Below are 576,716 nucleotides of genomic sequence, written 5' to 3'. Positions count from 1 at the left end.
TTGTTGCAATACCGTCAGATTAATGATAACGGTGGGACCCACCCTTGGCTGCTACCCTCAGACCCATTGCTTCCAGGGTGTGCCAGACTTTGACTTCCATCTGTCCTACAAAAAAAAGGGAGGCACGAAATGGATGATGTCAGAGAACAGCCTAACCCCAAAAGTAAATGGGCCTGCTCTCTTTGCACTTTGTGTTGAGCAAATAGAACACAACACCCCAGTTGTTTAGAGCAGAGGTGGTCAAACTACAGCCCATGAGCCACATCCAGCCTGTGGGACTGTCCTGCCCGGCCCTTGAACTCCTGGCCGGGAGGCTAGTCCCCGTCCCGCCCTCTCTGTCCCCCCTCCCTCACAGCCCCAGCTCGCCATGCCGCCAGCGCGGGAGGGGGCTGCATGGCGGGGGCAGGAGAGAGCAGGGAGGGAGGTTCACCTGCAGCCCCAGCGGAGCAGGCAGGCAGTGCTGGTGGCGGGAGCGCGGCGAATGCGGGCAGAGGGCTCAGGAGGAGCCGGCTGAAGAGAAGCGGCGCTTTGAAGGGGAAACGGCCGCTTCTCCCCAGCTGCCCCTGCTCCTCTTGAGTCCTCCGCCCATGTTCGCAGGGCCACATTCCGAAAGGGGCTTGGGGGAGGGGAATGGATAGGGATTGGGGTCCGGGGGGCCCGTCAGGGGGCGGGAGTGTGGATAGGGGTCGGGGCAGTCAGGGAGCAGAGGGAGTGGGATAATGGGTGGGGGCCTGTCAGGGGACGGGGGTGTGGATTGGGGTCAGGGCAGTTAGGGCAGGGGGTCCCAGGAGGGGGCGGTCAGGGGACAAGGAGTGGGGGGGGAGAGTTTGATGGGTCAGGGGTTCTGAGGGGGGGCAATCAAGGGGCGGGAAGTGGGACGGGGTGGATAGGGTTAGGGTTTGGGGCAGCACAGCCTTCCCTACCTGGCCCTCCATACAGTTTTGGAACCCCGATGTGGCCCTCAGGCCAAAAAGTTTGCCCACCCCGTGTTAGAGGCTGGAGCCTGGGATGTGAGAGGCTATTGGGAGAGATTGTCTTCAGGCCTGTCGCCTGCCATGTTGTGTTGTAACAACTGCTGCGGCCTGCCATGACCGAAACTCACTGTAGGGGGGCACCTGGTATTTGGAGTAAGGCAGCCGGCATTGTTTCCTCTAAAATTACTGAGCTTTGAATGACATCTTCTTAGCTACTTCCTAGACCTGCTGTAAGTTTGTGCCCAGTTCTTACGAAGAGGATGGTCTTGGAGATTATGCCTTTAGCAAGTGCTGTGCTTGTTGAATACAGAAAACCAACTACTCCCCTGGTTTGAAAGTACAGCTCTGAATTTAACCAAGCATCTAGTTATCTTCATATAAAACAGTGGCTAAATGATGAGGGTATAATTACGTCAGAGTAATTTTAATTTGTCGCCCTTCAGAGCACACCACAAGGCACTGCTAAACAAACAAATATTGTTAGGATGATGCATAGGGGAAATGGGGAACTTGATTTATTTTTGTCTGAATGAGTGGGAGTTTTGTTTCTTTATCTAATCACATGCCAGGTACCTACAGTAAATAACATGAAAAATTCAATAAGAATGGAGCCTTAGCAGTGGTTTATAAACAATCTGAAAAACTGCCCGTTTCTTCAAGTGAACAAAACTCCCAAATGACTGGCACTCTAGTTCCCTCTTGTGGATTTGAGTGTCTATACTTCAACATGTTTTGCAGCAAGTCTCCTGCTATAAAAGCGAAGCTTCAATAGCAGAGTACCACAGTGGTCTTCACGGAAAATACTGCTCCATTGTGAGTTTCGTAAAAAATGGTGTCTGAGTGACAGCAGAGATTCTGATGCTTGTACTTCATTAACATCTCTGTTGTCCCAGGCCAGGGGAGGACGTGCAAATATTGGTAACTTTCCTTTCAAGTGACAGTAAAGATTGCCATTTGCAATTTAAAATGCCATCTCGGCCTATAATGTTTACATTTTTGATCAATAGTTTGCCCAAAGAAGAAATTTCACCTGTGAGCTTAGTCGTGGCCCCAGACTTATGCTAAATGTTTGTCAGCTTGTTATAAACTGGATCATTGCAAGTGTGAACAAGTTTTGTGCATCTCCCCCATTACTGATGGGTTTGTAAACATGATCTGATGTGAACCCATTAGATTAAAGTTAAAACATGACACACAGGGGAAACATGAATAAGTGCAAGCTCTCTGCTTGAAAGAGAAATCTGGGTAGCTTAGGAAGGGAATGGAAATACCCATTCAGTTCCCCAACAAGCAGCAGCTAAGATGATTCAACTAGATTTTACCTTTTTGCTTTGAATGTTTTCCTGTTCTGCCTGTTCCACTCCATCTCTCCCATGAGCTTGCACTGGACTTCTGCCTCCTCCCCCCCCCCCCCCGGCCTTGCATCTAATTAGAGAGGCTGAGAGATTTGGGGATGCAGGACTAAAAAAAATTAAAGTAAACACTTTTGAACCCACTATAGTAACGTTCTCAATTATCCATAACATTTAGTAAATAGCAATGACCAGACCCAATTTTGTGTTTGCTGTCTGTATATGCCTTAGAAGTCTTTTTGGGGGGGGGGGGAGGACCAACCTACATTGCACGCTTCCTTCATACATTCTAACTCGGCTAACACAAAGTGTTCGACAGCACAAGCAACAGACTTTAGCAGTTAAGGATAAAGTCCCACAGTTTACTTGAACATGCAGTAGATGGCACTAAAACCCTCTAATAAAGTGGAGGTGCATGACACCAAATGGCACAGGACCATGATTTTCCATGATGAACAAATATGGTTATCAGAGTAGCAGCCGATTTAGTCTGTATTTGCAAAAAGAAAAGGAGTACTTGTGGCACCTTAGAGACTAACAAATTTATTTGAGCATAAGCTTTCGTGAGCTAGAGCTCACTTCATCAGATGCATTTGGTGGAAAATTTTGCATCTGATGAAGTGAGCTGTAGCTCACGAAAGCTTATGCTCAAATAAATTTGTTAGTCTCTAAGGTGCCACAAGTACTCCTTTTTCTTTTTGCAAATATGGTTATCTGATTCTTCAGTGTGGTGTAGCTGGGAAAAGTTTAAATATGGTGTGCTGAGATGGGGACAAAAAAAGGTAATTCCTCAGAGCTGTTCTAATAAATTCTAAGGAATAAACCAGCAAGAATAATACTCTTCTATTACAGTGCATGCAAATGAGTGATTGTGATCAGCTTAAATTTATAGGATGTTTTGCTCTTCCACAACATCATTCATGGAAGGATTGCTTTACAAACGTTATTGTGCACTTCACATGCTCTACCTTTTCAACTTGTTCTAAAACAAAGTAAAAATGATTCATGCTGCTAGAGCCTGGGCTCCAGTAGAGTTAGCTGTTTAAGCAAAAAATCAGTTCTCCAGTACAGAGCAAGCCCCAGGGTCCTTAATTGTGCCAGTACTCTTCAAAACTCCATCCCACCCCAGACATATTTCACTGGGAGGGACCCGGGTCCTTTTCCTGAAAGGGAGCAGTTCCTTAGACTAGGGTGTAATTGTCTTAGTGGAGATTACTCCTTGGAGGGTTGAGAAGGGGGAGAGAACAAGCATGGAAATGTGAAGAGCAGTTCAATGTAGTACCCACCCGTCGGTGACTTGAAATGCTGGATTGTTTTGCCAGAGTTCTGGCACACACACACCGATTACATCCGGGATATACTGATAGCAGGGGAGAGAGCACGAGTGCTTGCCACAGGAAGAAGAGATCAGAAAACCAGAATATCTGATATAATTCCATAATGATACTTCTGTGCCCACACTGGGTAAGACATCTCTATCCACCGCAAGTTACACAATTCTCACTGTGCTCCACACCATGGCAACCCCAATATACACAGGGACAGAGATCAGCATCTCCTAATTTAAAAAAAAAAAATCATAGCCCCTGCCATTTCACTAAAGGATACTTTTGTACAGCATTAATTGTAACCATCCAGTAAAAACACCTAGGTGTCATTATGACCAAGTCAAAGAAAATATTTGCATAATGTGAAGTGGCACATTATCTTTCTACAATAGAAGAAGAGGAGAAGGAAAGAAGTTAGAGGGTCACACATTTGGAAACTAGTAAGCGTTTAATACAATGTATCATCAGTCTGTGGAACTCACTGCTACTAGAAATCAAAACATTTATATGATTATATCAACTGCTATCCTAGACAGAATTAAAAAATGTATCAAGTGTATCAACCTTAATGCTTCAGTATATGCCAACTACTAACAGTTAAGGTGAAGAGAAAGTCCCCCCTGTTCCTCCCATAAATATGTTAGCGCACAGTTATCTATTATGGGGTATTATATACCAGGCAATGTCAGACAAGACTTTGGCTGGGGTGTCAGTTCTTATGTTCCTTTAACAGTTAGCAGACTATACAGCTGTAGTTGAACAATCCCAATTCCATACAATAGAGAGAGTGGTGTGTGCATACTAGCTATTGCATTACAGCATATAGAACTCCACATTATTTAGTAATTAAGTGTATGCAACATTTTATTGAAAAAATATGATCCTTCTGTACAGTAAGTATAATTTAATGGGCTTGGTAAAAGACAAGCCTACAAAAAAGCAGCTCCTGTACTTGTGCAAGTGCAATCCATCGCTGTGTGCAATGCAGCACCTCTATTTCCATGTACTGGATTCTCAGTATACTCAGAATCATACAATGATGGGCCGGAGGAATTTAAAATGGGGAAGAACTGCACAGGAATTATCTTCAATCCGCTGATGGTTTGAAATTGATTTAAAAAACCTCTCTGTGAAACTCCTAGACTATTTGCATCTGTGTTTCCAATGTTTCTAACAAATAAATATAAAAATAAATAGGGACCTGCCTCCTCCACAGAACCATAAGTCTCAGAAGCTACACACTGTTTGTAGCAATCTACATACATAATCAACTATATCAACATAATTTATTTAAATCTATAAATGTATTAAAGTATAAATTCTTATCCAATACTCAAACTGTAGTTCTGGAAACAAAACTGTAACTTTGTCAGTCAGTTCTTAAGTGTTTTGTTTAGAAAATGCATTATAGTTGAACTTCAAAAGAAACTAGCTGCTATATAATGTAGTCCTATCTCCATAAACAAATATAAAGGCTTTTAAAATCTTGTTACAGTAACTGACTTTTGAGTCCTAACTTTATACGCAGTTTCTAAAAACACTGCACGTTATCACTGTTTTCTAAAAATAGGTTTAGTGTTAAAACTATATTCACAAATGCCAGAGTATCAAAGCAGAAGCCGAGTAATATTGTAGATTCATGATTCATTTGTGTTGCCAGTTGGATGGTGTAATATTGCAATACAAAAGATATGTATGTAGCAATTGGAGTGTCACCTGACAGAAAATCAATGGAACCAGTACTAAGATCTACGGTATACTGTAAAGGTTGGTGAGAAAAGTCTAATAGTCATTCAGGAGACTGGATGGATGATGGAAAGTCTGTGTTTGTTTGGGGGAAGGAGGAGAGAGAGAATCTATTTTCTTCTCCATTTACAACTGGAATGTCCTTTGTCATCAAGAAGGTAAACGTGCGATGGTGCAGAAAGCTGTATTAAATCAAGAGTAAATGGTGATGACTTCACGACCACCTCCTCTAACAAGTAATACTCTCTCCAAGCCCTCTGTCAAAACCTCCAGGAATTCCATATCTGTATCAGTAAAGTCAAGGACAAAAGATATTTTATAACTTAAATGCAGACACTGAGTCACTAGCATCCTTTTTACTGAACAGTAATACAATAGCAATAAGCCTAATATATTGAGTGCAACTAAAAATCTTGAGCAATTTCTATAAACAATCCTCCTAGATTTCTTAGAAGATAAATTTATTAGTATGTCAACTGCAACCTTGGGACATTGAGTTCTTTTAAATAGTATGTGCAAACTTTTTAAAGAACTAGTAGAGTTAAACTATTGAAGAACTGGCAGAGTTTAAGTTTTTTAAATTGATATAAAATTTCATATTCATGGCTGAATATACTTTGTAAATGTTTATGCTTTGAAACCAAATGAAAGGCCAAATTACATTTGAGCAGTAAATTAATTTACTGCAACTTGACTAAATCTGACAGATCTGTGTTGTCTTTGTGGACCAATATAGCGTCAAGCACAAGATGTATGGGACGCCTCAGCCTTATTTTGAGTCATGTTTCATCCACATTCTAAATGTTTTTCAAACACTGCTCCCTTCAGACTGCGAACTGGGTCTATAACAGGGCAGGAGTGGACAGTTGTCCACCATGAGATTTTAATCTAAACCAAACTGTAGGGGGAGCTAGGGAAAGCAGAGGGACAGCTGATTCATGGACAGTATACTACCGAGAAATTTCTCCCAAGCTGCATCTATTCCTTAAGCTGTGAGCAACAGGAAGCTATTTTAGTGTCTCACAAAAACTCAACATTTTCCCTGCTTTAGAAACATACCTGAAGCCACAAAATGTCATATATTACCCAAGCCACTTCCTGGGGAGGATGTCCATACGGACTCCTAGGAACACGCTCTCAACCTCTCTGAAAATGTGAACCGCCCTGGAAGTGCATCTTAGGCCTTGTCTACACTGCCACGTTACAGCGCTGCAACTGTCTCACTCAGGGGTGTGAAAAAACACCCCCCTGAGCACTGCAAGTTTCAGTGCTGTAAAGTGGTAGTGTAGATAGTGCACCAGTGCTGGGAGCCGCGCTCCCACTGCTGGTAGCTACTCCCCTCGTGGGTGTGGGGTTTTTAATAGAGCTCTCTCCCAATGCTGGTGCCTCGACTACACAGACACGTTAAAGCGCTGCCACACAACGCTTTAACGTTGCTAGTGAAGACATACTTTTACTCATCCCTACAGATTCACAGTTGTAAATGTCAGACTGGCTAGATTTCAGTTGTTATGAAATTACAAATATAGGGCCAAATAGATGATAGATTTGAAATTACCATGTCTGAAGTAGATCATTTGCTAGTTTAATTATACTCAGTGCCTCTTTAGAATCTAATCAAGAAGCGTTAACCCTTTTCCCCCACTCTCCTTGTCGATTTTTGTGTAAAGGAATTCATTCTTATTAACTGCTTCAACGTACAAAAAGAAAAAGGTAGCTACTATTCCTTGAAAGAGCAAAACATCATTTCCATGTTAAGTTATGTCAGATTGTTTAGCCTTATTCTGCAGGAGGCAAAACTCCTGCTACTGAATTTCCTTACTGTTGACAAAGCTTTTGAAGGCAGGCCCATCAGAGAAAATGAAACTAATAAAGGAGTGTAGACAAGACAGGTCAGGCCTTATGACAGGTGATGTTAGCAAAGCATCCTGGGTAAAAAACAGGAAAGTGGCAAGAGCAGACGTGACTTTTCCTTAAAAGTATTTACTGTATCTCAACAACCACGATTTACTATTTTCATACACAAATGGAACACTAAGTTACACTTATTTCGGTTTAAATAAATATCTTTGATAGGCAAAGTATAAGAACCTGGTTAGATAGAGAGATGCAGATTCTGAGTATCACCTTGGCTTTCCTTCAAAGGATACAGTTTTCATCACCATCTATGTTCTTTGGAGGGCCAGGCATGTTGAGAAGAACAAGTCTGGCATCATGAGATCTATTTACAATTACTTCATTTAACTTCACTGCTGTGTGCATTCTTCTGACATTTGATTGGTTCCTGTTGAAGAATCACATGTTTACTATTAGAAAAAAACTTGTAAAACTGAACTGGAAAAAAAATCACAAGAAAAATACCTTATAATGATCATATCTACGAAATGCTATTTAAAATGTCAACTAATCAAACATGCACATTTTTTCCAGATTTTATTTTAAAGGTACAGTTATTTGTACCTCTACATGATTAGAGTTAATACTATTCCACTAGTTTTTGTGATCTGTGTTCTGAAGGCATCATTTAACTTATTTCCCATTCCACTGCTATTCTTGGTCTCTCCTAAGCAGCTACTGCCAGTCTGCATGAGATAAGAAAATCACCAATACAAATATAAACTGTATTGCACTGAAGGACTCATCTACTTACTCATTGATGGCAATGGTAAGAGTCTCATTGACTTCAAGGGGCTTGGGATCAGGCCCAAACTGAGTAAGACATGGGCTGGAGTGGATGGTTATTGACTATTAAAAGTGGAAAATACCAAGGTCATCCACTGTGACCTCAGATTAGAGTTGAGCTGGAATTCTTGAAGTGTGTCACAGTCAACGACTTGTAACAACCTAAGGAGCATTCCACCAAACCAGCAGGGCTTTCAAGCAGGGCATTATGCTCCTACACCAAGGGATAAATCACTAGCCCTATGCATCCGCCCAAGGGGAATAAGGCACCGCCCCCTTCCTCTCTTGCATGGGCCACCCATGTCTCGAGTTTCAGGGCACAAAGGAAAGCAGGCTCTACAGAGCCATTACTGCTCCCTTGCACAGGTGTCTCTACTCCTGCCGATGGGCCAGTCAGCAAAGCCAGCATGGCAGGTGTGGTACATTGTGCTGAGTGTATGCCTGGCAGAGTTTACTTCTGGTTCTTAGGCAGCATAACTACATGCGGCCTCTTTCTCAGGGCACATTGCAAAACAATAGTCCAGGTCACACTGACCAAAAATCCCCCACTCAATACACTAAAATACAGAAAAAATCCTCAACTCTGAGAATTCCATGTCTCACAGATAACTCAGAATAGAGTGACAGCAACACCAGCCCACATTTCTAAGAAGTCTAAGAAGTAGCTTTGCAACTTGGATAATGATTTCTTTATTACTATTGATGCTTTTCAGTCAAAACCAGGTATTTTAGGGAAAGGGGTTAGATAAGAACCCATTTTACATGTTACAAATTATGGTAACAGGCCTTATTGAACTCATTTCTTTTCTGGAGGCTTTTTTGTTTTTGAAGTCAGTTTAATTTTAGCTTTTGTCTTGTGGTGATTTATGGGGTTGCATGTTCATTGACATTTCGTAAAGGAATAAACTTCCCAAAACATTCAGGAAGTGGCAGATACACTGAGGTGACTCATTTGCACCACCTTACCAAGAGACAGTGCTGCTGCACAGAACTATTTAGGGGCAAGATTTACAACAGGGTTCAACTTGCCCCGTTTGGAATACTTTCCTTGTGATGTCATGCTATGGGCGCATGTTTTATTGAAAAAGTGAGCACAGCCTCTGCCTCTTCCATGTCAGAAACAGAAAGGTCACCAACAAGAGAGGCAGGACATCATTGTACTACAACGATGGGAGATGAGAAAGGAATTGTTATTTTTGTAATCAACTTTTGGAAGCGATCCAAAGAGACAAAAATAAAATTTCAAGGTGACCCTTAAAACTGGCATGTATCCAGAGAGCTGAGAAAATGCCATTAACTGTGGTGTAGGCATGTAAGGAATGGTTCACCTAGCCTCCAGGAGACACTATGAACAGTGTGATTCCTCTGTTATATGATCAGCCAATGAGAGTTTGGTCTGAGGATGTACAGCTTCTGATTGTGTTGACACCCTGCCCTCTAACTGACGTGTAGACATTTGGGTTGGGGTTGGAGCCCTAGTTCTGGGACCCTGCAAGGGTGGAGGGCTTGGCCTCCAGCCCAAGCCCGAATATCTATACAGCAATTTTTAGCCCCACAGCCCAAACCCTGCAAGCCCAAGTCAGCTGACCCAGTCCAGCCACAGCCATGCCGCAGAGCTTTTACTCCTGTGTTGATGTACCCTTAGCTGGGCACTAACAATCTGTGAGAGGTTGGGAGGGGAAAGGCAGGAAAGAGGAATCTCCCCACTCCCACAAGTTACTGAGCCAGCCCAGAACCTGCTGCTGCAGCCTATGACCTTAGTGTCGTCTCTGCAGTTGGGGTATAAAGGACTGGAGGATCCAATAAGCTGCAGTTCTTCCAGACCAGCACAACCTGCTACAATCCCCAGTTGGGCCCCATTGTGCAGGAAGCCCTGGTGGACCTGATGTTCCTTTGGGGACAGGATTGGGGGCACGTGCAGACAGAACTGGACCTGAAAAGAATCTCATTTCAAGCTACTATACAAGCTATTGCAAACAATGGAGAGTAAAAACATTCAAACGATGGTAAAAGCACTTTGACCGTGTCTTTTGCGTATCATATTTAAGCTTATGAGAAAACTGCAAAGAGCTAGAGAAGTTCAAGTCAGCACTGTCCTGAATTTCTGTTCTGTATGACAGGCTGAACTTTGGATTTCCCACCATCTGATATTATGCCCCAACAATAACACACACCCTTTGATCACCCACACGGTGGTATGCCATTCTTGAAAACACAATTAAATGCTCAAACCTGAAGTTGTTTTTCCCTGAGTCAGTCCTGGTTAGACAGAGTAACTCTTGCAGACTTTGCTTTATGCTATTTCTAAGATACCTATCGCCTTAAGAATTAAGGACCCAATCTTGCACCCTTTAAAGACGATGGCAAGTTTCCCCTCAACTTCAAGCATGCAGGATCAGGCCCATTGTACAGCATCACATGTAGACTAATAATGTCCTTCTTGATCTTCTCACTCCCATCCACAGAAAAGCATTTTTAAACAATTAGCAAAAAAACTTACAGGTTTTCCCACTCTCTGAAAGCATGAAAGGGAGGTAAGAGTACATTAGTTTAAATTTAAACACAAACACAGAATTTCTATGGCTTTTTAAGAGTAAAATATACTAGAATTACCTATATCAATGAATAGGAATTTCAATCACTCAGGAATTCTCACTGAGTTACTTAGCAGTAAGTGATATGACCATCTGCCAATAAACTATTTCTGGATGGTCTCAGATACACATATATTACAGAAGGGATTACAGACAATTCTTCCGTCTTATATGAAGCCACAACTTAAGGGCCAATTCTAAAACTTTGGGGATACTTTTTAGTATTCATAGCCACATCCCACCTTTAATCTTAGGGTGACTAACTCTGCTGACTTTCCATTATTAAAGCCTCAAACTTTTAAATGCAAGAGAGACCTGAGCAGTACTAAATCATTTTTTTTTAAAAGGAAGTCAAGTTGTTTTGTCATAAGGGATGGCATACAGTGGACAGCAGCACAACCAGACTTTAACCCAAAGATATCAGCCCCAATGAGACTCACGGTTTAATACTGATCAGTTCTCTGAAGTTTTCCACTGCAGTGTTCCGGTTCCGTTTTTCAGAGTCACATTTCTCTTTTGTCCATGTCATCTGAATTTTATCAGGTACTGTCTCCCCCTCATCTTCTTCATCTGAGTACAGGCTTTCCAGCCGTATTATAGAATGTCTGTCCTTTACCAGCTGGGCCTGAAAAGTGTTTAAATGGCAAGTTGAGTTCTACTTTCACAGGTTAATTTATCTTTTCTGGATCCCTTTCACTAATTAAATAGCTCTCATTTCATTGTACTCTTCACCTGTGTTCAGAAGAGGAGCCAGAGCAATTCACTAACACAAAGAGCAAACAGAGTTATGGTGAATAAGAGTCAACCAGAATTTGGACCAACGGGGGTGTCTCTATATAGAGAAAGAGAGAACTTCACATCGTAAGATAGTATGGAACGTGGCAGTCCAGACTGACCCCAAGCTGATGAAAACTGTTCTGCTCAGATGGAACAGGATGATACAAATTGAACAGCTTTGGTGGCCAAGTGAACTAGTTGACTTGTTCTACCAGAATCCAAGACACAACATAAACCCACACTAGCAAAACAGGATGTGTCATGAACTGGGACAAACCCAGGATATCGCATGTACCGGAAATTCTTGAGACTTTCAAGAAACCTCCTGAGACTTACATTCTGAACTAACTGGACACCACATAATCATACAGGGAAATGCACAAAAGGCTTTTTACAGCTTACGTGACCGCCATGCATTCTTTCCTAGGACAAAGCATTTCTAGCATGGATCCATGAGTGCAGGCAAGATGTTAACCAATAGGAATAAACCTAGTTTTCAGACATAGCAACTGAAAAGGCTACACTGAATGTTCATTTTCTTCAAGATGTGGGAGGTGTCTGTATTAATTCATGGAAGTTTTACTATGCTATATGAAGGATATGAAACGGTGCTAGGAACAGCGCTTGGATTCATCCACCTTAGCTTTTTCTGTAGTGAATGACATACCTCCCTTTCCCTTTCTGTTTTGGTCAGTCTCATTTGCCTCAGCATCTGAGATCTCTGCTCCATCATTAGGGTCCGCTCATAGGTATAAGCTGAAATATCACTGTTTTGCTGCAAAAATAAGAAAAATATTCCTCTTTGTAATCAAATAACTTACTAGCATTCAAACCTTAAGGAGAAATAGGATCAATCCCTTACCATTTCTACAACTTCCACCTCTGCCTCTATTCGTAGGTGATAAAGGAAAGTAGCCAGGTCCTTCTTCATCTGAATGCTGTTGTCATCCATCTGGGCTACTGTGAAAATTCTCATTTTACACTTTCTCCAGACCTATGGGGAAAAATACAAGTTCTCAAAACATGTGAACCAGCAACTTCTTTTCTACACGAAACAGAACTGTAATAAATATAGCATCCTTGTTTTTCAACAGAGTTACTGTACTGGGCTCTGTGGATTTTTTTTAAACACATCCATACTATTGACTTTCCCATCAGAGCAATCAAGCATAGTTTAGGAGCACTGCTGATGCATTGTGTTGACAAACTGAGATGATTATCAAGCATGACTTTAACAAACATGGTTAATGAGCCATTTATGCAAGGCAGGCCCTAAATTTGTAACCAGCCTCTCTTTTGGCTTAAAGATAACAAAGAAAAGCCATATGAGGCCCGCCCAATGGTCCTATGAACTATAACGTAAGAAAAATCCCAGTTAGGTTTCTCACTAGTGAGTCTACACGTTTTTCACTGCTATGTTTCCCTTGACAAAACCCATGACCTGTTTTTTTGTTTGTTTTTTTTGAGCGGGGAGGGGATACCTCAATAAAACATTGTTCATTCATCCTGGTCTGCTCGCTGGTGAGACTGCCACAAAATCTTGTCATATTTCATTCTTCTGGGGTGTTTTAAACTTTTCTTTTAAACTTTAAAAGAAACTAAACTTAACACTGGTATATTATATGCCAAGGATTGTGAGATTACTTTTTTTCTTGTATTCTTGTTATGACAAAACCAATCATAGCCACTACATTGGCTGATAAGTTTCCTGGCCTCATCAAGTGACCCCACTGGCCAAAGCTGAAGTGGCTCCAGCAAGCCTAATATTTTCCCATCCAGCCTAAAGCCATGATGTACAGGCCAGCAAGTTACCTGCAGAGGACAAACTGGGAAAAAAAGTCACCAAAAAACTCAAGAGCATGTATTTTAAAATCACAACAGTTTGGACACAGTGGGCATAAATACTGTCTTATTTTTAAAAGATACTGTACTATTTAAAGACCTTTTCAATCTTCTTATTTTAACCATCTCTCCTCATGACAGAGAGGTTAGTGGACTCCTTTCACTTAAGGAGACCTAGGTTCCTCGTCTTTGTCTTTAAGAAATAACCACCACACTTTGAGTGCTCAAAATTTCTCAAAATAATCAAATTTGATGAAGAAGTCTATAGTTTTCATAATTTGGAGTCATTTCTCAACCAGCTGTACTACCAACACTGTTGTGGTCCCTATGTTCACGATCATATTGACTTTGTTAAATTCAGTTTAATTTCTGGTACTACAACCACTTAATACAAATGAATTCTTTCTTTGCTTAAATAGTACACCATCTTCCGAATTAACACTTACTTCATAACTTGACAGTGTTCTTCTTTTGCATGCATATAATCCAATTATATTGCAATGAAATACATCAAGTGTTGCTCACAAAAGCTTATGCTCAAATAAAATTGTTAGTCTCTAAGGTGCCACAAGTTCTCCTTTTATTTTTCCGAATACAGACTAACACGGCTGCTACTCTGAAACCTGTCTAAAATTAAGACACTCGTTAGGTCCTATAGCCCTTGTGAACATGGTATCCATAAGCAGTCTTCTGAGTCCTTTATGGTACACGTCTTATTAAATTTACATAGCTATCAACAGAAGACTGAGCAAGTCTCAAACACAGCTCCAGGAACTCTGCCTTTTCAATGCAGTACCTTTCATTTTTTTTTAAAGGTAAAGATTTGTGAGTTTGTATGACCACTCCTACTATGATCACGTAGGAAATATACATTCTGCTAATATAAGAATGTATTGTACATGAGCAGAATGTACATGTGGGTCAAAAACCATTTTTTATAAATATATAATACAAGAAAAAACTTATTGGGAGAACAGTATGAGGATCTTCACTTATTCTTGGCTCACTGTTCCGCACCATACACTGATGCATACAAAGAAGTCGGCAGACAAATTTGTTCTCTAGTCTTTTCATCCTTACTTTATGCTGTTTCAGTAGAAAAGGAAGCAACATCAACATGCCTCCATCATGCACAATCCACCAGACATCAATGTTGCCTTCGTTGTAACGCTCGTGGTTGCTGGGATAGAAAGACACGTTTTTGGGCACCAACAGAGCCAGATGGGCAGCAGTTGTACAACGCACAGTGTCTGCGGGGAAGGGGAAGAAAGCAAACAGTCAGTTTTCTATGGTACTGTAAGAGAAAATGATAGTGGAAAAGGCTATTCAGTGAGCAAATGCCACTTACCTATAAAATTGCTGCTCACATTAAATATATGTATTTACTCCTTTTGTGTAACTGTGCAACTGTAAAGGCTTTTTAATTGAAAAAATTATAGTGTTTATTAAAAACCATTTGAAATGGCCTATAGACACACATACCTGTCAATGAGTGCTATTATTTTACATTTTACGTTTTTTGTTAATATTCATGCAAATAGTGGGAAAGCGATGCTGAACTTGCAGAATAAATCTGTTCAATTAAAAGTACAGTGTGTGTAGAGTAGTACACAGAACTTGGTTCTGGGTGTCTAACCACATGACATATCACAACTAACCTATAAATGTTTTCCAGGCTCTTGCATCTTCACTTTGTCTCCAGCCATATGGCCATCCCAAAACCACAGTGTTGTGTTTCATGCCACCTAGTCCACAGGACTGTATCAAGTGGGCAATTCCTTCTCGAACCTTGGTGGCTACAACTACTTGACAAAATCCTTTCACTTTCTCAATTTCAATCATGTTCTTAATAGTCTGGAAGATAGACAAGGGAAAAAAGTTCTCCATTAAAATGAACTCAGGTCCTCTATATCAACTGATTATACTTCTTATGCATGTTCATACTGTAATCTACATGTACTCATCGGGGCAAAAGTTTACTGCCCTATTTTGAGTAATGAAGGTCAGGAGAATCATATGTAGTATAAGGCTTCATATGCTATAAGCCTTTATAAAAAGGCTGCAAGATATAAAGAGAACAATAATTTCATCCTTAGCAAGATGTTATTCCAGAGATATATGAATTAGCTTTCCATTTTTAAAGTACTGTCTCCCACCTCTTCAAGAGCTGCTGGGGGAGCAGGGGTGCTGGGAATGTCATAGTATGCTGTGACTACGCAGATGTAAATGATTAAGCATTAGGAAGGGTGCAAAGGACTTTATAAGTCTTCTACCGCTACTTTGAATAAGCAAAATATAGCAAATGTTCAGAATAGCTACTGTGATGTTCAGAAAATTACAGAACACATCATCCCTTACATGAATGAATCAACATCACGAAACATTAGTTCTCTCAGTTTGGTGACAATGTGTCCTGTTAAATGAGTTAGAGATGTATATACATAAGATCTAGAATGTAATGCAGCAGCCATGACTGCACTTAGGCATGTCTTTAAGCACTTTGGGCAACAGGCATATAGTATGCTTGTGTTTAAGAGCTTTGTTTTACTGGGGCCTGCTTTATTTTCCACAAAGTTTAATAAAAATTCATTACAATTGTGTAAAATCATTATTATATGTCAATTTAAAGCACGCACCTGTTCAGCAGCTTGGGCCTCTCCATAACTCTCCAGGAAATTCCCTTGAATCACTGTCCCTATGATAGTCAAACCTTTGCCAGCTTTCAGCTGAGAAGCAAATGTTAACAGCCTCGGATACTTCACGTGCAAATCTTCATCTAATTTCAGAAGCACCAGCAATTGAGGCCTAAAGGAAAAGAAAAAGCATTCTGGGTTATTCTTATAAAACTTTTTAAAAAATGTTTGCCTCACTAATTATCTTAATTATGCTTTAACATTAATGCTGATACCCACAACAGTGAAGTACTGTCTCTGTACCATATGCCCAGAAGTGCACTACTTGATATTTTATTTCTTTAGACAAAGCAGATTTGGAATACTGTCTAGAGAGTCTTCTTCCATGTGGTTTTGAAGAAAGGATTTTACTAATCTGAGAGGTCTGATTAGCATTTTACTTACAGAAACTGATTTTCAAGAATCTGCCCAACACAAAATATATTGCATGCTACATTTATGCAATAACGCTACCTTCTAAGTCTATATGAGTATTATGTACCAAACACGTGAGAATTAAGATTACATTCCAAATAGACAAATGAATTTCACCTTCTTCTGACATGTGAGATACATGCAACTTCAGTCTGACATCATCAACATTTGGATTTTCTTTCCCAACATTCAGCTATGAGTAACGGAATACCATGATGTATAGGATTTTGTTTGTATTATTTAAGGTAGACTTCTACTCCTCTCAATAGATGGAGGAGTGCTCAATATCCCTATACAGTAGTGCTAGTTAGCAACATAACAGAAGCTAGACTGAGCTATGCACTTCAGAGGTGAAATTCATGGAGAAGTAAAAGCTTACCTTTCACTTAATGAGGATTTCTCAGCCCCCTAAGCCTTATTATTTTCCAGCTGCTGAACGTAGAACTCAGCTCTTTCAGAGCAAAATGCATGTTGCCCATGTAATCTGGCTTCATGCAGCTGAAGTGCAGAGGCTAGAGGGAGAAATCCTTGGCCACTATTCCAGTTTTAAAGATGGAGCCTCATCAGCAACCTCTGTGCCACTACTGCAGGATATTAGGCCACTGCATCACACATCTTGTGTGTCATTCCCCAACTCCACTTTCTGAACTAGCCTACACAGGGCTTGAATCGAGACTCCATCCACATCCAGACAAGAGAGGCTGCTGCTCTGTTTCTGCAGGGCACCCCCAGTGTAGTTAATGTAGCATGGAATATCTTACATGGGCTGCATACATTTCACACTAAGTGTGCAGGACTTACTCACGTGCTTTGACTCCCTTTAAAAGACTGAGTTCTTAAACTTCTTTTGTCTTTTAAGATAGCAAAGCTCCTGTCCAGTGTCAAGCTAGATTACTTACATGTAAATTGTGGGCATTGTTTTGAACCCTGCACATGCAACCTGAAGCAAAATCTGCATTTTGCACATCCAAAATGCCTACCTCCAGTTCTTGGTGTGGGGAGGACCTTCTTCCAGTCTTAGCAAGGCATATCTGGCAGCACTGAGTGACAGACCCCGAATACCATCGCCCCATTCCTTCTCTGCACTGCAAAGAAATCACATATTTTAGTGAATACATGATTTGAGATCTGCTGATGAAAAGCAATATATATGAGCTAGGTAGTATTATTTCAGCAGTGTTTATCTTCCTTGCTCTTGTATGGAAGTCACAATTACTTTACAACAAATTTATGGATGTGCTTCACAACCTAATGTACTCACAGGGATGAACTGCAAGATGTATTTCAAGCAAATACATCAGGCAGAGAATCATAGAACTGGAAGGGACCTCAAGAGGTCATCTAGTCCAGTCCCCTGCACTTAAGGCAGGACTAAGTATTATCTAGACCATCCTTGACAGGTGTTTGTCCAACCTGCTCTTAAAAATCCTCAATGATGGAGATTCATTCCACAGCCTCCCTAGGCAATTTATTCCAGTGGTTAACCACTCTGACAGTTAGGAAGTTTTTCCTAATGGCCAATCTAAACTGCCCTTGCTGCAATTTAAGCCCATTGCTTCTTGTCCTATCCTCAGAGGTTAAGAAGAACAATTTTTCTCCCTCCTCCTTGTAACAACTTTTTATGTACTTGAAAACTGTTATCATGTCCCCTCTCAGTCTTCTTTTCTCCAGACTAAACAAACCCAATTTTTTCCATCTTCCCTCATAGGTCATGTTTTCTAGACCTTGAATCATTTTTGTTGCTCTTCTCTGGACTTTCTCCAATTTGTCCACATCTTTCCTGAAATGTAGCGCCCAGAACTGGACACAATACTCCAGTTGAGGCCTAATCAGCACGGAGTAGAGTGGTAGAATTACTTCTCGTGTCTTGCTTATAATACTGCTAATACATCCCAGAATGATGTTTGCCTTTTTTGCAACAGCATTACACTGTTGACTCATATTTAGCTTGTGATCCACTATGTCCACCAGATCCCTTTCCACAGTACTCCTTCCTAGGCAGTTGTTTCCCATTTTGTATGTGTGCAACTGATTGCTCCTTCCTAAATGGAGTACTTTGCAAATTATAAATCACTCCTGTCTGTGGTTGAGATTTCCTTGGAACATGATCATGCATGAACCACACCATGTGCTTCACCATCCGATTTGTGAAGATGAAGTTATGCAGCCAAACTACCAATCTAAGAGACTGAGAATAGTAATCTAATGCATCCCAAGCAAGGCTGAGTTTGGGTGCTGGTTATCTCCCCCAAGACTCTCTAAAAACCCTTACCTCCTGGCCAATTTATGAGCCAAGTGTAATGGCTCTAGAGAGGGCTGCATTCAGGCCTCCTTGGCTAGAAGTAGTCAAAGGTCAAAGAGGGTAAAGTGGAGCAGGGAACTAGATGCCCAAAATAGGCCTCCAGTTCCCACTATCACACAGATTTCAAGAAACATCTTGCAGATGCTTACCCAAGACGCTTACATCCTGATCTAATAAATTCTTTTCAGAATCATCACTGCAAAGCAGTTGCAAAAATACTTCCATGTGAAAACTAATACCATAGAGGCAAAGCAATACCCATTCATGTGCTGAACCAATAAATGGTAAGTAAGTCCAAGTCTCCCCTTACCCTGCTCCTTCTGAAAATACTTACCCTTGATATTCAATGTACTTGTAAATCATGCCTGCAATGAGCATAGCCACAAGAGCATAATACCAGGATGAAATGAACATCAACGCAAGACAAATACTCATGCCTAAAAATGATAAAGCCCTGGGAGGGGAAAAAATAGGTATTAGCAAGTACCTGGGAAAAAGAGCTAAAATCTTGAAGTATCTGCTACAAACCCATTGATTATTTGAATTGCTTTCCTTCTGTATCCTCTCTCCTGAAGAGATGGCAATAAAAAGCAACCAATAATTCCCATCACCACTGTTGTAATATACTATATTGTGGGGATAACACTATTACTACATTAATCACCACAATTCTGGTCCACACTAAACAGAGGAGTTTCTTCCTGCATCCCTGACTACTACCAGATGGATGGAAGAAATCCAGCAGCCTTAACCGAGTCCCTCCTGACAGCCCCAGGGCACTGCAGAATCTTTCCATCTTCTCAGCCACCCAAAGGTGGCCCAAGACACAATTTCAGAAACAAGGTGCCTGAGTAAGGCCCTTCATGACTAGCTGTAAAAGCCACCTACAGAAACACTCCACGCCTGTGATCAGCAGCAGAAACACACACTAACATCCCCTTTATTAGGAAGCTTTTCCCCACATATGAAGGGTTAACAACAGTCTTCCAAATCCCCTCAGTAGACCACAGAATACGGACTGGAGTAGACCAAAGAATACACTGAGTCATTTGCTTACCAATGATAGTATTTAAATCGGGGCCGCCAATTTGGAGTTCTTAAAAGTGTTTGTACTGCACATGCCAGATTGACAAAGAGGTAACACATCAAGAAAAACCTGTAGAGAAGGAACAATTTAGCACGTTAGTTTTTGACACAAACTGTAAAAATGGAAAGGTCTGAATGTCACTCACATAACACCAAAACCAATATCTGTTTTGCCACAAGAGGCTATACCTCCAATTTGTTACTAAAGACAGGCCTAAACTGTTAATACAAATTAGGTGTAAAGGTTAGAGACTCTTTATGAATGAATCTAACCACATTCCTTCTGTCCAATTGCTGAGCACCAAACATGATACCGTTTTCTAAAGGGAGGCCCAATCCAGCTTTGTCAGAAAAAATGTTCACTCATATATTTTTCAGAGGCATGGCAATTTACATGTTAATTAAGATGGACGTCAGGTCATTTGTAGTCCTTAAATAAATGGAACTTCTGTTCCAGTACCTATTGTATTTATCTAAAATTGAGGTTCTAAAAGGTAATCACATTAACAGAATTCACAGTGATTCTGTTCCTTACATGGAGAGAATTGGAGCCACCATGTCAAGGGAAGCTATAAGAATTCCGAGTTCAGCAATTAATGCTGTTAGCAGAAGCGCCCATGTTGGTTCACCATTTGCTTTCCCATGACCAAAAACCTAAACAAAAAAAGAAAAGGAACATTATTTATTTGTACTATCACATTTGACTCATAGCTTAACTTGACACTGCTTACAAATATGTTCAGTAACGTTCTAGAACAGAATCCATTTCCCACTTCAAAGATAGCATACGGGGGGGATTTTCATATCTTTCATTGAAGGACAAGGATAGGAGTCCAGCTAGCCTCTAATCCGAATCTCTACTCCATTGAGTTTGAGGTCAGACTCCTTAATGAAACAAAAAATACTCATCCAACTCCTCCCTTCAATGCACACCTGCCTTTTTTTAATTTTAAACACAGACCCTCACTTTGAAAAGGGGCAGCGTGCGAAAAATCTAATTTTAGAGTGGGGAATCCTTGTCCGATCTCCCTTTCTTCCCGTTTCTAGGAAGAGCCTTCCCCTGCTTTTGACAAGATGAAGCAAGAAGCTAGTCGGAGAAGAGGCAGTAGTGGTCTCCAACCAGTAGACAGCAACTAAGAAGTGAAGATATGGCTCCTGCTCCAACGCATGAAACCTGACTGGGGCCCTACTCTAGGAGAAACACTGCAGAAGGGTGAGAGATGACCACTGACTCTCAAGGTCTAAATATCCCATAGCGAGAGGGGCTGGAGGAATCTCAGCAGTCCCATTCCTCCTAGCACCAGATCAACGTGTAGGCAGGGTTAGTAGTGGGGCTGGTAGGCTTGCGAACAGGGACTGGGAGCTTGAAGCTTAGTGGCCTGATTTCTGTATAACCAGCCTGCAACTTGGCGATCAGGTTTCTGATATCTGCCAACTACAGCTCACGAAAGCTTATGCTCTAATAAATTTGTTAGTCTCTAAGGTGCCATGGGTACTCCTTTTCTTTTTGCGAATACAGACTAACACGGCTGCTACTCTGAAACTACATCTATATATTCCAATTTCCTTTTGCCAGTCTCAAGGAAAATAATCTTACCCCACTGGCTAGGCCATGGGGTTCGTGTATGCTGCGTACAGCACAATGAAATGTTCTTTAATATTTACAAACCCATAGGAAAGGAATAATGTTGTCCTTGGCTATAGCTTGCAGTAGCCGTGGGGCTCCAGTGAGGCTCTGTAAGCCTGCTCCGCAGGTAGAGAAGAATGAGCCTATCACAATGACCCATGGTGAGGGCCAAGAAAGTGTGCCCACCACTAAGTTCTTGTTCACCGCATCACCATACCTGTAGGATAAAGAAAGTTTAGCCAGTCTTTTATTTCACTTTGACAGAGTCTGTCTTATCCAAACGTAAGCCAACAAGAAGTAGGTTAGATTTTATTTAAATAAAAATTTCCAGCAACTTCTTGAATAGAAAACTGCAATATAGGAAAAAATCTGAATCAGTAGCCCAAGCGACCCCCAACATACAGCAAGCTAACCACTACTGGAAAGAAGGTTGCACCCCATTTTTCAAGGACAACCATCCAAAAAATCGCTTCTGTCTTAAGTTATTGATAACATTCTATTGCCTTGTTAACCAAGCACTCGTTTCTGTTCATCTGGTGAGAAGCCGTCCTTATTACATTGAAACCGAGCTCTCCTGTTTATTTAAACAACCAGTTACACCTACGTTTTTCTGCCCTAAGTCTTTCAGCAGGCAATAACCACCATTAAGTACGGAAACTGGTTGTACAATCCCCAATATCAGACTCATAGAAAAAGCTTCAGTGATGTTAGACCTTTCCAACCAGATTGTAGCTTCATGCCAAACTTTATGAACAAGCAGTTCCCTGCTTGTCCCCTGACAGATGATCCTCCTGGGAGCTTTCAGAAATCTGTGTGCAGATTCCAGCATTAGGATAACTATCATTACTTGATTTACAGGGTTAAGAACCTGAGGGTAAGAAACATGATAGTCAAACATGGCAACATTTTCCAAATTATAAATGGCTGCTTGGATTTGACCATGTTCATGTCCCCTTTTTATTCTTGATTCACAAGCGGGATTTTGGTCATAAGCATTTAAGAGAAACAGCAATCCTTCATATAAATACCCGTAAGCGAGCAAGACCACATATGAGCAGACACGATCATGCACTATCTTAATGAGCAGTCATTCTGGATTAAAAAGCTTCAGCCATTCAATCAAAGCATAAAAAACATTATCCTCCAACTTGTGCCCACACTCCCCATGAGTAACAGAGAGCAAACTATTAATTTTAACACTATCTGCTAAGATCACATTGGCCCAAGACTGTCTATCCTATTAGAAAGGACAGGAGTACTTGTGGCACCTTAGAGACTAACAAATTTATTTGAGCATAAGCTTTCGGGGGCTACAGCCCACTTTATCGGATGCATAGAATAGAACATATAGTAAGAAGTTTGTGTGTGTGTGTGTGTGTGTGTGTATATAGATAGATAGATAGATAGATAGAGATACACACACACACACACACACACACACAGAACATGAAAAAGGGGAGTAAGAGGTTAATTAATTAAGATGAGCTATTATCAGCAGGAGAAAAAAAACTTTTGTAGTGATAATCAAGATGGCCCATTTAGACAGTTGGCAAGAAGGTGTGAGGATACTTAACGTGGGGAAATAGATTCAATATGTGTAATGATTCCCAGCCTCTATTCAAATCCAAGTTAATGGTATCTAGTTTGCATATTAATTCAAGCTCAGCAGTTTCTCGTTGGAGTCTGTTTCTGAAGCTTTTCTGTTGCAAAATTGCCACCTTTAAATCTGTTACTGAGTGGCCAGAGAAGTTGAAGTGTTCTCCTACTGGTTTTTGAATGTTATGATTCCTGATGTCAGATTTGTGTCCATTTATTCTTTTGCATAAAAATTGTCCAGTTTGGCCAATGTACATGGCAGAGGGGCATTGCTGGCACATGATGGCATATATCACATTGGTAGATGTGCAGGTGAACGAGCCCCTGATGGCGTGGCTAATGTGATTAGGTCCTATCATGGTGTCACTTGAATAAATACGTGGAGAGAGTTGGCATCGGGCTTTGTTGCAAGGATAGGTTCCTGGGTTAGTGTTTTTGTTGTGTGGTATGTGGTTGCTGGAAAGTATTTGCTTCAGGTTGGGGGGCTGTCTGTAAGCAAGGACTGGTCTGTGAGAGTGAGGGATCATTTTTCAGGATAGGTTGTAGATATTTGATGATGCTCTGGAGAGGTTTTAGTTGGGAGCTGAAGGTGGCTAGTGGCGTTCTGTTATTTTCTTTGTTGGGCCTGTCCTGTAGTAGGTGACTTCTGGGTACTCTTCTGGCTCTGTCAATCTGTTTCTTCACTTCAACAGGTGGGTATTGTAGTTTTAAGAATGCTTGATAGAGATCTTGTAGGTGTTTGTCTCTGTCTGAGGGGTTGAAGCAAATGCGGTTGTATCTTAGAGCTTGGCTGTAGACAATGAATCGTGTGGTGTGTCCTGGATGGAAGCTGGAGGCATGTAGGTAAGTATAGCGGTCAGTAGGTTTCCAGGAGAGGGTAGTGTTTATGGGACTGTTGCTTATTAGCACAGGAATGTCCAGGAAATGGATCACTTGTGTGGACTGGTCCAGGCTGAGGTTGATGGTGGGACGGAAATTGTTGAAATCATGGTGGAATTCCTCAAGGGCTTCTTTTCCATCGGTCCAGATGATGAAGATGTCATCAGTGTAGCGCAAGTAGAGTAGGGGCATTAGGGGACAAGAACTAAGGAAGCGTTGTTCTAAGTCAGCCATAAAAATGTTGGCATACTGTGGGGCCATGCGGGTACCCATAGCAGTGCCGCTGACTTGAAGATATATATTGTCCCCAAATGTGAAATAGTTGTGGGTGAGGACAAAGTCACAAAGGTCAGCCACCATGTTCTCTGTATGTGTATGTGTGTGTCTCTCTCTCTCCCTTCTTACTATATGTTCCATTCTATGAATCCGATGAAGTGGGCTGTAGCCCCCGAAAGCTTATGCTCAAATAAATTTGTTAGTCTCTAAGGTGCCACAACTACTCCTGTTCTTTTTGCAGATACAGACTAACATGCTACTCTGAAACCTACACTATTAGACAAATTCTCACAAATAGTCAATACATTTGCAGAAATCAAAAATTAGTTTCTCAGGAGGAAAAAGGGCTGAATTCATCAGATAATTTATTTGCAAGGAAAAATTTCACCAGGTCTAGTAAGGAGGCAGAGAGGGAGAACAAGGGAGCAAAGGGGAAGTTCAGTGTTCAGATAACATCAGTGGGTTTTTGAATTTCTAGAAAGTCAACTGTAATGGCAAGAAATCGATCTTTGAACCTAGTATCCCTTGGAACTCAAAAGGCAACACATGATGCAAGGCAAAATGGATAAAAAGTTCTTCTGAAGATCCGACACCGCTAGAGATTGGAGGGAGCAGTCACACAAAGCAGAAGGAAGTGCAGAACCCATTCGTCCAAAGTATCCTTTACATTTTGAATGCAGATATGCCTAAGAGGCAGCTCTAGTCAGGTGTGAAGATGAAGGCAAAGACTAAAAGATTCATTGGCCAAAGCCAGGGCACAACCTCCCCTACCATGTGATAGGTAAAATATTTTCATCTTACTTACTTATCTCTAAGAACAACACCCTCTATGCAGGCTCCAAACAGTAATACACTGCTGAAATCTTGAGTACAGAGTACATTAAGGAAGGTAATTTTATTTAGACATGATAAATCAATGCAATTATATTGAACATCATTAAAGTTCAATGTTTGCCGCTGTGCAAATGATTGATAAGTGGTATCCTCTATATAATCAGATATCATGATCACTTGAGATATGCGGGGCAGTGAGTTGTTAATATCACCCAATGTACATATGTATCTTTAATAGTTGAGACAAATATGATTAAATTGTTGTTCCAAAATTCAAATTTAAGAAAGACTGGATTAAAGAGACATGGTTAATGTTTTTAATAAAATTAGTTTTACACTTCAAAACTCCCCGGTGGGAGCTGAAAGCCCTAAAGGAGACTGCTTTGAACAGGACATTAACACACCAAGGGGAGCATAAGCCAGCAACCATGCCCCAAACAGAAGAGCTCCAATCTGGGAGGAAGTGACCCAGCGAAAGTGTAACTTGGAGATGATAAATTACTGATCTAGACACTTTGACAAACCCCAAGGGTCCTGGATGGAGACCATGGTGGAGTGGGCCTGGGTCACCCTACCGTGCCTCCATGCTCCCTTGTAAAAGCAGAACTAAGGAGGGATTGAGGCCCGCTGCATATAATTTGGCCGGGACACCCTCTGAATGACTATGCTGTGAGAAACTGTCAGGCCGCTGCCTGACCACTAGGCCAGCTGGTCACCAGACTGTCCCGTTACATCAACATACAAACAACTTCTGGAACAAAAAGGTCCACTCCAGAAGTGCCACACGGGAGCTCTCTGGAAGACAGCAGGAGTATGACATGGAGTACAATGTCCCTTTGACAATCCCCTGATCTGGAGCTTGGCAGACGTGCCAGAAGACACTTGCAAGCTACAGTTCATGTGCCATCCTGATTAATATGTAGTTTTCAGAAGAGCTTATCAGCAGAATATCAGCAGCTAATTTTAGAATGGTCTGGTCTACACTGATTCCTTTTATTCCAACTTTCCGTCCCCACCCCAATTCCATTTCTTATTTAAACAACCTAGCTACTACATCTTGCCATCTTTGGCTACTTTGATGATCCTTATGTGCCCTTTTACACAGACATTCGCTTACAAATTATTAGACAGCACACATTGCTCTCCCTTTACTCAAAATTAAAAACCTAATTGTTTAAAAAGGTACTGTGATCTAGAAATTCCTGCATTTAAGGCTTTTCCCCATCTTACCAGCTGGCAATAGTAATGGATCTCTGTATTCTGCCAGCCCAAGATATCACTGACTGTTAGTCAGCTTTATTAAAGGAGCAAATAACAGCAGCTAGAAAGCAAAGAGAGGAAGTTACATGCTTTCAAATGAACCAGTGTTTATGTTCTTTCACTGACATATGACAATCATAGGGGTATTTATAATCAACTGAAAACAATGCAATGAATCAGGAACACAAATAATAATAAAAGTTCAACTGAGTCACAATGTGCTAGAATTCTATTCTACTTTTAAAGGATACAGACGAGTGATGTGGTGACAATCGCCAGAATTGTTCCAACAGGAATAGATTTTTGTGCATCTTTGAGGTCTCCTGATCTGTTTGAACCAGCCATGATACCTAAACATAGATTTCAGTTTAAGAAAATGTTTTTGGAAACACCACAAGAGATCAAAGAAAGTTAATTAAAAATCGCACAAAACCCTTTCCCAGTATTCACCAGTCACTGAAGGGAAGAAGATGCCAACTAGTACTGTGAAGGAAGTGGCTATATCCGCAAACACATAAAGGTGAAGGTTGCTTTTCAGCCCTGGTACATCAACTGATGGATGATCAGCTTTTTCCAGTATCTCTCCTTTCTCCATATAATTGCTCCACAGATTATCTGGGGGGCGGGAGGAGGGCAGAAAAGGGGAGTTACCACCACAAAGAGAGAGCAGTAAATACAGGTTAACCCAAACCTAACTTACTGAACTCTTAATTATCTACTCAAAGCAATAAACAGGCTGGAGTGAAAACTTAGTGGGTTACTACAGTTACAAATCTAGACACATAAAAAGTCCGAAACAGAAAACGGTTCCATCATATTTTCATGCAAACTTTTCACAAGAGCAATGAACATGTTTGGATTATCACCACACAAACCAACTGCCTAAAAAGGTTTATGCAACATTTTTTTTTATTTTATTTATTATAAAGTTAACGAACTGATGTTATATCATTCTAACATACCACTTATATAGACTTGCTCTAACCAAAGCAACATAAGTTTAGCATTGTCACATAAATTAGGCATATTAAATGAAAGAGTGTACATATACATAGTAACTGAAGAAACCTAGGTAACCCTGGCCAGATATCTGGATGGAAGTTATTTTATTCTTTAGAAAGTGGAAGTATTATGACACTGCATGGATTTGCATTTAGCTAATGCTTCGACAATGCATGGAATAAGCAGTGAGTATGTCTGCTAATTTTCCTTGTTAAATAGGAACTTTATGAACATATACACATCACCTGCACACAGCAAATATTTCCTTTAATTCTTGTTTAGAGTGAGCATTTTGTAGTATTATATACTGTAGCTTTGCAGTAGGTTTGTAGAGAGCAAGGACACAGATAAATCACGCTCATGTACACACTTCTGTGCTTCTTCCAGCTAGAATCTACTATGTTATAAATCTGAATACGTAACATCCTACCACTACTCTCCAACCCAAACATTTGAGCCTGGTTTTGAAGAGTTATATAGTATGCCCAGCTTAATTCGCCCTACAATATTGATATAGTTGAGTTTCTATTGCAAATATCAGTCTCATTCAGTCAATTTAGTAGAACTGAAACTAAGCCTCTTATCCAGAAAAATGATTAACACCATCTACTCTTTACAGTATTCTAACAGTTTTCTTCAAAAGGGTTTTCTTAACTGTGATTAAATTTATTTGGTGCTTTTTCTCTACAAGCATAGAACAGCTCAGTCCACCTCACTACTATACATGCCTCTTAACAAGAGGATTTCCTTTGATCCAACAGTGTTTTGTATCATACCTTCTAAAATGCCACTTGCAGCTCCAGGAATACCTGCTATCTCAGTAACATTGTTGAGCAGAAAATATTCGTCACAATTATCAGTTGTTAAGTTAGAACTATGGCAGAAGAGTTCCCAGAGCTTGGTGGCCACAGTCATATTGCCCACAATTGTTGTTTTAGCACAAACATCAAAATGATCTCTCGTCAGGGTCCTGTTGCCCAGCATGCAAATCCTGGAAGGGGAATGAGAGAGTCATTTAGAACCATATACTAAGCAAAGATGTTTACTCACATCAGATGTTACTTGGAAATTGTAGCTTTTCCCTTTTCATACACTGCGATTTTAAAGTGGTTCTCCTTCCCAACAACATGTTCCAGATTTGAGACTCTCCTGTGCAGCAGAACCAGGAGTGTATATGTTGATGTTGTTTTGTTTTAATATTCAAAATGAAAATGTATTTATTTCTCTCTCCATTTCCCCTCAGTGTCCCACTTCCAGGCTGCAGCTCAGGATATTTGCCTACAAGTAGGGCTGGCAGTTCTGAAGATCAGTAGCATCTGAAGGGTATGTGCCACCTAATGCCCCTCCCCCCCTGAGGGGGATGCAGAACAGATGGAGGGAAAGGATTATAGGGCACTAGCCTTGGATTTGTGAGACCAGGGGTCAATTTCCTCCTCTGCCACAGACTCCCTTTGTGTCCTTGGGCAAGTCTCTTAGTCTCTCTCTCTCCCTCAGTTCTCTATAAAATGGGGACAATAGCACTTCCCTATGTCACTGGGGTGCTCGAAGGATAAATACATGAAAGATTGTGAAGTGCCCAGATACTAAACTAATGGGGCCATATGAGGTGCAGTCTGACCAAGCCTAGATCACCAGTGTGAATATCGGGTCACTGCTACGTTTCTCCAGCTGGTTTGTCAGGAGTGGAGAGAAGAGAAATTCAGGAAGTTTCATTGTGGCTTTAATCCATGATAAAAAAAAGATATTAGCCAACATTTTTGCTCTACTTTTATGCATGAGTGACTGAAAGAGCGTACTTAGAGTAGTTACCAATGGTTCACTGACCAACTGGCAGGGGGGAAAAATGCGGAATGTAATAGGGTCCCACAGGGGTTCGTCCTGGATCAAGTACTATTCAATATATTCATTAATTACTAGAACAACAGAGTGGAAAGTATGCTTATAAAATTTGCAGATGACACCAAGCTAGAAAGGGTTGCAAGCACTTTGGAGGACAGGACTAGAATTCAGAATGACCTTAACAAATTGGAGAATTGGTCTGAAATCAACAAGTTGAAATTCAATAAAGAGAAGTGTGAAGTACTATACCTAGCAAAGAAAAATCAAATATACAAGTACAAAAGGGGGAATAACTGGCTAGGCAATAATACTGCTGAAAAGGACCTGTGGATCACAAATTGAATATGACCAACAATCCAATACAGTTTCTAAAAAGGCTAATATAATTCTGGGGTGTATTAACAGGAGTGTCATATGGAAGACACGGAGGTAACTGTCCCACTCTACTTAGCACTGGTGAAATTTCAGCTGGGGTACTGTGTCCAGTTTTGGGTGCCAGACTTTAGGAAAGATGTGAACAAATTGGAGAGAGTCCAGAGAAGAGCAACAAAAATGATAAAAGGTTTAGAAAGCATGATCTATTAGACAAGGATTTTTAAAATGGCCATGTTTAATCTCGGAAAAAGAAGGCTTGGGGGGACACCTGATAACAGTCTTCAAACATGATATGGACTGTTATAAAGAGGACTTTCATTAATTATTCTCCATGTCCATTGACAGTAGGACAAAAAGTAATCCTTTCCAACAAGGAAGATTTAGGTTAGATGTTAGGAGAAACTTTCTAACTATAAAGATAGTTTAGTTCTGGAAGAGGCTTCCAAAGAAGATTGTGGTATCCCCTAACTGAAGGTATTTAATAATAGATTGGACAAATATCTGTCAGGGGATGGTCCTGCCTCTTGACTCAAGATCCTTTCCAGCCCCACATAAGTGCCAGCGTGAGTAGACAAGCAGAGGGAAGCATTAATTAAATAAGAGAAAGCTGCAGGAAGAGAGAAACACTGTATTTTAATTTATTCCTGATCATTTGTATGCGAGTTTGCTTTTTGTTTTTTATCCACTTCCTTTGAAGTCAATGGTAAAACTCCCACTCTTCACTGCAATGGTGCAGACTGAGCTCTACATGGAAAGTGGGGGACAGTAGAGGGTTGTGGCTACTCATTTAGCATTACACTACTTTTGTCAAGTGAAAATTTTTTCTGATTAAGCTACCCTAACTGCACTGCATAATCCCCTGCTACCATTGCCTGTACTGTACATTCCCTGGTACAGCATAAGCCTGCATTGAACTTAAAACAAAAAGGACTAAGTCAACTGTACTCTGGCTCAGAACTAAAGCAACTTTGCTACACAAAATGCACTGATGCCATGTGAGGAAAGTTTATGTTGTATCTTGAGTATCTGCTTCTCTCTTTCTGTATGGGGGGGAACAGGTTAAAAAGTGTCAACATCCATCCACCTTCCTCTACCTGTGCAGAAGACACTATCCTAGTGGAACTGGCTAAAGATGGTAAAAGTTAACAATGTGTTTATTTTAGGCTAAGGAGCTTTGTTTCATGGGTTTATCGAACTATGCTCACTGCAACATAAAATTTATCATTCCTAAAATAAATAATTTTTATAGCACATAAGTGCTGCCATATTTGCTGAGTAACTTTAATATAACTTCCATTGAATCAGGGCTTCCAAACGGCAACCAAAGATATTTCTGACTTGCAGGTTGACAGCCAGCAAGATTACTTACGGAAATGCAGGGGGATCGAAGATGGACTTGATAGCTCCAGCATAAATGGACAATATGGATATTATTACACAAGCCAAGAAGAGAGAAGCAAATTTGTTAACATATTTCACTCCTACAAAAACTACCACAGCCATAAAGGTGAGGAATATGGTTCCATAAACTCTCATGTTGTTCAGCGTAGCACTCGATGTATCATGGGCACCAGTGGAATGAAAAATTGCTGCTTGTGGTGCAATGTATGTCTGAAATAGAAAACAAAAAGTTAGCTAAAGGCTGCAGTAAGACAACAAGAGTTTCAAATATACTTTCACTTATTGCATGTTTCAATTTTAAATAAGCGTTACATACCCAGAAAATTTATTTCCATGTAAATCAATTCTCTATTTACAAAATACATTGAGCTAGGATTCTTCACTTTGTAGAATAGTCAATCGATATGGGCAGTTTTGTAGTTTTACGTCCATAATACAATTAACTAACCTTAGCTATGTCACTGACTCACTGGGTGGCTTGGAATGAGTCACACTTCAACCTACATTTTCAAAAGTGAATAGTGATTTTGGGGAGTCTCTGTTTTTTGATACCCAAAATGAGACACCTTCAAGGGCCCTGGCTTCCAGAGGGTGGACACTGCACTTTCTGAAAGTCAGGCCCCTAGAAAAGAATAAAAGTGGCACCCAATAATCACTTTTGAAAATGTAAGCCATCATCCTCTATGCCCCTTCAAAATGAGAGTAACTCTATCCCTATGAGGCAGGAATTCTGCAGTAGTATTTACATGTGAATTGCCACATAAGCATTACTACTCACCAATAAAATCTCAATGGCACCAAGTATGTACATAGCTCCTGCAAACGTTGTTCCCAAGTAAAAGCACAGTCCCACAGCTCCACCAAACTCTGGACCTAAGGACCTTGAGATCATGAAATAGGAGCCACCAGCTACAAGACAGGAAATGGAGGTGGTATTTTCCAGAATATTTTTATATCACAAATTTCACATTTTAAAAAATCCAGAACATTCATACAAAGTAATAAATTGCATATCTAGCTTTTTTCAGTTCTTTACCAGAAATAACTTTGTTTACACAATAGCAAACTAAACAAAGATAGCTCTCATTTGCCTAGGCAGCATTCAGCAGAAATACAGGATATTAAATCAAGCCTTGTATTTTGGCTCAATCCAGGTTTCCTCATCAGAAATGTATTTAATAGTTTCTGTCAACTAATGCTTCAAGAGATTAAAGTTTTAAATCTTTTACATTTGGGGACAACTGCACAGGTGGGTGCTAGTAATTTGTAGTGACTGAAATCCTGAGCGTGCTTATGGTATTTAATCTTATTCTATTTTGCAATTTCCCATTCTATTCAAATTTGTTAGACTCAAAAACAAATCATATTTTCACCCTCTTCAGATAAGAGAAACAGACATATGCACAGACAAACTGGGTAAATGAAAGGCTACAACACAGATGAACTAAGTTACATGTAGTGCAAATCTGTTTAGTGTCCAATGAAAGGTTAGCTAGTATCACCATTCTGAAGAGTGTGCTACATTTTAAATTCCTGGATTTCACATTTTGTATACACTAAACTACTTTTCTTCCTCATTAAATAATAATAGTCCCTCAATCTGCTGTGAAGTTCAACTTGATGGGATCTGAAGCAAAAAAACCTTAGAAAAATAGCTGAGACCATAGCAATAATGGATATGTCAGTACAAAACATGTTTCAGAGTTGTAGCCATGTTAGTCTGTATCAGCAAAAACAACGAGGAGTACTTGTGGCACCTTAGAGACTAACAAATTTATTTGGGCATAAACTTTCGTGGGCTAAGACCAACTTCATCAGATGCATGGAGTGGAAAATACAGTAGGAAGATATATATACATAGTACATGAAAAGGTGGGAGTTGCCCTACCAGTTCTAACAAGACAATTCAATTAAAGTGGGTTATTATCAGCAAGAGGAAAAATCACTTTTGTTGTGATAATCAGGCCCATTTCAAACAGTTGACAAGAAGGTGTGAGTAACAGTAGGGGGGAAATTAGCATGGGGAAATTAGTTTTTAGTTCTTGTAGTGACCCATCCATTCCCAGTCTTTATTCAGGCCTAATTTGAAGGTGTCCAGTTTGCAAATTAATTCCAGTTTTGCAGTTTCTCGTTATTTTTGAAGATTTTTTGTTGAAGAATTGCCACTTTTATGTCTGTTATTGAGCGTCCAGGGAAGTTGAAGTGCTCTGAAGTACACAAGTACTCCTCGTGGTTAGTACAGGACATGTTTCTCAAATAGGTGAGAAGCTGTGTTGCCAACTCATGATTTTAGCAACTCGCTGTGTTACTTAAAAACCTGAATCTGAGAGGCATGTGATATGGGGAGAATCTCAGCTTTTGTTTAAAATAGTTACTAGCCCTTATGGTAGCAGATCAAAGTTTGAAAATGTGACCCACCCATACCTTAAAGAAAGAAAAAAAACAGGTACTTTGGCTTAAAAATCATGAGATTTTTTTTTTTTTTTAATGTGATGGGTTTGGGGAAGAGCCTGGCTCATGATATTTTAACACTTGGGGTTGGCAATTCTGGAGAAGGTACAATATAGTTCTTCACTTGACATGTCAGGATATTAGTTTGCCTTCTCATCTAATTTCAATGGAAAGCAACAAAAAAAATCTACATTTATTAAACCACAATCTTCTAGTTATCATACAGATTTTCACATGTTTACAGTTGTATTTACAGAGAGGAAATGTGAGTCAAAATGGATTACAGATACGCTATTCTGACTGACTTGAGGAATTTGCTAATTACAATTACCTGGAACAACACCATTTGTTGCTATTGCACTCATTGATATGGCTGTCAGCATAGTCTGTGGAGAACAAGATAATGGATATATTTACATAAGTAACAGTCTCAAAAATACAATTCTTTCCCTCTACAGTAAAATAAGCAAAACAGAAAAAGTTGTCATTCTTAAGTATGAATTTACAGCATTCTGTTCTACCCCCCAGTGACAGAATGTACCCATGTATTCACACCATTTACACTACTTACTCCAGAGGGCATTATGTGCTAAAAAATTAAATATTCTGCGCACATTTTAAAATTCTGCAAGTTTTATTTCTTAATTAATAAATTCAGAGACTCCAGCATGGCATGGGCAGCACAAGCCATTGGTTCTATGTTCATTTGAAAACTCAATGTGTTGATCAGTATTGTTCTGACAAAATATGTGTGGCAACACTGAAGTTATAAGATTCTATTGTATGGTGTTATTACCAGATGGACCGAACTGAGGTTGGCAAACAGGTGCATCTTAAACAAAGGAATGTATGCTCTGATTAATTTGCATTTAAGCAGTAAACAGAGTCATCAAGCAGGAAAGGAAACAAAGGAAGCTTAATAAGTGACGGAAAAGCAGCAAGGAACTCCTTTCCCACAGACTTTTTGTCTCCTAGTACACAGCTGGAAATATTTTTCAAGAGGGGGACTGAAACTATAAAAAGAAGGGACAAACACCCCAAAGCACAAACGTGTGCGTGCGCGTGCACACACACACACACACACACACCCTGAAGCAACAAAGAAAGCATTCACTGGATTCTGGGAGAAGCGGTCCTGACCTAGGGGATTTGGTCAATAAGACAGCTGAAAGCATATGGTGAGAAACTTTGCTTGACTCTAATATAATTTGTTAAGTTAGGCACTAGTAGCATTTTAACTTTATTTTCTTATAACCATTTCTGACTTTTATGCCTCATTACTTGTACTTTAAATTTCTCTCTTTGTGGCTCTTCTGTTGTTTTATCTAATCTGGTGTGTTTAAATTTAAGTGTCGGGGAAGTGCCATTTGGGGTGGCAAGTTGTGTGCATATTATTTCTATTAAAGAAATAACACACACTATATAATTTGTATTGTCCAGAAGAGCGCTGGGAAGTACAGGACACACATTTCTGGGGGGGAAATCTAAGACTGGGGGTGTGTTGGGGTCACCCTGAAGTATAACCCAGGCTGGTGAGAGCTGGAGTGTAACCCAAATGTGGCTGTCCAGCTGCAGTTACACACAGACACACAGGGTGTGACTTGCATGCTGGACAGCTGTTTGTGAGTGGCCCAGGTGGGAACTGTTTCAACCAAAGCATTGTAAGGCACCCAAGGTTGCAGGCTAGGGTTGCAGAACACAGCTGCTCATTAGTCTGTATTGTACCCTGGTATGTCACACCCTCCAAAGGTCATTTTCTCAATGCAGAAAACTCAATGATTTCACAACTCTTCAGCCTTTCATGTGGGAGATGAGTGTGGCTTGCACGTACAGCGTAACAGATGTGCCAAAGAGCTGAACTACAGCCAAGGAGAAGAGGTCTGTAAGACTTCACACGTTTACTTGCAATTTATACTGTCACACATTTACTGTCACATTTACCTGGACAGTATTGCGGGATCTGAATTTCCAAACCTCTCCTACAAGAGCATGGCTGCGTAACTGCTTAGATTGCACATGCAATTTGAACAATTTATATTAGCGCCGCAAGGTAGATTCTCCCATAGATCATAGCAGGGCTTCCTTCACCACTCTTCACTACCCAACGAACTTAGGCCTGGCCTACACAAGAACAGGTTTGCTGGCATAGCTATCCCAGCAAACCTCCTAGTTTAGTCGCAGCTTATACCAGCAAAAAAGTGCTTTTGCTGATAGAGGTTACACCGTTTCCCTGAGTGATATAAGGCTGCATATGAAGTGCTTTACCATCATAGGAGTGCCAGTATGCTATACTGGCAAAGAGTTCCTACTGTGGACACAGGTATACCAGAAAAGCTGCACTTTGTAAGTCCTCCACCCCCACAAGCAAAATAAACATATCTGATACAGCTGGAGATTCTGCCAGCCACAGACCTCTTCGCATCCTGACCAACAGAGCTATACCAGCAGAAGTCTAGTGTAGACATAGCCTAAACTACACTGGCAAAAACACTTGTTCGCCATTATAACTAAATCTACATTAGGACTTTTACCATTATAGTAATGTTTACTATCCCCGCCCCACACCCACCCAAAAAAAAAATCACACCCCCAATTGACATTGCTTTGCTGCAAAATGTTTCTGGTGTAGTCCTGGTCTTAATCCTACACACATGTATAGTAAACGCCCTTAGAAGGGCATAGTAAAAGCTTTGCAAGAGGTGCACACGTGGTATGAGAAGTGTCTTAATTTGATCATGTACTCACACAACAGCAGCAGATTAAGACTATCAGGAAGGACTGTAGAACTCCTGCTGTTCCTACCATCCATGTCAAGCGAAGGAAGAGAATAACCCCAAAGATATTCTGCATACATGGAAGGTACACTCCCATCAGGGTGCCCATGCTGGGTGACTGAAAATAAACACATACATCAACTTTCATTCACTGAGTAACTCAAAATAAGGGTTTAGAACACAGAGGAGGAAAATAGATTTCAGCTATTTAAATGACATTATGTTGTGGCAGATTATAATAAAAAGATGCACAAATGTTACAATGCTGTGCTTCCAAAAAACCTCAAGAGAATGGTTTATACCAAAACCATTGGTTGACTGGCAACAAAATTTGGACCAGGATGCTAACTCTTCATTTCAGCCCCACCTCTCCAGCAGTTACCAACTGAACATATTTATATTATTAGTATTGAGGTAGTACCTACAAGCACCTAGCAAGGCGCTGGACTGTGTTGTGTTAGATGCTGTCCAAAACACAGAACAAGAACCCAGCCCCTGTCCAAAAAACTTACGATCTAAGTAAAGAACAGGTTTATCCCAACAAGTTCAGTGTGTTTCCAGTTACAACTACCAAAAGATTTGGAAACAGCTTTGAGAAATGTGCCATACATTTTCCATATCTTTACATATACTGTTAGTACAGTAAAAGCTGTGTTATCCAGCACTTTACCAACCAGAAAGCTTTATAAACCGCCATTTCTGATCTTCATTGAAGTCCAGTTTATAGTCCGGTTGGCTCGGGGCCGGCAGGCTCCCTACCTGGCTCCATGTGACTCCCCAAAAGTGGCAACGTGTCCCTACTGCTCCTAGGCGGAGGAATGGCCACGAGGGATTCGGAGTGCAGGAGCGGGTGCGGGGCACGGGCTCTGGGAGGGAGTTTGGGTGTAGAAGAGGGCTTGGGGCAGGGAACTGGGGCACCAGGGGGTTTCAAGGTGCCAGATCCGGGCGCTGCTCACCTCAGGCGGTTCCCAGCAAGCAGCGACATGTCCCTGCTGCTCCTAGGCAGAGGCACAGCTAGGCAGCTCTGCATGCTGCCCCCGCCCCTTCCCGAACACTGAACTACCAACTTCCTTGTTTTCAATAGGATTTTGCATCACATTGCTAACATGAGGTAGCACCACACTTCTAGCGAAGACCAGGCCTTAGAGTGTGGGCTGAGCAATTCTCAAGGAGACACTTGGGAGGCAGAAGGGGGAGAGACCAAGTCTAAAGAGTCTTAGACTGGATTTTGTGATGTTCATTTTGAGCTCCTTCTGTAACTCAAGCCAACCCAAGTAATTTTTTAACCATTGCAATTTGTGTAGACTGTTTGGAGCAGAGGGGGAGGGGGAGTGGGGAGGGGTAGCTACTTGTTCTGTTCTATTAGGCTGCCAGAATGTGGCTGATTAATGATGCAGTCAATAACTGTTACTTTGCTGCACCCAGGTCCATCAGACAAAAAAGCTATCATTTGTGTAGCAAATAGTTATTGTACTACAACACTAACGGAATCAATATGGCCCACTATGAAAATATGTTTTGGCTTTTCCTTGGCATGTATGAAGAAGCAAGAGATCATTGTCCCATGATTCTAATGGAAGCTGTGCTTGTGCACAGGCATCCTAATTAGAAGTGCCCTAATTCAAACTTCAAAAAAGCTGAACACTCATTGGAAGAGCTGTTCAAATTATTTGTTACAAGTCTCTCGGAAAAAAAATTATGAGAATATTCTTAGACACTTCCTTCCTTCACTGTTTTATCTTAAATTGTGTAGATATTAAATCTAGAAGGGTGCTATGTAAGGTTGTCTCTATTCATTGGACTGAATGTGCAAAGACCCAAAGACTGCCAGATATCATACTGATGTCTCTAATTTGAAATTAACTGTCCTTGCATGCTCTGAAGCACAATCTGGTACATTGCACTCAAATTTTAGTATCCCCGCTCAGTCTGACAATCTGGATAAAAAAATGTATGTCTATTCAGATACTTTATTTTAAAGGTCTTACACTCACTAACAAGAGAAATGCCTTAGAAAGCATCTAATTAGAATGTCTAGAAAGGTTGTCACGCTGTATGTAAATTACACAAAACATTTAGTCTTTGACATGAAATCATGAGATCTAACTTTCCGTGAATTTGTACTGTACTAATTCCCTAGCATACTACTTTTGTTTACTTGCCCCAAGGCCTGCATCATTTCCTCTGCTAATTCTGGCTTTTGTTTTAAATACTCACTCTTTTTTCCCTCCAGAAAACAGGATGGTATGAGGTGCTTGATATTGTTCAAGGTTTTTAAAAATTCAACCAAATCTGTGTGCATACAATTTCAATTTGAATGTGTTTGAAATGTAGTGTATAACTCAAGGATTGATTTGCAAACTAGACTGCCTGGCTGTGGCAGCAGGAGCTAAGTTTACAATTGCAAGGTTTTAACAGAGCATATTGAAGCTTTCAGTCCTACAGTCAAACCATCCCAACAGTGTTGTCAACTCCCAGCATTTGAGGTGTTTTTCTTGTAGCCCAGCAAATAACGACCGAAAAATTATCATTTTAGAAAATCTCATCTTCTGGAGTGCCTGGATCACAATTTTTCAATGCTTGGGGTTGCAATACTATAAACAAAATAACTTGTAGCAGCTGCCATTAAATTTGCAAAGCTCAAAGCTGCACGCAGTCTACTCTCCTTTGGCTAGAAAATGAAACTTCACAGTGACAGAATAGTGAGTAAAATTGCCTTTGGTTTACTTGACTATCTCTGCCTCCCCATTCATTCAGAGCACTAACACAATCAAATTGAGGCTCAGTACTGCACTTCTTCCTGGTCCCAACCCCTTCACCCCCTCATTGTTTGTGTGCTTTACAGCAGCTTGGGCCACCCCTTTCCCCCTGATAGGCAATTTGCTGCTTCCACCTCCTCTTCCCTGATTGGCATCTCAACTCTCTTGCTCTGGTCCCTCTTCCCCCTCCCTCTGCAGCCTCTGCTACGCTAAGTTACAATCTCAGTTGTAAAGGGAAAAACGTGCATTTATTGTATACTTTGAGAATTGCAAAGCAGTACAGCTTAAGAGATGCCCAAATCACAGCATTACTAAGTGCACCTCAGACATAAGTCGTAACTGGGTTGTTGGTTTCTTTACCCAAATAAAAATACCGCAAACAAAGAAATGAAGCAGCAGAACAGCTTGCACCAGCAAAACATTTCTATCAGTCATTTGCAGTGACTGAACCCTTTTCTACATCCTCTTATATCAGCAGATGCCACTACTGTATATGGTTATATGAAACTAGACAATAGAAGGCAATCAGAAATAGCAAGGGCAATATTATACCAAAAACAGTCTTGTCAATACCAAAAGGGAAAATTAAAATACTACACTAAAAGATTGCACTGAGCTAATAAGATATTTCAAGCAGATATACTGACAATTGGCAAATGGTAAAAAAAACCCTCATATCTTCTATGAAAATTATCTTTTTTCAGCCAGGCAGCCCATGCTTCCACATGTGTGGTATCAACTTTGATCAGCTTCAAACACATAACTGACGCAAGTTATTGATTTGAGTTAAAGGACACCACTCCCCTTGTGCTAGCCTGATTGGTTTTCAAAACAACTGGCTGCAGGGCCCAAAGAAATTGACAACTGCCATTACCAGCCACCCAATATAAGTAACTGATGACGCCACAGAGCAGCCCCAAAAGCCATAACAGACATTTGCATAAAGCTGAACTGCCCAGTTACAATGTAAAAGTTGAAGTATTTAATCTGATCTCCAATATGGGAAGTAGGAGTTTTATTATTCATGAATCATAGGTCTGGAAGGGATCTCGAGGGGTCTTCTAGTCCAGTCCCCTGCACTCACGGCAGGACTAAGTATTATCCATACCATCCCTGACAGATATTTGTCTAACCTGATGTTTGAAGCACCATAACCGTGTCAGTACTTTACTACAGACAGTATTCATACTAACCTAAAAAGCAAAACAAAACCCCTGCTGCCCTCTTTAACAGAGAGCGGGTAATTGGTAATGTATCTTAACACAGGGTATGTCTACACTGGAAACTTCAAAGCACTGCCGTGAGGAGATTAGCTCCGAGCACTGGGAGGCCAGCTCCCAGAGCTCGGAGCCTGTCTACACTAGCGCTTTAAAGCGCTCAGACTTGCTGCGCTCAGGAAGGTGATTTTTCACACCCCCAAGCCAGCAAGTTAGAGCGCTACAAAATGTAAGTGTAGAAAAGCCCAAAAAGTGAGGAGCTACAAAACAACATAACACTGAATACTAAAAACTTATGGCAATACTGAAGCAAGGTGAAACAGTGACAGTGAGCCATACTCTATTTAAGTTTGTCTGTTCTTGACACTCACAACTGAGCAGGTTTTCTATAGGGGATTTTCTTTTCTTTTTTCTGGGCAGAAATTCCATATAATGTATTTTCCACACTGCAAGTGTTTGTGAAAAATTTTCAAGTCTCCTTCATTCTTGTAATTTTAGTAAGACCAGTAGGATGCAAAATTGTCTTCAAAACCAAAAGCACCACATGATCTAGCAGCTTAAGCATACAATTATCTTTCCATGTCTGCCATTCACAGATCTTTAATACTTTGCATTTGCATACAAGTGGGTTTTTTGATTTTAAGTGGCTGTGATTTTGGAAAGGAGAATCTGCCTGTGCTAATATGTCTCTGGTGAAACCAGTTGATACCGACACGCATAGCAGGAAGCAGAATTCACTGAGAGATTTGTCCTCTGGCGGCAGTTTGTGGAGATATAATTTTAATTTATAGAAAAGACTGCATTATTCATGCAGCTTGGCATGGCACATCCAATGATCAATTTAGGCATATTAGATGAGGAGGTGGAAAAGCCAGACCATTAAAAATTCACACCTGCAACATGCATCTAAGACACATATTGAGATTTTAAGGAATTGGGAAACAGAGATTCACAAAGTCCAAACCAAAAGAAAGCTTATATTCCTGTTTCAGCTTTTCCTTCTGGAATGTCAATTCAAATGACTGAAGAGACAGGATGGGTGAGATATCTTTTATTGGACAAATAAGTTCTCTCTCTAATATCCTGGGACATAGCTACAACAACATTGCATAATTCAAATGACTGATATGTCAGCACATGCAACTTACTTTCAGCCATACTAGGCAAGTACATTTGCTGGATGTATCTGGTGTATCATCCAGCAACAAATCAGTTAACAATGCTAATATTTAATAGTAGAGTGTCAAAGTTTAACTCCCCATCAAGATAAGTGGGGATTTCATACCTTGGTGCTACTGTTTCCTTGTGTCAGTATTTACACTTCAAAAGGAGAACTAGAAACTTTTTAAAATGAAAACTGGAAGCCTGTAGGAAAATCCCATTTCCCCAGTTTCTGGAGGCTCTCTCAATGCAGGGGACCTCCATTGTCTCTGCCCATGATTTTGCATTCCTTTTTGGTGACTTGAATTAGAATTTCAGGTCTGTATTCAACTCCCTAGTTTTAAATTCCAAATGACATCTGACATCCTCACAGCTTTAATGTTATTTGAATTCCTCCCTCCCATGCCAACAACAATTAATTTAGATTACACACACAGTGTAATCAGCCTTTACTGTAGTGTCCTTCACAAAAGACAGACACTCTAGGCAGAAATTAACTAACTGGAGTTACACAGTTACACAGCATACACAGTGTATTGAAACACTAGTTTTCAAAAGCTTTGAGTTACCCAGAGACTACAATACAAAAATTTAACACTGTGAAAACAGATGTGCCAGAGGCTAATGCAGGAACAGTGGGTTTTTGTGTGTGTGTTTTTGTTTATTTTTTTAAAAAGTTCAGTGCTACCCATACAATGAGAACAAAATGTGCTTTAACCATGTCAAGTTCTACCCTGGCAGGACCACAAACCACAACAGTATAGCTTAAAACGGGACAATTGAGACTTAGGGCTTGGCTACACTTACATTTTATAGCGCTCTAACTTGCTGGCTCAGGGATGCGAAAAATCACCCCAAGCGCAGCACGTCAGAGCACTTTAAAGCACTAGTGTAGACAGGCTCCGAGCACCGGGAGCTAATCCCCTCGTGGAGGTGGATTACCTGGAGCGCTGGGAGAGCTTCCCTCCCGGCGCTCGCACACGAACACACTCGCAATTTGAAGCGTTGCCGCGGGAGCGCTTTGAAGTTTCCAGCATAGCCATGCCCTTATTGTTTTCACCTAGATGGAGTTTCACTATATACAAGTTCACTTTAAGGGCTTGTCTACACTTACTGCACTGCAGCTGTGCCGCTGGAGCACTTAGCAAAGTCACTACCTGTGTGGACGGAAGACCTTCTCCCATCAGCAAAACACCTCGCTGAGAGGCGGTAGCTATATCAACGGGAGAAGCCCTTCCCTCACGTAGCGCTGTCTACACCAGCGGTTAGGTTAATATAACTGCATCCTTCAGGGGATTTTCCACACCCCAAGTGACGTAGTTATACTGACATAAATTGGTAGTGCAGACCAAGCCTAAGTGGGTTACACTATATATGTAGTATCTAAATACAGAATATTTGACACCACCATGAATTACTCTGCTAGGGACTGATACCACCTTCTCGGCTTCTATCATTGCCTAATCTCTTCCCCATTGAGGCTGGAACCAGCTACCAAATTCTCTGAAGTCTTTTCCAAAGGGAAAATAAATGGCTGGCTTCCAGATGGCCAGTGTAGAATACCAGTGTGAGGTGTCATTTAATCATAAACCGTCTTTAAATAACACTAACAATGGCCAAAAAAGGTGTCATTTCAAAAAGTTAAGGATTTACCCTACCCTATTTCCCTACATTCTTTATTAGAGTAATTTCTCCCAATTTTTTAGGAAGAACAGACTGAAAAATCAATTGAGATTAGGCAATCCCATAAATTAACAGGAAAAGTTGCAATGGGGGAGGTTTAGATTGGATATTAGGAAAAACTTTTTCACTAAGAGGGTGGTGAAACACTGGAATGCGTTACCTAGGGAGGTGGTAGAATCTCCTTCCTTAGAGGTTTTTAAGGTCAGGCTTGACAAAGCCCTGGCTAGGATGATTTAACTGGGACTTGGTCCTGCTTTGAGCAGGGGGTTGGACTAGATGACCTTCTGGGGTCCCTTCCAACCCTGATATTCTATGATTCTATGATTCTATGAAAAGACAACAGCTCATGCTTGATTTTAGTATTATGCCCAGAAAAACAAACTGATATATATTCCCTTTTAGGCATAACCTTAACTTATATATATATATTAGTTAAGGTTATGCCTAAAAGGGAATCCAAATATGTTAACGTATTAAAATGCACAGACACCTAAATAACCTAATTCTGTCCTTTAGCGATACCATAATAACCACAATATTGAGACATTTTAATACTTGTGGTCCCAGATTAGAGTAAACTAATTTTTTTAACACCTGTTGGGTTTGCTGACTCTGTTGAAATCAGAAGGGACTACATGTGGAGTGAGGGTGCTGGGTTAATGGGTTAATGTGCATTCCCTTTGCAAGTGAATTGGCAATCTTCAATGTTACTGCCTCTGTCTTGTTTCAGTGGGTCAAGATTTCTGTACATATGGCAACACAGATGACAATAAATCTGCACTGTTCAAGTTTCACAGCAGTTTACTTGAAAACCTTTTGCTGAACCTTTGCTTGAAAACCAGCAAGCAAAGCAGCAAGACCTTTAAATAGGAAGTTTAGCCTTAATGTGTTGATTTTTAGTACCCTGTTGAAGCATATGGCTTGATTTTCAGAGGCACTGGACAACTGCAGCCCCTACAAAAAAATAAAGGGAGCTGCTGGTGCCATTAAATCAGATCAGGCCATTAAAACTCACCTGCTAGAGTGTTATTAGAAATGGGGCTCAAACAGGAAGCCTAAACACACACACTTCTGCCTCTAAAAATGGATTTGAAATCAATGTAACAACTCACAGACTATGTTTCTATTTAAGGTGAATAAGGGTGGCAGAAACAGGTTGTAAGAGTTAAATGCATGATTTTTGTGACATTGTGACCTACTTAATCAAACTTCCTGAGAATAATACATACTAAGACTATCCAAGTGCACTGGAATGACTAGATTACTTAAGCATTACTTCACCTTTGATTTTCTGAGGAAAACTTCAGTCTATAAACAAGAAATTACAAGCAATTCACTGCATTCATTTGGTGCCCAGTCCTGCTCCCAATAAAGCAATGTCATGACATGGCTTCCATGGTGGGGGTGGGGGAAGAGGATTAGATCCTTATTCAGAAATGGTGACGAAGCAGAAGGAATTTCAGAACTCTCCAACTGCACACACAAGCAATCTCAGTTACAAGCTGGCCATTGAGAGAAGTTCTACTTACTTTTGATATTTTCCTCTTTGAACCTTCAGCACTTTCTGCCTCCTCATGTTCTTTGGCTCCCTGAGTGAGATTCGTGTAGTTGACCAACTTACCAAGCAGAGAAGAAACCTTTGGTCGTATATCCAGTTCCTCCTGTGGAGGAAAACAACTTATGTAAGCCAAAGCAGTCAGAAAGAACCAGGTGGATCATATACCTTCTTGGCAAAGCTGGAGCTGCTGATAAACTCACTGAAAGAGGCTGCAGTAGAATAAATGATATATTAATTTTGTCTGATTTGGCTAGGGGACGTTTGGGTTTTGAAAGCTGTCTTAGAAAAAAAGAGCTCTGAACTCCATGACTGCAGGAAAGTGAATGATTTGCAGTTGGCTAATATGCGTATCTTGGGTTAACATTAAAAAAACATTTTCAGGGACAATTCTTCAAATAAACCAGAGATCTGGTGCCCAGAGTCCCAGCCATTGAAGTGTTATGGGCACATTCTGGTAGATTTAATATCAATATCCTAATCCAGGGACTCCGAGAGGTTTGAAGTTAGATAAACCTCCCAACATCTTTATGTTTTGTTTGAATGTATGAAGGTCTCACAATCCCTTCTCCCTAAATTCCCCACGTCCAGCAGGATCCCTCTTATCCTGTGCTTGTCTTTGAGGGTGGGGAAAGCCTGTGTGTCGGTACTTTGCACCAATGCGCTCGAGGAGCGGCAAGCAGGCACATTCAGTATTGCAGCTTCATCCTGTCTTCTGGAGGAGTATGGCAGGAGTGATCCACTTGTCTCAGTTTTATACCAGCTGGGATCTTTTGCAAAGTGTTTAGAGAGTGTTCTGATTACTCTCACTCTTACAGCTTCTCTTCTCTGCCTTCGCTCCGTATTCTTTCCTGCATTATCTCCTTAAGATCCTTAAAATAGTTCTATTGTTCTGAACTTTCTGTTCTGCGCCTCCCCTTGTGCCTGCCCCACATGCAGAGCACACCTGTCAGGATTAAATTTTCTCAAGCGCCTACCCTACGACTGCAATAACTAAAAATCAGGGAAGTCATCCGTAAAGCCAACATTCTCACCAACACCAATCTCAGCAATCATAATTTACCAGACACATAGACCCACAGGCCCTGCAAATATACAAAGTCCCTTCGTTCTAACACAGACACCCACAACACTCCTGATTCCGCTCAAAAGCAAAACTCCAGCCTCAGACAGATTACGATATCATTCCTGGCAGACATGCATTTGAGAGAAGCAATCATCTGTTATCTGACCATGAACTAGCATGAAGTCTCAGTGAAGGTTCTGCTCAGAGTGAGAGTGGCAGGAATTGGAGACGGGCATTGTGACTGGTTCTATCTTACTGGCACTAGACTTCCTCAGCACAAGCCTCTACATGATGGGTTGTCACTATGGAAACAGCGTGTGCTAAAATGGAGCTTTTGTGACCTGATGGAGCAGCTGCTCAGCAGCAGCTAATCTAAATGGCCTGTTGGGAAAGCGAATGCTCAAGAAAGCTTGGAACATGCTTTCTCATGAACTGGAGCATCTGGATGGAGGGCTGAGAATTCTCCCTTCAAGAAAAAGTTGAGGATTCTTGCTTCTTTGGATTCTATGGGAGTGGCACAAACAACATGCAGTGACAGGAGAAAACTGGAAGCCAATGGGAAGATTAATGGATTCTTACAATTATATTAGGGCCCTGAAATTACTACCATCTTCTTTAAACAAAATACACACACACACTCAAAGATGACTACCTAAAGTTAGCCACCTGTGTAGCCACACTTATAATTGGAGTTGATAGGAACTGGAGGTGCTCAGGACCACTGAAAATTAGGACTCCTAAATAACCAACTTTCGGCACTTAATTCTGGCCTTCATTTATAGAGCTTTCCATTACAAAAATATGGCCTTCCCCATGTAAATCAATGCCCTGCTAACCCAGCCATGCAAAACAAAAACAAAAAAACCCAAGCAACCCATCTGCAGACAAAAGAGTGGTACTGGTATGAAGTTACTCCTCCTCCGTTCTGTGTGAACCTCAGAACATACTCTCAGCATGTCAAACTTGCTAACGGGTGAAGAGGCACACTCCTCAACCAGACACATGATCTAAGCGATGGTCGGTCAGGCAAGGGTTTCACGGTATGCCTAGGTTTTATCCCAGACTTATTTATCATTGTTGCCCATTCCTAATCCGGTAGCTCAGTAGCTGGTTGCTATCATACGCTGCCAAGAAAAGGAGTTGGGCATGGGAGAAGCCACCATCCAGCTAGCTGGCAAAAGTGAATAATGGCAGATGCTAGTAGACTGGGTCAGTGTGGTGCTGTTGTATTGAACCTGATCTTCTGGGCTCTTTAGAGCCTCCTGGGCATCAGAGCCCAAAGATGCTATTTTTTCCCACCCTTCCCTAATCAGTAGCTCCTGTCATTCCTTGTTCCCAATCTCTGGAACCCACGTTCCCAATCTTCAGCCTTCTGGCACTAGGTCCTGACAGCAGAGAGGCTGAAGTAGCGACAGTTACACGTGAGTGCATGATACCTGGGATGCCAGCTGTTCCCTCTGCTCTCTACTCCACATATCACCGGCCGAACAACCGCCCGCAGACACTGCCTAGGACAGTGGCATTTATAAGTAAGTTAATGGGCCTGACCTACCAACACTTTAAAAAGATTTTTAAAAGGCACGAATGGCATGTAGGTGTCTGACTGCTTGACTTTAGATGGGAATTAGGCATCTACCTGCCAGTTGTAGCTTTGAAAGTCTCCATCCCCTCCCTCCACAGAAGAGAGAGAAAGACCTCATCTCCTATTCTCCATAACTCAAGATCAAGGATGCTCATGCCCAGTGGTCTGGAAAGCAAAATTAAAGTTTACCTCAAACAAGGCCAAGTTTCGATCATAATAATCGCTTCCCTTGCCAGCTTCAGAACTGTTGAGAAAAGGACTGTTTTCTTTATGGTTGCCATGACCTGCAGAGAGAATAAAGAAGTAGTTTTTGGTAAGTTTGGAATGGAGGTAAAATCTGAGGAGCATCTCAACTCCCCAAGGAAGATTGCTCTATACTACAGCTGTTCTATTCAATTTTTAAAATCCCAATTTTTGTTCAGCATATAATTTTTAAATGGCATAACCGTGTTAGTTGTTTGATTTACCATGACACAGAGAAATTGAAACTGTCATTGATATTGCTTTCAGTGTTGAAAGTAAATCTTTTTTTTAAGAAGACAAGGAGTAACACAAAACTGCCTCAAGGGGAAGTTTACAGGTAGGACCACTGCCAAGATGAGTCTTGGGCCTAATAACCTTGACAGTTTCCTTTTTAGGTTTTTTTAGTAGAGTATTATGATTAATCAGAAAAGACAGTTCCTGAGATCACTCACAGTTAGAGATTATTGCTGATTTGTAACACAATTTTCTGTTTAAGCAATAAGTAAACAAATCAGATAAATCTAATCAGGCTGATTCAAAAAATATTTAGTAAGAATTGTTGCAGGCTAGTTAAGATAATACCACGTCAACCAAAGAGTATTTTCCTTCTATTTTATTGCAAACTCTAAGTTCTGTAAGTAAATATGCACTTTCTCAGTTGCACTAAACCAGTGGTGGGCAACCTGTGGCCCATCAGGGTAATCTACTAGCGGGCCGCGGGACAGTTTGTTTACATTGACCGCCAACAGGCACAGCCACCTGCAGCTCCCAGTGGCTGCAGTTTGCTGTTCCTGGCCAATGGGAGCTGCGGGAAGTGGCTCAGGCCGCAGGAACATGCTGGCCGCCACTTCCCACAGCTCTCATTGGCTGGGAACAGCGAACTGCAGCCACTGGGAGCTGTGGGCAGCCATGCTTGCAGACGGTCAATGTAAACAAATTGTCTCGTGACCCACTAGTGGATTACCCTGATGGGCCACAGGTTGCCCACCACTGCTCTAAACCCTTCCCCAGCATGTTGTTTTTGTTCATATAAAATTACAGACTTTGGGGGATAAAGACTATTCTTAAGAGTCTAAACTAGCATCTAGCACATTTGGATAATGTACAAACAAATAATTCATAGCTTTTATATACAGTATAATGTGAAATAAAATTTAGCACAGCACAGAGGACCTAAAGAAAGTTTTAAAATAGTTTCAGTATAAAAACTTCTTAAGTGCACTGCAGCATAAAATGATGTGATATTCTGCACAACTGAGCAATGGTTCAGGTTTTCAGAAATTCTCATCATCTGCAACTACCACTGGAGTTGTAGATGACCAGCATTTCTTAAATTCACATCTTTTCTTTAGCACTCTGAATTGCATTCCCTGTGTTTCCCAGGTCCAATACACAAAGCATAGGTGTTTACAGGTTCATGTCCCGAAAAGAAAACAAATATAACCTAAAAGATATTCTAGTCACTAATTTCAAAAAACTAAACTACCAAAGAAAGTGAAAGAATATCAAAGACCATCTTAACAGGAACATATCCCTACAAGTTAAAAGAGGAATTTTATGTTGAATTTGTAAGAAAAGGTGAAAGATTGAGAAGTTGAAAACATTTCTTCAAATTTAGATCTTACAACTAATTCAACTATGGTTAAACCAATTTAAATCAACTGGGTTAGCCTCTGTTGAATTAGCACTACATAAGTGAAGGTGTCTGTTTTGATATTATGAAACCTGGACGTATCTCACAAAATTACAAAAATAAACCCAATTGGATAAGTAGTTGGCAAACTAAATAGAAAGCTCTTTTCTGTGTGCAGCATCACATGCTTTCAAGTGTATTTAAACATTCAATGTGTTGGATAATTGTTATAGTGAAAAGAATCTGTTCAGATCTTGTTATTTCAGCACCATTCTCATCAGGGGAAGAGTTTGGAAAAAAGCACAGCTGGTTTGCTGGAAAGTAAAGACACACTGTGTGTCCACTTGTTTTGGTTAGTAAAAGCAAAACAACTAGCAAAAAGATATTCAAATATAGGCAAAGCAGTTTGTTTTATCCACCAAAAACAACAGATTGGGTGGCCCTTTTCTGCTGCAAATAAGTCTAGACTTCAACAGGTGCCATCACATCAACAGACACGTATCATCATCAGGAAGACTTGAACCTTCAGATCCATTATACAGATCTCTGCTACTTGAGCTAATGGAGTTATTGGTAGCAGTAGTATGTTGCCATTCTCTATGCGGACCAGCACTAAAAGTTGATAAACTTTGCCAGCTGGTTTCACAGATTTGCTGGCAGGAATCTTGAGTTCCATTCCAGGATCTGGAGGGGAGAGTGCTCTAGTAGACACAAATTCTTCCGCCCATTCCACACCTCCATGACCACCTTCTGCCTTGAGCCCTCCAACCTGTGCCTGTCCCACTCCCATCTCTTCCGTACAGTGGCTTCTTATCACAGTCCCTTTACCCAGCTATTTCTAATTTCACCACCATCACTCCCAACTCCTCATACTATCCATCTCTCCCCACAACTCTGGCCTTCAGTTGAAACATAAACATGTTCCCATTGGCTCCCAGTCCTAATCTCCCGTCATCCTTAGCTCCTTATCCCACTCTTTACCCAGCCAGTTTCAGTTCTCCCCTTCTATCCCAACTTCTAGTCAGAGCTGTCTTCCCTCCCACCTCACTGGTTCTCAGTCCATCTCCACTCCCCATCCAATTTTCCTTCTCCTAACCCACCATCCTCCAGCCACAGTTTCCATTCCAATATACTCCCACACACCTTAGATCTAACTTGTCTCCTTTGCATTCAGGTTGAGAGCACAGGAGAGAGCCTCTCTGCTGTCAGTTCAGGTTCCCAGACCCAGCAGAGCCTGCAACAGCTCAATTGCAGGGAAAGTCCTGTGTAGCTCAAGGTATGCCCAATGCAGACAGAATCTTCAGGGAACGTGGCTGCTGAAAATCTAAGAAGTGCAGGGGTAAAATCTGAGCATGTGTAAAAAAAAAGATTTTCTAAAGTTTTAAAAAAAAATTGGGCAGATTTTCAAGGAGCTAACATAAAGCACATTCATGGCACAAAAGTCACACACACACACCCCAAGTTCAAATCCCTGCTCTAAAGCTTTGGGGGCACTAGAGGCTTTTCAAAGAAAATGTCATCTGAATTTTTTTAATATGGGCACAACATTTTGTCACTAGCCTCAATTCTCACAAACAGTTCAACTGATTTGTCTGAAACTTTCAGAAAAATCCCAACTAAGGCAGTCACTCAGCATAGAAAATTTCAGTCCAAATTGTTGAAATTTGGCAAAGATATAAACAACTGAACACAGGGATTTATGAGAAGTGTTGAGCAACTTTAAGATGCAGTACTACCAGAGCTGTCTACAATACACACATAGTACATAAGACTTTTGGAACTCTTCAAGTAAAGAGACCCTACATTAACAAGTCTATTACCATTATATCCCAAGTCCTGCAGAGATAATTTCTAGCATTTCTAAAAAGGTTGGTTTCAGAGTAGCAGCCGTGTTAGTCTGTGTCCACAAAAAGAAGAGGAGTACTTGTGGCACCTTAGAGACTAATAAACTTATTTGAGCATAAGCTTTCGTGAGCTACAGCTCACTTCATCAGATGCATTCGGTGGAAAATACAGTGGGGAGATTTATATACACAGAGAACATGAAACAATGAGTGTTACCATATACACTGTAACGAGAGTGATCAGGTAAGGTGAGTTTCTCCTGCTGGTAGTAACTTTTCTTTTTTCATAGAAAGGTTGTAGTTCATTTTGGGGTGGAGAATTCAGGCTACAAAACTAGATTCCCATCCCTCTATATTGAACTATTTACTTAGGGCCCCACACAACAGTGTTTTTACATGGTTACTTGGCTACGGAGCTTGATCTTTGAAGTGTTTTAAAAACAAAGCAAGTATTCTCTGTTTAGAACGGTTTGAATGGCAACATTTTAACTGGTAGGTATCCATGAAGGAGCAGCACCCTGCTTACTGCCACCCAAAATGCAAAAGATTCAGAATGTGATGACTATTGAGCCTGCATGAGTTTAAATAGGCTTTGGATAAAAACTGTAAAGGGCTAGGGTCTTTGAAACCCCCAGATTTCTGGAGGTAAAATAATTTAGTTCTGATGTAACCGAAGTATAGCCTGTTCTCCAGAGGCGTAAGTTCAAAGCTGAACTTTAACTATTAGTTGTCAGAAGTTCATTAAATTGGAACTTGTGTTTCAAGACCCCAGGGTTCTCGGAACCCGAGAACTTGGTGTAGTCAGTGGAGCTAGCCCATTTAACAGGGCCTCCTAATTTCTAAGATGTACACAATTAAAACCACAAGTAAATCACCACCTGAAGGGAGTGGGTGGAGTGTAATAATTTAAGTCAGAATGGTTGAATAAGTCATTTTAGAGTTCTCCTAAATGGAGATGGTAATGCCAGGTAGGTTTTCTGTAATTTGTTAGCATTACAAGTTCCCCAAAGCATCTTTTAAATGGGCTAGTTTAATTATAGTGATTTTGAAGCAAGCATAGAAGCTGTGCATGTTCCTTTTTATGGTTCTGCCAATGTACTGAAATCTTAACCAGCAACAGCTTCTGGACTCCTTTCACTAGGCTCTCTTGAGCAGACTACATTATTGCAAACCCCAACCATTCAAAACTCATAGATCATGCCTGAAAAAATGGTATGAGATTATTGTTTAAAATCTCTGGCTTCAAAATTAGTTTTATTTGCCTCTGGGTTTTGAGCTTCCAAGGATCTACATTTACAAGATTTCTACCACCACCTAGAGGACTAAAAATGTTCATTTTTTAAAAATGTGAAAGATTCTCACATAATCACACCTCTCCAGGAGCTGAGCTTTACGAGAAGACAAAATATCCCAAGATTCCATAAGAACACTCGGTTTGGCAACAGAGTGTCAAGTTGAAATGAGATGTTTCTTGACTTTTTAAATAGAGGAAAGTGTCTACTGGAAACTAAACTCAAAGAACCACCCACTCACTGCACTTGTATTTAAGCCAGTTTTCAGACAGTCTGCAGTGGTGAATGATAATTGTAATAAAAATACTGCCCCACCTAGTTCCTCAAAATTTTGGACCACACTGTAAGAGGTTATTATTCTCTCAGACAGTTATTATAGCTTTGTCTCATGCAGTACTTAAATTGTCTTGATTATTTATCTTCTAGGGTTGCTCTGGTAGATTGGAAGTTTTAAAAATGAGCTAGTAGGTCATTTTTTAAACTGTACCTTTACTGCTTGAAGCCTCAGGAAACCCTCTTATGCAACAAACAGTTAGACTTTGTGTTTCTCTTGTAGCTGCAACATGCTACTGTCAGAAATATCTGCTGAATGGGATATGGGTTCATTTTTAATATCTCTGGGAATATTTCTAATGCTTTCTGTAGAAATGCCTGTGCACTTTTTATCTATAAAAGTCATGTGATTGATCCTTTTAATTTTACGTAAATTAGATTAAGTATGAACTCAGCAAGTGACAAAGTCTTTTACCCTCTTCAGGCCTCTCATCACTTTTCCAACACTCTTACCCCAACGAGCGTTTCTCCAACCAAAAGCAGAAAAACCATTCCCCCACTTCTCCCTGGACCTCGCGCAGATGATTAGTGTATAAATAATGGGCTGAAAATTTATGTTTCATCACAGTATTAGCGTTTAGGGGTGGCTACACTTCCGACATCATCAGAAATATCTAGCACAATCAGCCAGAAATAGCATGTGATGCCCACCTTCCACAAAATTACAAGGGTAAAGCAAAACCACATCTGGATCACTTTCTTCTTCATGTATACAGTATTTGCTCCATCCGCTTGAAAGAGCATGCAGAAGTCACGAATTACTGATCGTGTAAATTATAAATGGGCCTCTGAACTGTATTCTTCCACTCGTCCAATGGTTAGCCACACTTTTGGTCCCACTTCAGCCCCCTCTCAAATACTGCACACTTCCCCAATAGTAACCAAAAGCTTAGAGGTTTACAGTCAAGATCACTGCAAGGACATCCTATTTTAACCTCCATCAATAGTTAGATTTGGCTGCTGCAGAGAGGCAGTTTGATGTATTTGTTATACTCTCACTGGGAGTAGTGAATTGCTCTGTTAGATACATAAGTGGACCAAAATCACTTTCAGCATAACAACTCTTCCTGAGCAATCTGCACATTTTAGATGTGTTTTAAACCACAACACCAAAATGATCTCATTTTATCTGGTTTTTGCTTGCTTCCAATGCCCTGAGTAAGACCATGTAAACTGACCCCATTTCCTTTATGAAACAAGAATCAAATACATTTATAGCATAATTTTCTAATGTACAATGCAAAGTAATTTTCACAGGATTTGCCATACCGGAATAGAGCATTAGTCCACTACCTTGCCTCTGTTAATGGGAAATATCTAATACATTAAACAAAAAAAAAACCCTCTGTACATGTGGGATAGGAAAGCAGTTAGGAGAAATTCCTTTCTCAGCCCCACATGTGATCAGCTGACATTCTGAAGCATGAAATATATCTTAGCATTAGGGCAGGCATCATCACATGGTACTTTTTTTTTTTGCTAAGGGTATGAGCAAGTGTTCAGTCTTAGGTAGATATATTAGGTGATAACAGTTTGTTATGGAAGGCTCTGTGCAGAGATTTGCCAATTTCAGCCTGTGTAAGTCCCTAAAAAGTCCTAAGATTTGGACATGACCAGCTGACCTAAGCACTCACCCAATTCCCATCGAAAGGAACCAACATTCTCTGGCTCTCTCTAAACTACAAAGTTTTGCCAGCATGGCTATGTCAGTTAGAAGGGGAGGGGGAAATCATACTATCACGCCTCCCAGGGTACCCAGAACTGAAAGGTACCTCAGTGCCACCTGTCCTAACATGAGGAAGCCTTGCTGTGCTTGCCAGGGGATCAGCTCCCCAACTCCACTGTCCACAGACAACACAAATACTCCCCTCTAGGCCTGAGCAGGCCCGCTCTTTTTCTACAGGTTAGCGATAGGCACACTCCTACCTGCGAGCATCTCCCTGGAGTGTCCAGCTCCTGGTCCACTGAACACTCACAGTATTCACAGATCCGCTGATCCCAAAGGAGCAGTATGTGCCAGCTTACCAGTTACACCTTAGATCACCACTTCGCTTAACACACAGTGCTTAGAGATTGTTCAATAATTTTTTACTCATCTTCGCTAAGAATAGGGATTCAAGTAATAGCAAGTAAAAATATTGGAAATAAATGGTTACATATAAAATAAAATCATAAGACGCATTCTAGAACCTAGACTTACTTAACTAGATGTTTCCCCATCTTACGGAATAACGCTCACCCAAAGTCCTTTCAGCATTTTACAGCCAGGCTTGTCTGTGATCTTCTGTTCATGAGACAAGTCTCCCTGTCAGTGGAAGATGCAGGATGTCTGTTGGTACCCTCAGATATATCAGCACAGTCCTTTGTCCAACTGGACACCTGTTGCTGATTGTCTTTGTTTTGTTTTTTTCCCCTGTGGCCTCCCTCTTTTGTCAATTTCACAACCTTTTGATAAGCAGCAGGCTCAATATGCAAATAGACCACCACTGTGAAGTTGACAATACACAATGACTAGACAGGGAAATAAGCATCTGTTACCCCCTGCCTGAAAGGAATCGGTCCAAGGCACCGGTGATCTGCCCTACTTAAGAACAGAGTTTGCAGTATATATACATAGCTTCTTAAATATTAGCCTTACATACACATCACAATTATGACAACCATTGGGCTACTCGCTCTCAGTACAGACCTCACTCTTTGGTGAATTACTATGCATATATCTGAGGCCAGGGGATCCCTTTAAAACTCTATACACTTCCTGTGCTCTCTGCCAGTTGGCATCAAGAGGTCCCTGGGTGTCACACACTCCTATACCAGAGTACCCTATCTGACACAGCTATACCCCCGATGTAGACACAACTATACTCACAACTGAGTGCTTCTGTCATCTTTGCTAATGTCATTTGTGGAGGTTGTGTAGCTATGCTGGAAGAACTATTCCTGTCAGCCTCTGCAGCATCTTCATTCAGGGCCTCTGCTGGCATAGACATACCAGCAAAAGCTCTGTAGTGTAGACAAGTCCAGACTAAGACAAGCTTAGCAAAGCTTCTAATGTCATAATTACAAGGAGTCCCTTCCAAACTCACCTGATAAGGCAACTTCCTACAGTCTACAATGTGAAAGGACTGCATATGTAGATTCCAGGCACAAGATGGGGAACTCATGTCTGCACTAGTGACTGACAGCTGTCAGCTAGGAACATGTGACATATTTGTTGAAGCCAGCAGCAATAGCTACCTCTAGTTTCAATAAGAAGGGACAATTTAGAAGCTAATTTCCACTAATTTTAGGCCTTGTTTTAGCCTTCTCCTTACTTGATTTTTTTCCAAGTTTGGTTTAAAAGTAAAAGGATAAAGGCATAGAACTGATTATCTCCATCTTCTCCGTCCCCCTCCAGTTACCAGAGGATCTTGGTATTTATGATTATTTTAGCCTCAGTCCTGTATCAGGCACTTTGCAGACATGAAGGAAGATACAGACACTCTCCCAAAAATCTTTATCCGCAGACCAGATTCTGCTCCCATACTCACAGGAAGTAGTATGTGCTCAACAAACAGCTTCACTGACTTCAGTGGAGCTACTTGATGAGTACAGTACTGCTTAATACTATTAAGATAGCAGAATCTGACCCTGAATCTTTGCCAGTATGTATGCCAAATGTCTTGGTCTTCATACTGTGGAATATTTTGACACTACAAAATTATTCAAGCCTATTGTTTAAAAATACCAGTGCACCTCAATGTTATGCTAACCTCATGCCTACGTAAAGAGATACAGTAATTCACAGATTCAAAGTGTGATGACCTACTCCATTTGAAGAATATACTTACAATAGTCACACATCGTGGTACTGTAAGGTATAACTGGAATTGGAACTGTCCTTTAACTGTTTGCTCTTGTTTACCAAACTTCTTCTGGTTCCATTACTACAGAGAATAGCATGAGGACTTCTACTGAATAAACATATTTCCCAAAGCCTTGGTAAAGTTCCATGGCAAACTATTCAATTAGCAATTGTTCTATTTTCTTCAGAGATTTCCAAATGTAAACTACACAATTGAAAAATCACATTTATTTTTATTTATTTATGAAGTTATTGGCTTTAAACTGCTTTAAAAGGCAAAAGAAATCATAATCCAATTATGTAAATAAGATTCCAAGGTGACTAAGCTATAAGAGAATAGAATTTAGAATCTATTAGAAAAATATGGTTGGTTCTCTCTAGACAACGGTGAATAGTTTTTGCATTAAACTGTTTTACATAATGCAAGTTTCTGACTATAACACATTAACACTATCTCCATAAACAGCTTACTTCACAAATCTGATGAGGAATATTGATTTATTTTTGCTTCAATTGCATTTTGATCAATAATTAAATTGTCAGAGGCATTTTTCTTTAAAAATGTAAAAGCTGTTACAATGGCTGTAAGATTAGATTTTTAACCTGTTTATATTTTTTCAGAATTGAAAAATATAAATTAAGTTACATCTTAAGGCAATCAAGCTTTTGGTGATTCATCTCTGTAGGCTCCACAGATCAAAGACTCCTGTTGAGGTCTAGCATACTGAAGCGAATAAAGGGTTTAATGCTTTATTTTTTTAAATCACTACATTAAATACATATCAAATTGTAAACAGCAGGAAATAAAAATGGGATTTTATTTTATAGAATACAACTTTATTTGCTATACATACTGAGATAAGTACTGACAGTGACATGACTGCATGGGGGAAAAGAAGCCATTCTGAGTTCAGCAACAGCTCACCATCCTGGACTTCAGAACCCATTTCCCTGAAGGAGAAGGCTGAGGGAGGAGCTGTTGAGGAATTGTTGACTGCTACTCCAGGTTTATCCTCTATTTTAAGACACGGTCACTGGGAAAAGCCAAATCTGTCCTGGATTATACCCCATGTACCAAGGGCAGCTGTACAGGGTATAGGATAGGGTAGACTTCGGCCTGGGATCTCTGATCTCTACCTGGGCTGCTTTTAAGCATGCAAAAGGAATCACATTGTACTTTAAACACAGAATTAAATTCCAGAGGTTACACTGATACATTTACTCTTGTACATCATTTTCACAGATGTGTCTCCATGAACCACAACAGCTTAAAGCCCAGTAGGAAAAACAAGCTATTAACATTTATAGATATTTTAAACAGACAGAATTGTTCACCACATCTTTTAGCCTACAATATAACGTTATCCATCTCAATGCTGGGTTACCACTATAACCAAGACTTTATACTTAAAGGATGTTACCTGGCAAAATAAAGGTTGACTAAGAACAACTCAATTTGCACATGACACTGCATATAAAACATGTAAGAATAATTTATGGCCAATAACAACAGCTTTTGCATCTGAAAAGGATTTAGTACAAGCAAACCAGAAATTTACAAATGAAATACTGTTTAAAAATGAGCCACCAATATGTTTTGAAATATATAAACTGCAATTTCCAGTTCAATATTCCTTAAGATTTTTTTTTATGATTTGTTTAGTATGCAGGTGTAACACCAGCCCTATGAAATCACAGAATCCACCTTTCCCAGTATTTTGCAAGACTGTGATAATACCTTCACAGCCATAGCAACGACAGTGAGAACTGCACAACTCAAGGGATTTAGTCATTGAAATGTTTGTGATTAGTGATTCAACAAGTCTCTCTATTTTACTCCTCATAAATAAGCCACACCAATGCCTTCAGAGCACTGCACCCCTTCATCGTATTAATATCACATTTTATACTTACCCCTGAGCAGTAATTCTTTGCCATTTTCTGTAATTTGGTTGATCATTCTTCTCTAGTCTTCAGATGACATTTAATCAGCACATGATTTAATAGGCAGCCCTGAAGAACAACTAAAACAAGTAATACTGTACTTCCAAAGGAACTGTTCACTATTTCCAGGGACACACTGACTGCTGGCTGCTGCACTGCACAGAATTGATTTGGTTCATAAAGCAATATGCTTTCTCACAGGAAGACTAAGCAGACATTGATATAGTCCTGAAACTATAATCCTTTCAACAGAGATGAACTATATAAATGTCACTAACATACTGAAAATGCTGTTGCTAAAGTCCCAAGCTACTTATAGTCAGAAGACACATTGCCTACCATCTTCCTGTGGCAAAAATGAACTCTGGAGTTCAACGTGACCTTACAAATATTGGAGAAGTCTCTTTTCCTGGGAAATCCTAGTGGAGAACCATTAAAGACAAGACAAAATTCAATCCTTAAGTGAGAGAAACAGTGCCTATGCATAATTCAAGCTTTAGTCAGTATGCATAAGGAAGAGGTAAGTTTTAAGTACCAGCTTTGTTTCATCACATAAATCCCTCCCCACACTTGAGTCACAGGTTTTCCTCTCCAGCCTCGCACCTTGTAATACGGATGGTCCTGAAGTCATTAGCACCATCAGTTATGCCCCAATGTATTACATTCCCCTATTTTTCAGGGATGGTTCAGCAGGGTAGTTTATAACATCCAGTGCCTAGAAGCTGAAGGTAGAAATATTTAACAGTGAGAGGAATGAAGGAAACAAAAATGATTAAAGGTCTAGAAAACATGACCTATGAGGAAAGATTGAAAAAAATTGGGTGTGTTTAGTCTGGAAAAGAGAAGGGGAGGGGACATGATAACAATTTTCAAGTATGTATGGAGGAGGAAGAAAAATTGTTTTTCTTAACTTCTGAGGATAGGACAAGAAGCAATGGGCTTAAATTGCAGCAAGGGAGGTTTAGGTTGGACTTTAGGAAAAATTTCCTAACTGTCAGTGTGGTTAAGCACTAGAATAAATTGCCTACTGGGGTTGTGGAATCTCCATCACTGGAGATTTTTAAGAGCAGGTTACACAAACATCTATCAGAAATGGTCTAAATCAGGGGAGGGCAAACTATGGCCCGTGGGCCAGATCCAGCCCGTCAGGGCTTTCAACCCGGCCCACGGGATTGCCAGCCCCGTGGCATAGTGGAGCTAAGGCAGGCTCCCTGCCTGCCCCGGCCCCGCGCCGCTCCCAGAAGCAGTCAGCACCACATCGCTGCGGCCCCTGAGGGAAGGGGAGGCAGAGAGCTCCATGCGCTGCCCTCGCGTGCAGGCACCCTCCCCCGCAGCTCCCAGTTGCCGGGAACGGGGAACCGCAGCCAATGGGAGCTTTGGGGGTGGTACCCACAGGCAAGGGCAGCGCGCAGCAGAGCCACCTCCCCCACCCCACCCCACCCCCAGGAGCCACTGCCAGACATGCTGGCCACTTCCGGGAGCGGCACGGGGCCAGGGCAGGCAGGGAACCTGCCTTAGCCCCGCTGTGTGCCACTGCCATCCTGGAGCCGCTCGAGGTAAGCAGTGCCGGGCCAAAGCCCAGATCCAGAACCCCTCCTGCACTCCACACTCCAATCCCCTGCCCTAAGCCCCTATCTCCCTGCCTTGAGCTCCCTGCCACACCCCTTCTGCACACCAACCCCCTGCCCTAAGCCTCCTCCTGCACCCCAACCCCTTGCCCTGAGCCCCTTCCTGCATACCATACCCCCTCCCACACCTCACACTCCAGCCCCAACCCCTGCCCAGCCCTACATTCATGGCCCTGCATACAATTTCTCCACCCATATGTGGCCCTCTGGCCAAAAAGTTTGCCCATCCCGGTCTACATTATTAGTCCTACCATGAGTGCAGGGGACTGGACTAGATGACCTCTCAAGGTCCCTTCCAGTTCAATGATTTCCAATCAGAAAAATGTATTTTCCATCATAGTAGACTCAGATATTGGAATTTTTTTAATAAAATTGTTTCAGTCTTTCCCCAAGCTGTCTGTATTTTCCCTTTTATATGACCAAAAAAAAAAAAAAAACCACCACCCATGAGTAACCTCAGATCCGCAATCCAGTTATATAAATTGGAAAATGGAGTAGCTGCTCACTACTATTCCTCCAAAGGGGAAAACATTGTTTTAGCTAATCCTTGTTACATTTTGTGCCAATTAACATCTAGAAGAGATTGTTCACTGTAGCCAGCCAAGCTAAAGGGAAATTGCAGGGAGCACTCCATAATTAGCAAAGATGTTCTGAGGGAAGAACACCATATTCCATATCCACTACAGAAAGCAGGTCCAGCTCACCAAGTTCAGATTATAAATTCTTTGGGGCAGGGATCATGTCTTCCTCTGTGCAGTCTTAAGCACTCAAATAACAGTTCACGTTTACGTAGTGGCTCTAATCCTAAACCATTCCACATAAACCACCAGGGAAACATCCCCACCACAGGATAAATTAATAATAATTTGTTTTAAATAAGATTCATCCAGCCAGGACCATCAAGGGAAGGTTTCTTTTTGTTTGGTTGTTTTTTTTTTAAATTAAGCTATCACATTGACTGCTAAATATATAAGCCCTACAGAGGACAAGTGGAATGGATACTGCTCCAACTGATGGTCACCCATGATTTATTACTATTAGCTTTCTCTCTCTGCATATGGTAAGTACCCGTTTAAACGCTATGGTTTCTACCACCAGGCTGGTCATTTTAGGTCCTTGCAGCTCTTCCATCTTCAGAGGACTGCCTGGTTCTCAAGAGAAAGCTGCAGCCCTTTGGCAATGGATGCTTGTGGCTAGGGTAGCATAACTTTATAATTGGGGTGGGGCTTTTTGTGATGGGAGCAGTATTCATCCCAAAGTTCTTTTCAAATTTAAACTTATATACAAGCTATACAGAGATGATTTCACACACCATTTTAAATGAAGGCCACAGCTGGAGTTAAACAGCAGCTATTTAGCACACAGCAACACTAAGTGACAATCTAGGCCAGAAAGTTAATAGACTAGAAGCCGAAGAAGGCATTTGAAAGACAGAATTACCAGACTTGAATTTGACGGGGCTAGTTGAGTGCCTTAAGAAAGACAAAAGGTAGACTGCATAAGCATCGTGTCTCTCTGAAAGATGGTACCAGCAGCAGCAGAGCACACTATCTTGAGGTCTGGTTTAATAATGATCCACTGATTACCTGGGCAACACCCTGAGTTTCCATGGAGATGGTCTTTGCATACACTGCCCAAGTTCAAGGCTGTTTAGCTTGGAAGCACAGACAGGCTCTCAGCACAAGGTGGGGCTGCTATAAAAGTGTGTGGCTCCTAGGTATAAAATTTATTTCTTACTGCAAGCAGCAATTTAAAGTATGCAATAGCAAGCCTCAACAAGTCTGCCTTTTCAGAAAGTGACCGTAGCTCAGCAAAATAAACTACTTCAAATGGCATGTAATAATGGCATTTTGTCTTTGAAATGGAGATGAAAGGCAAAATTACAATGGTCTGACTCCCCTAAAGATATATTTTTTGGACAAAAGAAAAGGAGTACTTGTGGCACCTTAGAAACTAACAATTTTTTTCGGACAATGTCTGATGCCCTAAGTAACTTCTCATACACAGGACCTGCTTAATAAAAAATGAATAAGAAAAAGCACTGGGCTGTAAGTAGGGACCTCAAAAAGACGGAGAGTGGCAGCTAGTTTGTAGGGGGAAAGTCGGACCTCTTTCATCTGTGATAAAAGAGAAGCTAAAGTCGTCAGTAGAACCAGTATGCTGTATTATTTAAACATATATCTGCTTCATCTATTTATCAGAGGTATTTACATGGCCCCCACTACTATTGAATCTCTCCCAGTCAACTTCAGTCCTAGTTTTCAAAGCAATTAATGGATTGAGCCCCAGTTATACTGAAGACCAAATTTTGATCTGTGAACCAACACAACAGCTGCACTCCTCTGGGACAATGCACATCACCAGGACAAAGTATGTGAGATCTGGGAACAAAGCATTCTTGATGGAGGGGACCCAACTATAGAACAAATTTCTAGAGGAGATCAAGCAAATCCAGAGTGTTTAGGAAACACTTTGCAAAACTATCATCTTCAAAAAATCCTTTCCGCCATAAGAATGGCTCTCAGCACCAACACCCTGTTTTACCCAATAAACCCCCACCAACAGAAAAAAAGGAATAAGACCCAAAATACAAACTCTAAACCTGCCCCCACCCCCAACCCCACCCGAGACTTAGCCCCCCCCATAAAATAGCAGAAGTGATGGATACTCTGTAAAATCCAGTTCACTATGATTACTGAATTTACATTGAAGCTGCTCTGATACTATGGTGATGGGCAGCAGTATGAAACCATAAGACTGAGACGTCTGGATGCTATCTTTTTCTAACGGATTTATCTTCAATACTTCTAAGTGTTAGAAAAACCTCTATTATCCCCATTTCAGAGATGAGGCACTGAAATCCAAGGGCCCTGTCTTCATTAGAAAAAAGTTATATTTTAAACACATGTTGATAAGCTGTGTTAACATCTGAGGCCACGTCAACAACATAAAGTTCTGTCAACGTGAGTTACGTCGGTGTTCAGCCGCTGACCTTTGTATATCACTTCGGCATGTATATACTTGGGTGCTTGCACTGACACTGCACTTACTCACCATGAGTGCTTGCATCAAGGTAAAATGCAGTGCATCAGGGAAAGGTATCCCAGTGTGAACCCACTGCCATCCGCTCAATGCCTTGTGGGACATTTTTGCAGTGCTTTGTGGGATACCAGTGGTTCGCCCAAGGATTTCTGAGAGCTATGATCAAGTTCCCACCACTCCACTTTCTCCATCCCATAATGCTTTCCGCATCCCGTAATTTCCACATCTTTTTAAAATTCCCAGAATTCCACACACTGCTTTTTGGTCTCCACCATCTCTTTTGGTGGTGGCATGGACCCTGCATAGTGCAGCACAACTGTGGTAGAGCAAGGTCTCTGGAGTCCAAAATTAGTGCCCTAATCACCAGACCATCCCTCTTGTCACATCCATCTGAGTACAGCAATCACTGGTAAAAATTCAGCATTTGTCAAATAGCTACAACACTATTTCTCCTCATTCCTATAATAGTACATAATAGTATATAAGTGTGACAATAATGACAAATGCTCACCACTGGTTCAGACATCATGCAGTAATGAGCCTTGAGGTGCGTATACAACTTAGCATGGTTATCAATCAAAGCAACTTTGGAACAATCTGGAGACAAGTGCAACTGTAGCAATAGCTTTTAAGTCAAGCAAAGACCTCAGAATCCTGCAAGTGGTACCAAAAAGAAAATCCTTTTCCATACATCCATGCAAAAACTAATAATTTAGCCTTTAACTCTTAAGGCTGCTACCACTTAATTTTCCACTCTGCCGGCCAAGCAAATGTATGCCTGTGGGCATACAGAGCAGAACAATGATTAAAAGATCATCCGAAACTCAGCATGACATTTTGTAGTGCCAAATATTTCCATGAAAATGGATTCCTCACACTGTTCTAGGCAGCTGCCCTTCAAGGAGGGCATATATTGACAAACAGGTGTGCAGGTAAAAGGTTGGTTGGCACTTCCAAGCCCCACACTGGTCATGATTACAAAAGTTAAATCCCTACCACACAGCAGGGGCCAGAATCCACTGAGTTAGGCAGCAGTTACTAAAAAAAAAAAAAAAAAAAACAACCCTACAAATATAGATCAATATCAATATACAAAAAATATAAAGAAACTTCCAGTATGGACATCAGGGTAGATAACTTGAAGTCCACAAGAGAACAGATTATCATTCTGCCGCTTACGGAATTATATTGATAAGCATTAAGTGTAACTGTCTCCTGTAACATCCTGAATGAACTTAATTCAATAAAGTTAAACCTTATTGAATCAGGGGGTCCATTGTATTAAAATTGTACATGTGTTATTGTGGAATTATATGTCCCTTCTCTAGGAGGAGGGGAATGCTAATATACTTCCTCTGTTATCAGTGCGCACACGCACACCCTCCAGAGAGGAAGACAGTTCAAACTGGATTCTCCAGTGACCAAGAGCCTAAAAGGATTTTTGGATAAATAGCCTGGTTTTAAACTGGCTCAGTGCCTTCTTCCTGACCTAGCAATGGACAGTATCCCAGGTCCACGGAGCACCCCAATCCTTAGAGTAGGGTTGGAAAGACTGGGTCTACTGAGGCCCCATAGACTGGGTACTAGTTCTGAGCTGAAGCTGTGATGAACTTTTGACTACAAAGGAAACCCTGTAGCTAGGATGCTGAAGGATTGCTCCTTCCAGAGCCAATGCTGAGAGGGTGTCTTGTAATCTGATTAGCATGCATGTAGCTTTGTAGTGCTTTTATCTTTAAGAATAAAAGAGGCTTGCACAGAAAGAACTGCGTGCTAACTTATAACTGGAGCAATTACACCTGTTAACCAACTCTGAAAAGAAAGTAAGCAGCCTGTCTCTGCAGGGAATAACACAGTAAAGGCAGGGAACTGTGCAGCCAGGAAATAGCCCACTCAGAAGGGAGTAAGAGGAAGTCTCCACCCAAGAAAGCCAACAGCTGGGGAGCTGAAAGCGAGTGGCCTTGCTGAACCAATGAGGGGAAATACAGGTGCAATTGCCCTGAACTGTGACAGTAGTATCCACAAACTCCACTAACATGTACCAAACCTGCTAAAGAATAAAGTCTGTAAGCAGACTGGGAGCAGAAATACTTACAGTAATACATATTCACTCTGTAAGATCTACAGAATCATCGTTTCATGCATAGGGGAGGAGAAATGCATTATATAACATTTTTTCCCCAAGGTACACCTACCATTAGCAACAACATTGCAGCAAAGAGCTCTAGGGCTATGTCTACACTACAGCTTTTATCGGCATAAATTATGTTGCTCAGGGGGGTGAATAAAAGCACTGTCCAAACTGGACTGATGATATGTGGATGGGAGAGCTTCTCCCACCAACATAGCTTCTGCCGCTCACGGGGGCTGGAGTGGAGAGAGCTCTCTTAGAGCGGCTATATTAGAGAGTTTACAGCAGTGCAGCTGCGCCGCTGTAAACTCTCTAGTGTATCCGTGCTCTAGATGCTGTAGACTTCTCTTTTGGTAATTGGCTTGAAAGGAGCCAAAACCACAGTCCATCTGAGCGACTACCGCAAAGTGCAAAGTTTGGTACTTGGATGTTAAAGAACAGCCCATCTCTAAGAAACTGAAGCTTTTGTTGTTCCTGCTGTTGCTCTTTTGTGATTTTGTTCCATAACAACTGGGATTAATTGTGAGGCAGAAAGATTAGCACATGTATAAAAGATTCTGAAGTATGCAAGATAAAAACTATACCAAAAAAAAAATCTTATGCCCAATTTAACATTATATTTTACACACATTTATAAAGTGTAGTCTGATAGATTCATGTAAATAGGCTAGTGATTGGAAGCAGTTTCACACACCTGGCAAGAGATTCCCTTCTTATGATATTCTGTATGATAACAAACCCCTCCCCATAGCACACTGGCCTTTGTAGTGTTGCTGCTATTTTGCTTACAAAAATCACTTGAGGACTCCTCTATACAGCCAATAAAGCATTTGTAGAATAAGCAAATATGGCTGTTTTTGACTACTATGAAGATTCCTTATTCTCTTCAACAGGATAATTGAATCTAGTCTTCAACATTTACCAGTAGTGCTTAAATTATAATGAAAAAATTTATTAACCAGAAAACATACAGAAATAAGATTATGATAGGCAATTTTACAAGTGATGTTGTAACAATCATGGGAACAACATCTTTAAAAAGTTTCTCCAATTTTTTTTTATACTGAGGACAAGTCCATACTCTTAAGGAGTTAGGGACGTAGAATTTACAAATTATAAATTAAGACATCAATTGAGAGGATTTTTTTTGCTTCCTACAGTTAATCTGATAGCTAAAGAAAAGCCTCATTCATCAAGACCTCTATACTGTAAATATTTGCAAAGGCAAGTTATTTCATAGAGAAAACTTAACATTGCGATCTAGAAGGTTAAAATACATTCTTGTCTGAAACTGAGCCATAGTGTTTTAATTGAACATTAGAAAACTCCTACACATAAAAAACAGGATGGAGAAAAGACATTCACAAATTAATTAAGTTACAAGACTTAGAATACTCACATACAGCATTCTGTTTTGCTGCCTGCTTCAAAAGCATCAGTTCTGGAAGAATTTACTTGACTGCATATACCATAAGCAGACCTAAAGAAGAGCTCTGTGTAGCTCAAAAGCTTGTCACTGTCACCCACAGAAGTTGGTCCAATAAAAGATATTACCTCACTCATCCTGTCTCTCTTAATATGCCATAAACACTCAAATAATGTCTACCACAGCTGGCAGAATTAATTGTACAGAGTTCTCTACATACATGGCAAAATATATGTTTCCTGAGGAATAACAAGAGGGGAAAACTATAATACAATAATAGCATTGATACCTTTCACTAGTCTGTCATAAAGAAGACAGAGAACAAACTAATTGTATCCATCACTATTCATGTTCAGCTCACTATTAAAGAGGAACAATTAAGAAATAAAGATGATGCCAGCCAAATCAAACAGAAATACAAAAAAAAAAACAAAAACATTGATCAAATAAGTCTGTTGCACTAACAGAAACAGTGGTATATGCTTTACTGCATTACAAAGAAATCTGCTTATTAAATTTGGAAAAGCTATCTTGAATGACTTTGTCAAGATAAATTTAAGTTGTTAGCTTGATCCTGGAGTTTTATATTTAAAAAGAACTTACCACAAAGTGTCTTTACCTCTCTGTGACACCGAGTGTCCCCCATTCCGTTACACACACTAAAAAAGAAAATAACGAGCAGTAGGGATTTTTTTTAAACTTGAGTGAATGGTGTTTATGCCTGGCTGCATTTGCTGGCCAATAGGGCTGCAAAGTGTCTTAATCTCCACTTAGCATGGGGCTTCACTGCGAAAGCCAAGTTTTAAAAGATCAATAAAACCGTAATCATGAAACGTAGTTGTTGGAGTGGGGAAAAGGAGAAAGGATGCTACTGTTTACTTTTAATGAAGCCAAACACTGGTAAGCAAGCTGGAGGAGAGAGGGAGAACAGAATAAAGTTTTATATGAAGCAGAGATTAAGTGGGAAAAGACAAGTTGGGGACACCAGTAGCTGAGTTAGGATCCCTGAACAAGTATTCTGTTCGATGTAAATTTCCCACTGCTTCAGCATTTAAAGAACCCCTCTGAGTCTGACTTCTCTTGTTTGAAACACTCATTAGTCAGCAAATCACTGAAAGTCGTCATTTGTGGATAAAAATCAACTAGAAAATCCATTTCTCTGCATATCCTTGCTAAGCTTTCTAATCACAGTTATAAACACTGAGCAGTGAAGTTTTTGTTTTAAACTGCACACATCCCAACAGACATATCAGAGGGTTGTTTTTAACTAATGTTGATGTATCATAACAATCTTTCCTAGACACTTCCAAATTACTTAAATTCCAGAGAACCCAGAAAAAGGCGCAGGTTCTTCTAAATTTAGCTAAGGATTCCGCTGGCAGCCAGCAAAGGGAGTCCTTCAGTGTACCACAGCTGCAGCTGCCTCAGCTACTGCGCCACAGAAATCAGAAGCCATATGTGAGAGGCGTATAAAACAGGCTAAACAGGGCATGTTTTTTTAAAGTAAGCAGCTATATATAGAGAGTAAGCATGACAAAGTGCAAACTACTGAAAAGCTTCAGAAACCTGACAAGTCTCCTGGGGCAAACCCTACATGGAGTTCCCATGAGAATCTCAGGGCAGCATCTTTGAATTCAGATTGTCTGAAGACCACAAGAAGAATGAATATGCCTTCTCCTCCACCATATTCAGTTGTGTTCAATTTTTGGGTAAGTCCTGAAGCCGTTCTCCACTCTTTGGATTTTCCACATGTCACAATCCTATCTTTATCAGCATAAGTCTGCAGACCTATGCACCTGAATGTTGCATCCTGAGTTTGGTACCATTGCTATAACAACTGCCACCTACCCATAAGCCAGACCATACACTTGACTTCATAAAGAGGGGAGAGATTTTTAGTTCAACCTCATACAATCTAGTCTCAGACTCTCAGTTTCCATTACAGGTTATTTTATATCCTGGATGGATGTTTACAAGGTGGTTCTACAGTATTTATCACTCTGGCACCTAAACACAGCATGGCTCTGCATCACATTCATATTGTATTTGTAGCTGGAGGAGATGAGTCAGATCAAAGCATCAGGCTGGAAATATCTCAACTTCCTTGATCCAAGGGTTTACATAATAAACATTTCGTAGAACTCACGCTATATTTGTCATCTGAGGCTTTTAAAGCACCTTACATGGCATAGTTATCCACACTTAACAAATGAAGACACCAAGAAAGTGGGTTGAAGTGATTTCCTTGGCAGACTTATTCAGCCCTTTATCTCTGAAAAGTAGGTAAATTTAGACAAAGGCCCAGTAGCATTTATCACTGGACAGTGGTAAAGGAATCACATAGGAGTCAGTTCCACCATTACTGGAAGTAACGCTGTGCTCCACATTCCTAAGTTATTTCACTCTGCTTCCCTGTAGAGCTGCTTCCTAGAATCTACCCCAACGCCTCCTGTTTGGCTTCATTCTACATTTTTCGAATAACATGGAAGAATGACAAGGGTAAGTGTGTAAAAATAGGTTTGTCTCTTCATTTAGCCAAAAAACACATTTGTGTAGGGGATTGGACTCTGTTGATCCATATGGCTGCTATCCTCAGCCCCTGAAATACCTGAATTTCAGTAATGCGCTTTTATATATGTATACAAGAAAGACTCTGTGGGTACACACTAGTTAAGATGTCTAATTTCATTTAAAGGCCAATTTTTCTCCTGTCTCCAGACTCTGCCAAAGTGTCAAGTCTTTGGAATTTTCTGGAATGAAAAAATTGCTACATACATTATAAGAATTTTCATACACATTTTACATGAGCTGCGTTCCAAGTTTTAAGAGCTGTTACTTCAATAATTTAACCTATATTTAAAAGTAAAAATTGTCATCAGATATTTAAAAAATACCTGTTTGGGGGAAAGATAAAAGTGAAAATATATGGTCTTGGTATAATCATTTCACTCTCCCGTTCCCCCAACCATTAAAAAAAAACAGCTTGCAACAAAGTTCTTTGTATTGTATCAGGCCATCATAACCTATTACTACAAAAAAGACCGCCACCCCACACATCAGTACAGCATGTAAGATTACTACTAGCCTGTCATCTCTGGAGGAGAGGGCTCCAGGCTGGTTACAGCACTGTTTCACTGAGTTCCATGGATTCAACAAAAGCTGTAATACAACTGGCAAATAAGCATGAAAGTGCATTGGCAAAACTAGAGGTGGTCACTGCCCAAACTAGGTCAGAGAAAACAAAGCTTATTAGTCTTGATTCCACACACATCACTGAAAGATAAACAGCTTCCTACTGAGCATGTATCTGAGGTTGTCAGACTTGTGTTGGCAGAAGTCAAGCACATCACAGAGGTGAACAGCTCAGCCTTCTGAGGATTGGGAAGAGTAATAATCTTTATGAAAGATCAGCTTTAAGATAGAAGTTTTATCATCTTTCAAACCATTTCTTTGCCCCTTTTTAAATGAGCCCCCTACCAAGTCACCAGCTTTATCTCAAATGTTGGAGGGATGCCAAGTGTGCATTCTTACTGTTGCTGACACTCAAAGCAGGGCTCACACATTTACATCCCTCCTCCAAATGAAGGAAGGTGTCATGGTTAGTCACAAACAGTGAGAGGGATTTATTTTATTTACAAGTGAGCAATTTAACCAACTGATAGGATTAAATAATCACGTTAAATATTTTTGTTAAAATGCATTACTTGTGTTGCACTTTGTTTATTTGCTTATAACTAGTGTTGCCAAGAAATTGTAATGTTGAAATGCTATACCACCATAAGATGGCAACACATCCCATACAAAACAAAACAAAACATTCAAAAGCAAAAAACCCCATGAAGCAAACAGACAGGGACTGAAGGAGGGAAGGTATCAAATTAAGTTCCCCCAGACTCACAAAGTCTCACAGCTGTATTATTGCATGAGACAGGTGTTCAAGGAACATTCTGAAAACCAAAACCAGTGTTTTTTGTCCGTTATTTCAATATTACTACAGTTGAGAGTCAGCATTACCCTGATAAAGTCATACCATAACTTGCATTTTAGGCCATCCACGTGATCAGTCAAACTGAGCTACTTGGAGCAGCATTTAAATATGGCTCTTACAAGGAAGCTGCCAAAGCAAGAGGTTCACAAAAATAACTGTACTTAGTTTTCACCACTCTAGCCCTGGTGGCAGGGATCATTCCACTGGGCCACATGGAGGAAATGGACAATGTGCCAGCACACTTATTGCCATACAACCCCTCCATGTACTCATGGATTGCCCATATAACAACACACACACTTTGGGGACCATCACCAACTAAAATTGTAAAGTGACGCATTCCAATTACACAAAAGTATAACATCCTATCTGGCGTCACGGCTCCCACCAACTGTTAGCATCCTACTCACAATCCATACTCACAACTGCCATGGAACACCCTGGAACATTCCCCGCAGGCCCAATTCTCCCCTCAGTTCCAATCAGCTCCCTTTCACAGGTTTCCTGCTGGAACTGCCAGCCTTTCATAGATTCATAGATACTAAGGTCAGAAGGGACCATTCTGATCATCTAGTCTGACCTCCTGCACAGCGCAGGCCACAGAATCTCACCCACCCACTCCTATGAAAAACCTCACCCATGTCTGAGCTATTGAAGTCCTTAAATCATGGTTCAAAGACTTCAAGGAGCAGAGAAGCCTCCCTCAAGTCAACCATGCCCCATGCTACAGAAGAAGGCGAAAAACCTCCAGGGCCTCTCCAATCTGCCCTGGAGGAAAATTCCTTCCCGACCCCAAATATGACGATCAGTTAAACCCTGAGCATATGGGCAAGATTCACCAGCCAGATACCCAGGAAAGAATTTTCTATAATAACTCAGATCCCATCCATCTAATATCCCATCTCAGGGGATTTGGCCTATTTACCCTGAATATTTAAAGATCAATTACTTACCAAAATCCCATTATCCCATCATACCATCTCCTCCATAAACTTATCGAGTAGAATCTTAAAACCAGCTAGATCTTTTGCCCCCACTGCTTCCCTTGGAAGGCTATTCCAAAACTTCACTCCTCTGATGGTTAAAAACCTTCGTCTGATTTCAAGTCTAAACTTCCTGGTGGCCAGTTTATACCCATTTGTTCTTGTGTCCACATTGGTGCTGAGCTTAAATAATTCCTCTCCCTCTCCTATATTTATCCCTCCGATATATTTATAGAGAGCAATCATATCTCCCCTCAACCTTCTTTTAGTTAGGCTAAACAAGCCAAGCTCCTTAAGTCTCCTTTCATAAGACAAGTTTTCCATTCTTCGGATCATCCTAGTAGCCCTTCTCTGTACCTGCTCCAGTTTGAATTCATCCTTTTTAATCATGGGAGACCAGAACTGCACACAGTATTCTAGGTGAGGTCTCACCAGTGCCTTGTATAACGGTACTAAAACCTCCTTATCCCTACTGGAAATGCCTCTCCTGATGCATCCTAAAACCGCATTAGCTTTTTTCACAGCCATATCACATTGGCAGCTCATAGTCATCCTATGATCAACCAATACTCCAAGGTCCTTCTCCTCTTCCGGTACTTCTAATTGACGCGTCCCCAACTTATAACTAAAATTCTTGTTATTAATCCCTAAATGCATAACCTTACACTTCTCACTATTAAATTTCATCCTATTACTATTAGTCCAGTTTACAAGGTCATCCAGATCCTCCTGTATAATATCCCAATCCTTTTCTGAATTGGCAATACCTCCCAGCTTTGTATCATCTGCAAACTTTATTAGCACACTCCCACTTTTTGTGCCAAGGTCAGTAATAAAAAGATTAAATAAGATTGGTCCCAAAACCGATCCCTGAGGAACTCCACTGGTAACCTCCCTCCAACCTGACAGTTCGCCTTTCAGTAGGACCCGTTGCAGTCTCCCCTTTAACCAATTCCTTATCCACCTTTTGATGTTCATATTGATCCCAATCTTCTCCAATTTAACTAATAATTCCCCATGTGGCACAGTATCAAATGCCTTACTGAAATCTAGGCAAATTAGATCCACTGCATTTCCTTTATCTAAAAAATCTGTTACTTTTTCAAAAAAGGAGATTAGGTTGGTTTGGCACAATCTACTTTTTGTAAAACCATGTTGTATTTTGTCCCACTTACCATTGACTTCAATGTCCTTAACTAATTTCTCCTTCAAAATTTTTTCCAGGACCTTGCATACTACAGATGTCAAAAATAACTGGCCTGTAGTTACCCGGATCACTTTTTTTTTCCTTTCTTAAAAATAGGAACTATATTAGCAATTCTCCAATCATTCGGTACTATTCCTGAGTTTACAGATTCATTAAAAATTCTTGCTAATGGGCTTGCAATTTCAGGTGCCAATTCCTTTAATATTCTTGGATGAAGATTATCTGGGCCCCCCGATTTAGTCCCATTAAGCTGTTTCAGTTTCGCTTCTTTCACGGGAGCTTCCCTCACTCAGCATGTGCCTTGTTACTTGGCACTCCCCATCCACTGGATGCTCCCCTACACCTCTACATTAAGCTGGAGGGAGGCACTTGGAAGCAGAGAAGAGACAAAGGGAGTTCTTGTCTCTTCTGCGCAACCACAAAAGAATGGAACCCAGCAGGAGCAAAAAGGGCCAGGTGACTTCTCCCCAGAGCTGGAGTTTCTCTTTGCTGGGCCCAGAAAACAGTAGTAGTAACAGTAGTTACTTGGCACTCCCCATCCACTGGATGCTCCCCTACACCTCTACATTAAGCTGGAGGGAGGCACTTGGAAGCAGAGAAGAGACAAAGGGAGTTGTTGTCTCTTCTGCGCAACCACAAAAGGATGGAACCCAGCAGGAGCAAAAAGGGCCAGGTGACTTCTCCCCAGAGCTGGAGTTTCTCTTTGCTGGGCCCAGAAAACAGTAGTGGTAAGTGGGTCTTTACTTCCCAGGCCCTAACTACAAGGTTAGGAGATGGGGAGTGAAGCATTTCCCCCTTCCTCAAGCCTCCAAGCTGTGGGTCCTGAGGAAATGTCAGCATGTCAGTAGAGGTAGCAAGGCCATTCATCATCTTTATGCCCAGGCCCTGCTGATGTGACCCAGCCCATATAAATACTATAAGGAGGATACAGAAATGGAAAATGTTACAGCTAAAAACAAAAGAAAAAAATATTGCTGAAGCACAACCCATATTAACACAGAACCTTCGCCAGACATTTGTCGGCTTCAGAGTATATGTAAGTCAGCTGTAGCCCTTTTGGCACATTTTTGTTTAATAGTCTAAAAAGCAACACACCTGGGGCCATGATGTGTCAGCCTGCCAGTATGCAGGACAGACAGCTGGGTTTCTTTTTCAAATGGGAAATGAAGTTGCCTTCAGCAGTGGCTAAGTGCAGCAAGATGGACACAGCCAAAAGCCTGGGCTCTCTTCCCTTCTCTACACAAATGGAACAGTAAATCCTAGTAGTCCTAGGGGTTACTCCTACTCACCCCCAACATGGGGCAGGAAGTGATCAATTGCTCCATCCTGTGGAGAAGGTACAAACAAGGCTCCATTCCCCCATAGCGGGCTGAGGTAAAGACTAACTCATGCTAAAACTACAAACTGCCTTGTCTTCACTTGGATTTTACCTCATGTTAGTTACCACACATTCATTAACATGAGGTAAGAACACACTTTTTTGCCCAGTGAAGACAAGGCCTAAAGGACTAATACATTTTATGGATTAATTCCTTAAATTTATTTTTGCAGGAGAAGGATAATCCCTAAAAAGCATATAGGGCCTTTAGGAGTGAAGGTTTTCAGGATTAAGAACTAGTCCAGCAGAAACCGACCCACCTGTCTAGCAAGCTGTTCAACAAGAGAAACTGAAATCTAAAACCCAGTAGAGAAGCAGACAACCTGAATAGACAAGAAGGACGAAGGCCTGGAGGCAAGAGAAAAATAAAGTTTTACAGATGGGAATCTGACACACAAAGTAACTTGCCCAAGAGTGAACAGTAAGCCTCTAGCTGAGCCTGGAACTGAACCACAATCTCTCAAATTCCAGACCAATACCTGAACCACAAGACTATCAAGGTGGTCTGTATCTACTCAGCCCATGTCCACCACACCTCCTACTCCAGCTCCCCCCACCTGTGGCTCCAGTCCCACAGCACTTAGCACCATCTGCAGCAGCTGAATGGCAGCTAAAGAAGCACCGGATCTCTAGTACACTAAGGTTGTGTCACCACCTCTTACCTAGGAGAATATCAAGACATCGGTTCTGTATGTCCTGAAGAAGTACGATAAGAGAGATCTAGAAAAGTTCACAGTAACTACCCACTTTATGAAAGACCTGGGCTTGGACAGTTTGGAACAAGTGGAGATCATCATGGCAGAAGATGAATTTGAGTTTGGAATTCCCAATCCAGAAGCAGAAAATCTAGCGTGTTCTCACAAGAGACTGTAGATTATGTGGCAGATAAGAAGGATGTGTATGAATAAAGACATTTATTTGAAGCTGAGAAACTCACTGATATCCCATTCCTCAGGATAGAAGAGAGTGCGTGAATGTAAGCACATGTTACCATACCATTGCTGCTTTCATTGGAATAGTTCTGTTGGACATTGTATTTGAAGTCTTCTAAATATGTGCTGGTCTTGGATTGAGAGTGGGATTGGGAGTGTTCTTTTAGTGGTCCAAGATTAGTATTTGGAAATTGCCCCTCAAAAGACCTTGGATGCCTGATAAATCCAGTTCTGAACAGCTTGAACTCCATCAGCATGTGCACTTTATAAATCATTTTAGAAAGTACTAAAAAAACCTAGAATCATGCTTGATCTTCCTATACCATGGCCAGTTTTTGAATGGAGATCCGCCTGCTATACTTGTGAAAGAATTTTTACTCCTGAAGGCATTTTACAATGGCATACTAATTAAGCATCTCAGAAGTGTGCACAGATATTATAACACACCCTGGTCTGGCACACTGGAATGCAAAGGTCACTTGCATCTGGAGCCTCACTGTTTTGATCACTTATAGAGCTAGATTATTATTTGTTTTTCCTGTCTAAAATTCCATTGTTGCTAGCAGGGTTGTTGTAGCCACTTTGGTCACGCACCTTGGGTTTTTTAAATTCCATTTCCTTTTAAAAGTCACAGTGAAACATCCAGAAAGGCTAAACAGTGACAAGGCTGAAGCAACCAGTTAACAGTAGCCTAATTAAAATTCTATTTCTCCACCATCAGCCCCCAGGGTAGGCCCCTCCCCCTTAAGAGATCGCCTTCTTTAAATAAATTAACTGTTAATGAGATGCAGTTATGCCTAACAAAAGCAGCTGTAAAAGTAGCCCAGAGACAATGCACAGAGTATTTGCTACACTATTTAAGCCCTGATTTTACATTAAAAAAAAGCTGTCAAACCAAAGGAATGAGAGTACATAACCACAATAGGAAAAGCTAACAGTAACATGAGATTAGATTATTTAGCTATAGTTTCTATCACAAGTTTATTTAGTTGAGAGCACTTAAATATTTACTCATGTTAGCTTTTAACACTCCCATCACAAATCATGAAAAATCCTTCCATGTGCAGGATTAGGCCATAAAATAAATTCTACAATCTCCCTCATTAAGAAACTTACTTTTTGTCTCGAAATTTATCATCAAGTGACTGAGAGCAAAAGTTGTTTTGAGCGGGAGGGAATGGGGCCAGAAGCAGGAGGACGGGTTAGTTTTTTTAATTGCAGGGCCATACAGTCTTTTTGCATCAGAGAAAAACCATTGTAACTAAAATTATTTCTTCTCTCTCACTGAACGTCAGTGCAACACAGACAGGCTAGCCATAACTACTATTTGGTGGTAAGCCACAGCATATTATTTAATTTTAAAAACCACTTCTACATAATAGCCCATTACACAATTACATCAGGTCATGTCTAAGAAAACAGAACAAAAATAACTTTTGATCACCAGTCATTTTAAAAACAAATACGTGACATCTGAATTCATCTTCACATTCTGTACTAACATTGCATTGACTCCACGCATCTGAAGAAGTGGGGTTTTTACCCATGAAAGCTTATGCCCAAACAAAGCTGCTAGTCTTTAAGGTGCCACCAGACTCCTCCTTGTTTTTTTTATTGCATCCTTAGGCTACATACAAAAGGCTAGAATGGTTAGTCACTGTTCCTAGGCAAGATTTTTCACCCAGTAAATCTTTACAATGGCGTATAACATCACAAGCCTCACTATTAGAGACAGATTTGCCAACAGTGGTAAGGAAAGATTTGAAAATCCAGATTCAAATATTCCATCCACATAGCTTTTTAGTTACCAACAATAAATAAGCATATAGAAGTCTGTGAACCATTTCCATTACTGTATGGCTCTTTTACTGTTGTCTTAGCTTCCTAAAAATATTTTGCATTACTATAGTGGCCAAAAGGCCCAACGCCTAATCAGGGTCCTATTATACTGGGCACAGCAGGAAGGCTGAAAGAGAGCGGATAATGATCCTGCCCACACTCAAGCAATGAGTAACTTTACTCACAGGAAGAACAGGAGGACTTGTGGCACCTTAGAGACTAACAAATTTATTAGAGCATAAGCTTTCCTGAGCTACAGCTCACTTCACGGGAGGCATGCAGTGGAAAATACAGTGGGGAGATTTTATATACCCAGAGAACATGAAACAATGGGTGTTACCCTACAGATTGCAACAGGAGCAGTCCCATTCACTTTTCTTTTAAAGTAAGGAAACGAGAGATGTTAAGGTTTCAGAGTAGTAGCCGTGTTAGTCTGTATTCGCAAAAAGCAAAGGAGGACTTGTGGCACCTTAGAGACTAACACATTTATTAGAGCATAAGCTTTCCTGAGCTACAGCTCACTTCATCGGAGGCATCCACCAAATGCATCCCATGAAGTGAGCTGTAGCTCACGAAAGCTTATGCTCCAATAAATGTGTTAGTCTCTAAGGTGCCACAAGTCCTCCTTTGCTTTTGAAGAGATTTTAAAGAGCTGCTAACAGGCCACCCGCTGGCTAGTGGAGGTGCGTCGTCCGGGCTTGGGGTTTTTAACTCTCTCTCTCTCTCTCTCTCTCTCAGCATCAGGAGCGGAGAACTGGAGCGCCCAGCGCCAGCTGATGGAACTAGACATGGGTCCAGGCGAGCAGCTGGGCTCTGCAGGCGCCCAGCCTCTCTCCTAAGGCGACACCACCCTCTGTCTGCCCGGGACAGGAATCGCCGGCCCCCGGGACGTGGTGCTCATCCCGACCACAGTCCCCTCCGTCCATAGCGGCACTGGCCGGGGGAGCCCGGGACCGCTTTCGAGACACAGCGCCAGGGAGAGGGGCGGCTCAGGGCTCTGAGCGTTGGCCTGCTAACCCCAGGCCGGGGAGTTCAATCCTTGAGGGGGGCCATTGAGGGATCCGGGGCAAAACGGGGGGGGGGGGGGGGGCTTGGTCCTGCTGTGAGCAGGGGGCCGGACTAGCCGGCCTCCTCGGGTCCCTGCCAACCCCGCTCGTCTACGAGACGCCCCTGCCGCGGCCCGTCAGCGGGAGGAGCGAGGCCGGCCGGGGCAGTTGCGGGAACTTTGCCCCACTCACCCTCGGAGCTGGCGGCGTCGTAGGGGTCGGCGGGGCCCCGCGCCCCGCCCGCCTCGCTGTAGTCCACCCAGCTCAGCCCTTCCAGGCTGTCGTAGTCCCCGCGCGCCTGGTCGGCCACCGGCACCACGGTGAAGTGCGGCATCTCGCCGGGGCCCCGCTCGCCGCTCCGGCGCCGCGGGTCGCTGCCAGCCGGGCGGGACGCGCTCCCCAGCCAGCGGCGCATTCCAGCCCCGTGCGGTCACTTCCTCTCGGCAGCCCGAGCCCGCCGCCCCGCCCCGCCCCGCCCCGCGGGGGCTCTATACTGTGAGGGGGGCTCCACGGTGTGAGGGGGGAGGAGGGGATTTGGGGGGCTCCTCGCTGTGAGGGGGGACTCCACTGTGTGAGGTGGGAGGAGGGGATTTGGGGGGCTCCTCGCTGTGAGGGGGGACTCCACTGTGTGAGGTGGGAGGAGGGGATTTGGGGGGACTCCACTGTGTGAGGTGGGAGGAGGGGATTTGGGGGGCTCCTTGCTGTGAGGGGGACTCCAGGGGACTCCACTATGTGAGGGGGAGGAGGGGATTTGGGGGGCTCCTTGCTGTGAGGGGGACTCCAGGGGACTCCACTATGTGAGGGGGAGGAGGGGATTTGGGGGGCTCCTCGCTGTGAGGGGGGACTCCACTGTGTGAGGGGGATTTGGGGGACTCCACTGTGTGAGGTGGGAGGAGGGGATTGGGGGGCTCCTCGCTGTGAGGGGGGACTCCACTGTGTGAGGTGGGAGGAGGGGATTTGGGGGGCTCCTCACTGTGAGGGGGGACTCCACTGTGTGAGGTGGGAGGAGGGGATTTGGGGGGCTCCTCACTGTGAGGGGGGACTCCACGGTGTGAGGTGGGAGGAGGGGATTTGGGGGGCTCCTCGCTGTGAGGGGGGACTCCACTGTGTGAGGTGGGAGGAGGGGATTTGGGGGGGGCTCCTCACTGTGAGGGGGGACTCCACTGTGTGAGGGGGAGGAGGGGATTGGGGGGACTCCACTGTGTGAGGTGGGAGGAGGGGATTTGGGGGGCTCCTTGCTGTGAGGGAGGACTCCACTGTGTGAGGTGGGAGGAGGGGATTTGGGGGGACTCCACTGTGTGAGGTGGGAGGAGGGGATTTGGGGGGCTCCTTGCTGTGAGGGGGACTCCATGGGACTCCACTATGTGAGGGGGAGGAGGGGATTTGGGGGGACTCCACTGTGTGAGGTGGGAGGAGGGGATTTGGGGGGGGTTCCTCGCTGTGAGGGGGGATTCCAGGGAACTCCAACTGTGAGGTGGGAGGAGGGGATTTGGGGGGGACTCCACTATGTGAGGGGGAGGAGGGGATTTGGAGGGTCCTCGCTGTGACCGGGTGGGGGAGGGGATTTGGGGGCTCCATACTGTGAGGGGTAGCAGGGATTTGGGGGGCTTCACTCTGCAAGGGGGAAGCAGGGATTTGAGGGGATTCCACTCTGCGAGGTGGGTGGAAGAGGAGAAGGAGTGGACTTTGGGACAGGACTCAGCCCAGTAATATAAGGAAGCAAAAGGGGAATTTGGAGGGGGGCCCTCCACTCAATAATAGGGGGTGGAGGATTTGGGGGGGGGACTCCATTCTGCAAGAGGGCCATCGGAGGAATTGCACTAAGCAGAGAGAGATTGAGAGCGGAATTTCATTCAGCAATAGGGAGAGGGGAAGGGACTTGAGGGACCCCACTCAGCCATGCCAGGTTGGGAGTGGGGACGCCATTGAGCAATGCTAAAGTGGGAGCGAGAGTGGAAAGAAAAAGATCTAAAGAGAGACAAGCAGGGTTTTGGCAGGAGAAGGGAAGGGGCAGTAAAAGGGGTCAGGGCAGAGATGGGGAGACAAAGAGAAGTCAAAGCCATAGGGCAGCAGGCAAAGTGACTCAACTATGGCAGGACTGATGAAGATAGGCCCACTACCCCAGCAAAGCCAGATAGACCACTTAAAGCAGGGGATCACTTAGAAGCAATATCTTCCCCTCTGCTCTGCCAGAGCCCCCTCTCTACCCCAATGACAGAGTCAAAGAGCACCTGTTCACCGCCTTGCTATATTGCATTACAGACTCTCTGTTTCCTGCAGAAAGAAAAGGAGTACTTGTGGCACCTTAGAGACTAACAAATTTATTAGAGCATAAGCTTTCGTGAGCTACAGCTCACACGAAAGCTTATGCTCTAATAAATTTGTTAGTCTCTAAGGTGCCACAAGTATACCTTTTCTTTTTGCGAATACAGACTAACACGGCTGCTACTCTGAAACCTGTTTCCTGCAGGAAAAACATCCAGGCGTATAGCCAGGGAAAGCCTCGGCCTGGCAGTGCAATGGGGAGAAGGGGCGCCCCTAACAGCAGGCCCAGGCACCTCAGAAACTTAACTTTTTTCCTTTTCCTGCAGCTAGACCTCAGACAGTCAAAGAGAGGGAAAGGAATTAGTCTCTGCTGAATAGAGGCTCCTGGGACAGACAGGACAAGAAGAACCCTTCTGTTGGGCTGATTTTTCACATCAGTAGAGTAATTGCCCTAGAACCTAAGGGGGCTGGTTTGGGGAAAGCAGGAGACAAGCAAGCTAAGCCGGTTTGCTTGCAAGTCTCACAGCTTCCCTGTCTAAATAGGGAACAGAACTCCTCTTGCTGTGGAGAACAGACTCTACTACTGTAGTGTCCCCCTGGAGCTTTGCTCTAGGGCCAGACCAATGATAAAACCATGCCTCCGGCCCAACCCTCCCCAAATGAAACCTATCAGCAGGAGGCAAAAGCTAAACAGACCCAGCTGAGCTCCAGGGAGGCAGAGAGTACTACAGCCAGTGGGAGTATCATTGGTTCTACTCCCCAGGACTTTAACTGGGGGGAGAAAGGGCATCCTTAATTTGCAAGCGTTATTGGCAATAGCTGGGGAGGATGTTGCTGGACAGCCATGGAGCTGCTCAGTATTCTTTCCTCCAAATTCTGTATCAGGAGCACTTTTAGTGCTGAACGGGTAAATAAGGCTGAATCTGAACAGTGCAGCAGTATTGCCTACATTCAAATGTTCAAAAATTATGAGTCGGGCCACAAAAAGAGATGATTAGCTTACAAATAATGAGGTTTTTTTAAAAAAAAAAATTGTGGATTCTTTGTTTTTGCCTTCTGGTCTTGAGTCTTTCAAAGTTTTGCAGCTGGGGATAAAAACTTCTTTAAAAAGGAAAGCTGAGATTCTCACATAATTGCATGACTCATGGCTTTAGAAAATACCAAATATTGCAAGACTGGTGATAAAATTGCAAGAGTTTGCAATCCTAAAATTGTGTCTATGGTTCTGTACAGTGGTGCTTCTGTACCCAAACTCTCCTTCTAATCTGAATTTCAATCAGATTATCAGCAGTGAGCTAATTAAAGGAACAATGTTGATTTAAAATCTGGTGTATTTTAAATTTTAAAAAGTTTTTTTTGTATTAGACCTGTCCCCATATTTTTCTGTCATTTGTGGTGGTTTCACATTCATGTTTTTATATTTCCTCTCCCATGTTGCAGTCTGAAAGACCCACACAAGCAAATAGAGAATTGAGAAACTCACTATATGGGGGAAACAGGGAAACTGACTGCCAAAAGTGCTGTCAGCAAACAAACAAACTTATTTTTTTTCCTAATCTTTCACTTAAGTATTAGAGAACTTTTATTTTTAAGTGATAGTGTCCCTTTAATGTTTTCTAGATTGAAAATTCGATGATTAGGCTTCTCTATTTACACCCTACTTAAGCATTCACACTTCTTTTGGGAAATTATCTTCAAAATTATAAGGGTTTGATCTTCTCTTATTGTTGTTTCAGAGTAGCAGCTGTAGCTCACGAAAGCTTATGCTCAAATAAATTTGTTAGTCTCTAAGGTGCCACAAGTACTCCTTTTCTTATTGTTGTTAAATTAATGGTTAAAATTCTTCAAAATTCATAAAGTCACCAGAAAAGAATAGGTTTCAGAGTAGCAGCCGTGTTAGTCTGTATTCGCAAAAAGAAAAGGAGTACTTGTGGCACCTTAGAGACTAACAAATTTATTTGAGCATAAGCTTTCGTGAGCTACAGCTCACTTCAAAGAATAGGGAAGAGATTATGTGGTTGACTTTTCACTATTGGCTCAATCCAACCTGATTTTAGATTTAGACCTAAAAAGACTTCCTCAGTCAGGAATCTGACTCTCTGTAAACTCATTAACCATGTAAATTTTCTGTAATAATGCACTTTTTAGTTCCTGCCATTAGACAGCAAAAGAGTGCTCAGGCTACACAGGAGTCCCTGGGAAACACTAGTCTTAGGGCAGGAAGAGCGGAAGAAGGTCTATTTTAGAGATTTCCTGATCTTACATCAGAGGCGTAGCCATGTTAGTCTGGATTTGTAAAAGCGTTGCCACCTTGATCTAAGAGGAACCCAACCTTTTGGTGTTTTTTTTAACCTCATCCTGCTTTCTGGAACAGAATTTTACATTATTAACAGAGCAATGTCCAGCTTGTCAAAAGATACTGCTGTGGAGCGACTGCTGCCAAGAGGGATGAAGGTTTCTCAGTTCACTTAATAAATGTATTGATGGACCACCTCTGGGGAAAACCAGAACAATTGCACCCCCTAGCAGTGATCAGACAGGCTTCTGAGAAAGGAAACAGTTTTCTATCATCTAAATTTTATTTATATCTTTTCACAGTATTAACAAACAACAGAAGTGTGTCTGTGTTTGGTTTGGGGCATTTCATTTGTTTGCTTTGAAGCACCTTCTCACTTCCCTAGTTCTGGCCAGATAAATGTATTTTCTCAATTTTAAAATATCTAGAATATTTAGAGTGGGATTTTCATTGACCCTATTGAAGTCAATGGGAGTTTTACCAGCAACTTCATGGGGAGCAGAGTTAGTCTGAGCACTTCTGAAAATCCATCCCTACTGTAGATTTTAGAAACTCGGGTATTACCACCTCAGATCAGGCCAGTGACAGTGTTCCATATAGCCAGTATCCTGTGTATGAAAGTGGCAGGTATCAACTGCTCCACACGAAAGTGTAAGCATCCCAAAGTTGTCAATTATGGGATACCTGGCCTAAAGGAAAATTTTCTTTCCTAGCCCTTCAATTTGAGGTTGAATCGTGTCTCCCTTATATATCACACATACTCACACAAAATTGAAGTAGTTATTAGAACTATAATCATGTTTCATTGGATGCTGGATTAGCCCCAGAAGTTTGAAAGGAGGTAGAAAGGGTAATCTCTAGGGCACAAAAGCAGAATATTACAGAAAAGTAGGAAGATAATCAGAAGTGACTGTTCTATTCAAGTTCACATTTTTCTATTGTGTGGCTTCCATTTAATATCATTAGGCTTGAGGTGTTCCAAACAACTGTGCTGTCCTAGAAAAAGCAATAGGGATTGTAGCAACTCGACTCCTGGTGACAAAGTGAGGGGTACTGCAGGACAAGCTTTAATATCTGTGGCATCCCATGTAGCCAGAAGGGAGAGTCAGACAAGGAGTTTCCTTCTCTCCCCTTTCTTCTGCAGAGGAATTGGGTCTGTGTAATGCTCCCCAGGAGTATCCCACCACCCAGCCCTCAGAGCATTCCCTGCATCGTACAGCCCCCTTATCCACAGAACACTCACAGTATCACCAGGCCTGCTGTTCCCAAAGGAACAGTACACATACCACCTTGTAAGCTTCAACTCAGGAGCACCACTTTGCTTGACACACAACATTTACATATATTTACTGCAAATACAAGAATGTGTTTATTATCAAAGATGAGAGATTCAAGTGGTAAGGGGTAAGAATATTGGAAGTTACATGTAAAAACAAAATCATAAAATGCTTTCCAGGTTAACCTCTTATCTAAAGTTTATCTCACCCAAAAGTTCCCTCCCATGTTTTCAACCACACCTGGTTAAGACCCCTTTTTCATGAAGCCAAGTTGCTGTCTGTTTACTTCCTCAGTGAAGGGGACCTGAGTATCTTCTCTGCCCTCCAAATATAGTCAAGCATATCTTTGATATAGGCCTCAGGATAAGGTTCTTTTCCCTGCTTTATTGCTCCTCCTGTTAGTACCTTTCTGAAGTTCTTGCAATCTTTTGCATTCAGTTCAAAGTGCTGATAAAAAGCCCATTGTACATGAGGCAATACTCAATTTACATGTAAACAGATACAAGGATAAACATCTCATTTGACAGAAAAACTGTTTTTCACCTTTGCTAGTGACCAAGCCTTGCCCTGCCCCACCCCCTCACCTGCACACTTTTAAGAACATATTTTATAAGTAACTTGTCACATAGTATCTGTCATTAATTTCATAATGATATTGATGACCAGTGTGACACCAGCTTTCATGTAAGATCTCACATGGCATTCTTTGGTAAATGTAGATATGAGACCCAAAGGATCCCTGTAACCTCTCTGCACTCTCTTGCCAGTTGCCATTAAGAGGTTCTTGGGTCACAGCCTGGCTAGAAATTATTTCCCTTCTTCAGATACCAAACAGAGGCATCAGGGTTGCCTTAGAAAATGCAGGGCTTTGAAGAACCAGACTGCATGGTTTCCATTCATAGAATTTCAGTGCAACTGCTTCATTCAGCTAGGGAAAACTTCTGCTTTCACACTTATGCTCACAACTCCCATTTTCTTGTTGAAGGGGAATTGCACGTGCATCTCTGAAGAGAGAATTTGCCTCTAGGAAACTATGCAAATTTGAGAGTGAGATATTGCTTTTGTCTAAAGTCAATGGCTTTGTTTACTGGTCAGAGGCTGGTTCATAAGTAAAGATAAGAGCTTTCTTGTCTATAACAACTTTGTTTTGCAGTATCTAGATTGAAAGGGAACTGGAATTTCAACCAGGCTATTAGGGATCTAATAACAGACTGAGCATAGAGGAAAGGAACTGGACTTACTGTTATACTGGCTAATGCAGTTTATTGTTCATCTTAATTTCTTTTCTTCACTGAAAATACTAATCCTTACTTATGAATGATACAAGTGGAAATTACATAGCTAGTGAAAAGGGTTGTCAGAGATGGGCAGGATCCATCTGTGGAACCAGATGCTCAATTTGTCTACAGTGGTGTCATTCCATTTACCTGAGAGAACATCATCCATCACCAAAGGGGTGAACAAGAAAACTGTAGGTTACCTGCCTGCTCATCTTAGGATCCATTACCAGCAGCGAGAAGCGGCCTTGATGTTATTTTAATCTATATGGGTCTGAGAACTGATGGGACAGAGAAAGCAGGAATGATAACAGAGGAAAGGACCTACAGACACCTTTGTTTTCCTGTTTTTTCAAAGGAGGAGAAAAAGTCTGCAGTTCTTAAACACACAATACCCATTGATTACAGTAGGAGTCACATGCAGGTCAGATTAGCAGAAGCAGATCTTAAACGACCTGATCTTGCAGATTTTACATGTTAGAAAATTCCAATGAAGTCAGTGAATAGCACACATCTCTGCAGGATAGGGACAAGAAAATTGGGACAAAATAATTTGCCTGAGATTTTGCTCATTCCCCTTATCCAAACTGAAATTTAAAGAACAAACATGATCAAAAGAGTGACTGTAAAGGTACACACTTCCTCCTTCACAGATCTGCTTCTTCTGTGAAGTCATGATTCGAAGGAGCAGGATTCTACATTGGCTCCTGTATCATCTACAAATTGAATAAGTAAGGGCATGGATCCAACTCTCATTTTACATCACCAGGTGTCTCATTAGGTTCGATGAGCAGTAGTTTGGGCCTGAACTTCCTATTACAGGGCCAATATTTTCCCTCAATTTCACCCACGCAAGGGGGATTCAATTCAAAACAATGGGTTACACAAACACCATAGAGCCTCTTGGAAAATTCAGTAAATTAATGTTGTAAGATGTTCATATACCCTTCTGATGAGCCCTGTCTAAATGCCTAGACAAAGAGGTATAATCAACGGCAAAGTTTATCCTGCACAATCTTTATTATGGGTAATAACATGCAAACAAAAAAAGCTAGCAGGACATTCAGAGCCCACCATGAGAGGATGGCACAGAGCCTGCTGGCAGTTATAAAACACATTTTTACTTACAAACTGATGGAATTGTATACAGTCACTGAAAGACAATCATTAATTTATAGATTTTCCACTGAATGCATCCGATGAAGTGAGCTGTAGCTCACAAAAGCTTATGCTCAAATACATTTGTTAGTCTCTAAGGTGTCACAAGTACTCCTTTTCTTTTTATTAATTTATAGGCATTTCTAAGGTGTTAATATCAGCATCCTTGCCAAGCTCCTGAGACAAACCAGATTTCAAGTGAATCTGTGTAGTATCTGGGGCTACTTTACTTGTTTAAATGTGTTGCAATAAACACACAACTAAGCTTCTGATGTTAATCTCAGTTGAACAACAGGCAGCACCTCAGGTCCTATTTTCCTTTCAATAAAAAATTATTACTGTAGGTTTGGGATTATGCATGCCCAGTATCTGAGATTAGATTTGGCCATAGCTTTTTACTTTTACATCCCCACAGAATTTAATGGGAAAAATCACAGGTGTAGATACATGTTTCAGTTTTTATAGAAGGGACAATTAAATGATGGTGTGTCAAAGATTATCATTAGAAGCAGGAGGTCGAGAAATTTTACTGAGAGCTCATATTATGAGGAATGAATTTTAAGATTCACAGAGTGCACATTTGTCAAACTGAGCTAGCTCTGACATTCTGTTTGGGCTGCTTTTTGATGAGAACAATATGAGATGTTGATTAATACAGAAAACTTTGTACATGATTCAAATGAGATTTGCATTGACTGATTTGAAATATACAAGGATACAAATATACAGAACTGCAGCACCTACGCAGCCTACAGCCACTGACAGTCAGCAGTACTGTATATATCCCAAAGGATCTGGTTAAAGCAAAATATATTTAGTTTCAGAGTAGCAGCCGTGTTAGTCTGTATTCGCAAAAAGAAAAGGAGTACTTGTGGCACCTTAGAGACTAACAAATTTATTAGAGCATAAGCTTTCGTGAGCTACAGCTCACTTCATCGGATGCATTTATTTAGTGTGGTTGAAGGCACATCTGCTGGAAATATTGGCCCAGGATAATGAAACATGCTACATTTATGCCAAGTACAAAGCTCTAAATTGCATAGGATACATATATTTCAAATGCCTTAGATGCACATATTGGGATTGTTATCCATTAAAATAAGCTGTAGATTTAAGACTTCCATCTAATCTCTTTGTCTTATGGAAAGGCACCTCCTTTGCCTCACTGGCCGCAGTGTTTCTCCCTCTCCTACTCCAGAGGTTTTTTAATTCTTCACTCTGGTTTATTTTTCAATATTTACAAGATAGGCCCAAGTAGTGCTCTTAAGTAAAAAAAAACACCTTCACACACTTGAGAAGGCATGCCTGGAACCCACTGAGATGCCTGGGCGCTGCAAATCCCACACATGCCACTAGGCGACAGGTGCCATCGCTGCTAAACTTTTGCAGACATCAAAACAGCAAATGGACAAACAGTATCACAGACAAATCCAGCAGCAGATCCCTACAACAGATGATATCCACATGCGCTTCATTGTCCCAGTGGTCTGGGCCATTCACCGCTAATGAGATCAATGCAGCCACTACAGCCATGAAAATGGGAAAAGCAGCAGAAAGAGATAGCATCTATCCTGAGTTCCTATATAAACTTGGTCCACTGGCATGGAAATGGATGATGTAGCTTTTCACCAACATGCTGGAGATTGGAGCAATCCCCGTGTGTGGAGAGAAGCCAAGGTCATTGCACTTCTAAAGCCTGGAAAACCTGCAGATCACCATTCCAGTTATAGGCCACTCTCCCTCTTGAGCACCACCAACATGATGATGGAACATATGATTCTGAACCAAATCAGGCCCACTGCAGATGCTAGTATACCCAAGGAGCAAGCTGGTTTTTGCCTCCACAGAAGTTGCAGTGACCAGGTCTTGGCCCTCACTACAGACATTGAGGCTGGATTCCAATGAAAACTCAAGATCAGAATTGCGTTCATCGATCTGTCAGGAGCATATGACACAGTCTGGAAGGATGATCTGGTACTGAAATTGGCCAGTCTGGAGTATATATCCCCCATGTTCAGATTCTCAGGCTGCTGAACACCATGCTTAGCAGCCAAAGGATGTGCATATAACTTAGAGGTCAAACCATCAACCCACTCCCTTTGAATAAGTGGGCTACCAACTTCTTCTGTACTTGCTCCGACACTCTTCAGTGTCTACACTAGTGATATGCCTGAAACAATGGCACAGAAGTTTGCATATGCTGATGATCTGCTGATGAACTCAGGCCTGAAGCTTTAAAGAACTTGAAGTGATCCTTACTTCTGACCTTAAGGTCATGGAGGTGTACTTCCAAAAGTAGCAACTAAGATTAAATCTGGGCAAAATTGATAGTCTCTACTTTCCACCTTTACAACAGAATCACACAAAACACTCTAACTGTAGAGATTTCTGGTGTAACTGCACATTATGACCCAAAGCCAACATATCCTGGTATCATTCTTGATCACCCACTGACTTTCATGACTCAGAAAGAAGCCTCGAAATCAGAGACTCGTACCAACATTCTTCAAGTTCATCAGAACAAGCTGGGGGATCAACTTCCTTGGTGCTGTAAACACCATTCCATTAGCCCTGGTGTACTCAGTTGCAAAGTACTGTGCATCTGTGTGGACAAGAAGCTGCCATGCCCATCTTGTGGATAGGCAGCTGAATCAGACCATGCAAATCACCACAGGAACTTTAAAATTAACGCCTCTGCTGTAGCATTCTGTATTAGCAAACATCAAACCTCCAGCTATCCCTCAAGATCTAGCCAAAGCATGAGAACTTAAATGCTGCAAAGACTTCCCATCTAAGAGGTTATGGATAATAAACCCCAACACCACCTGAAATTGTGAAAACCACTATGGATCACACGTGACCATCTTGTGTCTCTGGATCCAGCCAGTGAATAGCAGAGTGTCTGGACCTCATCTACCATTCCAAACAAGCACATTATTACTGACGCAAAAAGTCGCCTTCCCAGTTTTAACCTGCCATGCAGACTTTGAGCCACAATGAACTGTATCCAAACAAACCATGGAAGACACAGCTGCTTGATGCACAAATGGAAAAATCACAGACCACCACCCCCAGTTGACTGCAGTGAGAACATCCAGACCAAACACATCATGGTGCAGTGTCCCACATATGGATTCAAAAGTGAATTGGATGATAGCCACAATGTCACAGAGTAGGCATTAAAATAGCTTGTGGACAGATGCCATATGCAAGAGAGAGAGAGTGCAAAACAAAGAAACAAACTCATAGCACAAAAAGAAATATCTTTCCCTTCCCCCTTTCCAGAGTGTTGCCGTATTACGCTAGCTTCTAGTTGCCAGTCCTTTCCCAACAGCAGTTAACTGGGTTGTTTCTCTTATAGGGAGGACAGCAGCCTTCCAACCAGGAGAAGCCTTTTCTCCCTGCTGCCACCAGCTCTGCTACAGCTTGTTTCTCATCCCTCCTCCCTCTCTTACCAGAAGAGGGATTTTTAAAGGTCACAGGCAGCCCTTAATTGGACTCAGATGTCCCTAGTTGATCTGAAGTAACCTCTTTTTCAACTCCAGGGGGGAAAGTGCCTTCACCATTCTAGGGCTGATAGAACTGCCTTCCACCACTCTGTTCTACTCCCTTGGCACATTTGAGGAGCAGTGGGTGCTGTCCAGGGTTCTCTGCTCGGTGTCCCCTTCAGGTTCCCTTTGTTTGACCCTTTGACCGTCACACCTGCCCGTTATGTTTTTGGTTGTCTCCCGTAATTATTTGAGTACCTGGACCTTGTGGATCCTCCCTTAAGGCTGAGGGTGGGTCCTTTAGCAATGGGCGGGCTTGCACCCGCTCTCTTCCCAGAACCCAATAGGACCACTCCGTTCTACTCCCTTGGCACATTTGAGGAGCAATGGGCACTGTCCAGGGTTCTCTGCTTGGTGTCCCCTTCCAGTTCCCTATTTTTGACCCTCACACCTGTCCTTGTTATTTTTTCTGTTGTCCCCCATGCTTACTTACATCCCGGGCTCAATGGATCCTCCCCATGGGTTGGGGTGAGAGTTCTTTACTTCATTTCCATGGCTATGCCAAATACAGGATTCCAGATAGCATTGTAGTGTGTGTAATATATTTTTCCTGCCGCTTTTTGCAGCAATAATCTCCATATAGTGTATTATGGACAATATTAGGACAAATTTAAAAGTGCTAAACATGCGTGTGTTTTCGGCTACTCGTAGCTTAGTCATTCATTTGATATGATACCAACTTCTCTTCCAGGTAGGTGTGCAGACACCAGTACACTGCTGCAGAAAAAGTCATTGCTTATATTTTTTAAGTACCATATAAAGCTGTGTTTCATTACAGAGGCCTAAAATCATGGCAGCATTAGCCAGAGCCCTGTTACCCATTTCTCACATAGATGCTTTTTGTTCTGGGCAGAGGCTGGCAATCTGCAACTTGCAAAGCTGCCTGAGGCTTTTAAGATACACCGGTGACTTCCCACTTCTGTAGCAGCATTAAACCTTATCCTTTGAAGATGCTTGTGTAGCTTTCACACAGTAAATCAAATTGCTCTTCACTTGCTTGGGAATTTTCCACAGTATATTTAAGTAACTGATTTGGCTTTCTCTTGAAGGGCTAGGGAGCAGGATCATAGATAGAGCAGCTGGAGCCTTAACTTTTGTTTATTTTTCTCTATTAACTGAGATGGCTTTCGGCTTTCTTCTTTCTCTTCCCATCTTCTACTGTCCCAAATCCCTTTCATTTGGGATTTTAATGAGCCGGTTTCCGTTCAATAGTTCTGAGACACTCATGACAGTCCATAGCTTGCAGTACAGACCAATCTAAAATCAGATGGAAACAATTCACAGTCTTCTGCTCTGAATTAATAGTTGTGGTAGAGAAAGTACCACTTTTAAACTAGAAGATATGTAAACAAAATTCACCACTTCCTACACCATTTGCTGTCCCCAAAGCTGGGAGAACCTGGGAAAGGATACTAAAAAAGGTGGGGGGCGGGGGACACCTCCTACTCACTTCCCTCCAACCATTAGCCATCAATAGTAGACACATCTGCAGGAAATTCACATTACAATTCTGCAAAAGTTTGCATGTCAACTACAACTGTGGAAGTTCTGCTTTTGTTTTGTGAGATGCACTGCGAAGCATGTGAAGGCTTAGATGCTATCAACCACAAGAGGGCATTATAGTAGCATCATGTAGTAGGGAGATTTTTCAAGAAACAGTTTTATCCCAAATTAACTTTTGAAAAAATATTTTTCTTTGAGTGATGGTCCCTATTGTATTCCACTGAGGGTTACACATGCACATCACGTGCCCACAGTAGGAGCATTTGAAAGAAGTATCCATTGGTCCATGCATGCGTCCTGATTCACCTTTTGCTTCCGTCCAAGGTGATAAAGGGCAGGGTAGACTGACTGCATCTTCAGTTCCTTCTCACTGTCGCCTGGTCCAGATCAAACCTCCCAAGTGTCCTCATCTCTGACACACATCTTAAAAATGTACATAGTTTAGAAGTATTATTTTTCTCTTAGTTCTAATAGTTAATAGTTTTAGTGTTTGTTTTAGAGAGACTTTGAGGTTTTCACACATACCGCCGTACAGGTACCGGACTATGTGCAGGACTTCAGGCTGCAAACTCTGCATCTTCTGCCCACGATCCTTCTCGGTCAGCGACAACCACCAACACTGCCTCCACTGCCTGCAGGACGCTCACATCATGGCTAGATGCAGTATTTGCCAGTCCTTCTTCCGCTGCACTCAAGAAAGCCGGGCTCTTCACCTCTGAGCTCACCATGAGACCACACTTGGACCCAGGCCAGGGAACCCTGCTTGTACATTGGCCTGATTCAGCAAGGAGCATCTCCCACTACTATATCCGACTCCAGTGCTGGTGGAACCACCACCATGGCAGGGCCTACTCTGGAGGTAAGGAAGCACTCTGGGATAAAGAATTTCCAGTTACAGGTAAGTAACATCCTCTTAATGCAACTTGTCACATTCCACAGTTGTTTCTGAAGTTCAGATCCTGGACTCCTCCGGGAAGAAGCATTGGTGTGAAGTTTTGTTGGTTTTTAACTGAGTATCCATGGCACATGCCATTGTCTTATTTAATTTTTACAGAGGACACAGACCCTGAACTGAGGACATACCTAGACAAGGACCTTCAGACACACAGGGCCAGATTTATCATTCCACTTACACCTGTCCTATGTTGGTATATGTACACTGACCTCAGTGGAAGTTCTCCTGATTTTCACAGGTGTCAGAGGAGAATCAAACCCTTAAGGTGAAATTCACTTCATCCCCAGAGTCTGGGGAAACATGGTTTAGGAGATTAAAGTCCAGGCAGGTTGGGAAGGTGAAACACAGCACCCACAACCCAGGGCCTGGGCACAGAGGTGCCCCCATAGGGCTGCTACTCCAACCTCCGGACTGGAGTAGTGAGTGCAGCCCTTCCACTTGGCTAAGGAAGTGCTGGAGCCATTGGAGCTGTGTCTATGTTCACCTCTTGCACAAGTCGGAGTCATACCGGGGTTCAGGGTCAGCCTTGGAAACTGCAACTGAGCTCATGTACAGCTTTCCTTTTTGCACATCGCTGTATGCAACTCTCAGATCCTGCATTCTCCTCCCCTGGAGGCCCTACAGGAGGTCTCAGGAATTCAGATATACGCTTGTGAGTTTGTAGACCATAAACAGACACGGACCATGCAGAGGACCACATACTTCTTATCAGGAAGACTGGATGTGATACCCCCAAGAATTAGCCTGGATCAGGGGACTCATTTGGTAAGAATTTATTTAAAGAAATTCACGTGGTGCCTTTACAGAGGCCCTGGTCCAATGCCCTCCAGTTTGAAATATCAGATTCTTACGTGGCACTACAGAACTATACTATCTAGCCAAGCACAAGTATTTTTATTATGATCATTTGAAACTCAGATGGACAGATTCTCACAAAGAGCTCAGAGCCAGATTTTTCAAGTGCTCAGTACCCATAATTGGAGCCAGATTTGCAGAATTCTGAAAATCAGACTAAACACAGATGCTCCAAAGCCTGGGAAATATATTGTTATGAGTTGTAAAAAGAAAAGGAGTACTTGTGGCACCTTAGAGACTAACAAATTTATTAGAGCATAAGCTTTTGTGAGCTACAGATCACTTCATCGGATGCATTTGGTGGAAAAAACAGAGGGGAGATTGATATACACACACAGAGAACATGAAACAATGGGTTTATCATACACACTGTAAGGAGAGTGATCACTTAGGATAAGCCATCACCAGCAGCGGGGGTGGGGAAAGGAGGAAAACCTTTCATGGTGACAAGCAAAGTAGGTTATTTCCAGCAGTTAACAAGAATATCTGAGGAACAGTGGGGGGTGGGGTGGGGTGGGGGGGAGAAATAACATGGGGAAATAGTTTTACTTTGTGTAATGACTCATCCATTCCCAGTCTCTATTCAAGCCTAAGTTAATTGTATCCAGTTTGCAAATTAATTCCAATTCAGCAGTCTCTCGTTGGAGTCTGTTTTTGAAGCTTTTTTGTTGAAGTATAGCCACTCTTAGGTCTGTAATCGAGTGACCAGAGAGATTGAAGTGTTCTCCAACTGGTTTTTGAATGTTATAATTCTTGACGTCTGATTTGTGTCCATTCATTCTTTTAAGTAGAGACTGTCCAGTTTGACCAATGTACATGGTAGAGGGGCATTGCTGGCACATGATGACATATATCACATTGGTAGATGCGCAGGTGAACGAGCCTCTGATAGTGTGGCTGATGTGATTAGGCCCTATGATGGTGTCCCCGAATAGATATGTGGACAGAGTTGACAACGGGCTTTGTTGCAAAGATAGGTTCCTGGGTTGGTGGTTCTGTTGTGTGGTGTGTGGTTGCTGGTGAGTATTTGCTTCAGACTGGGGGGCTGTCTGTAAGCAAGGACTGGCCTGTCTCCCAAGATCTGTGAGAGTGATGGGTCGTCCTTCAGGATAGGTTGTAGATCCTTGATGATGCGTTGGAGAGGTTTTAGTTGGGGGCTGAAGGTGATGGCTAGTGGCGTTCTGTTATTTTCTTTGTTGGGCCTGTCCTGTAGTAGGTGACTTCTGGGTACTCTTCTGGCTCTGTCAATCTGTTTCTTCACTTCAGCAGGTGGGTATTGTAGTTGTAGGAATGTATGATAGAGATCTTGTAGGTGTTTGTCTCTGTCTGAGGGGTTGGAGCAAATGTGGTTATATCGTAGAGCTTGGCTGTAGACAATGGATCGTGTGGTATGATCTGGATAAAAGCTAGAGGCATGTAGGTAGAAATAGCGGTCAGTAGGTTTCCGATATAGGGTGGTGTTTATGTGACCATCGCTTATTAGCACCGTAGTGTCCAGGAAGTGGATCTCTTGTGTGGACTGGTCTAGGCTGAGGTTGATGGTGGGATGGAAATTGTTGAAATCCTGGTGGAATTCCTCAAGGGCTTCTTTTCCATGGGTCCAGATGATGAAGATGTCATCATTGTAGCGCAAGTAGAGTAGGGGCATTAGGAGACGAGAGCTGAGGAAGCGTTGTTCTAAGTCAGCCATAAAAATGTTGGCATACTCTGGGGCCATGCGGGTACCCATCGCAGTGCCGCTGATTTGAAGGTATACATTGTCCTCAAATGTGAAATAGTTATGGGTGAGGACAAAGTCACAAAGTTCAGCCACCAGGTTAGCCGTGACATTATCGGGGATACTGTTCCTGACGGCTTGTAGCCCATCTTTGTGTGGAATATTGGTATAGAGGGCTTCTACATCCATAGTGGCTAGGATGGTGTTTTTAGGAAGATCACCAATGGACTGTAGTTTCGTCAGGAAGTCAGGAAGTGGTGTCTCGAAGATAGCTGGGAGTGCTGGTAACGTAGGGCCTGAGGAGGGAGTCTATATAGCCAGACAATCCTGCTGTCAGGGTGCCAATGCCTGAGATGATGGGGCGTCCAGGATTTCCAGGTTTATGGATCTTGGGTAGCAGATAGAATACCCCAGGTCAGGGTTCTAGGGGTGTGTCTGTGCAGATTTGTTCTTGTGCTTTTTCAGGGAGTTTCTTGAGCAAATGATGTAGTTTCTTTTGGTAACTCTCAGTGGGATCAGAAGGTAATGGCTTGTAGAAAATGGTGTTGGACAGCTGCCTAGTAGCCTCTTGTTCATATTCCGACCTATTCATGATGACGACAGCACCTCCTTTGTCAGCCTTTTTGATTATGATGTCAGAGTTGTTTCTGAGGCTGTGGATGGCATTGTGTTTGCATGGCTGAGGTTATGGGGCAAGCGATGCTGCTTTTCCACAATTTCAGCTCGTGCACGTCGGCGGAAGCACTCTATGTAGAACTCCAGACTGCTGTTTCGACCTTCAGGAGGAGTCCACTCAGAATCAATAACCTGGAAATCCTGGACTCCCCATCATCTCAGGCATTGGCACCCTGACAGCAGGATTGTCTGGCTATGTAGACTCCCTCCTCAGGCCCTATGTTACCAGCACTCCCAGCTATCTTCGAGACACCACTGACTTCCTGAGGAAACTACAGTCCATTGGTGATCTTCCTAAAAACACCATCCTAGCCACTATGGATGTAGAAGCCCTCTACACCAACATTCCACACAAAGATGGGCTACAAGCCATCAGGAACAGTATCCCCGATAATGTCACGGCTAACCTGGTGGCTGAACTTTGTGACTTTGTCCTCACCCATAACTATTTCACATTTGAGGACAATGTATACCTTCAAGTCAGCGGCACTGCGATGGGTACCCGCATGGCCCCAGAGTATGCCAACATTTTTATGGCTGACTTAGAACAACGCTTCCTCAGCTCTCGTCTCCTAATGCCCCTACTCTACTTGCGCTACATTGATGACATCTTCATCATCTGGACCCATGGAAAAGAAGCTCTTGAGGAATTCCACCAGGATTTCAACAATTTCCATCCCACCATCAACCTCAGCCTAGACCAGTCCACACAAGAGATCCACTTCCTGGACACTACGGTGCTAATAAGCGATGGTCACATAAACACCACCCTATATCGGAAACCTACTGACCGCTATTCCTACCTACATGCCTCTAGCTTTCATCCAGATCATACTACACGATCCATTGTCTACAGCCAAGCTCTACGATATAACCGCATTTGCTCCAACCCCTCAGACAGAGACAAACACCTACAAGATCTCTATCATACATTCCTACAACTACAATACCCACCTGCTGAAGTGAAGAAACAGATTGACAGAGCCAGAAGAGTACCCAGAAGTCACCTACTACAGGACAGGCCCAACAAAGAAAACAACAGAACGCCACTAGCCATCACCTTCAGCCCCCAACTAAAACCTCTCCAACGCATCATCAAGGATCTACAACCTATCCTGAAGGACGACCCATCACTCTCACAGATCTTGGGAGACAGGCCAGTCCTTGCTTACAGACAGCCCCCCAGTCTGAAGCAAATACTCACCAGCAACCACACACCACACAACAGAACCACCAACCCAGGAACCTATCTTTGCAATAAAGCCCGTTGTCAACTCTGTCCACATATCTATTCAGGGGACACCATCATAGGGCCTAATCACATCAGCCACACTATCAGAGGCTCGTTCACCTGCGCATCTACCAATGTGATATATGCCATCATGTGCCAGCAATGCCCCTCTACCATGTACATTGGTCAAACTGGACAGTGTCTACGTAAAAGAATGAATGGACACAAATCAGACATCAAGAATTATAACATTCAAAAACCAGTTGGAGAACACTTCAATCTCTCTGGTCACTCGATTACAGACCTAAGAGTGGCTATCCTTCAACAAAAAAGCTTCAAAAACAGACTCCAACGAGAGACTGCTGAATTGGAATTAATTTGCAAACTGGATACAATTAACTTAGGTTTGAATAGAGACTGGGAATGGATGAGTCATTACACAAAGTAAAACTATTTCCCCATGTTATTTCTCCCCCCCACCCCACCCCACCCCCCACTGTTCCTCAGATAGTCTTGTTAACTGCTGGAATTAGCCTACCTTGCTTGTCACCATGAAAGGTTTTCCTCCTCCCCCCCCCGCTCCCCGCTGCTGGTGATGGCTTATCTTAAGTGATCACTCTCCTTACAGTGTGTATGATAAACCCATTGTTTCATGTTCTCTGTGTGTGTGTATATCAATCTCCCCTCTGTTTTTTCCACCAAATGCATCCAATGAAGTGATCTGTAGCTCATGAAAGCTTATGCTCAAATAAATTTGTTAGTCTCTAAGGTGCCACAAGTACTCCTTTTCTTTTTGCGAATACAGACTAACAGGGCTGCTACTCTGAAACCTGTTGTTATGAGTTGTGTTACACCCACCAATTTCAACTAGGTTTAACAATTGCCCTTCATTATTGATAAAACAATTAAGCTCCTTTATGGAATCAGATAGCTGAAACAATAGCAGCCTCCACCAAAACAAAGGCACATGGGGGCAGATGGGTTTTGCTGGGTTTTGTTTGGTGGAGGCGTTTGTCTCTATGAAAGAAGCACAAGAAGTATCAGAGAAGCTGAGAGAAACTGCAGAAAGCCAAGGACATCATCAGAACAAGCACTGGGAACACGGCTCTGAGAAAACCCTATAGGAAGCTTTTAGACTAAGTGCTGATCAGAGAGGGACTTGCAACTGTGAGCAAAGAAACTGTCTCCCACTATGTAAAAGGAAACAGGCCTTCATAAATAAACAAGTTTTTATCATCAAGGAAATATCTGACTGTAAAATCAGATTTCTTCTAAACTTTAACCACCCATAACACCCTAATTTTGGCAAACTATCCAAGTTAAAAGGGTGTAACAGTATTTAGCATTGTCTGCGGTCCAGTGTGAAGTGATATAAGTAAAGGATTATATGCCCAGTGTTGGACTTGCTGAGCTACTATTAATGTGTGAAAAATCACAATGGAGTCTAAAGAAACAACCTATCCTGAAGGATGATTCCTCACTCTCACAGACCTTGGGGGACAAGCCAGTTCTTGCTTGCAGACAGCCCTCCAACCTGAAGTAAATACTCACCAGCAACTACACACTACAAAACAAAAACACCAACCCTGGAACCAAATCCTGCAACAAACCCCGGTGCCAACTCTGTCCACATATCTATTTAAGGGACACCATCATAGGACCTAACCACATCAGCCACACCATCAGGGGCTTGTTCACCTGCACATCTACCAATGTGATATATGCCATCATGTGCCAGCAATGCCCCTCTGCCATGTACATTGGTCAAATTGGACAGTCTCTACGCAAAAGAATAAAGGGACACAAATCTGCCATCAGGAATCATAACATTCAAAAACTAAAAAGAAAAGGAGTACTTGTGGCACCTTAAAGACTAACAAATTTATTAGAGCATAAGCTTTCGTGAGCTACAGCTCACTTCATCGGATGCATCCGATGAAGTGAGCTGTAGCTCACGAAAGCTTATGCTCTAATAAATTTGTTAGTCTTTAAGGTGCCACAAGTACTCCTTTTCTTTTTGCGAATACAGACTAACACGGCTGCTACTCTGAAACCTGTGATTCAAAAACTAGTAGGAGAACACTTCAATCTCCCTGGTCACTCAATAACAGTGGCAATTCTTCAAAAAAACCTTCAAAAACAGACTCCAACATGAAACTGCAGAATTGGAATTAATTTGCAAACTGGACACCATCAGATTAGGCCTGAATAAAGACTGGAAGTGGTTGGGTCATTATAAAACCTAAACCTAATTTCCCCAATACTAATTTCCCCCTACTGTTACTCACACCTTCTTGTCAACTGTCTGAAATGGGCCACTCTCATTACCACTTAAAGAGTTATTTTTCCTCCCTTGGTATCCTGCTGTCAATTGGTGTCCAATTGTCTTGTTAGACTAACCTCACACTTGGTAAGGCAATTCACATCTTTTCATATATTTATACCTGCTCCTGTATTTTCCACTCCATGCATCTGATGAAGTGGGTTCTAGCCCATGAAAACTTATGCCCAAATAAATTTGTTAGTCTCTAACATGCCACAAGGACTCCTCGTTGTTTTTGCTGATACAGACTAACACGGCTACCACTCTGAAACCTGTATTTTCTTAGGTTTTATTTTATTTTTATCTAGAATCAACATAAGTTTTGAACATAAAGCAGGCTCCATAGCTCAGGGGATTCATTGGTCTCTAGTTCAAATCCAACAAAACTCATGGGCAAATAAGTCATTACTGTCTGACATATCTTCACTAATGGTTATATAGCTTTTCAAATTAGGATAATAGGAGACTTGATCATTATAAGAAAAGGAGTACTTGTGGCACCTTAGAGACTAACAAATTTATTAGAGCATAAGCTTTCGTGAGCTACAGCTCACTTCATCGGATGCATTTGCATCCAAATGCATCCGATGAAGTGAGCTGTAGCTCACGAAAGCTTATGCTCTAATAAATTTGTTAGTCTCTAAGGTGCCACAAGTACTCCTTTTCTTTTTGCGAATACAGACTAACACGGCTGCTACTCTGAAACCTGTCATTGATCATTATAAGTACACAGAAGGGAGAAGCAGAGGGCTGTACTGCAACAGACAAAGGAATAAAAAGATCCAGTGGTTCAAAGTGGAAGCTAGACAAAGTCAAATTGGAAATAAAGTGCAAATAAACGTTTTTTCTTTGGTTAAGAACAGAACAAGCCCACCCATGTATCTGAGAGTCACTCCTTTATACAGTTTGGGCCTCTGATCTTGTTCTTGAGTAACAGGTGATCAGCAGACAAAGGTCCCCTGCTAAGGACAAAGCTTCAAAAGGCTGAGTTCTTGCATAACTGGAGGGGGCACATTAGCATACACCTCCCCCTTGAGATTTCCTGCAGAAACCCACTTAACTTTAAATGGTTATTCTTGCCTGGCCCATTGTTTCAAATAGTTCTCTAAGCTCCTAACACTTTCCAAGATTTACATTAGTCACGTCTCCCCTCAGAGGCATTACACACAACCCCACAATAATACATAAACGTTTGCATTTTTAATACAATGAACTCCTGAAATACTTAAATGTAATAAGGTTTAACTTAATTCAGTAAGGTTTGTCAAGGATATTGCAGGAAATTGCCATTCCTGTCACATCCTGTACTCCCCCCACAATGAGTGGAAGTGACTAGGTGATACACTAGCTTAACCACAGTGACTTCATGTGATCAGTTCAGCTCTGTGTAGCTGTAGCTTTTAGGACTGGTTTGTAGCATCACCAGTTACTCAGATGAGGCAGCTGATCATGGCATTTGTTTCAGTGGGCCCTGCAGCCAGTTGCTTTGAAAACCAATAATACTTGCACAAAGGAAGTGGTGTCCTTCAGCATCACATCAATATTTTGCTTGTAGCTTATCAGTGTGGCTATCACACATATGACATCACGAGCTGGCTGGCTGAAACACATCTTTAAAAGGTTGGAGGCTCTCTTATTTGCATAACTGAATTAAAGTACTTGACAGTTGATCAGTAAATCAGCTGGATCTTTACACACTAGTTTATGTAGCAGTCGGGATTGAAATTCCCCAAGCATAGACCAATTTGCAGCTCAGTCCTTGTCACCAAGTATTTACATATCTCCATAAGGCATATTACTAAGCTATTACCCCATTTGATGGCCTTCTCTTGACTGTCTAGCACCACTTCCCTCACCCCACTCACTGTAGTGGAATGTGCTAATTCTAGATGCTGCGAAGCAGAGTCCACCCACAGCCAAATTCCAAATGCAAAGGTTTTTACCAATTGGTGCAGGCTATAGCCATCCATTGTCTGCATGCACTATTCTCCCATTTGGTAAGGAAGACTTAAAGAGCAATTATTTCCTGCTTGGGGTGCCTTAGGGGTCTACACAGCCAGCTGACTCAGACTTAGGCTAAGGTAGGGTTACCATACCTCTGGATTTTTCTGGACATGACCTCATTTTTGGTCCACCCATTTCTGTCCAGGAGGATTTTTAAAATATTAACAACGGTCCGGGATTTTTCTCCCGATGTTGGGGTCCAACAGCTGGAACTGCAGCCTCTCCATGCGGGTGGAGCCACAACCTCTCCGCAAAATACCCCCTCCAGCTTCCCCCTTTCCCTCCAGCTCCCCCTCTTGTTCCCCCCACCTCCAGCAGTGTCCTCTTTTGGGGAACCTGAAATATGGAAACCCTAGGCTAAGGGTCTGTTTATCTGAGGTGTAGATTTTTGGGCTCTGGCTCTGGGTCACTCCCACCTCACAGGGTCCAAGAGCCCAGGCTCCAGCCCAAATGCAAATGTCTACACCTCAATTAAAAAGCCCCTTAGCCTGAGCCCTGAGAGCAGGAGTCAGGCAGCATGGGACAGCTACCAGTGTCTAATTGCAGTGTAGACATAGCCTCAGTCCTGGTCTACACTAAGAGTTGAGGTCGAATTTAGCAGCATTAAATCGATTTAACCCTGCACCCGTCCACATGACGAAGCCCTTTTTTTCAACTTAAAGGGCTCTTAAAATCGATTTCCTTACTCCATCCCGACAAGGAGATTAGCGCTGAAATCTGCCTTGCTGGGTCGAATTTGGGGTACTGTCAACACAATTAGATGGTATTGGCCTCCGGGAGCTATCCCAGAGTGCTCCATTGTGACCGCTCTGGACAGCTCTCTCAACTCAGATGTACTGGCCAGGTAGACAGGAAAAGGCCCGCAAACTTTTGAATTTCAATTTCCTGTGTGGCAAGCTGCAGGTGACCATGCAGAGCTGATCAGCTGAGGTGACCATGATGGAGTCCCAGAATCGCAAAAGAGCTCCAGCATGGACCAGACGGGAGGTACGGGATCTGATCGCTGTATGGGGAGAGGAATCCGTGCTATCAGAACTACGTTCCAGTTTTTGAAATGCCAAAACATTTGTCAAAATCTCCCAGGGCATGAAGGAGAGAGGCCATAACAGGGAATCGAAACAGTGCCACGTGAAACTTAAGGAGTTGAGGCAAGCCTACCAGAAAACCAGAGAGGCGAACGGTCGCTCCGGGGGTCAGAGCCCAAAACATGCCGCTTCTATGATGAGCTGCATGCCATTTTAGGGGGTTCAGCCACCACTACCCCAGCTGTGTTGTTTGACTCCTTCAATGGAGATGGAGGCAACACAGAAGCAGGTTTTGGGGATGAGGAAGATGATGATGATGAGGTTGTAGATAGCTCAGAGCAAGCAAGAGGAGAAACTGGTTTTCCCGACAGCCAGGAACTGTTTCTCACCCTGGACCTGGAGCCAGTACCCCCCGAACCCACCCAAGGCTGCCTCCCGGACCTGCTAGGCAAAGAAGTGACCTCTCGTGAGTGTACCTTTTAAAATAGTATACATGGTTTAAAAGCAAGCATGTTTAATGATTAATTTGCCCTGGCATTAGCGGCTCTCCTGGATGTACTCCCAAAGCCTTTGCAAAAGGTTTCTGGGGATGGCAGCCTTATTCCATCCACCATGGTAGGACACTTTACTACTCCAGGCCAGTAACACATACCCGGGAATCATTATAGAACAAAGCATTGCAGTGTATGTTTGCTGGTGTTCAAACAACATCCGTTCTTCATCTCTCTGTGTTACCTTCAGGAGAGTGATATCATTCATAGTCACTGGTTGAAATAGGGTGCTTTTCTTAAGAGGACATTCGGAGGTGCCCATTTCTGTTGGGCTGTTTGCTTGTGGCTGAACAGAAATGTTCCCCGCTGTTAGCCACGGGGGGGGAGGGGCTAGCCACATGGTGCAGGGAGGCAAAATACAACCTTAGAATGAAAGCACATGTGCTATGTATGTAATGTTAACAGCAAGGTTTACTGTGAAAGAGTGTACCCATTGTTCTATAAAATGTGTCTTTTTAAATACCACTGTCCCTTTTTTTTTTCTCCACCAGCTCCATGTGTTTCAAGGATCACAGGATCTTCTCCTTCCCAGAGGCTAGCAAAGATTAGGAGGCAAAAAAAACGCACTTGCGATGAAATGTTCTCTGAGCTCATGCTGTCCTCTCACATTGACAGAGCACAGACGAATGCATGGAGGCAGACAATGTCAGAGTGCAGGAAAGCACAAAATGACCGGGAGGAGAGGTGGCGGGCTGAAGAGAGGGCTGAAGCTGAAAGGTGGTGGCAGCGTGATGAGAGGAGGGAGGATTCAATGCTGAGGCTGCTGGAGGATCAAACTAATATGCTCCAGCATATGGTTGAGCTGCAGGAAAGGCAGCAGGAGCACAGACCACCGCTACAGCCCCTGTGTAACCAACTGCCCTCTTCCCCAAGTTCCATAGGCTCCTCACCCAGATGCCCAAGAACACGGTGGGGGGGCCTCTGGCCACCCAGCCACTCCACCCCAGAGGATTGCCCAAGCAACAGAAGGCTGGCATTCAATAAGTTTTAAAGTTTTAAACTTTTAAAGTGCTGTGTGGCCTTGTTCTTCCCTCCTCCACCACCCCTCCTGGGCTACCTTGGTAGTTATCCCCCTATTTGTGTGATGAATTAATAAAGAATGCATGAATGTGAAGCAACAATGACTTTATTGCCTCTGCAAGCGGTGATCGAAGGGAGGAGGGGAGGGTGGTTAGCTTACAGGGAAGTAGAGTGAACCAAGGGGCGTGGGTATCATCAAGGAGAAACAAACAGAACTTTCACACTGTAGCCTGGCCAGTCATGAAACTGGTTTTCAGACCTTCTTTGATGCGTACCGCACCCTCCTGTGCTCTTCTAACCGCTCTTTTGTCTGGCTGTGCGTAACCAGCGGCCAGGCGATTTGCCTCAACCTCCCACCCCTGTCTCCCCCTTACTCTCACAGATATTGTGGAATGTACAGCAAGCAGTAATAATAGTGGAAATATTGGTTTCGCTGAGGTCTAACCAAGTCAGTAAACTGCGCTAGCACACTTTTAAATGTCCAAATGCACATTCTACCATCATTCTGGACTTGCTCAGCCTGTAATTGAACAGCTCCTGAACTACTGTCCAGGCTGCATGAGCCATGGCATTAAGGGGTAGGCTGGGTCCCCAAGGATAACTATAGGCATTTCAACATCCCCAATGGTTATTTTCTGGTCTGGGAATACAGTCCCTTCCTGCAGCTTTTGAAACAGACCAGAGTTCCTGAAGATGCGAGCGTCATGTACCTTTCCCGGCCATCCCACGTTGATGTTGGTGAAACGTCCCTTGTGATCCACCAGTGCTTGCAGCACCATTGAAAAGTACCCTTTGTGGTTTATGTACTCACCGGCTTGGTGCTCCGGTGCCAAGATAGGGATATGGGTTCCGTCTATAGCCCCACCACAGTTAGGGAATCCCATTGCAGCAAAGCCATCCACTATGACCTGCACATTTCCCAGGGTCACTACCCTTGATAGCATCAGATCTTTGATTGTTTTGGCTACTTGCATCACAGCAGCCCCCACAGTAGATTTGCCCACTCCAAATTTATTCCTGACTGACCGGTAGCTGTCTGGCGTTGCAAGCTTCCACAGGGCTATTGCCACTCGCTTCTCAACTGTGAGGGCTGTTCTCATCTTGGTATTCATGTGCTTCAGGGCAGGGGACAGCAAGTCACAAAGTTCCATGAAAGTGCCCTTACGCATACGAAAGTTTCGCAGCCACTGGGAATCGTCCCAGACTGCAACACTATGCGGTCCCACCAGTCTGTGCTTGTTTTCCCGGGCCCAGAATCAGCGTTCCATGACATGAGCCTGCCCCATTCCCACCAGGATGGCCAAATTGCCGGGGCCCATACTTTGAGAAAAGTCTGTGTCCATGTCTTCATCACTCTCGTCACCGCGCTGACGTTGCCTACTCGCCCGGTTTCACCTTACCAGGTTGTGGTGCTTCATATACTGCTGGATAATTCGTGTGGTGTTTAATATACTCCTAATTGCCAAAGTGATCTGAGTGGGCTCCATGCTTGCCGTGGTATGGCGTCTGCACAGAAAAAAGGCGCAAAACGATTCTCTGCCGTTGCCTTGACGGAGGGAGGGAGGGGCGACTGATGACATGGCTTACAGGGTTGTTTTACAGGGAATTAAAATCAACAAAGGGGGTGGCTTTGCGAGATACTGAATGGCCCCCTCAACGATAGAACTCAAAACCTCAAGGATAGAACTCAAAACTGGATTTAGCAGGCCGTTGATTTCACAGAGGGAGGGAGGGAGGAGAAAATAAAAACAAAACAAATCTGGTCTATTTCTTGTTTTGAGTTACTTCATCTATCTTTATACATCTTGCTGGCAGCAGACTGTGCAGTACAACCACTAGCCATCGTCATCTACTGGGTGTTCGGCAGAAGACGGTGCAGTATGACTACTGGCCATCGTCTTCTGCTAGCTGCAGATTAAAAGACAGTGCACTGCCAGTAGGACTCAATTGCCATGAGCCAAAACAAGGGAAATGACCTGACTGAGTCACTCCCATGTTTGCCCAGGTGCCCCTGACCTCATCGAGGTCGGTTAAAAGAGCACCCAGGACTACGTCGACGACGGCTACCAGTCAGACTGCACTTTCTGCTGCCAAAAGGCAATAAATTGCTGCTGTGTAGCAATGCAGTACCCCGTCTGCCAGCACCCAGGAGATACGGTGATGTTAGCTGAGCGGGCTCCATGCTTGCCGTGGTATGGCGTCTGCACAGGTAACTCAAGAAAAAAGGCACAAAACGATTGTCTGCCCTTGCTTTCATGGAAGGAGGGAGGGAAGGAGGGCCTGACGATATGTACCCAGAACCACCCACGACAATGTTTTAGCCCCATCAGGCACTGGGATTTCTACCTAAAATTCAAATGGGCGGCGGAGACTACGGGAACTGTGGGATAGCTACCCACAGTGCAACGTTCCGGAAGTCGACGGTTGCCTCAGTACTGTGGACACACTCTGCCGACTACCTGCACTTAGAGCATTTGTGTGGGGACACACACACTCAACTGTATAAAAATGCTTTCTACAAAACCGACTTCTATAAATTCGACCTAATATCGTAGCATAGACATACCCTCAGAGAGCAGTACTGAGTTTCTTCCTCTGAGCTGCTCTGGGAAATGGGAGCAGAGGGCATTTGGACCTCATCGGATCAGGCAAACTGTGATTTTTCTGCCTGAGGTCATATTAGCATCTGATGTTGCTCTGCTTTTAAATTATACAACCAATGAGATTTTTTTTCTACTGTGGTTGAAATTTGAATCTGTGCATGATTTGAGAGTATGCAGGGAAATGACCCAACTGCACTTTATCCAGAAGCTAGATACTATGGAGATAGGCAGCTGCAAGGTACGCCAGTGTGACTTTCTTCCCCAATGAATTTGCATTTTGTTCTTTAAGCATCATGACATTGTATTTTAGTTTCATGAAACCAGGTAACTTGATGTCTTCCTAGCTGGTACTTGTTATTTTCACCAGTATTTTCTTACCAGTCCTTTGAGACAGAATTACCTTATTTCACTCATCTATCTCTACAGCCTGCCTTGAGGTCTTGGTTTGTACACTCCACATAAGAAAAAATAAACCCATCCGCAAGGGCAGTAGCATATGGGTCAATTCTCACAGGAAGTTTCAAGACAGTATGCATTTTTTAAAACACAAGCCCATTTATTATGAACAAGTTTTCTAGGAAGCGTGAGGTTTGCTTTGGAAAAAATAACGTACAAACTCACCTTTTTACACATTGCTAATGTCAAGGCTACAAGTAAATAAAAAATAGAGGGGATGCAAAAAGAAAACTGCAAACTTGTATGTGCAAACTCCACCTACATTTCACAGAGCTCTTCTAAACACTCACTTCCATGAAGTGATAGCCAGCAATGGGTGCTCCGGTTCTGTATGTTGCTATGGGGAAACACATTTTAAGCAACTGATCAGAAAATGGAAACTTCATCTCCCGCCCCTCCTTTTTTTTTTTTTTTTTAATAGTGCTATGTTTCACACTTTAAACAGCAGTTTGCAAACTTTTTGAGCTGAGCCCCCTCCCTGGAGTTACAATTCTTGGTTGTGTCCCCCCAACCTAGACAAATTTAGACACATGCAAAAGTATGCTGATAGCCTACTCATAAACCGAACAGAGAACTTAACACAACCTTAATTAAAATTACCTACACCGGTAAGTTTCAGATACACAGATACTTACCCCAGTGGCACAGCCAAGGCTTCCTCAGCAGTGGGCCACTTCTACTTTGCAACCAAGCTGCACCATTAGGGCAAGACCAATACCTGCCCCTCCCCCCCTCGGGTTTTCAGGGTGGGGGAAGGCACGTGCGAGGGTCTCTAGAGGTAGAGCCAGTAGGGTTGCCAATTCTGGTTAAACGTATTCCTGTAGGTTTTGTCACATGACATACAATTTAATTGAATATTAATCTTTAATTCCTGGAGACTCCAGGACAATCCTGGGGCGTTGGCAACCCTAAGAGCCAGCAGAGCTGGGGGCAGAGGCTGCTGGAAGTAGGAATCGGTGCAGTTGCAGTGGATGTTGACACTGACCCACAGGCTGGGTAACCCACTGAGGTGAGGCAGGGGGTGAAGGCGGTGCCTCCTCTGTGGGGATTGTCCCAGGCCCTGCTGTATGCGGCTGGCACAAGCACAGCCCCTAAAACATTCCTCCCTGCCTCCTGGGGGGGGGCACGCCTCACGGTTTGAAAACCTCTGCACTATAGGAGTACTTGTGACACCTTAGAGACTAACAAATTTATTTGAGCATAAGCTTTCGTGAGCTACAGCTCACTTCATTGGATGCATTGAAAGCTTATGCTCAAATAAATTTGTTAGTCTCTAAGAAAAGGAGTACTTGTGGCACCTTAGAGACTAACAAATTTTTTTTTTTTGTTAATTTTGTAAATTTGTTAGTCTCTAAGGTGCCACAAGTACTCCTTTTCTTTTTGCGAATACAGACTAACACGGCTGCTACTCTGAAACTTAGTCTCTAAGGTGCCACAAGTACTCCTTTTCTTTTTGCGAATACAGACTAACACGGCTGCTACTCTGAAATCTGCACTATAGGTCGTCTCTCAGGGCAGAAGTGAAAAGAGAAAAAGTAGTGAGTTCAAAAGATTAAAATCAGAGCTGCCATGAAACTTACATACCAAAAACCAGAACCAAATTAAACCTGACTTCTGCTTTTGTTACAGACACAAAACTCAGACCAGGGTTGGCCAAAATGTTTAATACAGCTCACACCTATTTCAATAGGCCAGGGTTACATTTCAAATAACCCTAAACTAAGATTCAGAACAAGTAACTAATGAATGTGGAAACAGTGTTATTTATAGATAGTGACTTTCCATTCAGTTTAAAGGAATTTCTTTCTAAATAGTATTTATGGTACCACTCACTATGCATTCGGCAGTTTCCAAATGCTAAAAGGAGAGCCCTTGTGTGGGAGAGAGAGAGAGTGACAGAGAGAGATTAATGAATTTGCTCTATATTCTTAGCTAGTAGCAAGTTGGCTTTTAGCTCATATGGTAGCGGCTCATGCACTAAGCTCCACAGGTCCTAGGTTCAATCCTGCCTGCTGACAACCAGGGTCTGTTGGCATTAGACTTGCACTCAAAAGCTTACTCTAAGGGAAAAGTATGTGCTAACGTAAACCTTAAGCAACCAGAGGACCTCTGGGACAGCTCAAGTAAAAGCAGCAGAGATGGTAATTCGTTAAAGTCCAATAATTTTTGCTTTAGGCCTCCAGGAAAGAATTATTATCAGCAATACTATCAATCATCTGTCACTTGGAGCCACATGTTAGAGGCCTTGAGTATATTAACCCTAAAAAATAGAGACAGCAAAGGATATTAAGCTCATCTGATCTCTCTCAGATAAGCAGAATGGTTTCCTACAGCTTTATACTCTGGAGCAGCAGTTCTCAAACTTCATTGCACCGCGACCCCACTTCTGACAACAAAAATTACTACATGAACCTGGGCAGAAGTGGGGAGACAGAGACAAAGCCCAAGCCCAGCTGCCCTAAGCTAAAGCATTCAGGCTTCAGATTCAGCCCTGGGTCCCAAGCAGTCTAATGCTGACTCTGGTGACCCCATTAAAATGGGGCGGTGACCCACTTTGGGGTCCCAACCCACAGTTTGAGAACTGCCATTGTAGAGTTTTATCCAGTCTTATTTTAATGATATTAAATAGTACACAACCCCTAATCCTGATGATAATGGTTGCAAGGAAAGGTGAACTGCAGATCATCGTTGATATAAAACAATTTTTTAAGTTAAGATTAACAGAACAAGGTATTTAACCCCTAGAAAATATTCTTATAGCTGTCTTTTCAATATTCCGTCACTGACTTCCTTGAAATGGAGAGTGTCAATAAGTCCAGTTATACCAATTTGTGAAAAAAGTGCATTTTACATTCTATGCTTTCCCACACAATTCACTATCAGTGATACTGTGGTCATGGATTCACTGCAACAACTCCAGGCCAGCCCTGCTCAGCCCCATTTACTCAGGATGGTCAGAAACCTCTCCGACCAACAGCCACAGCAACAAACTGCAGTAACAGCTGTGGCCTTAAACTGGGGCTTAGGCCTACTTCCCTCTACTCTCACCTATCTAACCCCTGATCTTGCTGTGGTGGCTACCCTGGAGCTGTGCTCAGTGGGCGGGCGATGCTGAGTTCCCCAGTGCAGTCTGTCTACACCAGTGGTTCTCAACCTATTTATCATTGTGTTACCTGGTCCACAGGTTGGGAACCACAGCGCCCCCCCACCCCCAGATCCTTAGACCCAACACCTCCCACCCAGAGACCCCTCCACAGGAGTGGAGCCCTGGGCAGGGGGCCAGGTGACAGGAACCTCGGGCTCCACCATGCAGGGCTGGGCGGCAGCTCTGACCCTGGACCTGGCCAGGCAGGGCAAGTTGGCAGGGCAGCTGGGCTGCAGCCAGGACCCTGACCCCATCAGGCAGCCTCCAGACCACGCTGGGCCAGTCGACAGCCCCCGGACTCTGTGAAGCTGGCCAGCAGTTCCAGACCCCTGCCATGCAGGGCCGGACTACGACCCCACTGGGCAGCTGGGAACCCAGACCCCGCTGGGCAGCGCAGCAGCCTTTAGCACATAGCTGGACTGCAGCTGTATGCTAATTGGGACACTTGCGGCCTGCAGGTTGAGAACCGCTGCTCTACAACCTGCCCTTCCCCCTGCAGCAGAGTTGGGCCTAATCTACTATCTCAGAGCCTTCTGCAGCCCTGATCATTGCATGTGTTTGGCTAGATTACACCACCCAGATGGATATTTTTAATAAGATGTTCTATTTATCTTTTCATCACATATTTTGCCTCTAATGTTCAAATTATCAGTGGCACAGAGTAGTCAGCACCTAAATACAAAATAATGTGAATAAAGAAAGACAGTAAACAGCAAATATCTGGTAGAGTGGTGGAAACAGAATCATGTCTTGCTTAGGTGTCACTGGGCCAGGTTTTATTTCTGAGGCTGGGAATGCATTCTGAATACAGTGTTGCAGTGTGGACACACCTACATAACCGGAGGGACTATTACATGTGGAAGGGGGAGAAAAAAGGAGGGAATACCACTAAGTATTTTATACTTTCAAAGTTTTATATAAATGAACGGTCACAATAACAATTTTACCCTTTGAGAAAATGGAGGACCAATGAGGTGACTTGCCCACAGCCCCATAAAGTCAATTACAGAGCTGAAATCAGACCACAGGAGTTTGCTCTGTTCAATTCTTTTAATCATTTCAGTATTACGCTCTCCTAGAACATTTGCTCATGCAAGCTAGTTAATATCAGGAAGGCCAGAATTATTTTAACTCAGTGTTGTTGTTTCCAACTGTACATCTATGCCTGAGGCCAACATTTACTGACAAAACAGTTCTTAGACATATGACTCAAAATGTTCTAATTTACTCCACATGGCTAGGCTTAAAATCACAGTCTCTAGAGCAGGGTTCAGAATATAGTCAACACATTCTGATAAAGCTGAACACTGTAGGTGGTGTGACAAAGCTCTGTCCTTTTCTCCGTGGGTCCCACGCTTCCTGGCAGATTTTTGCTAGCCTCAGAGATTCACTGTGACCCTTCACGTAGCCCTTCTCTCTCTAGAGGCAAGGGTCACAGCCTACTGAGCCATTTTCATCATAAGCCAGCAAGGGAGGTGAGGAGAAGCAACCTTGCCTCGCACAATCTCTGTTGTCTCTCAGTCTCAGTGATTAACCGGGGGGGGGGGGAGCCCAGGCCCGCCCTCTACTCCAGGCTCCAGCCCAGGGACCCTAATAGTAGCAGCTATGGTAGCTGATTTTTTGGAAATAGGACGTGTACAATTCCCTGGGCCACTTCCCCCCAGCAGCCCCCACTTCCTCTATATCTACTTCACCGTTACCTCTGGGCATCCTTCCTTGCACCTGAAATGGTTTATACTGCTCAATTCCTCCAACAGTGCGGCTTCCTCCTACAGCTCCTGATACACGTGCCCAACTGACTAACAGAAAGACTTTTAACTAGTTTCAGCCAGCCCCTAATTGGCTTCAGGTCTCCCAATCAACCTAGCTATCTTCCCTGACTTCTGGAAAGATCTTAATTGGCCCCAGGTGTCTTAATTGACCTGGAGCAGCTGCCATTTACTTATCCTGGTAACAGGGATTTGTTTAGCCTGGGGCTAATACATCTATCTCCCACTACTTTTCTATAGCCATATGGCCTGCCCACTACAGCGGAGAAGAAGGCCAATCCCATCCAAAGTCTGGCACAAGTATAGTGCATGGCTCTTCCTGAAAGGAGGTAAACAACTAACTGAAGAAAAATCAATTGCTTTTATTAGCTATCACCATGTAAAAGACTAATACACATTTTTAACTGCAGTTTTAAACCCAAGGATTGAGAGGAGAACAGGGAATTGAGGGGAGAACAGCAACATGCAGAGCAAGCAAGGAATCCAAACAACATAGATTTTGAACATGGATAGTCCTTTCTAAAAGCCTGTCAGAGACCACTCACCACATGTGGTCCCTCCTCTGGCAAGGTCTCTACCCATCCTCTCTTTCACCTGAGGCCCCTCTCACCCACAGAACTACAGCTTTCTGTTTGTGGCTTGGCCCTCCACCCAGACCATTAAGGTCCTCCCCTTCCAGGGAAATCGCAGTAGTTCCGGAGCAGTTATCTGTCTGACATCTCCATGCCCTGTGCCATGTCCCAGTGGCTGGTAGGAGAACCCAGACCCACCCTCTACACTGGGCTCCAGGGACCCTCTAACAAGCAGCCAAGGTCTGTACGGTCCTTGCTGTTGATTCTCTGAGCTTCTTCCTATTTATCTGGCTTCACCCTTTCTGGGTTTGCAAGCCGCAGCTCCCTCAGTCAGGAGAAGATGAAGTCCCAGTGGAACTGAATTCAGAGTTTGGATCCAGGCATCAGAACACTTACTTGAGTGTGGGTAGGGGTTTTTGTAGGGAAACAACAATGGTTCAAGGGAAAACACTAGATTTGTTTATGGGTAAACTGATGACTCAAGGGTTTTCTTTAGGCTAGACTATAGGAACTGATCATTCCTGGCTATGGGTGTGTTCCTTCAAGGGAGCTCACAATGCAATTAGGCAGCTTCAGTATTTTGGATATCAGTCAAGGATTCATTACTTGAATTGGTCTGATAATTGCTGAGCTGGGTGTGTGCAGGCATAGGTTCATTAACATCTGGAGCAGAGATCCCCCATGATGCAGTGCTTCCCTGCTTTTCTGGTCCCAGAGTTCAGTGCGATTCTTGCCTTGGAATCTCTGTGCTCCAATCTGTATGCTAATGAAGATGCCTCCCTGTCCCATCTTTGATGCAGATGAGGCTAGGAGAGTTGCCTTAATCCTGTCACCCTTGTCAGGAGGAGTTTAGGTGCATCTCCCACTGCCTTTTCATTGCTTTCTGTAAGTCTTTCTTTTGATTGGTTTTGGTTCAAGCAGAGGCTGGGGAGGGGGGATGTCCTTTGTGAGTCAGACAGGCTGGTTACTGCGCCCTGATTCCCCAAGAACACAGAGCTGACTGGTATCACTGTTCCTGCCCAGCTGAACCCATTTCCAGTTAGTGGCCTGCTCCCAGTCTCCTTCAGGTGCAACCTGGACAGTTAAATGGCCCGCCTAGCCACTTTAACCCCTCCAGGCCTTGTGTGGGATGGGCACCCCATCACAAAGCCTGAACACAGAGGCCTTATTTCTGCTCTGATTCATACCCTTTGCAACCCCATCAAAGCCAGGTTTGTCAGGACATCGAAAAACCCACAGCTGGCCCATGCCAGCTGACTCAGGCTCAGGCTGTGGGGCTGTTTCATTGCTGTGTAGACTTCCGGGGTCAGGCTGGAGCCCGAGCACTGTGAACCTCCCACCTAGCAGGGTCCTATTGCCTGGGCTCCACCCTGAGCCCAGATGTGTACACAGCTGTGGAACAGCGCCACAACCCAAGCCCCATAAGCCCGAGTCAGGTGCAATTTCACAAGATGTTTTTTACCCAACCCTAATTATCATCTCCTCCAAGAATGCTTTTTACTTTCCAGCAGTCCTCCATAGTTACCGCATGGGGAAGTTCAAGATGGCATGTAGGAGCTTTATCACTAATAACTCAAGAGAAGTTCAATTACTAACATTTGAAAAGATACAAACAGGGACAGGGCAAATAAACAATGCTCCCAAAGGGAAAAAGTCAGCACAGGACTGTTGAAGTTCTTGGAATGGAGGGTAAACTTTTGATTTTTACATATTTAGATGAGCCCTACGTTTCTATAAACAATTCAGATATCCAGCCCTTGTTGTCCTGAAGATATCAGATATCCTAGATGTTGTGCAGACATGCAACAACAGATGTCATGATAATAAATAATATTGCCCTGGGCTACTAGAGGAATGGGACCCAAAACAGATTGCATGGTTATTTAGCGTTCCCTGGCTCAAAGCAATGAACTAGAGATAGGAAGCAAGATATTGCGGCATATACAAACCAATGACAGCTGAATTCTGTCCATGGTGAATAGCAATCAAACACTTGTGGCAGATCCAGCAGTGCCACATGCCTAGAATGTTTACCTCGCCCACAGACTTAAGTGAAGGCAGTTACTGCAGTGTGACTAAATAAAGGGCAGAATATAGTTTCTCAAATAACCTCCAGGTTGAAAAAATACTTTAACTTTTTGGCAAAAACATAATTTAAAAGAGGTCACATTCTCCTTCAAACAGCCATGGCATTTTTTCCTTCTCAGACTGATGTCACTATAGTCACCTACAAACCCAGCTGGCAGTTAGCTCTCCCTTAAAATGCAAAAAAAAAAAAAAAAAAATTCATTTGATTAGTACTTCTGGTCCCCAATCCTAATACCAGGCATGCATCCAAAGACAAGTGACCAGCCAAGAGCTCGAACTACATAGTTCAGGCCCTTTGTTTTCAGTTTTTACTGGAAAATTCCCAAGTTTTCCAAAAAGCTATTGTTCAGCTTTTACTGATTTTCACCCAGATTTTGGACTACTCGAATATATAAATATACTGATTATGTTAAGGAAATCCAATACATGACATTAGGTGATGTGTTTATGTTAATAATAAGTTTGCGTTTCCATTTAGGCTAGGCTGTCAGTTAAAGTAAGGCAAATGTAGTGGAAGATGCACACATGCATACACGTGCAAGTGTTTACATACAGTTCATGAAATAAATCACAGCATGAGATGCTTTTACTTTCACTATTTCTACTTCTCTCTGTTGCTTTTTCCTACTAACCCAGAAAACCATTAAGTTAATTTTCTGTACTCATTTTCATCCATGTTTTTAATTTTTTGTAATTAACACTGAAATTCCCAGGAAATTTTAAACAAAATAAAAACTGAAAACAAGGGGTCTTGCACATAGTACAGGATCTGACCTGAGGTGCTGGGCATTACCAACTTCCTTTGACATCAGTGGATCCAAGAGTGTTCAGCACCAAGCCATATTCCAAACACTGCTACCTAAGCATTTAAGACAAAATTAATCTTTGCCATATGTAGGTAGATTTACATAAATGATTCTCTAGGTTTAATACTATTCACATACCTTGGAGGTAGAGCTTTGTACTAAGCAGAAGATTTACCCATTTGCATTGCAGTTCACTCTACATGTAATGTCTGTTTGGGTATGTGTATTCAATAACCCTTTTGACCCATCAGGTTTCTGTGCATTGTTAATGCAGTATTATATATATTACAGTAATGAACATTAGATCCAAAGTCTGTACAACAGAAGGAGATCCATAGGAAATGGGAAGCCCATTAGTTGTCCGAAGAGGAGGGTTTCTTAGGTCTAGACGACAGGAATTTTGCACCTCTCTTTGTGGGATTTCGTTCTCATTCTCATTCATTGATTTACTGTCATTCCGCACCTGGAAGATTTCAAATAGTATTGCCCTGGAAGTCAGATTTGTAATACACTTATTAAGAGAGTCTTAATAGAACTTTGTTAATTCGGGTGAACCATTCTTAAACTGTACTGCAAAATACATTCAGGATGAGGAAAGCAACTTTGTTGTCTTAATCTAATCTTTTGCGCTCTCATGAGTTTCTTCAATATAAAAGATTTCCCAGAGCCTGCTATGGCACACATCCTGGCAAAGGGAGACACAGTTAGCTGTTCAGCAGGTAAATCTTTTGGTCTATGCCTGCTGTGGATACCTCCACTGGAAATCTCCAACTGAACTGAGTCAATTAGTATCTCCACCATAAAAAGAAAAGGAGTACTTGTGGCACCTTAGAGACTAACAAATTTATTAGAGCATAAGCTTTCGTGAGCTACAGCTCACTTCATCGGAGGCATTACCATAGTCAGCTAACAGTCTTAACACAAAGACTTAAACTTCTCGAACAATTTTTCACCCTTCTGAATTATTTTAAGTCAGTGAAAGATGGATTAGATGTCATGAAAACTTCAGTCACATCACAATGTCAGGCAGCTGGCTGCACATGTAAAATTCAGCATAAGACACTGACATTTTTAGAACTCAAGTGCTAGCTCCAACACTGGTACATTTGTAGCTAGCCAACTGAGCAGTATTTTAATTTAGAATTAAAGAACAGTGGCAGTTACCGGAGTCCTCTATAAAAAGAAACTGTCTCTGTATTGTCCCATCCACACTCTTCCCCTTGCCCCTTTTCTAATCTTTGCTTCCTAAGAGCCATTTTAAAGCTTTGCATTAACTGCCTCCCTTGTTTTTCACATACTTTCTGCACAGCAAAGAAGTGGGGCTTTGAGAACTTAAGTCTCTTTTCCCCCTTGCCAGCAACCAGAAATTCAGTGTTTGTCAAAATAATTTTTTCAACTGCTTTAATCTTACTTTTTCCACCTCCTTGAAAACACGGAGCAAGTTTTCCCTTAAAACCCCTCTCAGTTCTCTTTCGGTCCAGTTTCTTCTCAGAAGTTCCTCAATCAACGCAGAGTATTTTGAAACATCTTCCAGTCCTTCAGGGAATCTGTTAGCAACGACCACAGAATGACACACCATATAAGCCGTACTTCTGGATGAATAATGTAGAGAAGGATTTTAAATGATTGTGGCAAGGGTCCAGTTACACTGAGAAACAGGTCACCAGAGGGCTCAACCCTTCTCCCAATTAAGTCAAAATCAAAAGTCCAGCTAACTGGTTGAGTCCCAGAGCCATACCAGACAAGGTCTTTCTGCATGAAGCATTCCTTTAATGGGACTAAACTGCATTCTAGAGAAAGGTGACATTCTGTGCAGACAATAAAGCAGTATGGGCAGTATTAAAAAAACAACACCGCTCATTCATGAATACACCCCTCATTCCCCACACCCCATCTCTAATGGCCAGGAAAACATCTGTGCAACAGAAGGCTGTAGTGCACTCTACCTATGACATGCTATGCTATCAAAAAGAGAGTCTGTACGCATATGATACACTGAACAATTGTGGACCATTCTTTGTACTCTACTATACACATTAAGTCATTTATCAGAATAATCTAGGGGGACAAAGTCCTGGGAGAAGTCCCAGTTTTGAGCTCAATGGGAGTTTTGGACCTGCAAAGAAAGCTACATGAAACCCTCCATTTGAAGGGAACATAATAAGCAATTTGATGTCTATTGTGTAATTCCTGTCACAGCAAAGGCAGTTGGAAGGAAAAAGCAGCCAAACCTATACATAACTGATCTTCCAGGGTTTATTTTTGTGAGCCTTTGGCATTGTTTTGAGAGACTACGTGCAGGGCTCATTGTTTTAAATCTGCGTCAAGCAAGCTAGCAGTGTCATCCCTTTACTCCATGGCTCATTCAGCACTTTAGGAACCCCCAACACCAGTTCTATTGAATAGCCTAGTGAAAATGTGTACAAGACAATAAGCTCCAACTGTTAACTGTCGCCACATAAGAGATTCCTATTACTGAACGGCTAGTCCCTGTGGCCGCAGACTTTTTTTTTATGATCCACACCATTTGATATGACTTGTGCCCAAATGTCTCGGACACAAGCAAGAAAGATGCACAAGGTCATGAGCCAATAGAAGAGGAAAGGAAAAAAGCTTAAAGGCAAGCAGGTAAGTACCAAGCAGGCTAGTCTTATGCTATAGTACATTTGTTATGCGGGGCCATATATTACCCCAGAAGCAATAACAGGCATGAGTAGGGGGAGCCATAGTGCAGAGATCAGATTGCTTGTTTTGAAGGGAGGGTTCCCTGACAGAACAGAACGTTGCCCCCTAGCTAAGTCCTAGAAACCAATGGAAGCCATAGCCATGCCTCCACATTAGCCCAGGGCTACGTGGTCCTTCCCTAGCTGCTAAGAAGGAGAGAGGGAGGGAATAGTTATACAGTACAAATGGCTCACAGAAGAGCTAACAGTCTGAGGCAGGGTTAGATTTCTACCATTCATTGCTGGCACATGCAAATCCCTGACCTCAAAGAGAGCACCTCTGAGGTTAGGAGGACAGCAAGGGGATTGTTGTGCTGGCAAGCTCATTTCCACCCCCCACCAAATGAAACGTATCTTCACACTGATCTAGAAGGGAACGATCAAGCCCTTGCTTTATTAAAATATGTTTTAATAATAACTGCACAACAATTTGCTCCAAGAGCTGTGGTCTGCCTTTTTCAAAAGAACCGAAAGAAAATCCTCATGATCTGAAGAGCACTTTATTTTTAAAGTTATATATTGTTTTACTCACTGATCCACTCCGTCGTAGTCACCTCCAATTCCTATTGATTTTGAACCTGCAATTTTCTTTATGTGGTCAAAATGATCTAGAAGAAAAGACCAAAGAAAACAACGTCAAAGCACAGGGCAAGAAGAAAAACTATTTCAGACATATTGGTGTTTGGTTAACATGTCTCACAATGTTTAGACAAAGCACTAAGTTCACTTTAAATATGTGATGTCAAAAGATACATGTAGAACATGAGCTAAAATTCAATGATGTAGGTGACAGGCCCTTGATATTTGCTTAACTTGACATTTGTATTCAGTGCAGTACTAGTCCTCTTGAGAATAAAATAACTAGACTGATGAAAAGTAAGTTGAGGAATATGATTGGCTCATATGCAGGACATGAATTCTCTAGAAATACCTTGTATATAGCAATGAAAATTGCATTACCCCTTCTATCCCAACACCCCTGGGGTTTTTTATACTCTCAGACTAACTATTTACAGTCAGGGCTTTTCCTGGGGATTAACACCCAGTTAGGATTTAGTTAATGGTCCACTTTGGGCCATCAGTTCCTCAGCTACTTATTAATGGCCTGTGTCACTTATTATGCTCAATAAGTGTAAACTCTAAAAATGACCCGATTTAGGGATCTAAAGGGATGTGTGTTACAAGCCACTGAGTGGCTGTGATTTACACAATGTGGGGATGGGCGAATGTGTGTGTTACAGCAACAAAGATTTGTACTTGAAATGTGGCTCAGACTCAAGAGAAATTTAGAGACGGAATCATTATTCAGAACTGCAGTATATTAGACGCAAACCTGCCACAGTTGCAACATTCACAACCTCTCTTCCACAGGCCAGCACCTTTGTATAGAAAGTCACCATCACAATTCCATTGTTCTTTTTCTGCAAGATAGAGGGACGTATTGTGAGCAGCTATTCATGGGCCCTATGTCATGGTCACCCTCAAGGGATGTGAACGCAGCTCCATCTAGAGCCCATCAGTGCCATTCTACATGTGAAGGTCAGTTGAGAACACACACTGCTGCCTCCCTATCCCTTATGCAATCCTCATCTGGTGTAAATCAGCATAACTCCATTTACTTCAGGGACCATGTCAAACCAATGCAACCTCCTCTCATTGCAAGCATTTCTTTTCAACATGCCAACAATTGTTCCACCTTTGCAGTCACATACCGAATATCACCCAAAGTCATACCTGAAGAGCAAATGCTTAACTTATTGCTTATTGCTTGTGAACTGGACTTCAGAGATGGCAGGAAGAAAAGTACACATTGAATCCTGTATGCGCAGGATTGTCTCAGGCTGGCCAAAGGAGTGAAATCTTTTCAAATCACTCACCAAACTCTGGAGAATATCATCAGGAACATTTCTTGAGTGGTTACAAACAGAGAAGGCTGAAGAATGACTGAAAATGACTGGTGCTTTGGAGATCCGGAGAGCCATTCTTGCGGTGGAGTCTGATGCATGAGATAAATCTATCATCATCCCCAAGCGATTCATCTCCAACACCACTTCCTAACACAGATTTATAGACAGCAGTATTAGTATTGAATTCTGTTAAAGGAGATGGGTTAACCGATATATGTGACTAAATACTTACATTCTGCAGCTGTCATAAAAGTGGGTATAGGTCTCTCTACGTGTGTGTGTTTTTTGTGGCTAGCATAGGCTTCCTAATCGTTTCTCTAATGGGGACACTAGCACATCACAGAGTCTCCTTCTCAATGCTATCGGCAGTTATCACATTTTTAAAATCTCAGCCATATATATATATATATAAAATATAAGGTCTCGATAATTCACTGTATACTGTATAGTTCACTGTATACTTCACTAATAAGTATTGCTGCTAATACAAAATGTTGCAATTTCTTACTCCTTGAATTCTCAGTGTTCTGAAACCACTATGAGAAAATTGTACTAATTTACCAAATTATTTGCTGCATTTTGCCAGATTCTAAGTCACTCATGCCTTAAATAAGCACTTGCAACACTCATGGAAACCAACAGACCTGCCTGCACTTCTGACAGGAAAATTTAACCCAGTTTACTCATCCCACCAGTCTGAACACTTGAAAGATCAGGAGGGCTTCCCAGGATAAACTTTGAAACATAACTGGAAAAAAAGGAGCATGAGAACCTCAAAGTCATGAGTTTAAACTTATTTAATTTATTTTTGAAGTTAATGCCTTGGAAATAAATTTTCAGACCAAATTTGTGCTTCTCAAGTTTTGCAATTTTCTGCTTTATGTGCTATGGTTTGCAAGCACTGATGACATTCTTCTACTTTCAGATTTAAAAGTATCTTGTTGAATAGAGGTGGCTTTGATTAAGTCATGGACCCAGCCACCACAGAATTTCTTTTGGGGAAGGAAAGGGAGTTCAAAATCTGCATTAGAATTTCTCAGGCCCACCTCTAATGGCAACACAATCAGGCTCTAGAAGCCTATTTGTCCTGGGCATCCTTTAAAGGAATGGTGCTGGATTCTATGGAACAACTGCTATGAAGTGTTTTGAAACAGGAATGTAAAGAACATATTATAGCTGCTACTTAATGGATTATGTCAAATCCGGAGATTGTTATTCAGGCAAACTTCCACAGCTTCATTTGAAGTTGAGTAAAAACTGAGTTAAAGAACCACAGGATTTGAGATAGTTTATATTAAAATTCTAAAAGTTTCCATGACTTCCAGCGACCTACATGACTTCAGCCTGCGGTGGCTGGGAGCTGCAGGGTCACCTGCTGCCTCTGGTGGCCCTCAAAGCACCAAGCTACCGCAGGTGGTGGGGTACACCGCAGCTCCTCGTGGGCGGCGAGGGAACCCTGCAGCTCCTGGCCACCACCGTCAGTGGGGAACCCCCAAGTTCCTGTCCACTGCAGACCACTGGAGCCACAGTGGCTGACACAGGCGGCAGGGGCACCCTACAGCTCCTGGCCCCCATGGGCAGCGGGGGGACACCCAGAGCTGCAGGCAGCAGGGGTACCCCACAGCCCCAGTATAGCTGCCTCGCTTCAGACAGTGGGGGGACCCACAGATCCCCATTTTGTCCTGGATATTTTTAGTAAAAGTCACAGACAGGTCAAGGCTTCCGTGAATTTTTCCTTTTCCCCCATGACCTGTCTGTGACTTTTACAAAAAATATCGGTGACACAATCTTAGCCTTAATCTTGATTTATCAATTCCTGCAACCTATTACTGTACCTCAAGTCCTGAAAACTCCCGCCCTCTGCCCCTCAACAGATACCATTCTGGGAAAGTTATACAGAATTTGATAGGGACAAAACCCACAAGGTTGTGTAGACATTTACTGAATTGCTACAAACAGAAAAGACTGAGGAATGATGGAACACAGACAGTTTAGTAGAGGGAAATCCTTTCTGTAGGATGGGGAAAAGTCTATAAAATTATACACTAAGAATACAATTTTTATTACATACTATAAGACTATGTATCAGAGGGGTAGCCATGTTAGTCTGTAGTCACAAAAACAACAAGGAGTCCGGTGGCACCTTAAAGACTAATTGATTTATTTGGGCATAAGCTTTCGTGGGTAAAAAACCCACTTCTTCAGATGCATGGAGTGAAAATTACATAAATATTTATGCCTGTATCTGTAATTTTCACTTCATGCATCTGAAGAAGTGGGGGGTTTTACCCACGAAAGCTTATGCCCAAATAAATCTGTTAGTCTTTAAGGTGCCATCGGACCGCTCGTTGTTTTTATAGGACTATATAGTCACAGTCTCTTTACTTATTTTACTCTCTCTCTACTGTTGAGTTCTGAACCCCCATCCCAAGGCCATCTACAATTTATAGTAATTAAATCTCTTAAAACAATTTTTTTTAAAAGCAAAGGACCAGAATCTTTGAGGGTGTTAATGAGAGAAAAGTTTGCTTAGGTTGCCATTGAGGAGAGATTCTTACTTTGCCAAATGAACTCAGACCATTCAGATTAGGATAAAAATTATGTAGTTGCTTTGATGAAGATTCTGCCCTTCAAAAAGAAAACACGTAAGAAACCATTGCATTATTCTAGTGGGTTAAATCCAAACAATCAAATGTCACACAAACACAGTAAAAAACCCTCACCCTGAAGTCATATAGCTGAGTTTAAAGATGATAAACATAGCTCTCATTCATGCAATGTCATGCTTTTATCTCATTCCATAGACATCAGTCCTCCAGGTCAGAACTAGTTCACATGGGTGAGGCACTTTGCGGAAGTGCATGCTGTCTAATGCTGCAACACTTCTAGGGGTCACTAGCAGACTTCAGGGCTATCAATCTGGTATCTTTCACTAAAACTAAGTTCACTTTTAAACTTGCACCCGCGCCGTCTGATCAGGGCCAGGTTGGGTGAGGAAGAAAAGGAATTACAGCAATGCAATGAGTGCACCTTAGTACAGGTTACTTTTTAAATGTTAGAATAAAGAATGCTTTTGTTGACTTATTTCTTGTGGATGTTACAGCAGAGGTGGGTCTTTAGGACTAATCAGAGAGTGGTGGTCTTCAGGAGCAATTCCTGAAGACAGTGTAGAAAGATATGACAATGGCTCTGTAAGAAGGGGATACAGGATGTTGAGTCAATAGCCAAACAGAGGAAACTGGAGGGCAGTGTGTCAGAACTAGATCAGTAGGAAGGAGCAGAGTTATGCAGGGCCATTTTCTACTGTTAGCTGTTCTTCAGCGCTATATGGGTCTGTGTGACTCAGGAATTAGAAATATGATTTGCAGGTTTGGTATTTAGGTCACCAGTTTGAACCCAGCATAAATGTTACTGCTCAGAAGCTCTTTATCGAAAGAACTGGCATAGTGCAGTTCCCAGTGCCGGATGTCTACATCACAATTAGCTCCCTCAATAAAAACTACTAAGATTGAAAGTGTGTGGACGCCTCTCACCATGACAGGAGTATGGCAATGACATTTTCCTTGCTGGACAATTCCGTGGACAGAGGACTTAAGGCTGATCCTAGAAGAAGCTGCAGGATGAGGGGGGCTCTACACAGACTTAAGGGCTGATGTATAACTGTGGGTTAGAAAAGCACTGCTCATCATCACCAATGTGGCAGATGGAGGCATGACAGCAAAGTCTTCTAGGAGATGGATTAATCTGCTTCTTACAGGAAAAGTTTGGGATCCAAACCCTTCCTTCACTGGGTGTGCTTGGCCAGCAGGTGGGAGAGGTAAGAGGTGTGTGATATGGAGGTGTGTGAACCGAGCTCCAGCCCACCCATGTGCAGTACACAAGCCTTCACAGCAACATATGTGGTATGTGCTTGGGGCTGGCCAAAGAGGAGAGTCTCCAGTGCCATCAAGAGCTGAATTCACACACAGCACTCACCACGCCAATAAGGAATGTATGAAATTAGCTGAATCACCCAGAAAATCCTTTCTTACTCCCTTTCCTGCCTGTAACAAACTTTTTACCGGTCTCAGTAACGTTCCTTCCAGAAGAGAAACATATCAGTTACGTCCTGTTCTAGTTTTCTCACAAAGCAATGGAGATGATGACTTCCCTGTATTTATTTTGCCAACAAACTAAAATAGATCCCAGGATATCACTGAAATGCCAAGTGGCAGACAGATTCTCCTTCTTTAACCCACCACATAACAAGCGGACCTATCCAAAGGACACCAGTCACCATTCAACAAATCCACCATTAGTCACAGATAGCAGTCTCCACATTTTTCAAACCAATTTTGGCCCATCTTAAAACTGCCATCCCTTTGCACTGGAAAAGTAAGCATTACAGAAACTAGTGCACATTAGTTACCATGGAGTATTGCAGGTGTGCGTTAAAGACATGTACCGAACACCCAGGTCATAATACATCCTTAGCGTTGCGAGACTGCTGTCAATGGAATGGCCACCTTCTATTCCAATCAAGCATGCTATCTTTTTACTATCAGCAATACCTGGAGTTTAAAAGGAAAATAAACGCCACAGTAAATTGAAGACAAAGACTCAGAGCTATCTGCATTGAGCAGCAGACAATCATTTCATAACCATAAATGCCAATACTAACATTCTTAATATGCAATGTATGATATGCCAAGTACTTCATCTCACATATATTCCCTCCTGCAATCTCATTAAAGAAACATTTTCATTATAAAAAAGTATCACCTTGAGAAGTAGTAACAAGTTCAAGTTCTGGATAGATTTGACACATCCTCTTGACAACATCAATCTGCTCTAGGGTCAGACGCACAGCATCCTTGTTCTGAGCACTACATAGAACATACACTGACCAAAACTGAAAAAGAAACATTGATAGGCCAAACCATAAGTTCGTGGACTTCATTATCAGCAAAAAGATGAGACTCATAAATAAAACCACTTCCTCCTCGGCAATTTGTCAGGGAGCTTTCATCACTGGGATATTCCAAAGGATCACCTAATCTGACTGGGGCACACTCTCTGATACTAGGCTCTTGGCACCCCCAATCACTCACACAGTCTTCCAAGGACAGGAGATAAGACAACTTTTTAATTCAGTTGCTGTAAAAAAACCAACACTTTGGATAAGTGGAGCTGGATTCTGCAAAGACATTTTAAAGCCTGGCGAATGCAAATATATAAAAGTTTCTGTAGCCATGCAGTTTTCCCTTTTTTCTATTATGGGTTGAATCAAAATCCCAGATCTGAACCACCTCTTCTAAACTATGGCATAGCCAAAATCTGGATGTGTATCTGGATTTTGCTCAGATCCATCTATATTCTAAGAGATCCATGTCATAGCACCAACTGTACATACCTGAGCTCCGACATGGCCAGTCTTAAGTTTCTGAATGTTTGTGACTGTGGTGTTGAGAATTTTTAAGTTGATTTTACTTAGTCTGTTTTGGTACAATCTCCTCAGTTGTAACGGAAGGTCATTGTGCCTAACAAGTAAAATAAATAGCATTAATGATACAAAGAAGCTTGTCCTTTCCTAATGTTTATTTATCTATCTACTTTTAGTTCCCCTTGAATGTTAACTGCCAACATCCTTGCAACAGTTCTCTAGAGGGTGAAGAACTTGCAAACCTGGCCAAAAAAATATAATCAAGTGGCTGAGTGGTACACTTTAAGCACTATCTTACCAAAGCTATTGCTTCCAAATTATGATAAACCCCACCCACTTTTCTCTGACCACTTTAAGCACTTCCTCACAGTGAGGTTTGTTCAGAGCCTCACTTTCTGTAACAAATTTCATTCCTTGCAGATCTTTTTTTCTGTTGGTCTGAAGGTTTTTCCCCTTTCACTCCTTGATGCTGAAGTTTCTCTCATAAGCCCCTCTTTCCACCTTATTCTCCTAGCTCCATTCCCATCTCCACTCTTTCTGTTCAGATGTTGGATCTGCAAATAGCAGCCATGCTATTGGCACACAAGTTTGATTTTAGAATTTTATTTGAGTGACAGCACAATAGTTTCTGAGTGCTAGAGTGATCCCTTTCCTTTATGTTCCGGGATCACGTCAGACTCAACACAAACATTGTCCCTCCAAGCTGCCTGCTTTCATATCATGCTGTTGGCTTTATAAACATATACAAAAGGAAGTAAAGTTATAGCTGAAGAAGGGTATTATAAAACTATAGAAAGGAGATGGTAGACTTGCGTAACACAAAAGTAGATAAACACTGAAATTCCCCCGAAGACTAATGCAACTTGATCCAAGGCAGTTTAAAAATAGCCTTTGAATTCAAATTGAAAATGCCTTCAGAGTGATAAACTAATGCAATGAGACATAAAGGCTATGCCACAGGTGCTGCTTACATCTCTGATCTTCAGAACTTGCGAAGATCCACTGACAACAATGCAACAATGGATAGGCCTCTGCTTTTAGAGCCCAGGGTGAAATCAGAATTGGTTGCGCTGCTCAGGGAGGGCTGGATTAATGCATGGGCTTTAGGGGCTGCAGCCCAGGGCCTCGGGCTAAGGGGGGCCCTGAAGGCTGGATGCAGCCCACTTCTTCTTTTCATCTGGCCCGCAGCAAGTCTCTGTGCTGCCGGCCGGACACTGATCCTCGAGCCTCGGTGTCCCCGCCCCCAGGCTGGAGCCATGAGCGCCAGCTCACCGATGTGCCCCTGCAGCCCCTCGGTGAGGGGTATTCAGGGAATCTCTGCATGCTGCCCAGGCCCCCAGCGCCGGCTCTGCAGCTCCCATTGGCCAGGTACCGCCCTGCTGTGTCGCTGACCAGGAGCTGCCCAAGGTAAGTGCCTCCCAGCCAGAGCCTGCGCCCCAACCCCCTGTCCCATCCCTGGCCCCACTCCAGAGTCCACTCCACCAAGCTGGAGATGCACCCCCTCCCGCACCCCAATCCCCTGCCCCAGCCCTGAGCCCACTCCAAACCCCCAGGGGCCCCACAAAATCTAATAGCCCGAGGCCTACAGGAGAGTTAATCCGGCCCTGTGCTCAGGGTTTACAGGATTTAGCCCTTAGTCTCCCATTGTAACAGGCAGAGGATAAGGTGGGGCCTTAAAATACACCAGTATTTGTTTACAAGGACTGAAACTGAAAACCTACCATTGAAGTGTTCAGTTTGCTAGACCCCTATATTTCAGATTTTCAATAATTGGTGGTGAATGGTTGGTTCTCTTGTTGCATCTCATAAGTGATCTAGGAGGTTCACTATAAAGTACAGTTATATTTAATATGCTTTGCTAATCTTAAGTATGTGTGTGTAAGGAAACTGAGGTGTTGTTTTATGGTATATGGGAAGGGGTGAATTAAAGGTTTTTGGCTGGTTTTCAGGCATTTTGATGTAACTCTTCTCCAAACAAAAATATATACATTTTATTACAAAAAGAAAAGGAGTACTTATGGCACCTTAGAGACTAACAAATTTATTTGAGCATAAGCTTTCATGAGCTACAGCTCACTTCATCGGATGAATTCAGTGGAAAATACAGTGGGGAGATTTATATACACACACAGAGAACATGAAACAATGAGTTTTATCATACACACTGTAAGGAGAGTGATCACTTAAGATGAGCTATTACCAGCAGGAAGAGGTTGGGGAAGGAAGAAAACCTTTTGTGGTGATAATCAAGGTGGGCCATTTCCAGCAGTTGACAAGAACATCTGAGGAACAGTGGGGGGGGGGGGAACATGGGGAAATAGCTTTACTTTGTGTAATGACCCATCCACTCCCAGTCTCTATTCAAGCCTAAGTTAATTGTATCCAGTTTGCAAATTAATTCCAATTCAGCAGTCTCTCGTTGGAGTCTGTTTTTGAAGCTTTTTTGTTGAAGGATAGCCACTCTTAGGTCTGTGATCGAGTGACCAGAGAGATTGAAGTGTTCTCCAACTGGTTTTTGAATGTTATAATTCTTGACGTCAGATTTGTGTCCATTCATTCTTTTACATAGAAACTGTCCAGTTTGACCAATGTACATGGCAGAGGGGCATTGCTGGCACATGATGGCATATATCACATTGGTAGATGCGCAGATGAACGAGCCTCTGATAGTGTGGCTGATGTGATTAGGCCCTATAATGGTGTCCCCTGAATAGATATGTGGACAGAGTTGGCAACAGGCTTTGTTGCAAGGATAGGTTCCTGGGTTAGTGGTTCTGTTGTGTGGTTGCTGATGAATATTTGCTTCAGGTTGGGGGGCTGTCTGTAAGCAAGAACTGGCCCAAGATCTGTGAGAGTGATGGGTCGTCCTTCAGGATAGGTTGTAGATCCTTGATGATGCATTGGAGAGGTTATAGTTGGGAGCTGAAGGTGATGGCTAGTGGCATTCTGTTATTTTCTTTGTTGGGCCTGTCCTGTAGTAGGTGACTTCTGGGTACTCTTCTGGCTCTGTCAATCTGTTTCTTCACTTCAGCAGGTGGGTATTGTAGTTGTAAGAATGCTTGATAGAAATCTTGTAGGTGTTTGTCTCTGTCTGAGGGGTTGTAGCAAATGCGGTTGTATTATAGAGCTTGGCTGTAGACAATGGATCGTGTGGTGTGATCTGGGTGAAAGCTGGAGGCATGTCGGTAGGAATAGCGGTCAGTGGGTTTCCGGTATAGGGTGGTGTTTATGTGACCATCGCTTATTAGCACTGTAGTATCCAGGATGTGGATCTCTAGCCTGGACTGGTCCAGGCTGAGGTTGATGGTGGGATGGAAATTGTTGAAATCATGGTGGAATTCCTCAAGGGCTTCTTTTCCATGGGTCCAGATGATGAAGATGTCATCAATGTAGCACAAGTAGAGTAGGGGCATTAGGGGATGAGAGCTGAGGAACACTATCAGAGGCTCGTTCACCTGTGCATCTACCAACATGATATATGCCATTCCCCTCTGCCATGTTATTGGTCAAACTGGACAATTTCTACGTAAAAGAATAAATGGACACAAATCAGACATCAAGAATTACAACATTCAAAAACCAGTCGGAGAACACTTCAATCTCTCTGGTCACTCGATTACAGACCTGAGAGTGGCTATTCTTCAACAAAAAAACTTCAAAAACAGACTCCAGCGAGAGACTGCTGAATTGGAATTAATTTGCAAACTGGATACAATTAACTTAGGCTTGAATAGAGACTGGGAGTGGATGGGTCATTACACAAAGTAAAACTATTTCCCCATGTTATTTCCCCCCGCCTCCACCTCCCTCTGTTCCTCAGATGTTCTTGTCAACTGCTGGAAATGGCCCACCTTGATTATCACCACAAAAAGATTTTCTTCCTTCCTTCCCCCCCCCCCCGCTGGTAATAGCTCATCTTAAGTGATCACTCTCCTTACAGTGTGTATGATAAAACCCATTGTTTCATGTTCTCTGTGTGTGTGTATATAAATCTCCCCACTGTATTTTCCACTGAATGCATCCGATGAAGTGAGCTGTAGCTCACGAAAGCTTATGGCTCAAATAAATGTGTGTTAGTCTCTAAGGTGCCACAAGTACTCCTTTTCTTTTTGTGAATACAGACTAACACGGCTACTACTCTGAAACCTGTCATTTTATTACAAGTAACTTAGCATCTCCCCATAGCCCCTACAGAACCCTTTCTTAGGCCTGGTCTACACTGTGGGAGGATCGATCTAAGTTACACAACCTCAGCTATGTGAATAACCTAGCTGAGGTTGACGTACTTAGACCTACTTATCGCAGTGTCTTCACTGCGGTGAGTCGACTGCTGCCGTTCCCCTGTCAACTCTGCCTGTGCTTCTCGCAGCGGTGGAATACAGGAGTCGACGGGAGAGCGCTCGGGGGTCGATTTATCGCATCTAGAATAGACATGAAAAATTGACCCCCGCTGGATCAACCGCTGCCTGCCGATCCGGCGGGTAGTATAGACATACCCTTAGTCTACTAGCTACATAAATTGGTCTTGATCCATCTATCTTCCATGCCCGCATATAGGGTGTATTGAATACCTAAGGATACCTTATGTTTAGGTCACCATTTTAGAAATGTTAACGAAAGTTATCAACATGTATTGGAAAAAAAAAGACATTCTACATACCCATCAATTAAAGGGGCTTGCTTCATTAGCTCAACAGCCTTTTCTTTGTTGTTTTTTTCAGTTCTGAAAGCCAAAACTTCCGTGATGAGCAGCAAGAGCCACAGGAACAGCTTCATAGGATCTCTATTCATTTCCACAAAGACGTTAACTAGAAAAGAAGGCTCCCACCATAGAATGTTGGTTGTGAAGAAGCAGCAAATTTCCAGTCTGCAAAGGTTCTAGACTTAATGATTTTGGCAGAACTGCTTTGTCTCTGTCATTGGTAAGGCACAGGTGGTGAAGGAAGTTCTGAAGGCAAACAAAAGGAATGAAGAGAGTAAGAAAGGAGATTAGAGGTGGATGATGTTCATGGTAAGAGATTAAGACTTCTGACTGTTGTTTGAAAGTTGATCAGCGGATATTTGCAGTTATATCTTCCTTCCAAACAGTGTTGCTACCAGCTGAAATTAAAGGAAGTGTTTACCTATTTTGCAGCTGGAGGAAATGGGTGGGCCTGGATTTGCATCTACCAACTAGTAATTACATGTCCAAAGCATGTAACTAAAGTTATGTATCTAGTTGCCCAAGTGAAATTAACTGATTTGCATGTACAAATAGGCTGATTTCCTCTCCTTTGAAACTTTCAGTGAAATTGTTCACCAAAATTCCAAGTCTCATTTGAAAGCAAGCTCTTTATTGTATAAAAAATAAATGCACTGCAATGAGTGAAGCAATGAACCCACTGTATAAAGTGTATTTTTGAGTGAAGCAATCTGAATGCAATACTTTCATTATGACATAGTTGAGTAATCAGAGCACAATCTGAAACAGTCAGTTGTTTTAAATTTATTTCTATTAAGGAGAGTTGAACATGGAACCCTGCAAAGAAATAATGTGAGCATTCTTCCCTACCTTTTGTATAGAAGTCCAGATAATAGTAATACTTAAGCACTTCTACAGCATCTTTTAAGTGTGAATCAGGAAGCATCTTACAAACATTAACTATACCTGACAGTATGATATAAATATTAAACCTGTGAGCAGATGAAGATGCCATCATAAGGAGGAAATAATTTTTCCAGCATTGAAGTCAATGGCAGAGCTATGAATAAAACCCAAAAGATTCCTGACCACTGTTCCCTGATCCAACAATACCTCATGTAGGACGTCATATACTGGCAGTGATACAGTTCTGTAATTTTAACATCACAGTGCCGGTGTTGTCAATAACAGGCATTCAAAAAATCATGACTCAAGCCCCAAAAGAGTACGAATTTTTTTTAAAACTGCTTTTTATTTGCCTTCTGATTTGTGAACCTTTATTGTTTGTATTCTTAAGCTTTTCTCCACAACAATGAAAGCTAGAAACAGCTCTCTCATTAATAAAGTAAGATGTTTCCATGTAATCTCATGACTCCAGCAGCTGTGGCTTTAAAAAAAAAAGCAGGTTGGGAGGTATATGATAAAATCACAAGGGTTGGCAACAGAATTGGGCTTGATGTAAGAATTAATGGGTGGCTTGTAAGTTGCCTGTGTTGTGCCGGTGAACATAACATAAGAACTGCCTTACTGGGTCAGACCAATGGTCCATCTAGCCTAGAATCCTATCTCCAATAGTGACCAATGCCAGAGCTTCAGGGGGAGCATACAGAAACAGGCAATTTTGGAGAGATCCACCTTGTTTTCCCCTCCCAGCTTCTGCCAGTCAGAGGTTTACATATGGTTTACAAATAAATTTGTTAGTCACTAAGGTGCCACAAGTACTCCTTTTCTTTTTGCTAATAGTTCCTAACATTCTGTTAGCCTTTTTTACTGTTGCTGCACATTGACTGCTGCCGCTGCCGTTTTCAGAGGACTATCCACAATAATTCCAAGATCTCTCTCTAGAGTGGCAACAGCTAATTTAGAACCCATCATTACATATGTGTAGTTGGGATAATTTTTCCTAGGTACATTACTTTGCACTTATCCAACGTTGAATTTCATCTGCTCAAACTAGTTAGTGGTTTCTCCTGGTCTTAAAATTTCAGTTACTACAACTGAAAAATTAAAGAAATTTTTTTTACTTGGTGCATTTGATGGAATTTCCTTTCTCGTCTATATCACTCTCCCGTGCACAGTCTGTTTCCCCTTTATGTGGGCCTCCCAGAGCAACAGGAGAAAAGACACCTTTATTAAACAGATTAATAATTATAAAACCACAGAATCTTGAGATCCAGAGACAGCTGCAGTCCCAGATATGAGTTTAAATAATTTTTAATTAATTACGTAATGATGGTGTCCCTTTTAGAAAGTTACTGTTTTCATTGAGTGGAACTTTAGATTACAAAACCCAAATTGAACATAAATGAATAGATTTGCATCCGTTAAATTACAAAATATTCCAGTCACAACAGTTGGTTATTATAAGATTTTGAGACAATTCTAACCCAAACACTACACTATTTTGCTGATGTATCACATTGACTGGAGTCTGAAATAAAAAGGTTGACCAGCCTATTTGCACTGTCAAGCTCAAAGGAATGCAAGTAAGATGATTAAATAAGAATGTAGGGGTTATTTAAAAAAAAATAAGTTTGTTTTTAATAATGTAAGGTGTTAGCTCAGTTAGAACTTTTAAAAACTCTAATTTAACCCAACACTATCCCTTTAATATGTGCTCTCATCTGAAAGGAAAAGAATGCTAAAGATATTAAAATAAAAATCCTTTTGAAAGCACATTGTGGGAGTGACATTTTATTCTTCCCGCACTTATTCTTTTTTGCTAGATTTCTATAGAACATGGAGCAATATTGCAGTGGTTCAATACCCACTCTTCCAGACTAAGAGCTGACAGTCTGCTCCCGAACTTGCCTTCCAAAATCAAACTCATGCAGATAAAGATTATGCGTGGAACCTATTCTGAATATTACCTTTAGATTCACAGGGGTACCACTGGCCCTTTGGGCTTGGAAAGATGCCAGCTGCTGTTCTGGTAATTTGCTTTTTCTTTGGCAGATTCCGAATTTGTTTTTTCTTTGGAGGAACAAGCACAGTTCCTTTTCCATGCCAGAAGTGTGTGAAACTTTCAGTAAACACAAGCTTGCAGGCATTTGGAAAGCTGCCAAACATGTGGATGGAGCGATACTATAGTATCTGCAAATGAAAAACATGCTTATTGGAAAAATAATGCCTCATGAAGAACACTTTAATTGTCAACTCCCAGAGGATTAACCCTGACATGACCACCTGGTTCAGGCCAGCAGCTACAGGACCCTGTCTCATGACATTAGTTCCCAGACTAACCAAACCCAGCCTGGGCTGCTTCAAAAGCCAGAAAAAACAAGCCAGTCTGTATATATTACCACCTTTATATTGATTAAATCCCAAGCACTGCTCCTGCAGTGAGCACCAAATTCTACTCGCTTTAATCAGAGGAGTAGCCCCGCACCATTCCCTTCTCCTCATTCCAATCTCAAAGAACTCCCACTACTGTACCAGGTTCAGAGAAAATTGTCTAACCATTCTTCAACACTGGCTAGCCAGTCCCTCTGGATTTTCACAGGGTTTGTGCCACAAGTGACAGAAGAAGCAATCTTTCCCCAATCTGAGCTACAGCCACAGAAATCTTCCATGTTTCTCCCATGTTAACTGGCCATCCTACACTGTGACCCAGGAACCTCTTAGTACCAACTGGCAAGAGGCTCAGAGGGGGCACATAAGGGTTACAGAGATCTCCTGCATCTGGTGCATATATTGTAATTCACTGAAGAGGATCATGTGAAGTGTCAAATAAAAGCTGGCTCCACGTTGGTCACTAGTATCATCATGAAACACACATAGTCCTGGTCCACACTATGAGTTTAGGTCGGATTTAGCAGTGTTAGATTGGTTTAGCCCTGTACTCGTCCACACTACGAAACCATTTTTTCCAACTTTAAGAGCTCTTAAAACCTGTTTCTGCACTCCTCCCCGACGAGTGGATTAGCGCTGAAAATCGACCTCGCTGGATCGAATTTGGAGTAGTATGGATGCAATACGATGGTATTGGCCTCTGGGAGCGATCCCAGAGTGCTCCATTGTAACCACTCTGGACAGCACTCTCAACTCAGATGCACTGGCCAGATAGACAGGAAAAGCCCCACAAACTTTTGAATTTCATTTCCTCTTTGTCCAGCTTGGCGAGCTCTTCAGCACAGGTGACCATGGAGTCCCAGAATTGCAAAAGAGCTCCAGCATTGACCAAATGGGAGGTACTGGATATCATGGCTGTATGGGGAGATGAATCCATGCTATCAGAGCTCCGTTCCAAAAGACAAAATGCCAAAACATTTGAAAAAATCTCCAAGGGCATGAAGGACAGAGGCTATCACAGGGACCTGCAGCAGTGCCGGGTGAAACTTAGGGAGCTCAGGCAAGCCTACCAAAAAACCCAAGAGGCAAATGCCCGCTTGGGGTCAGAGCCCCAGACATGCCACTTCTATGATGAGCTGCATGCAATTCTAGGAGGTGCCCCTACCACTGCCCCACCATTGTACGTGGACTCCTGCAGGCGGGAGTCTCACGCAACAGGGATGAGGATTTGGGGGACGAGGAAGATGAGGAGGAGGGGGAGGTTGAAGATAGCGCACACCAGGCAAGCGGAGAAACCAATCTACCCGACAGCCAGGAACTATTTATCACCTTGGCGTCAGCATGATGACAGGAGGCAGAATGCAATGCTGAGGCTACTGGAGGATCAAACTGATATGCTTTGGTGTATGGTTGACGAGCAGGAGCACAGACCACCACTACAGCCCCTGTGTAACCAACCGCCCTCCTCCCCAAGTTCCATAGCCTCCTCAACCAGATGCCCAAGAACGCGGTGGGGAGGCCACCCAGACACTCCACCCTAGAAGATTGCCCAAGCAACAGAAGGCTGGCATTCAATAAGTGCTGTGCAGCCTTGTCCTTCTCTCCTCCACCATCCCACCCAGTGCTTCCCTCCTCCACCACCCCTCCCGGGCTACCTTGGCAGTTATCCCCCTATTTGTGTGATGAATAAATAAAGAATGCATGAATGTGAAGCAACAATGACTTTATTGCCTCTGCAAGCGGTGATCAAAGCTGGGAGGGGAGAGCGGTTGGCTTACAGAGAAGTAGAGTGAACCAAGGAGGCGGGTTTTCATCAAAAGAAACAAACAGAACTTTCACACTGTAGCTTGGCCAGTCATTAAACTGGTTTTCAAAGTTTCTCTGATGTGCAGCGCGCCCTGCTGTACTCTTCTAACCACCCTGGTGTCTGGCTGCGCGTAATCAGCAGCCAGGCGATTTGCCTCAACCTCCCACCCCACCATAAACATCTCCCCCTTACTCTCACAGATATTGTGGAGCACACAGCAAGCAGCAATAACAATGGAAATATAAATTTGTTAGTCTCTAAGGTGCCACAAGTACTCCTTTTCTTAATGGGAATATTGATTTCGCTGAGGTCTAACCGAGTCAGTAAACTGCGCCAGCACACTTTTAAATGTCCAAATGCACATTCTACCACCATTCTGCACTTGCTCAATCTATAGCTGAACAGCTCCTGACTACTGTCCAGGGTGCCTGTGTATGGCTTCATGAGGCATTAAGGGGTAGGCTGGGTCCCCAAGGATAACTATAGGCATTTCAACATCCCCAACATTTTCTGGTCTGGAAAGTAAGTCCCTTGCTGCAACTGTTCCCACAGACCACAGTTCCTAAAGATGCGAGCGTCATGTATCTTTCCTGGCCATCCCACGCTGATGTTGATGATACGTCCCTTGTGATCCACCAGTGCTTGCAGCACCATTGAAAAGTACCCCTTGCGGTTTATGTACTCACCGGCTTGGTGCTCCGGTCCCAAGATAGTGATATGGGTTCCGTCTATCGCCTCACCACAGTTTGGGAATCCCATTGCAGCAAAGCCATCCACTAAGACCTGAACCTTTCCCAGAATCACTACCCTTGATATCAGCAGCTCCATGATAGCGTTGGCTACTTGCATCACAGCAGCCCCCACAGTAGATTTGCCCACTCCAAATTTATTCCTGACTGACCGGTAGCTGTCTGGCGTTGCAAGCTTCCACAGGGCTATTGCCACTCGCTTCTCAACTGTGAGGGCTGTTCTCATCTTGGTATTCATGTGCTTCAGGGCAGGGGAAAGCAAGTCACAAAGTTCCATGAAAGTGCCCTTATGCATACGAAAGTTTCGCAGCCACTGGGAATCGTCCCAGACCTGCAACACTATGCGGTCCCACTAGTCTGTGCTCGTTTCCCCAGGCCCAGAATCAGTGTTCCACGACATGAGCCTGCCCCATTCCCACCAGGATGGCCAAATTGCCGGGCCCCAGCTTTGAGAGAAGTCTGTGTCCATGTCCTCATCACTCTCCTCACTGCGCTGCCGTTGCCTACTCGCCTGCTTTTGCAGGTTCTGGTTCTGCACATACCGCATGATAATGCATGTGGTGTTTAGAGCACTCACAACTGTCGCGGTGATCTGGTGGGCTCCATGCTTGCCATGGCATGGCACGAGCAGGAGAGCAGAGTGGTAGCGGAAGCGGCGAGTCGATGACGATGCTGACAGCAATATGGCGCCTGCATGGAAAAAAACGCAAAACGATTGTCCGCTGTTGCTTTCATGGAGGGAGGGAGGGAGGGCTAGGCTGGCAGTAGACAGAGCTGCTGGCTGGGAGAGCAGCCTGAGGCAGAATGGCCCCCTCAAAGACTGAACTCACAACCCTGGGTTTAGCAGGCCAATGCTCAAACCACTTAGCCATCCCTCTGCCAATATTCCAGGCAGGACTGAATCGCCATTAGACAAAACTTTAAGAAGAGAATGACCTGAGTCACACGCATTTATGTGCAAGCGCCCCTGACAGACTTTACCTAGGTCCACCAGGAGCACCCATGTCTGCCCAGGCACCCCGACCGACCTGACCAAGGCCGGCCAAGAGCACCCAGGAGATGATGAGGACAGCTACTAGTCATACTGCACTATCTGCTGCCACAAGGCAATGAGTTGCTGCTGTGTAGCAATGCAGACCCACATCTGCCAGCACCCAGGAGATGTACAGTGACAGTGAACTCAGCGGGCTCCATGCTTGCCATGGTATGGCGTCTGCATGGGTAACCCATGAGAAAAGCTGTGAAACAATTCTCTGCCGTTGCTTTCATGGAGGGAATGGGGGCCTGACGACATGTACCCAGAACCACCCGTGACAATGTTTTTTGCCAATCAGGCATTGGGATTTCAACCCAGAATTCCAATGGGCGGCGGAGGCTGCTGGAACTGTGGGATGCTCCAGAAGTCGACACTAGCCTTGGTAATGTGGATGCACTCCGCTGACTTAATGGTTTTAAGTGGGGATGCACACAATTGACTGTATAAAATCGCTTTCTAAAAATTCGACTTTTATAAATTTGACCTAATTTCGTAGTGTAGACATACCTTTATAGATGTTGTGTAAGGAGTTATGTATATACACCAAAAATTAAATTCTTAAGGTCTGTGTCTAGGGACTGGTCAACACCAAAGGTGAAAAACAGGGTTTCAGTCAGACAAAAAATGGCTATTTACATGCACATTTAGTATTGTATGGTTCACACTGGATCTCCTTTCACCAATCTGAACTGAATGTTAATGAAGGACTGTGAAAACTTCAAAGAGAGAAAAGTAATAGAAGGAGGTAAGCAGTGAAGTCAACAGGGAAACTGAGGCAGAGAAGTTGAGACCCCTGATTGTTCAGTGTATGCCAAGAACCCTCAACTCCAATTGATTTCAATAGCAACAGCAGTTATGAGAAGTCAGGCACTAGGTATCCAGTTGGACTCCCAAACAAAAGAGACACTCAAAATTAGCAGGCAATTTGAAGTATGGACATAATTAGCTTTCTCAGTGCCAGGGCTGAGATCAAAAGTCAATTTGTGGCTCAGACCACTAGATCATGCCTCTCTCCAGTTGAGATCTTGAGTGCCAGTGATAATTCAAAACTAGATTTTATCAAAAGAAAAATGGTGCTGATAAGAGGAGTGATTACAAATCCTAATACAAAGTGAACTGGTTTTGTGAGAGGTTTTCTTGTTCTTGGTTTAGGGAGTTCAGGAAGTGGTAGAAACTCAAAGTGCTTGTGTTTCAGCCTGCTGTGAATGCCCATGCAAGAGGGACTAAAAATGAAGCCAATGATCCATATAGTTCTATTTCTCAAGCTGAGTGAAGCACAGAAAGGAAACAAAGCAGTGAAAAAAAAAGCATTTATTTTACAGTTTTCAGTTCCAGAGTAACCAAACATAAACAAGGTTTCCTTTCTATCTTAAGTGTCCCTTTAAGGGCTCTTAAGGATCTCTGGCTTTCGGGTTTGTATTGTGTATTTAATCGCTGAACACTGCTCCATTACTTGCTGTTGGTTGTAACAGGCACACATCTATTACACTAGCTTTGCTAAGGCTTATATGGACTAGTCACCCCTTGTATCACATCACTTCCTTCCTGTGCCTCCCCCAGGGGCTAACTTCAGAGATGATGCGAGGCAGCTTAGCTTCCAGTACTTTATACCAACTCCATAAACCTGTTGTATCCATTTATGAATGTCACAGAGATAAGTGAGCCCTCATAAGCTGCTAATAACTGACACCTCTGAGTTAAGTGAAATGCCATAAAGTATTTTATAAGCATTATACTAAGCCTCACAACTGGATTTCCCCCCAACCCACCGGCCCATCCCTGAGTCAGGTTTCCAAATTTTAAGTGAACAAAAATGCTTAAGGAGCAAGGGGAACAAAAATGCTCCTTCTGTACCGTGAAATGCTGTTAGAGGGACACCAACTCCCTGGTATGTGGGAAACCTGCAGTGAGAAGTCAGCCAGAGAAGCCAGCTGGTAGGTGCAGAAGCAGCCAAAGAATAGGGTTGCCAACTGTATACTCACACAAACCCAAACACCCTTGCCTCGCCCACTACTGAACCCCTTCCCTGAGGCCCCGCCCTTCTCTGAGGCCCCACCCTCACTCACTCCCACCATCCCTCCTCCCTCTATTGCTTGCTCTCCCCCACCCTCACTCACTTTCACCAGGCTGGAGCAGGGGGTTGAGGTGCAGGACGGGGTTCAGGCTGTGGGCTCCGGGAAGGAGTTTGGGCGTGGGAGGGGGCTCAGGGCTAGGAGAGTGGGTTGGGGTGAGTGCAGGAGCAGGTGCAGACTCCGGCCAGGTGGCCCTTATGTCGAGCAGCTCCTGGGAAGCAGCTGGCCTGTCTGGCCCCTAGGCTCAGGGGTGGCCAGGTGGTGGCGTGCACTGCTCCTGCAGACTCAGCACTTGGGGTGGGGGAAGCACGCAGAGATCCCCTGTACATCCCTGTGCTTAGGAGCTGGACATACCGGTTGCTTCCAGGAGCCGCATGGAGTCAGGGCAGGTAGAGAGCCTGCCTTACCCCGCTGCGCCGCCAGACTTTTAGTGCCTAAAATCTCCCAGATTGGCTTCAGTAGCCTCTGGCAGATCGAAGCCAATTCCAGGAGATTCCTGGCCAATCCGGGAGGGTTGGCAACCCTAGCAAAGAAGACTACATTAAACTTGAATTAGTTACTTTTTGTTCACACCACCAGTGTCCACACAGCGCAGTTAGATTGCCACACCCCGTAGCACTGTGTAGATAAACCTTTATTTTAACTGCATTAATCCCTTGTGTGGACACTCTCATTCAGAATAAAAGTGGCCTTAACTAGATTTATCTTAATTCCAGGCCACTTTTATTTTGAACGAGAGTGTCCACTCTGAAACCAGTGTCCACACAGTAGTTTAATGCAGTTAAAGTAATCCACTTTTAATCTACACCTTTAGCTAATTTGGATTAATTTTCCTGAGTGCCCCTGTGTAGACAAACTCTGAGTTGGGAGTGCAGGGATGAGTGATAGCAGTCACAAAAGTTGATAGCTTAACCATGTTCTGTGCAAATCAGTCTGGTCTTTTTTATATTTATTACCTTTTAATTAAATATCTGTTTCTGACACTCCTGTGCAGCTCAAGTACAAAAACAGGTGTGTCTTCTTTAAAAATACTGAGTTTTATCAGCCTGTGACCAACTACACAGGCCTCTCTGGCACCAACGGGGAATCACGCTAGACTGAAATCACTCTGCCTTGCTTTCTGCACCAGCGCGAGCCACCCCCGGGTCTGTTTATGGCATTTCTTCCTGTTTGAGAGAGCACAGTGGCAGTTTCCCACCCAGTGAATGTTCCCGTGAGATGCAGAAGGATTTGTTTTCAAACTTTCCTCTGATCTCCAACAAAAGGTCAATTCTCCTGCGGTTTTTTAGGGCTGCCAACATTGTATTTCAATAACAAAGGGCTGTTTTCTTTGCCCCCCACCCAACCTCTCCTCCCAACATTATCATTAATAAACAGTATTCACCTACATTCGCCAGGGGTATTTTTTGATGCTTTTTGCAGCACGAAGCAATTCCCAATCTTGATGTACTGAGATGAAAAATAAGGGACTGTTGGCAACTTTATGTGGCACCCTCACCTGCCACTGAAGTCAGCAATTATCCAGTACACTCAGTACCTCCTTCAAATCAGGCCCCAGCTCCGTAGGCCCTTGGGAGGCCAGCTTCTCCCTCACCAGCTAGCCTGGGCTGAGGGGAAATATTTATGCCTTGGGCCTGATCCAGTCAGTCAGAACAAGAGATCATGTTAACCTCCATGAGACACCGGCTCTGTCTTGAAAAGTGCTTCCAATCTAAAAGCCAGAGCAGTGAGATTTAGAAGAAAATAATTTGACCTGTTTATATTGCTTGATTTAGACCATGGATATTTTTAAGCCATGAGAGAAAATATAAACAGAGATTCTGAACTGTGCTACATTTCGTCAACGGTCAGAATCTATGCATTAAGTCTGAAAGCCTGGGTATTCTCCATTCAACTTTATACCTCTGCAATAGCCCCTGCAATGACCTCCAGGCATGCCTTTTAGCCCAGTGGTCCCCAAACTTTTCAGAGTTGTGCCCCCCCTTACCCCGTCTGTGCCCCCCACTCCACCCGCAGCAGGGGCGGGGAGCAGGGTCACAGCTCCGGGGGTCCGGTGGGGAAGGGAGGGCGGATGGGGTTAAGGAGGCTGAGTTTGGGGCCACACCTGGGGGCAGGTCTGGGGCCATGAACGGAACCATGGCCAGGGCTGAGGCTGAAGCTGGGGCCAGGACCAGGGCGGCTGGGGCCGGAAGCGGGGCCGTAGCTGGGGGCGGGACTGGGACCAGGCGTGGAGCTGCAGCCAGAGGCCGTCGGGAGCAGAAGCTATGGCCGGCCCATGGTCAGGGGCCAAAACCAGGGGCCAGGTTGGGGCTGGAGTTGGGAGCTGAGCTGCAGCTGGGAGCTGGAGCTCTGGCCTTGGCAGAGCTGGTGGCAGAGCGGGGCTGGGTGGTGCTCCTGCCCTGCCTCCGGGGGGGCTGGCCCCTGCTCCGCCACACTCCCCCAAATGTTCCACTGTGCCCCCCTGGGGGGGCATGCCCCACAGTTTGGGGCCATCTGTTTTAGCCCTTTAAAGAGAGATTAATCATTTCTGATACCAAGTACATTTCAGTATAGAAAGTTTCAATAGTAGCCACAACATGGAGGCAATAACCACTCGCACGCATCCCGCGCTAAGCACCTGCAGCAATCTGCAGATTGTACAGATACAAGGCAGACGAAGACAGGCACAATGGGGCCTGGACCGTAAGCAGAGTCCCAGCTTCTGGAGTTGTGCAAACGTATTAGAATCCAAGTTTACATTTTAAAAAGGAAAATGCTTGAACAAATGAAGCAAAATGGAGGCACCCCAGCTTCTGGGGTCAGCATGGGGGGCCACCTAATGCCAGAGGGATGAAGGGTCTCTGCTGCCCCTTGCTGCTGCTCTTTAGGTAGAAATAGTATGAGTCTATGCACCAGGTCCTGGGAGATTCTGTGAACCCAATAATTAAGGCTCTGTGTCTGTCACGGAGGTAACAGAAGTTACAGATTGTGAGACTTTCCATGACCTCCATGACTTCTGCAGCACCAGTCTGGCTGACCCCAGGACCACCCAAGCATAGAGTTGCCTGGTTTCAGTTTTTCGACCAGAAAGCCCAGTCAAAAAGGGGCCATGGTGGCTCCAGTCAACACAGCTGACCAGGCCATCAAAAGGCTGGTCAGTGGCACAGCAGGGCTAAGGGAGGCTCCCTAGCTGACCTGGCTCCATGCAGCCCCCAGAAGCAACCGGCATGCCACCCCAAGCACCAGCTCCGCAGCTCTGATTGGCCAGGAACCACGGTCAATGGCAGCTGCGGGGGTGGTGCCTGCGGCTGGGCGCAGTGCGCAGAACCACCTGGCCGGGCTTCCACCTAGGGGCCACAAGCACATGCCGGCCACTTCCTGGACACCTGAGGTAAGCACCACCCATACTCTCCCTGCACCACAGCCCCCTGCCCCAGCCCTGAGGCCCCCTCCCACACCCAAACTCCTTCTGGAGCCCACAACCCCTCTTGCTCCTCAACCTCCTGCCCCAGTCCTGAGCCCCGTCCCTTATTCCAAACCCCTCGACCCCAGCCCAGAGCCCCCTCCTGCACCCCAAATCCCTCATCCCTGGCCCCACCCCAGAACCTACACCCCCACATATACACCCCAACCCCTTCAGCCCTACCCCCAGCCCTGAGCCTCCTCCCACACTCCAAACACCTCATCCCTGGCCCCAAACCAGAGCCCACATGCCCAGCCATGTTCCCGCCCTGCCCCGCAACCCTCTGCCCCAACCCAGTAAAAATGAGCGAGGGTGGGGGGAAAGCAAGTGACGGAGGGAGAGGGTATGGAACGAAGTGAGTGGGGGATGGGGCCTCAGGGAAAGGGGTTTGGTTTTCTGCCATCAGAAAGTTGGCAACCCTACCAAAGTGGCTGACCCTGGGCCAGCTGCACTGGCCACTGCTGGAGTGACCCTCAGGCCAGCCGCACGAGCCACTACTTAGGTGGCCCTTGGCAGCTGGCCCTGGGTCCCATCACCAAAGCAGCAGCATCCTGGGGTGCTCCTATTGTTGCCAACTTTCTAATTTCACAAAACCGAACACCCTTGCCCCTCCCCCTGCTCCTTTCCCAAGGCCCCTGCCCCTTCTCCAAAGCCCCACCCCTTCTCACTCCATCCCCCCTTCCTCTATCGCTCGCTCTCCCCCACCCTCATTCACTCGCTCATTTTCACCAGGCTGGGGCAGGGGTTGGGGTGCAGGCTCCGGCTGGGGTGCAGCTCCAGGGTGGGGCCAGAAATGAGGGGTTTCAGGGTGCGGGAGGTGGCTCTGGGCTGGGGCATGGTGTTGGGGTGCAGGCTTTGGGGTGGGGCTGGAGATGAGGGGTTTGAGTGCAGGAGGGGGCTCCAGGCTGGGGGGGGGGTAGAGCCAAGGGGTTCAGAGTGTGGGAGGGGGCTCCAGGCTGAGGCAGGGGGTTGGGATGTGGGAGGGGGCATGAGCTTCAGGTGTGGGTTCTGGGGTGGGGCCAAAAATGAGGGTTTCAGGGTGTGTGAGGGGACTCAGGGCTGGGGCTGGGGTAGGGTAGGGGGTGCGGGCTCCAGGAGGGAGTTTGGCTGCGGGAGGAGGCTCAAGGCTGGGATAGGGGTTTGGGGCACGGAAGGTGGTGCAGACTCTGGGCAGCGCTTATCTTAGGTGCCTCACGGAAGTGGCTGGCATGTCCCACCAGCTCTTAGGCCGAGGCATGGCCAGGCAGCTCTGCACGCTGCCTCCTCCCACAGTCACAGTTCCCGCAGTTCCCATTGGCCAGTTCCCAAGCAATGGACGGTGCAGACTTGGCACTCGGGGGGGGGGGCGGTCAAGGACAGAGCGCGGAGTCCCCTGGCCAGCCCTCTGCTTACAAGGCAAGGGACAAGTTGCAGTTTCTGGGGAGCCACACAGAGCCAGGTAGGGAGCCAAGCCTGCCAACCAGACTTTTTACAACCCTATCAGCAGTGCTCACCAGAGCTGCCAGGGTCCCTTTTTGACTGGGCGTTCCGGTCCAAAACTGGACACCTGGCAACCCTAGGCCCTCCCAGCTAAGTTTTAGTCAGGAGTATTTATCATAAAGGTCATGGAGAGTCATGGGCCATGAATTTTTGTTTATTGCCCATGACCTGTCCATTACTTTTGCTAAAAATACCCATGACTAAGTCATAAACTTACCAATAATTTCTCACAGGGAGTGCTCTGTATATTATAGGATCTGGCCATATGAGGCAAGGCTCGAAGGTCTTTATGGACCAAAGTTTGGCGTGACTCCTCTGGCTTCACTCCTTATCAATTTATTAGCATTAATGACAAAAACGTGCTTGGGTCATGAGAAGAATGAACAGACAAGTTGCCTTATTGAACTCCACAAACCAGATCAACTCTATAGGTGCAGAGATTCAGTTCCTGGGCACATAATCAGAGCCCCTGAATCAACTGCACTGGACTGGGAGCATTCACTGCGACCTTCACCCGAGGGAGGAGGCGACCAGGGCGGGACATTAGGTGGGTATAGCGGAATTCAGGCAGGCCTCCAAAAGAGCTCCACTGGCTTGAGGGTCGTCTGGGAGAGGTGTCAAGTGACTGCATCTCCCATTGGCCTGACCCTGCCTCTGCCCACGCGCAGGCCAGCCCCGACCTCCCTATCAGAGTGGGGATTGTGGGTGCTTTACCCCATTGAGCCCCTGACCCAGGTTCATCTAATGCCTCTGGGAATGTTGGCTTTTGCTGGAAGTACTCGCCAGTAAATCAACCTTGTAACCTTGTAACACTAGGCAGGCTCTGCTGTGGTTATAACTAACTAATGCACAGAAGACTGGCCAGAGTCTTAAACCACAACCACACAAATAATTTTGTTTTCTTTTTTTTTAAACTATCCCTTGTTAACCCCATGCTTGTAATGGGGAGAAATTTGCAACCCCTTGTGAAATTAAAGCTCTCACAGAATCTCCCCCTAAGCTGGTCCTTTGTTGCCAGCATTGCCATGGAATTCTTGCTGCTCTGTTCCATGTTGCCTCAGATTTAATTTTTCAGTTCCTCACATTCTAAAGTTGGCTCATTTATCTGCGATCAGGTCCACCCACACACACGCAGAAATGTCAGACTCAGAAGAGATTCCATCTGTCCCATGACAGCCACAAGAGAAACAAAGCCTTCATCTACGTTCCTATCAGAGGAGAAGACAGAGTGGAAATATTAACTCAGGTTAATTTCTCAGGTTTCCTCAGTTTTAGACAAATCTTTTTCACATGTGTTTCCGTCTGCATTTCATCTTCAGTGAGTAAATTTATCACCACAACAGCCCGATACCTACCCACAAAGCACTGAATCTACCCACATGTTATGGGACAAAGCTATCCTGGGTTTTACACTACTGACTTCAAGAGAGTTACATGATGGGAGAATTTGGCCCTACCTGTAGGGCCTGGGGAGGGCTGCTCCTTTGTTCACGGGTCTCCTCTTTTAGCACTTAGTCATTGTTGCTTTCCTGGAACACAAACCAAAATGCTTTGAACAACAAGTACATGAGTGTTCAGCAAAAACAAGTTTCAGAGTGGTAGCCATGTTAGTCTGTATCCGCAAAAACAACAATGAGTACTTGTGGCACCTTAGAGACTAACAAATTTATTTGGGCATAAGCTTTCATGGGCTAAAACAAAGGATTCATCCTTCAGGCTGAAAATACTCCCAATTCCTCATACTTTTGGGGAGTTGCAAACTTTGTTCCTTCTTTTAGCCAAATGCATTGCATACAGCATGGGTGCTTTGCATTCTTCCATTCCCCCTGCACAAGCGAGCCTCCCTGTGTGCTATCCTCCTATCGCCCTCTACTGCAGGGGCTCTATGTGTTCCCAATTTCCCCATGCTTCTCATGCCAGTGTCCACTATTCCCCTCTCCACCATATGCTAGCAGCTGTGTTGCTCCCCATTCACCCCTTCAACCATACCATTGTTCCCCATTTTCCCCACATGCCAGGCACTCTGTGTGCCCCATGTCCCTCTTCCCCCATGCCAGGGTCCCTTATTCTCCCCCTGGCCAGGAGTTCTGTGTGCCCGTTCATTCTACCTCTTCATCCTGCAAGCTCTGTGTGCCCCCCATTTCTCCCTCTGCCGCATGCCAGGGGCTTAGTGTGCCCCACATTTCCCCTAGGTAATGGGTACGGTGTGCCCCCAATTTCCCCTTCCCCCATGCTTTCCCGTCACATGCAAGAGGCTCTCTGGCCCGCTTCACTCCACTCACCCACCCACACCTCCACATTCTCATTTCTTTTGTATCTGTCTGGGAGTCCATAGGGAGGATGAGCAGAACTAAAATGGGGACTATGGTTATGCTGAATTGGATTAATATCTGCCATCAACTGGTGCTTTGGTCTACAGTCAATCACAATTGATAACTCTGCTAACCAGATGCCAGGGGCTCTGTGTGTCCCCCATTTCAATGATTTTTCTCATTGTCACCAAAAACCAACATGGTTCTGGTCAAGGATGCCTAGAACAGTTCCCTGAAATTTTGGAATTGATAGGATGGTGCATTCAAAGTTATCGCATTACAGACGGAGAAATGCCACTGAGTTAAGTGACAAGGTGGGTGAGGGGAGGTAATATCTTTTATTGAACCAACTTCTGTTGGTGAGAAAGACAAGCTTTCAAACCCAAGAGAGCTCTAGAGGATATCAGCTCACCAAATTTGTCTACGATCTCATTAATCTATTTAAAAGAAGTCAAGAGCTTGAAAAACTCAAAAACCAAAACACACGCAAGTTTCAAAACCCATTTAAGATTGCTAACTGACAATACACTTAGCTATCAAAACAAAAATACTTTAAAGGAAAGTAACACATCTTACTATCCACCTAGACATTGTTCCAGTACTTTATAAAGATGGATATAACAGCAATTTTAAATACTTGACCAAACAATTCTAATGTCATTTGCTATAAAATTTTCCCATCTAACACTACCTTTTGAAAGAAAATATTTAGATACTGAAATAAGGTGGACCAAAATACATGGAAGATCATTTTTAGGGTTAGTATTGTGACAAAATATGTAATTATTACATAATGAAAGAAACTCAGTTTTCTTACAAACAAGTCATAAAAACCATTTTTCCCCAGTCTGGACACAAGTCACATAATGAAATCAATGTCAATGAAAAACAAGTTGACATGCCTTCACATTCCCAATATTTTCAATGCACTTTGAAGCACAAGAAGCAAGTGATCAGTCTGCCCTACTGCAATTTATGCACCAGACATACTGTAATTCTGAGATGTTCAACTGTACGAACTTTTTGATTTTATGAACTGCTCAAGCCAGTTAGGTCACTGGGGTTGCACTGTACAATGTTGGCATGTTAGTCTTATGCTCATAGAATCATAGAAGATTAGGGTTGGAAGAGACCTCGGGAGGTCATCTAGTCCAATCCCCTGCTCAAAGCAGGACCAACCCCAACTAAATCATCCCAGCCAGGGCTTTGTCAAGTCGGGCCTTAAAAACCTCCAAGAATGGAGATTCCACCACCTCCCTAGGTAACCCATTCTACTGTTTCACCACCCTCCTAGTGAAATAGTATTTCCTTATATCCAACCTAGACCTCCCCCACTGCAAGGCTGCTATCAAATCCCCCTCACTCTTTTCTTAATTATGGTCTTAAGACATCATGTAAATGGTTAGTCAATGCACATCATCATTTAGCAATTTTAAATGGCTTTTGCAAATATTCTAGGAATACAGCAAACAGTACAGTTAAGCTAAAACAGGATGCAGTAAGCATCTTTATTTAAATGGCACTCACTGCATACAAATATAAAATCCAGTCAGCCATTTTCCCTGATGTTTGAACAAAGCTCACAAGTGAGCAAGATAGAGCTATGTAGCTTTTTCTTCTTTATGGTAAATGTATCTTTAGTGCCGGTTACCTTCTTTGGGCAATGAAAAAGAAAGCAAGATCCACATTCCACTGGGTTGGATACAATAGCAAGAGCCCAGCACTGGTTACTTTTGGTTTCACATCGACAGCAAAGAAATCTGCTTCTTGTATGACTCTCAACATACCCGGCTTCACCTTCCACCAGCTGATAAGGGAAGAGGAGCTCCACAGTCTCGCTCCCTGTTTGTAATCGCTGACAAGCAGACGGCAAGTGATGATTTTCCAGGCTGCTTAGTGTCTCTGTCAGCTCCTCCTTGTGGGCAAACTTTTAAAAGCTCTGCTCTTTGCATATTCCCTCCACCAAAACTGAGCTCAGTTTAGAAGCGGAGAGTGATAAGAGATTACTCAGCATTATTTGTTTTGGCTTAACTATATTGGTTGAGAAACAGGAGCTTGTCTTGGTTTAGCTAGATTTTGGGAAATAAGCTATACTGATATAAGCCCCTTTCTGGTCCTATAACTGTGTCCACAACAGGGGCTTGTGTTGCTCTAACTGTACCTGTGGCTCAGCCAGTGTAGTTAATGCTGTACAAAAACAGTGTAAACCAGGCCGTAGACCTGTTAATTTAAAGCAGTGCAAATCTCTATAGGGATGCTTATTTGGGGTCTAAGAGTGGCTTATCTTGTTCCTAAATCTGTTCCTAATCATTTTAAGCTCAAACAAAATAAATATCCATACTACCTTTTGTGTCAGTTTAACGGTATCCGTTTAAATTAACCAATTTAATTAAACCACTGCAAATGTGTGTAGTCAAAGCCTTAAGCAGTTTCCAAAAAATTACTGTACCTAATAGGCAAGGCAGTGTTGGTTCTAGGAAGACAGTTATTTCTGCAAGAGTTAGAAACTTAGGGTTTTGTTGTTGTATAAATGAAGTATACTCTGGAGTACAAGAAAGTAGTCTCCATAAAAAAGTACTTGCTCAAATGGCTACAACAGATCACTATTACAGATCAGTACTGATGGGGGGGTGGGGAGGAAATCCGCTCCAATAGGGACTGTCCAATTCTCCAGTCGGAACCTCAGGAGGAGCTGTAGGTGTTTGGCACCTCCTGGGAACAGGTATTTTGTATGAAATATACAGATTTCCATTCAAGGGCAATCTGCATTCAATGTAAGCATATGTTCTGTGGCTGACAGTGGTCAATCATCTCTAGGTGTTGCATAGGAGCAACTAATGTGAGTAGTAAACACTTGCCCAAAAGAAGTTTATTAATAGAATGATGTCAGCAACCTAAAAGGATCAAAGTTTAGAGATTAGGGTTTAAGAACTAGTAGGAAAATACTAATACAATGAACTAACTTACTGACAGCAACTCACCACTCTGCTGTTCAGACCCTGATCCCATTTAGAGACTTGTGTTTGTTAATGAAAATTTTCATTCAAATGAATAGAAGGTGTTATAGGACAATATGCACTTTAAAATCAATTGATTAATCTGTGGTGTCAACTTTAACAGTCTCATTCGTTTTCAGATTGAATTGGGCTATGTAGCCAAAGGGTGTCACCATATTACTTTGAGAGGAGCCAGGAGACATTTTTACTGGACCTGACAGTTACTCGATCTATAGTAGGGTAATTTACAAAAAAAATTAGGCTCTTTGGGTAACCCTTAGCTTCTCTTTGGGACAGGGCCTGTGCCTACCTGTGTGAAGCCTTTGGCACAATGTTGTAATCTGTCATGTTAATTTAGAGTTTGAAGCAACTTCTCAGGTAAAGCCCTTGTCACTGTATGTACTATGTTTTTAAGCCAAATGTACAGCACATGCTTGTAACTGTCAAAATCCTTAAACTAAATGGCCAGATTTTTAAAGGTATTTGGGCATGTAAAGATTGATATTAACTCCCAAGTAGGATTTTTTAAAAGCTCCTGAGGACTTACCTAACTCTCCAAAATGAAAGTTATCTTGGTGCTTCTGAAAAAATGTTACTAGGCACCTATTTGCATCTTTTTTCAATCTAAAATGCCTCAAAAATCTGGCCTTTAAATCTCATTGAAAGTCAATTTAAGGTTCAAAGGTTCTAATGACACAGGCTTTCTTTAACTGCAATAACTCTTCATTTTGGAGTTTATATTTAATAATGCCTGTAATTTAGTAAGATGTACTTCTTGTCTACAAGCTCCTCTGTCTGCCAGAGCTCTGCTCTTTTTTAAAATAAATTACAATTGAAAAGATATCTGCACAGCTGCGCCCACTCAAAGCAATCCCCACTGGTATTATCTGGAAATTACCAAGCAAGTTGAGAAGATGTAAACTGACTGATGCAATTGTATCACATAACTATAATCACTTGCTTTTAGGACACAGAAGTCTGATGTAACAGCAGACATTTAGACTTTGTTTACGCTACAAAAGCCTGTACCTGTAATTCAGCTATCTTCAGCACACAGCAGCTACATTGGTTTTAGTAAAAGTATTAGCGTAGCCAGCATTCAAGCATTAACCACTGTACCATAAAACCGGGTTTAATGACAGAGTTCAAGCATTTTTAACCACTAACTTCACTAGCACCTAGGACAAGTTCAATTGCACCATTATTAGAATATAGGTCCAAGTTTTTCTAATAGAGATGTACCCAATGACAGCAGTTTTAAACTTTGCATTTATTCAACTTCTGTAATAACCCTGTGCTTTGCCAGCTCAATGTATCCTCCACCCAGCTCACTAGTACTTCAACATTCTGTTATCAGGTCAGTCAGGCTTAGGCCCCTGTGGCTATGAAGGAACTTAAGGCTGAAGCACATGTGTATAGTGTTTTGAAGTCTGCGTTGTTGCTGCCTGGAGTGCATGTTCTGTGAAAGGATTTCTGTCTCCAGGGCTGTCAATCCAGTGCTGAAGCCAACTTTTAAATATGTGAATCATTGCATGCAAAGACTGGAGTGAGGAAAAACAGATTTACAAAAGTTGCACAGTTAATGCAAGAAATACAGTGATATAGGTAGTCTTCAAAAAGCGGTTGTTCATTGCTGTTTGGTGGAACATCAAAGCTACAAGCAATTCCTTTTACTGAGCTCCAAGTCATTTCTAATTCATGAAATGAAATTGACTTTGTTTAGACTCACTTGCCAAGTCTATAACCGCCAAGTTCCGGACACTATAGATAATTCAAGCATTAAAGTTTTTCCACGTCTCCCAGTGTTCTTAAAGAATTGCATTATTCCTTCAAAAAAAAAAAAAAAATAGAACTCCATTTTCCTGATGCTCTTACTAGATGTTGCAGTGAAACTTTTGATACTTTAAGGCTTCTACGTTTTTCATATAAATATCCCATTTCAATGATGCATTCTTTGAGCTCCCAAAAGGAGATGTTCAGCCATTTCCTGGACCTTGCACGACCTACATAATCCAGTCTGTATGCTCATTAGAAACAAGTTACTAAGTTACAAGTTACTTAAACTGCAATGGCCAGTTAAAATTCTAGATAGAGCCACTTCACTCTCTCTCTCAGGGCCTTGGAGTATATCAGCACTTCGGACTCTGACATATTTTATGGAATCTTCCCCCCACCCCCTCATTTCTTTTGCCCGTATTTATTCCTGCCATTCCTCTCTCACATTCTTAGATTTTTAAACTCCAGTTTATTTAAAGAAATTTCGAAATCAACTTGCTCATTTTTAACAGCATCTTTTGCCTGTTTGTCTGCCAACTCATTGCCCACTGCCTCTACATGAGCTGGGATCCATGCAATGAGCTTTTCAGTGGAGGTCTCCCATTTAAGTATTGGCCAAGCCTCGTGAAATCGAAACAGCTCATGAACCAAGTTAGTCAAATGCTTTGTCTACAGAGTTAGCCTTGATTCCCCAATCCGTATAGCTGCAACAATTAGCTTGACTCCAAGTTGACAGGAGTAAGCTCAGCTAGTATAACTTACAATTTTCTTTGTCTACCTGTGGTACAGTATACTCACACAGCTAAGATGGCAGCAGGCCACCAACAGCTGAAGATAAACAGGAAAAAAGGCTGACACTAAGTATTTCTTATCTCCTACACAATCAGAAGCATGCAGCTGTTTTTATTTTTCTTGTTCTGAACACAGTATCTTTGTGGAGCATCTTAAAGTGCCACAAAAACTTTGCCGTCAGCAGAAAAAAAAAGTGACAATCAAGTCAAACTAAATCACAAATTCACTTAACTTCTCAGTTTCTGCCATGGTATTCAATCATGGCATCTGTTGAAGGAACAGCATGGAGATCTGAAAAGATACAATGGGTTGATACAGATGGACCTACCTCTTTCTGAAATAGACTTTCTGCCAATATTTATCTGTTGAGGCTGATCACATCCAAGTGCTGAAGCAAACCTGACAAAGGTGCTGCTCCTCCATGATTTTTGTTTGCTTAATTATAAATGTGGCCTACAATGGACAATTATGACACTAAAAAGCAAAAACGTGACATTGCTATTTAAATATTTGAGATAGTTTCTAAAGTTTTTCTGCTTCTTACACTTAAGAATATGGAGTGTCCAGTCTGGTCTTCCCTGTTTTTTTTAGAGATCCTCCTGGATGTCTCAGAGCATGCATGTCATGAGCTCTCCCTCCTCAAAGGGTCAGGAGTATTGAATCTTTAACAAATACATTTTTTCTTTACAATGTTTTAATCACCGAAGTTATAAGGTTAAAAACAGAAAAGTTTTAAACTCAGTCTTTCCCTCAGCTTTCGCGAGGCCAGAGTTTTCTTGTGAAGGCAAAACCTGAATTTCCAATGTAAACATTAAGCAAGAAGAGCTTTTAAAAAACGTGAGCTGTTCTTTGTTCATTATAAATCAAAAACGTACATCACTAATTCCTCCACATAACATCCTTTTACAGGGGAATTCATTTGCTTAGTGCAATGTTCAAAGGGTAAGCAGACAGCGTGTCATCACAAACTGAATTACATTTGACACCAAGCTAAGCAATTGAATATTCCATGGAAGCAACCATAATCTAATTAATTAACTAATTTGTTAGTCTCTAAGGTGACTAAGTCACTAAGTACTCCTTTTCTTTAATCCTGAAAGAAACTTCAATAGCAATACTGACACAGTGAAATGTCAGAGGTATTAAGCCAGTTTCCATAATGCTTTAACTATGGCTCTGCTCTGAGGAACTGTTTCTGGAATCGAGTACTTTATGCAACAACATACAAAATAAAAACGAGAGTTGTGCAGTCAGTAAAAGTTGCCACAAGGTGGAAGTAGCTTCCCAGTTAGAAGCTTGATCGAGCAAGATGATTTTTTTTTTAACCTCTTAAGGAATTATGCAACCTACTTATCAGCCTATAAAAATACATGTCTGAATGGAGTATGAATTTTTATTTTTGTAAACCAAATTAAGCAATGCAAAATATTTGCAGTTCTGCATAATATGTGTATTTAAGTCAATAATATGTAAAATCAGGAATAATGGAATTAAAGATCAGATCTACTCTGAAATGTCATTAAGAGAGGCATAACAAAGTTCAGTATTTCAATGCAGGAAGAGGTTTTGTTTTAATTGCCAGCCCTGCAAATTCACCCTAGGATTAGAAAAATCAAAGGATTTTGTTGTGGTTGTTCTGGATACCGAATCATCACCAGCAAGAAAGATTTGGTTGGATACATGTCATCTGTGTCTATCTAGGTACTTTGATGGGCTTCATCAACATAGTGTCTGAGTGCCTCAGTTTGTGGATTCTGTCCTCCCAACACCGATGTGAGGTAGTGAAGTATTACCTCATTTTATAGACAGGAAATGGAGGCACCGGGTAGATTAAGTCAAGTGCTTAAGGCCACACTGAATCTGTGGCAGAGTCAAGAACTGGACCCAGATTTTCCAAGTCCCAGTCCAGTGCTTTAACCATGAGGCTGTTTTTTGCTTTTAGTTATACCTGTGCACACCTCTCCCCTGCTAGCCCTTCCCCCCTGCCCACCAGTGCCTTCAATGGGCTGGGGAAGTGTAGCCAAGCACGCAATTTGCTTATCAATTCACAAAAAGAAAAAGAGTACTTGTGGCACCTTAGAGACTAACAAATTTATTTGAGCATAAGCTTTCGTGAGCTACAGCTCACTTCATCGGATGCATTCAGTGGAAAATACAGTGGAGAGATTTATGTACATGCACAGAAAACATGAAACAATGGGTTTTATCATACACACTGTAAGGAGAGTGATTACTTAAGATGAGCTATTACCAGCAAGGGGGGGGGGGGGTAATAGCTCATCTTAAGTGATCACTCTCCTTACAGTGTATATGATAAAACCCATTGTTTCTTGTTCTCCGTGTGTGTACATAAATCTCTCCACTGTATTTATCCGATGAAGTGAGCTGTAGCTCACGAAAGCTTATGCTCAAATAAATTTGTTAGTCTCTAAGGTGCCACAAGTACTCTTTTTCTTTTTGTGAATACAGACTAACACGACTGCTACTCTGAAACTTATCAATTCTGTTTCTGAACTGAGACCAAATGGAACATAGCTCCCTCTCCTACAGGTGCGATGGTTCTGCAGTGTTAACAGGCATACATGGAATTGTGTCACTGCAGAAGATAGTCCTGAATACACATAGGTGATTAAAAGTGACATTTTTACACGGTCACTTTGCAGAGTAATCCTGTACTTTGGAACATTGTACCTCTTGTGAAGTTTCTGAAAACTGTTTGGCCACTTGCTAATAATTCAACAGATATTTAACAGTTTCTCTTTGCGAGGTGTCTTTGGCAAATAACACTCAGCTATTTGGAGACAGAACGGCGGATTGTAAGAATAGACATACAAATGGAAAGAAATGCACACCACACTTGCATGTGCGGTTACTGCAAGTCCAGAACATTTAAACATTCAAAAACCATACCTGGTGTGTACACCTATGCTTTTCAAAAGTCAAGTCCAGAGCAATAGTTCACTACGAAAGGGATTATCAGCTTCACATGAAAAAGTAGTTTTGTAATACTAGCCAAAAAATAGGCTGCTCAGTGGAATGGTGATGGGATTTAATGTATTTCACCCTTTGGTCACTGCTTCAAATCCAACCTGTGTCTATAATGTGTTCCATCAGCTATCATACCTGGTAGTTAATGAAAGAGAAGGTAGTCTCCATCTCAGTGGACAGGTATCATCCCCACCATCACAGCTGGTGCTCACTGTTAGTGCATGGAGGAAAATGAACTCCCTTGAGAGAAGGCATATCTCAGAATTCATGGGACATGCTCTACCTGTTCTATCTGAGAGGATTCCAATATAGCATCTTTCAACAACAACATTAAATTTACTTTTAAAAAGACAACGCGGCTTCTTTGCAAGTATCACTGGATGGCTGTGGCAGGCTTCTCCCTTCACTTTCAATCTTGGGATGTGATCAAGAGTAAGAAACCAAGTGGATAAGGGAAGAGAGCAACACACGCATTTTCCTTTTCAAAGTAAGAGTGGAACAGAATATCAAGCATACCATAAATCAATGGCTCTTTGTCTGCTCTCCTTGATAAGATGCCCTGCTGTTTCTTCAGAAAACAATTTGAAGTGGTGTATGATTTCATGCATGAGACCTCTCACATCTCATTCTGAAGACACTGGACAGGGCTAGTTTTCAGAGACTTATTTTAACTAGTGTGTTTCTGGCATGTGGGAGTTTTAACATATTGAAGTGTATTTAAGGTCACACTAGGGGGCAGATTTGAAGTGCTCAGCACCCGGTGGCTCACATGGTGACACACAAGCCCCGACTGGTAGACAAGCTCCAAACCCAACATGATGAGCCTCTTGAAAAATCTTACCACTGATTTTAGTACCTAAAAGGGTCCCAGGCTTCCCATTCCAGGGCCCTTCAGGTCTCCTTATCCACAAGGAAGGTAAACGCAGGTGGGCAGCACAAAATACTGCTCTGCCTCTAAATGTCAGTCCAGCCCCAAGTGGCTGCGATTATGGATGAAATGGCAGTTTAGCCTTTGTGTATACTCAGTCTTGATTCATCTGCTGAGATTACCAGCATGGGTGCCAGTGACAGCCATAGCTGAAGGAAGCCTTACATGTTTCCAGGAGGAAGACATTTAGGCTATATAGGGTCTATTAATGAGCTGTAGATCTGCAGCCCGCCCTCCCCTGACCCCCCGGTAAACTAATTCCAATCCATAGCCGGCAGGGCTTTAAAAAAAAATAAAGTTTAAGAATATTAGGAACAAAGAAGAAGAAGCAGAATGATCTACTTGTACCACCTGATGATGACAAAGTACTTGCAAGTCTATTAAATATCCTCTGTTTATCAGACTAAAATCCTGTTAGCTCAGAGACTACTTTACTATTTGTAGCCAAGTGTCTTACAATTTTTCTAGTTCTGTTTTGTAATTGGGCTTGCTGTAAAGGGCTGGTATTAGGCTAGAGCTAGGTTTCACCCCACTTTTTCCTCTACACATCTTCTTACCCTCTCCACGCTGAAGAATCCGAGAAAGAATTGAAAACTGTGGTTCAGTTCACACTGAAATCTATAAAACATTCAGACTTAAAAACACAAAAAGAATCCGAGTACATCAAAATGAGTGAGATTTAAGTTTCAATGCAACATTGCAAAATCAGTCATCCCAAAGAGGGAGGGAGAGTCTTTTAAAATCTATGTTCAATGAATCCAAAATGAGCAAGACTTGTAGATCATTGTCTCATAGAAACAGCCTCACCTAAGTGTTTTTCCTTTTAGTTTTCCAGATTAGAAATTGAACTTTTGCAAGAAACCTTAAGTGACCCTGTGCTGTACAACAAGCATCTCTCAAAACAAGTGTACATGTTGTTCAATGCTAAGTAGAGTCTGTGAGGACTAAATGTAACCTCCTACCATTACCCTGGCTTCCAAGTGGTCCAAGGATTTGCTCTTATAAAGCAGACTGGTTCTATGATAGCAGAGAAGCCAACAGACAGATTGTATCTACACTTGATTTGCAAGGGCACAGTTTTATACATTACCTGAGCATCTTTTGGGTGCTACTTCAAATATACAGCTAATGTTCTCAACTGAAGGGTTAACCTTTAAGTTAATACAGAATTGTTGGGGAGGATGCATGGGCAGTGGAAGCTTTTTTGCTGGCTTGTAATTTCCTTCAAACTATGTGAATATCACTTCTATACTCTCCTAGCTGACTATTATGGCTCCAATTCAGTTGGTACACTAGTAAGTGGAGAATAAGATTACCACCACTAAGAATGCAGAGACTATCAGTGAAACAGTCTTTCGAGTTGTTCAGTGTCATTGGCATTTTAGCTCACACACCCCATTTCTTTTTGGTTTCATGTGAAATTTGTTTGGCATTTTCACTTGAAGTCTATGGCCAAACTGATTTACCTGCGAGTTTGATTTGTTAGCATCTAATCTCTGATAATATGGTTAATGGCAGAAAGTTTATCATCTAAATAGTTGGTAGTGAAATATGCCAATGAGACCATAACAAGTTCTGCATTGAGCAGGATCAGATCAGTTTCTATAAACCCTCTGAAATACTGCATTCAAAGCTTAGGACAAGTCTACATGGATTTACCCTTACTGTGCAACAAGCCAGGTGTGAATCTACAGTGCACCAGCTTGCTGCACGCTAAGGACTTGCCTATCACTTATACCACAGGAAGCTTGGGTGTGAAGCTACCCTTCTCTAGTTTGCCATGCTCCAAGTGCCCATGTGCACCCTGCCGACACACATTAACAATTCACTAACGCACTTGGAGCCAGTCCTGTTTCAAAGAGGACTAGCTCAAAGCACATTAACAAACAGTTAGTGTACGTCAGCAGGGCACACAGGGACAGTAACAGCACAGCGGGCTAGCCAGGGGTAGATTTACACCCTAGTTTGCCACAGTCCAACTGTTCATGTAGACAAGCCCGAAGTCACCATAGGGACCATGGAACCATGAACTAAAAGTTCCCCTAGTGTGCTTTGAAGTACTTCTGTTTCAAACACAGCCAGTTAGCACGTGGCAGGCTGGCGAGCTATAGATTCACACCTAGCTTGCTGACCCTAAGGGTACATTTACACTACAAAAAAGGCCCACAGCAGTGATTCTCGGAGCGCAGGTCAACTGACTCAGGCTTGCACCACAGGGCTAAAAATAGTAGTCTAGACATTTCCACTCTGACTGGAACCTGGGCTCTGAGACCTGGCAGTGGGGGATAGGTCTCAGAGCCCAGGTTCCAGCCCAAGTGGGAATGTATACACTGATCTGATCCTGGTCAATGTCTACACTGCTATTTTTAGCCCCATAGCGAAAGTCTGAGTCAGCTGATTTGGGCTCAGACTCTCCGCTATGTGTTCTGAAGCTCCATCCTACTACAAAGGAACATTTCTCTCTCTTTGAAGTGCCATTCTACTCTGGAAAAAAAAAAATTTGAAAATGACGTGGTCTTCCCCAAGGAACCAGTTCCCTACTGGTATTTGGAATCTGATCGGCAAACTTTAGTAACAAAGAGTACATTTGTACTGGTCCTTGTGTTGGATCTGGGTGCACTAGGATTCAGGGAGCTGAATTTTATTCCTCCGTGTATATCAGATTAGGTTTATGAAGTTGCAACTGCCTGTGCAAACCAACTGAAAGGCAATGGCATTAAAAGGGTGTATTTTTCAGTGAGGTGCTGGATTTAGCAAGTTGTTCCACTAATAAATCAGGCAGATGAAATTAAAGAGGACTTTGAAATGGTTGAGAAACTGAGATAAATTAATTGCTCATGAGCAAAAGTATTAATAGATTCCAAGGCCAGAAGGGGACCATTGTGATCTAGTCTGACCTCCTGTATAACACAGGTCATAGAACTTCCCCCAAATAATTTCTAGAGCAGATCTTTTAGAAAAACCTCAAATCTTGATTTTAAAATTTCCAATTATGGAGAATCCACCACAGCCCCACATAAACTGTTCCAGTGGTTAACTACCCTACTGTTCAAAATTTGTGCCTTATTTCCAGTCTAAATTTGTCTAGCTTCAACTTCCGGCCATTCGATCAAGTTAGCTCTTTAATCGGCCATAATGAAGAGCTCGTTATTAAATATTTGTTCTCAATGTAGGTTCTTGTAGAGTGTGTTCAATTCACCCCTTAACCTTCCCTTTGTTAAGCTAAATAAATTGAACTCCTTCAAACAATCACAATCAGGTACAGACACATGTTTGACAATGAGGAAGTAATGAAAACCTCTAACCAAAGCTATGGATAAAGAGAAGGTAAGGGAATTCTGGAAAATGTGAACATAAGCAAATTAGCAAACATACATGACATGCATCTTAAGCTATTAAGCAAATTGGCAAACAAACTTACCAAATCACAGGCAATTGTTCTGAATGATGTAGTAGAAGAATAGATAAAGACAAACATGGTACCAGTTTTCAAGGAAGCAAGAGTGATATGTTTACCAGGTTTCAACGCTAGTGAAATAATGGAATAAAACATTAAGATCATCATCAAGCATCTGAAGGATAAAGGAACCACGAGCAATAAGCAGCAAGGATTTAAATCAATAATGGATCATCAAGAACACAATAGGGGAGCTCACAGAGAAGAAGAATGTTGAGTCACAATTAGTATGACTTTCACATACGTTGGATTTTCTTGGCATAATGCTGGAGAAGGTCTCAGTGGAACTGTTGGCTGTGGCAATGGCTTGTTAGCATCCTTGACTTTCTTGCTCTGAGCTCCTCTGCCAGTTACAGGACTGGAGATACGCCATGTCAGAGACAATTAATGCAACTCATTGAATTCTACCAAGCTCTGCTCTAGGTCAACTTACGTTGCTAGGGAAGACATGCCCTAAGTGAGCTCACTTCATGAGACACCCACAGACTTAGGCAAGCCAGTAATATGTCCCTAAATTTAAAAAACATCAACTTCTAACAGTTTGCAAAAAGAAAAGGAGTACTTGTGGCCCCTTAGAGGCTAACAAATTTGAGCATAAGCTTTCGTGAGCTACAGCTCACTTCATCGGATGCATCCGATGAAATGAGCTGTAGCTCACGAAAGCTTATGCTCAAATAAATTTGTTAGCCTCTAAGGGGCCACAAGTACTCCTTTTCTTTTTGCGAATACAGAGTAACATGGCGGCTACTCTGAAACATTTCTAACAGTTTGGGTGCTCTTCTAGTGCTTCTAATTTGTGTATATTAATATTAGTGTAAAATAACTTGTTCCGAGGTGTGTGAACTGGATAGAACGCCAGGGCTTCCTGTGATCTGTCTTTTTATGGTTTGGAAGTGTGCTGAGGAGATCAACGATGCACAGTTCTGGGGAGCACAATGTCCTGGAACAAGCTTCAGCAGTGGGGCCTAGTGCAACCTCTGTGGGTTGATTATGACAAAAGTTTTAAGAAAATGCATCACCTTAAAATAGCACTTGGGTCTGTGACACTATCACAGAAAATGCATTCAAATCCATTTCCATCAGATAACGTCTCAAATTGTGGATGGTCCAGTTATTATCACCTTGAAATAGATATCTGGTTTCTGCTGTTCATGCTAAGCAAGTTATTACAATACGCCATCTAAGTCTGGCTGCTCACAAGACTGGCAAATTGAATGTGCACAACCTTTGATATTATTATATTATTTTTCTGCATGGAAGTGTATTTAAGAACTGTAATTTTTACACATAAGGAAAAAACTTGAGACTGCATCCAGGAATTACTGTACTACAGGGGATGAAATAATCATACTAACCCTTCCCCAAATTTGTTGAATTTGAGAGACCAGTCTGGCTAAGACAGGATGATAAAAGACAAAGATGCTATATGAGAGGACACTGCAGTATTTCATTCTAATTCTTCTTTCTTGCTGGGTTAGAGACTTTTCAAATGAGGCTTCTAGCCTACTTTTAGGATCAAAATTTCCTCAGTATATATCCCATACTTAACCGGACTTGTGACATTTTCTGTAGTTTTCCTTCAGTAACTGGCAGCATAAAGACTGATTTCACAGAGATGGTCATGCAAGCTGCACTTTAAGATGCTGGTTGTCAAGACATGAAGCCAAAAATGACTGTTCTATTCAAGTAACAGTCCTTTATGTAAAAAGCAAAACAAAAAAAACACCATAAATCCAGAACACTGTTACAAATCTTTCACATTATGCCAACTAAAATTTCTGTTCTTAATGGCAAGTTGAAAAAGCTTGTTTAATATGTAGAAGTGTTTAATATGTGGAAAAAGCAGCTGTTTGGGGGAAGTAAACATATTCATTTCCACTAAGTGCTTAGTCTCAGCAAGCTATGAAGTGATGATAATAGACAGGACTGGCAAATAAGTTGTACACACAACAGGAATTCAGCACTGATTATGCAGGTGCAAAAAAGCTGGCAGAGTAATCAGAATACCTTTGATATAAATCATCCAGTGTGAGAAAAGGGCACAATTATTACAAGATGAGACTTAACTAAGTTATGAGTGCACAATTCTTAGTGGATAAAGGTGATAGCTATGAAATACCAGGCTTGATGTAAAAAAAGGATTGTACTTAATTTAAACAGAGGTAAAACATTTTGGGGTTTTCAGGTGTCTATCCCTTTAGTCCCTACTACTCAAAAGTGGACCATGTCTATCATTTTTGACTGGTTGTCACTGTGCCCTCGTGGGTCACAACTGAGAATACCAAATTCAGGACAAAAATGCTCACAAATAGGGCAGATACATCCCCAAACTAGGGGTTATTCTCCCATAAGATATACCAAACCAGCAACAAAAGTAAACTTCTGTTTCACCACACTGGCTAACAAGAAGTCAGAAAAGCAGGTTCCTTAGGTATTCCAGTTCTTGTATCACCACCAAAAACACTAGACTTAAAGATAAGTGTTTTTTTAAAACCAAATTTCATCAAATAAAAGGTTCTTCTGATCCCAAAGGACAAGAAGCACACTCAGATCAATATACAACTCAGATCCTACCCAATAATCATGCTGTTGCCAATCCTTTAGTGAAAGACCAAAAAAAACAAACAAAAAAAAAAACACAAACTTAATTACAGGTAGCAAGATTGTTTGCTGCTGCTATTCCTACCTACCTGCCTCCAGCTTTCATCCAGACCACACCACACAATCCATTGTCTACAGCCAAGCTCCACGATACAACCGCATTTTGCTCCAACCCCTCAGACAGAGACAAACATCTACAAGATCTCTATCAAGTGCTCTCACAACTACAATACCCACCTGCTGAAGTGAAGAAACAGATTGACAGAGCCAGAAGAGTACCCAGAAGTTACCTACTGCAGGACAGGCCCAACCTATCCCCGCTCCAGGAAGGGGATCTCTTGTGTGGCCTGGTCCAGGCTCAGGTTGATGGGGGGATGGAAATTGTTGAAATCATGGTGGAACTCCTCAATGGCTTCTTTTCCATGGGTCCAGATGATGAAGATGTCAATGTAGCGCAAGTAGAGTAGGGGCATTAGGGGACAAGAGCTGAGGAAGTATTGTTTTAAGTCAGCCATAAAAATGTGGGCATACATGCGGGTACCCATGGCAATGCCACTGATTTGAAGGACTACATTGTCCCCAAATGTGAAATAGTTATGGTGAGGACAAAGTCACAAAGTTCAGCCACCAGGTTTACTGTGACAGTATCGGGGATACTGTTTGACGGCTTGTAGTCCATCTTTGTGTAAAATGTTGGTGTAGAGGGCTTCTACATCCATAGTGGTCAGGATGGTGTTTTCAGGAAGATCACCAATGGATTGTAGTTTCTTCAGGAAGTCAGTGGTGTCTCAAGGTAGCTGGGAGTGCTGGTAGCATAGGACCTGAGGAGGGAGTCTACATAGCCAGACAATCCTGCTGTCAGGGTGCCAATGCCTCAGATGATGGGGCGTCCAGGATTTCCAGGTTTATGGATCTTGGGTAGCAGATAGAATACCCCTGGTCGGGGTTCTAGGGGTGTGTCCGTGCGGATTTGTTCTTGTGCTTTTTCAGGGAGTTTCTTGAGCAAATGGTGTAGTTTCTTTTGGTAGCCCTCAGTGGGATCAGAGGGTAATGGCTTGTAGAAAGTGGTGCTGGAGAGCTGTCTAGCAGCCTCTTGTTCATATTCCGACCTATTCATGATAACAGCACCTCCTTTGTCAGCCTTTTGATTATGATGTCAGAGTTGTTTCTGAGGCTGTGGATGGCATTGTGTTCTGCACGGCTGAGGTTATGGGGCAAGTGATGCTGCTTTTCCACAATTTCAGCCCGTGCACATCGGCGGAAGCACTCTATGTAGAAGTCCAGTCTGTTTTGACCTTCAGCAGGAGTTCACCCAGAATCCTTCTTTTTGTAGTGTTGGTAGGAAGGTCTCTGTGGGTTAGTATGTTGTTCAGAGGTGTGTTGGAAATATTCCTTGACGTGCATGGGCTGTAAAGTGCTGGAAATGGCCCACCTTGATCATCACTACAAAAAGGTTCCCCCTACCCCCTCCTCTCCTGCTGGTAATAGCTCACCTTTCCTGGTCACTCTTGTTACAGTCTGTATGGTAACACCCATTGTTTCATGTTCTCTGTGTATATAAAATCTCCCCACTGTATTTTCCACTACATGCATCCGATGAAGTGAGCTGTAGCTCACGAAAGCTTATGCTCTGATAAATTTGTTCGTCTCCAAGGTGCCACAAGTACTCCTTTTCTTTTTAGGATTAGAGTGTTTACTTATAACTGCTGCAATGGTGTTTCAAAACTCACTACCATATGCTGTTTCACAGCACATATGACTAACTCTGAAGCCTGATTCACATTGGACGCAGAGTAATAAAAACAGTAATGAAAAAAATACAAACCTGAATAACTTGCCTTATTGATTCTCCACCTATGCAGAGACATTCAGCACATTCACTATGCATGCAAAGTACTGCTTTAGGAAAACTGCTGCATTTAGTTAAGTGAAACCTAAGGAACATTATCCATAAGCCCTAAAACCAAGAACTAGATAATAAGATGAAGTATGGTGACAGAAAAACACTCAGCTCCTCAAGACCAGGCACAGAAGCCAATCAATACTTTATTTGCAACAACCCAGAGGCCTGTCAGCAACGCAAGTGAATCAAAATTGAAAATTCACACAAGTTCCAGTGAACACAATCTGTTTAGTTTTGCACAGGTCTAGCTGAGGGCCCAAAAATGATAGAACTGAACAACATTACAAATATATTTGTAAAGTTCAAGATTTCATTTAGCATGTTTTACTGTACTCAAAGTTATACACAAGCTCAACCCCTTGAATGATTTGTAATAGATAACGAGTGTCTTAATTATCTACAACTTGTACCTTGTTTTGAAGCTGTAAAGCACTGTAAATGCTAAAATTTAGGGCTTGACTACACTAGAAAGTTTTGCTGCTTCAACTATACTGATACAGGTAAAGCAGCAAAACCCTTCTAGCGTGGACATTGCTAGTTTAGACATAGCCTGAGTTTTTGCGCTCTCAGTTTCAACGGTGCTAGTGAACCAGTGAAAGAAAAGCGCTGGTTTGTGTACTCACTTACTTCCATAGGCGTCAAAGTTTACATTAGCAGCACTTTCATCCCCGATGAGAGCAGTGCTCTAGAGCAGCTATCCCACGATGCAGCTCTCTCCAGTTTGATGATGGGTCTTGTGGGAAGGTGGGGGGGGGGAAAATCACAGGGCATCCTGGGTCCCTGCACAGCCTCCTCTCCCCAAACACTGATCAGCTCCAGTAGCTCAGCATTGCTCCAAGCAGGGGATTGTTTGCTCCATGGAGCAGACATTGTCACCTGGCCAGATAAGTGAGCACTTGCCAAGAAAACAGGAAGGGGAGTTTCAAAGTTCCTGGGGCTTTACAGGGGGCAGGGTGTATGTCTGTTTACTTGGCATCAGAGCAGCAGACCTGCTGGCCAGAGTGGTCACCTAGGCACTGTGGGAGATCCTGCGGAGGCTAAAAGCTCTGTAAACAGGAAGAACGTGTCTTCACTTGCACATCACTGCAAAAGCATCACCGGTAAGAGCTGTATGCCTCTCATGGAGGTGGTTTTCTTTTTGAAGTGAAACTTCTGAGTTTCACTGCAAAAAGTTATTGGCAAGAATAGACGCTCCCATGATTTTTGTGCAAAAAAGGGATATTTTTCTGCTTTAAGTGGCAAGTGTAGACATGTCCACGGTTATACTGATATAAGAGGGCCTATAGCACTATAGCTCATTCCAGTACAGAAACCAAAACAAACGATTCTGGTACAATATAAACTACATCCACACATTCAGAGTATGAACAAGAGGCTACTAGGCAGCTCTCCAACACCACTTTCTACAAGCCATTACCCTCTGATCCCAGTGAGAGTTACCAAAAGAAACTACAGCATTTGCTCAAGAAACTCCCTGAAAAAGCACAAGAACAAATCCGCACAGACACACCCCTGGAGCCAGGACCTGGGGTATTCTATCTGCTACCCAAGATCCATAAACCTGGAAATCCTGGACGCCCCATCATCTCAGGCATTGGCACCCTGACAGCAGGATTGTCTGGCTATGTAGACTCCCTCCTCAGGCCCTTCGTTACCAGCACTCCCAGCTATCTTCGAGACACCACCGATTTCCTGAGGAAACTACAGTCCATTGGTGATCTTCCTAAAAACACCATCCTAGCCACTATGGATGTAGAAGCCCTCTACACCAATATTCCACACAAAGATGGACTACAAGCCGTCAGGAACAGTATCCCCGATACTGTCACGGCTAACCTGGTGGCAGAACTTTGTGACTTTGTCCTGACCCATAACTATTTCACATTTGGTGACAATGTATACCTTCAAATCAGCGGCACTGCGATGGGTACCCGCATGGCCCCACAGTATGCCAACATTTTTATGGCTGACTTAGAACAACGCTTCCTCAGCTCTCGTTCCCTAATGCCCCTACTCTACTTGCGCTACATTGATGACATCTTCATCATCTGGACCCATGGAAAAGAAGCTCTTGAGGAATTCCACCATGATTTCAACAATTTCCATCCCACCATCAACCTCAGCCTGGACCAGTCCACACAAGAGATCCACTTCCTGGACACTACGGTGCTAATAAGCGATGGTCACATAAACACCACCCTATATCGGAAACCTACTGACCGCTATTCCTACCTACATGCCTCTAGCTTTCATCCAGATCATACCACTCGATCCATTGTCTACAGCCAAGCGCTACGATATAACCGCATTTGCTCCAACCCCTCAGACAGAGACAAACACCTACAAGATCTCTATCATGCATTCCTACAACTACAGTACCCACCTGCTGAAGTGAAGAAACAGATTGACAGAGCCAGAAGAGTACCCAGAAGTCACCTACTACAGGACAGGCCCAACAAAGAAAACAACAGAACGCCACTCGCCATCACCTTCAGCCCCCAACTAAAACCCCTCCAACGCATCATCAAGGATCTACAACCTATCCTGAAGGATGAGCCATCGCTCTCTCAGATCTTGGGAGATAGACCAGTCCTTGCTTACAGACAGCCCCCCAATCTGAAGCAAATACTCACCAGCAACCACACACCACACAACAGAACCACTAACCCAGGAACCTATCCTTGCAACAAAGCCCGTTGCCAACTCTGTCCACATATCTATTCAGGGGATACCATCATAGGGCCTAATCACATCAGCCACACTATCAGAGGCTCCTTCACCTGCGCATCTACCAATGTGATATATGCCATCATGTGCCAGCAATGCCCCTCTGCCATGTACATTGGCCAAACTGGACAGTCTCTACGTAAAAGAATGAATGGACACAAATCAGACGTCAAGAATTATAACATTCAAAAACCAGTTGGAGAACACTTCAATCTCTCTGGTCACTCGATCACAGACCTAAGAGTGGCTATACTTCAACAAAAAAGCTTCAAAAACAGACTCCAACGAGAGACTGCTGAATTGGAATTAATTTGCAAACTGGATACAATTAACTTAGGCTTGAATAGAGACTGGGAATGGATGAGTCATTACACAAAGTAAAACTATTTCCCCATGGTATTTCTCCCTCCCACCCCACCCCCCACTGTTCCTCTGATATTCTTGTTAACTGCTGGAATTAGCCTACCTGCTTGTCACCATGAAAGGTTTTCCTCCTTCCCCCCCCTGCTGTTGGTGATGGCTTATCTTAAGTGATCACTCTCCTTACAGTGTGTATGATAAACCCATTGTTTCATGTTCTCTGTGTGTGTGTATATAAATCTCTACTCTGTTTTTTCCACCAAATGCATCCGATGAAGTGAGCTGTAGCTCACGAAAGCTTATGCTCTAATAAATTTGTTAGTCTCTAAGGTGCCACAAGTACTCCTTTTCTTTTTGAGAATACAGACTAACACGGCTGCTACTCTGAAACCTACATCCACACTGTGGCTTTTACTGGTATAACCATACTAACAAATAAATAAATAAATTATTAATATACATCTAACAGAGAGAGAGTTATACTGGTAAAACCTCTAAGTATAGACTAGCCTTTATTCCCCTTGATGGACTTGCAGTTCTTACTGCTGCAAAATTCTACATCACAGGACTATGTGCTATGTTGGATTAGGCATCTTGTGCCTACTGCTTGCCAGTGCTTTTATTTCACTAGGTCAGACTGAACTGGTCTGGTGTGAAGAGGCACACGAAGGCCCACATGAGCCCCTTGGGCAACACATTGTGATAACAAGCCAACAAACAAACAAACAATCTGTTAGCTTTCAGAGCCATAAGTTCCTTTTCCTCGTCTGGGTCCTTAAGGATGTTGAGTTGCCAAAAGACACAGGCCATGTAGCTGCCAAGAACCATCTCCACTTTGCTCTGCAACCCAGACAGGCCAGTAGGCATGTTGCTACTGCCCTTTCCACAGTGCTCTGAAACCCCTGAAAGGTGAAGAGCAGAGTATGTGGGGCAGTTAATGCACTTCAAGCATCTTTAACCTTCCACAGCTTCTTACACTCATTCTTCCATAGTTCTTGAGAGAGCGGCCTTTCGCTTTTCTCTATCCCACCCTGGCAATGCCCTGTTTCATCCAGCCATGGGTTGCTTTTTGTGGAGAAAGAAAGTACAACTGCTCAGACAGCATACTGCATTATCATTCCCCTCATCCTCCAGACCCCCAAATGACTGTCTAATGTTATGCATCCTTTCACACTACCCGGTGCCAGCAATGGTACCCCCAGCTTTCAGTTAAGAGAAAGAGCCAGACAAACAGGACGAAGTTTTAAAAGTCAGTAGACAAAAGACAGGATGATCTCCTTATGGTTATCCAGATTGTATTTAATGCCAAAAAGTCAGTCACTCTTCCAGCAATGGGAGACAGACAGAAAGCAATGGGCCTCTTCCTCCAGAAGAGGATTCTTATGCAATCTCTCAATTCCATGCCTCCTCTAGCACCTTGACAGAAGTGGATCTGAGATTTGTACCTACACCATTCAAGAATGAGCTGGCAACCAGGCCTCAAGTCTTTACAAATGTGCGGCCTCAGCTGCAAGGATCCTCAAGTGGTAAGAGGAATTTGTTTTTAATCTTGACCTTGATAAAGAGAAAATATTTCCAAAGAATAAAGGGTTTTGTTGTTGTTGTTTGGGTTTTTTTTGCAGCCCTCCCAATAATCTTCTCCAAACATCTGATTTTAAATGTATTTCTGTTACTTGCAAAGAAATCCTACATGCTTGCTATGCAATCAGTTAACAGTGAGCAAAGAGGGTTCCGTAGGTAGAATTCTTCCCCGAAGGAAGGAAAGAAAGAGGTCTAAGGAGTTTAAAAGTAAATTTATTCATGCTACTGCACACAGACCAGACTCTACAGTTCTTTGACTCTCCAGATTCCAGATCACACACAACTTGTGCTGCCTAATGTCACCACATAGGGCCACCCTAAATGCTGACCTGAACAAAACAGACATGAAAGGCACTACAATCCTATATGCCAACAGCTAGCCACACCAAAATCATAGACTCATAGATATTAAGGTCAGAAGGGACCATTATGATCATCTAGTCTGACCTCCTGCACAATACAGGCCACAGAATCTCACCCACCCACTCCTGCAATAAACCTCTCACCTATGTCTGAGCTATTGAAGTCCTCAAATAATGGTTTAAAGACTTCAAGGTGCAGAGAATCCTCCAGCAAGTGACCCGTGCCCCATGCTACAGAGGAAGGCGAAAACCCCCCAGGGCCTCTTCCAATCTGCCCTGGAGGAAAATTCCTTCCCGACCCCAAATATGGCGACCAGCTGAACCCTAAGCATGTGGGCAAGATTTACCAGCCAGATACCCAGGAAAGAATTCTCTGTAGTAACTCAGATCCCACCCCATCTAAATCATGTTCATGTTAGCATTACCTGTGTGCTAGAGTAAGTGCATATAAAAGCAGGTTCTCACAGACCAACTGGGGGAACTGCAGTAAAATAAAGTCATGACTAATAAAATAAGGAAAGTTCTTTTACCAAAAATGTAAACAATTTCCTCATGTGAAGGATATGGGAATTTAATAAGCAGAAAACCACTTGAAGTAATAAGAGCAAGAAATATCTGTTTGCACTGATCATGGTAACAGAGTGGATTTTATAAACTTTTGTGAGGCATTTGACTTAGTACCACATGTCATTCTGATTTAAAAAATTTGCACTATAAAATACCAATACAGCACAAGTTAAACAGATGAAGAGTTGGCTAACTGACCAATCTGACAATAGTCGGGGGTGGAGGGGATGTTTCCACACATTCGTACTAAGTCCAACACTTTTCAACATTTTCATCAATGATCTGGAAGTAAATATAAAATCACTGCTAATAAAATCTGTGGAAGACACAAAGATTGATGGTGTCATAAATGATGAGGACAGGGCAATCAAAGAGTGATCTGGTTCACTTAGTAAGCTGGACTTATTCAAAGCAAATGTGTTCCAATAAAGTCAAATGCAAAGTTATGCATTTAGGAACAAGGAATGCAAGCTATACCTACAGAATCCAGAACTGTATCCAGGAGCACAGTGATTCTGAAAATGATTTAGGGATCACAATGGAAAAGCAACTCAACAGGTGCTCTCAGTGCAATGTTGTGGAAAAAAGGATGTGCAATTCTTGAATGAGGAGAGAAGTGATAAATTGTCAGGAGGTGATTTTACCTCTGCATATTAACAGGTTTCAGAGTAGCAGCTGTGTTAGTCTGTATTTGCAAAAAGAAAAGGAGTACTTGTGGCACCTTAGAGACTAACAAATTTATTTGAGCATAAGCTTTTGTGAGCTACAGCTCACTTCATTGGATGCATTTGGTGGAAAATACAGTGGGGAGATTTACACACACACACACACACACACACCATGAAACAATGGGTTTTATCATACACACTGTAAGGAGAGTGATCACTTAAGATGAGCTATTACCAGCAGGAGGGGGGAGGGGGGGGAGGAAAATCTTTTGTGGTGATAATCAAGGTGAGCCATTTCCAGCAGTTAACAAGAACATCTGAGGAACAGTGGGGGGTGGGGTGGGGGGAGAAATAGCTTTACTTTATGTAATAAACCATCCACTCCCAGTCTCTATTCAAGCCTAAGTTAGTTGTATCCAGTTTGCAAATTAATTCCAATTCAGCAGTCTCTCATTGGAGTCGGTTTTTGAAGTTTTTTTGTTGAAGGATAGCCACTCTCAGGTCTGTAATCGTGTAACCGGAGAGATTGAAGTGTTCTCTGACTGGTTTTTGAATGTTATAATTCTTGGTGTTTGATTTGTGTCCGTTTATTCTTTTATGTAGAGCTTGGCTGTAGGCAATAGATCGTGTGGTGTGACACATCCGATACAGGGTCTCACATAAACACCACCCTATATCGGAAACCTACTGACCGCTATTCCTTCCTACATGCCTCTAGCTTTCATCCAGATCACACCACACGATCCATTGTCTATAGCCAAGCTCTACGATATAACCGCATTTGCTCCAACCCCTCAGAAGAGACAAACACCTGCAAGATCTCTATCATGCATTTTTACAACTACAATACTCACCTGCTGAAGTGAAGAAACAAATTGACAGAGCCAGAAGAGTACCTAGAAGTCACCTACTACAGGACAGGCCCAACAAAGAAAATAACAGAACGCCACTAGCCATCACCTTCAGCCCCCAACTAAAACCTCTCCAATTCATCATCAAGGATCTACAACCCATCCTGAAGGACGACCCATCACTCTCACAGATCTTGGGCCTCAGGCCAGTCCTTGCTTACAGACTGCTCCCCAATCTGAAGCAAATACTCACCAGCAACGACACACCACACAATAGAACCACTAACCCAGGAACCTATTCTTGCAACAAAGCCCGTTGCCAACTCTGTCCACATATCTATTCAGGGGACACCATCATAGGGCCTAATCACATCAGCCACACTATCAGCGGCTCGTTCACCTGCGCATCTACCAATGTGATATATGCCATCATGTGCCAGCAATGCCCCTCTGCCATGTACATTGGTCAAACTGGACAGTCTCTACGTAAAAGAATAAATGGACATAAATCAGACGTCAAGAATTATAACATTCAAAAAGTAGTCAGAGAACACTTCAATCTCTCCGGTCACAGGATTACAGACCTGAGAGTGGCTATCCTTCAACAAAAAAGCTTCAAAAACAGACTCCAACGAGAGACTGCTGAATTGGAATTAATTTGCAAACTGGATACAATTAACTTAGGCTTGAATAGAGACTGGGAGTGGATGGGTCATTACATAAAGTAAAGCTATTTCTCCATGTTATTTCTCCCCCCCCCACCCCACCCCCCACTGTTCCTAAGACGTTCTTGTTAACTGCTGGAAATGGCTCACCTTGATTATCACCACAAAAGGTTTTCCTCCTTCCCCCCCTCCTTCCTGTTGGTAATAGCTCATCTTAAGTGATCACTCTCCTTACAGTGTGTATAATAAAACCCATTGCTTCATGTTCTCTGTGTGTGTGTGTAAATCTCCCCACTGTATTTTCCACTGAATGCATCTGATGAAGTGAGCTGTAGCTCACGAAAGCTTAGGCTCAAATAAATTTGTTAGTCTCTAAGGTGCCACAAGTACTCCTTTTTCTTTTTTACCTCTGTATATGGCACTGATGAGAACCAATACTGGAATACTGAGTCTAAATCTGGTGTCTGCATTTTAAAAAGCATGTTGGAAAAACTGGAGAGGGGACAGAAAAGAGCCACAAAATTATTTGAGGACTGGAAAAAATGCCATACAGTGAAATACCTTAAGAGCTCAATCTGTTTAGTTTATCAACAAGATTGAGAGGTGACAGATTACAGTGTATATGAAGCTTCATGGGAAGAAAATACTGAATACTAAGTGGTTCTTTAATCTCATGGAGAAAGGCGTAACAAGAACCATGGCTAGAAGCTGAAGCCAGACAAATTCAAATTGGAAATAAGGCTCAAATGATTAAGTAGTGGAACAAATTTCCAAGGGAAGTGATGAATTCTCTGTCTCTTAATGCCCTTCTGAAAGATATACTTGAGTCAAACACAAGTTATCAGGCTCAGTACAGAGGAAACTAGGTGAAATGTAATGACCTTAGCCTCGGTGAGTCTATGGTGGACATATGAGGAGCCATGAGTTTCCATCTTCCTTCCTATTCTTACAGCCATTCCTCACCCTACCTTTACTCCAATGTAAAAAAATTAACAAAACCCCAAAACATGTAAATTTGGTACCAATACATTTGATGTTATATCCTCTTCCCCTTCCCAGAATCAGTTCTGAATCAGACTAAGCCTTCCAGGAATCAATTCTGAAGCACTTGGAGAAGAGGAAAGTGATCAGGAACAGTCAGCAAGGATTCACCAAGGGCAAGTCATGCCAGACTGATCTAATTGCTTTCCTGGATGAGATAACTGGCTCTGTGGATGAGGGGAAAGCAGTGGACCTGTTATTCCTTGACTTTAGCAAAGTCTTTTGATACGATCTCCCACAGTATTCTTGCCAGCATGTTAAAGAGGTATGGGCTGGATGAATGGACTATAAGGTGGATAGAAAACTGGCTAGATGGTCGGGCTCAACGGGTAGTGATCAATGGCTCCATGTCTAGTTGGCAGTCGGTATCAAGCAGAGTGCCCCAAGGGTCAGTCCTGGGGCCGGTTTTGTTCAATATCTTCATTAATGATCTGGAGGATGGCGTGGATTGCACCCTCCGCAAGTTTGCAGATGACACTAAACTGGGAGGAGAGGTAGATACGCTGGAGGGTAGGTATAGGATACAGAGGGACCTAGACAAATTGGAGGATTGGGCCAAAAGAAATCTGATGAGGTTCAACAAGGACAAGTGCAGAGTCCTGCACTTAGGATGGAAAAATCCCATGCACTGCTACAGACTAGGGACCGAATGGCTAGGCAGCAGTTCTGCAGAAAAAGACCTGGGGTTACAGTGGACGAGAAGCTGGATATGAGTCAGTGTGCCCTTGTTGCCAAGAAAGCTAACGGCATTTTGGGCTGTATAAGTAGGGACATTTCCAGCAGATGGAGGGATGTGATCATTCCCCTCTATTTGGCATTGGTGAGGCCTCATCTGGAGTACTGTGTCCAGTTTTGGGCCCCACACTACAAGAAGGATGTGGAAAAATTGGAAAGCATCCAGCGGAGGGCAACAAAAATGATTAGGGGACTGGAACATGACTTGAGAGGCTGAGTGAACTGGGATTGTTTAGTCTGCAGAAGAGAAGAATGAGGGGGGATTTGATAGCTGCTTTCAACTACCTAAAAGGGGGTTCCAAAGAGGATGGATCTAGACTGTTCTCAGTGGTAGCAAATAACAGAACAAGAAGTATTGGTCTCAAGTTGCAGTGGGGGAGGTTTAGGTTGGATATTAGGAAAAACTTTTTCACTAGGAGATAGTGAAGCACTGGAATGTGTTACCTTGGGAGGTGGTGGAATCTCCTTCCTTAGAGGTTTTCAAGGTCAGGCTTGACCAAGCCTTGGCTGGGATGATTTACTTGGGGAATCGGTTCTGCTTTGAGCAGGGGGTTGGATGAGATGACCTCCTGAGGTCCCTTCCAATCCTGATATTCTATGATTCCAGGGACAGGGATTGTTTCATCTTTATTTGTAAGGCTCCAAGCACAAAGGGGCTCCCAAACCGAGTTAAAGCCTTTGAACTACTGTATATCGTAATATAAATGTTTACTAATAATCTAATGCAGCATAGCACAGACTCATTGAGCCAGGAGTAGAAGCTCCCATAGGAGCTTATTCCCATATTTGTAGCAGGTTACAAGATGTAGCAGAGAACACTAGCAAACTAAAAACCTCACCTGAATCAAATGTAGCCCAGGACTTGAGTTACAGAAGCTGTGATGTTGTTTACACTATCAAGGCAAAAGAGAGTAAGCTGAACAGAGAGTCGTTTCACTTTTCTAGAGCTCAGTTCTGTGAGATGGTGAGTGCACTTAATTCCCATTGACTGTGACAGAAGTTAAGGGGGTTCCGACTCTTTAGGATCTAGCCTGGATAATTTTGTCAGGGGAAAAGTTATCTTGGCTGAGGATTCTTATGGGAAGATTTATTCATAGTTATCAAATAATTTGATAATTCAGAATGAGAAACTATTCCTAATTGGTCAGAGTAGGTTCAAGAACCAGGGCACAATATCAAACCTAAGTGTGATTAACTAGAAAATGCAGGCACTGCTATTTGTCACAGAGCAGTGACTATGCAGAAGTTAATACTATAAAGGAACATAAAACCCAATGATATCAGTTTAAAAAATTGAGCTAATGCATTTCATAGGATTTGGAGTGGAAAGAACATAGAAAGGATAAAACAAAAAGGGATATCCCTTATTTGGCCAGATCACTATCAAAAACTATGAAGTATTATTTATATTTGGTTGTGACCCACAAGATGGCATGATATAGCTAAAACATCAGGCAAATCCTCCATTTAGGAATATATTCTTACTGGATTATTTCACTATTTCAAAGCTGTTCATGAACTGTCATTCAATTTCCACATGATTCATTGGTTTCATGTTGGTACCATTTGATTAGCTATTCACACAAATTTTTCACACAGGTGTTTGGAAATGGCTGGTCTTTACACTGATTCCAATACCTTCATGCAAACAAGGGTATTTGTGCAGGAAGTCATTTGTTATTCTCCTATTTGGAAAGTTTCACTGACTGAATCAGGGAGCTGGAATGGTCTGACAAGTCACACCATGATTTATAGCCTGCAGCAAATAAGGTAAAAATTTGTCATAAACAAAAAATTATTCATCCAGTTCAGGATAAAATTCAGATAACACACAGTGAAAAGTCAGACAGCTCTGATAACTACTGTTCTAAATATTAGATGAAACAGACCTGTGCTCTTATAATGGGAATTATGTATAAAAGTGGGTTAATGTGCACTAAATAGGAGTTTTTGCACAACAGCATAGTTAAGATTATGTTACAGATTTCAGACTTTAAAAGATTTTAATTTATGATTATGTATGTTTGTGGGGTGGGGGTCTTTTTTGGGTCAACAAAATTCACCGCTATGCAGTGTCTACATTACTTCTGAGGTACCTCATCATCTGTGCATTACCTAGTAATGTATAGAAATAGGTTACTTTACTCGCCAGTAACATGAATAGGAAAATGAAAAGAAAATTGCAGTGGGTCCATTGTAAGCAAAGCTCCCTCTTAAATGTAGCAGAGATAATCACCATGGTAACTTTTCAGTGCAGAAGCCATTAAACCACAGTGTGACCACTTATATCTGTATCTTTTTGCCTTAAGTGGCATATTGTAGTATTATCTAGAAAAATTGAATAAAAGGATTAGTTACATGGTAAAAGCCCATCACTTATTTAGTGGAGTTAGTACAGAATTTTATGATGTTTCAAAGACAGACAGTTGCCAGGATATATCCTGTTGCAAGAAAGGGAAGTTTTAACAGAGGAATGGGATAGCGGACGCTCTTCAGTACCATATATTAGTGCTAGTACTATGGCCTAACTCAATATACGCACTTAGTTTCATGATTTCCAAATTAATCCAGGAATGGAAGCCCAGAACACAAGCAGGAAAGATGTTTTTGCTCAAACTGTAGCTATGTGAATAGGAAAAAATACACCTGACAAATTACCACAAAAGACTTAAAACCTTTTGCCGTGGTTGTCTCAACTAAAGCAGATGTTATGGACCCGCTGTGGTTTTCATCACTGCTGAAGCTATCTGAAAAAGTCCATTATTCTACTACTTCTATTTATCTGGGCATCAGATCGCCGACTCACCGCCACGGCACCTCCTGCTGGTCATCCAGGAATTAGCTCAATTCCAGCCTCAGAGTGCCTCCTGCTGGCCGGTGTCTCTCCTGGCTCAGGCCCTGTATCCCTCCCAGACTTTAGTGCCTCTTTCCCTTGGGGTTCTGCCCACTACAGTACCCCCACACTCTGGGTCTCCCCTCCCAGGGGAACCCCAAACCCTCTAAGCCTACCTCACCTCAGTGGCTACTGCCACTCATTATCTAGCCCCCTTTCTCTGGTGCAAACTGCAGTCTGTGAAGGCCACTCATCACTGGCAAGGGGGTTGGACCAGCTGCCTCTGGCTATCCCCAGGCTGCACCTCTGCAGCCCCAGTACCTGCTTAGGCCTTAAACAAGGTCTCAGCCTGGGGAGTTGCCAGACTGGAGCTCCCCAGCCCCTCTTGCCCTTCCCCAGCACTTTACTCCGATTCCAATACCTTCATGCAAACCAGGGTATTGGCTCTGCCCCCAGGTACCCTGTGCTCCCAGGCAGCTAGGTCCTTCTCACTCCATGACTGGAGTGAGACTGACATGCCTTCTGGCCCTGCAGCTCTTTTATAGGGCCCAGCCTGGCCCTGAGTGGCTACCTCCCTGCCTTTTCCTATTGGCTTTCAGCCCCAGCCCTCTGCCGGGGCTGGCTTTTAACCTTTTCATGGCTGGGGTGACTGCCCCACTACAGTCCTGCTCTGGAGTCAATACTGACTGAGTCTGAGCCTCCACTTCAAGCTCAAGTGCACCTGCACTGACCAAAGGGCAACATTCAGGCCAGGCCATGCCAGGAAGCTGGTGCAGACGTCAGAATCACAAGTGAAGGGAGAACCTCAGCACTTTAAGTGAAACTTTAATAGCATCACTACTTCTATTTATCTGGGCATCTATGTTGCTCACACCAGCACAATACCTGGGCATCTAACAAAAGGATTATCACATCACCAGTCTTAAGTTTGCCTCCAACTTCCACAACACAACATAGTTCCTGAAAAATCTAAGCAAACATTTGCTTCCATCTTGTGCTGAATCAAATTAATAATAATAATAATACGCAACTAGTTGGTATATATATTAACAAATATTTTAGATGCAAGGTATGTGTTTGTAGTCCGTCAGTTCAATGATAACATTTTCATGCTCTCTCTTTTTGTAGATTCTGGAGTGACTGACCTCCAAAACATGACATGCATGCTCATGAGCAAATTGGGCAGACAAAGTCATTGGTGAGCATCTTGTTCGTTATAGCAGTAGTATGACTGCTTTTCCCTTGCAGCTGACAATCGATTATTTGTGTCCTCTACAAAGGCTTGGAAAGCTCTGAGTTTTATGTGTAGCCATGCTGATCTATTTAACGCAGCCTTCTCAAGATCATCCGGTTTTATTGCACCAAAGTGTATGCTGTTCTTGATGTTGTCCTTGGAGCGATTTCTGGGGTGGCCTTGATTCTGGTGTCCTTGCACCAATTCTCCTTGTTTGACTCCATTTGAAATAGGAAAGGAGTCAGTGAGATCTCCATTAAAAAGTACCTGGCCTTGCATACCCTCATGAAATAAATGAATGATCTTTAGCAATTTTGGTGGGCAACCAAGTTTGCTGAGAATCATTCATAAATCCTTCTCTATCGACTGTATCAAATGCTTTTGTCAGATCAATGAAAACACTGAAAAGACTCATGTTTTGTTAAATACATTTTTCTTGTATTTGCCTGATACTGAAAAGCATGTCTACAGTGCTACAACCAGGGATCCGGGGTTTTCCTCTGTTCCCACCGTGCCTGGGAGGCAGATGCGACTGGGGCCACCGCCGTTTTTGCGTTTCCCCCCCACGTGCGCCATCCCGGCCACACACCCGTGTTGAGCTCCCTGAAGCTCCCATTGGCTGCGGGTCCCCGTTCCCAGCCAATGGGAGCTGCAGGAGATGGTGCCTGCAGGTGAGGGCAGCACATGGAGCCCTCTGCTCCCCACCCACTCCCAGAGGCTGCAAGGACGTGGTGCTGGCCGCTCCCAAGAGTGGCATGGGGTCAGGGCAGGCAGGGAGCCTGCCTTAGACCCATTGCACCACTGGGCTGGCAATCCCATGAGCCGGATTGAAAGCCCTGATAGCTCGGATCCAGACCACGGGCCAAGGTTTCCCTCCCCTGGGTTAGACAAACACCTGGCAGGGATGGTCTAGATAATACTTAGTCCTTCCATGAGTGCAAGGGACTGAACTAGATGACCTCTCAAGATCCCTTCCAGTCCTATGTGACCAGAATTTTGAAACAATTAGTGGCGAAATAGGCAAAGCAGGGAATAGATTTTACAATATGATTAACCTCCTTGAAAAATGAGAAATTTATGCAAACAAGATTTGCATTTTGCCTTGACTAATTGCTGATTTTCCCCTGAGAAAACAAACCAATTTTACATGTTTTAAATTAGAAGTTTTAAATCAGAAGATTTAGTCTTTAAAATTAACTGCTTGTAGCAGACTGGGTACTTTAAGTAACCAGCAGTCAATTGGTGGAATTAATTAATTATAGCAGAGGGTCACGGTCAACCACTTTAGCAGAATTTAGGGACTGACTCATTTCCATGATCAATTTGTGTTTATGCAAATAACAGTATACACATGACAAGCATAGTTAAATCATGGTTCTAGGTAAAGTTCATCTGGAATAAGAGTTGGAGGCCCCCAGGGTCAATCAGCAGGGTAGATCAGAATCTTCACACAGCTATTAGTGATTCTTCTTGTAGAACTACAGACAGGGAGGCACAGGCCTAAAAGATGGTTCTTCACAAGGCTTGAAAGTCTGGACAGCCTGTCAGATCTCTAAGACAGTTACAGGTCAGTTACGTCCCCTAACCCATGAAAATTCAGTGTGCAGAGAGGACAAGGGATTGACATGCTAAGGCCTCTTTATATGTGTAATTAGAGGATTCGCCAATGCAGGAAGACAGAAGAGCTAAGAGTAATAATTGTGCAAAGAAGTAGCTGAAAAATTAGAGTTCAGGTCAGATCTCATTGAAAAGATTAAGTTTTTTCCCCCTCACAAAGTTTTAGTTCTTAGGCACATATAAAAACTTGTATAAAATAATTACTCAGAACTTAAGTTTCTCCTACCTCATCCAAGTTTAACTTACTGGCTCATGACTTGTTATTGAAGCCCTAACACCTGACATTGCAACTGCTACACACTGTTATTAGTCCTACTCACATGAGAGCCCCCCCGAACTGAATGATACTACTAATAAATAAGGTTTACAGGATCTATGAGTTTAGGGCCAAAACTTACATTTGGCTCCCACTTTAGGTTCTGATTTCTGCAATCTCTTGACTACAATGGTACCTGCATGAGCTATTGAGAGTGCTCAGGAAGGGCCTACAAGATTGGGCACTTAAAACATGCACTCCACTGAAATGATAGGCTTGTTACAGAGCGCTGTAATTAGTCACTTCCAAATTTGGAAGTCTAATGAGATTTATTTATACAGCAATTGAGGGAAGACTATTTGCTTCAGTTAATGCATCAATAAATTCCAGGCATAATTTAATGTATTCAGGCAATGGCTGTCTTGCTAATTTGATGGCACTGCTAGTTCTCATTTCCCCACTGTCTGGTATTTAATTCTCAGTGACCTTACTTAGCACTGAAGCTAGCTCAGTGACTGGATGGTGACACATTACTGTCTTTTCTACAATTAAGCTGAATAGTGCATAAAAGGCTGTCGCTCAGTTCCAAACAACACTGGCTCTGTTCTTTCATCGAACAATCAACACAAAACAGTTGCAGACACTTGGAATTAGGCAAGAGCAGGGACATGATTTTACAAGTGGAATGAAAATATTTGACCAAAAATCATTATCTAATTGTGACCACTGTTGTTCAGTCAGCATGTTACATTTTTAGCAAAAAAAAAAAAATTAAGAAAATAGGAAGTATTTTTCAGTGAAGTCCAGTTGACACTTTGAAACCAGTTTTACACTTTATGAATTAACTAGTGTTTTTTAAAAAACCTGTATGTTACCAAGGGTTCAAGCAAACAGTCCATCTGGTTCTCCTCTATCACATAATCCCTTTTCAGAGTGGTTGCCATGTTAGTCTGTATCAGCAAAAATAACGAGGAGTCCTTGTGGCACCTGGACTCCTCGTTATTTTTACATAATCCCTTATAACTCACCGGGCCCACAGCTCCCAACAATGAGCCTTTATTATTATTATTACTACATCCTTCTCATACCAATGTTGACACAAAGGGCAGACACTACTCTTCCATAATTAGAGTTCTTATGATAATCACTTTTAGCACTTGCTGCTTCTAAACTAGTTCCTTGTTTCTCAAGTTCAGACTGATTTGATATTTGTATAGCCGTGCATAAAGTTAAGTTTGTGTTTTATTGACGTTGCTGTGAAAGGTTCTTGTCTACAAGACCCATAATTAGCCTTTACAATTTTAGCTTTACAAAGTAGCCTTTACAATTAACTTTACAAAGTAACATTTACAAATTTGCAAATGACCACAAATATCAATTTTGGTAGAACTGTGTATTTCATGCTGGTGAAAGTTGTCATATTGAGGCTCTATTTCTCCTTCAGGGCTTCCCAGAGCAATAGGAGCAGGTGAAGGGAGGCAAAACCTTATCCCTTGCATCCTACAGATGGGATAACCAGAGGAGGCTGAGGGAATGGTTACTGGGCAGGGGAAACATACTAGGGTTGCCAAAGGTCGGCATTAGCCCCATCAGCCCATGTCCTCTTAGGCCAGCTCTCTGGTACAATGAAGATCACAACACCCAGGATCAGAAGTAGTGCCAGCCCAATGAGGGCCCCAAACAAGAATATTATCAGGACCCCTCTGACCTTCACCCCCGCCCCCAATACACTAATTGCATTATTTCCACAAACCAAAAAATATGCTAACACACCTGTTAAAATATCCACATTAAACAAGACAAATGGTATTTTGGGTGTAATACTAAATCGGAGGCTCCTTGAGCAGCTTGGGTCCCTAAGCCATTGCTTAGTCTGCTTATGTCTGGCACCACCACTGCCCAGGATGAAAGATGTTAGCTGGGGCAAAGTGTTCTCAGTCAAGTGGATGGGCTACAGATCCAACTTGCAGAGGAGATGAGAAGAATCCAGAGCATCTTTAGGAACCTTGCAGAGCCATCCTCTCTGAGAAAGCCTTTCCACCATAAGTGACACTCACAATATGAACAGCCCTTTTATTCCCTCCTCCCAAAAATCCCCCCAAATCTTAAAAACCTACCTCAAGCAGAGTTCTGACTGCATAAGGAGAGAAGTGCTGGAGAGTCAGTGAAGGCACTGGGGAGCTAGTTCCTGATGCTGATTTTACATGGGAGAACCCAGATACTATGATGATGGGCAGCAGGATAAACCCTTAGACAGAGCAGAGATAAACAGATTAGCTCTGTCCTATCAACCCCATTCAGCTCCCCAAAAGCCCCAGCTCTCCCAGCACCCCAACCCTCCTGGGTTGGGCACTAAGTCTGACACCCCCTCTCCCCCGATACACACACACACACAGAGTTCCTCCATGTGGCTGAGTGAGAACCAGCATTGGGGTGGAGGGAAGGGGTAGAGAATAGGCACTGGTGGAAGCAGAGGTTGCAGACTCAACAGGTGACACAGCAGCCTGTGGTGGCTGCCAGGAGACCCTACAGCTGGCACCCTGCTGCTGGTACCAAGTCCAGCGGGATGAATGACGTCCAATCACAATGGGCTGTGGGGGTGCAAGGGACACTCTGCTGCCTCCCCTGTTGTCCAGCATGTTGCGTAACTTAGATCAATCCCCTCCTCCCTCCCCCTCCCCCCCATGTAGACCAGGCCTTAGTGTCATACTTCCAGAGCTTCTGTGGCTGGCTGTTGCTTCCTTCTCTCCGCTTCTCTGGTCTTGCTTTCAGAGTAGCAGCCGTGTCAGTCTGTATTTGCAAAAAGAAAAGGAGGACTTGTGGCACCTTAGAGACTGACACATTTATTTGAGCATAAGCTTTCGTGAGCTACAGCCCACTTCATCGGATGCATTCGGTGGAAAATACAGTGGGAAGATTTATATGCACACACAGAGAACATGAAACAATGGGTGTTACCATACTCATTTAGTTTGACCAATGTACATGGCAGAGGGGCATTGCTGGCACATGATGGCATATATCACATTGGTAGATGCGCAGATGAATGAGACTCTGCTAGTGTGGCTGATGTGATTAGGCCCTATGATGGTGTCCCCTGAATAGATATGTGGACAGAGTTGGCAACGGGCTTTGTTGCAAAGATAGGTTCCTGGGTTAGTGGTTCTGTTGTGTGGTGTGTGGTTGCTGGTGAGTATTTGCTTCAGGTTGGGGGGCTGTCTGTAAGCAAGGACTGGCCTGTCTCCCAAGATCTGTGAGAGTGGTGGGTCGGAGAATGATCACTTAAGATGAGCTATTACCAGCAAAGGCGGGGGGAGAAGAAAACTTTTTGTGGTGATAATCAAGGTGGGCCATTTCCAGCAGTTGACAAGAACGTCTGAGGAACAGTGGGGGGTGGGGACGGGGGGAAATAACATGGGAAAATAGTTTTACTTTGTGTAATGACCCATCCACTCCCAGTTTCTATTCAAGCCTAAGTTAATTGTATCCAGTTTGCAAATTAATTCCAATTCAGCAGTCTCTCGTTGGAGTCTGTTTTTGAAGTTTTTTTTGTTGAAGAATAGCCACTCTCAAGTCTGTAATCAAGTGACCAGAGAGATTGAAGTGTTCTCTGACTGGTTTTTGAATGTTTCTTTCTGCCTCACCTTCACCGCCACAAACCTTCACATAACAATACCCAGAGAAACCCCTCACCCTCCATGCGCACTGCATAGGACATTGTTTTGGGCAGTAACATTTGCCTGTGTACTGAGCAGAGGATGTTCTTGTTTCAGCTAGGTGGTTCCATGAAGGAGTTTAACTGTCTCTTAATCTACCCCAAATGAAGGGTGGCTGTTCTACCCATCAGTTTCAGTGAGAATTAACCCAAACTATAACACTACACAATAAACAGGCAAGTATTTTGCCCTTCATGTGTGGACGTAGTAAGACTTGCCATCTGCCAATATCTCCTACAGTGTGTAAGCAACTCAAAGGGTACACACTGCAGCTGGAAGCATACCTTCTAGCCCCCATGGACAGGCTCCAGCTAGCATGCTAAAAATAGTCATGTGGACATTACAGCTCAGAAACCAGCTCTGGCTCTCAAGACAACCCTGAGTTGGGTCTGAGTTTGGGTGGCTAGCCTGAGTCTGTGCCAGAATCGCAATATCCACACTGCTCTTTTTAGTGCGCTAACTCAAGCCAAGCTAGCAGAAGTCTGTCTACCCAGTGTGGGAGCCAGAGGCTTGTTCCTAGCTGCTGTGTAAACATATCCAAACAGCCAATGCAAAATACATTTATTTCAATTCTATAATCAGCTATACTATTAATGAAACTTCATGCCAGTGTCTGATTAACTTAACAGTTTGAGAAAAGATGGGCCAAGTTATATGACTTCAGTAAAAAAATAAAACTACTGTCACTCAGAAGCAATACTGCCTCAACTCTGCTGTCTTACCTTGCCCTTGTATGATAACCTCTTGCAATAATGGGGGGTGAGGGGGGAAAATCAATTCTACTGCCAATTGTCATTAATAAAAAGCTTGAAGGGTTGAAATCTCAGCAATTTTTCCTAATTTAAAACCTCTTTCTTAAAACTGGATTTTAAATTAAATAACCCCTTAGCAGGACTAGGGGGAATTTATCAAGGCCCTTTAATAGGGATTTATCTTTCCCAGAGAAAGCAAGTAGAGCATAACAGAGAGGACAATAGCTTGTCATTATATTACAAGTGTTTTTCCAAGAGTCTGGAGGCTTAAAGTGCTAATGTACAGCCATCAATTTAACCACAGCCATCAATTAAAAAGTGGTTTGTTAGGTACCTCATATTCCATGTAATTAGGAGATGTTACTCCTATTAACATTCACATACTAGGAAAATGATTCTTTACTCTTATTCACAGGCTGCATGAAAGCTACCAATATGATCTCAATTTTTACTACTTTTTAAACACAGGCATGCTGCTTTTCCCCTTCTTAATGTTGTATGCATTGTTGTGACTGGGGGTATAGGTGCTGGAACTAGGATGCTGGGGGTGCTGCACTCCTTGGCTTGAAGTGGTTTCCATCATATACAAGATTTACAGTTTGGTTCAATGGCTCTCAGCACCCCCACTGTACAAAGTGTTCCAGCACCTCTGCAGCAGGGGCTCCCTCAAGTCCCCTCCAGCACACCTTTTCTTGTTTTTAAAGCATCTTTCTCCAAAAGCTTTGTTCCTACTGCTAAAACAAACACGTCTTTTGTTTTAAGACAGCTGTCTGATCTCCGAGTACCACTGGTCCGGCTCCCAGAGGGGAGAATTACAGATTTCCAAACTCAGTTGGACCTGCAGGGTAAGAACTGTGGATGTCCTCGGACCAGTCTAGAAGTGGGAAATGGCAAAATTCCATTAAGATGGGCCTTATGCCTTTACATAACACCTGAGGAGATGCAGTCAACCCAAAAAGGGGTGCAGTTACCCCTATAACTGTGACAGATGGGATGAAATCAAACAAAAAAACCCTGAGGAATTATCAGAAAAATATCCTAACAAAATCATCTTTTATTCTGAAGAGAAGCAGAAAGCCTAGCTCTTGGGTGATTTAAAATTAGAATGGACAAAGCCATAAAATACAAAGGGAACAATCCAATAGAATAGACTGCAGGACAAGTAACTTGAGATCTTTTCCATGTCTGATTTACTCATCTTTAAAACATCCCTTGTATCAGGTATCTAGCTCCTAGGAAATGATTGCAAGGTTTAAATCTGCTGAACTGAAGACCCTTCATCCTAAAACAAACATCAATTGCTTTAGCACCCATTTAAAATTTCTTTTGTACAATAAATGCTAATATTAACATCAAGCACCTTTTATAATTAAGGAATTGTTTACTCTATTATAGTGCTGCTAATGAGCACATCCTTTACGGATTGCTCAGAAAAGCACTGTAGGACGGGGTCCTTCATGTTGAAACTCAAGATTTTTTACACACTTATAGAAATCAATACATGGGAAAAACTGTACCACTCAAATTAAACACAATCACTTTTTGAGGCGTTTCATTCACATAGCTGAACTGCCTCATAGCTGCTCAGGCATTTACCTCTCCTCATGTATACACTTGAGAATAAACTGCTTCTCAACTCCCTGTAACCTGTTATATTGCTATATTGCTATTCTGATTCTAATAGTATGCCCCAAAAGATAGCAGGACTATGCCATGGGCTGCCACTGTTAGTTGATCCTTCAGTGCAGTGGCGTTTTGCAGAACTCCATATCTGCTTCTCGGGCATAGATACTCCTTTGAGGGGAAACTCATACTAATCATGGACTCTTCCCATTGGTATTAAGGATAAGGAACAAGTTTCCCTGGTTCCGAATAACACCAATTAAATGTCATTGGGAACTTAATTCCTGATTGATCTAGCATTTCACTGTGGGGGCATCAGGTTTCCCAATATGAGCTCAGTAATTTATTAGAGACAAGCCAGCAAAGCAAGTTCTAAACTGCAACAGTTAACACTCCTAGAAACTAAGGGACCCCATCCTTCTCCCAGTGAAATCAAGTTGCCATTAACTCCAGCACGAGCCTGCCATGCTGGCACGTCTGTGTTGCATTGTGCAGGAGATCCTGTATGTACTATCCATGGGGTGCAGGCAGTGCTGGATCCTAATGGACAGAACAAAAATTTTAACCACAATTTCCACTGCCTATATGGAGAACCAGAATTTGGGCCATCAAACAAAAGGTGCTCCATGCTTCCAGACTTTTGAGACCCTGTTGTGAGGTCTGAATTTGTTTGCACTAGGAGCAGTTATACCTATGCTCTGTTTAGGTGTTAGAATTTTGTGAGCATCCAAGAACTGTCAGAAGCCAGCTGCTTATTCTGGGTTTTTGCTGCACTCCTGCCAGGATGCAGCAAGGTCCAAATAGTTTGTGCACTGGTATCAGGTAAATCCCTTCCCTTTTGATAGGGCAATTTAAGGGCTGGAGGGGGGGGGATAGCTGGCAGAATCCAGGTTTTACAGCTATAAAATCCTGCTCTTACCTCTTTCCCTGTCCTTGCAACAGGTGCTCCCCAGCTCTTCTTCTTGGGAGAGCCATACAGACTTTCCCTGTGCAGCTGCTGTTGGATCAGCCTCTTTAAATCAGAACTCATCTTTGCTGTCCTCCCCCTTCCTCACATGCATGCCTGCTGGGGTGGAGGAGTCCGGGGCTTCTCCTTTAAAGGAATCAGGGCCCGGACGTCTCCCCTGTTAACTTAGCTCCATTGCTGTGAGCGCAGCTGGGGACGGAAGGGGGGCGGCAGCTGGATAAGTGTGGGTGGAGAGGGGAGGAGTGGAGCAGAGGAGCTGGAGCAGCGCGGATTGCACTCAAAGCTTCCAGTGCATCTGCAGCCCCTCTGGCATGTGCTCCATTCTCTAGTCCCTCTGCTTCTAGCACATCACCACCAGCACCGCCGCCAGCTGCTGCTGAGCCCCCTGCACTGTCAACAGCACCCAGGAGCTGGGTCAGAGAGCCTGAACAGATCCCCAGAGAAGAAGCCCCCCAGGAGCCCAAACACTGCAACTGGAGGAACCTACATTCTCTTCACCCCCTGGAGAAAGAGTCCAGGCAGAGACACCCCAGAAGGAGGGAGCTCTTTCAAGCAGGGCCACTGAGCACCAAATAACTCAGACAGAGCGCCACTGTGGGCACTGGGTGTGGCCCCTAGCAGGCACCCCCAAGGATCCAGTCTCTCCCCTGTACCTGCCCTGGCTCCATGGAGGTGGAGGAGGCTGTACTGTCTCCTGGGGCTAACAGCACTGAGTGCAGCGTCGGGGCTAACTGGACAGGCACCTCAGTGTGTTGGCTGCAAGTGTCCGGGGGCGGCCCAGAGGTGGTGATTGTGCCTGTGCTCTTCGGGCTGATCTTCATGCTGGGCATGGTGGGGAACACACTGGTGTTAGTGGTGCTGGGGCGAATCCGATCCGGGGGACGCCCTTCACGCAGCGCCACCAACATCTTCATCCTCAACCTGAGCATTGCAGATTTCTCATTCCTGCTCTTCTGCGTCCCCTTCCAAGCCACCATTTACTCCCTGCCTGAGTGGGTCTTCGGCGCCTTCTTCTGCAAGTGGGTTCACTACCTGGCCATGGCAACCATGCTCGTCAGCATCTTCACCCTGGTGGCCATGTCTGTGGACAGATACATCGCTGTGGTGCACGCCAAGCGCTCGCCCTGCATCCGCAGCAAACGCAATGCCTCCCTGGGCGTGGGCATCATCTGGCTGCTGTCACTGCTCATTGCCATCCCTGTAGCCCAGCACCAGGCCCTCATAAGTGGCCACCAGCAGGCACCCAACAGCTCCTTCTGCTGGGAGCAGTGGGCTGATGATTCAGCTGCCAAGCAAACCTACAAGGTGACCATCCTGGTGGTGGGGTACCTGCTGCCCCTGGTGCTCATTACCTGCTGCTATGCCAAGGTGGGTGAAGGGAGAGAAGGGGGAGGTGGGTGGCGGTCTTATAAGGGGTTCCAAAATTGCCAGTTTCCCTTACTTCCTACGCCAGGACTCATGATCAATCTATCCACCCCATATTCCCGACGGATGGAAATAACCCCCACCACTCCTTGTTCCTTTCCTAAAGCTGAGGATACCAATTCCACACCAGGGTGGAAGTGGGTGAAAAGAGGGAAGTGGGCAAAATTGGGGTAACATAACAGATCTCCAAATATTTATTTGCCTATTCCCTCCCCAGGATTGATGGGTGAGGGGACTGAAACAAACCCCACATACACCTTCTCTGGGATTGACAGAGACTTATCCCTTACCAGCCACCCCAACTCCCATGCTGATTCTTGTAGCTTTACAATCGTTTTCCTACTTTTGTAAAATGTTCCTCCCTGTGTTGCTGAGCAAGACCCACAAAAAAGGGAAATACTATTAAGATACTTTTTCTCAGACTGTTAAGCTACAGTATTAGGTAACGCTTCCAATAAAAGTGACTTAAGTTGCTGTCCCTTTAAGATTAACTGAATATTCTACCAGTATAACAAATCTTCTTTTAAAATGTATGCTTGAAATTTCAGTAATAGGATTTACATTAGAAAGAGGCCTTAACTCTTCTACTGTGTTTATAATGAAATCTCTAATCTCTGTCCCTGTGTGTGTGAGGAAAAAAAGCCCTAATATACAATCTTTCAATAAAGTGCTTAGCTTCCCCTATGATAGCTTAAATTGATGCTGGTTTCTTTCCAGTTCATTGCTTATGGTGTGTGTACTGGCAAATGGCATGCGAATGACATTTAATAGATGGATTTTCTTATAAATAATTGATTTAGGTACATTAGTCTCCTGGCTCCAATAGCCAGAGTATAATAATTACCTGGTTACAGCACTGCTGTAATTGTGTTTTTGAAGGTTAATTTAAATTCTGTTAGAGCACTGAATGGAAATTATCATCTTAATAGTTTGTTGGTTTGTTTTGTTTTTTATAGTCCTGCATCTCTTTGAAGTCAGAACCTACAGGTATGTCTACACTTAAAATGCTACAGCTGCCGTAGCAGCTCAGTGTAGACTCTACCTACACCAGCGAGAGGGGTTCTCCCCTCAGGGTAGGTAATCCACCTCTCCAAGAGGCAATAGCTAAGTCAATGGATGAAGTCTTCCATCGACCTAGCACTATCTGGGGACTTAAATCGGCTTAACAGCGCAGCTCAGGAGTGTGGATTTTTCACACCCCTAACCGACGTAGTGAAACTGACCTAATTTTCTAGAGTAGACCAGACCTAGATAAGTAACTTTAAATTCAAGTTTCAGAGTGCCCAGTTAATAGTTATGCAGTAAGTGCCCTATACTGACTGGATGCAGAACTGACAGTGGGGCACTGACCATGTTACATCTTGATGGGACTTATAAATGTAGTTGAGTTAACCTGATCCAAAGTCCATCAAAGATGATGAAAACACTGCCATGGACGTCAACAAGCTTTGGATCATGCTGTTTATGTATAATGAGCAACTCCTTGTCCAATCTTAGCTTTTTTCATAATTTTCCCCAGGAAACAAGCTTTTAGAAGAAACCTTAAGGGTTAAAATCTGGAGCTGAAAATTTCAAAATGTATTTAACAAAGCATTGAAATAGACTTTTGTTGAACTCTAACATCTTTGCAAATCAGTTCTTTTCATTCTTAAATGTTTCTACAAGCTGCAAGTCCATAGACAAACACACACAGCCTGTAATAGCATTTGTGCATATGGTGTCTACTGCTAAATTATTATTATTTTTTTAGGTTTTATATCATCTTCATAAAAAAGTGAAGAACATTTCCAAGAAGTCGGAGAGATCAAAGAAAAAGGTAAAATAAAAGCACTTCCTTAAGTCTGTGGAAGCAATTAATTATAAACTTTATTTCTATCATATCCTGAATATAATGTACTGCGTATGACAGATCTTTAAACTGACTAATGGCTCTATATGCTATATCTGTGATTAGACTGGGGGCAGTCCAGGAGCACAGGTGAGAAAAGAGTGGAAGGGGCAGGAGCAGGGAAGTTCAGCTGAACTTCATTCACCCACTGAAGTGACACTGTCAGCATTTATGTAGGTGAATGGGATGCTCAGATGCCTCACTGCTGGGCTATACACAGTGCAGGGCTCTGGCTTCACCTGCCTCCCTCCTTCCTGGAATTCACTGAAAAGTCAGTAGCAGGAGTCAAGCTCTCTTAATTCGCTGGGAAGCTGAAAGGAGAAATGAATGGGTGGCCCATCCTCCCCCTGGGTTCCTGGAGAGGATTGCAAGGAGCGGCAGAGTTGCAGACCTGACAGGTTTCAGAGTAGCAGCCCTGTTAGTCTGTATTCGTAAAAAGAAAAGGAGTACTTGTAGCACCTTAGAGATTAACAAATTTATTAGAGCATAAGCTTTCGTGAGCTACAGCTCACTTCATTGGATGCATTCGGTGGAAAATACAGTGGGGAGATTTATATACACACACAGAGAACATGAAACAATGGGTTTTATCATACACACTGTAAGGAGAGTGATCATTTAAGATGAGCTATTACCAGCAGGAAGGGGTGGGGGGGAGGAGGAAAACCTTTTATGGTGATAATCAAGGTGGGCCATTACCAGCAGTTAACAAGAACGTCTGAGGAACAGTGGGGGGTGGGGTGGGGGGGAGAAATAACATTAGACCTGACAGGACTCTGTCCCTCTCCTTCCTTCTGAATTCATTGGTGCTGCAGCAGCAGGAGACAGTCTTTGTTCTCCTGTCAGAAAGCTGAGGATGGAGTGAGTGGGAGATCCATTCTGCTTGGAGGAGCACAGGAACCCATACTGATAATTATATTAAGAATAATTCCTTATAGGATATATCCCTGGAAACTAGGTGGGAGGCCTTTAAATCCGAATAAGGGGACACATTATCTCATAAGAAAAGAAAGACATAAGCAAAAACAGGTAGACTTTTCGGAGCAAATTTATCGTTTGCAGAAGCAATATTATTTGACTAATAATGCAGATTTACACCAAGAGATGAAGAATGCAAAAAGAGGATTTAAAAGCACTGATAACAGGGAAGAAAAACAGACAGCTCTCTTATTTGCCACCAAAGGCTTTATGAATGAGGGAACAAATCTGACAGATTACTAGTCAGACCAATTTCCAACAGAAAATCCAGAACAGCCTTAAGGACAAAAAATGGAATACTCCAAAAAACAAGGGTTCTTAACAAAGTGCTAGTGGAATATTCCTGAGAGAAAAATACTAGCAAATATGCAAGCATGGAAGAACTGGGAGCATGTATTGCAGGATTTTAAAATGCCCAGATTGACACACAATAAAAGAGTACAGAGTAGCAGCCGTGTTAGTCTGTATTCGCAAAAAGAAAAGGAGTACTTGTGGCACCTTAGAGACTAAGAAATTTATTAGAGCATAAGCTTTTGTGAGCTACAGCTCACTTCATCGGATGCATTTGGTGGAAAATACAGAGGGGAGATTGATATACACACACAGAGAACATGAAACAATGGGTTTATCATACACAATGTAAGGAGAGTGATCACTTAAGATAAGCCATCACCAGCAGCAGTGGGGGAAAAGGAGGAAAACCTTTCATGGTGACAAGCAAGGTAGGCTATTTCCAGCGGTTAACAAGAATATCTGAGGAACAGTGGGGGGTGGGGTGGGAGGGACTGAAAATTTATTTCAGTCTTCCTGGGCAATAGAGTGCTTACCAAATACCTTCTATCAAGCAGATATAGTTTTGATATCTAAACAAAATAGGGGCTTAGAATCATAGAATATCAGGGTTGGAAGGGACCTCAGGAGGTCATCTAGTCCAAACCCCTGCCCAAAGCAGGAGCAATCCCCAATTTTTGCCCCGATCCCTAAATGGCCTCTTCAAGGATTGAACTCCCAACCGTGGTTTTAGCAGGCCAATGCTCAAACACCTGAGCTAACCCTCCCCCAAACCCTTAAATAACATAGAAAATTCCTATATGTGATATAGGTTTCCAAGAGTGCTAATAAAGAAGCCTGCATTCTAACTATGGATGCAGAAAAGGCTTTTAACTTGGTAGAACACCCATTTTTGTTTAGAAATATTTGATTTTGGGGAACACTTTCAGAAGTGGATTGAAAACTACAAAAATCCTATAGCATGTATTTGGGGAAATATTAAAAAGGCTGCACTGATACCATTCTACAGAGAAACAAGACAAGGGTGTCCCGTATCACTCTTATTATTTGAGGGGCAGTGAAGAAATTCAGGCAATCAGTTTTCTGGGAACAGAAAACAAAATTTCATTACGCTTATGCTTTTTATACAAGATATAAATAAAAGTTGGCTAGTATCACAAGAAATAATCAAAGCTTTTGGTTAGGAATCGATACAGACTAAACTACTCCAGATCAGATACTATTCCTGGGGTTCAGAAGATACCCAATAAATTATAAATCCCCACAGAAAAGTAGTGGATGATACTTTAATGACTAAATATGTAATTTTAATCACCTTAAGTGTGGGGGTGGGGACTAAATATTGAGTCATTAATGAAAAATATTTAAAAAGGCTTGAAAGGTAGGCATTACCATTGACTTTGACAGATAGAATTGTGCATTTTAAATGAATATCCTGCTCAGGGTCTTGTCTCTTTTTTCCAAGGTTCCCTTTACACCTCCCAAAAATTAGTCAGGACATTTTTTGAAAAACCTATTCGAAGATTCCTGTGCTCAAACTGGAAACCAAGAATCAAAACAGAACGGCTAGAATGTCCTGGTGCTACCAGACTTCAAGAGATATTATAGGGTGACACACATTAGACTGGTACAGGAATGGATTTCTCAGAGAAAATCCATCACAAATACAGATAGAATAGAAAATGGCAAAACCCACTGGCATATAATTGTGTGCTGGACTCTTATCCCAAGATTCTGGCACCAATGAAATATCGCCCACTACTTAAAAGTGCACTGACTGGTTGGACATATGTGAAGTACTTGACCAAACAAAAATAAATATAATAAATAAAATAAATAATAAATAAAAAATAATAGAGCTTTCAAAGCCATGTTGAATAAGGAAGATTTTAGATATTGGGGCAAATATCCCTATAATAAGTGGAAGGATTTCTTTATAGATGGGCAACCGTTAAAAACAAATAGATGTCACTGAAATATTTTCTGAAAAAGAATGTGCAATCAGAGGGGTATGGAGGGCGGGAGGGGGTTCAGGGCTGGGGCAGGGATTTGGGGTTCAGGAGGGGGTCATGGGTGCAGGCTCCATGCAGCGCTTACCTCAAACAGCTCCCAGAAGCAGTGGCACGTCCCCGCTCCGTCTCCTATGCAGAGGCATAGCCAGGAGGCTCTGTGTGCTGCCCCGGCTGCAGGCTCCGCCCCTGCAGCTCCCATTGGCTGCAGTTGCCAGCCAATTGGAGCTGTGGGGGCAGAGTGCGGAGCCTCCTGGCTGCCCCTACGTGTAGGAGGCGGAGGGGGAACATGCCGCTGCTTCCAGGAGCCATGCAAAGCCCCGGCATGCACAGAGCGGGGCAAGCCCCCAACCCCGCTCCCTGGCTGGAGCTTGAGGGTTGGATTAAAACCTCTGAAGGGCCGGATGCAGCCCCTGGGCCGTAGTTTGCCCACTCCTGCATTAACCTGTATGTCTTGGCCAAACGCTCATTTGGATAGCTACATGCTGTTTGTCACAAAAATATCCCTGCCATGTCAATTGAATAGCTTCCTGCCCTAAACTGTCTAACCCAGGAGGTGGTTGCAGTGCAGTGGTGTGGGTGACCTGATTTCTCTGTATTATGTGCACTAAGTTAAACTCTCTGGGATTCATCAGGCGGAAAGTTGCTTTTGATGTTAGGAATACAGCAATCATGTTTAAGTATCTCAGGCAACAAAAATTAGGCAATTCAGAGGCAAGATTGAACCATTATTCAGTCTGCACTTACTACATAATATTCCATTGTGTGGAGCAGAATATACGAAATTATTCTGTACAGTGATTCTGGAGCTAATCTAAAGTCCACTATCTACACCATTTTTGGATGTGTGTGTGCTCCCAGTAGTCAATCTTTTATTGATCTTACCTAACCCTGCCTAAAATTAATCTCTGCTGAACTGTTCACCCATGCTTTAATATTTACACATTAGTATCTCAGCTACTTTGTCTGTGGAATTGCCCACCTACAGGAGACAGGACCAGATCCATAATTTTATGAGGCGCTCACTGGAACTCAGTGATTTTGTTATCTATTTTGAATAACTCAAGGCAGTTCACTGTAACTTATATAAGATGATAAGAAAATCAAATTAAGATACTTTACCAAGAGTTCCTCCATCTCTTTGTACTTCTAATACTTTCCACCACAATATTGTCTTTCTCTAGCCAGTAATGCAGGCATTATTGTCCAATTTATTAGCTCACTACAAGTTACTGTTATCAGAATACAGAGACGATGACCTAAGCTAAAGTGCTGCGGCTATAGCAATAAATACTGTGGCAGTATTAGAATCCAGCAAAAGCAGTTCTCCAAACATTTGTTTAATATCATTAAATTTAACATCCCTGTGGTGGGGAAAACACCACAAAAGCCCAACACTGTCGCATTTAATTTCAGAAAGGGGGACTATGCAAAAATGAGGAAGTTAGTTAAACAGAAATTAAAAGGTTCAGTGCCAAAAATGAAATCCCTGTAAGCTGCATGGAAACTTTTTAAAGACACCATAATAGAGCCTCAACTTAAATGTATACCCCAAATTAAAAAACATGGTAAGAAAACCAAAAAAGTGCCACCGTGGCTAAACAACAAAGTAAAAGAAGCAGTGAGAGACAAAAAAGGCATCCTTTAAAAGTGAAAGTTAAATTCTAGTGAGGAACATAGGAGCATAAACTCTGGCAAGTGAAGTGTAAAAATATAATTAGGAAGGCCAAAAAAATAATTTGAAGAACAGCTAGCCAAAGACTCAAAAAGTAATAGAAAAAAAAATGTTTAAGTACATCAGAAGCAGGAAGACTGCTAAACAACCAGTGGGGCCACTGGACGATCGAGATGCTAAAGGAGCACTCAAGGACGATAAGGCGATTGTGGAGAAACTAAATGAATTCTTTGCATCAGTCTTCACAGCTGAGGATGTAAGGGAGTTTCCCAAACCTGAGCCATTTTTTTTAGGTGATAAATCTGGAGGAACTGTCCCAGATTGAGGTGTCATTAGAGGAGGTTTTGGAACAAATTGATAAACTAAACAGTAATAAGTCATGAGGACCAGATGATATTCACCCAAGTGTTCTGAAGGAATGCAAATGTGAAATTGCGGAACTACTAACTGTAATTTGTAACCTCTCATTTAAATCAGCTTCTGAACCAAATGACTGGAGGATAGCTAATGTGACGCCAATTTTTAAACAGGGCTGCAGAGGTGATCCGGCAATTACAGGCCAGTAAGCCTGACTTCAGTACCAGGCAAACAGGTTGAAACTATAGTAAAGAACGAAACTGTCAGACACATAAATGAACATAATTTATTGGGGAAGAGTTGCAGATGATACAAAACTATTCAAGACAGTTAAGTCCCAAACAGACTGTGAAGAGCTACAAAAGGATCTCACAAAATTGGGTGATTGGGCAACAAAATGGCAGATGAAATTCAATGTTGATAAATGCAAAGTAATGCACATTGGAAAACAAAATCCCAACTATATATATAAAATGATGGGGTCTAAAATAACTGTTACAACTTAAGAAAGAGATCTTGGAGTTACTGTGGCTAGTTCTCTGAAATCATTCACTCAATGTGCAGCGGCAGTCAAAAAAGCTAACACAATGTCGGGAATCATTAAGAACGGAATAGAGAATAACACAGAAAATATCATATATTTATGATATATAAATGCATGGTATGACCACATCTTGAATGCTGCATGCAGATGTGGTCTCTTCATCTCAAAAAAGATATATTGGAATTGGAAAAGGTTCAGAAAAGGATAACAAAAATGATTAAGAATATAGAATGGCTTCTGTATGAGGAGAGATTAATAAAATTGGGACTTTTCAGTTTAGAAAAGAGACAACTAAGAGGGGATATGATAGAGGACTATAAAATCATGACTGGTGTGGAGAAAGTAAAAAAGGAAGTGTTATTTCCTCCTTCTCATAACACACCATCTAGGGGTCACCAAATGAAATTAATAGGCAGTAGGTTTAAAACAAACAAAAGTAAGTATTTTTTCACACAATGCACAGTCAACCTGTGGAACTCCCTGCCAGAGGATTTTGTGAAGGCCAAGACTATAACAGGGTTCAAAAAAGAACTAAATAAGTTCATGGAAGATAGGTCCATCAATGGCTATTAGCCAGGATGGGCAGGGATGGTGTCCCTACCCTGTTTGCCAGAAGTTGAGAATGAGTGACAGATAACTTGATGATTACCTGTTCTGTTCATTCCCTCTGGGACACCTGGCATTGGTCACTGTTGGAAGACAGGATACTGGTCTAGATGGACCTTTGGTCTGACTCAGTATGGCTGTTCTTATGTTCCTATAGTCAATCCCTATCCCTTTATCAGATGTGCTTTTCCAAGTCACCTGATGTTTTTGTCAATAGGCACCAAAAGTGCTGGCAGAGCAGGTGTCACTACCCCACAGAGGTGCCCGAACACTGCCTTGGAGCTGCCACCTTCTGGGATGATGGGGTCCTGCCAACAAGTATTCCAGCTGATGTTAATGTTGATGGGTGTTGCTATGGAACTGGATCATTTACTTAAGAGACCACTGCACAGCCAGCAGATGGTAAGGTAACAGAATTTAGGGACCTATTTTACCATCCTTATTCAAGTAAATCTTCCATTGATTTCCATGGAAAATGAGCCTCAGTAAAGAGTGCAAGATCAGGTCCATAGTCGATACAGATTCAGGGTATTGAAAAGCTAGTGTCCTGGCTCTGAAATGCCATCACTCATGAGCAGTCCCTGCACCTTAATATTCCATACAATTTATCAAGTATTGTCCATGGTATTCAGAGCTTGCCAACACAGGTCTCTTACAGTGGATCTACTTGTTCTAAAGCAGATTCAGTTTTAAATGATGGGCTAACACAGCAATACATCGTTTGATGACACTGGTATAATTATAGTGGAAATGCAAAATTTATGAAGGCTTAAAACAACATTCTAGTTGAGTTTTAGACCTGTAGCTCAGCATTTCTACTGATTCAGACAGCAAAACCAGCTGCTGTCCCACCAGTACATAATTTAAAGCTATTGCAGAGATTCTGCCTGTCTTTTATGTGAATAAATTGTTAAGTTGGGGCTTTAATACATAATCATCGTAACCGTTTTCATTTAACTATATGTAGCACTTATTATTTCCATTATATATAGCTACGGTTTTCCATATATTGTGTTCAGTAGCAAACTCACTTCAGGGAAACTTCAATCTGTTTGGGTACTATATGTGCACTGGACAACGCTGGTCCATGATTAGGCAAACAACTCTTTCTACTTAGTAGAGCATCCCCATTATCTTACCTGTGGTCAGCTAGATTCGCATAAATGCTCAAAGTCTGAACTTTCTGGCCTGCTGTGACTGGACATCAGAAGCCAAATTCCTCCTTACATTGGACCATTGAGTTACACTATTTCCTTTCACATAATGCTTTGGCATTAAAATTGTATCATTTGTCCTATTGCAAATTGAGCAATTGCCCCTCTCCCATCTGTGGTGAGAGATTTCTCCAGTTACACTGATTTAGGTTTGTGGTTTGCTCTTTCTTGATATGAAACTGCATGAATTATCTGAGCAAAAACTTATGACCCAAAGCTTATCTCCTGCCCATTGTCAAAGGAGGAATACTGGGTATGAAGGTATAGATCTCCACCCTGCAGGAGGAAAGGTGATGACTGTACACAGCCCAAAGAGACTGAGAATTGGAAAAAGCTTGTATCAAGTCAGTGTTACGTATGTGTGGTGTTTATATGCATTGCGATATTGCCTAGGGGCCCCAGTGTAGCTAGGTGCTGTACGTACATGATCCCTGCCCCGAACAGTTGACAATCCAAGTCTTATTAAGGTACTTGTGTAGACATTTACCTGTTATGTGTGAAATTGTGCAGACTTGAAGGGGTACCAACTGCATCCAGGTTTGAAAACATAATGCTGAGTATAAAATGACTTGTAAACATATCCTTTAGAAGTACTATTTCCCCATGTTATTCCCCCCACCCCCACCCCCCACTGCTCCTCAGACCTTCTTGTCAACTGCTGGAAATGGCCCACCTTGATCATCACTACAAAAGGTTTTCTTCCTCCCCCCCTGCTGGTAATAGCTCATCTTAAGTGATCACTCTCCTTACAGTGTGTATAATACCCATTGTTTCATGTTCTCTGTGTATATAAATCATCTCCCCACTGTATTTTCCACTGAATGCATCCGATGAAGTGAGCTGTAGCTCACAAAAGCTTATGCTCAAATAAATTTGTTAGTCTCTAAGGAGCTACAAGTACTCCTTTTCTTTTTGCGAATACAGACTAACACGGCTGGTACTCTGAAACCTGTCTAGAAGTACTGTAATATACACGACCAGTTTCCTGGGAATTCTGTTTACCTACTGCTTGGGAATGAGAAACTAGCTTAATTTTCCAAAAGTGAAGCTAAGGAAGATCAAAAACTATATTAGAATAATTCTCTTTGGGATCTTTTCCCTCTCATAATTAGCTTTTAAAGCTGCATTAAATTGCTCATTTCAGATGCAAGCTATTTTCTCACTATTAGAAATAACCTATATACTGCTAACTGCATTGTATTATCCATTCCATCTTAGAATTAGGTATTTGTTCTAATAGTGCTTTTATAGCCAGTCCTCTCTAGGTATTCAGGAACCTTCGTACTTACAAAAGTGAACTATGGTGGCTAGTGTAACAGTGACTGGACAAGTTTCTGACTTGAGGTATAGTTCCACCATTTAAAAGCTAAAAGACTCTTTCTTTTACTCTGACCATGAGTCTCTTCTCCTTACCCTAAATTTGCTCCACTCGTCAGTCATAGCTTTGAAAGCTGAATCAGAAACATGAGTAAACAGATGCTATTCAGTAGCTACGGAGGAAATACACAAACCACCTTGCCAATACTCTTTTTTATCCTACTCCTCTCTTCTCTGCTTTCTTACCTTTTGTCAACAGGGCTTCCATTTGCCATGCTATCATGGCAATTTGAAAAGGCTCATAGGACCTAATGAGGCTGGTTATTCTGAAGTTTCAAACAGTGACTGATTAAACTACATGTAGTGTAAAGAGTGGAACAAATAGCAAAGATAGGGTGTGTATGTAAAATGCTCAGAGAGGCACACAAGTGTGGTAACGTCTCACTCTAAAAATGTGTGCCATACCACAGAGTGGCAGCAGTAGCTCCTGCTATAGAAAGTCATGGTGTGGTTGCAATGTACGTCTTCTTGGTTATCCATCACTGAGGGAGCAAAAAGGACAGTGCTTTTGTACCTGTGAATGGTGGATCCCAGCCATGCGGGTGTGTGGTGCTGGAAGATTGCTTTAGGTAAGAAACTACTTTAGACAAGGATTTTAGCCAGGCAAAGCTAAACTGAGACTCTAAAAAGCGTGTTTTGCTTTTGTTTCAGATGTAACTATTTCTGTTGCCACTATTAGCCCTACTCAATATCTCTTACCCTTTGCTAATAAACTTACGATTGGTTCACTAACTGTATGTCAATGCTCTGATGTGATAATGGAACTGATCCCAAATTGTACCAATCAAACAGTGTGTGTTCTATTCCCTTGGAAATAGCGAACCTGATAGGTCTTGTGAGCGTCCAGTGATAGGGGCTTAATATTACAGGGGACACTTCATAGGTGCCTGAGGACTGCGGCACAACAAGTGTTAACCTGCAAGGCAAAGGAAGGGTTAGCAGATCCCTGAGAGATGGTTTAGGTGGCTAACAGACTGAAAGTGGCAGGGAGCTGACACCCAGGTTAGCACCATCTCTCTCAATATGTGTGGGGGCGGGGCAGGGGGAAACAGTGACATACGTCCTGGGCACCTTGAGAAAAAAAGTGTCACAAAGTGATCACCCATTTTCATGCTATTAGTACTTAACATGAAATCAAACTTACTCTTCAATGTGAGTCCTGTCTTGTGGTATGACACCTTTTACTTTCTCATTTTGGTACTCTTCTCTCAGCAAGTACTCTCACATCTCCTTTCTTTTCACAAGCAGGATTGGATTGTTATTTTCTTTCCCAGTTTGATTCAGCCATTTCTCTTATCCCCTCATAAGCAGTCTCTACTAGGCAGTTCTCTCAGACGTTCTTAATTCTTGCATATTCTTTCAAAATGTATTTAAAACATGTAGAGTGTCAGCCACTGGCACAGTAGGTATTGCAAAGAACACTTCACAACAGGCCTTGATAGAAATTGAATTACTTCTTGTAGTTTTTATTAAACTAGCTTCCCTCTTATAAAACTAATTGGTCTGGTATAGCTACAAGCGGATTTATTACAAACCTGGTCTTAAAAAAAAGGAAGAACTCTAAAAGATTAACAGCTTTCACTTTACTATTTTGTTTCAAGCTGTCTGCACAAAGCTGCTTGCTTCATGTCTGAAAGTCTAAGTATAATTTGGAAGCTGCAGAACCTCTAGTTCTATAAAATATGCTTATAATTTCACAGTGATCAAAGCATAAATTGTCTTGATTTATCATATGTAAAATTAGCATAAAAACATGATCTCTTTGAATGAGGTGATAGTTTTATGTCTAGCCTTGATTTGTATCTTCGGTTAACACATTGAGATGGAAAACAAAGTGCAGTCATCTTAACTCCATGGTTAGTAGTTCAACCATCACTCCCTTCTGCCTTGCTGCCTGACTACCATAATTTCAGCCAATATTAGCTAGAGTGGTTTTGTTCTATGTTTTTTTCTTCCCTGTGCAGAACCAGCAAAAATAAAATAAAATAAAATAAAATAAATAATTTTTAAAATCCAACCATCCCTTTTGATTTTGTGGGAAAACAAAGGGTTGGCTTTGTGAACCTTTACTCATGCAAGTCTCACTAACTTCAGTTAGTCTAGACATGATTAGGGGCTTCAGGATCAGGCCTAAAACCTTGCCATGCTTACTAGAGCAAATCTTCACCTGAGGTGGTCAGGGTCTAGTAGCCTACATTACTGTTTAAAACAAAACTCATTGCTAAGTGTCAAGTTTCAATAGTTTACCTAAATTAGATGTTTAACACTGTTAATCTTACAATGTTTTGGACTGTGGATTCCATATGTAATATTCTTTCAGATTAGGAACACACTGAGGGCAGGATACAGCCAATACACCATAAAAGCACATTAAGGAAGATAAGCATAAGGGATGTAAGGAGAGAAGCAGGTGCCAATGGACACCACTCAGAGCACTTACCAATGGAATTTGTGTCCATCATCCCTGAAAAGAAGGCAAGGAGATCAAGGAGAAGAGGCTTAGGCGGGATAGCTGCCTCCATCTCTAACCAAAGAATCAGACCCCTGATTTGACTTAATAAGTTCATGTGCATGAATATGTGCAGGAGGAAAACACTTCAAAGCTACCTAAAAACTGGGTCCTGAGCTATTAAACTTGGCTCTCTAGCCAAACGATCTGAAAGATCAGAAAGAAGTTAAGATTCGGCCTCAGATCTCAGCTGGGCCTCGCCAGTGAAATTCAAATCAATATCTAAATCTGGATGGAGCAAATGTACACAAATCAGAATGGGAGAAGGTGTTTGATCTGGGGTAATTGTTAATAGAGACATTAAACAATTGATAAAATGGTTATTCATAAAATGCTGCTCATATTCTTCAAATAGGCAAGTAAATACTTGACTATTATTTTACACCAGCTTGATAAACATCTTATGTAATAATGGATTTAAGTTGATATCAGTTGTGAAGTACAATAATAGTGCTGAAAGAAAAGGAGTACTTGTGGCACCTTAGAGACTAACAAATTTATTAGAACATAAGCTTTCGTGAGCTACAGCTCACTTCATCGGATGCATTCGGTGGAAAATACAGTGGGGAGATTTATATACACACACAGAGAACATGAAACAATGGGTTTTCTCATACACACTGTAAGGAGAGTGATCACTTAAGATGAGCCATCACCAGCGGGGGGGGGGGGGGGAAGGAGGAAAACCTTTCATGGTTACAAGCAAGGTGGGCCATTTCCAGCAGTTAACAAGAATGTCTGAGGAACAGTGGGGGGGTGGGGTGGGGGGGAGAAATAACACGGGGAAATAGTTTTACTTTGTGCAATGACTCATCCACTCCCAGTCTCTATTCAAGCCTAAACACCACCCTATATCGGAAACCTACTGACCGCTATTCCTACCTACATACCTCTAGCTTTCATCCAGATCACACCACACGATCCATTGTCTACAGCCAAGCTCTACGATATAACCACATTTGCTCCAACCCCTCAGATAGAGACAAAACACCTACAAGATCTCTATCATGCATTCTTACAACTACAATACCCACCTGCTGAAGTGAAGAAACAGATTGACAGAGCCAGAAGAGTACCCAGAAGTCACCTACTACAGGACAGGCCCAACAAAGAAAATAACAGAACACCACTAGCTATTACCTTCAGCCCCCAACTAAAACCTCTCCAATGCATCATCAAGGATCTACAACCTATCCTGAAGGATGACCCATCACTCTCACAGATCTTGAGAGACAGGCCAGTCCTTGCTTACAGACAGCCCCCCAACCTGAAGCAAATACTCACCAGCAACCACACACCACACAACAGAACCACTAACCCAGGAACCTATCCTTGCAACAAAGCTCGTTGCCAACTCTGTCCACATATCTATTCAGGGGATACCATCATAGGGCCTAATCACATCAGCCACACTATCAGCGGCTCGTTCACCTGCGCATCTACCAATGTGATATATGCCATCATGTGCCAGCAATGCCCCCTGCCATGTACATTGGTCAAACTGGACAGTCTCTACGTAAAAGAATAAATGGACACAAATCAGACGTCAAGAATTATAACATTCAAAAACCAGTCAGAGAACACTTCAATCTCTCCGGTCAGTCGATTACAGACCGGAGAGAGGCTATCCTTCAACAAAAAACCTTCAAAAACAGACTCCAGCGAGAGACTGCTGAATTGCAATTAATTTGCAAACTGGATACAACTAACTTAGGCTTGAATAGAGACTGGGAGTGGATGAGTCATTACACAAAGTAAAACTATTTCCCCATGTTTTCTCCCCCCCCCCACTGTTCCTCAGATATTCTTGTTAACTGCTGGAAATGGCCCACCTTGCTTGTCACCATGAAAGGTTTTCCTCCTTTCCCCCCCTCTGCTGGTGATGGCTCATCTTAAGTGATCACTCTCCTTACAGTGTGTATGACAAAACCCATTGTTTCATGTTCTCTGTGTGTGTGTGTGTGTGTGTGTGTGTGTGTGTGTGTGTGTGTGTGTGTGTGTGTGTGTGTGTGTGTGTGTGTGTGTATAAATCTCCCCACTGTATTTTCCACCGAATGCATCCGATGAAGTGAGCTGTAGCTCACGAAAGCTTATGCTCAAATAAATTTGTTAGTCTCTAAGGTGCCACAAATACTCCTTTTCTTTTTGCAAATACAGACTAACATGGCTGCTACTCTGAAACCAATAATAGTGCTGGACACTTGTATCAGTGCAGACCAGCCTTTTCCCTCCACTATCACTTAAATAATGCAGATGGTTGTAGCAGTATATATCAATGTCCTTTAGAAAAATTCTGCTTTTCTCTTTAGAAACTTTCTGGCACAGTCAATATTGCTAAATGTTTGTTGCTCATCCAACATATGCTGTCTCTTTCTGTTCTAGAGATTCTCCATCTGCTGTTTTGCCACCTTTCCTCAGTTCTTCCTCCATTACTTTGTTATGTGTTCTCCCCACACAGTATGGAGTTCCATGGTCTTCTTGTGTCTGCTTCTTCACCGCTGCTCTTTGAATTGATTCTCTTCTTTGACGTCTTGCCTATTATGTGCAATCTGCATCATAGAGTAGGAATAGTACCTGATATTTGGGCAAAGCTGTGCACAGTAGCAAATGTGCGTTAGTTAGATAGCTAGGGTTTATTTTTAGACTCACTGAGATCATTTGAAAAACTGAAACTAAAATTGTTGCATACTTGAGGGCAGCTTTGATGCAAGCTCCCTCCGTCTCCAGATTTATGCTTTATTTGCCTCATTGAAGGGTCTCTGACGTATACTGTTCATACAGCATTTTTGCCAACTCCTAACACTCAAAGAGCTAGAATCCTTTATGTCAATGTACTAGAGAGCTATACATAATATGAAGTACTCTGAACTACAAATGGATCCTTATTGTACAAAGCTTGTTCATCATCCTCTATTCCATTTAGCTTCCACAATGATTAGTGCATGCTCCTACTCATCAAATCATGAAGTAATTGAGAGAAGTTTTCAAATGTAATATTTATGAGCACTCTTTCAATTCGCTTAGATGTTCAGGGTGTACAGCTGATGGCAAACTGTTTACTCAAACACCTTGAATTGAATATACTGAGATTGAGCTAGGTGGGAAGGCCTATGGAAAGCGTGCAAATCAGCAAAAGAGAAATGGAGGTTGTGCTGAGACCCTGTCAGTTATCTACTAGTAGTGAGAGGAAAGGCAAGGTTAAAAACAAAGGGTGAGGTGCAGAAGGTATTACTAGATGTTTTTTAAAAAAAACAAAACAAACCCTACTTAGGTGACCTCATGTTCTCAGAGTGGGCAATGCCTGGATTGGGCGTGCCAGAGGGAGCACTGGGCTTCCCATTCAGAGCTGTATCCATTCTTCCAGTCAGAGTTGGCAGCAACAAGGGCCAGGTTCATTATCTAGGGTCTCCTTTTCAACTATACAACACAAAACAGACTCAAACCCCCACCCAGTGACCTGGGACAATTACACAGCACCCCCTGGGCACCTCTAAGAGGCAATACTTCCCCTCTTGTAAGCACAGAGTCTGAGTATAGCAAAAAACTTTTAATAAAAGGAGGGAAGTAACTCAGCATTAATTTGGGAAAACACCGAACTAGGGCTCAGACACAAACCATGAGCAAAAGACCCACCCCCAAGTAAGTTGGGCAGTGTCCTTTTCCCCTCAGGTCCTTAAGTCCAGCAACCCAAAAGTCCCTTTAACGTGCCTGTCCCTTCTCTGCACCCCACTCACAGTTGCTGTCCTTGGTCAGTGCAAACCGAGAGGTCAGAGGTTCATCCACAGAGTTCACCTCCCACCCTGGGTATAGGGGGAGCGGGTAAGGAGGTACCTTACATGCTCCGCTACTCGGGCACTCACTCGCTGCTCCTCTCCACCAACCAATTGCCACGCCTCTCTGTAGGGCTCTGTTCAGGCCCTCTCCACTGCTCACAGATGTCTTCAGGGCCCACCACTTTATACAGCTCTCAATGATTTCAGCTTTCAGTGGGGGAACCTCATTGCTGGTGCACACTGGGCAGCCTCTTGCATCAGAGTCACTGTCCCACAACAGGTCTAATGCTTAGTCCTTGGTATCAGTGATTTCAGCTCTGGAGCCTGTAACAAGACTCTCAATTGAGTCTAAATTAGCTCTTTTATTACACACTGGAGAGAGGAAGGATCAAGTGGTGCTTATGACCCTTAAGCAGGGCCCACACCACCAGGTACAAGTACCTATCCCCACCATCTCTCAACTCACTAGGCTTTGGAACCCATGTCCCCTGCCTAGCAAGTGCCATTTAGTTAAGGGTCAGTCCCCTCCTTAAGGATATGCCGAGTCCAGTTCTGCTGCCCTCCAGCCAAGAATTTGTCATCCCGACAAATCACATTCCATATTATACCAAATTCATTAGATCCCCCGAAGGGCCTCAGGAAACTCACTATGGCTTTCACAAGCCTGTGAGCTAAGTGTATTGGTTCTTCACTAGTCACATCAGGTGCATCATAAGTTAACCATCTTACTGGCCTTATAACCATGTCCTGCCTATGGAGAGAATGGAACAAACTAAAACTGATTCAGAGAGTGATGCACTGAATTACCACTGACTCTTTACAAAAGCAACGAATGTAATTAGTGCTACCAAAAGAATACAGAACCCTGGTCATGAGGGCCCTGCATGATGATTTTAGACATTTAGGAATGGAGCGGACCCTGGAACTTATTTGTAGTAGGTTCTATTGGCTTCAGATAAGACATAAAACTGGGCTACTCAGCTATCCTATTCATGGTATTTCTATGGCCTCCATTACCATAGTAGTCAAGAGCCTCACAATCTTTAACACATTTAAACTCACAACATCCCTGTGAGGTAGGGCAGTGCTACTACCCCTATTTTACTGATGGGGAACTGAGGCATAGAGAATAAAGTGACTTGTGTAAGTTCATATAGGAAGTAGGGGGCAGAGCAGGGAACCGAACTTAGGTCTCCAAAGTCCCAGGCTAGTTTGCTAACCAGTGGATCTCAGGCCTTCCTCTATTCACATTGTTGAAGAACAAATACCCATTTTGCACATGTACTTACAATGATCATGTATCCATGTTAGGTGTATATTTTTGAAAATCATGTCCTTTGTAATCAGAATCTTTGGACTACAGATCAGGACTGTAACCTCATCATAGCAAGATTAAAGCTAACACTAAAAAAATGTATATAGTACACAGGTTAAAAAAAAGAGTATCTGTACATCTGGTATACAGCTTAGATTATCCACAAATACAAAGTTTGTTTTTAAAGTTATAAGATACATATAGTGCATAATCAGAAATAACCCAAATTTAGGTGAATAAATTTAAGAATACAGTTTAGATATTAGCATCCAAGTATTCAGGTACATCACTCATAAAAAGTTATACAGCGAATTGGTTGTGGAAAGCACATATAGCAATGAGTGAAGATTGTTCCTCAGTAATTGAGAATATAGGGTAGGTTGTCCATTTAGAAAATACAGTCCCTCAGAAAAGTATTTCAGTTACTTTCCCCACTGCGCCTCTCATTGGCACTCCAACTCATCCCTCCTGGTATTGCTGATATCCGGTGACATGTTCTATGTAGATGTCCCTTGACCACCTGATAGCATCCGACACCATGACTTGCCACATTAGTCGAACGTAGCACTGACCGATTCCACATTCTCTCAAAAATCCCTCATTACTGGGGTCCCATGCGCCCAGGGATCTGACATTTAGCACGTGTTTCTGAACCTCTCAAGGTTTAACTATCAAGGTTTCAGCCAGAGGGGCATATTTCTCCACCTTTCGAGCTCAGGTGTTGCGGAAGACTGGGGTCCAGTTCTCAAAGGGCACTGTGACATCCACTATCACGATCTTCTTCTGGCCCTCGTTGGTGATGACGATGTCCGGTTGTAGATGGCTGTCAGTTCCAGGGATGGCAGAGTTCATGGCCACCTTCCCTATGGGTGGCGGGATGGCTTGTGACTTGGATGGCTATTCTTTCCCCAAAAGACAAGCAACTTTTTCCACTTCAGCAAACTGTGCAAAGTCCCAGCACCACCAGACTTTAGAACTTTGCAAGTTATTTGCAGCACTATTCTACCAACTCAGCGTTAGAATCTAGCTTCGAGAGAGCTTGAGTATCTCTCTGGGGAAGGGAAAACAATAAAGAGGGACTTGGAATCCAGTTAAGAAAAGCCATTTTATGTTCGTAAGTACAGTCGTACCAGAGGGCATAGCTATTGTTTTGAAAGGATAATACCAAGTTTGGATAATACCATGTTGTTGTGTATGGTATGTATAGGAACTCCTCCATTTACACAATTCTTTGTTTAAGTAGAGCAGTTCCACTTCATTATTTCCATTTATCTAACTGGATTTAGTATTTTGTTTAAAACTGGTCACCAGAGCTGTAAATGCTCTACACATCTTACTGCTATTAAATCTACATTTTTCTTCCTGAGTTTTAATTAGATTCCTTTCATAACAGTCGGGATTGACATTGTTCAAATATTTATCTCCAATTATCCATCCACCAATACAAGTTCTTTGGGAATTCACTTTATTTGCCTGACCTTATACTTGAAGGACTGCTCTCGAATTCAAGACAGTTGTCCGGTTATGATTGTGTTGGAATTTCATTCAGATCTGAGTTTCTGAAGGTGCACACACTAATACAGTCGCTGTGCTTTTCTGATCTGTGTTGCTTCCACCAACACCCACATAATTGAAACTGAAACATTAATTTAACGTCTGTTTAATTCCCCACAACTGAAGTGTTTTAAACAGTGAATAAAAATCCCCTTCTCCTCAAAGGCTTAGTTTTTGGTCTTGATTTGCAAAGTCATAATTTCACTCGTTTTTCAGGGCCAGTAAGACCCAACTTTTTAAACATAAAAGACAAGCAAGAAAGTTTTTACACATCATGAAGCAACAAAATCAGCATGAGCCTTTTTTTCCCCCACCCAGTGAAAGGGATTTGTGACAACCTGATCATGTTTCTGAAGGACAGAACATTCTCCAGAAAGTGATAGTAATGTATAGTTGTAACCGTCCTGACCGAATGAGGTCAAAGTCAAATATAAGTCAGGTCTGATAACAACAGCTTATTGTAAAATGTATTCTTTCCTTTACTTCTGGAGACTTTAGCTGTGGATCTTGCTGACTGTCAGAAAGTCCCTTTCCAGCTGCCCTCCTGCATAATGCAAGTAAATCCTACAACTCTGTAAACAACATTATATTATAAGACCATGACAAGTCACCGTCTGTACACCACCAAGTGGGCTGGTTAGCAAATTGTGTGCTTGATTCTGCACAATCTCCATGTACATATGTGTTGTGCTCCCACCGAGTGCTTAGAGTAAGGGTCTTGCATCCAGTTCCAGCTTTACTTTGAAATTAGCCCAGAGATGTGTTTCATAATGAATACTTGAGCTCAGCATACTTGACAGCATAAGTCCATCGATGGCTATAATGTAAGAGATACATCTCAAGGTCTTTCTATTCAGATACTTCATTTCAAACTTAGGGCACGGGGGAACTTTGAAGGGTCTCACATGATGGATATTAGTCACTTTACAGTATTGATTTTCAAGTGTTTTCAGTCTCCTATTCCAAAGGCAGCACTCAAGCAGCAGTAGGGAGTCTTTGAGAAGTCACTCCCCTGTTTCATTGGGTGGCACAACCTGGTTTCAGCAAAAAAATAAAAGTGGAGGATCTCAGTTCAGTATGTTAATTTGCAGGTATCTTGAGCAGAGTAGTTTCACAGATCCACAGGGTCTGGTTTATGCCCCATCCTGTAACCAGGCCCTTGGGAGTGACACGCCCCCCCCATTATTGTGCCAAACCCCAATGTTCACACAGCTTTACTGGGGCATGTCTGTGGCCTCCAAGACTGAGCCTAGGGACTGTAGTACTCTGGCTTCACACCTTGAGCTCTGCCCAGTGGGTTCAACTGACACAGACTCCTGGTCAGAGGCTTTTACATGCTTCAGGGATCAATGAACCTCAGCAAGTATTTTCAAAGCAGAATAGGATTTAGTCAACGGGAGCATTGCATCGGAAGGCCTTAGGTTAGCACAGAGAAATAAAGGTTAAGACATAATCCATTCTGGGCAAGCCATTGCAAGCAGCCATCCAAGCTGCTATGGACTCCATTTCAGGCTCTGTCTCTGTCTTTGTCAGTCCAAGGCGAGAACTCTGCATCTCTCTAGAGGGAAGCATTTAACCGCACCATCAGACACCTTCCCCTTTCTTCTCAAGCTGGGGCCTCAGTTCAGCTTCGTTGCAGAGTGTGTGTGTGTGTGGGGGGGGGAGATTTCTTTCCACTTGGTTGTTAGATATGAGTGCTCTGGCCATTGTGGCTTCTGCTGTCTTTTTGGATTCTCCATTGACATAGGTCAATTTTGAGCCGGTTCTTTAATGACCCATTTAGCCTGCCTGTGACAGGTACATGACAACAACTCTGTCTCCTGTTCAGCTCCAAGAGCAGATTTATCCCATTTGCACTGACTAGGTAGCAATGCTAGGTATAGAGAGAAACTGAGGCACACATAGGCATAATAAATATTACAGAAAATTCTCACTGTCACAATAAGGAAAGCTCGATCTCATGAAAATTGGACTGTTCTTGATAACTACATTTTCCAACACTTCCTGTTGAAGTATGTGATTTTTTAGGACTTATTGCTGCTGCTATATTAGTCTGCTTGAAATTGCAGATCTGCTTTCAAATGCTATTGCTGCCCAAGAGAAAAGGTAGCCTCACCTCATTCATTACGGTTTGTTGACTAAGCGTTGTATCTGTTTTCCACCACATCTGATGAATACACCAATGCCTTGTATAGAAAACTAGCAGGACTCCTACAGATGCACCTTTAATGTTTCTACCATTAGGCTTCTTCTCCCAGTATGACTGGCCTTCCTTGGCATCAGACACCTCGTGCTCAACGATTCCATTGTCTCTCTTCTATAGCTCTGTAAGCAGAGTCTGAATGAGCTCTCCGCTGACATCTAGTGATAAGCTGTGGAGGAGGACTTCAAGAGCTGATCCTGTTTGCATGGGTACACCCACCCTGCCTCGGTGCTCAGCATGATGGCATTGCTTGCCCAAATGATCACTTTTGGCTGGTGTTGGATCCCCAGTCTCCTTGTTGTGTGAATTGAGAGCAGCAGAACTGTACTTGGCATAAAACTTTCTTACAGACAGTATTATGGGAATCTGACTCCACATCCTTGTACAGGAACAATAAAATATATGCCAGTTAGTGTTTTATCAAAGTATTAATGGTTACAACTTGCCAAAAATATTGCATTAATTTCTCTCCTTTTTTGTAAGACGGAACAGGTTCTGATGAGGATTTTTCTTAGCCGGTCTACAAATATAGCAGTGCAGATTACCAATAAATCTTTCAATTTTACCTCTATTTTTCATTTAGCGAAGTACAGATGTGTAGAGCTTTCAGACCAAATGCAATATCATTGCTCAGTTCAGTGTGTAGCAAGTAGGTGTGTGTTTTAGTAGCTCATTGTGGTAGGCACACAAATCCAGCAACCGTCATCCCTGTTTCAAAGAGCTTAGAATCAATCTCCATGGAAGATATACAACTGTCTCGGCCATGCAGTTGGTTTATGTGCATGGGTCACATAGCTAGAGGGTTAAACTGACCTTGAGTGAAATGTCTAAAATCTGCACCAAAATGTTCATTGCTATTGTGAATTACCAGATGCCATTCTAGCAAATGGAGCATGCTTGAGATAGTTTCAGACTGCATCAGTCAAAAATAAGGGTAAAGAACAAGAACAAGAACAAAGGGGGGAGGGATAGCTCAGTGGTTTGAGCATTGGCTTGCTAAACCCAGGGTTGTGAGCTCAATCCTTGAGGGGGCCATTTAGGGATCTGGGGCAAAAATTGGGGATTGGTCCTGCTTTGAGCAGGGGGTTGGACTAGATGACCTTCTGAGGTCCCTTCCAACCCTGATATTCTATGATCCAGAATCACAACAATCTTGATAAACCTGCCTATCCTACAGTGCTTAGCTCCTAATATTGTCACTTAGGAAAGGCAGAACATGAAAGGCTTGATCTAACTCCCCAGCTACCTCCATGAAATGATGAGCAATAGTCTGGGATTTAACAAAAGGATGCATGTACTCCCATTCTGAACATACCAGAGCATAGTAGGTTTCTGGAGACTTGAGTGACCTGTTCTGCATATTTAATACAAGTTTTATTTAATGGGATACATCTGTTTAGTTTACATTCTTTGCTCTTTTGTCAGAGTTAGGCTTTTTTTGCATTCAGTCAGTTAATTGTGTCCCCCCAGGGTCTGTTTGCTCTTTGCTTTGCTAATTCTGAGTGTCAGCCTAATCACATGGCAAGAATTATTTTTAAAAAATCAAGCTATTTTTTAAAACCTCCAATTCTGAAATAATTTCGGTACCTTCTGCATGAAATTCTGAAAGTGGAAAAACCAGTCTGTCTAGAAAACAAGTGCTTTAAACACTATTGAAATTCCTAGGCCTTTTTTGCTTTGCCTACGAAGGCTACATGTACACTACAGCACTTGCAACTTGCAGCTGCAGCATTTGTGGTGGAGTCGCTCTAAGCCGACGGGAGAGCTCTCCCATCAGCTTAATAACTCCTGCCTCCATCAGAAACTGTAGCTATGTCAGTGGGAGGAGATCAATGGGGGGGACCAGGTAACAGTTTCAAATATGTGAATATCTGTTATAAAGAGGACTATGACCAATTGTTCTCCATATCCACTGAAGGTAGGACAAGAAGTAATGGGCTTAATTTGCAGCAAGGGAGATTTTGGTTTGATATTAGAGAAAAAAATTCCGACTATAAAGATAGTTAAGCACTGGAACACATCCAAGGCAGGTTGTGGTATCCCCATCACTGGAGGGGGGATACCACAAGAACAGATTGGAACAACACCTGTCAGGAATGGTCTAGATTTACATCAGCACAGGAAGCTGGACTTGATGACAGCTGGAGGTTCTTTCCAGCCCTGCATTTCTATGATTCCCGGTTCCTTCTGTGCCTTGGTTTCCCAATCTGTGAAATAGGGATAATGATACTGGCCTCCTTTAAGTGCTTTGAGATCTATAATTATGATATTATTTTCCTTGAAATGTATATCCAGAGCTAATCCAGATTTTCATCAGTAAACAACAAAATCTGGTTCTTTGTCTCTTTCCTGGAGCCTGATACCTACCCAACCAAAGACTCCATTCCATGTTTTTCCCCAAGACCTTGCTAGGCCAGGACTTGAGTTTCAGTGATTGATGTAGGCATTCAACCATGGTGGATGTGGTCAAATCTGACAATTCATTACATTAATAAATACTTCTTATAGTACTAATGGCTACCAGTGAGCTGGCGTACAACAGCCACATCCTTCCTAGCACTGCTATCCTGATGTCAGACAGTCTAGGTAGGAGCAGGGAGGGTTTCAGAAAATTAAAACATGGCCATTGGTCTGCTGGATGACCTATGGGTTTTACTAGCTCCACCAGTCTTGACTGAAACCATGAGCAAGCCACCATTTGTAAAATGGGTGTCCAGCGCACATCACCTGAGTGACTGCCCTGTAGGAAGACTCCTTGAGAGTTGAGATTACCTTGAGTTCCTGCGAAAGACTCACTCCTGTGGGAGGCAAGTAATGCTTGAATAACAGACTGTAGTACACACAGTGCCTCAGACTTAGTGAGGCTTATTTAATGACTTTGTGACTTTGCACTTCTATGGCAGTTCTCAACAAAGGAGATCTCAAAATATTATGTTACCAAATTACATTGAATATTACAGGATGGTGATCGGCTCAAGGTTGACACTGGAATGCCACAGTCTCTCAGATCTCATCTATATGTGGACACAGACTCATGACATGATTCCTTCCACTTAAATTTTCAGGAGAGCTAGTGCATGTGGGTGCAGGGAGGTCTACTCCTGCGTGTCACAGAGCCCAAATCTGGGTGTAGACCTGCCACTACCTAGATCTTTTGCCATTGCCCCTTGTTCTAGTGTGGGTGGTAAGAACAGCTGTAGCAGCCAAGACCTTGGGGAAGAATCCTTTTGATCCCCCACAAAACCTCCCTGGGTCAAGTCCACCTATTTGAGCTTGGCACTGATTTGAACTTCTGGCAGGAGAAGAACTATTCCACCCTTATGTCCTTTCAATTCGGTTTAAGTATGTCAAAAAAAAAAAAGTAACTAACTCCACTATAAATTTGCTGTTAGGAACGCACTTGTCAGAGTTAAGTGTGAGAGCAGTTAGCAGTCACTTTCCCCGCTACCACCATGTGTGTTCCTCTTCTCTGGACAGACTGACACCTGTGCTGCGTCCCACTGCTTCTGGCATACTTTTAAATATAAAAGAGTTGTGTTGGTTAGCAGTAGGAGGTGTTCACGCTACAGGCCCTCAACAACCTTTTTGGACAACACAGTGCTGCAGTCCCTCTCTTATCAAGTGTTGTAATCATGAAGCACAAGGTTAACAGGCGGAGCATAGTGCTGGGAGCTCATTAGGAAATTCAATGATCTCATCACAAGAATGAAATTGGCAGTCTTGCTTGCTTTCCCGGAAAGGCAGACCAGGGTGGGTTAAATGCTACTAAGGGTATGTCTACACTGGCAGAGTTACATTGCAGCAGTTACAGTGCTGCTCAGAGAGCGCTGAAGAGAAACCGTTGTTGTGTGTTCACAGCGAGCTGCCTGCGCAATAGTGTGTTCACATTTGCAGCACTTGGATGGGTATTCGGAGCGGTGCCCTCTGGCCAGCTATCCCACAGAGCACCTCTTCCTCTTCTGTCGCTAAGAGTTGTGGGAAGGTTGAGGGGGTCTTGTCTCAGTGCCCTGTGATGCATTGCTTCGCATCCCAGCAATCCCTGTGCTGCCATCTGCATTTGGCGCCATCTTTCAGCAGTTTGTGTATTGTGTGCTCTGCCTCTTCGGTCTACAGGAATGGATCCCGCACTGTTGACCAATATGTTGCTTGCTCTCACTAACATGTCACAAGTGGCAGTGAAGTTATTCCTTAAACTACAAAGGCAGGAGGAGTTCGACATTGAACTCGCCACATGTAGTAGTTACGACACGAGACTGCTTGTGCATTCATGGAGATGCTGACCACAGTGGAACACTGCTTTTGGGCTCTGGAAACAAGCACCGAGTGGTGGGATCACATCATCATGCACGTCTGGGATGACGAGCAGTGGCCACAGAACTTTTGGATGAGGAAAGTCACATTCATGAGACTGTGTGAAGAGCTCGCCCCAGCCCTGCGGCACAAGGACATGAGAATGAGCGCTGCCCTGTCATTGAAGAATCACATGGCAATTGCACTGTGAAAGCTGGCTATTCCAGACTGCTACCGATCGGTCGCTAACCAGTTCAGACTGGGAAAATCGACTGTTGGACTCATATTGATGGAAGTGTGCAGGGCCATTAATTGCATCCTGCTCTGAAAGACTGCGACTCTGGGCAACGTGGGTGACATTGTGAATGGCTTTGCACAAATGGGCTTAATAACTCAATAATTGCAGAGGGGCGATAGATGGCATGCATATTCCAATTCTGGCACCAGACCACTGACTACATTAATCGGAAGGGGTATTTCTCTATGGTTCTTCAGGCACTTGTGGATCACCGTGGCCGTTTCACAGACATTAACGCAGGCTGGTCTAGAAAAGTGCATGACATGCATCTTTGGAACACTTGCCTGTTCAGGAAGCTGCAAGCAGGGACTTTCTTCCTGGACCAGAAGGTCACCATAGGGGAAGTTGAAATGCCCACTGTGATCCTGGGAGACCCTGCCTACCCCTTAATGCCTTGGCTTATGAAGCCATACATGGGGCACCTTGACAGCAGCAAGGAGCGGTTCAACAACAGGCTGAGAAAGTGGAGAATGACTGTTGAATGTGCTTTTGGCCTGCTTGTGCTGCCTATATGGGAGACTGGACCTGACCGATGACAATATTCCTATGCTTATAGTTGTGTGCTATATGCTCCATATTTGTGAAGGGAAGGGTGAAAGCTTCACTCATGGCTGGACTGCAGACACTCAGCTCCTAGAGGCTGAATTTGAATATCCAGAGACTAGGGCTATTAGAGGGGTGCAGTGCTGGGCCATAAGGATCAGGGATGCCTTGAGGCAGCACCCGTGGAGGTGGGGTTGCCACCGAGTAGCGCGTCCAGCTCTTTGTAGAGCCAGCAGCTCGTGAACGCAGCACTGGAGTGGCGGTTTTCCTCCTGTGCCTTGTGGCAGGCGTTCCGCAGCTCCTTCACTTTGACCCTGCACTGCAATGTGTCCCGGTCATGGCCCCTTTCGGTCATGCATCGTGAAATCTATCCATAAGTATCATAATTCCTACGGCTGGAGCGCAATTGGGACCGGACAGCTACCTCTCCCCAAATGCTGATGGGGTCCAGCAGCTTGGCATTGCTCCAAGCAGGGGATCGCCTGGTACGTGGAGCATGCCTGGCCACCTGGAAAGATGCGGTGAGACCACTGCATGCGTCACCGAGCAAACAGGAAGGGGACTTTCAAAATTTCCAAGGAATTTAAGGGGTGGGGCTCACAGTTGGTCACCTGAGGGGAGGGCAATGGAGTTCAAACCGATGACCAGAGAGGCAAGAACAGGCATTGTGGGATATCTCCCGGAGGCCAATTGCAGCTCTGTAATCAACCAGGGTGTCTACACTGGCACCATAATGGTGCAGCCCCAGCGCAGGAAGCTGTATGCCTCTCGTCGAGTGGTGTTTTTATAGCGCTGCAACTGCTCCATTTCTGCGCAATAAGTGGCTTGGCAATGTGTACATCTCAGGAGTTACACCGCAGAAAGCTGCTTTACTGCGCAGAAACTTGCCAGTGTAGACTAAGCCTAAGGCTCTCCATCTCTGAGGAGAAGACTGTAATTGGGTTGCTTTTGGTTACCCCTAGCAGCCTATTCAAGCAATTTATACTGAATCATGGCACACATCATCAGTCGGGGCTGAATAAAATGTTCAAAACAGTCTCTAGCTGAGAATTGCCTTTTATGGGATAGCTTCTACCAAGAGTTCATGTGAGACTTTCCTCAGTGGTTTAAAATAAATAAAGTAAGAGAAAGAAGTTAGGGAAAAATCATCTTCCATTACAGAACACATAGCATTCACTATTTCCAAATTCAAAATTAAAGAATTGGAGACAGATGTTGTGGAGGGGACAAACTTGTTACTCATCTACTCATGCCCTCTCTCTCTCTCTCTCTGTAGGAACAGAACCGAACATAAACACATCCCTAATTTTGTTCTTATAGCAAGCATTGGGTGTGCGTAAGACTTACAGATTGATAGTTGGGTTACCTTCCACAGATGGAAAGGGAATTTAGATTTAGTGTGAGACTTTTCTAAAGGGGGTGCTGTCTGTCTGAATGTCCACATTTCTTAAAATCCCCTTGGGCTGGAATCTCTGAGTCCATCTGTTCTTTACTTCCTTGTATTGTTCTGTTCTGTACGGTAGACGGAGAATGGAGAGAGTCTTATTTTCATTTCTTGGCTCACAATAAGTAAGAAATGAGGGGAGGAAAAAAAAGGCTTAAGAGGCTGGTACATGAGAAATTGAAGTACTTAATTGTGGTTCTAAGCTGGGGAGAGAGAGACCCTACTCACCTTGGATGGTAGATCCGAGTTACAGGAACCAAAAATTTATGGCAATAGATATTTTTACTTAGGTTATTTATTTCAGATGTTACATTCAAGTGATTTCAGACAAATATTCAAGAGTGAATAACCTGGCTGAAACATATCGTGGTCTTCATCGGAATTGAAATTTAGATAAAATGAGTACTCCATAGGTCACAGAAAACTTAATCTACTTCCGAAATGGAATACGAATGTCCACACGGGGAGCAATTCCTCAACATCTATTCCAGGCTATTTCATGGTATAGACAAGCCCTGACATAATCACTGCCAGCAGGCATGCTACAATGTTTACTTGGCTTTATCTTGATTTGAATTTTAATAAATACATAAATGCACACGACTCTTTGAGAAAGATTTGCATAGCTTTAATATCAAACTTACATTTGCAGAACATAATGCAGTAATTATAGCTCTTTTAAACCATTTGTGGTCTGGATTAGTTTCCAAGCAGCTGTTCAGTGGAATGTAAATAGACAGCTCCAGGAAGATTTGAGAATCCTTAAGCTTACAGAAATAACTTACATGCACAGCTAACAGCCATCACCTTCAGCCCCCAACTAAAACCCCTCCAACGCATCATCAAGGATCTACAACCTATCCTGAAGGACGAGCCATCGCTCTCTCAGATCTTGGGAGACAGACCAGTCCTTGCTTACAGACAGCCCCCCAATCTGAAGCAAATACTCACCAGCAACCACACACCACACAACAGAACCACTAACCCAGGAACCTATCCTTGCAACAAAGCCCGTTGCCAACTCTGTCCACATATCTATTCAGGGGATACCATCATAGGGCCTAATCACATCAGCCACACTATCAGAGGCTCGTTCACCTGCGCATCTACCAATGTGATATATGCCATCATGTGCCAGCAATGCCCCTCTGCCATGTACATTGGCCAAACTGGACAGTCTCTACGTAAAAGAATGAATGGACACAAATCAGACGTCAAGAATTATAACATTCAAAAACCAGTTGGAGAACACTTCAATCTCTCTGGTCACTCGATCACAGACCTAAGAGTGGCTATACTTCAACAAAAAAGCTTCAAAAACAGACTCCAACGAGAGACTGCTGAATTGGAATTTATTTGCAAACTGGATACAATTAACTTAGGCTTGAATAGAGACTGGGAATGGATGAGTCATTACACAAAGTAAAACTATTTCCCCATGGTATTTCTCCCTCCCACCCCACCCCCCCACTGTTCCTCTGATATTCTTGTTAACTGCTGGAATTAGCCTACCTGCTTGTCACCATGAAAGGTTTTCCTCCTTCCCCCCCCCCTGCTGTTGGTGATGGCTTATCTTAAGTGATCACTCTCCTTACAGTGTGTATGATAAACCCATTGTTTCATGTTCTCTGTGTGTGTGTATATAAATCTCTCCTCTGTTTTTTCCACCAAATGCATCCGATGAAGTGAGCTGTAGCTCACGAAAGCTTATGCTCTAATAAATTTGTTAGTCTCTAAGGTGCCACAAGTACTCCTTTTCTTTATGCACAGCTAAGTGCATTCATCGTGTGTGTAAAATGACCATATCTTAAAAATAAAACTGGAACATTTTTTGGTGACACTTCTTAAAGTCATGAAATAGTTAAACAATAAAAGTACTTTATATTATTTAGAAGTACTGCAAGCATCTGACTCAACAGCAACACATCCCTCTTTCTCAGAATGGAGGATTCCACCTCCCCCACCCCCCAGTAAATTAGTGTTCTGAACTAGCTTATCATAAAACACTGAACACATGTCTAACATTTATTTTGAGCAAAAAAACCAATTTTGATTGGATCCATGCTCATTCAGTTATTTCTTCACTCCAAATATTTCATAACATCAAATACTCATTCAGCTTAGACTAATTGTAAGCAGAGTAAATTCTGCTCTGAATAGTACATCTAGATGAACATTTTGTGGCTATAAAAAAAGTTTGAAATGAAAAGTTGGAAAATAACAGATTTACTGAAATGTAAGACATTATATGGGTTTGCAAAACACACTCATAGCATTTGTTGTGAAGTTTTTTTTGCAAAAGTTAGTACATCAGAAATAAATGGAAATTGCCTCTAGTTGCCCCATATTTTTAAAAGTGACTAGTGATTGTTGTGTGCCTGAAATTTGTGGGTATCCAGCTTGAGACTTAAAAGAGCCCTAATTTTGAGAGGGTTAGTGGTCAGCACTTCTGGAAAATTGGCACCCCAAAATCACTTCACTACTTAAAATCTTGGCTCCTATACATCATTAACAAAATACAATTTTTTTACTTTCTTCTCCCAAAAAAGCTCTAATCCAGGGTATTTCAGTGGAGTTTCACAGTCTGGCTCCTTTTTGCCTCCTCATCAAATATTTCTATTTAAAGATTTCAAATAACGGCAGGAACATAATAAGCCTCTGCCAGTTTCACGTGAAATACTAGAGATTATAGTGATGCTGCTCCAGTGTGCTGAGGAACCGCTAGATATACTAGAAAATTATCCCCTTTCTAGGAAAATAATTACATGTAATCCACTTGAACACATAATAGGGATGTGTGTTAACAAAGAACAGTGAAACTGGATATTGAAGTTGCATCAGGCCAGAGCATTAAATATTATCAAGCCAAAATGAAGCTTGGGTTTATCTGACCTGGCTTTTTAACGGAGCATTGCTTTGCTGCTACATCATTTTTTGTGCTCTTATGACAACTCAATGTCTGTCTGTATATAAACAATGTCGCATAAGGTATTAAGGTGGTTTAAAAAGTGTAAATAATTATAGAATACTAAAATTATGCATTTGGAGGGGAAGATGCCCTACATTTCCCTTTATGGGTTAAAAAAATTGGTTACTTTAACTTAATTTAGACAGCATGTGGTAGAAGGACTGATGCTTTGGGGGTTCATCCAGACTGGTTTGGGATTCTGTCACTGCCTGCCCTGTAACCCTGGGTGCTGTGCAGCTTTGGCTCAGAGCCCTGACACCAGCAGCCTGCTCACAGTGTCCTCACGCTGACTTCCACCACCTTGGCTATTCCTTGCAGGGTGACACCAACAACCCTTCCTGTCCCAAGCCACCCCAAAACAGTCTCCCCTGCAGTATCCATGACCATGCCCCAGAAGTTAAGTTTGCTTCCTCCAAAGTGACAGCACACATCAGCCTGTTAACGTAGGACTTGAGTACCCAGAAAGATAATAGAGAAAATAATGAAGCGACACCTAGAAGATAATACGGTGATAAGTAACAGTCAGTCAGCATAGATTTGTCCAGAAGAAATCATGTCAAACCAACCTAATAGTTTTGGTATTTTTACAGGGTAACAAGCCTTGTAGATAGAAGAGAAGCGGTCAGTGTGGTATATTTTGACTTTAGTAAGGCTTTTTAAACCATCTTCCCATAAACAAACTAGGGAGATATAGGCTAGATGAGTGTTTCTCAAATGCGGCCACCATGGCTGCATGCGGCCACTGCCTCCTGGTTGGTGATGGGGGAGAAATGGGGGCTGCAAGGTGGATTTGGCCCTGTCCCCCCTTGAACCACTAATGTAGGAGGCGATGGGGCTTCCTGCCTCAGCCCTGGTATGGCAAGCAGCAGGCTCTGACCAGGAGCTCTGACCACGCGGCTTTGGCTGCGCAGTAGTGTGATCCATCCCCCAGCCACTGGCCTTCAGGCTCACACACACACCCTTATTGCCCCAGCCCCCGCTGCCACCCTTGGCCCCTCATCCATCCATCCCATCACCCCACCCCCACTATCTTCCTTCCCACCTCCCCATCCAACACTTAATTTGTCCCCCAGCTTGCCAGGGCTAAGTAAGTCTGCTATGAAAAGTGATATTTGCATAGTTGTTAATATCACTTTTCACTGCCTCCCAGCTAGCTAGCAAGTCTCTGCTGTGAAAAGTGATATTAAACATACAAATATCACTTTTCACAGAAGCAAACTTACTAGCTAGCAAGTCTACAAAAAAAAAAACCCACAACCAAAAAAGCAAAAGAAACAACAACAAAAAGACAACATGCAAAGCACCTTATTTGTGTTTCTATTCTGTTTAGGGCCAGTAAAGAATGGAGACAACTTTATGTTATTACTGAAACTGCAAAAAACACCTCTACATAAATTACTGTGATTGGACATGTATATGTATTTGTTTTCCCAAAAGTTAACTAACTATTTTAGGAAAAAATTGTCAAAGCATCCACCAGTGAGAGTTGGTGGCTGCACTCTGAGGCCACCAAAAATTTTGTTGTGAGAATCCCCGGCCTAGATGGAGCTACTGCAAGGTGGGTGCATAACTGGTGGGAAAATGGTTTACAGAGACTAGTTAGCAGTAGTTCACAGTCAAGCTGGAAGGGGACAGAAAATGGGGTCCCATAGGGATCAGTCCTGGGTCCAGCTCTCTTCAATATCTTTATCAGTGATTTAGATAATGGCATAGAGAGTACACAAAAAAAAGTTTGTGGATGATACCAAGCTGGGAGAGGTTGTAAATGCTTTGGAGGATAGGATTAAAACTCAAAATGACCTGGACAAACTGGAGAAATGGTCTGAAGTACACAGGATGAAACTCAATAAAGGACAAATGCAACGTACTTCACTTAGGAAGGAACAATCAATTGCATACATACAAAATGGGAAATGACTGCTTAGGAAGGAGTACTGCAGGAAGGGACCCAAGGGTTATAGTGACTCACAAGTTAAATATGAGTCAACAGTGCAACACTGTTTAAAAAAGAAAAAAAAAAAGCAGCAAACATAATTCTGGGATATATTAGCAGGAGTTTTGTAAGCAAGACACCAGATGTAATTCTTCCACTCTACTCCACACTGATAAGGATCTGTCCAGTTCTGGGCTCCACATTTTAGGAAAGATGTGGACAAATTGGAGAAAGTCCAGAGAAAAGCAACAAAAATGATTAAAGGTCTAGAAAACATGAACTATGAGGAAAGATTGAAAAAATTGCATTTGTTATGCTGAAAGAGAGAAGGGGAATGACATGATAAATTTTCAAGTACATAAAAGGTTTTTACAAAACAGAGTGAAAATTGTTCTGTTAACTTCGCACAATAGGACAAAAAACAATAGGCTTAAATTACAGCAAGGGAGGTTTAGGTTAGCCATTAGGAAAAAACTTAACTGTCAGGGTGGTTAAGTATTGGAACAAATTGCCCAGGGCAGCGTTTCTCAAACTGGGGTCTACGAGGGTACTCCAGGGGGTATGCCAGCCTCGCTGATCAACTCCTCTTCCTCCCCGGTTACAATAAACCAAAACACGCTTTCTAGAGACTAAAACTTAACTTCAGCAGGTTACAATTTTTGTCTAAACAGTTGCTTGCTTATAGTCATTTCTAGTTACTCTTTAGTTTTCCGGTCAAGAGGATCCACTTTTCATGAGCTCAAAGGGCACTGCTATCCCTTTGTTCCCTAGGTGATGGATGCCAAAATAGCCTTTTCTTTCTGCTTATATTTCACAGTCTACTGTCTGTTTCATGAGGCAGGGAGGCTTCCTGGGGATGTAGGCCCCATCCCCTCTTGTGATCATTAAGTGGTCTTCCTTCCGGTTCATTAACTTGATCGCTTTGTTTACCTTATATATAGATGTACTTTTCACCATTCTCTGAGGTTTTACCATTACCTGGTTCAATTTACAGTGAAAACACAGGGAAACAAGAGAAATGCATTCCTTTGCCTAGGACAGGCTGGGATTATACGCTGCTTGCAAAATACCTATTAAGAACATATTTCCAGCACACATCTATAATTCTTTATATACTACCCATACATACATCACTCAATAACATTAATGATCAGGGTATTATCAGTTTGCATATGATACCCTATAGGACACCTTTTAGATACAGATTATAACAGTGTGTGGGGGGCAATGAATGTGTCAGGCCTAATGTGTCCTCTGCAACCGGCACAGCAGAGTTCCCTGGGTCGCAAGGGCAAAAACACACTCCTGTATTTCTGCAAGTGTGAAATACTTGTGGCTATATTCTCACCACTGGTTGATGCAATAGTGCAGCAATGACTGGAACAAATAACTGAAGTTGGGCATCATCGTGATCAATTTCTCAAACACCACTGCCCCTCCTATTTTTTTTGAAGACTCCTGAGGCCAGATTGACTGGCTCTGCGTAGGGGCTAATGGTAGGGAAAACACAAGGAGACCTCCCAAGTCTCTATGCCCCTATACAGGAGTTTACCATAATGTGGCTGGGGAGCAAAAAGCCTTCTGTTCCTTGCTAGCATTCTCCATTTGTGCTTACCTCTGGATGACAATGAGAGGGAAATGTGTCCCCCTAGTCTGTCACCATCCCCATGCTCTGCTCCCTTTGCATAAGCCTGAGGAGCAGGGCTCCCTGCCTGTAGAACTCCAGGCTAAGAACCAGATGTGAGGAGATCAGGGTGTCATTCTCCTTCCAGTGGACCCCTTGAAGTCTGTGGGTAGAGAGAATCCCCAATAGTTCCAAAACCTTCTGGTGGAAAATTGTTTCCATTGACAAACTTCCCAAGTGAACAGACAGAGACTTGAGAGGGATCTCTGTGCAGGGAAAAAGGGCTAGTAACTTTTTAAAATGTAAGCTTAGGCATCTATTGATGTGCTCCCCCACTGCGTTCCAGAAGAGTTCCATATAGTGATATTAAATTAAAAAGTTAACCAACTAAATTAGGCTCCTGGTTCTGAACATTTGATTGAAATTAAAGAGCAGTACAATTTTAACTCCTCCCCCTTATTCATGTATTTTTGCTGCAAAATGGCAAAATAGGTAGCCTTAAATCACTAAACACCTCTCTTTGTGTCACTAATCACCTACTTGTCAAACTCAGGTTTTCTAGAAAAACTCTACCTCAGTCCAAGATATAAGGACGTAATGGTCCCTTCTGGTCTTAAATGCTATAAAATTACAGTACAGCAGATAAGATAACTACAGTAAGTTTTCTAGAGCATACAGTATTGTAAAATTCAAAAGCTTAGTACAATATTTGACGGTTCTCAGAGTACCCAGGACTCTGAGTCACCTTGTTACCCCCAGTCTCCAGCAGCAAGCAGACTTGCCTGTGCTTAAGTGGGGGTCAGCTGCCCGTGGAGGCTGGGAGTTCTGGAGATAGGCACAGGTGGTAGGGGTACCCCGCAGCTCCCTGTGGCAGGAGACAGCTCCTGACCACTGCAGGCTGAAGACACGAAAGTCGCTGGAAGTCATGGATTCCGTGACTTCCGCAACCTCCATGACTAAACCGTAGCCTTAATCATTAACAATATTGCATGATGTATGTATGGTTAGTGCATAAAGAGTTATACAAGTGTCCTGAAAATATGTTCCTTAAATATAGTCAGACTAAGCACTCTAAATAGAGCGTATAAACAGGTTTGTGCTAGACCAAAAAAAAAAAAAAAAAAAAAAAAAAGGAGGGGGGATTCACCAGTCTACCAGATCAAGCTTTGTAAGCCAGAAACAATGAAAACACATTTGCATCTAAGGTAAACAAAGTAATCACATCAGTAGGACGAGCTGGTTTTCAAGAAGATAGCAAGGCCTCTGCACATCAGCATGGGAGAATTTTATTTGGTAATACACTTTAAAAGAAAATATTTGAAAGGTTTACTGGACTATTAAAAGGGAAGAGAACCCCTCATTATCCATTACTTAAGGGACAAGAGGCTAGCTCTCCTGGAATCTTTCAGCCAGGGTGGGGTGAAGATGCTGAGAACTGGTTGTAGATGAGAAACTGCCTTAGACCAGGATTGTAAACTGCTAAGTTTTAGACCCTAGAAAGCATATTTTTACTTTTGTTTTGTTTGTAACCATGTTTCTTTTTCCTCTTGGTTAGTATCACTTAATGTATGATACTGTGAGCTAGTGAGGAAATATCTCCTTCTGCCCTGTCTTATTTGTAATTCAGAATAACCAACTTATTATCCATATCTTGTTTTCAGGGAGCTCAAGGATATTTCAAAGTTTTGGGGAGAAATGGCTTACTGTATAGATCACTGCAGGCTGGCATACCATATGAACTGCTGTACTGAAACAGACCAATTCTCCTTGAATTCTAGTATTCTGTCTCTGACAGTGGCTTAAAGTAGATGTGTTTCTAAGAAGGCACCTTGTATGTTTTCTTGCATTTGTGTGCAATAACCTGCCCATTAGGGCAGTATGTTTCTTCCTAAGTTTATGTGGTTGGCTTATTTTACGATACAGGTTTGTATCACTTCAATTTTGATCCTATATAATGTAACTGCAGATAGAATATACCTGATGCTACAACTTATATAAAAGTCTCATCCTCTCAATCCTGCTAGGCCTTTGGCCTCTCACATGGCAGTAGTTCCACAGGTTATGCATTGTGCAAAGTAAGTCTTCTCCTCATGTCTTAAGTTCTTGTTAATTTCATTGGGTGAAAACAGAACCTCTGTTACCCAAGTCCAAGTGTGTTAGGGCTAGAAGACCATCCTCCCTGTTTAAAGCTTTGTCTTCATCAATTCAAGTTTGTTTTTTTATTTACAGTGAAAATACACACAAGTGATAGAATTTTACAGTGAGCTAAGTGGAGACAACGCACTGGAAGGATTTACCTTGAGGTAGCTAAACAAGGTCAGCACCGTACCTCCATCTGGGCTTGACCTCATCTAGTTTACATGGCAGTAAAATGCAAGTGCCTTGTCTTCTGTTTCCACAGAGGGCTAGCTAACACACAGTAATCACCACCTTGTGCTAAAAAAAACAAAAGCTCTTTTCCTGTCAGTGTGCCTTCACACGTAGGGATGAAGATCCTGACAACTTATTTAGGAGGCATCCGGAAAGCATGAAGAAAGATGCAAAGGTGGTGGTCTATCAGGTTGCATTCTTCCTTCTGAGAATATATTGAACCAGAGTTCCAGCAGTGTATTAAGGGTTATGGTGGCTTGAATTTTTCAGAGAATAAAAAAAAAAAAATCCAAGGTCCTGACCTGAAGCAATTAAATCTCATTATTTAACCTGGGTCTGTTGGTTCACCTCAATTCCATTCCACCTATCCAAAATAGTGTTCCTGTGTTTCATTACACAGCTGCTGCATTTCAGTGATGGGTGAAGTGGTCCACTGCATACAGTACCTATTAGTAAGCACTTCCGAGAGCTTTGAAAGGCAGGCACTATAGATCTGCATAGCGGTAACATTAATGCTCTGCAGACATCAATGAAAAGCATGAAACATAACTAAATGAGGTATTGTTTTTTGGCATTTTGAAAGCATAGGATTTGTCCTACTGGATTTGATCACTGGTCCAGCAGTGACCTGTGCCGCAGGCAAGGGGGAAAAGAAACCTTATAATTCAGGCACAAAACAGATCATCTCCAACACCGGCTGTATCTAACACGTGGCTTTGTCTTTTCTAGACAGCGCAGACAGTGCTACTTGTGGTTGCTGTATTCTTGATTTCCTGGCTGCCGCACCACATCATCACGATGTGGGCAGAATTTGGTCAGTTTCCCCTGAACAACATCTCCTTCACTTTTCGCATCATCTCTCACTGCTTAGCCTATGGGAACTCTTGCATTAACCCCATCATCTATGCTTTCCTCTCGGAGAACTTCCGCAAGGCCTGCCGGCAAGTCTTCACCTGCAAGTTCCTCCTGCGGCCAACTCCTGCTGAGAAGCTTGTGAGAATACGCCTGGAGAACTTTTCTACCACCCACTCAACGACTAATGTGTGACTTGGGCATAAAAAATGAAAATGCATTTTAGTAGAATGTACTGGAAAAAACAGAAGATGGGGAGGGGGGACCCCACTTTTATAGATATGATTCTGAAGCAGAGTGCCTCAAGAGTGATTCATTCATCATGTCAATGGAATCATGAGCCATTCCTTAATGCAGCTGTTAGCATACTTCACACAGAAACAGCTGCTGCTAACCACTAGATTCTATATAGCAGAAATGCTCAAACATACCACACAAGCTCTTAAATACTTCCAGATTCACACAAAGAGGCTGAGGCATAAGTTTAGATGGAAGGTGGAGTTTTATATCTGATAAGAAAATAATTCAGTTGTGTGTCCTGCAAAGAGCAGTCAAGCTGAATGCAAACTGGGATGTGGTTTATTAATGATAAAGTATTTGGAGTGATTGCTTGAAGTAGTTGGGAAAATGTCTTATTGCAAAGTCTCTAATGCTACTGTTGTATCTTAAATCACATCTGGATGTCAGTGTTTCTAGTGTATGTGAGCTGCATTTATTTTTAATTAATTTGCTGAGACCAGGTCTCCCTTCTTCATGACAGGTTTTCCTAGCCCTCTTTGATAGAGTAAAAGAAGCTCAGTGCATTCATGTAACTGACCAGAGTCACAATTTATGTCTCAGAGATCTAAGTATTTATATTTCTCTGCTCTGTATCACCTTGTATATTTCCTGGTTTGAATGTTAGTACCAGTTACATTCAGGAAAACATTACCAATCATTGTCTCTAATGCTGGTCCGTTTAGGACCAGCGAGGGGGAGACAGCGAGATTTAAAACTAAAATTCTTAGGAATATATTGTTAAGTGTCAGTGTCTTTCTGTTCAAAGGTATTGTTTACACAAGGTTCTGTTTGTACACATACTGTGAGCCTACCTTGCCAAAGCATCAACTGTACCATAGCAACCATCATTCTGAGGCCTTTGAACTGAGCATTAGTGCTGTATAAAGCTGGTGTTTGTAAATATACAAAGTGCCATGCTAGTTATTTTTTTACATTGTATGGCTGAATATTTTATTTTTTTCACTGTTATGTAACTTGAAAACATTGCATTAAACATTGTGTTCTGCAATTCAGACTCAGCAGTGTTGAAGTGACCTAAGAGAAGGTGTGTGTGTGGGGGGGGGACTTGCAAGCTGCTCAAGGGACTTAAAATCCTTTTCACAAAACATAACCACCACCTTTATTAAGGTTTTATGTATGGTTTTCAAAGGATTAATAAATGGTTTATTGATTAACCAACGTGCCAAATAGGTTGTTTATAACTACGTATAAAAGATTCTACTGCTATAATCATCTGTAACATACACGAATGTCTGCAACATGGTTATAATACCTGTCAGTCACTTAACCCTTTACCACTTTATAGTTTATACGTTAATATGTGAGCAAAACATCCTTCATAAGTTTACTGGGATCTTAAGACCACACCAAAAAACTAAGGCTCTCTTCACTGTCCCTCATCATAACCTGAGGGCAGAATTATCTTCTCTGATCCACATAGTGGATACCTTATTACATTTCTTCGCTCATTTCCCTTGAGGAACTCTTGATATCAAGGAAATGTGTGTAATGAGGAAGAAAGAGCATTATCTAGTAGTTTCAGGATGGGACTGGAAGTCACGAGTCAAAACTCATGTAACTGAAAGAGACAGGGGAAATTGAGCTACCCTGAAACATGGGGATGCTATATACCTCCATATTGGCTGGTGGGAGCTTAAACTGGTTAACTACAAGAGCCTTAGATAATATACAAGATGTACTATACACAACCAAGATTTGCAACAGTGAAGAATGATGAATTTTGTCCTGAGAACTTAATTCCCCAATTAGACTTTTAGTCCATTGTGTACAATAGCTAAATAATGGGAAGAAGATTCAAACTCTAGTATCAAAAATTCAAAACAAAAGCCTTCACTAAAAGTAAAAAGTCTGCTCCATCTGCTCAGCTGGTAGACATAGCCATTAAACCTAAGGATGACACCACATTCCATTAGACTGGTGCCAACTGAATATAGAAGCTAATGAAGTAAGCTGCTACAATATAGCTTTGTCCCTTGTCTTGTATTAGATCAAAGACAATTGAACACCACATGCATTTCAGGCTCCCTTTTTCAGTGAGCCTCTGACAATGGACTGTAATAGAGATTCAGGCACTAATTAAGTGTCAGCATTTTGCCTTCAGAGACATGTAGTTGCCCAAACAAAAATATACAGACTCCCCCTTTAGCATCAGACAGTCTTGTAATCTTTTAATGGAGCACAAATCACTGGAAACAGGAATCTGAAAAGGAGAAGTTTGAAACCAAATAATAGAATCTAAGGCCAGAAGGGACCTTCAGATCATCTAATCTGATCTCTAGTCTATCAGAGACTACCAACACCTTCTAGCATTCGCACCACCAAGCCAGCAACAAAAATTAGATCAAGGTTAATTACACCCCTAAGATGACTAAACTATTATGTACCACAGGCAGAGAATAGGTGGGACTGAGGAGCACCAATGCTGGAGGCATTGCAGTAACAAGGGATTAAGTGAGAGACCCAGATGATCCTGACAAGCAACCCACACACCACCCTGCAGAAGAAGGTGAAACACCCCACAGGTCACTGCCAATCTCACCTGAAGGAAAATTACTTCCCAACTCCACAGATGGCTATCAATTAGCAGCCAGCTAAGCACTTGAGAGTGTGAATGCTCACTACCACATCAGCACACCCCATCTAGTGTCCCACTGCCAGCTGTGGCCATCTGATGCTTCAGAGAATGGAGATAACTCCAGCACGTATGCTTCAGCCGGTCACCTGAGATTTTGGGATCAGACATAAACCAGAAGAAACCCTCAGGGAAGCCTCCCACCATCATAAGCCACCTTATCATACAATCCCACTCAAACTTGTCCAGCTCTCTCAAAACTAGTTAAGTTGTTTGCCCCAACTCCTCTGAGGAGGCTATTCCAGAATCTCACTCTTCTGATGGTTAGAAACCTTCTAATTTCCAGCCTGAATTTGTTCATGGCCAGTTTATACCTGTCTGTCTTTGTTGTCATTTAGCTTAAAAAGTTCTTCACCGCCTCCGAGGTTTATCCCCCCCACCCAATGTATTAGAGACCAATTATATCCCCTCAGCCTTCTTTTTGCTAGACCAAACAAGCCGTTTCCAGTCTCCTCTTATAAGACAGGCCTTCCATTCCCCTGATCATGACAGCCTCTCTCTTTCAGCCCTTCTCTGAACTTGTTCCAATTTGAATTCATATTTCTTGAACATGTAAGACCTCATTTGAATACTGTGTACGATTCTGGTCATCCAGTATCTTATACAACAGCATTAATACTTTCCTATCTTTACTAGAAATGCCTTGCATGATACATCCTAGGATCACATTTACATTTAAGGGCCAGCTGTAGCTCACGAAAGCTTATGCTCAAATACATTTGTTAGTCTCTAAGGTGCCACAAGTTCTCCTTTTCTTCATCCCATTTCTATTATTCCAGTCTTCAAAGTCATTCAGTTCCTCCTCTATAATATTCTGATTCTTTTCTGTATTGACAATGCCTCAACACACTCCTACTTTTTGTACCAAGATCACTAATGAAAACATTTAATAAGACTGGCCCTAAGGCTACTCCTTGAGGAATTCCACTAGTGACTTCCCTCCAGTCCAACAGTTCACCTTTCAGCACAACCCACTCCCTTCTGCCCATTAGCCAGTTTCTTACCCACCTTATCATTTATTAATCCCCATCTTCTCTAATGTAACTGATTTCCCATGTGATACCACAACAAATGCTTTACTGAAGTCCAACTATATTAACTGCATTTACCATTGCATTTCCCTGATCTGAAAAATCATTAAACTTGATTGGGGTGCTCTATTTATCTTAGAGAACCACATTATTAAATTAATTATTACTACTACTACTACTACAAACTCCAACGCGAAACATAGAATTATAGGCTCTCTTTACGTAGCGTGACTGTAATGGGGTCGCATTCATCTCTTACAAACATTCCGTGTGCCTGCATTCACTCTCTTAAGTTTGTGATGGGTCTTTGGTGACTTAGCCCTCTGGCCAAGTCTCACACTCTGCATGTGAAATAAAAACTCCTTCCGGGGAAACAGTCCAACCGGGGGCCTATCCCAGTACCGCTCAGTTGGTCTCTTTCCTGGTAGCCCTCCCTGGGCTCAGGCCTTTAATTAGTCCTTCAGTCTTTAAAATGGCCTCGGCTCTGACACTGAGCTGTACTCTAGGGCAGGGGCTCTCAACCTCTCAGGAGTCTGATTTGTATTCCGTACCCCACAAGTTTCACTTCACTTAAACTACTTGCTTACAAAATCAGACATAAAAATACAAAAGTGTCAATACTATTACTGAAAAACTGCTGTCATTTTTACCATATAATTATAAAATAAATTGGAAAATAAATATTGTATTTACATTTCAGGGTATAGTACATCAAACAGTATAAACAAGTAATTGTATTAAATTTTAGTTTGTACTGACTTTGCTAGTGTCTTATGTAGCCTGTTGTAAAACTAGGCAAATATCTAGATGAGTTGATGAACCCCTTGGAAGTTCTCTGTGAACCCCAGTTGAGAACCACTACTTTAAGGCTCTCTCTCTGGAGGCAATGTCCTCGCCCTCTCTAGGCCTTTCAGGCCCCAGCTCTCCTGCTGGGCCTCAAAGAGTTCATTTCCCCATATGGGATGCATCAGATTCAAAGCCACTTTCCTAGTGGTTTCTGGGGGGGAGCCTACACCCATTCTCTACTCCAGATCCCAGCCCAGAGATCCTAAAGATAGTTAAAGGGGCACGGCAAACAGGTGCTAAGATGCTGCTATGATTCCGCAGGCCATTTCCTCACAGCCCAGGATGTTCTTCATCCTTACCTCAGGGCCTTGTCCTGGTTGAATTCCAGCCACCAGGCCAGAACTCCTTCAACAAGTCAGGCACACCATCTATGCTCCTCCAACTCCAGCAAGGAACTAACCTCACACTGGCCCTGCAGTCATCTTATACTAGACTGCTGGGCCCTGATTGGCTGCCCCCTGCAGCCCCTTTCTGATTGGCTGTTTCCCACACAACCACTCTAAGTAACTTGGAGGACTCTCTCCATAGCCCTTCTCTGGGGTGAGGTGTGGCAGGGTCACGAGGCCTCAAGCAGGGGGCCCTTAGGGCCTGGTCCACCCTGCCAAAGTGACCATACATCCCATTTTTGCCAGGACAGTCCCATTTTTAAGCTCTATCCCGGACATCATGACATTTTTGGTAAATCTGGTCATTTGTCCCATTTGCTTTTACCCCACAGGGGCGCAGAGGACTGTTCGGGTAAGAGCAAATGGGACAAATGCCCAGCTTTGGGGGAAAAAAAAAAAGTTTTAACGGCCCCTCTGGCCAGTAGCGACACCAGCCCTCTTGGGCCAGCAGCCCCTGCAGGGCTGGCCTGAGCCACCTGGTGTTGCCACTGCCTTCAGAGCCAGGTGCCTGGCCAGCATCCATCACTCTCCAACTGCCCAGCTCTGAAGGCAGTGCCACCACCACCACCAGCATGTAAGTAAAGGCGGTAATACACCATTGTCCCATTTTTAATTTAGGGAAATATGATCACCCTATCTTCAAGCAACAAGTAGCACGTAAGTTCACCCCCTCATCCGTCCCCCACTGGCAGGTAACCTAAAAGTGATGTAGAATGCAAGCTTGAAAGGTGTCTTCCTTTCCCATTTTATGTTGCTACTTCCTCTTAGAAATAGCTGGTCTCAACTTCCTTGAAGGATCAAAATCACATTCAGATCTGAGTATTTCCACATGAAGGTTGAGAAAGAAAATAGACCAAGGCTACACTACCTCAACATCTGCTTTACCTATTCTGTAGATAAAAAGGACTCAATTTCCATAGTCAAGCCAAACACCTTCACCCATGAAAAAAATGCATTCAAAGAAAGTACATTAACACTCTGAAGAAGTCAATTGTTATTTCTGCTACTTTTAAGTAAGTTGCATCTAATAATCACTGCCTACTTGAGGATAATGGGGAATATTGTAATTATGCACCGATACCTTATCTGTACTATGTTCAAGACTATAATAAATCAACTAATAGGTAATTTCTTCAAGTCATGCCTAATTTAAATTGAAATGAAAATTATAAGATTTCAGGAACTGAACAAATGCAATGCAGCCCTTTCTAAACAGAGGAAAATTTAGCATTTATTTATTAGTTGTGGGGTTTGTTACATCTGTTTAGATTTAAAAAAGCATGAAGTAGCAGTTCATACTGATATGCATCAGTGCACCTGCCAGTAACTAATTAGATAGAAGTGGTAACTTTAACACTTTTGTTATGTTGTTTCTTCACCCATATCCTCATTTTGACTCACAAAACTAAGTTTAGCTGATTTAGCCTTCAATAGACGTCATTATCAGCACCCTAAATCCAATTTGAACATTAGCATTTCATTGTTTGTCAGCCGGAGTCAGGTCTGTTTTAGGCAAAGGCTCCTTAATGGCAGTCTCCATCCCAGGGAGACAGGTCCTTCTCCGGGCTGCAGTCTCTATCTTCCGCACCAGATCAACATCCCAACGATGGGTTACAAAACTAACCACAGTCCCAGGCACTGCGCTGCCTACGCGCCCAACCCGCCCCACCCGATGGAGATAGTCTTGCAACGTGGATGGGAAGTCATAGTTGACTACTAGCTCCACACGGCTGGTATCCAGTCCACGGGACGCTAAGTCTGTGCAGATGAGGACATCCCTTTGTCCCTTCTGGAAGGTGGTGAAAATGCCTGCTCTCATAGCTGCAGGCATCTGTCCCTGGAGCCTCAGGTGCTTGATTTTGTGATCATCTAGGATGTAGCCGAGCCAGTTGACAGTGCTGGCATTGTTGCAAAAGATGAGAAGGGCTCCGCTAGAGGGGCCCTGGTCTTTGATGAGCTGCAGTAGCTCAGATGACTTGTCGCTGCCTTTGAGGCGGATGAATTTCTGCTTGACATGGGGCAGGAGGTGGTGCAAGTTCTGGCTGGTGAGAGTGGTGAAGCGGCCCAGATTGGTGACCTTGCTCAGCAACTGACCTAGTCCTTCAGGGAAGGTGGCTCCGACGATCACTAACTGGGTTTTGATGTCCCACTGGTCAGCTACCTCCTTGGGGCTATGGGCAATGGGGGCTTGCATGAGCACCTCCTCCACCAGATCCAGGAAAGTGGAGTCCAGCAGCGTGTCAGCCTCATCCAGTACCAGGCAGCAGAGCCGCTCCAGCCTCACCATCCGCTTCCGCAGCGCCTTGCACAGGGCCCCAGGCGTGGATACCAGCAAGTCGGCATCGGGATCCGAGCGGAGCTGGTTTTTCACGCTGGCCATGCCCCGGCCCCCACCAATCTCCCGCACCCGCACCCCCACGGAACGGCCCAGGGAGGAGGCCACGCTGCGCACTTGCTCCGCCAGCTCCCGGGAGGGCAGCAGCACCAGGCTGCGAGGGGAGGGCGGCCAGGCCGGGCCCAGCGCGGGCCGAGACAGGAGTTTCTGGAACAGCGGGAGGAGATAGGCCAGGGTCTTGCCGCTGCCCGTCTCGGCGGCGCACAGCGCGTTCCCCCCGCGCAGCAGGGCGGGGATGGCGCGGCGCTGCACGGCCGTGGGCTGGGTGATGGAGAGGGACCGCAGGGCGGACACCAGCGCCGGCCCCAGCCCCAGCGCCTGGAAGGAGGCGTCCCCTCCCGCGGCTCGGGGAGGCTGCGGGGCCAGGGCCGGCGCCTGCTCTTGGGAGCGCTCCAGCTGGAAGTAGTCCCCGCAGGCGCGCCGGTGCTTCCAGCCCGCCGAGACCAGGAGCGGCCGCTCCCAGCGCCCCAGCGTCAGGCAGCGAGGCTGGCTCAGCTGCGGCCGCCGGCTCCGCAGCAGCAGCTTCCCCGCCCGCGTCGGAACCACCGGCACCTCCCGGCCCCGCCTGCGCGGCTCCCGAGCCAGCCGCAGCCGCAAGGCCCGGGGGATCCGCACCACATTCTCCGGGGGCTGCGGGCCGCCGCCCTGCACCCAGCGCACCAGGAGGAGTCGCGCTGCGGAAGTCCTGGCCCCGCCCAGCGCCAGCGCCAGCTCCCCGGGGGCCGCCATCAGCACCCCGGCCTTGCTCAGCGCCATCCCGGGCGGCTACCGCGGCCCCGCGCCTTGCTCGAGAAGCACCCACGTGGGGGGCGGAGGCGAAGGGGCGCCCTCTGATGACGTGCCCCACGAGTGCCGGGAGGGGAGGCGCATGCGCAGTGGGAGCCGCTGTAGGCTCGGTGGGCGGTTGAGGCCGTGCAGCGCGAGGGCGAGCGAGGTGCCGCCGGCCAGGCTCAGTTCGGCAGGTGAGCGGAGCTGGCGAGCCCTGGCTAGGGGCGGCGTTAGCCGGGCGGCTCCAGTGTGTGGGGCGCCCTGCCCTGGCGGGCTGGTTCTCCGCGATGGGGATGCGCGCCCGCTCCCTCCCTCCCTCCCTCCCCCCCCCCAGGGCCGGCCCTAGGGCTCCCCCCCGCTCCCCTAATAGCTGCCCCAGGCTCCCCTCCCCTCGCGGCCGGCCCAGGGGCTCCCCCATAGGCCCCCATTCTCATAGCCCCTTGTGCCTCCACACCTACACCCACATCCCCGTCCCCAGGCTCACCCATGGCAGGCCCTGTGCCCTCCCAGGGCTCCCGCTTCCCTCCCTCCTCCAGGTCCGGCTCCTCCCTTCCAGCTCCAACCCCTCCCTGCGGCTGCCCCAGTGCCGCCCCCCCCCCCTTATTGCCATGGCCACCTCCTTGTCATATCCCCCTGGGCTTTTAACATCCTCGCAAATCCTCTCAGCTGCTATAATCTCTCCTTCCCTTGGCCTGCTGGGCTGTTATCCCCATCTCCGGCTGCTTCAGGGGCTCCCGTTTCTCCCCATTCTTATAACTGCTCCAGTGTCTGCTTCTCTCCCTCCCCAACCCCTGGTCTCCTTAGTCCAGGGGTGCTCAGATTGTCAGTAGAAAAGATGCAGGCCCTTGAGCACCATCCTGGGACCAATCCCTTGGCAGGAATCCTTGTTGTTGGGTGGGAGCCAGTACTGAGAAGACCGAGCTGCCCCCTAGGGCACCATGGTGATAGTTTGTAGAGACAGAGAATACCGTGGTGCCTAGCACCTGCCAGGCACTTTCCAGTCACTCCCTGCCTCATGCAGTGAGAACATTTTTTGTCTCTTCCACTGCACTAATGGCTTTTTTTCTCCACCCCCGGATCTTGCTGTATCCGCTTCTAACTAGGAGGCTTAGTAGACACCTCTAACTAGTAGATATCTGCCCAATTTTTAAACCATAGGGTTGTGTTCTTCAGATGCATGCGCAGATGGTAAGCGTTAATAATGCTAATGGATGTTTCATGTATTGATAGAACTCTTATTGACTTATTTGGTAGCAGAAGGAGGTCCCTTGTTTGTAATTAAAATTGGTTGGACATAAGAAAGTGATCTGGTCAATAGGGGCCTCATGCACCACCCATTGAAGTCAATGGAAAAAGATTCATTGACTTAGTGGGCTTTCAATCAGGTCCTGAGAGAGTAACAAAGTATACTACAAAATATCTGAAGGCAAATCATTTTTAAAGGTGATGAAGACAGCTGCAACAACCTCTCCCAGTTTTTATTCGAGGACACTGGCTCCTGGCATACTTGCAACTTTAAAAGTTAGATCACGTGCAGGTGTTATATTACACATTACAAGTTGTTTCTAATTAGCCAGTTCACCTGCATAGTTTAAACTATATATGAAAGGAGCACCCTATTCCAAATATGCTGTTTTCCTGTTTAGTCCAAACTCTAGTTGCCTACTTTAGATCAGTCTTAAGTATATGCTGACCCAGTAGGCAAAGAAGAAAAACTATCCCCCAGATCTCTTACTATGAAATTGTCATCTTGCACTTGTTGCTTCTTTTGTTGTGAGGAACTGCTTGAGAATGTAGATTCTGGGTGCTGTGATTCTTTAGGCTATTCACTCAGGTTCTGCTAATGTGTCAACTTTTGCCTCTGACTGACTTAAAATTAACCAATCAGTTGTGTGAAAAATTGACTTTACACCCACAAGGCAGAGGATTGAAACCCTAATAACGAGAGGCCAATAGGAAAGATGAGGAGGGACTCTCACAACAATGAGATCCCAAGATGAAACGCAATGGCAGGAAAACGTCGGGAGGAATGCTAGGATAGATCAGTTTGTTGTACCAGAGAGCCTCAGCCCCCTACACCCAAAACTCCCCTCCAAGCCTTCAAAACACCCATCCCACCGAGCACCATCCAGCATTAGGGTTGCCTTGGCCAGTGGCTCATACCCTGCACTGGGCTCAGCTGCTAGTCCCAGCTGAGCTGGGGGTGGGGAAGGAGCACAGTTCCCCTTCAGGGAGTTGCTGGGACTGGGTCAGACCCACCCCCATAAACTTTCCCTGGCTGCAGGAAATGCTGAACCCCATCTCCCGCTTCCTGCGCCCATCACTACTTAGTCACGGGGGAGCTGCTCTCCTGTCCGCCCAAGCCCTCCACCCCAGACTCCCGCGCTGAGCTCTCCATACCCCCCTGCTGATCCTCATTGCCCTCCAACACCCAGACCCCCCTGCTGAGCCCTAACCACATTCATCTGGATGCCCTGCATAGTCCCATTGCTCCTGCACCCAGAACCCCACCATCAAGCCCCTGTCCATCCAGATCCTTCCTGCACCCGGCCCCTCCACTGAGCCACTTGCACTCAGATTTCCCCATACACAACCCTCTTATCCCACACCTGGAACCACTCCCCCCCACACACTAAGCCTCTCCACACTTGGATCCTGCTGGGCTGAGCTGCCTGCCCATACCTGGTGCTCCTGGCACAGAGGGGCAGAGCCCTGGGATGTGCCTCACCACCAGGGGTGGGGGGTGATCTCCCACCTCCGTGAAGTCAGTGGCCTGTTTCTCACTGCCGTGCTGGAGCCTCCACATTTATTTATTGATGAATAAAATTTGCAAATTTTTGCAGAATTTTAAAATAGTGTGCACAGAATTTTTAGTCTTTTGGCACATAGTTCCCGCAGGAGTAGTATGTAGCTGACTCCAGCTACTGTAACAGCTCGTTGTGAAAGAGGACACAAGCAAGATAAGGCTGCAGAGCTTGAACTCCACAGTTTCTGTTGCACCTAGCATCACGTAGAAAGCCTAGTGCAGCTGCTGAAGAGTTGGTGTGATGTGATCTCCATAGCTGATGTCTAATGGATGCTTTCTACATCAGCTGAAAGTGACCCTGAAGTATAGCCCTAGCAGAGGAGTGTTGCAGTTCTCCAGTCTAGAAGTCTCAAAGGCTTGGACTGTTTATTCAAATAAATTCCATATCACTTCTTTTAGTCAGATAAACTGAGTTCTACTGTGTATATCAAATACACAAACTAAACTGAAATAACATTGTTAAGGTTGCAAAGTGAAGCACTAGAAGCAAGGAAATGCTGGAGTTAAGGTGTCTGTATAACTTCAATTCACTCTTCTCTTGTGCATATTAATTGCGATAGTCTTTAATTACATGTTCACATGGTATTTTTTTCCATAGGATTCCTACCTCATTTAATGCACATAATGGATGGTACTCACTTGGCAGCTATTCAGTATTTTGTTTTCTCATTGTTCACTATTGCCCATGCCTAATTTATTGCACGTTATTCCAATCCTTCTATGAAGACAGAATTAATAATTCCTTCATGGATTTTTCGATGGCACCTGATCACTATAATGTTTGTGAAGCACTCAGACACTAATGAATTTATTTTCACAGGAGATCTGTGAAATGAGAGGTTATTATATCCCCATTTTACGGATGTGGGGACTGAGATTAAGGTCAAAAGCATCCATAAATTGCCTTGGACTGAGTTTTACAGAGTCCTACATAATGTTATGAACTCTGTGTTCACAGCTCCAATTGACTTCAGTTGTAATTGTAAGTAATCATCACTTTTGCAAATCACATGCTGAAGTCTCAAGTCAAGTATCCAGAAAATAGGCAACACATAATTAGTGACCACCTCTGAAAGGTTTGATTTAAATGAGTTGCCTAACATCACATAGGGACTCTGTGGCAGAGAGAATCCAGTTCACCGGGGCAGCATTCAACTGCCTTAACTATGAAACCATCCTTTCTTTTCCTGCAAGCCCCTGTTCAGTTACTATATACCTTCCAGATTCTGCAACAAATGAAGCAGGTGTCCTACAGACAGCAGTCTCCTTCATTACACACCCCTGATTCATCCACAGAGCAAGTCTATCCTGAACACTGAATGAGGGAGGAATGCTTTGGAAAAAATGGTATGTAATTATGCAATTAAAGTTTGTATCATAATGCATACGCTCAAAGGAGTCAAAGTAAGGTTTCCCAGGCAACCTTAATTCTGGCAGTTCCTAAATCTTGAGAGCTTGACTTTGCAACTATAATGTTTTCATCTAGTGTTTTTGGATTTCTGTGTAATTTCTTAGGCTATAAAAATCTAAACTGCAAAAGTACAAATTCCATCCTGTGACATCTTATCAACCCCTACATGGGTCATCAGTAGAGTTAGAACCTTTAATTCTACCATACACACCTCTGCTACTTGAGCTAATGGAGTAACTGATAGTTGATTGTAATTCTGTCTACTAGTAGTAGAGAGAAATGAGATACTTTGTCAGAGGGTTTCACAAGTATTTGGTGACGGCAGAGGAATGATTAGACTCGGGCAGAAATCTTTGGTTCCATTGCAGTCTCTGTAAGGGAGCGTGTTGCAATGGGCACAGACCCTTCTGCTCATACCATCCAAGCTTTATCCCTTGTGCCTTGTTCCCTCCACCCTATCCCTGTCCTGTTTTCCTCACACAGCCGCTTCCACGCTCCACTTCTCCGGCTTCTCATGCCAGTCTGCTTGCTCAGACATTCCAAACCCTTCCTCTACCTTGTCCCCTGTCATCTTACCCAACCAATCTCAGTTCCTCCCTCCTGCAGCTCCTTGTCTAGTCTGTTTTTCCCATCCTCCTCCTGGTGTCGAGTTGACTCCTCTCTGCCACCAGGCCTCATCAACAATAACTGTGTGCTCCCAGACAAAAGATGTACACCACTGCATGGAAAGGACTCCTCTCTATGAGTGTGCAAGCTGCTTGCACATGCTAGTGTGACCAAGGACAGCTGCTGGTGAGCCTGGTGCCCACTGGAAGCAGTAAAGCCATGTTGGAGGAGCTGACTGGGCTGGGTGCTGGCTCCTGTGAGTGGCATCCCGACGTGCTGCTGTAATTCCTGGTAGAGCCCTGCATCTCCACGGATATCCACTTTATATCCACAGATATCCTCATCCGCAGATATAATTTTGTATCTGCACAGGACTCTAGTTATAAGTACACAGTAGTACTTGTAAGGCTGGAAGTGAAGACTCACCTGTATTTCTATTAGATGGTTGGCTTATAAAAGTCTACTTTGCTCCTTAGCAGTCAAATGAAGGGATTCCTGAAGAAATTCATTTGAGAAAATGTGAGGTTAATCCCTTTAGATAGATCCATTTTCTATCAAAATAAAAAAGCAAGCGGACAACTTTTTTTAGTAATAAATTGTAGGTTTAAAAAAACAACAACATGAATTTTGATGGCAGTGGGGTAAGGAAATATTGATTCTACATGTACACTGGCAGAGAGAATGTTTCTCTCATTTGTTTTGCTTTCTATTTCAGAGCATACAACAGAAGGAATGACTGTGAACACTCCAGCACTCGGTTTCAGAAGCAAGAAAATTCTGGCTCCCATGGTGCGGGTTGGAACATTACCCATGCGTCTTTTGGCTTTGGATTTTGGTGCTGATATTGTATACTGTGAGGTATGAAGGCTAAGGAGATGGGGGAGGCTCTGTTTTCTTATGATATGGCAGTTTTATGAACAATATTGGTTTCTTAGTAGTCATATCCTCATGGATGTTAAAGGGATTAGCATTATTACTCTATGGTCTTCAAACTTTCATGTGTAGCCTTTTATTTTATTTAAAGTTAATTTTGTAATGTGGTATTACACCACCATGGCTTTGGCTCTGGTGGCTACAGTTTCAAGCTTAACAGAGTGAAAGTCACCTCTGCTATTTGCTTCGGATTTAGCTTCTCTAGGAACACATAAGGACCAAAGATAGTGACCACTCGTACATTTACAAGTACAAGTCTGTTTTATAAATTTTATTAAAGTTACAATTAAAGTTATGATTACGCGCATATAAAGACCTATGCACAAGTTACGAGTATAGTTATACTCACATCCTAAACAATATTCTTACAGTCTGGTGGCTGCCTTGCCAATTGATCACTAGTAGAGGGATGGTTCCTGCTAGACTTTTCCATAGGAAGCTCAATTTTTCTAGTCTGGGCAACCTCATTTTATAATATTCTGACTACACCTCATTAGCATTTACACAAATAGCGCACCATGTGTCAGAAAAATGTGACTACCAGGTATCTTGTCGGCAAAAAATTATTTTACTGTTCATTTTTAGCAAGATCACCCATAGGAACATCTTTTCCTTTCATCTTGTGACATGGGGTCATTCTTTGGTCACTTACCTATGTCAAGCATTTCTTAAGTCAGTGGCTTAGTATAGCTAAGCTAACATTTTACAGGCCTCAGCCTGTAGGCCTTGCGTTTTAACCTTACTTACTTAGGATATGTCTACACTAGGAAATTAGGTCGAATTTATAGTAGTCGGTTTTGTAGAAAACGTTTTTATACAGTCGAATGTGTGTGTCCCCACACAAATGCTCTGAGTGCATTTAGTCGGCAGAGTGCGTCCACAGTACCGATGCAACCATCGACTTCCGGAGTGTTGCACTATGGGTAGCTATCCCACAGTCTCCGCCACCCCTTTGAATTCTGGGTAGAAATCCCAATGCCTGATGGGGCAAAAACATTATCGTGGGTGGTTCTGAGTACATATCGTCAGGACCCCCCTTCCCTCCCTCCGTGAAAGCAACGGCAGACAATCGTTTCGGGCCTTTTTCCATCGCAGATGCCATAGACTGGGAACATGGACATAGACTTCTCACAAAGTAGGGGCCCCTGCAATGTGCACATCATGGTGTCAGTTGGGCAGGTTCATGGCGTGGAACGCTGATTCTGGGCCCGGGAAACAAGCATAGACTGGTGGGACCGCATAGTGTTGCGGGTCTGGGATGATTCCCAGTGGCTGCAAAACTTTCGCATACGTAACGGCACTTTCATGGAACTTTGTGTCTTTCTTTCCCCTGCCCTGAAGCGCAAGAATACCAAGATGAGAGCAGCCCTCACAGTTGAGAAGCGAGTGGCAATAGCCCTGTGGAAGCTTGCAACGCCAGACAGCTACTGGTCAGTTGGCATCAATTTGGAGTGGGCAAATCTACTGTGGGGGCTGCTGTGATGCAAGTAGCCAACGCTATCACGGAGCTGCTGATACCAAGGGTAGTGACCCTGGGAAATGTGCAGGTCATAGTGGATGGCTTTGCTGCAATGTGATTCCCTAACTGTGGTGGGGCGATAGACGGAACCCATAACCCTATCTTGGCACCGGAGCACCAAGGCAGCGAGTACGTAAACCGAAAGGGGTACTTTTCAATGGTGCTGCAAGCACTGGTGGACCACAAGGGATGTTTCACCAACATCAACATGGGATGGCCGGGAAAGGTACGCATCTTCAGGAACTCTGGTCTGTTTCAACAGCTGCAGCAAGGGACTTACTTTCCAGACCAGAAAATAACCATTGGGGATGTTGAAATGCCTATAGTTATCCTTGGGGACCCAGCCTACCCCTTAATGCCATGGCTCATAAAGCCAAACACAGGCACCCTGGACAGTAGTCAGCAGCTGTTCAACTATAGGCTGAGCAAGTGCAGAAAGGTGGTAGAATGTGCATTTGGGCATTTAAAAGCACGCTGGCGCAGTTTACTGAGTCGTTCAGACCTCAGCGAAACCAGTATTCCCATTGTTATTACTGCTTGCTGTGCACTCCACAATATCTGTGAGAGTAAGGGAGAAGCATTTATGGCGGGGTGGGAGGTTGAGGCAAATTGTTTGGCTGCTGATTATGCGCAGCCAAACACCAGGGCAGTTAGAAGAGTACAGGAGGGCGCGGTTCGCATCAGAGAAGTTTCATGACTGGCCAGGCTACGGTGTGAAAGTTCTGTTTGTTTCTTGATGAAAACCCACCCCCTTGGTTCACTCTACTTCCCTGTAAGCCAAATGCCCTCCCCTTCCCCCTTCGATCACTGTTTGCAGAGGCAATAAAGTCATTGTTGCTTCACATTCATGCATTCTTTATTTATTCATCACACAAATAGGGGGATAACTGCCAAGAGAGCCTGGGAGGGGTGGTGGAGGAGGGAAGGACAAGGCCGCACAGCACTTTAAAACTTATTGAATGCCTGCCTTCTGTTGCTTGGGCAATCCTCTGGGGTGGAGTGGCTGGGTGGCCGGAGGTGACTGCATTCTTGGGCATCTGGGTGAGGAGGCTATGGAACTTGGGGAGGAGGGCGGTTGGTTACACAGGGGCTGTAGCGATGGTCTGTGCTCCTGCTGCCTTTCCTGCAGCTCAGCCATACGCTGGAGCATATGAGTTTGATCTTCCAGCAGCCTGAGCATTGACTCCTGCCTTCTTTCAGCAAGCTGACGCCACCTACCATCTTCAGTCCACCACCTCTCCTCGCGGTCATATTGTGTTTTCCTGCACTCTGAGATTGTCTGCCTTCACGTATTTTGCTGTGCTCTGTCAGTGTGGGAGGACAGCATGAGGTCAGAGAACATTTCATTGCGAGTGCGTTTTTTTCGCCTTCTAATCTTCACTAGCCTCTGGGAAGGAGAAACATATGCAGCTGGTGGAGGGGGGGGAAAAAAAGGGAGAGTGGTAGTTAAAAAGACACATTTTATAGAACAATGGATACTCTTTCATGGTAAACCTTGCTGTTAACATTACATAGCACATATGTTTTCATTACAAGGTCGCATTTTGCCTCTTATTGAGGGTATGCCGGTTTGGTGTGAGAGATCACTCACACAGGGCGGGCAGCAGAATTCAGCTTGCAGGCAGCCATGGTAAGCCACAGTCTTTTGGCTTCTTTAACCTTCATAACATGTGGGAATGGCTTCAAACAACAGCGCCCTCATTTACCATACGAAGTAGCCATTGGGTTGCCCATTAAAAATGAGTTGTCAATTTAAAAGGAGGGGCTGTTGTTTCCAGGTTCACATGCAGCAGAAACTCAACTAACCACCCCACACACACACACCCAATTCTCTGGGATGATGGCTTCACCCCTCCCCGCATTGCATGGCTAACAGTGGGGAAGATTTCTGTTCAGCCACAGGCAACCAGGCCAGCAGGAACGGGCACCTCTGAATGTCTGCTTACTAAAACCACCCTATTACAACCAGGTGACCGTGAATGATATCACTCTCCTGAGGGTAACACAGAGAGATAAACAACAACGATGTTGTTTGAATGCCAGCAAACACCGGGACCATATGCTGCAATGCTTTGTTCTGCAATGATTCCTGACTATGTGCTACTGTCCTGGCGTGGTAAAGTGTCCTACCATGGAGGACGGAATAAAGCTGCTCTCCCCAGAAACCTTTTGCAAAGGCTTTGGGAGTACATCCAGGAGAGCTTTATGGAGATGTCCTGGAGGATTTCCGCTCCATCCCTAGACATCCCCAGACTTTTCCAGTACCTGTACTGGCCGCGAATGCCAGGGCAAATTAATCATTAAACACGCTTGCTTTTTAACCATGTATCATATTTACAAAGGTACACTCACCAGAGGTCCCTTCTCGGCTTTTAGGGTCCAGGAGCCCGCCTTTGGTGGGTTCAGGGGGTACTGGCTCCAGGTCCAGGGTGAGAAACAGATTCTGGCTGTTGGGGAAACCGGTTTCTCCGCTTCCTTGCTGTGAGCGATCTACAACCTCCTCCTCATTATCATCTTTCTCGCACCCAAAACCCACTTCCATGTTGCCTCCCACTCCTTGGATGGAGTCAAAGCACAGGGTTGGGGTAGTGGTGGCTGCACCCCCTAGAATGGCATGCAGCTTATCATAGAAGTGTGGAATATCTGGGGCTCTGAACCAGAGTGGCCGTTGCCTCTCTCTTTTTTTGGGTAGGCTTGCCTGAGTTCCTTAATTTTCATGTGGCACTGCTGCAGGTCCCTGTTATAGCCTCTGTCCTTCAAGCCATTGGAGATTTTTTTCAAATATTTTGCATTTTGCCTTTTCGAACGGAGTTCTGCCAGCACGGATTCGTCTTCCCCATACAGCGATCAGCTCCCGTACCTCCCGTTTGGTCCATGCTGGAGCTCTTCGGCGATTCTGGGACTTCATGGTCTCCTATGATGATGAGCTCTGCATGGTGACCTGTGCAGGTGAGCTCGCCATGCTGGCCAAACGGGAAATGAGATTCAAAAGTTTGTGGGCCTTTTTCTGTCTACCTGGCCAGTGCATCTAAGTTGAGAGTGCTGTCCAGAGCGGTCACAACTGAGCACTCTGGGATAGCTCCCGGAGGCCACTACCATCGAATTGCGTCCGTAGTACCCCAAATTGGACCCAGCAAGGCCACTTTCAGCGCTAATCCCCTCATCGGGGGTGGAGTAAAGAAATCGATTTTAAGAGCCCTTTAAGTTGAAAAAATGGGCTTCGTCATGTGGATGGGTGCAGGGTTAAATCAAGATAATACTACTAAATTCGACCTAAACTGTAGTGTAGACCAGGCCTCAGATATCTAATACATACTTATCTCTTCTAATTACTGATCATTCTTATACTTCTATAATCCTACAATTGAAATCTATGTAGCATACAATGATTATCTATGATATAGCATATGAGTTAATTATAAAATCACACAACACTCAATAAATGAATGATAAAATGGACCAATTGGCTACACATGCACTCCCTTAATTAAAAAAAATAACATTAAGAGGAAATAGATGACTCAAGATATTGGTAGATATAGAGCCTTTCATTATGTTGCCCTTTGAATCCAGCACAGGTTGGTCATGAAAGTTTATTTGATTACTATTTGGGAGCCTCAATGAAAGGAACAGGGTGGTTTAATTTTAGTTGCAAATGGAAAATTGTCTATGAACAAAAGCCATCACCAGAACTACCTCTAATTTTCCCATTTGTTAGCATTCTTGGAGGAGAGGCAAAGGATTGAAGTGGGCTAGCATTATGGGGTTTGTCTTTAATACTTCTGGGAGTGAGCCTTCCAGGCAGAGTAGAGAGACTTGCGCTATCTTGGCTTGAGTAGCAGTTTCCAACCCCTGTCTCTGAACGCGCTCAGAAATTACCAGGTAAGCTGGCCCCAAAGAGAGAGTGTACACACAGCTTGACTGGTACAACTCGGGATTTGGTCCTTAATAATATTACAACACTGAAATATATTTATAATAAAACTTTATAAGATAGTGAATAAGGCTGATAAGTAGAAACAGAAATGGTTACATATATAAAACAAAACATAAAACGAAATCTTAGATCTACACTTAGTAGTAGTTCCATTTCCTGTGTAATGAAGTTGATTTTCTCCCAAGGATTCAGTCTTTGACAGAGCTGCTGGTTTTCACTCAAAACAAGGATCTGAACTTTCATAAACACCCCCACCCTTCAAGGAATTTCCTCTGTGAATTCATAACAAAAATTTCGCATTTATCGCTCAGTTATGGTTCACTAAACCTTTTGAAATGCTCTCTGATTTTAATCTACTCTTCTTGATAATTTCACATCCCCTTGTTGGTTGCATATACACATGGGGCTTCTATTGTATTGAATAATAATGCTTAGTTTACATCTGAAACAGAGAGGGGTGACTAAACATGCTTTTTCAGGCAAAGAACTTGTTTATGAACTCTACCATGTTACAGATTTTAAAACATATCTTCATTGTGTAAGTGTAACTCCTTATATAGTGTCTATACATTCATTTCACAATGATTAATGAAGGGTGTATCATTTGATACCTTACATTTGATACCTTGCAAGATGCTATTGATTACTCCTCAGGGAACTCCGCGCCAAAAAAAATTAAAAATTATGCACACAATATTTTAAAATTCTGAAAAATGCTGCAAATTTTATTTGTCAATAAATAAATGTGGCTCCAACATGGCAGTGGGGAGGACAGGCCACTGGCTGCATTGAGGTGGGAGATCACCCTGAAGTTCCTACCTCCATCAGTACAGAGAGTCAGCAGTGAGGCTTCGCCTGACCCTGAGACAATGCAAGGGCTGGGCCTGCCCCAGAAACATCCTGGGGCCCTGTTTCTCTGTGCCAGGTGCACCAAGTGTGGGTGGGCAGGCTCAGCCCAGCTGGATCCAAGTGTGGGGGGGATCCAGGTGTGGGATGAGAGGGTTCTGTGTGGGGCAATCTGGGTGCGGGTGGCTCAGTGGGAGATAACAATGCACAGAGGCTTGTTGGGGTGTTTCAGGTACAGGGTCAATGGGATTCTGCAGGGGATCCAGGTGAAGGTGGTTGGGGCTCAGGAGCATGGGGCTGGGTGTGGGGAGATGGGATTCGGTGGGGGGGACTGGGTGTGAGGGGGCTCAGTTGGGAGGGGCTGGGTGCTGGGAGAGTGGGGCTTGGTGGAGTGGGGATCAGTGTGGTGGGGGTCTGGATGGGAGGGGCTCCTTGGAGGGGTCCAGGTGTAGAGGCCTGCTTAACAGAGGAGCCCCAGCTTCTGCTAAGGGGATGCCACTTGCTGGGCTCCAGCTTCCCCCAGCGATTCCCCTATCCCCTTTTCTTCTCCATCCCCCTCCCCCATTCCACCCCCTTCCTTTTCCACTGCCTCTGCCCCCATGCCTTTACCCTCCCTTCCCTCATTTCCCCCACCCCCCCAACCTAGCCCCACCGTGGGCACTTACTGTTGCACAGAATAGAAAACAGGAAGGCTCCCAGCACACAGAAATGGCGCGTGACTGGCACTAGGACCCAGGAGTCAGCATTCAGCTGCAGTCAGTGGGAGCTGAGTGCAGCTTCCTTCAGCTGGGCAGCTCTGTGTTTGTAGAATGAGGGGGGCTCAGTGGCATGTTAGCCCGTGCCTCGCCTTTGTTTGGAGGCAGGCAGCCGCCCAAAAAAACTGCATCCATGGGCGCGCAGTCCCACGGAATCCGCCCACAAGTATATTGATGGATAAATACTATGAAAGCAGTATGTTAGGTGTAGTGAGCTTGTCTGACCTGATAGAAGTTGCTTTTACAGAACAGTGAGCCCTTTGCCAATTGGCATTAAGAAGTTCTGACGATCACACACCCCCTCTTATGATGAAACAGCGTAGTCAGCCACCGGCTATTTTGTAGGCTTTGGGTCATAACCCTCTTGCCTGGACAAGTGTCTGCCACAATATTTTTTCTTCCCTTAATATGCGCAATTTTCATGTCATATTCTTGGAGGGTTATGCTCCAATGTGGCATTTTGGAATAGGTATCTTTGGCTCGATAGTCACACCAACAGAGAATAGTCTCTTCAGGGTTGTGTCACTCACCCCTTATGATACCCTTCAGAGGTCTTGTCTACACAGGGAACTTGGGGAAATTAATCCAAATTAATTAAAAGTGTGAATTTAAATTGGACTAGTTAAACCACATTAAACCCATGTGAAGATGCTCTTATGCAAAATTAAAGTGGACTTAACTTGATTTAGTGTATCATAGAATATCAGGGTTTGAAGGGACCTCAGGATGTTATCTAGTCCAACCCCCTGCTCAAAGCAGGACCAATCCCCAATTTTTGCCCCAGATCCCTAAATGGCCCCCTCAAGGATTGAGCTCACAACCCTGGGTTTAGCAAGCCAATGCTCAAACCACTGAGCTATCCCTGCCCCTGCCCCTGCCCCCAGTTGCACTTCACTTTAGAAGTGAATGTAGTTCATTCTCCTGAATGTCCCTGTGTAGAGAAGACAAATCATTCCAGTTCATGGATGGGGAACTGAGACATAGATGACTTGCCCAAGGCCATGCTGAAAGTCTGGCAGAGTTAAGAGTTGAATGCAGGTTTGTGTCCCAGTCCGGGGAAGCTGCTGAATCAGTTCATACTCTAGATGCTCTGCCCAAGCATATCCTTTTATTGGCAACCCATGCCAATTTTCTGGATTGTACCTGCTGGCTTTGGGTTCCTTGGCAAAATAGTGTTGTGGATTGTATGTGATGGCAAAATACCCTTTTAGGCTGGACTTCCTGCAGTCTGGGGTCTTGAAGCTTTGATTTCCAGCACAGAAGCCTGCAGAAAAGAACCTATACATTTTAATTCCCAGGCTGAGACACTTTTTATAGTTACAGCCTGCAGATTTACCATCCAAATTAGAAGCCCTGAAAAATTGATTTTGTAATAGAAATACTGGCAGATCCTCTATGTTGATTGTGGAATGGCCATTGTAATAGCCTTCAAAATTATCACAGGATATGAAAATGTCTTTCTAGAAAAGAAAGGACCGATTACAATAGAGTGGGAACTTTAATCTGTAGATAATATATGCTCTCAGTTCATTATAATCTTCATACAATTTTGTCTTCTGTGTTCATTAATCATTTGGCTTCCTTTTATCTTCTAAAATAGATTCCTTTTCTGTATGATATAGAGTCTGACCTTGACTAGATACACCTCTACACCGATATAACGTGACCTGATATAACACAGGTTCACATATAACGCAGTATAGCAGGGCCCCTCCCCACCCTCCAAGGTCAGGAGTTGGGGGGGCATTTTTGGGGGCCCCGCAGGCCCAGAGTGGCCCGGGGGATTAGCAGGGGGCTGGGAGCAGCCCGCTCCACTTCCCTTGCCCCGGCCCCAGCTGTGTGGCTCTGGGGAGGGAGCTTGGGGGAAGGGATCCCCCCCACACACACTCACCAGCAGAGAGGAGGCGGAGCAGCCTAGCCCTAGCCCGCTCCACTCCACCAGCTCCCAGCCACGGTGTCTGAGTGCCTGTTAGGGGGCAGGGATGTAGATGGGGGTTGGGCAGTCAGGGGACAGAGAGCAGAGGGGTTGGGTAGGGGATGGCATTCTGGGGGTGATTAGGGACGGAGGGTCTCTGGAGGAGGAGGTCAGGGGACAAGGAGCAGGGGGGGCCAAAGCAAGTTTGATGTACTGTGGTTTCAGATATTATGCGGTAAGATTTTTTTGGCTCCTGCGGACCGTGTTATATCGGGGTAGAGGTGTAGTTTGAGCAAAGACAAAAAATCGTATTTGTTGTTGCCTCGTTTAATGGCTGTTGGATAGTGAAGAAATGGAGAAAAGTTGTTAGTAAAATCTGATTCTTTCAGCATTTGAGAATATCTCCAGTAAACTTCAGAGTTTCTCTGATCTAGAGGGGTGGGTCCTGGGCTTCTTATCAAGGTAATGCTCCTGGACTTTGCTGATGAGAGGTTGCCCTCTTTTGTGTCAGCCTCTGCATGATAGGATTAGTCTCCTGGCTATAGGTGTCTGGTCACTTTTTGCCCCAAACTCTAGAATTACCATAGGATAGTTGATTAGATGCGTCACTGATCTAGTCTAGTGTTATAACATTTCTGTACATATGGATATGAAATCTAATTGTGATCATAAACTATTACATTTTACAGTGTTTCTTTAATTTTCATTCATGTCCTCTTGTGCTGTTTCTCTAGAGCTGAACTATAATATCTCATAAGAGGCAAATTAACCAATTTTACTTTGATAAACTTGCTAGTGTATTGTTGTTTTGTTTTTTTAATTCACTTACATATATTTCTGATCTTTATTCTTAGGAGCTGATTGACATAAAGATGGTGCAGTGCAAAAGAGTTGTAAATGGCAAGTACAATATATTTTGATAAAAACTTTCAAGTACCATTTTTCTTCAGTAAATGATGAGAAATGCTTGTTTACTTTGTTGATTTGGTAGCCAGAGACACTTAAGCAGTAGCTACAAGAAGTGTTAATATTCCCATTCCATTGAATAAAGTGTTAGAAGGACACATTTGGGTTAAAAATAAAATAGAAAAAAATTAATTTCATTACTGTTCATAATTACTTATATTATTAAAACTAAAAAGTTAAGATCTAATTTGTTTTTAGCAACTTGCACATAATTGATGAAATCTTAGAAAATGACTTCTTGCTTAAAGAATGAAATGAGTTTATATGTTCTTCAACAACTGGGTCAGTTTGCTCAGCTTACAGAGGTGTTTTTTTTTTTTTTTTGGTCAGGTTTTAGTTCTTTCTGTTATAACAGTAATAAAGTTTCCATAACTGAAATTTAGTTGATAATTTGGTTGGTGTCACATTATATAGAATAGAATAGCTTGCTTTGCAATGGATGTATGCAGCTAACAGGACTGAAAGCATTTTTAGTAATGTGTACAGATAGAATTTGAAGACGAGGGCTCGTCGATTTTTTTGAATGCAAACTGTTTTAATAAAAAAAATCTCCTTTTTGTAATGGAAAATTAGCACGAAAAATGTGGGATTTTTTTTCCAAGTTTTCTGGTTTTCAACTGAACTGGAAAAATAATTAGTCTTTTTTAATGTATTTTTTAAAGTTACCCCCTATTCTCTCCTTTTTCCCCTTCCCCTTTTAGTGCAAAATGGAAAAAAGGGTGGGGAAAAAAGGAGGAAAAGGGTTGGGGGGGGAGGAAAAAGGAAGACAGTTAGAGTGGGGTTGTGAAATGGGGGTTAAAGGAAAAATTAAACTAAGAGAACAATGTTTGAAACTGAAAATTTTCAAAGAAATCTTTCAAACAAAGTTTCTAATAAAGAAAATATTGTTCCATTTCAAAACCTGCAAAATTAAAATGACTTATAAACTCTTGTAGAAAATATTGAAGTCCTCTTAAGTGTACTTCTACTTTTGACCAGATCTATTGAGGAAACATTGGGAGCATTTATGTTGAATTATAGATTCAAATTAACGCATTTACAATTTTGTGCACTTTTACCATTTAAACAGAGGTCATTTTAAGTGCACTCAATGCACTTATTTCCATTAAATGTACGCTGTGTTTTATCTCTACAAATTCAAACTCATTGGTGCTGAATAAACTTCCTCCTTAATAACTTTATATTGGGAGAACTCCAGTGAGCTATATCACCTATATAGTTAGTCTTCTGATTAAGAATATAAGTATTAAAGCTGAAATACAATGGGCTTTGGGTTGTTGTTTTTTATGAGAAAACCTAGAGGCAATTATTAGAACAGACCTTGGAACACACAAACGTTCATGACAGGTTTCAGAGTAGCAGCCGTGTTAGTCTGTATTCGCAAAAAGAAAAGGAGTACTTGAGGCACCTTAGAGACTAACAAATTTATTAGAGCATAAGCTTTCGAGCTGTAGCTCACGAAAGCTTATGCTCTAATAAATTTGTTAGTCTCTAAGGTGCCACAAGTACTCCTTTTCTTTTTATAAACATTCATGTTCGCTGTTAGGATATAGATATGCAGGCCTGCCTGTAAAGGCCTATACTTTAAAAATTTAGGAATATGTTTATTATTTAGCTAGTTATAGAGGTATAAAAGAAAGAATCAAGCCCCCTAGTCTCTTCTTTAATGTGATTTCTCAGTGTAGGTCAGTTTTTTGAGCTCTTGCCTTGGCTGTTTGGCTTGCCCCTCTCCCCATTCATAAGCTGAAAACCTACAATTTCTATACTGTTTTAAGGTACGTAATGGTGAATATCACAGTAATGGTGCTGTACAACCCAGAAAAGCACATGCTGAAATTTTTGACTATCATGTAAACATGTAGCAAACTGGGTCTTGATTTGTTTTGTTTTATAAGTGTTTGTTTTAGTAAGTTAGCTGAAAAGAAAAGATGTACCTGAATTGTTTGAAGACAAAAATGGGGTGATAAAGGTGTACGTCAATTTTTAGGTTTCAGAATAGTCAACTAAAATAGTGGCTTCCACTTTTGTACGGTGCCTAATGCAATAGGTCCTGACTTGGTTGCCCGTAAGGTGCTACTGCAACATGCATTTCAAATAAAGAGTAGGTTTCAGAGTAGCAGCCGTGTTAGTCTGTATTCGCAAAAAGAAAAGGAGTACTTGTGGCACCTTAGAGACTAACAAATTTATTAGAGCATAAGCTTTCGTGAGCTACAGCTCACTTCATCGGATGCATTTGGTGGAAAAAGCAGAGGAGAGATTTATATACACACACACAGAGAACATGAAACAATGGGTTTATCATACACACTGTAAGGAGAGTGATCACTTAAGATGAGCCATCACCAGCAGCAGGGGGGGGAAGGAGGAAAACCTTTCATGGTGACAAGCAGGTAGGCTAATTCCAGCAGTTAACAAGAATATCAGAGGAACAGTGGGGGGTGGGGTGGGAGGGAGAAATACCATGGGGAAATAGTTTTACTTTGTGTAATGACTCATCCATTCCCAGTCTCTATTCAAGCCTAAGTTAATTGTATCCAGTTTGTAAATTAATTCCAATTCAGCAGTCTCTCGTTGGAGTCTGTTTTTGAAGCTTTTTTGTTGAAGTATAGCCACTCTTAGGTCTGTGATCGAGTGACCAGAGAGATTGAAGTGTTCTCCAACTGGTTTTTGAATGTTATAATTCTTGACGTCTGATTTGTGTCCATTCATTCTTTTACGTAGAGACTGTCCAGTTTGGCCAATGTACATGGCAGAGGGGCATTGCTGGCACATGATGGCATATATCACATTGGTAGATGCACAGGTGAACGAGCCTCTGATGGTGTGGCTGATGTGATTAGGCCCTATGATGGTATCCCCTGAATAGATATGTGGACAGAGTTGGCAACGGGCTTTGTTGCAAGGATAGGTTCCTGGGTTAGTGGTTCTGTTGTGTGGTGTGTGGTTGCTGGTGAGTATTTGCTTCAGATTGGGGGGCTGTCTGTAAGCAAGGACTGGTCTGTCTCCCAAGATCTGAGAGAGCGATGGCTCTCAAGGAAACTGCGGAACCACCTGATCAACATCCTCTACAGCAAACAGGGAAAGATTAAGAATGAGCTCTCAAAACTGGATACTCTCATAAAGAACCAACCTTCCACACAAACTTCCTCGTGGCTGGACTTTACAAAAACTAGACAAGCCATTTACAAAACACACTTTGATTCTCTACAAAAGAAAAAGGACACTAAGCTATCTAAACTACTATATGCCACAAGGGGCCACAACAATGGTTCCCGTAACCCACCCAGCAATATTGTTAATCTATCCAACTATACTCTTAGCCCAGCGGAAGAATCTGTCCTATCTCGGGGCCTCTCCTTTTGCCCCTCCACCCCCACGAACATGATACAGTTCTGTGGTGACCTAGAATCCTATTTTCGACGTCTCAGACTCAAGGAATATTTCCAACACACCTCTGACCAACATATTAACCCACAGAGACCTTCCTGCCAACACTACAAAAAGAAGGATTCTAGGTGGACTCCTCCTGAAGGTCGAAACAGCAGCCTGGATTTCTACATAGACTGCTTCCGCCGACGTGCACAAGCTGAAATTGTGGAAAAGCAGCATCGCTTACCCCATAACCTCAGCCATGCAGAACACAGTGCCATCCACAGCCTCAGAAACAACTCTGACATCATAATCAAAAAGGCTGACAAAGGAGGTGCTGTCGTCATCATGAATAGGTCAGAGTATGAACAAGAGGCTACTAGGAAGCTCTCCAACACCACTTTCTACAAGCCATTACCCTCTGATCCCACTGAGAGTTACCAAAAGAAACTACAGCATTTGCTCAAGAAACTCCCTGAAAAAGCACAAGAACAAATCCGCACAGACACACCCCTGGAGCCAGGACCTGGGGTATTCTATCTGCTACCCAAGATCCATAAACCTGGAAATCCTGGACGCCCCATCATCTCAGGCATTGGCACCCTGACAGCAGGATTGTCTGGCTATGTAGACTCCCTCCTCAGGCCCTTCGTTACCAGCACTCCCAGCTATCTTCGAGACACCACCGATTTCCTGAGGAAACTACAGTCCATTGGTGATCTTCCTAAAAACACCATCCTAGCCACTATGGATGTAGAAGCCCTCTACACCAACATTCCACACAAAGATGGACTACAAGCATCAGGAACAGTATCCCCGATACTGTCACGGCTAACCTGGTGGCAGAACTTTGTGACTTTGTCCTGACCCATAACTATTTCACATTTGGTGACAATGTATACCTTCAAATCAGCGGCACTGCGATGGGTACCCGCATGGCCCCACAGTATGCCAACATTTTTATGGCTGACTTAGAACAACGCTTCCTCAGCTCTCGTTCCCTAATGCCCCTACTCTACTTGCGCTACATTGATGACATCTTCATCATCTGGACCCATGGAAAAGAAGCTCTTGAGGAATTCCACCATGATTTCAACAATTTCCATCCCACCATCAACCTCAGCCTGGACCAGTCCACACAAGAGATCCACTTCCTGGACACTACGGTGCTAATAAGCGATGGTCACATAAACACCACCCTATATCGGAAACCTACTGACCGCTATTCCTACCTACATGCCTCTAGCTTTCATCCAGATCATACCACTCGATCCATTGTCTACAGCCAAGCGCTACGATATAACCGCATTTGCTCCAACCCCTCAGACAGAGACAAACACCTACAAGATCTCTATCATGCATTCCTACAACTACAGTACCCACCTGCTGAAGTGAAGAAACAGATTGACAGAGCCAGAAGAGTACCCAGAAGTCACCTACTACAGGACAGGCCCAACAAAGAAAACAACAGAACGCCACTAGCCATCACCTTCAGCCCCCAACTAAAACCCCTCCAACGCATCATCAAGGATCTACAACCTATCCTGAAGGACGAGCCATCGCTCTCTCAGATCTTGGGAGACAGACCAGTCCTTGCTTACAGACAGCCCCCCAATCTGAAGCAAATACTCACCAGCAACCACACACCACACAACAGAACCACTAACCCAGGAACCTATCCTTGCAACAAAGCCCGTTGCCAACTCTGTCCACATATCTATTCAGGGGATACCATCATAGGGCCTAATCACATCAGCCACACCATCAGAGGCTCGTTCACCTGTGCATCTACCAATGTGATATATGCCATCATGTGCCAGCAATGCCCCTCTGCCATGTACATTGGCCAAACTGGACAGTCTCTACGTAAAAGAATGAATGGACACAAATCAGACGTCAAGAATTATAACATTCAAAAACCAGTTGGAGAACACTTCAATCTCTCTGGTCACTCGATCACAGACCTAAGAGTGGCTATACTTCAACAAAAAAGCTTCAAAAACAGACTCCAACGAGAGACTGCTGAATTGGAATTAATTTGCAAACTGGATACAATTAACTTAGGCTTGAATAGAGACTGGGAATGGATGAGTCATTACACAAAGTAAAACTATTTCCCCATGGTATTTCTCCCTCCCACCCCACCCCCCACTGTTCCTCTGATATTCTTGTTAACTGCTGGAATTAGCCTACCTGCTTGTCACCATGAAAGGTTTTCCTCCTTCCCCCCCCTGCTGCTGGTGATGGCTCATCTTAAGTGATCACTCTCCTTACAGTGTGTATGATAAACCCATTGTTTCATGTTCTCTGTGTGTGTGTATATAAATCTCTCCTCTGCTTTTTCCACCAAATGCATCCGATGAAGTGAGCTGTAGCTCACGAAAGCTTATGCTCTAATAAATTTGTTAGTCTCTAAGGTGCCACAAGTACTCCTTTTCTTTTTGCAAATAAAGAGTAGTGACTGCATGAAAAGGGTAAAGAACTGGACTAGAAACAAGGAAGAGCATACGTATTAATGGACCGGATGGAACACATTCTGTATAGATTTATAGTTAATATAGTCCTGTTGGCTCTAATGAATTTTGCTGTGTAAATCATTACAACATGACCCAGTTTATGTTAACAGTTTGAATGAGAAAGGCTTAACTGACCCTTCTGAAAGCAGATAAAATTGAGTCTACAAGTATATGCTTTCAAGAAATGAGATTCATCCAAGTGTGAAGTATCCCCACAATGCTCTATACACCTCTTCTGCCCTTCAAAGTGGATCTTAAGAGATAAAGGGGGACTGGCACTTTCATCCTAAAGGTGTCAGGTGAAATTGGCAATTATGATTTCTAAGGAATTTGTATATGGTGTGGTGTATTAGTATACTTTGTCTAAAATTATTCTTATTTTTGCTAAAAGACCACATTTGTTTTCCTTAGTTGCTGACACCAGATGTCAGTCTATTTCATCTGTATTTATAATGATGCTTCATTAGGACATTCTAGGTGGCATCTGTCAGCTAATCATGTGAAAACTGCTGCTGCATAATAAAATTCTTTAATGTTCCAACTAAACCTTGGAGTCAGTTTGCTAATTTTTATATTAGAGAGTTATTGGCTAGAAAATTGTATTTTTTTCCCCCAATCAAATTTCAGATTAATGGAATTCAAGCCAGAAAAGGCAATTGTGATCCTCTAGTTTAATCTCCTATATAACACAGGCTGTAGAACTTCCTCAAAATAATTCCTAGGGCATATCTTTTAGAAAAATATCCAATCTTGATTTTAAAATTCTCAGTGATGGAGAATACACTGCAACCCCTGGTTAAATTGTTCCAATAGTTAATTGCTCCCAATGTTAAAAAAATTTCTGCCTTTTTTACAATTTTGAATTTGCCAGGCTTCAGCTTCCAACAGTTGGGTCATGTTATACCTTTCTCTGCTAGATTGAAGAGCACATTATTAAATGTTTGTTCTTCTTGTATAAACTTCAACCAAATGACCCCTTAATCTTCTCTCTGTTAAACTCTAGGTTGAACTCTTTTAGTCTCACTATAAAGCATGTTTTGTAATCCTTTAATCATTCTCGTGGCTCCTCTCTAAACCCTCTTCCATTTATCCACATCCTTGTTGAATTGTGAACACCAGAACTGGACACGGTATTCCAGCAGCGGTCACACCAGTGCCTAACACTGAAGTAAAATAACCTCTACTCCTACTTGAGATTCCACCATTTATGCAGTCACAGCTTTCACTTTGAACACCTGGAGTTATGGTTTTCAACCTTTTATCCTTCTGCTAACCCACACTGAATCACTTTTTCTTTTCTGTGATCCCATATTTACTACTTGCAGCCAGTCCTCAGTTGCACCTCAGAATCCTTTGTGCCATTTTCCGTGAGAACCAGTATCGTGTTTTATGGGTGCGTTTGGCACCTGAGAACTGCTTTCAAGTGGTTAAGGAAAACTGGATGAGGAGAGCCATTTGCTTGTGGCTATGTTTTTAGAACCTCTCACCTAGATTAATGAACATAGGCCAAATTGAGCCTTGGCGTAAGTGGGTGCTATTCCCATTGATACCAAAATGGAACTGCTCCTACTTAAACCATGGTTTAATTTGGGCCGATGATGGGTGTAGAGAAGAAGACGTTTGAGGTATTTGATCCAGCACACTTTAATATAGGAATATCAGCAGTTCTGAAAAGGTAAAATTAGTTATTGTATTTTGATATATAATAATCTATAAAAATATTCAGTCTGAACGAGTAGAAAAATAAACCATTGAATCAATGTTACTTACAGCTTTTCAGTGGCTTGTCTGTTTTTGTCTTGATCATGGAGTTAAATTCAATTGTTTAATACTAAAATGAATTCACTGTATTAAATTCAAGGCTTCATAATGCATGTGCAATTCTCATTAAGACCTTTTATCAAGAAAATTTTAGAATCTGACAATTTCTGTAGACTAATACAAGTCACTGTTTTGCTGTACATGCCTCTCTTCACAAATGTTTTAGAATACTGCCGTAATCCTTTTGGATTTAGCACATGGATTTTGCAGTAGTAATCTCGGCTGCAGTCCTTCCCAGAGGACTTGGCAGTGTTTTGGAGAGAGGAAGAATGCTATGTATGCTTTCAATAAATTACACAAATTTGAGATGCCATCAGGTTAGCTTGGGCTCAGAATTTTTTCTAAAAACAAGATTTAAAAAAATTGATTTTTTTTCAATTGGATTCAAGTCATTTTAATTCTAGTATAGGGTGACAGTAGGAGATGCCTGGAGTCCAGCATTCTCCTAGGGTATCCATAAGCAACACTGCAGTGTTATGCTTAGTGATTGAGAACTGGAGAGTGAAAGTGACTAGTTCACATGCAATGTGCAAGATGAGAGAAATTAATGAATATTAAAGGTTCACATTTTAAAATACTTCTCGCTCTTATTAGAAATTGAAAGAAATTAAACCTATTAACCTAAATGTTAACGCTCCAAGTGTCTTTGACATAGCTTACAAAGTCAATAATAAAACTAGTGACTGTTGTTTACCCCAGGAATTACGCATCTTTACACAGGCTTTAATCCTTAAGCCTCTCCCTCTCCAGAAGCCTTGGCATGGCCTGAAAATCAACAGACCTATTTTTTGTTTTATTTTTTCCAGAACATAGGCTAGATTTTAAAGCTGAGGCTGCCTCATAATGAAGGCTCTACCATCAGCTTCTCCTCTAAATCAAGAGAGATTCAGTTCAGGTTCTTGTGCTGATTGTGGGTGGATCAGTATGGCATGAGAGAGAGACATGGACAGTCCCTCAAGTAGTCAGATTGTAAGACATTTAGGGCTTTTAAAAACCAAATCAGTACCTTAAGCTGGACTAGGAAACTAGCCAGTGCAGAAGATAAGAGTCCATGTCAGTTCCTGTTGGTAAGCACAGCCTACCAAATAGGCTGCCTCTGGTTCTGCATCAGTTTCAGCCCCCTGGTTGGCTTAAGGTGCATTGCAGAAGGTTACAGTTATGTTAGTAGCATTGACCAAGGAATTTTAAAACATACATATTTCAACATAACATTGTCTTTAGAAAAGCTAGCCAAAGTGCATCACTAAGAGACAGAGCAGAAGAACTGCTCTAGCCATTCAGGGAAATAACTCATTTATTTCTATATCTGCTTTCATAAACAAGTTTTGTTAAAATTTCAATAACATCAAGTTAATAGTTTAGACTTGTGAACTAGGACATTCAGCAGTAAGTCTTGCATTTCACGCCCTGATTCTAAAACCACTGTTTTTTTCACAAATATCTGTGTGAGGGATGAAGCATTGGTTGTAACGCTTAATTGTCCGTTCTGTTAGTTTGTATGACAACCTAATGAACTTTTCAGTCTAGTTGATTTTGCACATATGACTCAACTCTGCATTGTTTCTTGATAAACTTTGATTCTAACACTGAGGTGTACAGCTTTATTTGGTAGAATTTCAGTTTATATGCACATTGTATATTTTTAATTACTTCACCTGGCTTATTTTGTGATTATATTTAGCTATATTATTTTCTCCCATTTTTGTGTCTCTATCCTATTTCATGTAGAGGTGCTTGAAACAGTGGACTTTGTAGCTCCGAACGAAAGAGTTGTTTTCAGAACCTGTGTGAGAGAGAGAGATTGTGTTGTCTTTCAAATGGTAAGACACGAAGAACAGTTACATTCTGATATCAAAGTAGATTAATTTTACTGGCACTGTACTGTTTAGATATGTCTAAATGTAGCTCTTTGTCAGATGTTAAACAGCTCCCAGATTTCTCAACCGGTGTTAATCTTTCTGGACTCTAATTTCACACTGATTGCATTGCAAGATTTCTAAACTAATTGTATACAAGCATACACAGAATAGGTGACCAATGTGTATATTGTGGGCCACAGATGTAGCTTATTTCTACACCATGTTATCTTAGCTATGTGTTCAAACATACTAGAACCAAAACTAAATTACAGTGAAATGTGATCTTACCATCATTTGTAATTTCACTAAATAGAACTCATAGCTAGACATCATTTGTGTTTAGTAGTTTTAATAACATTTAACACTTTTTTTATCAACATTTTTTGTTTTTCTTGTTCATTCATTCAGTTAACTGGTTCATTTGCATGTGTCAATCCTGTAAATAACAGTGATGTTTAACATTTCACATGCCATACAAGTCACAGAAGAAAGAAGGACATTGTTCCCGCCCCAGATAATATAAGTTTTAGACATCGCAAGCAAGGTTTGGTGGGCAAGGATTATAGAGCTACAGTCACACAGTTCTCAGTTTAGGCATATCTGTGTCATGGTGGTTCAGCTAAGATTTGCACATTTATAAGAAAAAGGGACAATACTTATTGTGAATATAATGTTTTTATTAGATTAAAACAAATTCAGTTTTGACTTTTAAAATGCAGGATAACGTGTGTGTTATATAGTGGGCCCTGATCCTGCAAAGATTTAAGTACATTCTTAATTTCACACCTGATGAAGTGAGCTGTAGCTCACGAAAGCTTACGCTCAAATAAATTTGTTAGTCTCTAAGGTGCCACAAGTACTCCTTTTCTTTTTTGTGAATACAGACCAACACAGCTGCTACTCTGAAACTGGCTTCAGATTTGTCTTTAACTGACTAATTTTGCTATTGAGTAGTGGATCTCTGTCATATTATACATATACCCACTCTAAAAAGTATATGAAGTGTGTATATCTACACGAGGGGTGGCCAACCTGTGGCTCCGGAGCCACATGCGGCTCTTCAAAAGTTAATATCTGGCTTCTTGTATAGGCACCAACTCCGGGGCTGGAGCTACAGATGCCAACTTTCCAATGTGCTAGGGGGTGCTCAATGCTCAACCCCTGGCTCTGCCACATGCCCTACCCCCACTCCACCCCTTCCTGCCCCCTCCCCTGAGCCTGCAATGCCCTCGCTCCTCCCCCTCCTCCCCAGAGCCTCATGCACACCACGAAACAACTAATCAGGAGGTGCGGGGAGGGAGGGAGAGGTGCTGATCGGCGGGGCTGCCGGTGGGTGGGAGGCACTGGGAGTGGGGTTGGGGAGCTGATGGGGGACTGCTGACGTATTACTGTGGCTCTTTGGCAATGTACTTTGGTAAATTCTGGCTCCGTGTCAGGCTCAGATTGGCCACCCCTGATCTACACAAAAGCATTTATTATAAAACAGAATCAAGTGAACAAATATTAATTATATCCTTTTTGCCCCACAGGGATCAGCAGATGCTGAGAGAGCCTTGGCTGTAGCCAAGCTTGTGTAAGTTCTCATAGAATCTTATCTGAAAATAATTTCTTTCCCTGTGGCTTGCTGGGGTGTAATTTAATTTGTAAAGTTTTATCCAAATGCAGCTATCATTTGAAACCAGGCACTGATGCAGTTCGATGTATTTTTCCCTAGTCTTTTTTATTTGTATTAGTAGTAGTAGAGGGAGGGAGGTAGTTATAAGTCTTTCAAGGGGAAATTAATATTTTTAGAGGTCAGAAGTAAGGTATGAGAGTCCTGTGTGATTAGCAGAGCTACTAGGGTAAACAAAAGTTCCACTAAGCATTGAAGGAACTGCTCAGCAAGTTGCAGCAGATTTCACCATCTAGAAAGATCAGTGGGTGAACAGCATGAACAGGCTGTACTCCTGCTCCCATTAGCAGTAATGATTTTTTTTCAAGGCAGTAGCTGCTCAAGCAATTACTTTTCATGCTAGTGACTGCTGTGCAACTTTGTAATGGGCATGCCAGGTCTCTGTCCTCAGCGTGTTTTTTTTCTGGATGCTGCACACCTGCTGATAAAGCCCTATTGACCAATTTCTTGTGTTCTTTATGATTTTTAAAGCTCTCAACCAGATGTGTGTTAAATACAAGAAAAACAATAGAAGTTTTGTTTCAGTGGTGAGGAATATAACTTTTAAATCCACATAAGAGCACCTGAGAAATCATGAGAAATTTTTCTTATTTATTTATGAAAAATGATATAAAACAATATTTTGCAGGGTTTGAGTTTGTGGGGAGAACATCCTAACTAGGTTTGTTCCCTAAGACTCAGTAAGAGTCTTTGAATTCTTCCATAAAGGCAAATTAAATTCTTATATACGTATTGAAATGGTTTTGGAGACCACTGTATAAATATACACAAAATTTACCCTAGTGAGGAGATAAAAGAAAAGATTCAGAGGTTTGGAAAAAATCTCCAAACTTCAAATTCTCATCTAAACCTCTTGGGGATGGAAAATGCACTCAAGCAGGCTCTCTGGCAAGATGCTTTTTTCCTTTTCTAGTCTGAAATATTTGTGGGGATTTTTTGTTCTTTTCTTTTCAGAGAGAATGATGTAGCTGGGATTGATATCAACATGGGCTGTCCAAAAGAATATTCTACTAAGGCAGGTTGATTTTAATCCTTTTAAATGTTCTCTTTTCCTGCTTACAGGCACAGGATGCAACACATATTCTGCTTTTCTGGTTCCGGCAAGTTGTTATTTGATTTTCTCTGTTCTGAATGTTCAATTATTTAGAGTTGCAATGAGTCATTCTATTCTTGGCTGCAACTGTGATCTCTTAACATTCAAAAATAAGGGCAACTGTATTTGTCCAGACCATTAGAAGCATCAGGCCAGCCATTTTATTGTTGCTCCCTTTTCCCTGATTTGTTAGTCAAAATTTGGGGCCTTGCAGGCTGTTTTAAATTAGCAGGAGAATGAAATTCAGGTATTTCTTAGGTGCAATCCTGCTTTTGTACAAAAAATGTATACGCAGTCATCTTTCCCTGAACACAGTAGGAACAAAGAGGAGGCAGTTTCCTTGAACAGAATTTCAAGTCTCTTTCCAACCAGTATTCTGCTCAAAAAGAATCTCTCTCTCGGCTTTCTCCTAGGGCCATGTTAAAAGTGTTTCTCTCGCTGTCTGCTGGCTTACCTGCTATTGTGCCCCTACCCTCCTCCACTGCAATTCAATCAATCCCCCTGTTTCTATTATCACTAAACAAAAGGGAATTTCGTTGCTCCCTCACTTAGGCTGAATGAAAGGCTGCCAGAATGCTCTCCAGCATGACATCATAATTGGAAGGTTCTTTTCAGCTTAAACAATATTTCATCTTTAGGGATGCTGCGGCTTCAGAAAGCTGCACGTGCTGGCTGTTCATCAGGCCAACCTATTGACAGGAATAATTAGCTTGTTGCATGAACAGAAAAGCAGGAAAGCTTTGCTCCAAGTAGATGTAATGCTTCTGGGGATAGGGGACAGAGGTGTTAAGTGACCCCTGATTTCAGTGCATCTCAGTTCTCTGTTGGAGGAATACAAAACCCAAAATCTTAGCCTTCTGGTTATCGTTGTTGGCTAAAGAAATTTAGTTTGGTATTTCAACTTCCTTTAAGTGAAATATATTGGGATTTTGGATCATTTCTATTGTAGCAGGGTGATGCAAAAGAGTCTGACTTGCAGCATCCCTTTAACTAGATATCAGAATTAGCATTAACATTGACTGGTATTTTAATTGCTGTTACCACTGTCAGTTATAAAAGAAAAAACTAATATTTATTCCACTCTTACCATGAAAAAGGAACACCTCAAAATGCTTAATATAAAAATTATTTTATTAAATAAAGAGATAGCAAATAGAATTAATGCTGTCATTCTCAGAACCAAAAATCTATTTTATTGAGGAGAAAAATTTCATGTTTGTATTTACAGCTTATTAATATTAAACAAATACCAAATATTCATTAGTACCAAATGATGCTGATTAGTTAAATCACACAAATAATCTATAACAATAAAATGATTGCTAAATAACCAGTTAACTGGAAATCAATGATATTTTAAAGACAGTAAAACCACAACATTTGAATAGAATATTCAATTTCATTAAAATATAATTCTTGATCAGTTCCTATTGTCCATATGACGTTTTCATATGTTAATCTATTTATGGTTATTTATAACAGGGTAATATTTCTCCTGTGGAATTATATCAAGGACAGAAGTAACAAAAAAGTTAAATATAGATTATATATTTTGTATCTGGAAATCAGATTTTGATACCTTTGAGCAGTTTGTAGCTGAATTGTGAACAGTATTCTTTCTGCTATAAAATTGGAAATAAATGTGAATAATCATAATTTTTAGGATATACACGTTAGCATAGTTCAGAATAAAATTGGTACGTCTCTTTACAAGAGAAGAATAGATAAAATATTTTTTGTACACAATAGTGGTTTTCATGTTGAAACTATAATAAGAAATTTACCATCATCTTCAGTTGTTGAATTAAATGAATATGTTGTAATCAGAGAGAATGTTTAAGATTGATAGATTACACAGACAGCTGGTAACAATGCCTATAGTCATTGTTTTCTAATGCTTTCTAATTGTAAGACTGTTTTCAGTTGGAAATTTCAGGTTGAAATGTTCTATGCTGGTCATCTGCCTCAACCAGAATATTTTTGGAAAGTTCCATCGAAAAAGATTCAGCTATTTCCAAGAACAAAGTTAGGAGGAAGTGTTTTGCTAATATTAAAAAAAAAACCAACCTACCAAAATAAAACCACCCCAAACCAACCAAATTTGTTGAGAAGCATTAGTTCCATGCTTGGAACAGGGACTTAAAATTTGGCAGGGGTCACCTTGGCATCCCCATGATCATTCACCCAAAATTGGCAAAGTTATAAACCTCCAAAAATCACCATTTGCACATGTTCAGTAGGGATTTGTTAGTAGCTGGCAACAAAATTTCCTGAACATTGCATCTGCAGGGCCTGAGCAGTACTTTCCCTGCAGTTGCTCTTCCTGGCTGCTGTGATCCCAGTCCCCAGATCTGAAGGCACAGATGCACTCTACTGTGTTCTGAATGCTTTCCTGCTGTTGCCCAAGCAAGATGGAGAAGGATAAGGAATCAGCCTTACTTAAATGCAGGTGAAACTGGAGCAGAAGGGGAAATGGGGATGAACAGGGCTGGAGAGACTATAAGTTCTGAAATACTCTCAGAATTGAGCCCAGAATTCCAGAGTGCCGACATTACTCTCTTGTTTATCAGATAGCTGTGAAGCACGCTGGAAAAGTTCATAACTCATCCCCTTCTAGTGGGTAGCCCACATATAACAACCTACTATTAAGGTACCAATTGCTCCAATAGCTCAAGTAATAGAGCTCTGTACTGTGAATCTAAAAGTCCCAACCCTGCTTACGATCTATGTGAGATGACTGATATGGTTCCACATGATGGAATTTGCTTTTTTCAATTTTCCTTTTTTAAAAACTGAATTTTTAAAGTTTGTAATTTTCTGTGGTATGAGAACATTTAGCCCACTCAAAAGTTAGGAAACTGCAAAATTCAGGTTGCTTGTGCAACCTTAATTTGGCTCCCTTGTTCATGTGTTATGACAGTCTTTTAATTACATAATCTATATTGGTCTATTCCATGGTAATTGTAAGATCCTTCTTTAAATATACAGGTGTCGTTTGAAGAGTATCCACAAGATATTTTAATTTTGCTGGGGACTTATTTAGGTTTTGTATTATTTTCAGATAATGGATATGTGTTTTTGGGTGATTGTATGTTGGAAGGGGAAGGTTGTTGATGAGTTGTGGGGTATGAATTCTTGTAGGTATAAAAAAATTTCAGTGTCATCAACTTAAGATGAGATTTTAAACCAATTTAGTGAAACCAGCACAAAAGACTATATGAACATAGACAAATCTTGTGTGCTTTGGATATTTTGACCTCTATCCAGCAAAATACATAAACATATTCTTAATTTAAGTATTTTGCAAGTTTGCTCTTATGTTTTACTTAAAGGACATGGTCTTGAAGGGAGGCTAGTATGGATATTTAATATTAATATATTTAATATATAATAAATAATATATTTCACTGGTGATTTCCTTGATTTTTAGTGGTGACATGCCCAGGAAACTTAATTTTTTTAAAATGTAGAAATATATGTCACTGAATATAAAAGAATTCTGTAAATTATGACCTGCAATATTGACTACTACATTTTAAATAGAATTTTAGTTAAATCAACCTTACAAAACATAGTTTCCCACTTTCCTGAGGCAAATAAATTCCTTGATGGATGAGTATAATATCCTTCCTCCTTGGCATAGTAAAGGTGAGTGGCTCAGATTTAGATCGAGGCAGGTAAACTTTAATGACAGTTTTGTAAGCCTGAGTTTGTGTAACTGGTTAGTTTTAATAAATATGTTGGGGATGAACAAATCAAAACACTACCCCTACACATGCAACATTAAAATAATCCTACATCTTCTTAAATTAAATTTTTAACTTTTTGACATTTCTAAACCATCTGAAGTATAAATAGAGCTTTTAACAGGCCATGTTGCTCCATTTTAATGTCAGGTGCACAGCAGAAGAAAATGCAGAAATGTTGCAGCGATTGTCATAGCAAAGAGCTGAAGCTCACACAAAATGACTTATGACTTCATTCCAGAGAGAGAGAGAGCCTGGTTACAGTGTTAAAACACTATATCCTGCTGTCCTTAATGCTGTTGGCATAGTTAATAAACCTCCTGTGAGATGTAGCTTTCAGGCTTCATCTTGCAGAGACTGAAAAGACAAAGCAACTTCACAGGTAATAATTAAACATTGTCATTCTGTATAATTTATATTAGAATGTGGAGTATTCTACCATATGATTATTATAATGTTGGGATAAGTGAGTGTTAAATCTGGACTTAACCTGCAGATCAGTGTTCATTTAGCTAGAGCCATATTAAAAAAACCCTTAACTATTTTCATCTAAAAGCTTAAGACCATCAAGCCTATAACAGCTGCCTCTTGCTCTCTGACTTGCAGACCAAGGTAGCTCATACAGTAATTATGTTTACAATGAAGCATTTTTTAAGCATTAGGTAAAAATATAGTTTCTGTGGTATTTTATTATAGCTAGCCAGTTAATAGTCTTAGAAAGCTGTTTGAAATCAGACCTTCTAGTATTCCAGCTGGTTTGAAAACATAGCCAGTAAAGTGGGGAATAATAAAAATGCCAACGCTCACATTGCCAAACATGTCCCTGTAATGTGTATTACCTTGATATTGCATAGACTCTATTTTGCAGTGCAGGTAGAGCTCTTTTTTCTATTTTTCAAGCAATAGGAATAGGATACTTATGTCTGAAAGGACTCCTGTTTTCCGGAACATTTCTTTTTGTCAGGCTGTTTGAAAAGGAAAGGTGTTTATTTTAGGCCACATGACCTTAGTGAGATGGAAGAAAGGTAGAGTTGTGCTGTGCAATAGGTCTGTTTTATAGTAGATGAACCAAAGAAACATAGTGACCTTCTGCAGGGGATATTAATGGGGAATAGTGCTTTTTCCCATCCAGAAAATTGTGTTCACTGTGGACACTGATTACTTAAGGAACATAAGAATGTAGAAGTTGCTTTGAAATAAGGCATCTTAACTTAAACACTCCAGTTAGTCCCTTATCTAGGCTCTGACTGTGGTCAATATCATATGACTCAGAAGACCATGCAAGAAAACTTACAGTGTAAAACTATAGAGTAACCAGTTCCTAGGGAAAGTTTCTTCTTAACCCCTTTTGGTCACTTGTTGGCTTATCCATTGAAGCATGAGAGTTTATATCCCTTCTAAAAGTGTGTTTTCTCTACTGTAACTGTGGATAGTCTCATCTATATAAATGTCTAATCCTTTTGTTTGAATTCTGCTAAACTCTTGGCTTCAACAATACCATGTGACAATGAGGTCCACCAGTAAATTATGTATTCTCCAAACAAATACTTTCTTTTATTGTTTTTAAACTTGTTGCATTTTAATTTCATTGACTGTTCCCTTGCTCTTGTATTGTGAGAGAGTAGATCAGAACCTCTCTATACCGTACATTATTTTGTGTGCCTTCCTTTTCTTCATCTTCTCCCTAAACTAAACAGTCCTAATCTTTTCTGTGTCTCTGTTTTCATCACCAGTCTGACTATTACCCAATCCTCCCACTCCCACCTCCACCCATTCCTGCTGTGTTTTTGAAATAAGATGGTATTTTCTCAGCACAGTATTTTGGGCCATGATGCATCTTTGAGTTACAAAATGGCATTATAATATTGTCAGTGTTTTCTTTTACTTAATATTTTCTTCTGTATCTTAACTAGAACACAGAAACAGTAGAAAACAGTGTTTCCCTGTAAAAACTTGCATATCCTTCTAATCATGATGAAAGTACAAAAATATTAAAAATTTTGCAGGAGGGAAATACTGAAAAAAAAATTATTTTCAGAAGATGCAAAAAAATGTTTTGGCATGTTCCCCGACAGCTTGTCACAGTGGACAGGCAAGACCAGCAGGAAAACAACCGGAAACCTGCCTGGTTTCTGGAGGAAGTTTTGCCGCAATCAGTGTGTTCCTGGTTTTGATTTCAATGAATCAGATTTTTCTGACAGAAAAGTATTCCATCCAAAAATTTCCAAACTGATCTAATGTTAACGCTTACAGATAGCTAACTGGGTGTCTGTGTGTATATAGACAGGGTGATCGAGGAAGAACATCCAAATTAGAGGAGTGGAAAGTTATATTTTAAAAATATTAGTAGTTGTTTTGTGCTGCCACTTCCTTTTGTGTAGGTACGTAGTATGGGAGACTGTATTGGGATCATTGGCATTTAGGGCTCATTGATCAATTGAATGGTGCTAGGGAGAACATATGAATGAAATTTATCACCTAATAGGAAGAAACAAAGCAATTCATGCTTACATGAAAACGTTTTTCTTGTACGGGAGGATTTTGTTTTGCTGTAGTTTCCCGTTGGGCAAGATGCTTCTTACAAAATGAAGAAAGTGTTGATTTTTTTTGAATGTTTCCAGTCTGTAATTTATTCTATTGCCATGTGTTTCCCCAGGGAGGTATGGGAGCAGCGCTGCTGTCTGATCCTGACAAAATTGAGTGTGTAAGTATCCAGTTTGTTGGTTTAATTGTGCCTAGGAAAATATGGTGCTTATGTACAATAATTGAGTAATTCTTGAGCTGCTGGATTTATTGCAGTGAGAGAGAATTGTGTGAAAAGCAGATATGGGAAAGTAAGGGATGGAATAATGTCTAAAGTTTTGCAGGTTCAAATGAAATCTGCTTAGATTATACTGCTGGTTTAGTTCCCTATATAGCCACAGGAACAACAATATTGCTGCGACTTCCTTTGCAATTTTTAAACTTGCACCTTTTGGTGCTGTAGTTGGATTTTCTGTTTTTCTGGTCATTGACAACCTTTTATTTTTAGTTTAATTCTAGCACAAAGCACAGCAAACACTTTACAACAGTCCCTGCCCCTGAGTAGCTTTACAATGTTTAGTTTTCAATGGCCTACACATTGGGAGAGCTCTGCAAGAACTCTTATATAGCCTTAAGATTTGGCTCAATGAGGAAAACTGAGTATATCCAAGTGAAAATATAACGTTCCTTAAATGTCAGTCAGATTGCTTCTATATGATAGCAATCAACCTTAGCTGATGTGTTTAAATTATAGTTCCACATGCCAACAGAAAGTTACAAATTACCTTTTGAGCAGTGACATTGAATGGCCTTGTTCGGCTCTCCATGTGGCTTTTGTCAGGTAAGGGTTTGGGCAGTGGACTCCTCTTTTCCTCTGCCTCAGGCAAAACGTTTAGATGTAGATCACAGGAGTACACACTGAACATATGGTTTGGTATGAAGAAAGGATGCTGTTGGGATCCCTCCTGAAAGTCAGAGTGTAGTTCCTTTCCATCCAGTAGTTAGTTAGGAGTGGGGTGACAGACAGGAAACAGGCGGTGGAGTAGGAGGGAGCTTTCTCAAGCAAGTGTATGGCTCCATTCAAGGCAAGAATTAGGGGAATTAAGTACACTGGGGCTATCCCTTTCTCTTCCAGCAGTCGGAGGAAGCAGAGCAAGGAGACTGATCTGAAAGCACCTTAAGAAGGAGATCAATATCCTTATCCTCATTTTGCAAACTGGGCACTGAGGCACAGAACAGTGACGTGCCATGGCAGAGCTGGGAATAGTACATAGATCTGAGTTCCAGTCCAGTGCTCTACCCACTAGGGGAATGTGGAAAAGACCAGAGTGGGAGAGGTTGCAGTAGGTAAGGCATGAGATGAAGTTTTACACTCATGGACTTTAAGGCCAGAAGGGACCATCATGATCATCTAGTTTGACCTCCTGCGCATTGCAGGCCACAGAATTCATCCCCACACACTCCTGTAAGAGACCCATAACCTCTGGCTGAGTTACTGAAGTCCTCAAATTATGATTTAAAGACATCAAGTTACAGAGAATCCACCAAAGGTTTTAACAGTAGTAATAGAGAGAATGTGGAGATAAAACTGTCAGGATTTAGTGATTAGTACTTTTGCGTGTAAGGGAGATGAGACCTCAGTCCAAAGTGTTTAATCTCACACAACCAAAAATGTGTTGCAGTCCTTATATATCCAATAATTTTGTCTCTGTCCAAGTCAGAGCACTCTTCTTGTCAGAGAAGATGCAAGTTTACGCAAGCAAGCTTCATAGGCTGATAAAAATGTTGTCTATTTACTGAAGGGCAGATGGGTTGATTGCTTCTAAAGTGTGTTGCAAGAAGTTCTTCTACTTTTATTGCTATTGGGTGTCTTCAATTTAGATGCACAGGTTATCTTTTAATGTGTAGTGTAAAAACATTTTTCTCATGTCGGGTGACTGAAGGGATGACTTAGTAGCAGCTTGCCATTGCCATTTAAAATTATAACCTTTGCACCTGTTATCCTCAGTATATGCAATCAATACTTCTTACCAGGTATTTGAATGAAAGCTGTTCCTCAATATTTGACCTTGATCCAAAGGCTGGCCTAAATAGCTCCCACCCTGTTGTTATGGATGTTTGACCTAAGGACAATGGACTTCAAAAAAAGCAGACTTGAACAAACCCAGGGAGCTGGTAGGTAAAATCCCATGAGAAGAAAATTAAAGGGAAAAAGGAGTTCAGGAGAGCTGGCAGTTTCTCAAGGAGACAATATTACAGGCACAGCTGCAAACTATCCCAATGCAATAGATAGGAAGAACAGTAAAGGCCAATATGGCTCCATAAGTAGTGCTTTAATGACCTGAAAATTAGAAAGGAATACTACAAAAAGTACAAAAGAGTAGCACAAGCATGTAATGGAAAAAATCAAAGACTAAGGCACAAAGTGTGTTACACCTCGCAAGGGACATAAAAGGCAGTAAGATGAGACTTTTTAAAATACGTTAGGAGTAAAAGAGAGACGAACAAAAGAATAGGTTTTCTACTTACTGGGAAGGAGAGCTAATAATTGATGATATCATGAAGGCTGAAGTTTTTAATGCCTCTTTTGTTTCAGTCTTCACTAGAAGGATTAATGGTGATCAGATACTAATATTAAAAAGGGGGAAGGAACATATGCTCAAGCCAAAATAAGGAAAGAACAGGATAAAGAATATTTAGGTAAGTTGGATGTACTCAAGTTAGCAGGGCTTGATGAAATTCATCCTAGTGTATTTCAGGAACTAGCTGAAGCAATCTCGGAACTGTTAGCTTTTACTTTTGAGAACTCATGGAGGATGAGTGAAGTTTCAGAAGACTGAAGAAGGGCAAACATAGTACCTATCTTTTAAAAGAGGGACAAAGAGGACCTGAGGAATTATTGACCTGGAACGATACCGGGACAAATTATTAAACAATGAATTTGTAAGCTTCTAGAGGATAATACAATTATTAGGAATAGCCAGCATGGATTTTTCAAGAGCAAATCATGCCAAACCAACCTAATTTCCTTCTTTGGCAGGGTTACTGGTCTAGTGAATAAGTGCAAATAGTAAATGTGATATATTTTGTTTTTAGTAAGGCTTTTGACACAGTCCCACATGACATTCTCAAAAGCAAACTAGGGAAATGTGGTCTAGATGAAATTACTATAAAGTTGATCCACAACTGGCATATAAACTTTAACTAAATAAATAGCACCATTCCATATAGGGACCCTTACATATTTTTCTTTCAAGTATTGTTCAAAGGTCTTTATATGTTCAACAGAGCAAGATTTACTCATGTTGCTTCTGTAATAGTATTTATCCCCTCCTTTCTTTAGATTCTGAGTACCTTGGTTAAAGGAATTTGTAAACCAGTGACCTGCAAAATCCGAATCTTGCCTTCGGTAAGAATCTGTTTTATAATGCTTTGTTCCAGTTAATGTTAACCCTGGGAGCCAGATACCATAGACATTACAATGAAACTTTAACTGATTTTAACCCACTGGATTTTAACCCACTGGATAGAGAAACGTACTTTTATTCTGAAATAAGAGTGTCCACACATTAACGCAATAGGACAATTCCATGGGTAGATAAGCCCAACGTAACTGACAATGAATTTCTTAGAGAGGCAAGATGGTTGCAGTAATATCTTTTATTGGACCAACTTCAGTTGGTGAGAGATACAAGCTATCAGCCTTACACAGAGCTGCTCTTTAGGTCTAGGTAATGTACTCAGTGTCACAGTAAATACAAGGTGGAACAGATTGTTTAGCATAAGTAGTTAACACATATTTCAAGGGACCATTCATGGTGAAGAATTTTGCTGACTCAACCTCAAAGAATTTTTTCACAACAATGAAGATGCCACAATTACCACATCCCTACCAACAGTCATAAGAAAAAAAAATCACCTGACTGGACATCCCACAGCGGACCACCACATTCTTACTCATTACATTGATTGCTTCCGGAAAAAAATTGACAAGGGTATCCTTAACATACATCACATCCGCCACAATCTTTCCACTGCTGAGAGGACACCTGTACAGTCTCTGAAACTCAACCACCAGATAGTGATTAAACCAGCAGACACAAGGTTCACTATCGTAGTCCTCCATTGTGATGCATTCTTTAGCAAGGCCAACCAGCAACTGTCTGACTCCACCTACTATCAGGAACTCAAAGTAGACCCTACACCACAGTTTACCCAGGAATTTAAGGATGTCATCAAATCCTTCCTCAAATAATTCCGAGAGAAACTCTACAACCTCATCGCCATGAATGCACCTCAGGAGATCTTCTGTGTTTTTCCCAAGATACACAAACAAGGAAACCTAGACAGATCCATCTCATCTGGCCTTGGCACTCTTACTAAAGAAATATCGAGACTCATAGAAACCATCCTCAAACCACTCACCACACAAAGTGCCGGCTTCCTCCAAGATACTACTGACTTTCTCCACAAACTCCACAGCATTAACAGTCTCACTCAGAACACCTTCCTTGCTGATGCAGTTGGTTAGAATTTACTTTTTAGTCACTAATTTCTTTTGTATTGAATAGAGTTTTTAAGCTCCAGTAGTCAATTTGTCTTCCCTTTGGTAATTGCATCTGGTTATTTTGCAAATTACTGCCTAATTATGTGCATAGTTATTGTGACTGCACATGCAAATTGAATGTATGTATATATGGACAAATGTGTAACTAGTTGTGCAAAAATATCTGATGTATGTGCAATCAGTGATTGCATGCACAGATTAGGCCTGTACACATTTTTAAAATCATGCATAAAAAGTATTAAAGTAAAATCGGTGTATCTTCAACAATCTTCATAGATTCCAAGGCCAGAAGGGACAATTTTGATGATCTTCTCTGACCTCTTGTGTAGCACAGGCCACAGAACTTCCCCCAAAATAATTCCTAGAGCATATTGTTGAGAACTACACCCAATCTTGATTTTAAAATTATCAGTGATGGAGAATCCACCAGAACCCTTGGTATGTTGTGTGACAGGTTGGATCACAGAAACCCTTTTGGGGCTGTCAACTGATGTGCCAAGACTACTTCTCCCCCTGTTTTCCCTGCCAGTTTGGGACTCCAAAACCCTGCTTGGTGTGCCAGACACGCCGGCTACAGACACAGACCCAGGTCTGAACCACATCTCTCAAACTGCAGGCTTAACTGAAAGCAGCTTAAGAAATGTTCCTGTCTCTAACACTCAGATGCTCCCAATGGGGTCCAAACCCAAATAAATCCATTTTACCCTGTATAAAGCTTATACAGGATAAACCTGTAAATTGTTTGCCTTCTATAACACTGATAGAGAGATATGCACAGCTGTCCCCCCCCACCCCCGGTATTAATACATACTCTGAGTTAAATAATAAGTAAAAAGTGATTTTATTAAATACAGAAAGTAGGATTTAAGTGGTTCCCAATAGTAACAAACAGAACAAAGTAAATTACCCAACAAAATAAAATAAAACACACAATTCTATGCCTAATACAGTAAGAAAACTGAATACAGATAAAACCTCACCCTCAGAGATGTTCCAGTAAGCTTCCTTTTACAGACTAGTCTCCTTCTTCTAGTCTGGGTCCAGCAGTCACTCTCACCCCCTGTAGTTACTGTCCTTTGTTTCCTTTTGGTATCCTTTGGGGGTGGAGAGGGTATCTCTTGAACTAGCTGAAGACAAAATGGAGGGGTCTCCCAGGGGTTTAAATAGACTTTCTCTTGTTGGTGGACACTCCTCCCTCCCCCAGTGTAGAATCCAGCTACAAAATGGAGTTTTGGAGTCACATGGGCAAGTCACATGTCCATGCATGACTGAGTTCCTTACCAGCCAAGCCACATTCCTGGGAAAGCTTAGATGTGGATTGGCATCTCCAAGTTCATTGTTGTCTTAAGGGCTTCTTGATTGGGCACTTACTGAAAATAGTCTTTTCTCAGGAAGCTGACCAACTGCTTCACTGAGGCTATTTAAAATTAAACAAGTATACAGCCAATATTCATAACTTCGAGTACAAAAATGACACATGCATACACATAGGATGAATATATTCAGTAGATCATAATCTTTACAGAGATATGTTACATGGCATATGTAGCATAAAAACATATTCCAGTTATGTCATATATACATTCATAAGCATATTCCCATAAAGCATTATGGGGTGCAATGTCACATGTGGTTAAGGGTTAATTACTCTCACTGGTAACAATGTACATCTTATTTCCAGTATGACTTTGCCTAGCTTCAACTTCCAGCCATTGGATCGTGTTGCACCTTTTTCTGCTAGATTGAAGAGTTCATGATTAAATATTTATTCCCCATGTTGGTATTTACAGACTCTAATCAAGTCACCCCTTAACCTTCTCTTTATTAAGGTAAAAGAATGATCTCCTTTAGTATATCATTATAAGCCAAGCTTTCTAATCCTTTAATCATTCTTGTGATTCTTTTCTGAACCATCTCCAATTTATCCACATCCTTCTTGAATTATGAACCCCGGAACTGGACATTGTATTCCAGCCATGGTCGTACCAGTGCCAAATACAGAGCGAACCTACTTGAGACTCCCCTGTTTATGCATTCAGGGATCACATTTGCCTTTTTGGCCACAGAATCGCACTGGGAACTAACTCATGTTCAGCTAATTGTCCACCACAACCCCCTCTACAATCATGAGATCAAAGAACTAGCATGTTCTCTTTTCACTTTGAACTGTCCTAGATTCTCTTCCTTCTTGTTTCAAGTTGGTTTGCTTAGCATGTATCTTCCAGCAGAACAGGAAGTGAGCATCTGTCTCTACGTCCATGCCATCTGCTTCTCCCAAAGGTTGAATGTGCTACAGTAGAACCTCGGAGACATGAACACCTTGGAAATGGAGGTTGTTTGTAACTCTGAACAAAACATTATGGTTGTTCTTTCAAAAGTTTACAACTGAACATTGACTTAATATAGCTTTGAAAATGCTGCTTCTCCCCCCACCCCCACCTTTTTTTTAGTAGTTTATGTTTAACACAATACTGTACTGTATTTGCTTTGGAGGGGGGGAGGAAGTCTGCTGCTGCCTGATTTGGAACCGGAAGTACACAATGAGGTGCGTGATTGACTGGTCAATTCGTAACTCTGGTGTTTGTAACTCTGAGGTTCTACTGTACTTTCAGATGACCCACAGTCTACTAGCCCAACATCTGAAAAAAAGGTGAATCCTTTGCTTTTTCTAAAAGCTGCATAATTGCACATAGCAGAATAAATTGGCTATGTCCTGAATTCCATCTGTTGTTCATTAGGCTCATGTTTTCTCTTTGAAGGAATAGAAGGTTTTTTTTTTTTCTTTATTTCATGAGACAACCGGTAATGTATGGATACTAATCAAATTCTTCAATCATGGGGGGCATTTTTCAACATCTATTCTAGGGAAATGTTTGTGAATATTTCATGCATGAATAGATGTGAGTGATATCTCTTCTATCCAAGATGCAGTATATATGTCTTGTAGCATATTCAGTGCAATAGTACCTGCCAATCAAGTGTGTTTTTATGTCTTTTAAAAGACAACCCAGAGACGTGTGAAGGGAAATAGTCTCAAATGTTGTATTCCCTGGGTCAAGCAGGTTCTTAAACTGTAATTTCAAAGAGACATATTAAAAATGGCATGACTGGAATCCTGTTTTAGCCATAATGAATAGTTCTCAGTAAAGCTTATATTAAGGGTTATGTTCATATTGGGTATGATTGTTGTAATATAGGAATTGTGTACACTTCGATGGGAGAACAGATTTCCAGCATGTGTTTGTATAATGATCATGTGCTGAAGAGCTCTTCCTCCATCAAATTAAAATAACGTGTTCCGTTTTTTCACTCCTCAGCTTGAAGACACTATAAGCCTGGTGAAGAGGATAGAAAAGACTGGTGTTGCTGCCATTGCAGTCCATGGAAGGTAAATATGTTTGTGTGGAAAGAATTATTATTACTGTTGTTATTTGTTGGCAGGTAGAGAGAAATAAACTAGGGCTAGCAAATTTACTTCACCTTGTCTAGTTCAGCTGCAAGGAGGTGGTTCTGATTTCAATGACAGCAGCTGGGTGCTTAGTACTTTCTACATTAGGCTTCTTATTCAGGAGCGTAAACAGAGATTTAGCAGCTTAAATTTATGCTTCTGTTTTTCTAAAATCTTATCCTTGGTAAAACCAAATAGAAGGCAAAAATTATCTAACATTAAGGAATTAAATAGTTGCATGCTAGATTTTAATTCTCAGGTGTGTGAGGTGTACAGCTGTGCACCCTAAACATTAGCTGCTTCACCTGCACAGGGAACCAAAATAGCAATATTTTTCAAGATGTGTTTCATGTGACGCAGGTTTACACCTTGCATATGAACGTAAACTGAGACTGACTAGGTTTGTCACTGCAGGACTGGAATTGTCTGCTAAGAGTTTACTTATGCACAATTTCTACTAGAAATCTTTGATCTTGTCTTTTTCTTTCTGTGTTGCAAAGGAAGAAGGAGGAGAGGCCTCAACATCCTGTCCACTGTGAAGTGATCAAAGCCATCTGTGAGGCAGTCTCTGTTCCTGTAATAGCAAAGTAAGTTAGGTGGTCATTTTAAGGTATCCATGTCTAGCAGTAGACATTATGCCAAGGAAATCTAACTGAGCAAGAAGGGATTAAGTGCAGGAAACTAAGGGTCTCCTTATATAGGGCAAATGAGATAATTACATCTGTTGTCAAATCACAAGGTTAGAGTGTGGCTTTGGTATTCGAAGTTGGCGGTCTGAAATGTCACTGTCTTTGTTTTAATGCAAAAAGGGCTCCTTAATTATTATGCTATGAACACCACTAGTATTTGTCATGACATGGCCCAGTCCTCCTCCTTTCTGGGCAGACACCAGCGTTTTGTTTTGAATCCAATGGCTGAATTCTATGTGCTTCTAGGTAATCTGGGTAGTGACTGATTACTGTTCCTAGCTCTGGGTTTCTCAGGCACTCTCACTGGTACAGACTTCTCCCTGGGCAACAGGACCCCGCTCTCTGATGGCCTCGGCCCTGAAACCAGTGCCACAGCCTTCCAAAGCCCCCTGTTGCCGAGATATATTTCCCCAAAGTACACTTGGCTGTGGGAGCTCTGGTTTCTTATCAAAATGTTGGGTAACTTTCCTATATGTCAAAATTGACAGTAGCTCTTCATTTAAGGGGACCCTGAAGAATTTTTATGACTCGTTTTAGTCCACCTTCAAAGTGAGTTAGTGTTCTGTTACAGTTAGAAAATTGTTGGGAGGGGAAAACAGGATTTTAAATTATTTTTAGCTTACAAAAGGAGCTAGATTGATAATGTTAGAAAATTATGTTTTCTAGCCATAGAACATGGAACAGCATAGCTAGAGGCAGCTAGAGGCAGATCACGCTTTTACTCACTGTTCCCCCGCCCATTTGCCTCAGACTTGAGCCTATGCTCATTCAATGTTAGTCCTTTCTACTACAATTACCAACAAGGGATACCAGGTTTGGAGATGCACCTGATCCACTGGGAATTGAACTGAGATCTTCAAATTCTTTTTTGACAGGACACCAAACAGCATTCTCTTCCCAGATCAGCTGACTTTTAAAACCTATTGTGTAGCTAATGAAGGTGGCACATACAAAATCAGCGCTTGTCTCCTTTAGGGAAACGAAGCCAATTTATGCTTATTGGGGAGTGTCTTGAGTTAAGGAGAATTGTTCACTTGAAACTGGATTGGTACCACCAAACTCATTTTACAGAGGCTGCCTACCAATCAGTCATCAGATGCTAATAACTTTTGGTCACTACTGGCCTGGTCTGACTTTGGAAGACTTTCATATCCCATTACTAATAATCCTTTAAGCCAGTGATGGGACACAGGTTGCCCACCACTGCTCTAAGCCATCCATTCTCCCAGAGTGGTGCTGATTTCCTAAATAGATTATACCAACAATGAATAACATGACAGTCCATAAACCTTCTGTATTATCATGCGTGCCCAGCTCTATTAATGCGCAGAATACACTGTTTTCTGCATCCGATGAAGTGAGCTGTAGCTCACGAAAGCTTATGCTCTAATAAATTTGTTAGTCTCTAAGGTGCCACAAGTACTCCTTTTCTTTTTGCGAATACAGACTAACACGGCTGCTACTCTGAAACCTGTTTTCTGCATGGTGGTGTCATGTTAATCATTGTTAATCATAACAGAGATGTTTGTTTTCAGTGGAGGATCCCATGACTTCATCAAAGAATTTACTGACATTGAAACCTTCCAACAAGCAGCAGGTGCTTCATCGGTAATGATAGCTCGTGCTGCCATGTGGAACCCATCCATCTTCAGAAGAAAAGGCCTTTGTCCCTTGAGGGAAGTCATGCAAGAATACATCAAATACGTACGTTTGGGAAGATTTTACCTGTAATTAACATAGTTTAGAGATTTTAACACAAGTTTGTGTAGGGTGTCTTTAATTCCTCATTGTTTTTCAATTAGTAAATCTCTTGTAATATTTTTGTGTATTGCATAAGATGAAAACTATTACAGTTTTTACCAACTTTTCAGTGACTACATCATTGAATTTTTGTCTAGTATACAGTCTTACCTTAAGTAAATCTTTTTTGTTTTGTTTTGTTACATACTGTGCTTGCCTATTCTCATTCTTGATGCCGAGGTTTTAGAAAGATTTCTCAGGCTTTTGGGATGCTCTCAAAAATCTCTGCATTTATGTAGAACTAATGCCAAGAGTGCCAATGTTGTGATTGCTACAACAGTGAATGTGATATTGAATGGAGTAGGAATAGAAAGATGAGTTCTGTCTAGGAAGGCTGCAGAGTTTCACAGTTTTCTAAAGCCATTTAAACTCTATAGAATTATTTTCCTCTTCTAGAAAATGTTAGGGTTTTTTCAAATGGCAGAAAAGCACAGAGAAGGTTGTTCAGTCAGCTGTCTCATTATAGTGCAATAGGTGGGCCATCTACCATTTTATTGACAGAGATGCTGTGAAGGAGCAGAGAGACGGCTGCCAGGCACAGCAGGGGTTAAAGAAAACCTGTGGGTTCAGCTAGACCTGCCCCTTATACCTGCAGCCAATGCCAGTCCTGGAAGGGGGAGAAAAGAAGGGAGCCTGGCTCAGTCAGGGGCTGACTGGCAAAGAGGCAGAAGCTCTCTGTGTGTCTGTCTGAAGGCAGAGACAGACTGCCTGACTGCCAACATAGCCATTGGAAGCAAGTAAGTCTTCCGCTGCCAAGGGGAATCTACCGCCAAGCCCCAACTGTGGGGGAACTGGACTAGCAGGGCCACGCCCCGAACTAAAGGACTTGTATAGGGAGACACCAGATCCTGAGTCCCCCCACCTCATGGCTGAGAGCAAGATCCATCTCCCCTATCTAGGAGTGTGAGTGGCCCAGGACTTTGAGCCAGGACCTGAGGGAAAGGAGGGCAGGTCCCCTCCTCCATCCCCTAACCAATGATCTAGCCACTAGGGTGCCCGGCCACTGAAAGCCCTATCACAGATGCATATTTTTAAAAAAAAAACAGATTAAAAGAATAGGACTTCAGAGTCTTACTTTTTTTCTTATTCAATTTTGTAACCATCATGAAAAAACTACATGCTAAAAATCTAGAAAAGTTCAATTTAAAATAAGTTTAAGGCCTAAAATGCATCATCACCTTGATCAATCAGTCCTTCAGCCCTTGTATAGATTGCTCCTATCACAACACGTCTTTCATTCTGCTCGTATCCTGGCCTTCCTTCTCCTTGTGCCGCCATGTCTTTTCACAATAAAATCTTTTCGTCTCTTTGGAGGTTGACCGAGTGGTTGTTTTGGTTCCTGTGGGTAACACTCAGCGACAGCTGCAGTCCACTGATTATCAGTGAGCCTCGCTGTATTCAAGGCCTATCGCATTTTACTATGCCTGCTCTCAGTGACGACATCCTGCCCTCCACTCTGCTGTCTGATCATTTCATTGGGGACTCGGTTGTGGATTGAAATTCCCAGAATTCTTCTTTCCATCACCATCTCCATGACAGACAGTTGCTGCTCTGCTGTCAGTGCCCATGTTTTGCTGCTGTACAACATTGCTGGCAGTAGTTGAGCTGAAGGTATTGTGTGAAAATACTGCCAACTACAGAAAATACTGCGAGAACTTAACACAAAAAGCAGCCAAGTTGGACTGAAAATTAAATGCTCCAAAACCAAATGTATGCGGTCTGATACCTTGCCAAAAGCCCAAATAACAATCAAGAGAGAACAAATAGAAGAATTTGAGCAATATGTCTGTCTATCAAGGATGTCCTTCAAGAAAAAAATCACCAAGGCAACATGCGCCAGCCTCTTCAAGTCAACCATACTGCCTGCAATGTTGTATGGCAGTGAAAATGCATAATAAAAAAATATATTTTCAGTCCTACAAAAGGTGTGCCAATTCATTTGTGCTATTAATTCCATTGTCATTGATGTTAAATCAGAGATTAATTTGGCCCAGTCTGTTGAGTTGCCTGTGTTACGCAGTTAAATACCAAAGATTATTCCTAAAGCAGAATTTACAATACAGCTCATATTTCTGAACTATCAGAGGTGACTTGTGTCCAGATCAGCAAGACATTGTGAATGTGAATAATCCCATTGACTTCAGTTGAACTGCTTAGGTATCTTGCTGAATTGGAGACTTGGCTAACAAGGCCACATTTGCAGTAAGTGCAAGCTGTATTTATTTTTATACAAAACCTTCCCCCCTCCCGCAACCACATACAGTTTTGATCTGTTCAAATCATGAGGGTAAAATCACGGAATGGAAAAGGACAAAAATCAAATTAGTCAAACTTCCACTGCACCCAAAGGTGTACATCCATCAATTTGAGTAGTAAAGTAGTATATGTGTGAAATTCTTGTCAACTACTTTCTTGTTTTTCTCAAGTATATAAAAAGCCAATAATAAAATAATTCAGATTTTTTTCCAGAAAAAAACACCAAACCAGTTCTGGACTATGTTAATGAATGAGAGTACTGAGTAGACTTTACTTTATTGAGAACTGTATACGCTGTGCTGTACATTCCTTAAACTATTTTGAAATGTAGCCAGAAACATGTGAAAGGTTAGGTAATAGGAATAGTTCTTTCTTTAGTGTATTTTTACATATTACATATCTCTTTCCTTCAGGCAGTGAGATATGATAATCACTATACCAACACAAAGTACTGTCTGTGTCAGATGTTAAGAGAACAGTTAGAAACCACAGAGGGAAAGAAACTGCATGCTGCACAGTCAACTCAAGAAATCTGGTAAGCATATTATATAGGTAATAGGAATTGCCATACTGGATCAGACCTCAGAGTAGCAGCCATGTTAGTCTGTATCCGCAAAAAGAAAAGAAGTAAAATTTGTTAGTCTCTAAGTTGCCACAAGTTCTCCTTTTCTTTTTGTGGATCAGACCTGTGGTTCATCTAGTCCAGTATCATGTCTCCAGCAGGTGCCAGCATTTCCTCTGCTGGTACCAGAGGGATGAGCTTTCCCTTGACTCAGCTAATTCAGAGGGGATTTTTTCTGCCACTGTCATAGCATAATTCTGTGTTTGCAATATGCTGTTTTACATCTTTAAGGTAACCATTTACCTCCCTTTCTTTGGTTATCTGGTATGCTACTTCCACAGCAACGAGTGGCAGTGTTAGCCAGAATGGGCTCAATGCAACTGTATGCAATGTGTCCTTGTCTGTCTGGGCAGAAGAAAAAGGGGCTGTTGCCTCTTTAAGGACTCCCTGTAACTAGTAGCGGAAGGGGAAAGTTTATCCAGTGGAGAGGGGGAGCTCTTACAAAAACTGATTGTGTTAAATTTTGGATGCATCTAGAGAAACGAAAGGCACAGTTTATAAAAAAGAAATAATTAAACCCAGACCTTCACTGTATAAGAGCAATGTTGTGCCATTTTGAAAATATGGTCCATAGCTTTTTTGCATTTTTGTACATCTCGAAAGAGATTGACCAGGAAGCAGTTTCACAGACCTGTCTTAGCAGGTCCATAAGCCTTTGAAACAATGTTTTAAACAGTCTATTTAATCACTACATAACTGAAGAACATTTAGTTCTTTTTAAAATGAGAAAACATCTCTGGAGATAGTAATGTGATTTAACATTGCTGCCTAGTGGTGTTAATGCTAAATTGCCACCAGTAAAAGTTTTAGCATACTACAGAGTTTTCATTTTAATTGAGTGCTAGAGTGTGCACTAATATATTAAGGTCAGAAAAGAGTTTACATGGCTCAGCATATATGGACGGCCTTGTCCACTCTAAGGAACCTCCTCACTTACATAATAATTCATCCTGTATTGTTCTACTGATAACACCAACAATGGAGACCATAGTGTACACAGCACACATGCATTTTTACTATTGAGTTGCCTTACCCCACTATGAGACATGTTATGATACAGTGGTTAAAAAAATATTGAATGTTGTGTACACTACAGCTTTCATAGTTACTACCACCTGTGGGGAATTATGGATTCCAATTTTGCCAGTGCAGTTGCACCTCTGATATATCTAATGCATAAGATGTTAATCAGAAAAGGGACTGTAAAAATACCATCTTGCTCAACAGATCTGCCCTCTGCGTATTCAGATTCTTTTGACAATGTTAACTATTTTTTGTTCCTACTAGCTTTTCAGAGCTGATACAGGATTGGGAGAGAGAGTTGGGTTCTTTATTGGCTTATGCATCTGTAAAGTTGTAATTTAATTGAAATTGTGGAGTCTGTGATGGCTTCTGGCTTGGCTTTCAGATCCCAGGTTGAGTCTTTAGGTCAGCAGGTAGAGGAATGAACTTCTTTCCTGTAAACTGAGCAAACTTTGCAAGAAGTCAAGGACAGGTGATCAACGTAGAATCCCATGACTCCACACACTGTTAGTTTGCAGCATATAAATGTACCTGAACTTAGCTTTCTAAGCACATGCAACTTCTTTGAAATACATTTTTAATATTCATTTTATTAATAAAATGGTGTGTAAACACACATAAATTGACTCCTAATGCTAATAATAGAAGTAATTTTTTTAATAGTGAAGTCTTTGAAATGGGCAGTTTCTACGAAGAAACAACAGCTATTCTGGAAGCTAAGAAGGCATCATTAAAGGCCAAGACACAAGAGGAAGATGAGCAGATGGAAGACACAGATGTGATAAAAATGGCTATTAGATTTGACAAGTAAGCATGCAAAGTTAATTCTTCACCATCTTTTTGAACTTAGTTACATTTTTGTCTGATCTTTGGTATCTGACAAAACTTTTATAGGTGAAAATTGGCAGTTAAAATATTACAGCACCTTCTTGGATAAACTTTTTAAGAGGAGAGAGTCCATATTACATTTAATTAAATAGTGCAATATGTTAATTGATGATGATAAATTTCAGGCACACATAAAAGAATGTGAACATTGATCTAAACAAAGCTGTTTTGTGTGTTAAAACTTCATAGAGTTTAATTCTTTTTAATGAAATTTAATTAAGCCACAATATATTTTTCTAAATACTGTATTTTTTTTCTGCTGACACAAGGAAGGTCCAGCAGGAAATTACGAAGTGCATAGTAATAAGCAGCCTCAAAATGCTTTTCCTATTAAGAAAATATATTTTTTTAAGAAATAATGGTCAGTGATTAGTTAAGTATATCACTACTGAAACTACCTCTCCTAAACCTATGTACTGTGCAGGAGCTTGAAAGCACATTAATAATTTTTCTTTAATATGTACCAGGAATCTTCAGAAGATATCTCCAGGCATTCCCCAAGACATTAAATTGAGGAACTGTGGGAATCACAGTTTGTAAACATTCTGTTATTGATCTAAGATTGCCTAATTTTGAAGTGATCCAGCAGAATAATTTTTTTATACTTCATGTTTATCCAGTCTTTTGAGAAACCTGTCAGTCCTGTCCCAATGAATCATAGAATCAGGGTTGGAAGGGATCTCAGGAGGTCATCTAGTCCAACCCCCTGCTCAAAGCAGGACCAATCCCCAACTAAATCATCCCAGCCAGGGCTTTGTCAAGCCTTACCTTGAAAACCTCTAAGGGAGGAGATTCCACCACCTCCCTAGGTAACCCATTCCACTGCTTCACCACCCTCCTAGTGAAATAGTATTTCCTAATATCCAATCTAAATCTCCCCCACTGCAACTTGAGACCATTACTCCTCATTCTGTCATCTGCTACCACTGAGAGCAGTCTAGATCCATCCTCTTTGGAACCCCCTTTCAGGTAGTTGAAAGCAGATGTCAAATCTCTTCCGCAGACTAAACAATCTCAGTTCCTTCACCCTCTCCTCATAAGTCACGTGCTCCAGTCCCCTAATCATTTTTGTTGCCATCCGCTAGACATTTTCCAATTTTTCCACATCCTTCTTGTAGTGTGGGGCCCAAAACTGGACACACTACTCCAGATGAGGTCTCACCAATGTCGAATAGAGGGGAATGATCACATCCCTCGATCTGCTGGAAATGCCCCTACTTGTACAGCCCAAAATGCCATTAGCCTTCTTGGCAAGAAGGGCACACTGTTGACTTATATCCAGCTTCTCATTCACTGGGTCCTTTCTGCAGAACTGCTGCCTAGCCATTCGGTCCCTAGATTACTGGTTGAGTATTATCCAAGATGCCTTTCAAAGGCAGTCACTATGCTTTCAAACTCAGCAGGAGTGACTCCCAAAAGACTGAGCATGATCTCTCTACAGTATTTCTATTCTCTGCCACACTCTAGGAACCATACTCCCACTTCGATAGTAGAAGCAATGTCTTATTGAACCAATCTCACTCTTCTCTCCCTACCCTTTTTTTTCCCCCATTAATAAATTAATTCCTGGAAAAGTTTTTAAACCACTATTGGAAAATATTTATGATAATTATCAAAAAACCTGTGGTGCCGCTTGTCAGATTCAGTCCGAAACTCAATAGAATGCAGGCAATTTGGCCCAGCTTTTCTATCAGTACCTTGTCACTGCTTGTATGAGTGCACCGAGTGAAGGTGGGAGGTGGTAAATAAAGAAACAATATTTAATATTAGTTTTTAGATACCAATTTAAAGATGTATTTATTGGATATTTCCCTGAGAAAAGAGGTGGGAGACCTGTCGCTTGGGAGTTTTAAAATTAGACTGGAAACAAAAACTAGTAAACTAGTAAAAATACTATAGTAACCAATCCAACCAAACCAACTGATAGAGAGATTACTGTCTAACTTAATATAGGTCTGTTCTATAGAAATATTTTCTGTACAAATCTTTTCACTACAATTGTAGTATTATTTTGTATTTCATTTTTCTGTCTAGGCGAGAATATCCACCACAGATTACTCCCAAAATGTATCTCTTGGAATGGTGTAGGAAGGCGAAGCACCCTCAACCTGTTTATGAAACTGTGAGTCTCTGCATTTCTCAACAAAAGTACAAGGCAGATCCTTAGCTAATACATTTATGCCATAGTTTACTGAGGACTATCAGGAAACTGTGAATTGATTGGTTTGAAACAAGTTTAAAGTTTAAAAATGCTTTTTTATTTTTAAACTGGAGTTTTGTTGACACAGTTGCTAGATGCCTTGGTATGGACACACATGTAGATTATGGGGCGTTAGAACATGAAATTAGCACATTTCTACAGCATAGAAACATTTCTCTTTAGGTTTAAAATTTAACCTCCCTTAAAATCCAATGAAAATGTCCTTTATTTTTTCTGTATAAAACTAGTGATCTGTTTTAGCACTAATGATAGTGAGGAACTCAAGTATTGGGAAAGCTTCCCCCTTACAATTCTGTCTATGTATCTCAATTCTGACCTGCAATTCTTCCCACTGCCACCCCCTGGCCCATGGGTGCCTCAAATGGAAATGGTCAATTGTGAGGTAATTTTGTAATACACAAGTAGGGGATATGGATGAAACCATCAAATTTATTTATTATATTTCACTGAGCCTACATTTGAACTCATTCCTGTGTAGATGAAAGAAGTAGCGTCTTACTTCATTGGGCCACCCAGTCGTTATGTCCAGATTATAAACATTTTTAAATTCACTAATAACATTTTTTTAAAATGCCATTTTACTGTGTCCCTGAAAAAAATGTGTGCACTGCCTGTCTGAATTTTCCTTGTGTCTCTGGAAACACATGATAAATGATACTATATCTAATATTAAAAAGCTAAATGAGACATGGAATATTAGAATGCAGCAGCACTGAATTCCTAGAATTGTGTTCATTCTTGCTAATGTCATCTGGTATGTCACAAGTGTGCTTTTTCTTTTCTATCTAAGCAGCAGCAATTTTTGCAACTGCTGTGGTAGATAAACGAGAAAAACATGTTTATAAAATGAGAGAGTGAACAACTGTTACAAAAGGACATCTTAATTTCAAAATTCTAACAGTCTACTCCATGTCATAAGTGCTATGCCAGGTAGTTCATGTTTGCATGATCAGATTTCTAAATGATTAAGCAAAGGTAATGAACCCTGTAGTGGTGCGATTTGGTCCTATAATTTTTATCAGTATAAGTTTTACAAAGTTTGGATTTAGAGTCTCTTTAATATAAGAAAAACTAGACAAGTAATGAAATTGAAAGGCATCTGATTTAAAACTGATAAAAGGAAATACAATTTTTTAATACAACACAACTTTCTGTGGAATTCATTGCCGCAGGATATGATTTAAATCCAAGAGCTTAGCAGGATTCAAAAGGGTTAGATGTGAACAAGGATAATATCAACAGTTTATTAGATGGCATAAACATATATAAGAGACACACCCTCCATCTTTTACTGACTAGGGTTGGGAAAAAATTTCCAGTATGCACAGGTTATGATGTTACAGGGTTTCTTGTACTTGCCTATGTTGCGTCTCGCGATAGCTGTTAGAGATATGGATAAGTGCAATGTGCCTACTAAGCAGTTCTTGAAGCAACTCTAGTTTGGACAATAGATTCCTTGAGAATTTTGAACATGTGAGGGGAATTTTGCAGTGTGAAGGCTTGGAATGTTAATGGTATTATATGCTCCCAGAGTAAAAAGAAGACTAGGAAGGACTCTATTGTTGCTCATTTTACAAAATGCAATAAGTTACACCTGTAATTCTCTCCTTTCTCTAGGTTCAAAGACCATTAGATAAATTATTCTGTTCAGTTGTCACAGTAGCTGAACAAAAATATAGATCAACCTTATGGTAAGTCTTCTCTGATGTGTTTTGTAACTGGGCCTTAGTAAAATATTTGTTTTTGATGTACTGTTGGAAAGGCAACATGTAAACATGGAGAGGAAAAAATGCTAAGTAAATTTTACTTTATAAAGATATAATTGGAAAGGAAAAAACTTTAAAATGTATCTGTAAAGTGGGACATGATAAAATGAGACATGCCAAAGAGAGTAAGTTCCATAGCTGAGGGCTCTTCATAGCCGAAAGACTGTCTCCAATAGTAGGATCCTTAAAAGATAAATAGTATGTGAGCCCATATTTCCACTAGGACAGGCCTCAAGATGGCCTCAAATAAGGCAAAGGTCTCTAACATTAAGAGTTTTAAACTGCTACTGGAAAAAACACTTCCCCACCAATATTTGAGCTACAAGCTTTGCATGGAAACCTTTGTCAAAGTGATGCCATATTTCTTAATCTTACCCACTATTTTCATAACATTCCCTCGGTAAGCAAGGGATTTTTGAGGGAAGACTTGGCCATCTTCATGACGATAACCTTTACCCAGCAGCAAGACTTCTCTTTTTTTCAGGATGGAGAACAAGATACAATCCAGTTGGAAACTAGAGCTGAGTGAATAATTGATCAGAAGAATTTGGTTTGTTTCTAACCAAAACTGTATTTTTTTTTCCTGTTTTTCTTGCTGAAATGAAAAAACAAAAATATTTCCTTTGGGTCGGTTAACATTTGACATTTTTGAAAGTAGATGGCAATATTATCAACTTTTGCCCAGAGCAGTGACAGAACTTGCTGGATTCATAAAGCAAAAGAGAGAGTTGCATATTAGCAGCATTCTGATGATACTCATCCCAGTGTTTAGGAATATTATGTATCTATTTCTTGAACAAAGTCTTATAATGGTTCAGGCCTGGGATACTCGAGCTTATAGTGAAAATCAGATTACATTAATTTAATTGTTTTATGGCAGTGGTTCCCAAACTTGTCCCACCGTTTTTTGCAGGGAAAGCTCCTGGCAGGCCGGGCCGGTTTGTTTACCTGCTGTGTCCGCAGGTTCAGCTGATCATGGCTCCCAATGGCCGTGGTTCACTGCTCCAGGCCAATGGGAGCTTCTGGAAGCGGCGGCCAGTACATCCCTCGGCCCACGCCGCTTCCCACAGCTCCCATTGGCTGGAGCAGTGAACCACAGCCACTGGGAGCCACAATTGGCCAAACCTGTGGACACAGCAGATAAACAAACTGGCCCGGACCACCAGGGGCTTTCCCTGCACAAGCGGTGGAACAAGTTTGGGAACCGCTGTTTTATGGAATAGATTTAACAAAAATGGGTGTATATTGCAATATAGGAAACACAGTGAAACAGACATATTGTAATCAAATATATTGACTATAAAATATCTTTGTATTAGTGTAACAAGTCAGCTTTATTTCACCACACTGCCCCTCGGCATTTTGTCCTCTCATCTACACAAACTTTTCTATGTGCTTACTGAAGATCCCCTTTCCTGCTCATTCCTTCTCACTTTGAAGACAGGAGGAGTTTTTCCATTGATTAGAGTTGGAGCTAGATTGTACTCCTAGTCCAATTTAGGAATATTTACAAATCCATATTTTTATAAATGTTCTGCCTTATTGTACTGTGAATACCTTCAGTAACTCAATGAATAAATAAAATAAAATAAAGTGAAATGGTACATAAAGGCATCCAGATAGCAACTTTTTAAAATGTTTCCTGTCCCAAGACCATGTTAAAAAAAACAACCAACCTAAAGCTGGGAAGAAATCTGTCTATAGTTTGAACTAATTAATGTATTGAAACACTGAATCTGAAATGCCAATGATAAAAAATACTCCACACTTGAAAAGCATTCTTCATTCAGATATCCCATCAAAGATAAGTAGTATTCCCATTTTACAAATAAAAAATGAGGCAGAGAGGGGTTAGATAACTTGCCGGAAGTCATATAGTGAATCAGTAGCTGCCTCAATTGATGCACTAAGGTTCCACAATAATATTTTATAGAAAAATCTATTAATAATGGAACTCCTTTAGTTTGTCTCAGGAAGATATACTTAGGGTTGCTTTTAGTAAATTGCAAATTGAAGATCAGTGTTGGACAAATCCCCTTTTAATACGTATATGCAACAGACAGCAGGCTATTTGAACATTGTGCTTCCAATGCTATAATTGTCAATCAGTATTCCTATGAACTACTCAGACTTCAGCAAACTTCCAGCTAGACCATAATTCTCATTCCAGGCTTAGCTGAATGAATAGAAACAGAGAATCCTTTCGTGTATTAAGTTTCAAGAGCATATAACCCTGTCCTCAAAACTAGTTTGTTGCGTTTCAGTCCTGGTGGAAACTGTGCCCATTTTAGTTGACTTCAGTGGAGTTGCACTCACATTAGGGATACATTTGGACTTGAGGATCTTTCCATAAATTCTTTTAAACTCTGTGCTTTATTCAGGGCTTTTGATGTTAGTGGGAGTAAGGATTGCAGCAATTGGCCAAACTCCCACTGACGTCCTACCTTCTGAGTAAAGATGGTTGGGACTGCAGGATTTGGCTCAGTATTCTTAGACAGCGTTTTCCTACTTGAAGTGACACCTTAGAGAAACACAGGCACCTAAAGAGATGTGAATGTGTCTGAGCTCTTTCCACTTGTTAGGCTGTCATGGGTATTGCATACTGTTTATTTCACTGTGTTGCCGCAGAGATAGGAAATGAATTCTTTCAGGCAGGTAATATTGTACTTGGCAACATGCAGGCTTTGCTTCTACTTTTACCTGTGCTCTGTCTTACTCTTCAGGGACAAGTCAAAGAAGCTAGCAGAACAGGCTGCAGCTATAGTCTGTCTTAGGACGCTGGGTCTCCCAGAGGGGAAGCTTAACGAGGGAGAAAACCACCTGATTAACAAACGCAAGAGAGAGAACCAGGAGTTCTTGAACAACAAAGAACATGAAGATGACCTACTTGTTGAGGCTTCGCATAAAAGAGCTCATTTTACTGAGGGAGCTTCTGACTCCAGCTCTGAGGTGCCACGATAGCATGAAAAGCTTATGCTCAAATAAATTTGTTAATCTGTATTTGCAAAAAGAAAAGGAATACTTGTGGCACCTTAGAGACTAACACGGCTGCTACTTTGAAATCTGATTCCACAACTGTGTAGCTACCGATGCACTTGCTTTTCTATATCCTGCTGTTATATTTCATCTAAAGTCTGTCAGTCGGAGACAAGTAAACTCTGCCCGATTATGAAAACCTACTGGACTGGGTAAATGTTTTTTGTGTTTTGCTTTGGTGCCTTTCAAACAGGATACATTAGCAGCCTGGTTTTTAAATAAGAATGAGAAGATGATCCCAACATTAAATTCTGTTTCAATAGCAAACTATTTTCAGTTTAGCTTTTGAGGTTCTGAGTTTTTTGTTTAGTATATTTTATAAGTAGAAAGAAGAGTTTTAAACACACACGAGAGAGGTTCTTAATAGATTGTTTCCAACTGTTGGAGTTTTGGTGTAGTTTCCATTAACAGGGATAAGTATGTTAGAAGTTGTCAGCTCTTGTCTGAAACAAAGTTATAGCAGGTTGTGTCATGATCCCTAAAGTACTTTGTATGAAGAAAATATTCAGAACATAATTCATTGTTGATGAACTATATCAAAGTGGCTTCCCTGTTTAAAAATAATATACACCTTTATTTTAAATGGAAGTGTCTTCGCTAAACCATTGTTTTCTAACGGAACAGCAATATCTAACTGGGATTATGTGTAGAGTTTTTAAAAGATGTACATGCATATTAAAGTGACTGTTACTCAAATCTCTGAATTTTTAATAAATCTGCATAGTTTGCATTTAACTGAAAAAAATTGCAATTCGTTTCCTACTTTGTAGACTACAATTAAAAAAAAACAGTTTTAAAAGCTGCTTTCAGAACTTATTGTTCCAGTTTCCCACAATGGTTTTAGTCACAGAACACTTACTTCAGAGCAGTGACAGAAATTGTAGTCTAGTTAACAAGCCATAAACTTCAGGAATAATCCTTTCCCCACTGAGATTCATGTCTGGGCAGGAGCTTTTGTCAAGGCCGTTTTTAGACCATCATGAGGAATGGTCATGCAAATACTATACCAGAATCTGGTTCATTCCCTGAGTTTTCCTGGCAGAATGCAGGTTGCAAGGCCCAGTGATAAGAAGCAGCGCAAGTTGTCTGCAATCCAGCTCTGCTGGACAGGTCAGAATTGAGCAGTGCATCCCCAGTTCTGAGAGAAGGCCTAACTAGGGAACCTGGGAGATCCACTGGAGCTCTTCTGGATCACCATCCAGAGTTTCCTGGCAGAAACTGGCCAGGCATATTGCGGAATCACCATCTATGCTACTGCAGAGGAAACTGCCTCAATGGAAGTTTTAAATTGCAAATCCTGCACCTCTGGGAGGAAGTTTATTAACCCCAAGTCTGACCAAAACTCGAATTTCTTGATTCTCTTAGTTTAAATAAAGCTGTGTCCTGGAGAGTGGTGATGTATCCTTGGATGAGGATGCTGGCTGACAGTAGAGCCCAGGTGACTTTTAACAGCCACACTTTAGTGTTGCCTTTTCCATCCCATTTGCTATGGCATTCCCTTCAGTAGACATGGGGTTGGAAAGCCAGAGGGCATCCTATCAAAGGGAGCAGCCTTTGGAAAGTCTTTGATTCGGCTTCCTAGCTTCTCTCTCCTTGTGAATCTTAGTTTATTCAAAGGTTTGCATAAACAGGCTTGTCCTCCTCCATAAGTAAAATGTAAAGATCTTATAAGTGACATAATTTGAGGTCATTTTATGTTTGCATGTCAAAAATAATAGTGTTTTAAAAACACTTTTTTCCTGGAAAGCCAGGGAACTTATGGCCCTGAGTGCCTGCATAATGCTCACATGAGCCTTAGTATCAGTGCTGTGTTCACCACTAAAGGTTTATGGATTATTTGGGCCAAACTGGGTCTTCAAACACGAGAACCAAAGGAAGAGTGTAATGGAATGTTTGTACCCCAGTTCTGACTCCCTTTGAAGCACCCAGAGAAGTCACTCAGCAGAAGGTCTGCAACTGAAAGCATGGGGCATTCCAGGATGGAAGCCTAAGAGCCATGGCTTGTGTTGCAATGCTTTTACACCATTTTCTTGTCCTGGCAATTGGCACTACGTGACACCCCCACAAGCTACACCTCTCCTACAGTGTAAATTTCTCTGCTCCTGGCAGAAACGGGGAATAGATTTGTGAAGGGAACCACAGCTAATCAGCACACAGATGCAGGTTAACCCTGCTTTTATAATATCTATGTGCACCAGTTTGGGGGTAGTGAGAAAGGGGCTATTTGGTATATGGCCTCTTATGGGGAAGAGAGAATGCAAAAATTAAACATAGGGAAGTAATAGAAGATCAGAGAAGGTGCTGCCTCAATTTAATGTCAATGTCCAAAGAAAATACAATCAATGTTTTTAGTGTGCAACTACAAAACATGTATATTATGATTTGACTGAATCAAACTGAAGTGTCATTGAAATAAGTTAAATTGTCTAGAAGACCTAACACTTGCAAGGTAAGTGTTTAAATAACTATGGGATAACAAATCATTTTTTTATTTATCTAGTGTAATGTTTGTATAACTACGGTTAGTTGAATAATATATAATTATGGTAAGATAAACGGTGTAGCATCTGCAAACAAGGAAGTGAGATGCTGCTTTGCTAGAATGAATATTTCAGACTAAATTTGGCAGTGATGTAAATGAATCGTCAGAAAATGGGTGCATACAAAGTGTTATTTACACTCCCATTTGATGTCCTTAATGTGGGTCAGGAAAAGCAACTAATGGGAGTCTGTGTGTTTTAGGGAGAATCCTTTAACTGAGGCTATGATTACACTGTCCCATGGTTCAGACTTTGAGGGCGTGAACAGCAGTGCACACCAAAGTGCTGTGCGATAACTCCCCTATGTGGACACTGTGGACACAAACTAAAAGGTTCTTAGAGTAGCAGCCGTGTTAGTCTGTATTTGCAAAAAGAAAAGGAGTACTTGTGGCACCTTAGAGACTAACAAATTTATTAGAGCATAAGCTTTCGTGAGCTGTAGCTCACGAAAGCTTATGCTCTAATAAATTTGTTAGTCTCTAAGGTGCCACAAGTACTCCTTTTCTTTTTTTAAAAGGTTCTTAGTTTGCATTAATGTCTTTCTGTTTGAAGAGGACTACATTAATGTGAAATGGGAAGTTGATACCTGAAAGTACACGCCTGAAATGGCCACACAGGAGAGTTACAGAGTGCAGCACTTTGGTGTGCACTTCTGTTCGCGTCCTTGTAGTCCAAACTGCAGGGCAGCATAGATAAGCCTTAGTTGCTCTTCCTGCTGCATTCCTCCTAACCCACTTTCCCCTGCTATGTAACTTTTTGCACCATTCACATCGCTGAATTCATGCTAGATACATCTGTGATAGTGGCACCTGCATATACCAGTTCTGAGGTTTGCTTTTAATCTTAAAACAGGTTCTTATTCTGGGGAACAAAATGTCTTTTTTCTAGAGACTGTTCTATTCAAGGTATTGGATTGGAACCATATCTTTTGTAAAAAAAAAAAAAAATAATAATAATTTTTTAAAAATCTAGACTGTGGCTCATCTATAACATTTGTCATTTATATTTTCTGCATTCTTTCTTGGCTAAAAAATGGATCTATCTTCTGCGTATTCCTTGTATAAACTGAAGATGGCAGATGTCTTTTGTGCAAATGCCAATTCCTGTACTAATGTGTCTTAGCAGTACAGCTACTGCACTACTGCATTCTTGCATAAGATGGCAATCCAGACCACAGCTTGGATTTCAAGAAGAAATTTAACACCAATCATAAGAAATTGTGTCTGCTTAACTTAATGTGGCCATGCTACATGAATATGGTAGTCAGATAATATTGACAGAAGTTATTCTCTGTTTTAAGCATTTGTTTGGTAAAGGAATTTCACTACTAAATTGTCCTTGGAATTTAATGAAGCAATTGTTCTTTTCTGTCACAAGGTAAAAAATATGGGAAGCTGTGCTTGATTCTTGATATTGATGGCACTGGGACCAGAAAATATAGGTAACAATACCCTGCAAAGTGTGAGGATTAACTGTACAGGATCTCTGTGTGTAGGGAGCAACCTATCTCCATTCCATCCATGTATTTACTCTGTTTATTTGTAACATGAATGGGAACGTGAAGGCGTTCTTCTGAGTCTTTTATCTTGGATGCTCCCAAGTTGGAGACTACCTCCTGAGGCCTTGTTGATGGAATGCTTTTTGGAATGTCCCAGGCTCCAAGCCCAACCCTGCCCTGGAATGTGAGGTTAAATGTTGGCGGTACAAACACAGTTTGAATATTTAAATTGCAGAGTTCTCTAGTACTGCAGTTTCAGAAAGCTGGCAAGTGTCAGCTCAGCTGCTGTCTGATTCAAAGAGTAAAAATGCCTTTGGGTTTGTTTGGGGGTTTTGGTGGTTTTTTTTGAGTGGAGGGTTCACTTCCCCATTATGACGTGCAGAGGAGTACAGTTTTCAAAATGCTTTACCCAGCAAGCCTGCAACTGGTCACAAACAGGTGCTGGCTTGTTAAAGAAGCCCTCATTCACAAAAGTGTGTTTGTCACTTTTTTTGTAGTCAAAGCCAGAAGCCCGGTGTGTCTGAGGGTATGTCTGCATTGCAATAAAACACCCATGGCTGGCCCAGGTCAGCTGATTCAGGTTCATGGGGCTATAAAACTGCAGTGTAGTTGTTCGGGCTCAGGCTGGAGCCTCGGCTCTTGGACTCACCCCACTTGGGTTTTAAAGTCTGGTCTCCAGCCTTAGCCCCAACATCTACGTTGTCATTTTATAGCCCTGCAGCCAAATCCTTATGGGCCCATGTCAGCTGACCAAGGGAGCTACGGGTGTTTTATTGCAGTGTAGACGTACCCTCAGAGACCAACTATCATGTTAAACAGGGAGCTTGTTCGTAATGATGTTTACAAAAGGAGAGCAAGGCAAGAGACACTGTTCCAGGCTAGTGATGTGGTTTGTAATGTTAGTGGTGATCTCTCTACTGCTATGCAAGAAGCTTATGTTTGAGTCTTATTCTCTCATTGAGGACAAAGCTGATGGAAAATAGTGAAGGCAACATGAGAAGCCATTGAGGAGAAGAGAGTCCCTGTATTGTTGATCAGCACTTTCTTAGGTCAGTTAAGGACTGGAGTTGATGAGCTGCTATGGGAGTCAAGACCAGCCATCCTTACTTAAAAAAAAAAAAATAGTAACCTCAATGGCTGTGAAATAACAGGTTGAAAAAATACATAGCATTCATGTCTGTGTATAGTATTCACTTAACTGGCAAATGAAATTGTCAGTGCCAGAGAGTTAATGGGAATCTGCCTGTTCAATATCTGTGGATCAATAAATTAATGCTTGCCCCCTGTCCACAGGTGGTGGGAGAGAATCTGTTTTCCTTGTTTTTAGCATGTTCTTGTCTCATTCTGGCAAATCTCCTATTTTATTCCTGTGGTATTTTACAAAATACTGTGTTGTGAGTGACATACTTTGTTCACTCTGAATTTGTTTTCCAGTTCAGTCACTCCAAACCAAATGATGCAACAACTCCAGATTTTGTGTGATTATGTGAAAGAGGAGATTGCTGATTTACTGTCTTTAAAAGTTTCCACTTAGCTGGTGATTGTAACTGAAACAGTGATCACGTAACCGTGGACATGTTTAACTGATTGGTGTTCTGTGGGCAACTGATGGAACTGGACCTGGACACTAATCTGCTAGCTTGATCTGTAACCACTAGTCTTAGAGCTGTGCAAATATATCTGACTGTTTATAATAATGTCTTCGTTGATTTGCAAAATATTAACACAACCATTACCTTTAGTAGGAATTTTGGGCCAAATATAAATTTGCATGTGCCCATGTTGGTGAAGAAAAATTTGGTAATTTTAGCCCAACTCTAATCCTGGACAGTGGCTGTTGTCTTTTGTTTTTCTTTTTCTTTTCTTGTGTGCATGGCTAATTTCACTTCATATTGAAAATGAGCTAAAACAAAGGAATCTGCCTTAGCCCTTACATCTATGTAAGGGGTTGAGGAATGGTCCTTGTGGCCTTCCTACGGTTCTCTGGAAGAATAGGAGAAGAACTTGAGAGATAAAGGAGGCTTGAGAATGTGGGAGCAGGTGTTGGGTAACAGTGGTTAGGGAATACTGGAGCCAGCGTAGCCACAGAATTTGAAAATTAATTCACAAGGGATACTCTATGACCCTCTGCATGAAGTTTTCCACAATGATGCCTTTATATACTGAGTTCATAACTTTCAACAGCATGCGGCTCCCACAACAAAAATTGCGACAGGTTTTAGAGTAGCAGCCGTGTTAGTCTGTATTCGCAAAAAGAAAAGGAGTACTTGTGGCACCTTGGAGACGAAAGCTTATGCTCAAATACATTTGTTAGTCTCTAAGGTGCCACAAGTACTCCTTTTCTTTTAACAAAAATTATATAACTCAACAAAGACTTTTCAATGCCTTAGGTGCATAAAGTTTTTTATGAAGGCCCAGTGTCAGTGGTTCCCTGGTGTCCTACACCACGAACTCTCCCAGCCAGTTAGGAGTTTCAGTAGTCAAAGATATACTAAGGAGCATAGGAAGGGGAGCCCCCCCGTTCTGGACTCCCAGTTAGGTCTGCAGCTGGAGTACATGCTTCTCCCACCAAGTTTGCAAGCTCTGCTTGTGTAGGGGCTCTGCTTTGGCTGGGCAAGGGATTCAGAAGACGTGCACATTGAAGTTTTTCCAATTCATAGGAGAGGGATTCTCTTCTGAAGACTTCAGACTGTGCCTGGGATGGTGTCCCTGTGCTCTCTAGTATTTCCAGATTATAAAGTTTCTTTTAAATTCTCGTTTGTTCAAAACAATCTTAGGAAATTCCATATAAATATTTAAGGTGAGACAAACTTAACATTGCATACATAGTCTTAACTCTGCCCTTGTACATATGATTTTTAATTACCTATTACATTTCTCAAAGCAATAGAATATAACATTTTTCTTTTAATCTTTGATGCACTCTTTACTATTCTGCACAGCTAGTGAAAGTCATTTTGTGTGAAAAGTACAACATAAACTGTACTTTCACAACATGGTTCAGATTTAGTAAAATAGAGCAATAATAATATGCTGGCGTTTATAGTGTACACAAATTTGTAGCTAAATTAGTTCCTTAATTTTTAGAGGAAAAACAGCTATTTATTTTTTAAATTGTCACTTCACTGCCAGTATTTGTTTTACAAATGAATTACAGTAACGATTACTAAAGAAGCATGAAACTGCTCTCTTGACTGTGTGCTGACATTTGTGACAGGAGTGCACCCCAGCATCTGAGTAAGAGAAGCTGGTTTTCGGGTAAGCTCTATTTATTAAAAACTTTTTAGTTCACTTAAAATTGGTTTAATATTTAAAGTGTGTGTGTATAGAGAGAGATTGAATGGGGATAAATATTGGAGAAATTGTGGTGAAAGAGGAGATTTTTATACATATATTGTAGAAATGTCCAGTCATTAGCTGGGATGTTAGATTTCCGTGATTGGAAAAAAACAAAATTGTCTGATTAAAAAAACATAAAAATCTGTGTTTTTCCACATTTAAAACAAAACACTGAACTTCAGTTTCCCTAGCCACGAGATGTATCGGTATCAGCTGAACATGTTTATTGTATATATTCACAATTTTTAAGCAAGTTTGAAGCCTACCAGTGTCATCAATCATTATAATAAAATTAATAAAATTGCAGTTTGTATTCTTACATATACCAAATATTTCTATGTCTGCGTACTATATTTTCAGAAATTTTTTTAAATGAACAAAAAAAGTTAAAATTGCTTTTATATTAACATTACTCACTTTCTGAGTTAGTCCTGGAGGTTGAAGTGAAATTTGAGGTGCATTAAAACATGAACCCCTATAGTCTGTTGAATCACAGGTTTCAGAGTAGCAGCCGTGTTAGTCTGTATTCGCAAAAAGAAAAGGAGTACTTGTGGCACCTTAGAGACTAACAAATTTATTAGAGCATAAGCTTTCGTATCCGATGAAGTGAGCTGTAGCTCACGAAAGCTTATGCTCTAATAAATTTGTTAGTCTCTAAGGTGCCACAAGTACTCCTTTTCTTTTTATAGTCTGTTGAGTAACCTCTATGTGCCAGACACAGTTTATTGTAGTATGTTTAGCTGTGTAAATTTAAAGCAGATTCAAAATTCAACCCCCAGAGGGGGAGGCTGCACACATTGAATAAATGACACTGGTACTTAGAGTAAAATGTAGTATAGTTAATATATATTTTTATTTTTTCACAAAATGAAAAACTAAAGGTTCTCCGTAAAAACACTATTTAGCAATTCCTTTGTTACAAGTTATTGGTGAAATCCTTCCCACCTGGATGTGCAGGTGCACAAGTTAGCAGAAGTATGTACAAAGCTGCTCATTGGTGCACAAGCAGTAGTTTTGGCGGGCTATGTGCTGGCAGTTAAAACTGCAGTGGGGTAAGCACTGTGCCCAAAGGAGGAATAGTGGTTCCATCATCCATCAAGTACATTTGCTACTCTTGGCAGCAAGTGCGCTGATGAGAGCGCTGAAGAGGCTCCTGCCATGCATCTTGCTGGCTCGCTCTGTGATGAATAGCTATGCAGTAGCAGGATCTTGAATGTGCCACATACATCTGGCTCCTTCCCATCACTCAGGTGCTTGGCAGGAATACTGATATTTGGCCATAGGTCTGCACCTTGAACTTCCTGGCTGGAAACAGCAGTAAAACGGTGTCCCTCAGTGAGACCCCAGCAATGGCCGGAATTATGGACGTACCAAAATAATGGCAAGTATATTTTAAATATGAGTTTTGAAGAATGTCATTTTTAAATATATGTATTGCTTTTGAGTAAATGTTTATTTAGGGTCTAAGCCAAAGCCCATTAGTCAATAGAAAGGCTCCTGTTGATTCCAGTGGGCATTGGATTGGATTTAAATTTTAAGCACTGCAATTTTCTTCTCATTCTCGGGTACCAGAAGGTAGTGTGAATTATACATGTAGTTCACTGCCTGTTATAGCTCTTTGAGTCATTGCATAAGACTTGTAGAAAACCTCCATTACAACAAAACTGCAGCACTTGCATCCTATGTAACTCCCCATCCAACTAAGAAAATCAGAAGTTGAAATCCCCTCCTATATTGGAATTGGGCCAAAACTTGGACACCATGTAGAGTATAAGTAAAGAGCTGGGTGCTAGATACGTGTAAGAACCACAAAATCACTCTGCCAGAGTTCGTGATCATAGAGTTCCACACCCATACCTGGTACACTGCCATGTAGTCGCATGATCTTTGGGCAGCACCAAAGCATGACTAAACTGAAATCTTCTAATGATGGCTGTGTGAGGACATGTTGGATTGGGGGAAGAGAAGAGGAGAGTGAGAGCTAATAGCTGTTAAGCCCTTAAGATTATATATGACATTTTGTCTCGCAGAGTAGAACTGACTTAGCATTTGCCTGTGGCATTTGCCTATTTACCTGAAGTTGTACTAAAGGCATATCTGCACTACAGAATCATGTCAACCTAAGTTATGTCAGCATACTGCTGCCACGTTTGTTATATCACTTGTGTGTGCACTTGGCTCCTTGGGTCGATGGTATGTGTCCTTATCAGAAGCACTTGTATTGATGCTGAGTGCAGTGCACCAGGGGTAGGTATCCCACTGTTGAACTCACTGCCATTTAGTGCAGGGACCTTTTGGGAAGTTCTTGGAATGCCTAATGGGGCTGAAATGAGTTAGACAAGAGTGACTGGGAGCATGGAGTCAAGTTCCCATTATGCAATGTTTTCCATCCCATCATTTTGTCTCAAAATCCCAGAAACCTGTGTATCCCTCCTCGCTGTCCACCATCTCTGACCGAAGCATGGACCCTGCACAGCTCTGCATTGTTGTCATGAGCATTGCAAGCACAGGATCCTGCAGTATTTGCAGAGCCACAAGAGATGCCAGGGGGAACATGATGATTCCTTGGAGGCTATATTGCTGTGGGATAAAAAAACAATTCTAGGTGGTTGTTTCAGCGTAGCAGCCATGTTAGTCTGTATTCACAAAAAGAAAAGGAGTACTTGTGGCACCTTAGAGACTAACAAATTTATTTGAGCATAAGCTTTCGTGAGCTACAGCTCACTTCATCGGATGCATTCCGATGAAGTGAGCTGTAGCTCACGAAAGCTTATGCTCAAATAAATTTGTTAGTCTCTAAGTTGCCACAAGGTGGTTGTTGGCATTCATGGAGCAGCTGCAGATGGTGGAGCGACAGTTCTGGGCCTGAAACACAAGCACTGACTGGTGGGATAGCATCATCATGCAGGTGTGGGATGAAGAGCAGTGGCTGCAGCACTTTTGGATGCTCAAGGTCATATTTCTGGATCTGAGTGCCAAACTCGCCTCCAACACAGGGACACCAAAATGAGAGCTGCACTGACAGTCGAGAAGCAAGTGGTAGTTGCACTGTGGAAACTTGTAATGCCAGATTGCTGCCAGTCAGTCAGGAATCAGTTTGGAGTCAGGAAATCTACTGTTGTCATGCAAGAGTGCAGGGCCATTAATCGCCTCCTGATGCACAGCACAGTTTACTCTCGGGAATGTGCAGGAAGACATAGTGGATGGTTTTGCAGCAATGAGGTTCACGAACTGTGGTGTGTTGATAGATGTCACGCCAATCCCTACTGTAACACCAGACCACCTTGCCACAGAGTACATGAACAGAAATGACTACTTTTCTGTAGTTATGCAAGTGCTGGCGGAGACAATTTATTGACATCAGTGTGGGCTGGTCAGTGAAGGTGCATGGCACTGGCATCTTAAAGAACACAGAACTGTTGATAAAGCTGCAAGTAGGGACTTTCTGTCCTGATGGATGGATTACCATTGGGAATGTTGAAATGCCAATAGTGATCCTAGTCAACCTCACCTACCCCTTGCTCCCAGGGTTCATGAAGCCATACATCAGCCTCCTTGACAGCACCAAGGTGTGTTTCAGCTACAGGCTGAGCAGGTGCAGAATGACAATTGAATGTCTGTAAACCATGATTTGAGGATTTAAGTAGCTCAGACATAGGTGAGATGTGGGAGTGGATGGGTGAGATTCTGTGGCCTGCATTGTGCAGGAGGTCAGACTAGATGATCATAATGGTCCCTTCTGACCTTAATATCTATGAATGTGCCTCTGGTCATTTGAAGGGTCGCTGGTGTTTACTTACAAGATTGGAGCTCAGTGGGAAAAATATCCCAATGGTTATAGTGGCCTGCTGTGTCCTGCATATTTGTGAAGCAAAGGGAGAAAAGTTTCTGCTGGGATGGAGGACGGAGATGGAGTCGCTCTCTTCTGAATTTGAACAGATACAAGGCTCAATGCAGAGCTATACAGTTCATGGAAGGCTTTGAAAGAACATTTTAATAGTGAGACAGAATAGTATATGTTGCTGTAGTGTGATCTGCCTGCCTTGCTCTTTTTTTGGCCCATTATGAATCTTGTAGTGATTGCTGTGTATTTAGGAATATAACATTGTCAATGCACCTATTCATATTGTTTGTGAATGACGTTATGGATTGTGTGACACAGTGCAATAATAGAAAATTGGTCGCTGTCCTGCTCAGCACCAGCCAGCATATGTTGTGAACTAGTAAAGATTAATTTTATTATGTAACATGAACCGGGCAATTTAAAAAAACATTTAAAACTTAATAAATTAAGGAAAAAACTTATGAAGGGGAAAGAACAGTCATTTCCGTTTCAGGTACACACACACACACCAACTGTGGCTTTCACAGGTCAGTGTATGTGACACTGTGACTTTCTTTAATTCCCCCCAGGTGGAGTAGTTGAGGTAGTGCACTGATCCGTGATGCAATGTGGAGGTGGAGCATAGGGAGGTCCTGATATTGAGTTCTCTGTGGGCTGCAGAAGGAGGCGAGCATGGGATTGTTGAACCTGCAGGTTCACTAGAATCTGCAGCATCTCCGTTTGTTGTCTGAGAAGCACAAGCATTTCCTGCTACACGACCCTCTCCTTTTCCTGCACCGTCCTCTCCACTCTCTCCTTCTCCATGATGTCTTCTAGGGTGATCCTCTAGGTTCTGTGCTTGTTCTCTGATACAGCACTGGCTTACAGGATCTCCTGGAACATGTCATCCTGAGTTCTCTTCTTTTTCCTACTTACCTGGCTTCTTACCCTGAAGGCCACACTGGTAGCAGCTGCAGATATGGCATGCAGAGATACCATTTTCAGTGTATTCATGATTGAAATCAAAACTTAAGATGATGAGTTTACTACCCTTGCTCCCCTAAAGTTGTAAGCACTACATGCTCATTTCTGCTTGGGGTTGATAGCGCATAGCACCAGCCACAGCGAGTATGGCCCTCTGGGGGTTGGGGAAATGAAGAGGGAATCGTTCGCTTGCATGATTCTAGTTGTATAGGGCAATGAAACTGAATACTGACACAATTTTCCACAGGCAATGGTGATTCTAGCTGATATCTCATTCCTGAGGGTAACCGGCAGAGAGTACAGCTGTTACTGGCATCCCGATGCCGCCCGGGCCCATTTGCTACTAGCCTGTGTACTGCAATAATGCCAGCTGAAGTAATAGCTGAGTGACATGGCAATGTGTCCTACCACAGTGGAAGAAATAGGGCAGCCCTCCCTAGAAACGTTCGGCAGAGGATTGAAGAGTACCCTTCCCATAAAAGTTGCATCAAGGTCTCTGCAGAGGGTTCATAGGACATCCCAGTGCACATAAACTGCTCCCCCATAACCCCCACTGCCTAACTCTAGAGGTGAATGACAAGCAGATAGCAACTTACCTCTCTTGATTGTTCCACTGCCTCTTCTAGCACAAGTAAAAATGAGTTAATCAGAAGATGTCCTGCTGTTTTGGGGGTGCCATCCTTGTCATTCAAAGTAAATGACATACTTACCAGGGGTTTCTTTCCCTGCATCAGGCTTGCCTGTGTTCGACTGTTGGGACTGGCTGCACTGCAGTGCAGTGAAAAACAGGTCCTGACTCAATGCGCAGCTGGATCCCTTGGTCATCTGCTCTCCCCGTACTCCTCCTCTTCCTTGTCCATCTCCTCCTCCTTGCTGTTCACAGCCTAGGCCTGTGACTTGGGCTCTTGAGGATTGTGGTGGAGTTTCTGCCAAAGATGGCATGCAGCTTTTCGTAATGCATATCTGTGGCTCAGCACCGGATCAGTTGTTGGCCTACCTGGCCTTCTGGTATGCGTACTGCAGCTCCTGGCTTTCATGTGGCACTGCTGCTCACCCCTTCTGTCGCCCTTTTCTTGCATCCCCTGAGCAATTTGCTCCTAGATGTCCACATGTTGATGGCTGGCTCAAAGCTCTGCCTACACAGCCTCTTCTCCCCACAGGCCTAGAAGATCCAACGTCTGTCTACTCCAGGCAGGAGTGTGTCAGCAGCGTGTAGCCAGTATGGTCAGCTGGGCCATTATACTCAATAATGGAGAGCTGTTAAGTGTGCTCGCCAAGCCGGGCAACAAAGAAAAGGAATTTCAGAAATTCATGGGGCTTCAAGGAGAGAAGGGGGTTCCTGTCTACCTGACCCCTGGGCAGCAGAGTTCCCAAGAGTGACCAAAGAGGTCAGTTTGAGGCATTGTGGAACAGCTACTGGAGGCCAGTTACAGTCAGCCTAAGTAACGCGGTGTCTGCACTGTCACTGTGTTGATCTAACTACCTTAACCATGACTCTACACCACTCGGGGAGGTGGTATTCTTAGATCAGCATAGCGGGGGGTGTGTACATTGGCAGGAGCCAAATTTCAGTGAAGATTCATCCACAGCTAGGTTGACATAAGCTGCCTTGTGTCAACCTAACCGTGTAGTGTAGACCAAGCCTAAGGATCTTCACCCCAAATCTAATGCATAGACTTCGCCATGATTTTCTCCGGAGGCCACAATTACAGGATTTGGCTCTTTCTTTTTCTTTTTTTCTTAGACGTACAGTGACACTGCCATCCAGTTCTTTATGTGGTGTCCCACACCTATGTCTGTTCTATGGAAGCACATGGAGGTAAAAGCCTGATGCCAAACCGTTTCTGTGCTCTTTCTTTCAAAGAGAAACAGTCTGAAGAGAAACTCACTCCTTCCTCTCCCTCCCGCCAGCTTATTTATTTCACCTAACATCTTAATTAAAAAGCAGAAGGACATGTAAGCAAGTTTAGGTGAAAGGGAGGATTTCCAGAAAGAGCTGAAGCATTTCCATGAAGTGAAGAGTTAACCTCATCCTGTTAAAAAACAGCTTGCATCTTCCCCTGTCAGTGCTAGGCCAGCACTATTCTAACCCATTTCCCTCTGAGCCCAGGCTATGAACTCACCAATTACCTGGTGGGAGAGAACAATTCGCCCACACAATTCACACCCTTCTCACTTCCCTTGCGCTCTGGTGCCCCCACACACACTCACCACACTGACATCCTATCTGTCCTGGCAGAGCTCAGACAGTATAATAATGTGCATGAACAAATGTATGTACAGATACTAAGCTATCTCTCTCAACAAATTTCACAGTTCCAAGCCTGATGCTCAAAACACTAACCGGTCCCTTCATGCAAAATAAAAAGGGGTGGCAAAATGGCTGATTTCTTGAAGGAGCTTCTAATCTTCTAATTACACTTTCTCCATCTTGGGTATCTGTGGCTGGTGTGAAATGTTTCTATTTCAGGGCCAGAACTCTCCGCTAGGCCTTCAGTCATTGCTGTGGGGCTGTGATCTTTATGTAATGACACATATAGGTCACTTAGTCTCATCCAGTTCTCTATGACTTGATTTATCTCATGTGTAAAAAAAAAACAAAAAAAAAAGACACAGCAGCCTGGGATAGAAGGGGAGGCTTATACATAAGTTTTGTACGCAGCAGTTTTCTGGACATCACAGAAACTGAGATGCTCTTCCAGCCAACCTCGCTAATGATCTTGCCTATCGTAGCCCATCTAGAATGATCAAGGTTTGATTGCTTATTTACATCTGTGGCTTAAACTGGTTTTGATTTAAAGCAGCTCAGCATTTAGAGGGAAACCTCTCTACCTTTTTTAAAAGTAGGTAGAGCAGACACATCAAAGCCAGCAAAGGAAGTATATATCTGGGGCATCAATAAATCTCCCTGAGGTATTATTCCCCAAACCTCATCTATAATCCTGCCTTGGGTTTAAGTCCCTACACAAATCAAACTGAATTCTGTGGTCTGCTGCTCTGTCAGAATTATCAGAATAGCATTCTGAGAGAACTGCAAGTCCTGACCCATACTGAAATGCAGATTGGTGAAGTGAGTGTGATACTTTCACTGCATGGAACTTCGCAAATTCTACTTAACCACAATTAGAGTATGTGCCTTTCTTGATATATAAAAATAGCTTCTCAGAACGTCTCACAACCATGTAAAAGGGACACTCTAGGTGAGCCATGCTAAATGAAATCGGATTGCTGATGAGATATGGAGCATTCACTCCAGATCACTGAGTCATGATCAAACAACATCCTTACTGTCTGCATGTGTAATAACTCAAGTGGAATGAATTGCTTGTTGCAATCCAGTTGCTAGTGTCAAAGTATAATTTGCACTGTCACATCCTTGACAGCCTCGGCACAGAAAATCAGTGATTGAGAATAGGTGTGGAGGCTAAAAAGCTTTTCACCCCTAAAGGCATGAAGCCTCTGGTCAGGATTAGAGCACATTGAGAAGGCCTTGTGTGGAAGCTTATATTGTTGTCTATGCTGCATCTGCTGTACGTAGAGGATTTTAATTTTCAGGGTACTCTGGCTCCTTTCACCCAGCTATTGCTTTGTTAAATGTCAGAGAAGGAATATGTCCGATAGATGAGCAGTTATCTGAAGTGAGATGCTTCCTTATGAAAGAAGAATGTGGCACTGGGAAACTTTACATGTTTCCCAACCCATGTCAACTCAAATGGGACCAAGTTTAGAACCCTTGCATAGCAGCTCAAGACAATCAAACTGACTTAAATGTGCTGTTTAATTTGGGAAGATTACATACCAGTTGAGCCATCTCATCTATTTAAATAACAAAACTTTAGTTTCCATGTGTTAAACTCTTGTAATTTTACATAAAACTTTGCACCAAAAGGATCTTCCCTTGATGAGTGAGGAAGTGGCGTAATCTCTCATTAGTTTCCTCCTAACGAAAAAACAAGTATCTTCAACCACATCTTTAGACTCCCACGCCATTGTGGATGTCAAGATGTTAAGCTCGATTTACGTTTTTAAAGGTTATCATGTGAGATCTAGCACACGGTTTCTAAACTATAAATGAAACATAACTACTCAAGAGGAAAACAAAGATTAACAATAGTGAGTGAGTGAAACTTCACACCAACATCTAAAAATAGAATCTAGCATTATTTGTATCTCTTAAAAGCTTTAGCAGAGGTGCATGGGGCTTTATTTTTTTGTTACAAGGTGAGGCTTGAATCTCTGTATAATAACAAGTTTTATTATTGAGGTTATAATGATGCCCAAAATATGCCAGGCGCTTTCCAAAGGTAGGCAACAGACTCTGTCTTGAAGAACTTACAGTTTAAAACAACAAGAGATGAAAGGTGGAGCAGGCAAGATGATGGTATGAACTCTGCTATTTTACTTACAAAGTGATATTTAAATGTTGAACACACCAGTATCCCTTCTCAGTCAGTCTTCTTGCCTCTCCCCAGCAATTTATAGTTTCAGATCCATTTTCTTTGTCCCTGTCTTACTAATTAATTAATAAGCATCTGACACCTTCCCTCCATTGCTGACCCCAAAAGTTCTAAAATCATGAGTGAGACTGAAAAAATCATGAGATTTAAATATATATAGTGTGTGTGTTGGTCTGTCTAGTTTTGAACTGCCCTTGGCCATCCCCAATGTGTGTATGGGTGGTTAGTGTTGACAGTTCTCCCAAATTTATTGAATAAGTTGATTTTTGCCCCTGCTGCAGTAGTTCCCACTGGCGGCACCCATGCTCTCGAGTGTAGGGGTTATGCTATGGATCCAGGTCATATGACCCATTGACCCCTCCCATCTTCATCACTCCTCCATCCTCCTCCCTCCCCTCCCCCACAGCAGCTGTTACCAGTGGCACCTTCCCATTAGGCAGGTAATAGCACAGGGACCCTGTCCCTATGCTATCGGGTTCTGCTGGCAGGCCCAGGGACTGGCATCCTGGAACAGGGCTGGGACCTCAAAACATCTCTGCCCCACAGCTGGGCTCGGTAGTTGCAGAAAGTGTCTCCCCTTCTGCAGGGTTTACTCCTGCCCTCCAGACAGATACAGTCAAGGGAGTCTGTTCCAGTCACTGTCTTCCTACTGTTGTGGGGGATTGTCTGGGGGTCTCTCATTGTCCCCACAGGGGCTGGTAGGAGTGTACTGTGGCCGGATGGGGGCAGGTGGAGGCAGAACCTAGCTCTCTGCACTGGGGTCAAAGTAGTGAGGCTGGTTAGATACCCCATGTTGGCACAGGAAGGTTGGTGGTGGTGGCAGCAGGGATACATTGCCCATCAAATTGGGCCCACCCTAATTTCTAATCCTAGCTATGCTACTGTTACAGCTTATCTCCAAGTCTCAAAATTCGCATTAATTCTGTTTCTCACCAGCCCCACATCTGCCCATTCTCCAGCCCAGTAATTAATTATGCAACCCCCCAGCCCGCACATAAACTTTGCCCCACATTTGCCACTTAATGCACCTCTGCTCCTTCTGCAGCTCCCAGGGTTCTTCATTCTCTCTCTTAGGTCTGAGGGTGCAGGTGCAGCTGCATCTGGATCCTTTTTTCTTTCCTAGGCTTTTGAGGGGCAGCTCCAAGGTCTCACAAAATTAGATGCTATTTAGATTTGGAATTTTGCTTCAGGGCTTTCTCTGTTTGAGATGCTAAATTATCCATTTTAAAGAAGAGAATTGGCATTTAGTAATTTTTTTTCTTAGCTCACTTGCAATGAGATGGAGACTAACCAAATAATATCAAGAAGAAACAACACGCACATCAACAACGGGTGCTCCCCAAATGTCCTTGAGTCCAGTACTTCTGCAAAAGTGACTTATGGCTAGGTTATGGTGCAGATATCTTCTTGGGGCTCTGTTTTTGTTCATTTTTTAAATAAACAAAAAAGCACTTCTATGGGACTGTGAAAACTAGGAAATATTGGTTATTGTTCTTAATGCAAATTAATGTTGAGGGACTTTCATGACTTCTTTCTTGGAGAGAAAGGGATGGTGGTGTGGATAAAGCACAGGGACTCTAGGGATCAAGAGACTTGGCTTTTACTCTTGGGTCTTCCATAGACTTGCTTTGACACTTTAGGTCAGTGGTTTTCAACCTGTGGTCCATGGACTCTTGGGGTTCTGCAGACTATGTCTAATTTCAGATCCCAGATAAAGCATTCCGTTTTTCTGATTAATCAAAAGTATGTGAATACCCCCACCTATAGGCCAAACCCCAGAATTGTTGCCATTACTATAGAAGCCCACAGTTTTGCGCCCTTTCTCGCACTGCATCAAATGCCGTGCTGAGCATGTGCAGCATTTATAGCTGAATTCTGTTCGGTCAGTTTTCAGTCTAAGACTTCTATGGTAGGAGTCCATGGATCACGGGTTCAATTTCCAAAGGGGTCCGTACCTCCATTCACAATTTTTTAGGGCTTTGCAAATGAAAAAAGGTTGAAAACTACTGCCTCAGTTAAGTTTCAGAGTAGCAGCCGTGTTGATCTGTATCCGCAAAAAGAAAAGGAGGACTTGTGGCACCTTAGAGACTAACAAATTTATTTGAGCATAAGCTTTCGTGAACTACAGCTCACTTCATCGGATGCATGTAGTAGAAAATACTGTGGGAAATTTCATATACACAGAGAACATGAAACAGTGGGTGTTACCATACAGACTGTAACAAGAGTGATCAGATAAGGTTAGCTATTACCAGCAGGAGAGTGGCAGCGAGGTGGGGTGTGGGGACTTTTGTAGTGATAATCAAGGTGGGCCATTTCCAGCAGTTGACAAGAACGTCTGAGGGACAGTGGGGGGGGGGAGGGGAATAAACACGGGGAAATAGTTTTACTTGTGTAATTACACATCCACTCCCAGTCTTTATTCAAGCCTAAGTTAATTGTATCCAGTTTGCAATTAATTCCAATTCAGCAGTCTCTCATTGGAGTCTGTTTTTGAAGTTTTTTTGTTGAAGGATAGCCACTTTTAGGTCTGTAATCAAGTGACCAAAGAGCTTGAAGTGTTCTCCGACTGGTTTTTGAATGTTATAATTCTTGACATCTGATTTGTGTCCATTTATGCTTTTACGTAGAGACTGTCCAGTTTGACCAATGTACAAGGCAGAGGGGCATTGCTGGCACATGATGGCATATATCACATTGGTAGATGTGCAGGTGAATGAGCCTCTGATAGTGTGGCTGATGTGATTAGGCCCTATGATGGTGTCTCCTGAATAGATATTTGGACACAGTTGGCAACGGGCTTTGTTGCAAGGATAGGTTCCTGGGTTAGTGGTTCTGTTGTGTGGTGTGTGGTTGCTGGTGAGTATTTGCTTCAGGTTGGGAGGCAGTCTGTAAGCAAGGACTGGCCTGTCTCCCAAGATCTGTGAGAGTGATGGGTCGTCCTTCAGGATAGGTTGTAGATCCTTGATGATGCGTTGGAGAGGTTTTAGTTGGGGGCTGAAGGTGATGGCTAGTGGCGTTCTGTTGTTTTCTTTGTTGGGCCTGTCCTGTAGTAGGTAACTTTTGGGTACTCTTCTGGCTCTGTCAATCTGTTTCTTCACTTCAGCAGGTGGATATATATGCCATCATGTGCCAGCAATGGATAGAGGGCAAGAGAGTTCAGGGGGCGGGGGATATGGATAGGGGTTGGGGCGGTCAGAGGGTAGGGAACAGGGGATTTGAATGGGGGCAGGAGTTCCAGGGGGCAGTCAGGAGCGGAGGGGGGTTGGATGGGGCAGCACGGGGCAGTCAGGGGCAGGGGTTCCCAGTGTGGTCAGGTAGAAGGGATGATTGGATGGGACAGGGCTCCTGGGGGGGAGGGGGGGGGAGGGGTGGCAGTCAGGAATGAGAGGATGGGGCAGCGGGGGATCCGGGGGTGGTCAGGGGACAGGGAGGGATGGCAGGGGTCCCGGGGGGGGGGCTGTCAGGACATTGGGACTGGGGGTTGGATGGGGCAGGAGTCCCAGGGGGGCCATTACGGGGATGAGAAGCAGGAGAGGTCAGATAGGGGGCGGGGACCGGGCCATGTCTGGATGTTTGGGGAGCCACAGTTTCCCCTAACCGACCGACTATACAATTTCGGAAACTCGATATGTCCCTCAGGCCAGAAAGTTTGCCCGCCCCTGTTGTAGTGGCACAGTTGTGTTGCTAAAAGATGCGAAGTGTAGCCATAGCCTGTATCACCTAACCTGACTTGCAGAGCTAGTGTGTAATGCTGTTTTGTCATTGGAAAGAAATGATTTGGGAATGATGCTCATTGTTGCAATTGGCTCTGTGAGGTGCTAAGTAGATTAGAGCTTCTACCAAAAATTGATGATGATTGACTCCAGTATCCTCCAGAGGGACAGACAAACTTCAGTGCTGTGAGGTCCTAGACTCTAGGATGCTCTCTAGAATGCCATCATTGTCCATTGGGCAACATTTAATTTTTTTAGTTTACTTTGTGTTTGTCTGCAAATTTCATGACTTTTGAGAGAACCTGGGTCTATTTTTGTTTCTTTTCTATTTCTTTAAATATAACAAGCATTTTGGGAGAAAGTGCTGTGCTGGTAGCTGCAGTTCCAATTATGTGACTATAGAATAGCTGCGATACTGATGTCTTATCCTTAAATTTTGATAAACATTGGAGCAGCCCAGGATTATAATGGAGATCTCTATTTCTGAGGGTAAAGTATAATTCAACAACAGAACAGCATGTCACTTGAGCCTTAGGTCTTTTATTCTCTGTTAGTGATCCGTTGGTAGGGATAGTGGGAGCGGATATAAATTTTAGTGAAATATAATCTGTGTAATTTAATATATTGGTTCTTCTGTCTTGTCCTCCAGGTCCCCATTGCTGCCTGTAGACTATAAATATGGTAAGAAAATTTAAATATAGCAATGGAATTCACTTTTGTAATTTTTTTGTTTAGTGATAGCCTTGCATACTGAAGTCCTCTGTTTGTTTATGGATCAGGTACAGCATGGCCAGTGGGAATACAAGCTTTATAGTGCTGGGCAGCCAACATTCCTCAACTGTGATTCAGAAGACTCACTGCTAGAGGAGTGAGGGTCGGCCATCCACCATGTCCACACAATCCTCTGTTAAGGCTGTAGACAATATAAGTGATGGTGTGGTGGGGTGTTTTTGTTTGTGGGGTTGAAGAGTTACTAGATATTAATAAATCTGTCACAATTCCTTTCTCATCTAGACAGAATTAGAACCAATAACTTACAGATGAAGGGCTCTGTGCTGAATTAACAATTCCTGAGCCATCCAGTGCCTCCCCATATTTTATACATACTGTGTATACTATCAGTATTTACTAAGTTTTCAACTTCAAACTGAAGTTGCTGGCAACCCAGAGTACTGACCAAAGAACAAGTACATATTTTGCCTGTCGTGATTTCTCTTTAAACATGTTCTGGGAGTAAAAGCTTCATCTAAAATAAAATAAATCCTTTCGAGGGCAAACTTAACCGATCATTAAAACATAAAAACTTTCTTCCAAAGGTGCATCAACTGCTATCTTTAAAGAAACTTGTATAATTGGCCACCCACGTGATATTCTTAGAAACAGATTTTCAGCAGGGAAAGCCTCCCTTCTTTAGCTATGAAGAAAATGGGATTCATTCCCTTTGTTTTATGGCATTCATAGCTATGGCAACAAACTGGCAATGAATGGCCACCTTATCCAGTTACTAGGAGCCAACAAAAAGAGAAACATTTTTTTTTCATTCTTTGTTGTGATTCACTGATCACTGGGCCTTAGAAAGCTACTCATCATTCACCAATAAAAATTTTGATTAATTTACTTATGCTCATACATCTGTGTAGCTGTACCAGTGCTGCCCAAGTAAACACACAAGTGTTAGAAGCAGGTGGCATTATGTGCGTGGCAATTTTTTAATGACCTAGAGAGGTTTCTGTTAAACCTGTAAAATCATCCAATTGCTAAATTTTTTCCAATTTTTGAAGCAGAAAAGAGGGTGAAAGGGGTATGTATGTGTTGGTTAGATCCTACAGTGATCCCTCAGGGCATGTCTATATACAGAGAATGCGTGGCAAGCAGGGATATAAATCTACAGTACACCAACAGGGTCCACATGGACAGTTAGTGTATCGCAGGCTAGTGTGCTGTAGATTTACTCCTCAGCCTGCCATCCACTAACTCTCCCTGTAGACAAGCCCGTAATCTTCTAGATTACTGAGAATTTCTTTAACCAAAGCACTGAGGCTCCATAGTGAAGTAAATATCAGTTTTGCTGAGCAAATTGGCACTATCCAAATACCTACATTAAAGCTAGTCAATTTTTTTGACCAAACAAAGACCTTTTTTGGGAAATGAAAATTTTTGCAGAATTTTTTTCTTTGAAAGTTTGTCATCTTTTCAACATAAAACCAAAAATTTCAATTTAAAACTTGAAAAGCTTTGTTTAAAAAAAAACAAAAAAAACCCACCCTTGTTTCTTTTGAAATGCTTATGTGAGAAATACTTGCCATTTTCCAATCAACTCTAATCTACATATAGTATTAACTATACTTCCAGAGTGCTCAGGGTCCTGTGTAAAACCTGAGATGAATACGTTGTTAGAGGACTTCACTTAAGCACTTCGAAAATCCTAGTCAGCAGTCTGGAGGAGATCTTCTTTAGATTATATGCCCTCCTTCTTCCAAGTCTTTGTCCCATTTATGGAGTGCATGAGCCTCATGGACTCGAAAGTGGAATCTTTTGACTGGCAGTATCCATTGGGGTCATGCCTGTGCCCTCCATATCCTTGTGACCGCCCTGTCTGTGTCCCCCCCCCCCCCCATCCAAACACATGTAGTTCAGCCCTGGCTGTGAGCTCCACATCAAGGTAGGGAAGATTTTGAGATCTGTTCTAAGGGTGACACATGGCATTGATCCTCCTTCCTGAAACAGTAGAGACCAAAAAAGGTAAGTCATGGCCCTTCCAGAGTCCTGATGGCTCTGGACAGGCTAGCAAACACTTTTCTTTGCCTCACTTTCCTCCAAGTGGAGCCAAGTCCACTCTGGCACAGAGACCTGAAAGGCAAATGGGGTGACTCTGTCTTGTACACCCTTGGGTGGGTGAGGGACATTCGACATGCAGGGCACAGGCATGACCCCAACAGACACTGCTGGTCAAAAATTTCTGAGGTTGCATGCATGAGGTGCATGCATGCCCTAAGTGGGATCCACACAGACAAAACATTTCAAACCACAGTTACAGTAACTTTCCTCAGCCATATGAAAGAATATCAAAAAAGCCAACCAAAGTCTTCAACACCCATTTTCAATCAGGGCTTAAAGCAGAGACCAATGAGGGGAAAAGTTGAATTTAAACAGCCATCCATCTTTTCCCACAGAGTTAAAACAAAACAGTGCCTGGTAAACAGACTGAGTGGTGGGGATTAATCACCTAAAACCTAATGCTTGATGCCAATACAAGTACAGTATTATATGAAGTAATAATTCAGCTCAACAGTCATAAAAGTGGGGAATAAGCAGCAGTAGTTTAACAAGCTTTTTTTCTGAGTGTTACAGAGGCTATAAAAATCTGTCAGAATTTTCCCTCACAGATGCTTGCATTGTGTCATGATTCTTGTTTGGGGACTGGCAAATATATACAGCATCTTGGAAGTTCATAAAATTATTTGCAGCTTTAAAATTGTCTGCACATTTTAACTTTTAATTTCCTAATAAGTTTCCAAGACTCAGGAACAAGAAAATTGTTTGTTTGATTATGCCATGCAACTGCAACAGTACCTGGGGGAGACCCCATGGAGACTCACCAGACTGGTGGTGTTATATAACACAATCTTGAGTAGGTCACTTTCTTGAATGATATCTCCTTGTTCCTGCTAGGCCTGTCTAGATCTGAATGATAAGTGAATGTTCTCTCTGATATGCAAAAAGAAACTAAGGGCCAAATCCTGTGGTCATGACACAGGCAAACTTCCAGTAAAATCAATAGGAGTTTTGCCTGTGAAAGATGTGATTTGATACTTTACAAATATAAACATAGTTTTCACCTTTAAGTAGAACCCTCTCCACCATTCTTGAACCCTGTGTGAGAAGTACATTTGTGCATCTGTAGTGTGCAGAAATGCAGATCTACAAACAAGGAGTCAAACATGTATGTTTGCAAGCAAGTGGCTGAATTCTGCCCTTGGTTATGTAGATGCAACCCCTATTGACTTCCGTTTGGTAGAATTTGGCCAATTTATATAAAGGAGAAGTTTGGCTGCTACGTTTAATTTACACTTTTTGCTTTTCCAGAGGTGGTCTTTCACTTCTAGAATAGTAGCAGATGCGTCTAATGGTCAAACAGTGACTGCAGATATGTCTTTTTTCTATTAAAGATAGTCATCATGGCTGGCCCAGGGAAGTGTAAATGATATCTTCTTGCCCCAGCAATACCTTGTCTGCCATAGAAGAGATTTGCTTGGTGGAGGTCAGGTGGGTATTAATTTATTACTGCTGCCTTTCACAGGGCTTTGCCAGGGGTGGAGAAGCTTTTTAAAACTTTCCAGAGATTTACAGGAATCAACAGGCTCCGTGGCTGCCTTCACCCTGCCAGTCCCTTACTGGATATTCATCCCTTGCAAAGTGTAGTTGTGGACACTTTGCACTACTGCAAGCTGCTTCTCCTTCAGAGGTCCTGCAACCAGGGAACTCTGCCAAGATTTGTACCACTGAAAAGCATGAGTTAATCTGGCCCTATAAATTTGATAACTGTATAGATCTTTTTATTTTAATTCATTTGTGAAGCATTTTAAGAAATAAATTATTTATTTCAGTACACGTGCACACATATATTCTCTACAATGTATTTGTCATTAAAATAAAATGTAATCATAAAGCATTTAGCAGTGTGGTAACATTTTTCTAAAGCACCTAAATGATTTAAGAGCCTAAATTCTATTTCAGAAGTGACTTAGAAGCATAAATCCCATTGACTTTCAGTGAGGCTTAGGCTCCAAAGTGTCTAAGCCACTTTTGAAAATGGAATTTAGGCTCCTAAGATATTTAGACATTTTGGAAAATTTTACCCTGTGTGTATGCCTAAGGCCCCAATCATGCAATGAGTTATATGTACACAAACCCCATCATTTTAGGGCCAAGCCCTGTGGTCATCACAGTTGTCTGTGTGAGGTGGTAGGTTTAATTGAGAGGGGTCATTATGGACTCAGTAAATTTTTATAAATGAAACTTGAAAATTGTCTTTGCCCTTAAGGGGGAAAGGACAATTTTCTTTACTTGTAAAATATGCAAATATCGGATGTTTCCCTCCTGTTTTTTCCCTCCTTGTACCATCCCTATGAGGAAAAAAAAAAATACAAAATCAGCCACTTAACTGTTATCTCAAAGGTACTGTATTTAATTTCCTTTTTACTTAAATAAACCTGACAACTCTTACTGAGCATTCTGTACTGTACAGAAAACTAATTTCCACTATATTTTGTGCTTTCCTTTCCATTGTCTGTTTCAGCAGCAAAGGATAGGCAAACAAGTTTGGATAGAATAACGGTCTCACCCCAAACTTCCATCCATTTTTAGAAGTGATCTTTTGCCAGCTTCTGAAAGCAAAACACCACGCAAGAAGCTGGCTGCTCTCATACTATTCCAGCTGGGATCAGAAACAGAAGTGCTAGTAATCTCACAAACAAGCCTGTTTCTCATGAGACTTACAACAGTCTTTCTGACACACACAGTTCAGATAATTGCAGATGAGCATCCAAACTTTTACTATGTTTATCTGAACTAAACCCACATTTTAAGTCTTTTGTAGTTCACTCATCCTTAGTCCTATATCTGACTATTATATATCAGCTACATTCATCTAGACAATGTGACTTCCAGCAACAGTCATACCCTGAGCACAAGCTGTTTGCTTTCAAAGTTATACTAGTATGGTTTGACGTTACTTCCATTTACTTTGAGGCTGATGAACTGTGGACACAGTTCTTAAGGGTTTTCTCAGAGGGAATAAAATCTCTATTCAACAAATGTCAGCTAAGTACTACTCCATTTTTCCAGCCAATTTACCATTGCATATCACTTATTTCTGACAATGATCCTTTGAAGTGATTATCTTTTTTTCTTTACATATACAAAGTGACATGCTAAAAGTAAGTAACTTAATCTTAATATTCACTTTAACACAATAAAATCACATAAACAATAATTCAGTAGTCCCTTTCCTTTGTCACTTGCAATAAACCTCATTGTTTGCTTTTCAGAGTTATTCTCAGTTTCACTCTCGATTAGCTCCCTTGGGAGCTTTTCTTTCAAAGGTGTCTCTGCAGCAACAAAATCACAGCATTTACATTTGGTAAACATCTCTCAGCATATCACATTTGAATACCCTTGAGATACCTGAGGCACTTATCTGTCCATCTGTAAATTTGTGCAAGATTCCCCTTACTAGGACTTGCAAAGGGTATTGACACTACTGCAATAAAGTTTTTCTTTTAAGCTTTTCTCCCTTTCACAAATGTGTACTGTTAACTCTGATTTTTCACAATGCACAAGTGGAAGCAAACTTGACTTTCATTTCCCATTACATTCTACACTGGCGTAGATCCATTCACCTAAATGGACTGATTTATGCTAGAGTAAGTGAGAAGTGTTTTGCTATCAGAGACTGAAATTGTAATTTATCATATCATTTATATTCATGTGTTGATTCAGATTTGTAAAAATGACTGGAGTAAGATTTAAATACTTAATGTATCTGAACGTGATCTGTTATTGTTTGACCTACTTCTACATTGATCAAAGGGAGGCCCTGTTGACCTGTTTTTTGTTGTTTTGTTTTGAATTGCTGGTATAACAACATCCCTGGCTTGTTAACTGACTTTTTATCCAACACAATGAAGATATATTTAAAACAATAATAATGAAGATTCTGCAAATGGTGTCAGTTCCAGCTCTATTTTGTAGATTGGAGGATGTCCTGGCACTCAGGCAATTTGAACTGGTTCCAGTGATCTATGTGCTGTGTCTGGCTTGTGCTGAGTTTCCCTGAAAGGCTTATAGGTCAGGACATTGTGATTGTGGAGTTTCTTTCCTGTAGTAAATTTGATTTAACTTGCAGTTACCCACCTTCAAAAGTTTCTAATCTTGCAGCCACCTTTGAGCAAAGCAGGCAATCAAAAAAATTCATGTTTGACTGGCACATCCATTCATCTCTCTAGACCTCTTAAATGGACATGAATCCATGAGATATGCCAATTGACATAGTGTTCACTCTCTAGGCTACTTCTGAACCCCTTTATGCTATCTATAACTGCACCATGACAAGGCCCAAGCACAGACAACTGATTTGCACTAACTGAGTTTATCCAATCTTAAGAAAGGGTAAGATGTACTATTGTAATTCATAGCTTTCCTTCTTTATACTTTGCATTCACATCAGTGGTTGGCATCTGAGCAAAATCCTAATGTAGACAAGGCTTTAATTGGGGAGATATAATAGGCTAATAGATTTCTTCCAGATCAGAAAGAATCAAACTGGGGAAGCAGAAGAAGAGCCTCAGGAAGCAGGAAAATCCTGGGCAGTCACTTTTCATCGTCCTATCTGTCAAAGTGATTGAGGAGGAGCCTAGTGTCTGTGCATTGCAGTCAAAGCTGTTGTAAGTTACAGAAAACTCTAGAACAAACATGTTCTCTTCTTGAGAGACTTCTGCTTCCGTGGTGCAGAGCGAAGAGGTTCATTTGTTTGGCTAAGGGTTGATTAAAGAGTAAGGACTTTTGGGTGTTTGTCCACCCAAAACTTCGGAATTTTTTGAAGCTTGCTCATAGCTAATTTAGCTCTGGAATGGAGCGCCAAGCATTAGCTCTGGAAGCAAGTATCAATGGATGCAACTGATGGATTCAGTTGCTAAAAAACTTAGTTTTTAAAAATTACAAGTAGCCCTATGAGAGGGAGGCTTATAAATAGCCCATACTGTCTTCCCCGGTCATTTGCTGTTCCTCCATGCTTTATTAGTGTTTGTGAAGTGCTCTGAGGTCTTTGGATGAAAGGTGCTATAAAAGTGTGAATTCTTATTTTGGTCTGCTTTTTATACTTCTTATTAAAGCTGTACCTAAACCTTTCACCACATTGTATACTTTCACATAAAATGCTAACTGCAGTTTCTCCCTACATACATTGAACCTGACTCACAGTTAGATATGTACCATTTCTTGAATACGTTTGTGCATGCCTAACTTAAGTCCAGAAAAACCTGATGGAGAACTGCAGACTGGAGATCTATTTGATACACAGAATAGTTAAAACCCTACTAATGAGCTTTGACCAACCATGAGCTGATAAAATGTGTAGGTAAAAGGATAGTTGCCTCTATACCCATGGTCTATCTTTCGCTTCTGCTGAAGATACCAGTTGTGGGGACTCTTGTTTTATGGACCCCTGTTTCCATGAAGCTTTATTGAGAACACAAACTTGTTTACTTAGAGTACTAAACAGCCATGATATGAGCTACCAAACTACACTGTAATTGAATTAACTTTGAGATTGAAAGGCTCCATATTTCATTAGCAGGCCCCTCAGTTCCTTTAACCCCTGCTTTAAGTTTTAAGCTATATGTAGAATTTTAGGACCATGTTATAAATAGTCATTTCCATTCTACATTGTATGCACTGCGTGATGCAGACACAAAGTGAAAGCTTTCCAAACTAGCACTGGTAAAGAGATGTGTTCCCACTTAGCATAGCTGTAGAAAACACCAATCCATTCTTTATAAAGTGCAGCAAAAGGCATGTGCTGTGTGTGTAGGGGATTAAACAGGCACTTGAGCAGAAGGATAAATGACAATAGAGGCTATTCAGGATTTGGCAGATCAAGGGCCAGTGTTACTGATTTGCTTTTCTGCACATAAGTTAGGCATAGGCAAATGTATGCAAGAAATGGTGTATGCCTAGATTGGTAAATCAGGTTCCAAGTACAGAGAGAGAGACTGTTCTCTTAACCCTTCAACACACGACCTCTGTTTTGAATGAATAACTTAACTTTTCATCTCATGCATCTTCCTTTTCATTTAGGATCTTTTATATGTGTGGTTCTCTTAGTCTGATGTAGCCTATATCATTGCTAATATTTTGTTACTTGAACAGTGTCAGATTTTGTCAGTGCATTTATAGAAGAGATTTTACACAGCTTTGCAAATGGGTGTATGAAATAGGTACAGCTCCTTAATCTCATTTCAACAATTGTAAACTCTTCTGCTGCTGCATTACCTCTCTGACCTCTCCACTGCACACCTTTCAGTATTGTCTTTGCATTCTAGCAAAGGCTGCCAATTTCAGGCTTGAACTGACATTTTGCCATCCAAATGGTCCCCGCCTGTCTCAAGTCTGAAAAAATTAGACTAGTAAATCTGGATTTGTCACAGAGAAAGAAGTTTCTCTTATCAATCCCAGTCATTACACTCTTGTCTGTTTGCTGAGAACCACTACTTGGTGATAATAAACGAGAGAATGGAATAGGGGTGATCGATAGGGATAGTGAGTGGAAAGGGGAAGGAGATTACTAAAATGTGTGGAATCATTCTGCTCTTTTTAAACCAGACAATTGAGAGTATTTGGTGCTTTAACTTAATATTTGTATGCCAATAAATTTTCCCATCTCCAAAATAAACACTGAAAATCCCTCATTTATTTCCAGGCAAAAATTACTTGAAAATGCAGTTATGGGTGAGAGTATGTATCAGTAATCTAAGTGGATAAAATTTTACAAGCATTATAAACCTAGCAAATTCAGAGTTAAGGTTAAACTTTAAAAGAAATTCAAACACTTTAAGGTATGGAAATGCACAGAGTACCCAAGCAACCTTAACACTGCCTTGTGGTGGCATCATGCACTATCACCCATAGATTATTAATGTTTAAAGTGATTTATTGTAATGTTTGTAGTCCCAGATTAAACTGAATTTTAAAAATTCATTAGATTTTTTCCCCCCCCTCGTGCTGTCTCTACAAGGCACATTTAATGCTGTTTGGTTTCCCTAACTGTGCAATTCCATGCTTTGGATTTTTAACAACACTGATTTGCCTTGTTTATAATTATTTTGAGAATATTTTTACCCTAAATCACTTTAATTTTACCTGAAACTCTTTACTTCCACTTTAACATAGTTTAAAAATTTCCTTGCAGTTATTTCAGAACATAATTAACAGTGTAAACATATTTCTAAGAATATATGTAATATTATTTATTTTATTTTAACTTCTAATCTGATTCACGGATGCATACTATTTCATGCCATTCTGGAAGAGCAAAAAGCAACCAGAGTCTATTAGACAGTAAACTGGGTTTATAGCCACTATGCACTCTCGGAACAGCACAAAGCAGCTGGAACGTATACCTGGGTTTCCTCCCTGTATCTACATTCCCTTGTACATGCACACCCTCCATTTTCTCCTGATCCACACATTCCACTGTCCCTTGCCTGCTTTGATGAGTAAATATGGTGCAAAAGGTAGTTATTAAAATCCAAATATTTAGGTTTGATGATTATTTTTAGATATTTTTCATAACTAAAATTTTGTCAGCAGAGTTTGGCACATAAAAATATCAGAAACTCGGAAAGAATTGCCCACTTTCAAAATGACTGCTGTTTTCTATTATCTTGAATAGGACTGAGACCACAGCCTGCCTTCATTTAACATACCTACTTTCAAAATGTCCACCCCAGATTGTTCCCAGGAAGACTAAACACAAACCACCTTCAGATCAAATGGTAGCCTGTATGCTGTCAGAGGCAAACTGAAGCAGTGATGAGAATGCGGGTGGCTTTCTTGGCTAAGGTTAGCTGGTGGTTTCAGTCGCAGCGAGAACACTAGGAGATAGGTGGCCATTTTGAGAAGGGCATCTACTCAGGTGGTCTCTGCTCTGTCTTATCGAGAACAATACGAAATGACAGCTATTTTGGAAGAGAAGGGTTCTTTGTGTCATTCTGTCCACCACCATTCTGCTGGTGAAGAAACAGCTTTCATTTATGCAGGATAATGGCAAAAAAAAAAGATTTAATCTATCCTCTAAAAAACAAAAATATTTTAAACATGGCCTATGCACAAGACATTAGTGAGTTTTAACTCTATGCAGTGGTGTAGCAATGTCAGTCCCAAGATATTAGAGACACAAAGTGGATGAGATAATATCTTTTATTGGACCAACTTCTGTTGGTGAGAGAGACCAGCTTTCAAGTCACACAGAGCTCTTCAAGTCAGGGGAAAAACCTTGTCTCTTTTTTAACTGTATGGTGAGTTTGAAGAGCCTGTATTATTCTGTTGTTGATATTCAAGATGAAGGTCCAGATCTAACAGTATATGTATTTTTTTTAAAAAAATTTACAATTAATTTTAACTTCATAAACTAATGGATTTATAAATTCTCAGAGTTCATTCTGCACCCCAAGTGCAAGTACTATATGTGTGACGATGATTACAGTGTGTTAATGTACGTAAGAGGTTTAGTCTGTGCTTCGGATGTGAATCTCTGCTCAACCCTAACTATGGAGCTGCAACCATCAGTAGTGCCACAACAATCATAGAAATCAATTGTAATTCATTATATTCTGTTTGGGCGTGGTGGAAGAAGTCTAGTTGGGCAGTAATATAGAGTATCTCAGACTTGGGAGAATGCATATGAGGCAAATGAAAATTGACCTGAAACTCCAATTTGAAACCTTTTCTGAAACTTTGAAAAAGGCTGGGTTTATTTTTTTTTCTTTTAATTTTCACACCCTTCTGTTCTTGCTGTAATGCTGAAGTATTTTCCAAAGCATAAGCATGCTGTCTCTTAACATAGATACAACTTATTTATTTGCACCGGCAGTTTCCCAGTTGGTGCCTCTGGTTTTTTAAATGACTTTTCCCTTTAAACTATTCCTTGAACAACTGTGTAAACCCCAAGGATTAGTCTGCAGGAGAGCAACATGAAGGGCAGCTGTTGCTCTCTAGCATTTACTGAGCAAAGGCATGTCAAAGCCTTTGGAGTAGCTTAATGCTACTGCATGCTGAAAAAGTCATGTATTGCTGTGATCATGGGTACATACAGTACTACTGTCTGCTTCCCACTGACTCTTTGGCCAACAGAAACCACTTCACTGATTGAATGTTCCTGTCATTTAATTGAGCAAGACTTGAACTATTTTTAATTGAAATGGGAAATTCAATAAACTGATTCGCTAATTCTTCACCACCTCTTGTCTGTGTTATCACAGGTCAAATGGGAAAATTTTGTGGAAGCCCCTTGTTTAAAATTTCAGCATCAGCACATCTTTGCATGGCCGACAGATGCTTTCTCTTCCCTCTATCCACAGGAGGTTAAATGGCCACGTTACTTCCTTCGCATACTTTCCTTGATCAAAACCATCGTTAATCCTTAGCATGTTACAGAATGCTATGGCCTATATCTATAATGCACTTCTTTTAAAAACAGGTTTTCCTTTTTCTTCTTAGCTTGGCTCTCACATTGGTACTCTGTCTCATTACTATCTTTCTCCAGAGCAGAGCTGAGAGACCCTGGAGAAAGATGTGCCATCCTAGATCTCATTGCTTTATTTCCCTGTTGTGCTATATGTACACAACAATGTGCACGCTCCGTACCATTTTGCTCCCCTGCCATACCATTTTTTCCTTTTTCTAAAATGTTTATCCTTAATCTTCTAACTTTACCCTAAAAATCATCAGTTCTGCTACTTTCCTATTTTTGTTTAATCACAGGACAAAGTTAAATCTCAAAGATAATCAGTAGATTACCAGCTGGAAAAATTATTCCTCTTTTTTAATAATGTTTTGTTTGGCTTTTACTTTGTAAAAATAGAAGGGAGAGAGAAGATTAGGCAAAAAGAATCTTCAGGCCTGTGCTTTTTGCTGTAGTTGCATTAATTCCCTTTTGGGATATCTTACTTCCTGCTCCCTTCCTCCCCTTTTCTAGCAAGTCAAATATTGTTTGCCTTTTAATCCTCTCTCTGTTCCAATTTTTTCTCTCCTTACGCTGTAGCGTATCTATTGATAACTATCTTTATCAGCTCATTATATCTCTCTTAATGCATGCCTGAACCTGACATTCTGTGCTGCCAAGGTAGTTCTGAGCTGGTTATTGTATTTATTTGCTTTGAGATTGCTGGTTGGGAAGGGTTTGGGGGAAATCAAAGCTTGTTTTTAAGTAGATAATTTCAAATGTACTTTGCTTTATAATCCTGGCTAAGATTCTCTCCTTTTGGCATTTTACCTTGTCCTAGGACTTATGGAGGGATTTATGGAACCTTTCATCTCCACAACATTGGTTGAATTCAGCCCAAATTGGCAGTGAGTAGAATTTATTAGCATCTAATATTTTGTGACATCAGTCTTGGTCTTAGCTGGTAGTTGTCACTATTGCAACTGTCACTAAGTGGTACCTTTCCTGGTAATATAAACCCTTATTGCCATCGTTTGAATGGTTGTGAGGAATGAACTACCCTCTTTCTGAGGTCACAATTTAGGGCAGTTTGAGGAATCTTGCACTGATGTTGCCTAACCCATGCTCCGATGCTAAGCATTTTGGTCACGTAAGCTGTCAGTCCAGCACCTTTCACAATCACTGTATTCCTACAGTTTTTATTTTAAAGGATACGTGGCAGCGAGCAAGGTGCTGCTGGCCAGGATCAGTTCAGCAAGTGAGCGGTGCTGAGCGGGAGCAGGCGAGCCCTGGCTAGGGGTGGCATTAGCCAGATGGCTCCAGTGTGTGGGACTCCCTGTGTGTGCCCTGCCCATGGCAGGCTGGTTCTCCACAATGGGTATGGGGATGCATGCCCACTCCCTCCCCCACCCTCATGGCCAGCCCTAGGGCTCTCTCCCGCCTTCCCTTCCCCCTACCCTCCCATCCTCATAGTGCCCCATGCCCTGCTCCTCTGTCCCCAGGCCCTATTCTGCTCCCCCTCATGGCCAGCCCAGGGATCCCCTTCCCTCCTCTGGAACCCGCCCCTCAAAGCCGGCCCTAGAGTTCTCTCCTAGCACCCCCCCCCATAGCTGCCTTGCTCCCCAGGCCCCCCCCTCCTCCAGGTCCCCTTCCCCTCGTGGCTGGCCCAGGGGGTCCCCTTCCCTCTCCAGGCCCCCCCAACACTGTGTTCCCCAGGGTCACTCTCTTCTGCTCCAGGGCCTTCCCCATAGGCCACCCTTCCCCACCCTCATAGCTCCCCATGCCCTCCCCCCATCTCCAGGGTCCCCTACAGTTGCTCCCTCCTCCCTCACAGGATGGCTCCTCCCCTCACCCCCTTTCTTGCCATGGCCACCTCACTGTCCTATCCCCCTGGGCTTTTACCATCTTCACAAATCCTTATGGCTGCTAGAATGTCCCCTTCTCCTTAAGCTGTCATGGGATAAGAGGGAAGGTTCTCTCATGGATTGGTAACTGATTAAAAGATAGGAAACAAAGGGTAGGAATAAATGATCAGTTTTCAGAATGGAGAGAGGTAAATAGTGGTATCCCCCAGGGGTCTGTACTGCAGCCAGTCCTATTCATATTCATAAATGATCTGGAAAAAGGGGTAAACAGTGAGGTGGCAAAATTTGCAGATGATACAAAACTACTCAAGATAGTTTAAGTCCAAAGCAGACTGTGAAGAGCTACAAAAGGATCTCACGAAACTGGGTGACTGGGCAACAAAATGGCAGATGAAATTCACTGTTGATAAATGGAAAGTAATGCACGTTGGAAAAAAAAATCCCAACTATACATATAAAATGAAGAGGTCTAAATTAGCTGTTACCACTCAAGAAAGAGATCTTGGAATCGTTGTGGATAGTTCTCTGAAAACATCCACTCAATGTGCAGCGGCAGTCAAAAAAGCGAACACAATGTCTGGAATCATTTAAGAAAGGGATAGAGAATAAGACAGAAAATATATCATATCATATCAAATATCATATCTATATAAATCCATGGTATGCCCACATCTTGAATGCTGCATGCAGATGTGGTCTCCCCATCTCAAAAAAGATGCATTGGAATTGGAAAAAGTTCTGAAAAGGGCAACAAAAATGATGAGGGGTATGGAACTGCTACCATATGAGGAGAGATTAATAAGACTGGGACTTTTCAGCTTGGAAGAGAGACGACTAATGGGGGATATGGTAGAGGTGTATAAAATCATGACTGGTGTGGAGAAAATAAATAAGGAAGCGTTATTTACTCCTTCTTGTAACACACCGATGAGGGGTCACCAAATGAAATGAATAGGCAGTAGATTTAAAACAAACAAAGGAAGTATTTTTTCACACAGCACACAGTCAATTCTGGAACTCCTTGCCAGAGGATGTTGTGAAGGCCAAGACTATAACAGGGTTCAAAAAAGAACTAGAGAAATTCACAGAGGATAGGTCCATCAATGGCTATTAGCCAGGATGGGCAGAGATGGTGTCCCTAGCCTCTGTTTGCCAGAAGCTGGGAAAGGGTGACGGGATGGATCACTTGATGATTACCTGTTCTGTTCATTCCCTCTGGGGCACCTGACATTTGCCACTGTCAGAAGACAGGATACTGGACTAGAAGGACCTCTGGTCTGACCCAGTATGGCATTCTTAGTTCTTATTATATCATTTTCCAGTGATGAAGTGCTAGTTTGCAATTCTGGGTTTACTCTCCAAATTCCCTTCTGTATTTCTGGCCCTCACTTTGAAACATTTTTAAATTTCCTTCTCTCTCCTCCTGGTACTGGGCCCCAGAGTTGTTTAGTTAAATATATCCAATCTCTTTTTCTCTGTATTTCACAAAATGTGTAGGTCATTTTCCATGTCATGTTTTTTCTTCCCAATCCTTATGTTCTCCTCATGATGACTTTCCATTTATACAGAAAGCTTCTCATTGTTGCATTTTAAACTGCTTATTACTGATCACTTACCCTTTTCATCAATGACTCATTTCTGTTGCCTTGTTTTTAATATCTTATGACCCCTCAAATTTACCTTGAAGTTTAAGTTCAACTGCAAGAAGAAAGCATAAGTTCATTAAATGTCATAATATTCTATAACAAATGCTGATGAGAAAAGAAACGAGAGTCAAAAGCTGCATTTTCTATCTTTTTGTTTTTCTTTTCTGTTCCCTTTTGCATGCTTTTGTCTTTTAGGAAATAGAATCTGACTCTAGCAACAACAACAGCTCCAGCCCATCTTAACCAATTACTTCTCTTTTTCCCCCAAAAAGAACAGTTATGACTATCTTTAATACCATCTAAAAGACTGTCAAACAAGGAATTTTTCCTTATAAAATCTCTCTCCAGCTAACAGGAAATGGAACAAGAGATGTCAAAATGTAAACTTTATTTCATACTTTACATTTCAAATGCTTTAACTAGTTTTCCTTCTTTTCTGTATCTTTAGTAAGAGGTTAAAATATTTTAATGGTATTTGACATTTCCTGATCTGTTTTCTCAGATTTATTTATTTGAAATTATCTGCCAAATAACTTCTGCAAATCATTTATTCTGTAACTTTTTTGCAATTAGCTTATTTGATTAACAGATAACAGAAATCCAGGCTGCTTTAATGGCCAGGTAGGTATTATTTCTATTTACTGACTGAATGAGAAAAACCCTTAGAATTGGATTGCTAGTGTGAATGCATAGTCAAAATTTGCTTTACATAAATATTCACTTAAAATTTGCTGTCCTGGCAAGCATATCTACCAGAAAACTGATTCATTAGAGCTTCATACAGTATACTATCTTGTCAAGTTATTTTTTAAATTTTACCTTCACTGCATTTTATACCTTTTGAAAATAAACCAGTTTTCCTTTTCTGTGGTATAGGAACATAGGAATGTCCATATCAGAACCCATCAATGGTATATCTAGTCCTGTATTCTGTTGCCAACAGTGGCTTATGCTAAATGCTTTAGAATAAGATGAGGAACCCCCAGGTTTCATTTGACCTATTGTACAAAGCTATGATGGGGAAAAACCTCTTCCCTTATCCTGCAGATGACTAACTTACCATTAAAGAAATTCTAAGAATTCTTATAAACAAATGTTTGCTTTCAATAAGTTTTAAGTTAAAATATAATAAATAACAATGTAAAGAAACATTCAAATACAGGACAGTTTGGTTAGAACTCACCTAATGAGAGAAAAATAAAATGTATGTGGAGAATTGTCTCAGACAGCTGCAAACATATTACACTTGGACAAAATAGAGTCATATTGGGAATCACAGTGCAGTAATAAAAGTGAAGTATTATTCATATTGTAGTAACACCTAGAGAGTCCAGCTGAGATTGGGGCACCATTGTGCTATTTTCTGTATGTACACTGAGTTTATAATCTAAATAGACAAGACAGTCAAAGAGTGGGAGAAAGGAAGTATTATTATCCCCATATCAGAGACAAGGGAACTGAGGCACAGAGATTAAGTGACTCTCCTAATGTTGCACAGGAAATTTGTAATAGAGGTGGGAAAGGAACCTAGATCTCCTACGTTCCACTCCAGTGTCTTATACACAAGTCCATCCCTTCTCCAATAAATGATGAATTAATACATTCAAAATTATGGCAAATTAGTTTTAAAATGCCACCCTCCATCAATATTCAGTCTAAGAACTTTATAAGCATTCATTTTAGTTTTCACAAAAAACACACTAGGTTATATACATACAATAAGGGACAGTTTATTCTTCATCCAAATGTTGGCCTCAGTTGTCAGCTCACTGGCCTGAGAGTGAAGTATCTGTCCAGATAATTGCCTCAGAAGCAGAAGCCCATGCTGAGGGCACTTTCATGTTGATGTCAGTAAAAATGTTGTTGATACGTCTACGACTTTGCCTTCCAGCTGAGGATCTCAAAACACTTTATTAACACTGTTATTCTTGATGGAGCTTTGTGAAGGAAGCTATGTGATTGGGTACTGCCTGACATCTAACTGCAAGTCCTTTAGTTCTCCTACCATACGTATATTGCGGTGACCTCCTCATGGAGTAAATCCCGTCTGCACCTTAAAAACTACAAAAGTTTAAAATAGCAGAAAACATTATGAAGTAATGTCTGCTTTACATGCCAAAATATTAATCAAATAATTAAGAAAGGCAGTAATTCTTTAATATCTGAAATATATTGAAGAAAAATATAGTAAAATGGACTAATCTTACCACAGCAAGTTCTGGGGAGCGATGAAACTTCCTGGTAAGGCTGTAAAATGGTTAAATGGGACTCCATAGCCCTATTAAGTTTTTTATGTGGGGTATGTTTTTGTAAACACACACCTTGTGAGCAATCTCTTTTATTAAGTTTGTTAAATTACAAATGCCCCAGTGATCAGCTCCTCAGCACAAAAAAAGTGGGGGCGAGGTACTGGGTTTAGATAACATCTTTATTATTGATGATTGTGGTACAGACAATCTTATCAGAATGCCTCCATTTTGCAGCTATCTCCTGTTGCCTGAAAATTTTACTCAATATTTTATCAAACACCAATCAAATCACTCTCTTAGATTCCAGCTAACAATTACCAAGCATTCTACTGTCTGAATTAGGACAGCTGCTAAAGTTCTTACAAAGACTTCCAATGCTGTACAGTTGTGTTTTTTTTTTAATTCCCTGGTGCCAAAAGTTTCACATTTCACCTATGCACTGGTAATTAGCCAAGGAAATTATTAAAATACCCAGATGTCACATATTAAATATAAATAACTTATGACCTTGTGTGCAGAATGCAAACTCTTTGCCCTGCATGCATGCATGCTGAACTTAGCTAGCATACTTTCAGTTCACAATTTTATGACTGAAAGAAAATCAGACTACTACTCTTAACCAAAATAATATCTTTCTCATGCATAACAAACATTCTGTACACTTAAAAAATGGATCTGCATGGTTAGCTATGTGAGAAATAAACAACGTGGTATTTTGGGTTTGTAGGCAGCCTGCAAATGTATTCTGTGAAAGTCGTTTGAGGATGGACATCATGTATATAAAATGTATTCATAATAAATATTGAGATTGGAAAACAAGAAGTAGAATTTAGGAATTTAATTTACTAGAGCTTCTTCATTCCAAAAATTATCCTTTGATGCACCAATGATTTTTTCAATAATATAGCTGAAAAAGTACTAATACGGATGTTGCCAAAGAACATTATCTATTATTTGCAGTAATCAATTATCTTCCGCTATGCTTTACTCATCTACTTTTGTGACATTTAGAGTGCATCACTTTAAAACAGGTCTAGGATGAACCAGAAAAGAAAGTCAGACCACACATTAAAAAATCCTAAATATTCATAATTTTGGGTCATAGGAGATTAATATTTGGTTTATTAAGCTAAATAGGGCTAACTCCTAATCAAGTGCAGCCAAGCTGCATCTAACTTGATGTCCACAGTGTGTGTGGGGGCGGGGGGAGAGGGGTGTCAGCAAAATCACCTGCTCTAAGGCAGATATGAATTGTGTTGGCTAGAAACCCCAGACTCCACATTGTCACAGAGGATGATATCAGGGAGATGAAACACATGCACAATGGTGCCCTCTCTCTGGTGGGGAGAGAGTAGGTCTTTGGGACTGACAGTCATAGCACACCTAACTGACAGCCCTGATCTGGAGAGGGTTAAAGTACATTAGAGACAAGAGTACTCTTTCTCCCCAAGATAATCAGGCATGAGCACTAATTTCAGCTTCCAATGGATTCAGTTTTTAACCCGCCCCCCCCAAGAATATACTGCAGTAATCTAGGCTAGAGGCTACAAAGACATGAATCATGGTGTCAAAGGACACTTCTGGAAGAAAAGGCTGCAATCTCCTAACAAAACACAAGTGAAAAAAGCTGTCTACGTCACTGCTACTATTTGATAATTCACAAGCAACTGGAAGCCTAGCCAACCTTCCAAGTTATGGACTTCAGTCACAGAAGCTGCTATAACCTCAGTCAACTTCTCTACTTTCCTCTCCAACCCATGACCACTACATCAGTCTCCTCAGGATTGAGCTTCTGCCAGCTCACTGTTGTGTGTGCCCAGTCATACCTATTCTGAACTGAAAGGCTTTACAGCACAGGGTGGAATTTGAATGGGGGGATGTCAAACATTTGGTGCACTAGGACAGGGATATTGTTCTGAGTGTCAAAGGTGGCATGGAAGAAGTTGTGAAGATAAGGTGGAGGAGTGGGGAGAGGGTCTCTTAAGAAAGAAATGGGAGTTTAGAGTGGGGCTGGAGAACAAGGATGTAGAGAAGTTGGGTATATATAATTCTGAAGTAAATTAACCATTACACAATTACTATAAATCAACTATAAATTACTTTAAAATGCATCTTAATATAGACATGTGCATAGTTTGTCTTCTAAATATGTTTTAAATGCTATTATGTAGTTGAATAGAAGGCCACGGGCCTTGACATGCCCATTTGTTTCAATTATCTCATTCAGTGCCAGGCAAAAATCTTTATTTTTTGTGAGTGCCACCTGCTGAAATTTACAGTGGATCTAAATAGCGTCATGCCCAATTGTCTGCATGCAACACAGGCACAACTATCTGAAAACTGCGCAAAAAGCTGGGGGAAGAAGGTTGTTTTGTGGTGAAGATGGGGGTGGCGGATCTATTGAATGTAAATTTTTTAGTACACCACACTTGTTAGAAATATATTCTGTGCCCTAGTTGATATCAAAGAGCATGGATGAGCTGTCGCTCATGAAAGCTTATGCTCAAATAAATGTGTTAGTCTCTAAGGTGCCACAAGTCCTCGTTTTCTTTTTGCGAATACAGACTAACATGGCTGCTACTCTGAAAGCTGAGTTTAAAGTATTACTTACAGTACAAAAAGTTTGCCTATATTTCTCTCCTGGGACATGCATAGTGACTAATCTACTGATACATTAACTAAAACAGGGGACTACCATGGCTATTCCATATAATGTAATTTGACACTGCAATTATCTGACTTCAAATAAGATACTATCAGAGGCAGAAATTCCAAACTATCTGCTTGGAAAACTCTTCAAAATCTCACAAAGTTCTAAATTTTGAATCAGAAAGCTCCCTGAAAAGAGCTAGTAGTTGTAGAAAACCACATTACATGTAGTTTACTATAGCAAGAGTTCATTGTAGTCCTCTTTCATTCAAGAATGTATGTAGTTTTTGGCATCTTAGCTAATCCAATTACACATTCTTTTCCAGCTTGTGTAGCTACATGACCTTGAATTTAGAGGTAAAAACAAGCTCCAGCCCAACTGAGAGTGAGCTCATTGTAAAGGTTGGTGCTTCCTTGGGGAGAGGAAGTTGGCTGCCCTGGCAAGAGAATCAACCTTTTGATTAAGCATTGCATAAGCAGTAGCTGGTTGTATGTTTTTAGGTGAAGAAACAGAGTTATGAAGCAGTAAATAGTGGGTGGGAAATGATGATAAAATCATCCTCCCATATCGGATAAATAGCATAAAGCACTAGGACGGTAAGCTAGCCATGAATGTACAGCTGTTCTAAACAAAGCTGCAAACAGTGCTGCTTTTGTACTGGCTAGTTTCAGTTTTGTACTATTTTCTTTGCATTTGCAAAATGTATATGTTGCTTTAAAAGTTAGGTAGCTCAGATAATATTGCTTAATAGATTTATATGCATCACTGATGGCTGTGTAGAAGTGTATGGTTCCGATGAAGTGAGCTGTAGCTCACAAAAGCTTATGCTCAAATAACTTTGTTAGTCTCTAAGGTGCCACAAGTACTCCTTTTCTTTTTGCAAATACAGACTAACAGGGCTGCTACTCTGAAACCTGTATGGTATAAATAATCCTTAGGATTTATATGGCACTTTTCATCTTCAAAGTGCTTTACAAGCATGAACTAATTCATTCCATCATCTCTGAAATATATAAATAATATATTACCTCAGTTTTGAAATGCGGTAACTATGGCAAATAGGTTAAAGACCAAATTTACACTAATTTGTGATGCAGAATTTCATGTTTATGGCCTAATTTTCAGATGTGCTGAGTGTCAGCAACTCTAATGGAAGTCAAAGGGAACTGCAGCTGCTCACCAACTGTGAAAATCCAGGCCTTAGAAGCCTCTAGGTAGGCAGCCAAAACTAGTGAATGCATATGAAAATATTGGTCTAAGAGGTCCTTGAAGGATTTGGGCATTCTTGGCTATGGATCCTGGCCTCAGGCCAGAAAATTACACTTCTTTCTGAAGTGTCCTCCTGATAGGGGGTGTCATCAGGGGCAGTTGTAGCCTCCTAATTCAATGGATGTACTCAACTTGTGGTGGGGCTCGGTAGGGGAATGGAAGATAAGAAAGGGCCAGGTTGTGGGATTGCTGCCCTCCCATGGGGATGGTGAGGATCTGCCCTGTGTGGGGCTCGGGGGATAGTCCTGACTAGCAGGGCATGTCTAAACTAGAAAATTAAATTGACTTAAGTCGACATACAGCCACCACAGTAAAGTGGTGTTTCACATCTATACGATGCTCCTTCTGAGGGCGGTGCGTGTATGGGGAATTGTGGGGCACTGACAACTGAAGCCCCCCCACACACAGACACCAGAGCTGACATCTCAAGGTTTCAGCCTCTGGCGATGGGGCTCCAGCCATGAGCCCTCTGAGGCTGACAGACAATGAAAGTAAAGCAGTACACAGACACTGCACCACCCTAACTATGTCAACCTAAGTGCTATACCTCTCATGGCCTTACATCGACTTAGCTCTGTAGTATAGACCAAGCCTCAGTGGTGGGTGCCAAACCTAAGTGGCAGGTTGCAATACCATCCACGGCTGGACCAAACCTGAGTGGTGCTATGTGTTCTGTGGATGCAACTGAAGCCACCTGTAGGCTTCATTTATCTTAAATGTTGAGTAATTTAGCCATCCTTTCCCTGTACAAAAGCCCCATCCAGTCATCGGTCCACATACAAAGAATACTGCACAGTTATCTTTTATATAATGTTATTGCAGGGAAAATACCATATGTAGAGAGGTTTGTTCTGTCACCTTTCATTCCAGCTAGGCTCTTGTATCAACCATCCTACACTAGTAGGTGCTTCAGGGAAATCACCTTTAGGTGTTGCTCCAGATGACTAAAATTTTCAAATGTACTTACCTGGTTCAGCACTTGAGAAAATCAGGAAACTCATTTAAACATCCAAATTTGGAAATTTTGGCCAATTTAATATCTATTTCAAATCATCTGCCTCTTTAAATTTCCAATGGTTAGTTTTTTGTCTTATTAAATTATTTTAATAAACATCACAAAATACAATTCAGAACATTCTGAAACATAATTACATTCCCATTTACTCCTATACTCTTCTCATTCAGAGAGCCAATATGTCAAAGTAACTTATAAAAAAAAAAAACAGCTTGAAGGCTAATGTCTCTTCTAAACCATACACACAGTGGACAACCCCACACCTGACACTATGTGAGTGAAACAGTTCTGCACTGAGCATTTGTCTTATGCAATGTTTTCATTCTCAAGAAGATAAGCCATAATGAGCTTCCAAAGTTTACTCAAACTCCTTCTGCTCTGAATTGTGTGTGTGTGTGTGTGTGTATATATATATATATATATATATATATAAAAAGTTTCATATAATGCTTCTGCCTCAGCTGAGGATGCAGGGTCTTACACTAGCTTAAATTTACAGTTTCCTTTTTCAATAGTAGAGGCTGCTTGTTTTTCCACTTTTTATTTCTGTAAGAATCGGCAGGGATGGAGAGGATTAACATGGCTCCTTGCATAGGGACACAGACCTGGAAGGGACCTCCTAGGTCACTGAGTCTAGTCCATGCTGTCATAGGCAACTGCATGATAATATTCCATTCATAAACTTATCGAGCTCCATCTTAAAAGTTGTTAGCTCCCATAACTTGTATTGGAAGGCTGTTCCAAAATCTCATTGTTAGAAATTGTCTTCTAAGTTCCAATCTAAATTTATTCATGGACTTATTCCCATTTGTTCTTGTGTCAACTTTGTCCTTTAGCTTACATAGCTCTTCTCCTTCCCTGGTATTTACCCCCAAATGTAATTTATAGAACAGTCATGTCTCCTCTTAGCCTTCACTTTGCTAGGCTAAGCAAGCCAAGCTCCTTTAGTCTCTTCTTGAAAGATAGGTTTCCATTCCCGATCATCCCTTCTTTGCAGTTAAGTCAATATACAGCCACCGCAGTAATCAAAGCACTGTTTCCCATCGACACTATGCTCCTTCTGTTAGTGGTGCGCGTCCTCAGCAGGAGCATTTCCACCAACTTAACTGTCTGCGGCATTGTGGGGCTGACTGCTGAAGTTTTGTAGTGAGGAGGTGTAGCCACCCCCAGAGATTGACAAGGAGGAGCCACAATGTGCTGCCTGCCACACCTCACCTGCTGGAAGCTGAGGGGCAAGACAGGAAGGGGAAGTATAAAAGGCCAGCCCTGCAGCTCAATTGGGCTGGAGCTGTCAAGGGAGACAGATGCATCCTGTTGGAGCCTGAAGAAGACCCTGGCCGTACTGAGGAATGGTGAATGTTTCCAGGGCTGTCAGCTGATGGAGATGCCAAGGACCTCCTGGGGCTGCTACCTAAGGACTGGCCAGAGCTCCTAGAGCTGCCAGCTGACCGAGACACCAATGAGCTGCTGGGGCTGTTGCTGGCCACCTACCCTGGGGAGATGGAGGGCAACTACACTGTAGAGGTACCAAACCCTGGGGGATATAGAAAGTAGCCCAAGGAAACTAGATGACAGTCTGGTTGAGAGTTGGCCTCATACAATGTCAGTGTGTTGTGGGTGGATCCCCACTGACCCAGTGGTGGACCACTCTGCCACTGTTAGGGCCCTGGACTGGGATGCAGTGGAGTTGGGTGGGCCTGTATTCCCTCCCCTGCCCTCACCTCACCCCTGGGTTGGCAGCCTCCCCACATTTAACCAAATGATCACTGTATATACATATAATCTAATTCAGTAGACTCAGTATATTTAGGGCTGTTGATTAATCGCAGTTAACTCACGTGATTAACTAAAAAATTAATCACGATTAATTGCAGTTTTAATCTCACTATTAAACAATAGAATACCCATTGAAATTTATTAAATATTTTGGATTTTTTTACATTTCCATATATATTGCATTCTGTGTTGTAATTGTAATCAAAATGTATATTATTAGCATTTTTCAATTCACCTCATACAAGTATTGTAGTGCAATCTTTGTTGTGAAAGTCCAGTTTACAAATGTAGGTTTTTTTTGTTTTTAAGTGCAGTTATGCAACAAGTGCCTGCAAGTCCACTCAGTCCTACTACTTATTCAGCTAGTTGCTCAGACAAACAAGTTTGTTTACATTTATGGGAGATAATGCTGCCCTCTTCTTATTTACAATGTCACCAGAAAGTGAGAACAGGCATTTGCATGGCACTTTTGTAGCTGGCATTGCAAGGTATTTATATGCCAGATATGCTAAACATTATATGTGCTTCCATGCTCATGACGCTCATTTAAAAAAAAAATGCATTAATTAAATTTGTGACTGAACTCTTTAGGGGAGAATTGCATGTCTCCTGCTCTGCTTTACCCACATTTTGCCATATATTTCATAGCAGTCTCGGATGATTAGCCAGCACATGTTGGTCATTTTAAGAAGGCTCTCACTGCAGAGCTGACAAAAAAGCAAGGAAGGTACCAATGTGAGATTTCTCAAGATAACTACAGCACTCGTCCCAAGATTTAAGAATCTGAAGTGGCTTCCAAAATCTGAGAGGGACAAGGTGTGGAACATGCTTTCAGAAGTCTTAAAAGAACAACACTCCGATGTGAAAACTACAGAACTCGAACCACTAAAAAAGAAAATCAACCTTCTGCTGGTGGTATCTGACTCAGATAATGAAAATGGACATCCGTTGGTCTGCACTGCTTTGGATTGTTATCGAGCAGAACCCATCATCGGAATGGATGCATGTCCCCTGGAATGGTGGTTGAAGCAGGAAGGGATATATGAATCTTTAGTGCATCTGGCATATAAATATCTTGTGATGCCTGCTACAATGTTTTTCTCACTTTCAGGTGACATTGTAAACAAGAAGCGGGCAGCATTATCTCCCATAAATGTAAACAAACTTGTTTGTCTGAGCAACTGGCTGAATAAGTAGTAGAACTGAGTGGACTTGCAGGCGCTAAAATTTTACTTTTTTTAAAAAATTTTTTGCATGCAGCTTTTTTGTACATAATTCAAGCATTTGTAAGTTTCATTATAAAGAGATTGCACTACAGTAATATTCGGTGAATACTTTGTCTTTTTACAGTAGAAGTAATTATCAAAAATGTAAGGTGAGCACTATAAACTTTGTGTTATAATTGAAATAAGTATATTTGCAAATGTAGAAAATGTCAAAATATGTAAATGGTATTCTATTACTGTTTAACAGCGTGATTAATTTTTTTAATTGCTTGACAGCCCTAGTATTAATAAATTCAATTAGTTTGCTGTTTAAATTATATGGCAGCATTATCTACAATTCCAAAGCATTTCATCTGACACAGGCTAAACCATTAGTGATATTTACATTTTTGCCTATTGGTTAAACCAAGTCATGTTTCCTAAGAGTGGTGTTTAAGTCCCATTAGCATGGCTAATGCTGTCTTCAATTCCTAGCTTAAACCTAAAATGCTTCAAAATGAAATTTCTATAGATTAGTCTGTTACTTCTAGCAACCTTTGTTTCATTACCCCATAGGACATTGTAGTGAGAGTCTTAGTTCAAGATGAGGGATAATTAGAAGATATTCAGATGTGGGATTTCTTACACAGCAGATTCCAACCTTTTTAGGCTGTACTCCTATGGTCTCACTTCTGTTTTTCAGGCACAGGGACAGATGTCTGAATAGTAAAAACAATATAATTAACACAATTTTTCCTTTGTACTTCTAATTTTCACATGTATATTGAAATGAGGCAAAGTTGTAAATCACTAAGGGTATACCATTATATAGTCTCAATATTCTGAGATTTCTATCCTTTTTTCACTGAAGACTTTTTTTTTTTCTTCTTGATGATGCTCAGTAGATGTTTTAAGTTGCTCACAATTATTCAAGTCCTCTCTTTAAGAAGCCTGAAACTTCAGAGGATAAAATAAACTCTCTAAAATAGTCTAATCAAAAAATTAAATTTCATCTGCTTGTGCTGATTCATCTACTTCCATGTTAGTGATTAATAAATACTATATATTTGAACACCACTAGACAATATATGAAAATGATCAAGCACCCTATTTATTGTCTTTGACTGGCAAGAGTAATTATTTAAGACACTTATTTCTCAGTTTAAAAGCTGCAGGAGGACTTTGCCCCCTTACTCATGGTAATTTATTACTCTTAAAGATACCTTATAGACCTTATCAAAAGGCTTTACAAGAAAGCAAGTAAATGTTTGTCAAAACACTCACCTACTATAAAGAAAAGGAGTACTTGTGGCACCATAGAGACTAACAAATTTAGTCTAAGGTACCACAAGTCCTCCTTTTTCTTTTTGCGAATACAGACTAACACGGCTGCTACTCTGTCACCTACTATATCTTCTCCTACTACACCAAGTGTCATGTTTTTCACTTTAAAAACAGATCATTGATTAATTCCAGTAGGTTTTTGTCTTCCTGTTGTACCAGTTTACTTGCATGTCAATTAGTTGACTGAAAATGAGGTTGAAGTCCTTCATTGGTCTGTAATAAATACAATTAAAGTTAAGGATAGTGTTTCAATTGTACCTTTTGAAATTAAGAATTAGAAGGGGCCTTTCCATAGTTTGTTTTAATGATTAGCAAAACCAGCCTGAAAGAAACACCTTGCTTGAGCAAATGAAAACACAGAAAATACTATGTAATTTTAAAAATCTCATTTAATCAAATGAGCTGTAAGAAAAGTAATAGGTTGCAGAGTAGCAGCCCGTGTTAGTCTGTATCTGCAAAAAGAACAGGAGGACTTGTGGTAGCTTAAAGACTAACAAATTTATTTGAGCATAAGCTTTCCTGAGCTACATCTCTAAGGTGCCACAAGTACTCACTTTTTTTTTTCTTCAAAAAACAAAAAACAATAACGTTCCTTTAATTGTTCAGTGGGAAATTTGGTATCGTTCGTTGCTGTTTGCAGGGTTGTAGCCGCCTTTGTCCCAGGATCTTACAAACAGGGACAAGAGGTGGTAATGGTTGTTGGACCAACCGCTGGGGGTAAGAGAGACAAGGGTGGGAACTGGGCAGAACTCGGTGCAGAGGGGAAGCTTCTCTCTCTCACCAAGCGAAGTAGGCCCAAGAAAAGCTATTACCTCGCCCACCTTCTCTCCGCCAGCCCGGGCCCTGCACGCCTACAGCACTCCCGACAGAAACATTAAGGCTGGGCAGGAGAGATGAGGCTGGAGCCGGGATCCCAGCTGCGCAGGGGGGTGGGCACGCTGGTATCTCCAGCTGTCTCCCCCCCACCCCCCCACTCTTTTTACTCCCTTGAGGGCTGCGGTCAGACGCGGCTGCTCCGGGGGCGGGATCCTCTCTGAGGGGGGGCTGCGCTGCAACGTGGCTGTCGGGAGGGCGCCCCGCCAGCCCCTCCCCCCCCCCGAGAGACGCTCCCCACAGCGCCCCCCGCCCGCTGGGCTGAGTTCCCTGTACTCCCCCTGGGGGGGGCGGCGGCGGCGGCTGATCCTCCTCCTCCCTTTCCCACCCCCGCCGAGGGGGCTGGGCCTAAACCCGACGTCTCCCAGTGGCCCTTCAGGCAGAAGGTCGGCGCTCGTATCACGTGGCCTGCCGGGCCGCGTCTCCCTCCCCTCCGAAGTCACGAGGAGAGCGTCCGTTGGGCCTACGTCATGAGCCAAACACAGCGTCTGTGAGTCCGGGGGGGGGGGGAGCGGAGCGGAGCAGGCGCGCGGAGAAGGGGGTGGAGTTAGGGCGTGGGGAGAAGCTGCCAGTACCAAGGCATCAGGGAAGGAGGGGGCGTGGTCAGCGCACGAGGGAAGGGGACGGAGGAGGACAGGGCACCAATCGGGTGAAGTGCCCCGGCGTCTGAGGGGCCGTCAGAGCGCGAGGCGGGGTCGCTGCGGTAGGGACCAACAAGGGTAGCGCGTGAGCCCCGGTGAGAGCGCGGCGGGGGCGGGGTGGAGCGGAGCCTACCTCGGCCCGTAGTGATTGCCCAGCCCCTGAGTGACAGACGGAGTCCGAGTGAGGGAGCGGGGACGGGAGCTGCCGTGGCCGGTGCTTGCTCTCCCCATACGCTCTCCCGTGTTATGAGGCGGCCCTGAGAGGCGCGGCGGGGAGCCCAGCCCAGCCCAGCGGGAGCCCGGCGCCGCCCGGGCGGGGACTGGGGCTCGCTTCACACGCCCGGCCAAACCGATGACTACGGCAAACTGCGGCGCCCCTGACGAGTTCGACTTCAGGCTGATCTTCGGGGAGGACGGGCAGCCGGGCCCGGGGCCGCCGTTGGGGCCTGCAGGTGCGTCGCTGCGGTCGGCTGTCGCGGGCTGCCTTCCCACCGTGCGAGGCGGGGGGCTGGTTTCCCGCTTTCCGAGGGGCTGGGCCGGGCTGGGGGGAGCCGTCGAGCACTCGAGGGGGGGGGGAGAACGCTCCTCCCCGTGGCGCGGGGGCTCCCGTCGGGCTCCTCCAGCCCTGCTCGGGGGAGTCGGGATGAGCCCTGGTGGGGCAGGAGTGACGAAACTCCGTGAGCCCTCCCCCTGCAGTGCGCCGTGCTTAGGGTGCTGCTCAACCGGTTTCCCCCGAGCGGAGGGGCTCTGGTGCTCGCCGCGAGCCTCCATTCGCACTGGATCGCTTCCCCGCCACAGGCTAGGAAGCCAGGCTGCAGAGGCATAACGCGGGGATGGCCCAGGCACCGCTGCACAGGGAGCTCCGAGGCCTCCTTAATAATCCATGGAGCGCTAGAGCCCCTCGCCTGCAGCGTGCTCGCACTTGGACCGTTCAGGGACTGTTCGCCTTTTCCCCTAATACCTTGTGGAAAAACTGGCCTAGAATAGCGTGGACTGGAGGGAGTCTGTATGTGCCTTGAACCTCACTGTTTTGTTTAGGAAGTAGTGTAGTGTGGGCTTCTCCCGCCCCCAGCGCCTAACTTCCCAAGCGAGAAATTGAGTTAGGTTGAAGTGCATAGATGTGCAACCTTTTCCTGGTAGGCGCTTGCATCAGGAAGCAACACAGTACAAAGAAATTATGGTCTAGGTATGTATTTATTGGTACCACTGAACAGCATTCTGTCCCACTACACAGCATTTTAGGATTAGTCCAGGCTTTCTTTAGCATCTTCATGCCTCTCTCTCTCTACTGGTACCAGATTTCAGTTTCACTAACAAACTGGTCCTCGCAAATTAGAAACCAAGTAAATATTGGTAGGTAGTCAGGTATGAAGTGGGAAATATATTTGGTGTTGCAGTGTAAAATATATTACATTTGTTGCACTACATGTATTAGTGTCATTTGTCACCAGTAGTTCTGAGTTTAATTTCTTTATACAGCTTTTACATATCTCCTGTTGAGTGTTCAGTGGTTTTTTTTCACTTTCAATGATATGACTTAGATGAGAAGCATTTGTTTCTTGTTAGATGTGCTTGCATCACTGTAATGCTATTTTTTACCCTGTTGTTTCAGCTAGTATTCTAGATACTTGTACCTCTGTAACAAACACACAACCCCTTACTTATTGAAAAATACTAGAAATTAAAAATAACTTAAGTATGGTGTAGGAATGTGCAGCATATTAGGACCAATTTGCACAACTACATGCAAGTTGGGAGTCACCATGAAAATACAGTTCTCTGACCTTATTGTGGAAGGTCCCAAATCGTGTTAACTGAGTTAATACACTGAGTTAATACCTGTTGTTTAGCCTAGTTTCAAGATGCTGCTGAAATGTGGTTATGTCAACTTTACTAAATACTGCAGCCATGTTCTGACTGTGTGTGTGTGTAAATGCATCCGATGAAGTGAGCTGTAGCTCACGAAAGCTTATGCTCTAATAAATTTGTTAGTCTCTAAGGTGCCACAAGTACTCCTTTTCTTTTTGCGAATACAGACTAACACGGCTGCTACTTTGAAACGTGTGTGTAGTAGAGAGACCATTACGGTATCAGGTTAAATTAATTAAAAATCTTTATCTATATTTTAATATGTATTCAGCAATATGTATTTCAGGTTGTATGATTTTAAATACTTCCCTAACTTTCAGTAAATTAGGAAGTCTGGCACTAAGACCAAATGCATGGCACCTTTAAAAGAGCACTTTTACTAAGTCATGTTGTTGCCTAGGTAGAGTATTTCAGATGGAAGGTTTTTTTTTTATTCGCACAAGGCTACTGCTGTTTCAAGGTCCCTGGCTTTTGTTAGTCAAATAGCATGTATGTTATGGTGCTATATAAATAGTGTGCATATAACTCAAATGGAAAACAAAGGAAAAATTATAGCAATTGTGAATAGGATATGGAACGGTGTTTATCTAGTGAGAATAAAAAAATTAAAACTGAAATGTTCTACATGGACATTGGCAACTGAGAATAAAGCATCATGTCTCTAATATAGAACAAAAACCAAATTGGTCAAAAATTCAATAGAAATTTGGTAGAGGTATTACTAACTTTAATGACGCAACTTAGTGAAAGTACTGGATCAACTGTTTTACTATTGCATTACAAGAATGTTTGTTTGCAAAAACAGTATTAGCTGAAAACATTTTTTAAGCAATCCTGTAAACTAGATATTTGTCTATTCATCACATAAGCCAATTCATATGGAGGAGCTTAGGGCAGTGGCTGCATAGATTTGCGTATCCATTAAGGTGATCAGGACTGGTGTCCACAAGAGCAACCTGGGACCAGTGTTCCTGCTAATTTTTCTCACACGTGCAGAATGAATTTTGTTATGTGCACCAATATGGAGGTGATGTGTGACACATCATCTTCATATTAGTGCACATAACAAAATTCATGTGTTGGGGGTGGGACCGAGGGGTTCGGCGTGTGGGAGAGGGCTCAGCGTTGGAGTGTGAGGACTCTGGCTGGGGGTGTGGGCTCTGGAGTGGGGCTGGGGATGAGGGGCTGAGGCATAGGGTTGGCCTGGGGGTGAGAGGCTCAGGCCTGGTACAGAGGGTGTGGGGATGGGGGGAGGAAGAGGGCTCCAGCTGGGGGTGTAGGCTCTGCGCTGGGACCAGGGATGAGTGGTTTGGGGGGCAGGAGGGTGCTCCTGGGGTATGGCGGGGAGAGTCCCCCCTCTTCCCCTGCTCTCCCTCCCTGCAGCAGCACCTGGGCTGGGGGTGGGCAGAGACTCCTCTCCCCACTGCAGCAGCTCCAGTGCTGGGGCCGTGGAATAGGCTCCCCCACCCCGTCCAGGACTGAGTTGAGGCAGGAGAGGGGTACCCCTCCCCAGCTGTAGCTGGGTAGGGGTCAGGCCAGGTTGCGGCCAAGGGAGAGATGCCTCTCCCTTAGCTGCGGCAGGTCCCTGCCGGGCGGGTTCCCGGAGCACCTGCACAGCGCTAAATAGGCTGCTGCATGGTCACACAGCTTATAGGGAACGTAGCCTGGGACTCTTAAATACATCGTCTTGGGGCAGAGGGATTGGGACGGGTCCCTGCTTCCAAATACTATTATGTAAGAACTGCCAATCCTCTGCAATTAGTTTATTCTGTTTGAGTATATTATAGTAATTTGAGGCAAATGTTATAAATGCTGTAAGTCTCGATTCTGGTGTGGTCAGCTGTGTAACAGGATATTTTATGTCCTGTCAGTTTGCTATTTTATGCAGGGTAGACTGATTTAAATCAAGGCAATTTAAAACATTATTTAAATCCACTAAGTGGAAAGCCTTGATGTAAATAATCAACTTTCCATTTGTATTTCAGTTATTTGCTAAGGAAAGATGCATTCTCATACAACCATTAACACATGGTGATTTACAACTAAATAGGTCCTTTACACTATCTTTAGTACATCTTTTTGCGATGGTGGGAGAGTGCACTATAACCTATATGCATTTATTTAAGCAATTAAATAGCTTTTCAGATTCTTACTAATTGTACATTTTAGTATGTTAGAAAATGGTGAAAGATATATTGCTATTTATTAGATAATTAACTTTTTGCTCTTGATTTGTGCCAAGCTGCATTAGAATAACTGGAATTTAATTAAAAACACAAACAGTATATGAATTTTATTTTTATTAAACAAAACAAGACCTTAACACAGTACATAACTTATTATGCCATATTTATGAAGCCTCACCTCAAAAGTTAGACAGCATGGGTGAGGTAATATCTTTTATTGGACCATCTTCCATTGGTGAGAGAGACACGCTTTTTGAGCCACACTTCAAGTCTGGGAAAGGTACTCAGAGTGTCACAGCAAAATTCAAGGTGGAACAGATTGTTTAGCATAAGTAGTTAGCCTATATTTTAAGGCCCATTCAAGGTAGAGTTAGATGTTTTTCCCCTGAAAAATCAGCCTTTAACTCCAGTTTTTGATAGAGGTTCATTAATTTAGCATATTTATTTTTTATAACATTTAAATGTTATAAGAGATTATAACAAGTTTAGGCCTTAACATATTTATATTAGATTCAGATTTCATTCTAAACACTTTTTTTTATTTTTAAAAAGTAAAATATACCATAATTCAAAATCTGATTTTTAAATAAATCAGTTTAAAAAAATCCACCCTGGTTTGATACACTTTAAAAATGCACATGACACGTGACAGTGGGTATAGCTGTAACTATTGCATTAGAAACATATTTCATTTAAGTGTTACAGAAGCTGAAACCTAACTATAAATCTTTCCTAATCCATGGGAAGCTTTTAGGGTTGTTAAACTCTTACCTTGTGCTGCGCTCCTCCTTAAAGGAAATGGATGGATGGATGGTGAGGGGGGAAAAACTATTAGGCAGGTGGGAGAATTGCACAACATTAACATTTTTTGGTAATAACATAGAAGATAAGTCTAAACTGACACTTCTAACTTTAATCACTTTTCCAGTTACCTAGTCAAGAATACTGTTGTGGTATGGACTGCATATTCATAGTTCTAAAATGCATAGTCAAACTAACTTTCAAAGAAATAAAAAGCCATCCACTTATTCAGAGTATTTAATTTATTACGTTCTTTAAGAACTCCTATCCAAGGGGTGCCAGTTGAAGACTCTGGGCACACTGACACATGTTTTAAAACAAGAGGAATTTAAAAACTACAATCAGTCATAACAGCATTTTTTTTTCTTTCCCTCTTTTCTCCCCTCCTATTATGTCATTACTACACAGTAGTTCATTGAAATTCATGTGTAATGCTTAGTTTTGTGCTGGATTGCGTGAATGGTGACCACCTTGAGTAGTGTAGTTCCGCTTGCACTGGTTAATCTGAACAATAGTAATTGCTGTTAGGGTGGTCTATTTGAAAGATTGTTTAAAAGTATCCACCAATCTAAAGTCTAATACTGCAACCTTAGTTAGAACTTAGTTCCATTAAAGTAAAAGGGATTTCCCATATTTATAAATTAGTCAGATAGTGCCAAATTCTGGGTGCCTCCTCTGTCCCTTCTCCTTGGCATAGTGCGCTGTTCTTGTTTTTGCTGTAGTGAAGATAGAAATATTCTTCATTTTTGGAATGTGTAAAAGCCAAAATGGATACTTGGAATTCTAACTAATAAAGTTTCTCTTTGATCAGTGTTGTTCTACTATAAAATTTTAGGCTGACCTCAAAATATATTAAGACACAAAATTTTATAAAACTAAAACAGTTTGATAGTGGCAGCCATTTATGATTTTAAGAGTTGCATTTGGCATCTTAACTTTTAAACTAGTGTTGAAATTGTAATTAACACTCCCTCACAATCCAATAGATTTTCACTTTTATTATTTAGTTATGCCAAATGTTAATTTGTAATTTTGAGAAAATTTAACTTGAGGGACTAATGTGTTAAAACTAAACTTGGTGATACCAAATTTGTGTTTTCTTAGAAAAGATTAAGCTTGACTGTTCAAACTTGGTATGTAATAGTTGACACTTGACAATGTTCGCTGTTGAATAATGTAAGTGAAGAGGCACTGCATGTCAGTATATGAGGAAATTTCATTTACAAATCAATGTACATTTTAAGCAAGACAGTGCATGGTGTACATAGAATGTTAAAAGATGGTACCTAAGATGAGGCTTATCGTGTTACCTGAGTTGGACAACAAGAGAGCCTATATATATGTGTGTGTGTGTGTTAATTAATTTATAAATGGGTGTATTTTTATCTTTTCTACAAAGAAACCAGTCCTGCAAATTGTTGAGATCCTTCAGTTCTCATTGTAGTCAGTGGGAATTGAGTGCATGCAGGACTTCCAAGGAGGTGCTCAGTATCTTGCAGGGTCAGGCCCTGCAATAACCAAATTTGTTGCTAATTGGGTGTATTGTTTTTAAGTATTGTGGAGGTGAACCCAAGTTAAAAACATGTTTGTGCAGCTTGTGACTTTTAATGTTTTGCAGATCGACTCTGCCAGTTGTCTATCAGCCACTCATAAGCAATTTGCTATTGATGGTGTCGCTAAAAATATTGTCGTCTGCATTGTGCTCTGATACTTTGTGATCTCATAGAAATTTGATAGGTACAGTGTTGAAACTTCCATCATGTTTTGCAGTATAGTAGCATAGTGCAATCTACTGATTATGGGTTGACATGGGGGCGGGGAGGGGGAAGGGATCACAAACTCTTATGGTTTTTATCTCCATCTTTACTACAATCCTAGTAAAGATTAGATAATTTTAGTTAGACTTTTGTCAAAATGAGTGCCTTTGAATATGCCATTACACAGGTTTACTCTCAAGATTACTGTTTTGTAGTAGGTATGGTATTTGCAAAAACACTAGATGTTATATAGTTAGTTAGACATTGATGCATTTTAAATAGGCAAAGCTTACAGAATTCTTGGGATTTAACACACTATTTAGCGGTCTAAAACAAAAGAATAGTATTGTAACTAATGAATTGCTTGCTACTCACACCGTTGCTTATCCTTTTTTTTTTTTTTTTTTTTAAAGAAAACTTTCAATCTAATACATTTAAGTTAGTCTTGGTCTTTTAGACTCCAGTCCAGCAGTAAGGTCATTGCATTTCACCTCTCCCAAGCAGAGCCTTATGCTTGATAGGGATCTTAGTTGATTGAAAACCTCTACTTTTTTTACTCTTATTCAGACTTGATACTTTGTTTGCTAATTAAGAGTTGTTATGGGGATTTCTTGTTCGTTTTTGTTTTCCCCTGGTTAGGTCTCTGTACTAGGGAGTGTGGGCTAATGACTCATTTTCTAGATAGAAGCAGAAACTTACTGTCCTTTAACAAAGCCTTTATTTTTACAAGTATTTACATGGTGACTGCCACAGTGACATCGGGTTCATTTTTATAGGTTTGAATGATATTGAGTCTTAAGTACCAGTGGAATATTTAGACTGTTGAATGCCTGTCCTATATGTTTGTGTCCTAAATGCTTCTAATGAGGTGATCAGCATGTAAATTCCTCCTAGATAGGCAGGCAGCAGGCCATCTACTAAAAGCAAAATAAACCGCAAGGAACCATACTTTTGCACATGCTGGGGTGTAGTTGTTGCACACAAAGCGAATTCTGGAGTTAAGTGTATGCATAAGCAAAGGTGGCGCAAAGCTCATGTTTGCGATCTGTTGACCCTTGTATGCTACCTAAGTGTAGTGCATGCTCCCTGTGCTTAATTAAATTAACTTTTTGAAGCAGATACTTGCCATATTTTTACTAAGCATTCTGCACACTTCTGGCACTGTACAGGTTAGTAATAAACCATCTTTACTATATTTTTAGTCCCGCTGCAGTTTGATTCAGACCTATATAAGTGTGTGTGAAGGGTCTGATTCTCAGCCAAAACATAACAGAACTTTTAATTTAGTTTAACATATTTGAAATTTTCTTAACATTCTTACGCTCTAATTATTTTATCCATCTCTTTTTCTCTGTAGAGATTTTTTTCACCTCTTTTCTTTTTTTTTCCCCCCCCCCATTCCTGTTGTTGTTCTGTCTAGACCCGTTGTTGTTTTCATCCACCATTCATTTCTTGGTTGCTGCTGTTAGCTTTTAGCCATGCTGTTGCTGCTTTGCTCCACTATCCCTTAATTTTTTTTCTTTAAAACCAGATGTGCTCTAACAGTTTGTATCATTGGATGGAGCTGAGTGCTATTAGCATATAGTGAAAACTAGTTTGTCTGCTGAACTTGCAAGCATGTGATGGGAAGGTAATACATTTTGAAAGAGCACTCTCTGCCCTTCCTTCCCTAAAACAGCTGAAGAGAGACCAATCATAGTCTGTGCTTATGGTATTTACTGAAGTGAGATGGGGAACAGAACAGCTGTGTATCATATATATGATTGAAAACATTGTGGGTCTGTGGCAAAAATGTTGCCACTTCAGACTGTACTACAGAGGTATTGATTCAGGACTAGTTGGTCTGAGGGAGAGCAAAAATAAAATGTGTGCTAGGGTAACTTATTATCCATCATCCTTTATTGGTAACAGTACAACATTTTTATCCAAAAATTTCGGGAAAATCAAAAATTGAATTATTGAGGAAAGCTGACAGATTTTCACACTTGTGTTGGGAGATGTAATGGTGTTTTGGCTAAAGGAAATTTGGTAGTTTTGTCACTTTCAAAAAAGCTTGTGTAGCCTGAGACCAATAGCTTATATATACATTTGTTGCTGAAAGACTTCAGGTTGAAACTGCATTTTAATTTAACAGCTTGTGGACTGGTACTTTTTTTGTTCAGATAATACTGTTTATAAATTCAGGAGGGCTCCTTTTTTGTGTTTGAGTGTATATAGAATGATTCATTTCTGCTCTTCAGAAGTCCTCACTGGAGGATTGCTCTCTAAAAGAAAAAACACTGTGCTTAAAACTGAGATAATATGGATTCAGCTTTGAACCTTGTATTCCTTTCCTTTTTTGTTCTCTACAGCTACATGGTAGTCACAAACCAAGATTTAGATCATACTAAAGGAGTGGATGGGCAAATTAGCAGTGTTGCTTTTAAAGAAGTGAGTTGTATGAGTAGATTGGACCTCACTTGATATTGCTGTGATATAAGCAGTCAAACTGCTGTTTACTAATGTAAATAAAGAAGGTGTTGTCTAAAGCTGCTTTGGTGGATCAAGGGAGTATAGACAGAGGAGACTTGGCAGTAAGCCCAGTCTTTAAAACAACATCCAAGTCATTGCATTTGCCCTGGCATGCCATGTGAAGTTCAAATGACAGTGGAATTTAAGATGAGTGAAATGATCAGTAAAATCACAAGCAGGAGTAAGCTTTTAACAAGCCAGCATGTTATTCCAACTTGAACACAGCTGTCTGTTTATATGTACTGTATACTATTTGTATGCAATATTGTCACTTTTCTCAGTAGTTGGACTTTCTAAAGTTATTTGGCCAGGGTCTGACTGAATTTAGAAAACTGCAGAGAACAGCAAGTAGATTTGCAGACTGTGTTATAGGCTGTACACTTCATTAATTGAAAACAGAACAGCTGGAATGTAATCAAGTACAAGGTTGATTCCATTAAGTATCTCAGTGGCACTGCTTGAAAAGTAACCTCAAATTTGAACAGGTTTCAAAGCCTGCTGCCCAAAATTGGGGGGGGGTGTGAGAGAGAGAACACAAAATACCCACAATTTTAATATTCTTTGTGCACATCCACGTATAAGGGAAAGATATTTTTGATGTTTGCTAAAAAAATTTTAAAAAAATTGGGCTTGTTTCCTATTTGTAAAAATTCAGTATTGATGCTTATATTGGTTTGAGAATTTAATTTAGATCTCATTCTGGAAAGAGTTTGTTTCCTGGTAAGAAAAAATAGTCTAAAACAAATTAAATTAAGGGTAAACTTGTATACCATATCTTAATTTTTTTGTGGAACACGTTAAAAGATGTTGTTCTTATGTGACTTCTGATTTTTAGGCCCCCAAAAGTTTAGTATGTTATCATACTGCAGACCTTCACATTTGGACTGATTAATACTTAACTCATGGCTTTGTAAAAGATTGTTTTTAAAAAATTAGGACAATTTTTCATTTCCTGATGTGGAAAAACAGCCTATGGACTGAATGGATGTTATTGGTTACTGTTAATATGGTGGTTTTGTGTGATGTACAGGCTCACAAAATGTACTTAAACTCTCTCTGAGCCTTATATGATTATGATAACCTGGATCTTAGGAAAATACTATACTTGAGGATAGTTTGATGTAACACACTTAAACTCTGGTAATCTGTGCTTTGACCAGAATCCTTATTTTTCATTAGATGCCTACCTTTCTCTTTAAGAATTATTTTGGAATAACGTTGGTATATAGCTTTCTGGTATGAGATCACTTACGTTCTTTGACTTATTTGTTAGGAGGACAATTGAAGGGCTATGTGGATGATGTCTGAGCATACATTCTTGTTCTTTTGAAAGCTAGAAGGGGGAGCACTTTTTTTTTTCTTAGCACAAAAAATTAGTGTGGTACTTTAGAAGCTATTTTTTAATGAGATCACAGATAGTTCTGTATTTTGTATAGAATTTGGATTTTGGATTCTCTTGTGGCATAAAGGTACTAAAGACAGCAATTGTACTTGTTCTGAATTAACAATAAAATGAAGTTTCATATATTTCAGCCGCTATCAATAACACTTCCGAACAAATGTTTGAGTGCTTTTGGGGTTTAGAAATACTAGAATCTATTTGCTGCCTGTAATTAACTAGTATATTACAGGGATCTTGTATAAACATCTTAAATGCAAGGGCTTCTATCAGTCTGCTTGATATAGAGGACTGAGGACTTTGGAAGATGAAGTGATAGCATGATTGCATGATTTAACATTCATTTGGGGTGACTGTATTCCTCACTTGTGACTTTGCCACTTGAGTGTATGCAGGTCATTCCAAACAAGTGCTAAGAAAAGCTATATATTGCCACATGGTCATATTTTAGAGAATGTACTTAACACTAAAGTAAGCTATTGTATTCCTGGCTTTCCAAGTGAAGGTACCTTAAGCTATCTGTACAGGCTTCAGAGTAGCAAATATTAGCTAAAATATTTTGAAACCTCTAGATTTTCTATAAATCAGTGTTATAACTTTATAGTAAATACCTTGTGGACCTCCAGTGATAGACACATCCCCTGTAATCCAAGTTCTTCAATGGGATAAGGTTTGTGGGTTTGCTTTCTGCATAAGAGCTTGATGCAGAGGTGGATTATGCTAGTCCTAGTTGGCTTCCTTTTGTAGCATTCTCATAGATTGATATGGAGGAAACTGAATGGCAGGTCAGTTTGCTGTGCAAGCTCTTAATGCAGGGAACATACTGCAAAGGAAAACTTTCCTTCAGGCTTGCTTTCCTCCCTCAGTCCCCATGTCTTCTGCCCAACTGCTCTGTCTGATTCCTGTTTCTAGCTGTCTTGCTCACTATGCCAGTTGATTAACACAGTGAAGTTATGATCTTGTTGTTTTTTTTTTATTGGTGCTTAACAGCTGCAGAACTCAAAGCCTCAATACAAGGTCTTAGTTCACTTCAGGTCCTCAAAATACACAAGTGTTTTTTATTCTGTCAAACACTGAAGGAAAACTAGAACAGTATTACTATAACATATGTTGACCAAAACCATAATATTAAATGATCAGTTTAACAATTTAGATTGGTGTAATTTTGTTCTCCTTTGTTTAAAATCCTTTGTCTTGTGCCCTGTTCACTAGTTGGGACGGGATCATTGAAGGTTGTGGAATCGTATCCTCTTGCTCCATCTCCCATGTTGCACTGTTGCTGCTGCTCTGTTCTTAGGGATGGGAAATAGCTGAAGGATCTTTGTAAATATGCATCTTTTGCTCCTACCATCTACTGAGCAGTGAGGTTGGACTTCAGAGAATAGGGAACACAACCCCTACTTTGGCTCTTCAAACCTTGCTCTCCGTGTGTAGGGAACTACACCTGTTCTGTTACCAACATTAATGGATTATTATCATTACAGATCTGCAAGCTCCGAAAAGTGTTACCCGCACCCCTTTTTAAACAGATCAGGAATGGAGGCAGAGATTTAAAAACTTGCTTAAGGTCATATGTCTAAGCTTGTTTGTGAAGGTGTGATAGTAGTGCAGGTAGCTTATACGCATTCTAGCTTTAATTTCGCTAGTAGGTATAATAGTAACAGTGTAGACAGGGTGGCATGGGCTTCAGCATAGCCTTGCAACCCAAGTAAAAACTCTGCAGGATATGTATAGACACAGACTCGCAGTAGCTCAAGCTGAGCTAGCATGCTAAAAATAGAAGCATGGATACTGTGGCACTAGTGGCACTCAACTAGCTACTTGTGTCCAACCAAGTCTTCCTAACATCCTGGGTCTCGGTGCCATGCTGACTCACTTGGAGTTCATGCAAATAATTCATATTGGCTACTGCAAGCTCCACGAGATGCCCATCTCTCGCCTCCTTTTTGTCTTTTAATAGTGTAATATGGAATCTTGTGGATCAGAATGAGTTGTGAAAACTTGTACCTTTCAGTAGCTGTGGAGTTGGCAGAGTAAAGGTATGTGTTTGGCAGGGGTGTATTTGGGCATTTCTGAGAGAGGGCAGAGTTATGGTTGTATGAGAAACCTTAACTGTGGCTTTCTTTGTTTTCAGAAGTTTGAGGTTTTGATCCACCATAACTCTGTGTTTAATATAGTGGTGGTATTTTTGTGTGTTTTTTTTGCCATCTAGTTTTCTAGATAAGAAAAACAGAGGCTAGGGACACCATTCCTGCCCATAGTGGTTATTAGCCAGGATGGGCAGGAATAGTGTCCTTAGTCTCTGTTTGCCAGAAGCTGGATTGGGTGACAGGGCATGGATCACTTGATAACCTGTCCTGTTCATTCCCTTTGGGGCACCTGCCATTGGCCGCTGTCAGAGGACAGGATACTGGCTTAATGGACCTTTGGTCTGACCCAGTATGGCCATTCTTATGTTTTTATGTTGTTGGTAGGTGTGAGGATCATTTAGGCTGTGAACAGATGTCCTAAAAATTGCATACCAAGCCAAATCAGTCTGTAGTCAGCAAACTCCTTGCTCTTATACATTCTGTAACCTCTTGATCCAGGAATTTCCCAGAATGCATACATTGGCATTGCCTATACTATTTTTTCCATTTTCATCCGTCTTGGGTGGAGACCTATGTTTGTCTCTCTTCTCACCAGAGTATTTCCAGCCTGCACAGCTCCCTGCCTATACAGTACTGTGAACTCCCTAGCAAAGTCACTGTCTCTGTAGGCTTGCTATACTTTTCTCCTGTGGTCACAAATTGATCATAGCTTCAGCTCAAAATAAGGACAAAGCCTTATAGGGCCTAAAATAGGCTAGGTCCTTCCAATCCTTCACTAAAGATTTGGGGGCAGGGTCCCTGGAACCAGAGGTCCTGTCTGCTTGCTGGATCAGAAAGAAGGACCTGAGTCAATTTTAACTTAGGCTATTTTGTATTAAAGGTACAGGAAAAGAAGGAAAACAGTTAAAGCATTTGGAATATAAAGTATTAAGGCTTACATTTTAACAGCATTTCTTGTTCCCTTTCCCTTTAACTGGAGAGAGTTTAGGAGGACTTGTTTGGACCAGTCTTAGATGGTAACTGTTTCGGGGAAAAGAGAAAAGATTAGTTGAGATGGGCTGGAGCTGTTGCTGCTTTTCAAGTCTGATCCTGTTTTATCTCAGATCGTGTTTAGAATTGAGCTGCAGCTCTTAGGGGTGGTAATGTCAGCTGAGTACCCCGCTTTTTAATTCAATTCAGTGAGGACATCTCTCAGGATCAGGATGGCGAAGGCCCAGGGTCCAGGAGATGGTGGGAATGGGAGTTATGATGATGATATTTAATTCAGTAGCCTCCAACTGGTTTTCTCCTTACTTTTCCTACAAATCTTCCTTCTAGCACCCCAAAAAAAGGGAGGATTGGGAAGAATAGCCTAATCCCTCATTACTTTGTCCACCAGTTAGACTGAATAGCTGACACAGGAGTTTTGGTTCATTAATTTCCAGTTCCACATCTTCTGTTTATCAAGCATGATTTTAGTCCTTGACCCATATCAGTAGGGACTAATTCAGTCTGTCTACTTTTTGGTACCTTTTCCCATCAACATAGGTTATTGTGACTTTTACATACTTCAACGTTGAAATCACAGTTAGGGTAAAGTTGTCAGCCCAGTTACCACTGTATTTGAACCAGATGGCTTCCTTCTCCATGTTGCTGGTGTGCCAGTATAGTTATTGACAGGCTTTCTGTCTCTTGTTCCAGTGCTTGGTCTTGAGCAGTTGGGAGCAGACATTACAGAGAGAGCCCTGGGCTTGGAGGGAGTGTGCTCGCTCTGGGGATGGCACGCTTAAGTTCTGTCAGAGATGGGGGCTGTGAGGGGAGGGAGCTTGCTCATTTGCTTTGTGAGGTTGATTATATGTGTAGTCCGGTCAACAGTAGGAGGTATGATAGGCTTGAATGTGCTGAGAGAGGACTGCATTTTTGGAGATTTTAGCTATTAAATTCAAGCAAGTCTTTATTGAGCATGTGCAAACTGCAGTTTTTCAAGGGTTATAACTTATGAAAATCTGCCAAATTTTGCTTGGGATGTTAAACGCACATCCCTAACAGAGACCAATCCCTGCCAAATTTCAAGTTTATCCTCCAAAAAGCATTAGGTTGCTATAGCTTACTAGGACCAGGTGATATTCACACGTGTTCTGAAAGAATCAAATATGAAAATTGCAAAGATACTAACTGTAGTATGGAAACCGATCACTGAAACAAGTCTCTGTCCCAGATGACTGGGAGGTAGCTAATGTAATGCCAATTTTAAAAAAAAGGTGATCCTGGCAATTGCAGGCCAGTGTGCCTCATTTAAGTACTAAGACAACTTGGTAGAAACTATAGTAAAGAATTATTCAGACAATAGGCAACATAATTTGCGGGGAAGAATCTAGTTAATGGCTTTCGTAAAGGAAGTATACCTTGTATACTTTAACAATCATGTGGATGGGGTGATCCAGTCGAGATAGTTTACTTGGGTTTTCAGAAAGCCTTTGACAAGCTCCATCGCCAAAGGCTCTTAAGAAAACTAAATAGTCATAAGATAACAATGTAAAACTTCAGCACCTACAGATCCACTCAGTCCTATTTCTTGTTCAGCCAATTGCTCAGCCAAACAAGCTTGTTTACATTTGCAGGAGACAATGTTGTCCGCTTCTTGTTCACAATCTCACCTGAAAGTAAGAACAGGTGTTTTCATGGCACTGTTGTAGCTAGTGTTGCAAGATATTTACATGCCAAATGGACTAAAGAGTCATATGTCCCTTCATGCTTCAACCACCATTCCAGAAGACATGCATCCCTGCTGATGACAGGTACTGCTCGATAACAATCCAAAGCATTGTGGACTGACGCATGTTCATTTTCTTTATCTGAGTCAGATGCCACCAGCAGAAGGTTGATTTTTCTATTTTGGTGGTTCAGGTTCTGTAGTTTCTGCATTGGAGTGTTGCTCTTTTAAGACTTCTGAAAGCATGCTCCACGACTCATCCCTCTTCAGATTCTTAAACCTTGGGTCGAGTGCTGTAGCTATCTTTAGAAATCTCACATTGGTACCTTTTTGTGTTTTTGTCAGATCTGCAGTGAAAGTGTTCTTAAAATGAACAATGTGCTGGGTCATCATCCGAGACTTCTATAACGTGAAATATATGGCAGAATGTGGGTCAGATAGAGCCGGAGACGTACAATCCTCCTCCAAGGAGTTCAGTCATAAATACAATTAATTCATTATTTTTTTAAGTGTCATGTGCATGGAAGCATGTCCTCAGGAATGGTGGCTGAAGCAGGAAGGGTCATATGAATGTTTAGCATATCTGGCATGTAGATACCTTGCAATGCCAGCTACAAACATCCTATGCAAATGCCTGTTCTCACTTTCTGGTGACATGTAATAAGAAGCAGGAGCAGTATCTCCCATAAATGTAAACAAACTTGTTTGTCTTAAACGATTGGCTGAAGAGAAGTAGGACTGAGTGGACTTCTAGCGCTAAAAAGTTCTGCATTGTTTTTGAGTGCAGTTATGTACCAAAAAACCCAACATTTGTGACACTTGCACTTTCACGATAAAGTTTTCACTGCAGTACTAGTATTAGGTGAATTGAAAAATACTGGTTTTTTGTTTTCATTTTACAATGCAAATATTTTTAATCAAAATAGAAAGGGAGCAGTGTACACTTTGTATTCTGTGTTGTAATTGAAATCTATATATTTGAAATGTAAAAAACAACCAATATTTAATAAATTGCAATTGGTATTCTGTTTAACATGCAATTAATGTAATGAGTCGTGATTAATTTTTTGAGTTAATCACGTGAGTTAACTGCGATTAATCAACAGCCCTAATAGCATATATAAAATCCATGGCATGCACCAACGTGAATATTTTGTTCTGGTTGCCCATCTTCAAAATGATATAATGAAACTAGAAAAAGTTCAGAAAAGGGGCATAAAGATGATCAGGAGTAAGGAACATCTTCCATAGGAGGAAAGACTTAAAAGATTAGGGCTGTTCAGCTAAGAGAAGAGACTACTAAGGGGAATATGATGGTCCATAAAATCATGAATGGTGTAGAAAAAAGTGAATAGAGAAGTGGTGGTTACCCCTTTTCCACAATACAAAAGCTAGGGTTCAAGCTATTGTGTTTTTTAGGTCTGTCTCTTGAATTTTGAACTCCCCCTTCCCATCCCTAGGGTGTCTCCATGTGACCATTAATGTTGCCCATTATCCCACATGTATTGGATGAGGGGATTTTTTTTTGGCTTCTGGTACAGGAGCACTTGCCTCCACATCTGCCCATCTCCTGCCCAGCAATTAATCCTGTCCCCCCATCAGTTCTGCCCCACACAATCTCCCCCTCAGTTCAGCCCCCAGCCCCCATCAACCCCCAGCTGCTCTCAGTTCACCTCCCAGCACTTACCCATCTGCTCAGCACCATCATCATATACATCCCTCCCCACCGCATCAGCCCTCACCCTCCTCACTTCAGTCCCCCTGCAGCCCATATTTCAGCTCTCACAGCCTCAACCGCTGCTCTTCTTAAGGTTTTTCATCCTCCCCGGGCCTGTGGGGGGGATGGCCTCTCCCACTTCCAGGCTGGCAGGGAAACCCTGGCTGCCTGGGGCTGACTGGGAGCCCTGCAAGGAGAGGCTCCTTGTGTCAGCCCCGGCCACCTGGGACAGGTTGACAGCGATTTCTGAATAAATGATTAAACCTGACTCATGATCTCCGGGATAGAACTCTCAAATGTCAGGAATCTTTTTTTTTTTTTTTTTTTTTGCCATGTCTTGCTGGGGAATCCTGACATTTGAGTGTTCTGTCCTGAGATCATGAGTCAGGTTTAATTTTATTTACTCATGAGAGATGCAATTTTCTAATTCACAGACTTGGCATTTCTGGTACTGTAACACTAATTTCTCAAAAAATTAAATGCTTGAATAGCTACTAAAGTCTACATATTCATAGAAATATTCAGCTTCACCAACACCTCACTTACATGTTGGGTGAACTAAAACTTCAAATATCTACTATATTAATTTTGAAATCTTTACTACACACTGGATAAATATTATATACAAAAAGTTTTATTGCAACAATGTTGTTTAGGTTGCATGACAAAGAACTCAGAAGTTAGGAAATGCCAGTTTAAAGTTGTCTGTGCAACCTCAATCATGGCCCTTAAATGTCCATACTGTGCACTGAATGAGACAGGAGCTTTGTGTGGGCAAAGTGGGAGTATGAACTTAAGTACAGTATCATAATGCATATGCCTGAGGGGGCAAACTTAAAGCTGCATGGACACCTTAAATCTGAGACTGCTTTCAAGTACTTGATATAAAAACTTACTAGGCCTTTTTGAAGGCGAAAAGGTACTATTCTATTGTATGCAACTAACATTTGGGCTTTGTTTTTAAAGATGAAGAATTTTGGTAATGGGTAATACTGCTTGTGGGATTCCACTTAAACCTTAACTTTAACCACTAAAATTTTGTCGAAGAGATCTGTATCTATAAAATCATGTGATCATATACACAGAAGTTAATAACTTTTACCACTTTAAGAAATTTAATGTTTAATCCTCCATTTGACTTCAGTAGGCTTTCTGGCTGAGTAACAGGTGCTTGACTGGAGCCTTGAGGATGATCTGAATTGTTGATGAAATCACTTTGTCACATCTCTAGTTCAGATTTAACTGAGTTTTACACTTCAACATGGGTTGAATCCCTTCTACATATAAAGAATATAGCGTAACATCCTCACACTCCAAAAAAATTATAGCTCCTACCATTTAAGGGAGAGCTGATTTTGAGAACTTGCAAATCTGTTTGAATTGTTAACAGTGGGTCACATAAGTGATATAAGATCTAGTGCATAGCATGAATGGAAGTGGGGCAAGTTTCAGGGTGGAGCTAGCTTGTGGTGGCCTCAAGGCTTGGGAATGCAAACTTGAGAGCTAGCACTCTGGTCTCAAACTCTGGCCTCAGCATGGAATCCTGGGCACTCGGCATATGTTGTAATTAGCTTAAATTCTAACTGTCTCCAGAATTCACTGCTTTGTGAGGATCATCTGAATATTGTAAGCTGACAAGCTACAAGAGGCAGATTTCAGCACTTTCTATGTACTGGTATAGAATGCTAAGAAATAATTATCTGGTAAGAAATGTTGCCTTTCTAACTTAAAGGGTGGAAAAGTTTAATATTCATACCACACATATAAATCAGGAATCACTCTTGTATTTAAGGTTGCTACATTAATTTTCAACACAATTCATATTCCTCTAGTTAGATCAGTCAGTCAGGAGAACAATACTCAGTTACAGTTGAAACTACAGCACATTGTCTTATAAGGAATTACAAATCAAATCCAGCAGTTGAACCGAATTTTGTTGTTGAGATCTTTAGCTTCTTGTTCCTCTTTCAGTATATATAGTTATTTTTACAGCTGTTTGTTGTAGTGAAACAGTACTACTGAAATTTCAGAAAAAAATGTTTCTGTTGGAAATGATGGAAACTCTTCGGGGAAAATGGCGGTTCTACTTTGCTCTGAAAATACATAAACAGGATTCAATTTTATACTTCATAATGTTATGAGCTGAATTAAACCTGGCTGTTGGTTGTGTTAAAACCTCATTGAAATTGATTTGTGAATCTGTCGTTCACTTAAACTGTTTGCAAGACAGTTAAGGTGCCCACCACTAAAATAAGGCCTAGTAGAGCCTGCCCAGGAATTTTGGATTGTGTGGGTGGAGGAGCTTCTGCTGAATTGTTCTGGGTAGATTTGTATGTGAGGGAGGCAGAACACACAAACTGAAGACTGACAAAAACAGAGAGGATCAGAGGCTAGAAAGCCAACCAGTTGCCTCTGAGCACAGTGTGATCCTGTAAAGAGAGAGAGCGTGTGTACTTCTGATCTGGTGTTGGTTAGAGGCTTGGGACTATAAGGGCTTGTCTACACTTACATTTCATAGCGCTCTAACTTGCTGGCTTGGGGTGTGTGAAAAATCACCCTCCTGAGTGCAGCATGTCTGAGCTCTTTAAAGCACTAGTGTAGACAGGCTCGAAGCGCTGGCAGCTAATCCCCTCATGGAGGTGGATTACCAGGAGCTCTGGGGGAGCTCTCTCCCAGCGCTTGCATGCGACCATACTCGCACTTCAGAGCGCTGCCGTGGGAGCGTTCCCACAACAGCGCTTTGAAGTTTCCAGTGTAGCCATACCCTAAGCTAAGAAACTGCTCCTTTTGTTCTTGGTTCCACCTGTGTTCAGAGAAGCAGGCCTTTGTACATTCTTTGTAAACGAACAAGATTGCATCAAATACTGGATTCCATCAATTTCTGCTTCCAACTGGAGTGTGCCTAAGGGCCCTGAACATTGAGTAGCCACTCAGGTTGAAAAGGGACAATAGTAACACTTTTCATACATTTTAAAAAAGCATGGGCGCCCAAAATGTTTCACTTCCTTTTGATATTTGCTGTCACAGTCCTAACTCTGTCACATGAGTTTTATTGCCATAGGCTTGGATTCCTTTTTTATTGCTGTTTTAGTAGAAACCACATTTTGCTAAAGTTTGTACAGGAAATTATGGCAGGATTTTAGTGTGAAAAAAGAGAAGTGAGATATATGCAGACAAGGAGAGGGTGGTTTTTTTTTTTTAAAGAAATCATCTGATCCATTAACATAAAACACAATCTGCATGAGCATGCTCTTCTCTCAGCATGCTGTCTTCTTCCTATGAAACTGGAATAAAGAACTGAATGTGATCACTAGTGGTTTGGCAAATATACATGCTGCAGTATCGGAAAACAGCAGGGGCATAATGTTGTAAGGAAATGTTTGCCCACCCTATCTTCAGGCAGGGCAGAGGTTGTATCAAATACCAGGAAAAGATTATTTAATTTTTAATTTATTTTTTTCAAGCTATATAGCTAACTTTTTCCTGCCTCCTTGTAAGACCTTTAGTATTTTTCTAATTGCCATATTAAGCAGGTCTTGGAACCATTGCTTCTCTTCAAACAGTGTGTTGTGTTTGGAGTTTTACCCTTGACTTCAGTGGGGCCAGGATTTCATCCTCTGTTAATTAGTAGTTGAATCTGAAGCCATGTAACTTCTGCATATAGCTAAATTTAGCTTTACTAAATTTATTCATGACTAGGTGTTCAGTTAATGTCTCCTCTTAATAAACTGATCATACACTGATATGCAGGTATTTGTGTCTTTACATTTCTAAGTATTCCATCCCCTGTAAGATTATCAGCAGCCTATAAAAGGAACATGGTATCCTTGTGTACTCCTTTGGGACCAGTGGGGTACACCCTGCAATAATTTCCTCATTTGGGTCATTAAACGAGACATTTATGTATCTAACTGCACCCCCTTCTGAGGGTCTCATTGACAGAAATATCAACTAAAACAGAAAAGATCTTCACCCAGACTTCTTAGTGGGGAGGCATACTCGGTCTGAACTTGTTCCACCTGAGTTTCCATTTCACCTCTAGCCCCTGTACCCTAAAGACGCTCTCAGTTTTGACTGCTTTGCTGGAGTCTGCCAACTGCAGTTCTTCTCCCGACAGCATGCAGCTCTTTATAGGCTGAGTCTCCAGTCATGCAGGAATTTGGAAGGTCCCTCCCTAAGTTGCTTTCCAAAGATATTCTCTTACTTTTTTCTTTGGGAGCACCTCTCTACAGGAACTGTCCTCCAGCTGAGCTGTGGTTGCTATTTATGAGGTCCAGATTCTCATTAGTCAATTAGGGGCCAGTCAGCTACCTAAGCAATTGTAATTACTTCTGATGAAGTGGGTTTTAGCCCACAAAAGCTTATGCTTAAGCTTATGCCCAAATACCTTTGTTAGTCTCTAAGGTGCCACAAAGACTTCTCATTGTCTTTGCTGATTCAGACTAACACAGCTACCATGCTGATACTTACTTACAAGTGGTCAGAGATGGAATTTTTTTTCCTTAAAGAAGCCCATCATGGATGGAGTGGGTGCTGCCTACTCTTAAAGGGGCCAGCCGTCCTGTGATAGTTAAGGGTAAGTTTTTGTCATGGATATTTTTAGTAAAAGTCATAGGTCGTGGACAGTAATGAAAAATTCACAGAAGCCTGTGACCTGTCCCTGACTTGTACTAAAAATACCCATGACAAAATGGGAAGCTGGGGCAGCTGGGAACTATGGGGGGGTACCCCCACCTTCAGGTTCCCCCTGCTGTGGCCTGCAGCTCCCAGCTGGCACTGGCTGAAGTCACACAGGTCTTTGAAAGTGACAGATTCTGTGACCTTGTGACTAAATTGCAGTCTTAGTGATTGTCTATAATAAGATAAATATATGTCAGGGGTTCTCAACCATTTTCTTTCTGAGGCCCACCATAACATGCTACAAAAACTCCAGAGCCCAGCCAGGGAGTGGGGGCTTGGGACTGGGGGGGGCTCAGGCATAGGTATAGTTTCATTTCTGTTTTGGATGGGCAGGGGCCAGCAGGGGTCGAGCCAGCTCCACCCCCTGACTCAGGCAGGGAGGGGAAAGGGCACAACCAAAAATTATAACTCAAAGGTGGGTGCAGGGAGAGGGGTAGCTCTGGGCTATGTGCAGATGGGGGGGGGGAAGCTCAGTGTGCAGGGAGGGAGTAACTCTGAGCTGTGTGCAGATGGGGGGACTAGCTCAGGGTGCAGGGAGGGGTAGCTAGGGGCTGTGTGCTGGGAGGGCTCTTCCTGCGATAGCGGCTCCCTGAGGGCTCTGCCAGCCATGGAGCCAGGTCCCCCCCGCTCAGACAGCTCTTACCAGCTGCGTGAGTAAAGAGGGCTGGGAGCTGAGGAGCAGCTTCAACCCCCTGCACCAGCAGCAGCAGGAGATGAGGGTACAGCTGCCTGCTCCAATGCACCAGCCAGAGCAGTAGCTGTCCTGCACTGCTCAGCTCTGGCTTCCCGCCTCTGACCTCAGGGGCAGGGAGAGGAGGGGGGTGGGTGTGTGTGTGTGTGTGTGTGTGTGTGTGTGTGGAGGGTGGAGCTACCCCAGGAATGCCCTGCTCTTGCACTGTAGTTTGGGGGGAGCAACACTCCTGTGTCCCCTAACTCTGCCTATGGGCTCAGGGCTTCTGCCCCATGGGGAGCACTGGGACTTGGGCCTGCAAAATTCAGCCCTGCTGCTCCCAGCTTTAGCCCCACAGGGGGCGCTGAGGATCAGGGCTTCAACCCCTCAGTTCCTAGCTTCAGCCCCGCCAACTGATTCAGCACACTTTTTTTGCAGTCTAGACCAGTGGTTTTCAACAGCGGATCCACAAACCATTTCAGGGTAGGACCCCGGGGCTCAGACTCTGGGTTTTAGCCATGGGGTCCTACTCTGAAATGGTTTGTGGATCCCCTGTTGAAAACCACTGGTCTAGACTGCAAAAAAGTTTGCTGATTCAGTTGACATCTGTGCCAACCTAGGCTTCTGGCATGAACAAAACAAAGTTAGCTACCGTGATTAATATGAGTTTTAACCATGTGTTGTGGAGGCAGTGTGTAAAACCATTCATGATGGTAACTGATTATAAACAGGACTTTATTCTTCTATAACTGTTTCTTCATCTTAAGTGTATGTTGTTTTGTTTTTTAAGGCCATAACTTTTTTTAATTAATGTAAGGTTTTCTGAGTACCTTGGGAATGGATGTTAATGTGCATTTCTAAATAAACCAACTTTCCTTTTTCTTTAAAAGGAAACTTTAAAAATTCTGTTCCTTTCATGACCATGCTGTGAGAACAAAGATTTTTTTTTTAACAAAGAATAGATTTAAAAAATTGATCTTGGTTGATGGCTGATCTCCATTTTTTTTTTTTTTGAATGTTTGACTGCAATAGAAGAAAGGGGCGGGGGGGAGGAGAATCTGAGTGACCAGCGTGTGTATCTTTTACATCTTCTGATGGGAAATGGCAAATGTTGCAAAAGTTTCTTTCAACATATCGATCTCCCCGTTCTTCACCAATGTAAGTTTTCAATTTTTTGTATGAATATTAAACCATAAAAAATTCTCTTTTCTAGACAAAAGAACTATTGAAGTGCTGAGGTTATAATAATTGGACTTTGTCTAGCCATCGATATTCATATTCAACATCATGTGGGGGGGAGGAGGGAGTTTAAAACACTGACTTCTGACCATCCAAGTATATAACAAATACCCTTGTCTAGTGCACTTCACCCTTCCCTCCCCCACACCCCAATGGTCCACTATTTTAAGTGGTTTTCTTCTCTTGCTGATAGATGTAGGCCATACCAGCAGAGAAGCATATGTGGTCTTGAGAGCTCCAACAATAAGGAGCATGTACCTGTATATCCTCCTCCCACATATATACTGTTGCTGCCTTCTCCCTGGATGTGATGAAGTTCTGCCATTTGTGTGTCCCCCCCTCCCCCAAGTCCCTTCAAAGGGATCCTGGGCATGGGAGAAGGAATGAAGATTCCTTACCCACTGTCAGCTTTTGGTACTTGGACTTCAAGAAATGAAGAACTTTCCCTCCTCTCTGTGTTCTCTGCTGCATGGATATTTTTGGAGGGGAATGGAGGGTGGAAGTAGTGGGCCTCATACTTAGATTTTTTTTTTTGTACCCTTAGACACAGGGCAGCCTCATTCTGAGGCCAATTGTCTGTACATAAATGTCCTGATTGCAGTCAGCTGCAGAGCTGTATGTTGGTTCTAGGTCTTCAGCCTTACAAACTCTGTCTTGGGTTGGGAAGTGAGCTGTAGCTCACGAAAGCTTATACTCAAATAAATTTGTTAGCCTCTAAGATGTCACAAGTACTCCTTTTCTTTTTGCAAATACAGACTAACACGGCTGCTACTCTGAAACCTGACAACTTCTCTGTAACCTGAATTTTATCCTGTTTCCCTCTCATACATTTCCCCCCCCCCCCTTTATGGTTGAATCATCTGTGAACTTGAAAACTCTTGAGCCATCAAGATTGGGAGTCCATTCAATATATTATCTTTAAAGAAGAGAATTGTATGTAATTCTGGTTCGTTAAAATATGTGAATGGATTCCTGTTTACACATCCACCTACTGTCAGAATTGGAGAAGGGGCATGGTATTTTTTCTTTATTTTTCCTTTGTTGATCTGTCCCTGACAAATGTTGTGTGGGCTTAAACTATACTTTGGGGAGCTCTTCATTCCTGATTAACAAGGAACTGAAAATATATGTTCTAGAGGGCACTATGTCATTAGCTGTTGGCCTCAGAATAAGGATTGCTTGCCTGTGCCTCCGAAGGACCAAGCTTTGACAGCTAGAGAAGTTTTGGCTTGACTTGTACTATCTGAATTTAGGAGTTCATTTAAAAAAAAAAAAAGCAGAATTACAGTTAAGTAGTTATTCTTTTCAGGCACTTTATAGTATTAATCTAGCATCTTTCCTGTACATCAAGCTATTTTTTAAAAGGACCTCTGGTTCCTGCGTATTGTGGCTTCTCTCCATCTCTGTAGGTGATTGATTGATTGAACCTTTTTTGGAATTTAGGCCATACACAGTGACTAGGATTATATGATGGATATCAACTATGGTATTGACACTTAGATTTGAACAGCAGTTCAGTGACCCTTGATGTAATAAACACAGCCAAAACTGTCAACTATATCTGTAAACTGCTGTTCAGTAGTATATGCCCCTGAATTTTTATTTATGTATTGGTATTTATGTATCCTGATACTGTAGTTTGTTGCCCAAAGGCTTGAGTCCTTTTATTGATTTCAAATCTCTTGGTTTGCAAAGACCAATTTCTGTTTGCAATAAAAAGCTCCTCCCCTGTGTGGAAGTCCAAAAGTGCCTTTTCTGTGCTCACGTGGTCTCATGCCCCCTCATCTCTGTTCCTTTTAATCTATAGATCTGGAAGTGACTAGATGCATTAGAGTAAGACAAACTCTGCAGCTCAACATAGACTTGAGTACACCAGCATCGTTGCTAATACTCCCTGCCCTGTGAAACTTAATACACCTGCCATGTGTCCTGCTACTGAACCAACCTCTACAAACTCCATCCCTGATACATTGGCAGACTTTGTAGGAAAGAGAGGCCCTTCTGCAGAGGAGAAACTATGCTAAGTCCTTCCCCTACTTCATCATGAATGTAATACTTCCAAATGGGAAAATAAAAGCACCACTAACAATCAGGGCAGTTAGCTTCGTGCAGTGGTTCTCAAACTTGTGAACTGGTGACCCCTTTCACATAGCAAGCCTCTGAGTGTGAGCCCCCGCTTATAAATTAAAACCATTTTTTTATATATTTAAAACCATTTATAAATGCTGGAGGCAAAGCGGGGTTTGGGGTAGAGGCTGATAGCTCACAACCTCCATGTAATAACCTTGTGACCCCCTGAGGGGTCCTGACTCCCAGTTTGAGAACCCCTGGCTTAGTGGCTCCAGTTTTTTACATCATCTTTACAGCCAGATCTGGGACATAGCTCTTGTAGTTCAGTGGATGTTTGTCACTCAGCAAATTGTAGACCAAGTAGAAAATAAGTATTTTAAAAAAACAGATTGGTATAAAGTTCTTTCCTTTCCTTTCCTTTCCTATTCCATGTTATGATCTGCTGCACATCTCTATCTCACCACTGCATTTTTCTCTCTGCTGTTGACATCTGGCTCTCTTTTTCTTGTGGCACAATCTGTTTACATTTTGATATCCTGTCTTCCCCCTAGTTGCCAGACTTCTAAACCTGCTCTTTTTCATTTGATCTGAAATCCTGGATCAGTGCTTCTGCTCATCAGAATACCTTCTCTCTTGAGCTGGTCTAACCAAACACTGTCTTTGAAGAAAATGGGAGAAGTTTCAGAAATGATATGGTTTTTTAGAAATGACTACTTCAGAAATACTAATGAATTGATTTCTCCCCTCGCCCCCAACACCTCAGAGGCAAAGTTGTATAATCTCTATTCTATAGCTGGCAAGCTGAGGCAGAGAGAACAAAATCAAGTGTCCATGAACTTGGGGTGCCAGCATTTTTGAGTACTTGGCAATCTTAATTCACAAGTTTTCTAACTTTTCATTGCATGCTGTTGAAATCGTAATGTTCATTTTAACATGATTTTTGTGTAATTTCCTATGCTGTTAAAAGAAACGAGGGGGGGGGAAACAAATTTCAGCATGTGGCATCATATTGATACCCTCGTGGTTCATCAGCAGGGTTGGAACCTTTCGAACCACCATGCAGACTTCTTCCACTTACTGTATTTCTGTCAATTACTCACATTAACTCCTCACTTACTGTTGGAGTTGTTCCTGAAAAATGCGACTTTATGTAAAACGATGTTAAGCAAGTCCAATTTCTCCATAAGAATTAATGTAAATGGTGGGGTTAGGTTCCAGGGCATTTTTTCACCAGACAAAAGGCAAGACATTATATACATATACAGTACAAGTTTTAAACAATTTGAAACAAACAGTTTAATGTTGTACACAGCAATGAATTATTGTGAAGCTTGGTTGAGGTGGTAGTGTCAGAGGGTGAAAATATTTCCCAGGGAATACCTTGCTGCTAAACGATGAACTAGCACGCGGCTGAGCCCTCAAGGGTTAATACACTGTTGTTAATGTAGCCTCACACTCTACAAGGCAGCATAGACTGAGGCAAGATGGAGCCAGCACCCCCAGCCACAGCCCTCCCTCCTCCTCTCCCTCACCTTAGGCCACAATTGCATAAACATTCATGCCCCACTATACAATTTCCATACCCAGATCTGGCCCTTGGGCCAAAAAGTTTGCCCACCCCAGTTTTAGAGAATATATCAGCACGCCACCCGGAGTGGGGTTTCAGTTCTGCAGCGGTGTGGTGGGGCTAGGAGTTTCTGCCCTGCAAGGAGGGGGGTCTCAGGGCTTCAGCCTTGCAGAGCATGCCTGCTGGGGCTCAGGGCATCAGCCCCACTCTTGTTGAAGCCCTGAGTCTCAGCACATGTGCCCTGCAGGGCTCAAGCCCCAAGACCCCCTTTCCTGCTGGGCAGAAGCCCCGAGCTCTCTTCGTGCCCACCCCTCCCCCCCCGGACTGGTAGGTGAAGAATGGGGGGGCTCCAAGAGCCACACTTTAATAGTAAAATAGCCACATGGGCTTATGAGCCAGTTTGGCCACCCCCCGGAATATATACTTCTAAGGCCAAACATCACCGTGAACTGCTGATGATTGTATGTATTGAGAAAAATCTAGTCATGCACAGGAAAGAAGAAAAGCATGTTGCTGTTTTTCTTCCTTTTATATATGGAATTACGTACTAGTCTAACATTCTGCAATGTAGTTTTGGTAAGATACAAATTCAAATTACAGTGCATCATTAAGTACGGTAACCCAGAGCTTTGTAATTTTGTTGTATTGTGCTCAAATGTTTTGTTTAAACTGATTTTTAGTATCAAGCAAGCCTTAATTCCATAGTGGCAAACTTGAAATGTTGAAGTTTGTTTTTTTGTTAGTGTATGTACTGTCAAAACAGGAAGCCCCTGTTGAGGAAAACAGATTCTAATACACTTATTTAGTCATGCATAGGACTCAGTGTCTGTCACGGAGGTCGCGGAAGTCACAGATTCTGTGACTTCCTGCAACCTCTGTGACTTCTGCAGTGGCCAGTGTGGCTGACTCCAGAGCCAGCTGCTCAGGCAGCCCTGGGGCCAGCCACACTGGCCACTGCTAGAGCGGGTCTGCAGCCAGACGCTTGAGTGGTCTCACAGCCAGATGCACTGGTCACTGCTCTGGCGGCCCTGGGACTGCCCTAGCAGCTGCCAATGCAGCTGGCCCCGGTGCTTCCCCATCCTGGCAGCAGCCAGAGCTGCTGTGGGCCCCCCATCCTGGAAGTGGCAACCCCTCTTCTTCCCCCCTCCACCCCAGCAACGGGCCCCCGCTTTCTCCCCGAAGCACATGCACACAGGATTCAACCATGAGTATTTTTAGTAAAAGTCATGGACCGGTCATGGGGCCATGATTTTTTTGTTTTTTGCCTGTGACCGGTCCACGACTTTTACTAAAAATATTGATGATTGAATCGTAGCCTTAGTCATGCATTATTGAGGTTGGAGTCACTACTGGTAAATTCACTGCTTTTATATGCTGTCTTATTGGAGTAGGCAAAATAACACTGGTAGTGGCTTAGTTTCCAAAGGGTGCAGTAGTCACCATTAAGAAATTAGTGTAGTTTTTAACTGTGGGTGACTATCTTAATTATCATAGTTGTTACAGGGGAAATAACCATTTTCTCTTGATGCAGACTTATTTCTGTCGTCTTTCCTCTACCCCGCCCCTGTCACCGTATGGTTTTGCTTGCTTGCTTGCTTATATTCTTGGTGCTTGCCGTGATCTTGGTCTTGTCCCACCTCTCATCTGTTCTTATATTCCTGCTTCCAGCGGTGGCACTGTTATAGAGGTTGGAAAGCTTTGGGAGGAAGTATGGTGGGGAGGTTGCATACAGCTGTGTTCTGTGCCACCTGAAACATCAGCTAAAGAGCAGGAGTTGATACTTCTCTCTGCGATCTATCCCTATAGGATTTGGCCAATAGCAGAAAGAATGAAATTGCGCTAAGGGGAAGCTCAGGGGATTACAGCCTGGAGGAGGATGCTAAATTCATTCCCCTCTATTTGCATATACTGTATATTGGGAGAGGGAGGCACCAGGGTGAATCAGGTGTGGGTTTTTTTTGTTTTGGGGGGGGAATCAGGGGGGATGGGGACATACTCCTCGACCCCCAATAATTGTGTTCATATACACCTCTCTAAGCAGGAGCAACAGCAGCAGCTGGTAATTGGAGGCTTTCCTTACCAAAAGAATAGCAACAGATGGAAAGTTCTAGTGGTAACAAGCAGGAGGGAAAGCCTTGTAGGCCACTCTCGGGCTTCTTGCTGATTTGAGCTTCCCCAGTCCAGAGGAGGGGGATGGGAGAAGTTGGTGTAGAACTGAAGGAAGCAACTGCTCACTATATTTACAGGGCTTACATGCCACAGCTTTTATTTCTGCCCCGTTTTAATGAACAGCCTTTATTGACCCTTGGAGTTGGAAAACTTCAGTCTGAAAACATGAAAGGTTGAGGAAGGATTTCTGGAATAGAAGTGCTCAGGAAATCTCAATTACAGGTATTGTGCTATATATATATAGCCTCCTATAATTGAGTGGTTTCTGGCTATTTGTAATCTGTACACAAAAGTATGACTCATGAACATTTTCTATTACTATAGTATTCTAATTTTAAACATGTTAAATGTTGCTAAGCATGCTATTCTAATACTTTAAAATACATTTATTAATGGAAAGCTGGACTACAATAAAGTGAAATCTCTTTGGGTATACCAGTGAAGAAGGCAAATTTATTGGGGAAAAAATACAGGAAGTTGCATGTATGAATTAAGTAATGAACTGACTGTTTTAAAAACTTCCAATGTTTTATGGAAAATATATTTGAAGTACAAAGATTATCAGTATTTCAGGGTGTAAATACATAACCTGTTTTCAAGTGTACAAATTAAACATGCATCATTTAAATCACTGCTATGCAATGTCTTTTTTATTAAAATATTGCCTCATGTAACTATCACTTTATAACTGGTGTCTAAAAAATCTGAAATGGATTAAGGCTGTAAAATTTGTTTGTGGTATCTAGTGGGAAAGCTGGACAGCATTCAGTACCCTGGAAATTGCTTAGAATAATGAGTAACTATCAGGCAAATAAGTGAAACTTGATATGCTATGTACTACACTTTTTTGACTTTTTTTTTTCTTTGGTTCCTTTTTCAGATCTTGAACCAGATGATTGTGCATCCATATATATCTTCAATGTAGACCAACCATCATCCTCTGTAAATCAGCCAATTTGTATCCCTCATCATGGATTGCAGTCACACTCCTCTCCTCTATCTCCACCAACCAGACTGCAGGGTCATAAAAACTACGAAGGAACTTGTGAGGTACCAGAATCCAAATACAGTCCATTAGGTGGACCCAAACCCTTTGAGTGCCCTAGTATTCAAATTACATCTATCTCTCCTAACTGTCATCAAGGGATTGAAGCTAGTGAGAATGAATTGCACACAAATGGCCCAGAAAATGAATATATGGAAAGGCCTTCAAGGGACCACCTGTATCTTCCTCTTGAGCCATCATACAGGGAATCATCCCTTAGCCCAAGCCCTGCCAGCAGCATTTCCTCCAGGAGCTGGTTCTCAGATGCTTCCTCTTGCGAGTCCATCTCTCATGTTTATGATGATGTAGACTCAGAGCTGAATGAAGCTGCTGCTCGATTTACCCTTGGATCTCCTTTGGCATCTCCTAGTGGTTCTCCAAGGAGTCCAGGGGATGAACCTTGGCAGCAGCCTTATGGATTTGGGCATGCCCTGTCTCCTAGACAGTCTCCTTGTCATTCTCCTAGAACTAGTATTACAGATGAAAATTGGCTAAACCCAAGACCAACATCAAGGCCCTCATCAAGACCTACATCCCCCTGTGGGAAGCGACGACACTCCAGTGCAGAGGTTTGTTATCCCGGCTCTCTCTCTCCTCACCATTCTCCAACTCCATCACCTGGCCACTCTCCCAGAGGAAGCATAACAGAAGACACATGGTTAAACACTTCTCTCCATAGTGTACAAGGTCTTAATCCTGGCCTTTCACCATTTCAGTGTTGTACAGAGACTGACATCCCTCTTAAAACAAGAAAGACCTCTGAGGATCAAACTGCTACTTTATCAGGAAAAATAGATTTCTGTTCTGAAGAACAGGGTAATTTATCACCATCCCTTGAAACTGCAGTAGATGATTGCTCTGGATCTCAACATGCGTTGAAAAAGGATTTGCCTGGTGACCAATTTCTTTCTGTTCCTTCACACTTTACTTGGAACAAACCAAAGCCTGGCCATACGCCAATATTTCGGTAAGTGTTATAAAAACGTAGGAGTTTTTCAAACTTTTCTGAATGTGTTACATATGTTTAATGTATTTATCTCGATGCATTATGAGCCTTTTCAAAGACAATTAATTCTATTAGCAATATCAATATTATAATAAAAAAATTTAATGGAACCACCAGATCTGCTTCTTTGTTAAAATGTTCCAGCCACATTATAATGCAGCAATTATTTTGGCTCATATACTTCAATTTGTTGAATGTGAGCAGACTGCTGTCCTTGCACAGAACCCCATTGAATCAAATGGAGTTTCACAAGGACAAAGCAGTTCACAACATACAACTACCTCTGAGATTTGGGCCTTAAATTATAAATTCTTCAAGAAAGAAATGTTCTATTCCTAGTCCCAAAGCATAGTGCGCTTGGGTGCAATAAATTAGTAGTAACCTAGTAGAGCAATAAAATACTATGGCTAAGTATTTAACAATACTTAAAAAATACTATGATAGGCATATAAAGTGTGAGTAGTTGTAGCCTTGTTGGTTCCAGCATATTGGAGACACAAGATGGGTGAGATAATATCTTTGGACCAACTTCTGTTGGTGAGAGACACAAGCTTTTGAATCACTCGGAGCTCTTCTTCACACCAGAAGTTGGTCCAATCAAAGATGAGCCTCAATGACAAGAGCATTCTTGAGTGGTTAAAAAGGCCTGTGTATAGTGATAGGCTTGGCTGATCTTAGCCATTCTGGCTATAGCATCGTCATGACAGATGTGTGGACGAGTGATGTTGCTTAACACAGAGAGCTTAGGTACTGGTGTAGGTCGAGCCATCCCAGTTATGATGCACATGGTTGAGTGTAGTTGTGTATCAACCAACTTGGTTGGGTTTTACTCATTTCTGGTTGATTTTTATTCATTCACTTTTTATTCATTTCTGTTTTGCTGGAATCCTATAGAGAAAGTGTATCTGGTTATTTTCCACGATGCTACTTTGAAATCTCTGCAAACTGAAGTAACTGGTGGTGGTTGTTTGCAGTCTGTTTAGCTACAGAAGTGTATTGGTATCTCCTCAATGCATCAGCACAGTTTCCATGTAGGGTCTCTTTTCCCCTTTTGCCCTTTGTTCTGCCATTTTTGTTTTTCTGTGCATTTCTTGGTGTTCTATTTATAATATCCCAACCCCTCCTCTCAGCCTTCCTCACTCCCTACTCAGTAGAAGGCTACATACTGCCCAGGGTGGAGAGGTGGTATCTGTTCATGGCTTTGTGGGGCATGGTCTTATGATCTTGTGGCTGAGAAGAAATGCTTGGATAAGTGGGCTCCTGGCTGAACATGCATAGACATTTATGCAAGTCACTTGAGGCATCTTTCACAGAGCTGCTCACCACTTTAACTGCAGCTGGTGGTGAATATTTTGAAGTGGAGTGGGCACAGGTGAATCTAGAGTTAGGCAGCATTCTCTGGTCCTACTCAGCAGGCTAGTCTGATGACCCTCCAAGAGGGTCAGCCCTCTCAAGGTACATAGGTACCTCTTTCCTTTGATCACATGTAAAATGGTCAGGGAGAGGGGCTAACACAAACATTCATAGGTGTACAGCGCTCAAGATCACCTCATCTCACAATCACAGCTCTTTCAAACTGCTCCAGTTAATCTCTCCACTATTCAATATATGTTCACCTGACACAATGACGGAAGCAGCAGTGCATGCAGATAATTTCCAGTGTCTATGGCCACCTCTAGGAGGGCAGAGTTTAGGGTTGGGTGTGTACACCAAGTTTGGGTGTGTACCTTAACTGTGTATTTCCCGGTTTTCAGACATTTGTTTTACTGCACTCAACATTCTGAAAGGACTTGATACAACTGGGTAACCTGAACTCTTCATTAACAAAGGTTTTTGTCAGTAAACATATGGCCACGGTTATAAGTGAAATGAGTCTGTGGCTGGTTAAACTTCTTATTTCATATTCACCCACAATGGGTTTCCAATTGTCTGGTGCTTTGAGGCAGAATCAGACTTGCCTGTTAGAAGGGCTTAGCCCTCTGTCACGAACAGCAAAACTAGCCAGTTTATTCTGTTTCCACAGCTGCATAGAAAGATTCCAGACCACCTCTGCAGAGCACTTATTTTCAGAATTTGTATGTCCATTATTATAGTCTTTCTAAAGCTGGATACTCTTCAACTGGACACACAAACTTGAGAATTTATATGGCTTTAATTGAATTTCATTCTGAGTTAAAATGAGGCAAAATAAATAAAGGAAGCAAGAAGTGTATAGTGCTCCTCATAAGTATCTCCAGATTCCCATTAAATGAGATTTACCTTTTTCTGCTCCCAATGAGAGAGTTTTCACTTCTCAGACAGCATGTTGAATGAACTAGCACTTCCATGGGTGAACCAACTTTTCTGTCTGAAGCAGCACTCTCAAAAGGATTTTCCTCAAAAGTGACCAGACATTTAAAAGTGGTTAATCCTTCTAGTAGGAAAACAGTCTAGTTTTGTACCAGGAATACCTTTTTAATTCTTTCCTGAATTTCTCATTCTGCTTTAGAAATCAGTCTTGCATCCACTCTCAACTTCTGGGATCTTACATCCTGAGCCTTTTAAGCAGACCAACCTGCCTGTGAAAGAGAAGGCTGTGGAATAGTTACTTTTTAATCTCAAGAGACTACAGTCTATCAATAGACTTTTTTCCTAAAAAGACCAATTGGAAAGAGGAAGGGGTCATGTGGAGAACAAAAGTATTTGATCACGTGATTTAAGACTATACTGTAGTTTGCCAAGTGAAGCAAGGTCTAACGCTGAACTCTGTAGCATCTGTTTCTGTCTGTAATGTGATAACTTTGGAATGGTGGAAAGCCACATCCAGTCAATTCCAAAAAAACAGGGAATGTCCTAGGAGGCATCATTAGGCACAACTCACAAAGGATTTGGGCAGTGTGGGGTACATGTGTAAAGTGGTGGTGGTTTGGGAAGCAGGGACCTGTTTGGGTGTAGACTTGAGGAGGGGCAAGTGGAACCAGGGATGGAAGGGTGGACATGCATAGCCCTTGCCACAAGGGGACAAGGGGCTGTGGGTGAAAAGAGTGCTCAGAGCCTCCACAGTGAGGGGGAGAATAGAGGACAGTGGTTCAGAGGGAGGGGTAGAAGTTGTAAGAAGTCCCTGAACTGGAGGGGTATGAGAACGTAGCACATAGGAAGCTTGTGAGGGTGGCTGGGGGAATAAGTAATGCAAGGGGCCCCTGGCGTGTACAATGAGATCTGCCTCCAAAAGCTACAAAATGTGACACACACACACACACACACACAGACCCCGGGGGTGGGGATGTGTGTGTGTGTGTGCGCGCGCGTATGCATGCACACATGGGGGTGTGGAGTGAAGTAATTTTGAAAAATAAATATTTTAATTCCTCTGAGAAATTTACCATGCGACCTTAAGGTTATTCTAACATAGCTAATTCAATACAAAAAAACTAAGATGTAAAAAAGAACAGTAAATCCATTAGATAGAATTATTGACTTAACAAATAAACCTTGAAAACTACATAAGAATGGCCATGCTGGATCAGCCCAATGGTCCATCTAGCCCAGTATCCACCAGAAACAGCTGAGCCTTTTTTAAAATATGAAGAGTGTCGGGGTTATAGATATGCAAACTATACCAAATGAAGACTTCCATCTATAATTTCATTTTTCAATTGGCTGTACATATATGTATGAAAAATAAAGTTGACTGGCGTTTCGCTTTTAAATGCATAGATGTGTCTGAAATAGGATTTGTGAGGGTGAGTATGTATAAAGAATGCATGTGAAATAAAACTGAAGTTAGATGTAGCTAATAAATAATATCAAATTAGGCACATGTAATTAATGAAGCAGAGGTTCACAGGAGTCCTTGCCCCATTGAGTGTCCTTACTAGTAGAATTCACAGAACAGTGTCTTCTTACATGAGGCCTGCAACTGCTGTAGTTAAGGACATAAATTAGTTGCATTTATTAAAGTTTTTCCTAAATACTATTGGAGTCCCCTCGTTCTACAATCTTTTAGGATATCCTTAAAATTTAAGGATTTTTAAGAGCTCGTCTACAGTGAGACCATATGTCAGTTTAGCTACGTCTCTTGGGCTGTGAAAAATCCATACCCCTGAGAGACATAGGTATGCTGTCCTAATCCCCAGTGTAGACAGAAGTAGGTCAACAGAAGAATTCTTCCGTCGACCTAACTACTGCCTCTTGGGAATCCCTCCTGTTGGTTTAGGCAGTGTCTACATTGCAGCAGTGCAGGTGTACTTCTGTAACAGTTTAAGTGTAGACATATGCCAATAAAATGTATTCTTGCATTACATGAGCTTTGAGTATTTATTTGTAGTATAGTAGATGATAAAAAGCAGTTTTAACTTAAATCAGATTAAATGTGTTTATACTAGCTCACATTAGGATTTGCTAGATCAGTCACTCCCTTCCCAAAATAGTAGTGAAAGCTGCTTAAAAAATTGACCCTTTTTATGACCGAGATCCACCTGTTTGGAGTTGATGGGTAATGTAGTATGAAATGTAGCTTATACAAGCCATTACACGACTCTTTTTGCTTTGTCACATAATGGTCCTTTTTGAAATAGATATATTTCAATTTTCTCTCTGATTTTAGTAATAGTAATCGAAGCCAATGGCAACTCTCTACAGATTTCCCCCCCCTTCTCCCCCCCCCGATGCTGTGTTTGGTAGGAAAAGGAAAGATAAAATGTTTAGTAGATCAATATTGAAGTTCTGTTGGGCAGTGGGCAGACCTGATGACACTTTTGCCCTCCACGCTTCTTGGGTAAGTATGAGTAACCCCTAAACCTTCCTACCAGCATCACCACAAAAACTTCATCAACAGACAATGCAGAACACAGTGACAGTGGAGGGCATCGTGATGAAGCGTATGATTTAAGATTGCATATGAGGGTAAGCTGCATTATATACGTAATCATTGGCCAGTTGCTACATCTGTTCAGACAACTCATTTAACTCAGTTAATTTACCAGAGTCCTGTGGCGATGGGGAAGTGGTGATGGGGAGAGGCAGAGGATGCCGCTGACACTCCTTAGTCACTCTGCAGACAGGTGGCCTGAGAGTGGTGGTGGTTTTCCGCAGATGTGGAGCTCATATCCTCCTGAGGCGACAGAGCAGGTCTTTTTATGCACAGCATTGCTCTCCCCAATCCAGGGAAAAGGGACTGAAAATAATCCTGAGCACAGCCTGCCCCTTCCATATCTGTCAGGCTACTGCTCCTGATTGGTCATCCAACACAGCTGTCACAATAAAACAAAAATTCAGACTGACATTTGGGTAATGGAATGACCAAATATAGGAATGTAGAACAGCTCTTATTTACAAAACACTGAAGATTTGTAACAGACATCGCTGCCCTCAGTGAAACCAGACTCACTGATGAATTGCACCTTGAGGAGGTGGAATCAAGGTACACCTACTATTGGATTGGCAAGGCCCAGGAGAAGCCAAGGCAGTTGTGGGTAAGGGTAGCCATCCTACCTGACATTGCCAGAAGCTTGACTTGGTCCCCAAGGGAGTCAATGACCAACTTATGGTGCTCCATGTAAACTTGTCCAGAGACCAGTATACCACCATTATTAGTGCCTACGCACTGACAATAACTCGTAATAAGAGGAGGTTGGCAGGCGTTTTATGAAGATCTCAGAAGGGTCGTAAGAGGGGGGGATGCACAAAGGTAAATATATTGTCTTTGGAGATTTTAATTCTCATGTGGGTGCTGACTCTGACATGTGGAGCAGGGTGGTAGGCCATCATGGCATTGGAAGGTCAAACTCGCCAATGGCCAACTACTTCTCTCTAAGTGTGCCGAGTTCAATCTCACTATTACAAACAGGCTAACATATATAAGATTAACATGGATGCATCCTAGGTCAAAACAGTGACATATGCTGGACTATGTAATTGTATGGTTTTAAAGACATTAAAAGTGTGAACATCACTTGCTCTTTAAGAGACACTGAATGCTGGTCAGACCATTGACTTGTTTGAAGTGTCATGTAGCTACACTTCTCAACAAAGTGAGCCAGAAGATGCTAAACTACCAAAGATCAGTGTGGCTTCCATGAAAGACCCCAGCAAACAAGTAAAGTTGGAGTAGACACTGGAGACTCCGTTGGCTGAGGTCCCAGAAAATTCCATGGACATTGAGGCAACCTGACAGAAGCTCAGAGATGTCACATGTAATACAGCATCAAAGGTTCTTGGCTTGTAAGGCAGGAACACTAATATTGGCCCAATGAGTCACCCTGAGATAGACTGGCTACTGGAGACCATGCACACCATAACAAGTCCTGTATCTCGGGCAAGAAATCAGCAACTATGAAGATCAGATACATTAAGGCCAAACATACCTGATTTAGGCTAATGAAGAACCACTGGTGGGAGCAGAAGGTTGCAGAACTGCAGGAAGCAACTGACAAGCATGGCATGAGGCCTTCTATGAAGATCTCCATGGTGTGTGTGTGTGGCCCCAAATCAGATGATGTAGCCTTTGTACTTGCAGTAGATGTGACCAGAAGGTGATATTCTATCTCGCAGACAGAGCACTTTGTAGTCTCCTAAACAGTCAATCCCCATGTCCGAGGAAGCCATTGACTTATTCCTGCAGCATCTTGCCATGAAAGAGCTATCTGTGGACCCCTCTTTAGACAGACAATGTTACTGAGGCCATCAAGCAGCTGTTCATGAGCAAGTCTCCAGGCCCCGATGGCATTGCACCTAGTATACAAATGTGAAGTTATCCGCCTGATCAGGAAGCTCACCAGCCTTTTCAAAACTCTATTGGAGCAGGTACCAGGCGTATAAGGATGCTTTCATAGTCCATCCATAGACAAGGAAGTGACTTGTATCTATTGTGACAACCATTGCAGAATCTTTTTGCTATCTATAACAAGGAAGATCTTTCTGTGTGTTGTCCTCGGCATGCTTGTATCCCAACTACTGGATTGGGTGTATCTAGAGTCACAGTATGGCTTTCATTCTGGTTGTGGCACCATAGACATGTATTTGTCTGTCTGCAAAGAACAAAGATCCCTGCCTGATGCTTATTGACCTGATAGAGGCCTTTGATACAGTGAATCACAAGAGGCTATGGAAACTCCTTCATAAATTTGGCTGCCCAGAGATGATTGTCATCTGGTAATTTCATGATGGCCAGGGTGATGGAGTGTGGTGACTCATCAGTAGCCTTACCTGTACCAACAACATCTAACGATGCGTAATGTCTCTCGAGTCATTTTTGCCATGGTCTTGTTCACGTTCCAGGACTTTGATGGAGGTGTACACGTTCAGTTTAGATTGGATAGGGGTGGGGGCTAGGCGTCTATTCAGTCTACAGGGACTCGGGCCCACACCAAGGTAATTGAACAGCTATTAAGAGAGCTGCTGTTTTCTGATGACTGTGCTCCTTGTTTCACGCACACACATTCAGTTTATTGTGGGCCTTTCTGCCTAAGCCTCAAAATTCTTCAGTTTTACAGTGTCTGAAAAAGATAGAGATCATGTACGAGTCAGCACCAGCATTGCAAGCCTCATGATCCAACCTCTCTACTTGGTCAGGAAATTCTGCTGCCTGGGTAGCATACTTTCCAGTAACACCATGTTGGATAATGAGATCATTCAGTTCCCAGTAAAGGCCAGCTTGGCCTTTGGCAGGCTCACCCATAGACTCTGGAGGAAACGTAGAGTCCGCCTCAGAACCAAGATAAAGATCTATCATGCTGCTGTACTGACCTCACTCCTCTATCACTGTGAGACATGGACACTCTGCACGTCGCATCACACAGCTAAAGAGCTTTCATCGTCACTGCCACAGATCAATCTGCAACATCAAGTGGCAAGACAGGATACCCAATCTTGAAGTCCTTAAGAAGTGCCAAATCTCTGGCAGTGAGAGCATACTCATCAGGGCACAACTTCAGTGGATTGGACACATTGTTCGCGTGGAAGTTTCCCACATACTGAAAGCCATGCTGTTCAACCAGCTGAGCATGGGGACCCACTCTAAGGGTCAACCTCACTTTAGATATAGATACTTTGAAAGCCAACTTCAAACATGCATAGACCTTAGAATCTGGGAATTGGTTGCATTGAACAGACCCAGATTGAGAGGTTTTGTGCCATGAGGCTGTGTCCACTTGTGAGGAGTGGCATGTGAGGTCTTTGCAGAAAAAAATAGTCTATCATAAGGCTAATGCCTCCAACTCTCCCCGCAACCGTATTTGCAAATCCAGGATTGGACTCGCTTCCCATGTGAGAAGCCATAAAAACAAATAAACCCAGAACTCAGGTCAACACTAGCTGAACACACATCTGTCGAAGCGATGGGAGAATCCAACATTGCAAACTGTTAGCGTTTATTGGATCTTATTTTTCTCTTCCCTTTTCAGTTAATTAGTATTCTTCCATTAAAGTACCCAAATCATTGAATTTCTTGTTAGCTAAATCTCTCTCTTCTACCAGATCATGGGGTGACTCTTCACGTGTATGTATTCCATAGTGTCAAATATGATAGGAAGATCTTTGGTGGTGCAAGTTGACTGATAACCAAACATTCTTCTTTTGGGAGGCTCTGCATATTCCACCACCATATTGCACCACGTTGTGGTAAAACCCTCTTCTAGGAACATCAGCTCGTGTTCTCTCCTTAGCTTTCCAGATGTGCTGAGAGTGAGGCTATATAGGGGCTGGAGCACCCTCCTCCTCCGTTCCTTCCAGTGCATGCCTGGATGGATGTGAACTCCTCCGATCTCTTTGAGGGGATTTGTTTGTTCCAAAACAGCTAGTTAATGTTAGCTTAGAGTAAGTTAGCAAGAAGTTAGTGTCTCCCCAGTTTGGGATATGGTAGAATCAGAAAAGCAAAAAAAAAGTTCAGGGTTTAAAAGGTGTGCTTACTGCTTTGCTTTGCTTCTCAATTTCAGATAACCACATGCGGTGCATGGTGTCTGAGAGAAGGCCAGGCACCTTCTGGGTGTTGGATCAGTCAGACCTTCACCCCCAGGACCTGCAAGAATGGGGAGATTCATCTGCAACTCTTTCTGCTTAAGGAAGCTCTGGGGGTTAGACACACTGGATTTGTACAGACTTCGATTGCAAGGTCTAAAGAGTTTAGTCTCAATCCAGTGATCTCCATCTGTTCTGGTCAACTGAAAGGTTCTCAGAAGCCAGAGCCCTTATAAGGGTGGATTTGGTTCCTGCATTTCCCTCAGTCAAGCCCCCAAGCTGTTCATGTCCGAATCGAGGCAACATGGTCAGATCTCAATGCCCTGGTTCTGGAAGAAAGATTGAGGACTAGCTCAGCTGCTCTTGTTGGTGCCATCTCTCTTGCCTCACAGTGATTCAGCTCTGATATAACGCCTGTGACGGCAGAACCCAGATCCTGTTGCTGGCTCTTCCCTGAAGAGCTTCCTAATTCCTCCTCCTAGAAACTTACAGGGTCTTTTTGAAGAGGTGCATCCCCATTCCTTCCTTAAGGTGCATTACTATCCACAGTACGCTTATCTGGTCCCTTTTCCAGGAGGAGGTTAGAAGAAGAATATAGAGACGTGTAGCAAGATTCAGACCTCTCTTTGTTCCACCCTCGTTTGCATGTTCCTGACCTCCAGTTGTGGGCGTGATGGGCACTCCTGGGGCCTATGGCCTTGTTGGAGGCCACCTCAGGGTTTCCTCGTTCATCTTCTGTGTGGATGGAGAGGTGATTTCATCTGCAAAGAATCTGATAGCCCAAAGATCCTCATATCTGATGCCTCCAGACCTAGGCACTGACTTTTGTTTTTTGCCAGTGTGTGCTTTGGAAGAGGGGGATGTGTGTTTGAGAGGGCCACTTTGCCAATTTTGGGGGAGGCTGTTTTTCAGCATATCTACACACTTCTTCCATAGTCTAGTTATTGAATGTCTGTCATTGGTATTTAAATAATTATGAACTACATAATTACATTATAAATTACAGTATATTGAAATCATTGTAATCACCTACATGCTCTCTTCACTTAACGTCCTAGTTTAAAGACCTTATGTCTCACTGTAGCTTTCTGGATGAAACTGTCAGCAATCTTATTCACATCTAGTTCCCTGGTATTGTCTTGATGCACGTTAAGGACAGCTACATTATTCAGTTGCATCTGTTCCATTGATGACTGGAGGTAATTTTTAAGTCTTCTCAAGCTGGAGAATGGTTCAGAATGATACAGGAACCGTGAGAAGGATTCTTATAAATTTGCAGCACTCTGGAAACGTATTGCTTCCAGGGTACTGGAAATGACTCCAAGATGTCTGTCTTGATGAGTAACAGCTAATTTAGGTACCATCGTTTTGTATATATAGTTGGGATTATATTTTGCCATGTGCATTACTTTGCATTTAACATGGAAACAAATTAGCAGATGAAATTCAGTCATCCAGTTTTGTGAGATCCCTTTGTAACTTTTTTGCAGTCTGTTTTGGATTTAACTATTTTGAGTAATTTTGTATAATCTGCAAACTTTGCCACCTCACTGTGTATCCCTTTTTGCAGATCATTTATGAATATGAAGAACACAACTGGTCCCAGTACAACCCCCTTGGGGACACCACTATTTATTTCTCTCTGTTTTAAAAATGGACCATTTATTTCTACCCTTTGTTTCCTATCTTTTAACTGGAGTGCCTGAGAATGCTTTCAAGATCATCTAATGATTATTAATTTAATTTAATGACAAGCCTTTTGTTACCTTAATCACCATGCCTCTGTTTATAAACAAACTCCCTGCCCCAAGGGCAGAAGTTGTTAGCAGCACAGAACTCATTACATTCAACACTCAAGCTCTGGCTCCTGGGTAGTGAGCACCCACAATTTTTTTTCCCTGTGGGTGCCTGAGCCCCGGAGCACCCTTGGAGTAGGTGCCTGTTTCCTCAGATCAGTTGACAGTACAGATAGTGATACCTGAGACTCAGTTGGAGGGGGAGGAGAAGGAAGAGAGATTTCTCCTCTGTTCGAACAGGAGCATTTAGGTCAGGCTCAAGGTCAGTTTCTGTCACTGGACAAACATGTGGAGATGGTTTCAGCCTCCTCCTTCAGAGGACACTATGCAGTTCCATGATTTAGTGTATTGCATGGTGTACGCTTTGAATCTCCATGTGATACTGATGGGAGAGACTTCTCACTTAGTATTTGATGATGCTGCTGCCAAGAGAAGGATATCACTCCCCATCCTGGATGGGTTGTTACTGCTGGCCAAATCTGCATGGTCATTAAACAGTTTGCTTTCTCAGAAACTATTGGATACACTCTGAAAGGTTTTCTTATTTCCCTACCCACCCTGTGCCTAGTTTGGTGGTGGTGGCTGCAGGGCTTGCCTGACAGTGTGTCTCAGCCTTCTCCTATCATTTTATTGGCAGGTCAGAATGTAGTCAAACATTCCCTCAGGGTCTCCCTTGATGTGTCAGACTCTTCTGTCAAAAAAATGACTTCCATTGTGACCATCAGGAGGGGCATGACTTCTGTCCTCTCTAGCTATGGACACTAGAACTAAACTGGGAGGATATTCCCTTCAAAAGGGCTGTCTTTTCAGTGAAAAGACTGATGCTTTATTAGAAAAACTAAAGGGCCCCAGATCAGCAACCTGATCTGTGTGGTTGATTCCATCTACTCCAAGGAGGCCTTCCACTCCTTTCCAATACTAGAGACAGCACTACACCCAGCATGCAGCATCCTACTCTTCATCAAAAATATCAACAACCTGTAGCGTCACCGAGCCATTGTAGAAAGGGGCCTTTCAAATAAGCTTCCAAATCCAAACAACCCGTTTTCTCATCAGCACCCTCATCCTGGAACATGAAGCCTCCATTTTGATGAGATGCTGGAGAATCGAAGCACTTTTCTTTGGAGACAGTCTAGCCCTTTTCCTCAATATATGGAGGCAGATTACATCAGACCAAAGGGGCTCATGGAAAAGTGCTGTTTATGTGCAATTTGAAAGAGTGCCTCCCTCCAACTTCCCCTACCCATCCCTCTTCAGGGGCCCCTCTCACAAAGTAATTCTTCTTGCAGCAGTGGAGAGGTTGCTTCTGATGGAGCAGTCAGGTAGGTTCCTGCTTACCTGGATAGACAGAGTTTTTACTCCTAATATTTTCTAGTGCCCGCCCAATAAAAAAAAATGGGGGGCAGGAGGGGGAGAAGTTTTGGCTGATACTATACTTCAGGGAATTGAACAAGTACAGTCATAAGTTCTGATTCCATGTGCTGACCCTGACTTCCATAAACTCTTCACTGTTGCTTTTGGATTGGTTTGTGTAACTCTCAATCTAAAGGATACATTTCCATATCACAATTTGCCAAAAATCAAAAGTACCTTTTGATTCACTGTGTCTGGGCACCATTTCCACTACAATATGTTCCCTTTTGGCCTTTCCACTGTACCCAAGGTATTTACAAAATGCCTCTCTGTGGTAGCACTGTATCTGATGAATCAATATTTTTGTTCATCCTTACTTGGATGATTGGCTACTGAAGACTGCTGTGCCTGAGGAGCAGTACTCGTATTACAGTACAGCCAGACTTGAAGAAGCACTCCTTTATATTCAGATGCTAAAGATGCTCTGCAAAAAAAAAATAATTAAAAAAAAAAAAAAACTTTCTTGAATACTCAGAGGATAACTCATCAGTGCACAGAGTTTTAATTTTACGTGGTGTATATATCTCATTTGTTGTGTTGAAAAGAAATAGATGTAGCCCACTTATTTTGTCAGATGGGATCCACTGGCTTCACTGATATTTTTAGCAAGCTAGCTTGATCAAAACTAGCTCAGGTATGCCTACACATGCTTCAGTTACATTTCTCAGTTGCACAGCGGACATACCCTTAGGATGCAGACTTTTTCTCAGCTAGAGTCATGGTTTCTGATGCAATAGTGCAAAGTCACTGTTCTCTGTTGAAAGACTTCTATTGTAATTGTGCTGCAAGGGGAAAATATTTGGGGACCTTTTCAAAAGGACAATCTTGCGTGCCTCAGAAAGACCTCAAGAAATAATTGCTTTTACCCAGACCAAAAAGAATCATGTAGCCATTTTGTAACTATTCTATTTGTTAAAACAGTAGACGTTCGACCTTAAAGTACCCTTTAATCCACACCCTGAAAGACACTCCAGGTTCGACTCCTTTTTTTATTCTTTAATTCCAAGAAAGTTGGTTGTGAAGTAGCAGTACTGAACATCAAAGTCCTTGATAAACACCTGCAGAGATGTAGCTTTAAAATGGAAACAGTGAAATACACTTTCCTGATCATCTACAGTGGTGGTAGTTTGTGATCAGTGACCTGAAGGAATGTTTATTTTGTATTCCAATTGATACCTCCCACAGAAAATTCCTAAGACTTGCTCAAGAGGACTGTTATAGGTTGTATGCTTTGACCTAGCTACTTTCCCCTGAGTTTTTACAAAATTCACATGGCATTGGATGCTGTAAAGAGTCAGAATACATATCTATGCCTTCTAAGGCAATCGGTTGTGTAATTAGAATAGAGACTGAAACTGCCAAGAACTGACTACATATAATTCTGTTTCTACGTAAGTATAATGAGCAATAGCAGAGGGAGGCACTCAGGCCCAAAAAACAAACTTGAAGTGGCCTCTCTGCCCCTCTTTCACAAGCGTCAGGAAGCTGGAAGGATGAGGGGTAAAGTACAAAACCTTCCAATATTTGGGGAAACCTTTTAGCTTGGGGGAAATTAGATCCTTGTCTTGACAAAAAAGACTGGGGGAGGGAGTTGTTTCAAACTTGAGATGTCTACTGGCCAGAGACTGATCCAAAAGAGCTGAGTCCCCACAGCAGGGTCCAGGGACAGTACAGTACCTTGCTAAGAATAGCAGCTGTTGCAACTGCTTACGTTTTAATTTGCCCTACTAAAAGCTTTGCTTTCATGTTCTTTGTATTTCATTGCCTTTCAGCTGTCCTTTTGCTGATGAGTTCTCTCTCATAAATAGGTTAACTAGTTAACCACTATTGTGCTTCAAAACCTAGGTAATACGTATTAAAGTACATTCAGAGGTTTTTGTCAGTTCTTGTAGCTTCAATTATTTATTTTAATACCCTTTTTTCTAATGTTTTCTAAAATTGTTATAAAATATCAAAACACTTCTTAGCATGATTATCATTGCTTTAATTTACTCTAAAATATATATATATCCGCTGTTGTGGACAGTACTGTTCTCACTGCAAAAAGGTAGCGCCTAGTAAGGGTAAAAGCTGAAACATAGTGAATCAAACTGGAGAATTTCTTCTTATAGACCCTTATTAGACTTGAATCTATCTTGAACGTCTAACTGCAGGCAACTAATACTGCATGCTTCTTCAATTTCTAAAGGCAGCACCATCTTGGGAGATGTTGAATGTTGGGGTGTGGGTTTTGGGTTTTTTGAGGGCAAATTCTCTGTGCTCCAATATATTTAGCATAAAGTATCCTATACTTCAGGGGCTAAAATTTTTAGTTTGGATTAATTTTTTGACAAAGTTCACACTCTTTACCAAAGAAGCAGACGTTTTACACATTAATTTGTTGAACTTGGTTTAATACATCTGGTGGAACAGTACAGTGCAAAAAGTCTCCAAGTTGTCATCGTCTTTAGAAGCTTTGGAGATTTGTAAGTTGATTTTTATGTAGCAGTTTTCTCAAGTTGGAAAAATACTATACATTTTATACTTGAACATGTTGACATTCTTTTTTTTTAATGTTCCATCATGTTCAATGTGATAAGATTTACTTTAAAGCACAGGGAGAGGTAGTGGGAGGATCTCAAGCACTACCGTTTTGTTAACTGTGGTGGAAAGCAGAGTTCTGTGGTTGGTGGCAGTAGGGGGCTCAAGCATCTCCTTGGTTTTAGTGGTGGGTGCCTGATGGCAACTTGATAGCTTCTTTTATTTGCAACCTGTCTGACAGCTAGCACTGAAAATTTAAGCTTCTGGCATTCTGACTTGCCAGTAGTGAAACCTTTGACAGCAAACAGCCGAGGAGTGGTAGCTTTGAAATATAAATTGAGAGGGAAGCAGATAGGTATTACAACTGTAGCTATATCAAAGCTCTTATCTTCCAAAGATCAGTATAACTTTATTTTAAAGATAAGGAGGGCAAATAAATGTTTAGCAGTAGAGTGAAATATGGCCGACATATTCTGCTATGTTGATATCCAGTTCTTTTTAAAAAATAAGACTAACATGCTGCATTAGCAAAACTTATTGTGAAAATATATTTGCAAATCACTGACTTTGAAGATAAGCGTCCACTTAAGTGAAATAAGGAAGAGAACTTTGAACCTATTACATTTTTAATAAGCTAAACAGTTGGTTATGTTTACACACCATTAATAAACCTTTAGAAATTCAGGTAAGTTTAATACTGGACTTTCACATTTGAACATGTGATTCAATTCCATATTTTACTTTGATGTGATAAAATATGAAGTTTGTCCAGTAAGTGTACAGTACTAGAATATTAAATGCATTTTTCAGTAATGGGTCTATTAGTTAGAATGATGGGAGGGTTGATCTGAAATTGTACATGTGTGGCCCAAATCTTCCTATCACTGAAAATTAGCACAAATGGAGCTTGGGAAAGGTCTTTCTAGCCTGTCATCAACCAAAAAGAAAACCCAACAGGAAGAACTGTCACAAAACTACTGTCGTTATATTTATACTCCAGAATTACTCGAAGCAATGAAATTAAATTACCCATTTTACCCCAAATGCACAATGAAAATTAGCCTTATTAGTATTTTTGTCATACAAGCAGTTCTAGGAAAAAACCTTCGAAAAGATTGGGATAGGCTAGGATTTGAGAGCTTTCATGTTAAACTATACCACAATTTTGGCTTGTCGAACTTATTTTTGGTTAATACTCTTTCCAATTTAAAATAAAAACTCTAATTTGGAAGAAATACCAGTGATGAGCACACCTTCATCCATACTAAACAATACAAAAGTTACTGCAGAAGAGGTTTCAGAGTAGCAGCCGTGTTAGTCTGTATTCGCAAAAAGAAAAGGAGTACTTGTGGCACCTTAGAGACTAACAAATTTATTAGAGCATAAGCTTTTGTGAGCTACAGCTCACTTCATCGGATGCATTTGGTGGAAAAAACAGAGGAGAGATTTATATATACACACACACAGAGAACATGAAACAATGGGTTTATCATACACACTGTAAGGAGAGTGATCACTTAAGATAAGCCATCACCAACAGCAGGGGGGGTAAGGAGGAAAACCTTTCATGGTGACAAGCAGGTAGGCTAATTCCAGCAGTTAACAAGAATATCAGAGGAACAGTGGGGGGTGGGGTGGGAGGGAGAAATACCATGGGGAAATAGTTTTACTTTGTGTAATGACTCATCCATTCCCAGTCTCTATTCAAGCCTAAGTTAATTGTATCCAGTTTGCAAATTAATTCCAATTCAGCAGTCTCTCGTTGGAGTCTGTTTTTGAAGCTTTTTCGTTGAAGTATAGCCACTCTTAGGTCTGTGATCGAGTGACCAGAGAGATTGAAGTGTTCTCCAACTGGTTTTTGAATGTTATAATTCTTGACGTCTGATTTGTGTCCATTCATTCTTTTACGTAGAGACTGTCCAGTTTGGCCAATGTACATGGCAGAGGGGCATTGCTGGCACATGATGGCATATATCACATTGGTAGATGCGCAGGTGAACGAGCCTCTGATAGTGTGGCTGATGTGATTAGGCCCTATAATGGTGTCCCCTGAATAGATATGTGGACAGAGTTGGCAACAGGCTTTGTTGCAAGGATAGGTTCCTGGGTTAGTGGTTCTGTTGTGTGGTGTGTGGTTGCTGGTGAGTATTTGCTTCAGATTGGGGGGCTGTCTGTAAGCAAGGACTGGTCTGTCTCCCAAGATCTGAGAGAGCGATGGCTCGTCCTTCAGGATAGGTTGTAGATCCTTGATGATGCGTAGGAGGGGTTTTAGTTGGGGGCTGAAGGTGATGGCTAGTGGCGTTCTGTTGTTTTCTTTGTTGGGCCTGTCCTGTAGTAGGTGACTTCTGGGTACTCTTCTGGCTCTGTCAATCTGTTTCTTCACTTCAGCAGGTGGGTACTGTAGTTGTAGGAATGCATGATAGAGATCTTGTAGGTGTTTGTCTCTGTCTGAGGGGTTGGAGCAAATGCGGTTATATCGTAGCGCTTGGCTGTAGACAATGGATCGAGTGGTATGATCTGGATGAAAGCTAGAGGCATGTAGGTAGGAATAGCGGTCAGTAGGTTTCCGATATAGGGTGGTGTTTATGTGACCATCGCTTATTAGCACCGTAGTGTCCAGGAAGTGGATCTCTTGTGTGGACTGGTCCAGGCTGAGGTTGATGGTGGGATGGAAATTGTTGAAATCATGGTGGAATTCCTCAAGAGCTTCTTTTCCATGGGTCCAGATGATGAAGATGTCATCAATGTAGCGCAAGTAGAGTAGGGGCATTAGGGGACGAGAGCTGAGGAAGCGTTGTTCTAAGTCAGCCATAAAAATGTTGGCATACTGTGGGGCCATGCGGGTACCCATCGCAGTGCCGCTGATTTGAAGGTATACATTGTCACCAAATGTGAAATAGTTATGGGTCAGGACAAAGTCACAAAGTTCTGCCACCAGGTTAGCCGTGACAGTATCGGGGATACTGTTCCTGACGGCTTGTAGTCCATCTTTGTGTGGAATGTTGGTGTAGAGGGCTTCTACATCCATAGTGGCTAGGATGGTGTTTTTAGGAAGATCACCAATGGACTGTAGTTTCCTCAGGAAATCGGTGGTGTCTGGGAATGGATGAGTCATTACACAAAGTAAAACTATTTCCCCATGGTATTTCTCCCTCCCACCCCACCCCCCACTGTTCCTCTGATATTCTTGTTAACTGCTGGAATTAGCCTACCTGCTTGTCACCATGAAAGGTTTTCCTCCTTCCCCCCCCTGCTGTTGGTGATGGCTTATCTTAAGTGATCACTCTCCTTACAGTGTGTATGATAAACCCATTGTTTCATGTTCTCTGTGTGTGTGTATATAAATCTCTCCTCTGTTTTTTCCACCAAATGCATCCGATGAAGTGAGCTGTAGCTCACAAAAGCTTATGCTCTAATAAATTTGTTAGTCTCTAAGGTGCCACAAGTACTCCTTTTCTTTTTGCAGAAGAGGTGACTGCAGTCCTGGCTGCATGGTGGAGAAAATTACTTTTTCTCAAGTGATATTCATAGTAGAAGGATAACACAGACTGAATTGAACTTAAAACATGACCTTGCTGCTAAATTAAGGGTTCAGAGTGGGGAAAAGTGGAGTGCTCAGTATACTTACTCTTCAGATTTGGGTGTGTGGATGTGAACTGTTAGTGTACAAGCCCTTCTTACCATTCTAGATCTGGATTTGTTGGGAAAGGCAACTGGATGAGCATCTGATCATACTTCAGATGGAGCAAAGGTTGACCCTATAGACTTATGGATCTAAACCTCAAGAAAAATGGTGAGAGGAGTTGGGAGTGTTAAATGTATAGGAAGGTCTGTCACTGCTCTTAATTTGAGAGAAAAGTCAGTCTACATGAGTTTGTTGTTAGAATTGAAGAAGCCAAGGGAACAAACATTTTTAGGTGAAAGGAATCCAAAATTAAGAAAGCCCTGGTTCCAGCCTCACTTGTATTCAAAAACTCACTAGTGCCAAATGAGTGCATGGATCCCAGTGTCTGGTACCATTGGGTCAAAGAAGAGAACCCAGATCTGTGCTAGTTTTAGAATGGAGGATGGCAAAAGAGAAGACTCTGTCTTTATAAGAAGCTCCTATCTAAAGATCTGTGTCCTTCAGTGAGGGTTTTTTGCATGGCAGGGAGCACATGTAAGATAAGACTATTGGCATGTGAGTTCCATCTGCATGGATCTTTCTGGAAAGTGTCACTGTTCCAAATCCCGACTGAGTTTGTTCCCAAGCAATACAGAGCAGAGGAGGCAGAGTCAAATTGTCAGATGGGTTTTAAAGGTCACCCCTATCGTATAATTTTAACCGAAGTTCCACCTTAAGGTGGGCCTGAGGGGTGAAGTCAGTATAGACTGACTGCCTTCTTGGTTACCCTTAATCATTTGGAATTGTGGTCCATGGTTGACATGTAATGCCCTTTGGTTGGTTGGTTCGGTTTTTTTATTCCAACCTGGATCCATCAAACTTTGAAATGGTAGTTGCTGGAGGTACAGTTGTCTCTATTCAGTTAACTTTCTGGTGCCTGCATCTTTTCTTCAATCAAATGTAATATCTACTGTTTAGGTCCTCCTTAAACGGTGTCCCCAGTGATTTACTATTGGGTTCCTTTTAGTGATAACTCTGCACTGAAGTACTGTATATACCCTTGAGGTCATCCGAGTCGCAGCTTCATTTTGAAGTTTGTATTGGATTGTGAAACTGTCTTACTACCATCTACAGAATCTTTGTAGGCTATGACCTATGCTGTCTCGCCAGGATCCTAGGACTTATGCATGCTTTTATCGTATCCTTTGGTGGTATTGTGCTTTATTATTTGTGAGTCTACCTTCATAAAGTGCTTGGACTTTTTTATAGTATACCAGTGAAACACTTGTAGGTTCTCCAAATCTATCCCTGTTTTTTGAGAATCACAAGATGAGATTCTGATACAAAAGAATAGGCTACATAGACTACTAAACTCACTATTTGGAATGATTGACTGTAGGGCTTTTAGTTGGAAACATTTGAAAAGTGGCTATAGACCTTGGTTTTTTTCTCAGACCCCAAAAGGTAAAGATGGTAAAAATATAGAAAATTAGATTCTGCTTGATTTCCCCTCCCTCTTCCCCCCCTCCTCCTCTTTTGAAAACCCTTGGGCGGAGGGAGAGGGGGAGAAAACCAGAGTGTTGGCCACATTAATTCTGGAGCCTACATTTGCATATTTTGCCTTCCGAATACAAAGTAATGTAGCCTTATCAGTAAAACTCTAGCTGTACCTGTAAAAATACATAATGTTAATCCCAGTTACCTCAAACTTTGAAGGGAAAAAATCTTGCATAGTAGCACTAATTTATGCATATTTTTCTTTAAACTATTTGACTTTTAATCTCGAACATTTTTTTTGTTTTGCTGGCCACATCTGGAAACATTGAAATAGAATAAGGATTAAAGACAAATGTTGAAGTTCAAATTGTGAACTTTCTCACAATTTCAAATCAAAACCATAATTTACAAAGGGCCAACAAATTATCTTCAGTGGATCATTCTGCCTAAAAGATTGAAATCTTGATAAGGTAAAGGTGCTTTCTGTAGTGAAAAGCTTAAATTTAACATCTAGAATCTCTTCTAATAAAGTAGGCAAAATATTTCCAATGGAACCCTTTCTTAAATCAAAAGATGGAGTCCTTAGATTTATTTTCTAGCATCTGATATATAGTAACGTTACCCTGACTACCTATATGAGAAAATGTTCTACAAATGTGCACATAGATTTGAACTTGTGCTTTAAAGATGTTAGAATGATAGCTCTGTTCTATCTACAGATTCTTGTAAAAATTTTGATCTGTAGTAAAATTATCAAATATTGAGCTTTTGTTTTTGATAGACCAATTTAGTTACATAACACATCTAAACTAAAATGAACAAAGTCAGTATAAGTAGGGTAGTTGTGTATAAAAGATAGGTCTCTTGGGGAGCAACTATTACCCAAGACCGTGGCTTCATCTGGAAGACTCCTGCGGAGAGCTGAACACCAAACAAACCACACTAACTCTAATCAAGACAATTGGATTTAAAAAACAAACAACCCAAATATTTTTGGACAACATGCCAAGAATGTATTTGAACTAATGTGTAAAAATATGAACGAAAATATACTTTAACCAATTTCTCTGTTGCTAAATCAGGGAAAACCTCCTCCACTGAATGAGAAAATTCAGACTGATTGATACTAATTCTGTCCATTTTACAGAATATAATAACCTAGTTCTTTCATGCTCCGCTTTACAGCTGCTTCCTTGACAGGAGCCCCATTCTGTTGGGTTTATTTTTCCCTTTACTTCAGAAGAAGCAGTGCATCTTGGCTACGTGATTAATGCCTTGGACAATCTCCATGTAAGATTCATACTGATAATGTCTGTAAATAGTAATGTGCAACGGAGAGCTATTCTAAGATATTAAACGTATTCAATAAATTCTCCTTTCAGTGTGTACAGTTGGTTATCTGGATTGTCGTGCTCTTTAGTAGAGTGAAGATCTCTTTAGCCTGGTGACTTAATCTTAGATGTTCTGATCTGAGTAGGGCAAATCTATACCATTTGGGGATCATTATCATTCTGTGAATAGCCAACATTAATGTAACTATTTTTATTTTATTTTTTGGAAATAAGTTCTATGGTATGGTTCTGTTAAATTTTCAAGCATAGACTTTCCCCTAGTTCTGTCTCGACTCTCTATAAACGGAGGTTTGATCTTATAAAATAAGTGAGGGGGGGAAATAGCTTGAAAAGCAATCTAACATTTTGGCTCTCCAGTAGCTAGTCCATGTTTGCCTTCTGAATGGAATTAGCATTATTTACAATTCGTTGTGTCTAGAGGACAATAGCATATGATGCAGCATAATCTCAAAATCTAATACAATACGATCCATTAGGAAGAATCTTTAGAAATTTTATAAACTGTACCTATTAAGATGAGCAAGCTGTTTTACTTGCAACTGTTCTATGTCACTCTTACAGAGAGATGGATAGTTTCCAAAAAGCAACAAAATTTGAAACTTGGTCATTTATATGTCACTTGTGGTTTAGCTTATTTATCCTGTTTGTGCTATTACATGAAAACTTGTAATTCAAGGAGCAATGGGGATCTGCCTAATATGGGTCTTTTGCCATATTCTCCTTAGGTAACTTGCAGAAGGGGGATGAAAACCTCTATAAGGAGACCAGTTGGGGAGGAGGATTGGGGTATTTACTCAAAGGGAAAAGTGATGATGCTTGCAACTTGTTAGTAGTTAGCATGTCATTAGTTCTGTAGTTTATACTGTGGAACTCTTGAGATCTTGGGTCCTCTCATAGACCATCTCTTTTGTGACCTATCCTATGTAATATTGCACCTTCCTTTGTGACAACAAGAAAAGGAGTACTTGTGGCACCTTAGAGACTAACAAATTTATTTGAGCATAAGCTTTTGTGAGCTACAGCTCACTTCACTGAATGCATTCAGTGGAAAATACATTGGGGAGATTTATATACACAGAGAACAAGAAACAATGGGTGCTACCATACACACTGTAAGGAGAGTGATCACTTAAGATGAGCTATTACCAGCTGGAGAAGGGGACGTAGGCGGGGGGGAGGGGGGAGAAAACCTTTTATAGTGATGATCAAGGTGGGCCATTTCCAGCAGTTGACAAGAACATCTGAGGAACGGTGGGGGGGAATAAACATGGGGAAATAGTTGTACTTTGTGTAGTGACCCATCCACTCCCAGTCTCTATGGAAGCCTAAGTTAATTGTATCCAGTTTGCAAATTAATTCCAATTCAGCAGTCTCTCGATAGAGTCTGTTTTTGAAGGTTTTTTTTTGTTGAAGAATTGCCACTTTTAGATCTGTAATCGAGTGACCAGAGAGATTGATGATGTGTTCTCTGACTGGTTTTTGAATGTTATAATTCTTGATGTCTGATTTGTGTCCATTTATTCTTTTACGTAGAGACTGTCCAGTTTCTACATCCATAGTGGCCAGGATGGTGTCTTCAGGAAGATCACCGATGGATTGTAGTTTCCTCAGGAAGTCAGTGGTGTCTCGAAGATAGCTGGGAGTGCTGGTAGCGTAGTGCCTGAGGAGCGACTCTACATAGCCAGACAATCCTGCTGTCAGGGTGCCAATGCCTGAGATGATGGGGCATCCAGGATTTCCAGGTTTATGGATCTTGGGTAGCAGATAGAATACCCCTGGTCGGGGTTCTAGGGTGTGTCCGTGAGGATTTGTTCTTCTGCTTTTTCAGGAAGTTTCTTGAGCAAATGCTGTAGTTTCTTTTGGTAACCCTCAGTGGGATCAGAGGGTAATGGCTTGTAGAAAGTGGTGTTGGAGAGCTGCCTATCAGCCTCTTGTTCATATTCCGACCTATTCATGATGACGAGAGCATTTGTCAGCCTTTTTGATTATGATGTCAGAGTTGTTTGAGGCTGTGGATGGCATTGTGTTCTGCACGGCTGAGGTTATGGGGCAAGTGATGCTGCTTTTCCACGATTTCAGCCCGTGGACATTGGCGGAAGCACTCTATGTAGAAGTCCAGCCTGTTTCGACCTTCAGGAGGAGTCCACCCAGAATCCTTCTTTTTGTAGTGTTGGTAGGAAGGTCTCTGTGGGTTAGTATGTTGCTCAGAGGTGTGTTGGAAATATTCCTTGAGTCGGAGATATCAAAAATAGGATTCTAGGTCAGCACAGAACTGTATCATGTTCGTGGGGGTGGAGGAGCAGCAGGAGAGGCCCCGAGATAGGACAGATTCTTTTGCTGGGCTAAGAGTATAGTTGGATAGATTAACAATATTGCTGGGTGGGTTAAGGGAGCCACTGTTGTGGCATGTAGTAGTTTAGTGTCCTTTTTCTTTTGTAGAGAAGCAAAGTATGTGTTGTAAATGGCTTGTCTAGTTTTTGTAAAGTCCAGCCACGAGGAAGTTTGTGTGGAAGGTTGGTTTTTTATGAGAATATCCAGTGTATCCTGTGACAAAAGCGGTTGGTTAAATGAAAAGGTACTTTTGTGACATTAAGGAGAAAATAAGCTTAAATAGTGGTGGTTCTTTTGACCCTGCACTTCCGTTTTAAGACGACTACCTTTTTTGTATTTTATTTCCCTTTTTGCAGGGTAAACACTTCGACCCCCACTTTTTCCTTCTATGTCAGAGGAATCTAGGATAGCAGTTACATAAGTAAATAGCAAAATCTACAGTTGATAGTTTTATTTGGCTATTTAGACAGCAAATCTGTCTTTTTACTGCACCTCTGTCTGTTTTCTCCAACTTGCTAACATCATTAACACACCTGCTCACCTCTTGTTAGGGAAGAAGGAGTAGTCACCAGTCCTCTTCTCTCAGTTGGAGAAGATCCCCTTCTATTCTGACTGCCTGTAAAGACTATTTGCTGGCCTCCTCTCTCCCCTTCTGCAAGGAGGAGCGAGGGGAGTTTCTTATCACCTGTCTTCGCTCCTCCCCCATGATCCAGGTTATCTAGATATGCCTTTCAGTCTGTTTCCTCTCCTCCTGAGGGAGAAGTTCCTGGTAGAAATACTTCCTGAAGCAGGGGAACAGAAGGTGGATAGTGGTGGTGGGTTCTTCTCTCAAAGGAGGCCTGTTAGTGGTGCCTTCTTTTTCCCCCTCCATTCCCTGCAAGGGCACAGTGATGTTTGTATTAAGAGGAGAACATATGACCTGGCAGGGTGAGTGTAAGTTCATTCAAATACTTGCTAAAGACAAAACTGTGCTACCCAGCTGTATGGTGGGGAGGAAGGCTTCTTGTTCAATCCTAGTACGTTGCCGCCCGGCTGTGGATATGTTATGAGATTTGGTTGAGTTCCCTGGAACTAATGGGGAACTGCGTTTAGGAGAGATTTTGCCATTCCCCTGAGCTCTGAATGCAGTTGTTTGTGGAACTCACTGTGACTTGAGGAGTGGGTTAAAGTTTTTTTTTTTTTTTGTGTGTGTGGCTTCCCCCTCCACCCCCTGTAAAAGGGGAAGAGACTGAATTAGAAATTCTAATGAAATGAAACCATTCACTGGTCTTTTAACATGTTTTGCCTTCCCTCCTAGCCAGAGTATGGCAATATAACAATTTTAAAGGAAATATTTTTAAGCTTTACCTTTACGGAGAATAGTGACTCAAAGGTTACCATACTGCTATTACAAATAATTGTTCTGGGTGCAGAGTTCATTTTAACTACATCATATTCCTGCAAGTACTTAAGTTAAATAAAAACTGTGCTGAATTTCAAAATTCCTGCATTCTTTGCTCTACTGGGTATTTATTGAATTGGTTCTGACTTGTCGTCTTATTAGAATTGTATATAAATGTGTACCTTGTATTTAAAGGGATAAATATAATGGATTTACCTCTTCACTGGTAGAATTGGGTGGCATGGATTACTTATTTCCTTCTCAAGCTCTTACTGATTTTATCTTCTCCCACTCCCTTCCCCCTCCACCTCCCCGGTGTTTGGAGTGACTTTATTACGGTGTATAAAGGCTAACTAATCTATTGATATACCTTGATCATATTTGTTTAATCCAAAAGCCCTGCACCATTTTGCACCAAGTCCTTCTACTAAGCTTGCACAACTCTCTTGTTTCCTTGAGTCCTAATACTGTCTTCATTTGAATTGCAATCAGAAAACTGGAACACTTTGGAGACATCAGACATTTAAGACTAATTTTTCACTTGTGGGAGTAGGAGGAGGGGGAATGGATGCTAATGAATCTTGCAGAAAGGTTACACTGAAGTTAGATTGTCAGTTTCAATTATCACAAAACCACCATAATTTAAACTCTGTTGGCAATCTTATTTGAGGACAAATACTGGTATGTTGTGGAATTTTATAGATAAAGTAGGTTTCAGAGTAGCAGCCGTGTTAGTCTGTATTCGCAAAAAGAAAAGGAGTACTTGTGGCACCTTAGAGACTAACAAATTTATTAGAGCATAAGCTTTTGTGAGCTACAGCTCACTTCATCGGATGCATTTGGTGGTAAATACAGTGGGGAGATTTACTTACGCGCGCGCGCACACACACACACACACACACACACACAGAGAGAACATGAAACAATGGGCTTATCATACACACTGTAAGGAGAGTGATCACTTAAGATCGGCCATCACCAGCAGCAGGGAGGGAAAGGAGGAAAACCTTTCACGGTGACAAGCAAGGTTAGCCATTTCCAGCAGTTAAGAACATCTGAGGAACAGTGGGGGGGGGGGGAGAGAAATAACATAGGGAAATAGTTTTACTTTGTGTAATGACTCATCTATTCCCAGTCTCTATTCAAGCCTAAATTAATTGTATCCAATTTGCAAATTAATTCCAATTCAGCAGTCTCTCGATAAAGTAGTGTATGGAGTCTCACAGAACAGTTTCCTGCACTGTCTTTCTTTTAACCAGTGTTACTCCTCCCCCTTCCAATAATTAATCCTCAAAGAAACAAATTTAAATTAAATTTTGGATAAACATGTATAAAGTACTTGAAGCAGAATTCTTACTACTTGCAAGTTGAAATAAAGTGTAAAACTGTTTTGTCATTTTCATTACAAAATGGTAAATATAGTATAAAATGAGTGAGCAGTGGTTGTAGGTATTTTGACTCTACACTGTGGCCAGGTAGCATGGTTCCCTTAAATTTATTGTGCATGTCTTGCTTTCAGCACATCTTCATTACCACCACTAGACTGGCCTTTACCAACTCATTATGGACAATGTGAACTGAAAATAGACGTACAGCCTAAAACTCACCATAGAGCTCATTATGAAACAGAAGGCAGTAGGGGAGCAGTAAAAGCATCTACTGGAGGACACCCGGTAGTGAAGGTATGACGTTTTTAAACTTTTACATAAAAGTTGTTACAGAAGATTGATCATACTTACCGTGCAGTACTGTAAACTTCTACTGTTTTCTTGTACAACTTATGATCCTGAATAGATGGGACATCTCTGTAGAATACCGTTTGCTCCAATATGATCTCTTAAAGACATTTTTATACTTTTAAAATGTATGCTACAATTACAGAGTATATAATGAATTCTGTTGTACATTATAGACTTATTGCCATCATGACAATATGCAAAACTTCTTCCACGCTTATCAGAAAGGAAATTTGGGGGGGAAATTGTACAACTGAGTACATGTAATTTATCATGCTGTAATCCTAAAGTTCTAATTTCTGTAACTCTCAAGAATGCTATCACTTCACTTGATTGATGGATTATATTGCCTCAACAGCAGGGATACATTTCTGAACATTCCCTCTGGGGCACATGGCATTGGCCAATGTCAGAAGACAGGACACTGGGCTAGATGGACCTTTGGTCTGACCCAGTATGGCCTTTCTTATGTAACATGAAGACTGGTGTATGCCAAGGATTATAATTTCTATGGTGGTTTTGGTTTTTTTACACTGTTTATGTAAAACACTATGAAGTACTTCAAGTAATTTTCATTGCAGTAAACTACAGACCAAAAATTAGCAGTAAACCAGTTCTTTAGCTTTGTTTTTTATCTCCTTGTAAACCAGCCAGATTTTGCTGCTGTTGGGGAAGGAGACTAATGCACACAACTGCTTGTTCTTCTCTGGCCCACTGGGAAGCTTCACATCACTGGCTTTCTTAAGTGGGCTGCTAAATAGTAAGGGGGAGGACAAAAGATGATTTGCTAAAGTCTCTCCTAGCTCAATTCTTGTAGTCTTTGGTGAGGGTGCCTGACACTTCTTCACTTTTGTTTCCCTGAAAGCAGGTACTTTTAAGGCAGCCTGACTCAACCTTATTTCCACAGGAAAAAGCAGAAATGTAGACTTTTCAGTATTAGTGTCTTCTGGCAGTGCATCATGTAGCAATCCCCTTTTGGCTAGCAGTGATTGACACTAAATGTCCTCAAAAAGAAAAGGAGGACTTGTGGCACCTTAGAGACTAACAAATTTATTTGAGCATAAGCTTTCATGAGCTACAGCTTACTTCATCGAATGCATCCGATGAAGTGAGCTGTAGCTCACGAAAGCTTTAGTCTCTGAGGTGCCACAAGTCCTCCTTTTCTTTTTGTGGATACAGACTAACATGGCTGCTACTCTGAAACCTGACTAAATGTCCTGACCCCTACACTAGCACTTGCTGAAGTCTTCCTTTTGTGAAGTGCTTTCCAAATGCTTCCTAATCCTGGAAGCCACAAAGAGAGGTGGCATCCCTCTAATTTAGGCCAGATCTACACTTAAATTTTACCAACATATGTATTTTAACTTAGGGGTGTGGTTGTTTTTTTGCAACATAGCTGTGCTGTCAAAAGCTCTAGTGCTGGTATGGTTTATTTTGGTTGCTGAACTGGAATAAGCTACAACAGCAAAAGCACTTTAGTACTGCTATAATTGCATCTGTTCTAGGAGAGTTTTGCCAGTATAGCTATACCAGCGAAACTTAAGTGTAGACATGAAGAGCTTACTGACAGCAAATCTTGACAGAAAGGGGATTGAAATTTAATTCTTGTGCTCTAACTGCTGGATTATGCTGTCATAATTTGAAATTCTGCTGTGTATCAAACTGCACCACGGTGTCAAAGAGAGTAGTTTGGCAGCGTGACAATGAAGGGAGTTGACAGGTGAGCCTGCACTTGGATAAGTCTCCTGTCCACAGATACATGTACCCTTTTCCTTCACTGGCTCCCAGTTTCAAGGTTCTTTGCCCTAATCTTCTACTTTCCTGCCTCACCTCCAGTCTGGCTTTTGTACCTTCTATATTTGAATTAAATGGCTTTTTCCTCCTCCATGCTGCCTGAGTTCCATCAGTGTGCTCATTTAAGAGCACAGGAGATAGGCACCCTGCTCTCAGTTCTAGTGCCCAGGCCAGCCATTACAGGTACATTCCAGCTGCTTCTTTGAGTAGTGTTCCTATGGGTGCTCCACTGTAGGTGTATATGCATCCCCATGCCTCAGATTGGAAACTTTAGATAGCAGTGTCCATTTGGCCCACACATGTGCTCTTTGTCTTTTGCCTTGTCTTGAGGCTATCTAGCGCTATGCAGGCGAACTGCCCTCATTTTCTTCTCAACCTCCCTTGGTCTGAAATGGAGCAATAAGCAGAATCTGACAGTCAATTAGCTTTAACCTTGTTTTAATTTTTAGAGTAGCTACTAGAGTTTCCATTGTTAGTTTACCACTCCCTTCTCCTTTTTCCTTTTTAATATATAAAAAAAAAATCCCCTTTTTGTTCTGATTTAGAAAACAGTTGCCTCCCTGTCCTTTTTGATTTTGCTATCCTCTCCCCTCTTAGGGAATGACCTCAAGAAGGGATGTGCCTCACTCCCCTGGGTTCAAACGCACTCTCTCCTGTAGAGAGGCTATCCCAGTCAGCGACAGCCATTTTTGCTGAATTCACTGTTTAGGAGAGGCTCATGTATCACAGAAGTGTACCTTCGTCAGAAATTAGACGAGCAAGAAAGAGCCATGACCTGAAATTTAAGCTCCTCATTATGCAGAGTCCCCTGAGATTGGCTTCTGAACCTGGTCCTGGGACTCCCCCAGAACAACAATCCCTGACGTGAACATCAGCGGCCATGGACATCAAACTATGGTGCAGTCAAAAAGGAAATCTAAGGATTCCTCTCACAAGTGCTTGAAAGAGGGCTACAAGTCCACAGGCTGAACAGTAGACTAGAAAGAAGAGATCCCCAGTAAAGTCAGTGACCTTAATACTGATGGAGCCATGGCATGGTACCCATAAGGTGCTAGGTTCCTCTGGAACCCATACTGCCACCAAGCCTAAAGACCTGAGGAGCACAGCCTGCAGTGTCAGTACGGTCTGATAAAAGGCAATAAAGACCGTACCCCCTTTTCTAAAATCTCACTGCAAGAGACAAAGAAAGCTGCAGTACTAAGTGACACATCCATTGTCACACTTGCAGGGGACCCTCTTCTGGACAGTCATCACACCATTGGGACTACAGCTGAATGAACACACACACGACTGACTGACTCTAGTGCAACATCCGGAATTCATATGAGCCTATCTTGATGCAGTGAAGGCCAAAGCATGCCTTCCACTACACAAGTTCAGTGCCCTTACCAGCTTGATTGACACCATTAGGATCAGCCCCTAGACCTCTGCTAGAAATTGCCTGCAATTACTTGGGCATGTGGTGGCCGGCATCTTTGTGATAAGTCATGCAAGGCTCCACGTGCATTGCTTACAGACATAGGTGCCGACTCTGTGGGTGCTCCGGGGCTGGACCTTGTTCTGTCATCTGCCACCACCGAGAACACTGACCTTGTTCTGTCATCTGCCACCACTGAGAACAGCTGAGCTCCATCCTCTTTGGAATCCCCCTTCAGGTTGCTATCAGGCTGCTATCAGATCCCCCCCCCCCCACTCTTCTCTTCTGCAGACTAAACAAGCCCAGTTCCCTCAGCCTCTCCTCGTAAGTCATGTGCCCCAGCCCCCTAATCATTTTCGTTGCCCGCTGCTGGACTCTTTCCAATTCGTCCACATCCTTTCTGTAGTGGGGGGGACAAAAACTGGACGCAATACTCCAGATGTGGCCTCACCAGTGCTGAATAGAGGGGAATAATCACTTCCCTTCATCTGCTGGCAATGCTCCTACTAATACAGCCCAATATGCCGTTGGCCTTCTTGGCAATGAGGGAACACCGCTGACTCATATCCAGCTTCTCGTCCACTGTAATCCCAAGGTCCTTTTCTGCAGAACTGCCACTTAGCCAGTTGGTCCTCAGCCTGTAGCAGTGCATGGGATTCTTCCTTCCTAAGTGCAGGACTCTGCACTTGTCCTTGTTGAACCCCCTCAGATTTCTTTCCGCCCAATCCTCAAATTTGTCTAGGTTACTCTGGACCCTATCCTTACCCTCCAGCTTATCTACCTCTCCCCTAGATGAGCTTAGTGTCATCTGAGAATTTGCTGAGGGTACAATGCATCCTGTCGTCCAGATCATTAATAAAGATGTTGAAGAAAACCGGTCCCAGGCCTGACCCCACTTGATACTGGGTTCCAGGCACTCCACTTGATACTGGCTGCCAACTAGACATAGAGCTGTTGATCCCTACCCACTAGCCCGACAATCTAGCCAGCTTTCTATCCACCTTATAGTCCATTCATCCAATCCCTACTTTTTAACTTGCTGGCAAGAATACTATGGGAGACGTGTCAAAAGCATTGCTAAAGTCAAGATGCATCACATTCACTGCTTTCCCCATATCCACAGACCCAGTTATGTCATATAGAAGGCAATCAGGTTGGTCAAGTATGACTTGCCTTTAGTGAATCCATGTTGACTGTTCCTGGTCGCCTTCCTTTTCTCCAAGTGCTTCGAAATGGATTCCTTGAGGATGTGCTCCATGATTTTTCCAGGGATTAAGGTGAGGCTGACTAGTCTGTGGTTCCCTGGGTTCTCCTTCTTCCCTTTTTTAAATATGGGCACTATATTTGCCTTTTTTTCCAATCATCCAGGATCTCCACCGATCACCACAAGTTTTCAAAGATAATGGCCAATGGCTCTGCAATCGCATCAGCCAATTTTTTCAGCACCCTCAGATGCATTACATCTGGACCCATGGACTTTTGCATGTCCAGCTTTTCTAAATAGTCCTTAACCTGTTCTTTCACCACTGAGGGCTGCTCACCTCCTCCCCATACTGTTGCCCAGGACAGCAGTGTGGGATCTGACCTCCTCTGTAGTATCAGAGGGGTAGCAGTGTTAATCTGTATCCACAAAAACAACAAGGAATCTGGTGGTACCTTAAAGATTAACAGATTTATTTGGGCATTCACCTTGTCTGTGAAGACAGAGGCAAAAAAAGCATTGAGTACTTGAGCTTTTTCCACGTCATCTCTCGCTAGGTTGCCTCCCCCATTCGTTAAGAGTCGCACGCTTTCTCTGACCTTTTTCTTGTTGCTAACGTACCTGTAGAAACCCCTTCTTGTTACCCTTCACATCTCTTGCTAGCTGCAACTCTACTTGTGTTTTGGCATTCCTGGTTGCACCCCTGCATGCTCAAGCAATATTTTTATACTCCTCTCTAGTCAACTGTCCAAGTTTCCACTTCTTGTAAGCTTCCTTTTTGTGTCTAAGCTCACCGAAGATTTCACTGTTAAGCTAGGCTGGTCATCTGCCATATTTGCTATTCTTTCTGCACATTGGGATGGTTTATTTCTGCGCCTGCAATATGGCTTCTTTAAAATACAGCCAGCTTTCCTGAACTCCTTTCCCCCTCATATTAGCCTCCCAGGGGATCCTGCCCATCAATTCCCTAAAGGAGGTGGTCTGCTTTTCTGAAGGCCACGGTCTGTATTTTACTGCTACTCCTTTTGGTGAGGATCCTGAACTCAACCATCTCATGGTCTCCACCATCTTATGGTCACTGCTGAAACCATCTAGTTCTTAACAGCTATGTAACCTACTTGAATATTATTCCTGTTTTGAGTTATCTAAATCAGAGCAGTAAATGACTTGCTCATTGTTAAAATTGGAATTAGAATTTATGCACTTCTGTTTCCCAGTTTCAAGCTCAGATCACGTGATTATACGTCCCTAAGTTAAAATTAATACAAACACAAATCAATATTGTTTCACAAGTGGAACACTTCCATCTGTAACTACAGTATAATAGTTGTATTTGATGGGAGAGATCAAGTTGTTGTGAAACAAAACATTGATTTGCATTGGTATTTACTTTTTATGTGGTGCTGGGAAAAATTGTGTATTAAGGGTCAAACTCAGTGAATAGTGAACACTGAGCTGTAGGAAGGTTAAAATACTTGATTTGGCATGTGTGCTCTGCCTAGCTCTCCCTCACCCCTCCCCACCCCCAATGTACTACATATGTAATAATTGTAATATACATTACTTTTTACAGACATTCTAAATAGTCTTATCAAAATTTTTGTTGCTCATAGCCTTATTTAGCTCTTTACCAGCCAACTCCATGTGAATGCATGATCAATGTGATGCACGGGTTAAGTGTTCCAGACACAAACTGCTGTCTAATGGTCTTTACATTTTGTTTAATGTGCAGTTGCTTTTAGATCATACTACATACTTTGCAGCACTTAGCAGGATATTTGTTTTTAAGATTATTTTCTGTGAATACGGTGGAAAGTTTATGGTTCTGCATTACATATGTAATTTATACATTTTTTTAACAAGATTTAAAGATAGTGGTACATAGCTTCAGTTTACATGTAGGTGGTTAGTCATACTGTACTCTGCCTGTCACTAGGAAACTAAGCCTCTGACAAATTTGGCATCATCTGTCATGAGCATGTTTAATCAGCTTATTGTTTCCAATGTGTGGCGAAGCTAAACGAATTGAAGTCTCACTTTGCTGGGTCACTAAATGGACTTTCATGCTTTAAAAGGACATGAATAAATTTTATTTTTATTTAGGAGTTTCTGCAGTGAAATTCGGTTTTTGGCCATTCTGATAGCAAGATGTTTTTTATTATCATCTGCTACAAAGTATCAGCCTTTTAAATCTCAGCTTGATATGGGCATGTTCCAGTTTAAACTGTAAATCAAAATAATTTGTCTTAAAGGCTCTCCCTTTTTTCAAGATTTGAAAAAATGTTATGAGTTCTTTTAATAAAGGAGGAATAAATAACTTGCCATAATTCCTGTTTATGGCTTGGTTGCCATATTAAAATAACTAGCTAAATTATGGTTACCACATTTAGTAAACTTAAGTTTCTTTGTGAGTACCGATTTGTTTCAGTGGAATAGTAGTGTTTTGAAATAAAACAGTATGAATAGTGAGATTCGCTGATGAATTGTCATAACTTCACTGATAAGTTCCTCAAGATCTGCTTAATGTTTTAAAATCTGAATAAAATGGTAGAAATTGTGACAATCATATTGGCCTGTTAGCCTGAGGATATATGCCCACTATCTGTTACACAGGCTCTCACACTAGAAACTTAGAAACTGTTATTGGATCCTTGGTTGCTCTCAGGTGACTTGGCCTTTTCCCATCTGAATTTGCATAGAATCTTTTCTTTCTGACAGGTTTCAGAGTAGCAGCCATGTTAGTCTGTATTCGCAAAAAGAAAAGGAGTACTTGTGGCACCTTAGAGACTAACCAATTTATTTGAGCATAAGCTTTCGTGAGCTAGAGCTCACTTCATCCGATGAAGTGAGCTGTAGCTCACGAAAGCTTATGCTCAAATAAATTGGTTAGTCTCTAAGGTGCCACAAGTACTCCTTTTCTTTTCTTTCTGATGTGACCCTAAGCACAATCATCCATGCCTTTGTCATTTCCAGAATGAATTTACTGCAGCATTTGATTTCACCAGAAAACCTCTTTAAAGCACATTTGGTGAAACACTTGCACTTAATTTTGCAGGGAGCATGTTGCATCTGTACTTTTAAAACTATGCTTCACTATCAGTCGGTATGGAGTTCTTTGTTTGGTTTTGGTGATCTGTTGCAGGGCGGGGGTGTGTGAGAGAAAGAGAGAGAGGGAGAAGTTTTAGATCTGGTCTGAACACAAAGTTGCACCAGTTTAACGAATGGTTTGATTTTTGTATTGATCTAGTTAAACGGATGCAACTTTGCATGGATATGCTTTTAGGTTGGTTTAACCTATCTTATATTGGTTTAGCTTGTGCCAGACTGTATCCAAATTTTGTTTCCAGTGTGCTGCAGATTTTTGCATGAAAAATGTGTGTTGTAAACTGTCAGGAGAAAGCTGGAGATACTGATAGCTGGAGAAGAGGCAGTTGATACTCTCATCATGTAGGAAGATGGTGTGAAAGTTGGTTTTGTTTTTCATATGCTGGAGACATCACTGGGAACTGGTCAGGGGAAGAATCCTCTCACTGTTTTTACCAGATGGGGGACTGTATTCCTCATCCAGTAGCCTTCACAACAAATAGGTGCCCATTTGCACCTGGTCCCTCTACATCAAGTAATTCTAGATAACGATATTATCCTGATGTTCTGGCTAAAATGGCCAACAGCAAAATAGTTAATATTGATATTTAAATTATTAGCATTCGGCTTTAGCCTTGATACCTGATAAAGACGATTGGGGTTTCTGAGCCTTTTTTCACTTGAGATTTTTTTTAGCAAAAATCATGAAAATTGTCGTACTGGTGTAGACCAATATCTTGTTTACAACACTGCTCAGTACCAGTTGCTTCACAGGAAAACATTTGGAGTAGGCAGATGCCGCATAACCTGTCCTCAGGGAAAGCCACCTTTTAAGCTTGGTAGGTTAGGTGCAAGCAAACAATGTGTTTTTAATATGGCTAAATGTAAGTGTATACATCTAAGAACAAAGAATGTAGGCTGTATTTACAGGGTGGGGGACTCCTCTTGGGAAGATAGTGACTGAGGAAAAAAAAATTGGGGGCTCCTGGTGTATTACCAGCTGAACATAAGCTCCCAGTGCAATGCTCTGGCCAAAAGGTTATCCTTGGGTGTATAAACGGCAGTTTCAAGTGGGAATAAAGAGATTATTTTAATTTATATATTTGGCATTGGTGCAACTGCTGATGGAATACAATATCCAGTTCCGGTATCAACAATTCAGGAAGGATGTTGATAAATTAGAGAGGGTTCAGAGAAGAGCCATGAGAATGATTAAAGAATTAGAAAACGTGCCTTAGATTGAGTTTCGTGAGTCTCTCATATTTAGTGTAACAGAGAAGTTAGGGGTGACTTGATTATAGTCTAAGTACCTACATGGGGAACAAATATTTGATGATCTCTTCAGTTTAACAGAATAAGATATATAACGTGATCCAGTGGCTGGGAGTTGAAGCTACACACATTGAGACTGGAAAGAAGGCATAAATTTTTAACGGTGAGGGTAATTAACCATTGGAACAATTTATCAAGGTTTGTGGTGGATTCTCTATCACTAGCAAATTTTAAATTTAAGATTGGATGCTTCTCTAAAAGATATGCTCTCGGAATTATTTTGGGGAAGTTCTATGGCCTTTATTACACAGGAAGTCGGATGAGATGATCACAATGGTCCCTGCTGGCCTTGGAATCTATGAATTATGAACTCCTAGTAATTAACGGTTAGCTTATGGCCCTAAGTTTGTTGAGGGTTTGTCCCTTCCAAAGCCTTTATCTTTTATTATTTTTACTATTTACTGCTTTGGATATTCATTACCCATATAAATGTTTAATCTTTTTTTGAATCATGTTAAGATCTCAAATTAAGTGATGTACTGTAGTAATATAAGCCATAGGTTAATATATTGTGTGGAAAAAGTACTTCCTTTCATTTTTTTTGTTCCTTTCGCTCTCATTGAGAGGTTGAACAGAATTGTTTTACCTGCTCTTGTTTTTGTAAGCATTCGTCTTCTCTCATTTAATGAGCCATTGTTTTCTTATGTAGTCAAGGTGCAAATGGTGTAGACTTCTTCCTCCCAGTCAACTTCTTCTCTGTCAGGGTATTGTAGGTTTGTAGACTCTGTATTTTCAAACCTTCCAATAGGAAGAACCCCTGACTACCTTTTCCCACTCTCTAGCTCCTAGGAAATGGCCAGCCAGTAGTAACTATTACATTTACTGAAAACAGTATTTACCTCACAATAACTGTGATTCTTAGAGATATGTTGTCTGTCTGGATCCCAATCCCGGTGCACATGACCCTGTAAATGTGAGATCAGATTCTTTTAGCCAGAAGTGTCCATTCGGGCTGTACCACACCTTAGATGTCCTTGTGGCTCTCCCCTCCACCCACCTGTTCTCCAAGGGCATAAAGGGAACAGCAGGCCAAATTGTCCCTCATTTTCTTTCTGAATATACAATCAATAGGGTATAGGACTTCCTACTAGTAGGGAAGAAGTGAATCATAGAATCTACGTAGATAACACATTACGAAGAACTAAAGTTACTGTAGGTTCCCTGACAATGTTTGAAATATAGGGGTGCTTCTTAGCAAAGTTGCCAAAGATGCCTGAGCTTTAAACTGCAAAGGTGGATCTAGCTGTCTTATAGCAGGATCTGTTCCAAATAAATACCCATTATTTAGGCAGTCTTTGGGCGAATATTTCCTGAATTATAACCATCTGCAAATGCTACAGATTGGGGGAACTCTTGAAAGACCTTGTTCTGTCAAGGCAATATGAAAGAGTTACAGGTCAAGGATCTTCAGTTTAGCTTCCATTTGGTTTGAGTGGGCGTTGGGGAAGAAAAGTGGTAGGTGAATCAGCGGATTTAAGTGAAAATCAGAAAACTTTTGGCAAGAACTTGGAGTAAGGATTAAGAGTCACTTTGTCTTTATGAAACACTCTATATACAAGATGGACCAGCCACGAGGGCCTGAATTTTTCCCTGCCCTTTGAGCTGATGTTATAGCAACTAAAGAGGCAGTCTTTATAGATAATGAACAGGTTGCTAAGATCCCAAGAAGTGGTCCAGTTAAACCATGTAAATAACTATGTTGAGGTCCAAAAAAGAAGGGGGTTCCCTGATTGTAGAAACATTTGAATTAAGGAATCTAGCAACTGTGGGATGGGAAAATGTGACCCTGAATAGGAGGAGGATATGCAGACATTGCTGCTAATACACTTTTAAGGAGCTGATGGATAGCCCCGAGTACTTTCTGGACCACCTGCTATCCCTAATAGCAAGAATTGGGGCTTTCAAGGCAGGGAGAGAAAGCTCGGTGGTTTGAGCATTGGCCTGCTAAACCCAGGGTTGTGAGTTCAATTCTTGAGGGGGCCATTTAGGGATCTGGGGCAAAAATTGTGGATTGGTCCTGCTTTGAGTACGGGGTTGGACTAGATGACCTCCTGAGGTCCCTACCAACCCTGATATTCTATGACTATGGTGAAAGAAGGCCTGCCTCGTATTATTATGGCACATGGTTTCCTGGACTTCCAGAACATCATGTGCCAAGCTTCACCCTCAGCCTCTTCAGAGATGGTTAAAATCAATGTATCAAGCAGAAAGACCCACAAAAAGTTCAAGGCATCTGGTCTGCTTCACCATCCGCTACCAGGACTATTTAATGGGTGCCTCGAAACAGGACTGGGAGGCACACCCAGAACATCTTTAGACACAAGGTCTGTGGTCCTCCATGGATACTCATCTGGGCAAATGTGGTAGAACTTAAAGCTATACGTTTAGCATTCAGAGCGTTCCTGCTTCTCTGAAAAGGGACCATCATTCAAGTCCTGCCAGATGACACTACAGCATTATACTCTGTCAACTGACAAAGGGGGAGCAAGATCGTCCCCTCTCTGTCAGGAAGCTATTCATCTATGGGATTGATGCAACATCAGAGAAATCTCTTGGCTCTGCTCTCACCAGGTGCCTAGAACAATTTAGCAGATCAGTAGAAAGTTCTTTTCCAGCCACAAATGGACCTTCAAAGACTGTCTTCAGTCAAGTTTTTCTAAAATGAGGTATTCTTGTCATAGATTTCTGTGCCACCAACTTGAACAAGTGTGACACATTTTCTTCCAAAGAAGACGAATGCTCAGCCTCCTTTTCAGATACATTCCTGATGCAGTGGAATAGAAATGTGTATGCTTCCCATCAGTGTCATTACTTTTCTAATGACTCTAGCAACTGAGACTGGACCAAGCCCTCCCTGTTTAGTACAGAAGCATCAGTTCCGAATCACCCACTCTGATGCTAACTGCACATTTTTTTTCAGATCTTCTGGGCACTATTTCACCATCAACTCACCATCTCTCTATCAGACAGCATGGGTGCTAGCTGGCTAAGGGCCATAGACAGAATTTATAGAAATAAGATATTTTGATATAGAGCAGAGGCGCTAACACAGAGCCAAATGGAAATGTTTTGCTTTGGGTCACTCAGCGTCACTTTACCCCTTAGAGACAACTATTCTTGTTGTTTTGGGCTCTTTAATGTCCTTGAAGCACTAGGCCTTTCATATCAGTCAGGTTTCTTTAGCTGCAATATCTGCCAATTCAATATCAATTGGATTTTTTTCACCTAGTTGTCTGACTTACCGAAGGGTCAGATCTGCTTTTCCACCAGAAAAGGAAACTTCCTCTTTTTGAGACTTAAATGTAATACCCTGCTGAAACTCATTTGAACTGGTAGCATCATGTTCCTTGTATCTCATCTCTATCAAGACAGTGTTTTTGGTAGCTATTATCTGTGCTTAAAGGATGAACAAGAGTCAGGTATTGACAGATCCCCCTTAATTTATTTTTCACAAAAATGATGCGTCTCAAACCTCACCTGCAGTCAGACTTTCACCTGAATCAAAATGTATACCTCCTACTAGTGTTCTTTCCAAAATCTCATTTGAATCCAGGGAAGCAAAACTCTCTACATTTGATGTCTTGAATACTTTCCTACTACCTCTGTAGAAGACGACCTTTTCAAAAGTCCTTTTAAGGGCAGCCAGTTGGAGCTCGATTATAACCTAGTCCCAGCTACTGGGTCTGATGCTTGGAGTCTTTAAGTAGGACTCCTGGCACTTACCCTCTCAGGGAGATAACTTCTTGCCAGTCCCCTACAGTGGGATCCATGTGTACAAATACTTAAACAAGAAAAAGCGGTTGCTTACTTTATCATATCTGTGGTTCTCTGAGAAGTTTTGTCCATGTGGATCCCATGACCTGCCCTCCTTCCTCACTACGCAGAGTCCTTTAGACTTAAAATTCTATACTGGCGAAGGAACTCGGAGGAAGTTGGGCCTGCTCTGCCCCTTTATCCTGGCAGAAGGGGCAGCACAAGGGAATGCAGGGCACAACTGACCAAAAGAATTTTATCTTGTGTGCATGGGGCATATGCACACCTAGAGTGGAATGCATGTGGACAAATACCTTGAATGGCCAGAGTTAAGGTAAGGTACATAACAATTTTTGTAAAAACAAGTGATTTAAAATCATCTTAATTTTAAATAGCTTAGTCCTGATTATCAGAGGGGTAGTAGTGTTAATCTGGATCTGTAAAAGTGGCAAAGAGTCCTATGGCACCTTATAGACAACAGACTTAAGCTTTTGTGGGTGAATAACCACTTAAGATGCATGTAATGAAAATGTCCAGAGGCAGGTATAAATATGCAAGGAAGAATCAGGCTAGGGATAACGAGGTTAGCTCAATAAGGGAGGATGAGGCCTTCTTCTAGCAATTGAGATGTGAACACCAAGCGAGGAGAAACTGCTTTTGTAGTTGGCTAGCCATTCACAGTCTTGTTTAATCCTGAGCTGATGGTGTCAAATTTGCAAATGAACTGAAGCTCAGCACTTTCTCTTTGAAGTCTGGTCCTGAAGTTTTTTTTGCTGCAGGATGGCTACCTTTAAATCTACTATTATGTGTCCAGGGAGACTGAAGTGTTCTCCTACAGGTTTTTGTATATTGCCATTCTTAATATCTGATTTGTGTCCATTTATCCCTTTTACATAGGTACTGTCCAGTTTGGCTGATGTACATAGCAGAGGGGCATTGCTGGCACAGGATGGCATTATAATGATGTTGACCAAAAATAGATTTTCAAACTGTCTAAAAATCCCTCCCACTTTCAATTGCTAAGCTTTCATGTTTAATTTCACTAGTTCTGCAATCACATAGGCTTCCAGGGTAAACCAGATTTGAATTTCTAATGTGTTTAAAAAAAAAAAAGAGAGAGAGAGAGAGAGTATGCTTTTTAAACCAACCCTTTTCCCAAATAATGGAAAACTCCCGAAGCTTACCTTTCAGGCTTTCTTTATCACTGACAGAAAAAAAATTATTATTTTTTTTATTTTTGAGGTGCTTAAGAGTACAAAAGCCATTTCACACAGATTCCTTGTGGTGCTTATGCACAGCTGCCTCTTTACTAATGCCCTTTTCATATTAACCCTTTACAAACTGATGTTAGAGAGACTAGGTAGGTGAGGTGATATCTTTTATTGTACCAAATTCTGTTAGTGAAAAAGAGAAGTTTTGAGCTTATAAAGATATCACCTCACCCACCTTGTATTGCTAATATCTTGGTACCAATACAACAACATTGCATACAAGATGTTATGAAAGCCTAGGAAACCTCCATTGAAATATTGGATATGTTTACTATGAACTGCTTATAATTTTTCAGCCCAGCTGGGTAACTTACATAATACCCCAGCAATCACTCCCCCCCCCCCATTTCATCAACTGAAAAACTTGTAGCATTGGTCATCTTCTTATAGGGACACTGGCATCATTGAATTGTAAAGCTTGCATTCTTTTGGTCTTTGTTCATTTCAGTTACCCCACATATTTTTGCCCCTGACAAGTTTAGTGATATTACAGGATTGTAATACTCTTACTTTTACGGAGGTCTGTTTGCTTGCAAAAGCTTGTCTTTCTAATCAGCCTTCTTCTGTGATCTAGTAATGCCATGAGCAATTAATCTGTAAAACAAAAAGAGCACTGAGGTGTCAATGGAATCTTTGTCTTCATTTAGAAAATCTAGGAAAGAAGGTGCGTAAAAGGCAGGAGTGATTCTTAACATGAATTGGTTAAAATAGAGTACTTTGGGAAGTTTCCCTGCATGTGGCAGTGTTTTTTAATGAACTCTCGAAAAGTAATAGACTTCAGCTTGCAAAAACAGCTTAATTTTTTCTACTTGAATAACTGGGGTTTGAGTTTTGAGTTCTTTTTAAATTGTCTTATTTTCCCAACTGGTGGCTATTAATGCTAAGTTAGTAAGCATAAGTCACACTTCAAAAGTGAGAACTGATTTTACAAGCCTTAGCATAAGTAACTTTGAATTTCAGGAGTGCAGTACACCTTTGTCTATTAGCTTAAATGTATGTTCTCAAATTTTAAAATGTGAAAGTCTGGGCACGTTCAGTTCCAACGTAAATGTAATATTATGTTGACTTTAATAAACTGCTAGTGACTGATGCTTTAATAGAAACCAGATTTCTGTAGTTACAGAAAATCAGAACATACCAAATTATATTACTATTAACCTATTATGAAGCACTGGTTTTCTATACAAGTAGAATTATTGTAGGGCACTCATCTCAAATTTTGAGGTAGATCTTGTAAGGAAATTCGACTTAATTAAATGAAGAAATGAAACATTTACCTGCCTTATCCACCAGAGTCAGTTCATAGGAATTAATGTAAAGCATAGTTGAAACACAAATATTCATTTCGCTTTCATAGAATCATAGAATATCAGGGTTGGAAGGGACCCCAGAAGGTCATCTAGTCCAACCCCCTGCTCAAAGCAGGACCAAGTCCCAGTTAAATCATCCTAGCCAGGGCTTTGTCAAGCCTGACCTTAAAAACCTCTAAGGAAGGAGATTCTACCAATTAATTAAATTTGTAAAATAAGACTTCTGGGTATTGCCAAATATGAATTCTACCAACAAGTTTATTGACTTTTTTTAAAGCCTTTCCCATAGATCATGAACTTCAATCGTTGCAGTCTTCTCTTCGATCAAACTGCAATTTATACAGCCCCATGTATTGTAGGATTCTTAATGTTAAAATAAACTTCCCAGTCTATAGTAGAATTGTAGCTTGCAGAATATGTAATGTTACTTTCTTATCTTTGTACTTCCTTCTTTATAGATGGAATTCATGTGTATTCTAGTACCACACAAGTTTTCAGAGAAGTTTTTGAAAAGATTTGCAAAGTCTTAATATTGATGTTAGTAATAAACTGGTGAAAATTGTGAATCACAATTCTCCATGCAATCACAAAAGTCTCCATGCATACAGAAGTTATCCACATATAATTCAGTATTACAGCTCGAACTGTTTGGAGTGAAGCTGTTCTAGCTTATCCTGTAGTGACCTTCCGTCTTTAGCCTTCCAGCTTTAGTTTAACTTACGCATGCACTGACCTTTGCTATGGAAACGATACAGAAACACAAAAACAACTTGGCTGAGTTTCCTCAACAAATCAGTGGGTGGTGTATCACACTATACTGTTACCAGAGGAGGGTTTTTAGAGGTCAGTAGTGACAATGTGCAGTAACTTGTTCATTATTTACAACACACTGCTCATTACCCTGGGGAAGGGGGTATATGGAAATTTATTATAACAAGCTTGCTTCTCTACTATGAATATATATATGCTTATAAAGATATATAACTAGAACAGATGCTGACAAATTTTTTTTTTAATACCACCCTGTGTAATATTACACTTAAATCTCCCCTTCACTCAACCACCAGTTTAATTTACTGTCTCTTTGTAATGGACATGTGGTTGAGTCTTGGGCAGGCTCATTGGTATTAATGTCAGTAGTTTAATATAACTGAGACTTCATCATGGTGACTGTACTGCACTTACTAGTATGTTGTATAAAGCTTTGTCTACCGAATATGTCAGTATTAAATTTAACAATGTGTCGTTATTTGTTTGTTTTCCTCCTGACTGCTTTTTTGGAGAAGGGTAAATAAAATAAATTCATTAATATTTAGTTACAAGTTTGGGGCTGTTAAGCAACATTACTGTACATAAGTGTATTTGCTTTAGCTTTCAAAAACTTTTCAGAACCCATTGTGACAGAACAGGAGATTATTGCTCAGCTACTTGTGAAATTTTTAGGGAAGTAAAATTGATTTTTTTTTTTTTTTTTACTAGAATAAAGAACCCACTTTTTCATTCAGAGACATGTATTTTTTTCCTTCAGAAGTTGTGGTGGTGACATTTTAGTGCTGAATTGATGACTCTGAATAGTGAAGTCCTCTGTGTTCACAGAGCAGGTGTCACAGGAATAGTGGCAGTGCACACTCTGAATAGTGCCTCACCTTTGAGCTGATGGGGACTACAGTCCCCTTCCTAGGAGTTAAAAAGGGTAATTAATATTATTTGATCATTAATCCTTGGTATGGAGCGCATGTGGAAGGAGTCCAGCCTTCTTCCTTATAATACAAAAAGTGTTGCATTTGTAGTAAGGCATTGCATTACAGAGCATTTTTCTACTGTAAGCAAACAGTTGAACACAACTGCAGTTAATGAAATGGAGTGCTCCAGACCCCAGGCAAATTGACTGCATATCCCAGTTGTTTCCTGTTCTCTGCAGATAGTATGGGATGGACTGTCTTCAACTATTTGTTTGTATTGTGGCCAACAAAATGAGGCCACTTAGCACTACTGTAATATAAGTAAACTGTATCATAATGCATATACACAAACGAAGATACTACCACTGCTACGACCATTGAAGGCACCTTCAACTTTGTCACTGCCTGATGTTCGAGTGCCCCACTTTGCAACCTTAACTTGCTTTAAAACAAACTGTCAAAATTTGAGTTAAGGTTGAAAGTAAAAATCAGTAACCTCAGTGTAACCACATTTGAATTTTTTTGATTTTGGTTTTTTTTGTGGGGGGGATAATTAGATGGTTGTTTTAACTGTTTTTGTACCTTTTAAGTGTACACATTTCCATAGCCTAACATGTTTATATGCCTTAAAAAGAAATCCAAACAACCTCAACTCTGCTCTATAATACCATGCAATAACCATACATTTATGATTAAGGCATTTTAGTCTTTGTGAATCCAAATTAGCATTTCATGGTGTTACTCCAGGACAGAATTAAAGTTGTTTGGGTGCCTTAAATTTGCATTTCTTTACCTTCTTCTTCGAGTAGTGTTCCTGTAGGTGGTCTACACCCCCTGCATCTTTGATCGGACATTTCTCATAGCAGCGTCCATTTGGCCCGCACATGCATGTTAGTTAATCTCATGCCCTGTGCCATTGTTTAGCGCTGCACAGCTGAACTACCCTTAGTTCCTTCTCAACCACCTCGGCCTGAGATGAAGCTCTGGCAGTTGTCCTGTTGAGATTTTCTCAACTTTATCCTCATTTCTTTTTAACAGTTAGTCATATTACTATCAGTTTCATTAGTTAGTAATAGTATAGCTGCTGCTTTGAAATTTTTTTTCAGTTCACCAAAAGAAGGAAGGAAAAGCCCCAGGTAAAGATGAACTGACAATCGAAATGAGAGCTGGAGGCCCAGACCTTTGGGAAACCCTTGCTCAGAGGTTTAGCCGTTACTTGGAAATGCAGAAGATGCCATCTAGCTGGAAGGAGTCCAACACCGTCCTGCTGTACAGGAAGGGAGATTGTGAAGACCTATTGTTCACCGGTGGGTGGAGACCCGTTACGGATCTATGCAAACTCAACCAATTTGTAAGAATGCAGCATTTCAAAATGGTGACTCTAAACACAATAATTCTGGCCCTAGAGAAGGGAGATTGGCCCTCGACCTTCAGGATGCATATTTTCATATTACCATACACTGGCCACACAGAAGATTCCTGAGATTCACCCTAGGGAAACAACATTCCAATACAGACTACTACCTTTCAGCCTATTCTCTGCTCAGAGGATCTTCTCCAAAGTTCTTGCTGTCATTGCAGCTCACTTCCGCAGACACAGAGTAATGATATTTCCATACTTAGACGACTGCCTCATAAGGGCACCAACATGGCAAGAAGCAATAAATGCCATCCAGAGCATGGTAACTCTTTTCATGAACCTAGGGTTGCAGATAAATGTGGAAAAGTCCACACTGGTTCCTGTACAAAAGTTGGAATTCATAGGAGCCCGTCTCAACTGTCTAACAGCAATAGCAACACTACCCCAACAACTTCCTCACTCTAGTCAATCTAATTTCAACAGTGATGGACAGCCCACAAACATCCACCAGAATGTGTTTACATCTCTTGGGGCATCTGTCAGCAACAAAATTAGTTGTCAAACATGCCAGACTCCACCTGAGATGCTTGCAGGCCTGGCTTTGAACAGTATATGTGCCACACAGACACGCTCTCAACAGACACCTCACAGTGCCACACAGTAAAAGACTTTCTAACATGATGGACACAACCAAAGAACGTCTGTTCAGGAGTCCCTTTCCAGCAAAGAACTCCCACCATGACAATCACAACAGATGCTTCCCTAATAGGGTAGAGGGCACAACTACTCAACAATACGGTCCAAGGCCGCTGGTCCTCAGCAGAGTCCAACCTGCACATAAACTTACTAAACTTACTGGAGCGAAGGGTAGTCTAAAATGCATGCAACACTTTCTCCCTCTAATCAAGAACAATGTCATCAAGATCCTTACAGACAGTAGAGCATGCATGTTTTACATAAGCGGCTCAGTGGGAGCATGATCAAACTCCAGGGCGGGATTGAGACACCACTTCCTATGCAACGCTTACCTCATTAAAATGGGAGGCACCACTGATGTATGCATTTTCTCCAACCCCACCCTTAAGCAGAGTCATTCACAAGATCAAACAGGACAAATCCATGGTCATTCTTATAGCACCTACATGACCAGACAAACATGGTTCCCATACCTGCTTCAGATTGCAGTGAAACCGCCTCGAACCCTTTCCTTGGTACCTCACCTTCTGTATCAAGATGTGGGATGCATTCATCATCCCAACCTCACAGTACTCCACCTCAAGGCCTGGTTACTTCATGGCTTACTGGGGTTGAGGAGGCCTGTTCTGAGAAAGTAAGATACATTACTGAACAGTCAGAGACCAAGTACAAGAAAGACATATATCCATAAGTGGAAATGATTCTGCATCTGGTGCCAAGATAAACCTCTTTTACCACAATCTTCTCCCCTACCGAGGATCCTGGACTATATACTAGGGCTTAAAAAATTGGGGCTATCCACAAGCTCCATCAGAGTACACTTGGCTGCCCTTAACTCCTTTCACAACAAGGTGGATGAGGGTCACCGTATTGGCTCACCCAACGATTAAATGCTTAAAGCCATTGAAAACACTTATTCCACAATAAAAAACCCTATACCCATGTGGGACCTCAACCTTGTTCTACGTGGACTCATCAGAAAGCTGTTTGAACCCCTTTCAACCTGCTCTTTTTTTTTTTTTTTTTTTTTTTTTGTGGCACTTATCCATGAAGGTGGCTTTCCTCAATGCCATCCCGTCTGCCAGACAAGTTGGAGAATTAGGTGCCCTAATGGAACACCCACTTTATCTTTAAAGAATGTTGTATAAGGTAACCCTACGACCACATCCCAAGTTCCTCCCCAGTCACCTCCCCCTTTCATTTGAACCAACCCATTTTCTTACCTGTGTTTTATCCAAAGCCACATGCAGATGGGAGGGAGGCAGGCCTCACTCCACACATTGGATGTTCACAGAGCATTAGCTTTCTACACTGAAAGAACAAAAACTTTTAGAAAATCACTGAGACTGTTTCCATAACAGAGCACTCAATGGGTCAAACCATCTCAAAAGAAAGACTATCCAAATAGATATCAGGATGTATCCGTTTATGCTACCAAAAACCACAATCTACAACCTCCAGTGGGAGTTCACGCACACTCCACCACAGCACAGGCAACATCCATGGCCTTTCTCAACAATGTCCCTATCACTGATATTTGCAGAGCAGCAGCCTGGACATCAGTCCATACATTTACTAAACACTATTCTCTAGAGCAACAATCTGCATCAGGTGTGCACTTTGGGCTCACAGTGTTATCCACCGTCAATAACGCAACTCTTAATCCCTCCCTTCCACTGGGGGGCACTGCTCAATAATCATCTAAAGTGGAGCACCCACAGGGACACTCCTCGAAGAAGATTTACCCTGTGCAGTAACTGAGGTTCTTCAAAATGGTTATCACTGTGGATGCTCCACTACTTTCTCTCCTCACCTCTACTTCAGAGTTTTGATATAGATTCTCTGGGGTAGAGAAAGAATGGGGACAGTTGGCTGCACACCGCTATGTAATCTTTTGGAATGGTCTGAGATTGCTACCAGACGTGCGCAGCCCAACCCAACCCAACCGGGCACTGCTACCACAAATCTCTGATTACAAGCATAGGGTGTCAAGACACTTGAAGTAGAGCACCCACATGAACAACCGTCTCAAAGAACCTCAGTTACTGCACAAGGTGACAGTCCTGTGTCACCTTATAGACTAACAGATGTATTGGAGCATAAGCTTTCATGCATCCGATGAAATGCTTATGCTCCAATACGTCTGTTAGTCTATAATGTGCCGCAGGACTCTCTGCTGCTTTTACAGAGCCAGACTAACATGGCTACCCTTCTGATACTTTGCACAAGGTGAGTAACCTTCTCTTTCCTCCCATGGAAATTGCCATTTTCCTGTAGCCAGTTACACAGCACTTTGTCTCCCTTCCAGACATGCTTGCAACTGTCTCTTGCACTGTTTTCCCCACAAAGGGAAATTAAATTTACAGTACATGCTTCCAGAACTGTTCCACACAACAGGTAGCAGCCAACCTCCCTTTCTTCCCTCATTTGTGCACGAAGCCTAACTTTTCCCTATGGCGGACTCCTACCAAAACACGCGCCAGAATGCTTGCCAGCTACTTTTCTACTTCACAGCAGTAGTGATTGCTGGCAGAGGATGACCAGGCATACATACTCCCATTACAAGGAAGCACTGAGGCATTTGAAAACCAAGAAAGAAACCTATTGAATTCTTCATACAAAAGCTAATGGGTTTACAAAATCAGACTGTCTTATTAAATGTCAATTCTGTAAACATGAAAGTTCTCCAGGCACCATATTTTGTCAATATGAATGATGGCCTCATAATTGATGAAACTGATAAGTACTCTGAGATAAAAGATGTAATATAACTGCAGTTCAATTTGAGAACTGGAAATCCAATGGAATTTGTATATAGGTACAAGGTCCTGTTTCTGCCATATTGCTAAATGGAGGGGAAGCTATAGCTAAATGAAAGGATTTTTTGTTGGATGTGTGAATGGTGTAGAGAAAAGCTGAGAACTGCCATAAGGATTAAAATTTGTTTGAGGTAGTGCAATGGTATAATTTCTCCAAATTTTATGGTCACTTTTTAATTTAAACTGGTTTCAGAGTAGTAGCCGTGTTAGTCTGTATCCGCAAAAAGAGGAGGAGTGCTTGTGGCGTTTTAGAGACTAACAAATTTATTTGAGCATAAGCTTTCATGAGCTACAGCTCACTTCATCTGTATTTTTCACTGCATGCATCCGATGAAATGAGCTGTAGCTCATGAAAGCTTATGCTCAAATAAATTTGTTAGTTTCTAAGGTGCCACAAGTACTCCTTTTTTCTTTTTAATTTAAACTGTTCAGGTTTAGAGTCCATTTATTTATTTATTTATTTTAAAGTATGGCTAACTCTTTGAATTCAGGTTCCTAATTTTTTCAGGCACTACAACAAAAGGATGGGGTTGATCCTTGTGGTTACCTTTTCAAAACACAGGTTTTGCTTATTACTGATATAAAGCGGTAAATTTAATCTTTGGAGAAAACACTTTTTTTTCTAAAAAATGTGGCAACCATATGCAACAATTAGTTTTAAATTCAAAATTATTAGCTGTTGTAGTTGCAAATAGAAAAAAAGATACACAGGAAGAATTTACTACTTTAAATGTTTTCTATGTTTGAAAACATACAATTGCCAACTTCACAGTTAAATCTTCTACGCATATGTTTACTAATACATGTTGTAAAATTAGATGAAAATAAACCTGGTTATAATATTGAATCAATTTTTTAAAAATGAAATGCTAAGAACAGTGTCTCTGGTATAGAAGTTACATAGGAAAAATGATAAAATTCTGACTTGGAATAGCTTCAATTATCTGAAATATTTAACTATGAAAATGATTGATTTTGCATTTTCTGCTATGAAAGTAATAGGTTAATTTTGATAATACTAATTCATAAGTAGGGAGAATTTTATTTGCTTTTAAAAATTCAAAAGTTGTAGAAACTCACTAATAAACTATTAAACTGAAGAAACTCCAAAATCATAATTTGCTTAATATTTTTCTAAGAAAAGTCAAAATGAATTAAGGAGCTTTAAATCCTCCCATTCATTCTAAGGTCTAGATGGGAACACTCCAGAAAATTAATCTGGATTAACCAAAGGTGTGAATTTAAAGTGGATTATTTACACACACGGGTTTAATGTGGTTTATGCTCTTATTCAGAATTGCAGAGGCCTTAATTTGTCTTAGTGTATTTCTAAGGCTAATTTAATTCTGAATAAGAATGTCCATGTGGGGGTTTAATGCAATTTGGCTAATCCACTTTAAATTCACACTTTTGGTTAATTTGGATTAATTTTCTAAGTGTGTCAATGTAGACAAGCCCTAACAAACTTCTTTGTAATATTTGTTCTCCTAATCTGTCCTGAAGGACAAGCAATCTACACATGGTTTGCTGCTTGTAGAATCGTTTGTGATGCCGCATCAGAGGCTGAAAAAGTTTCAAGGTCTGTCAAGAAATATTAATAGCTTTAATATTTTTCCTTTTATAATTCTGTATGTTTATATATACAAATAAAAATGTAATTTGACTCAAAAATACGAACACCATAAAATCCAGTTAAAGCTTTAGAATTGTATCTATTTTTTTTATCAGCTCATAGGCTACAGTGAGAAGCCAGTAAATCTACAGATGTTCATTGGAACAGCAGATGATCGCTACTTACGACCTCATGCATTCTACCAGGTGCACCGAATCACTGGGAAAACGGTTGCTACTGCTAGCCAAGAGATAATAATTGCCAGCACAAAAGTACTGGAAATTCCACTTCTTCCTGAAAATAATATGTCAGCCAGGTGTGTAGCAGCATTTCTCCCAAACTAGCAAGTTAATCATTTGTGTGTTCCTTTAAAAGCAATACAAGGTTGAAAAAAAAATTTTTTTAAGGTAACTTGACACAGCCCTAATTGCTTTGATTTTTAATTGTGCACTGTATGTAGTGTCCGAGGGTTTTTCCTGCCAGCAAGCTTTTTAAAAAAAAAAAAAAAGTTTTGCTACTACCTGTAGTTGGATTATTATCCCAACTTTTCTTCAGACCTTTGTGCAAAATCTGAAATGGAATGATTATGTATTATTTTAATGAACAAAGGGGGAACCTGTTAGCCCATCTAAAATGCTACACGATACTACTTAAAAGCCAAGCGAGCACCATAAATTGTTTCGCACATGAATCAAGTTCAGCGTATATACTGATTTGGCTAAACATGCATATAATTTTTCAGTAGGAGTAAGAATACTTTTTTTAATGCTGGGGTTTTTAGAAGAAAAATGGGGACTACCATATAATGCAACAACAGACTTTATTTAGTTATGGGGTTTAATGTGTCTAACTTTATTTTAATTTTTCCATAAAATCCCTTCTGTAGTTGTTGTCCCAGTGCAGTGCAGTATCTCTCACCCTATTATTTAGTTGACTATATAACCGTTGTCCCAAATAAACAATAATTGCTATTTTGGAATCTCGGAAAGTTTTGTTAGGCCAGTTGGTTGCAGGTTTGGTCATTTTATGACACTGTTTCCCATTCAGAATTGTACATGGTTGTCACTTCTGAATGACTTGTTTCAAAACTGTCATCAGGAAGACAATATTGTAATACAAATAGTTGATCTTCTACTTTTTAAAAAGTCACATCCCCGTTCCTTTTAAGTTCCCAAAATGTCTCTTTACAGCTGAAATCCATAGTTTCCTTTTTTGCCCTAATTTAAAGCAATATAGTAGCAGCTATCTAAGTTAGTGGCACAGAGCAAAATTAAGAGTTACTTTTAGTTCTAATTTAACAAGAGTTAAACTGAGACCCTTTGGATATGTTTGATCATTTAGTAATATTTGACTTCTTTTCCTCCATCTGTCTTCTAATCCTTCTCCCTTTATCTTCCAGTATTGATTGTGCAGGTATTTTGAAACTCCGCAATTCAGATATAGAGCTCCGTAAAGGAGAGACAGATATTGGAAGAAAGAATACCAGAGTGCGACTTGTGTTTCGTGTTCATATCCCACAGACTAATGGAAAAGTGTTGTCTCTACAGATTGCTTCCATACCTGTTGAATGCTGTAAGTTTTGTAACAATTAGTCTCTTGCACACATTTAAAATCTCTTAATTACAGTTGCAATAGCTTTCATTTCCATATCTTGGTAGAATTTTTGGCAGAAGAATCCACTGGGATATTATGGCTGTGAAATTATTTTTGAAACTCTGCATTTACTGTAAAACCTGTCTATTACTAACTGAACATACTTGGAGAGTAGTTGGAACGTGATAGATTTAAATGTAAAATTAAACTATTAAAATGTCCTTAAAAGCTTTTCAGTATGTTAAATTGTGTTAATAAAGAAATTAACATTAAATAAGTGGAAGTTTATGAAGAGCAAAATTTGTACTTAATGCACTTTTTCATGTAAAAAGTAATAATCATGTTTCTACACAGGAGCAGCAGTATTCATTTTGGGTTTTATGTAACATAATACTTTATAATTTATATATTTAAAAGTCAAAGCATTTATTTTTGGAAAAAATGCTAATAAATGGTTTCAGTTGGCCGATTCTACATCCTTACTAGAGACTACGTAGCAGTGTTTCTAATTGAACAGTTCAAGTTCTTTGTGGTATTCATTTGTTAACTACAGGTATGGAAATGCCAGAATCGGTCATATAAAGAATCTTAAGTAGTTTTTGCTAATAATTATTTTGACCTTAAAATAATTCAGAAATACTTTAAACAGAGTTCACTAAACTGAAAAGTGAATCCAATATATGCAGTTAACCTTTTGCGAAGTTTCATGATTGCTTACTATATCAGCCTTAATTTAGTAATTTCTGTTTGACTCAAAATATGAAAGTAGTGAAACATTTTTTTTTTCCTTTTTCAACCCTTTTTAAAAAAAGCTCAGCGATCTGCTCAAGAACTTCCTCAGATAGAAAAATACAGCATCAACAGTTGTTCGGTAAATGGAGGCCATGAAATGGTTATGACTGGATCTAATTTTCTTCCAGAATCAAAAATTATATTTCTTGAAAAAGGACAAGGTAAGTTACCTTATTTAGTTTTGAAAAGAACTGCTGGAATTATGAATGTTTCAGTGGTAAATACATTAAAACCGTTACAACTTGCAATCTCAAACTTCAGTTTGATCTGTGTTCTGTGGGTTAGCTGCTATAAATGAAAATAGTACAGTTGCTGCCTCAGGAAGAAAATAACAAACCAACTGGTCCCTTACTGAAAACTTGGAACTGTAGAGAAAGTGCTGCTTATACATTGCATTCCCCTTCTTGTATTTTAGTAGAAAAAAAAATTTGTATGAAACATAACGGACTATTTGACGTCTGTTCCGGTTATTTGTTCACCATTTGAGTCGTGTTGCCTGTGACTTAATTGCTGCTTAGGAATTAGCTGTGATATCATGCTTTCAAGTGAGGAATTGTTGGGATTCCTTCAGAGACCTTTTCCATGCAGCTTATCCAGAACGCCTTGTCCAGTTCTGGGAAAATACTTCATCCAGTTTTCTGGGATCCAAAAAACTCAGTTTAATGCCAGATTTTGTCACTCAGATTCCTTGATCTGGCATACAACAAGCTATGCTGAATTGATCAGACTTAAACATAGCGGGTGGGTACAGGGCATGCCACACATCCAAGTTATGCAGAAAACGTCTTGCTTTATATATGTTTACACATTGAATTGCATCAAACCTTTTACTTTGCAGGAACCATTCCCTGTGTAGCATGCTCTGTCCATGCATTGTCCACGTTTAACCTAGTCTTTAGCTCATCCCTACGTTCTTAACTTTATTTTGTCCTTTGTTAGTAAATGGGTCCTTGGATGTTCTCCCTCTTATCTTAGCTGGCTCAGACATTCCATTTTTTTAGCCTCCTGACCTGTTTACTTATATTATTTAGCAGAAATGTTCTGTTTTCAGCCTAAAGATCCATTTACTACCCTAATTCTGTCCACCGAGAAATGAGGCCTCCCTCCATGTGTTAATTGCTCATGTCAGGTGAGACCTCCGCTACAGGAATAAACATCATGAACAATTTTGTGGTCATAGAAGTATGACAAACAATTAAGAGGTAGACAATAAAAAAATAAATTTTGTTAATCAAGAATGGTGTCTATAGAAAATATTTTTTCCCAAAGATTACTTAAGGCATCAATAGATCTTTAAAAATCTGGTTCATGTGGCTTATTTGTTAAAGTTAAGCATGTGCATTTGCATGCATATATTTGCTTGTGCATAAGTTGCATAGGTAAATACAATGCCAGATGTGTGCGCAAATCAGGTATTTGCAATATGTAAAGACCTAGATGCTGAAGTGGCCACCTGCTTGCGCACGCACACCCAAATTGTGCATGTATATTGGACATTTGCATGCATAAGGAGTCAAGCAAATGTATGAGTGCCTAAAAATATGGTCTTGTATTTATCATACATGTACAATCCTATTTATTCTTAAAGTTTCAACTTGTGTACAGAGTAATAAAGATGATACTCCTGGAATTCTGTGCCACTGCGTAGAATTCATGTCCCCTGCAGATTTTTTTCTTGGTTAAAAAATACATTCTGCTGGAGAGGCGCTGCAGTTGCATGTCACATGGGGTTGCTGTGGTACCAGAAGAGCGGGCAGTTGGCTCAGCCAGCCATGGATAGAGAAGGAGAGTGCCCTGCCCATGGGACCAGCTGGATGGATGGAGTAGGGCACATGGGGCTGCTGGGGGATTACATAGACTGGAGTTCAGAAAGGCTAGTGCGGGGGAGCAGACTGGGGCAGGAGCACAGAAGCTAGTGGGTTGACAGCATTGAGCTAGGAGCTGAATGGGATTGCAAATGCAGGAACACATAGTGATGGGGTGGCTGAATGGAGGAGGGGAGTGCAGGGATGGATGTGGGGAGAAGGGGTGGCTGAATGGGGGTGCAAGGACACATGGGGCGGGGCAGATATGCCTGACTGAATGAGGGAGGCTAAGGGGTCAGCCAGGGTCTGCATGAGGGAGGCTCCCTAACAGTCCCTCCCCACTCACCCCCAAAAAACCTGTTACATACTTCTCCCACCCATGCCCAACAACCTTGCAGGTTATACCCAGGCTCCTTCCCAGCAATTACTTCCCTCTCCCTCAGCTCTTCCATTACCCCAACTCACCCACGCCTTTGCACTGCTTCTGAGGGGTGCAGGAAATATGTTTCTGTATTGTAGTTTAAAATGAATTACTCAGAGTTCTGTATTAATATGCCTAGTAAGGAATCTATTTGTTAAAAACAGTCAGGAAATCTTTTTTGTTGTCCGTATTGTTACGGACCTACTTGCTGACTAGTATTTTGAAATTAATTACCAAAATAATTGAAACAGGTGTGATTATATTGTTTTGACCAAACATATGCATAATTTTAAAATATTTTGTGCAAAACTTTTAATTTTTTGGCACAGAATTCCCCCAGAAGTAAGTTGAGAACTGAAGGGCCAAATTTCTTGTCTTATGTTGTTAGTCCATTCAAAGTGCTTACATTACAAATATTAATCAATTTAATATACTTTTTATTAAAGGCATTTACTGTTTATCTTCACAAAACTCTAGTGCATTCATCTATTTTAGAAAAACTTCAAATTGCTCTCATAAAATATATAATAGTAACAAATTAACCTACAGTAGCTAGCAGATTTTGTTAAGTTTGATAGTGGGAAATTTTGGAGGCCCTACTTCCTATAGGGTTAGGTAAGCAGATTTGACTGAATATAGTATATTCAGATGTATATTATTGAAGTAAATACCTGAAATGAAAACTGCAGTTTAAAATTTATCTAAAGAAAACAAGTTTCTGTTCTTGTTCTTGTTTTAGTCCTGAAGCAGTTGTGTGTTTGGCATAATTGTAGAAGCTTTTTAGGAGGCTTATTTAGTTTTGCAAAACTTTTCTGTTCTTTGGTTTGAGCTTTATCCTGTGTTCTTTAATTCAAGGGAGGTTCAAGAGTCCTGGATAACTTGTCTTTATATTAGGGAGCTATCTTGCTGTACCTTCCTGGCTACTTCTCCTCCTGTTGTCCCGTCCCCCCCAAAAGGGACTCCAACAACTTGAAAAATCATCAACTAAAAAGTAGCTTCAGATACCACATCTGATCCTGAGTCCCAATACTGTTTGTGGTTTTACAAACTGATTTTCTTACTTTTAAAAATCTGTCTTTCCACTCCTGCTGTCTTTGATACCCACACAAACATTCAGAATGACTGACTGAATAGTCACTGGATTAAGGAAAAAGAGTGAGAATTTCTCTAAGTTGATGCTTAGGGCACCTCACCAGGATGTGGGAGACCAGAGTTCAAGTCCCTGCTCCAATGACTACTCAATTACTTATACACAGTGAAACAGCTACAACAGGAGAGAGAGAGAGACACCCACACCAGAATATCTCAGTCCAACAGCTAAGGTTCTCTTATGCAGTCTGGGAGACTCAAGTTAAAATCCCTGTTCCACATCAGGCAGTGGGGGGTTTGAACTCAGGCCTCCCATATTCCTGGGTAAGTGCCTTACTCAGTGGATTAAAAGTAATGGGGGGGGCACCACCATCTTGGGCATTCTGGACTGCTCCTTTGGATGGTTGCTCTTCATTCTTCAGTTAATATGCAACGAGAATCAGATGTTTTTTGTTCAGCTCAACCAAAACTGTTTGTGAATTTTGCAACCAATCAGGGCATAAGAACATAAACTAAATTCTGCCTTTCCACCAACATGGATTTTGTGCCTTGTCTTCAATAGGCTGTCCGGGGAAAGATGAAAAAACGAGCAGTTGTACAGGGCTTAAATTTTCTCTAAATGCCCTGTAAAATAAAGTATGTGATTCAAATCTGTGGTATCATACACAAAACCAAACTGATGACTCAAAAAGTATTTTAATATCAACAGACTTGTAGGGTGCTCCTTGACAAATCACCAATTAAGTTTCAATGGCCTTGGGTAGTCAACTTCATCCTGCATGTCATTAATTTCCAGTAAGCATCTAGCTTTGCTGTTGCTTAAATATTAAAGACCTGACAGGGACTTCATTAACTCACATGCCCTTCTCCTTGTTCAGCAGTTCCATATCTATAATATATAGATCACCTTTTACCAATTTTAATTTAAAAATACAGAATTAACTAATTTGGGGAATAATGAAATGACAGTATAATGTCAATATATTAAATAATCCTTCTGTTAACGACTGTACATCTGATGGTGTGACCAATTCTTCCTAATTTCCAGAACAATAAAATCGTTTCCCCCACCATTAGTGTAAAACTTTGTTTCGTTGGACAGACTTGCATCATTTTAATCTGAAACTTGCAATCAGTCTGACATAGGTCTAATTAAAAGATAAATCTCAACGTCTCAATCATGATCTTGTATTTTGCAAGATATTACCATTGAAATAAAGCTGTCGCAAGATATTGGTAGTTTCTTTTCAAAAGCTGATGTCTAAATACACTTTTTTATAATTACTGTCCTAACCAAGAAGTTGGTATCAGTGGTTGATCACATTAGTTAATTTTTACCTCAGCTATATAAACAAATCTTCTTTGTTACAGACAAAGCTGCTAAACACATAACATATCTGACATAGGACCACAAAAGCAAGGAAATATAATGCTAAATGTATACCTTCTACTAATCCACCCATAACACTTCACTACTACAACTAGCTATACCACAATCTTATTTCTGCTCCCTAAGGATGCCATCTTTCTGTCACCATCATCACCAGAAAATCCCCTCCCAGCACCAAATTACTAAATCAGACATCCACAACAATAGTGTTTTGAGGGAAGAGTTTGATTAGGTCGATAGTGGAAAGCTAGCATCCGTATGAATGCAAAGTGTGACTGGGCAAGGCCAGATGGCTATGGAAGAGTAGTGGGAGATAGATATATTAGCTCCAGGCCAAACAAATCCCTGGTACCAGGATAAGTGAAATGGCAGCTGCTCCAGGTCATTTAAGACACCTGGGGCCAATTAAGAACTTTCCAGAAGGCAGGGAGAAGGCTAGGTTGATTGGGACACCTGAAGCCAATCAGGGGCTGGCTGAAACTAGTTAAAAGCCTCCCAGATAGTCAGGTGGGAGTGCATGTCAGGAGCTGTGGGAAGAAGCTGTGCTGTTGGAGAGGCTGAGTAGTACACACTATATCAGGTACAAGGAAGGAGGTAAGGGTGAAGTGGAGCTTGAGGAAGTGAGGGCTGCTGTGGGGGGAAGTAGCCCAGGGAATTGTACATGTCATGTTGCTAAAAGGTCAGCTACCATAGCTGATACTATTAGGGTCCCTGGGCTGGAGCCCGGAGTAGAGGGTGGACCTGGGCTCTCCCCCTCCCCCCCCACCTTTGCCCCTGATTAATCACTGAGACTTGGAGACAACAGAGACTGTGCAAGGAAGGATAACTTCTCCTCACCTCCCTCGCTGGCTTATGATGAAAATGGCTCAGTAAAATGTGACCCTTGTCTCTAGAGAAAGAAGGGTTACGTGGAGGGTCACAGTGAGCCTCTGAGGCTAGTGAAATCCGCCAGGAAACGCGGGACCCACGGAGGCAAGGACAGAGCTTTGTCACAAAAGTTTAAAGTTGTGGTTCGTAGATAAGAACGAATGGGACCACTGTGATCATCTAGTCTTCTGCATAACACAGGGTATAGAACTTTCCCGAATTAATTACTGTTTGAACTAGAGTATATATTTTAAAAAAGAATCTAATCTTGATTTTAAAAATTGCCAGGGATAGTGGAATCCACCAGAAGCTCTACTTAATTGTTCCAGTGGTTAATTACACTCATTATTAAAAATGTTCACCTTCTTTCCAGTCTGAACTTGTCTAGCTTCAACTTCCAGCCACTGGATCTTGTTATACCTTTGTCTAAACTGAAGAGCCCATAACCAATTTCATGTTCCCCATCTAGATACAATTAAGAGTTGCAGCTAGCAAGGGATGTGAAGGGTAACGAGAAGGGTTTCTAAAGGTGTTAGCAACAAGAAGGAGGTCAGGGAAAGTGTGGAAACCTTATTGAATGGCGGAGACAACACAGTGACATATGATGTGGAAAAAACTGAAGTACTTAATGCTTCTTTTGCCTTGGTCTTCACAGACAAGGTCAGCTCCCAGACTGCTGCACTGGGCAGTATGGGGAGGGGGGTGAGCAGCCCTCAGTGGTGGAAAAAACAGGTTAAGGACTATTTAGGAAAGCTGGACGTGCACAAGTCCATGGGTCCAGATCCAGTGCATCCAAGGGTGCTGAGGGAGTTGGCTGATGTGATTGCAGAGCCATTGGTCATTATCTTTGAAAACTCGTGGTGATCGGGGGAGGTCCCGGACGACTAGAAAAAGGCAAATATAGTGCCCATATTTTAAAAAGGGAAGAGAGAATTTGGGGAACTACAGACCAGTCAGCCTCACTTCAGTCCCCAGCAAAATCATATCGCAGGTCCTCAAGGAATCCATTTTGAAGCACCGGGAGGAGAGGAAGGTGATCGGGAACAATCAACATGGATTCACCAAGGGCAAGTCATGCCTGACCAACCTGATTGCCTTCTATGATGAGATAATTGGCTCTATGGATATGGGGAAAGCTGTGGACGTGATATATCTTTACTTTAGCAAAGCTTTTCATATGGTATCCCATAGTATTCTTGCCAGCAAGTTAAAAAAGTAGGGATTGGATGAATGGACTATAAGGTGGATAGAAAGCTGGCTAGATTGTCGGGCTCAATGGGTAGTGATCAACAGCTCGATGTCTAGTTGGCAGCCGGTATCAAGCGGAGTGCCCCAGGAGTCGGTCCTGGAGCAGTTCTGTTCAACATCTTTATCAGTTATCTGGATGATGAGATTAATTGCACCCTCAGCAAGTTTGCAGATAACACTAAACTGGGGGGAGAAGTAGATACGCTGGAGGGTAGGGAAAGAGTCCAGAGTTACCTAGGCAAATTGGAGAATTGGGCCAAAAGAAATCTGATGAGGTTCAACAAGGACAAGCGCAGAGTCCTGTACGTAGGAAGGAAGAATCCCATGCACCGCTACAAGCTGGGGACCGACTGGCTAAGTGGCAGTTCTGCAGAAAAGGACCTTGGGATTACAGTGGACAAGAAGCTGGATATGAGTCAGCGGTGTGCCCTCGTTGCCAAGAAGGCCAACGGCATATTGGGCTGTATTAGTAGGAGCATTGCCAGCAGATCGAGGGAAGTGATTATTCCCCTCTATTTGGCACTGGTGAGGCCACACCTGGAGTACTGCATCCAGTTTTGGGTTCCCCTCACTGCAGAAGGGATGTGGACAAATTGTAGAGAGTCCAGGGAAGGGCAACAAAAATGATTAGGGGACTTATGAGGAGAGGCTGAGGGAACTGGGCTTGTTTAGTCTGCAGAAGAGAAGAGTGAGGGGGGATTTGATAGCAGCCTGATAGAAACCTGAAGGGGGGTTCCAAAGAGGATGGAGCTTGGCTGTTCTCAGTAGTGGCAGATGACAGAACAAGGAGCAATGGTCTCAAATTGCAATGGGGGAGGTCTAGGTTGGATATTAGGAAACACTATTTAATTACGAGGATGGTGAAGCACTGGGATGGGTTACCTAGAGAGGTGGTGGAACCTCCATCCTTAGAGGTTTTTAAGGCCCAGCTTAACAATGCCTTGGCTGAGATGATTTAGTTGGTTTTGGTTCTGCTTTGAGCAGGAGATTGCACTAGATGACCTCCTGAGGTATCTTCCAACCCTAATATTCTATGATACTCAGCCTGTGATCAAACTATCCCTTAACCTTCTATTTGCTAAACTAAATAGACTTGAAGAGCTCAGTCACAATAAGGCATGTTTTCTAATCCAGTAATCATTCTTGTTTCTCTTTGCTGAACCCTCACCACTTGGGTTTTAGCCCATGAAAGCTTATGCTCACATACATTTGTTAGTCTCTAAGGTGCTACAAGTACTCCTTTTCTTTTCACTTTATCAATGTTCTTCTTGAATTGTGGACACCAAAACTGGACATATTCTAGTAGCAGTTGTACCAGTGCCAAATACAGAGGTAATATAACCTCCCTATACCAGCAGAGATTCCCCTGTTTCTACATACCAGGATTGCATTAGCTCTTTTGACCACAGCCTCACATTGTGAGCTCGTATTCAGCTGATTACCCTCCAGCATTCCCAAATCATCTTCAGAGTCTCTGCTTCCCAGGATAGAGTGCCCCAGTCCTCTGGTCTACATTCTTTGTTCTTCTTCGAGTGATAGTCCCTGTGGTATTCCACTGATGGGTTAGAACCAATCTGGGGTAAACCCAGATCAGTCTTCACTGTCTAATTTAGATAAAACTATTAGGATTTTTTTAATATAGGATTAATTGATGTATATAGATAAGGATAGATTTTTAGTCAAAACTTCCTTTGGTTCTGAGATGGTTGATCCAAAGACTAATAAGGCAGGCTTTAAAACAGAGGTGGGCAAACTACGGCCCGCAGGCCACATCTGGCCTGCGGGACCCTCCTGCCCCTGAGCTGCTGGCCCATTCAGTTCAGGCCTCTGGTCTTGTTCTCGTGTAACAGGTGATCAGCAGACAGTGAGTTTCTCTTCAGGGTGCAGCGTCAAAAAGAATAGGTCCAGGGGGGAGAAGTTAGCTTCTCCTCTTTAAGTATTTCATAGGAATCCCACTTAACTTTGTCTAGCATGTTGTTTCAGAGTCCTTTGAAGCTCATAACGCTTCCCAAGACTGACTTTAATCACATCTCCTAAAGAGTTACAGACAATCCCACAATAACACGCACACACATTTGCATTTTTAAGACAATGAGATCCTAAGATACTTTACCTTAGTCACTAAGGTTTGTCCAGAAATTTCCATTTCTGTTAGTCTTCAAGAAAAGATCCAGGATCATCAGATCCAAAATCTCATTGTTGGTGTCTGCTTCTGTATCTACAGTCAACCCACAAGAAAGAGCTTTGTTGGAAAGTAGTAAAAATAAGTTGAGTCACATAGACTCTCAGACTTTAAGGCCAAAAAGGACCATCATGATCATCTAGTTTGACCTCCTGCACATTGCAGGCCATAGAACCTCTCCCACCCACTCCTGTAATAGAGCCATAACCTCTGGCTGAGTTACTGAAGTCCTCACATCATGATTTAAATAATTCAAGTTAGAGAATCCACCATTTATTCTAGTTTAAATCTGCAAGTGACCCGTGCCCGTGCTGCAGAGGAAGGCAAACACCCACCCCAGGTGACTATCCAGTCTAGTACATAAATATTTTAAAGGAAGTTAGAGATAAAATTAAGGGTTGGTTACTCTCTTCCTATCAGCTACAATATTACCTGTTTGAGTAAATATTCTTTATACTTGCAATAGTGAATACCAGAACCTCTTGACTTGTGTCATAAAGTGGAGGAATGGTATTTTTAAAAACAGTTAACTTCATCCACTTGGCAAGATTCCTACTCTAACTCTCTCCATCTGAAAATTAATACAAGTCTAAAGATCAAAAAATTATGACCTGCTTCTTAAACTACCATTTTCCTTAAACTGTTTTCTAATTCTCATTGCCCATCTGTAATGTAGTAGTTTTTCTTTTTTTATTGTCCTGCACCCTCAAGTGCATAAGGCGTCCACTGATTTCCACCATTTTCCAGTCTTGTGCTGATCTGTTCAGGTTCGAGTGTCAGACTACTACTTTTTCTATTCTACATAATATTCCTCTAGGATGGCCTCTTTCTTTTTCTAAGTGGCGTTGTCAACGTTATCACTTGCTGTGAAGTCGTTTTGGTAGTGTCCTTAAAGTATGTCCTAAATAGGTCCATCATATTTTTGCCATATTTGATGCTTTAGATTGGTTGCTGTACTCAGAATTTCTGATGTTTCAGGCATTTACTTTGGAATTAATTGATCTTCTCAATTGCTTTTGTAGATTTCCATGGCCGTGCTCCATAAAGGAGAACAGACATGATGCTGATGTTGAAAATTTATTTTTGTTAGTACCAGTCATGCTACTTTTTCCAAATATTTTTAAGTTAATGGAAGTTGTTTGCTGCTTTTGATATTTGTTACTTGAAATCTAGCAAGCTGAAAAGGAGTACTTGTGGCACCTTAGAGACTAACAAATTTATTTGAGCATAAGCTTTCATGAGCTACAGCTCACTTCATCGGATGCATTCCTACTGCACAGAAGGATCTGAGAATTCATCCGTTGAAGTGAGCTGTAGCTCACGAAAGCTTACACTCAAATACGTTTTAGTCTCTAAGGTGCCACAAGTACTCCTTTTCTTTTTGCGAATACAGACTAATACGGCTGCTACTCTGAAATCTAGCAAGCTGTCTCCATTGTTAAATATATCATTCCTAGATAGATAAAATGACTTCTAGTGTTTTTTTCATCTTCTCTAATGGATACTTTGGGACATTGATAGCCATATATTTTGTCTTCCTCTTGTTGATGACCAAACCAACGTGCTTTGCTGGATCTGCCAAAAAGCTGGGTCTTTTCTTCCATTAAGCAATATGTTGAACTAGGCAAAACAATGTCATAGGCGAAAAATAAAATTCCTTGGTTGCATTCTGTGGTTATTTCCCTTATGGCATAGTCAATGACAAGTGCAAAAAAAATTAGGACATAATATACCCTTGCCTTAGTCCAGTCATCACTGCAAACCACTGGCGGCTGATGTCACCATCTCTGACTGCACATTTGGTATTATCATACAGATCCTGGATGATTCTAACTATTTTTGTTGGTATTCTATAGTATGTCATAATTTTTGACCATCTGTGTAGACTGTCGGAAGGCTTCCAGAAATCCACAAAATTTATCACAGGAGATGCTTGCTATGCCATTCTTTGTTCTATAATGTCTGAGAACAGCAGTATGGTCTGCACATGATCTTAGTGGTCTTAAAAACTGCTTGTTCCTCTCTAAATTGAAGGGCTTTTTATTACTTTATATGTTCTAGTTGACATTGCACTTTTTCCTAGAAACTGAGAGTAATGTGATTCTTCTGCAATGACACTCCCTCTGTTACACTCGGTTGGGTTTTTTCTTCATTTCATAGTCTATTCATAAACACAAGAAAAGTCCTGTAGGGCTGTTTTGTTACTTTAATCATCTCTGTAGTAGTGTTACCCTCCCTAGCTGCTTCCCATTTTTGAGTTTACTGATGGCTTTTCTAACTATTTCCATTGTAATACCTCCTAAATCAATATCAAACTCTAGCGGTACGACTTTATCTTGTATTTCTAGTAGTTTGCTTGGGCTTGGTCTGTTTAAAACATCCTGAAACTATTCTGCCCATCTTTCCCTTTGTTGTTCTTCTGTACTGAGTCTATTTGCATCTTTAATGAGGCCTCCAGTACTGCTAACGTTTCATGTTAGCTATTTGATTCTTATGCAAGATCATAAGATTACCTCTTTGGCATCTTCAGCCTCAATGTTTTCTATCAATATATGTCCTTTTCTCTCTTCTAGCACTCTATTTTTAGCATTATGCACAATTACATATTTAGTACTTTTGTTAATAGCTTTGAAAAGAGAAGGATTTTAAATGTGGTGCATCTTGGCAAACAAACCCTTTATACTTGAAAGATAAACTTGCGTTACCCTAGAGAATAGAAGACTTCAGCCCCTAAATTAAAACAATACCTTTAATAACAGTAAAAATAGTTCCGAAGAACCATTTCAGATTCCTTACTATTTACAACAGCTTTTTCATTTTTTCAAGTAATTTATTGCACAGAAATTCTATTTTTTTATTTAAAGACAAATGTATGTTTGTTTGTTTGTTTTTTTTTTGTATGTTTTTTTTTTAAAGTTTCATGATTAAATTCCTAAGAACGCTTCTCTGGTATGGTTGGCACTAAGACTGATCTGTATAAAACTTACTCAAAACTGTAATACAGGGGTGGGCAAACTTTTTGGCCCAAGGGCCACTTCAGAGAATAGGAATTGTGTGGCAGGCCATGAATGCTCACAAAATTGGGATGGGGCTGAGGATGAGGAGTTTGGGGTGCAGGAAGGTGTTCCGGGCTGGGACCAGAGGGCAGGAGGGGGATCAGGGCTGGTGCAGGTTCTGGCTGGGAGTGTGGGGTCTGAGGTGGGGCTGGGGATGAAAGGTTTGGGGTTCAGGAGGGTGCTCCGGGCTGGGATCGAGAGGTTTGGAGAGCAGGAGGGGGATCAGGGCCAGAGCAGGGGGTTGGGGCGTGGGGAGAGGCTTGAGCAGCACTTACCTCAAGTGGCTCCCAGAAGCAGTGACATGTCCTTTCTCCAGCTCCTACATGGAGGCGCAGCCAGGAGGTTCTGCTCGCTGCCCCATCTGCAGGCACCGCCCCCGAAGCAAAGGAGTATTTGTGGCACCTTAGAGACTAACAAATTTATTTGAGCATAAGCTTTCGTGAGCTACAGCTCGCTTCATCAGATGATGAAGTGAGCTGTAGCTCACGAAAGCTTATGCTCAAATAAATTTGTTAGCTCCTTAATGCTTGTGTCAAGTATCCTATATGTACTATTGTTTGTTTTTAATTACATACTGGTATTTGTCCTATGATGGTTCATGCAACATGACACAAACTTAAAAGCAACCATTCAGCTTTCTACTGGTAGTGTATGATATCTATGAATAGTTGGATCTCTGTTTTTTTTCCTTTTTTGTCTTCAACTAAAAGGCAGTGTATTGTGTGTGTGTGTGTGTGTGTGTGTGTGTGTGTGTGTGTACACATGCTTGTTTGTTTCTGGAATTAGAAATATTAATTTAATTTTTATCACATTATGTAATAGGCGCATTTACCTTTAAACCAGTATCAGAATGCTTTTTTCATGAATGTATTTTTTTATAAATATATTTAAACAGATTTTAATTAGTCCATATAAATTAAGTAGAATGGGCCAGATATTCAGTTTGTTAAATGACACAGTACATTAACACTAATACACATCAGTTAAGGATGTGACCATTAACTTTTTACAAATTATTTTAATTTACTTGATCTTTTAAAATCATAGTGGAAAACCTGAATTTTCTCCTCTTATTTAAAGAATATCAGTGTAAAGAACTATACATGTTCTTTGACTGTGGTGTCAACTCGCAATATAATCTATGCAGAAATCCTTAATGATATAGATTTGTATGTAAATAAAACTTTAATGTAATCTGATCAAAGTATATAAAGAGTCTTGGATGTTTCCAACAGGAGGAACATTTAAGAATCTTAGAATCTGTTTACAATAATTGCAATATCCTCTTGTAACTGAACTTTAATATTCTGAATTGCATTCACTTTCAGTCAGCGTATTTCAGAAAATGCTTTTTCGCCTGAATTTCTTGTAAACTTAATTTCTCTCAACAGATGGACGACCTCAGTGGGAAGTAGAAGGGAAAATAATTAGGGAAAAGTGTCAAGGGGTGAGAAACTTATTTTTCTTTCTTTAGAAAGCTGTTTTTGTTTAAGTAAGAAATTGGTCTTCATTGTCTTGTTTTTCGGTTTAGACTTCTACTAATCATTTACTTTACAGTAAGACATATGAACAAGTTTTGCAGTTTTACTTCATCTGAAGACTTTTTTTCTAAATTGTCATAATAGTATAAAGCAGTCATTAGGTCACTGCTTCCTAAGAGAATGAAATAATAAACTTGTTTGAAAAACTAAAAGGGGAAATTTAGAATAACTGGTGAGAAGTAATTTTCATTACTGCCAATGAGATTAGTGGTATGAAATTTAGTGTCTGTTAGTATGGCATTCATATGCTCATGAAGATAAATTAATACTTCACAAATGTATTTTTAAATAAAAATGTAATCTCTAGAATATGCAAAATTGTCTCCCACATCGCAGGTCTTAAATTATATTTTATGTTTCTGCTTTACTGTTAGAAAATGTATGAAGCAATAGCTTCATCCAACTAAAAATCCCCATTTCAGTTAGCATTGCAGTCGGCACTCATGCAGTATTCTTTATTTAACAGGTGTATTTCATTTACATTTTAAATGTAATGCCATCTTGTTTCAACTTTAATTTAGGCTAACATTGTTCTTGAAGTTCCTCCGTACCATAACAAAACGATTACAGCTGCAGTCCAGGTGCAGTTTTATCTTTGCAATGGGAAGAGGAAAAAAAGCCAGTCTCAACGTTTTACTTATACACCAGGTACACACAGCTACTGCATCTTACTGTAAACTAGTTAGTGTACACTTTTAAAAAATTACTAAAATTTAGTGTTTCATAGATACCATACAAAATATGTTCCCTTTGATAAGTAGATGTGACTAAATTTTTACAGTTTGTTAATTGTCAGTTAAGAATTTGTCTAATTTTGTAACAAACTTGAATCCAATGTAGTAGTAGTGTGAAATAATATGAATAGGGTTTTAAGAATTTCTATTTTGACAATTATATTTTTACAACATGATTTAATTTTTTTATTCCTATAGCTTCTTGGCCACATGGAGTGTGAATTCTCAGTGGTCACCATTTTTCATGATTCTGTTTTAGTCTCCAGTTAATGATACTATGTTGTGAATTCCAGGAGTATAGTCACAGATCATAGAGGAATAAATCATCCCCAGTTTATGCGATGCCAGTCTCTCTCAATAGTCAAAATACAACTTTGGACTTCAGATGAGAGAGAAAAAAATATACTCCATAGACATCTTGCAGTGTGGCGAGAGCTAGTCTTAGAACTTTGTCAGAATGGCATACTGTAGTTGATCTTTCTTAGCAAGAGTGTTATTGGTATTGGGGAAAACCATAGTGCAGAATATGTAACATTTATTCTTTTTGGATGGCTTTTCAAATGGATTTAAAGTTTCTAATAGACTGTAAAGAGCAGTCAGGAGTTCATCAAGAACCAGTAGTAGCTATAAGGATAAGTTCCCTTCAGCATTGCTTTGTACATGCTGTTTATGTGAAATTGGAGGACTTGACATACACAAATATATATCAGAAAACTAATGGATGCTCCTATCAGGCACTGTAGACTGACAACTGAATTATTATTTTACACCAAAAGTTACACATTTTGTACCTTTAAGCATAATTAAAACAGTGATATACAATTATCTGGCTAACTATGTATGAATTTGTTTTATCACAATAGCAAAAGTTTCAAACAATATTTAAAGTAACTTTATCACATTTTTAAAAGAATGTCAGCTCCTTGAAAATATTCTTAAACTCAAAGTAATCATAAGGTGGCTCTACTGAAAAAGCTACTCTTGAAATATTGGAATGAGTAATGGAACATACCAGCTTAAAATGTGTCCAAAATAAATAGGAAGTGAAGTTATAACTGAAGCTATATTACAGCAACGCTTAACACCCACTTGAAGGGTTTCCTGTTTTCATTTTAACCTGCATGCTGTAAGCCAGTAATTGATTGGGACAGGTGTTGGCAGGAAAAAGCTGTTGTGCTTATGAGTAACAGGCTCCTGATTATTGGTTAATCATAGCCTTTGGCTTAAAAAAGAAGCAGGGGGACTCAAATTATTGAAGAATGTGTCAACCTACAATTCTGTGGCTGTTTTACAAAGAACCCAGGAACTGAAAGGAAATATGAAATAAGTCTGTGTAGGCATGGTAATAAGCATCTTGGGGGGGGAAATCATTCTAGGTGTTGTTTAAAAAAAGATAATGATTGCCTTCACATATCCATACTTTTGGGTGCATAGGCATGCAACATTATCGGTGGAACTTTGGAAAGCTTTGATTGCTAGAATAGCATGCATGTGCTGTTGTAATACTTCAGATTTTTCAATGCAAACCAAGGTGGGGTTTTGGGGTGGTTTTTTGCTCATATATTTATATATACTAAATGTGATTATGGGATTAGAGGAGTGAGCTGGGGCAAGAAAACTTGAGTGCCCTTCCAATCCAAATGAATAGAGAACCTTCTTCCATTATTTCTTCAGGTAAATAGACTCCTCAAAATCAACCTTACCATTATCTGATGTGCAAATTGAGATCCAGCAACTTCACTCAGGTCCACAAATACTTCCTTGAGGGCTAATTGTTGATTCCATTAAGGTCAACAATAACCTACTTAAGGGAACCTCTTTTGAGCTTCACCTCTTTCTTCTTGGAACATCTGCTACGTGGCCAATGAGGGGTGGTTAGCCATGGATATCAACACCAAATCATGAGATGGCCTAATAAAGATAGTAACAGTGCTGCCCTTTAAATCTAGCTCCCAGCTTCTCACCTCCCAAGTTAAAAGCACTGAAGACCACCTCATCAGACGTTCTGTCTGACAGATTTGAATGCTTAGGGGCAGTGGTGTTGAAAAGCCTATTACTCAGTCAACCTAAAAGCCATTCTTCCTCCTTTCCTCAGGAATTTTGTAGGAACTTCCCATACAGGACCCATTCAATTCAAAATACCAATACTCGATTCTTTCTTTTTTTTTATTTTTTAAGTTGTCTTGAAAGTATTGGATGTACCTAAAAATAATTCCTTTGCAATAATTAGGAAAATTTGTTAAAACATCTTAACTGTTATTTAATTGAAAGAGCCTTTGTCTATTTGACTAATTTACAGCATGATATATATCTAATATGTTAAGTAGTATTTCATAATTATCCATTCTTCCTCGCAAACTTCCACATAAATTCTCACCCCACACCCTTTCCATGTCCAGCAGTCTGTACTGTGGGCATTTAACCTGCTGGTTGAAGGCAGAGCAACAGCTGGGACCACATCGGATAGATCAAAGGTCTCCTTTTGGTACCAGAGACTTTCAGGGTAGAATTACCAAAAAAATATGAATTTGACTAATTGGAAACTCCTAAAATAGGTTTTAAAGTCTTTCTCTCTCCCCCTCCTCATCCTCCCCTCCCCCCCCAAAAAAAGGCAAATACCACTCAAGTCTTACTTTTTTTATTCAGGAGCCTTAGGACTGTACTGTCCCATCTGCAGACAGGAACTTACAACTTCTAGAAAGCGTGCTCAGATCTCCTTGTAGCACTGCAGGCATGAATCTAATCCATTCGACTGGCATGAAGGCAGGGTCCATGTTGAGCCAGGGATTAGGTCACAGATGTGGCACACAGGAGATCTCACAAGCAGATCCCATAAAGGTGGTAACTTGCAGGGGCAGGTGGAGCAGTAGCAACTGCCACTACCATCACTGCTGCAGCTGATTGCTATGCAGCAGCCTCTCCAACTTCAGCAGATGTGCTGTTTAATTTCTGAGATACTTACCCTTGAATTGTCTGCACCAGGGCTTAGGTGACCATGCAGCTTCTCCCTTAGGAATCCAGTGGGGCCACCACTCCCTCAATAGGGGGGTGCTCCTTGAAGTAGTGAAGTGACTCTACTTAAGTCTGGGCAGGCAGACATCTTGTATGCCATGGAGCTACCTTCTACAAAGAAAATGGTAGAGGAGTATCCCTTCTCACTTTTTAAAGCTCCGTCTTCCTGGGGCAAAGTTCAGTAGGATCCTTCTAAAGATCCCTCCACCTCAAGAATAGACTGGAGACATTACCTAACCATAATTCCTCTCCCTCGCCCCTATTTTTTTTTCCCATACGGTGAAAACCAGTAGCTTGAATTTGCATGCTTTTAAAAAAAATTATTTTCCCTTTATCCCTGTAAGTTTCAAGTGCTCCTCTTTTTCAGATTCTAGCCCAGAATCTCCCTGCCAAGCAGAGAGAGGTGCGTCTCCAGTGTGGGGGCTTTTTTGTTTTTGTTTTGTTTGTTTTTTTTTTAAAGAAACACATACCATACCTCTAAGCGCCATAAGGTTTAAAAAAAAAAAAGTGCTAACAAAGTAAAGAATAAGAGAAATTTTTTCTCTTCCTCATCCAGCTCAATTTCCCTGAAGGAAGAGGAATTATCTGGCTCGGCCCAAATAGAACTTAGCAAATATTTGATCACATATTATGGATGTTGCTAACCAATGGTCCCTGAGACACTCCAGAAGCCACTAATCTCATGGAAACCAAAGTGAGCCTCTCGGAAATATTTTCCAGCAAAAGTTAAAGAAAGAATTGTTCCATTACATCACAAGGAGGGAGGCCTCAGAAATTGGTCCACGTATGGGAGATATCTACCTCAGACAAGTAGATACTATAGACTGCTTTACAAGGTTTTGCCATCCACATGACCAAATTCCCCAGAGATAAGTTCACAGTCTTTCCCAGATCAAAGAACCCAGTCAAACACCAGAAGGTAGAAGAAGCAACATCTTCTCAGCGTTGGAGTCATAGGGCCAGTATTTATAAGGCAGAGTTTATGGCATGTTCTTGATATTCTTTGTGGTCTCAAAGAAGAATGGGGACACAAGCCGTTTTAGATTCATTGGGTGATTTGAAATCTATCAGGTCTCAGACTGTGACTTAGTGTTTTTAGTTTGAAACTTCTATCACCCCAGAATTTTGTCACTTAAGTGAGCCTCAAGGAACAGCCTGGAACAGGCACTGAAAACATTTACTCTTCTGTTACAGAAGGAAGTATATAACTTTTTTTTTTTTTTTTTTTTTTAAGTTCAGGCCTCTCCCACTGGGCTAGTGACTGCTTCACAAGTCTTCACAAAAATCCTGGTTGTCTTTAGTATCCATATTCAGAGAAGGAGAGCATACTCGTTTATCTCTGCTTACAGTGATCATCTCATCAGATCGTTATCCCATCAGGTGGCACTAGAGGATCTAGAAGAAACTGTAACCTGCTTACAAGTTTTTACCAGGTTTCTGGTGATCAGAGTGAAGAATCATCTCCAACTTCTGCATGTAGGAGTGATCCTGGATGCCAAGGAGAGAGGGTGTTCTTTTTTTGGAGGAGAGATCACAGTAGATATTCTCATTAATTCACCAGGTGTTGTCTGGTCATCAGACATCCCTGAAAATTTGAATGCTATTCCTCAGCCAAATTTCATGTGTCAGCACTCTGCAATGGGTCAGATTTCATATAAGGATGCTCTCAAAACTCCATACCAGGAAGAAATTGCAACAGTCAGAATCTTACCTCTGTTCTAAAGACAGTCACTTCCTTGCTCAAGCAGTGGACTCATCCTTTGAAATTCAAACAGGTATCTGATGTCAGAACCAGGGAGACTCATGATCACTGCTGATGCCAGTCTTCATGGATGGGATACACACCAAACCAGAGTGGTTATGGGGACATGGACCAATTTGGGAGAAGAATATAAACCGACTATAGATAAGGGCCATCAGCATCATGTACTGTTCCTTGCAGACAACACCAACTGCACTGTGCACTGCACAAGGAATCGATATATTTTTCTGACTTGGTTAGAGCATGATCTCTCCTCTCATACCCATCCACATAAAGGGAAGGGAAAGCACAGGAGTAGACTGGCTGAGCAGGAAGGACCTGGGAGAATGGAGTATGAATCCTTCAGGGTTTCAGGAGGTGTCAGATTCAGGGTTCCAATCATAGATCTCTTCATCTTGAGGGAAAATAGGCAGTGAAGTTCTTTGTGAGCAGATGAGAACCTGAAAAGAAAGCAGTTGATCTCCTATTTCAAAGATCACAAGGCATCCTTTATGCCTTTCCTCTTGTATCTTTGACAAGGACAGTAAAATTCTCCTAAAAGAATGGCCCATAGTCATCCTGATAGTCCCATATTGGCCATGCAGACCACCGTAGTTCTCTGACTTAGATTGCAAATGGAACACCCTCTAAAATTATCAGCCTGGAAAGAAATTCTAAGCCAGAGACTAATCCACTGTTCAAATCCAGCTCTGCTAAAACTTAACATGCAAGATGGAAAGGGAGAATTGAGATCTCTAGAGTTCTCAGAGTTCAGGTAGGAAACAGGTCTCTACCAGAGCAAATGTTTTGAATTATAAGGAATGGACAAAGATTTCTAATTCTCACATGTCAAAAGGTACCTTAGAGTAGATACACGTGGTAGTCCTCCGGTATTACGTAGGTTTCCTTCCTGGAGCTTGAATTTAGTGCTAGGAGACTTAAAGCAACCATTTGAATCACTACACTCTGTTTTGGCCTACTTTCTCAGAAGCAGTCACCTTGGTTAGGAGAGTATCAGAAGTGGGAGCATTGTCTATGAAGCCACATCAATATATTCCATAAGAACAGAGTGATTCTTTGGATAGAGCCATCATTTATTCCAAAAAGTAACATTAATTTTGCACAGGTTGCTAGTGACTTTGACTTTCCTGCTCTAATCCTAAACATCCCAAGGAAATTGCCATTTTATTTCAATCAGGGCGACGTTTAATCTTTATCTCAAGGACATGGAACCTTATCAGAGGTCCACAGTATTTATTTTATCTTATGTCACTCTTGAATGAAAGGAAGAACATCACTAAATCCTCCATTGCAAGATGGATTAAAGCATTTACTGCAGAAGTCTATAGAGCATGTGGAGTGAAAATAGTCTGCTTTCTTTGGGGTTCAGCAACGTCTTGGGCAAAAAGGCCTAGTGCTTCATGTGAAGAAACCTGTAAGATAGCTATATGGATATCAGTGTACACATTAACAAAGTACTACAAGATTGATGTCCATTCTTCCTCCAATACAGCCTTCGGAAGAAGGCTACTTTAGAAAGAAGGTACTGCCCCAGCTGTAAACCAGAATCAGTTCTCGTATACATAATTTGAATCCTCCTCCCAAACTAGGGATAAATACTTCTTTGCACATTCCAAGGCTATAGCCATAGGTGGATCTGGGATAGGCCATGACCCCACTCAGCATCCAAGCCCACCTGAATATGCGAACCTCCTCTGACTCCTGTAACAGCAGCAGCTGTGGTAGATTGCTCCAGGGCCCAGGCAAGGACAATGAGCCACCTCCTCCCTCCCATCATCTGTTCTAGATCAATCAGTAATGGCTTCCCCTACCCAATAGAGAGGCCGGGGCACACTACCAGAGAGAATTTGGCTGCCCTACAGAGATCTATATGGGTTGCTGACAGTCCCCACACATGGGGAGCTGTGCAGCTAAGGCAGCAGGGGTTAGAGTAGGACATAGAAGAACAGGGGCTGCTGTTTGTATGGTATTGAGAACAGCACATTACATAGCAGGTGATGGGAGCTGGATAGCTTGAATAGGAAATGGGGCCCATCCAAACTTCCATTCCTAGCTACTCTTTGGCTGCATTCCACTGTACAGACTCTGACTGGAGAGAGTAGGTAAATGGAAAACTTTCCTTCTTACCTGTGAATTTGCTTCATTATACGCTCCAACTCTCATACTCTGGACTACCCAGAAATGGTTTACTTCAGAACTGAAGTAGTTGGATCTCGCCTCTGGTTTCCAAGGTTAAAAGGGAAAATACATGTTTGCATAAAGAAATACTTGTATGTTTCCTAAGGCTCTGTTAAAAGATTTGTTTGTTAATGTTTGGTGGCATTAATTTATTTAGTTAGTATTTTCCAGCTTTGCAATATGTCTTTATGGTGTATAATTGATAGTATAATTGGGTCTACAGTAGGGGATCTTCTGGGGTAGTTAATCACACCCTAGCCAACACAGCTGTGCTGGCAAAACTTTTACTTTTAGATCTGCGGAGGTATAATTTGGAGCTTCTAGTAATTTAGTTTCATAACCCTTTCCCCTGTATGTGAGGATTCGTGCTGAACTTCTTGTCAGAACCTTGTCAGTGAAGCTCACTGGTTGGCTCCGTTATTAACTCAAGTCTACTGAGCTTAGTCCCCTGGCCAGTAATAGTATAGTAACCCCCCACCTCCCTCCAAGCGAATACAAAGCATAGGGCAATAGTTCAGGAGAGGGAGAAACCTGGGAGTTACTGATGAGGAAAGAGGGAGCTGAAGGAAAACACTGAGTAGATAAGAAAAGGGAAAATGTTTCAGGCATAGAGGCCAGCATGACAAGAAGCACAAATTCAAGAATGGAAGAGAAAGTAAGAGCGAGACAAAAAGAATGGTAACAGGTAGGGAAACAAGTTGAGTATATAAGAAACACAACAATAGTGGCATGACATTTACACATAAGTGTTATGTAATTAGAGTATGTACTGAGTCACATTATAGTGAAATAGAATTGTAAGTTATAATTTTGATTTTTATTCATTTTTCTAGTTTTAATGAAACAAGAGCACAGAGATGAAATGGATTTGTCTGCTGTTCCATCTTTGTCCCTGCCTCATACTGGCAGTGTTCAGGGCCTGCACTCCATCCGAACTCAGCTGTCTTCATCAGATCCAGGGCACCCGCATGATAGTTTACTGTCTACATCACCCAGGAGCCTTGTGTGCCCAGTTCAGCAACCATATACATCCATGGTGACATCAGCAGTATCTCATTTGTCTCACATACAAGGTAGAAACATCAGTCCAGGTGATGAGTGTCATGTTTTGACTCCTGTGGTTCACCAGTCTTTCCAAGTAACATCTACACCTCCTGTGAGGCCTTCCTACCAGCCTATGCAATCTAATGTTATGTACAATGGACAACCTGGTCTTCCCATGAACTCTGCCTCTAGCCAAGGATTTGACACGATTTCATTTCAACAAGATGCAGCTGTACCTCATTTGATAAACCTTAGCTGCCCACCTCTGCCACCAATGCAGTACCATTCTTCAAATCCCAGCTCAGTGACAACTTCGTGTACAGTAGGACATCCTTTGCCACATCCGGCTCATTCAGGACAATCACCTCATCTGCAATCAATGGGATACCACTGTCCAAATACTGGGCAGGGTTCTATCTCTTCTGCAATGAATCAACCCCTTGGGCAACCTTCCCCTCAGCTGCAGCAAGTCACATACCATTCTGCAAACCCAGGGTCTGCTTCATCACCACCCCCAACAGCTTCCCATCCTTTGGTCCATTCGCCACTGTCGGGGCCAGCTTCTCCTCAGCTACAACCTATGCCATACCCGTCTCCGAGCTCAGGACCTGCCTCATCCCCTCCCCCAACAGCTATAAGTCACTCGGGACAACACTCCCCTCAAGAACATAGTCCTGGATTGGGAGGTCTTCATGCAGCTTCATCTTTAGTATGTCATAATGTATGTGAATCATCTCCATTTTCATCAGATGGGGTAACTGTTAACATTAAACCAGAACCTGAGGATCGAGAGTTGAATTTTCAAACAATTGGTTTGCAAGACATCACACTAGATGATGGTAAGTGAATATAACTTTTAATGGCTGGGATTTTGTAAAATACTGGTGACATTAGAAACCTCATTTCAGAAGAACAGTCTCTTTTGCGCGCATAGCTTCCATCCACAAAACTTGCAGTCACATTTTTGTCCCCCCCAGTGCTTGTTTATATATACTGCACATTGGGTGTGATTCTTATAATTAGAGGAACTAAGTGCTCTTCCTTTGTTTTGCACCCACAGTTTGTTTTATGGGTACAAAATAAGGGATTAGGCCTAATCCCGTCTAAAAAGTTACCCCTTACCATTCAGGAACATTATATATTTGTCCTTCTACATGAGGAATTAGTTTTAAAACACGTCTCTTTGGAACTTGTTCATTAGATATTACTGTCTCTTTTGTTATATAACTGAGTTACTTAAATGTAATTTGGAGCTTTTGAATAATATTTTGAAATTCAAACTCTGGGAGAATGCAATTCTAATCCTTAGTGGTGTCAACGCTTTATTTGTCCTCCATTTTCAATAGGCTAGATGCTGAGTGAAATCAAACTTATAGGCCTGTTTAGTATCATTTGCTAAGTATGTGGCAGTCGTTTACAGTGTGATACAGACGAGGTAAAAATGCCCCAGTTTAGAAGGACAAACCTAATGCCCAGACCAGTTCTGTTAGAAACTAAAATGTTATCTATATTTCAGTTCTACCTTGAAATCTGATAGACATTTGAGCTTGGGCTAGAGCCCAGGTTCTGGGACTCTGTTAGATGGGGAAGGTCCCATAGCCTGGGCTCCAGCCTGAACCCAAACGTCTATGCTGCAATTTTATAGCCATGCATCCCCAGCCCAAATCAGCTGACACAGGCCAGTTGTGGGTGTAGAAATACCCTCAAAGGCTAGAAGCTTTTTTAAATGAAAGCTTAAATTCTACAAAAATTGATCGGTAAACCCACTACTTGCCATAGAACATCTACAACACACCACCTGGAAAGGGGTGCATGGATTTGACAAGCATAGCAGTAGAACCTAGTTAATCTAATTCATCCAGACAAAAACAGTGTGCTCCACATCTCAAAGATTTAATAGATTGTAACTATGAAGTCAGCCTTAACTACTTTTTATAAACTATAAACAGTATATGTAGATGATACTTAACTATTACTAATTATAACTGCCCAGTTATCTAATCATCTTAATTCATCGGCTCATAATTTTCAAGAATTGTTGGGTTGCAAGCTGCCTCCAAGTAATTCATGACAATCAGTGAGTCTACTACGTATAGTTTTTGGCATTTTGTGTAACTTTTTAGTTTTTAAAAAACATTAAAGTACTAAAACTATGGTTATGTAATGTATTTCTTATTGCCTAGAAAAGCATTCTCTAACAGATTGCTTTTAAAGAGACTTCTAAGAGACACTAGATTCTTCAAATTCGTTTAAAAAAAAAAATTAGTACTAGTGAAAGGTTCGAGGAATTAGATCCACAGTTTGCCTCTTGAACAGCAAAAGTCCAACATTTGGGCACTACTGACATTCTCAAAACTCCTGCTCAGTTGCTGTCTAACCCTGTAGGTACCTATGTTTCCATTGGTAGGTTTGAGCAAAGCTACCTATGTCCTGATGCTATTCCACCACAAACAGCAACAGTGACTTTTTTGTTAATTTACTAATTTGCCATTATATTTCTAGCTCAAATTTTCAGGTTGTTTCTGTTCCATAAAGCATGACTTGTTTTGCACTAAATTTTTCTGTGCTGTTTCAGTTGAAGAAAACAGAATTTTAACTTGCCACAAAGTTGAACCTTGGTGAAAACAAGGGCTTCTGACATGGTTTGTGAATAAGTTTAGTTCAAAAATACACAACTGTTAGGAAAATTGCATGTTGCATCTGTCTGACACAAGCACGCATCAGGTTCATTCTTTGAAATACGCAGTTACTGAAAGCAGTCACTGAAATTAACATAATACATTCACTTAAGAACTTTCCAAGAGTACAACTGACTTCATCTCCAGACATCAAGAAGTCTAGGTTCAAGGTAACAAATGGAATGAGATCAACAAGTTGGAAAAGCATTGTTTTTGGAAAAAGGGTCCTATGCCTGATTCCTGCTCTCCAATTTGTATCTGAAGCTGGTTCAGCTCTTAAGGTGGTTGTTCTAGAAGGCCTAGACTGTAGAAGCCAACTTTGTCAAGTAATGTAGTCAACCAGTTGGAATATCTTCCTTACCCTCTGCCAGAAGTCAGATTGATATGTGGTGACAAAACTTGATTTTTTTTTTTAAACTTTCTTCTATGGCAAATTCACCCCGTTTCTAAATTCTGTGTTCTTGCAAGTGGCCCCCATTTAGCTGTCCCACTACAGGGGGCTACTTTAAGCATAATTGACTAAGCACGTCTGCAAAATGTTACATTTAGCCCTGGGAGACTAAATCACTTAGAAGAGCACGGCTTTCCTTAGGGCTTGTCTGTGTTTTTAAAGTTTTGCCACTTTCAGTGCCAGCATAGTTAAAGCAGAAAAACTCCCCAAGTGTAGATACAGTTACATAGCTATTAAAGTACTTATACAAATATGGTTGTTCTGGTCAGGGGTATAATAAATTATACTACTATCAGACACCTGTATACCTGCATCCATGCATGGGCTTTTACTGATAGCTGAGTTGGCAAAAAATCACACCCCTAAACTCCGTAGTTATGTTAGTAAAATGTCCACTGTAGACCAGCCCTAAGTGAGAGAGATGCTCCAGAATATAGCTATTTGTGATACATTGGAAAATTTCTAAATGTCTCAAGAAGCCTTGTCATACTCTCCGTTCCAAGCAGTTGAAGGGGTTGAAGATCTCTGATCTGATGGTAGAGGTTCAGGAAATTGTGAGTCATCTCCCCAAGGTGGGGTTACTTATGGTTATTTAGCATACATCACAGGCCTAGTGTCACAATCTAGGGCTGTTTGTGCTCTGATTGGCCATGCTGTGTAGTCTAAAATATTTGCCTATGATCACTTCAGAAGGATGTCCTCTAAGAACTGATTGCTATCCCTTGCCCTAGGGCAGGTAGACTTGGGATGGCCTCCTCCACTTGGTTCTGTGGGACTCTTTTCTCTAAAAGACAGGCCCTTCCTCTTGAAGGTTTCCAGACACTGCATATGGGGTACTGTCTTAGTTTCTCTCTTTTCCACTTATGCCTGAGGTTCTCATGTTTCTGAATGTGGATCTGACCCCCTCAGTCTTAGCATATTGGTCCCTACCACACCTCCTCCTTCAGAACTTGCTCTCTCCACTGGGACTCTCAGAATTCCCTTGCTGCCTAAAGGAAAGACTTCCCAGTTTGTATGAAGAAGGCTAAAGAAATGCACCTAAAATGCTTCCTCTGTGGAGGAAGGCCTGAGGTAGACCTCTGTTCTTTTGATTTTTCTCCAGATAATGGCAGACCTTGTTAACTTTCAAAGGGTGAATGTTCACTCAGAAAAGTTCAATCCTCCCTTTGTTCTCTTGGTTGATAAAATAGGTTTTCAGCTGTTATATTAATGCCTTTTCATCTTCTCCCCTTCTGTCACCCCGTACCACTTACACACAACTCTAAAATGGAAAGAGGTCCGTTTCCAGAAACGGTTCTTGGAGCTATTGCGGAGAATTTCAGAAAAATCCATCAACCTTGATAACTTAATCATACTACATAGCTTTCATATCACATAACCATAGATAGTATAATGGTCAGTTTTGTAGGAATGGTTCAGGAGTGTTTAAGCTGAAATGAATCGTGGTGTGGCAGTGAAAATTGTGGTATTTGATATTGTAAACTAGCTCTTCTATTTCATATGCTTTTTAGATTTACAAACTAAAATGGTTGGGTTTGTTATTTTTCCAAACAATTGTAAATCTATTTAAATGTCTCAGATTTTGAGCACCTCACTTTAGAGTTGTAGCTTTATGCTTAGAATACTGTAGTTTCACAAAACCTGAAAACCATTAATGAACTTGTTCTGAAAATTAACAAAAGGCTGCTGTTCACCTTTGAACTGATTTAAGTGCCTCTATAATCCCACTCATCATTTAGGGCCCCTGAAATCCGGACAATCAGTTATGCCATTTGTGAACCCGCATTCCTCTATGCTGATGACTTCACACCCATCATGCTTATGCAAGCCTAAGAGGGGTGACAAATTGGGTTAACTGTTGACTTTTCCCCATATTGTGTAATTTTGCAAAAAGCTTCTATTTAGAGTATATATCCCAAAGGTAAAAATAATATATGGGATGGGAGGAGGAAGTCACCACTTGCACTGTATGTGTATATACTTGCACACTGTACTGTCTACAAAAAGAAAAGGAGTACTTGTGGCACCTTAGAGACTAACAAATTTATTAGAGCATAAGCTTTCGTGAGCTACAGCTCACTTCATCGGATGCATTTGGTGGAAAAAACTGTCTACAGAAGGCTTTCATGGTAGATGTGGTATCGCAGATCAGAATCTGGCCACCTGCATTTCAAATCTGTGTTTCAAATCTGGCAACCTGCATTTAAATTATGTTGCATATATCTCTGTGGTCAAAAATGCATTGAATATAAGAAGGAATTTAAATGCTAAATTACGATTTTATATTACAAATATAACATAATTACTAACAGATCTGAAAAAGCTTCACTTAAATTTTACCTTTTGGAAGATGTGGCCATTTCAAAGCCAAATATATTGTGTACCATCCTAAATAAGGAATGGAGCCGTGTTCCTGAGGACCAGTGTTGTTCCAGTTTTAAAAACTTGTGCACATTGGCCATCTCAGAACCATTTGTCGTCTGAGCTAGTGAAACTGACAGCAGGCTGAGTAAGTACAAATGGTTCTCAAGGTTTGTCACAGGTTGACATCCTTTTCTTCCCATTGATTCAAACCACTCTTTTCCATACACAACATCTGAGATCCTTCAGACAATGGAAACAAAGGGATGAAGATTGCTTGGCTGAAGACAGTAGGATTCAGCATTTGATTTAGTCTTTTCTATATACATCCATCACCCTCTGACATAGTCCCCTGTGTGCTCTTGCCCCAGGACAGGTGTCCCAGTTTTTCATCTTGAAAATCTGGTCATTCTAGTTCAGAATGTTTGTAGCAGTGTGTTAAGTTGAGGTCTGCAGCTTTTCTTTTTTTTTTTTTCATTCTCTTAACTTGTAGCAAATTATTAACTTTTGTGGCTTTCCAGTTTACAAGTGTGTGTCAAATTTTAGTTTATAAAATGTAATACTCTTTTAGATCATCTGAAACTTAAGCTATTGAGTATTTTTACTTCTGAGTGTGCGTTATGTACATTTCATTTCTTTTTGTGGATTTGGATAATATATATAATTGTAGTTAATCATTTTTAGGAGGTTATGTAAACCTTGGGTTGTGTTTAGTATCAGATTATGATAACCTTTTTGCTAATCCCCTTTCACTTCCTTATGTGTTGTATCCTCATTACATAAAGATGGAAATTAGAAAACAGATGTGGATTTTCTATCAATCATAACTAGATCTCCTCTTAAGAATTTTCTGTGCATAAAATGATGTAGCTGCTTTGTAAGATACAGTCCACATTTAGAGTTCAACTTTTTCCCCTAATTCAGTTTCCTAGAACAGTATTGTGATGAATAATTTATCATCTTTTAGGGGATATGTTCAGTTGTGTGAATGCACTGATGATGATTCAGATCCTTTGCTCTCTGGTCTAGGGATCAATACTATTATCTAGAGAAGTTATTCACAGGCTGAGTCTATACTAACTTTCACAGAATTGCAATAGTAATGGAAAGATAATTTGAATGTATTGGAAAGTGAACACTCTCTATATAAAAAATACAATACAGTCAACAAATTAGTGTATATATGGCTGTTACAAAGTGTCATGAATGCTGAAGAAAGAAATTAATACTTGAAAATCTTGCTTAAGAAGTAAGGGAACAAAAACTGCCTCTTTTGGACTATTGTTCCATAAACTGACTTCTGATTTTGCTAAACATACAGTAAGGCTCTGTACTTTGCAGCCCATTGGGCCTAAGCTTTGTTGCAGGACTTCAATTTCTGTTGTACACAGAGGTTGAATTTACAGTATCTTAATATACACTGGAAAATATTCAAAAATGAGGTTCTTTACTGACTCTGCTGTACTAGCATTGTTGATTTCATTTTTTTTTAAATTGTGTTGTAATATTTCTTTTCATCTCCTGTGGCTGCCTAAATTGGCATACTTTGCAATAAAATGTAGTGCTATACCCTTTCCTGTTTGCTTTCTGGTAAGTACAATGGCTGTTATGAGGGGTTAGAAGTGGGGCAGCGTTAGCAGTTGGCATATGCTGGAATGAAGATGAAGGGGGATCCTGATTTCAAATTGGGAAGCTAATATTAGCCAGCAAGAGGTGGAGTGAGAGAGAGGCCAGATAAATGCTGTTACAATTTGTGTATCTCACTTTTTTTTATTGTGGGTACAGGATCTTGTGTACACAGACTCTAAGGGCTTGTCTACACAGTGCATTAGTCCACACCAAAGCAATGTAAATTCTAGTGCGTATTAGCATGTTACTCGTTAACTGGCCCATGTGGACCCTGTTGACGCACACTAGGGAATTTTTACTGTATGCCAGCAGGGTCCACATGGGCCAGTTTGTCCATGAAATGCTCATTGCTATTGTGCATTGCAATTCGCACCCCTCTGGTGCAGACTCATGCACTATGTAGACAAACCCTAAGATTATATTACTCTAATTTAAAAAATATATTGTCTAGATGATGATCTAAACCAGTGGTCTCAAACAGGCGGGCCACATGCGGCCTGTAGAGTTATTTCCTGCGGCCTGCCATAGGCACCAACTCCACCAGCAGTCAAGCTCCCCTGACCTGCCATCCCCTCTGAGCACACTGCTTCCCCGCACCTCCGCCTACCTTCCAGTGCTTCCTGGTGCCAAACAGGTGTTTGGTGGCGCTTAGGACTTTCCAGGAGGGAGCAGGGATGTGGTGTGCTATGGGGAGGAGGTGGAGAAAAGGTGGGGCCGGGGCAGGGATTTGGGGAAGGGGTTGGAATTGGGGCAGGGAGGGGGCGGAGTTGGGGTGGGGACTTTGGGGAGGGGGTTGGAATGGGGGTGGGGGAAGGGGTGGGGTGGGGTGGGCCCTCATGGAAGGGGTGAGTGGGGGCGGAGGCATGGGGGGCTTTAACTGAAGTAATTCTAAAAATAAATGCGTTTTGTTGTTTGAGTGAGGTGCATTACTGAGTGTTTATAATTTATTAAAACCTCTGTTTGCATTACAGTTTAAAAAAAGTTAACACTGACTTTTAATAGCATACTATATTACTCTTCATTTTTTACTATACTTTTGTATCGGTGTATGAAAAGGTTTCAGTGGTGCGGCCCTCAGGCCAACATACTAGTCCTCATGAGGCCCTTGTGGTGATTTGAGTTTGAGATCCCTGATCTAAACCTTGAAATTGTCAAAGGCAGTATGTCCTATATCTTTTTTTTAATGGTCTAATGTAACTTGAAAGACAGTCAACCAGGTCCTTCATAGTTTGCTATTACCCTGTGCCCTCTTCTGATCACAAACCAATAGAATCACAGCTGGTTGTTCCCCAGTAGAGAAGGATGTGAGTTAATTATAGCCTAGCCTGCTGCTGTAGTGAAAGTTGACACTATAGCACTTGCTGGTTGTGTGCAGTGAAAGACTAAGCTAAATATATTACACTAACTAATCTTACGTAGTTTCAGGGACTTTTAGCATACCCACAGCTGTTACTGCTCTACATGTAAATGACAAGTGGAAAGCCAGTATCAAAGGAAACATGCTGTAGTCTTCCCTTAACGTTCTTGAGGATTACTGGTAATCTTAATAAATCCATACATACAATAATTCAATTAAAAAGTGTAGTTATTTAAAATAAATATATCCTGTACCAAATAAAACATATACCACTATATTTGCTAAAAGGAAAAAAAAAACTACTACACAGATTCATTTCAATTTACCCATTCTACACCACTGACTGTAAAATGTAGAGAATGTGCGGACAGCAAAAGTTTATGCTGCATGGCCTGCACAGCACCTAGTGGGAGGGGGGAACCTCTCACAAACCTCATTGTTGGATTCTGATTCACTTCACTGACTGCACTTTTACCTGGGTCTTTGTACCCGAAACAGTGTCTTCAAATGGTCTCAATAACTTAATTTTATAATGCCTTCACTACCCTAAACAAGTATAATTGATTCTTGCCCTTCTTTACCCCCTACCTCTGGAAGTTTAATTTATCCACATGACTGAGTCTTTTTTTCGGTTCAATGGACGAAGGAATTTATCTCCTAATTGAGGGATAATTTGACATGAAAGCACCACCATTCTTTTAAGTGTATAGTTCAGGGTACCTTATGCTTTTTTTTAGTCTCGTTTAAGGGAATAATGTCTAATTTATCTAAAATGATATGGAATATTGGAATAATCGTGGAATATTTTTGAAGAAATAATTCCTTTTTGAATCCACTTTACAAATTTTAATTTATTAACACTAATTGTCAGTGAATATAATATGTGAATTTAAGGTAGAAAACCTATCAGAAATATGGATTTGTAGTCAGTTCAGACTGTCTACTTCTGTAAGTGTACATGGCTTTAATGTATGCAGAACAAAGAACAAAATCCCTGCACCAGAGTACATATTCTAAAGAGCTGTAACTTTGCTCACTTGTGGTTCATGGTACTTGATATCACAAATCCCTAACAAGGGCACTTAATTCCAGAAAGAGCATGACAGGAAAGCCCTTATAAATATAAAATGTGTATCGTGATGAGCAATGCACAGTACAGTAAAATGCCTGAGAGCTCATTGCTATCAGTGATAGCTCTGCCAGGACACATTAACACCTCATAATCACAATTGTACATAAAACTAATTTCAAAGAGTGTTATCATTGAGCTACTAACTCAATTTAGTCTCCTTTCTATTGGTGGATTGTCTGAGCAGATCACAACTTCTGTATTTATTCATCATTAGTATATACTTTATGAATTGTTAACTCTTACCTCTCTGGATTTATTATGCACAGTATGGTGTATTAGTCTAAAATCAGGCTGTGTTGATTGGTTGTGACTTTATCAAAAAATCACATGGTATAGCTTCTGTCTCTCTCTTCTGAGGTGCAAGGATTTTCCTATAATCAAAGATGACCTTCAGATTACCCCTCTGGAATTCACGGGCAGAATTAATAGTTAAGTAGTATAAGTATTTTACAGATCTTAAACCTTTTTCCTTTCTGGGCTTTCCAGGCCCTGGCTAAGGCATTATTGTTAAAGAAAATATTTTTAAACTAGGGGCTAAGGTTTATTTTCTGTCTGCTGTGTTACTTTTGTGACTGAGATAAATTTAATTTAATTGCATGTCTATGTGCATAATCCTAATTGCCAAGTGTACTCTGATTGTTGTCTGAACAATTTAGTATGTTCTGTGCTAGAGTTCTGAGGTTCCCAGTCAAGTTTCATAGCCTGTTTAAAAAAAAAACAAACAAAAAAAAAACAAAACACACTACTTGGATGTGTATACTAAAGATGCAAACTTAAGATTCTGTTTTCTGTTTTAATACAAGTAAATAAATATTCAAATGTTCATGCAAAGCAAATGCAAGAGTTGGATACAGCTACAGCTGAAGCATTTTTTTAATTTGAGCAAATGCTGTCTGAAGAATTTTTTTGTAAGATTCACACAGCCTCAAGTCAAGATTTTCAGTGGTGATTTTGAGTATAGTACCTCGTTTTTTTTCGTGCCTGACTTTTCAGAAAGTGCTGATCACCCATCAGGTCCCTATATGAGATACTAATCACATGTGAAAATCTTGGCCCAACTGAATACTAAAGAAACAAATCGAAAACAGATACACTTCTCCCACTGTTTTGTCAGAGCTTGTCTACTGATTGAGTTATTCAGGAATAGCTATTCTGGGATTATGATAATTTCTGAATAACTCAATGTATGGACATTTATTCTAGATTAAAAGTGCCTTGTTCTGGATTATCTTAATCCAGTTTGAAAGTGTCCTGCTAGATTGAGGTGAAGTTATTTTTATATCCCTGCTTATTCCTGTGACTGGTGATCTTTGGGGAGATCTGTTTTTTCCCAATGGGCCTGAATTACCTCATATAATATTTCTGGTAAAGTGTGTTTACCATACATTTTTTTCAGGTAGTCTCTTTCAAGTGTTTGATTCCAAGATCTCCTACTCATCAAAAAAAAAAAAAAAAAAAAAAAAGGAATAACAAAAAAAACATTCACTATCACCTGAACGTCGGAACTATCTTGCACATACTAGAGGATTAGAAATTCCAACTATTTCATCATAAAGAACAGAGAGGCAAGATCCATTTTGGACTTCAAATATCAAGCCAAAATTCTGGATATTAGACCCTCTGAATTGTCCCCTGGATTGATGCCTGTTAGAACAAAGGTGCAGCCACAAAACCTATGGTTGTTTTTTATATATTGCTCAATCACATAAGAGGCTCCTCTAGAGTATGTTGGATACCTGGCAGTTTCCTCATCTTTATCTTGGCCTCTAAGCACTTTTTCTAAGGCGTGTTGGTAGTGGTAATGGTCACCCCTTAACGCGGTTTGTCATTTCATATCTGAATAATTGGCTCATCTGAGCAAAATCACAGAGGCTGGCACAACATAGCAGGGATCTTGGTCCAGTCAAGTCCTTAGAATTAGTGTTTAATCAAAAGAAAGTTTCTTTACATTATTGCAGAAACCACCCACTTCTGCATTACAGCTGCACAAAATCAGGACTTATCAGAGAGGAGATGAGAAAAATTTGGACAATAGAGAATTATCAAAGCTAAATCCTCCCCTTCTCTGGACATGATATGCTGTTAGTGTCTGATTTCCATTCTACTCCAGGGAACTTCAACAGCTGCTTCCTTTGTCTTCAAGGAACAGGGAAATCTTGGACTTGTTAGGATCCCTAAAACAGAGAAGTGGCCTCACAGTAAGAGCAAAATTATCTCAAAGTTTCACAGATAGTCCTCCTTCATATCTCCAGCAGTCTTTCATAATGGACATTAATGTTTGGGGCACACTGCATCAGTGGCAAACCAAGCAGTGTGCTCATGGAGAAGAGAGTACATATGAATATATGGAAACAGAGAGATGGCAAGTTGGCCTTGACTTCTCTTCAGAATATGTTCAGAATGATGGTGTGAATATTGAGATTAATATGGTAGTAATTTCTTTATTGCCAGGGGAACAAAGAAGCACATTCTTCAGTAAACAGTGCTCCTTTGTTCTATCATAGAAAGTTGTTTAGAGCTCTGCAGGTGATGCATCTGCATGCACTGTAGGCAGGCAGATGGTATTAAGAGAGAAAATCTTGTTGATAAGGTGACCCAAACAGTGTACCTCTCTACTCAAAGGTTGGGATAGTGTTTGTATTCTTTAAAAAGTAGAATGGGTGTTTTTGTTTTGAAAAGATGAAATTGCTTTCAGCCTCTGCTTCAGAAGGCTTTTCATAAGGGTCTCACCTACCCCATTGAAAGCTTGTACCTTGGCCCCAGCATGCTTCGCTGTAGGGGTGCTCCCTTTAGTCTCTTGATTCCTCAAAGCAGTTTTCTGCTTTAGGTCCCAGATTAGCATCCCCCTCCCTCCCTGGATTCTTTGATTTTCAAAGGGAAGATCTACTTCCCTGTTGGTCATGTTCCCCCACCAAGTGGGTGAGCGAACACTCTCCTCTCACTAACTAAACCTGCTGTTTCAAAAGAACTAGTGGTCCTCTGTCCTTATCCTTTCCTCCTAAAAGTTGCATGCATATTTTATTTGAACAAGAATAATACCTGCCTGAGCTGCTTCTTCAAACTCAGTTACTTACCCAGTGCAATTATAATTCATCTAAAGCAATCTTCCTAAGCAAGACTTCTGAAGACTTCTGAAGATCATGATAGCAAAGCAGATGCATGCTAGTTTCAAGAATCTAAACCAATAGCACAGTAGGCACTAACACAGTATAAATACATAACTAAATAACCTGTCTGAACTGAATCAAACCACACACACACACCCTTTACAAATTTTACAGCAGCTTATTGGCTGCCTCTTGCCTGGACTTTTCAGGGAGAAGAAAATATTTAGTGGTTTGTGCTGGTGTAACTAGATCACAAAAAGCAAATTAGGAAGTTAAAACAAAAACAAAAACTTGACTTTGGACATGATTATTTTAACTGAAAACTTTCACAAGGACAAGATGTAAAAAACTTAAGTTACGTAGTGTAAATTTGGGGTGCTACCTGTTAGGTAATCAACCTTGTTTTAATAAGATATTTGTTAATTTACAAAGTGATATTCACCTCAAAATATGCTGTTACCTTGAATAAACTGGGTACTTCATCTGACCTGGCAAGTCAGTACTATTACAAAAAAAAAAAAAAAAAAAAAAATCAGTGAAATCCACTTCCTGATTGAGTGAACTGTGACTTCTTGGTTTAGGCCAGTCAGTAGTTATGTCTGTCTTCTTCTCTGACACAGACAATTTTATCTCTGACCTGGAATACCAGCCATCAGGTTCAGCAGAGAAATGGACTCAACATTCAGCATTCATGTCCAACTCCTGTGTGGAAAATCTAGAGGGTGAGTCTGCTTAAATGCTTCAATGTTTTATATTGGAGCACAAAAGTAAGGAAGGGAAAAATTTTGTGGTAGTTCTAATATCTACAGATGAAAAATGATGATATAACTAAGTATGACTATAAATAGGGACGTGTATTTATTCTGTGATTCACGGATGTGGAATTTTGTGTAGAATTTGTCCTTTGTTGCAGAATATTGTTCTGGAATTTAAGCTAGTTTTTAAAAAATCAATTTCCGGTCTTTAAGCTTTCAAAGAAAAGCTTGATGATGTGAACTAGAGGTATCGTGCAATTAAGTAAAACAACTCAATTTAAAAAAGGGATTTGAAACTGCTGCAGAATCTAAGGAAACAGTCTAATTGGCTGCAGAGAGCACAAGTCTTGGTTTTTTGTTGTTGTTGTTTGATTGCGGGGTTTTTTTATTAATTGAGTAGAGCAAGCAGTGTGGCCAGAACAGCCTCTGACTTTTCACTGATATATTAAGTCTCAAACTTTTTTTTAAACGTAAGAAAAATTCTGATTTACTTAATCTTAAATTATACCTAATTTAAGACTAATAAGGTTGAATAAGGTAAATTGGAGAGCCAGCCAAGGTATCAGGATAAATTGGCACTTCATAAATACCTGGCTAGTTGGATGTACTGTAACTGGGGGAAAATGTGCTGCAGTTGCCTTAGAAATCCATCAGCTTGCTCCCTTCATATCTATAAAATAAGAATTGTACACTATGATTTTGTTTGTTAAACATTGGCAGTATTGTTAATACTGGAAATAGGCACATGGTAGTTGATCTCCCTTGTGCTTTCTTCTTCCCATTTTTCCTACATATGTATATGCATAAAATTCTAATTAAAAACATTTTTTTAAATTCTCAAATTTGTTTTCTAAACTAGCTTGTATTCTATCACTGGACATTCAGAAGTAAAAGGTTTGTTAATTTAGGATTACACAACACTCTACAAAATAAAACCGCTTCTGAGCTCCGTTTTAGTTCAGTTACAATCCTACGGCGTAGTACTCAATCAGTACATAATCCTAACCTTAACCATGACAATATTAAGGTTCTGCAATGAATGTTTAAAGAGAAACTACATTAAGTTAAACGTTTAAAGTTTTGTTTAGTTATACTAATGCTGTAGAAACCTAAAAGTGAAATAGGATTCTAAATTTAATCTTCATTTCTACAGTCCTCCATAGACCTACTACCACAAGTGTTAACAATATTAAAACTTGTCAGTAAAGCAAGCAGCTGGAATTCAGAATAGCACAAAGGAAAAAGAGCATGCATTTGTGTTAAGATGACTTTTTTTTTTAGAAAACATTTGGATTCAAAGAGATGAGTAATGGGGCACACAATGCCTCTTGTCATTTTTATCTTAGATTAGTGGAATATGTTCCAGTGCTTAATCTTAAAATGATTCAGAAGCTGAAATGGTTGCTGATTGTGCACTTGGCAAGTGAGGTGTACTATAAAGTACAAAACACCCATGCTCTGGACCTGCACTGTTTATCAGAGATTTTTATCTAGATTTTAAGGTGGTGGTGTGGACCTACAAAGCCCTAAATTGCCTGGTAATAGCCTCCTGAGACACTACCACAGTTGCAGTTAGTGGAGGCATTAAGGCTAATATTCCTTTGAAATAAGAGAGGAGGCACCAGTCAAGGCATTCCCAGTAATATTGTTGGGATTCAGGAATGCTTTCCATTTCATAATTAGAATAGCTTGGATGTGCCAACTTTCAGGGCATGTTGTAAAACCAATTTATTTCATCAGGCCTCTGAAGAGAGGTAAGGGGACTGAGATACAGGTTGCTGTATGAGGGTGTTAACATTATGTGCAGCTTCTTAGTAGAAAGGATTAATTTATTATATTGTATTTTGGTTTTATACTTTTAAAGCATTAGCAGGGAGCTCAGGACAAAGATTCTTTTTAAAGGAAAAGATGAAGTATTGTCACAAAATTTATTTACTGTATATAATCGAAATACGTAGTTAGCTGAGGAATACTTTTCTTTATTTTGTCAAAAACACGTCCATTCTGTATCCAGAGATGAATGTGCCTTAGCACCTATTCTTCTGCTGTGCATTATGTATAGTACTCCTTGAGTAGTTTCAGCAAATCCTTCTTTATTCTGCCATTATAAACAATCCAGCCATCACCACAAACATTCTAAAACCCTCTCACTTAAAATTTCTGAAATATTGTGATTGTTTTGGTGTGCTTAAACCCCAGTACCAGACTGTTCGTTTCCACCTAGTTCTGATGGCGGTTCTGACTTAGTCACAATTTTTTTGATTAAAAAAGGGTCATCCACAAAGTCATTCCCTACGTATAATGTCATGTGCTTCTTGTGGGGGAGATTGTACAGGGTGACTGACATATGCGACTGCAAATTTGGGGGGACAAAGGCTGGCTTCCTTCTGCAGTTACTATTAAGGTTTAATGTGTGGTGCTGATGGTGGTAGAAATGTGAAGGTATGAAGCTGAGTGAAATTAGCAAATAGCCTCAAAGGAAGCTTTTGGAAACTACAAAGTTATTTCGATTAACAACAAATTGCTAACTCATCTTGGATTAGTTTACCAGTTCAGAGCTTGCTATTATACCTGTCATCGTGACAGTTCTCCCACTTCATCCATCTTGTAGAGATGAATTTACTCAGCAACTAATCTTTCAAAAACAAAACATCAGCAATATGAATTAAGTCTACATAATTATTTACAAAGCAGGTAAAAAGGAATGTTCCGTGTGGTGCTCAGCAAAACCTTAACATTCAAACTTAATAGTGTAATGAGTTGGCGTATTAGAAAAATCCATGTACTACCATCCTTCTCTTGACTTCATGAAGCAAACTGACAATAGGAGTTTTTGATAAACTATTGATAAAAATCAACATTTGACCTTAGTATTGCCTTCCTGAAAAGATGATTTTCTGAGCTGAAGCTAACTCTTGGTTTCTCTGGAACGGATTTTTAAAGTTTGCATATTTTCCTACTGATAATTTCACAGTTCTCAGTTTTCCATTTACTGAAGCACTTTGAGGAGTCAAAGAACTACTGCATGAAGAGGACCCCTTTCTCTTTTCTTTCCCCACCCAAAGCATTCCATGAAACCTAGATTAGTCTTTATTTTCTATGCAAAAATTACCTGATTTTTTTAAAATAATAAATATAAATGATACATAGTGCCTTTTATACATTTCAATCCAAGCTCAGGCTTGTATGCTATTTTGTTTTTAAAGTCATAACACGGAGTAAGCAATTTCAAACAGAAGTGAATTGATACATCACTTTGCCGTTTTTTACTTTATAGCCTACTGAGTTGCTAAAAACCATGTTATATGAGTATCAGAGGGGTAACCAGAGATTACCATAGAATATCAGGGTTGGAAGGGACCTCAGGAGGTCATCTAGTCCAACCCTCTGCTCAAAGCAGGACCAATACCCAATTTTTGGCCCAGATCCCTAAATGGCCCCCTCAAGGATTGAACTCACAACCCTGGGTTTAGCAAGCCAATGCTCAAACCACTGAGCTATCCCTCCCGTTAGTCTGTATCCACAAAAAGAACGAGAAGTCCAATGGCACCTTAAAGACTAACAGATTTATTTGGGCATAAGTTTTCCTGGGTTAAAAAAACCCACTTCTTCAGATGCAAGCTTTTCACTAAAAGTTGTATGGTGTAGACAAGCTCTTAGAGTGCCAACTTCACAATATTTTGGAGCCTTCATGGTTTATTTTAACATTAGTATAGTTTTATCATTACGAGTACTCACTAAATTATTTGATTTTGTCTGTTTTCCAAAATAAGTATAGTTTGTTCTGTGCTCAGATTTTGTACGCTTTTTCTTTGTACCCCGAGGTTGGTGTAGCCTGGTCAGTCCCAGGATATTGGAGACAAGTTGGGTATGGTAATATCTGTTGTTGGACCAATTTTTGTTCGTGAGAGAGAGAAGCTTTAGAGCTACACAGCACTCCCAGACCTTGTTTTTCTGTTGTGACACTTGGAATATTACTAATCCTGTATTGTTTGTGTCTTGGTCTGAATTTGTAAGACTTTATTGAAATTTGCCTATTAAAAATAAAAAATAAATATTTCTACAATAGTTTCCAAATCCTGACCTCAGTTATATCTCATGTAGATTCCTGGGGGTCAAAATAACACACATGAAGTTTTCTGGTGTTGAGTTTTATGATTATATTTCAGTGCTATTCTCTCTGTAAACTAATGTCATACTTTGGGAGTATACCCTGCTGTTCTTACTAAACTAAAATTCAAAGTGAAGAAAAGTGAGGGAAGAGAAACTTGTCTAGAGCTCACTATTTTAGAAATGCCATAATTTCAGATTAAAGTTTTTCATAAATGAGTTGAGAATATTAGTGTCTTAGAAGTAAACTATCATATTCCCTCTCAAACTTTCAATGCAACAGTCAGTTATATTGGTGCCTATACCATCTTGACATTGTAGCCCATAAAAAGTATGGTTTAATTGCTTTTAATTATTTCTATCATCATGTCTTTCTAACAACAGCTTGGAAACTAGTCTTTCAGTTGAATTTAAGGCTCTGTCTGCTAGGCTTGCACTTTATATCTGCCCCCAATCCTTCCATAATATAGAGACAAATATTTGGGGGAAGGGGATTTTTGCTATTAGACGATTAGTTGTAGTAGCTCTCAGACTTAAATGAGAAGAGGAACTAAAATAGATTTACATGCTTGAGAGGATAGTGCATTGACTCAAGTCCAAATTCTGAGGAAGTTCTGTAAGTAGAAGTTAGCTTAAGACCCCCAAACTATAGTTAATGTAGTTTGAGTTAATTGCTGTTCCTGGTCCAGTGAGGCCTGCAAGAGGAACAACTGCATGGGAAAACCTGAACTGTACCTGCCTACACTGTGCCTCTGAGTTCTTTAGTCCCTTATTTCTTTAAACCCACACAGACTCAGTTTTTTAAAAGTCATAGTCTTAGGGGTGTTTAAAAGCTGTCTGTGGTATGAATGTAGTGATATAAATATGCTTTAATTTTCATTTATTTCAGTTTCTTTTCAGTTATTACTGACATTTATTTATTTTCTGTTTCACCTTCTGCTACTTACTGACTGCATCTTAGTTTATAGGGTTGATAGATTTTTCAGAAGGGTATACTAATGAATATTGCACTTCTGGAAAAAGTAACACCCAGCCATCAGATAGGTATATTTACAGTAGCTGTAAGTTATAATTGTATAACTTTTTATACTTTTTATTTTTTTAGTGAATGAGATCATAGGAAGAGATATGTCACAGATCTCAGTGTCACATGGAGCAACAGTGGCTGGCCAATCTCCACATACATGCCCTGGATCTCTGGAGACAGGAATATCGGATGGAGTCTAAAAGCAGCTAAGCTTGCAACTAAATGTCCATGAAATCTTTCAAGTTTTCTCTGAATATTTCTTCTTCATCCCCTTCTCTTACATGCACTGTGCTTCCAACTCTTGTGGCCTTTTATAAACTGGAACAATGGATCCTTGCATAGCCCTTTTAGTGGGTTACATTTGATGTAGAGACCGAGCATTCTAATTCTAGTTTCTCGAGTGCTGTAAAAAATGACCTGAGTAAGTGGACACAAAGAAGCAAGATAAGATATTTTAACTGTTTAAAAATTACAAATGAGCTTTGCTGTTTTACATAGAATACTTTTATATTGTAAGTGCTTAAAATGTGTGGAGATGTTAGTTTTGCTCTTATAATATTCACAGTACTGAATGTGGAGAAAAATTTAATACACATCTTCAGTGTGCTGCTCTTTCCCTTAGAAGAAGCAGTAGAATTGTAATTGACAGTTTTGTATACCTTGGTCATTTTGAACAGCCTTTAAGCTTATTGTTTAAAAGATAACTTTTTATAATGAAATCTTCCAGAGGCAAAAAAAAAACAACCAACCAACCTGTCATCTTAAGCCAATGCCTTGGAAGTCACTGTGTATAAAAATACTTTAGTGTTTTCTTTCTTTGATTCATAGGAAGCCAAGCCAAATGTAGATCTGCACTTCTTTATAAACTGAAAATGTTATTTGATAGGCTGCAAAGAGACCATTCCATCATGGAAGTGTTGGGATAGAAATGACATTCCAAAATTTAACTTTTATAACTATATGGATAATCTTCCTGTACTTCAACACAGGCTCCTTACTGAAATAGCTCTTGCATAGAAATGGATACATTTGTAGTCAAATTGAAAAACTAGGATTTGATATAAAGAACCTTAATTTCAAAACCATGTTAGATAAGGGGGGATTTTGATATTTGCAGAGGATTTAAGTGTTTTATCCCTATGAAATACTGTTTTGAAATACACCAATCTTCAGTGGCTCTAATATTTTCCATGCAGTAAATCATTTGCTTACATCCCTATTCTATATGCCCATCTGCCTAAATCATGCCACTTTGACATGGCAGTTTCTTAAATTTGAACATTTATCTGCTAAAAAGAAACTGAGTGAGTGTGTTCAAGGAAATACATTTGAGTAATTTGCCTGTAGTTAAAGGTAAATTTATAAAGCAGAGTTTATTTCAGAGGAAAATAGTGTATGAGACAATGATTGTGGTATTAATCCCTTACAGTTTGTATGAAATGATGCATTTTCCCCACCTACCCACTTCATCAGATAGTAATGTTTACACTACACGGCTTTTAAAACCTCAGGCCTCTGATTAAAAACCTAGGAAAGGATCTGAAACTGCCTATGTAGGCCACATTAAGTATTTCCCAAGAGGTTGTAGTTTACAGATCTATCTGATGTGGAACATACAGGGTATACAAAAAATGAGAGATTCATGTATAGCAAAGTAAGATCAGAAGTACACTTTCATACTTGAAATTGGTTTTAGTTCAGATTTCTGTTCTTCTGTTGAAATAACCATTCATTCTGGTTCCAATGAAAAGCAAATATATTCAACTTTGATTATAAGGGGATGATTACACTGAATTCAGATATTTGAGGGTATTTTCATTGCAATCAATACATGTACAGGACATGCCCTTGTTTTGGAGAAATGAAGCTGTTTTGTCTATATATGTTCTTAAGTTACAGTAACACAAAGAAAGTCTTAAATGGACTCCATTATTGAGGTCATTAGGAATAAAAACCCACTATAGTAAAAATAGGTTTTGTGGTGGTACATGTATTGCTAGAGCAGCAGGGGGAAGTTTACATAGAACCTCTTGCATATGAAATACCAATGTGCTATACATGTCTAGATGTAATGTTCTAGCAATACTGTTAACGATATATATCTTTTTGTATTTGTTGGATCATGGAGCTTTTGAAAAGTTGGTGGAAATGGAATTTCCTTCTAAGCAAACGTGCATTTTTTAAAATGCTATTTAGGACTACCATGGTGGTAAATCTTATTTTAACTTATTTGAAAAAAAAAAAAAAAAAAAATTAAGGCCACTATACAGGTGACAAACTATGTATTCTGGGAAGCTAAGCATCCTTTCAGATAATGTACTGTACATTAGTTTAAGTGTCTCTCAAAATAGTTATTTTGGCAGTTCTATCATTTGAAAAGAATTGTAACTGTCCCTCAGGTGCTTCTTTAGTTACTATCCCTACTCATATTAACTTTAAACATGCTAAAACACTGAAGTGTTCAGAAATACAGCAAGTTACATTTTTAGAACACTGTTTAAATCACTGTAAGCTGTGTAACTGTCTTTAGGCTGTGTGTTGGTGCAAGGTGTGTTCCAGTTTTCATTTAATGTACCGGGTCTATTGAATTAATCAATATTTGTGGGAGGACTCTAATTTTGAGCTTTTCATACTTGTGTGGGTTTTGTGCTCCTAACGACCGGTACAGCCTCTTCTCCTTGCAGGTCCTTTGAGTGAGTAGCTGGAATTCATACTGTACCTAAAATATGCGAGCCCATACAATCCAGAGTTGCTATGCACTAAATCTTCTGATGCCTTTAAATACCTTGATGCCTGTAGACCTAGAGATGCTTTCCTATTTAAAAAAAAAATATAGCTTTTGGATACTAAAGCAGTTTTTGTATTTGCCTTGTAAAAGCTTCAGTACAAGGGTCTTAATTTTATTTTGGCTTGTGTGATACTGTAAAGACTGTTAAAAGCACACAATCTCCATTGGACTATGCAAATTTAATTTTACAACAATACCTTGTGACTTGATAATTTGTTGGCATCCACTTTCTTGCCCTTCCTCAGTCCCTGCTTTCCATACTGATGTTTAGATTTTAAACATGAAGGAAAGCCTTAATAGTAGGCTGTCTTCTATGGAGGATCAATGTTAAGAATAAAGATTGAGAAGTATTTGGCACATTAGATGTGGGCCTTGGAAAAGTAACTTAAGTTTCTGAATTTAACCACAAACCTGGCAATCTATTAAATCTTATAATTATATCAGTGGAACTGCCATCCTTTATAAACCAAAGAGAAAAATGACAATTTTGTTCTGATGCAAACAAAGCTTTGAAACTCTATTTTTGATACACATAATGGATGTCATTCCTTGAGGTTTGGAAATTGTTAAATTGAAGTTTTATATTTAAGAATATGGGACAATAAACATTGACTAAAGATTAAGTTCTAGATGTTTACAGAGCCTTGTATTGTAATTTCATGTACATTTTGTATTTTAAACATTTTGTAAGTTATGATTGCAGTGCTATTTGAGAAATACAAAGGGAAAAACTTGTATTTTAGGCTCTTAAATCATAGTGTTCAAATAAATAAGAAAATACATAATGTGTCACTGTTTGTTGAAATATCACCTATGTAAGAGTTGAGTAAAATTGTTTTTAATCCATTAGTCTTACACTGCTGGACAGCTATGTTGTACTGCTATTTGGGGTACCAAATGGCTGCATATTTTGGTACAAACTAGCCCTGGACTGAAGTGGCCAGTACTCTTGCAGTTCAGAATGAATTAGCCTTCATAAAGCATAATGGGAGAGTACACAAACTGCTGGTTAATGCCACTAATAATTCAGGTGCTTGAGTATCAAGCTCACCCAGTTAAAGATGTTCCCAATGAAATTATGAAATAGTCACTATTATACATTTTTTCTCCATGGTAAACCGTAATCTTTCATTCATAAAATTATAGCCTTATTTGCTGTCATTAGAAGCAAGATGTTTTCTTCAGTATTTTTTCAAAAGGTGGTGAATTTCATCAATTTCATGCATTAGTTCTAGCTTTTGTGCCTCTTCACCCCCACCCCTCCCCCAAATTCTCTCAACTCCTGATTCCACAGCCACAAAAAAGAGGCTTGGTTGCATGCAAGGATATTGAAATAGGACTAAGAATGCCAAATGAACATGCATCCAGCATATGAAAGTGAGCTGAATTGTTTGTTCACATCGACTGTTGTGCAGGGTGAGAGGGGAAATACACACCATGGTTTATCAGTACTGAATCTGCTCCATGCTTGCAGACTTCTGTTCTCGCACAGGTTTCATTCTTCTGATTTTGATTTCATCCGGAAATCTGATTACGCCTGAATTTATACTAAAGAAACACCAGATGTTGCTGTGCTGGATGCCAAGAGGTGATTAACAAAGGGTGGGTGGGTCAATAGTAGAGCATCTAAAAACCTGAAGAGCCCAGGACTAGGTTAAAATTAGCCATCACTGTGTAAACACTAACAGTTGCTTCAACACAGGGAGAGAAGCAGTTCTAAAGGTGACAGTTTGAGAACCACCATTAAAATATTCCTAGATCTTGTGGAAGTCTGTATCTAAATGACAGACACTGGACTAGCACTTGTTTCGTTATGCTGCTGAGGTGCTTGTGTTACTGTGGAGACAAATGCAGTATAAAAACAAAGTAGTGACCATGTCAAGAGCTTGTAAGACAGGCCAGCCCCCACAGCCTGAAGCAAATACTCACCAGCAACCACACAACAGCCTAGGAAACTATCCTTGCAACAAAGCCTGTTGCCAACTGTGTCCACGTATTTATTCAGGGGACATCATCATAGGACTTAATCACATCAGCCACACTATCAGAGGCTTGTTCACCTGCACATCTACCAATGTGATATGTGCCAGCAATGCCCCTATACGTTGGCCAAACTGCACAGTCTCTACGTAAAAGAATAGATGGACACAAATCAGACATCAAGAATTATAACATTCAAAAACCAGTCGGAGAACACTTCAATCTCTCTGTTCGCTCGATTACAGACCTAAAAGTTACAATACTACAACAAAAAAACTTCAAACACAGACTTCAGTGAGAAACTGCTGAATTACAATTAATTTGCAAACCCGGACACCATTAAATTAGGCTTGAATAAAGACTGAGAGTGGATGGGTCATTACACAAAGTTAAACTATTTCCCCATGCTTATTTTTTCCCCCTACTGTTGTTCATACCTTCTTGTCACCTGTTTGGAAATGGGCCATCCTGATTATCACTACAAAAGGGGTTTTTTTCTTCTGCTGATAACCCACCTTTACTGATACCTCTTGTTTTGTGTGTATGGCAACACTCATTTTTTCCATGGTGTGTGTGTGTGTGTGTGTGTGTGTGTGTGTGTGAGAGAGATGTATATTTCTACTGTATTTTCCACTGCATGCATCTGATGAAGTGGGTTTTAGCCCACGAAAGCTTATGCTCAAATAAATTTTAGTTTCTAAGGTGCCACAAGTCCTCCTTTTCTTTTTTCTAAGAGCTAAGCAGTATTTCTACAAGATGTCCCAGCCTGCACCTTAATACTTTCAGAAATTTAGAATACTATTTTTATGGAATTCAAGTTAGTGGGTGAAATCTATTTCACTTGCAAAAAGTGAGTAATCAACCAATATGTGATTACGGAAGCTTGGGAGCGCATAGTCCATCTGCACTGCTTGCATTGTGGATTCAGGCTTCTGGAGCTCTGTTACTACAGATCCAATCACTGCTACCCCTCTTGCAGTCCTTGGAACTCGTGCTTGTGTAGTGATTCCTTTCCCCAGTGCACAGAGGGTTCACATACAGTCCTAATGGAGAGCTTAAATAAAATGCAGTAATTTTATGCTACACTGGTTCCTTGGAAGGTGAAGGACAAGTCAGAACCTTAGTAAGGTTACTGATTTTGAAAAGATTGATCTCTTCCAAGCAACTTAATGAGTTACAGAAAGATTAATTGGTTATGAACTCAGTGTTTTCTAGCTACCTAGGAGTATGTATAACTATATTAAACCCCTATTATCTCACAGTTGAACAAATTCCCAATTTAGGCTAGATCTATAGTCTTTGGTAGGCAATATTGCACCTGTCTGGGTGGGGCAGGCAAGGATCTCACTCACATGGCACAGAGAGCACTGATCAATTTAGGATTAGTCACCTATTCAGAGTGGGGCCTGTTCATCTTTACTGATAGTTCCTATTTATAGACTAGAAAGGCTGGCTACTGTGCCAGTGATTTAATGTTAAGTAATTATATGTGAGATTTAGTAAATATAGTGCTTGATGTTTGAACACTATTCCACATTTTTCCACTATAATAAGGTATGTAATTAGTGTTCAGTAACATTAGTAATATAGATCAATGCTTTGTAGCTACTTAAAAAAGAAGCTGAGACCAATATGACACACACACAAGGTAGGTGAAGTAGTATCTTTTATTGGATCAAGCTTTCAAACTTACACATGGCTCTTCTTCAGGTGACCAAAAGAAGAGCTCTGTGGAAACCTCTCTTACCAACAGAAATTGGTCCCATAAAAGAGATTACCTTACCCCACCTTATCTCTAATAGTGGTGGGACACCACAGCTGAAACACCGTTGTATACAGCTAAGATCTAAGACAGCTGAAGACTGGTTCTTTAGGGGGTAGAGAATATGTACTCCAGTCAGGGGAAGACTAAATGATGAAAAGTGTAACTAACCCTGCGGACTCAAGCTGACACCCATGCCAATTTTCACATCTGTTCCATGTCCTGTGAGGTAGTTGGACCCAAATTTTATTCCAGGCATATAGCAAAATAGCAATGCTGTGAAAGGAGCATTTTGTCCTTCCAGATAACTACACAGAGGTGGCAACCCTGCTGAGGAAAGTCCCTTTACCAGTCTGTGGTTTGGGTTCTTTCTATGACCCAGGATCTGGAGCAATGGTAGCAAAAGGGAAGCCCTTCTGTACCAGGACAACAGCAATGGCACACTTATGATGCAGCACTCTCCCAAGTGCACCAGGCTTGGGCTCCTCAGCTGAGGGAGAAAACAGCATGCCTGTGGGGCATGAATTAGACACTTCTTCCTCTCCCTTCCTTCCCCTCCCTCACCAGCCTCTCTTCCCCCTGCCTTCTGCTTCAAAGCCCATTTCTCCCTTATGGAGCGAGAGGAAGACAGGGGAGATACAGAATACTTTTTAAGGCACATGCTTCTTCTCCGGCCTTACCCTGATTACTTTGTATGTTGTAGCTCGTTGCTTGAGCTCTCGTCTTTATATTTAGCTCTTCAGGGAATGGACCACATTTGGAAAGCTCTTAGTACAAGGATATTAAAATGTTAACTATATGATGAAGTGCTGGATTACATGAATTAACATTCAGGCTCTCTAGCAGAAAGCAATGATAACTTCTTGTTATGGTTAAACTGAAAAGTACTTGAGACTCCAACAGGTACCTGATTGTGACTTCACTGATTGAATTTAGCATTGAACCCTGCTGTCAGATTTATAACCCAGTTTCCACCCTTTGTCAGTGGTCTGACACCACAACCCTTTTTAACTTTGTATTGCATGCCTTTTCATCTGTTAAGAAGAGATGGGAAACTTTTAGACACTCCTGATGCACTCCCACACAAAGCCATTACAAAGGTGTGGTGGCTAAGAAATGGCAATTTCTAAAACATTTCAGTTTAATACACAGATTCATGGTAGTATTAGTCATAAACAAATGTGATCTTAGATTGATGGTGTAGTGAGAAAAATGGGACAGATCTTAGGAGATAACATCTCTGTATGTGACAGTGTACACAGGAAACTAAGGGCTTCATATCCACCTTTCAGTTAGCTGATTTTTATCATTTTAGCTTTTTTACTTTTAATTTCCTATTTTAGGCATCAAGTGCAAAAACACCACAAGGAGCCTATGGAACTAGCCATTCTAGGATTTTTTCTTGAAGGAGGCACTGGTTATTAATTTCTGACAGTGATTATCTAACTGATTTCTTTTACAAAGAATGATGTAACAAAAATACCATAAAATTAGCTAATAATAATATGGGGAAATAGTTTTACTATTAATTTGCAAACTGGATACAATTAACTTAGGCTTGAATAGAGATTGGGGGTGGATGGGTCATTACACAAAGTAAAACTATCTCCCCCCACACACACACACACACTGTTCCTCAGATTTCAGAGTAGCAGCCGTGTTAGTCTGTATTCGCAAAAAGAAAAGGAGTACTTGTGGCACCTTAGAGACTAACAAATTTATTAGAGCATAAGCTTTCGTGCATTCGATGAAGTGAGCTGTAGCTCACGAAAGCTTATGCTCTAATAAATTTGTTTAGTCTCTAAGGTGCCACAAGTACTCCTTTTCTTGTTCCTCAGATGTTCTTGTTAACTGCTGGAAATGGCCCACCTTGATTATCACCACAAAAGGTTTTCCTCCTTTCCCCCCCCCCCCCCACCTTGCTGGTAATAGCTCATCTTAAGTGATCATTCTCCTTACAGTGTGTATGATAAAACCCATTGTTTCATGTTCTCTCTGTGTGTATATAAATCTCCCCACTGTATTTTCCACTGAATGCATCCGATGAAGTGAGCTGTAGCTCATGAAAGCTTATGCTCAAATAAATTTGTTAGTCTCTATAAGGTGCCATAAGTACTCTTTTTCTTTTTGTGAATACAGACTAACACGGCTGCTACTCTGAAACCTATCTTGTTTGGAAAAATTGTCACAATAGCGACATCTGCTGGGAAGGTCTGTGACAACAAGATATTTGTGGTCAATGCTCCCTAGTATTGATAGAAGAAAAACTTATTCCTGTTCCTGAGTAAATCATTCTCTCAATGAAGGTGTCAAACACTTAGAAAAGATATATGTTCCTTGCCTGTAATATGTAAAGATGAGGCAGTGTACCTCATGCATTCATTTCCATCATTCTGCTTCAACCAGAGACGTGTATACAGCTTTACTTATCAGAGAGACAGTATACTTAATAATTCACCTCACAATGCTCAGAAGATTTGCAGCTCTGCATTAACATAACTAAAATCAAATGTCATGTTTCAGGGCCTCATCGGGTCACCTGAAAACATCAGGAAGCATTCCTACTCCACCTATCCCCAGATGAACAAACTGGCTAAATGGGAGCAGGGGCGGGGGGGAAGACTTCCTCTGAAGCATGAGATATTGGCCAGAGCTGGAGATAAGACATGAAAAAGGTGGACCAGTTCTGAGGTGAGAGAGAATCCTCTGTAGATATGTGGCTGGAGTGTCTTGCTCTCATGCTCAGGGTCTAACTGAGCACCAGATCTGGGAGTCAGGAAGGAATTTCACCCAATTTCAGATTGGCAGGGAGGGAAAATGGGGGGGAAGATTGCCTTCCTCTGTAGGGTGTTGTTTGCCTGCTGGGATCATCTCACTTACTGAGTTCTCTGCCATTGCAAGGCTTCTGGCAGTGGTAGCACTTTGGTCTCTCCTGTTTGCTGCCTGTGATACAGTTTAGTTTCCTGAGGACTGAAATGTTTTCATCAGTCAGGGTGAAATCTAATGCTTGGATATACAAGAGGTCAGACTACATGAACTGATGATTTCTTCTGGCCTTAAACTCTATGAAACCTCTCATCTGACTTCTAAAAATCAGGATTATAAAAAGGAGGGAAGATGAAGAACAAATCTAGTTGTGTACCAAGCATTTTGGTCCTTGGGTTCACTATTTGGTTCTTGGCCATGTCCCTTCTCTTCCCTTTCTAGCATTTAACCTGCATGTGTCTAATTAAAGACAGCATAACAAGTGTAGAAAAAAAACAAATCATTTATAAGCTAGGCACTTCTAAAGATGCCCTGACAAGTCACCGAAGCAATACTTTGGGCCTCAGTCTCCTCATACCAGTCTTGCTCTGGTGTAACTGCACTGGCTTCAGTGGAGTTACGCCTGATCTACACTCCACTAGATACGAGAGCAGAATTACAGGTTTCAGAGTAGCAGCCGTGTTAGTCTGTATTCGCAAAAAGAAAAGGAGTACTTGTGGCACCTTAGAGACTAACAAATTTATTAGAGCATAAGCTTTCGTGAGGAATGCATCCGATGAAGTGAGCTGTAGCTCACGAAAGCTTATGCTCTAATAAATTTGTTAGTCTCTAAGGTGCCACAAGTACTCCTTTTCTTTTTGAGAGCAGAACTGGGACTTTCCAACATGGAAATATTTGGTTACAGTGCCCCAGTGCTCAGAGCCTCACTGCATATTCTCACAGCCATGAAACTCTTGAAAAGCTGAATAGTAAAAATGGGGGGGGGGATAACTATCCTAAAAGCTGGGGTAAATGCAAGGTAACAGCATGATCTGGCACAAAACCCCTAACAAAAGGAGCTGATTAAATGCCTTTCCAGCTTCTTTGAAAACTTACTTTTACAAGAAACTTGAAAGCACATTCACAAATACCCTTCCCTCTGAATAGTAGATTTCAGCAGACCCTCAAAAATAGCAATCCCTGCACAGTTTGAGAGGGCTGAGGTGTTTCCAGGCCTGGAGGATTAGTTTGAAAACACAAAAGTAAGTAAATCCTGGCATTAAGGCTTCTACAGTAAGGAGCAGCTTTTAGGGCTAATTTAATTTCCCTTAAAGAGCAGTTATTTAAATTCTCATTTATTACAAAGCAATTAACTTAATTCTAACCAAAAAATTATGTACCATCTGAACAGGAATGCCATGCAGAGACATTCAGGTGCTGTAGGCACTTAGTAAAATTAACCATGGACCTGGTATCAGTGAAGAACCTCGATTTGATAATGAAAAAACAATTAAGGGATGTAAAGTGGGGCCGGGGGAGGCTGGAAGTGAACAGAAAAGGTGTGGGCTAAAGCTGTAGTTTAGATGGAGGGGAAGAGAAGAGGAATAGGGCAAAAGGATGCCTTGCGATAGGTATATACTGAAGACTGGTTCCCAGCAGATCAGGGATGGAAGATTGTAATGCTTTAAAAACCAAGTCTTGCATGGCTGTGGGGACTTTGTTTTGAGAAGACTCCTGCCCCTCACACGAAAGGTGAATTCCAGCAAGCAATACTCTATTGCAGTAGGTTCCTATCACTTACCTAATCACCACTTTTATACACACCCTAGCTGCTTTGTTAACCAGACTTCAGTTTTGTGTCTAATTGTACTAATACATTTTTATCCTCCCCCCTCACTCCTACTCCTTCCTACCGACTTTGCTTTTAATCTCATGAGAAGGAAACCACTCTGTGCCTTGCCACTTGTTGATCAAATATTACAGAAAGGGACCTAGTTTTCAAAGGAAAGCAGTGAAATATGTGCAACTCAAAGGGGGGGTGGAAGGGAGCAGCAACACTAACAATGCCAAACAGAGTCTGCTGTGGGATTAATATGATATGATGCTAGAAACTGGACTATCCAGGACCTCACCTGGAAAGAGTAGTGGGAAGAGGTGAGAAATATTTCTAGAGTTCAAGATCCTAGGTCAGTCGGGTGAGAGATGATTAACTTGGCCTTTCTTGTAACAGGCTCTGAATAACTCAAAAAAGGCAAGGAACGGGAATTTCCAGAAGGCTGCTGCGAAGGACACTGTACCTAATGAATGTAAAAACTAATGAAGCACATTACATTTAAAAACCAACCAACTTTCCCTCTGCACCCCACCCTGCCCCCAAATATCTTACTACAAAGCCTGGCAGCTCTCAGCTACCAATGGACACATTCATCTTTTTATGTCACCGAGCTAAATTCCCTTGCACACTGCCCATGGGACCAACAGATGTACAGACACCAAGAGTAAAGTTGGTCGAGTGCTGAATTTACCAGTTTGCAGAACTTAATCCAATCTAGAACATCTTTTATGGCATTTCTATGGTATGAAATGTCATGACTCCATTCCTGAGTGTAATATAATGTGCCACATTGGACATGATCAACTCCAGCTTGAACTAATTGAACTAATAGGATCCGGGTAACTTGGAATATCAGGGCATTCTCCCATTAACATGAAGATTGCTCCTAGTGTTGTAAATTGCCTGTAAATCTTCCATGAATTGATCAGTGAATGTTTCCATTAATCTTCCTTCACAATATGCCTAAAGAAAATGTGAATCAGGGTTGGTATCCTTGCTGAATGGTGAGGAATTCATACAGGCCACAATAGGTAAACTGTGGCATGAGTGCTACAGAGATGTTCTCTAAATGAATCAACTGCTTTTAAAGCTTTTCTCATTTTATATTTTTCAACAGAAACTGCTGCCGCTATTGTGTCAGAGCAGGCTTATTTTCATAATAGCAATGTCTTCTGCTTTTTGCATAACTTGCTACAGAGCACTGGTTTTCTACTCTTTTACTAAGTGAGTTAGAATTCATTGATAGTTTGGTGTAATGAGAGGCATGTAATAGCTAGAGATGGGTGAACAATTTATTCAATAAATTTGAGCCCCTCTTTCGGTTTTTAAAAAGTCTGTGCATATTGAGCTTTACAAATATGTTATTTACTTGACTGAATGCACCAAGTGCTTAGGCAAATATATTTAATGTATGCATGGCTCACAAATCAGTGATTGTGACTGTTGCTTAGAACAGCTGCAATTCACAGTGGTGTGTGATTAGCTAAGTTCATAAGGTATTGTTTCTGCTCCCGCTTTAGATGATTGTCACACATTATTTAGCCTTCTGGTGCAAAAATTTGTGGCTCCCTGCTCTGACACTTTCTGTTCCCATGAGCAAAAGTTTGCTCATGAAATGTTAATAGGAATTGAATAAAAGCATTTAGGGGGAGGAGGAGGAGAGGTGATTGTTGGCAAATATTGCCTTGGAGTATTAGCCTGGCTGTAGTCATAGCAGCTGAAAAAGGAGTGTAAGTCAGTCATTGGACCAGTATGACAAATAAGGCAATGTTGAAAATGAATTAAGTGCTACTGTGAAATTTTTTTTTTTTTAAGAATGTGGAAAAAACAGTTATGCCATCATCATCTGAGGTCACATCAGATGACTGGCAGAAGACAGAATAGAAAAGTTGCATGAATAATCAGAGAAAAGGCACATGAACAATAAGAGGAACAGGGAATCCAGCACTGACGAGGTACTAGTTTGAACATGAGGATGTGTATAGGGGTATGTCTACACTATGAAATAAGGTCGAATTTATAGAAGTCGATTTTGTAGAAAGCGTTTTTATACAGTCGAGGGTGTGTGTCCCCACACAAATGCTCTAAGTGCATGTAGTCAGCAGACTGTGTCCACAGTACCAAGGCAACTGCCGACTTCCGGAGCTTTGCACTGTGGGTAGCTATCCCACAGTTGCCACTGCCCATTTGAATTCTGGGTAGAAACCCCAGTGCCTGATGGGGCAATAGCAGACAATCGTTCCATGCCTTTTTTTCTGTGCAGATGCCATATCACGGCAAGCATGGAGCCCACTCAGATCACTTTGGCAATTAGGAGCACATTAAACACCACATGTATTATGCAGCACCAGAACCTGGCAAAGCGAAACCGGGCGAGTAAGCGACGTCAGCGTGGTTACAAGTGTGATAAGAACATGGACACAGACTTCTCTCAAAGCACGTGCCCTGGCAATGTGGGCATCATGGTGCTAATGGGGCAGGCTCATGTGGTGGAACGCCGATTCTGGGCTCGGGAAACAAGCACAGACTGGTGGGACCGCATAGTGTTGCGGGTCAGGCACGATTCCCAGTGGCTGTGAAACTTTCACATGCGTAAGAGCACTTTCATGGAACTTTGTGACTTGCTTTCCCCTGCCCTGAGGCGCAAGAATACCAAGATGAGAGCAGCCCTCACAGTTGAGAAGCGAGTGGCAATAGCCCTGTGGAAGTTTGCAATGCCAGACAGCTACCCGTCAGTTGGGAATCAATTTGGAGTGGGCAAATCTACTGTGGGGGCTGCTGTGATGCAAGTAGTCAATGCAATCAAAGATCTGCTGATATCAAGGGTAGTGACCCTGGGAAATGTGCAGGTCACAATGGATGGCTTTGCTGCAATGGGATTCCCTAACTGTGGTGGGGCCATAGACGGAACCCATATCCCTATCTTGGCACCGGAGCATCAAGCCAGCGAGTACATAAACCGCAAGGGGTACTTTTCAATAGTGCTGCAAGCACTGGTGGACCACAAGGGACGTTTCACCAACATCAACGTGGGATGGCCGGGAAAGGTACATGACACTTGCATCTTCAGGAACTCTGGTCTGTTTCAAAAGCTGCAGGAAGGGACTTTCTTCCCAGACCAAAAAATTGCTATTGGGGATGTTGAAATGCCTATAGTTATCCTTGGGGACCCAGCCTACCCCTTAATGCCATGGCTCGTGAAGCCGTACATAGGCAGCCTGGAGAGTAGTCAGGAGCTGTTCAACTACAGGCTGAGCAAGTGCAGAATGGTGGTAGAATGTGCATTTGGACATTTAAAAGCGCGCTGGTGCAGTTTACTGACTCGGTTAGACCTCAGAAAAACCAGTATTCCCACTGTTATTGCTGCTTGCTGTATGCTCCACAATATCTGTGAGAGTAAGGGGGAAGACGTTTATGGCAGGGTGGGAGGTTGAGGCAAATCGCCTGGCTACTGGTTACGCACAGCCAGACACCAGGACAGTTAGAAGAGCACAGGAGGGTGCGGTGCGCATCAGAGAAGCTTTGAAAACCAGTTTCATGACTGGCCAGGCTACAGTGTGAAAGTTCTGTTTGTTTCTCCTTGATGAAACCCCCCGCCCCTTGGTTCACTCTACTTCCCTGTAAGCTAACCACCCTCCCCACCTCCCTTCGATCACCGCTTGCAGAGACAATAAAGTGATTGTTGCTTCACATTCATGCATTCTTTTTAATTCATCACACTAATGGGGGGATAATTACCAAGGTAGCCCAGGAGGGGTGGTGGAGGAGGGAAGGACAAGGCCACACAGCACTTTAAAAGTTTAAAACTTATTGAATGCCAGCCTTCTGTTTCTTGGGCAATCCTCTGGGGTGGAGTGGCTGGGTGGCCGGAGGCCCCCCGCACCGCGTTCTTGGGTGTCTGGGTGAGGAGGCTATGGAACTTGGGGAGGAGGGCGGTTGGTTACATAGGGGCTGTAGCAGCGGTCTGTGCTCCTGCTGCCTTTCCTGCAGCTCAACCATATGCTGGAGCATATTAGTTTGATCCTCCAGCAGCCTCAGCATTGAATCCTACCTCCTCTCATCATGCTGCCGCCACCTTTCAGCTTCAGCCCTCTCTTCAGCCCGCCACCTCTCCTCCCGGTCATTTTGTGCTTTCCTGCACTCTGACATTGTCTGCTTCCATGCATTCGTCTGTGCTCTGTCAGCGTGGGAGGACAGCATGAGCTCAGAGAGCATTTCATCGCAAGTGCATTTTTTTTGCCTTCTAATCTTCGCTAGCCTCTGGGAAGGAGAAGATCCTGTGATCCTTGAAACACATGCAGCTGGTGGAGAAAAAAAAAGGGATAGTGGTATTTAAAAAGACATTTTATAGAACAATGGGTACACACTTTCACGGTAAACTTTGCTGTTAACATTACATACATAGCACATGTGCTTTCGTTAAAAGGTCGCATTTTGCCTCCCCCCCGCACGTGGCTAACAGCAGGGAACATTTCTGTTCAGCCATAGGCAAACAGCCCAGCAGGAACGGGCACCTCTGAATGTCCCCTTAAGAAAAGCACCCTATTTCAACCAGGTGACCATGAATGATATCACTCTCCTGAGGATAACACAGAGATAAAGAACGGATGTTGTTCGAATGCCAGCAAATATACACTGCAATGCTCTGTTCTACAATGATTCCCGAGTACGTGCTACTGGCCTGGAGTGGTAAAGTGTCTCACCATGGTGGATGGAATAAGGCTGCCCTCCCCAGAAACCTTTTGCAAAGGCTTTGGGAGTATATCCAGGAGAGCCACGAATGCCAGGGCAAATTAATCATTAAACATGCTTGCTTTTAAAGCTTGTATAGTATTTTAAAAAGGTACACTCACCAGAGGTCCCTTCTCCGCCTGCTGGGTCTGGGAGGCAGCCTTGTGTGGGTTTGGGGGGGGTACTGGCTCCAGGTCCAGGGTGAGAAACAGTTCCTGGCTGTCAGGAAAACCGGTTTCTCCACTCTTCTGCTGTGAGCTATCTACAACCTCCTCCTCCTCCTCATCTTCCTCGTCCCCAAAACCTGCTTCCGTGTTGCCTCCATCTCCATTGAAGGAGTCAAACAACACGATTGGGGTAGTGGTGGCTGAACCCCCTAAAATGGCATACAGCTCATCATAGAAGCGGCATGTTTGGGGCTCTGACCTGGAGCGGCCATTGGCCTCTCTGGTTTTCTGGTAGGCTTGCCTCAGTTCCTTAAGTTGCACGCGGCACTGCTTCGGGTCCCTGTTATGACCTCTGTCCTTCATGCCCTGGGAGATTTTCATAAATGTTTTGGCATTTCGAAAACTGGAACGTAGTTCTGATAGCACGGATTCCTCTCCCCATACAGCGATCAGATCCCGTACCTCCCGTTTGGTCCATGCTGGAGCTCTTTTGCGATTTTGGGACTCCATCATGGTCACCTCTGCTGATGAGCTCTGCATGGGCACCTGCAGCTTGCCACACTAGCCAAACAGGAAATTGAAATTCAAAAGTTTGGGGGCCTATTCCTGTCTACCTGGTCAGTGCATCTGAGTTGAGAGTGCTGTCCAGAGCGGTCACAATGGAGCACTCTGGGATAGCTCCCGGAGGCCAATACCATCTAATTGCATCCACGGTACCCCAAATTCGACCCAGCAAAAACCATTTCAGCGCTAATCCCCTTGTCGTGGGTGGAGTAAGGTAATCGATTTTAAGAGCCCTTTAAGTCGAAAAAAAGGGCTTCGTCATGTGGATGGGTGCAGGGTTACATCGATTTAACGCTGCTAAATTCGACCTCAACTCCTAGTGTAGACCAGGGCTAGAAGTGTACATTTATGACTGTCAGCAGTGTGTCACCAAGAGTTTGAAATGCTGACTAGCTGAACATAAACCCCTTGATACCAGTCCAGCTCCTGAAATGACAAGGATAAGGATACCAGAGAATGGTGAGGTTTCATTAGTTAGAAGTGGAAAGGAAAGAGGACTCAAAAGTCAGCCAGCAAAATTTGGTTATAGGACAGACTAAATAGTCACCTACTTCAGTACTGCAATACTACAGAAGTGTAACCTCTATTCTTAGCTTATGGTGGAGAGCAGAAAAAACTATTATAAACCCTGATGCCAACATTACTTGTTAGAAAGCACATGGGGCGAATTATTTTTGGATAAATAACTGAGCTAAAGCTGACACTGGGCATTAAATATTTTCTCTCTTTCGCCCCTCTGTGCCATTTTTCTTCCCACATTTTATTTTAGAATATCGAAACTGAAATCTATTGCCTCACCAAATCCTCTTCCTCTAGCACCACTACTGTGCATCAGTTACATACACAGGTGTGTGTTACATGTTCTATATTTTTCAAATAGTACAAGGATTAACATTAGTACCAGTTGGTTAAACTTGAGTTTAACTTTTGACTTAACTTTTGAGTGAAAGAATGCAGTCTAACTGCTGTAGTAGTACAATATTGAGTGACATCCCAAATATTTAGTTGGTAACTAAATCCTTCATAAACAAAGTATCAAGACTGAAATTAAAATGACCATTACATTCTCCTTCCACTCAACCAATTAAAATCTGATTATTAGAACCTGACTGTACTTATTTCCCACCCATCTTGGGCCATCTTACCTACAATCAGAAGGCCAAAAACAAATAATCTGTCCAGAGTAATTAATAGAGAAGAGCCTGAGCAGCCAAATTCAGACCTAGATTTTATACACCCTGAAATCTTTGCAGCTGGATTTGGTTTGTTCCCTTATGGAGGTAGAGGCAAGTGGCTACATATGGATCCAGATTTATTCCCTTTCCCATCATTCAGAACCATTTGCATCCAGGGTTTGTTTCTTGCCTGTTTGTAATTATTCTTGTGACTAATGCAGCAGTTACTTTGCTCCAGTTCAATAGCATCAGTAGTATTCATTTTGGAACCCGAGTACAACATGCTTTGCCATTGGAGTCAGTCACCTCCAGTCTCCTCTACATTGCCAAGGTTCATCTGTCCCTCTGACCACCACCCCATGCTGCTTGACCCCGAGCAGATCAGCTGGGTGCAGTGCTGTGGAAGCAAGGGTAAAAGAGCTAGGGCACAAGTTGTGTTATCATCCATCCTCCTTATTGAGGGTAAGTGTCCAGGCAGGGATACACGAATCCTGGAGATGAATGCATGGCTGAGCAGACGGTGTCTATAAGAAGGCTTGGGCTTCCCATACATGTGGACAAATTGGAGCATGTGCAGAGGAGAGCAACAAAAATGATCCTGACCTGTGAGGAAAGGTTAAATACAGGGCATGTTTAGTCTTGAGAAAAGAAGACAGAGGGAAGACCTATTAAGTCTCCAAATATGTTAAGAACTGTTATGAAGAGGATGAGGATCAATTGTTCTCCATGTCCAGTGAAGGTAGGAGAAGCTGTAAGGGGCTTAATTTGCAGCAGGGGAGATTTAAGCTAGATATTAGGAAAAACTTAATAATTGTATAGGTGGTTTAAGCGCTGGAATAGACTTACAAGAAAGATTGTGAAATCCCCATCATTGGAGGTTTTTAGGAACACATGGGACAGACATCTGTCAGGGATGATTTAGTTTTACTGTGGTCCTGCCTCAGCGCAGGGGTCTAGACTTAGATGACATCTCGGGGTTCCTTCCAGCCCTACGTTTCTAGGATACTGCTGCAGAAACCACCCAGGCTTGTAGAAAGCATATTGCTTGGAGGAGGAAAGAGGGTTGTGCTATTGCAGAATAGCTCAGTTAACCATGTCTCCCACTCACACTCTGATCGGGTAGCTTTAGAAATAGGTCAGTGTTATTCCCAAACTTAAACCGTTTTCTCTTGATATTATTCCTGGCGCTGTAAGGGTACTGGTATGCAGTACAGCTTGTGAAGAGAGGTTTTTTTTTTTTTGTTTTTTTTTTTAAAATCTACACCGCTGATTTCAAGCTGAAAGGAGATGCAGCCATGTCTGTTTCATCTCTGAATGTTTGTGTTTACGTAAAGCATCAGGCAAAGTGCACTCTCAGTAATTTCTTGAAAAGATGGGTGGAATTGAATTTTTTGCCGTCTCATCCCGTGCCACTGACCTCCGCTTAGCTCTGAGTGAATACCAAGGTCGATAGTTCCTTCATGCTTTCCATTTCATGTAAATTGTTCTTTTACCCTTTACAAATTCTTTATATACCCTTTAAAAAAAATTTTATACTAACAAAAACATGAGTGCGTGGTGTCTGGGTAATGTACTTGTGGCACCTTAGAGACTAACACATTTATTTGAGCATAAGCTTTCATGAGCTACAGCTCACTTCATCTGATGCATCGCGAAAGCTTATGCTCAAATAAATGTGTTAGTCTCTAAGGTGCCACAAGTACTCCTTTTCTTTTTTGCGAATACAGACTAACATGGCCGCTACTCTGAAACCTGTTGTAGTCCCATTGACATCTGCCTGTTTCATAGCAAAATTCTGCCTGAAAAAAAAAAAAGCCTTTGCCTAGAGGAGAGTTTACCTAGATGATAAGTGTCACACACAACCTTCTAATGGTTTCTTTGTTTTAAAATGTGGGCAGCAGGATTCCAAAGTGAAACATCTTGCATGCAAGAAAGCCACCATGGGAAGCCATTTGGCCTGCCTGCAATACCTGCTCCTGCAATCTGTTACACTTGACATCTTGTCAATTTCAAGTGAGTGGTGCTAATATTAATCAGCTGTTCTAGCAAAGCTGAATCAGGACACACATGGTCGATGCATGACTAACACTCACCTTCCCATGTTGAGGAAAACATCATGAATATGCAGCAGGGGGCACCATTTTACCTTAGCTACTCATTAGGAAGGCACAACCATCAAAGTATCACCCAGCAGCCTATTAAATAGGAAAGGAGTAATATATTCTAGAGCGGGGGAGGAGGCCAGGAAAAGCGAGGCTAGAGCTGAAATTCAGTGACCTGTGTTAAGCAGGAGGTCCAATTAAATCACTACTGTCCCTTCTGGCCTTGAAAATGAATGAATAAAACAAGCAGCCAGTTTGGCACAGCCGGCTAATAGATCAGTTTGTATACCCCTTTGTGTTCAGTTTTTGCACAATAGTTTTGGCTCCTATCCCCACTAAATTGGGCAGTTTTAAGATTTCAATGCTCAAAGCAGAGGGGAAGTTATTTCACTAAGAAGGTGGGGGTGAGGGAAGGACTGGAAATTGCATTTGCAAAAACAGCAGGATTGGGTCTTTTGAAAAATCTTGCCCCCAACGTCCTCAGTCTTCACGTGTCCTAAAGCTTAACAAGTTGTGTATGCCTCAAAAATGAGGTGTGTTTCAGAAGAATCTACAGTCTTTGTAGCTGAAGTAGGTAGGACAGAATTACATTTGGGAAGTCTGTTTTCTAGAGCCACAGGCACCATGTTTTAGGCAAGCTTCAATATTCAGGGATGGCTTCCATTAAAAGAAGGCACTCAATCAGAAGACACCTCAATTGCGGGAAGAAGCTCCTTTCCCTAGCCAGCCTGAAGGAAAAGTTCAAGGGTTAGGGTGAACTTGGCAACAAGAAAGAGGCAAAGGAAGATGGTGGTTGGGAACCTTGCTTTGTTCACTTAGAATTGGAGAGGTCTCAATTATTTTATCAGACAAGTCTACACTGTCAGGGTTGGCTTTCTGGCTACTGTAGCTTCCCTATTGATTTCACACAGCTGGAGCAATATTTACAATGCTTTCAAGGAAGAGGCCTTCTCAGGGAACAGTAGGTACAAAGTGTGCTCTTGCTCGCATAGCAACGTACTATACACCCAGTGTCTTGAGCATTCAAGTCTGTGCTTCAGTTAGTTAGTGAGAGAACCTTAAAAGTCAAAATACGCACCTTTGTTCTTGAGGCATCCCTCGATACTGCCTACAATACCACAGAAATGTCCATTAAACTATTATAGGTATGGACTGATAGTTATTTATAATGTTCCAGCACTAGTAACATTTTTAGCGCAAGCTACATTAGGACAAATGGTGCCTACAATAAAATAAATGCAAAGGCACTCACTAAAAGGGGAGGAAAGTTTTTCCTCCATAATGTGTCATAAAAAGGACATTCTCACCAGTACTTCAAAGTAGTAGAGTCAATGGGTTACATGTGCGGTTTGACCGTGAGTTTGATATGGACACAGTTTACTGTATTCACCTTGAAAACAACAATAAAAATAACCATTTTCCTTGTGGGTGCAGATGAAAATCTGAAAGATATGGAACAGTAATGTGATGGGGAGGAAGAGGAAGGCAATGAGATACAACAGCACCTTTCTGCTGTAATTCAGCCTTGAGGGATTAAATGTTCAGCCCTAACCAATCACATGGAAAAAGAAAAAGTAATTTAAAATTTAAATTATTTATTTAGATGATGCCCAAAGGTGTGGTATGTAACTTTGGGTGCGTCTATACTGCAAAGAAAAACCCACGGCACCAAGTCTCAGAGCCCAGGTCAATGGGCTCAAGCTGCAGGGCAACAAGTAGCAATGTAGATATGTGGACTGGACCCCAGGCTCCGAGACCCTCCCCCCTCTCCAGGTGTCAGAGTCCAGACTCCAGCCCAAGCTGGAACATCCAAACTGCTATTTTTAGACCCATGAGCCCACATCAGCTGACCTGAGCTGTAGGTTTTTGTTGTTTTTTTGCAGTGTAGACACACAGTGTAGAGCTCATAGGAGAGCTGGCCCTTTCCCTGGAGAGTTCATAATCTGAGTTCAGTCGTAGAAACAGTCCTACAGATCAGACCAATGGTCCATTTAGTCCACTGTTCCGTCTTCTACAATGGCCAGTGCCAGCTGATTTGGAGGACGGTGCAAAACCGATGCAGTAGGCAGCTGGGGATAACCAGCTCCCAGAGAAATATTTTCCCCTTACCTTCAAAAGTTAGAGGTTGGCTACATCCCTGAAATGCAAGAGTTAATATCCCTTCTAAAGAGGAGAGATACAGAGGGTAAGTACACACAAAAGGAAGGCCAGGGAATACAAAATGAGAGGAGATAGGAAATGAAAGCCAAGACTGTTTGTTTGTGCCACAAAGGGCTTTGAACACAAATCTGATATTTAGGGTATGTCTACACTAGAAACATTCTAGCAGGTGTACCACCATAGTGTAGACACTTATTATAGTGACAGAAGGGGTTCTTTCTGTGGCTGTTGTAAACCTACCTCTCAAAGGCAGAAGCCAAGAAGAATTCTTCCATTGACTTGTAGACATGTTGTTAAGTAGACAGTGCCACTACCTGCCGGATTGATCTATTGGGGATCGATTTATCACATCTAGTGTAGATGCGATAAATCGATCCCTGATTGCTCTGCCATTGACTCCTGTACTCCACCGCAGTGAGAGGCTGAAGCGGAGTTGACGGGGGAGCAGCGGCAGTCAACCCTGCGCCATAAGGATGCGAGGTAAGTCAACCTAAGATATGTTGACTTCAGCTACGCTATTCTCGTAGCTGAAGTTGTTTATCTTAGGTCGATCCCCCCCAGTGTAGACCAGTCTCTCAAAGATATGACTTTTTCCACACCTCTGAACGACGTAGCTAGATTGACACAGGTATCAACTGGGCCCACAGTAACTTGGAATGGGGGGAAAAGGTCAAGGAGAATAAGGGAAGATAAACTCTAAAGTACAGCTTTGTTCCGCACATTTAGAAGCAAAGAAAAGAGGAGAAACAGGGCAGTAGATAGAACGATAAGCACATTTGTACTCAAAGAGATGGAAAAATTTAATTTTTGATGAGGTGGCACCACTATTGTTAAGCAATGTAACTATTATTTTTGTTTCAGAGTAGCAGCCATGTTAGTCTGTACCAAAAAGAAAAGGAGTACTTGTGGCACCTTAGAGACTAACACATTTATTTGAGCATAAGCTTTTGTGAGCTACAGCTCATTTCATCAGATGCATTTTTTTGTTTTAGTACATCAGCGTTGTAACTGAACATCATTTAAGAGAGTTTAGTCAGAAACCCCACGGGGAAGACCAGCACAATAGCTTTCACTTCATATTGGATGGTTACTGTACTGCTCTCTGAAAATGTTCCATCACATGCATGTTCAAGTAAAAAGTAAGTTATTGCATTTTACTCCTGTTAACACTGCAAAGCCATCATAGGGCACAAGTTGGAATATTTTTCAGGTCACATAATCAACAACATTTTTATTCAAGCTCCATTTGCAAAACTTAACACTGGTGATGATGGAAAGAGCCCGGCTTGACTTGCAGGTCCCATTTGCCATTATGAAAAATTATGTGCTTGTAAATTAACCAGATTTGTGGAGTTGCTAAAGGGCTAAAAGCATGAAACTTCTCAATGCCACTTTTATAAAGTTACTTTTTAAGCAGACCAGCACTTGAAAGCTCCCACAGAACTTTTTGAAGGGATAACTAGGATATTTTCTCCAACACTATCCCTTGCACTGAGACAGGTTCTAACGTGCAAAGTCACACGCAATTTGTTGCTCATCATGTAATGACTACACAGTCACTGTACTATCAGCATCTATCAAAACAGATCTGTAACAAAGCAAGATGACTAGTAACTATTTGAAATACCTATCTCCTCTTATAGATTTGTTGATTTTGGTGTTTTTTTAATAAAAGTTCAAGAACACCCTACCCTGTGGTTCACGCAGGTAAAAAAAATAAAAACGAAAGGTAAACCGCAACATCTTGTTTACTGCACACAGGAAAAAAAAAAAGAAAAAAAAAACATTCAAGTTTGTGTAGGGGAAGGCTATGGTTTTAACTATTAGCACAAAAATGCAAGCCCTCTTACACAAAGTATTGTGTAAAGCCAAATTTTAAGTTGTATATGCTGTTAAATAGAAACCCTCTTCTTTATACTTCACAAATAGCACATCTATAAGCAACAGTACATGGCTAAAGTATTTCTTGCACTAGTAACAATCCTTTAGGAATCTGAAGTATTTCTAAATAGCTTGCTAATTAGAATTTGAAGTTATTCATTAATTTGGTAATTGCTGTTCTATCAGATGCTGCAATGGGTCTGAGTCACACAATTAGAAAATTCAGGGATGTTTGGATCCAGGGGTATTTGTTCAAGTCCAGCTCTGTAAATGGGTTAATAAATATCTAGGCAACTTCAAATTGCTTCTGGAATAGCACTAGTTTATATATAAAGCGTGCTGCATTCAACTATCCCTGTTTTACAGAGGAGGAAATTGAAGTACAGCAGTGATATGGGTTGTACAGCTGAAGAACAAGTCAAGTGCCTTGATTTCAAGTCCTGTGTTATATCTTGCTTCCATTGACTATCCCTGATGGACTCACTGGAGGTGCATACTGAAATGGCAGAAATAAGTAACTGTGGAAATGCAGTTGAATTTGACTGAATCTCTTCTCCACCAAACAAGGAATAGGTGAGCTAGTGCCAAACTGCTTGCCATTGTAGCTAAAAACATTTAGTGGACTTTGTTTTTGCCTCACTTTTATATGATTCTGCACGGTCTAGCTCTGGCCCAGACAGAAATGCTCTGACAACAACTACCTCTTTGGAAGCGATGCCCTCATCCCATTCCAAAACAGGGTAGTATGTCCTCTCAGCATAGTCCTAACCTATTTTCCCAGCACAAACTGTGTAGGAAACACATATAATCTTCTGGAGCCTTGTGAGAGAGCTGTCCATCTCTACAGCTCACCTAAACAAGTCTAGTAATTAGAATTAGGCTTGGGAGCCCCAGTGTTCAGAACTCAGCTTCTGCCAAAGTTTGGAAGCGTCTGGGCCCACCTCAGTTAACTAGACTGCATCCTCACCCCAGTTCCCCCTACTTAATTCATTTATGAAAATCACAATTGAATAAAGTCCTGACCCCAATGAAGTCAATGGAAACTTTGCTATTGACTTGATGCGGCCAGGATTTCCCCTACTATAATGCACTGACTTTGTGTGATGCTGTTCTCTAGTGGTTGAGACTACAGATATAACATATTACGAATACTTTCCCTTCAAAACTGGCACTAAAACAGAGGCCAAGATCCTCAGAGAGGTACTCAGGTGCTTAACTCCAACTGATTTCAAATCTGGACCAGAGTCCTCAAACTGCAGAGTCAAACTCATCCACTTTCTGGGACTTCATCTTAATTTCTCTGGTATTAAAGTTAATTTCTCTCTCTCATCTTCTCCCCAAGGTTGGATGCGCCTAAGATTCCTCCCTCATGACTGCTCAACCCACACACTGGATATTCCCTCTCTCACCTTCCTTATAGCCATATGATTCAATGGGTCACCTGCACAAAGGAGTCAGCAAAACCCACTTCTCAGGAGAATCAACCCCTTTCTCAGTAGACTCAATGCTTGCTGACAAGGTGGGGATCCTCAGGCAAACAGTGCTAGCCTGTAAATAGTACCTACTACTGTTAGCTAAATGAGATCTCCTTCACCTCAAGTGTGAGAGGCTTATATTTGAGGGGGGTGATTATAAAAATCACACATTAGACCAGGAAGTTAGAGTAATGTTTGCCACACATGGATGTGTCAAAACACAATGTGAATTTAGATGCCTACAAGCTAAGTGCTAAGCCAGAGTCCTTCAGTTTCCTTTCTCTCTCTGTGGTCACTTCATACTTGGTAAGCAAGTTGTTTCATAAGCACATGGGTGTGTTCTTTGAAAACAAGTGTACTTTAAAAGTTTCCGGCATTGTAGCTAGAAGGTTGTTTAGTTACATGTGCTGCGTGGGGTCTCCTTCATGCTGGGTTACTGCACTAGGAAGCACTAGAGATAAGTTGTTTGCACATACAGTAAATGATGATTTTAAAGCCTGGTGCTGGTTCCAGTATCGATATTTATCTGCCCTCCATACTCTATTGAGCTGGTCTGCTGTGGCCTGTGTCTCAGTCAATCTGGAGGATTCTCTCTGCTATGTTGCTTGTTGTGCTCAGATTCCCAGTTCTTCCCCAGCAGAGACTGGGATATGGAACAGTCCACCCTCTATGGTGGGACACAGCAGATAGCACAACTGAATGAGAGGCAGTGGTTGCAGAAACTGGCTTCTACAGCAGATTTAAGGATAGTGAACTGGCACAGTTTCCAGAAAAAGGTAGGGAGCCACTATTTTTAAGAAATTTAATAGAATGCTCACTTTGTGCCATGCCTATTACATGGAAAGGAATCCAATTTTCTCTAACGAGAGGTCGCAACATTTGAAAGCTTTTTCAGTCACTAACATCCTTTTACTGACAGTGATGAGACCAAGCTGCAAGTCTGAAGGTCGGGGAAGTCATATCCTCAATTACAACACATAAGCTGCTGTAGCTCGAAGCCTTCTCTTACTCATAGGAAGGCAACAGAGAAAGAAAAGGCCCGTTATCGGTGCAAGCAGAGTTGAGAGTTATGGTCTCATCAGCTTCTTCCCACTACTGGATTAGGACATGTCTGCATTTTCTAACTGCCCCCTAAAGTCGATCAATATTACCAGGTAGCTGATTTTCAACTCTACCCATTTTTAAGAGATTTAAAGTAGTATATATTGCACATGGAGTATTGGGTGAGAGAAGAGATCTTGTGACTTTATACTGTGTCAGACAGACTAATAGTTTATGGCATTTAGAGGATAATCTACCCAGGCCTTTAGAGGCCTATCATGCTTTCCTCACCTAGGGAAATATATGATCAGTATTGTCCTCTACAAATAAATAAAATATACACAAATTTTTAAAATCTGTACACCATTTACAATAAGCAGATTACTACCTTGAAGAAGGTATAATATCCCTTAATAGAGTAAGAGAGTTAATTGTAACATGAGAGAGAAACATGGTGGGGGAAGGTAATATTGTTTATTGGACCAACAGCTGTTGGTGGAAGGCGCAAGCTTTTGAGCTACAAAGAGCTCTTCATGTCTGGGGAAGAAAGTGTCCCCAGACTTGAAGAAATTTATCTGTGTAGCTTAGAAGCTTGGAGCTCCGTAGAACAGCAGTTGGTCCAATAAAATATTACCTTACCTACCTTGTCTCTCTCATATCCTGGGGCCCACATAGCTTCAACACTGCAAACAACTGTAAAGTAGCATTTTAAGAAAAAAGGTAGCTGGTATGGATTTTTAAAGAAATGTTTGGCATTTCACAGGAATTAGATATCTGAGAAAGCCCGATAGTGCATCAAGACCAGTATCTTTTGTCCGACAGGGGGCAAGAGAAATTGTTTATTGCTAGTTTGTTCCTTCAGTTCAATAGTTAAGCTGCATCTACCTCTTCTGCACAGCCCTTCATTGTATTTGTTCTGCCATCCATGAGGGAGGCAGAGCATGCCAAGGCTTTGGGAGGCAGATTCCTGGCTGCAAGACAGCACAGAAGACATTAGGAAAGTATTTTAGCATTGGCTGGTCTTCCCGACAAGTCCACTGTTACTAGCTCCTGACTGAGGAACACAAAACTCCGTGGTGCAGAGCCACCTTGGTCCCAGAGAGAAAATGCAACTGATCAGCATTTTTCTTTTCTTTTTCCTTGGGGGTGGAGGGGTAGGGAAGTAGCCTTTAAAAAAAAAAATTCTCAGTTTGTTTATTTAAAAAAAAAAGAAACAGTTTGACACCCTCTAAAAAAATTGTTTCCCCCTTTTTCAGTGACAACAGGGTTGGAGAGAAAATGTTTTTTAAATGAAATATTGTTCCTTTCAAAACCTGAAGAGTGGAATTCTTGAAGCTGTCTGCAAAATCTTTACCTCTATTTGACCAGTTAGATTCCCAACTGTCCTCCTTGCTTTAACTTCAAGTGTCCTGGATCATTCAAAAAAGATGACGGTGAGCCACTGGCAGGTAAAACTAAATTTCTTATTTTTCATTTTCAGCAGCTGGAAAAGGACTTCTGATTACAGAGGTGTGTGAATCATGTGATGATGCAGCCACGACACCAAGGCCAGGGACCAAAAAACACAGGCTCAAGAACCCATCTACATTTTGTATCAAAATGGTATACGACGGTATATTCATCTGGTCTCTTGTGCTTTGTCATTTCATATGATATACCCTCCAAGAACAGGAGTCACACAGCATAATAAGTGCTTTCCCTTTTGAATCTGTCATCCATCAGCTTTATCAGAAGGGTGCCCCATAACTGACAGAACCACACTGTGAAGGTCAGCTGGAGGGGAGAAAGGTGGTCTGTTTACTTCCAATGTAAAGATTACATTGTTCTCTTTTTTTAAAAAAAATAGAAAAAAAAAGAGAACAATGTGATCTTTACATTGGAGTAACTGTCCGGCATTAGGTAGGAAATCCAGTGACAAGTGGCTCTGTGGCAGATTTGCATCTGGGTAGCAGGATCAGATAGTCAAAGAAAAGCCAAGAAACATATGACGGGGAGGAAGTGCAGGGAACAGGTATTGAGGACAAAGTGGCAGGGGGGCACCCAAACTTCAATCAGGGATCACCATCCTGGCCATCCCACATCATCTTTCTAAATAAAAAACCCAGGGCATGCAACAGTAAAGGGGCAGGTGGAGGAAAGAAAGAATTACATCTTTGTTCTCTTTGACTTTTCTCCTAGTCCTTTTATTTTCCTCCCACTATCTCTAGATCTGGCTCTTTTTGATCCAAGACTTGCAAACAGTGCCTGAGTTATTTTGTTCAGCTATTTCCATTGGATTTGTATTTTAAAATTCCCTGCTTTAATTTTTGTAAAAGTTATTGTGGTGGATTTAGAGCTACTCTAATTTATGAATGCTTTATGTGGGCCCGCTTATTGGATATTTACTGTATGCAGAGGTTTAATTTAATAGGGGATGGTAAAGAAAAACAAGCAGACAAGAGAATGTGGCATAAGATAAGCCACTTTTCTGCAAACTCTTGAAGGTTGTTAGGAATCAACCACATCAGAAAGAGGCCTTGGAACACGCAATAAAGAAAACACACTCAACAAACAAAACCACTTATAGTGGGGTTTAAAAAGGAACTCACTCACTCTGGGGGGGGGGGAGAAGAGAGAGAAAGGGGGAGAGCTATTTGGGAGACTCAGACTGAGTCACATCTGCAGGTGTCTGAAGAAGTTAGGCCTTTACCATAAGGGGATGGGAGAGATGGTAAGGCTTAAGGCAAGACAGACATGCCCTAGACTTTTTGTTGTTTTAAATCACTTACAGCATAAGGCTTTTATTCCTACTGCAAAGTAAACAGCACTTTTGTTTTAAGAAGTCTGTTTTGTCACAGTGTGACATTGGTCACAGGCACCTGAAGGGAAGGATCACAGGTGCCAGAAAGTCAAATCTGTGGAGTAAGAAGGGTTGATACACAGGGTACTGTAGCCCAGTCTGCAGTGGGGGAGGGAGAAGATGCCCATAAATGGTGGATTTTCTGTAACTTGAAGTCTTTAAAATCAAGAGTTGAGGACTTCAGTAACTCAGCCAGAGGTTATGGGTCTATTGCAGGAGTGGGTGGGTAAGGTTGCGATGTGCAGGAGGTCAGACTAGATTATCATGATGGTCCCTTCTGGTCTTGAATTCTGAGTGTGAGAACTGTGGAATTCCACACTGGAAAAAGGTAAAGGCCAGATAACACTGGAGGGGGGTGCACTCACACTCCAAGAAGGAGACAGAGGTACAGCTAGCCCTGTAACCAGAACCAGCTATTTTTTAACAAAGCCAAACATTTGGGGCTAAACTGGAGGAGTCAGTACCTCTAACATTTCCAAAATCTGAGACCACAACTTGCAAGTTCTAGAACACTCCTACCAAATATGTATGAAAGTGCCAATGCTTCCATGGGCAGCCAGCCAGATGTCTCCAGCTTGCAGCCACCATACATATTACATTACCTTTTAAATGAGAAGGAGGGGCACAAGGGAAAAAGCAAAAATAAGAGAGAATTGCATTTCCCAGAAAGTTGCTGCCTTTCTTAAAACTAGTGAAGAATTATACTAAAACTGTTGTGCATCGTCTCCGATGGAGGTCATTCCTTTTGCTGCAAGTACAAATATTTCAGGAGTCTCTGCCTGAAGCTCACCCCTTTTAATTTCAACAGCCCTACTGAAGTGAGCTGTAGCTCACGAAAGCTTATGCTCTAATAAATTTGTTAGTCTCTAAGGTGCCACAAGTACTCCTTTTCTTTTTGCAAACAGCCCTACTATTTGCTAACTTTAGTTTGAAGGGGACATCTACTGGCAGCAAAGATTAATGTAAGCAAGAAGCACAAAATTGTAAGAGCTTCTGGAAATTAGAGCAATGCAATTTAAAGATCCACAGCTTGTCCTAGAGACTCAAACTCAGTTCTTTCCCCCTTCCCTCACTAAGAGGGCTCACTGGTTTGTATTTCTATTTTAAAGCAGCAGCTAAAGTTACTAAGATACTTCCCAGGACTCTAGTTAGTGAGCTTTCTCTCTATATGTGGAAAAACACTCTATATCAGAACCCTCCTTTTATACTATGATCAACTTCCTTCGAACAGGGTGCTTGTTGGAATTTGTGTGCAGTAAAATGGCTGACTAAACAAACAAAATTGGAGGAAGGAAAATGGTAATATAGCAACAGGAGGCAGTGTCCTATTCAAAATGGGTCAAACAGTGGGTGTTTTACTTGAATCTTTATAAAGGGTAATTGATTTTCAGTACACTGCCCTACACCTGAGACCTATCTGGGATTCAGTCCCATGAGTCTTTTTTAATCAATGGATACAGCTGGCTGAATTGCAATTCTTGGGAATTCCATTTTAATTAATATGGTGAAAGACTAATGGGGAGGCAGAATAAGTGTCTATGTTTTTACAAAAAGCTCTGTTTTACCTTTTTTAAACCATTTCCCAAAGAGAGAATAATTTTTCAAGCAAAATAGTTTAAACTGGGAGCTGGGGGGGGGTTGGGGAAGAGACTTGGAAAACACTTAAGTTTTGTCTGCTTGCACAAACTGAGTTGTTCCAGAATGAGATTATGCTGTGAGGAACGCATGAGGGAGATGGAGCATTTTCAGCCTGGCATTACACCTCATAAAAAGTCTGAAGCAGAACATGGTGTTGCATACAGCTCTAGTAAAACTATTCCATAGAGGAGCTAAGCATTTTGTTACCTGAGATTCTTAACCAGGCTAAGGCTGAAGATGCTCTCTCAGCCTTAGTAAGAGGCTAAGTTGCAACACATCCTAAACTGAAGTTCTCTTTATATGGGTTCAGCATTCCCACACACAACAAAACAAGAACAATTTACCGTAAGGCTGAGAATATGCATCATGCATTCCAGAGTAGAATTACAAAGTGTTATTCCTTAAGCCAAGTATTATAAATCTAGGAATTTCAAAGTTAATGTTAAAGAAATCCAAATGTGTTAAGGTAAGAAATGCAGTCAAGCCACCAAAACAATTATAACTCTGTCTTGTAGTGATGTCAAGTAATAACAATAACTGATTAAGGTATTTTAGTGTTTGTGATTCCAGATCAGATTAAACTGACTTTTAAAAAGCATAAGATTGAAAAATAATCTTCAGCAGCTGTAAATCTTTAAATTACAGTAGTTGTCTGAACTACAGTTCCCTTCACTCCAACTTTCCTTTTTAACAGATGAAAATATTACATTTTAAATCAATCTTTTTTACTGTGAAGATAAACTGCATTTAAAAAAAACAAAAACTCACCACAGACAGTTCCTGTTTTAGTGTGGTAGAGAGATGTACAAGTTATCAAAATTGTGTAAACTAAAACTTATTCCAAGAAGATACTAGTGTACAATATACTTGGTACAGAAAGAAGTGCCTTTAAAAGCCTTCCCCCAAATTGCCACAGTCTAGAAATTCAGTTGCAAAGAATAAATGCATGCTTCAAAGAGAAATATTTAGGCCTTACCCCCAAGTTGCTGACCTTTTCAAATGATGTAAACTGTAGCTGGAAGGGAGTGTGATGAACATGTTTATATTCCATTCCTGGAGAAGAGCAGTTGGATTTGGAAGCAAGCGCTGCATCCATAAAATCTATCAATAAATCCCAGAGAAGCAGCAAACTGCCAGATACTGTATTTGGAAAGCATGCCTGAATAGGGAAGATGGTAAAGTCCTTCCTGGCACTAGTTCCAACACATGCTGTTTCCAGAAGTTGAGTGAAAGTATTAAAGCAAACAGGCTTTAAACTTTCAGAAGTTGTTGCTTTTACTTGAGATCTCTGGCACTTAAAATACTGTTTCTCTGAAATGACAAACACTCTTTCTCATGCTTTAGCAGAGGCTATTCCTGTGCAGTGGTATACACAGCTGACTTACATTAGCCTGGCTAGGCCAGTTTAATTGAAGCTGCATCAGCCCTAAATGGGACTGCTTTATTTCACAACATTTAACTCTTTAGAACACAAATACCAAATGTGTATATAGATCATAAGAGAAACATACCAATAAAAGAAAGAGCACTGCTGTCTTGTTACAGAATGAAATTCATTATTTCAGTGTGACATGATACCAGATGTAGAAGCCATCTACGCAGCAGCACTTGGCAAAATTCAGCTCCAATTCTCATATTAAGTGTTTTAAAGCCTCAGCAGCTGGACTCATGTTAGTTTGAGAAAATCTCAGCTTTTCCCCCCCCCCCTTCTCCTCATGGTTGTGTAATAAGGTTGCCAGGTGTCCAGTTTTCGACCAGAACGCCAAGTCGAGAAGGGACCCTGGCAGCTCTGGTCAGCACTGCTGAATAGGCCATTAAAAGTCCGGTCAGCTGTGCGGCAGGTCTAAGGGAGGCTAGTCACTACCTGTCCTGGCACCGCACTGCATGTGCCCCGGAAACAGCCAGCAGGTCCGGTTCCTAGGCGGGGGGCCCATGGGGCTCCATGCGCTGTCCCTGTCCCAGGCCCCAGCTCCTCATTCCCATTGGCCTCCTGCCCTTCCCCCCACCAGCTCCCCCCAGCACGGAGCCAGGACAGGCAGGGAGCCTACCTTAGCCCCATTACACCGCTGACCAGGAACTGCCCGAGGTAAGCCCATGCCCCAACCCCAAGCCCCCCAAACCCAGAGCTCCCTCCTATCCCCCAAACCCCTCATCCCCAGCCTCCCCCCAGAGCCCTCACCCCCTCCCGCACACCAACTCCCTGTCCCAGCCCAGTGAAAGTGAGTGAGGGTGGGGGAAGAGATAGGATGACCAGATGTCCCAATTTTATAGGGACAGTCTCAATTTTGGGATCTTTTTCTTATATAGGCTCCTATTACTCCCCACCCCGTCCCAGTTTTTCACATTTGCTGTCTGGTCACCCTAGGGAGAACAAACCACCGAGGGAGGGGGAACGTAGTGAGTGGGAAGTGGGGCCTCAGGGAAGGGGGAGGACTAGAGTGTTCAGTTTTGTGTGGTTAGAAAGTTGGCAACCCTATTGTGGAGAAACTTGAAAATACAACCTAAGTGACCCTAGCTGCTCAAACCAGACAGCAAGTGAAAAATTAACCTAATCATGATTTAATGGTTTGGGTTAGCACTCCTGCCTTTCACAGCCTTTGTGGCAGTTGGGGGGCGGGGGGAGGGGAGACTTGTAAGTTGGTGGAGGCAGGTTGGTTTCGTTTCAATGTGGTGTTCAGAGCCAGGGCTTGTCTCGGTCATTAAAAGCTGGTTGCTCTACACCAACAGTTCTCAACTAGGGGTTTGCAGGGCCCTGGGGGGCCCATGAGCCAGTTTCAGGAGGCCTTAGGGCCCCCTGGCCGAAGCCCAGTGCCCCAAGCCCCTGTGGGGCTGAAACCAGGAGTGTAGCCGAGGGGAGCCCCAGGCCCCAGCCCTCCTCCCCAGGGATAAAGTCCCGAGCCCCAGCACTCCCCATGGGGCTGAAGCCAGAGGGCTCAAGCCCAGAGCTCCAGCACTTGCTGTGGGGCTGATGCCCAGAGCCCCAGTGCCCCGCGAGGCTGAAGACAGATCTCCTTACAGGGCTAAAGCCTGGAGAAAAGCTGCAGGGCTGAAACCCAGTCCTCCCGCGGGTCTAAAGTGCAGAGGTCCCCTACCCCCACCCAGCGGCTGAAGTCTGGAGCCCCAAGGCTCCCCCCACACACATGTGACTGAAGCCCCAAGGCTCCCCACCGCCACCAGTGGCTGAAACAAGGAGCCCTGGGGCCCTCCCGTGCTGGGCCCTGGAGTTTTTATAGCCTGTTGGTGGGGGAGAGGGAGAGGTGGTGCCTCAGAAAGAAAAAGGTTGAGAAGCCCAGGTCTACACTACACCAACTCCCCATCTTTAATTGCATTGGATTCATTTCACAGATAAACCTGTCATCTCCTGTGCCAGTTCCATGTGTTACATTTCATGCTAATGTGCAGAAAATGCCCCCAGCTGGGGCGGGGCGGGGCATGGAGCTGCCGCGAACTGGGGGTTGGGGGCATGCTGAGAGTAGTGGGAAGGGGAGTGGGAGCTGGAATTGCTGAAGTAGGGGTGAGGGCTCCTGGGTGTCTGAGGGAAGCCGGGGGACTCTCAGTGGTGACTGGGTGTCTCCTGAGGGTGCAGGGATGGGGGTGGTATGCACCTGTTTCCCCACCTCACACCTACCTCTTCCTTCCCTGCTGTGACCTAGCCTGGTAAGCATGACTAGTGTGACCTCTGCTGGCCCACAGCAGCAATTTCAGGCAATCCTACTGCTTAGCTGAATGCACCAGACCTGTGAAACTTGGCATCCCTGCCTACCTACAGGCTCGCCGGCCCTGCACACGTAGACATGTGCATCCGCCCTGCATTTTTACATGCGAGCCAGGAAGCTGAACATCCAGCTAGCAGCATGCACAGCCCTTTCTTAGGGTTCCAAAACCTCACTAGGCAAAGTCATCCCTTGTCGCATGTCCTAAGTAAATGAAACTGGTGTTTTACTAAGAAGTTTGATGGGGGAGGGCTCCAGGTGCTATATTGACTTCCCCACACCTCCTGCAACCTGCGTGCCTCTATTCAGGTTGCTACAGAGGACAAGCAGGAGTCTGTTTGAAAAACATAGCCATAACGGCCCTTGCAATAAATACAGTGGTGTAGGCACAAGGGAAGTAACGGAGACATTGGTCAAACTGGAAAGTCTCTACATAAAAGAATAAATGGACACAAATCAGACGTCAAGAATTATAACATTCAAAAACCAGTCAGAGAACACTTCAATCTCTCAGGTCACTCGATTACAGACCTAAGAGTGGCTATTCTTCAACAAAAAAACTTCAAAAACAGACTCCAGCGAGAGACTGCTGAATTGGAATTAATTTGCAAACTGGATACAATTAACTTAGGCTTGAATAGAGACTGGGAGTGGATGGGTCATTACACAAAGTAAAACTATTTCCCCATGTTATCGCCCCCCCAACCCCGTTCCTCAGACGTTCTTGTCAACTGCTGGAAATGGCCCACCTTGATTATCACCACAAAAGGTTTTCTTTCTCCCCCACCTGCTGGTAATAGCTCATCTTAAGTAATCACTCTCCTTACAGTGTGTCTGATAAAACCCATTTTTTCACGTTCTCTGTGTGTGTATATAAATCTCCCCACTGTATTTTCCACTAAATGCATCCGATGAAGTGAGCTGTAGCGCACGAAAGCTTATGCTCAAATAAATGTGTGTTAGTCTCTAAGGTGCCACAAGTACTCCTTTTCTTTTTGCGAATACAGACTAACAGGGCTGCTACTCTGAAACCTGTTCTCCTCACTGTCATACTCTCCTCTACCTATTCTGCACATGTATTTTCACATCTTACCCCCCCCTCCCGGTTTTTATGGGGTGCATAATATTTGCAAAGTTTATTTGTTTACTTCCAAGACAGGAAGTGTGGTGCTGAATATTTACAAATCAAGATTAAAATGGGGATCATGGAAGTACCTTTCAGGCTTTCTATACAAGTGAGTGTTCTGTGAGTGAGATCTTCCCTTTAAGTGTCCCCCTGCAAAGAGAAGGGGATGAGAACTCTTCCTGGTGGAAGAGCAGCAAACAGAAGTTTCATGAGGGAGTTCTCCAGGTGAAGGAGAAGCGCTATAGAACCCCGAGGCTGAGTGTGTTTTCTGCTTGCTTGCAGTTTACAGATGGTCTGGTGGGGGGGGAGGGCGGGGCTGTGTGCTACGCCAAGATCCCTGCTAGACTAACCGAGAGGTTACCAACCAGTTCCAGTGTACTATCCTTTCATCCCTAATCCCTTTAGGGCCACAGAGCTAACTCACAACAGCAGTTTAAAAAAACAGCTCCTATGCAACCAGAGAAGCTAGTGAAGAAGGGAGTTTAGAGAAGGTGTGAAAGAGGCAGATACACCTAACAAACATACTCTAAAAACTTAAGCCAATAACTACTCCCCAAGAGTTTAAAAAAATGCAGGCAAAAGTCCAGCAGCAGAGGGGTGTGGGGGGCTGTCCCATTTATTGCCCTGAATGCTGCATGTATAGTTACCTGGCATGTGGGATGCTTGCATCTGTTGCAAGCAACTGATGGACCTCAGAGACAGAGGATGGGCTCTTGAGACCAGACTGGCAGAACTGGAGGAGCTAAGGGAGACAGAAAGGTATGTAGAGGTGATTTTCAAGGACGCCCTCCCCGCATTTAGTCTCACAGGCTCTGTGATATTGAAGAGAATGCAAGTCTTGGGAAAGGAAGACACCAAGCTGGAGCAGAGGGGAATGATCCCATAGGTAGGACCCTCCCCTTCTAGATGATGTGCCGGTATCCTCTCACACAGAGGTTACCTCTTTGGGGCAGGGGAAACCTTTTATTGGAAAGAAACAGGGAATAGCAATAGGGGATTCAATTATTAGAAATATACATAGTTGGACCTGTGATGAGCAGGAGAACTGCCTGGTGAATTGCCTGGTGTAAAAGGTTCCAGACCTCTCAAGACATCTAGACAGATGTATGTGCAGTGCAGGGAAGGAGCCAGTGATCGCAGGACACATAGGGGACTGGTAACTGCTGATAGTGGGGAGTTGGGGGGGGGCCCCCACACAATGGCAAGCTTCCTCTCACCACCAGAGCCACCGTCAACTTCCTGGTGACTGCCCAGGCACCCTCCACCAACACACTCTTGACCACAGCACGGTGGGCCATCACCCACCCTGGGCAAACTTGTGTTTTGGCACCTTAGCCCCTGCTGCCTCCCCAGGTTCCCCACCCCAGCTCCCCAGGGCCCCACTGCCATTGCCCCAACTGATTCCCCAAGCTCCCTTGTGTGCACCCCAGACAGGCTAGTCTGGGCATATACTCAAGCAGGTAACTGGCTGCTAGCTGGCAAGAAAGGGATGGGACTCATCAGGCTTCCCTGCGCCCCCTTGGGCAGAGAGCTGTGCTGCCAGCCTGGTCTCATTTACCTACTCTGGGCACCACCGAGTGGTGTTGCCTTTCCCAGGCATGTCCCTTCAGACACGCTCCACCCAACTCCACTTTGGCAGAAATCTGGGGGGGGGGGAACAACACAACACATGTGAGCCCGCGTGCTCCTCCTCCCCCACGTCACCTGTGCATGTAGGTACCAATGACATAGGGAAAGGTAGGAAAGAGGTCCTGGAGCTAAATGTAGATGGTTAGGTCAGAGTCAAGTCCAGAATCTCTCCAGTAGCATTATCTGAAATGCTTCCAGTTGCATGCACAGGGCTAGTAAGACAGGAAGAACTGCAAGTTCTCAATGAGTAGAGGTGACAATGGTGGTTGGATTTACATTTATTAGGAACTGGGGAACCTTTTGAGAAAGACGACGACTATATGGGAAGGATGAGCTCCACCTAAACAGAATCACATTTATGACAAAATTAAAAAGGTCACAGAGGAGGGTTGGGAAAACTAAGGTATGGGGAAAAGCCAACTGGTATAGAGGAGCACAGTTTAGACAAACATCCGTTAGGGGAGGATTTATTAAAAGGAGATACTCTATATCCTAGTAAAGAGGAGAGTACAGAAGCTGATAAAGTACAGGTAGGAACTGAAGAGAAATAGTCAAACAAAAAAGTCCCATTCAATTACATCACATGAAGGCAGACTATTAAATAGACAAATTTTAAGTACTTGTATACAAATGCTAGAAGTCTAAATACCAAGCCATTCTTTTTAGGTGACAAATCTGAAGAACTGTCCCAAATTGAGGTATCAGTGAAGGAGATTTGGGAACAAATTGATAAATTAAAGGGTAATAAGTCACCAGGACCTGATAGTATTCACCCAACAGTTCTGAAGGAACTAGAATATGAACTTGCAGAATTACTAATTGTGTTATGTAATCTAATCACTAAAATCAGCTGCTGTACCAGATGACTGGAGGATAGCAAACATACCAAAAGGGTCCAGAGGCGATCCTTGGAATTGCAGGCTGGTAAGTTAAGAACCAGGCAAACTGATTGAAGCTATAGGAAGAAACAGAATTATCAAACATGTAGATGAACATGATTTGTTGGGGCAAGAGGTAACATGGCTTTTGTAAAGGGAAATCATGCCTCACCCATCTATGCGAATTCCTTGAGGGGGGGGTCAACAAACGTGGACAAGGGTGATCCACTGAATACAGTGGACTGGACTTTCAGAAGGCTTCAAAGGCTCTTAAGCAAAGTAAGCTGTCATGGGATAAGAGGGATGGATCAGTAACTGGTTAAAAGACAGGAAACAAAGGGTGGGAATAAATGGTCAGGTCTCACAATGGAGAGAGGTAAGCAGTGGGGTCCCCCAAGAATCTGTACTGGGACCAGTGCTGTACAACGTATTCATAAATGATCTGGGGAAAAGGGTAAACAGACAGGTGGCACAGTTTGCAGATTATGCAAAATTAGTCAAGCCAATTAAGTCCATAGCTAACTGCTAGGACTCACCTCACAAGACTTGGTGACTGGGCAACAAAATGGCAGATGAAATTCAATATTGATAAATGCAAAGTAATGCACATGATATGTATAGTTGGGATTATGTTTTCCAAAATGATAACATCTAAACTAGTAGTTGCCACTCAGGAAACATCTTGGAGTCATCATGGATAGTTTTCTGAAAACATCCACTCAATGTGCAGCAGCAGTCAAAAAAGCTAACTGAATGTTAGGAACCATTAAGAAAGGGATAGTTAATATGACAGAAAACATCATAATGCCACTTTATAAATCCATGATACACCCCCACCTTGAATACTGCATGCAGTTCTAGTTGCTCCATCTCAAAAAAGATATTAGAATTGAAAAAGGCACAGAGAAGGGCCACAAAAATGAAGAGGGGGATGGAACAACTTCCATACGAGGAGAGATTAAAAAGACTAGGACTGTTCAGATTAGAAAAAGAGACAACTAAGGGGGGATGTGATAGAGGTCTATAAAATCATAAATGAGAAAAAAAAAAGTGTTATTTACCCCTTCACATAACAAAAGAACTTGGGTCCCACAATTAAATAACTAAATAAGCAGCAGGTTTAAAACATACATTAGAAAAATACTTCACACAATGCACTATCAATCCATGAAACTTGTTGCCAGGGGATATTGTGATGGCCAAAAGTATAACTGGGTTTTAAAAAGAGTTAGATAAATTCATGGAGGATAGGTCCCTCAATGGCTATTAGCCAAGATGCAACCCCATGCTCTGCGTGTCCCTGAACCTCTTACTTCCAGAAACTAGGAACGGTTGACAGGGGATGGATCACTCAAAATTGCCCTGTTCTGTTCATTCCCTATGAATCTTCTGGCACTGGACACCATCGTAAGACCAGATACTGGGCTAGTATGTTCATTCTTCTATTCTACTGAAAAAAATAATAATAATAAAAAAAAAGTTCTTCCTGGTGGATGTGTAATGTATGAAAAGAACCTTGAGGTGTTCTCCTCTCTTTGTTCCAAGCTCCAGGAACAAACAGAGGTATAAAGCAATCTTGCTATAACTGGCACTAGCAAAGTACACCATCCATTAGCACTGCGGTTTGGCTATATCAAATGCAATCAGTGAACAAGTACAGAGAAGCCAAATATAATATGGGAATGGCTGAGGTGGAAAAAGAAACAGATTAAAACTAAAGAATGTTCTTAACTCTTTAGAGTCATGAATTGCTATTGACACATACAGACACATTTTACAGGAATACTGGAAGAGCAAATGCAGAATGAAGAGGTTCAAAGAGAGTGAGAATTAGAAACCATCACTAGCAGCTCCTCCAAAGGTGCCGGTCTCTATTGCGCAATATTCAGCTTCTTCTAATTATCTTCATGTTGCCTTTAATGCATGGAAGGACCTTCCAGAGTTTATTCATAAGACCCATCACTCAAAGAACAAAATCAGTAACATTCTTTTAGTTAAGCTTAAGGGGGTATATTTTACACAGTATACATTTAGCTGAACAGTTGTTGCTTCCCCTACCTGTGGTTTACTAGTCTTTCTCCTTCCTTCAGTAATTTTAGACAAAGACCAGACAGTGTTTCCTCTGCAACCCAGAGAACGAAGTACAAGTGTGTTCACAAGTAGCTTCTCTTCTCTACTGGGCTTCTGTAGCCTTACCCTAGCATAGACATTTTTCCATAATCACCGTTGCAAAAAGGGTGTATTTGTCATTAACATCTTTAAAAGAAACCATCACTACCACTAGGGTGACCAGGTGCCCGGTTTTCAACTGGAAAGTCCAGTTAAAAAGTGTACCAGACAGTGTCCAGTCAGATCTACTGACTGGACACCCAAAGCCCAGTTAGTGGACGTGGGGAGGTGCTGGGTCATCACTCACGCCACCCCCTACTAAGCTGGGGCTGCCTCCTATCTCCATCAGGCGGCTGCAGCTCCCAGCCCTGGCTCTGCAGGCAAGTCCCTTCTGATCCGGGCAGAGGGGAGTGGGGGAGAGGGGAAAAGCAGCAAGTGATGGGGAGAGAGGGGGCAGAGGAGCAAATGGGCATGACCTTGGGAGGAAAAGGGCAGGGCCTCAGGGGGAAGGGGTGGACCGGGGGGAGGTTCTGGCACTCCTGCTGGAGAGTCCAATTTTTAAATATTACAAAGTTGGTAATCATAACTACCACCCTATCAAGAGCCCTGCATGTTTAATGTTTATACACACACCCAGCAGAAACAAACAAGCTTGAGTCACATCTAAACTACAATTTGTGTCAACCAGATTCCAGTGGCTTAAATATTCCAAGTGAAAATGTCACCACTTTACAGTGATGGCTGGCAGCAGGATTCTCACAATATGGGTTTTACTCAGAGACTAACATTTCAAACTGTGAGGCATTGACACACAGCAAAGGGTTTGGCATTAGCTTCCAGACCATTATAGTATGGTGTTTCAGAGACAGTGGAAGGAGGTAGATTAGCACTTTGGGGAAAGAGAATCCAGCTGGCCTTCCGTCAGTACTTGAAATCTACCAAGGAGTTAACAGGTTATTTTGAAGGAAGATAGAGAGCTACAGTACATTGGCAGATGTTTTTTGTTTTTTTACCAGTGGGTCAAGTTTCTGTCACCAGGACAAAAAAACCTAAACAGATACCGTGGATACATTAAATTGCCCAGGAAACATTTAATTACAAGGGGAAATATTTACTATATGTATTTCCTTGCTCACAAACAAATATGAAGCTAGAAATTGTTTATCACAAGCAAACAGAAAACTCAGCTGTCTTTTTTTTTTCCCCCAAAGCAGAGAATGGTGCCCAATATAAATTTCATTAGACGAGGGAATAGTCTCACTTGCCAGTTGCTTGGTTGTTATTTCACCCTCTTGTTTAAGTGGTACTAGCAAGATAGCCCCAAATTAAAATTGTAAACACTCCCTCTCCCCCAACCCCCACAATGAACTGTTTTCCTTAATTGTTACATTTGAGAGAGTTGTATATTGATACTTATTGGATTTATTCAGAACTCAAATTACACACACACACACACACACACACCCACCCCCTACATTCTAGATTCCATGGTCAGAAGAGACCATTGTTATCATCTAGTCTGACCTCCTGTAAAACAAAGGGTGCCTTTGGGATAAGTTTTAGAATCAAACTAAAACTATCAGTGACCCCAACAGCTCTAAACAATTTACCACCTCCACTAGATCAACAGAATACAGACATATGCATGCACACTTCAGCCCCAGTCAAGCCCCTTCCTCCCCTAAAGCCCAAGATCAGGGGTTCTCAAACTGAGGGTTGGGTCCTCTCAGGGGGTTGTGAGCTATCAGCCTCCATCCCAAATCCCGCTTTGCCTCCAGCATTTATAACGGTGTTAAATATATAAAAAAGTGTTTTTAATTTATATGGGGGGGTCATACTCAGAGGCTTGCTATGTGAAAGGGGTCATCAGTACAAAAGTTTGAGAAACACTGGACTAGATAAACTTTGAAGCACATCTTGATGGTCAGATTGGGGAAGAGGGTTGGGAAACCTTTATGGGACTTGCTGGGCCACCACCAGTTTCTTCTTTAAAAAAGAGGGGACATCAACTCACATGCTCAGCTGATTGCAACTGTGAGAAAAGGGCAATCTCAGACAGGCAGGTCCCAGCCCATTTAGGTTTTTAAAAGTCAAAAACAATATAATACTTAGTAAATATTATATATTGCTGTCCATCTCTAGATCACAAAAGTGCTTTACAAAAAGAAATAAGGCAAGTGCCATTATCAGCATTTTATAATGAGGAAACTGGGCAAGTCACTTTACCTCTCTGTACCTCAGTCACAGAGGGTCAGTGAAAGCTGGAATAGAACTCAGGTCTCCTGACTCACTCCTGGATTACACCACCTTCCCAATTAGAGCCTCTTCCATGGTGCTGGAGACTGAGCAAGAACCAAGCTATCTTGCTCAAGTCGCTAAGAACCAGAATGTTAAAGGGACCAGTCTAGTTTCACTATCTAAGCAGAGACATAGAAAAAGTAAAGGGTTAAATAAATTAGAGACTTTTCAACATTAACTGTTACTTATTTAAGGTATTAAGTAGTAAGAACAAGGGGGAAAATGATCACAAATTTGCGATTTCTCATTTCATCTGCCTGGATTTGGTCTAAATCCTTTGAAATGGTCTAAATCTCATATGTACTCATTATATGCCTTTATGAAACTGTACTACAAGTTACAGAGCTAGATAATTAATTGTTTTACAAAATCCATGCATGCTTGATTCCAAGACTGCAAAATCTGAATTTGTTTTACAAAATATGCATACACACAGTGTACTTAGAAAAAATTAAATTTGTTGATGGGCTACATAACTTGAGTTAAAGAGATAGAAAGTTGCATGTCTCACCACTGCATCAGAGCTTCCTGCAACTCCAGTTATGGCAGTTAGGGGTTAAAATATTTACAGTACAATTGCAATGAATTACTAATGAATTTGATACTGTCAAGCCACCCTTTTGCTTTGGGTTCTCTTTCGAAACACTATCTGAACACATGAAGGCTGAGTTACAGTTGCTATTTGCCAAAGGGTCTGCATTTTTTTTTTTTTTTAAACAGAAGACTGTTTTGTATTACTTCTGAGCTAACTACTGTACTTGGACAAGTACTAGCCATGTTCTATGGCTTGGTTTAGCTGTCTCCATTGTGAACTAGGATTGCCTATTGTAGAATAAATGAACAAACAAGCTTACCTTTTATATTCATGATATATTTCAGTATTCTCCATCAGCAAGATATCCTAAGCCATGGTCACACCACCAACACTTTAGTGGGGGACTACAACAGCTTGATGTGTCTGGATGAAGGAACAGAGGCACTTAATACGCCAACACACATTGTAAGCATCTCTTTTATTTGTTATAATATAAAGAAGCATACATCATTCATTCTTTTCAGTACAACTCAAATTGTACACCAACAAAAAAAAGATCAGTGTACACAGACATCCATGAGCCTGTCACAACAGGACTCATGACATTTTGCTCTGCTGGTATTGCACTTTGAATAGGCTTGAATTAAGGCACAGTAAAAACAAAATCATTTAGTGCTTCTACAGCAGATGTCTTTTTAAACACATGCTACATGACAAACTAGTTTTTCTAGCTTATGTATATACACACGAAGAAAGGAAAAATGCATGCATTAGAAGGCTTAGATTTCAACAATTTTCTTGCTTCATAATATACAAATAAAGTAGTTTAAAGATGTAAACAAATTGCATGCACATAAACTAGAGCAAAATCTTTAATACAGTATCTGAAAGCTATTATGCTTAAATAAAAAATATAACTTACTAGTACTCAATGTTTATGTGCCATTTTTGTCCTGTAGAAATTAAAAGTTTGGGGTTCTTTTTGCTTCACACATTGGCAGCATGTATGTTGATAGGAAAGACTAATATGGCTTTTGCATTACAAAACACAATAATAATAATAATAATAATAATAATAATGTTTCTCCTATTCCATTTGAATGCAGCATCATGGGTATTTTCCAGTCAAGGAAAGCAACAAAAAATCCAATAGGATTTATGCTACAATTTGGGAAAGCTGCAAGATTCACCAGCCCTTTCTGGAGACATTTTGCTGAGGGTAAATTCTTAAAACCTAAAACAAAAGAATCTGAACAAATCAAGTTTCACTTTCCACTTCAAACACTACAGAACAAAAATTAAGTCTCCCCCTCTTCCTCCGTGGCTGTGATAGCTGAAGTGCTCTTGGATTGCCTCACGGGTTAACTGGGTGGCAGTATTTCAACAAGTACCCTGAAATCAATCTTCCTTCTCTTTCTTAAGGAAATTAGTTGTATAGTTTTTATTTCTCTTTTTGGTGTAGGGCAGGAGATTTTTCAAATTAAATACAGGAACAAGTATCACTCCTGCACCCTACCACGTCAGGCTGAGAAGGCACATTTACTGCTGTGTGGATAGCAAGGGAAGACTTTTTGTTTTATTAAAAGGCACAGTGTTTAGTATTACTTCCCTTCCCTCCCCCCAAGAGTCTTTTGGTTAGACCAGATAGAGTTCTATATAGCGACTTCCCAGGAGCCGTCCATTTTTCTCAGCCACTGCTTTCTTAGCCAGGTCCAGGCTTGGAAAAGTCACCAACGCTTCTCCACTGGGCTGGCCACTAAAGTTGTAAAGCACAAGAATGGAATCTGTGTGGAGCTGCAGGGATAAGAACACAAGGGAGGGGGAAGAGAAACTTAAAACCTAAGACCACAGATGTAGGCTTTGTCCCTAACACTATGTACTCTTGCTGGTTTCTTAAATTGCTTTAGACCAACAGAAAGGCAGTTCAGAGTTTTATACGTAAAAACACTTCATCTGCCAGGCTTCAGATCATTGTGGCTACAAACAGCTAAATCTGGCAGAGAATAAAGGACTGAAGACTGAACTGAGAGCTGTTTTTTAGTTCACAGCAGAAGGAACTTGAATTCTGCTGGTGCATGGGTCAGAAAGATTCAGAAGTAGCTCCAGGAGGAGAGTCCAGTACAGAAGTGCTGCCGATTACTGAGATTTAAGGTTAGCAAGGCCGTGTGTCTACATTATGGGCACTACAGTGGCATAGCTACTGCACTGTACCACATGGTATAGATGCAGACAACAGTGACAGAAGGGGTTTTTCCATCGCTCTAGGAACTCCACCTCCTCTAGTGATGGTAGCTAGGTTGTCAGAAGCATTCTTCCATTGACCTAGTTGCATCTATACCATGGACTAGGTTGGCATAGCTACAGCAATCAGGGGTATGAATTTGTCACACCTCTGAGCGTTATAGCTATATTGACCTAAGTTTGAAGCGTAGACTAGCCCAAGACAGAAGAGGTATAAAATTTAGTAAATGATAGGCCAAGCAAGGAAGGAAACCTCAGCCTGCAGTGAATGCTTGTGCTACGTGGCTTATTGGCCAAGAAAAACAGAAAGAGGACTATTAAAGCAGCATGAATACTAACCCAAAAGGAAAAAAAAGGCAGACAGTGACACCAGAAAGGAAAGTGTGGGTAGAGCAGCATGAGAGGAGAAGATGCATGAGAATTAACAGAACTAAATTGTCCCCCAAAACCAGAGAAGTAAAAGTTGTAGTATTTCAGTTGAATCAAAGGAACCTTTGTTAATATGCAGGGAAGGGGGCGGAAAGAGTAGTGGGAAATGAGACCATTATGTCAGTGTAGTTAAATTACTTGGGGTGAAACACGAGCCCTGGTATGTTCAAGGATTTAACCTCAAAACAGAGTATAAAATCCACTCAGCAGATGTGCTCCAGCTTGTCTGTGCCCCCATACCAGACATCCTGGAAGCCCTTGCAGGGTAAATTTGGAAATCTCATTTGTATATTTGATTTAATAAATCTGAACCAAGTTAAGAAATCAAAAGTTGAAGCAGCAAAAACTCTGAATACAAGAGATTCATTTGCTGGAAACTTAAAATGGGGTCAACTCATTGCCAGAAAGAACACAAACACTTGGTAAGTTAGAACACACACAGTTCTTAAAAATAAACAAATAAATAAAATAAAGAGAGATCAGGTTTAATACTTGCTTTGTGGAGTCTACATCCTTCAGATTTAAAGAGGAAAAACATTCACAGCCTGCCTGCCACCGCCAAAAAATGATGCTATCATATATGCTTGTTAGAGTAAAAGAAATGGCAAAACGCTCAGTTTTTGGTTACCTCCCATACTAGTTTCTGACCAACTTTATATTCTGACATGTAGAAGTAAAGCCAGCACATACCAGAACTTCACTCACCCAACTGCTTAGTAAGCAACAAAAGCAGTCTTAAGTTATAAGCAACAAATCATGTTAGGAACTAGAGGTACTTAACAGGGCAGTTAGCACAGACACTATTAGATCCATATACTGATATATTTCTCCCTCCAGAAACAAGGTGAATTAGGAAAGCAGCATGCCAAAAAATCTTCAGGAACCTTAAACAAAAATTTCTGTAAGAAGCCCAAGTTAGGTTTAGAAATCAGCTTTATAGATTTCAGATTACTAATGCACTTAAAGAGGAAGAAGCTCTTCATTTGGGTAGAACCACTGACAAAATTATATTGGGTCTGTTTTATATTGGGTTCTGTACCTACATCTGTGATTGCTAACCTCTGGCAGATTAAGTCACAGCTACAGTATATCGGGGTCAGTCAGTCATGAGTGAGTTTTATTCTCCAGACACAAATGCAATGAGAGCATATAGGAAGTATGGTTACACCACTGAGCACAGGAGACAGCAAAAAGTATTTCCTTAGCAGCTTTGGTTTTTAAATCAATGTATGAGATAGGATGCCCATAAGAAAAATAGTGTAGTTATGATAATCGGGCATGTGCTCCCCACCCTCCACCCCCTCTTTTTTTGAAACAAGCAATATCAGTAGCAGGAAACTCGTTTAAAAACCTGTATGGAAGGCTAACAGAACAAGCTGCAGGTGCTGCAAGAGGCAGAATTGCCTATGTTTGATTAACTCTTTTCCAAGCTCATTTATGTTCACTTTAAGACACTAACCTATGGTTTTAATCTAGATGCCTTAAGTAAACGTATTCATTTTGGGAATTACAGCTGAAGATTCATTCAGAGGAGGGGAATGATATATACCTCTACCCAGATATAATGCGACCCGAAAGAACATGAATTCAGATATAACGTGGTAAAGCAGCGCTCTGGGGGGCGGGGCTGCGCACTCCAGTGGATCAAAGCAAGTTCAATATAAGGCTGTTTCACCTATAACATGGTAAGATTTTTTGGCTCCCGAGGACAGCGTTATATCAGGGTAGAGGTGTACTCACACATCATGGCAAATATTTATTCTCTGGTGGTTTGCACCAGAGATGTTCATACCTCGGTACCCGAGGCTGCATAAAGTTATACCACCACTCATTTTGTAGTCTGTTAGTCTGAGAGGACTCCGTTTTCATCAGGCTATAGCAAGGCCCATTCCTAACCCATTTTCCAGAGGATATGAGTGAAACACAAGAGGGGATGAATAACTTGTCCAGGAGCACAGAGAGAGAGTGTCTATGTAACTGCTCAGAATGCACCAGAGATTCTCCTGTCCCCACTCTTTTAAACACTACACCACAGTGCCTTCAGATGACTTACTCCCCAACAGGTGTGATATTTTCAATGCCACAGCCCTTATAGTGAAATCACACAGACATGAATGCCTTGATACAAATGGCTTACAGAAAAGCCACTCTAAGCTAATGACCTATTCACTCAACTCTTTGTAAGTCATCTATTTCCAAATGATATTATACATATGGGGGTTGGGGGGGGCCAACAGGACTAATCAGTAGGATTTTTAAAAGGCGAGAGACTTCATATTATGGAAGTCATTAATACTTTCTAGATCATATTAGAATTATGCATTACAACCACACAAATGCCAAAATTCATTATTGTCATTACAATTAATATCAAGGCAAAGGCATAAAGTTTTGTCACTTGTTACTGTGCTGAAAAAACTTGAACATTAGCGGAACATTTAAATGAATAATTTAAAAATAGTGCCATTTGATCTCTCAAATGATTGCTTTCATTTCCTCTTCCAAAAAGTATTAGAATAATTATTTTTAAAAGCAAATCAAAGTGTCTTTAGAAAGAAAAAAAAAAAAAAAAGTTGGTTAGCTTAGTATTTAAGATTCAGGAGCAAACTTTTTACATGGGAATGAAGCATTACAAAACTTAGTGCTCTAGCATTCAGCAGAGGGCCTGTACAAAGCTTATGGACCTAAGGGCTTAAGAGGTTCACGTCTTGGGGTTGGCAGTGGACAAGAGTGAATTTCATCCTGAAGAAGTAACCAAAGTTTCCAGACTTCAGGGATAAACTGCCTCCCCTCTCCTACTTTGTTTTCTTTTAGTTTCTCAAGTTGTTCCACTCATACTGCTAAATCAGAAAAATACTTTGAACCTGCAGCATAATAATGAAGGTATCTTATCTTAATATTGCTTTGTGCCCTCAAATTGCACAATTTTGTCTATAACTATATGCTCTGTTTTTTAATACAGTAATTGAAGGATTTAGTAGTTTAATCAATATCCATTACACTTTTCAAATGTTTGTTACCTTTACTATATGTGAATGATTCACAAGAAGTCCCAGCTCAGAAGCCAAAGTGTAAACGTGTATTGGGGAAGCCGGGATCAGACTGCAATGGATGACTGGGATAGTTCACCATTAGCAAGTTTACTCACATATATAAAGAAAACAAATACCCTTATTGACAGAGCAACATTCCAGACCAATTCTAAGGAATGGGGATCTCATTGGTGCGAAGTGAGCAGGAGATATAGAGAAGCATTCATTTCTAGACAACTTTACAGTGTAAGAAAGATGGAGAAAGGTGGTTTTTTTTTTTTTTTTAAAAGGACTGTCTTCCTATTTTTTTTGAAGTCAAGGTTAGAAGAAGTTTTCTTGCTATATACAACAAATCAGAATAAAAGCCGTGGGGTAAAAGCCTCACATGGAGCACTCAGCAAACGGTAATAGACCACTGTGAAAGTTTAACAGCAATTTCTTTGCACAAAGCCAAGTTGTCACATAACCTCCACCATTTAAACCACTTTTGTCCCATCAGCCACAGATCACAGAAGTAGCCTCAGTTTCACCAGATTAGTTGATTTTTTTTTTTTTTAATAGGACAGGAGCAGGGAAGGTTAGAGCAAGGTTCCCAAACACAAGCTAGGAAGGAAAAACAAACAAACAATCTCCACATCACCAAGCCCTTCATTTCCCTTCCCGTTCACCACTGGAGACCCAGCTTCTGCCAGTCCCATCTTACCTTCTTTAGAAGTTACAAACAGTTACAAACAGACCCACTCTTTCGGTGCTTGTAACACACTCCTTGCTTGATCGTTCAGCTGAATAAGGCCATTGTAGTCATCAGGTGCATACTACAGTACAAGTGTGATACACGATAATCAGCAATAGAAGGAACAGTTCTTGTACAGCAAGCCACACAGACTACATTTGCAACCTTAATTAAGAGCATCAGCTACAGTAACTGGCAGGAGACAAAGTGAATTTGACACACACAGCTTATATGCAAAAAGAAAAGGAGTACTTGTGGCACCTTAGAGACTAAGAAATTTATTAGAGCATAAGCTTTCGTGAGCTACAGCTCACTTCATCGGATGCATTTGGTGGAAAATACAGAGGGGAGATTGATATACACACACACAGAGAACATGAAACAATGGGTTTATCATACACACTGTAAGGAGAGTGATCACTTAAGATAAGCCATCACCAGCAGCAGTGGGGGGAAAGGAGGAAAACCTTTCATGGTGACAAGCAAGGTAGGCTATTTCCAACAGTTAACAAGAATATCTGAGGAACAGTGGGGGGTGGGGTGGGGGGGGAGAAATAACATGGGGAAATAGTTTTACTTTGTGTAATGACTCATCCATTCCCAGTCTCTATTCAAGCCTAAGTTAATTGTATCCAGTTTGCAAATTAATTCCAATTCAGCAGTCTCTCGTTGGAGTCTGTTTTTGAAGCTTTTTTTGTTGAAGGATAGCCACTCTCAGGTCTGTAATCGAGTGACCAGAGAGATTGAATCATACCTGTCATTATGCAAACAGCTTATATGCAATCACTAAAATATATTACTTGAAGAGTTGGTTGGAGGTAGGTTTATGGAAGAAATATGGGGGAGATTATATACTGCATATAGTAGCTTTTTGTAATGCAAGTCTTCCTTAATAAGGAAATGTAAACAATCAAATACCCTTTCTTCCTTAATATTTATAGAACAACAGCACATAGATATTGAGAATTATGTGCCAGGTAACAAAGTCTACATATCAGAGAGCTATACTATGTTACAGCAGAGAATCTCACAGGAATTGGAGAGCATGCTTTCTAGACTGCACAAATTGACATGAGGAGAGGAAGGATTAGGAGAGACCAAGGTCCGAATTCTGTTCTCACTTACAGGGGTGTAAATAAGATGTTAACTCCACTGAAGTAGAGAGAGTTACACTGGTGAAAAGCCAGCGTGAGGCGTTGTCCATACACAAAAGCCAAAAGTTGTACCTCTGTGCCTAACACCAGCATAGCTAAAGCCATACAACTTCCACATATGGATGCATTTATACGGGTATAAAAGTGCTTGTATAGGTATAACTAGGGTGACCAGATGTCCTGTTTTTATAGGCACAGTCCTGTTTTGGGGAACTTTTTCTTATATAGGCACCTATTACCCCTCCACCCCCGTCCCATTTTTTCCACAGTTGTTATCTGGTCCTCCTAGGTATAGCTTACCCCCATACAGGAAGGGGAATAAGCTATACCAGTGTAAAGCACTTTTATAGTGATATAACTGAGTCCACACTGGAGTTGTGCCAGCATAACCATTTTGGTAAAAAGAAAAATCACATCCCTAATCAATAAAGTTTACCAGTACAAAATAGGGTTGCCAACCCTCCTGGATTATCCTGTCATTGATCATGTCAGGTGATGAAACCTCCAGGAACACGTCCAACCAAAATTGGTAACCCTAGTATAAAAGCTGTGTATAGACTAGGCCTAAGAGTGAAGAATCAGGTCAAAGATCTTAACCATGCACAAGAAGGGCTTGCTGTTATAGGGGATGGTGCAAGTCTGTGTCTAAAGTCATAAAACAGATCTTGGTTGGTGAGACCAAATGCTGGTTTATACAGAATCTCTCCAGAAGCACATACACTGGAAAGAACAAATCCCAGAGAACTCCTGAATATGTTGTGGAGACTACTGGAATGGTTCATGCTACTTTGCAGCAAAGAGGTACGCATAACCCAGTTTACATTATGTCCTTTCTGCAGTAAGAAGCAGAATTTTCGTTTTTGAAATGGCTTCCTTTACATGCATTGGCACATTACACTATCCCCAAGCACACAAGGTTTTATTGCTATGCTGCCCTTTGTTTCTTTTGATACAGAAAATGTCTCCTGCCAGTTTATAGGGAAGAATAAATATTGTATTTATAAAAGAAAATAAGAGATGTTATAGCCACCTACAGTGAAATTTAAAGAACACACAATACACCTACCACACAGAGCAACATCCAAGAGCCCAAAAACCATAAGAGAAAGAACCCCCACAATCTTCACTACAGATTTCTAACCACCTTCACATCTAGACCCACTCCGTTAAGTACAAACAAACATAAGAAGTTTTTTCTAGATAGTCTCTACCAGGGCAACCAGGCTGTGCAAATATTAATCATCAGCTACCAGACCTGCCCTTGAAACCAATCTACAAAAAGTTTGTTCATTCTTTGGTAGGAATGTCTCAATATAGTACATACTTTAGATACTATAGATTATCAGCAGATTTACAGTAGGTAAAGCTCTGTAGCCTCTAGTGAGTATTTTTATTTACTTTTTTAAAAAAAGATACTTGATATGCATAAGCAACAAGAAAAGCAAGGAATGGGAAAATGACAGTATCAGAAACAGCAAGAGGAGAGATTGGTAAAAAACATGAGTTCAAGTGTTCAGGAAACTTGAATAACTATTGTGGGTTGTTTTTTTTGTTTTTTGGGGTTTTTTTTGTTTTTTTTTTAAAAAGAGTTGTTTATTTAGAGGACAGACATAAGAGGAGAGATTATATTAAGTTAATTAAACAGAGGTTATGGAGTAGTAAATGCTTCTGAACAGCTCCAGTTTAAAAAAAAATTACAAAAAGGCATTATTGTAAATAAAGTTAGGGAAATAATGCAATAGGAGAGGTCATACAAGAAACTATGTCTCTAGTGAGAAAATGACAGCTACTCCAAACTACTTGAGATAGAGCATTAAATGAGTGTTTCAGATGTTCGCTATATTTCAGAAGCCTCCTAAACCAGCAAGGCTGGTTGGACTGGATGACCAAAAGTGGAAGAACCTGAGGTTAGCTCAGGTGTCCAAAGTGGAATTGCAGTGTTACTAGCTTTGAATGCAGGGACATGTCATTGGGCATCTTAAATTTAGGCTCAGTACTTGTGCTTTACCAGTCCTCTACCAACTTGAGATTGTGAAATAATTATACAACAATGTAAAAATGCACTACTCTGGATTTGCCAGAAGTCATCCAATGCCACGTATTTTACTGATGACAAAAGCAACATTACATAGGTCAAACTCAGAAGCAGACAGCTCAAAAACTACTGCAAACCCCTTTCCTGCTGTTGAAAAGCTGTCATGTTCAATAGCATATTCTTTGCCTTTATTCATTCCTATACGCAAAAGGTGAAGTTTTCAAATAATTCAAAAATTCTGCTTCCATTACAGGCAATGGCAGATAAGCCAGTTTAAAAATCCCAGATAAGATAACCAGCTGTGAACTCATAGAACTGGAAGTCATTTCGAAAAGCTTTATAAATCCAGTGACGTATCAAATTTGGCCTCAGCACATCTAACCTGAATATAGATGTTGCACTTTCAGAGACATTCTCTTCAGTGGGCATTTTTCACTCACTCAGAAAACTGGTTTCAGAGTAGTAGCCGTGTTAGTCTGTATTCGCAAAAAGAAAAGGAGTATTTGTGGCACCTTAGAGACTAACAAATTTATTTGAGCATAAGCTTTCGTGAGCTACAGTTCACTTCATCGGATGCATTCAGTGGAAAATACAGTGGGGAGATGATTTATATACACAGAGAACATGAAACAATGGGTGTTATCATACACACTGTAAGGAGAGCGATCACTTAAGATGAGCTATTACCAGCGGGGGGGGGGGGGGGGGGGGGAAGAGGAAGAAAACCTTTTGTAGTGATAATCAAGGTGGGCCATTTCCAGCTGTTGACAAGAACGGCTGAGGAACAGTGCGTTCACCTGCGCATCTACCAATGTGATATATGCCATCATGTGCCAGCAATGCCCTTCTGCCATGTACATTGGTCAAACTGGACAGTCTACATAAAAGAATAAATGGACACAAATCAGACGTCAAGATTTATAACATTCAAAAACCAGTCTGAGAACACTTCAGTCTCTCTGGTCACTAGATTACAGACCTAAGAGTGGCTATTCTTCAACAAAAAAACTTCAAAAACAGACTCCAACGAGAGACTGCTGAATTGGAATTAATTTGCAAACTGGATACAATTAACTTAGGCTTGAATAGAGACTGGGAGTGGATGGGTCATTACACAAAGTAAAACCATTTCCCCATGTTATTTACCCTCCCCCCCATCCCCCACTGTTTCTCAGTGGTTCTTGTCAACAGCTGGAAATGGCCCACCTTGATTATCACTACAAAAGGTTTTCTTCCTCTCCCCCCCACCCCTCCTGCTGGTAATAGCTCATCTTAAGTGATCGCTCTCCTTACAGTGTGTATGATAAAACCCATTGTTTCATGTTCTCTGTGTATATAAATCATCTCCCCACTGTATTTTCCACTGAATGCATCCAATGAAGTGAGCTGTAGCTCACGAAAGCGTATGCTCAAATAAATTTGTTAGTCTCTAAGGTGCCACAAGTACTCCTTTTCTTTTTTCAGAAAACTGGAAGTTTCTGAGGAGAGCTTATTCTCAACTGCAAAGCAGCAGCAGCTGACCCCTGTTATCCAATTATTTATCAACAAAACAAGCATCTATTGAAAATGATTTTCATCAACCAGTGTCTCTTTTTCCTCTGTTTGACAGAACAGTCTTGTTTATTGATACCGATGAAGCGGAAGGAGCTGCTTCTTAGATGGATTGATTTTTCCTTTACATTTTCCTTAGGTCAGGGACAAAGTGATTCCTTTTTTACCCTGAGGTGGCTATCAAGTCCAGCTGAAGTTAGTGGGGAGAGGCACAAGAAAAGAGCCAAGAAGAGGCTGAACACACATCACTACTGTAGGGTTTCTTTAAAAGGTTCCTCATTTGATCCTGATCTCAAGGGCAGCAGGAAATGGTACTCTGTGTGCTCCCCTGTATTACAGGTCTTCCAATGGGTAGGTAGGATTGGAGCCAGGTATGGAGTAAAGTTTGCACCAAGATGGTAGCTTGGCAGCAGAAAGTAATGCAAAGCAATAGCAAGTGGTGGATCTTTATGGGCTAGGAAAAACATGGGAAGATACACTGCAGAGTGGCCACAAACGAAAGACCAAGAACAGGTGAAAAATGCATCTGGTAGGAATAGAGTACTGGTTCCAAGGGGAGTGGATGCTCAGTAGCGAAGCTGGTTTGAATAGGGGGAAAAAGTTGATCCTTTTAGCAAGCAAAGATAAGGCTGAATCATTTTATATGGGAGCAGGATCAATCTCTTATTGACTAATGAGGCTGATGGTAGGATTTTCATATTGAGAAATTGCTGTCGGAAATCTAGATTTATGAAGGCTGAGGGAGGAGATAGCGGCAACCCTGTTTGACCAAATCAAGAGGATTTCCAGACTCAGTGGGTCTTTTCTAGTGTCCTAATATGAATTGGCAAAAACAAATGTAAGAGAGGAAAAAAAGCTAATCCATCCCTTGGGTGTCAGAGGTTGTTAAGTTCTGTCTCTCAGGTACATATTGTTAAACAAGTAGAGTTCGACTATTGCTTGATCCTGCACTCTACATTTAAAGACATTCTTGTACCATCGTTTCCTTCTCTCTGCTCCATGTTCATCTGTTTTCTTGCAGTTCCTCAATAAGAGGGTTTTATGGCTTTTGAGTGGCAAGTTACAGCATCGTAAGTAGTACTTCATGTTCCAAGGGAAAGTTGAACCAAGAGCTGCAAACCCATGTACCACCTAGGTGGACTCACCTCTTCCTCACTAGCAGTAACCAAGGGGCTATTGCTTTTGCTGGTTTACCTCAGTCCATACCAAGAGTCACATTCTCTGCCTGAAAAATACTCCCTCTACTGTTTCAAAGGTTAGTTTGATGCACATGATATAAAAGCATACCATAAGCGTCCTTCACACAGCTCTTCCAACATTTACTAATTTCTAACCTGCAATAATTCTGCTATGCTAGCATATCATCTTATGCAGAGATCACCTGTGCTGCTTCCTGAGGAGATCATGCTGCTTTTCCACTCCTTTCCTAAAAAAGGCATTTGAACCTAAATTAGTGCCTCTGTGAGTATCTGCCATCTAAACGGGAATAAGGGCTTGGCTACACATGGTTTGTTCATTGGTTTAACTAAATGGTTTAGAAACTGATTTTAGTTAAGCCCTAAGGGAATAGGGAAATTAAGGGGAAACATAATAGGAGTTAAGAATAGTTTCCAGCTAGAAAGGAGGTGCAACTTACAGCCTTTAGAGGCAAAATGGCCACTTCAGAGATGCAGCTGCAGCAATTCTATTCTGGATTTACTGGGCTAGTCACTAGAAGAGTTTGCTAGGAAAGCCTCCTCTGAAAATGTGAGCCCACACCAGAGAATAGGTCCTAGGGAGGGGAGGAATCCGTAAGTGACAGACTGATTCAGTCTAGAAGCAAAGTGCCATAATACAGCAGCAGAGACAATCTTAAATGTTTGGTGGAAGAGGTAGTAAAGGAGGGACCTGTATCATTCCAATTACCCACCACAATAGTGGTGCCATTTAACTGTATTGCTTAAAGCTAGTTAACAGCAATGGTAAACAACAAAATTTACTATCCCAATTTTTAGAGAGGTTCTCTTCTTGCGGGCAGTGCTTCCAACTGAAAGATCAATCTAAATTCAGAACCAAAGCAGTACACGTCTGTGAGCTATGGCTGTGTTCCATTTTAGAGGGGGGAAAGTCATACAATATTGTCTACTGCTTGCTAGCTTGCCTGCAAAGCTATGCTAAGTAAGACTACTACTCCCTCCCACCCTCACCCCAGAAGGTGTTGTGACTAGAATTGGCAGCTAGAGGATGCAACAGACATGGATGAAGAAACTATCCCCCCTAGGACTGTGAAAGGTGTCCGATTTCAAAAAGGACCCATAGAAAACAGAGAATACTTTCTTTGTTCAAAAATACATTTCAGGCAAAGCTTAATCCAGGGGAAGTCAGCAACAGTGAAGTCTGCTGTCCTGGTATTAGAGAGAGAGAGAGGAGTTGTTAAAGCTCTTGGCATTTTGCCATTCGTCCATTTCCCCCACTTCCTCATTACCGCTTTTTTTAAAAAAAGCACTTAGCCTTGAATTCAGTGTCTATGAAGAGTCAGAGAATAAATACATTGCAAAACCCTCTATAGCTACAGATGAGGAATGGTATACATAAACCCAGTATAGGTTTAAAGGATATTCATTTTATTTTAAACCTATCCCATATAAAAACAGTAAAATAGGCACTAGGTTTCTACCCTGGCCCTGTTTCAGCAAGTAGGGACTAAAACTCTCACAAGCTTTAAGCAAGTTTCAAATGTTGACTGCAATCCCTCAAATTCAGTCTTCCCAGTTTATATCATTTCTGACTGTAGTTCTGAATGAAACAATGCTTGAGTGAACAGGACTATACTGACATCCAGGCTAACTGGGTTGATAAATCTGCTTTCTATTCCAGAGTATCACAATTCTATTAATGGCACACACACTCCTATGAAAGTAGCAAACATCAAACGCTTGGATTATTCTTGGAGTCTTGGAACATTCCCCTTAATCTCATTGGTTCAGTTAGTGAGCATGAGAAGATTAATTAACCACTAAGCAAATGTAAGGATAAAGTGTACAACACACAGCAGATTTAGCAAATACATGTTACATAAATAACTAAAGAAATAGAGGCAAAAAGTACCTTTGCTTACTTGGTATTTACCCTTGCATAAAAACATCACTGTGTGTCTACAAGTGCTAATGGCTGTTCTCCAAATCATTCACTTACCATTTACTTAATTCCTCTCAGCTGTTTAGAGGGTTGTGCTGCCATGACCTTACTGTACAGTTCGCTAGTGCTGAATATAATCAACCACCTAGGTTTCCCCTAATCCTTCTCCCTGGCAGAGACACAGGTTCAGGAGCTGAAAAGTGGATTTTTATTTTTAAAAATAAAATTCCAGAAATCCAGTTCTTCTTGAAATAGAAGATTTTCAAGTTAGGATAGGAGCTCGCAGTAAATATCCAGACAGACTCATAGTCCTCCTTCAAATCCCTCCAAAAATTTTAACAACTGGATTACGGAGCTGATGTACTTAGACCACTGCCAATCATGCTGACCAGTATGGTTTCATTATCTCCTTGTGTTTCCCCATCTGTCTGTCTAGATCCTCCTATTGTCTCGTCTTATACTTAGGCTATGTCTACACTACAGACCTTACAGCGGTGCAGCTTGTAGCGCTGCAATATAGCGTTGTCCACACTGGCTCTTCTGTCAGTGAAACTTATGTTGGTCAGAGGGTTATTTTTTTTCATGCCTCTCACCAACAAAAGTTTTGCCAACAAAAGTGCTAGAGTAGACAGTCTTAGACTATATCTATCTTTTTGTTATCTGTACAATGCTCAGCACAGCGGCCTCCTGGGCCATGATGGGATCCCCCAGGATTCACTGCAATACAATAATAATTAGAAGGTACATCATGAATTATTGGATGGTAACATACTAGCATTAAACGTTTAAATTCAGAAGCGTATTGCACATTGCAATACAATAGAGAGGGTTTTTTCAAGCATCTCTAAAGACAATTATATTAACTGCTCTGTAGATTTTTTTGTGAGATTAACTGAAAGCATCATGAATGTTTAACTGTGATGGAGGAATTCTTAACTTAATTAAAAAAATCATAGGAGCATCTGATGGTGCGATAAGGATTAAGCCAATACTAACAGCCAAACTGATGAAAATATTAAATTATAATTTTAACACTATCTACTGTTGGAAGCATGTACTGATGTTGAGACCAGCTTGTTCAAGCACATGGTAAGCCAAGAGTATCTCTGTTACGAGGCAGGTCTGGTGTGAAAGCTGCTTTCAGTTAAGTAGCAACATGTGCATACATGCAGTACATGAAGCCCTTGAAGACCAAAGAGATTCAGACAAGGAAACAGCAGAAAATAAATAAAACTTAACTCATCCCTTTCAGATAGGAATACACAAAAGATAAAAATCACCCTTTGTTCTCAGCATCTCAGATCCAATTTCCGTGTCCACTGAAAATCAACTTCAATTATTTTCACAAAGGGATTAAGATCATACCCATGCCAATGGTGGTTAACAAGGGCTCACTTTATAAAGGACCAGAAGCATCGTTCAATACATCCTCTGGGTAGCAGTAGAAAGAGAAGAAATGGGGGAGTGGGGGAGGGAGGGAGGGAGATAATGTTAGATTTTCTTACAAGAGACAAAACACTGTCCCAACACAATAAGTCACCAGACCTTTTACTTACAAAAGTATTTTTCCAGATTACTGCAGAAGTGAGTGTGTGCATGGGCGTGTGTAAATTTAAAAAACCTGGACTAGCACATGTATCATGTAGTGCTTTCTCAGCTCCTTTACAAGACTATAAACCCTGATCTACTCAGGCAGCATCTTCTTAAGACTTAATTAAATAAGTCACTCTCTTTGATCAGCAGTAGCCGATGACAGTAAAATGCGTAAACTTTTAAATATCTTGCTGTGTTCCTCACCTCATAAACTCCAAGAAAGATAATTCAACTGGGCAAATGATGAAAGACACACCTGAAACCAGCTCCTTAAAATGTCATGACTAAGCTTCACTTTTAAAAGTATTTTTGGGTGGGTAGGGTAAGGATTTATTTCTTGTGACTAGGGAACAGGTTAAAGTAGGAGCATACATCTAGTTCTGATTTATAAACACATTCCTATTCGTTTAAAATTTTTAAAGTATCACACACACACACACACACACACACACTTACTTAAAGCTACCTTCCATTTAAGGTGATGGAAAGGGGCAAATTAAGCAACAGAACTGAAACCTGTATACTATAAATATAAGATTTAGTTAATAACTCCCAGCTATCAGAAGTGGAAAGTGCACTGACCCACGAACAATTGCCTATACAGTCCCATCCACAGATGGGGGCAGGTCTAATTTCACATATTTTCTTGTTACTTTTGCACCTGAGGTTTTGATGCAGGACATAATTCTACATAATAAATAAAATAAAAATAAAATCTCATGTTAAAAGCCAGCAGGGAAAAAAAATGAAAATAAAAATAAATGTAGTTTTAAAAAGTTAATTAAAATCAATATAAAATGGATAAGTAGTAGCTGAAGAGTCACGGTCATATCTGAAAAAACAGGTACACATTACTTTGGTTTGAACTTTTCCTTAGAAGAAAATTTCTCAGGCAAAGCGAAAAACACAGCTGATTAGAAAAACAATAAGATGAATTTCTTAGCAGAATTTTACACAAAATTTACACAAGAGTTTTGTGGTTTTGAAGCCATTAATTCCTCAAACTGTGTAAAATCTGCAAAATTCTTTCTGAATTAGCCAGACCGAAGCAATACAATTTCAATAATGTCAAAGACTACTTGTTTTTTTTCCCCACCCTAATTATCAGAGAAATAGCTCCTACGATATATAGCTAAGTGTTTTCTCTGGCCCAAACAAGATCACATGGCTGATATCTTGCATTACAAAACAAAGTCTACTATAGACCTATAAGAATCTTGGAGAAATTAACGTACAATGATTGTCTCCTTATTCTGAGTGTTTTCCTTGCCTGAAGTTTGCCACTACCTGCAAAGAGAAAAAACAAAACAAAAAAAAAAACCCCACAAAACCAAAAAACCCCATCTGCTTGTAGTCTCTAAAGGAGTGTAAAAGTCATCAACAGGGCTGGTATGGCTGGACAGTCTCATTTACTTACTATTTATAAGCCACACAGATGGTAGCTTGAGGCCTAATGTTACTTGCATCAAGTTTTACATTTTTCCAATGTTTCAGTATAAATTTAATCCCTACTATCAAAGGGATGGAATCTGTACCATTTATTGCTATTCACAGACATTAAATTATCTCCTGAATAATGTTATTTTTGCCTTTGCAAGTGTTCAGTTACAGAAGATAGATTTAAATAGCAGGTGTATCAACAAAGCTCATCTGATATCTGTGCAGGAAAATGTAGGAGTACTAATCTACACATTCAAATAAATGGATATCCTTTGGATGCAGATCAGTTTCTTTATCTTTTTAAAAAAAAAAAAAAAAGACAGTAGATTGATGCTCACTTGCCTATTAACTGGAATTCAGTTCATGTGATAATTATTTAGATAACTACTGATGGCATCTAGAGCATTTGTTCAAGGTAAAACATGGTTTGGAGGATATATTTTGCTGTTGACTGGAATTAGTTGGGCCTTGTAAAATGTCTCTGAAGTAGGTAGATAGATTGGTACCACCCACATTTTACAGATGCATCTCAATTCCTCCCCACACAAGTCACATAGCAAGCCTGTCAATGCTGAAATTATCATTCACGCCTGGGCTCTGACCACTAGGTCACGCATCTAACGTTTGAAGAGAAAAATCAGAATTACTATAATTAACAAAAATGAAATTTCCATAAATATATTTTGGGATGTGCTTATTGTAAAACTTGACTTACTCATGACACAACACACCACCATTGGCTGACCATGGGTATATCTGCATTGCACACTCTTTACAGCAGTGTGTAAGTACATATCCTGCATGCCACCTTCCCCCCCCAGCCTGGGTATAAACAGTGGTGTAGATGGTGAGGCACTGCTTAGGCAAGTAAAGACACACCTAAACCCTCCATATAAGTACACTACATGGCTCTCTATACACCCAAGCAGTGCCTCCCCAATCTATATTGATATTTTTAGTAGTGTAGTGTGCTGCTATTTTCCCTGCTGCCAGAGCCTTTCCCTACTGCAGGGAAAGGCTACGGTGGTGAGTAAAGGCTCTGGCAGTGGGGAGACAGTGGGGAAAGTTTCCAGTAGCTCCCGGTTGCCTCCCCTCTGCCAGAGCCTTTTATTGGCACATGTAACTAACTACACATCGCAGTGTGGACTCAGCAGGCTTTTCACTGTGGCATGTGGCTACATGCACCCTACTCCCCCCCACCACCACCACCACCAGTGGTGTACAGTGCAGACATGGCCCATACGACAACTAATGCATAGCCAGCAGGTCCCTTCCTCTTTTTCCTCAAAGCAAAGATTTAGTAAGATTGACACAGAACAATAGCTATCGGAAGTCCAAGTCACAGAAAGATAGATGTTGAGGAGAGGGACTGGATACTAACCTGGTATCCCTGGAAGAAACTGAGAATTTCCTTCATTCCTGTGTTATAAGGCAAGCCCTGCATACGAACTAAAGCTCCAGGCTGGGGCAGCATTGGAGTGTGTGTGGCTGAGGCAGCAGCTGCTACTGCTGCAGGAGGAGCTGCAATATACCCCACTGTGGTAGGCGATACCGGAGGACTGAAAAGGAAAGAGCGAAGCAGAATGGTTATCAGTGACCAATGGGTGGCTTTAGGGCTTGGGGTAGGAGAAAGGTTTGAGATGGGTCAATTTCACTGAAGTTTCAATATTAGCTTGGTGGAAGAGCTCCTGAATGCTCTTCATTTCCAACCCTACTGCAAACCTACAAAGTGCTACATCAGAGTAAATACAAGTCAGTAGTTCTAAACCACCAGGCTAGCAGATAATGGCTCAGTACATTGGCTATTTAAAAAACCAACGACAGGTATGTCTACAAATGCAACTGGAGATGGGACTGCAGCTTGTGTAGGCATACCCCCAGCAGGTATGGCTAAAAATAGCCATGAGGTGAGGCGTCATGGACCCCGGAAGGGGCTATGAAGACGAGTATGTACCCAGGAATCTGGGTAGGCTTATACAGCCCATGCTGAAGGCTCTGCCAGCATGTGTTCAATGCCATTTTTAGCCACGCTAGCTAGATTAAAGCTAGCACCGGTATGACTACCAAGTTGCAATCACACTTCACATAGCACTGTAGACATAGCTAGTGTCTAAAATATCCTTGCTTGCCTGAAGGAGGCTCGATCCCCTCCGGCAAAGGCTAAGCCCTATTAAGAGGCCTAGATGAAGCCCCCTAGGCCATCATTGCCCCGTTGATAAACATCAGCAACTCTCAGGACTGTCAAGATCAGAAACACAAACTAGAGTGTCACCCATGTGGACCAATAGTTTCCTTCGTATAAAGAAATGGATTCGGAGATCCAGTAGCAGAAGGCAACCAAGCCCCACGGTACCTGGGGTAGTAAGCTGTGTAGTTCATATAAAGCTGGGCAGCTTGAGCCGGGTAGTAGGTAACAGTTGGAGGGGCAGCAGCAGAAGCCTGGGGAGTCCTGGTTGTCGATAACAGGGCTTGTGGCTGGTAAAGTGCCGCTTCTGCTGGGATCACTGCTGCGGCTGTTTGGAAAGCAGCGTACGCTGGTGGAGAAAGACCTAAACAAACAAACCAGAAAAACAGACCAATCAAAACAGAAAGTGGCCTGGGGTGGGAACAAGATGGGAGAAGCATTATTTATTCCAACGTGATTACTATCCATGCTAAGAGCATCTGACCACAGTGAACTAAAGCTCACCCGTCTGCCCTAAACCCTCTCTCAATGGAGACACCTATCATGTCAACAGGAAGGACAGGATTTCTGGGATACTTGGATAAACAATACCTACCAAGAGCATGAAAAGGAGTAGCCTCAGCCATATTAAAATGAATACTAGGAAGCTGCACAGTTAGTCAAAGAAAGTATGAAGCCGCATGAATAGATAATGCAGGGCATTGAACACACATGTGCGCGCACTTATACTTTCTGTTCCTTCTAGCAGAAGTTGCTCTCTGTGGGACAGATTTTCAAAGAAGTTAGGTACACAAGTGTACCTTCAATTCTCAACCAACAGTCTGCATTCAACTACTGCAACCTGATGAGCATATCAGGATATTGTAAATACAAATGGCTAATTAGATTCATTTGCATGCCCAGATACCTGTTTTTATATGAAGATTCAGCATGCGACTGCACACCTAGCTTTTTTTGAAAATTTGGCCACCTATATTTTAATGTTTTGAAAACATACACCACTATCCACATTGCGATTGGGTAATCAAACAAGTTTGAATGGAAATCAGCCCACAATAAAGCCCCAGTTGTTAAAAATATATAAATGCTATGATTATAATTTAAGAAAGACAAATTATTGTTATTTGCTGGAAGTGTTCAGGACACAGTAGGGATAGTAATACTGTTCACAGATGACAGCCAGTAAAATCTATCCAATTTCACCACCCCCACTCCATTAGAAATGTATCCCAATGGATGTTTCCTTCAAAAACAAGCTATCCCCAAGAGTAGCACCTTCTCAATGCTCAGAGGCAGAATAGCAAGAAAATTCACTGGCAGCTATAGTAAAGAATTTCTTTCAATTTGAAAACAAAATAATCCAATTCCAAAACAGGTTTCACTACAGGCAAGTCTACTGCAGAGCTCAGAAGAACAGTACACCCATAAAAGCAAGAGTGCACAACATATTCACTGGCAAGGCATCTCTGACATCTATTCACCACCGAAAACATAATAAAAATGCTTCAATCACTCCCATTATTGCCCAAGGGAACAACTTCCAATCTCAGCTATATACAGATGGATGATTATTGATCATGGCAAAACCCAAGTCAAAAAGGTGAAAGGCCACAGAGCTTGAGCACCTACCACATATCAGCCTTTAGCAGCAGAGAGCAGAAGAATTGGAGACTTACATGGTAACTTACATGGCGGTGGGGATAAGCCACTACGATTTAAAGTGCCACCCATTAAAACAAAGTTCATCTCCTCTCCTGAACACTGGAACACTTCCACATAGCGGTCCTTCATCATTTTCTTGTGACACTTCTGGGCCACCAAAAAGGCCCTATCAGATGATTTCATTTGGATAAAAGCATCACCTGATGGTCGTCCCTGTGGAATCGGGAACAGATCATGCTAAGAGTCACTCGACTTCCCAGAGCATAAAACACCATGGCTGTTCTCAGAGACAGGGAAAAAATCCCTGATGAAAAATGTCTCTTCAAACAAATGATAATTTGTTTTGATTTAAAAAAATATTTTTCAACAAATTTTTGTTAAACAAAATAAAAGTTTGCTCAATTTTGATTTTTAGGGGTGTGTGTCTCTCTCTCTCCCTCCCATACTCCCTCCCCTTTAGTAGAAAAAAAAAAGGGGGGGGGGGGAGTAAGACACTCATTTAAAGAAATATTCTTCCAGTTTTCTGCTACTACAAAAAATGGAAGAAGCTGGAGGGGAAGACAAAATGTAAACCTCTAAAATGAACCCAAAAAACAAACAATTTTTAAAATTAGAAATGAACACTTTGCCATTTTGAATTTTTCATCAAAACCCTCCAAAAATATTGAGACTTTTCAAACCAAACTAGAAATGTTCTCCTTCTTCTAAAACGTTTCACAAAAGCTAACATTTAATCTTCAAACCAGTCCCAATTTAGCGGCTCTACAAAAGCAAGGGCTTCCTGTGGACCACACCCAAAAGTAGGGCTATTACGATAACTTCCTGGAACAGGGCAAAACCGCTTGCTGTTCCATCTTGTGTGGCGGCTGCCTGTTCCCACTGTGGTTCAGTGAACCCAGCAGCTAAGCAGGGATGCTATTTAAAGAGACTCATTCCTACCCTCATGTTTCCCACAGCACTGGACCTACTTGTGAGAGAAGATTTAAAGATAGCCACCAGTGCAGAGTAGACGACGACTGAGAACAGTTCCATCCCCTACCAATCCTGGAAGGGGTAGAGCTCAGAATCATTGATTTCATTTTCCCCTCTCTCCTGCCACCCTTATGTCTGACTCGAAGCAGCAATCAGTGGTCGCTATTAAAAGCTTCACAATGCTAAGATCATAGTAAGCTCTATCCCTGTTTTATTAAAGAGGAGAAGCTACTTTTGCAAGGTCACACAAGATCTGAGTCAGGAAGAGAGATCAGGTCTGACTCCCAGTCAGAAGGCTAGCCATCCTCCCTGCAAAGTTCTGTTACCTGTTGATTAAGGACCATGTGGACTCCATGTGGTTTGATATCCGCTGTCGCGTCTCCCATGAATTCAAGGATGTCATCAATGCCAGCTGTGTAAGGAAGGCCTCGGAGCCGGACACAGTCACGGATGCTGCCAGCAGCAATGGTGTAAGGCGGGGGGATGACAGGAATAATGGGAGTTGGAAGAGTGGGGATGAGAGGTGTTGACAAGTATCTGTTAAGCACCTAATGGCAAAAAACATAAGTGGATGGATAAGAGTTAAAATCCCATATGGGATGCAAATAAGTCTTCAGCATACATTCAAACATAAACAACTGTTTTAGAACAGGCAAAAAAAATGTTGTATATATAAAATAGTCCCAGCTTTCCCACCCTCACCCTTCTTCTCCCCTGTTTTGACACTTTAGTTTCAAATAGTGGGAAGATCTAAATAGAGCCATTGACAAACTGAATTTAGAAGGGTCCATTTAGGTTTTTACCAATCTCATTAAATAAAAGACAAAAGTAGATTATAGTTTATTTTACAGGATCGCAAAATGCAGCATTTGAAAACATCAGGCCTGCTTATAAACCCAAATTGGTCCAATTACCAGTTACAGATACATCATTAAATTAAGGTAGTTCACATACAGCTATGTATCTTTAAAGAAGTTGTTTTTTTAAAATAAAGAAGAGTTCTACTCTCCTGCTTTCCATAGTGGAGCACTTTGTAAGAGCTAAATATTATTACTACTTAGTCAATGCTCTTGTAGCAAGTTCTTGAATAAAGAACAGTAAAGATGGTGGACAACCCTTCTTTCTCAGTCCCCCATTGTTAACATTTTATTTGCTCTCTGATCTCTCCCAAAGGACAAATATAGAGAGCGAGAGAAAGAGATAATTGGAAACACCTTGCACTGCCAGAAGATGCTCTTGGGACTTATTGTTCAAAGCTAATTACAGAGTATGAGTAATAAAATAAGTTAGGACAGACAAACAAGTTACACTGGTAGGTACAGCAAATAAGAGGCAAACTTCAGTGGCAGGCTTTAATTTTGTCAGCAGTGATTCAACCTAGATTGTTGTGCTTCATTAGAAACAGTAGGAGCAATCTAATGCTCTAAATATACACATTACTAAAGGGAAGATTTCTCAGCTATCAGACGGTTATTGTTTTGACTACTGCAATTTTGTCTATTTTAACACTCGCCAGTGAGCTGGTTCTATGGTTAGGGCTCCCCGTCGCCATGTGAACAACCGGACTCCAATTCCCAGAACTGTACTATTGCTCCTTGGATTAACATAATGTCTGAGTGCCTCACACCAGAGACCCCCTCTGGTAAAGCAAGCAGCAGCATATTCATCGAATACAAATGCAGTCCTATGCAGTTCTCCTTAGCCAAGGAGACTGGAATAGTAGGACTTGAGTTTTTAGGTGCTCAAAGAAATTATCCTCCCTCAAGGACACAACATCCAAAAGTAAACAATAACCAACACCACAAGCCAATGTCATTTCATTTACAAAATGGGTTTTACTATAGCTGTGTCAGATTTAATAGACTAGTCTTATGTCTATGGGCACAGTGGTGTTGATAAACACCAGCAACTAACATGTAGCATACATATTCTTCCACTTGCCTCACTGCTTTCTTGGACAAGAGTATACCATATGATATAGCTCAAACAGAAAAAATAAAAAATGCAGAAATTACTGGATGAAATTCTATGCCGTGTGTTATGCAGGAGGCCAGACTAGATGATCATAATGGTCTCTTTTGGCCTTAAAGTCTATTAATACAGTATCCCAAAACAGGTAGTCTGCCATATCTAGAAGTGCTATCTCCTTAAATGTGGTAATTTCAAAGGCTCAGCTTGCTGGTAACAAGATACGTTGTTACTTTCTGAAGTGATGATTAACTGAAGTGGCCCAGGGTTAATTTTTACAAATATTACTAGCTATCTATGAATAGAGTCAGAGAGAGAAAGTAAGTGGAGTAGGGGAGGAAAGGAAAAAAAGTCAGGTTGTTGGGGGAGGGGGGTGGATGTTATTTCTTTGGAAATTGAGAACTTAATATCTATTCTTCAAAAATCTATTAGGCACTTTTCAAAAATTCTAGGTGTCCCTAAAATGACCAAAATTTTAACAAGATCCTTGACTATACCTGTGTTTTAATCACACACCATGTTACAGTTCTATTACAGCTCTTTATAAACCAGCGGTGGGCAAACTTTTTGGCCCGAGGACCACATCTGGGTATGGAAATTGTATGGCGGGCCAGGAATGCTCATGAAATTGGGGATGGGGGGGTGAAGGCTCCAGCTGGTGGTGCAGGAGAGTGGGACCAAGGGGTCTGGAAGGTGGGAGGAGGATCAGGGATGGGGTTGGGGCGCTGAAGGTGGTCAGGGGCGCAGGCTCTGGGCAGTGCTTACCTCAAGCAGCTCCCGGAAGCAACGGCTTGTCCCCCCTCTGGCTTCTACGTGGAGACGTTGCCAGGCGACTCTGCAGGTTCCCAGACAATGGGGCTGGCGCTTGGGGCAGGGGCAGTGTGCGGAGTCCCCTGGCTGCCCCTATGTATAGGGGCCGGAGGGGGGACATGCTGCTGCTTCCGGGAGCCACGCGGAATGGGGCAAGCCCTGAACCCTGCTCCCCGGCAGTAGCTCGAGGGCCGGATTAAAACATCTGAAGGGCTGGATGCGGCTCTGGGCCGTAGTTTCCCCATCCCTGTTATAAACCATTTACAATTGGATGTTACAAATATGTTACAGATAGGAGCAGTGTGTATTATATTTGGGTTATAAGTAGCGGGAGTTATAGATGATTACAAACAACTTGTTAGATTCTAATGATTGATTAACCATGTAGTAAAACATCAATAATTTATCAACCCTTATAATCTATTTATAAAAGTAAATATAATATAAAGTGTTTAGAAGAATTCTGTGGTTAGGCACCTGAATTTTTGAAAAATTTACAAAAAAAACCCCTTAGGTTTCCACTGTTGAATATAAAAATACAAGTTAAAAAATTAAGTCAGTCTCAAACTTGCCAGGCAATGGGAGGAAAAGAAATATATCTGATGATTTCCATTTAATGATATGGGTGGTGTTAAAGGGGGAAAAAAAAAATCAATGGAACAAAAGTGTGGAAACCTATGCAATCAATCAAAATATCTTTCTTGGGATTTGATTTATGTAATAGAAAAGCTGCTCCCACTATACTGTTTTTGCAAGACCTAACATGAAGGTCAGCATTTACAAGTACAGGGTAACATTAGAAGATGACTGGAAAAGGTAAGTTTTCTGGGTTTCATAGCCAGTAGTTACAACCTGCTGGACTTCTGCTGCTGTGCTCCTGAAGAGTTCAATGTAACGTTTTCCAAGGATCTCCTTGTGCTTTTTAAGTGCATTCTGTGCATATTCTTCACAGGAAAACAACACAAATGCATCTCCTGTGGGTCTGCCATCTGGGTACTTGACAAAGAGAAGTCCCTCTTTCCCTCCTGTGACTGGACACTCAGTCCCCAAGAACCCCAAGACATCCTCCAGAGTGGCTGTGAAAGGAAGGCCCCTCATCCGGATGATGACTTGATTCTCCTTGGACAAGAACTGGGCTACTTCATTGGATGTGCCTGGCAGGACAGGAAATAAAAGTGTGTCCATTTAGTTTGGAAACAGTGAGAAACCAGCACAAATAGACCTAGCAAACCAAGGCAGATGGAAACTGCAAGGACATCTCCTGATAAACTACCGGTTCTGTACAGCTCACGGTACCAGAGACTTGCTCAGTAACCACTTCTTCATGTGAAGCTACCCTTGAGTACATTCACTGGTTGCTTAGAGCTGGGGAACAACACAAAACCATTAAAGAATGAGACAGGAGGATTAGTAGCTGGCATTAAAGCAACAAACAACTGACAAGCCTGGAGACTTCTCTCCCTTCCCCTCCCCCCTTCATGCTCCTGGGTACACTATTTTTTAAAAGTGCCACATTTTAAAACAAAATGTGTATGAAAGTATTTCAAATAATTCTATTAGAATTAGCGAGAACCAAGAGCTTATACAAGATATAATAAATCTCCCACAGCAGAAACAACCTAGGCTTCTCTTCTCCCTCTAAGGGTGTGTATACAGCGCAGGGAGTGAGCAGCTGGGACTGTATTAGTCATGGCTGTTCTGGGGTTACAGACACAGGGAGGGACTCATTATAGGGGTATGTCCACACAGCAACTGGGAGGGTGCTTCCCATTACACCTAGAGACACACACACTAGCTCTGCTAAAGCTAGCACACTAAAAATAGCAGTGTCACTGTGGCAGCTCAGGTGGCGGCTCAGGCTAGCCACCCAACTACAAACCCTGGAGCTTGGGTGGGTTTGTACTTGTGTGATTGGCCTGAGCAGCCACCTGAGCTTCTGTGGCCGTGCTGCTACGTTTAGTGCACCAGCTCAGGCAGAGCTTGTGCGTGTCTGCCTACTTGTGCTGGGAAGTACCTGGTATTTGACCCTATGAACTTCTGAAGGGCAAACGGAAAAAGTCCCTTGTTAGTCCTTGATGTTCTCACCCACCTGAAGAAGACCATGTAAACATTACACTTCAGTAAATAGGTTGTGTCTTAAAATTACTCACCTCCAGCAATCTTTAAAAATTCTTCTCCAGTTGCTTTGTAAACCTAAAACCAAGAAAATGGTTATATTTAAACAAACAGAAAAACGTTCAATGGCCAGTACTAAATTGAAAAGTAACATTTTCCAGAGCTCTGTAGAACTTCAGAATGTCTCATTCTTTTTTTTTTTTTTTTTTTTTTTTTTTTATAGCTGTCCAGCTTTAAACAACCAACAAAAGTAACTTTTAAACCTCAAATGAAGGATAGGATTTCCAGAAACAAAACTAGTGAGGGCAGAGGTTCAGTTCCCAGTGACCGTCAATGGGAGTTGTGTACCTAACTCCCTTCGTCTCCTTTGAATATCCCACCCACAGTTAATGAAAGACAATTCCCCCCTAGTTATGTAATACATCTGTAGAGCACAGTATTGCACTGGGGAATAACCATCTGCACTAGTTTAAAACTGGCTGCATTCCCAGCATAGTAGTGCTGATATGTTGTCATGCTGTAGTTCTTTACCTCAATGTATCTGCTACCCATGTGATGCTTATGTCTTTCCAATGCCAAATCTCTCTGTTCAGGGTTGACAAATCGCACAAGGGCTTCCCCATTTCGCCTTCCTTGCGCATTCAAGCAAAGGGCAACACCGCCTCTGAAAAAGCAAGGACCAAAGTAAAAAGGTAAGCTTGAATCATCAATGCCTTATAATACATCATTGACATAATTCCCCACTCTTATTCAGCAGGAAAATACAGAGGCCAGGCTTTAAGAAAGAGCCTGTACTTTCAAAGTTTTTCCACCAACATTTATTGATCCAAAAATCATTCATACATACATCTCTGCTATACAATACACTTCTTTGGTAGATCAGTGAGGCAAGTGTGTTACCACACCATGCCATCAATACTTTACAGTGCTTCCCAAGGGCAGAAAGCATTTTAAACTTCACACACTTGATGCACGGTTAAAAAGTAAAGTAAATTCACAAAGAACTGAAAAGGTGGATTTAGAATTGTAAATTCATAGTGGTAACTTAGGAAAAATCCTTGAAAGAATATGGAAGTTAAAAAGCCAAAAAATGTCAAGTTAAACAAATAAACCTGCAAAGTTTAGAGAATAGTATATAAATATAGAGTTACGGTACACCCAAACAACTTCAATTCTGATCCCTGTAGCTATAGCCCAGGAACAATTAACCAGAACATTATAAAGCAACTTGACTTGGCCCCTTCATGTATTAAAAACAAACGAACAAAAAAAAAAAAAAAAAAAAAAAAAAAAAAAAAACTTATTGGGGCAATTACTCTGTACTGTTCCCCAAAGGTATGTACTTCTCAATAGAGAAATAACATTAAATACACAGCTGTGTTATCTATGTATAAGCCTCCTAACACAGAAATCTCACATACAGTACTGTAGGGCATTCTAATGACTGCCACAGTGCATTAAATTGCACATTCAATCTCTATTAAACCTATACATCAAACTAATTCCGTTTGTATTCAAGCTGTAGAAATAGAATAGGTTTCCCAAATGTAAAAAGATTTCAAAATCTTTAGGAAAAACTTATTCAGAGCTTTGTTAACATATTAATGGAAAAAATCACATCTTACAAAGTAGGTGAGAGTATATCAACTGGAAAATGAAAGTATGGAGGTGCTGCAGAACTAGAGGAAAGGTTGTTCTGGGTTCCTTGGCTCTGCATTTCTAGACTTTTCAAATTTTTCCCCTTCTTAAATTTTGCTTTATTTTACCACTTCTGGCTTTCTTGTCTTTATTATCATTAATAAAACTGCTCAAAAATTTTCTACCTTCTAACTGATATATTTACAACTAACTCCCTCCTCCAGCTTACTCTGTTGTGTCTGGGAATTTCCCTCACTTTTTCAAATGGAAATATGCTGGTACCCCTGCATAATGAAGTATATATATTCACCTCTAAATATGTAAATTAGATTATATCAATTGGAAGCTATGATAAATTAGCATAGCTGCGAGTTAGAATTATACAAACATTTCTTCCAAACAATACTTGTGGGCTTCCGAGCCCATTCTTCTTAAGAGCTAGACTAGAATCCTGAAACATTAGTCCCAAATTAATTCTTCCCTAATTAGCTCATAATCTTTGACTGAATCCTGACTACCGCGCTCTGAGCTTGTACCCGCAGCGATAGCAACAAGTGAATTTGTGGTGCATGTTCTAATGAAAGAAGTCTCTCTTCTTCATTTACTTGTTCAAGAAATGCTTTGTTTGCTTCATAGTCTTGTGAGGAGGGTGAAGATGGGTATTTTTGTTAAAGGCTAAACCCTAAGAATGGGAGTCAGGAAACCTAGATCAGTTCCTCACCCTACCACAAGTCCTGTGTGAGGAATAATCCATTTCACCAATGACAAAACCAGATATAGAGGGAGTGTGTCTTGCCTAACATGATGGCTGATAATAGCTCCAAGTTTGTACTCATTAATGCTCACTAGAAAGAATAAATTAGTAAAGATAGGGCAAAATCATTTGTTGAAACCTTTCCTCAATTTTGTGAACTGCACAGATGAGGAAGACCACACAAGGCTAGGACTTTATTTTATAAAATAAAGACTGATCATAAAAACAAAGTAACACAGAATTAGACCAGATCTAGCACTCTTACTTGGCAATATTGAGTCCTTTGAAAAAACGGGCAATATCTTGATCTGAAGACTGCCAGGGCAAACCTCTAGCACGTATTACTGTTTCACTGTCTACTGCCTCAGATTTACTACTGCAGAAAAAGAGAAAATAGGAAAATTCAAGGTAATTAATCCAAGTTTTCTACTACACTATTACTACCAAATTTCATTGTAAGTACCATTTCAGCACATGGATCACAAAGAATGTCTTAATACCACTAGGATATTTGCGGTTGGAATTTTTCTAATCATTCCCTTTCTTGACTGAAATGAGAAGCAAACTACTATGAATACCACCTATATACTACCGAGATATGCTGTGAGGCCATCCCATCACCCAAAAAGGTTTGTTTTTGTTTTCAATAGCTAGAATGCACAGTAACAAGTCCACAGGGAATTGAATTAGATTCAATTATTAGATTATTAGAGATGATTTAGTGTCAACAATCCATTGGAAGATGGTTTGCACACCATCACTAATAAGAAGTTTGATCAAACAGGTTTTAGACAGCAGAACACCTGGTTACTGCAATTTCTTTCAAAAGCAAAACACATTTTACATCCCACTCTTTTCTCCCCCCAAGCCACAATTTAGAATAGCACAAAGAGACAAAAGCTTAACTCCTCTTAGAGGAAAATGAAGGAATTACATTAATTTAGGAACAGTTTGTCTAGCTATAGAGTGAAAATCTCCTGGCAAAGAGAATGGTATCCAATATAACTTGAGACATTTCATGGTACAGTTACAAAGGGCAAGTTCATCTTAATTGCCACTTCTGATTGGAAGGGAGCAAGTTCTCCTTACCCCTATCCCTTCCCGTCTCTTCCTTTCTATAACTTGATAGTGATTGGAAAATTCCAGCAGAGAGAGAGAGAAATAATTCCCTGGTCCCCTGTGAATTTTCCACACCAGATGCTGAATGCCTACTCATTAATATACACAGTACACCACACAATAGGGCTTTATATGAACCTAAATGCACATTGCTAGGGATACCAGCAATAAAAGTGAGAAAGAGCCACGGTGCAATTTATGTCAGCACTAATCAACAACTTTTGTTTAAAAGTTTGATGAAAGTAGCAATCCACAGAGGTCAGAGGATCTATAGGAGACTTCTAATAGGCTCTGACTGGACAGCAAGTAATCAGCATTTACATATCACGTAGCTCTGTCACTCTTTTTGCCGTAAGAGTGCAAAGGCACCCTTCTACCAAGCTCCCAGAATCCCTCAAATTATCTTCTGTTCCTTACATTAGCTTCAACTGAAGGTTGTAAGACAATTTGCAATACAGTGTACAGTACAATTGCTCCCTTTTACCATCCCGATGGTTGGATGAAAGAAAGAGAAAGAAAGGTATACAGCATGAGAGATTATGCTGGTTTAGTGTGTACCAAGATACTATCCCTGTCCATGCTAGAGAAAGTTTCTAAATATTTATCTTCTACTGACTAAATGGTTTCAGCTCCACTGATGTTAGTCTAGTCCATCACTAGCGTATATGGACCACCAGCATTTTATGCACTATAACAATTGCACATACTCAGAGCAGGGCTAGATGACAGTGCTTAAAATACCAGTTGCACCCTGTCTACACTGGGGCTTCCCAATGAGCAATGATGGAAAACGTTTGCAAAGTGTTTCTAGTGTAGCTAAAACCCACATCAGCTAAAAACTGCTGCAACAAAGACACTTACCAGGGACCTGTTTCATACTTGTATTTCACAGTTTCAGAGTCAGTAAATCTGCAATCTGTAACTAATAAGAGACTAAGTTAAAATATAATCCCGAACAGCTATTTTAGCAGCAATGAAAATGCCCTTGACAATTTATTAAGATATTTTGCCTCTATGCAAGAGCATCCCATACAAATATCCCACTTACTGCAGGTTTCAGAAAGCATGCTGAAAATAATAGCCACCATGGTTTTCACTTGCCATACACCAAAGTCCTCCTCTGTTTCATCTGTCTCTAAGCCTATATCTATACAGCGAGTCAAAGAAAATAAAAAGGATTTCACAATCATGTGTCAACAAGTTATAAAGCTTTGCTATTGTCAACACAAAACTGACAATCCAATTGGATCAACTTTAACAGCAACATGTGACCACTGCATGTGTGTCACTCTGTTCTTACACTGGTTAATATTCACTTTACTGGTCAACATTTTGAAAACTACTGATAGCTGACATCATCTCAGCCTAAGAATTTACAAAAGCAGGAGTCGTTCCTACTATCCCTGGTTAACACACCTGATCTTTTGCTGTATTCATCTGGACCCACAAAATTCCTCCCTGGGAGCAAAGGTTTTTTTTACATTACACTCTGAGTCAGACACTCAGAACTATTACTAACTGCAAGCACTAATGCTCTTGGATGTGTAGCTTCAGGTGCTCAATTCTAGAGAAGATCATTTTACTCAAATGCTAGACAAGCATTTTCTTATAAGGCGAAGTTTGTGTTAATATCTCAAAGAATTAAAAAACCCTAAGCGCATACTGAACCCATGCTAAATTTCATTATTAGACAAAAGACTAAATGTGAAAAAAAGATGTTAACAGCTGAAGAATGCAACACTATCTTCAGCGTTATGTTAAAAACTCCTTCTGCTCTATGCAGAGATTAAATTTTTAAAACCAGTTTCTCAATTAATTTACTGGGATGAAAACTATAAACAACTGCACAGAGAATTATGGTTTAGAAGTGACATCAAAAGGATACACTCTGCCATGGATTTGATAGTTTGATCCTTCACGGGGGCTGAATTGGGGTAGCATGTGTGAAACTCTTTGCGTAGATCATAAAATGAATAAAAGCAATCTGATAGCAGGAAGTTCTACAAAGAAGGAAGGGAGAAAATAAATTAACATTATGAATGCCACATCCCAGTAAAGGACAATTAGGGGTTTTTGTGGTTGAACAAGGATCCCACCTGGCCACAGTTATAGTTTGTTTTTTTTTTATATATATATATATATCATACATTTTTTTTTATACCATATCTACTCTTTCCCTCTCTGATTACAAAGCTGCATGTCACTCATTTGATCAAGACCAACCAATTTAGTTCTCTTATCACCAACTTCTAATAGTTGGTGTCACTGACTGCAAGGATCTACTCTCCTACAGTAGCAAATCAGGATAGCTTCCCAGATGCAAGTCCATGCAAAACGGTTACTAGTTTTAAAAAATGAGTGGTGGTGTTATATTAAGGTTCCCATTTAGAATATTGTATCTTTTTCTTCTGTGCTCTTCCAAAAGCAAGAGGACTCCAAAAGGTAAGCACCACAAGTTGAAACATTAAAAAAATATATATTTTAAAAAAGAAAAAAGGAAAATTGTAATAGTATAGAAAATACTTTCCAATCACTTCATCCAATATCGGATTATAACAGATTTCTGGAAATAAGTGCTGCATTAAACATTATTCCTTCCTTCCTACAAATAAACAAGCTAGGTGGACAGCTGTTTATCCAGGTCTATTTCAGCAGTCTCTCTCTCTGCTAGTGCTTTATGAAGTTTGATTTTAATTCAAGCAAAATAGCACTCACCTTTGTTAGGATCGAATCATTAAGAGAAGTCATGAGAACCCTATTGGATCTGAGGGTTGTAAAGAGGTTTTAACAACGTTTGAAGATGTTGCAAAAATACGCTGGGGAGCGGGGAGGAAAGGAACCTCACAACAGAGTGAGACCCATACCTCGATCTGGTAGAAACAGTTGTTCTATCTCCAGTATTTTTGGAGGAGGGAGATAGAAATAGATAGAAGGGATGAAGAGTCCTTTTAATCTACTGCCTTTCCATATTTTTTCTGCTTTACACTCCACACCTTTGGTACCCCATTATTGTAACCACCATCCTCCCAGCCAAGAAGCAGACATTTCCTAGAGTCAGTCAACGCCTCTATTTTATTAGCTACAGGGGCCACCAATAAATATTACTGAGACAGCTTACTTCCCAGAGTAGGATTATGTGTCTCAGGTGTATGAGTAATATACAGGATATTTTCTTTGTTGATTTGAAATAGAGTACTGCCTTTCTTCCACATCAAGCTCTAACCTCATACCTTTTTGGATGCTTCTGGGTGGAGGACCTGCCGAACGAGCAACTGGCCATCTGTGCAGATTGTATAAGAGCTTCTTCCCAATAACTTCAAATCACTGGAGACCAGCTGGCTAAACTAAAAATAAAGTGATAAAGTTCATTTTTATTGATGGTTCAAGCTTGTCAGTCCATGTTACTGCTTTACCATTTTATGTACCAAATGTATTTCCAAAGATAAAAAGGAAATTAAACACAATGATAATCTTTGAAAGATCACAACTGATAGAAAAGAATGTGGCTCCCGTTATCAGAAGGGCAGACAGACTGCCATTAGGCAATTACAGGACAGAGATTTATACCACAAGGACACTCCCTCCCCACCTCAAAACCAAAAAGTGGGCATTTCAGCAAAGTTTAAATTGTTGGAAGCTGCTGTAATTGTAACAGTAAGGTTCAAACATTTGGACTCCTTACTATCAATTTTCTGTTAAAAGTAAGAGAATATTAGATCAAGCATAACACTGATTTTGCAACACCACTTCTAGAACTAAACTGGACCCAAGTTTTATTTTGTTTTTAAGCTTAAATCGGGGGGAAAAAAAAACCCACCATGAAGAGCTAGGACGCTACTCTTTAGGATTTATTGGTATTTTAACAATCACATGCTAATCAAAACCAAACAAATTGAGGTCTGATGTCTTGAGTAATGAATTTGTAAGAGTCTATGCAAAGGCAAACGAATGTTAGTCAGAGATAGTTAGGTACAGTAAACATTAACACAAAGCTATCCCATCTTTTCAGGCTTCTCACAGTGTTGATCTTCACTAGGAAAAGGATTATTTCCCCCTAATTTCTGTATTGTTAAATGTTATTTTCCATCCTTGTACATAAATTTCTATCCTTCTGATCAATCTATATCAGTGCTAGAGGCCCTGATATAGGTATTACCATAACTAACAAGCTATTTACTGATTTGATAAACACAGATAACTTTCAAGGGGACAAACATAATTAGTTTAAATTTCCCCCTGATGCAACCCCCTCCCTGCAAGAATGTAGGCATTGTGCCACAAACGAAGCAATAATTAATAGCATGATTCAGCATCCATACATGTCTCTCAGTAATGGCTTTTCCTTGCAGTTTGTTTTGTAGAATAGTGGTTTTCATTTAGGCAGGCATACATGGCACTATATAGATTCACAATCCATCTCTGCTCTTCAGACATTACAGCTTACAGGCTTGATTCTGCAGCTATCACACAAGCAATTAGTCACATGAGATCAACTTTTCGAGCAAGTGTTGCAGTATCAGACTGTAAGACATAACAAGGAGAGACAAGGCCAGAGGATATGGGTGGTTAAGGTGGAGTTCTTTTTGTAGCACCCTCATTAGGCCTAATTTTTGGTAATAAAGTTTTTTTTTAATGTTTTAATTAATTAGAGTCAGGTGAGCTTTGCAGACAACATTGAAAGTGAACTTAGAGAAGGAGGCAGGTTGTTAATATAAAGGTGTTAGAGATTAACACAAGGGCTACTTCTGTGCACAAGGTAGAGGTTCAGGTTCGGTGCTGGTTTGAATGGGTGCAACGTCCATCAGCTTCAATGAGCATTCCACCAACTTATGTCAGGGCTGAATTTTGTTCTATATGTTGGGATATGTTCTGCCAAGAGACTCTGCCTGAAAAGAGAGAGACACGCACTTCTCCCCCGAGTGCCCAGCACAGGGCAAAGTCAGAGCCACTGAGCCTTGTCGAAGGAAGAGGTAATAGGGTTACCATATTTCAGGTTCCCCAAAAGAGGACGCTGTGGGGAATGGGAAGTTGGAGGGGAGGTACAGTTGGGAGAGGAAAAGAGGGTACCTGCAGTGGGGTTACTCACTGGAGGCGTGGGGCGGTGTCACTCACCGTCACAGGGGTAGGGCAGCTGGTGCAAGCCCAGAACACAGCAACAGCTGTCAATCAGCGCTTTCCTGCGGGACCTCCTCCCAGCCTCCCAGGGCTGGGAGCCTGCAGCTGTAGCTGCAGGTGAATGGACCAATCCAGCTGCCAATGCACGGGAGGGAACAATCAGGAAGCCGACCAATCGGAGCTATTTCTGGAGCTGCAGCCTTTGCTCTACAAAAACCCTGGACATTTCCTGTTATTTGAAAAATCCACTCAGACAGAAGGAAGAGGCTCAAGAGAGAGGCAATATCCTGGAAAACCCATCCTAAATGGTACGAGTCAGCCACAGGGAAAGCTTTTCATCCCCCACACTGGCTTTCATACGCTTCCTCTCCCCCAGAGCTGCGCACTTCACCAACAAGTCACACTGGCTGCAGAGGACCTCTCCTAATCCACACATCTCCTCTGGGGAAGGAATGGGAGGGACACAGGAAGAGGAGTTTGTGGAAACCTCTAGTAATAACTAGAGAGTGCTGCATCCTGGGAGGAAGGAAGGAGACAAGTCTGCAAACATTCCTTTCTCTTATTTCCTTCCCCCTGCAGGAGCTATAGGCAGGCAGGCCTGCCCCGCTGCTCCCGGTCTCCTCTCAGTTCCCTCTACTCTCCAGCAGACTCAAGGTTCCAGTATTCTGCCCTATCCAAGACTCTCTTGCACAGATGGATCATTAGAGGCAAAGGAAGAAGATTAAGTACTTCCACATGCCCACAAACTGTACAATGGCAGGTTCCTAGCAAAGCAGCCAGGTCACTAACGATGCTTTTCTCCCTCCTAGCACTTCGGTCATCCAGGATGCATTTGTGCTCATCATTATAGTATCTAGGCACCATGTGGCGATGGCAGCTGGGAACTCAGAATTGACTCTCTTATTCCTTTCATTAAAACAAAACAAAAATCACACCAATCCAATGGGGGGGGGGGGGGGGAGTCCGAAGGGGATTTGGTTCTCATGCCAAAAAAGTACAAGTTTCCATCTTTGACCTAAAATTGCTACTCCAGCAAGATAGCTGCCACAGTAGTAGCCTCAAATCACCTTTCATGCACGCGTATCACTGAATTGAGCAAAACAAACTTCCTCCTTTAACAAACATACGATTAGAGATGCTGTACTCTTCTACAGTTTGTTTTATAGGTGTGTAGCATAGCACAAAGAACACTTGATTCATTCTGTGACTACAGAATGAGTTCCAGGGGTAAGAGTTCATTGGGGAAGAAGCAACTGTAGAGAGCTAGAGTAGCACAGAAGGCACATACACATATCACTTAGTCTTGAGAAGACAAACTCTGTGTTTCAAGACTAATATAAATACCCTCCCAAAATATCAACTGATCTGCTTAGTAAGATCATAGAAAAGGAGTACTTAATCATAGAATATCAGGGTTGGAAGGGACCTCAGGAGATCATCTAGTCCAACCCCCTGCTCAAATCAGGCACAATCCCCAATTTTTGCCCCAGATCCCTAAATGGCCCCCTCAAGGATTGAACTCACAACCCTAGGTTTTGCAGGCCAATGCTCAAACCACTGAGCTAAGATTCTGTGTAGCAAACTACACAGAATCTCTCGGCCTGTGAAACCTACTCAAGTCAATAAACACAATTGTTTCATGAACTGTCTCAATTGTTTTGAGGCATGTATCTTCGTGCCACTCTATACAAAGGCTATTCAGCATCAATACTCAGGTTTTCATTCCCACCCGGCACATATCTATCTTAAGCATTTACTAATCCCTGGCAACCCTTAGAAACTGTAGCTTAAAGGTTTTAGGGCCAGAATTTCAGACATTTTACATGTTCAAGTGCATCTCTTAGTACCACAATTTTACACAAGTTCTTTGATTTTTGTATTGCAGTGCCCAAAGGCCCAAGTAAAGATCAGGATCCCATTTTGTTAGGTGTTGCGCGCACGCACACACACACACACACACAGGAAGACATGGTCCTGTGAAAATGCATCTACTGAGCTCATTTTGCTTGCCACGATGGTAACTGCACAAGCAAATTGTGTGAATAATTCACACACATTTTGTACAAGGAATTGCATGCCTGTAGTTTCTAAAAAATTCTGCTCTGCTCTGCCCTGCCCCCTCTCCTAATACTGGTGGTTCAGTAGAATTCCACATTCAGGTAGGGCTGAATGAAATTTACACCAAGAAAGAGATGAACCAAAAATCTTATGATAGTTCTGTCACATTTTGCACTAATAGCACAGTCTGACTACCCATTAAAGCAACCAAATCAACAAAAGGTTAACCAGTTAATAGGTTATATTACAAAAGCAGATTTAATTTTTTTCAAATGAAATGTTTTTCATTAAAAAAAAAAAAAAAAAAAAAAAAAAGTTGGCCAAGCAGTTTTTCCACCAGAAAACTTTCATTTGATAACAGGGAAAAAAATATTTTGAAAAACAATTGCCAATTTCTTTTGAATTTTTTTTTTTTTTAAACAGTAAGACTGTTCTCCCATCTCTCAAAGAATTACTCCCTCTTCCCCTCCAAGGAAAAGAAAAAGGAAAATGTAGTACAATGTTCTTTTTTCCACTTTCCAATCATAAAAATCACACTCTTCCCCCACACGCTTTTGTAATGTAAAAAAGAGGAAGAAGGATGAGAAGGCAAGTTTGGGAAAGATACTATTAGATTTTTCTCACTTTTTCCCCTTTGCACCCAACCCCCATGGGAAAAAAAAAAAAAAAAAAAAAAAAAAAGAGTATTAGTCATTCTTTTTCCAGTGTAAAAAAGGTAAATGTTGCTTTTCTCCACACACACTTCTCCAGGTTTTTTGGGGGGTGGGGTGGAAGGTGGAAAAATGTTACTTTCTTTCAATTTTCATATTTGAAAAAATGTGAAAGGGAGAGAACATTTCCACACGCGCCCATCACTATTTCTTTCTTCACAGGAAGAAAATAGAAATAAATCTCCCACAACAAAAACAATCAACCACAGGAAGTGAGAGAAAGTAAAAAAAAATGTAAAACAAAATTTTCAAAAATTAAAGATTTTTCATTGTAAAATTTCAAACAAAACAAAACATTTTCTTTTGAAGTTTCCACAATAGTCCCTCTGTCTACTCTCATACACGCACAAAAAATTAACCAGCTCGATCCACTATGGGCTCAGAAGGATGGTCTTCTAAAATATTTAGCCTGCAGTTTAAAAATTCGTGTTCAGAGCAGATGAGAGTCAAAGGTCTGAAGAACATGAAACAACACAGCAGGTTATTGTTTGAGGAAGACTTTCAGCCACTGCATAAAACCCAGAGATTAAGATCTAAGAGGCTCAAAAATACCTCAACTGCAATACAAACACCAGTAAGACAAGCAAATTCCAGAGGGGTGGAAGCCCCTCAGAGGTGCAGCTTTGGAGACTGCCACATCCACAGCCCAGTAGCAAAGAGCCTCCCTGTAATGATGGAAACTGGGGAGTTGTCTGTTTTTTCATTAGATGCAGCACCTTACAGTTTTGCTGTAACTATTGTCTATGATAGATACAATAAAGGAGAATAAATATTTGCCACCAAAAAAAAAAAAGGGCAGGGGGTTAGGGTGACTAGACAGCAAGTGTGAAAAATCGGGAAGGGAGTGGTGGGGTAATAGGAGCCTATATAAGAAAAAGACCCAAAAATCGGGACTGTCCCTATAAAATTGGGACATCTGGTTACCCTGGTAGGATGGGGGGGGGGGGGGGAGACTAGAAATAGCTGTAGGTTTAACTACAGATTCTCATGGAAAGGAAGGCCAACAGTGAGCTTTGTGCCTGATGCTTCTGAAGATGCACAGAGTCCATACAAAAGGAGTGCAAGCAGGAGATGTTTTAAATTTAATGGAGAGTTGGTGAAGGAGACAGATGCAAGACAGCGATTTCATGTGGCAGGAGCCTTAAAGGAGAAGGGTCTCCGACTAAGAACAAGGAGTGGTTATATAGTGACAGATGAGCCCAATACTAGATGAGCAGAGAGGATAAGGGAGGGAGTATTTGCAAAATGGGTTGAACCAAGTCTGTGGAGGGTTGTTTTTCTAAAACGATCATAGGATGTTTACGCTGCATCTTTAAAAACATTAACAGTGAAATTTAGTGTAGCAGCACCCACATCTACTTCTAGAGATGGGTTGATAAAATCACCCACCCTAATTAACAGAACAGGAGCAGATTTACCATGAAACAAACCATGTGATAGAGGGCCCCCCAAAATGCAGGACAAATCTCATCTAACAATCTGCCCAAATCCTGGCCGGCTGCCTGCATGCCGTGGCCAGTGGCCCCACACTGCTACCAAAAGCGGCCGGCTGCTGGCACGTCTCTGCATGCCCCTGGTGAAGGAGAGGCAGCTCCGGGCAGCACACAGAGACCTGCTGCTCCCCACCCCTCCCCAAGAGGCATGTAGAGACCTGCCAGCAGCAGGGCTAAGGCGGCTCTCTGCCCACTCTGCCTCACTCCCTCTGCGCTGCGTAGATCCCAGAAGCGGCCAGCATGTCCCTGCGACCCATGGGAGGGGTTGTCTCTCCATGCACTGCCCCCACCCTGAGCACCGACTTCACAGCTCCCATTGGCCAGCAACTGCAGCCAATGGGAGCTGCAGGGGCAGCACCTGCAGACAGCAGCACATGGAAACCCCCTGGTACCCCCACCTAGGAGCCGCTGCCGGGGGAGGTGGGGGGGCGAGAAAGATGGCATGCCGGTCACTTTGGGAGCTGCACCGCCTGAGGTAAGTGCCACTCCCTGCCCCCCTCCCACACCCCAATCCCCTGCCCAGCCCAGAGCCTGCTCCCACACCCAACTTACTCCCAGAGCCCGACCCCTCATCTCTTGCACACCCAAACCCCCTGCCCCAGCCCAAAGCCCGCACCCCTCACCCCCTCCCACACCCCAACCCCCTGCCCCAGCCCAGAGCCTGCACCCCTCACCCTCTCCCACATCCCAACCCCCTGCCCCAGCCCAGAGCCCACACCCAGCACCCAAACTCCCTCCCTGGGCCCAACCCCCGCACCCCCTCCTACAACCCAATCCTCTATCCCAATCAAGGTACCTCACTTTATTTTAATTTACTTCCCATTATTTATAATATAGGAAGAGGATGAAGAAAAAAAATGAAACACAGTCGGGAGACAAGAGAGAATGTTCTTTTTCTTGGCTGGGTCGTGTGTGTGTGTGTGTGTGTGGTGGGGGAAATGAAGCTGCACAAGGGGCCCCACTAACTCTTAATCCGCCACTGTAACAGTGGTTTATAATATACCAGCTAAAAAATTGCCTCGTGGAAAGTTGGCAGTTATCAGATTAAAAGACTAATTTAATAAAGACATTAAGCAACTGTAGTAGTCTTATCCCACCAGCCTCCTCCACCCATAACAATCTCAACAGGCACCAAGGTCTTGGAAGTTTGAATATGAACTGCTTAGCTCAGTCCCAACTCTTGTTACCACAGACTCATGTAGGGAACTACACGGCTCCAAGGAAACAGTTATAGACAAGTCCAATGTCTTTTCAGATGAAGCCGGAGCACACCAATGTAGAAATGGTTAATAAAAGCCAAGAAATTCAGGCCTTCAGTTATAATGCTGACTTCTGCTTCTCTTACCACTTTCTCTGTGCCCTTGGCTCCCGTAATGAAAACCACCTCACCTCTATCTCCTCTCACTCATCTTTACACTTTATTTCATGATGCCCCATAGAGGTGGCACACCTTCATTTTAACTGAGAGGGTATATGCCTTGCATGTCAAAATCCCTCCTTGAAACTCACTTCTTCCTCAAGTCTCACAAACACTAGTGTCTGTTGGCAACATGCCGACACCCATAGGTGCTAGAACAAAGGATGCTGGAAGTGTGGCAGCACCCCCTGGCTTGAAATAGTTATCATCATATACAGGGTTTACAGTTTGGTTCAATGGCTCTCAACACCCCCTCTATACAAAGCGTTCCAGCACCCCACTCTTATAAAAAGACTACAATTACATCATCATCTGGGCCTCTCAGTGCGTTTTCACAGCCAGTCTTCGTCTTTTTAGATTGTAAGCTGCGCAGAGCACGGAGAGCATCTTTGTAGTGTGTATTGTGCATGGCCAGTCACTTTGGTGGTACTTTAATAAATCATTTCATGCACGGGGAAATCATTTAGTAGTTCAACTTTGAAATAAAAGTTCAACAAAAATAAAGTTCTGTGGCAAACAAGCTGCTTTGTACTTAACCTCTCTGAAGCCAAGACTGTTCTTAGAGGAAAGGGAGGGGGGAGAGAGAATGTTTGAATGCCAGATTGAAAAACTGGCTGAACAGGATTCTGGTCAATCAGCTGAGAGTAGAGAAAGAAGCAGAGACATGTTTAGCCAGCAGCATGCTGGATGGGAGCCAGCACAGACTGCTACGTTTTCTGCAAATAGTCCCAAGTGGCTGAAATGACATAGCCCTCTTCCTGTTGTCTTAACTATGACTGAACAAACAAGCTGTGGATCTTAGAGAAACGTGAGGATTCTTCAATAGGCCCCTCTCCATAGTTACGATTTATAACGAGCTAATATAAGAAACTGGCTGTTTGGATTTCCCTTCTCCCCGGCCCCCAAAATACTCATCATTGAAAGGCATCTGCATCCGTTTCATGCAGCATCTACAGTTAATGTAGAAGTGCTGCAAGGACATAGTTCAATTGCATAATCCATCCATACCAGCCTGATAGAGCAAATCATACCTAGCAGTAAGACACTATCCCAGTCATGCACATGTGGTTCTATTCGAAGGAATGGCAGGAAAGACATCAGCTTCTCACTCACCAGATCTGCTCCTTGCACATATTGAGAGTTAGATCTACTTGCTTTAATGTCTACAGCAAGCGTTTGGTTTCACTCCTGTTAGCCCTACAGAGCCAGCACAACTACAGCAGAACAAGTTGTGTCCTATTCCAGCTCAGACAAACAAAACTGCTAACTAAGTTCCAGGCCGAGTTCTGTGCTCTTGGTGTAGCCCAGAGTGGAATGGGGCTGTAGAATCTTTTACCATCGTGGGACACAAGAAAGATGCAGAAGGTATTGAAACTCAAGTTGTGTTCTAAATTTCAGCTACATCGTGACTACCCTTATGTAAGTGCACCCAGGGTGTAAAAAAAATCTTCTCAGCACCCTTTGTTTCCCTACACTCTGAGCGCATGAACCTAGCAATGATAATGATGAGGGTCAAAGATAGGACAATGGCATAGCTCCGCATGCACCAGCCAGTGCAGTTGGGCAGAGAGATCACAGTTGCACCCTGCGAAAGGGTGTAAGCAGGGGCTATTCTGGCCTACACCTTGCTAGGGGCACAATGCCTCCAGGAGTTGCTGTCAGGTACGCTGCCTCTGAGAGCTGCAGCTGGAGTGACGCGCTTCTGCACCTCACTGCATATATATCATTGACAGTAGCTGATATGCCACAAGTTTCCTAGGCTGGCAGCTAAAGGATCGGGGAATCCAAATTAAATAAATTCACTCTGGAGGCAGACATGGAACCCATAGTTCTACATGCACAATAAGTGTTCAACTTTTCTCTTAATGCAGTAATATATAGGACCTTGAACAGAGATGATCATCACACACACTGAATAATATAAATAACCATATATTTAAGATAACCATGTGATTATATCCAGCTACATTCAAGTTAATTTAAAAGCATATACATTTATCCTTTAATGTGCATGTTAGTAATTTTGATTTTGAATCTAACTTCAGCGTAGGTCACTTTTTGCTTGTAACATCTCATGTAGTGTCTGCTTTTGCAATAATGAGAAGTGTGAAAGAACAGAATCAAATTGTTAAAATATGTCATGCCTATTTTGATGGTGTCATGAAGTACTGTGTTGTATTCTGTAACAAATCGCACTGTTTGTGCATTTTAATGTGAAAACTCCGAGATAAGAAAGTCATTGCAATCCTACAGCTTCCACTTAGATAGGCAAATTATCACAGCCCTTGCCCCAGAGCCTGATCTTGAGAGAGACCAAATAACCACAACTCCTATTCCTAAAAAGTCAATGTTTATGGAGTCACAGGTACTGAGATCCTAAGAGGAGACCTCCTTTGCTCCCTCCATTGTGCATTTTGCTCATGCTCCAGCTGGGACAAAGGGTCCATACTTGGATGCCAGCAGCACTTAAAGACTTAAAAACAAACAAACTACCCACTACACTATGAGAGCCTCAAAGAGTCTTCCACTGCTTCTCACCAATACAAGACCTGATGTTTCCAACAGGAGAGCAGCAACAGCTTAAAAATTTCAGTGGCCCTTAAAGGAGTCAATAAGAGTTACAGGAAATGCCTAAGCACCCTATGTGCTTGCTATTAGACAGAGGTATGAATATATTCTACATTCCAACACCCCTTGACTTCAGGAATATTCCCGTTTGGATGGTGTATGTTGGGCCCCATCTTTATGGGTGAGCCACATTTCAGATACAATCTGAACCAATAGCTTTCTGCTCCTTTACTCTTTAGATCTTAACTACCTCTGCCTTATCCCTGCAATGAGGGATTTAAAGCACGTCAATACTATAAAGAGGTGTGTAGCTAGTGTTTCAATTGTATTTGCAGGCATGATAAACCTTTATTATGCGAGGTAACTTTTTAAACAGAATCTATAGTAAGCCTTTTCCTTTGTTCATCTGTTAACTTTATTCCATATTGCTGACAAAGGGTACATGGTGACCTTGTATTGAAATCACCATGTGCAAAAAGTGTAATCCATCAAGCTGTGGCTATTACCTTTCTGCTTCTGGCAATATAGAAGAGCTACTGTATCTAGATACTACTCTGGGCCTTGCTGGCACAATAAGAAATATTCTAGTGGTTACAGTCCTCCACAAGGGGGAAGCTTCACATTAACAACATAATTATAGGGAGAAAACACACAGGTCAAACCCTCCCACCTGAATTTTTTTATTAGATTTTCCTTCTCAGAGCTAAAAAAGCAATTCTGCATATGGAAATGCCCTGCTTTTGCCCTATTGCACAGAAATATAGAAAGGCCATCCAGAGGGTTAGGGTGCTAGCCTAGGAACTAGGAGATCAGGGTTCAATTCTCTGTTTTGCCGTAGATTTCCTGTGTAATTTTGGGCAATTATTTAATCACTCTGTGCCTCAATTCCCATTCTACCTTACAGAGGTGTTGTGAGAAATACATTAAAGACTGTGAGGCTTCAGATAATACAGTAATGGTAGCCATAAACATACATACAATAGGTTGATATCAGAATTTAGAAGTTTAACTAGAGTAAAATATGACCCTGATCTCAGATAGAAGCAAAATTGAGCACTGAGTTTCCAGCCATTATAAATATCATCTTCCTTGAAAAATATTATGTCACTTTCTAATAGATATTAATCTTCTCTCTTATTACTGTTCCAGCTTCACTTGCATTTGCTGCCACTCCAATGCCAGTAAAATAACTAGAGTGCATGAGTTTCTGCTCTTCTTTCAAGTCAATTTCATCTACATCCAGGGTTCAGATGAAAGACAAAATGATTAACGCATCATGGAATCAGTTATTTGTGCAAATCCATTTCATACTTCTTTATAATGGCATATGCTTAGGGATAATAAACATCTCAACATTGTTCTTATAAAAATTAGAGTAGGCTTAGAGCTCTGATGTTATAGATTCTAACAAACAGCAGCAAATTTTCTTCAGTGAAAAGAAGAATTGTTTGGGTTTTTTTGTTTTTTAAATTCAGGACCTCAATTAAAAAAAATTCTGTTTACGGATATTTTTCTCAATGTCAGTTTTTTAAAAATTGATTATTTCTCCCCTTTAAATTTGCCACCCTTTCCTTATGCTCAGGTGCCAAGAAACCCACGTTTTAGGTGCTTATATGATTGACATCACAATGCCTTACTACTGAAGAGAGAGTAACTATGGAGTCTTGGGAAAAAAATAAATAAATAAATAAAAAGCACATGTAGCTCTTACAATGGTGGGACAAAGCCCAAGGAAAAAGCTATTAAGGGCATTACCCAGAATAAAGTTTTGTCAGATCCTTTCAGTTAACAACACAAGGTAGAAAAATATAGAATTATGAAGGGAAACTTATTTGAAAAAGTGTTGGAAAGTTAGAAGTTGAACTGTGCTGGGGCTAATGCAATACTAGTTTGCTGGGTATAGATAGGCAAGGGGAAGAAGTAGGGTAGCACAAAGTGGAGGCTGGCGGAAAATGTGGGGGAATAGGAAGTTCATACAAAATGGCTCATTAGAATTAATTGTTTACTTGCTGCTGTAAATCTACTGTGACTCAAACAGCACAAGGCAACAAGATTACCAGAGGAGCTTTCTTGCTTCATTTTAACTGGGTTTGAGGTTTTATATGGTTCTCGAAAGTAAACAGCAACTGGTTGCTTAGCTTTTAATTCTTTCTGGGAAAGACGGTCAATCTATCTTTTAAGTTACTCCCTAAGAGAAAAAACTGCCCGAGTCCTGCCCCTCTAGAATATTTATGGCCAATTTTGATTAATTATTTCTTAGGTGGAAGTTTGCAAGAACCAGAATATTTTCATGCCTGTCAGCTACAAGCATCTATGGCATCCATCCAGCTCAGGTAACACAGTAAAGCACAAAAGGCAAAATTATGGTTCAGGCCACTGGAACTTCATGGTAATCAAAATTCAAAAAAAAAAAACAAAAACCCCACAATCAAGTTATTTTAATATCTAATGTTGAAAAAAATATAGATGGAAATGGCCAAAGATAAGTCATTTGATGTGGTACTTCTATAAGACAAACACATTCCAAGGGTTTATAAAACAACAGGGCCATGTTCCATTATTGTTAGGCCTGTTTTGCTACTGTACCATAATGATGTGAAGGAACTGAGAACTACTGAAACATTTGCTTATTGAGAGGTGGGAAAAAAATCCCACCCACCTTCCAACTAATTCTCTCTCCCTCTCTTGTTGGATCTGGTAATGGAAGATAAACAAGCTACTGCACAAGCTTGCTAGAGAAGTTAGGCTCAACACCAAGTTGCAGAGAAGTTTTGAGTATTCTAGTCTTAGGCCTGGGCTACACTGGGGGGGAGGGGAGGGACGGAGGGCATTCGAACGAAGATACGCAACTTCAGTTGAAGTATCTTAGTTTGATTTACCTGGCCGTCCTCACAATAGCGAGTTGACCGCTGTGGCTTCCCCGTCAACTCTGCTTACTCCTCCTGCCAAGGTAGAGTACAGGTGTTGATTTGGGGATCGATTTATAGCATCTAGATGAGACGCGATAAATCAATCCCCGATAGATCGATCACTGCCCACTGATCCGAAGACGTACCCTCAGTGATACACACAATGGAAGGCTTTTGTTGGGACAGAAACTAATAAATCCGAAGAAAGGGTAACCCCATACAATTGAAATGAAGCTCAAACTTTGCATAAAAGGAGTGAGGGTGAAATAGATTGTGTGGGAAGAAGAGAAAAATGTAGTGCATCTCTTTCGGGACTTGCCTTCACCCCCAAAAACAATTAAAAAACCCCACACACCCTGGAAGCAGGCTGGGTTAGTGCATTTGAAGCTCCTAAACAGTGGCCACAAGGACCTTCTCCATAAAAGTTCTAAAAGTTTCCTCCAGTTTCATAATGATACATGCTCTACTGAATACTACCCGCTAGCATGATCACTACTAGCTGTTGAAGGATGCATGCAGATTACACAGGGACAAACACACCCTTAATGAGTTCCCAATAAAAAGCAATGGGAAACAGTAACATTTTATGGCGACACTACTTCATGCTTGATCTACTTTCATATGCAATTACCTATCCACACGCAAAGAAACCAAAACTAAGAACCATATTCAATAGCCTGGTCCCGGGTCACCTCTTTATTTAAGAGGAGACCTGAACGGTCTAAGAGCGTACAAAAGAAATCCCCCAATACCACACCTTTAAAAATCTAAGGATTATTGTGCCTTTTGAAAGTTTTACTTGCATAACTATGTTGCTAAGGCTATGTCTACACTGTGCACCTTACAACAGTGTGGCTGTGCCATTGCAGCCATGCTGTCGTAAGGTATGCTGTGTGGCCACTCTTTTGCCAGGAGAGAGCTCTCCTGGCGAAAATTAAAACCACCTCCAACGAGGAGCGATAGCTTCGTTACCGGGAGTGCATCTCCTGCCGACAAAGAGCTGTCCAGACCGGTGCTTTTTATCACTAAAACGTTTGTCATTGGGGGGAGGGGGTTTTCACACCCCCGAGTGACAAAAGTTTTAGTGACGAAAGTGCCAGTGTAGACATTGTCTAAGTGATATGATTCCCCCCCCCAATATAGTTATACCATTTTAAAAACTTACAGTAAATGCAGTTATATCAGTATAAATGTGCCTTACCAGAATAAGCTATATGGACATAAGCACTTTTATACTGTGCCCTCACTATGGGAGTTTTGCCGCTTTAATTATTCTGACAAAGTTAAAAAGTGGCAACACTCTAAGAACAAGGCCTAAAAAAAAAAAAAGTTAACCAATCCAAAAAAAACAGCTACAAAAACAACTCCGAGTAGGGAAAAACCAGTAACCAGGAGGCAAGCTACACACTGCAAAAGGGATAAAATCCCCATTGGTATAAGGCATGAGAATTAAGAGCTGATGAAAATCCTAAAAACCCATAGACCTGAGAAGTGTGTCAAGAATAAGACAATGGAAAAAAAAAGGGGGGGCACCTCCCAGAACCTCAAAGTCTTCTAATGGGGGGACACTTAAGTATGGTCAGTGTTCCCAATATAAATCTTTGTTTATCCTTAAAGACACCTTTCCCAGGGAACGTGTTTTCTCTCTCTCTCTCTTTTTTTTTTTTTAAGCTGCAAAACCTATGTAGTATTTCCAACCTTTAACCTATTTTTAGGAGCACTAGAATAGTGTCTCATTGCTCCCAGTGGCTCCTGGCATTATCAGCAGTACTCACGGAACATTTTTTCAGCCGGAAAGACAAAGTTGAACACAGTCCCCAAATTCTGCATACTAGTTAATATATTCTGGTTGTTATACCCCTAAAGTCAAGTCTTGCGCTAAGTACAACTGTGCTCATATGGAATTCAGTGTTCCCTCTCCTCACACATCTGTGTTTCAAGGACAAACTTTCATTAGCAATGTGATCTTTAGCACTAGGTCTATTGATTGCGATGCATAGTGGTACTGCTGTGTTTACTCAACACTGTCTCATTGTTTGTAGTGCAAGCCTAACCAGTTGGAGGACGACAGCCAATACCTGTAATGAGGGAGAACACAAGTATGTTTTTCTCACAGTAGTTTTTAAAAAGGATTTCTCTACCCTTCCTCCCCCCACTTCCCATTCTTTTCTAAAATCAGAAGATAAAAAAGGATGAGTCTTTTCAACCCCCTCCACACACTGCCCCCACATACTTTCATCTTCTCAGAGATTCTCTCGTACTTCTGCCTTCTACTGCCCCTTACATCTTGCTAAAGGAACTAAAGCACGCATGAGCAAAAGGGGACTCCTGGGTACACACCCACCCTTTGGGTTCATGAAAGAATCTCTCAGCTTTCAAAACTAAAACAAGAGACTTTCCCCCCTATTCTTTGTTAAGAGCTCTGGAAATGTTAACCTGTCAACTCACTGAGGGTTAGAAAGTAGCTGGCAGCAGCAGATTTCCCTTCCCCTGAGCTCAATACATTTTTAAAAAACCAAAATCGTTCAGTTAGGTTTCGGTTGCATCCCAAAGAATCATCATACTATCACTCTCCAGAATCCTCACCCCAGATCTGGGCTTGGCAGTGTGATATTGGAGGACAAGAATTGGTTGTATCACAGGGAGAGGGACAAATAAGTTTCAGAAACAAAAATGGTAAGGCCGGTTTTACTTGCTAAATGTTCTGCCTTCTCTGGGAGCTCTTGTGAGAGCACATGGGATATGCATCACATATCACTGCACCTCTCCTCAATACAGAAGGGGATGGAAAGAGGGGGCAAGCTTCTGTTCCCTTGATTGCCAGCCCTATAGGATAGCTCCGCTGGTGGCCTTCCTGTACAGCCCCAGCTTGAAGCTTGGGAAACTGGTACCAGAGGAAAACTGGAGCACTGTTCCCCTGAACTAACCAGAGACCCAACTCCCTCCCACCCACCAGTCAGGAACATCCCAAACACTACAAGAATCAGACAAGAACCTTCCCTCTTCAGCCACTCCAGTCCAACTTGTTATGGCCAGCCACCACTGGACAACCCACTAGCCACACCATTTGTTGTTCCTAGAGAAGGGCAAAATTTAATTCATGAATATGTAAAAGACCAGCTATCAATTACCACATTGCTGCAATATGTAGTAAGTCATGCAGCACCTCAGAGGTCTACTCACAGCTGTTACAGATAAATTTAAGTACACACTTACAGCTGTTGCCTCTCTTTTCCCAGTCTTCTTACCCCCCCCCCCCCACTTCAAAGCCTGGTGGCCTTTTTCAAGTTCCTCAGTAAGCAAGAGTTCATCCTCTAACAATTCTGATTTGCTATAAGAAATAACAATCCAGCTGATACAATGGGTTAAAAATCTTACTTTCTGCAATCCTTCAGAGCCCTGTCCTTATAGCTGCTACCCATGACCCACCCCTACAAACAAACACTCTTCAAATAGAAGAAACCTCCTTCCCAACCAAGAGTTATTCTAATCTAATACAGAAACTTCCTCTCCCGTGATGCCTGAAGTGTCAGACTTCCAAAAACAAGAATAAAGGTTTTTTCCCCTCAGCTGCAGAAGATGCTGCAATGTCAAAATCTTTAGAACCACTCCCAATATTTAGACCCTGGAAACACATATCAAGATTTACACTTGGAGGAAAGCCTCCCTACTCTGCTTTCCATGTTTCTTTAGTCAGTGGTCGCCACATGAGATTGCTATTGCTCTACTACAGCTTTATATGGTTGTACGCTGAATATCAATGTAATGGAATTTCTCATTATGATCCCATTTCTGCAAAGTCTTATGCTTGTGCTTAAACTTTAGATACTGTGCTTACAGTGAATAAAGTTAAGCCTATGCATAAGTCTTCACAGGATTGTGGCCTTAGCCTAGTCATGTCATCCTCTGGGGCTATCCCAATGCAAGATTAAGATCCATATTACTGACAGCTAACAGAAGTTCTCCTTAAGCTCACGTGGTAGAGTGTGTGTTTAGTCAAAAGATCCAGAACTTTCATGGGAGCCAGACTTAGACTCTAGAACTCACTCCCACAAGAGATAAGAATGACTGCTAATCTCATGGCTTTCCAAACTAAATACAAAGCTAATTTCTTCATCTTCTCTTCCTCATTAGCTCTTCACAGGTGGACCGGAGGGGGAAGAAGAAAAAAAAAAACAACAAACAAAAACAAAAAAAACAACGTCTTCTGTTATTTTTAAATCTATTGCAAGAGCTGAAGTGGGGGAAATTTTGTTTGTTGTTCTTTTATTAAATTATAAAGTGCTCTTATATTAAGTATTTAGGCTTCTATTCCCGATATTTTATGTATACTGTTTAGTTCGTTACTAATGTCTACATTCGCAGCACATGGATACACAGCTTGGCAAAGCATCTATTCCATTTCTGGACCACTAAAAGACATTACCTCACCCACCTTGTGTCTCTTTTACAAAGCAAGACATTTGCTAAAAGAGTGGAATGATCATCCGGGAAAACTAGGAAACTAGAGTAGAGTACAGAACTGATTCAAGAACATCAACCAAGGAGACAAATGTATCATAGAGGTGAGGCAAATAGGCTACCAGTGGGAGGGTACCAAGGCAAGCATCTTTCTAATCCAGCGTCTGCCAGTGATAGATACATGAAGTTGCTTTCAAACAATCCAGTCCCCACCTTTTGTACTGAAGTGAGGAGGTAATTGCAATAAAAGAAATAAAAACAACTAGTCATGCCCAATAGAAATGGAGGACTCTGGGACTTTATGCAGAGCAGCAATTATAGGGAAAGAAGCTTTTCCAGGAATATATGGGAGGAAGAGGACCACTATTTGCAACAAAAATATAGCATTTATGAAACTCAAATTGTTATTTTTCCAGTGACTTAATGGGGAGGAGAAGATAGAAATCTCTGATTCTTCTGTGGAGTTTTAAAAAGAACACTAGGCGAGTTTAGCAAACACTTGTTAGTCAAGATTTATCTCTGATGATAATGTGTCGGGACCAAAAATCCCATATAACTGATTACTAGTAAACCTAATCCTTCCAATCGTAATTCCTTCACAAATCCTTCTACCAGTGACCGATTGCAGCAACAAGTTTTTACTGTTTGACACTGACAGACCAGGTGCGAGCTCATGCTGAAGCCCCAGGCCAATTCCCTTGTGTATTAGTATAGAGCAAAGTGATGTTTAAACATCAAATACATTCTTATACATTTAACATTCATGAATCCTAAAGAGATGCTACTTGCATTGTTTTTATTTATCTGTATCAGGTTATACACAATGTAAATGTCTGCTACTACGTTATATCCATATAATGAAATATCCCATCAAAGGAGAAAGAAGCCTTGTAGAATGTAGATGAAGAACTCTAACAGGAAAGAGCCAATTTCAAAGCAAGTGGTCAGCATGTGAGATGATCGAAAGTCGAAGTTTCAAAAGGCATTCTTTACACTGTCATCAAAGGAAAAGCCCACATGGGTAGTGACACTGCCAGCTTGTTTTCTGTGAGAAGAAGCTCTTAGTATGGATTCAAGGAAAGAACCTGGATCTCTGGATTGTTTGGACTCCTACAGGGAAGTGAACCAGATGCAAAGCAGAGATACCCAGAGACAATCCAGGTACCCTGACAAGACTTTTGGGAAACTGGCAGTTTAATACATCACTGCCATCATTTGGAATGACAAACTGTGACTCATCTGTACATATATTTTATGTGCTTTAACCACTCAATAACTCTCACTTCCTTTAATAATGACAGGTTTCAGAGTAGCAGCCATGTTAGTCTGTATTCGCAAAAAGAAAAAGAAGGAGTACTTGTGGCACCTTAGAGACTTGTTAGTCTCTAAGGTGCCACAAGTACTCCTTTTCTTTTTTCCACTTTCTTTAGTAAGTTTACTATAGAATTAGCTGCCATCATTATCTTTGGTGTAAGATCTAGAGTGCCAATTGATCTGGGATAAGTGACTGGTCTCTTGGGACTGAGAGCAACCCGATGTGGTGTGATTTTTGGTTTAAGTGACCTTTTATCACAAATGCCAGTTTGTCTGGGTGACAAGATACATTGGAGAGTCTAAGGGAACTGTCTGTGACTCCATGATAAGACTGGTACCATGATCCAGGAGTTCACATTTGTTACTGGCTTAGTGAAATCTAATTATACAACTCATCACCAGCGTGGGGTGTCTGCCCTGTTTTCTGATAGTCTGCCCAGAGGTATGCACTCACGGTCAGGAGCCACTCCACACAGCATGAAAATCGTCATACAGAATTATGCCACATTAAGACTGTGCAGAGTTCCTTCTGTCAGAGAAGTAGGAATTCACACATCAGATACTTTGTCTGCATTTGTGGATCATCAAAATATTTGTAGGTTGCTAAAAACTCTCTCCTTGTAATCAGACCTCCAGATCAGGATGTGATTTAGGATAAATGTTAGATAGCAAGTTCCTCCCCCATTCATGTGCATTAAGATTCCATGGCACTTTTTTTTCAAATAAGCCACAAGGTTCGTCTTAAATTAAATAAAGTTACATTTTGCAGTTACATTCTGCCCATCTAAATACTCTCTGCAATTTCAGTTACATATAGCATTCTATGCTTTTCATCCTAAACTTCTGTGCAGTGTTATTAGAGTCAGAGTTTAAGAACAGAAGAGACCATCAGATTATCTAGTCTCACTTCTTGTATATCATAGGCTGCCGCCATTAGCCCCACTCACACCTCCTACCCACACACTACTAAACCCAGCAACTTATTGCTGCTCTCTGTACCTGAAATGGCAGACGTGATAAAATAGATAGAGGAAATCACTAAAGTTTGGAATCTTTGAATGGAAGGAGTTTGTCAGTGAGACACATCAATATTCATGAAATTACAGGCATGCAATAGAGAGAGAATTAGAGGTTTCATTTCTATAAAGGGAGTTTTTTTAGCTTAAAAAAAGAAAAACGAAAGATATGAACCAAAGGACCAAAATTAGTCTTTGAAAAATAAATGGAGTTATCCCTAGACTAAACATACGAAGTATTAAGTATAATAGTTTTGCATAAAGCAAGCATGATGAGGGCAAAACCAGGCTCCAATTAGCCTTTTTATATCGCTCTCCATAATACTGCCTTGCTACCTCTGCCAACAGCCAGAGTCAGCATCTGTGCTTTTCTCTTAGACTGACTATTTAACCTAGATGTGCCACAACATGTTGAGTAAGGTGTTGTCTTCATTTAGTTAGCTACCCAATGTTCACATGCATGAGGCTTAGAAACACTTAAAAAGTGCTGAGTAGAGCAACATGCAGAAGTGAGAGCTGTGCAATCCTCTGGACAGCTGCCACAAGAGCCAGATTGTAGGATCCTAGGAGAATGGTGAAAAACAGAAGCTCTAGAGCAGGGGTCGGCAACCTATGGCACACGTGCCAAAAACAGCACACAACCCGATTTTAATGGCACACTGCCGCCTGCCGGGTCCCAGCCACAGGCTCCACTCAACCCGCTACTGAATCCAGGTCGGTTATGAATGAAATTTTCAAAAGCATTTAAGGGGGTATTCATGGAATAGCATGACGACTCATTACTGTATAACTACCTACAATGAGGTGAAGGAAGTAAATCAAATAATCCCTTAGGATCATGTGCTCCTCACCCAGGAGTCATTTTCATACATATGCCAATGCTTTTTATTTTATTTTATTTTATTTTTAGAGGAAGTAAAAATTGTCTCAAGTTCTGCCTGACACAATATGAGCATGTCAGACTACATTGGTGACATATGCCAGTGAAAAGCTACTTGGCTTCCAAGCACATCTATCTATCCCAAGGGTGGCCAACCTGTGGCTCCGGAGCCACATGCGGCTCTTCAGAAGTTAATATGCAGCTCCTTGGGTAGGCACCAACTCCAGGGCTGGAGCTACAGGTGCCAACTTTCCAGTGGGCTGGGGGGTGCTCACTGCTCAACCATGGCTCTGCCACAGGCCCTGCCCCCACTCCACCCCTTCCCGCCCCCTCCATTGAGCCTGCCGTGCCCTTGCTCCTCCACCTCCCACCCAGAGCCTCCTACACACCACAGAACAGCTGTTGGTGAGGCACTGATTGGCGGGGCTGCTGTTGGGTGGGAGGCACTGGGAGCAAGGGGGAGCTAACTGGGGGATGTTGACATATTACTGTGGCTCTTTGGCAATGTACATTGGTAAATTCTGGCTCCTTCTCAGGCTCGGGTTGGCCACCCCGATCTATCGCATGTGAAGATATGAATTGTTTGGGTGACTCTATTCGGGTTGTTGCAATGATTTGCTATTTTATAGCTGCTACTCCACCCCAATCTGATAAGAAGCTTAAGTTACTGTTTAACTTTACCAGCAGTAGGCAGCAGCATTAGATAGGCGAGAATGTCCAAATTCTGCTTTCCCGTATTAAAATGAACACTCATCTACAGTGACTAATATGGTCCAGTGGTAGCCAGCACTACTGAGCTTTATTCCCTTGTCTGCACATTACTCATGATGCAGCCCAAAGAAAGTGATATAACCTACCCAGTTCTCAATTTACTCAGGTGTAAAATGGATCTAAATATACTTCTTAGGGGTATACAAGGCTTAATATTTGTTCAGCACTGAATCGCTCAGATGAAAATATGATTTTTAGTCTCACAAAAAAATATTACTGTGTCCCAAGCTCTGTGAAGTATAAATCTTGCCAAGACTGCACCCTGACATGTGACACAATGGTGCTTTCGAAGAAGCCATCTTAGGTATGAGCTGCCACCTGGCCTAGCTGACTGTAAAGCAGAAAGTGTTCCAAATGCGACCTGTAGGGACTTGGACAGCACAGAGGATTAGCAATGAAAAAAAAAAAAAAACAATACCCTCCATCAGACTCCACCTACAGCATCAAAAACAGAGTCATGGCTAAATTTGGGGAAGCTATGTTTTAACCATCCATCTCCACTGCTAATAATAGGAAATCCCATTATATAAACAAGTGCCTGGAACCAGGCAAAAAAGCATAAAGATCTAATTTTTAGCATTGGAGATTTTGTGGGCTACAAGTTCAGGGAGTTAACCTAAGGATAAGTTTTTGCTGCAGAGCTAACTTGAGTTATTTACACTGGTTTTATTTCTATTGAATTAGCCTCCCTTGAGTGATAGCAGCCACACTGCAAAGTAATACTTAAGTTGCTGTGTCCACACTGACACGTCACTTGTGTGTGGCACTAAGACTTCTGGGAGAATATTCCATGGTTCTTGGAATGCAGTAAAATGAGTACCTCTATGAATTGTTTCCCAGTGAACTATGGGAGAACTTGTCTGTCCTTTCTTGGCATGGGGGGATGGTGGGAAGGCACTTGAGGACTAGGAGCACTTGAGGTGGAACTAAAGGCAATGCTCTCTCATGTTAACTTTGCAATGAAGACAAGCCCGGAGGGGCTTGGATTTACAGTTGCTCCAAAGAGCTAATGTGCCCACATGCAGTAGTACTATTTTGCAATTTTAATAATAGAATATACTTCAGATATAGGCAAAAACCTGAGATGGGGACTCCATCATATTGCTTTTCCTATGCTTTGTCAGAACTAAGGCTGAAGAACAATCACATAATTGCAGAGTAGTTAAACACTGCTGCTATTTTCCTTCAACCATACCAATTGCTCTTTTAAAAAAAAAAATTTAAGTGTAGGCATTAGATTTTTGTCAACACTGCTGATATCATTTTGGCATGAAGACTAGGAGCATGGGTGCTAGATAAGCCTGGAGGAAAAAACAACCCACAACAATGTATCGGTTTGGATTTTATCAGCATTGACACTAGCAATCAAATCATGAGATTTGCCAATATAAGTAGTTTGGAGTTCTTTTTATTTGCCTTCTGGCCTCTGAGGCTTTACAGTAAAAATCAGTTCATGTTTTCGGGTTTTTCCCCTCTGTGAATATATGGATTAGAAAAACTAATTTCTTAAAAATGAAAGCTTTAAACACAGATACCAAATATCACCAGATGCATCATAAAAATCACAAGAATTGAAAACAATAAAATGGGAACAATCTTTACCACCAAACTTTGGAGAAAAGGTGCAGAACAAGTTTCCCTTTCAGTTTAGTTCCAGCTGGTTAATCAGGCTGCAGGAATCCACTGGTTCTACCACCCCATGTCCTTAAAAGGCTCAACCAATTAGTTTGTTTCCCACTGACTTGGTTGATATTTGGTGAAATATACCAACCATGTGATTCGATTGCTTGATCAACAAGAATTTAAAAATGAAATATGCATGTGTAAAAGGAGCAATTTGTTTTCATGGCCACTTAGTATTGTCTTAGTATAAGCAAAGCCCTTAGTATTTTCAACTTCTGCTCAATGTAAGAGAAAAAGAAATTGGCATGTTGCTTGATTCCAAGTTCTTTAGGCCATAGAAGACAAAGTAAATTTGTCCCTGGTCTATTAGCTGCAATATATAATACGATGAAAGGCCAGCCAGTTTAGGACAGTCCAGCAGGCAAGTATTTGAGTTCAACTAAAAGGGGATTTCATATCGTTCCATAAATGAATCTTGGATGAACATTTTCAAACAGAGAGTCACGCACACAACTCCCACTGAAAATTCAGGCTTTAGGACTACTGCTCAAAGGAAATCAGTAACTGGGAATGAAAGCCACCTAGTGTCTTCACATCACAGGCATTTCTCCACCATAATTACTAATTTTTCTTCATCTTTTTCCTCTCTCAGGGTGACAAGCAATAAGAATTAAGCAAGGTGAATCACGTTCACTTAGGTCATGCCTTTGGGGGGTGTGTGGAGAAGTTAAGATATTTGCAATGTCGCCAGTTCTCACAATAGCTGTTTTTCCTCAAAGCCCCAGCTGCTGGAATCAGGACACTGCATGAGAATCTCAGCTTTCATTTAAAAGCAAGAATGACATCTAGCCCTCCTGGTTGCAAAGAAAAGCTTGAAAACATGAAGTAAGTGCACCTTGAAGGCTCAAAAACCAGAAGGGAAATAAAATTATTCTAAAATGTATTATTTAAAGAAAGTGTCATGATTCGTAAGCCACTCATGATTTGTTGGGGGGAGGGGGGGCAGGGGTGTCATCCAATTCATGAATTTTGAACTTTTGAGGTTTGAAATATGGCATGAGAATGACTGAAAGAAAACAAAGTCCACAGCTGGCCATACTTTCCTTTTAATGTCTAGACCAGGTACTTAGGATGCTTTCCTCTTTGTAAGAGAGCTACAGCTATTTTTTAACCTGATTATATTTCAAAATGTACTTGATGGGACATTTATTTATAGGCAATGACTGCTTTAAAAGCTTACAACACTGGATCTAGTGCATATAATTTGTGATAAGAAGTATTGTGCAAAGAGTTCCAATCTGTTTTGTCTTTTGAGATGTTCAATTCCACTATACCATATGGCTTCCTAAAACGGTAACTACTTTAGGTCAGACTGTCCAATATGATTCTAGTATGGAAGATTGAAATTCCTACAGTGCAAGACATTTTTAATTAAAAATAAAATCAGTCTGATTTTATATGGCCTGGAAATTAATCTCTATATGCACTCAACTTACTGAGATATTTATTATTTTAGAAGAGTTTGAAACTTGATACTAAACTTGCATTGAATATGAAAGGAAACTCTGAAGCTAGGACAATGAATCCGAACCAGTAAGGAGCAGATCATAGGCTGTCCAAGAGTGTAAGGATGTCGCACTTGAAAGTTATGTCTTGGAATCATTTCAATTTTGAATTCACTGAATACACAAAGCAAAGTGACTAAAAGGGTGCAGATTTAGGATTTTGGAATCCCTAACAGATTTTTCTCCACTAAGACGAAAAGATACTTGCATATACAATTCTACTGCGCATCATAGAATGCAATCTAGCCCTTGGGTCTACAGGCACTGGAGTCTGTTACTATGAGCAAGGACAAATAAGTTAGAGACGCACGGTGTAAATTGATCATATCATGCACTTTAAAATTATGCGTTATTTGAAAATTCCCTTTGATCTTCAAATACTGTTTTTAAAATAATAAAAAAAACTTTGCAGAATAATATAACTAGTTTATTCATGACCATACAAATACAAAGTTTCCCCTGCACCACCATCACAACGGGTAAGTGTACATTTAAAAAAAGCCCAATTTTGATTTAAAGACATCTCCTTATATTATTAAGGCCTAGTCCTTTAGTAATATATATAACTTGACCCACAACACATGCTTTTAATGGATCATGTGCCAGTGCTGGCAGGAGAACTGCTGTCAGTTGTTTGAATTCTGCCAGAACAACAAAAATAATCCTTTCAGGCTCAATGAAAAAGCTCAGCCACCTGCAATTCATCCATTTTTTCTCCATGCCTGAAGCAAGGCTGAAAGTTACAATATACAATGTATTTATGTTTGGAAATTCTCTCTCTCCATTATAGGTACAGAACAATATATAATTAACAAGCACTGACACTCTTGATTACATGGCTGAGATTTGTGCAAAGGGAAAATTAAGTGTAAGACACTTAAATTTACCTTTAGCTTTTCAGAATGGAGTTATGTATATGAAAAGCACTATATAAAATCTCAAACTATGAAGAGATGTTGCAGTGTAAGATTTTTTTTTAGGAAGCTACAGTCTGTAGGCTTTGTATGCTGGAAAAATTAACTGGAAAAACAGTATTATTTCAGTCACAATCCAAAAAGCAAGATTTCTATTTTAAATATATTGCTAATACAAGTTGTATAGTCACCCATGCATCTAATTCAAAATCAAATGTGCTTTTTAAAATGTGGGTGAATAAATGTGCAGTACTATTACATTGTATTGCATTTCTGCAAGCAGGGCATTTGGGATCTGGTCCAAAGAAGTGGTGTGTACCCATTGAAGCCAGTAGGAGTTGAGGGCACTCAAATGAGGCTCATTCATAGTGCAAGCTGCTACTGTGCAAGCTTCCCTTTCCCAATGCTGCCAATGCTCCTGACTAGAAATAGCAGCGCTGGGCTACTTTTCAGCAACAAATGCCTGTCATTATAAGTTGGGGTGGGGGACTTCAGAGGGACCACATGAAGATGACTAGCTTTATGATCTCACCCTCCCTTTGCAGAGTTTGCAATAGTGTCTCCAGAAGGGAATAACGTTTAGTAGACTGATCAATTGCACTATCAGGTTCTTTACAACGTGCCCTCAAATCTAGGTATAACTTTTTTTTTTTTTTTTTTAAATAACCACTTTGCCTAATTGCACTTTTATATTATTTTGCTAATCAAAATGCGTTTTTAAATTTTTTTAAAATCTGCATTCATTGACAATACAATAGAACTTTGATTTTACAACCACCAATCTTATGAACATCCAGTTACACAAACCATTTTTCTTGATAGGGGTTGGAAAAACAAAAAACACAAAAAAAAAAATATTGATGAAGAGCAAGTTGATAGCCTTTCACATTCCAATGCCTCCAACACACTGAAAAAAAAAATCACTTCCCAGTGGTTTGAAGACAAGAAGAAAGCAATGCAGTGCAGTGTACCCGATTACAATTTATGCACCATACTTACTATTATTTTGAGATGTTCAGTTTAATGAACTACTCAATCCCCAGTTATTCCAGGCAATGAGGGTTCTACCTTACCTGAAGGCATCAAGTAATTTTTAAGAACCTAACAGAACACGCAGGGATCGACTCCTATAATTGGACTATAGATTCTACTTTTGCTACCATAGTAAATGACTATCTCAAAAACATGAATTAATATATCCTCACAACACATCTGAAGTCATCGTATTGTCATTCTCTTTTTACAGGTGGGGAAATTGAGGCACTGAAATTAAGTGAAGTGCTTAAAGTCACACAGGAAGACAGCGACAGAGCCAGGAGTTGCACTCCAATGCTTTAATCACAAAAACATTCTTCCTCAATTGCCAAGATATGCCACCCAAATGAAAAAAAAATATTTTGCAAGAGTCTCCTCCACACCCATACACAAAAGCTAATATTTCTCTTTATGTGCTGGAGTAGACCCACCTACAGCACAGTTTATGGGAATAAGATACAATCTCTCATAAAAGTATCGAGTATAATTAAAGTGTGTACTATAAAGGTAAAAAACTGTTCCAGATGCTTTTAGTGCAAGATCTTGGACAAGCTCAAACCTGCAGCTTTACATTTTCTCAGAGTTATTTTGAAGCTATACAAATCACTTTACACTCCCAGCTGGACTCTTGTGAAACTTGTGCAACATAAAAAAAAAAACAAAAAAACAAAACAAAAAACAGTGTAATCCATTCAACATCAGTTATTTTTCAAAATTAAATGTGCACAAGGGTTGTGTATTTATATTTAAAAAATTATTTAGTCCAGGTACAGTGAATTGTTAACCATTCAGCATCAAGTAAGGTTAGTTCCTATTCTGCCAAGTTATGTGTGTGTGTCACCAGAAGTTACAACATGAACCTGTCCTACTGCCTAAACAAGTTTCTCTTTCAAAACACACCCACAATGATTCAAGCAAGGTGTGGAAAGAGTTTTCATATACAGTACTCCACAGAAATGCACTATTGTATTTTTCCAGTCAAGTTCAGTTTACTAAGCAATCACATTTTAAAGAGACAAAAAAAGCCATGTGTATATATGACACACACACACTAAAAATTAAAGTAACTAGCTACCTCTTTAAACTGGTAAGGATTATAAGAATTTTCAGGTTATCATATTGTCTGAAATTAAGGTGATGCAGAATGTTTCAAGGAACAAAATGCAACAATAGCAGAAACAAGCTTACAAACAGAAGGCAGGGATTATGCATTTGGACATCCAAAATCAACTTCTACCTCACTATAATTAAGTACTACGCTATCCATTAATTTAAGATCATTCAGTTCAACTTTCTAGAGAAGTCATGCACACTGCCTGTGTGGTATTTTACAGAAATTATAATTTGGTATGTGCAACTAGTTACTTTTGAGAGTGAATTGTTTTTCTTCACAACACAAGACAAGGTCTTATATTAGCACTGATAAGCTTATGAATCTGTATCTTTAGTATAATGGTATTTCTTTGATCAAACTTCTCTGAAGATTTTTTGTTAGTATCCTAATCATTTCTGATGTGTTAATTATCCTGCTACGCCCTGTTAAGCCTTGAAGAAGAGAACTTTAGGGTAAAAATTGTACATGGACCTATTCAAATAAATCAAAACCATAGGCCAAAACTCTCAGAACAAGGACACCGACTCAAAAGTTTTGCCACAATTTACTTGAGCTCTTCCCATTTTTCTCCAAGAACCCAATTTCACATAGCTCAAGAGCTGTCTGTGGGGTATATCTTGGCTGAGGTATGGCTGGTTTTGAAACAGTTTGCTAGGGATTTCAAATTGAAAGGCAAAACCAAGTGTATTTGCTTTATTGCATCAGTTCAATCCTGCTCCCAGAGTTAACCCTTAAATGCCCTTGCTGGTCCTCACCTGTTGGAGAACTCGGTCCAGAGGCTCAGCTTTGCTCAGTCCCTCTGGTGTTAAGCCACTCACTTCTTGACACTGGTCACTTAGCTCCAAACTGTCTGCTTTCACCAGGGATTTGTGCAATGTCCCTACCTGAAAACATGTTAAGCGGGGGAGAAAAGTGAGAAGCAATGGAATGAGTTCGTTATTACAATGCATTTAATTGCTTAGCAGAAATGTCAGAAAGGTCCAGTATCACTTTCCAAAAAACGTATTCGTCAGTTTCACAAATCAAGCCCTCCTTAACTTCCCTCCTGCCCCAGGAGAGGAGACTCCCAACACTGGGTACTTGTTATGGGTTCTTATGCATTCATGGGGAGAACATATTTTCCACTCAGCATTGGTTCGTTCAGTAGTTGTTAGTTTTGGTGGGAAGATCATATAGCTTTACACAATTTGAAGACTCTGCTCAACCAAATTGACAATTGTGTATATTTGTGTGTGTAGGGATTAAAAAACAAAACTTTACATCAAGCAGCTTGAGACTCATCTACACTTCAGTAATTAAAAATAAAAAATTACCTTTAGAATGGCCTAAAATAAGGTACATATTTTTAAAAATAGCTTCATCGTAAAAAAAAACAAACAAAAACAAGGCCATTCAGGATCTGTTTTCCTTATGGAGATAGTTTCCATTAAAGCATGCACGTTTGGTGTCCCAAGCGTGCATGTGGGGAGACGGAAAGAGGATTGGAAGTCTCCCTTAAAAATGAGGAGAAATCTAACATGAAAAGAACAAACGTTTAAAGAAAAATAAAAGAAAAATAACCTAACTTAAAAAAATCTTGGGGGGAAAAATAAGAAAAGGCAAAAGGTCTTTGTAGACTTAACCTCCCCCCCTCCCTTTTGGTGCATTTGTGAAATGAACAAAACAGCCCCAGCTGAGGTGGATAAGTGATACTGACCATAATGCCTGCACCCGGCCAGCTCAGGGCTGGAGGGGGGGGGGGGGCTACTTCGCTTGCAGCGTACGCACATAACACAACCTCGTATCAAGACTTTGAAGCCATACCTTCTTGCTGTGTAGATCCACAACTTGCCACACCAAGAGAATTAGTTCCCTCTCATCCGAACCCAGTTTAGCCCCATATGCACCAGCTGTTGCCCCAAACAACACCACCAAAGAGTCATTGTGCGAAGCCGTCATGACCACAGGGGGAAACAACTACAATCAAAAGCACAGGTCAAAAAAAAAAAAAGAGACAAACGAAAATAAAATAAATCCCACAGAGACTCACCCCTTCTTCCAAGTGATCAAAGGGGAAATAAAAGGACAAGGAGTAATAATATCAAGAGAAGAGAGCGCGCTATTGGGGAAGGGGGGCTGAGACAAAAATGGAGAAAACTTCTTACAGCTCTACCTGTTCCCAATGATCTCCTTCTCCCCGGGTCTGATTGGGAGGTGAAATTAACAAGCTGTGGGTTTCTCTCCCTCTGACATCATGGCAGGAACCCAGCCTGGGCTTGGGCTTGGGCTTTTTTTTTTTTTTTCCTCCTCTCCTAAGTTACCTGCCCTTGATTCGGACCATGTGACTGAAGTCAATCTCCCAAAGAGACAAAGCCATTGGGTCTTTGGAAAAGGTGTAGGAGGGACGTGGGGAGAATCAACGCCAGGCTGACCCTGCCTGATTGGTTTTTCAGAGAGATCAGAGGAAAACTCCCATTCTCTATTTAATTCTGCCTCCAGGAAGTGCCTTTACCTGCCTGCTTTCAGTTTTATAGGATTCCTTTATCAGCAACCAGGGAGTGGAATGCAACATACAGCTGAATGTTAAAGCAACATGAGGCCTCTGGTTTGTTCACTCAGTTCTAAAGGTGTTTGGCTATGCAATTTTGTTGGTTTAAGTTTGTCTAGAGATCTTTTTCACTTGGACTGAATCTACTATGTGGAAGTCTTAGCTATTTATTAATATAGCTGCTTTAACATGGTATGCTGTTTGATCTCTGAAGCATTTCCTTCAACTTAAATCTAGATATTTTTTTTTTCAATCAGTGTACTAGTGGGTGTGTATTCAAATCTCCAGGGACAGCTAACAAAAATAAATACAAATTTCATACTGTAATATTATAAGGGAAAGATTGTTTAATGGGTGCAACACTGTGTAGCCGGTAAATATCATACATTTAGGCCCAGATCTTACGTATTGTTTCACAAAGAGTGAGTTCAATGTAGTCAACAGAATTCTGTCTTGACATATGGGTATGCATGGAATAACTTGATATATGCCTGAAATGTAAGGCACTCTGGAAATCTTTTAAGTTATTGCCACAGTGTACTGAGTAGTTCTGTAGCTGTTATTTGCAGCCTGATTACAATAATTAACAGAGTCTCTAAGGTGCCACAAGTACTCCTTTTCTTTTTACAATAGTTTGTTTTTTCTTCTCTGTGTAGCCATATGTAACTTCTTCTTTTCTTCTCTGCTTTACCAAAAATAAACTGGAAAAAGTTCTTTTTAAACTGAGGGAAGCACACCAAAAATGAAAATCGAGGAAATTTTACCACTGTAAGTAGTTTCATTTACTGTGTCTACTCTGACTAAAATTGGATGCACAATTCACTACCAGTAGTAGCAGCTGGGGAATTTGTAATGGAAGACATGGATGATTTTAGCATCCTGTTGTCTAACCATGCTCTAGTTTTAAAATAATAAGCAAACCCTTATATTTCTGTTTAGCAACATCTTCAGCTATTGCTGCTGGAAATGGGCTCATGGTGAATTATGTGCCTAATTAGACATTAGGAAAAACTTCCTAACTGTCAGGGTGGTTAAGCACTGGAATAAATTGCCCAGGGAAGTTATGGAATATCCATCACTGGAGATTTTTAAGAGCAGATTAGACAAGCACCTATCAGGGATGGTCTAGATAATACTTAGTCTGGCCATGAGTGCAGGGGATTGGACTAAAATTCTGGGGTTATATGATCATTTTTGTAGTGCAAAGATTGCCCTGTAGTCCAATAGGACTACTCAAGGTGTCTTCAATTAGAAACTATATTTGCCCTCGGATAAAAGTCAATGGTTGCCAGACAACTTTTATTTAATGGACAGTTGTGTAGGTATAGTGATAACTGATCTTTCATTATGGGAAACAGCATAGTTGTACATTTATTTATGGTTCTCTGATTGTTGAAGTATAGAGAAAACTTAACGTTTAAAAATCTAAACCAATCTATTATATATATAATATTAGGCTTTAAGTGACTTAGAAACATCCTACAAACACTTAACTTCATCATGGGTTCTTAACTTTACTCCCATTGATTAAAATTGAAGTTAAACACCTGCTTAAGTGTTTGCAGGATTGGAGCCTATGGATATAATTTAGTTTGTAAGTATTGACACAGTAAAAGCCAGGCAGAGAAATCTCACAATGCACAGGAGTAACTCCTTGGAATTACAAAACACACCAGTTAGAGCAAGTAGCTGACTGCCTTTCAGCTTTTGCCACTGCTGCTCCTGCTAATCAAGCATGCTGCTATTTGAGAATCAGTCTTAAGGACACATATTCACCACATCAAAGAAAATAAATACCCATAAACCTTTGGACAAACAAAACTTTATTGCATACATAATATATTAATTTAGAAAAAAACATATTTTTACTATCATGTTCTGGGGTTGTGCTTGTCTTTGTGATTTAGTACATGACAAGAACTCAATAGAACTCTAATTCCATAATTTCATCAGATGGTCAGATATTATAGTGATGAGAGGGCATACTCCCCTCTAGACAAGTGCTTTTCAACCTGTGGTCTTTGAACACCTCTGCAGACTATGCCTAAGATTTCCAAAGGGGGCCATGCCTCCATTCAAAATTTTTTAGGGGTCTGCAAATGAAAAAAGGTTGAAAACAACTGCTCTAGACAGATATAATAGAAGCCTATCATTTACTCTGTACGCAATGTATGAGCACAGTTACAGGCTGAATCCCTTTTGTGTGAGTGTGTGGATATGTACATGTGAGGATCATCCTGTTCTCACTGAAATCAGTAATCAAAACTATAAACTCTATTGTCTTCAATGGGAGCAGCAGCTGGCCGTCTATGTACAATCATACACAAAGTGTGTACATTATGAAGAGAGACATCTGTTTGGGAAAGATTCCAGTTGTGCAGATATCCAGTAAGTACCTAATCGACCTGACCATCCCTTTAATTCCAACATTGTTCTTATAAACAAAGATATACCGGTAAGTAATAGTGTAGTCTGAAATATTTGCATGAAATGCCCCATCCTGTTAGCAGGTGTTGATCCTGCTGTGGTGGATAAATCAGAATTTCTTGGATGTGGATTGAGGAGCCCTGTGGAAAGAACTGTAGTAATAGCCATGCCTACTGAGAAGTTTTGATCTGAATTTTGCTGGATTATTTTTAATTTCTGTTTAGCAAAACCAACTTCAGAAAAGGAGTAAGCCTGGAGTCTAGACTGTGGACTGCATTTTAAACCAGATTGGGAAAGGCAGCAACTCGCACAACATTTCAGCAAAACCTTTTGTACAAAATTACTCTTCAATTAGAATAGAAACAGACAGATGCTGATCTGCTACAGGTAATCTTAAAGTTGATATTGTTATAATCAGAATTGATTTTCCAGAAAGACACTTCAAAAGAGCCATCTGCCTAGTATTCAGTGTAGTTTCTTCTAGAATACTCACTTTTTTATGTTTGGGTTTCCTCTTTTTGTGCATCATGTGCACAAATCTGTTACACATAGTCAGAGCTGTGGTTAGAGTTTTGAGTGTGTCTACACTGCAATAAAAGACCTGTGGCATGGCTGCAGCTGGCCCAGGTCAGCTGACTCGGGCTGTGGAGTAATGAAATTGTAGCATAGATATTTGTGCTTTGGCTGGAGCTTGGGCTCTGAGACTCCGTGCTGCCGGGTTTTTATTGCAGTGTACATACCTTATCTGTCTCATAACCTAATTAATTATGGTATTTCTGATTTACAACAGTGTAAATGAGAGCCCCTGAACTCCAGCCTTCATGTAGCTTATGAAGATGTTGGAACAGGCAATAAAATCATCAGAAGACTATAGGTAAAACTTTCAAAGGTGCCTAAATGACTTGGGCACCTAAGCTCCATTTTCAAAAGTGACTTGGGTTGCTTATGGACTTAAAGGAAATCCTATACATTTTAAGGTCAGATGACACACAACTCACAGAGAAAACATTCTCTAAACTTATTTCCTTCCAGTTAATTTTATGTCAAACAAGTCTTACAGAAAGCATCTAAACAACACTGATTTCCATAGAATTTCAGATGATTTCAAAATATCAGATTATGCAGGTAGTTTCCCATTTCCCCTCTATACACAATCTCCACACAACTCAAAATAATGATCTATACAATATTATCTTTTTAAAACTCGGAGGAATGCTATAGTATGTTTCCAAAAACAGGATCCACTTCCTGAAGCAACACATGTGCTAAGCCCTTGTGCATTTAGTGCCAGCAAAGTTAATTTGTAACCAAGATCTGACTGAAATAAAGAGTGACTGCTCACCTTTAGCTTTAATTCTGGTAGTCATATTTACAAAGGTGGTTGGTTGCAGGCTACACAAAAGGATAATGTCCCACAAATTTTACTCACTGCAGAAAACGTTTTAAAAATAGCCACTAACTGTTGTCCAAGTTTAATGCTGCAGTTATTTTCTATCAGTTGGAATGAAGCAATCCTGGAAAATTGAGATGTTTTATCACATGAGTTTATAATGATAGACTTATGAGATGGTTTATGATTGTATTAGACAAATCTGCACTGAAAATGATTCTTACAGTATGTACTCTACATTCCCTTGAATGTTTAAAACATTTCTTTAAAGTTACACTGCTTTTGAGAAGTACTGAATTGAGAGCCCAGGATATTGAACTCCTGTAGCTACTGTCTAGCTGAGAGAGCATGAGGCTAGGAGACAAGATCAAGGATGAAATCCTGGCCCCTTGACATTCATGTAAAAACTGCCACTGGCCAGAAGTGCTGGAATTAGGGGCTCTGGGGGTGCAGTAGCACCCCTGATTTGAAGTAATAATAACCAAATACATGGTTTCCATTTTCAGCACACCCACTATAAAAATCAAGCCACTAATTCTGCTACCGACATGAAAATGTCAGTAGAAATGGGGAAATGAAGCCAAGTTTTCAAACCTGTCCTCTATTCCCAATTTGTGTGACACTGGGCAAGTTGCTTCTTTATGCCCCATTTTACTTATCTGTGAAAAGGGAGATGACGATACTTCCTCAAAACACTTTGAAAACTACCAATAAAATGTGCTAAACTCATTAAGTACAAAGTCTTGTTGTTTATCTAAAACAAGGATAACGTGTTTCAGAGTAGCAGCCGTGTTAGTCTGTATTCGCAAAAAGAAAAGGAGTACTTGTGGCACCTTAGAGACTAACAAATTTATTTGAGCATCAAAAGGATAACGTGGGCAGTAACAATATTGTATTGCCTCTAGGATGAGCCTTTCTGTGCTGGTGAGGTTTGTTTTTTGTTTTTGTTTTTCGAACACATTTGTTTAATTCTTAGTGGACACGTCAACATGATCAG

General features: G+C 41.5%; 7 protein-coding genes and 4 long non-coding RNA genes across 38 annotated transcripts; 5 read left to right on the top strand and 6 right to left on the bottom strand.

Moving 5' to 3' along the window:
• Positions 1-4,083: 4,083 nt before the first annotated feature.
• SLC12A4 (solute carrier family 12 member 4) lies at positions 4,084-78,334 on the bottom strand. 4 transcript variants are annotated; one of them, XM_038368228.2, is made up of 24 exons: positions 78,050-78,334; positions 47,317-47,411; positions 44,454-44,585; positions 36,076-36,222; positions 33,662-33,716; positions 31,658-31,788; positions 30,848-31,089; positions 28,041-28,255; positions 26,713-26,877; positions 26,514-26,612; positions 24,974-25,031; positions 21,460-21,634; positions 20,326-20,444; positions 19,762-19,860; positions 19,039-19,158; positions 17,383-17,487; positions 15,932-16,100; positions 14,954-15,149; positions 14,376-14,545; positions 12,316-12,447; positions 12,121-12,228; positions 11,117-11,301; positions 7,551-7,684; positions 4,084-5,684 (listed from the first exon to the last, which is right to left on the bottom strand). In XM_038368228.2, exons 1-24 carry the CDS (start codon positions 78,270-78,272, stop codon positions 5,593-5,595), a joined length of 3,366 nt encoding a protein of 1,121 aa, XP_038224156.1. In that variant the 5' UTR covers positions 78,273-78,334; the 3' UTR covers positions 4,084-5,592. The 4 variants fall into 4 exon arrangements, 3 of the variants coding, with proteins under 3 accessions (XP_038224156.1, XP_038224157.1, XP_038224159.1); XM_038368229.2 differs by lacking the exon at positions 78,050-78,334 and adding an exon at positions 58,231-59,081; XR_006275161.1 differs by lacking the exon at positions 4,084-5,684 and adding an exon at positions 9,839-10,015 and having other exon boundaries at positions 7,586-7,684; positions 78,050-78,282.
• LOC122456310 lies at positions 28,513-30,954 on the top strand. Its single transcript, XR_006275162.1, has 2 exons — positions 28,513-28,587; positions 30,823-30,954. It is a non-coding gene; the product is annotated as an uncharacterized LOC122456310 (long non-coding RNA).
• Positions 78,335-111,852: 33,518 nt separating the features above from the next.
• On the bottom strand, positions 111,853-164,344 carry LOC119840979 (dipeptidase 2-like). Of its 6 annotated transcripts, none has more exons than XM_038367774.2 (12): positions 147,549-147,687; positions 132,580-132,802; positions 129,689-129,976; positions 124,999-125,125; positions 124,368-124,497; positions 124,015-124,156; positions 122,165-122,234; positions 119,577-119,753; positions 119,033-119,120; positions 118,232-118,307; positions 116,388-116,523; positions 111,853-115,439 (listed from the first exon to the last, which is right to left on the bottom strand). In XM_038367774.2, exons 3-12 carry the CDS (start codon positions 129,817-129,819, stop codon positions 115,242-115,244), a joined length of 1,275 nt encoding a protein of 424 aa, XP_038223702.1. In that variant the 5' UTR covers positions 129,820-129,976; positions 132,580-132,802; positions 147,549-147,687; the 3' UTR covers positions 111,853-115,241. The 6 variants fall into 6 exon arrangements, with proteins under 6 accessions (XP_038223702.1, XP_043351006.1, XP_043351004.1 ...); XM_043495071.1 differs by lacking the exon at positions 147,549-147,687 and adding an exon at positions 132,097-132,140 and having other exon boundaries at positions 132,580-132,773; XM_043495069.1 differs by lacking the exons at positions 132,580-132,802; positions 147,549-147,687 and adding an exon at positions 163,966-164,344.
• A 22,061-nt stretch (positions 164,345-186,405) lies between these two features.
• Positions 186,406-226,166, top strand: LOC119840980 (galanin receptor type 1-like). The gene is made up of 3 exons (XM_038367776.2): positions 186,406-187,261; positions 189,069-189,134; positions 225,811-226,166. The coding sequence occupies exons 1-3, from the start codon at positions 186,560-186,562 to the stop codon at positions 226,126-226,128; spliced, it is 1,086 nt and encodes a 361-aa protein (XP_038223704.1). The 5' UTR covers positions 186,406-186,559; the 3' UTR covers positions 226,129-226,166.
• A 6,171-nt stretch (positions 226,167-232,337) lies between these two features.
• On the bottom strand, positions 232,338-234,279 carry DDX28 (DEAD-box helicase 28). Its single transcript, XM_038367766.2, has one exon. It carries the CDS (start codon positions 234,277-234,279, stop codon positions 232,606-232,608), a length of 1,674 nt encoding a protein of 557 aa, XP_038223694.1. The 3' UTR covers positions 232,338-232,605.
• Positions 234,280-234,353: 74 nt separating this feature from the next.
• On the top strand, positions 234,354-292,288 carry DUS2 (dihydrouridine synthase 2). 6 transcript variants are annotated; one of them, XM_043495066.1, is made up of 17 exons: positions 234,354-234,485; positions 239,830-239,972; positions 249,874-249,919; positions 259,420-259,511; positions 261,080-261,123; positions 262,177-262,237; positions 268,718-268,765; positions 271,928-271,993; positions 276,469-276,539; positions 277,100-277,186; positions 278,824-278,992; positions 281,758-281,879; positions 283,653-283,796; positions 285,912-285,999; positions 287,716-287,789; positions 288,349-288,414; positions 290,588-290,725. In XM_043495066.1, exons 1-16 carry the CDS (start codon positions 234,392-234,394, stop codon positions 288,395-288,397), a joined length of 1,398 nt encoding a protein of 465 aa, XP_043351001.1. In that variant the 5' UTR covers positions 234,354-234,391; the 3' UTR covers positions 288,398-288,414; positions 290,588-290,725. The 6 variants fall into 6 exon arrangements, with proteins under 6 accessions (XP_043351001.1, XP_038223698.1, XP_038223695.1 ...); XM_038367769.2 differs by lacking the exon at positions 288,349-288,414 and adding an exon at positions 238,321-238,444 and having other exon boundaries at positions 234,358-234,485; positions 290,588-292,288; XM_038367770.2 differs by lacking the exon at positions 288,349-288,414 and having other exon boundaries at positions 239,830-239,903; positions 290,588-292,288.
• A 309-nt stretch (positions 292,289-292,597) lies between these two features.
• LOC122456309 lies at positions 292,598-298,159 on the top strand. Its single transcript, XR_006275160.1, has 4 exons — positions 292,598-293,772; positions 293,958-294,659; positions 296,378-296,481; positions 298,096-298,159. It is a non-coding gene; the product is annotated as an uncharacterized LOC122456309 (long non-coding RNA).
• Positions 298,160-315,746: 17,587 nt separating this feature from the next.
• On the bottom strand, positions 315,747-335,579 carry LOC122456308. Its single transcript, XR_006275159.1, has 3 exons — positions 334,777-335,579; positions 326,013-326,080; positions 315,747-317,367 (listed from the first exon to the last, which is right to left on the bottom strand). It is a non-coding gene; the product is annotated as an uncharacterized LOC122456308 (long non-coding RNA).
• A 34-nt stretch (positions 335,580-335,613) lies between these two features.
• LOC119841061 lies at positions 335,614-339,862 on the bottom strand. Of its 3 annotated transcripts, none has more exons than XR_006275156.1 (3): positions 339,309-339,683; positions 338,557-338,709; positions 335,614-337,871 (listed from the first exon to the last, which is right to left on the bottom strand). It is a non-coding gene; the product is annotated as an uncharacterized LOC119841061 (long non-coding RNA). The 3 variants fall into 3 exon arrangements; XR_006275158.1 differs by lacking the exon at positions 339,309-339,683 and adding an exon at positions 339,837-339,862 and having other exon boundaries at positions 337,161-337,871; XR_006275157.1 differs by lacking the exon at positions 339,309-339,683 and adding an exon at positions 339,047-339,302 and having other exon boundaries at positions 337,161-337,871.
• Positions 339,863-339,924: 62 nt separating this feature from the next.
• On the top strand, positions 339,925-468,267 carry NFATC3 (nuclear factor of activated T cells 3). 5 transcript variants are annotated; one of them, XM_038368018.2, is made up of 11 exons: positions 340,119-340,462; positions 370,308-371,439; positions 397,826-397,988; positions 421,490-421,689; positions 422,773-422,945; positions 423,779-423,919; positions 437,208-437,263; positions 437,879-438,005; positions 445,877-446,926; positions 459,423-459,524; positions 464,773-468,267. In XM_038368018.2, exons 1-11 carry the CDS (start codon positions 340,363-340,365, stop codon positions 464,892-464,894), a joined length of 3,366 nt encoding a protein of 1,121 aa, XP_038223946.1. In that variant the 5' UTR covers positions 340,119-340,362; the 3' UTR covers positions 464,895-468,267. The 5 variants fall into 5 exon arrangements, with proteins under 5 accessions (XP_038223949.1, XP_038223947.1, XP_038223950.1 ...); XM_043495064.1 differs by lacking the exon at positions 340,119-340,462 and adding an exon at positions 369,551-369,649; XM_038368021.2 differs by lacking the exons at positions 340,119-340,462; positions 459,423-459,524 and adding an exon at positions 339,925-340,072.
• Positions 468,268-508,323: 40,056 nt separating this feature from the next.
• Positions 508,324-571,848, bottom strand: ESRP2 (epithelial splicing regulatory protein 2). 9 transcript variants are annotated; one of them, XM_038368268.2, is made up of 17 exons: positions 571,528-571,847; positions 571,179-571,331; positions 570,131-570,259; positions 541,643-541,756; positions 540,298-540,412; positions 539,461-539,559; positions 539,274-539,328; positions 537,559-537,669; positions 535,433-535,565; positions 534,937-534,979; positions 533,639-533,940; positions 530,335-530,556; positions 529,063-529,249; positions 527,543-527,738; positions 526,571-526,748; positions 514,270-514,381; positions 509,522-509,658 (listed from the first exon to the last, which is right to left on the bottom strand). In XM_038368268.2, the coding sequence occupies exons 2-16, from the start codon at positions 571,311-571,313 to the stop codon at positions 514,292-514,294; spliced, it is 2,109 nt and encodes a 702-aa protein (XP_038224196.1). In that variant the 5' UTR covers positions 571,314-571,331; positions 571,528-571,847; the 3' UTR covers positions 509,522-509,658; positions 514,270-514,291. The 9 variants fall into 9 exon arrangements, 8 of the variants coding, with proteins under 8 accessions (XP_038224193.1, XP_043350996.1, XP_038224191.1 ...); XM_043495062.1 differs by having other exon boundaries at positions 529,051-529,249; positions 539,274-539,334; positions 571,528-571,844; XR_006275155.1 differs by lacking the exon at positions 509,522-509,658 and adding an exon at positions 523,437-523,587 and having other exon boundaries at positions 513,200-514,381; positions 529,051-529,249; positions 539,274-539,334; positions 571,528-571,845.
• Between the last annotated feature and the right edge of the window lie 4,868 nt (positions 571,849-576,716).

This window comes from Dermochelys coriacea, chromosome 12 (genome assembly GCF_009764565.3).
Source record: "Dermochelys coriacea isolate rDerCor1 chromosome 12, rDerCor1.pri.v4, whole genome shotgun sequence".
In the NCBI taxonomy this organism is placed as follows: domain Eukaryota; kingdom Metazoa; phylum Chordata; order Testudines; family Dermochelyidae; genus Dermochelys; species Dermochelys coriacea.
The sequence above is the reverse complement of the archived record's forward strand: the minus strand, read 5'-3'. Positions and strand labels throughout refer to the sequence as shown.

Coding starts and splice junctions, on each gene's coding strand:
- DUS2 (XM_038367767.2), top strand. CDS start 234,392: ATGCGCAGTGGGAGCCGCTGTAGGCTCGGTGGGCGGTTGAGGCCGTGC. Junction 277,187..278,823: donor TCTGTTCCTGTAATAGCAAA/GTAAGTTAGGTG, acceptor GTTTGTTTTCAG/TGGAGGATCCCATGACTTCA. Junction 281,880..283,652: donor CAGTCAACTCAAGAAATCTG/GTAAGCATATTA, acceptor TTTTTTTAATAG/TGAAGTCTTTGAAATGGGCA.
- SLC12A4 (XM_038368228.2), bottom strand. CDS start 78,272: ATGCGCCGCTGGCTGGGGAGCGCGTCCCGCCCGGCTGGCAGCGACCCG. Junction 28,256..30,847: donor TTCGATCCCCCTGCATTTCC/GTAAGTAATCTT, acceptor TTCCCCTTCCAG/GATTTGCATGCTGGGCAACA. Junction 17,488..19,038: donor AAGTACATTGAATATCAAGG/GTAAGTATTTTC, acceptor ATTTCTTTGCAG/TGCAGAGAAGGAATGGGGCG.
- LOC119840979 (XM_043495069.1), bottom strand. CDS start 129,819: ATGAATAGAGATCCTATGAAGCTGTTCCTGTGGCTCTTGCTGCTCATC. Junction 118,308..119,032: donor GAATGTTGCAACTGTGGCAG/GTTTGCGTCTAA, acceptor CTTTTCTTCTAG/ATCATTTTGACCACATAAAG. Junction 115,440..116,387: donor TTTTCAAGGAGGTGGAAAAA/GTAAGATTAAAG, acceptor GAAATCTTCCAG/GTGCGGAATGACAGTAAATC.
- NFATC3 (XM_038368018.2), top strand. CDS start 340,363: ATGACTACGGCAAACTGCGGCGCCCCTGACGAGTTCGACTTCAGGCTG. Junction 422,946..423,778: donor TTCCATACCTGTTGAATGCT/GTAAGTTTTGTA, acceptor TTTTAAAAAAAG/CTCAGCGATCTGCTCAAGAA. Junction 446,927..459,422: donor AGACATCACACTAGATGATG/GTAAGTGAATAT, acceptor TCTCTGACACAG/ACAATTTTATCTCTGACCTG.
- LOC119840980 (XM_038367776.2), top strand. CDS start 186,560: ATGGAGGTGGAGGAGGCTGTACTGTCTCCTGGGGCTAACAGCACTGAG. Junction 187,262..189,068: donor TTACCTGCTGCTATGCCAAG/GTGGGTGAAGGG, acceptor TTATTTTTTTAG/GTTTTATATCATCTTCATAA. Junction 189,135..225,810: donor CGGAGAGATCAAAGAAAAAG/GTAAAATAAAAG, acceptor TGTCTTTTCTAG/ACAGCGCAGACAGTGCTACT.
- ESRP2 (XM_038368263.2), bottom strand. CDS start 571,313: ATGACGGCTTCGCACAATGACTCTTTGGTGGTGTTGTTTGGGGCAACA. Junction 534,980..535,432: donor TGGGTAGCAGATACATTGAG/GTAAAGAACTAC, acceptor TCTTGGTTTTAG/GTTTACAAAGCAACTGGAGA. Junction 509,659..526,570: donor GTTTCTTCCAGGGATACCAG/GTTAGTATCCAG, acceptor TTATCCCTGCAG/CTCCACACAGATTCCATTCT.
- DDX28 (XM_038367766.2), bottom strand. CDS start 234,279: ATGGCGCTGAGCAAGGCCGGGGTGCTGATGGCGGCCCCCGGGGAGCTG.